This window comes from Dipodomys spectabilis, unplaced genomic scaffold (genome assembly GCF_019054845.1).
Source record: "Dipodomys spectabilis isolate Male_0828 unplaced genomic scaffold, ASM1905484v1 ptg000233l, whole genome shotgun sequence".
In the NCBI taxonomy this organism is placed as follows: Eukaryota; Metazoa; Chordata; class Mammalia; order Rodentia; family Heteromyidae; genus Dipodomys; species Dipodomys spectabilis.
In genome coordinates, this window is record NW_024870910.1 from 228267 (window position 1) to 785122 (window position 556856).

A 556856-nucleotide genomic window follows, 5' to 3' on the forward strand; every position below is an offset into this window, starting at 1 on the left:
GTCTTGGTAAATCTGTGGAAATGGCTCAGTTCAGCTCTGGAGAAGTTCTTGGAGGGAGCAGGCACCAAAAAGGCTCAATTTTAATTACTTAACTAATGAATTTTTGTTGGTTGTGGGGCTTGAACTCAGGGCCTGAGCACTGTCCTTGAGTTCTTTTTGCTCAAGGCTAGCTCTCTACCTCTTTTAACCACAGCTCCACTTCCGGTTTTCTGGCAGTTCATTGGAGATAAGAGTCTCATGGACTTTCTTGCCTGGGCTGGCTTTGAGCTGGGATCCTCAGATCTCAGCCTCTTGAGTAGCTAGGGTTACAGGGGTGAGCTACCTGTGGCTGGCTTATTTTTTATTTTTGGTACAAGTCATTGAGAGGGAATTCTTGGTGGAGAAATAAGAGCTTCAGGAACAAAAAAGGTGACTGATTCGGATGAGGGAAAAGCTTACAGTTCACAGTATCAGGAAATTGAAGACTTTCCCAACCCTGGCTGCCTGAACCCCATTCCTGGGGATTGAGATTTAATTCCTCTGGGGTATAGATCTTGGATGATGGTGCTATTTTTCCCCCCAGATTCTTTAGTGTTTTCAGTCAATTTTTCAGCGTGTGTGTGTGTGTGTGTGTGTGTGTGTGTGCGTGTGTGTGTGTCCATGGCCATGGCCAGCCTCAGACCAAGATCTGCCTCCCTATACTTCCCAAGTAGTTGGGATTACAGTCATTTGGCACTCTGCCCAGCTTGTTTATTGAGATGGAGGTTGTCTTAGCTTTTTACCTGGACTGAGGTTCAGGATTGCACTTCAGTGCTCTTGATTACTGCCTTTTGAATAACAGCTAATGCTGTTTTCTTTTAGACCCATTTTTAAAGGAAGTGAGCTTCTCACTAACATTCTTTTCCACTTCTCAGCGGGAATGCTTCTACTTAAAAAAAAAAGCCACCTTGTAGCACGTGGCAGCTCACGGAGGTTAACCAGATTCTTAGTCCATATTCTGTGGCTATGACACGGTGCTGAGACGGAGTAGTTTATGGAGAGACGAGGGTTATTTCAACCATAAGTTCTGAAGGCCAAGAAGTTCCAAGATCGTAGATCCGGCATGCTGGCTTGGGTGTGAGAGGGACCAGCATTAGCACTGAAAGTCACAGCAAGGGTAGAAATAAATGGATCATAATTGCAGAGCAGCTTCAGGAATGATGGTGACTGCTGGTCACTACGTGACCGTGACTGAGAATATTTGTGTCACGTGGAGGATGGAGACGTTAGCGATGACTCGCTTTGGGTAACAAACAATTACGTATGCCACATAGTATGGGGACAGGCTCTATCCGGTTAGAGGTGCTGGGAGATGGGAAGCAGTACTGAGAATCAGATGTGGGAGGACCGTGGGCTGCGAGGGGTGGAGGAGAGGGTAGGGCAGAGGGGGTGAACACGATGAGAGTGGAGACGGCATTATGAAGCCCACCAACGATGGCTGTCAAATGGGTGAGAGGGCTGGGAGCTGGTGGCTCACACCTGTAATCCAAGATGCTCAGGAGGCTGAGATCGGAGGATCGGTGTTGGAAGCCAGCAGGGGCAGGAGCATCCAGGAGACCCTTATTTCCAGTAAACTGCAAAATACTCCCAAAACAAAACAAAAAGCTGGAAGTGGAGATGTTGCTCCGGTGGTAGAGCGCTAGCCTTGAGCAAAACAATCTCCGAGCCAGCATCCAGACCCCGAGTTTAAGTCCCATGACTGTCAAAAGAGGAAGAAAAGAAAAAAGAAAAAGAATGAGCACTGAAACAAAAACATAGGCCCTCCTAAACACCTAAAGAAATCAAAAAACAAAATCCCTTGTCAAAAGAGTAAACAGTGCAATACTCAAACACAAATGGCCAGTACCAGTAGCTTATACCTGTAATCTTAGCTACTCAGGAGGCTGAGATATGAGGATCACGGTTCAAAGCCAACCAGGGCAGGAAAGCTCATGAGACTCTTATCTCCAATTAACCACCAGAAAACTGGAAATGGTGCTGCGGCTCAAGTGGTAGAGCAGTTACCTTGAGCTGAAGAGCTCAGGGACAGCACCCAGGCCCAGAGTTCAAGCCCCACAAAGAAAGGAAGAAAGAAAGAAAGAAAGGAAGGAAGGAAGGAAGGAAGGAAGGAAGGAAGGAAGGTAGTAAGGAAGGAAGGAAGGAAGGATGGAAGGAAGGAAGGAAGGGAAAGGAAGGAAGGAAGGAAGGAAGGAAGGAAGGGAAAGAAAGAAAGACAAAATGATAAACAGACCAAACGTAGGTGTCACACCAGTAGACTTAAGAAGATTCAACCCCTCCTGTTCCAGGCAAAGACTTTCAAATTTCTCACAGTGACAGCCAGCTCTCAGTGATGTAAAGAAAGCATATCTAAATGAAAGAGGCTCAGAAAAACTGGTAATGGCAGGAAACCCACCGAAAGAACAAAATAAACCCATGTTTTAAATTGTGCCTTCCACCAAAGTAGAATCGAGACTAGACGTTAAATGACACCAAAAAAAGGGACCCTGTGTGACACTACAGCATGAGATTCACATACAAGGTAACTGCGGTGGTTTCCAACAACATCCACAGAATTCCCCCAAAGCAGATGTACAGACGAGACAGGATACATGCCAGTTTCAGGACACCATGACAGCTACTAAATCTGAGATATGAAGGGGCCAAGAAATCCATCCCCGGCACCCACACTTTGGGCCATGATAATAGCAAAGAGAACATTTATGCGAGTTGACATCTATTAGGTTACTGAGAAAATTTCGGCAAATTTCCTGTTATCACGGTAATATAAACAACGTTTTGTGATCACCGTGCCATCAGACTGAAAATTCATCATAAGATGAAAAAAGCAAAAAGGCCCTGCAGTCGGGAAAATTTACAAGATTAAATTCTACTCAATAAGTAGGATGAAAGGAAATTTGCAAACCCAGTTTGCATAATGTTTTGGATCTGATGATAGCCAAGCCATATCAGTCTATGCGACAATGGAGAAAGCTGGGATTATACTTTCAGAAATAAAAATAAATGAACAAATTAAAGCCTAACTCAGAACATTAAATTAAAAACAACCAAGCGAACCGGGACAGAATGCAGAAATACGAGTAAACTTGGAGAGGAAAGGTGGAATCAGAGAACAGAAAACTAAATAGACCTAATCAACAAACAAGATACTGATTATTAGAAAAAATAGAGAGAGTGGAAGAGGGAAGGAGAATGAGATATAGTAGATGAAAGGGGGAGAAAGAAAGAGAGGGAGAGGGAGGGGAAGGAGGGAGAGAGAAAGATGGGGGAGGGGTAGAGAGAAAGAGGACACAAACAAAATCAGTAAGAAGCATGTAAACCAAAATCATTAGTGGCTGTTTTGTACATTACCTTCACTTGAGTAGAAAGGGAATTTTTCTTCATATATAATATATTATATTTCGACTCGGATATACAGAGAGGCTTTATATATAAATATATAATACATTAATGCATATAATATACATAATTAATATATTATAAATATATTTTACCCAAACGAACCCCAGTAGAAAGTTTAACTGAATTAAAAGCAAAACAATAGCTCTAGGTGTATATATTTTCACAGCAGAATTCTATCTAATCTGAAAAGCAAAGATGATCTCAGTGCCATTTAAATTATTTCAGAGCATATAAAAATATAGAAACTTCAAGATTCTTCAGTAAAAAAAAAAACTACATCAATCTTGATTGAGGTAAAATTCCTAAACAGAAGAATGGATCCTTTAAAAATAGTTTCAGAGCCAGGAGCCGGTGGCTCACGCCTGTAATCCTAGCTACTCAGTAGGCTGAGTTCTGAGGATCCTGGTTCAAAACCAGCCCGGGCAGGAAAATCTGTGAGACTCTTATCTCCAATGAACTACCAGAAAACCAGAAGTGGTGCTGTGGCTCAAGTGGTAGAGCGCTAGCCTGGAGCTGAAGAGCTGAGGGACAGCACCCGGGCCCAGATTTCAATCCTCACAAACGACAAAAAAAATAAATAAATGAATAAAAATAGTTGCAGAGGAAGATTAGTTGTGGAGATGGTAGAGAAAAACAAAGGAGGAGGCAACAATGCTCGGTAGGAAATGTACTCATTACTTTGCTCGTGTAACTGTAACCCCTCCGTACAGTATTTTTACAATAAAAAACATACAAAAAATAGTTGCAGAGAAATTAGCCATTTGGAGAGAAAAAGAAAGAATTAGTGACTTCATCGTATATGGCATACATTTTGAATAGCTCTGGGCAGGTGGAAAGTACTCACTACAAGAAACGAGAAGAAAGCTCAGTAGAAAAGGTTTTATAATTTTGGGCACAATTATCTTTCAGAATCCAAGAGCAATGCCAGAAAAGACTGATACAATCTGTTGCATTATGATGTGTGCGTGGGGGAAGCCTTTGGGGGGAAAATTACCATAAGCAAAGAGAACCAGATAATAAACCTGTAAAAAACATTTGCAACTTATATCCCAAAGATACAGACTGTAAACAAATGCCTCACAGAATAGGAAGAGGCCTCTAACATATAGTTAACTAAAAACTACAAGTGAAGAAAAGAATACACCCAAAGAAAATGGGCGAAAGGTCTCAACAGGTCATTAGCAGAAAAACAAAACAAAACAAAACAAAAAACTGCAAATGGTCTTCTGAGTATCAGGAATGGTGTTTCATCTCTCATGGAAGAGAAATAGAAATTAAAATATCATGGTGCCATGTTTAATCCCTCAGATTGACAAAACTCCAAGCTCGACAGCGCCCTCTGTTGGTGTAACTGTGGGGAAGGGTGTCATCCAACTGGCTTCTGGGGAGACTGAGGTCCTGGGGGTAAGGAGCAAGGGACCAGTCCTTTTGTCTAGACTCCTGTCTCAGTGCTTTCCCTTTCCGGGAGTCACTGGGAGGACAACACCCTGAAACAGTGTTCCACTGTTGAATTACACCTAAAAGAAAACCTAACAAAATAACCCTAATTACTCAGGAGGCTGAGATCTGAGGATCGTAGTTTGAAGCCGGCCCAGGCAGGAAAGTCTGTGAGACTCTCATCTCCAATTAGTCACCCCAAAGACTGGAGGTGGAGCTCTGGCTCAAGTGGTGGAGCACTAGCCTTGAGCACAAAAACTCAGGGACAGAGCCTAGGCCCCGAGTTCAAGCCCTGCATTCAAGCCTGGCACAGAACATTAATGAATAAATAAACAGGGCAAAAACATAATAGGGAATATGGAGGTCTCACTTGAATACATCTTCTTTTACACATGTCGATAAAGCCACAGATGTTTTTCTGCACCGATCTTGCCTGTTTTACATCGAGACACTAGGAATCTCTCGTTCTGGCTCCTCTCCAAGTGGCGTCTCTTTGGAATTGACCTGCTCCAACTGTGGTTGAGTTTTCCTGTCTTGATCTGCTATCCAACAACCCTGCTGAGTCGTTTGTCGAAGTCTCCTGAATTTCCTCTGGGGATCGCACATCTCCTGCAAATAAATGCCAGCTGGGGACCAGCCCTTTGTTCCAATCCTCATTCTTTTATACCTTTTGTTTTCTTATTTCTGTAGTTCAGAGGGATGGGACCATGCTAAGCAGAAGCAATCGTGGCACTGCCAAGTTTTGTCTCGTTCTTTCCTGGCGGGCCATATTGAAAGGTTAAGTGTGGCATTTGGTGCTGCGGCTTGTTGAGAATCCACGCTCTGTGAAAAAGGAAGTCCTTTTCTGGTCTGCATTAGTCAGCTCTTTGCCACTGTGACAAAAATACCAGAGGGGGGGAAAAAAACCACCTTAAAAGGAGGCAAGGTTTGGCTCTCAGAGCATATGGTGGAGGGTGGTGGACAGCTGCTCACCTCATGGTGGCCAGGAAGTGGGGTGGAGAATGGAAACTAGAGACTCCCCTTTGGGACACGCCTCCAGTGACCTATTTCCTCCAATGAGGGTCCACCTCCTAGTAGATCATCCACTGTGAACTTATCATTGGGTTTATCCATTGGTGAAGTTCCTGCCTTCTTGGTCTAGTCGCCTCTCAATGGTTTTCCCTCCCTCTTTGCCTCTGTTTCCATCTTCCTTGTCACTCAACCGGGACAGCCTTCTCACTCAAGGGGGTGGGCCCTGTCACTCAAGGGGGCGGGCCCTGCAATCAAGGGGCGGTTCTTATCACTGAAGGGGTGAGCTGTCACTCAAGGAGGCAGGCCCTGTCACTAAAGGGGAGGGGCCCCATTGGTCTTGTGCCAAAGGAAGGTTTGGATACTCCTCCACCCCCAAGCTTATTCACACCACTGACCAGTTTGCGGTGACCCTGTTGCAGTGCAGAAGTGATCAGTAGTGTGACCGTGAGCTGCTCCTGAACCCCACCTGATAGTTTAGCTCTTTGTCAGGGGCAGCATTCATCTTCCATCTTCACGGATAAATTCAAGAATGCAGTGTGGCCATCCCTCGGTTTACTGATGGGCTGAGTGTTCTGTGCTCGGGCCATAGGTCTTGAACTCAGGGCCTCATGCTTGCTAGGCAGGAACTCTACCCCTTGGAGCCATGGCCTGGTCCCTTTTGCTTCTAGACTGTTTTTCAGGTAGAGTCTTGTACTGACTTTGCCGGGGTTAGCCTCAGACCAGGATCCTGTCTCCTTACCCCTCCTGTCTGAGATTACGGGCATGCACTCTCTTCCATGCCCGGCTGTGTCTGGACTTGTGTAGTAAGGCTTGGGAAGCAGGTGCCGCTGTCTTGAATTCAAGGCCCCAGGCTTCCATCTGCTGCGCTGCTTGCTTCTTGCTCCCTCAGAGTGGCCGGCACACTCAGGACTAAGGTTGCACTGTTTCATGATGGGATGGAGGGAGGAGCCAGGGGCTGGTGGCCTCTTACGAGTCACCTAAGGGAGCCACGCTCACTAATATTCGTTCTTTATGTATCTTCCTTGGCTGTTTTTTGGTAGCGTTTGAGCCATAGTAGAAGAGCCATGGGGGTTTTGGTTTTATTTGTTTTTAGATGTTTTATTTTTTTAAGATGCTGTCCCCTGACCCTCAGCGTTGCCGGATGGGACGGGGTAGGGGTGGGGGGTGTCCAGCGGCCTCCTGAGCCACGGGCACTGCAGCAGGCTGGTGGAAGGACTGCTCATGCCAGGAGCTGCCTTGTATTTTTCCAAACACATTAAGGATCTTGAGCAGCCAGGGCTGTTTAATGGGCTTGAAAGCATTTGATTAGTCCGAAGGGCTCTGAGCGCTGCGGGGGGAGGGAGGGGAGATGAACATCGGAACGGCCTTCGCATCGGATCCTCCCCTCCAGCTCTGTGGCTTCTGAATTTCCCAAGGTGCCAGCCAGGCGGTGGTGGATGACCCGCTCATCTCCCCAGGAGTGCTGGAGGTAAGCTGAGCTCCTCCAAGCAGGGGCTACAGGAGGATACTCTGTGGCCAGTCCTCGGTCCTCACCACCTGCCCAGACCCGGTGCATTGTGGGACCTCAGCCTCCCTCCCTCCCTCCCACCTCTTTTGTCCCCCGGGGGGCCCTGTCTTGGCCTTCTTGGCTGCCTTGTTACCCAGCTGTCTCCTGTCCTTGGCCATTCTGCCCTGCCCCATTCCTGTTCTTTGGCATCGAGTGGTCTTCCTGGCTCTGGCTATGCTGGTCATGCCAGGAGCACATTGTGCCATTTTCCCTTGGGCCTTTGTTCTGTTTCACAGTTAACAGCACAAGGTCAAGTGTGTGGTGCGCTTAGTGCCGTCTGACTCATTCCTCAGAGGACCCTGCTCTCCACCGTGGACCTGGACCGCAGGATGCAGTCAGCCCTGCAAGCAAGCAAGCGTGCCAGCAGGTGTCAGGATAGCATGGCTTGGGGGGGCGTGCCGTGGGGGGCTCTCTGCCGGTGGGGCCCTAGCTGCCTGCTGGGATCATCCTGGGTCCTCACTGGGTAAGGGTTATGCCCACTCCCAGGCCTTCTGGAGTCCTGTGGGCATGCTGAGGCCACTTGCCCTGTATGAGACTCTCAGCTGGGCACAGGGGAGGGGGGGGCAGGGGGAGAGGGGAAGGGGGGCAGGGAAATGCTCCTGGGCTCCTCGGACCCTGTAGGTCTGACCTAGTTCTTCGATTCGGAACAAATTCACCTAGCTGAGTTTTTCAGATGCCTAACTTTGAAACTGGATGGACAGAGGGGTTAAGGAATGATGTTTCTAGTTCTCATTAGCTCTTTACCTTATTTGTTTATGTATGTATGCTTATTTATTTATTTTTGGTCAGTTGTGGGGCTTGAACTCGGGGCCTGGGTGCTGTCCCTCAGCTCTTTTTTGCTCCAGGTTCAGCGTTCTACCACGTTGATTCATAGCTCCACTTCCAGGTTTTTGAGTGGCTCATTGGAGATAAAAGTCTCCCAGGGAGTTTTCTGCCTAGGCTGGCTTCTAACAGTGATCCAGAGATCTCAGCCTCCTCAATAGCTAGGATTACAGGTGTGAGCCACCAGCACCCAGCTATTTATTTGTTTATTTATCTAGCACTGCTCGTGAGGCTTGAACTCAGGGCATTGGCACCGTCTCTGAGCTCAGGGCCTGCGCTCTACCAGTTTGAGCCCCAGCTCCACTTCCAATTTTCTGGTGGTTAATTGCAGATAAGAGTCTCACAGACTTTCCTGCATGGGGTGGCTTTGAACTGCAATCCTCAGATCTCAGCCTCCTAAGTAGCTAAGATTACAGGCGTGAGCCACCAGTGCCCAGCTATTTCCAACTTTTTGATGATTAATTGGAGAGAAAAGTCTCATGGGCTTTCTTTACCAGGCTGGCTTTGAACCACAACCCTCAGATCTCCACCTCTTGACTAGCTAGCATTACAGGCATGAGCCACAATGCTTTTTGTTTTGTTTTTTAAGGAAAAAAATCGGCAAAGTAAGCCAACACAATCAAAGCCAGCTGATCACCCAGCAGTGCTTATTTATGTTGCTAATTAAAAGAAAATTTCTCTGTGAGAGCTGCCTTGAGCTTTACTGTGAGCAGAGAGTGAGACAGGGTCAAAAGTTGCCTGTCAGAGAAAGGGAATTGCTACAGCAATTGTGCTTTTGCCTCAGTCACTTAGTGGATCCACTGTTGACTATTTAGGCTTGTTCTGTTTGGGGAAGTAAAAGAGATTTGATTGAGTTTAATTTAATTTCTGCTTGATTTTGTGGAAGAGTTTGAAAAGCCGGAGGCCTCGGGCTAGTCAAGAATGAAGAATTTTGTGCTTTAGTTTAAACCGTGTAGAAAATGACACGAGGTGTGGGAGGATTTAATGTAGGGAAACAGCTTTATTTATTTCTGTTGCTCTTTGGGCTGATGTCATCATGTTCTCTCCTTGGGTTCTTTGATCCCTGCAGATACTTCATGTAAGGAATTTAAAAAAAACCCATTTCACAGGGACATAAACTTTTTCTTACATGATTGAAAAAAAAAAAAAAAAAAGAGCCTCGATCAGTGGATTTCAGGCAAGGTTTAATCTGGCCTCTTAACTTTGTTATCTTTGGTTCTGTCTTTTAGTGTATCTGCCTCATCTGAAAATCTGGCTCAGATATAGGCCTGGGTGAAAATATTCTGGCAGGGTATATTTCTGCTTTTGTTTCTTTTTGATTTTTCCTTTTTGTTGATTTTCTTTTTTAAAAATGTGTTCGTTGTTCTTGTCGAGGTGATGTACAGAGGGGTGATGGTTAGGTAAGTCGGGTGAAGAGTACATTTGTTTTGGGACAGTGTGGTCCCTTCCCTTGCTCACCTAGTTTTCCCCTCCTCTCCCTACCCATTCGTCGTAGATTTCGTGGATGTGCACATGCACGTGCGTGTGCGCACACACACGCATCATCGTGAACATGAGCCACCTGAGTCTGGAGTATTTAGCAGTTGGAATTGCTTTAGGACAAAAGATGTGAATGTTAACATTTACTAGAGGTAACCACCTTGCTGTCCACCGTGGGTGGAGAGCAACCATCAGCAGGCGTGAGTCTCCACTTTGTCTTTTTCCTTGACAACACTTAGTATTGTCAGATGGTTTTTAGTATTTGGTCAGTTTGATGCACGTGTGTTCACTACCTGATGCCTTAACGTGCATTTTCCTGCCTTCCAGTGAGGCTAGAGACATCTTTTCCTCCATTTGTTTTCATGTGCTTGCATCCACTTCCTTTATATATTTGCTATGCTGTGGTGATTGCTTATCTCTTCCCACCCCCCTCCTCCCCGCCCAGAGTTTCTTTTTTTTTTTTTTTTTGGGTCTGGTTGTGGGGCTTGAACTCTGGGCCTGGGCGCTGTCCCTCAGCTCTTCAGCTCAAGGCTAGCACTCTACCACTTGAGCCACAGCGCCACTTCCGGCTTTTTTCTTTTTGCTTATGTGGTGCTGAGGAATCGAACCCAGGTCCTCATGCATGCAAGGCAAGCACTCTACCACTGAGCCACCTTCCCAGCCCCCGCCCAGAGTTTCTTGATGCCTAGTCTGACCCTTTGACTTGTGTATTTTATATGAATATCATGTCCCAAGCCAGGTGCTGGTAGCTCACTCCTGTAATCTAGCTACTCAGGAGGGTGAGATCTGAGGATCGAGTTTCAAAGCCAGCCCGGGCCTGAAAGTCCATGAGATTCTTATCACCCATGAACCACCAGAAAACCGTAAGTGGCGCCATGGCTCAGAGTGGTAGAGCGCTAGCTTTGAGCACAAAAGGCTCAGGAACAGTGCCGAGGCCCTGAGTTCAAGCCCCAGGACTGACAAAAAAAATAATCATCCCCCTTTTTCCTCCTAATATAGTATAGGGCTAAGAGCATGGGCCTTGAGGATGGCCATGCCAGGATGAAGCGGAGCCTCACACTTTATGGCTTGGGCATAGTTTGAATCTCCATTCTGCGTCTGTGAAGTGGGAGGGGGTGGCAGTCTATGGCTGTTCACCGTGGGGCTGGAGGACCTGAGAGGTGTGTGAAACAGCGTGTCTGCTCCTTTTCCACTGCTCTAATGCAGCACCTCGGACAGGGACGTTTGTAAACAACAGTTGATTTGACTCACAGTCCTGGAGGCTGGGAAATGTTACATCAGGCTACTGGCATCTGGCCAGGGCCTTCTAGATGCATCTAAATGTGATAGAGCCTGAAAGGATGGGGGGGGGGGGGAGAGGGGAGGAGAGAAAAAGGGAGGAGGGGAGAAAAGAGGAGGGGAGAGAGGGAGGAAGGAAGGGAGTGAAGAAAAAAGTGCCGGCTGAGTGCTGGTGGCTCACACCTGTCATCCTAGCTACTCAGGAGGCTGAGATCGGAGGGTCACAGTTCAAAGCCAGCCTTGAGAAGGAAGGTCCGTGAGACTCTTAGCTCCAATGAACCACCAGAAAACCAAAAGTTGCGCGGTGGCTCAAAGTGGTAGAATACTAGCCTTGAGCTCAGGGATAGTACCCAGGCCCTGAGTTCAAGCTACCAGGACCAACCAAAACCAAAAACAAAAAGAAGAGGGGGCAGGGAGGAGGGAGGGGGAAAGGGAAGGTAGGGGAAGGGATGAGAAGAAGATAGAGGAAATGGGGCTGAGCTCATCCTCTTATGCGAGTACTCCCAGGATTACTAACTAGCCCAGTCTTTCGGTGGCAGCATTAATCCATTCCTGAGGGCAGAGCTCTCCTCACCTAAATACCTCTGCTGCGCTGTGGATTCGATTTCCCACTGTCTGGGGACACGTTGCAGAGTGGCAGAGCGGTAGTGTCATCCGGCAGTGTGACATGGATATGCAGTGGCTGCAGGCATTGTCACCTTGTCCAGATCCAGCCCAGATCGAGCTCTGTGTCCTTGTTTGATGAGACTGGCAGGCTCTGCTTCTCCCTGGCTCTCAGCCTCCAGGGAGGGAGGCCCAGCCTCCACTCCCTGAGCTGCCTGAACAAAGAAGGCGGTAAGCCCAGCCTCCCTCCCCGGAAGGCATCAGAACCCTGGCATCAGAAAACAAAAACAAAAACCCAGAAGCTTCTTTTTGCTTCTGCGAGAATGACAATGAGCCGGACAGCCAGGCCCAGGCAATGGGGAGGGGGCTACGTCACCCCAAGGCTGGGCCTTCACTCCGACATGGCTGATAGAGCCTGCCTGCCATGCTCCCTTCCCTTCCCTTCTTCCCACCATGACCTCCCACTAGCCTGGCGCGTGGCTTGTGACGTGGGTTGTGTTGGCTCCGAATTCTAGTTTCTAAGACCTCAATGTGGCAGTGTCCTCTGGCAAGCAAGCCAGAGAACAGAATTGGCTTAATATGGAATCATTGGAGCAATACGCCAGAGATAATAGGATAGACCTCCCTGCCAAAATAGGAGCTGGTATGTCTGTTCCCATAATGCTGTGGGCTTCTGTGGGTCCGATGCATGGAAGATTTTAAGGAGCCATGGAGAGCAGAGTACCATTGACTTCCACCTCACTGTCCCTCACCTAACAGAACACGGGGCCAGGTACTTCTGTCTTGTGGTCACGAGTTGTTTCCTGATGGGACATCTTGAGCATTGACATCTTAGCTTCATCCTAGATTCACTTCCCAGAGTGAAGATGGCTCTGTTATCATGGAACCCATAAGGTTTTGTGTGCTGGGATTTGAATTCAAGGCCTCGAGCTTCATGCTTAGCTTTTCCCCCTCATGGGGGAGTTTTGACACAGATTTAAAAAAATCCCCTGCCGGACACCAGTGGCTCACGCCTGTCATCCTAGCTACTCAGGAGGCTGAGATCTGAGGATCATGGTTCAAATCCAGCCTAGGCAGGAAAGTCTGGGAGACTCTTATCTCCAATGAACCACCAAAAAACCAGAAGTGGTGCTGTGGCTCAAGTGGTAGAGTGCTGGCCTTGAGCTGAAGAGCTGAGGGACAGCACCCACGTCCAGTGTTCAAGCCCCATGACTGACAAAAAACAAAGTCCCCATTGCCTCAGTTTTCAGAGTAGCTGCATAGATCCCTAGAGAAGAAACAACTTCTATTCAGAGAGAGGGTCATCACAAAGACCCTCTGACTTCCAATCTTGAGCAGGAAGAGAGGACTCAGGGCAAGATTCTTGGTGGACTTTGATAACTTGCCATGAACTGAGTTTTTGAATCATTTGAATGATAGCAATTTTTAATTCCTCCTTCTCCTCCTCCTCCCCCCTCCTCCTCCCCCCCCTTCCTCCTCCTCCTCCTCCTCCTCCTTCTTCTTTGTTTTGGTCCATTGTAGGGCTTGTACGCAGGACCTGGGTGTTGTCCCTGAGCTTTTTCACTCAGGCTAGTATTCTACCAAGTGAGCCACAGCTCCACTTCTGGCTTTTTTTATGGTTAATTGGAGATAAGAGTCTCATGAACTATTCTGTCCAGGCTAGCTTCACATCCTGATCCTCAGCCTTTTGTGTAGCTAGGATGACAGGCATGAGTTATTGGCACCTAGCTCATTCTTAAGTATTTTTATAAGCCTGATTGGAAGCACCTGAAAAAAAAAACACAAAAAAAAAAAACAAAAAAAATCCCCAGCAGTTGTGAGTGACATTGATCTAGATGCATTGTGCTCATAAACTGACATGTTGAATTGAAACCCCTTTGTATAACCACTTAAAGATGGTAATAATAATAAAAAGAAAGCAACAGTTGTTTTGGAAACTCTGAGATCACTGAAGACTCACTTTAAATCCATTTGGTTCTTGAAACATTGGCACAAATGAGAGTCTCGGGGTTTAAGCTTTTTATTCTGAAGACATTGCTTCCTTGCTCAGAAGGGAAAAAATAATACACGCTCGTATTTATAAATAGAGTTGTTAGCATTTGAGTATTTTACTTTGCAGCCAGTTTAGGGACTTAGTTATTCAAAATTTCAAAATCTTGTAAAAAAAAAAAAAGCACCATTGGCAGGGCACTGGTGGCTTACGTCTAGAATCCTAGCGACTCAGGAGGCTGAGATCTGAAGATCATGGTTCAAAGCCAGCCTGAGCAGGAAAGCCTGTAAGACTCTTATCTCCAATGAACCACAAAAAGCCAGAAATGGATCTGTGGCTCAAGTGGTAGAGCACGAGCCTTGGGCACAAAGGCTCAGGGACAGTGCCCAGGACCTAAGTTCAAGCCCTAGGACCTATAAAAATAAAAATTAAAAACCCCACAAAACATTGGTTCCCTACTCAAGCCGGAGTGCCCCCAGGTTTTGTCTCCATCCTCTTCCCAAGCCCCTGTCCCTCTGTCTCTGAGGACCTAGGTTCCGTCTTCTGGCCTGGCTCTTTTTTCCCTACTGTAACAAGTGCTTGGAGTAGCTCCTGGGGGCCCTCCAATTACACCCCTTCTTCCTCAATAAGCAATATATCTCCTGAACCCATTCCATCCTGCATGATCTGGAGTTCCAGCCACACTTAGTGGACATTGGACCATCTTGCTCAATCCCTTGGGGGTGGAGTGACTGAGCTACAATGGCAGGTTCTAAGATGCCTTCTTGTACCAGAGTTTACTGGCTTGATCATCATTTGCCTGCTTTCTTCAGTGAGGCAACCCTGAATTGGTGAGCCCTGTGCCTGCCTGGGCTGGCTACAGCCACAGACGGGTGCAGGGAGGAACCATAGTGGAGTTGGCTACTGTACTCAGGGAACTCTTCCTGTTGATGCACCGTGACCTCCCCTTGTGCCTCTGGCCTGGTTGCTGTCTAGACTCCTTCTGAGCCCGTTCTAGGGACCCTGCTCGGTATGGCTGGTGTCCTGCTGACATGTATTTCAAGGATTAATAATACACCTTGTCACATTCCACTTGTTCTATGTCCCTGGAACATGAGCCTGTGTGTCCAGCCCCTCAAGAAGCACTGTTGTTCATCTATCCCCAAATGAGCCCCAGCTTATGATCAGCAGGAGAGGAAATGAGATGAGAGGTCCTGGAGGAAATGTGAATTCTGGGTTCCACACGGGTCCCTGTTCCCCACTTTCTCCAGATCTGGGAGTATAACATGTGTCTTAACTTTGCTAAGAAAATGCTGTCAAAGATGCATTCTGACCCAGATCTCCCTCCCTCGGGCCTGTCTGTGCTCAGGGTCTGGGGGATAATGGCATGAACTGCTCTGTCTGGAGACCATTGGGGTTCTTGTAGCCCTGGGTCTTTCCTTAACTCCTTGGGCCCTGAGGGTTGTTTTGTTTTGTTTTCAGTGCTGATTCTTGGGCTTGAAATTTGGGCCTGGGAGCTGCCCCTGAGCTTCTTTTCCTCAAGGATAGTGCTCTACCACTTGAGCCACAGCACCACTTCCAGTTTTTCCTGAATAGTTTAGTGGAGATAAGAGTCTCATGGACTTGCCTGCCCAGGCTGGCTTTGAACCACGATCCTCAGAGCTCAGCCTCCCGAGTTAGCTAGGATGACAGACGTGAGCCACCGGGTCCTGGCTAGAGAAACATGTTTGACCATTGTAGGAATGATAAGACCACACCAGCTACAAACAGAGGCCCAGGTACTTCAGAGGAGCCACACTGCATTTGCTGTGTTCTTTCTTGCCACTGGGATACAGCCAAAATGTGCCTGACTGTGGGTGACTCAGAGCCAGTTGGAGATACGGCAGCTGCCTCCCTCTCCGGCCCCCTCCTCCTCCTCCTCTCCTCCTGTCTCCTGACCTTGAGAGGAATGGATTTCAGGTGTCCAGAGGCACAGGTCATTCAAAGAACACCCTCTGACCTTAGCCAGTGCAGGCCAGGGGTCCTACTGCTTAGGAAAGAAAATGATTCTTTCTCTCCAGGGGAACTCCTAAGTAAGTGGTGTTGGATCTGAGTGGCAGGTGACCTTGTATTTGAGTTAAAAGGTGGCTGGGAAAGGAGAGAGCAACATGAAAAGAATGCAAATGAGCCGCAGTGGACAGAAGCTCTGGAGTCCTCCGCTCCCCACCATCCACGGGGAGATGGTTATGTGATGTCTATAAATAGACACTTAAAACCCAAGCCTAAATTAAGTGCAGGGGGGGGCCGTTGTCTCCACAGGGAGAGTGCGCCAGGTACTGGCAGGGTTCCCCTGTGGTCTGGTGGGGCTGGGCCTTTGTCGGGGAGCACGTGGGGGCTGCTCAGATGCAAATGATGGAAGCTGTGCCCTTTCAGGGGCCCTGGAGGTGGGGAACAGGAAAGGAGACCTGTGCAGGCCGGGAAGATCATCCACAGACAGTTCAGGGTGGGGGTGGGGGGCTCCCCTGAAGAGTCTCCAGCCAGGAGTCATCGGGGAGGTGCTAGATCCAGGCCAGATCATAAAAGCTGCCACAGGCCCCTCAGAGATTCATGGAGATGGTGCCAGGTGGGCATGGGCGCCTGGTAAACCAAGCAGCGAGGGAGTTCCCAGTGGGTTGGTGGGAAGAACTCTGCCATGCTGATGGGTGGGGTTTCTCCCCATCTCCCACCGCCCCTTCTGAGTCACAGCTGCGCAGAGCCGGGGTTGATGATGCCTGGAAGAGGCTGGGGTGGGGGAGGGGAGGCTGCCAAGGCCGTCTTTCTCACTGTGTCTGTCCGTTTGCTGTTACTGTTACACAATCCCTGAAGCTGAGGGCTTACAAAGAAAAGAGGTTTGGCTGAATCGGAGGGAGGAAGGGTGAACAGAGGCCATTACTGCTATTCAGTGGACGCTATGTATCAGGGGCGGGAAACAGGAGGGCGAGCGAAGGAAAGGAAGGACGTCCAAAACAAGGACAGGTCCTCATTGCCCGGTTATGAGCTGGTAGCCCCTCTGAACAAGACCCTGACAATAACGATCGTCTAATTATATAACAGGTATTTTAAATAAAAGAGGTTTATTATGTCTCATGGTTCTGGAGGGCCCAGGGCAAGAGTTGGCATCTTTTCACAGCTGTGGCTGGTGTTGGCAGCTGATGCTTCCTCCTCCTCCTCCTCCTCCTCCTCCTCCTCCTCCTCCTCCTCCTCCTCCTCCTCTTCCTCTTCCTCTTTTTTTTTTTTCCAGTGCTAGTACCAGAGTTTGAACTCAGAGCCAGGGCACTGTCTCTGAGCTTCTTTTTGTTTACGACCTAGTGCTCTACCACTTGAGCCATACCTCCATTCCACTCCTCCATTTTTTGGGGGGAGGGAAAGGATGATTTATCAGAGGTAAGAGCCCAACCTGGGCTGGCCTTGCATCACGATCCTCAGATCTCAGCCTCCCGAGTAGCTAGGATGACAGGCATGAAGTGATAAAGAGCATCACGTCGCAAGACTCAAAGTGGAGGCGTGCGGAACGTGTGCATGCAGGCTCTCCCACTCCTTACCTGCTTGTCAGTGGATCATCTTGGGGACTCTTGTCCTGGCTCATCGGGATGATCTCCCTGGGGGACCCTCCCACCTTCCTCTCCTTCCCCCTCCCATAAATACCATCCGGGTTTTAGGTTTCCATCCTCACCATGGGAATTAAGCTCCCCTGGGAGTTTTGAAGGGGACAGACCCCATTCACCGACTATTTTCCTGGGGGTCCAGAAACACTTTTGTGAGAAATCTAGGCCTTTCCCTCCACCACATTCTTCTCACTACCAGAGAGACTTTCTTCCCACCCGATCTGGAGGCCCCCACAGTAGGGAAGGGGCAGCTGGGGGTGGGGCCGGTGGGGGAGCTTGGGAATGAAGAAGGCGGTGTAGCTACTGATTGCATTTCACTTTCCCATACACCTTTGAAGTAATGCTTGTTTTCCAGGGGTGTGTGTGTGTATATGTGTGTGTGTGTGTGTGTGTGTGTGTGTGTGTGTGTGTGTTTTGCACTGCAAAATTGAGGCCAAAGCTGTGAAAGGCTCTGTGGATGATGTATGCACAGGAAGCAAGCAGCTCACAGTGCCTGCTCTTAGGAAGTGGGTATATTATTTAAACTATAGTTCACTTACCCTGAGAAGGAGTCTGCCTGCCTTCCATTCTGTCTTCCTTCCTCCACACCTTTCTTTCTTTTCTCTCTCTCTCTTTCTTTCTTTCCTCTCTCTTCTTCCTTCCCTTCCTTCCCTTTCTTCCCTCCCTCCCTCCCTTCTTCCTTCCTTCCCTCTCTCTCCTTCCTTCCTTCCTTCCTTCCTTCCTTCCTTCCTTCTTTCTTTCTTTCTTTCTTTCTTTCTTTCTTTCTTTCTTTCTTTCTTTCTTTCTTTCTTTCTTTCTTTCTTTCTTTCTTTCTTTCTTTCTTTCTTTCTTTCTTTCTTTCTTTCTTTCGTCCTGGGGCTTGAACTCAGGGCCTGGGCACCGTCCCTGAGCTTCTTTTGCTCAGGGTTATAGCACTCTGCCACTTGGGCCGTAGTACCGCTTCTGTTTTTTTCTGTATAGCTTACTGCTGATAAGAATCTCAGAGACATTTCTACCTGGGCTGGCTTCAAACCACGATCCTGAGATCTCAGCCTCCTGAGTAGCTAGGATTACAAGTGTGAACCACCAGTACCAGGCTAGGAGACCTCCTTTCAAAAAAGCTGGGGGACTGTCAGGTTCCCCTCAGAATAGAGGAAGGTAGCTTGCAGACCTGTGTCTCTTTTTAACAGGTGATTTGGTCCACATGGAAATGTCCTTAGTGTTCTGAGAGCTAGCCAGGTCCTTTCCCTTTGCATCTGGACCAGATATGTCTGTCCTCATCCAGTGGGGAAGTAGAGAAAGTAGCCTAATTAATATCTACTTCTAAAGCTGGGCTCCGTGGCTCACATCTCAGGAGGCTGAGATCTGAGGATCGTGGTTCAAAGCTAGCGGGGGCAGGAGCATGTATGAACTCTTAATTACTAAATAAAAAGCTGGAAGTGGGCTGTGGCTCAAGTGGTAGAGCGCTAGCCTTGAGCTGAAGAGCTGAGGGACAGCGCCCAGGCCCAGAGTTCAGGCCCCAGGACCAACAAAAAACAAAAGAAAAACAAAAACATAAGAAAGCTCTACTTAAGGATCATGAAAATACTTTTCTTTTTTAAGATGAACAGAAACGAGACAGTCCTTTTGTAGCTTTTGTGGTCTTCGGCCACACGAGAGGAAGAAGAGGAATCCAGAGGTGATAGTTGCAGCCAGCAAATGCCCCGCCCCGTAGCCTTGCATTACCCGAGTCCAGCTCCCTGCTCCTCTGATGCCTTCATCATGAATTCCTGAGCCACTGAAGGTCTGGCCTTGGATGCTTGGGATCTATTGTGGCTTCTTCTTCATCTCTTCTTTGCAAAGCTTCCTCTATTCGAGGCAAGTGTGAGAAGACCTCCTGGCCTCTTTCCCGTTCTCTTTCAGAAGCCGTCTTACCCAGGAGGGAGGGTGGGAGAGTCTCAGAAACAGAAGAACCGAGAGGATTTTCTTTTCTCTCCCCTTTAACTGGTCCTCGCTCCATTCCAACCCCAACATGGCAGGTCAGCCTCCCTCTGCAAGGGTGACCAAACACCAGTTCTGCAAACCACTGGGGTGTGGCTTTGTGATGGGAAAATACATATTCATGAGAGCTTCGAGGAGCTTCATTAATATGCGGGTAGTCTCTCTTTTCCTGAATGATCCGTAAGCCATGGCTTTATTTGCCCAACACATTGTTCTTAAGGCAATAATTGTGTGAGGAAATGGCTAGAGACACTTTAAAAAATTATTTGTTTAGGGTAATTTCTAATCCTCTGATCAGAATGTTAATTTGTTCACTTTCACAGGTGATTCAAAGCCTCTCACTCATTTCCATTTTTATATATGGAAGAGCTCTATGTCGGCACCTGTATCATCGCTAAAAGCTAAATAATGCCCTCTCTTTCCCTTCTGCTTTATTTCCAGAAAGACTTGATCACCGGGAGGCCTTTGGGAACAGTACCAAATCCCTTGTTTTCGGTAAGAACTATGGAATGGCCTTGCATGAAGTGAGATTTTGTGTCTACCATGTGGGAAGTGGGATTGTTTCACCAGAAGACCGCAGATGGAATTGGCCAGTCGCCAGGGCTTTTTTCTTTTCTTCTTTGTTTCCTGAGAAATGGTTGTGGCTAAGACTGTGTGTGTCTGAACTCAGGGAATTAGAACTGGAAGTCTGACTGCCTGCCAAGGAGTAGACAAACGGCCCAGGGTCAGTCCTGGGCCGTTATTTTTCCCGGGGCCAGCATCCTTTTCCACCTGTCCCTTCGCCGGCCTTTGTACTGGAGGACCATTTTCCTTGCAAGCTCAGTCTTTTATTCGTGGGCTCCCAACTTTAGGAGTACATTGAACGTAGCTATCAGGAGCAGGTGCCGCCTGGACTGTTCACTAACACAGTTAATGGCTACAGGTGAAGTAGATGCAGTCCGAGACTCTGACACTTTGTGAGCACTGACACAAAAACCTAGGTGCATTTCTGACACCGAATCCATCTTCAAATCTCTGAAATCTGAAACACTTTTGAAGCTCAGACAAGTCACTGGGAATTACCAGGAAACTGAGCAGAAGTCTCAGTTGTCAGTTTTAGTATCATCTATCTATCTATCTATCTATCTATCTATCTATCTATCTATCTATCTATCTATCTATCTATCTATCTATCTATCTGTCAGTCCTGAGCTTGGGCACTGTTCCTGGGATCCTTTTTGCTCAAGGCTAGTTACTCTACCACTTGAGCCGGAGCACTACTTCCAGCTCTGTGTGTGTGTGTGTGTGTGTGTGTGTGTGTGTGTGTGATTAACTGGAGATAGGAGTCTCACAGGCTTTTTTTTGCCCAGGCTGGCTTTGAACTGTGATCCTCAGATCTCAGCCTCCTGAGTAGTTAGAATTACAGGCATAAGCCACAAGCACCTGGCTCATTTATTAGTTTTTTAAGCTGTTTCTGAACTTCAGTGTTCTCAATAGAAGTCTTTCCTCTCCATTTGATGGTTCTCTTTAGAGTTATACCTGTCATCAACTTTAACTTAATTGGCTGCATTAGCCACTTGCAGCTCCCAAAATGAGAGAGCATTTGGGGGACCCTTTAGAGGGGTGGGTTTTGTTTGCAAGTAACAGAACACATGGTATCTTGAGGGAGATGCTATGTACAGTGCAGAAGTTTCACAGATTTCAGTGAAATGCTGAGCTACTGGGAGCCCAGGTCAAGCAGCCAGCTAAACCCATCCACAGTCTTAAGAGCTGTCCCCTGTTCAGTCGGGTCCTTGATGTTTTCCTTCATGAATTTGGGGTGTCACTCAGTTATATTCAGCTGGAGCTGTGAGGTGATTCCCTCGATACCCTGAAGGGTTAAAGGTTTTGATTTTTTTTTTCTGAGCTCAGAGAAGACCTGCTGGATTTTTTTTTCTGTGTCCTGAAATACTAATAGCAGATCAAATGAGCTGCAGTAGCCCAGGCGCTGTGCTCGCCTCTTGACCGAACTCCCCATCATTCGAGTGAATAAGCTCATCATGATTCTTTGCAGCTTCCCCGCAGAAAACCATATTCCTTCTCAGAAAGAAATAGTGGCACTGAAATGGATATTTTTTAAATGTCAATTATGCCAGAATGAATCTCTGCGAGGAGAAGATCTGTCTGCGGAGAGAAGAAAAGGCCATGAGTTTATTTATTTATTTTCTGTAGCAAATGGAACCATTCTGTGTCTTCAAATGCTAATACTCATAGCCTGATTCATCAAATAACTTGATGAATCTGCTTCTACTTAGAAAGAAGAAAGCTTTTGTTTTGTTTTGTTTTCCAGAGGGGCTGGTCAGGGGGCACCTTTTGCTTGCATAATGAAATTCTACAATTGGTTTCTGGCGTGTGAAATATTTGAATAGTGAAATGTATAAATCCAGTGATTGGCCTGTTGGAAGGGTGGGAAGATTAATGAACAACTTGCAGGAAGAGAAGAAAATGTTTCATCATCATACCTTTTGTGTGTGTGTGTGTGTGTGTGTGTGTGTGTGTGTGTGTGTGTGTGTGTGCCAGTCCTGGGGCTTGAACTCAAGGCCTAGGCACTGTCCCTGAACTTTTGTGCTTAAGGCTAGTGCTCTACCACTTAAACCACCTCTCCACTTCCAGCCTTTTTGGTGATCAATTGGTAATAAGAGCTTCACAGATTTTTCTGCCCAGGCTGGCTTTGAACTACAATCCTTAGAATTATAGGTGTGAGCTACCGGCGGCTTCCACCATCATCTTTTTTTTTGGGGGGGATGTCTAGTCGTGGGGCCTGAACTCTGGGCCTGGGCGCTGTCCCTCAGCTCTTCAGCTCAAGGCTAGCGCTCTACCACTTGTGCCATAGCACCACTTCCGGCTTTTTTCTTTTTGCTTATGTGGTGCTGAGGAATCGAACCCAGGGCCTCATGCATGCAAGGCGAGCACTTTACCACTGAGCCACCTTCCCAGCCCCATCTTTTTTTTTTTTTTTAAAGTGTGTTAAGAAACTAGCACCAGAAGCTTCTATGCGTAGGTTGCACCTAACATAATTAGTGTGATTAAATGAAAAGCAGTTAGCTGTTTCTGTATGTAATTTTTTATTAATGGGACTCAGGCCCAGTTAATTATATTCAGTTCTAATTAATAACATCAGTAGGTAAGGAAGCATTCCCAAACTGTCCCGTGGAGTCTCAAGAGATGTTGGTGAAAATAGTATACCATGCTGGGGTGAGAATTGCTGTCGGTACTGCCCCCTATTGGTCAATCCTCACCTAATTCTATTGAGCTCATGTTCCAAACTCAAGAGGCTGAGATCTGAGGATCGCAATTCATAAGCCAGCCTGGGTAGGAAAGTTCCTGAGGCTCTTATCTCCAACCAGAAAACCAGAAATGGAGTTGTGTCTCAAAGTGGTAGAGGGCTAGTCTTGAACATAAAAGCTCAGGGCAGTGCCCAGGCTCTGAGTTCAAGCCCCATATATGACAAAAATAAATAAAGAGTGATTATGTTGGAAAATAGAATGTGCCAGGCAGTTGTTTGTGTGTGTGATGTTGAAGGGGAGCCCTGACTTCATGTTGAGAGTCAGCCTCCGCAGGAAAGAGCGGGAGTTTGGTAGCCAGTACAACACAAATTTTCATGTATGTCTGTTTTTTTACCCATACTCAGTGTGGATTGGTCACTTCTGGGTTTTGTAGCAAAGCCAAGTGCATGAGCTGTTAGGATAAACCGGAAGTTCTTACTCGTACCAAGAGACAATTAGGCCTCTGTCTGCAACAACATGAGATTCTACTCAGGGAAACGCACAGGATTTGGGGAAATGTTGGGTAGTAGATAAATCATAGCCTCTTCCCCTTCCCTAGAGCCTTTGGGGGAACATCAGCTAAGTGGGGTGCAAACTATATAGAAACCACAGAATCATACATGCACCCACAATTCATAGCTCAGGGGTGACCCAGTAAAACCAAAGATTTTCTTCCGCTCCGAGTGGGTATGCATCCCTGCTTCTCTGAGAGGTTTGGGGTCTTCCCTGGCTGCCTTTTGGGGGAGGCGGCCCCCCCTAGGTGTGGTTTTATTTCTCTACTCCGTCTTTTCTTCCTCTCTACCTTGGCTGATGTATTGACTGCAAGAGGATCAGCTCCTCCTCACCCAGTGTCAGCCCCCAAAATTTCACTCCCACAATCCACGGTGGGCCAAAAACACTGCATAGAAAATTTCGGAAATGAACGATCCTTAAATTGTACATTGTACCCTATCTGCCCATTAGTCACATAATACCTGACTTGGTGATTAAAGGTGTCAGTATCTCAGTGCAATGGTTATTTTAATTGGCATGTATTTGCACTCATTTATGTGAGCACACAATTATGCAGTCTTTACATGCAATGTATAATGAAGGATGCAGGGCAATTTGCTTTTCCATCTCTTCAACTCCTATAATTTCTATGCATTGGACACCTTCGAACTCTTCTAGTTATTTTGAAATGTACAATTAATTGCTGTAGACTAGAGCTACCCTACTGTGCTACAGAACACTGGAGCTACCACCCTGCCTCCAGCTCTGCTGTGTTACACCCACGCTCCACCCTCTCTCTTCTCCCAGTGCCCCATGCACTCTCCCATCTAGAGACCTCTGTTCTACTCAACGCTTGTTCTTTAAGCCCTTCTTAATTGTGCCAAATAATGACATTTCTCATGCATATATACGTATATATACATATAGGCATACATTTCTCATGCATATATATGTGTATCTACATACACATATATATGATACACTTTGTATGCGGTCACTCTCCTGTTACCCTCTCTGTGTGCTTCTGAAGCTTTCGCAAATCACTCATCTTAATTACCAATGGCTCCAAGGGCAAGGGCAAAGGGTGATTAGCAGTTCAGATCTGCCAGGAGATGTCGTAAGTGCTTCCTCTGAGGGAAAAGATGGAAGCTCTTGACTTAGGAAGAAAACATACTGTGTGCTGAGGTTGCTAAGGTATTACAATGCAATAAGATGTTCAGAGAGAAGCAGAAAGAGAGGAGGGAGAGGGGGAGAATCAGAGATTGAGAGAGAGAAGGAGAAACAGGGAGAGAAAGACAGAGAGAGATTGAGAGAGGAGGGGAGGGAGGGAGACAGAAAGACAGTATTCACTTTGCTTTTGTTGTTTATAATGGTTCTGTCATATCATTGCTCTTCTCTTATTTTGCCTAAGTATTAAGCTTTATCTTAAGTCTCTATGTATGTACATAAAACACATATTGTATGTATATATATATATATATATATACATATCTATATATACATATAGTCATGTGCCTCATGATAACATTCCAGTCAGTGACCAGCGGCATGTATGTCTTTATTAAGTGAGTGGAGCCCAGCTGGGTGTGTGTACATGTGATCTGTGATGTTTGCATGATGAGGGAATTACCTAATGACTTTTTCTCAGAACAAATCCCTGTCCTCAGCAATGGGTAATTATAGCTATCTCTATCTGTCTATAATATATAATATAATATATATATAATTTGCATTATATATTATAACATATAACACTATATTATATAATTTATATAGCACATGTATAATTTGTATGTAACACATTGTATGATATCGTATCTACTGTGTATTACCGGATTGTATAATGTAGATTGGGGACCATGCGCTGGGGTGGGGGTTGGGGAGATGACGAAGACAGTCTTCCTGAGGAAGATGTTCCTTGTCATCTCCCTGAGGACCGAGGGAGTCCTCTTCTCTCATTTGTGGAGCTTATCTGAGTGGAAGGTGGATGGAGTCGTGACCCTTTGTGAAGAGAGTGAAACTGGGCCCTCCTAGTGGGTTTGTTTCTGAGCGGATTCATTGCCATGAGTGCAGCTGGTCATTCAGGAGGGAGCCCGGCCCCTCCCCTCTCTCTTCCTTCCTCCCCTTTGTCTTTGCATCGGGAGCCTCCCAGTCCTTCCGTCTGCCATATTTTGATGCAGTCAGAGGGCTGATGGTTTTAGACACAGGTGCCATCCACCACCTTTGCTTTCCATGTTACCTGGCATCCAGGTTATTTTATTATAGCAACACAAAACAGATTAAGACATCGAGCAAGGGCAAACCTGTTGGAGAAGATGTGTTGGGCTCTGGAGAGCTGGGAGGCCTGCGGGTTTGGGCTGTCCAGAGCTGGTCTGGAGAGGCTGGTGTAACAATAGGTCACCGCCCACCTGCGGGAGGAGAGCAGGAGTCGGCGCCCAGTGATACAGGTTTGTAGCAGGAGTTCAGATATTGGTAAGAACAAAAAGCATTCAGAAAATGTAGAAGTAGGGACTCAATAACTCCAGGAAGATACAAGGCTGGTCCTGCTAGGTAAAGACAGCCTAATTCTGGTTCTGGAGATGCTTATCTCCAATTAACCACCAAAAAGCCAGAAGCAGAACTGTAGCTCAAGAGGTAGAGTGCCAGCCTTAAGCAAAAAAAGCTAAGGGATAGTACCCAGGCCCCGAGTTCAAGCTTCAGTACCAACACACACACACACACACACACAATCAATCAATCAATCAATCAATGAATCGGTTGTTTAGCTAGTATGCCTTTGGGAGGTGACTAGGATTAAGACTAGGAATTGATTAGGATTTGGTGATTAGGAATCGTAGTGTAGATGCCTCAGGATTGAAAATCAGTACCTAAGAAGGTAAGGAAAACAGACAGAGGCCTGCACCTGCACCCTGTTTCTTGCTATATGATATCCTGGGTATGCTGGGTTTCTGTCTCCAGACACGGGCCCTTGACTTTATACCTCCAGAACGCCTCTTGCAAGGTGCCTAAACCACTCTCTACAAGTCTTAGGGACTGTGCCCACTTGAAAGGAGAAATACTGCAGCGAGTTTGCGTGTTCATCTCAGCGCATTCATGAAGGACAGACAGTACAACAGTAATGGGTGCAGTCTTTCCAACATTAATTTGAATTTGTCCACAGGGCCTAGGAGGTTGGTCAGTGTAAATTCTCCTATAGAGCTTACATTCTATTAAGAAAAATATGTATGTTTGGTAGCTTAATGCTGAGTAATTAGTTTTGCTTGGAGCTCAGTATCTGTGTGTGTGTGTGTGTGTGTGTGTGTGTGTGTGTGTGTGTGTGTGTGTGCGTGTGTGCTTGCTGGTATTGGGACTTTAACTCAGGGATTTTCATTCTTGCTCAGGCTTTATCACTCATGGCTAGCTCTCTACCACTTAAGACAGACCCCCACATCCAGTTTTTTTTTTTTTTTTTTTGCCAGTTGATTGGAGATAAGAGTCTCTGGGATTTGTCTACCTGAGCTAGCTTTAAAAGGAGATTGATTCTCAGATCTCAACCTTCTGAGTAGCTAGGATGATAGATGTGAGGATTGGTATCCAGCATCTTTTTTTTTTTTTAAATTTTAAACTGTCTTGTTTGATGGATACAGAATTCTAAACAGATCTAGTTATGGTTTAACTTTTTCTTTTTATCTCATTCACTCTGATTTCTATGAAACTCTCCCAGTTGGAGTAATGAAACCACAGCTTCCTGTTGCATTAGCATTTGCTTTCTTGGTATTTTGCTGGTTTGTTGCTAAGTGGATCACGGTACGTGGTGCTCTTGGCAGATCATTCTTTTTATTAATAGAAATGTTTCTTTTGTCCCTTTACATATTTTGCTGTTTGCATCTGTTTTGCCTAATTACTGTCACCCTGCCTGCGTGCCTGCTTTCTTTTTTTTTTATTAGCATTTGTTTGATTTGTCTTTTTTCAACACCTTTTCAGTAGCTTTCATGTAATTTTGTGTTTAGAAGTAGTGCTACAAGAGACGAAGCAGGGCATAGTTGTTTTTTTCTAAAATAGTCTGAAAAAGCCAACTTTATTCCACTGATATGCTGAAGAGATGGTACTTCATTAACCAGACACTGGAGCTCATTTCTATAGTCCTAGTTACTCAGCAGGCTGAGATTTATAGAATCTCAGTTCAAAGCCAGCCCAGGAAGCAAAGACCCAGAGACTCCATCTTCAGTTAACCAGCAAAATACTGGGCTGGAGACGTGATTCAAGTGGTAGGGTGTCATTTGTGAGCAAGTAGGCTGAGCAAATTCAAGTTCTTGCACCCAAGGCCCAGTAAAAGAACATTGTGCTAGATTTCTAGAGTTGCTGGGGACTATAGATAAAAGAGCTGACATTTATTTTCTCCTTGCTCTGGAGGCTTGTTAGTCTGAAGGTTCTAGAAGGTGCCTGCAGGGTAGTTTCTTCTGAGGCCTCTCTCCTTGGCTTGTGGAGGGCCATTTTTTGCTGTCAGATGACCTCTCTGTGTCCAAATGTCTATTACTATAAAGACTTCAGTCAGGTAGAGTGAGTGTCCATTTAATAGACTTTTCATTTTTTATTTTTTGGACTGGTCCTTGGGCATGAACTTAGGTCCTGGGCACTGCCCCTGAGCTTTTGTGCTCAAGGTTAGCACACTACCACTTGAGTCACAGCTCAACTTCTACCTTTTTTGGGGGGTACATTATTAGAGCTTTTCCTATCCAGGCTGGCTTTGAACCATGGTCCTCAGATCTCAGCCTCCTAAGTATCTAGGGTTACAGGTTTGGTCCATCGTGCCCAGCATTAATAGACTCATTTGAACCTCATCACCTCTTTAGCGATTTTACCTTCAAAGACAGTGACCTGTTGATACTGAAAGTTAGAACTACATTTGGAAAGGGACACAATTCAGCCCCTGACAGCACCATAACTCAATCTATTCAGTTAAGTGAATTTAATCCCGGTGATAACGGATCAGTTCAGACTAGCTTTGACATTTCCTTTTGTGTTGGTGGGGTGGGGGGGTGGTGGTTATGGGATTTAAACTCTGGGCCTGGGCCCTGTCCCTGAACTTTTTTGCTCAAGGCTAGTGCTCTACCACTTTGAGTGACAGCTCCACTTCCAGTTTTCTAGTGGTTCATTGGAGATAAGAGTCTCACAGATTTCCTGACTGGGCTGGCTTTGAATCACAGTCCTTATAACTCAGCCTCCTGAGTAGCTAGGATTGCAGGCACGCACCACCAGTGCATGGTTAATTTTATGTGTCAGCTTGTTAGGCTATGATATCCTGGTGTTTAGCCAAATACCAGTTGCTGTAAAAGTGTTTGGGGGATGAGAATAACGTTTAAATCAGTAGATTTTGAGTAAAGCACATTATCCTTCAAAATGGGGGATGAGTCTCATATAATAAGTTGAAGGCCTTGAGAGAAAAGGCCCAATAAAGTCCCCCAAAGAGGAAAGAATTCTGCCTGCCCCCCTCACCCCAGGCTGTGTCCAGATTCAAGACTAGTTTTATCTCCTACTACAGTACCCAACCCGCTGGCCTGCTCTGTCAATGTCAAACTCACCAGCCTCCACAGCCGCGTGAACCAATTCCTTGAAATAATCCTCCCCGCACATCCTGTTGATTCTGTTTCTCCGGAGAACCCTGACTAATACCACAGTTCTTCTTGTCTGGAGATCCATCTGGCGATCTCACCAAGTTCTGAGTTTGCACCACCTGAGATTCAGAGAGAAACCATCTGTCTTAGACCCTCTAGCCCCTCAATACACGGCTGCAGTTTGGCTCCTGCCAAAATCTGCCTTCTGTGGAATGGCCTGCCACACTTTTTTGTGCTCCAGCCCGTGGTGCTTCCCGTTCGTCCCACTGACTATAAGTTAATTAGGACAGCGCATTTTTTGGTACCAGTCCTGGGGCTTGAACTCAGGACCTAGGTGCTATCCCTGAGCTTCTTCTGCTCAAGGCTAGCACTCTACCACTTAAGCCTCGGTGTCACTTCCAGCTTTTTCTGAGTAGTTTAGAGATAAGAGTCTCATGGACTTTTCCTGCCTGGGCTGGCTTGGAACTGTGATCCTTAGATCTCAGCCTCCTGAGTAGCTAGGATTAAAGGCATGAGCTCCCAGCATCTGGCCAGGACAAGGTATTTTGTATGGCCCATTCATTATAAATATATCAGCTGCATTCCATTGTCTTGTAGCTGTGCCCACATGGATTGCACTAGGATCTTGTTAGGAAAGGTATAGTGGTGGCAAAAATCTCACCAGTGGGTTTGTTTCCTGCCCTTGTTTCAAAGCAAGACACATCAGCCGGTGACTTAAAGCCAGGTTATAGGGTCTTGATCAATACCATTGGGCACCAGCCTGGGTCTCAGAGCTTAATTTATTAGCCTTCCCTCAGAGCACCTAATTGTCTGTAATCCAGAATCCATAGACCACGTGACTTGGATGTTAGAACTGATTTTACAAATATATTTCAGGATCGTCTCCACCCAAAATCATGTGCAGTCAAAGCCAGAAAATGATACTTGAAAGGCACAAAAGAATATTATCTTTACAACACAGGAAGGCACACTGGAAGACAAAGTTGGTGTCAGCCAACCATGCAATGGAATCTGTATCAGTATCTGAATTTGTACAATTCAGTTACACCCAGCCCGTATTGTGGCCACTGGCAGGGGGGGAGGAAAGGGGGGGAAGAGGGGAGGACAAAAGAAAAAAAGAAAAAAGCTATTTTCTAGCTCATCTCAGTCTGCCGTATCACAAACCCTTTCGAAGAAACCGGCGAATGCTGTTTACCCGTGCGAAAAGGAAAACATGGTTTAGAATGAGGACACGTTGTGTCTTGCTGGTTGGCAGAGAAGCTGTTTCCCATGTCTCATTAGTATGTGCCGGGAGACCAGGGGCCAGCGCTGTGTCAGGGACGGCGTTTCCGATTGATTTATGTGCCGTTACAGAATTAATGGCGTCTGGACACAGGACCTCATTTTCTTGGATATGCGGTAGGTAATAGTGCTTCTCCTGTACGCTCAGATTGCTTCCCCAGATGGGCTGTGGTGATGGATTCATCCCTAATGTGATTAATCAGAAGCAAAGAGCCTCAATATGTTGGTGCACATGCTCTGCAATGCCAACTCATCCTGTCTCCCATGGGATGGATGGTTAACCCTCTCTCCTGACCCTGCTCCTTCTGGCCTCATTGGAAGAGCTGATCCTCAGGTTAATACACAGCAAAGAACCCTTTAGAGAGGCCTAAGTTGAGGTTTTGTCATGGGGGGCGGGGAGGAGCAGCCTGTGAGAACTTTAGCCTGGAACTGGCTGTTCAAATAAGGGGCTAGTTAGTATCAGTCAGCTGACCTGCAGGTGGAGTTACTCATGTAAGCGATAGCTATTTCTCCTAGTTCTGGATAGAGGTGTTGGCTTGTCTGATGCCTAGGGAAGGCTCACAAAGTCCTCACAAGGTGGAAAGGGCAAGGAAGCCTCTTTGAGCTTTTTGGTCAGTTGTGAGGCTTTCACTTGGAGCCTGGGCACTGTCCCTGAGCTCTACCCCTTTGAGCCATAGCTCCACTTCTGGTTTTCTGGTGGTTCATTGGAGATCACAGTTTCCCATCTGGGCTGGCTCTGAACTGGGATCATCAGGGATGCCTGGCTTCCCTAGGAGTTCTTAATAGGAATAAATGCACAGCACAACAGACCAGAACTCATTCCCAAAAGGGAGAAGGTCATCCCTCCACTAAACATCTTCACAGTGAAACAAAATTCTGAATTCATTTTAATGTAATTCATTTGCAGTGCTAGGGCTCCAACCCCAGGCCTCTTATTCATGCTAGGCAAGCACTGCACTACTGAACTTTTGACTTTTTCACTTCAGGCTGGTGCTCTACCACTTGAGCCACAGCTCCACATCCATCTTTTTGCTAGTTAATTGGAGATATGAGTCTCATTGATTTTTTTTGGTGGGGGAGGGGGCCGGACTGGCTTGAACCATGATTCTCAGATCTCAGCCTCCTGAGTAGCAAGGATGACAGGCACAAGCTCCCAGCACTTTGCTAGCCCTTGCCTTTCTCCAGGCAGGGTCTTAGCTAGGTAGCTCCAGCTGGTCTCAACCTTGTAATTCTTCTGCCTCGGCCTCCCAGGTGCTGGTGTTATAGGTATAATCTACTACATCCAGCTCAGAGGTCTGAACTAAAGTAATGACTTCATCTTTAGCATGAGGCTGCTTTCTCCTATGATCAGAGTGCCCAATGGATCCAATGCAGTTCTGTAGAGGTGGCTTCTTTCTGAGTGGCTGTAGGTGCAGGTAGGCCCTTTCCCCTTTGTAGTACAAAAGAGAGCCAGATCAAAAAGTTTGTGATGTCAGACTGGAGAAAAGAGCTATTGTTGGTCATATGCCAAGTTGCATTTAATGGTGAAACTGTTTCTGATATCTAAAACAGGATTACTGCCAATACCCAGTAGAGCCATACTGTGACTGAAGGCAAAAAAAAAAAAAGAGAGAGAAGAAAGAAAAGAAAATCAATAATAACCATCCTATCTCCATTTAAAATTCTCATGTTTTGTACATCATGGGGTTTTTTTGGTATTCATTTTGGTGTGACTTGAAGCTGGTGTCCGTTATTTAATGAAACCACGTTATCGGCGAAGAGTGATCAGGAGTAATTACATGTGGTTGGAGTTCTTCTCTCTCCCTACCCCCTTCCTCCACCCCACCTCGCCTTTCTATGCCACCAGCCAGGCAAGCAAATAATCGGAGAGAAACTCTTTTCTTGAAACAACCACAGTGCCTATATAGCGGTATAGAAACCCACAGAGCTGTTGACAGACACCTAAGACTTAAGTCACTGGGGGAGATAGTTCTTGAGTATAATTGGGTAAAAAGACCCAGTGCTGTTGATAACAGAATTTTCTGCTTTTGCTCTTGGTGGGCAGCTCAGTATCAGATATGGCCTGCTTAGTGGAGGCGTTGGGGGGGGGGGAGGGAGGGGGAGGGTTTATGGCAGCTCAGCAGCAGACAATGCCTGCGGTGTTGCAGCTCCACTCCGTCGCTGCTTGTCTGTCCCTTGTGTGTTCCCTCCGTCATCAGTCATCCAGCTTCCCTTCCCCGGATGGCTTTCTCTGTCTCTCTCTGTCTGGGTCTCTGGGATGTAGAGGTTTTTGTACCTTGATTGGTTGCTCTTGTTATAATTATGTGTGTTGGAAGGCAAGGTCCCCCCTTATTTGGTGGGGGCCCACAACATTCTGATTCTAATCAAACCCCTTCTGTAAATCCCTTCCCCAAGGTCATGGGAAGGTTATGGAAACCAGAGGGCTTGGAGAAGGGCAGAGGTCAGATGCTCCAAAGCAATGTCTTTTGAGTGCCTGGTGTTCTCCTGCTAGGTCAAGGGACTGTCCTGGAGGTCTGGGTCTAACTAATTTACTTTTACATCTCTCTTTCTCTGAAGAAGTCATCCCAAGTCCCATTAAGGAAAGGGACAGTAACAGCTCTGATTGCTTCGAGTTAACAAGGGCTGTTAGTAGAGGAACGGCCATCAGAGTGTTCTAGAAGTCTATTTGTGGGCCCCCCGACCCCTGTAGATGGGAGTTTCCGTCCTTCTGCATGGCCATTTGAAGTTTGATATGCTCTAGGTGAGGGGAAGCAAGGGCCAAGCATGAGTATTATAACAGAGGGAGCAGAGAACGGAAGGACCGCTGTCCACTCTCGCAGCCCAGAGACAGCAGAGTGAGCAAAGCCAGCTCACAGTTAGAATCACTTTGATACCCATTAAGTATGAAAATAGTCTATCATAATGTCTAGCAATCTATAATTTAATGTACCGTTAAAAAATCAATAATTTAGGGCTATATTGACCAAAATGTTAGTGGAATAAAATGCAGACATAGCTAGGGACATACTCTTGAAGGGGGGGATATTGGGACCCTAGCCTCCCTCCTCTCTCTCTCTCTCTCTCTTTTCCTCCCTCTCTCCCTCTTTCTCTCTCCCTCTTCCTATCTTCCTCCCTCCCTCCTAAAACATCTCTGGAATCTGCCTTACAAAACATTTATAAAATCCATGTGATCATATTTTTCTGTCACTTGAATGATCTCTCCTTGACCTTCTCAAATCTTAATTCAGTTTTCAGCGAGACTTGGTGTGTGACTGGTCCGTGTTTCTTCTGGTGGTGGCAAAGGGTCCTGATGACCCTGGGTAGATCTCCCACAAGCGGCAGCCGTGGGACATAGTACGACCTATAGCGAGAGGTGATTTTGTTTTTGTCTTTTTTTTGGGGGGGGGGATGGTGAGCTGGAAACAATCTGGGCTGGCCACCTGGAACTTCACTGTGGAGCTAGGAGGAAGCATCTCCCAATGTTTTTTTAAGCTACAGATAGAGATGAGCTCTTAGCAATATCTACTTCTTTTAGGGTTAAAAACAAATTTTAGCTGCCTTTCAGTCATGGTGACAAAATAAATGCCAGAGATAATGAACTTAGGAGGAGGAAAGATCTACGATGGCTCACGGTTTCAGGAGTCTTTACCCGTGGTTGCTTGGCTCAGTGGTGAAGCCGCATAGCATGGTGGGAGTGGGGGCTGGGGAGATGGCAGGAGGAAGAGCTGATCCTCTCATGGCAAACAGGAAGGGAGGAGACAGGCAGGTCTTGGATATTTTTGATCCTTACTTGGTTAGTCTATGGCTTTGTGTCTCACAGGTGTGGAGTGTGTAGGGTACAGGCCTAGTGGCCAACTCTAGGGAGACACAAAATGCTATAACATTGGTTCTGTTTCCAAGGAATGGGTTCACGAGCTCTGTTGCCTGTGACCTCAGGCATTTGTTTGCGGTCCACCCTGAGAATCCAGACATGAGCCTCGCATGTTGGTCTTTGCCTTCAGCATGTGGCTGGGGTACCCTTGGAGGTGGGGGGGAGTCCTCTCTCTGAACAGGATATCCTGTGTCTTCATGGTGCCATATCCCTTCTATAGCCTTCACGTGGACTTGGCAACACATAGGTATGTAGCTGGGAGGATAGGACCATGCCACTATGCCCAGCTTGGTCTTTTTGTTGTTGTTGTTGTTAGTTGGTTGTGGGGTTTGTACTCAGGGCCTGGATGCTGTCCCTGAGCTTTTGTGCTCAAGGCTAGAACTCTACCACTTTGAGCCACAGCTCCACTTCCACTTACTTCCAATGAACCACTTTTGGGCGGCTCATTGGAAATAAGAGTCTCAAAGCTTTTCCTGCCTGGGTTGGTTCTGAACCTTGGTCCTCAGATCTCAGCCTCCTGAGCAGCTGGCATTACAGATGTGAGCCACTGTGCTTGGATGGCCCAGTTTTGAGATTAGGTTTGCACCAGCTTTTCATTTTATTTTTTGGGGGTCCGGTCATGGGGCCTGAACTCTGGGCCTGGGCGCTGTCCCTCAGCTCTTCAGCTCAAGGCTAGCACTCTACCACAGCGCCAATTCCGGCTTTTTTTTTTTCTGCTTATGTGGTGCTGAGGAATCGAACCCAGGGCCTCATGCATGCAAGGCAAGCGCTCTACCACTGAGCCACCTTCCCAGCCCCCCATTTTGTTTTGTTTTTAACTTGCCGCAGCTGGCTCAGCCTGGATCCTCCTGATCTCTGCCTCTGCAATAGTTGAGCAACTCCACCAGGCTGCAGCCTTTCATCATGCTTCTCAGCTTGGCAGTGGTCTGTGTGTGAAGAGCAGTGGGATGGGGGAGCAGTTCTGATGGTTCTTCTCTTTGTCCCTCCCCACAGTGGCTGTATCCAGGTGACAATGGCCGCGTGAGCGTCCGCCATGGCCCACCGCAAGCGCCAGAGCATTGCAAGCACGATGCTAGACCACAGGGCCAGGCCGGGGCCCATCCCTCCGAGCCAGGAGCCCGAGAGCGAGGACACAGAGCTGCCCTTGGAGGAGGGCTACATGCCCGGCGATCTACAGCTGGCCACCTTGCGACCCGAGAGCCCTACCCTGGAGGAGCAGGAATGCCACAACCACAGCCCCGATGGGGACTCTAGCTCCGACTACGTGAACAACACCTCTGAGGAGGAAGACTATGATGAGGGACTTCCGGAAGAGGAGGAGGGCATCACCTACTACATCCGCTACTGCCCGGAGGATGACAGTTACCTGGAGGGCATGGACTGTAATGGGGACGAGTACCTGGCCCGTGGCCCCGTGGACACTGATGAGTGCCAGGAGGCAGTGGAGGAGTGGACAGACTCGGCGGGTCCACATCCTCACGGCCACGGGGCTGAGGGTAGCCAGGACTACCCGGGCGGTCACCTGACCATCCCTGAGGATGAGCCCTCCATCTTGGAGGCCCAAGACCAGGAGGAGGACAGCCACCACTTCTGTCCCAGCAAAGATGACTACCAGGACTACTACCCTACCGAAGCCAATGGGAACGCAGGGGGCGCCTCCCCTTACCGCCTAAGGCGTGGGGACAGGGACCTGGAGGACCAGGAAGAGGACATCGACCAGATTGTAGCCGAGATCAAGATGAGTTTGAGTATGACCAGCATCACCAGCGCCAGCGAGGCCAGCCCCGAGCACGCGCCGGAGCCGGGGCCTGGGGACTCCACAGAGGCCTGTCCGCCTGACGAGGCCCCCCTAGGACCCAGCAGGCATGAGGCCAGGCCCAAGTCGCTAAACCTCCCTGCTGAGGCCAAGCATCCTGGAGACCCCCAGAGGGGGTTCAAGACCAAGAGCAGGACTCCAGAGGAGAGGCCAAAATGGCCCCAAGAGCAGGTAGGTACTTGGATGTCCCCAGGGAAGAGAAAAGAGGGAGGTGCAGAGGGCTGGGGTGTTGCCCCTGGCAGATACTAAAGGGAGGGAGAGACCCGACTGCCTTCCAGTTCTAAGTGCAGGCTTGGTATATTTGCTCAATGGCGTGGCATGTTCAAGGCTCTTTCTGGCCATCCTGAACCCACCTGTAAGATTCAGCCTCTGATACTGGAAACCTCTCCCTTCCAGGGCTTGTGGGCAGCTGGTGTCACACAGAAAACATTCCCCCTTCTACCATGTGTCCAAGTGCAGGTTTTGGCCCACTGCTCTGTATCTGCTATGGGTGGAGGAGTGTTTGTGATCTGACTTCCAGCGTCCCTTTGGCCAGCTGGGATTGCTCCGCCCACCACCTCAGCCAATGGCCTGAATTGCATTGCGCATTGTCATTGTCTCTGGGTTATAAGTCTCCGAAACCTGCAAGCCTGGGCCTGATGGGCATTTCGCTGTGAATAATTTGAAAATAAGTTTTTCTTTTTTCCTTTTTTTTTCTTCTGTATCCATGGTCATTTTTCTTTTTTGCCAGTACATATGTGTGAACTTAGGGTCTTGTGTTTTCTTAGCTTGCTTGCTTACGTGGCCATTGGGACACACACACACACACACACACACACACACAGAGCAGTTGATTTACACATACCTTCATACCATATCTCCATGTCCTAAGTCCACAAACCAACCACACGTTTTGATTCTGTAGCGTTTCCCTGATTTCTGTATATCACCAACCCAACGGATGCTTTCTCAAAAGAACCCTCTGATAATGGAATTTAAAAAAAAAGGAAAGAAAAATCAGTACATCCTAGCCCACTTAATACGACAGTTAAGGTGAGGTGTGATACGGGACCCCAGCCCACATAAGACACACGCGCGTGTCCCTCGCTGCTTGTGGCGGAACCGCTTGGGCTGGGGTGTGGCTGTTGATTAGGGCTTGTGTTACAGAGGTCTTTGAGACTGAGATGGGAAAACTAGCACCAAATAAGCAGAACGGGGCTGCCCTATACCTTGTCCACAAAGTAGGGCGAGAGAAGGAAGAAGAGCCTTCAGGTGAGGCTGAGGGTAGGAATTGGGGGGCACCATGGGGGTCCCCGGAAAGACTGTCCCCCTCTGACCCTGGCTTACTGGCGTGCAGATGCTCTTTAGCTTTCCACAGCCCTCCCTTCCTCAGCCCTCCCCTCCTCAGCCTGCCCTGACCTGGGAGCCAGCCCTCCTGCATCTGCCCATGGGGATGTGGTTGGTACCCATGCTACTGGCATGAAGCCCTTCCCCAGCTCTCTCTCTGCCTCCAGCAATGGGGAGGGAGTGTTCTTTACACCTGTCTGTATAGCAGCAGGGTCTGTCTGGCAACAGGAAGCTGCTGGCATTGTCCCGCCCTCTCCCTCCCCCCCTCATGCCTTCGCTTGCCCCGCCCCAGCTTCTCAACTTCCTGTGCTACAGCAGATGACAATATGGCAGACAGTGCAGGGACACTGAGCACAGCTCAGATATGTTGAGAAGGGGCGTGGGATATGAGAAGGTGACTTCTGCGGCCTGTCAGGTTCAGGCAGGTCCCCTGATCCCACCATCTACCTTCCTGGAAGAGAAGTTGTGAGATGGAGCCAGGGCCCAGACCATTAGGATGAAAGGATGTTGAGTAGGAGGTGCAAAAATTCCCAGTCGGCCTCCTCTCAGTTCAACAGCGACCATGTGGTCTACATTTTGGTCCATTTCAGAGACTTCTAGTGAGACTACCAGGTGCTGTCCATGGTACTGACAGCAGCCATGGTACCGGCCTCAGCCAGGCTGTGTAGGCTGGTGAGTCTGTGCTGGGCATGCTTATTTAGTAGTAGATAAGATCCTACCTCAGCAGGAGTAATAGGAGGAGATTATTAAAACTGTTGACTGGGTGCTGGTGGCTCAAGTCTGTAATCTTAGCTGTTCAGGATCTGAGGATCATGGTTCAAAGCCAATCTGGGCAGGAAAAGTCCCTGAGATGAGACTCTTCTCTCCAATTATCCACAAAACGCCAGGAATGGAGATATGGTTCAAGTGATAGAGCACTAGCCTATCTAGCCTAGACAGTGCCCAAGCCTGGAGTTCAAATCCCAGGACCAGCAAACTGAACAAAAACAAAAATCTGTTGGGGTTGTTTTCATGAATCATCTCAGGCTATAGCAAAAGTGTACCCTATTAGAACATTAAGATGAACTGCACATGGAGCCGGGTGCTGGTGGTCCACACCTATAATTCTAGCTACTCAGGAGGCTGAGATCTGAGGATCATGGTTCAAAGCAAGCATGACCAGGAAAGTCTGTCAGACTCTTTAACCACCAGAAAACTGGAAGTGGAGCTGTGGCTCAAAGTGGTAGAGTGCTAGCTTGGAGAGGAAAAAGCTCAGAGACAGAGCCCAGGCCCTTGAGTTCAAGACCCACAACTGACACAAAAAAAAAACAAAACCCTAAAAAACAAAGACAAAAGACATGGGCTTCTTGACTTACAAAAAACCCATAAACCAGCCATTGAAAATATCACAAACAGAAAAGGCATTTCATACTGTTAACCTGCTAAACAGCACAGACAGGACACAACATGGTAGATACTGTTTATTTCATTCCTGGTGTATGGCCAATGGGTTTCAGCGCCCAATGCCACCAGAGACAATTAGACTGCATGTCCGGCAGTGGGACAAGTTCCAAAGTCAAGATTCAAAGTGTAATTTCTACTTTTATATAGCCATAAGGTTAAAAAAAAAGCAAACATTGTAAATGAAGGACAATCTGTACTGTGAAATCCATCATTAAAACAACAGCTAAGCCGGGCCCCAGTGGCTCACATCTATAATCTTACTTGCTCAGGAGGTTGAAGATCAAAAAGACCCAGTTCTAGGGCAAAATACTTTTTTTTTTAAAGTCAGCTGGGTGCTGGTGATTCACATCTGTAAGCCTAGCTACTCAGGAGGCTGACATCTGAGGATCTCAGTTTGAAGCCAGCCTGGGCTGAGGAAAGTCGGTGAGACTCTTACCTCCAATTAGCCAGCAAGAAGTTGAAAGTGGAGCTGTGGCTCAAGTTACAGAGCACCAGCCTTGAGTGAGAAAACTCAGAGATAGCACCCAGGCCCTGGGTTCAAGCCCCAGGACTGGCACCAAAAATAAATTAAGTAAATAAATGAGTCAGTAAAAGAGAGAGGGAGGGGGAGGGAAAGAGGGGGAAGGGAGGGAAAGGAATAGGGGGACAAGACCCCATCAATCTGGGTATGGTAGCTCATGCCTGTCATTTTAGCTAGGGAAGAAAGTAAAAATAGGAAAATCAAAGTCCAAGTAAGCCCAGGTTTAAAAAAAGATGTGATCCTATTTTAAAAATAACCAGAGCATAAGGGGTTGGAAACACGGCTCGAGTTATAGGGAGCCTGGATAATAAGCATAAATCTCTGAGTTCAAACCCCAGTACAGCAGGATCAAAAAAAGAAAAAGAACTAATTCCACTTTGCATATGCATAAAAACTAAACAGGAAGATGTAGTAGACGCTAGCTGGATGATTGTTATCTTCTTTCTATGTCTCCTGGGGGAGCTGTTATTAAGATTCTAGGCTGTGTGACTTCGTTTTAGTGTCTGCAGCGCCGGGAGATTTCTTTTGAGTCTAACCTCCACTGTTGTATTATTTAGAATGAATCATATCGGCTGCCACTGAGGTCTCCTCTTTCCCACATCTTCCACACTGGGCACAATGCCCCGCACAGACTAATAGAGGTTAAATACAAAAGATGCCCTCTGGAAATGGAAGTCTAATATTGACTTAGCGTTGGTCATTGACTTTCCTTGTGGCTCAAGTCTCTTGCTTGCATTCAGATCTCAGGTGTCAACCTCGTGTTGACAGAGCTCAAGGCAAAGTTGGGCACAGCTTGGGGGCGGTGGTGGAATTCAGGACTTGTCCCAAGGTCAGGCCCCCAGAGAACCCACAGGATTGGTTTTGTCGCCCTAGTAAACAGCTGTCCCCAAACCCCACTGGAGGCAGGGCATCGTGCCCAACACTGGCAGGGGTTTGCGGCATTAGCAGCGGTGGCCACCAAAGCCACCACGTTTGATAGGAATAGTGATTTTCCCTTTGCCTGTATCCACCATGACTGACTGCCGTGGTACAGGAGCTCAGTGCTTTGCTTTAGTATGAAGATGTGTTTATACCTGCAGAAAACTCTGGTGTCTTCCCTCCCTCCCTCCTTTTCCTCTTCCCCTCACCGGCACTGCGTTCCTCCTCCCTCTCTCCCTTTGTTTATTTGTTCCTTCTTTCTTTCTTCTTCCTCTCACCTTTCTTCTCTGTCCTTCCCTCCTTTCTCTTCTCTCTCTCCCTTTCCCCTCCCTTTCTCCTTCCCACTCTCCCTTCCTTCCTTCTTTCTTTCCTGTCCTTTCCTACCTTGCTCCCTCTCTTGTTTGCTCCTTCTTTCTTTCCTTCCTCTGCTTTTCTTCCCCTTTCCTCCTTCCGTTATTTGTTCATTTCTTTCCTTTCTTCTTTCTTCCTCTTTCCTTCATCTTCCTTCCCTCCCTCCCTCCCTCCCTCCCTCCCTCCCTCCCTTCCTCCCTTCCTACCTGCCTCCCTCCCTCCCTCCCTCCCTCCCTCCCTCCCTCCCTTCCTTCCTTCCTTCCTTCCTTCCTTCCTTCCTTCCTTCCCTCTTTCCTTTCTTTCTTCCTTTGTCTATCCTGCCCTTTTATTTCCTGACCCCGGATGGGTTCTTCACTTCCTCGGGTCTGGCATGACAGAGATGACTTTGGTCTTGCCTGTTTGTTTGCACCCTGGCTCATCCTGTGAGGCTGGGCTGACAGGATTGCCACCCTCTGCCTCAGTGATGGCCTGTGAAATGTCCAGCAGGGCCTCTGTGGAAACTCCTTCCTGCCATGAGAGACAGCCTAGCAAAGTGCCCCTGGCTCACACCTGTAATCCTAGCTACTTAGAAGGCTGAGATCTGAGGATCACAGTTGGAAGCCAGCCAAGGCAGAAAAGTCAGTGAGACTCTAATAAACTACTCAGAACAGGCTAGAAGTTGTGCCACCATTCATAGCGCTAGCTGTGAGCAAAAGAAGCTCGAGGATGCACCCAGGCCCTGAGTTCAAGCCCCAGGAACTACACAAAACTAAAACAAACAACAAACAACAACACAAAAATGCTGCCAGTTTCAGCAGATAGCAATGCAGGGCACAGACTTGTTAGAATTGCAGATGGGTTTAGAGCGTGGGTTGTACAAGATGCGAAGAATTATAGATCTGGTAATAATTATACAATGTTATATGTGTATTTGGTCTCACTGATTTCTACAATGAACAAATAATTAAGTGAAAATCTAGGTGATGTGTCTTTTACTACAGTTTTTTTTAAAGAAGAAAAAAATTGTATTTCAGATGGATGATGAATCAGTTTTAGTAAAAGTATACCAGAAAATATCTGATGGGGGATTGATCTATCAATCTATCTGTCTGTCTGTCTGTCTATCTGGTACCAGTCCTGGGGCTTGAACTCAGAGCCTGAACACCATCTCAGCAATTTTGCTTATGGCTAGTGCTCTACTATTAGAGCCACACCTCTATTTCCAGCTTTTTTGTGGGTGGTGAATTGGAGATAGTCTCAGGGAATTTCCTGCCCAGGCTGGCTTTGAATGGTGATCCACAGATCTCAGCCTCCTGAGTAGCTAAGAGCCACCAGTGCTAGCGGCCCCTACTGGGAGCTGACCCCACCCACACTGGGTGGAGGAGGAAGTCTTTGATGGAATTGAGCAGGAATGGCGTGGCAGAGAAGGCTGGGTGTCACCCAATGCAGCAGTTCAGTCATCAGTCCTGGGGGTTTGGTCTCCCTGGATGGGTTCTGTGTGTGATCTAGAGAGGTGTGACGGCCCAGTGGTGACACTACGTTGCTTTTGGCTTTAAGCTGATGTCCTCCGCGTCTCAGCGTGTCATTCAGGGGAACGCTGGGAACATTCTCCACTCATCACAGATGGCCTGAGCTGAGTGGGTGGGCGGGCGTGCGAGCATGTGCGCCTTGGATGCTATGCTGGCTTCTCCCCGCCCCCTCCCCAAGCAATGTGCATTATATTTCCGTATTTTTAGTTTAACCAAGCAGAGGAATCGGAATTGACACGTTAAGAAAAATAATAATAAATTCGGGGCTTGAGTTTTACCCCAACTGGAGCCAGGATATGTACGAGAGTGCTTTCATATCACATTAGTAGTTTGTATTAAGAGCACTTATCTCTGTCTTAAACAGCTGTCCTAGGATCCCAAACTATTATCAATAGGCCCTGCCATACAAACTGTTAATTTTCTGTCCTCAGAGCTTTTCAAAGGGGGTCCTCCGCCCTCCATCTGAAGAGCACACTCCCCTCCACCCCCCATCTGCGTAACCCACTGTGTTCTCTGGGTAGGTGGCTCCGACAGCTCTCAGCCTTTGGCAATGAGAACATCTCTCAGAACCCACCTAGGGGAGATTTGGGACAATGTACTCCTGCTGATGGGGGGAGGGAAGTAAGGGGGGACGGGTAGGGGAGAGTGAAGGGATCCTGGCCAGTATCTCATTTGAAGTGTGGCTAGGTCTCTGTCTGAAACACAACAGGATTCCAATGGGAGGAGCTGGGAGCCCCAAATAAAACTGAATTTCAGCTAGTGAATAAATATCACGTCTCCATCCCCTTCACGTCTCCCCTCCCCTACTTTCCCGATCCCCAGGATGAAAGCACAGTAGCTAGATGGGCGCTCCCAAGGAGAAGCAACCCAAGCTTGCCCTCCTGCCTCTCTCCGAAGCAACCTGGCTGTGCATCTTGCGAAGTGGTTGTCATGGTGACGGACCGCCCACTTGGGAGGGAGTTAGTGGAGATGCAGGAGATGCCAGCATAGCCGTAGCAGGAGAAGACTGCACCTCGGGGAACACTCAGTGTTCCTTGTGGCTCCACTCTGAGCAGTCTTATGGGCGGGGCTTGGGACATCCACATTCAACCTGTGTCCTGACAGCCCCAATGGCTAGCATCTTTTTTTTTTTCCTGTCGGTCATGGGGCTTGAACTCTGGGCCTGGGCATTGCCCCTCAGCTCTTCAGCTCAAGGCAAGCGCTCTACCGCTTGAGCCACAGCACTGCTTTTGGTTTTCTGAGTGGCTTGTTGGAGATAAGAGTTTCATGGACTTTCATGCCTGGGCTGGCTTTAAACTGAGATCCTCAGATCTCAGCCTCCTGCGTAGCTAGAATTACAGGCATGAACCACGGACACATGGCTGCTGGTGTTCTTGATCATTAACCTGCCTCCATTTGTTGGTTGATTGGTTTCTTTGGGTATTTTTCTGGTTGATGAGAAGGATCTATTCAGGTCCCTGTAAGGCAAGACAAAACTTTAGTGAACGATGTCCATGCAGGTAGCTCACCTGCTGGAGAACTTCTCCATGGGGAACCTGGCTCAAGTGGTAAAGAACCTGCTTAGCAAGCATGAGGACCTGAGTTCAAACCCCATGCCGCCCTCAGAGTTAACAATGAGATTCCACATGCCCACTTCTGTGATTGCACTTCTGAGTATCTATCCAAAGAATTGTAAGGCCAGGCACTGGTGGCTCATGCCTGTAATCTTAGCTACTCAGAAGGCTGAGATCCGAGGATCGTGGTTCAAAGCCAGTCTGGGCAGGAAAGTCCAGGAGACTCTGATCTCCATTTAACTACCTGGAGAGCTGTAGCTCAAAGTGGTAGAGAGCAAGCCTTGAGTAAAAAGAGCTTAGGGACAGAGCCCCAACCGTGAGTTCAAGCCCATGACTGATTAAAACATAAAAAGACTTGTAAACAAGATATCAAATATATATATATATATATATATATATATATATATATATATGCACATACCTCTGGTCTTTGCAGCATTAGTCACAATAGCTAAAAGTTGGCAACAACTTAAATTCCTATTGATGGATGAATAAGCAAAGAAAATGTGGTATATACATACAGTGGAATATTATTCAGCCTTAAAGAAGAAGGAAAATTTGAATTTAGTTACATACATAAGAGTGCATAGACATATATACATACTTGCAGACATGTGCATTTTTTAAATCTAAGTCTCATGTAGCCAGTCTTTGTGTCCTGGGCTACATTCCTCTAATATGTAAACACACAATCTTTAATTTCCCCCATTCACAGGTTTGCAATGGTTTAGAACAGCCAAGGAAGCAACAGCGCTCGGATCTCAATGGACCCATCGAGAATAACAATATCCCTGAGGTAATTTTTTTCCCCAAGCATTTCGATGGTGATAACAATCAGCCTGGTCAGGACCCCATGTTCTACACCTAGATTTAAACACGGGTTTTTAAAAACAATTCCATATGAACCAGTGTTGCCACTTGGAGTTTATTGTAATGAGCATTCAGTAGGGTGCCGGTGGCTCACGCCTGTAATCCTAGCTACACAGGAGGCTGAGATCTGAGGATCATGCTGCTATCATGAGACTGGCTGGTTTTGGGGGGAAACACCAGTGCCTCCTCACCCCGGGGCCTAGATTCTTCCATACTAGTGGTGAACGGTGCTTTGCAATGAGCTTAGACGTTCGGTTCTTTGAGTCAGGGCATCTGAGCCTTGCTGTAATGGACACCATGTTTGTAGTTAGTGTGTCTCACTTCTGTTCCTCCTGTTTCCTGACAGACGAAGAAGGTGGCGTCATTCCCAAGTTTTGTGGCTGGTGAGTGACTTTGAATTTGCTCTTCTGGAGGAGGGGGCGTTACAGTTTATGTTAAAGGTGAATGGTGCTTTGTTTCCCCCTTTCTTTTTGTATGATGGTCATTTTTATCATCTTTAAGTCGTTGAACAAAAGAGATTTCAATGTGTTGGTTTATGGGGACAATGCGTCTTGATCAGTATTACCCCTTACACATTCTCCCTCATCTCTCCCAGCCCCTCCCCTCAAGGTACCTGATTCCATTCTCACATACGTATGTACATTGGATATTACAACTGCATTTGCCTACCCTTCCTCCCTCCACTCACCCACGCCTATCCCCTAAACCTCACATCCCCCTCTCCCTCCTCTCCCCCCCTCCCCCTGGCCCCCCTCCCACCTCAGGTTCCAGCTTCTTAGTGTTCTTGGTATACTGTAAGTTGTTCAAAGGAGTTACACCATTGTAATCGTTCCTGCATACTTTAGTTAATGCACTTGCATAATATGCATATGGCCCTGTGTATGTTTGTATCTATCTCTATAGCTATAGATATAGATCTATCTATATCTATCTATCTATAGCTATAGAGATAGATATTTACAAATTAGATGCAACTTCTACAAGTGAGAGAAAGCATGCATTCTCTTTCTCTCTGAGCCTGACTTACCTTCACATAATTTTTTTCCAGCTTCATTCTCTTTTTTTATTTTGCAAATGACATAGTATCATTCCTAATGAGTGAGTAAAATTCCATTATATAGATTAGTATATATATGTATACATAAATGTGAGGTTTGTATCTCACATTTTTCAAAAATCTGTTTGTCCATTGACAAACAGCCCAGTCCATCTGGGCTGTTTCCATACCTTGGCTATGGTGAATAATGCAGCAATGAATATGGTTGTATGAATAGCTTTACTGTATCCTGACTTGTAATCTTATAGATTACAGCTAATTATGACTCCATGCTTTTGATCAGGCTAAGATACAATGGCATCTTTTAGATATCAAATACTGGTATTATAGGGTAGTTCTATGTTTAGGTTTGTTTTTGTTTGGGGTGTGTGTGTGTGTGTGTGTGTGTGTGTGTGTGTGTGTGTGTGTTGAGGAACTGCTATACTCTTCAAGAAAAAAAAACACACCAAAGGAAAGCACTATTCCCTCTCAAGAATACAAATACCCTGGTGAATGGCGCTTTGCAATGAGCTTAGAGGTTTGGTTCTTTGAGTCAGGACAAGCCCTGAGTGGCTAAGGTTGGGGGTCCCGTGAATTTGCCTGCTTTGATACAAGGAGATCATTCATGTCATTCCACCCTTGCTAATCTCTAGCGATGCTGATGATGGAATGAATAGTTGGAAATGTGTCTGTAGAGGCTGCTGATTGTGACTCCATGCTTTTGATGAGGCTAAGATATAATGGCATCTGAATTCAGGCTCTACGCATGCTTTCACATTCTTCCCTTTGCCCTTCCATCCTTTTTGAAGAGGTTAATGGTACGTTCCTACATTGAATAAGGAGCAAAATTGATCTTATTCATTTGGGAGCTAAGACTTGCATGATTGCTGAAGAAGCTAACTTTGGGGGGATCTGTAGGGCATGGGGGCCTTCTGAAGGGCCCCTGTGGGCTGCTTCTGGTGGTCCAACATCAGAACCAAGAGCCTCTTCAGTAGGATCTTTCTCTGTGCCCTGTTTCCTGCCCCTGCTAATGTATGATAATAAACAATGTGAATTTTATTAATTCTTTCAATAAGCTGCTAATTAATTCTCATGAATATTTATAGGAGCCATGTAAATTGGTCTTTAGAAATCAGTGGCTGGAAGCCTTTCGCACTCAGTTTTATGTCTTTATAGTAAATAACTGGAGCCTAAGTAACTGATGCCCCTAAATTCTCCCCGTTTAAGGGACTAGTGTGAGCCAGACTCAGTTTCCAACTGGTTCAAAATGGATGAGCTGGCTTTCTGTTATTCAAATGAGATGAAAATCAGCTTAGAATGGTCAGAACCATTTGTAACCATTTGTGTTTGCAAGTTAAATAGACTGGGCTCTATTTGGAATCAATGTAGATAGACTCCAACAGGTTATGCCCAGAAGTTAACATGTTTTTGCTGGTTCCAACTGGCTCAAACTGGTTTCCATCAGGTTACAGCAGGCTGTAGTCCAACTGGCTTGTTGTGTTTTCTTCAGAATTAATGACTAGCAGGAGGAGACAGGCCCCTCCCCATATCACCCCTACATTGTAATATGATGGGGTGGCTCCTAGGGTTCTCCAGGACACTATCTATGAGTCACGCCTCTCTGCACTGTGTCCTTTGGTGGTTTGAAGCCATGGTGGACACATGCCTGGCATACTGCCCCCACTTCACATTGCTGGGGTGGGGTGATTTGCATATTAAAAACTCCCCTGGGCCCTCCAGGTACCAGTAGCTCACATCTGTAATCCTAGCAACTCAGGAGGTGAAGGTCTGAGCATCAATCCTGGTTCAAAGCCAGCTCCGGGTAGAAACCAGTAAAACAAAATCCAAAACACTAGAAATGGACCTGTTTCTCAAGTGTCAGCCTTGAGTGGAAAAAGCTAAGCGACTGTGCCTAGGCCCTAAGTTCAAGCCCCAAGACTGACACAAAGAAAGGGGGGAAAATGAACGAATTCTTTGCACGGGGATTTGACCTTCTATTAATTTTCTTCGCCTCACTCCTGGGTGACTGGAAGGCCAGCTGTAACTGAGCAGCTTGTTCAGATGGCTGATGGGGCCACTGTATCTTGAATGGGGAATTCACACCCTTGAGGGGAGGGGAGGGGCAGACTTTTGGGTTCACCACAGAGGTGATTACTAACAACTGGTATGTGTGGAGGACCCTGGAAGCTACGCCCCAAGAGGGGTCCTAAGAGACTCTGGGTTCATGAACTGCATGAGCTCCACCCACTTCCTGATGGGTGTTGTGTGCCCTGGTGGGACCCAATGAGATTGGAGATGGCCTTCTGCCTCAGGTCCCATGGCAGAGACCAGCAGTCAGTGGGCTTTTCCGCCTTGTTCCCTTTTGAGTTAATGGCGCCGTGCCCAGGTGAGTCCTAGGGAAGGGAGGGTAATGGACAGTAGTTTCTGTGTGGTCTATTAGATCCACAGCACTTAATTCCCTGTGAATGAATGTTTGTAAACAATGGACAACGTTTATCCATTTCTTACACACACACACACACACACACACACACACACATACACACACATCTTGGCAACTGGGGTTTTCAGTATATCTTATTGATTTGCTTTGTTCTTGACATATAAAGGAAATAGAAGCCGGCAACCACAGGTTTTGGTGTTTCTTATTGATTTTCCTTGCTCTTTACATGTAAAGGAATGGGAATGAGAGCTGGCTACTGGGGTTTTCTGTGTTTCTTGTTGGTTTTTCCTTGTTCTTTACATAAAACGAAAATGGGAGTTCTTTGATGCAGATCACAAAAGTTTTCTCCCAGGTTACCATTGGTTTTGTTTTATATTGCTTTTCCTTTTCACTTTGCTGAACATTTTATGATATCAACTCTATCTGTCTTTTTCATTCACAGTTATGAATTTTTGAGGGTTGCCTGACTTGACCTTCATACACCCAAGATAATTTGTGTGTGTGTGTGTGTGTGTGTGTGTGTGTGTGTGTGTGTGTGTGAATACTGGAGCTTAAAATCAGGGCCTGGGCACTGTCCCTCAGTTTTTTTCACTCAAGACTGGTGCTCTACCACTTGAGCCACACAACTCCACTTCTGGATTTTTGCTGGTTAATTGGAGATGAGAGTCTCACGGACTTTCCTGCCTGGGCTGGCTTTGAACCATGCTCCTCAGATCTCAGCCTCCTGAGTAGCTAGGATTTCAGGTATGAACCACCCACAGCAGTCTCTTATTTTGTGATTTATGATCCGTGTCATTACCTGATTGAAGTTCTTACTTTTGTCACAGTATCTTTTCTTATACCCTCCTCATATACTTTCACACAGCTTTTTTTTTTCTATAAAGACTTTAGAATCTGCTTGTCTACTTGCATGCTAAAAATTCCTATTGACATTTTTATTTGGCATGCGTTAAATTTATCTAGTTACTGGGAAAGTGTCGGGTTTACAATATAGAATCTTGCCAGCCAAAAAGAATTTATCTTTCCATCTGTTCAAGCTTGTTTATCTCCATCTATAAAGCCTATTCATAAAAAACTCGATACATATCTTTTTTTGTCTATTCTTGCCAGTTTATCTCTTTTTATATTGCTTTGGCAAATGTCATCTTTTTCTTTATTTTCTTTATTTAAGACTTGTTGCATTTGAAGGTACCATGAAAGCTTTTGGTGTGTGTGTGTGTGTGTGTGTGTGTGTGTGTGTGTGTGTGTGTGTATGTGTGTGTGTTAAATTTGAAACCATTGGTCTAATGAATTCTCTTATTTTTTTTTTTCCAGCTAGATTTTTAGTTGTTTTCTTGTGAGGTTTTTTTTTTCTTGGCTTATAATCATACCATCTGCAAAGATGAGAAAGATCTTTGCTTTTTCTTTTCTTGTTTTCTGTTACTCCTTCCTGTTGTCTAATTGAATTGGATAGAACACAAGAATAGTTTTATATAACAGTGGGATATACCCACCACTAAGAAAATAACATCATTTTGAAAAGTCCATCCTTCTTGTTCAACATTAAAAAAAAAATTCAAGCATGGGTGAGACACTGTGCTGAACTAACACCTTACATATCTTTATTGTAAGTGTGTCTCCTTTAGTTGTTGGGTTTTTTGTTTTGTTTTTTAGGTCGATGGTGGCAAATTTCAGCCTCCTTTCTCCACGTTGCTTTCTCCACTGAATACATACTGTGGTTTTCTGCCCACCATCATTGGGAGGTTCTTGTGTAGACTCCACTGTTAAGATAGATAGCTTTTGTTCAGGATTGTTTGGGCATTTTCCAGTGCTATAATGACCACCTAGATATATGCCCTTTGCCTACCTCTGCAAGGTTTTTTAAATTTATTATTCTTTTCCGGGGAAGTTTATTTCCTAGATACACGGACGATTCTAGACCCGGATGGAGCCTGGCTTTGCCCATCCTTCCCTTTCTCTCTCATGCTCAGATTCTTTCCACAAGCCAGTGACTTTTGACATTTACTGGGCTCTAAAGTGTCACCCTGAGAAACTCCTTCCCTTCAGGGACAGCTCTGCCTGACCTGGGGGGCTCAGGGCTCCCCTCCCTGCTGAACAACCACAGGTCAGCTTTATAGGATTTCTTTGAACACGGGCTTCCCAAGGTACAGGATAAATTAGCCTCTGGGACAAGCAGTCTGCCAACAAAACCCACACCTCGGCTTTGTGGCAGAGAGACTGATGCCTCTCATCTCCTGTCTCCTCTCCCCACCCCATTCTCCCCTTCCCAGGGCTGGTTCTCCATTGACCTGGACAATCAGCCTAGCACATGGTCTCAGTGTGACTTTGCAGAATTAGAATCCTTCCGCCTAAGAGAGGCAAGTCCCATGTCTCTTCTCTCATGTCTTCCCCTCACCCCTTCCACCACCTTTGAACTCTTTTGTATTGACTTAACACAGCAGCATTCTGCCATCTCCTCCACCTCCTGAGTCTGAACTGGCTATGCTGTTTACATCATCGGCACTTTATGCTGCTCATCCCATTGGCTGGCGTAAGCCCACTGCTCACCCCATTGGCTGGCATCAGCCTGCTGCTCATCCCATTGGCTGGCATTGGCCTGCTGCTCGTCCCATTGGCTGGGATGGGCCCACTGCTTGTCCCATTGGCTGGCATCAGCCTGCTGCTCGTCCCATTGGTTGGCATGGGCCCATTGCTCATCCCATTGGCTGGCATCTGCTCACTCCCCTGAGAGGCTGCTCCAAGGTCACCACCCACACACAGCTTGCCATGATGCCTGGTTACCCCAGCTCCTCATGGATGGGCATTTGCCAGCACAGGCACAGATGGCCACACCTCCCTTCTCGAGCGCTGCCTCATCCTGGCAGGGCTGGTTCCCAAGACCTCCCCTCCACCACCTTAACTCTTTCCTTTCTCTCTTCTCTAACCTGGACTCCTAAGTCAGCTGCCTGCCAAGCTGTTCTTGGAACACATCCCTGCTCCTGCTGCTAAACCTACCCAGAATCCCCTCTCCCATGTCAGCCCTCTCCCCAGGGGCCCATCTGCCCAGATGTGCAACCACTCTTCTGGCCCTCCTTGATTCTCGGCTTGCTGAATGAATCCCACTCTGCCCCTTGATGACAGATCGATGAGATGTCGTCTCTCACTTGTTTGGACCATTGCAGTCGCCTCTCAGCCCTTTTTATTCTTCCTCTTTATTGTTGGTCTTGATGCAGCTAGAATTAGTGTCTAAAGGTGGAGTGGTTGCAACACTCACCTGGAGTGATGGTCTTGGGTGCGACTCCAAGGTCCTCACATCTGGCCTGTGTATAACTTATTCCAACTGTTGGCCCAGGCCTGAGCTCAGCAATCTGACTGTCTTAGAGTTCTTCTTAAAAACAAAACAAAATAAAAACAAAAAAAAAACTACTCTCCCTGCCATACCCCAGGGCCTTAGCATCTGCTCTTGCTTCACCCCTAGAAAGCTCTCCCTCCTGCTCCACACACATTCCATTGCCTCTTTTCTAAATATTCTCTCTTCCTAGCTTGGGGCTCAACCAATGCAGCCATCTGTAACTATGGGACCGCCTTAAGCCTCACCTTCCAGCGTGTGAGAGCCATGTTTTCTGGACCCAGGTCTTTGTCCCGTGGGCTCAGCTATCCATGAGAGTGCTCCTCTGCCAAACTCTTGAGTGCTCCATGGTAGTGTTGAGGGCTGGCTGGGCTTTACCTGGTAGCCTAACTCCTCTAAGACCCAGGGAGAATGAGGTACAGCCTTGGAGTTAGGGAAGCCTGCCTGAAGCCCAGATGGAGGAGGAGGAGTCTCTGCCCCCACCCCCTTCCGTGGGTAGGGTAATCTCCAGAGGGTGCAGGGCCTAGTATTTCCCCCCCACACACACTCATACAGGATATGCGGACATGCACCCCCAGACAAGACCGCCAGGCTTCCTAAGGGGAGCTTTAGACAAAAGCTTTTTCCAGCTGGAAACTGGAGGGCCTGTCTTCCTCCAAACTGTGCAGGGACTCCCAGACAGAGACCTCAAGTCCAATATATACAAGGAGCTCAAGAAACTAACCAAACCTAATAAACCAGTCCCTAAATGGGCATGGGAGCAAAGGAGAGACTTCTCAGGAAGATGAAGGAAGAATGTCAAAGAAACACACAAGGAAGTGCTCATCCTCCCTGGCCATAAAGGAAATGCAACTCAAAACAACCCTGAGATTCCATCTCACCCCTGGAAGATTGGAGAACATTGTGCATTTGAATAGCAACAAATGCGGGCAGGGATATGGAGAAAGATGAACCCTGTTGCACTGTTGTTGGGAATGTAAACTAATACAACCGCTCTGGACTGCAGTCTGGAGGTTTCTCAAAACAACTAAACATAGACCTTCCCATAGACCCAGCCATACCACTCCTGAACATCATGAGCCAGGATATGATAAAGACACCTGCACACCCATGTTCATTGCCGCACTATTCACACTAGTCAAGATATGGAAGCAGCCCAGATGCCCCACAACAGATGAGTGGATCCAAAGAAAGGTAGTACCTATATACAGTAAAATTTCACATAGTCACTAGAAAGAATAAAATAATATCATTTGCAGGGAAATGGATGGAACTAGAAGAAATCATGTGAAGTGAGGTTAGCTAACCTCAGACAGACAACAGGCGCTTGTTCTTTCTGATATGTGGAAATTAGATCTAAAATGTACTGGGATAGGATAAATTATACAGGATTATAGAGACACACACAGTGAGACCAAAAGAGGGTACTCTTAGGCGAGAAACACAAAGGCGCAATGCCTAAGCGCCTCTCCATGTTTATATAAATAACGTACACACTGAAATGAACTCTAGAATATGCAAACAAAAGGCTTCTTTTTCTCCCTTTCTTTTGAGTTTTTAAGCTTTGGTCATTCTGTCTTCTTTACCTTATATATGGTGTATTCACGTGCATATCTTTGGGAGGGTGGGAAGAGTGGGCACAAAATTTGAGGGGAAAAGTGTAAATAGGTGTAGCATGGGAGCTCGCTGAACACTGGTGAAAGTGAACGGTACAAGTTGTGAGTGGAGATGGGGGGAGGGACTGGGAGAGAACGAGGGAACAGAAGACACTGTCCAAAAGGAAATGTGCTCGTGACCTGACTCATGTGATTATTATCCCTCTGTACATCACCTCTATAATAACAATAAAGTAAGTTAATAAAATAAAAAAGAAGGGCTGGGCGCCGGTGGCTCACGCCTGTCATCCTAGCTACTCAGGAGGCTGAGATCTAAGGATCTTGATTCAAAGCCAGCCCAGGCAGGAAAGTCCATGAGACTCTTATCTCCAATTAACCACTCAGAAAGCCGGAAGTGGCGCTGTGGCTCAAGTGGTAGAGTGCTAGCCTTGAGCTGAAGAGCTGAGGGATAGCACCCAGGCCCAGAGTTCAAGCCCCATGACTGACAAAAAAAATGAATAAATAAAAAAGAAGGCATGCCAACAAACAAACAAACTTGTGCTGGTATGTGATCCATACATGTATGTCACCAAGAGGAACCATCATAAAGAGACAAACCCTCTCCCCTCATTAAAGCCTCTCTCTCTTCCCTTGTCCTCCATCTCCCTCTGCTGGTCTGAACTCAGGGTTGGCGCAGGAATTTTACACAGTAAAAAGAATGGCAGGGCTAGCTGCTGGCGTGGGGTGAGAAGGTCCTTGGTTTTGGCTCTGCTGCTCAGAGCTGGAGTGGAGAGTTCTGATGCTTCAAGGTCAGAAGGGGACCAGAGCATGTGGCCAGGCTTCCACAGAGGCCTTCAAGTGACGTCCCCTGACGGCTAGCTAAGCCTTCACACCGCGTGATGTCCTCGTGGGACCCGTCCCCTGTCATTGGCCCATGAGGACAGGACCCAAGGCCAAGTCCCTCTGAAGGGTACAGACCTGCACCCACTCTGTGAGGGGGCTCCCAGAAATGCCACCTTTTCTTGTATCTGGGTACCAAGGACTCAGTTCTGCCCCCTGGCGTCCAGCTGGTGTATGCACAGCTGCCTATGTGACTCCAGTGCAGGAATGAGCCATTGCCAGACACGAGAAGGCCTAACATCATCACCGTCTGGCTGGGTGGACAGGCTGGACGTCACTACACTAAGAAGCTCAGCCGTTCCTTGGTATCCACAGGGATTGGTCCCAGAACGCCTTCCCCCTCCTCCCCCCCCCCACTTAGAATAGTGTAGTGTTGGCGTAGAAGCCACGCCCATCTTCCTTAGAAGTCATCTCTAGTCGGCTTCCAATACCTGGGCACAAAGTAGATGCTGGGTAGATGTTGATCTGCGTTGGTCAGGGCATGAAGGAAAAGGTCTGCACATGCACACTGCAGACACAAGGATCTTAGGTCACATGGAAGGTTGGCTTGGTCTGTCAAGGTGGAACCCGGAGTGCGGAAGTGACACCTGTTTATCCACAAGGAAAGGAGCCACAGAGGGAGGTTCTCAAAGCATAGGTCCCTCCGGGCCACCATAGTGTAGAGGCGGCAGGGAGGAGGAGGACCACGTGGCCCAGGCTGGGCCTCTGTGTGGGGTGAGGGTGGGCAGCAGCCGGCTAGCCAGGTCTTCCAGACAAGAAAGGAGGAATGAGCCCAGCAGATGTCAATGCGCATGTGAATCACCACTGTGCATTCTGGGGGGTCTCCGGGGAAAGTGCTTTCAAACAAACCATCTAGGTCACCTCTCATGCCTGGATTGTGGTTCGAAGCTAGCTTGGGCAGGAAAGTCTGTGACACATTTATCTCTAGTTAACCATTAAGGCTGGAGGTGGATTGATCTAGTGTGAGCCTGGAATGAAAAAGCGAAGAAACAGAGTAGCTCGGGTACTAAGTTCAAGACCCAGTACTGGTGTGCACATGGGCACACACACACACACACACACACACACACACACACCCCTGGGGTCAGGAGGAGGTGGGCTTTTCACCTGAGTGCTACCTTCAGTGACCATCACCTGGGATTCTGGAATGTTCTTCCTGATCTAGCAGAATTTTCTGGCTACCTGTTGATCTTGTGCAGGGACTCATGGGTACGGAAGGAAATAGACAGTCTCTCTTCTTCAGAACACTCAGCCCTTTTCCCCTGGCCTGTCTTGGCTGCCATGTTTCCTGAGCCTCACGCTCAGAGCGTTTCCCCTTAGTTCCAGGACCCTGCGAACCGGAAGACCTCATCGATGGAATCATCTTTGCTGCCAACTACCTGGGGTCCACCCAACTGCTGTCTGAACGCAACCCATCCAAAAACATCAGGATGATGCAGGCGCAGGAGGCCGTGAGCAGGGTCAAGGTAGGGTGCAGGCAGGGAGGAGGGGCGGGGCAATCAAGAGCACGGTGGGGCAGTGGAGCTCGGCCTGGCCCGGACTCCCAGGCACGTGGGCTGGGCTAACCAAGGCATCCCGTTCCCCTGCAGCTCAGCTGGGCACAGGCTCTGCTGGCTACAAAGACCTGCCAGTGCCTCAGGAAGGCACAGCCCAATCGGAAACCCAATCCTTAAAAAGATAATCCTTTTGAAGCCAGGGACCGGTGACTTACACCTGTAGTCCTAGCTACTTAGGAGTCTGCGATGTGAGGATCATGGTTCAAAACCAGCTCAGGCAGGAAGAGGATATAATGCCAGCCTTGAGTTTGAAAAAGCTAAGAGAGTAGCCTATGCCCTGAGTTCAAGTCCCACTACGGACACCAAACTAACGTAAAAACCTGGGGTCAGAAGGAGGTGGGCCCAGCACCCCACATACAGCTAAAGGACCCCCCCAATGCCATTCTCAGAGTCAGAGGAGGGCAGAGCACCCCAGGGCCGGTGCTGACATCCCTTACCAAACACCTCTGACATACGACACAGCCGGCTCATTTCCTGGCTGATGGCAGGCCTCTGTACACCGTGGGTCGACCACCCTTCCTGACGTGGGGATGTGGGGGGCAGGGTGAAGCGGGACTTGCGGGGCGCCTTGATTTCCTGGGTGCTCAACCCCCAGTATTGCAAAAGAACCTGGCCACACGTGCTTCCCTTGGTGCCCACCTGCTTCTCTTTTCCTCTTTCATGCTGCTCAGAGGATGCAAAAGGCTGCTAAGATCAAGAAAAAAGCGGTTTGTAGGATGCCTGTGGACGGCGATGTTCGTGTGTGTGCGCATGCGCCCTTGTGCGTGTATGTGTGCGTGCACGCACATGCATGTGTGTGTGTTGCTGCAGCAGCAGGGAGGGGTTGGGGGAGGGCTGGATGGGCCCAGTAGAAATCCAATAAGCACTATGAAGCTGGAGGGTTTTTTCTTCTTCCTTTGGTAGGTGACCATTAGACTTTTGAATGCAACCACACCCAATACTTTCTGTAACTCCCCACTTAACTGAAGAATTTAGTAATAAGCCAGGTGCCGGTGGCTCACACTTGTAATCCTAGCTACTCAGGAGGCTGCGATCTGAGGATCTTGGTTTGAAGCCAGCCAGGTCAGACAACTCCATGAGATTCTTATCTTCAATTAACCATTAAAAAAAAAAAAAAGATGAATTGGAGGTGTGGCTCAAATTGTGGAGCACTAACCTTGAGTGAATAAAACAAAAACAACAACAACACCAAAAGAGAGAGCTCAAGGCCCTGAGTTCAAGCCCAGGGCCCGCCCAAAAATAAAGGAGGACAGGCGATCTCTAGTCCTGAGTTTGGTAACTTAGTCATCTAGTAATTGCTGGAAACTGCCTTTCTCTTTATGTAGAAAATGTTTTGTGAGGGTTTTTTTTTTTTTCTTTTTCTTCTTTGGTTGGTCTTGGGGCTTGAACTGAGGGTGTGGACGCTGTCCATGAACTCTTTTATACTCTACCACATCGAGCCACAGCTCCACTTCCAGTTTTCTGGTGGTAAGAGATAAGCGTCTCCCAGACTTTCTTGTCCAGGCTGGCTTTGAACCACGATCTTCAGATCTCATCCTCTTGAGTAGCTAGGATGAGAGGCGTGAGCCACCGGCACCGGCCTATAGAAAATCTTAACATGCTTGGTTGTCAGAAGGCTCAGGGTAAACCCAGGGGGGACTTGGCACCAACTTGTTTACATACCAAGAGATTTAGTCCCTCCACACCCCAGCTTGATGGCCTCTCTTTGGGTCCTCCTGCCCCACCTGCAGACTCCCGCCCTGCAGTGCCCCTCCTGCTTGCTGAGGACGCTCATCCATTTCCCTCTGCCTAGACCTCAGGGCAGAGCAGAACGGTCCCATTGCAGGCTTGTATGTGGGAGCCTTTGTCCCAGTGAGGAGCCCTTGCCTTCCGCCTCACACACCACCTCTAGGATGTCCAGGCGGTGAGGACAGCGGGAACTGGGCAGATTTTATGGGCCGCAGCCTCCTCCTCGGGTCTACAGATCCAGAAATCCTACAGCATCCTGGAGTGTCTGGAGGGGCCTAGGCCCAGCCTGCTCAGAAAGGCCTCCATGGCCAGCTGACATTTCACGAAGGGTTGTTCTTTCTTTGGGCTCGGGATCGTTCCTTATGAATCCATTTCTGGTCTGCCCGCAAGCAGTGAGCTCCCATTTCCCAAATGCCAAGGCCCGCAGTATTCTCTGGTGTTCTTCTGTAAAGGCTCTGTGCGTTTTGGTTGGCCACCTCCCGCCCTTCTGTGGACTGGATCTAGCTCCAGGTCTCGCCTGCCACTGGGGCCTGGGTTCCTTGGAATGCAAAACAGGGTTCGAGTCCTGTCTACCAACTATCACCACACAGACGCCCACCCACAACTCTTTGGATTGACTTTTGGCTGTTTGGGCAAGAGGTTCTGAACTCTGATCCCACCGAATAAAGTTAAAAACAAACAAACACCTCATCTGGACACCAGTGGCTCATGCCTAGTTACTCAGGAGGCTGAGATCTGAGGATCGCAGTTCAAAGTCAGCCCGGGTAGGAAAGTCTGTGAGACCCTTATCTCCAGTTAACCATCAGAAAAAACAGAAGTAGAGCTCTGGCTCAAAGTGGGAGAGTGCTAGTCTAGAGTTCAAGCCCCACTACCAAGCCAAAACAAAAATCAAAAACCCTCACACATGTCAAATAGAAAACAGAAGAAGAAGAAGAAAATTAGAACTCAGAGAAGGCTTCTACAGCACTCCCAGAGACTAATTGTCAGCTGCTTCGCTTCCAAGTCGATTTTCTTTCTAATTAGTTAAAATCATTTATCTTCCCCTGGTAGATTGGAAGCCCCCAAAGATCTTTTCCTTTGAAAACCGAGCTCAAATACAAATTCATCATTCTAAAACAGAGTCCCTCCGTGACTCAATCTTCTTGAGGAGTTGTCAGTGAAGAGAGATTTTTTTTTCTTCTTCTACTGTGAGATTGGTTTTTTCTAGTGAGTAATTAAATCACAGTTTCTGTTGTTTTGAAGGTGAAGATTACATCCATAGGTTCCCATGTGACCACACAGAATTATTCACCCCCTGGTGGGCAAACCAAAGGATTCTCTTTTCCATGGCTTTTGTGCAGTAGTAATTAGGATCCTCACAGGTGTAAAAAAATAAAATAAAGCTTGCTCTGCTTTGGGGCCAGATCTTGAGTAGCTTACTCAGCTTCTGCCATAGCCCAGGGAAATACAATGTAAGGAAACGGGCTGGCACCAGCTGCTTTCCGAGTCTCTGTTGGGGTAGCTTTGGGCTGGGACCCATTCTGCCTCTGTTCTCCTAAACGGCTTTTGGAAGGTCTTAAACAAAGAGTCCATGTGACTGTTTAACTCAGCGGCTACTTTCATCAGCTTTCTAGGGAAATAACCTTCCCAGTTGCCTAATGGACAACCTCAGAATCTCCGTTCCAAGGACTATAGCTCACATCTAAATGACTCGTGGAGCTGCGTTGAACCCCACAAGGGCTAGCCCAGCAGGTGCTGCCTGCTGCTGAGAAAGGGGGCTGTAAAGACCCTCCCCCCCCTCCAACCCCTTTACCCCCAATTCCGGCTTCCCGAATTTCACTCTCTTTTTCCCAAAAGACACTTCTTCCAGCAGCGTGCTTTCCACGCTGCCTTTGAGCAGTGGAGGTCGGTAGCGAAGGCAGTTAGCTTTCCAATGACTGCTCCATTCTGGAGTTCCATTTCCTTCCACACAGGCTCTGAGTAATTAAGTCATTAAGTGCAAGGCTTTGTTGGAAGCAACGAGTTTCCCAACAGCAGCATCCGTTTCTTCTTCATTCTTAGAATTCCGAGGGGGGCACCCAGACACTGACAGAAGTGGACCTCTTCATCTCCACCCAGAGGATCAAAGTCTTAAATGCCGACACACAGGTAAGTGCTCAAAAGAAGTCACCTAGGTCGGGCTCTAATGCCCTGTGGCAGGGCAGGGGAGGAAGGGAGTCCAGGGTGGGGGCGGGGAGGGACAGCAGCTCAGCAGCTCAGCTCTGTGGCTGTGGAAACTAGTACGAGCTGCGTGGAGCCGAAGAGCGTGGGGTAGAAGCACAAAAGCCATCAGGAGTGAGGAGGCTGCCATCAGAATTACACAAAGGAAAAAAAATGCAGGGGAAAGAAGAGGAGAGGGCTAGAAGGTGTGTGTTATTGTCTGTCGGGCTTCTAGAAGGCTCTTCTGAAACCCCTGTGTACCCAGCCTGGCAAATACAGCTGGAAGGGTGGAAATCTCAGGGGTGGCTTATTGTCTCTGAGTGGGTGGCATTCCAGTGTTTTATTGTGTGTGTGTGTGTGTTGGTCGGTCAGTCGGTTGTGGGGCTTGAACTCTTGGCCTGAGCACTGTCTCTGAGCTCTTCAGCTCAAGGCGAGCGCTCTACCCCTTGAGCCACAGCGCCACTTCCGGTTTTCTGGTGGTTCATTGGAGATAAGAGTCTCATAGACTTTCCTGCCGGGGCTGGCTTTCAAATGCGATCTTCAGATCTCCGCCTCCTGAGTAGCTAGGATGACAGGTGTGAGCCATGGGTGCCCAGCTTCAGTGGGGATTTTTCTATCCACGACCCATTAGTTTCTGCCGTGGTCTGCTGGCAGTGGCCGTGGTTCTGCTTTCAATCACTTTCTTATCTTTGGTAGGGAAGATGCTCAAACAGATAATGAGGGGGGAAACTGAGCAGGTGTGAAATACCAAGAATTGGGGAGGGGCTAAAATGGAGCACGAGAGGGCGGGCAGCTGGGGGCACAGGTGACATACAGGGTCTGGAAGTTCTAAGGTGCACCTGACTCAGGAAGAAATGGAAGGGCCTCTTCTCTCTCTGGTCCAGGTGACCTGGACATTGGGCTGGCAAAGGCATCCTGGAAATAGGGAAAGATCATGATACTCCAGACCCTGAGCATGCCCAGATCCCAGACGGGCCTGATGGTTGCTTACCATATAGAAAAGGCAAGGTGGTAATTGTGTGTGTGTGTGTGTGTGTGTGTGTGTGTGTGTGTGTGTGTGTGTGTGCGCGCGTGCGTGTGCACACGCACATGCCCCCCACACATGCGTTCATGCATGTGCGAATGCGTGAACACGCACAAGCACACCAGTACTGGGACTTGGCGCTGGGACTCAGGATCTGGGTGCTGTCCCTAAGCCTTTTCATTCAAGATTGGTGCTCTACCGCTTGAGCCACAGCTCCATTTCTGGCTTTTTGGTGGTTAACCGGACATAAGAGTCTCATGGTCTTGGATCCTGTTGTTTGCATAGACTGTTCGTACTTATCAGTAAATGTGGTGGCAACCGTCACCAAGTCCAGGTTCCCAGGTGCCAGGCGAGGGCTGTGCCTTGCAGACAGGCCTTTCCCAGCTGTTCACTCTCCACTGCTCCCCACCCTCGGGCCTAGACTCATGCTGGGGCTCCACCCAGGGGCAGGAGGTGGGCCATCCATAGCTCGGGTCAAGGAGAGGGTTGCAGTGAGTGGAAAATGAAAACGTTGGCTGAGGGGCTGGAGAGCAGGAAGAGAGGAAGAGGCTGGGGAAAGGGAAGGGATGGCCACCATGTTGGAAGCAGCCTCTGTGAGGAGAATGGATCTGATATTGACACTGATTGGGAGTAGGAAGGTTGGCTCAGGCATTTTTCCCCCAGGAATCAGAAGGTGCTGAAGCCTTACCCCTCCATGCTTTTCAATTTTCCAGTGTCCTTCCTTTGTGCCCAGTGATTATGACCCCGGCCCCACAGCCTTGGCCAGAAAACATGTCATGCCTTATTGACTCGAACATAGGCAATCTCTGCTGTAAATGGTGGATTCTGCTGAGAGGAGAAAGGCACTAGAGGTGGCAGATTCCCCCCCCCCCTGCCACTCCCTACCCCCACATATACACCATATCCCTTTGTAAAAGGAGAACAAAGGGACCTAGGACACGATTTGCTTTCTCCTTTGAATCTACAGTATTTTAGTTAATACATTTGTATATACTTGCATACCAGTCAACATATTCACTTGTGAATTTGTAATCCAAACCTGGCTTCCACAAACAAGGAGAAACATGCATCCTTTGTCTCTCTAGGCCTGACTTACTTCATTTCACATCATGTTTTCCAGGTCTTTCCATTTCTTTATAAATAGTACCATATCATTCTTTCTGATGATTGAGTAAAATTCCATTATGTATATACGCCACATTTTCTTGATCCATTTGTCCATGGAGGGGCATCTGGGCTGACTCCATTCCTTGCCTGTGGTAACTAGTGCTGCAATGAACATGGTTGTACTGGTGGCTTTATTATATCCAGGTATTGTTTTGGGTAAATGCCCAGAAACTGAATTGCTGGATCATAGGGATCTCTGCTTTGAGACGGAGAAGTGGTACTAGGAACAAGTGGACTGTGGCCACAAATGTTGCTAACATCCTCAGGACGTAATGGATGGCCACAACCTAAATGTCAGAGCCTCAAGGTTGAGAGCCCCTAAAGCTAGAGTGATTGTCAATGGTGTGCCCCCATGCTGTTCCCTGACATGGGCCTTCCTCTCCATCCCCATCAGGAAACCATGATGGACCACGCCTTGCGTACCATCTCCTACATCGCCGACATTGGGAACATCGTGGTTCTGATGGCCAGACGCCGCATGCCCCGCTCAGCCTCCCAAGACTGCATTGAGACCACACCTGGGGCGCAGGAGGGGAAGAAGCAGTATAAGATGATCTGCCATGTGTTCGAGTCAGAGGACGTGAGTAAACCCACAAACCCACAGGCAGCGGGTGGCCGTACCACCCCCCAACAGCTGCAGAATGTCAGGTTACTTGAAGGCCACCGTGGGGAGGAGAGGAAGAGGGAGGACAGGAAGAAATCATTTGATTGATGTGTGTGTGTGTGTGTGTGTGTGTGTGTGTGTGTGTGTGTGTGTGTGTGTGTGTGTCCTGAGGCTGTATAAGGAGCAAATAAACCCACTCCCCAAGAGTAGATGCCCAGCTGGTATGGTGATCAGGACAGGAAGAGCCTTGAGGTCACCTGGCCTCTGTGGCTGTGGACAGAGGGGTAGAGCCAGGGGCTGACAGGTGACAGGGCACCATGGTGGGATGCCCCCAAATGGTGCTTGAAGGAAGGAGGAAAGTTCTTGGCCCAGGAGGAGCATGGAGGCTCCCCAGACAGCTGCCCAGAGAGGAGGGGTGGAGGTGGCGTTGTCTGGATGAGCTGCTCTGGGTGAAAGGGCTCTTCCAGGTGGTTCTGACACAACAGCTTCCTCTTCCTCCATCTTCTCAAAGACTCATAGCCTACCTGTCGGAGGCTGCCTTTGTGAGCTGTGCACCTCGGGGCCTTGGCACCTGCTGTCTTCTGGGGTTGAGGCAGAGCCAGGCAGGAAGGGGACCTCAGCCAAGCACTGCACAGACAGGAGGGAAACCAAGACTTAGGGCAAAGCAGGGAAGGTGGGCGGGGGGGAGACAGCTGGTCAGACCCCAAGGGGCTCTTGGATTGTGTCTGGAGACAACACAGATTTTTCCAGGAGTTTCCACAAAGGACCCTGCAGCCCAAGGACAGATGTGGAGTCTCAGGGCAGCAGGCAGCTTTAAGTCTCATGGTGAAGGAATCTGATGCTAGCACCAGCCAGGGCCATTCATGGGCCCTCAACCCTCTTCTTGCCCTCCTTTGAGCAGAAGCCCGCCCTACTCCCCCTTTCCTTCCCTGCCCAGCTCCCCCACTCTGCCCTGGCTCCTGCAGTCCTGTGGCGCCATCTGGTGGTAGATCTGTCCGCCTGCCCTCAAAACTGTGCCTAACTTGTGCCTATTTGAGGAAAGTCCTTGCATGCTCTAACCCAGCATGCTTTTACAGATGCATATTCATTCGAAGAACTTAAGTCCTGCATCGTGCAGAGAAAGGAATTTAAACCAGATCTCTGTTTTACCTGTTTCCAGATCCTCTTGAGCCCCACTTTGCTGAGGGTGCCTATGCAGAGACACCCCCCTTCCCATCTCCAGATGGCAGGCCAGGAGCATGGGGCAGTCGTGAGGCCAATTCTTGGGGCCCGAAGGGGAACTACCGTGTCCTGGGATGTCCCTCAAGGGCCTGCTACTACTCCCCCAGGCTGTATAAGCTGCCTACCTGCTGGTGCTTGGTGCTTGGTGCTGGTGCTGGTCCAGAACCTTAGAGGATTAGCTCTCGCCTCCCATCAGCCCTTGTTTGCCTGCAGGCAAGGTGTAAGCAGGGCCCTGCTGGGATGTTTCGAAGCCCAGGCCTCTGCAGTGTGGGAGGCAGGCTATTCTACAGAAGAGATTCCATGGAAGTAGCAAGAAGTAGGGTCTGCGCTTGTGTCCCCCAGTCTCCCACCTCTCTTGGGGCACAGCCTGGTATACCCCTCCCTCTGAAAGCAATCAGCCCTCACACAGGACCAGCCCTGTCGGCCTTGAGTTCTATAGCTCATGGGAGATAGAATATGGAAGAGTCAAGTAACCCTGTCTCCTTCTTTGGAAAGCATGCCTGAAACAGGTCCAAATAGAACACTGTGAAGTACCAACAAAAGCACACACTCACGCACACACACACATATACATAAGTTATATATGTTTTTATATATTTAAAATATATTAATATATAATTAATATGTATTGGTTATCCAATACATATGATATATAAATGTAATACTGTTATATAATTATGTATAATTATATAATTACATATAATGTGTGTATTAATATGTAATATTAATATATCAGATATGGCATATCTAATCATATAGACATGTATGTATACATAATAATTTGTCATGTGTGAATTTACCTCATTTCCCCCACCTTGGTGTGGGAATGTTGGGGTCCTACAGCAGCTTAATGGGTCAAGACCCAGTCCTGATGATACCACACAGCAGCCATGTCAATCCTCCCACCTCTGTAGCCCAAGATGTCAGCAGAAGGCAGCAGTCCCCAGCCAGGGCTCCTGAGCTCCTCTCTTGCTTGTTTAGACCCCAAGCAAGGCTGTCCCCTTGGGGGCTCACGGGGCGCAGAGGGACCCCGACCCAGAAGGGGGTCTCATGGAGCCTGGGTGCCCATACCTACGGCCAGCGGGCCTTCCTGACTGCCCACAGGCTCAGCTCATCGCCCAGTCCATCGGGCAGGCCTTCAGCGTGGCCTACCAGGAGTTCCTGCGGGCCAACGGCATCAACCCCGAGGACCTGAGCCAGAAGGAGTACAGTGACATCATCAACACGCAGGAGATGTACAATGATGACCTCATCCACTTCTCCAACTCCGAGAACTGCAAGGAGGTAAGACCCTCCCCCACCCCCACCTTCCCCACCCCGGGCCCAGAGCGCCAGGCTCCTGCAGAGCTGCCAGGAGAAGCCGAGTGTCATCTCAACATCCCCGGCCGATGAGCAGTGGCTGACAACCAAACCTCACATGTTCCAGACCCAGGAGTCTCCCACATGTGCATCTTCAGAGCCGAGCACTTGGGTGTGAAATGAGATGCTCCTCACAAAGAAGCTGATTACAACCAGTCTTAATGACCTTGAAAACGAGCCTTTTAACGCAGCCATTAGCAACAATTGGCGATCCGCACCGGCAGATATTTCTGCAAAGCATTTGGGATGTCTCTTTTTTTTTTAATTTTAAAAATGATCATTAAGGAGTTGTGCCATGGGGTTTCAATTCAATATGTCCGCTGATGAGTAGGCTGCATCTTGATCCGTGTCACACCTTCCATCCTTCTTCCCCATCCCTCCCAACCTCACCCTCCCCTCAAGCTACCTGGCTCCATATTCATGTGTACATTGGGTGTTATGATTGTAGGCATCCACCCTTCCTCTCTCTAGTTATCTGTCAGGAGGCATCTTTTAAAATAGGGATCTGAGGCCTCTTTTAAGTAGGCTGAGCTTATTTGAAGGGACTTTCTACTTGTAGGACAGAGGAGCCAGGACTGTGAAGATGGCCTATAGTTCTATTGCTAGTTGGGTGAATAGATCTTTCCTGCTGGGAATTAGTGAATGAGTGAGTGTATGAATGATTCTGGATTCTATTTGATTTTTTTTTGATTCTACTTGATTAATACTGAGCACTTCTTAAATGAATGACCCAGACTGCTGGTTGAATAAAGATTTTTGTTGTTGTTATTCTCTCTCTCTCTCTCTCTCTCTCTCTCTCTCTCTCTCTCGTGTGTGTGTGTGTGTGTGTGTGTGTGTGTGTGTGTGTGTGTGTGTGTATACCAGGGCTTGAATTCAGGGCCTGGACATTGCCTCTTAGCTTTTCAAACTCAGGGTTGGCACTCTTCCACTTTGAGCCATACCTCTACTTCTAGTATTTTGCAGGTTCAGTGGAGATAAGAGTCTCACAGACTTTCCTACCTGGGCTGGCTTTGAATCTTGACCCTCAGATGTCAGCCTCTTGAGTAGCTAGGATGACAGACGTGAGCCACTGGCACGCGGCTTGAATAAAGCTTTTGGATAAACACATGCCAGGCAGTTTTCTGGGAGAGCTCTGAAGCTTTCTAGGCAAGAGCAAAGGCTGGGACAAGGTGGGGGGATGCCAAGGACCGTCCCCGCTGCCTTCCTAGGGTTTGGGCAGGTGGACAGCAGGAGTCAGGCCCTTGTAGCATGAAAGAAGAGGAGGGAGATTTTGGGTTTCCTGGTTCCCAGGTTTGCTGGGTCTCGGGGAGGGGGAAGAGGAGGCTCGGGAACCGGATCAGGCTCTCGGGTGCCCCATGGCGGCCCCCTGTCGATTCCTTTGCAGCTGCAGCTGGAGAAGCACAAGGGTGAGATTCTGGGCGTGGTGGTGGTGGAGTCGGGCTGGGGCTCCATCCTGCCCACCGTGATTCTGGCGAACATGATGAACGGCGGCCCGGCGGCCCGCTCGGGGAAGCTGAGCATCGGAGACCAGATCATGTCCATCAACGGCACCAGCCTGGTGGGGCTGCCCCTCGCCACCTGCCAGGGCATCATCAAGGTGAGTGCCCAGGGGACTCTCCGTCTAGTGATCCATAAGGACACCGAGGCCCAAAAGAAACCCCCCTGGGGACTAAATGGTGGACAGTCAATTGATCCCCCTCTCCCCCCCCCCCGTCTATTAGGAATAAAATCAGAAGGGGCCTCCGGCTGCCCAGTGGGAGCGGGGAGTACACGGTTTCCTTTCACTCAGCTCAGGGCTGAGCCATGCTGGCACTGAGAACCTGAACGTGCGAGTGTCCATCCCATTCGGATTATCTGGGGTGTTCCTACGAGGCTTAGCTTCTGCATTCCCTCTGGGCCCTGGCAGGTGGGGCGAGGGGAGGAGGAGGAGGTTGCCTGTTGGGGAGGGGCACTGGGAGGCCAGTTTCCTTTCTGGTCATCCGACCCATGGGCTTGGGTCTGAGCCCCCTGCAGAGGGGTGCTTCAGGCAGCAGGGACCCCGACGGGCGGGGTGAGGGTCTCAGGAGGAATGAACTCAAGGTAGAGAGATTGTCACCCATGCTATGTCTCACACCAGCTTTCCATGGCTGGCTACCTCCCTGGCCCACTGTTCCTGGTGCTGGAAACAGCCCTTCTTCTTTCAGCCTGAGAGGTGAAGGGGTATTCCCAAGAACATTCCATGCATGGGGGAGAGGGGATTTGGGGAGCTAGCCCCAGTGCAGTCTGCCGTATGGGAGACAGGTAGAGAGGGCATTGGTAACCCTTAGCTGGGGACGGAGGCTCCCTTGAGTTGGGGGGCAGGACTCTGGGCAGGCAGAGTTACCCCCAACTCCAGGCCGGCCAGAATTGTAGCCATGTGGGGATCAGACTCCTCCTCCTTCCTTTGCCCCCCACTCCCCACCCCATCCCTAACCCAGACTTGCAGCCTGGGGCACCCACTCTGGGGCAGGCTAGTCCTGTCTGAGGCCTAAGACCTCCCTCGATTCCAGGCTGGCTCACCCCATGCCACCCCCCAGAGCCTCTGTGTCCATAATACTTGGGGGTATCCCTGAGCCGGGAGCTCTGCCCTGGGGAATCTATGGGTAGAGGGTGTTAGATTCTTCCAAGAGGAAGTTCTTCAGAATTCAATATGGTGAGAGCCCCTTCTGTGACCCCTATGGGTGACCCTGGAACCTCCCCTGCCATCCTCTCCTCCCCCTCCCTCCTGCATTGGATCCATTCAGCAGCCCTGGAGCCTGGCTGCTAAGCTCCTACAGTGATCCCATCTACTCTCCTGATTGTCAGGGTGATGTCCCCTGCCCAGAGGGGTCCCTGGAGTGGAGAAGTGACCTCCTGCCTCACCCAGGGGTCGTCCCTTGTGTTGACCAGCTTCTGTGACTGCCTTGGCCCAGGCCTATGAGACTTTCCCAGCATTGAGGCCTGAGGTCCAGCCCACATGTGACCTTTGGCCCCTGTGTTCCTCAGGGCCTGAAGAACCAGACGCAGGTGAGACTCAACATCGTCAGCTGTCCCCCAGTGACCACGGTCCTCATCAAACGGCCGGATCTCAAGTACCAGCTGGGCTTCAGTGTGCAGAACGGCATCGTGAGTACACCACCCCAGCCCAGGCCGCCCCCAGGGCACTGCACGTGGGCGCTGGGCCGTGGAGCTGGGGTAGCCGCTCCTCTAGAGAGGGCAGGTGGCAGGCCGGTCCCTGCATACCTGCCCAGTATCCACAGCTGCCCAGAGCCAGGCCACACAGGCAAAAGCTTTCCACAGCTGCCAGGGTGAATCCTGGGTGCTGGTCCACATGGAAGGGGAGGGGCTGGGGGGGGGAGGTGGAGAAAGACCTCCGGGCTTCATGACCACAGCAAGTAACCTGCTAACAGAGGGGCGGGCAGCAGGTGCTGGACCACAGTAGCTTGGACCCTAACTGGTGACATCAAGGTCACCATGTACAACAAGCACCTGTTCACTCATTCATTCATTCATTCAGCTATTCAACAGGCATGTATGAAATTCCTGTCCCATGTTAGACTCAGTGCCAGGCACTCAGGGGCCTGGAGGGCTGTGTGGAGGAGGGGATGAGAGGTTTGAATGAATATTGCCCCTGCCTTCTCCACACTGAACTTCTCCTGTTCAGAGTTCCTACCGTGTCTGACCTGTGTTTACTTGGCATGAGTTTCTTTTCCTTAGCTTTTGTCTTTTTAAAATATATTTATCTTATTGATTGATTGGATTGGATTTTTGGTGCCAGTTCTAGGACTTAAACTCAAGACTTGTTTGGGTACTGTCCCTGAGATTTTTTTTTCTCTCTCAAGATTAGCATTCTACCACTTGGAGCCACAGCTCCACTTCTGGCTTTTTGGTGATGCACTAGAGATAAGCATCTCATGGACTTTCCTCAGATCTCAGCCTCCTGAGTAGCTAGGATTACAAGTGTGAGCCACCAGCACCTGGTGCACATTCCCCCCCCCACTCTCTTTTTCCCCCAGGATATTTTCTTCTAGGATCTCTCTCTCCTCCTTCCTCCTTCTCTTTGCTTTTCTTCCTTCCTTTTTTAAAAATCGTTGTGGCAAATGCAACATGGAAATCAAACCCCTTATCTATTCTTAAGTGTATAGCTTAGAAGGGTTAAGCTGCTGCGGTGCCTGGCATGGGCATGTCAGCAGAGGGCACAGGCCCGGCTTGGGGATGCTCAGAACCAGTACAGGAACTGATGGGCTTGTATCTGGGACCCAGGACTTCATAATCAAGCGTCAGCAGTACCCCTGAGGCCCTGGTGATGGCTTTGGTTGCAGTCAGCCAGTCACTCCTGCTGAGCCTGGAGAGCCCAACACCCACACACTGCGGTACCCCATGGAGCTGGGGTCCCCTGGGTCTCCCGCAAAAGTCTGCCCATCTCAAAAGCTGAGCATTTTGCACAAATCCCTCCCCCTCCCTCCCCGTTTTCAGCCTCATTACACCTAAGTGCCATGCGTTCATTTGCAGACAGGCTCCAGATGACCCAGTTAAGAGTTATTTTCCAAATGGATCCCACATTTCTTCTCCAGGAATCCAGAAAGCTCCAACTCGGAGACAGTCATCTTCCTGCACAAAAGTATAAACCAGCAATGTACAAGTGCCAAGGTCTCCGTTCCCGGCTGGCGTTTGTGTGGGTGTACGGCCCACAGCGCCTCCTTCCCCCCTTCCCTGCTCCCAGATTCCTGTCAGTGCAGGCATCAGGACCCAAGTCCCTTCTCCCAGCAGCCTCCCTCCCCTTCTTTCCCTGCCTTCATTCTCTTCGATGGACTCTCCGGAAGTCTCATCAGCAGGGATATTTTATCTGAACCCTGTTTTCTGAAGGCTGGGTCACCTGGCTTCTCTCTCCGTGAGCTCATTGGCTTCTTTCTGGCTACTCTTTGTCTCCCTTGAAAGGAGAGGGACTCAAATGTGGCTGACAGAATCATCCAGAATATGCATGTACCTTTGGCCTCCACCCTCGGCTGGTATCAGAAGCAATACCTCCCAGGCTCTCTACCTTCAAAGGCTTGGGGGCCTGGCTAATTCCCTATGCAAACCACAGTATCCACCATTTTTCTTTTATTTACTATGGTCTTGAGATGGCGCTGGTAGCTCACCCTTGTATCCTAGCGACTCAGGAGGCTGAGATCTGAGGATCATGGTTCAAAGCCAGCCCAGGCAGGAAAGTCTGTGAACCTCTTCTTTCTGACGAACCTTCAGAAAACCGGAAGCAGCGCTGTGGCTCAAAGTGGTAGAGCGCTAGCCTTGAGCGAAAGAATCCCAGGGACAACGCCCAAGGTCCTGAGTTCAAGCTTTGGGACCAGCAAAAAATAAAACAGTTGCAATCAGACATGTTCCTGTTCGTGCATTAAGGAGCTGCCCAGCAAAGTGTGTGATCTGTTAGGATCATCTCTCTGCGTGAAAAATCTGTCTGCCCCCATCTTTGGGGACAGGATGGAGAAGAGAACTGTGGGAGGGGTGCTGGGAACGCACTTGCTGACCTGCCTGTGTCTGCGCAGATCTGCAGTCTCATGAGAGGGGGCATCGCCGAGCGAGGGGGTGTCCGCGTCGGCCACCGGATCATCGAGATCAACGGGCAGAGCGTGGTGGCCACAGCCCACGAGAAGATAGTCCAGGCTCTCTCTAACTCCGTGGGGGAGGTAAGGCTGGGACAATCATCCGCCTCCACCTTGGTCCCTGGTGCTGCTTTGGAGGCAGAATCTAACGCTAGGTGTAGCCCAGCCCAGGCTTTTTCCATAGCCAGCATCAATGCTTGCATGATCAACACCTGCAAAATTGATTGGTCCCCGCATAGGAAGCCCGCCCTCCTTAAGCCCGCTGTGAGCCTTTCATAGGCCTCTCTGAAAAGCCCCTATTTGCTATCTCCTACACGCTCCTACACTGAGCTCTGCAAAGCCGGCCCCTCCCCACGGGCCACTGGGCAGCAGCAGAGCTGGCCGGGCTATGTCCAGCACTAGCTCCTAACCTGAGGCCTCAGCCAGCTCTCGCTGGCGTCACTGCCATAGCAGCAAGATGAGTTGATTGTACAGGGGGCTCCCAGGTGAGTAGCACAGCCCTGGGCAAAGGGCAGGGGGCTAGTGTGGCAGAATTGGTTTGTTTGTTTCTTGGCAGAATTTAGGTTGGGTTCTGACAACCTCCCCCCCCACCCCAATTCCCTGCTGCAAGCTAAGGTGGTGTGCAGTGCCCCCTGGTGGCTGGGTTTGGGAGAGCAGCCCTGGATTCCGTTGGTTGTGTGTAGTAATCCTGCTCTTTCTCTTTCTTTTCCTACCTTCCTTCCCCCTTCCCTTCTCTTTCTCTCTTCTCTTTCTCTCCTTCCTCTTTCTCTCATTTTTCCTTTCTTTCTCCTTTCCTTTATTTCTTTTTCTTTCTTGCCCCTTCCTTCTTCTCTCCCTTTCTCTCTTCCTCTCTTATCCTCTTATCTTTCCTTTCTTTCCCTCCCTCCCTCCCTTCCTTCCTCCTTCCCTCCTTTACTTCCTTCCTTCCTTCCTCCCTCCCTCCCTCCCTCCCTTCCTTCTTTCCCTCCCACCCCTCCTCTCCCCTCTCTTCCTCTCTTTCCTTCCTTTTTTGTGCCAGTCCTGGGGTTTGAAATCAGGGCATAGGAACTTTCCCTGAGCTTTTTATTTGCACTGTTACCATTTAGCCACAGTTCTCTGTGTGTGTGGAGGCGGAGGGGGGGGGGGGTGTTGATCAGAGATAGAAGTCTCACAGACTTTCCTGCTCAGGTTGGCTTTTAACTGTGATCCTCAGATCTCAGCCTCCTGAGTAGCTAGGATTACAAGCATGAGCCCCCTAGCCCCCAGCTGGGTGCTATTTCTTGAGGAAGCTCCGGACCATATCTCTCAGATGGATCAGAACACTCCAGATTCTGTGAAACTGGACCAGCCTGGGGGAAGAGCTGGTTTCCCCGGGTTTGGTGGTAGCCATTGCTGCTGGCTGGCTGGCTCTCCGAAGAAAAGAGAGAGGCCCAGCGAAGTACCATTAGCATCTTTGTGCAAATAGCTTCCAAGAAGGGGAAATTCAATTTTCCTAAGTAGATGCTGGGAAACGGCTGTCCCAGGGGAACGATCATCCTCTCACCTAAATCAATCCAGCGAGCCGGCCTGGGAGCTGTGAGCAGAGAGCCCGCTCTTCCGACCTGAGATGAATTGAGGTTCAGAGAGGCTGGAAGGCGGGCGGGCCTCCGGGCTGGGTTTTTGTTTTGTTTTGTTTTAAATCCCTTCATCCTCCGGCCTTGGCCTCCGTCCTGCCCGCAAGATTGGCAGCTTACACTGTCTTTAAACTGGCCTGTTTTCCCCTCATGCCTGAGCACATTTGGAAAGTTAGCCGTTGATAAATTACCTGGGAAGTTTTGAGAAGCCTTTGGGTGGGGCAGGGAGGGGTGAGGTTCAGAGGAAGGAATTACTGAGAATGAATTTTTGGATGGACACAGCCTTCCTGGGGCGGGGGGGGGGGGAGTGGGCAAGGGGGATGGGTGGTGGAGGGCTAACATCTGGATAGATCATCAGGCCTGATACACTAGGCATGGAGTCAGGAAGGGAGGCCAAGCTGCTCAGGGTGGATTGCTGAATGATTCTCTACAGGATAGGGCTTTGGAGGCCCAACTTCTGGACACCCCCTCCCCCCGACATTTGCCTTCGCCTGTGCTGATGTTGAGGGAAGAGCATACATGTCCCCTCTTGATCCCCTCCCTCCTAGAAGCAAAGCCTACACTTTGCAGTTTCTGGGGATGCTCTGAGCTGCCCCCCCCCCCCACTCCCACCTAGTGGGTACATTGTAGTCCAGTTTTTTCTTCTCTCCCTGTGGTATTGCTACTTTGAACTGAAAGCAAAGCTAGCACTGCACGGTGTGGAGCGGAGAACCCAGCCCCTTCCTCCATCACTGGGATGTTGGACTGTGAGCAGGATTGGGGGGTGGGTAGGACAGGTGTCGTCATCTGCTCGCATTGGATGGCCTGGGGGGGGGGGGTGGAGCAGGCCAGAGGCTCAGCATCCTGTCTCTGTTCACAGATTCACATGAAGACCATGCCTGCTGCCATGTTCAGGCTCCTCACGGGCCAGGAGACCCCGCTGTACATCTAGGCCCACCCCAGCCTCTGCCGCAGAGCCCAGGGACACCCGGCCAGGCCTAGCTGGGCACAGAGGAGCCGGAAGCCAAGGACACAGCCCTGAACCCTGACCCCATAGCCTGCCCAAGGACACTGGCTCCCATGAAGGACGGGAACCTTAACTATCCAGTTCTTTTATTTTGTCTTTTCTTTCGATTTTTCCTTTTCCTTTTTCCTCTCCCCCGCCCAGTGCGCCCCCCCCCCCCCCACTCAAAGGAATATGACTTTATCAAAGGACAAGTCGCAGGAACAAACCTTTGTCCATCGTTCAAGTATTTAGCCACGTCCGGAGCTGTTTTCTCCCAGTGGCTGCTGAAAGGTGCTCATGGATCTTCCGTATGGTGTGGTGTGCAGCATGTGTGTTTTTCTCCCTGGAGCTGTAGCGTTTGAATGTGGGTGCCTACCCACCCTCTGTGGGTTTGTGGGTGCAATTCCTGGGGCAGGGGGCAATGGGCAGCCCCATCTTCTGCCCCTCTGGGTAGGACACGTAGGATCCTATTGGGCCCTCGAAATTACCATGAGAATGTGCATCTCCGGACTCCAGTTGTCACTTGTGCCGAAGCTGTGGGAAAACAAATTGTGATTGTAAGTATTCACCCAGAAAAAAAAAAAAAGGAAATCTTCCTAAGTTAAATAATAAAAGAAAAGATTATGATCATACCAACATCCCAACTCCCTATTTCTTGAGAAACTCTTAACCATGCGGACTTGCACTTCGGCCAGCGAATCTCCAGATACGTAGGGGTTTTCCCTGATCCATGCTCCTGGCTGTTTTTCCTGTCCTCAGTTGAGGTTACCAGACTCCTCATCAGGAGGGGACAAACATGTCCCCAGAGGGCTGCAGATAGCATGGGTGTCTGCCCCTATTTAAAAATAACTCTGTGTACACACACATATATACACACATCCATCTCTACACCCGCCCAGTGCCCCCTCAGCAACTGCACACACCAGGAAACTTGGCCTCTAACCCTCTCCCTCCCCCAGGGCAGTTTTCTCCTTCCTCGCAGACTCAAATAAATATGATCAGCAAGGTGCCCAGGCCACGAACAGTATTTGAGTGCTTAGATGGAGGAGCATTAGAGAGCCATGTGAACTGACATTTTGTCTGGAAGTCTCTCTTTCTCTCTTTTTTTTTTTTTTTTTTTGGCCCAGGCCTTGAAGAATACACTGTGACTTAAGAAGCCTTACCACACAGTAACTAAAGCTTTAGGATTACTGTATTTGAGAGTAACGCGTGTTGCATGCAGCCGAACCTTAGGAAGACTTTGCCCATAGCACTAATAAACCCGAAGTCATGATGTACAAGTTGTGGGTTGTGGCTTCATTTGTCCCCCGAGCCTTCTGTGCCCAGCAGGCTCCCACTGTCCCCGCTGTGCTCCTCCCACCCAGTCTAGAGCCCAGGGCACTCTTTGCCGGGAGGTTGGAGGATGGAGGCTAAGGTCACCAGGTGCCAGGCTGGACGGAGCCCTGTGCCAGGTATAAAATAAGCCAGCTGTGGGTTCTGAACACCTGCCTCAGGTGTAGACACACTCCTGATTGGCTGAATGAGAGATCGAAGCCTACGGGGCAGCTCCAGGGTTCTACTGATTACCTGCAGGTGTATGCATGTGCACGCGGCTCCTGGCTCCTGCTGGCATCTGTGATGTCACTTTGTGATCCATGTCGGAGAGAAAGAACCTTCTCTGTGGCTGTGAATCTGAGGTCACTTGGCCTAAGGAGCCTGTGAGGTGACGTTGTGCACCTCAAGTGTAGGCAGAAAGCCTGGGTGGGGGTGGGGATGGGGAGTCCAGCCCTGGGACTTTGGCAAGCTGCCCTCTGCTTCTCTGGCCTGGCCACACGGGGGCGCATGCCCCCACCGCTGTGAGCTGCTGACCTGGTGTGCCTTGGGGGAAACTCCAGAGTGACACACCTGTCCCTGTTGGCTTCCCCAAGGATTTGAGGTCAGCACCCGTGGTAATGACCTTAACCGTCAGGGGTAGGTAAGAAACCAATTGCCTTTCAACATGATAAACCCCAGCTCCAGGTCTTCCCCCTCACTGAAGAGGTGTGTGGTGGTCAGAGTCACCCCCAGAGTAGAAGCTTGCGTGGAGAGTGCAAGAACATGGCCAGACAAACGTGGCCTCTGGAGAGGAATCTCATGGCTAGCAGACCACATGGGGGAATAGCTTCTAACAACAGGGGGGGGGTACGGGGGGGGGGGGGTTCTGGGGGTTGAACTCAAGGGCCAGATGCCATCAGCCTTTTCCATGCAAGACTGGCATTCTACCACTTGAGCCACACCTTCACTTCCAGGTTTTTACTGGTTACAAGGAGATGAGTCTCAAAGACTTTCCAGCCCAAGCTGGCTTCAAATCATGATCCTTAAATCTCAGCCTCCTGAGTAACTACAATTACAGCCATGAGCCACCAATGCCTGGCCAAATATATATATATATATTTTTTGTCGGTCATGGGGTTTGAACTCTTTGGCCTGAGTGCTGTCCTTCAGCTCTTCAGCTCAAGGTGAGCACTCTACCACTTGAGCCACAGCACCACTTCCAGTTTTCTAGTGGTTTATTGGAGAGCAGTCTCACGGACTTTCCTGCCCGGGCTGGCTTTGAACCGTGATACTCAGATCTCAGCCTCCTAAGTAGCTAGGACGACAGGTGTGAGCCACTGGCGCCCGGCTATTTTTTTTTTTTTTAAAGAAACCTAAATAAAGGAAGGATCTGGGGCTGAGAAGGTGGCTCAGTGGTAGAGTGCTTGCCTTGCATGCCTGAGGCCCTGGGTTCGATTCCTCAGCACCACATAAGCAAAAAGAAAAAAAATAAATAAAGGAAGGATCTTGCAGAGCCCTTGGTGGTGCTGTGTCTAAAGAGGGGCAGAGGGGCTGCTGTGTGCCAGACTGCCCAGGGCCTCTGTGCATTGGTTTGGGGGTCCTGGTGGCCTGCTTTCTTCTCTCAGTCCCTGGAGCTGAGATTGGGCAGGCATTGACCAACAGCGTACACAGCCCCGGGGCTGGTGTGTGTTCCAATTAGACTTCAGAGACGACAGAGGCCAGAAATACTTTTTATTAAAACACTGATCATTATTAAAACACCTTGAGGTACATTAAATAAATACAACCTTTCAAGTTGTACAAACAGGTCTCTGGTGTCTTGGAAACCGTTTCCTGTGAATTCTGCCTTAGCAGCATCTGATAGAGCCGAGGGAGAGGAGATGAACTCCATTCGAAATAAACTTCCTGTAACGTGGTTTGTTGCAAGCATTTCATTTGTATTGTTCCAGCAGAAGGAGGCCATAAGTCCCAGTAAAGAAGACCCCCCCCCATTTTATTTGTGGGAGAGTTCGGGGGCGGGGGGAGCAGAGTTTACATGTTAGGAAGGGTAGAACATCCTTGGCTTAGCTTCTTAAGTCTCCGGGGCCCTACTTCAGTATCCTCACATCCACATCCCTCCCCAGGCCAAGGTCAAAGGGCAGTGTCCTTAGCAGCTGCCAGCCTCTTCTGGGGTCCTGCACGGGACCTTGCCAAACTAGAGAGCCACCTCATACACTTAGCTGGCCATTTCAGATGCCCACACCGGAAGTGCAAGCGCAGACTTCCGGTGGTAGAAGGGAGGCATAGGCCATGCGCAGGGAGTCATTTTCCCCCGTGTCTGAGGTGTGGTGGCCAGCCTGCTGCTGGACTCCCTAGTACCAGGACACCACTGAGTCAAGGACAAGGGACGTAGAGGGGACCAGTCAAGTTGCCAGAACATTCTCTAGTGGCTCTAACTAGCACCTCTGCCTTCTTTCCTAATGGCAGAGGCTTTCCTCATACCCTGGTGGACCACCTGAGGCCCTGGGAAAGCAGATCGAGGAGATCGTCGTCCTCACTATCCTTGCTGTAGGAGGCAGGAGAGTCTCACAGAGCAGCCTGAGGCTGGGAAAGCTGTTTGCTTGTTTTATCCACAAGACAGAGCTGGTGTAAGAGTAGACGGAACTGAGCGTGAGTGGTACGTGAGGCCAGTTTCTTGCTAGTCTTGGGGGACTTGAGGGCTCCCATGGCACCAGAGGGGAGGAGGCATGGCCCTGAGACAGGAGCCCGAGTGGCAAGCAGGAAGAGAGGCAAAGCAAAGGACACAGAGCACCGAGCTGGCTCCTCTGGCGGCGGAATCCCCTGGCTGGTGAGTGCCCCAGCTCTGTGACATGAAGCCTGGCCCCAAGGCGCAGCTCAGAGACACTGGCTGCTTGGACCCCCAAGCAAGCGGCCCTCCTACAGCTGGCTGCTCGCCAGATGTAAAGCTGATCCCTAGGCTAGAGCTGCCAGATATAAATCCTCTCCTCTGTTTGTTTAGGCTCAGGGGAGGCCTTTCAGAGAAACCATCAGTTCACTTTACCTGCAAGGAGACTTGTGGGGGGTGGAGGGGGGGAGGGAAGTTTCAAAAGTCCTTACTTGAAAGAAATGAGGGAATATATTTTCCCATTTTATCGTCTGACTAAAGTGCTCATAAATTTACCTCTAGTGCATCTCTTGTGGAAAAAGGAAGGCCGTCCACAGGCCTGATTTATATATTTATATATATATATATATATATACATATATGTATATATATATGTACACACACACACACACACACACACACATTCCAATCTCAAGGAGGCCACAGCCCACAGCACTAGAAAAGCTATCTTGCTGGTGGTAGCTGGCTGTCCCTGGGGAACTACCACACCGTCCTTGCTGGGACCCCCTGGGAGCCACACCCCCCTATCCAGCCTTCAAACACATTTTAGTGCCCTTAGCACCCTTCAGGGGGCTGGGGGGCTGAGGGTGGGGCATAGGGGGGAGATGGCAGGCATAGGCCACACAACAGAGCTGTGAGAGTCTTCTGGTGAGACACGGGGCAATGTGGACACCCTCTGGTCCACTCCACACAACAGAGCTGTGAGAGTCTTCTGGTGAGACACAGGGCAATGTGGACACCCTCTGGTCCACTCCACACAACAGAGCTGTGAGAGTCTTCTGGTGAGACACGGGGCAATGTGGACACCCTCTGGTCCACTCCACACAACAGAGCTGTGAGAGTCTTCTGGTGAGACACGGGGCAATGTGGACACCCTCCGGTCCACTCCCATACCTCTGTGCCATGGCCTGAACTCTCAGCTGCTTGGCCAAAGCAGGGGCCACTGGCCACTGCTCTGGGGCTTATGCTGATGGCTGCTGATCTTGATGGCCCAGGTCATTTCCATCATGGCAGAGAGTATTGTTCTATGACCACTGTTGGGGAGAAAGTTGTTGGCAGAAAGTGAGGGGACTAGGGGCAGGGATAGCCAAGAAAGTGAAAGGCACCCATTTCCCAACAGCACCCAAGCAGCACCCAAGGTAGGCTTGCTTGTTTCTTGTACAACCAATCCTGTGAGCATTCTCACTGAAATAAACGATTAACCAGCTGCACAACCAATCCTGTGTTTTCACTGACATGCATGATTGACAGCCTGCATCCTCCAATAGAGATGTGTCTGCTGTGGCCCTGGGGTAGGGGTGGGGGGAGGAACAGCTCTGGAATCATTAGCAGGAGGTGGTCGTTGACCAACCCAAATCAATGGGATGAGATCATATGGGAAGGGTCTCAGGATAGGTACTTACTATGACAGAATATGTCTGTTCTGGTTAAAGTACAGGAGATGGTGGAGGAAAGACATGCCACCAAGAGGAGTCTAGTGGGGAGCACAGGGAGATGGGAGGGCCCCTCCTCACTTTTCCAACACACCTGCTTGCTTCCCATGGGTGACTGGCTACAGTGATTCCCTCACTGGGTATTTGTTTGCACAGTCATTCTTGGGCAAAATGTTGGCCCAGGATGTGCCAAAATGTTCTATTTCCTTTTAAAGGAAATAATAGGCCCAGGTTGGATAATGGTCTCGTGGCACAGTGACACAAACCACACAGATGACTGGTTCCCTTACCTGCTGGCATCCTGTCTCTACTTAACTGTAAACTAAATCAGGAATAGAGGCAAATCCTGCTTTAACAGCCCTGACTTAGGCGGAACCTAGTGTCTTTATGTTCTATGAGGACCACCTGTCCCTGTGCTGGTATTCAGAAGATCTTCCTGGTATTCAGGAAGTGCTGGTTAGTTCAAAGTTACCGCACACCTCCTATAATGCCAATGGACACCAGAAAATCGACTTTCTGGATTATGGAAATAGCTATCTCAAGAGAAGGAATGAGGATTTCCCACCCAAGCCATCCTGAGCAACTCTCAGGTTTGTGCCCCTTTGTGATCTCTAGCAAGAGCCAGGCTGTGTGACGCCAGGCCCATCGATGTCTGTGTCTGGGCCTGGGCTGTTTCATAGCTGGTCCAGGCCACCCGCACGGAAGACAGCCTCCTCCGCCGGATGCTCTTCAGAGGCCACCACTGGTGGGATGGCACCCGTCACATGCCGCACCTCAGCGGGGAGGGCGCTGTGTGCATGTTCCAAGAACTTAGCCACCAAAACCCTGGTGTCCGCATAGGCCTTGCTGTCTACTAAAGAGGGCGGCCTGTCTTTGGAGACCATTTGTAAGGCCTCTGGTTTGGTCTGTTGGTCCATTTTCCAGGTATCTGGGTTGCCAGGTGTTGAAAGCTGGTACTGACAGGCAGCCATGGCAGAGCGAGATGTGGAAACTAAAAATCGAGAAAGAACACGTAACTTTCAGACAACCAGAAAGAAACCAAAACGAACCAGAGGCGGCTGGGTTGTTTTCTAAAGAGCAAACCAAAAGCATGCCAAGAACAAACTTGGGGGGAGCTTTTCTGGCTCTGAGCTGGCATCTGACATGTCCCCTGCTTCCGATGTCCCTTCCCCCCGCCCCACCCCCAGCCTGAGACTGGCGTTGACTTGAAGGGTCCTTCAGCCTCCTGAAGGACAGGAAGGTGATGTGGCGCAGGCTGGGGAGAAGATGGGCAGGTGCAGGCAAAGATGGCCTTCTGTTCAGCTGGCTGCTGGAATTCCAGGGCTGAACCCCCCTTCCCCCCCAGCTTGCCCCAGCTCCATGATCTTTGCCCCCATGGTCCTGATCACTGTGGGGCCAGAATAATGGCTTCTAGAGGTGGAATCTACTCTAAGACCAGAGCTTGGGTGGCAGAGGGTCCATAAAAAGCCCTTCCACACATGCCAGGTATGGACCATTTTCACACATGCCATAAACTCAGTGTCCTTCCCGACTTCCCCAGGCCAAGGGCTGGGGAATTGGCTCAGGCTCTACAAAAGGGATGATGGAGCTGGGTGCCCGTGGCTCAAGCTTGTAATCTTACTACCCAAGAAGCTGAGATCCAAGGATCACAGTTCAAAGCCAGCCTGGGCAGGAAAGTCCATGACACTCTTATCTCTGACTAACCACCACAAAGCCAGAAGTAGCGCTGTGGCTCAAGTGGTAGAGTGCTTGCTTTGAGCAAAAGAGCTCAAGAATGGTGCCCTGGCCCTGAGTTCAAGGCCCAGGCCTGACAAAAGGTGGGGAGGTGAGGGGGCGGAGGTCACGATGACCAGCCACTCAGCACAGGCCATAGAACAAGCATCAGTCTGCATCTCTGAGAAAGCCAGTTCCTAATGGTCCACTGAGATCAACTCACACCAAACATCAAAACCCAAGTTGCCTGCACAACGTGGGCACATTCTGGGCAATCTGTTTTGGAGTCCTTTGGGTGGCAATGAATAAGCTCAGAAGAGAAGTTAAAAGTGAACACAATGCTTCCAGATAGGGCCAGTGAACTTCCCTAATAAAATGAAGTAAGGCCAGGTGTGGTAGTGTGCGCCTGTAACCGTGGCCCTTCTAGGAAGAGGACTGAAAGTTCAAGGCCAGCCTGGGCTACATAGTTGAGAAACTGTTTCATACGTGTGTGTGTGTGTGTGTGTGTGTGTATATGTGTGTGTGTGTGTGGAGAGAGAGAGAGAGAGAGAAACAGTTAACAAGGAATGGGTAGGGTTGGAGAGAGATGGATGAAACAAAATGGAAGGGGTGACTTTAATTTGCATTGTACTCACAGCCTGACTTGTTGAATTGAAACCACTACTTAAAGGTAATTTTAAAAATCAGAATGTTTTTTTAACAAATCAGACGGAGTAGTTAGTAACAGCCTGTGGTACAGCTCTTGGGTGGCTGAGAGGCTGCAGTGGGGCAGGGACCTCCGCATCCCCCGCCAGCCATGTCCACTTCTCCATAGGTAGATGGCAAAGTGTTGGGGAATGGGGCAGGGCTCACCTGTCCCCAGAGGGGCCCGAGAAGGTGTGGTTTCCAGGTCCTGGCTGCACAAGGCGGGGTGGTGAGAGGCATCACCTGAAGCAGAATAAAAAGCACTCAGCACATGAAAGAGGAATTATTGACCAAACAATCACAACCCACCCGAGACTCAGGCATTGGTCAGAGGCCAGGAAAACCCTGTGAGAATCAAGCACAGAGTGGTGTCGCCCGCCTGTCCCCCTACATGAGCCGAGGGGCTGGCATCAGAAGGCCCACCCTTCCAGTCTGAGGTTCTCTGGGGACCTGGAAAAGCACATGTCTTCCGTGTTGAGAAAAGTGACGGTCCATCTATCTGGAAGGAGACAGAAGCGCCAAGGTTGCAGAGAAAGCATGGCGACCAGAATCTCCATCCACAACTGAGAGCCATCACAGGGCCTCAGAGCTGACCTTGAGCCTTCCAAATGCATGGGGCCCTCCCTTGGGCCTCAGTGAGTGACCGTGGCCACGGAGGCCCACGGGTTGGTCCTTCCGGGGGTGGGGAGGGAAGGAGAGAAGCTCTGTCACTGTGAATCGATGCTCACAGTAGGTGTTTCCCAAAGATGAGTCATTTGCCCACATAGGGGAAAAAGATAAAGAGGGAAGAGGGCTGGGGGGCTGGGGAAGTCTGGAGGTGCATGCAAACTTTATCAGGAGGATGCTTCTAGATACATGCAGGCTCCTGATAGCCACCGGTGACTCCATGCTTCCTTGGCAGGGCCAGGCTCTGGGTGATCGAGGCCCAGTTGATGCGGGCACCCAGATGCTCTGCTTAGGGTTTGTCCACATCCATTTTAGGCAGGAGTCATGCAGGATGAGACCTCAGTCAAAGGCCCTCTTGTCTTTATTGGCAAGGCATCTGCCCCACCGCTACCTATGGAATCAAGGATGGGTGTGGGTTCTCTAGCCTTGGGGTACCCCCACCCACCTGAGAGAGCGAGTGTGAGATGAAAACTTGCTATGCTGACGACCACAGGGACTCCAGCCCTGAGCGAATGCCCCCCACACCACCACCCCCAACACATACAAAGCCACATGAGGGGTTTCGGGAACGCACACTGCCACCCCCCCAGTATTACCTGAGATCACTGCGCTGACCCCACCCTCACTCTCTTTGTTTGTGTTTATGGCCACATGGAAGGCTCCCATTCTCTTCAGCTCTCGTGTCCTTTCTTCCCCCACCAGCCTGGGGGCCCTTCTCTAGAGACACAACAGGACTCTCCAAGGGCCTTCCTCCAAGTTGAGGGGTCTCAGATACCCAAACCATTTTCCCCAGGTTTCCCCTGACCCACAGAGCCTCTGGGACCAGACACACCTGCCTTGCTGGACACACAGGCAGTGGGATCACTAGCCGAGCGGGCCACACGCCCGGAACTGGGCGGTCCCTGAGAGCTCAGATCTGTGGCTTCTGGGGACAGATGCTGGAGGTCTGGGGCAGGTGGTGGGGCTGGCGGGGTGCCTTCTGTATCATCAGGGGATGTGTGGCTTGGACCCAGCGAGGTGGCCCCATCTGAGGTGGGTAGGCTGGTGGTGCTGGCTGGCACTGAGGAAGAATGGACACAGGTTAGGCACGGCCAGGTGGCCACATGGACAGGGCAGTACTGGCCTTTCGATCTGAATCAACCAATCTGAATCAACCCCGCACCATCTCAGATAGTGCCTGGAAATGGAATGGATTGGGAAAATGCCACTGAAAGATTCGGGGATGGAGTCAGATGATTGTCCAAGAATCTTTCCAGAAAAATTCTAGTTAACTTTTCAGGAAGATTCTCCTAGATTCTCCAGGAGACTGGAAACTGGAGGTGAAGGCCAGGTGCTGGTGGCTCACGCCTGTCATCCTAGCTACTCAGGAGGCTGAGATCTGAGGATTGTGGTTCAAAGCCAGTGGGAAAGTCCCCAGGAAGGAAAGTCTGTGAGACTCTCATCTCCAATTAATCATCAAAAAGCCAGATGTGAATCTGTGGCTCAATTGGTAGAGTACTAGTTTGGAGTAAAAGAGCTTAGGGACAGTACTCAGGCCCTGAGTTCAAGCTCCATGACTAGCACAAAAAGAGAGAGGGAAGAGAGAGAGTAAGGGAGGGAGGGAGGGAAGAGAGAAGAGAGGAAGGAGATAGATAAAGAGAAGGGAGGAGAGGAGAGGAGAGGAGAGAAGAGGAGAGGAGAGGAGAGGAGAGGAGAGGAGAGGAGAGGAGAGGAGAGGAGAGGAGAGGAGAGGAGGGGAGGAAATCCTTAGAGAATATAAAAGTGCTTCAGACACCAGGGGAGGGAAGGAAAGATTACCTGGTGTGCTAAAGTCAGCGGTGGTGTCTTGGTCGCCAGAGCTGGGCAGGACCACCTGGTGGTCCATACTTGTCACCTGCAGTAAGAAACACCAGGTATCACAGTGGGTGATCAGTCAGACTCAGAGGCCATCACACAGCGGGCCTGAATAACACAGCTGGCCCTCTGCAGCCTCACATTTCCTGTTTTCAACTAAGCAGGGGAGGGGAGGAGGATTGTGAATAATCTGAGGAGGAGGGAAAAAAAAGTAACTTGAGCTGGAGACTGATGGCTCACACCTGTAATCCTAGCTACTCAGGAGGCTGAGATCTGAAGATCACAGTTCAAAGCTAGCTGGGGCAGGATATTCCGTGAGACTCTTATCTCCAATAAACTACTCAAAAGAGCCAAAAGTGGCACTGTGGCTCAAGTGGTAGAGCGCTCGCCTTGAGCAAAAGAAACTCAGGGACAGCATGCCCAGGCCCAGAGTTCAAGCCCCGGGGCCAGAAGAGCGGGGAGATATGATGCTTCAAGCCACCATGGCTGGGCCTGGAATGATGCCAGCCTGAGTGACTCTCCCACACTTGCTGTGTTCTCTTCCTCATGGCCTCCTTGCCAGGCTCGGGGCCAGGGTTCAATTCTGCATGGGGCACTGTGTGAGCCTGAATGAGGGTCTCCGGCATCCAATCTGGGTGCAATGAAGACTATAAAGAGTTGGCAGCTGTTTTGCCCAGCAAGGCCTCAGGAAACTGGAAGACGAAAAGCCAGCCCGCCACTCCCATCTCTGATCACACCCTCACCCCTCACCTGGTCCATCCTCTACGCCACCGGCTGTCTGCCTTGGTGGGGGCTGCTCCTCCCTCTGTGATTCGGGGCGTAGCCTGTCCCCACCTGGCCCTTGGGCTGGAATGGAACGTGCACCACCCTACACCCCTTCACCAACTCACAAAGCAATTTTCTGATGCCTCGTGTTATTTCAGAATTGCTTTGGGAACACTCTTGCAAATCACAAGCTCTGAAGGGGGCTGAGGAAGGTGAGGCAGGCCCCTGCGGCTCCGTCCCATTCCAGCTCAGGTAATTACATTTCTGCCTTCCCTGGTTGCCCCCTCACCTGCCACCACTTCAGCCAGAGAGCTGATATTCTCCATCTCTCCTCCATACAAAGCTAGGGCAGAGGCAGGTGGCTCCAGTGGCAGCCTTTCGTGCCCACATAACAGGGTGGGCAGTGCCCCTACCCCATAGCACCAGGGCTGGAAGGGGATAGAGAGAGGGCAGGGCAGGCAGGAGAGCCGCTGCCTCTGACTGACTGCATCTCTGTGCTACAGAACAGCAGCTTTTCCTCCCTCAGCACTGCTGGAGAGGGAATTGCCAGAATTCACACCACCACCAGCCCCCGCCTACCTCCCTATAGTAATCATTGCATGCCAATAACCAATGCTGGAAATCCCTGCCCAGAATCTCCCACTCAATCTCACACACACACACACACACACACACACACACACACACACACACACACACTCACACACACACAAACGGATGCCCAAAGATCTATTTCATCCCATAACTCTCTTCCCACATCTAATCACACAGATACAGAGGTGAGTAGAAAAGGAGACGGGGGCGGGGGAGGGGAGTGCCCGGCAATGAAGAAATATAAATAAGAGAAATAAAACACCCAGTGGGACACGGCCGGGAGAAAATTGGATTCGTCTCCTATTTGCAGGCCTCTCTCTCCCTTCCCCTCCGGTTCCCTGAAATAGAGAGCTAGAAAATGTGGTTCAAGGGAGGCAGTTCTGAGAGGCATCTGTCACCTCTTAACAAACAAAGTGTCAGGAGCTTAATTTGAATTTGGCTGTCCCCGGTGTCAAAAGCCACCTTGTCACACTCAAGCTGCTGAAGGGAGGAGGAGGAACGAAATAGCTGTTCAGTTCACACAGCATTGTTGATGAGCTGGAAAGGCAGCAGGAGGGAGTGCAAAAGGGAATGTCTGTGGTATAGAACTGAAATTAGTTTGGCCACAATAGGCTCAAAACCGCAGCTCTTTGCAGGTGATGGAGGAGGAATGGGGAAAGGGACTGTTCTGTTAAGTTAGGCTGTTATGAGCTTAACTTCACTCAGAACCCTCCACCCTGTGTGGATTTAACTAATTCTAAGAGAGGCTAGATGGGACTACCATCATCGTTCAATGATCAGCTGTCCAGTAGGGGAAGTCAGCTGTATTTCCCCTCATCTTCCCCCATGGCCAGTCCTACATAGAAATCCTGTCTATTTCCTTATTTCCTCCCTCCCCCTTCTCTTTCTTTCTTTCCTTGGTTGTGGGGCTTGAACCGAGGGTCTGGGCGCTATCCCTGAGCTCTATGGCTCAAGGCTAGTGCTCTACCACTTGGAGCCATAGCACCACTTCTGGTTTTTGAGTGGTTCATTGGAGTTAAGAGTCTCATGGGGACTTTTCTCACCCTCATCCTCTGAGGCGCCTCTATAATTTGGCATCCAAGGTCGTTAAATGTCTACTCAGACTACCCTGGTAACCTCCTTTGTGAATCTAAAACCCCCACATCAGGCACCTGGCCAGCTGCGCCAGTGCCTTTGCGTGTGTGGAACCTTCCACCTGCATGGCCTTTCCTGGTGACTCACAAGCTCTACCCACATCACCAGGCTTGGTGCTTCCTCTGAAGTCTCAGAGACCTGTGACCACGCTGGATTTTTGGTTCCCTGATGGGGGAAAAGATAAAGAGGATTCTGTGTAGTTCATACTTCATGGCTATCATCAAAGCAGGAATATCGGCTTGGCAAGTTCGTGGTGGTGGTGGTGGTGGTGGTGGTGGTGGTGGTGGTGGTGGTGGTGGGGGTGGTGGTGGTGATGGTGGGGGTGGTGGTGGTGGTGGTGGTGGTGGTGGTGGGGGTGGTGGTGGTGGTGGGGGTGGTGGTGGTGGGGGGGGTGGTGGGGGTGGTGGTGGTGGTGGTGGTGGTGGTGGTGGTGGTGTGGTGGTGGGGGTGGGGGTGGTGGTGGTGGTGGGGGTGGGGGTGGGGGTGGTGGTGGGGGTGGTGGGGGTGGTGGGGGGGGGTGGGGGTGGTGGTGGTGGTGGTGGTGGTGGTGGGGGTGGTGATGGTGGTGGTGGTGGTGGTGGTGGTGGGGGTGGGGGTGGTGGTGGTGGTGGTGGTGGTGGTGGTGTGGTGGTGGTGGTGGGGGTGGTGATGGTGGGGGGGGTGGTGGTGGGGGTGGTGGTGGGGGTGGTGGGGGTGGTGGTGGGGGGGGGGGTGGTGGTGGTGGTGGTGGGGGTGGTGGTGGTGTGTGTGTGGGGGGGGTCTCAGCTTCTTCAGTAGGCTGAGGCAAGACAATCTCTTAAGCTCCGGGGAGATTAAGACCAGCCTGGATGGCACCAAAGATCCTGTGTCAAAAACTAAATCTCGGGGCAGGTGCTGATGGCTCACACCTATAATCCTCGCTACTCAGGAGGCTGAGATCTGAGGATTGCAGCTCAAAGCGAACCCCAGGCAGGATAAAGTCTGGGAGACCCTTCTCTCCAATTAATCATTAAAAACCAAGAAGGAGAGGTATGGCTCAAATAGTAGAGTGTCATCCTTGAGTGAAAAACATGAAGGGGCAGTGCCTAGCCCCTAAGTTCAAGCCCCAGTACCAGAACTATATAAATACACACATACACACACATACATACATACATACATACACCCATTGTCAGCCAGCTGCTGGTGGCTTGTGTCTATAATCCTAGCTACTTAAGAGGCTGAGATCTGAGGATGGCAGTTCAAAGCTAGCCCCGGCAAGAAAGGCCTAAAAACTAGAAGTGGAGCTAGAGTACTAGCCTTGAGCAAAAATGCTCAGGGACAGTGCCCAGGCCCTGAGTTCAAGCCCCAAGACTGACAAATAAATAATAAATCTTCCCAATAAGTGCTTATCTCCTCCCCCTGTGCAGAGCCCCATTGTGTCCCCTCACTCTTCTGCCATTCTGTCATTCTGTCCTCTTTATCCAAACTTGGCTGATAGGCAATTTATACTCCATTTGTCCCAACAAGGGCGAAGCAATTAGCCTGCTCCTCATCTAGGAAGAAGGTTTGTGCTGTGAAGTCAAGGGGTTGCTCCTGGCTGTGTGGTCAGATGGGGGATAGACCACCCCAGAGGAGGTGGCAGCTGGCATGTGCAGCCCTCCCTCGGTGGATGATAATGGGTTTCATCGACTTCCGGCCTCCCAGAGACACTTGTGGAATTGAAAATGCCCCAAGAACATGGGGTCAAGGAGAGTCAGCCTGCACTCGGCAGGCCACTTAATTACCAGATGTTCCCACACAGCTGGCTTGAGAGAGGCTGCATCTACAGAGGCGCTCACCTGGGCTGCTCTCTGGCTGGCCATGTCTGCAGGCTGGCTAGATACAGGCTCTGTGGAAGGAATCTCAGTATAGAGTTCCAAGGTATTTTGGAGAAAGATGTCCTATCTCAGTATAGAGTTCCAAGGTGTTTTGGAGAAAGATGTCGTGTGTGTGTGTGTGTGTGTGTGTGTGTGTGTGTGTGTGTGTGTGTGTGTGTGTGTGTGTGTGTGTGTGTGTGTGTGTGTGTGTGTGTGTTGGTACTGGGGCTTAAATTTTAGGGCCTGAGTGCTGTCCCTTCACCTTTTCATTCAAGGTTGGTACTCTACGATTTAAGCCACAGCTCTACTTCTGGAGTAGGCTAACTGGAAATTAAGAAAGCTCAAAGCCTTTCCTGCCCAGGTTGGCTATAGAGTTCCAAGGTATTTTGGAGAAAGATGTCCTATCTCAGTATAGAGTTCCAAGGTGTTTTGGAGAAAGATGTCGTGTGTGTGTGTGTGTGTGTGTGTGTGTGTGTGTGTGTGTGTGTGTGTGTGTGTGTGTGTGTGTGTGTGTGTGTGTGTGTGTGTGTGTGTGTGTGTGTGTGTGTGTGTGTGTGTGTTGGTACTGGGGCTTAAATTTTAGGGCCTGAGTGCTGTCCCTTCACCTTTTCATTCAAGGTTGGTACTCTACGATTTAAGCCACAGCTCTACTTCTGGAGTAGGCTAACTGGAAATTAAGAAAGCTCAAAGCCTTTCCTGCCCAGGTTGGCTTCCACCTGCAGTGGACAGCAGTGGGAGCTGGGGCCTTGTTAAGAATGGGAAATTCCTGGCTTACCTTTCTCCCTTCACCTGCTGCTGGCTTCAAAACCCTGGAGCTGGGACCTGTCATCAGAATTTGATTGACATGTCTTGGGGAAGGGGTGAGATGCCTATCAGAGTCTCACACCCAGCTATTCTTCTTCATGCCCCTACGCAAACCCCAAGGCCATCTGGCTCCAGCCCAGCAGGCTTTTCATGACCAATCAGGAGGATCACAGGCTTTGGGCAGCTATGAGCCTCTGCTTTCTTTCTTTACTGCTGGTTCCCACAAATCCAGGCTTGTGGGGGCCCCACCTGAGCTCTGTCATGTGGGCAGGAGCCTCTTCCTTCCCATCATGCAGTGATGCAATTCTGCACGCCCCTTCTTCAGGCCCCTCTCCCCTCCCTGGCTCAGATATCCCAGTGAGGGTCCACCAAGGCGGGAGGATGAGCCCTGGAGGAGTTTAGGAAGCGCAGAGACAGCCCTCCCCTACCAATAGTTGGGCACAAGTGGAGTGTGCTTATCATCCCAGCTGCGTGAGAGGCTAAGGTTGGGAGGACCACAGTTCTAGACCATCCTGGGTAGAAAAGTATACAGTATTCCTTCTCAACAGGATAGCCAGGTCTGGTGATGTCTACTTGTCATTGGGGCTATAATGGGAAGCCCAAAGCAGGCAGATGGGATCTTGTATTTTTGGCTCAGGCTGGCCTGGAACCAGAATCCCCTCGCCTGCATGTGGAACAAAGCTTAGGTAACAGGTATGGACCACCATGCCAGCTTGTTAACTGTAAAGGGATTTAGCTAACTTCATCCCTTTTTTTTTTTTTTTTTGGCTTGGGCTGGTTTTGAACAGTGATCCACCTCCCAAATAAGATGGGATTATAGGAATGAGACATCTTGCCCAGCCAATGATTGTGGTATATGCTGGAGACAGGTCATGCTCCCCGCCCCTGCCCACCCTAATACTCAGCACACACAGCCCCAGCCTCCCTAATGGGGTGCTTCACCTATGATTTAGAAGCTTCCAGGGCCTTCTACACTAAGTTCTTGCCTATCACAGCATCAAGCTCAGGCACACGTGAGTTGTGTTGCGTGCTTTCTACAACCAAGTCAGACAATCAAGGGGAAAACACAAATAATGGGGACCCCAGGCCTGGGCTCGAACTTTGGTAGATCTAGCTGTCAATTCCAGCACAGAGCTAAGCAGAGCCAGTATCCTATTTTCTGGAAGGTTCCCCAATGCAGGCACCGGTAGGAGCCATCAGTGCAAGGCAGGCACGGGTGTGTCAACCACACAGCCCATTCCACATCCGACCTAGTGCTTGCCCTGAGGGCCGGGCCCCTGTAGTGGCCCCAGGTCTCACCTGGCTGGCCGGCGTCTGGCCCACCACGGCCTCGTAGGGCGGGGGCAGCTCGGCGGGGTACAGCATGCTGGGGCTGTTGATGGCTACGTCGTACAGAGTGCTGAGCGGAGAGGAGGCAAAGTCCAGGTGGAGGCCCCTGAAAAGGAAAAGTGGTCGTCACAGGGCCGCTCCCGAGGAGTGGGCCCTGACTGCTGGCTGACTCCCACAGAGTGTGAACTGTTGGCCGGGGGCATCCTCCATCCAATACCTGATTTGTCTGAGGGAGAAAGGTGTGAGTCACTGGGCAATTGTAACTTTGGTCTTCCTTCTGGAAAGATATCCACATTTCTAGTCAACTCATAGTCATGTAACTCCAGTGCTCACGCAGCTGGTGGGACCTTGAGTGACATTTTCCACAAATAATTATCATTCATTCCATCGGTCGTGGGGCTTGAACTTGAGGCCGGGGCACTATCCCTGAGCTCTTTTTGCCCAAGGTTTAAAGCTCTACCACTTTGAGCCACAGCTTGTGGTTTTCTGGCGGTTCCTTAGAGATAAGAGTCTTATAGACTTTCCTGCCCTGGCTGGCTTTGAACCATGATCCAATCTTAGCCTCCTGAGTAGCTAGGATTACAAGATGAGCCACTAGCGCCCAGCTCAAGCTTGCTTTTCTATGCCTGGTCTTAGGTCTGCTCAGCCCTCGTTTCCCCCTCCCCCACCCCATTCCTGGAAGAACAGCTGGCTATTTCCACCTTGTCCCAACCAAAGCTGCTTGTGATGCTGGTGGCCTGAGCCCGGGAGTGAGGCGTGGAGAGGAAGGCTCACCGGTGGGTGTCAGAGGAGGGCGTGCAGGAGTACTCGGGAGGGTAGTAGGGTGGGGGCGGGAGGGGTGCGATGAACTCGTCGAAGTCCAGGATCTGGTGGATCACGGTGCCATGGGGGGTCACGCAGGCAGGGTTGGCCGAGTGTGACCTCTGGGGAAAGAACTAGAAGACAGAGCGCATGGCAGTTAGTTAGGAAGCCTGGTGTGGCTTGTGTCTCGTCAAGCTCATTGCACCCGCGTTTTCACCATTAGCGTGCACTGTCTTCACTCCATTTTCCACACTGTTAGGCAAAGTGCCTTTTAGGGATTTTTGTTTTGCTTTTGAGAAAAAGTAGCGTCTGGGAGGTATTGGTTATTACCCTTCCCATTATGCTGGCTCCTGGGTTTTTTTTTTTAAATCAACCATGGCCATCCATGGATGGAGCCTTGCTATGTCCATTTGTGGAATAAGCTTGGGAATTGTCCGCTGCTCTCAGTGCAGAGACTGTGGCTATGAAATGGCTCTGTGGGGGATGGGCTCTGTGCTCTTGCACGGCGAGGGCATAGGAGAGAGAGGGTGAAGGGACAACAAGGGGACCCGCATCCCCTGCACATATAACAGCACCATTAAAAAACAATGAGGCACCTGTGGCTCATGCCTATAATCCTAGCTACTCAGGAGGCTGAGATCTGAGGATCACGGTTCAAAGCCAACCTGGGCAAAATATACATTACAAATTACTTATGAGGGTTGGAGGCATGGCTCAGTTGGTAGCCAATGAAGTAAATGCCAGGTACTGAGTTCTGGTCTCGGACCTAAACAATAAAATCCATATAGACCATGCTTACTGAATGAGCAGTAAGTCATCTTTAGATCAGTGAAAACTGAGGTGACACAGCCCCAAGCTCACATCTCACATGAAGGAAGTGGGTCTCAGATACAGACAGGCCTTGACCTCAGACCTATGACCTCCCCCAAGCTCACTGCTGCCCCCTGCAGGTCACCAGACAACAGCTCTGTGCAGAGCAGTTACCACTGCAGCTGCTTCAGAGCTACAGCATGCTCACTTCATCTTTTGTTGCCTGTGTTCAGTGTGATACTGAACAACTAGAATAATGCACACTTTTTAGCATTTTAGCCGCCCTTTTGTTCTGTCAGTTGGGCCAAATTGGTGTGATATTTACAGATCAACAGTAAAAGAAAAAAAAAAAAGAAACAAAATCTGCTGAGGTGAGGAGAATTCCCTGGTATTTAACCTTTCCTTCCCACAACACACTGAAGAAAATTGCCAACCCCAAGTCTCCATGAACCAGATTGAAAGTTCACCCTGCTGAATAAGAGTTTAATTAGACACCTTTCAAAACTCTGCAACCCTCTGGAAAGGCTGGCTGGCCGTGACAGCTGTGTGGGTCCATACTGGGCAAGGGAAGCTATATGTGGTAGACAATTAGGGAATGACAGGCACATTTTTAACGTCTGGGTAACGATGTTCCCAGGCCCTGTATCTTGATTAACTGGGGTATTGCACCAGAACAGGGAGGGGGAGGGAGAAGGAGGAAGAGGAGGAGGAAGAGGAGGAGGAGGAGGAGGAGGAGGAGGAAGAGGAGGAGGAGGAGGAGGAGGCAGCAGCGGCCAAGGAAAAGCATAAAGCATGCATACAAGATGGGGTGGGCCAGGGAACAGAACGGGAGTGCGGCAGATACAGATGGTGCTCGGGTAGGACACACCAAAACTCAAGGGAGCCAGGCACTTGTGGCTCAAGACTGTAATCCTAACTACTCAGGAGGCTGAGCTCTGGGGATCATGGTTCAAAGCCAGCTCAGGCAGGAGAGACTTACCTCCAATTAACGATAGAAAAAGCTGTAAGTGTTAAGGAAGGTCACCTTTCTGTTTTGTCTCTCCTGCATTATCTACTTCCTTTCCTCCTTTTTCCACAAGGGCTTTACCTAAAGCCAACCAGAGACAGCTGCTGGTTCTGAGCTTCTCCAGCCTCCAGAGCAATAAGGTGAAGAAACCTCTTTTTTTTCTCTTTGATCGTTTCTTTATTTAATCACCAATTAATGCTGCTCAAGGTTTCAAATTCCTCTCCAAACTTTCTAAAACATTGATAAATGTTTTTTTTTTGTTTCTAATTAGAGCCATCCTAATTGAGATGAGGTGTTGTCTATTTTCAGTTTTATTTGCTAATATTTTTATTAATCTCTTTATGAACAGGTTCTTTTAGGTGTAGCCTAGTTGAAGCAGTCTGAAAAAAATAAAATGATAAAAAGAAATAGCAGACTAGTATTTCTGTGGAAAGATAATTAAAATAATGAAATGATAAGCAGAAGGCCACTATAGTGGGGGCTAGACAATTATAATTTGCTAGTACTATAACTTTTGAATGGGAAGTGTAAACTGGCCATACGAACTTATGCACTTCAAAATAAAATGTAATTCAGACTTTAAAACTAGTTTACATTCCTACCAACAAGGCAGCAGAAATCTCTTTTCTTTATAAATCGATCTGCCTCCGGTATTTCATTATCCTAACTGAAGACAGATGGAGATGGGAAAAGAGATGCTGGGAGATAGGGGGCAGAGAGAGAGAGAGAGAGAGAGAGAGAGAGAGAGAGAGAGAGAGAGAGAAAGCAAGAACAGGAGGAAAAGTCCCTCCCCTACTGTGAAACAGTATCATCTAGAACCTCTCTTGTGTCCTGAGAATTGGCCTGTGTTCCACTGACAGGGAAACAACGCGGACCTATCATGGTTTAGGATGTGCATATTTATAAACGTGTATAAACAAGCATATAGCTCCTCCAGGGACAGCAGAACTGTCTCTCTGAGATCCTGGCTGGCTGGGGTGCCAGGGGAAAGCCAGTGGCCAGGTTCATTACGAAGTCAGAATTAATTAGCAAATTGTAAAAGCAAGGCATAGCACTTTGAAATTTGAGAAGAACCCATCTTTTGACAACCCTAAACATCCTCAATAGCATGAGGTTGGCCCCTGCCCTGGAGGTGCCTGGGGCACAATAAAGTCCAGGGCCATGAGATTTCTACTAAAATTGCTCAGGGGCCGTCTAGGAGGATGGGCCAGTGGCAGGACTGTCCGTACAGTTCCAACAGCATCTACCATAAATAATCAACAGCTCCCAAAGTGCACTGCGCCATCTTACAGAGAGCAGAGAGGCACGGGATGGCCTCCAACCAGGTACCTCAGGCAGAACCAGCCCAGCATCCCCGCCCTACCTCTGGGGTCCAATCAGAAGCGTCTGCTTCCGCGTTGGTTTCCTATCCACTTCTGGTGCCCAATCAGGAGCGTCTACTTCTGCGTTAGTCCCCGCCCCACTTCTGGCACCCAATCAGAAGCGTCTGCTTCTGCTTCGGTCACTCACCATGTGAAGGACATCGGAGGACACCATTTGCATGCAGCACATGGCGGTGGCCAGCGCACACACGATGGTGGAGAGGACGTTGAGGGCGCACACACTGAAGAGGAGGTCCTGGGAGAAGACAGGACGTGGGAGAAGGTCAGCTCAGCTTGAACAACCACATGCAGGGGGCCTTACACGCTTTGCCAGGGCCCAGCATGAGCTGGCGACTGCCATCTGCTTCATGGTGTGTGTGTGTGTGTGTGTGTGTGTGTGTGTGTGTGTGTGTGTGTGTGTGTGTGTGTGTGTGTGTGTGTGTGTGTGTGTGTGTGTGTGTGTGTGTGTGTGTTCTGTCTGTCTGTGGTTCTTTTTTAAAACATGTTTCTTCTTTCACAATGCTGATCAGCTCATAATAATAATTACTAGTAGTAGTATTAGCAGTAAGTTAGTTTGAACTCAGGGCCTTGACTTGCCAGGCAGGTACTGGACTACGTTAGCCACACTCCCAACCCTTTTTGCATTATTTTTATTAATTGTTATTCTTAAATAAGGTTTGGTTTTCACCCAGATCCCTTGGCTCTGTTCTCCTGTTCGTTTGTTTTTTCTTTTTTTGTGTGTCAGTCCTAGGGCTTGAACTCAGGGTCTGGGCACAGTCCCTGAGCTTTTGTACTCAAGGCTAGTGCTCTGCTACTTTGAGCCACAGCTCCACTTCTGGCTTTTTTGTTTTGTTTTTGTTTTTGGTGGTTAAATGGAGATAAAGAGTCTCAGGGACTTTCTTGCCCGAGCTGGCTTTGAACCACAGTCCTCAGAACTCTGAGTAGCTTAAGTATTACAGAATCACCAGTATCTGGCTGTTCTCGTGGTTTATTATTATTTCCAGAGTGGGCTTTTTTGGAGGGAGTTTTGTGTCCACATGCTTCTTGAGGAAATGAATTCTCAACCCATGCCAGAAAGAGGAAAATAAAATAACCAGGATGTACAAAAAGAATCAACAATTCAGAACATACACCATGGATTTGGATATCTATGGTCTACCTGAAAGATTTAGAATGATTCAACTTTTTATTTATTCATTCATCCATTTATTTATTTATTTTTGGGTCCGGTCGTGGGGCCTGAACTCTGGGCCTTGGCACTGTCCCTCAGCTCTTCAGTTCAAGGCTAGTGCTCTACCACTTGAGCCACAGCGCCACTTCCAGTTTTCTTTTTGCTTATGTGGTGCTGAGGAATCGAACCCAGAGCCTCAGACATGCAAGGCAAACGCTCTACCACTGAGCTACCTTCCCAGCCCCATTTTTTTTAATAGACAGAATTCAGCTACCAGGAGAGAGATTGCCTTTTCACAGAACTGTGGCATTAGCAAGGTGGGAGGTATTAAGAGGAGCTTGTTCTGCACGGTCCCCACCCTGTGGTGTGTCTACCAGACTGTCTGATGGAAGAACCTCCTAGGCCTTGTTCCTGCACACATAGGAACCCAAGCCTTCTAATGCAGCCCATCCTCTAGGAAATTTCCGTGATTACAGAAGTCACAGTGGAACCCCTTTCCTCAGAACCTGATCCTTAAAGGCTTCTCCAGACTGCCCTAGGAGACAGATAAGGGGTACAATTATGAGAATATCAAGGAAAAAAGTGAGCATGTGGTGTTGCAACACATTCCTAGAGATACAGTCCAAGGCGGGGGAATGTCAAGATGGAGAAATGAGTCTTGATTTTTCCGCAGAAGAGAAATGGAGCTCCCTCTAGGGTGAATTATCTCCCACTCTGAGATAAGAGTATTTTGAGATTTCTGGTAGGATTCTTGGCTCTGTATCTCTAATTCTCTTGGCTACTCCTTTTCCTAGACTCAAAGAATTTCTTCCCAAACATGTGCTAACAGTATTCAACAGAATACTTGATGAACCCTCCAGGAATCTCAGGGCACCTCTCTTTTCCAGCATCCCATCCTGAGAACTCAAGCTTCTTATCTCTCGACTCTCTTTGGCTCTCAAGTCTGTCTCTCCAATTTAGGGAGTCCCCTGGGCTCCCATGCCCAGCAGAAACCTGGAAACTCAGGGCAGTCAGCAGGGGCTGTGGCAGGGCTCCTGTGATTTGCCCTTCACCTCTCAGGGAGATCGCAGTGCTTTATTTCTGATATTCACTGTCTGTATATGTTATATTGATTTGGGAGCATCTGACAGGATTAAATCTCATCTGTTATTGTTTCCTGTTGGCCAGATAGTCTTGGTGATTGTTCTGTGTGTTTGCTGGTACTGGGGCTTGAACCCAGGGCCTGGGTACTGTCATTTAGCTTTTCTACTTAAGGATGGTGCTCTACCACTTGAGCAATAGCTCTATTTATAGCTTTTTTCTCTGGTTAACTGGAGATAAAAGTCTCATGGACTTTCCTGCCTGGGCTGGCTTCGAACTGCAATATTCAGGTCTCAGCTTCCTGAGTAGCTGGTATTACATGTGTGAGCCACAGGCACCCAGCAATATTGTTAGTTTTATAAAGAAACCACTTCTCTTCATCACCCAGAATCTGGAATACACTTTGTCTGCTTAGTGAAGGAAAGGTAGGCATCACACAATATTCTGTTCACAGGGTGTTGTCACAGAGGAAATACATAATTTATGGCTTTTCAACTTTCAAAAACTTAAACAAGCCAGGCAGGAAAGTCCATGACACTCTTATCACCAATAAACCACCAGGAAACTGGAAGTGGCACTGTGGCTCAAGTGGTAAAGCACTAGTGTTGAGCTGAAGAGCTGAGGGACAGTGCCCAGGTCCAGAGTTCAAGCCCCATGACCCACAACAACAAAAAACTTTAACTCTAAACCCATTGGGCACCAGTGGCTCACGTCTGTAATCCTAGCTACACAGGAGCCTAAGATAGAAGGTTAAAATTCAAAGCCAGGGGAGTATAGACAAATCCAAGAGATTTTTATCTCCAATTCACTACCCTAAAGCTATAAGTGGAGGTGTGGCTCAAAGGGTGGAGCCCTAGCCTGGAGTGAAAAGAGCCAAGTTAGAGCAGGAGACTCTTGAGTTAGAGAGGGGAAGGGGAAGAGAGACCGACCCACTGTGTCAAGTTTGCTTTCAGTGGAGATGGAGTCATGAAGACTTTTCTGGTTGAACTGGCTTAGAACTTCAGTCTTCCCAATCTCAACCTCCCCTGTAGCTTGGGATGACAAGGAGGTCTGGTGAACTTCTCTTTTCTGGGGCCAGCCTCAAACTGTGATCCTTCCTTTTCTCAACCTCCCAAGTAGCTAGGATTATAGGCCCGAACCACTGGCACCTCGATGCTTTATATTTTTATAGCAAGGAAAGTTGATTTTAATACACACAAAATGGCCTCCAGGGGCCGTAACATTCCCCTGGGGAATCTGTCAGCTTTCCCTGGAAGTGGGTGGTTATGATTACAATCTGGTTTTATTTTGGTCTTAACAACGGTAGAAAGAAAATGCATCCAGGTGGAAGAGGCACTTTAGGAGTAGTCAGAATGAGAAAGAAATGGCTGTTCCTGTCCCTCTTAGGAGGGCTTGAAATGCCATGACAGGCCTTAGACAGGGGCCCGAGGAAGACCCACAATGCAGTGGGGGCAGCAGGAAATGTCTACAACCATAATGAGTGGGCCTGGAGTGCTGAATTCCTGGCCTCCTCCAACCCTGCTGGGCTCTGAACTTGGACCGGTCTTCTCTCTGAAAGAAAGCAGGTGCTGGGGAGCCGGGGCCATGTTCCTGCCTCCTCAGTGAGGAATCTTCTGTCTACATAAACCTCTCTGCCTGTCTGCCAGCTGCTGTCCACCCACAGAAGGCTCACCGCTGGCTCACATCTGCAGGCGGCAGGGCCTCTCTTCTTGGCTCCCGTGGTCACCTTTGGCGTCCCCAGATCTCTGCATATTGTGTCACCCCTCCCTACTGTAAATACAATCTCGCCACCAGCCCTGGGCTCCTTTGATCCTGTCACAGTGGTTCACAGAGTTTCAGCACCATTTCATTCAGGGGAAAGAAAAGAACCGGGGTCATTGTTCATATGCATTTATGAACAGTCAGTTTGGATGTTCAGAAGTCAAATATCATTTCTAAGAAGACAACGAAAAAGAAAGGGGGAATAATAGAAATGATATTCTTGGCATCATATGCTTTCCATGAGAATAGAATACCATAGGAGATTGGCAGAATTCTCTCATTCATATATATATATATATATATATATACATACATATATACATATATATACACACACATATATATGTATATGTGCACCCATCTGTTTCCTGATGGTGTGACAAAAGAAAACAAACAAATAGAAAGTGCTGGAATGCAACTAGATTACATCATCAGTGGAAAAGAATTCTTCCAACGACTCAGGTGCAGATTGCACAGGTAGAAAAATAATGGAAAAGAACATATAGAAAGCAACAGCTTCTAAATGAACACCTCTTATCCTATAAGATACTCTCTGGGAAAAAAGGTTCCCTCAGGCACTGAACCCAGCTGTGTGAATCCTGAGCTAAAGGATCTGTTTGTTAATAAATCTCCCTAAGTGTCTGTGAGGTCGCGCGGGAGACAGGACGGCCGGACGCAGGCGCAGAAGAAAATGTCTCTAGCTCGGTGTCTGGGGTGCGTGCGCGGACCAGGAGCCTGCAGCGAGCGCAGGGGAGAACGCATGCGCAAAAGAGCCTGCCTCCAGCTGGCGGGGAAGGACACGCATGCGCAGAAACGTCCTGCCGCTAGCTCGGTCACCTTCAAGGTCAGCCTGACGGCATTGCAGTTCTCCTGCAGGGGGTTCAGCTTCAGTGTCTCCCCGAGGTTGCTGCATCCCGAAGACTGATGCTGCAGCTCACAGCAGACGCACACCTCCACACTGTCAAACTTGATCTAGACGAGGAGACAGACAGACCTCACCGTTAACCTGGCGTTCGGCCCTTGGTGAAGAACAGAAAAAAATGACTCAGCTCAGAGCACCCCAGGAAAGCAAGAATGGTTTCCAGGGACCCAGGCCACGAAGAACACACAGCGGGGGGGGGGGGGGGAGAGGGGGGTTCTGCAAATCCCTATTTCAGTGATAGAGTAAAAAATACCCTGGGAGAAAATCTAAGCTTGTGAGTGCCAGAAAAGCGCAGGTGAATTACAGAAAGGAAAAGCACTCGCAGGCTCAGTGGGTGGGGATCGCCAACGTACTTACGATGGCAATCACGTAAGCTGTATGTCATTCTCCTCTCATGATCAGAAACTTTGTCTTACCTCATGAGCTACCGAACTCCTACTCACCCATCAATGCCCAGACTAGCTCCTGCTTGGAAGCTTAGGCTGGTTTTCCAACTTCTACCTTGCACTTTATCCAGCAGCTGCTGCGTCTTATCATCAGACTATTTACAATGCTGAGGGTCTGTAGGTGTTCAGTAAACGCTGAGTAAAAAACATTGGATTTTGAAAATCAAAAACCATAGAGGTGCTGGGCGCTGGTGGCTCAAGCCTGTAATCCTAGCTACTCAGGAGGCTGAGATCTGAGAATCGAGGTTTGGGGTTCAAAACCAGCCTGGGCAGGAAAGTCTGTGAGACTTTTATTTTCAATTAACCCCTAGAAAACCGGAAGTGGTGCTGTGGCTCAAAGTGGTGGGTGCTAGCCTTGAGCCAAAGAAGCTCAGGGACAGTGCCCAGGCCTAGAGTTCAAGCCCCAAGACAGGCACAAAACCAAAAACACGACAGAGGCAATAAATACAAGAATTTTAAAAATGAGCTAGATAAAAAGAGTAAGATTCAGTGATAGGGAAGAGAGTTGTAAGGATTGAGAGGAAAAGGGATTATATATATATATATATATATATATATCAATAAATAATAAATGTAAAATGACTAAAATAAAAATTAAACCTATATATTAAACTTATAATTTTTTTTTTACTCAAAACAGCACATAACACAAAACAACTCATTTTCTTTAGGTTACAAATTAGCCTTCTTTGCAGCAAATAATAAATTCCTTACACTAGAGAACTCAGACCAGAGCATGCTCAAGCTCATACATACATGTATATATATATACATATGTAAGTGTATGTATGAGTGGTTTTGGTTTTTTGTTTTTGTGTCTAGTGAAGGCTGGCCTTCCTACCTCATCTTTCTGGGTGCTGGAATTACAGACACCTGCATCACCATGCCCGGCTAAAGCACCAATATTGCTCTGGACAGATAAGAGCCAAGTGTTAGGTGTGAGCAATGACTTTCCCTTGCATGCATTATGAAGGGTGATGTTACATAACTTCCGAGCCTTTGTGTGTGTGGAAATCACTAGATGTGGGGTGATGTTGCTGAGAGGTGGGGCTTTCATTTGAGACTCCGTCCCCCTCTTACAAAGGGTGCTCCCCACCAGCATGGATTCCAGAGACACCAGGTTGGTGTGGAGCTCACACATTGTATTTGAGATGACGTTTTGCCCTTAGCCTTATGCCTTTACTGTGTTAGCTGGACAACACAATAAACAACTATAATCACCTACTACACACACTCTAAACACTCCCGACCTTTTTCTTTCTTTTTCACTTTAAGGCATATACTGGGATTTGAACTCAGGCCTCACACTTGATAGGCAGGAGCTGTACCATTTTCTTGCACACCAGGCTCTTTTCCAGCTCACCATACATATCTCTACCTCTACCTCCCGAGAGCTGAGATGACAGGTATGAACTCCCAGGCCCAGCTCCCCTCAGATGTTTCCAACTGAATGAACACTGAATAGGTACTTTTTTATTCTTTCAGGCTTTCCTACACCATGCAGGCAAGCTATTGCCACAGCATTTCTGGGATTCACAGAGCAAGGAGAGATGGCGCATGTCCCCAAGAGGGGGTGTATAGGTGGGTTCTGTGCAAACATTGCCATTTTACATAAAGGGATCAAGTGGCCTCAGATTTGTACCTTCAGGGTGTGTGTCAGGGGGAATACCATTTCCCAGCGAATAAAGGGTGACTACTCCAACCCCTAAGCCTGGATGCTGGGATTACAGGTGTGTGCACCTATACTTGTCTGAGGCAGCATCCCAGAGTCTCATCTGTAGCGGTTTGGCATTGAGATTGAAGCAGAGATCATAAACCACAGCTCAGTTTCCCTTTTCATCCAGAGAAGAGGACTAGAGCCAGGCTTGTCTCAGAAGTCTGGCTGATGACATTCAGTTATTCTCAGTGGTTCCCAGGGGACTGACATCCAAACAAGTCTCTTCTAGCACTCATTTTGCTGAAGTTTGTGATTCAGCTCAAGAAAACTTCTGGAGCCTTCCTGATGAGCTCCCTGACTGACCCGGACATCCGGGGTGCCTAGGCTGCTGACAGATTTACTCCCTGAGTGCCTCCTGGACATCCAGGTCCTTGGAAAAAGACAGTGGAGCTTGGCAAATGAAGCCACAGCCATTTTTCATGAATGTGTTTAGAGCTTTTTTTTTTTTTTTTTTTTTTTTAAGAGCTGGCCTGCCTTCTTATTTATGGCCCACAAGCCTAAGGGGAAGAAAAAGGGCTGACTCTATGAGAAGAGAGGGAGGGAGGGAGGGGGGGTTAGGAGGGAGGGAGGTTGGGAGGGAGGGATGCCCTTCCATCCTGTCACAGAGGCCAACATTGGGTAGGTATGTGACCTTCTATATTTGAAGGACAGAGGACAGGAGAGGCTGGGGCTGGGCCTAGAGCCCAAGGAATGGGGAGAGAGATTGGGCTAAAGGCTTCACAATGAGCGTACTTGGATCCCCAGGTAAAGGGGGTTTGACTTATGATAGTTTGACTTATAATGATATTTTTCACTTTCAGAATAGCATTCAGTGAATAACCCAGGGCATGCAATACTTCAGTATAAAACAATGTTTGTTTGCCAGGCATGATGGCTCACATCTGTAATCTCAGCTACTTAGGAAGCAGAGGTAGGAGGATCGTGGTCCAAAGCAAACTCAGATCTTATCTGAAAAGTAACTAAAAGCACAAAGAGCCCAGGGTAGGACTCAAGTGGTAGAGCATTTGCCTAGAAAGTACAAGGCTCTGAGTTCAAGCTGCAGTGCCACCACAGACAGACAGGCAAACAAACAGACTCAGACAGACACAGACAGACAAGCTTTGTGTTAGAGGATTTTACCCAACAGGTAGGTGAAGGTCTGCCTGGGCTGGCTTGGAACTGAGATCCTCCAGATCTCAGCCTGTTGAATACCTAGGATTCCAGGCCTGCGTCACCAGAGCCGGCTTAAAGTTAATTTTTTTGATCAAGACAAATGACCCTGGCTTGAATATATAATTTTCCAGATGGAGTTTGTTTTAGGCACATTTTGGTAAGTACAATAGGCATGTTTTTTTCATTTGTTTGTTTAGGGGTTTTCTGTTTGTTTTTGTCAGTTGTGGGGATTGAACTCTGGGCCTGGGCACTGTCCCTGAGCTCCTCAGCCAAGGCTAGCGCTCTACCACTTTGAGCCATAGTACCACTTCCAGTTTTCTGGTGGTTCGTTGGAGATAAGAGTCTCACAGACTTTCTGCCCAGGCTGGCTTTGAATCACAATCCTCGGATCTCAGCCACCTGAGTAGCTAGGATTACAGGTGTGAGCTGTCGGCGCCCAGCTGATTTAAGACATTTAAGTAAAGACAAAAGTAAAGAGTAACGGAGGGGTGAATCTGATTGAGGTACATTATATGTCATTCTTAGTGCCAACCTGAGGCCTGGGGCCTGAGCCCTGCTGCTTCTCTCCCCACCCTTGCACACGGCCCGGCCTTTGCTCCTGGGACCTCAGGGTCTCTCTTTACCCAGAATTCCTCAGTGCACATCTGTTCCCAGGAAGCAGAAAAGCACCTGAGTGCAGTGCCTAGAGAAGGAACCCACCCACTGCCCTGACCCTCCCTCCCCAACAGACATCTGCTGGGGCACACGGCACCTTCGGATGGATAGAGGCAGGGAATCCGCAAACGCATCACCTTGCCACTTGTTTTGCTGGTAAGAGCATTTTTCATCGCTCTTTTGATATTTTTTCAAGAACACAGAGTAACTCTGTGTGTGTGTGTGTGTGTGTGTAAAACATTTAGGCAAATAGTCCAGAAGACAAAATTTTCAAGCCACAAATGTCACAACTTAGGGCCTGTGTGACCTCCCCGTGCTTCATTCGCGTCCATCCGCCCCCAGCTCCTCCTGCACAGGGGTCTCCAGCTCCTCCTGCACGGGGGTCTCATGGTCTCATGGAACGAAACTGTGTCACCTGCCAGTCTTCCTCCAGCACTCACAAGATTGTGTGAGCAACCGTAGATTGAGTTTAAGCCATGAGAGAGAGAGAGAAACCTTGTAGGTATAGTTAAGCCACAGATGATTTTGTCATGTCATATGAGAAAGAGAGAGAGAGAGAGAAAAGAGAGAGAGAGAGAGGACAGACAGAGGGAGAGGGAGAGAGGAAGAGAGAAGAGCTTGAGGAATCAGAGAGAGAGGGAGGGGGAGAAGAGTTTGAGGGGGGCGGGGTGGGGTTGTGGGGTGCTAAGGAGGGCAGCTGACAAGAAAGCCTGACACAAGATCTCCCTGGCTGATCTTCACAGGCTGCAGCAACAGTTCCAGAGCTGAGAATTTTCTCCAGAACTTTCCGCCTTCTGCACAATGGAGGACAGTATCCCTCTGCATGGGGAAAGTTCCCACAGTATCAGGATTGGACAGGAAAACCAGGCAGCTGTCCTTGGCACACGGGCAGCACAGAGTGGCCCGGGGCGAGTCTGACTGGGAACTCAAGAGGAGGAGGAAGAGGCTGTGGTTTCCATGTCCACCGGGGACACGGCTGGTGGCAATTATGTGAATGCACCTGGAGGCCGGGTTCAGCAATGGCATCCATGAGCTCTGACGAAGGGTGGTGTTGACTAGCACGAAAATAAGGAGCATTTGGGTGTTTTGTTTGTCTTGCCTGAGACTCAAGCAAGAATGTTTGCAGTAGTGAAGTCTGTAACAACAACAACAAACAACACCACACCGGGAAAGCGCTTGATAAGGTTCTGTGATCCAATGAACCTGGAAAGCAGTATTTAAAGACCAGACATGGCACTCTCCTGCACAGCTCCTCCCATTGGCAATATTCTAGAACAGGATGTTATTCCACCCCCCTGAGTCTCCCCACCTCTGGAAACAGAAACCTAAACCTAGCATCAACTCAAATTTTCTACAACGAATGGTCTGGAGAGTTACGGGGAGGGTAGAGTGCAGAGCGAGCTCGGGACCGATGGGACAGACGGGAGGGGCTCCTCCTCCCTCCTGTCGCTCCACTTCCTTGGGTGGGGAGGACAGTCCTGCAGAGCGGGACCCCCACATGCTCAGTCCCACTTCATCACTGAGCCTGCCAGACCCATGTCTATCCCTTGCTGGAACACAGACAGAAATTAGCAAAGAATACATTTTTTTATTTTTTATTTTTGATCAGTCATGGGGCTTGAACCCAGCCTGGGCACTGTCCCCTGAGCTCTTTTGCTCAAGGATAGCATCTACCACTTTGAGCCACACCACTACTTCTGGTTTTCTGATGGTTCAGTGGAGATAAGAACCTCACGAACTTTCCTACCCAGGCTGGTTTTGAACCATGATCCTCAGCTCTCAGCCTCCTGAGTAGTTAGGATTACAGGCATATCTTTGTACTCTTGCTATACTGTGAATGATCATGGGAGACAGACATCAGATACTTTCATGTTGTAACAACCTCTGACAGGCTGAGACAGGAAAAGGCCAGGTGCCCAGCCATGAAATCACAGGAAAGAAAGCCCACAGCAGGCAGCGTTGATCTTGTTCCCACGCAGGTGGTACCAGGGCTGGTCAGGAAAGAGGGAGGCCCAGATGAGCAGGAGTAGGCACCTCAGCCCCTACACCCCACCTGCAGGGCTCCAGCTATGCGTGGAAGGAGCTGAGTCTCGACAGCTCTGCCCCTGATAGTGTCCAAGCCTGTGTCACACACAGGCCTGTCTCTCTTGGGGATTATGCTGTGCCAATGAATGAGACAACAAACAAATCCACAGAAAAATATTTACATAGAGCCACTGTTGATTTCCTTTAAACACACTGGTGGTTTAACTCGCCATTTTTCTCAACAAGGCAACTTTTCTGGCTTTGAAATCAACTTTTAAGTTGTTGCTTTTGCCCTGAAATCTTATCTCCCCCATGGCAAGGCAAAGATAGACAAAGATGGATTAAAAGCTCAGTGGTATTCCTCAAAGGAAGAAATTGTGAATCATTATGACAGAGCACAAATAGAAAACAAATGCTGAATTTCTCCCCGAAGGCAAGACAGTCCAAGGCTAGGCTTGACTTCTGATTAGTATCATAAAACTATACCTATTTGCAACAATGGAAATCACGAAGGATGATGGACAGAAGCTGGAGGAGGTGGGGAGGGGGGGTGTCTGTGAACTGACAAACAAATCATTTTTGTTTCATCTTCCCAGCCAGATGTGTCCCAGTGGCCCAGCCTGGGGCTGTGTCCTCTGGTCATTCATTATTCATGATCACACAAGTGAATCAGGGTTGCCCTGGTTACGGTGGGGCTTGTCTGGGGGTGGGGGGCCGATGGGCTGGGGCTACATAATTGGTGTTGGCTTGGTTACTGGAAGCTTTCAATTCTGAGATGAGATTGTGGGTGATAAATGCGGCTACAAGCCTCAGGAGAAGAAATCCTGACAAGCATTGGAGAAAATGAGACAGTCACAAAATTAACATGGGCCATGAACGGTCACAAAATTAACATGGGCCACGAGATGATAAGCCAGTAAGTATCTCAAAAACAACAATAAACCCAAACCCCAAGCCAAAATACCGTAATTCTGACAGACTAGGTGATAATAGAAAAAGTAAGTAGTCCAGGAAAATAATAAGGGCTTTCAAAAGTAATGACAAATTGAATCCGGAGTCGAATTTGATCATCCCAACTACCTGAACAACTCTGAATGCAGAGTTTGCTACACAGATCGCACATAGTCCTCCAGGACAGCACCCCCACCCCCCCAACCTCAGATGTTGCCTGAGTCCCGGTCACAACTCTGAGCTGGGCACTGGCAGCATGGAGGTTGCCCCACAACAGATTTTTGAAGGAAAACGAAGCGAGAGAGAGAGAGAGAGAGAGAGAGAGAGAGAGAGAGAGAGAGAGAGAGAGAGAGAGAGAGATGCATTAAACCAGCAGGAAGAAGAATCAGGAGCGAAGGTCACAATCCAGCCTGGGGCCATTGGGAGAGGTCCAGCGCCCTTCAGGCCACTTTAGAAGTCAGAAATGTGACTGTAAGCGGTTGGAGGCAGGGCTCCAGTGAGTGAAAGCAGTAGGTGCTGAGTTCAAATTCCAGTCTCAGATCTAAAAAGAAAAAAGAAAAACAATGTGTCTGAGACCAGGTGGAGGACAGTTTTGCAGGTGGAGTCTGGTCTTAGGTCTGAGGAGCAGGACGTGCACTCATGCCCAGGACTTAGGTTGGAGGAAAACAAAAATAAAATGTATCTGCTAGTTGGAGCTAAGTCAGCCAGAACGCTGCCCCTGGGAAGGTGTAAAGTGAGCAAAATAGGCCTTCAGAAAATAGAAAGGATGGGGAAAAGTAAAAGCATAACCAGTGAAATAAAAGCTTAAAATACTATATTCCTTAAAAAGAAAAACCCTGCCAGGCACCTGTAGCCAATGTGAGATCTGAGGATCACAAAAAAAAAAGTCTGTAGGATTCTTATCTCCAATTAACCAGCAAAAAGGTAGAAGTGGAGCTGTGGCTCAAATAGTAGAGGGCCAGCCTTGAGTGAGTAAGTTAAGGGACAGCACAGCCCTGAGTTCAAGCCCCCTACTGCTACAAAAGAAAGAGATGGATTTGGGGGGGGGGGGGTAATGGAGGGAAGGGAAAGAAGGAAATAAAGAGACAGCAAGAAAAAAGAAAGCATAGATTGAAAATCAATAGAGAGAAAAAATTAACAGGATAAATAATCAAAAGATCTTCAAACCTGCCAGGCACCACTGCCTCATGCCTGTAATCCCAGCTACTCAGGAGGCTGAGATCTGAAGACTGCAGTTCCAAGCCAGCTCCAGCAGGTCTGAAAGAGTCTGTATCTCCAATTAAGATTTGTATCTCCAATTAACCAGCAAAAAGCCAGAAGTGGAGCTGTAGCTCAAGTGGTAGAGAGCCAGTTCTCAGTGAAAAAGCTAAAAGACAGTACCCAGTCCCTTAATTTAAGGCCTAGTATCCCCCCCCCCCCACACACACACAAAGGATTTTTAAAACTTGTAGTAGCTTTATGATATGTCACATTCTCTGCTTTAAAGTGTACAGGTTACTGAAGTTGGATATATTGATGGAGAACTGCAAGCAGTATTGAGATATTTTTCATCTCTCCAGAAAGAAAGCTCAAATCCTCTTCCCAAACTCCCCATTTCCTCTGGAGGCTCCCAGCTCCAGGAAACTATTAACCTATTTTATATTTCTAAATATCTTCTAAGAACTTTATTTTTCATCTGTTAAGGGCTATTCCTGAGCCAGGCACTGATGGCTCAGGCCTGTACTTTTGCAACTTGGGAAGACGCTGAGAGTGAGAAGATCCCAGTTCAAGCCAGCTTGAGAGAAAAATTCAAGAAATGCCTTCCCAACGCACAGCCAACCCATGGTGCCCCACGCCTTGTCATTCTAGGGGCTAAAATTGGGAGGATTACAGTTCTAGATCAGCCTAGAGAAGAACAAGAGTGTCTGTAATTCCAGCCATGAAGGAAAATCTAAAATTAGGCAGAGCTTGGCTCAGGTGCATGCCTGAGAAAGAAATGAGCTTCTATCTAACCAGAGAAAAACAGGGCTGGAGGCATGGCGGAGGAGTATCATACCAGCCAAGGTCCTGAGTTCAAATTCCACTCCCTCCTAAGAGAGTATTACCAGTAACTGAAACAATAAATCAGCAAAGAGTAAAACAACGTTATGAAGACATATGTTAACCAGAACTGCTCAAAAGAATAGAAAAAAAACAGATACATTAACCAGAGAATGGATATCAAAACCAGACAAATCAGCTTTAAAAAAAAAAAAAAAAAGCGGGGCTGGGAAGGTGGCTCAGTGGTAGAGCGCTTGCCTTGCATGCTCGAGGCCCTGGGTTCGATTCCTTAGCACCACATAAGAAAAAAGCCGGAAGTGGCGCTGTGGCTCAAGTGGTAGAGTGCTAGCCTTGAGCTGAAGAGCTGAGGGACAGCGCCCAGGCCCAGAGTTCAGGCCCCATGACCGGACCCAAAAAAAAAAAAAGCAAAAATCACAGACAATTCTTGTCATGGGAACTGAGTCACAGGTCAAACCAAATGCATGCAATTTCATCGCGAGAAGTCAATATCATCCTTCCGATGTGAAAACTAGACAAAGAGTGCATCCAAAGGCAACCTGTAAGTTCATCTCACTGATGAATTTAGATGTGCAAATTCTTCAATAAAACATTAGCCAAGTGAAGAGCGAATAGGAAGTGGGCCTTAAGGTGGGGGTAGGGGACTGTGTCTACAATGCAATATGAGAAAATCAATGTATGCAAACAACTACATTAATAATCCAGAGGAGGAAGGTCATCTGATCACCTCCACAGAAGATGATAAAATTTATATGCATTTGAAATCCTAGCAAGCCAGGATGGAACAAAATGTCTTAAGTTAACTGATAAGGACATGTCTTCACTTAGAGATCCACAGCAAACCCTATGCTAACTTGGAAGCCATCTTGTGAAAGCCAGGAATAAGCATAGGTAGGAAAAGTCCCTAGTGGTCAATCTTTTTTTTTTTGGTCGGTCATGGGGCTTGAACTCTGTCCCTGAGCTCTTCAGCTCAAGGCAAGTGCTCTATCACTTGAACCACAGTGTCACTTTCAGTTTTCTGGTGGTTAATTGGAGATGAGAGTCTCACAGGGACTTTTCTGCATAAATTGGCTTTGAACCTTGATCCTCAGATCTCAGTAGCTAGGATTACAGACATGAGCCATGGGTGCCTGCCCTATTGGTCAATTTTTTGTTCCATCCATCAGCAACACAAGCAGAGGGGCACATCCTTCCAGGGCAGATGCAGCCTTAGCTCCAGAAATGGCCTGAAAGTTTCCTCTGTGAATGTTCGAGTCCAGACCATTAGAGAGGACTGTGACAGTGGCCGATGGAGCATGTCTGGATCATGGAAGCACCACCCAGGGCAGGTAGGCTACCTCTGCTGGACAACTGGTGCTCAGGGTTCTAGAAGAATCTCCTTTGTGAGGATAGCACATACCAAGTGTAATTGACAGGGTAAGTAGAGTCACTGGGCCTTCCAGTGGTTTGGAGAACCCCTGCTTCTCCTGTCCTGTGTTCAGTATCACTCACTACATGGCTGGACTGACTAAGGGAAAGCATCTTAAGTAGGCACCATAGCTCATGCCTGGAATCCTGGCTACTTGGGAGGCTGTAGTTTGAAGCCAGCCTGGGTAGGAAAGTCATGAGACTCTGATCTCCAATTACCCACCAAAAAGCCCTAAGTGGGGCTGTGACTCAAGTAGTACAATGCTAGCTTTGAGCAATGCCCAAGCCCCCTGAGTTCAAGCCCCAGTACCATCACACATGCATGCGCACACACACACACACACACACACACACACACACACACACACACACACACAGAACCTTAATGATCTCTCTAGCTGCAGGAGACAATATTTAAGTGATCTACTCTGACAAATTACAGGATCAAGGGCTTAACAGTGCACTCAACATTAAGTTCAGTTAAGTGTAAATAACAAAGTCTGCTCACAGGCCATTTGTACTTATTAGAAAATAAAATAATTATCACGAAATGTGCCTGTCAGAGCCACAAAATATTCCAAGTACCCAGTGCTAAACTTAAAAATATGCACCGTCCACCTGTGTACTTTTTTAAATTATGAAACTAAAACGATATTTATAGCAAAGTAAATCTCAGATCTGTGGCATTTTAAGGTATTAAGAAGGAATAAAACTCTGAAATGCCAGAGAAACAGTGGAAAAATTCTTTATAATTTTAAGGGTATGGAAGGTTTCCCTAGGCAAGCCAATATAATAAAGAAACTGCAGGGGTGACAATGCATAGATGAATAAAAACAAGGTGAGCATGATATAAAATTTCCCTACAGAAAAAACAAAACACCATTAAAAACAAGTCAAAGCTAGGCACTGGTGGCTCATGCTACTAGCTATTCAGGAGGCTGAGATCTGAGAGTTGTGCTTTGAAGCCAGCCTGGGGAATTAAAGTCCCTGAGGCTCTTATTTCCAATGAACCAGCAAAAGTCAGAGATGGAGCTGTGGCTCACGTAGTAGAGAACTGGCCTTAAGCATTCAGGCCCTGAATTCAAGCCCTACTATTGGCACACATCAGAAAACAAATAATATAAAACAGTATAGAGATGTTGATTTTTCAATAAAGAAATTAAAATTTCACAAGATCCTACTTTGTTTTGGTCAGATTGGCAATGATAAAAAAATATTTTCTGGTGACACATGCTGAAGTCTGCATGAGTTTGGGTAACCAGGCACAGTTACACTCTGCTGGAAAAGTGTCCCGTGGTGTCTTGTTTTTGGACAGCAACATAGGAATCGTTTGACACACACACCTGAACTGTTGCACATGCTCACTGGCTTCAAGACTGCTCTGACAATTAGCTTTCTAGGTCTCTTTTTTTAAAAAAAAATTCTAATTGTTAATTTAAAGGTGATTCACACAGTTACACAAGTCATGTAAAGAGTACATTTCTTTTTGGACAATGTCACCCCTCCTCTTGTCTAAATCGCTTTTGTACTCAGCACCATGGCCAGTTCCCTACAATCTCCACTCGGTATTTATTGAGTAATGGAACTGAACAAAGGATGATATTCTTTGCCATGTTCATTTGAACAGAATGCCCCTAACCTATCCTTTGTTAAGGGAGGGTGAAACAAACAATTGCACATGCATCCAGGGGCATTCCCCACCATTCTCCAGGCAACAGCTGAGAAAAATCTCCAAGAGTTGATACAGAAATATGACTCGCGCCAGCAATTCTAGCTACTCAGGGGGCTGCAATCTGAGGATTGTGGTTTGAAGCCAGCCTGGGTAGGAAATCCCATGAGAATCTTATGTCTAATTAACACTAAAAAAAAAAAAAAAAGCCAGAAGTGGAGCTATGGCTCAAATAATAGAGCACTAGCTCAAGGACAGTGCCCAGGCCCTAGGACAGGCACACAAAAAACAACAAAATCAAATATCAAGTTCCCTGATTGATGGATAAAAGCTATGTGAATCCAGGTACTGGTGGCTCACGCCTTTAATCCTAGCTACTCATGGAGGCTAAGATATGAGGATCACAATTCAAACCCAGCCCAGGCAGCAAAGACTTTTATCTCTCTCTAATCTATCAGAAGTGGAGCTGTGATTCACACAGTAGAGTACCAGACTTGAGTGAAAAAGCTAAGGGACAGTGCCCAGGTCCTGAGCTCAAGGTTCATTGCTGGTACCATAAGTAAAGACATACATACATACATGTATGCATACGTATACAAAGCAATGTGAGGGCTGGTGTGCAGAGCAGACTTCCATGTGTATATAAATGTTCCATGCACAAAAATCTGCATAGACAAAGGCTAGAAAGACTAATAAAACAACTTGTGGAAGCAAGGGTGTTTCATAGCAATCCAGAATAAGACACTGGCTTTTGCTATATAACTTTTTTTATTCAGAGAAATGGAGTGAGTTTCAAATTATGCAGTGGGTGGGTGTGGGGAGGGGAGAAGGACATCAACACTACACTTGCCCTATGGATATGTTCTGCATAATTTAAAGGAAAGAAAAACTGGAGTGAAGATGTTGGAACCAATTTTGGATTTAAAAAAAAAGGCCTACGCTGCATGCCTCAGTGGGGTGATTGAGTGTCGTGTGGACAGCAATTCTTCCTCGAGCTTGTCTACAAATTTAATATGTTTCTAATTCAAACCTTAAGAACACTGCCCCCCTCCGTTTTTTGGTCTGAGACTAGGACTTGAACTCAGTACCAGAAGCTTTTGCTCACTGGCTCGTGCTCTACCAACTGAGCCACACCTCCAAACCCAAAATCACTCTTCTTGAATCTGTCTCCTCTCAAATACCAAAGCTTGTCTAGAAGACTAAATATTTAAGTGCTTTTGTGAGTAGTAAATTAAAAGTTTGTGTGAATAGGGTTTCCTCTGCCAGTTATACAGATGAAAAAGTCAAGGTAATTAAACTGGTATTGTTCCAGAAGATGAATCAACAGTGAAATGGGACAGAATAAAAGGCACTGGCCAGGGAGGTGCATATATATAATTAAGCCAGGAGGGGAGATATGGGTCATCTTTGGACCATCCAGTGTACATTTTCTGCTGTTACTGCCACACATGACTTCCTGCTAGGTCCTAATTTTCATTTGGGGATTACCTGAATCCTAGTGGGTTCATTCTGGTGGGGCAGTGAAGCAGATTCCTGTCTTCCTGAGTGTTTTCTGCTCAAGGCTAGGACTTTACTACTTTGAGCTACAGCTCCACTTCTGGATTAATTGGAGACAAGAGTCTAATGTCCAAACTGGCTTTGAACCATGATCCTCTGATCTCAGCCTCCTGATTAGGATTACAGGCAAGAGCCACAGGTACCAGGCTGAGAGCCAGTTAACTAGGAAAATTTACAGAAGGCAATCAACCTAACTAAAATTCCTTAAACAAGTAGAAAGAAATCTTTTCTTTACCCAACTGAAAAGCTAAGAACTAAAGTGAACATTTACATGAGAACCCAGGAATACAATGAAATGATCTTTCAGCTAGCTCTGGTGCAGAGCTTAATGGAAAGGTTTGTGTTTTGTTACTCACCAACTGGCAGCCTTCTAGCGAGCTGACTAGCTGAGCGTTCTGACAGGAGAGGATGGAGCCTGCCAAATTCAGCATCACACACACACCCGACAGCAGCATGAAAAAGGTGATCTGGACACAAACCAAACACAAACTCGATTATTCACTTGTAGAGGCTCAAGGGAAAGACTGTGACTGGACGTGACAAAAACCTTTTGATTGGTCAAATAATGACACTAATGATATTTTCCAGGATAGAAAGGGAGAAAGTCTTGGTATTGAAATGCAAATGGAGCATCAACATAATCTCAGTTTCCAGTAGATGACAGACAGGTTGGAGGTAATGGTGTGCCTTCTAGCTAGGAACAAACCTGGTGACCTTGTTTTTAGATTCCATTCTCCATAAAAGGAGCTAAAGCTCCTAGAAGAAATGGCTCATTCCAGTTGAGCCAGAGAATGTTCAAGATAAGGCTGAAAGAACTTTTAAAGAATGGGGTGAGGAATGATAGAGACGCAAAGGCAGGCTAAAGGGCTTTCACTGGCCAAATCATTTCAGTATATATCCAAAAGAATCAAAATGTTTATTTATTCACAGTCCAAATTATGGATCAGAATAGGTGCCCATGAACAGATGGATGAATAAAGGTAATAGATGTGCACAATGAGTGTTCACTCAGTCATGAAGAATGAAGTGATGGACTGAGAATGTGGCTTAGTGGCAGAGTGCTTACCAAGCATGTATGAAGCCCTGGGTTCAATTCCTCAGTACCACATACACAGAAAAAGCCAGAAGTGGCACTGTGGCTCAAGTGGTAGAGCGCTAGCCTTGAGCACAGAGGGGCTCAGGGACAGAGGCCAGGTACTGAGTTCAAGCCTCAGGACTGGCAAAAAAAAAAAAAAATGAAGTGAGGTCATTTCCTGGAGAATGGATGGAATTGGAGGTGATCATGTTACATGAAAGTAAGCCAGACTCACCAAGACAAGCAGCAGTACATGTTTTCTAGTGGTAGATAGGGAGAAACCAAACCAAAGGAAGTTATGAAAGCCAAAGGGGGAGGTGGAAGGAGAAGGGAAAAGGGCAGAAACTTGGAAGAGAAGAAAAAGTAACTGGGTAATCAGTTCATTGTGTGCTTATATGAAAGTGTCATGATATAACTTCCACCTACATAATTCAATGCGTGCCAATAAAAAAGAAAGCACACAATGATAGTAAGATTATAATCCCTAAGTCTATATAGGTAAAATATAGACATTTTGGTGAGGAATGCAGTATTCACAGAGTTCCAAGTTATCTCACAGAAGTAGCTCATGATTGCAATCCTAGCTACTCAGAAGGCTGAGAATCAGAAACAGTTCAAAGCCAGCCCAGGCAGAGTCCATGAGACTCTTACTGTCAATTAACTACCATAAAGCCAAAAGTAGGGCTGTGGCTCAAGTAGTAGAGCACTAGCCTTGAGTTAAAAAAAAAAACAAACAAAAACACTAAGATGAATGCCTAGTCCCTGAGTTCAAGTCCCAGTACCAGCACATAAATAAAGAATTAGGCTAGGTGTTTCAAATGTTAATATCATGGAGAAGGTATTAAGAACTGTTTGTAGATTGAGGGGGACTAAAGAAACATGAAGGCTAAGTGAACTTAAATACTTTAGAAAACAAAATTCTCAACTTTTCTGCAAGTTTGACATTTTCTCTTAACAAATTAGCATAACCTCAAAAACCAAGAATGATAATATAGGGAAGTTTTAGTCTAATTCCCTTTCCTGTCAACAATATAAAATTTTCATATTGTTTTGGGGCTTGAATTCAAGGCCTGAGCACTGTTCCTGAGCTTTTTCGGTCAAAGCTAGCACTTTATCAATTTGAGCCACAGCTCTACTTAGAGTGTTCTGGAGATTAATTGGAGGTAAGAGTCTCACAGACTTTCCTACCTGGACTGGCTTTGAATTTTGATTCTCAGATCTCAGCCTTTTTTTTTGTTTTGTTTTGCCGGTCGTGGGGCCTGAACTCTGGGGGCCTGGGCACTGTCCCTCAGCTCTTCAGTTCAAAGCTAGCACTCTACCAGTTATGCCACAGCACCACTTCTGGCTTTTTCTGTTTATGTAGTGCTGAGGAATCGAACCCAGGGCCTCATGCATACAAGGCAAGCACTCTACCATTGAGCCACCTTCCCAGCCCCCTCAGATCTCAGCCTCTTAAGTCACTAGGATTACCAGTGTGAGCCATCAGCACCTGGAAAAAATGACAAATCCTTAGCAAAAAACAATTTCAAAAACTCTCAATAATAACAAGTAGTATTTGTGGCAGGAATGCATGAATAGATACTAGAAAATTCTACTGGAGTTAATTAAAACTCTTAAATCATATTAAGCAGATGAATAATGAGCATAAAACAAATTTTCAGTCAATCATTTTTCTAAACATCTTTAAGTAAGCTAGTAATAGAAGGGAAATTAAATAACTCAATTAAAGATACTTATCAGAAAAAAAACTTGACAGCATAAACATCCAATATGCAAACTCCAGAGATTATTCCCTGTAAAATTGGGAATAAGACAATCTAAGCTCTACTAATAGTACTGCTTCCCAAAAGTGTATAGCAGTTTCAGTCAACATGAAGAAGAATTTAAGCATTTTTAAAATAAAGGTGTAAGAACTGGAAAACAAGTTAAACATAATCATGCTATAGAATTAAAACTTGGTATTAGCAAACAGCAAATGAACCTTAGACTTGTCCATAAACTCTTTATATGGGACACTGCTATAGAATATTAAAAAAAAATGTTACAAATGTGGAATTTTAAAAAAGGCTAAAACATTGATGACAGGCTATATAGGAAAAATAGAGAAATGTTATGTATATCTCACAACATATAAAAATCATTGAAAATATAGTGAGAACCAAAACTGAACACTTACAAAACACCATGGAGAAAAGCTTTTCAGTTGCTAGGATTAGAAAAATTAAATATTTTTATTAGCATTAGCGCATTAGACAGATGCCAGTGATTCATGCTACTCAGGAGACTGAGATCTGAAGACTGTGGTTCAACGCCAGCTTGGGCAGGAAAGTCCATGAGACATTTTTCTAATTAACCAGCAAAAAGCCATAAGTAGAGGTGTAGCTCAAGTGGTAGAGGGGCTAGCCTTGAGTGAAAAAAGCTGAGTTCAAGCCCCAGTAACCAGCAAATAAATGTCCTTAAAACACCATGATACCCAAGTCATCTGCATGACAGAAAAATAACAATTTAGAAAACATCTGCAATGAATATGGAGAACAGAGCATTTACAAAGGGATAATAGAAAAAAATGTCTAACATAGAAATCTGATGGTCAAAGGGTGTAAGAGCAGAAGGTCGTGGGGCCTGAACTCTGGGCTTGGGTGCTGTCCATCAGCTCAAGGCTAGTGCTCTACCACTTGAGCCACAGCACCACTTCCGGCTTTTTCTGCTTATGTGGTGCTGAGGAATTGAACCCAGGGCCTCATGCATGCAAGGCAAGTGCTCTACCACTGAGTCACCTTTCCAGTCCCTAGAAGGAAGATTTTTTTTTTTTTTTAGCAATCACCAAGAAGTAACCCTGCAAGTTAAGGCCAGTCAGGACACACACACACCAGAATGGCTGTACAGGACAAGTGTTCATAAGGGTTCCTGGGTGTGAATGACTGGCAGCCAAGCCAAACAAATCTGTAAAATGCTGGTGAGTGTAGAACTTAATAAAGCTCAGGAACCATCTGGCAATGGCCCCTATTTGTTTCTGGGTGCAGGAACTCACACGTCTGGACAGGTATTTAAGGAAACCCTGTAAGCTGACTACAAATAAAAAGAAAACAAAAACAAAAACAAACTAGAAGGGGCCTAACTGCCCAGCAATTAGGGAAGGGAAAAACCAACTATGTCATTTAAACTATTGTGGTCTCCTCCCAACTAAAATGAACAAATCAGACATGGATGTGTCCATATTTTGAAGTTGCAGACACAAAGGACAATTTCAAGTTGTGAAAGACCACAAAATAAAAGCGTGTCTATTTGAAGTATATACCCATTGAAGTTATAAAACCATACAATGCATGATATCCATACTCCTGTCGCCTCTGGAAAGGGTGTGGGCAAGATGTAAAAGCTTCATCTAATGCAAGTAACAATTCTATTTGCCAGCTACATGTGAGCGATAGGAGGGTGGTAATAACTTATTCACTGATTAGGTGCACACAGGTGACTTAGTCACTGAGGTTAAGAGAACCAGTAGGCAGGTGATTTTTACACTGAAATAAAACGCAGACCAAGGAGGAACGCCCTCAAGAACAAACTGGAGTCCATGGGTGAAATAAATGCAAATCTCTTCTCCAAAACAAATGCTACTCTTCCAAGTGACATTCATTTCATTATTTTTAATGAACTTCACTTTCATCCTCAGGGAAATGGACTGATTTACAACTCCTTTAAAAACAACCCAGATGTGGTGGCTTGCACGTGTAATCCTGAAGAATGGAAGTTCAAAACCAGCTTGGGCAATAAAAGTCTACAAGACTCCATCTTTTACTAGCAAAAAACTGGGCTGCATGCATGGCTCAAGTGGTAGAGCTGCAGCCATAGCAAGAAAGCTGAAAGTTTAAGCCCTGGTACTAGTACACACAGAAAATAACACTCACTGAACAAAAATGTATTTTGTAAACATTATCTAGCTAGATATGGAGAAATGCAAGGAGACTGGAGACCATGAACCCCTTCTGGCTCATTTAACCCATATAGCTATGACATTTTTTCCCTCATTTTACAAGAAATTGAGGCAGTTTAAAGCTCATTACCAAACCACCATGCTGACAACTTTGTATGGGGTGTAACTGCAGCTCAACTATAACCTGAAGAGTCATCATCTCATTGCACTGCATTACATGCTCTCTCTTGTTCCGTTTGGCTGTCCTCATATCAGTTTTCCCACATACTCACTCAGTGGCATCAGACTAAAAGATAATAGTTGTAACTTTGGAGCTAATAATCATTCTTCTTGGAATGACTTAGAAAAAGGAAAACAACAAAAAGTAACCTAAGTAAGAACAAGAAGCTCATTTAAAAAGCAGTAAGGTAGCCAAGTGCCAGTGACTCACGCCTGTAATCCTAGCTACTCAGAAGGCTGAGATCTGAGGATCGAAGTTCAAAGCCAGCCAGGGCAAAAAAGGTTCTATGAGACTCTTATCTCCAATTAACCTCTCAAAAACTACAAGTGACGTGGTGGCTCAAAGTGCTAAGAGCACTAGCCTTGAGCAAAAGAGCCCAGGGCCAGTGCTCAGGCCCTGAGTTCAAGCCCCATGACCAAAACACAAAACAAAAACCCAAACAGCATAAAGGGCCAAATGCTGGTGGTTTATGCCTGTAATCCTAGCTACTCAGGAACCTGAGATCTAAGGATTTCTGCTCAAAGCGAGTCAAGCAGGAAAGGCTCTTATCTCCAATCAATCACAAAAAAAGCTGGTATTGGAGCTGTGGCTTGAATGGTAGAATACCAGCCTTGAGTGTAAAAGCTAAAGGACACTGCCTAGATCCTGGGCTCAAACCCCAGTACTGGCATAGAAAGGAAAAAAAAAAATAAATTAAGGAGTAAAGTAACATCAACCATACCAGAGACTTTGCCAAGAACATCATACAAACTTCTAATCTACTTATAAAAAAGTGGCATACGTGCTGTAAGAACACTGTGTCCTCTTTACAGGATAAGAATGTCTGTGTGCAAACTAAGAAACCTAACTTCAATTCCTATGATTGAGCTAGGATCTGCACCTACCCAAATACCCAAATGGACATGGCTAATCACCATGCAAGTTTTACACTTCGTTGGGACCCACACTGAAAATATATTTGCCATTATGATCCAACACACAGGTGAAATGTCTACAAAACGCTATTTACAAAGGTGTTGTGGGTGGTGTTTATCTGTAAATCCCAGCACACAGGGGGGCAAAGGCAGGATTTCCAGTAAGACTTGCCAAGGTTACAGAGTTCCAGATCAGTTTGGGCTATACAGTAAGACCTTGTCTCAAAACAAAATAAAACGACCCTATTTACCTTAGGAATAACATGCTGTTTATAAATCATGACATTTCTTTAAAAGCTGTAATTTACAAAGTAAAAAACAAAAAACAAAAAAAACCCAGGATTTAAAAATGCTTAACTGTCTCAATAAGACTACCAAAAAAAGAAAAACAAAAAACAAGTAGAGCCAAGCAACAGAGCTGAGTAATAACTATGAACATAAAAAAAGTAATTCAGAGAAAATACATTATGTACAAACAGTGCTTGGACCTATGCTTAACAATTATATATTGTAAGGAATATTTTAAAAAGTTGTATCAATGAAGATAACAAGTTTCTATTTTTATTTTTTTGTAAAGACTTAATTTTCCTTACAAGCTTGAGTTAAGCAACCAGATAGTACTCTGCTTTTATTATTATTACTTTTTTGGCACCAAAGCAACTTGTTCTTTCTTAAATATCTCTTCAAAAAAAAAATCACAGAACAGTTTCCCAACTAAAAGTTAGTATACACTTTATACATACATATATACATACAAAAGAAAAACAGTAAAATAAGCAAAACTGTTCTTTCAATCCGTTCACAAGTGAAAATGTTGGCAACATAACAACGCTCCTCCAAAGACCTCCTCCAAAGACCTTGCGAGCCACATCCTTCCCACCCTTTCCCCCGAATTCTTTCAGTGTATGACACATTAGAGGGAGTGGGGGGGGGGTCCCCATCTCCATGTCTCCACCCCCCCTTCCTTTCCCCGGAGTCAGGAGGTCGGGGCCGGGGCGCTGGACGGGGGTCTAGCCCTGTTCTCTTCATCCATCAAAGCCTCGCAGTACTGCACGGGCCAGTCCTTGGGGTCCTGGTTGTGGATTTTGGCCACGAACTTCAACACTTTCATCTTGCTCGTCTCCAGGTTGGTGCGGGGACCCCACTGCAGTTCGTAATCCACGGGATCCGTGTGGGGGATGCGCCGGTACTCCAGGTACCGCTGCCGCACGAAGTCCTCGGTGATGAGTTTCTTGGGGTCCCCGAAGATGAGGTGCCGCTTGGTGGGGTACACCCCCAGGCGCCGCAGGAAGTCCCAGACCTCCGTCTCGGTGATGGTGTTTCCCTTCATGAAGATGAGGCCCAGCACGATCATGAGCAGGCCGGCGGCGGGCGTGCCCTGGTCGCCGCGCACCTCGGCGTCCTCCTCCACGGGCTCCAGCGTGTTGACCAGGATGTAGGCGTTGCTGCGCGGCTCCAGCTCCACCAGCTCGTAGCCGAACACGTCGCGCAGGCGCCCGGCCGCCAGGCGCAGCAGCTCCGGGAACACGTCCTTGTAGTCCCCGACCACGTGCTTCAGGATGTCGGTCCGCTTGATCGGGATCTTCTTCTGGTCCTTCACCAGCAGGAACTGCACCAGCTCCGCCACCTTCAGTTCCAGCTGTTTCTGGGTCCGGGGCCCCACGGCCGGCGCGGCCTGGAACCGGCGGCCTCCACCAGGCCCCGGCGCCGACCGGGCGTCCGGCCCGCGGGACGTGCTCGGCGCCTCCTCCGAGACGTCAGCGCTCGGCGACGGGTGGTCGCCGCCGCGACCTCGCTCTCGCTCCCTGTCGGCCACGGCGAAGGCGCTGGGGCGACCTCGGCTTCGCGGGATTTGCGACATGTCCCCGGGCAGCCGAGCCGGCCGCGGAACTCCTCCGGTGAGGCCCCGCGAGGCTCCGCTCGTAACGGTCCGGAGGGGGGGGGGGGGGGAGGCGAATGCGCCTGCGCGGCGCCGGGCGAAGTTACGGAGGGCGCGCGTTGCGGCCGGCTGAGCATGCGCGTGTTGCGTCACGAGGACGCGTCCGCAAGGCAACCCTGGGGGCGGGGGGCCCCGCGGCGGCGGCGGCGGCGGCGGCTCCTCCTCCTGCGCATGCGGGAAGGGAGGGAGGCCGCTGCAGCTTGTCTGGCCTTATCAATGGTTGTCACTGAAAACACTTGAACCAAAACCCTTCAGAAGTACACAGCCAAACTCTGGGGCGCACATGCTTAGGGGTTGCTTGGGTTTTTGTTCTGACATTACTGGGATTTGAGCCCAGGGACTCATGCTCCTGATCATTAGAAGCAGGTATTTTCTCTGTTGTGCCTAGGAGTTTATAAGACAAGCTTTGCTCAAAAGGAGAACTTCTTCCCTGAGCTTTACAAACTTAGATTCTCTGCATTAAACTTTACCAGCCAATCAACTATGAATAAACCAGAATGCCAATAACACATTTCCTTTTCTGCTGTTTTTTTTTTTCTTTTCTTTTTTTGTGTGCCAGGCCTGGGGCTTGAACTCGGGGCCTAGGTGCTTAGGGCCGGAGTACCATCCCTGAGCTTTTTCACTCAAGGCTAGTGCTCCACCACTTGAGTCACACCTCTACTTCTGACTTTTTGGGTGCTTGATTGGAGATTAGTGTCACAGACTTTCCTGCCTGGCCTGGCTTCAAACCAAGATCCTCAGAACTCAGCCTCCTGAGAAGCTAGGATTACAGGTGTGAGCCTCTGGCACCTGGCTTCCAATGTTTTTAGCTCAGTCAGGCAAATTTATCTTTTGGGAGACATGGTCCTAGAAACTGCTTTGGACCCATAACTAGAATTTTAGATGAAATGTTTAAGATGGATGCTACAAAGCAGGGGGAAATTGCTCTCTCAAGAGATTAACAGTTAATTTTGGGCATCAGTGATCAAGAATTGCAGTAATAGGTCCTATTTCCTAAATTTCTCCATTTTAAGGCTCAATAAAAAAGAAAGGACATCCAAGTATCATCCCTTATTATCTGTGATGTGTGGTTTGTATGTTTTTAATCATGTAACTCTTAATAGCCAAAATGAGTCATTTCATTAACTCTAACCATCAGCAGTTGGCTGCCATTATATCTCTAGATTTTAACAAATATATTTCATTTACTGACTTAGAAAAGAGAGACAGAATCCTGCCACCTTTGTCTTTTTAAAGCCAACCAGAAAGTGGGTAAGCTCTTCAAAGAACTAAACCAAATTGATTTCCTCCTTAATGCAAATATATTCGAAGAAAAGTGATTGAGAACACATTATTTGAATAATAACCTCAAAACACAACCTTATTAAAATTTCATTAAATGTAACCAGCGTAACATTTTTGTTTCTAATTTAATATGAAAATGGAGTCTGATAATGGTGTCGGAACCACAATACTAAACTCCATGTTGTAATGCACGTGTGCTCAATTCTGGCAAAGCTATGAATAATAACTTTCTGTTCCACCCAGGATCCAACATCCACCCTGACAGATGCTGTCAGAGTTCGAATGTTGTTGTCAGGATTCAATGTGTCTCCTAAAAGTTCACATGTTAGAATGTAACAGTGTAGGGATGGGGCTCTTATGGCTGGAATCAGAAAGGCTCTAATGGATTGCTGCCGTTATCTCTGGAGTGAGCTGGGAATTCTTATCTGTTACTAAAGCGAGGTTCAGCCCTTTTGCAAGTACACTTTCTCACCCACTGAGGCATTCCACCTGTGTTGGTATAGCAAGAGGGAGACCAATGGTGCAAATTTTCTCTCACATGTGGAAGCTAGATCTAAAGTACACTAGGGCATGGTAAGTTATACAGGACTCTAGGCATTCACACAGTGAAACCAAAGAAGAATATTCTTTTAGGGGAGGAACACAAAGGTGCAGTGCCCTCAGTACCTCTGATCATATAAAATACTATTTATCAAAATGAAGTCCAAGAAATGGAAACAAGAGAGGTTTTTTATTTTCTTTTTGTCTTGTTTATCTGTCTGGGGCTGGGTAAGGAGGGAGGCACCAAATGGAGGGACAAAGGATGAACAAATGCAGCAGTGGTACTCTACGTACTGGACACTACGCTGAAAATGAACTATACAACTTGTGGGTAGGAATAGGAGGGAAAAAACTGGGAGAGAGTGAGGGAAGGGGTGCCATTGTCCAAAGAGAAATGTACTCATTACCTGACTTTTGAAACAGTAACCCCTCTGTACATTACCTTTATAATAATAAATATTAAAAAATAAGGAAAGTTAGCAAGGGTACAGAGCATTAGACTTGACATTTCAAGGTTGAACCTGTTAATTTTTTATACCCTGTTACTTGTCTATGGTAAATAAAAATCTCATGAGAGAAATAAAAAGACCCAAGTGATCTCTGAGGGTGTTTTCAGAGATGATTGTGTCATGGATTAAAACTTGGAATAGAAGCCGGGCACCAGTGGCTCACGCCTGTCATCCTAGCTCCTCAGGAGGCTGAGATCTGAGGATCGCGGTTCAAAGCCAGCCCGAGCAGGAAAGTCCATGAGACCCTTATCTCCAATAAACCACTAGAAATCCAGAAGTGGCGCTGTGGCTCAAGTGGTAGAGCACTCGCCTTGAGCTGAAGAGCTCAGGGACAGCGCCCAAGCCCAGAGTTCAAGCCCATGACCGACCAAAAAAAATTTGGAATAGATAATTAGAGGGGGCTAGAACTGTGGAAGTTGGGGCCTCGTTGGAAGAAGTGAGTCACTAGGGGTCACCTTAGAAAGGTACACTTGATCCTAACCCCTTCCTTCTATTCCTCCCTACTTCCTGACTGCCATGAAGTGAGCATCCGCTGTCACATGTCCCTGCCACTATGATATTCTCTATCACCCCAGACCTAGAGCAATGGATCCAGGAAACTGAAACCTCTGAAATCAAAAGCCATAACAAATACTTCCTCCTTGAAAACATCTCTTCCACAGATGTGGCCCCTAGACCCTTGGCTACCTGGCCTCCAGATCCATGCACCAATAAACTTCTACTATTTCTAAATTACTGATGGGATTCTTTTATAGCAATAACAACATGAAAAGTAGACTCCTGACAGTGGCCTGTTAAGAAAAGAGTATCATCATGGCATTCATTGGTTTAGAGTAAGAGATTCATCTGCTTTTAGGTTCTCTTGCAAATTATAATGAGTAGTTAAGTACCAAGAAGCCCTGCACAATCTAAAACTGCGTAAAGGTCCCAACAGAAGGATCAGTTGTACTTTGAGCCAAATGATTTCAGCAAAGCAAGAGATAAGAGAGAAATGGCAAATAAGAAGAAAGCTGTCATCAACAGATTTGGTTCTTGGTTGTTGTTGGTTATTTCTTTTTATGTGAAGATCTTCATTTAAATTACTGAGCAGCCCCACCAGTCAGGTGACACTTGTGATGTGGAAATCACAGCGTCCTCAGCAGCAACCGTACTGCTTTTAAACCGTACTCCTTTTTTTAAATGTCTGAATCCAGGACTCCAACTTGGTACCACATGTTTTCACTCATTGGCTAGGACTCTACCAAATGAGCCATGCCTCTGACTCCAAGGTTCCGGTTTAAAAAAAAACTCTGTCCAAAAGAATGGAGCGCTGGTAAGGTGGCTTCATGGTAGAGTGCTTGTCTAGCATGCATAAAGCCCTGGGTTCGATTCCTCAGTCAGTACATAAACAGAGAAAGCTGGAAGTGGTACTATGGCTCAAGTGGTAGAGTGCTAGCCTTGAATAAAAGAAGCTCAGGGACAGTGCCCAGGCCTGGAATTCAAGCCCCAGGACTGGCAAGAAAAAAAAAAAGAATGTAGGTAAGAAAAATACAGCTATGAAATGACATTATTAGAACAAAGGTTAGATGTGGCAATGACAGACTGACATGAAGCCATGGATGTTTGGGTAGAAACTATAACCATGATAACACTACTAAACAATAATTCTCAATAACAACTGCTAAGGATGTATATGAAGGTAGGTATGGGTCAGGCATTATTCCAAGTGGTTTTTAAGTGTGACTTGCTTAATTTCCATCACAACCCTAGAAAGCATATCAATTTATTTGGGTTTCTCTTCTCACTGGTGGAGAATCTGACATATAGAATTGGGCATTGTCCTGGAAGAAATAAGAACTTGGAACCAGATGGGAAAACTACCAACACCCCAAGTTACTGTTTCAAAGTTTAACAAAAGAGAGAGAATACTAATTGTGACCTCAAGGCACAGAGGAAGATGTTTGCCATGCATACCGCAGGGCCTGGTGAGTGGCTGATCACACCTTGCTTCTATTCCAGTGGTTATGTTAAGGAAAACATTCCAGGGTTAAACAAAAGTGCTTTGAAGTTCTTGAAGCTGTACTCTCTCAGAGCCCTGGTGAGGCCTGAAAATTATATCAACATGAGACAGATTAGAGGGAAACAAAGTCTACAAATGGAAGGATAAGTTTTATGTGCCATTGGAAGTCCCATAAGAAAACCTAAATGCTTTTGTATGTGAACAAAGACATGTCATTGTGGAACAGCCATGAAATTCTGTGAGGAGACTAAAGGAAGAGAATTATTTTAACCAGGATGTTTGTACAGAAATCTTGTGGCCATGCTGACACACTGAGGAATAATGCTTCTTTTCTGCTGGTCTGGGGAAAAGCATCTTGCGCGTGGAAGTTTTTCATCTCTTGTTTTCAGGAAGAAAAGAAGAGATTCCCATGCCCTTCTCTCATCTGCTGTTTTTCAAGTGCCTGCAGCTCAAAACAATCCTTATGCCAAAGTGGCATATTTGGGGGAGCAGATTCTCCTACAGTAGAAAGATGTGTTATGCAGTGAAGAATATGTACATATAAAATCAGAAAAAGGTTAGATAGATAGATAGATAGATACCATCTGATATCTATCTGTAGATAGGCAGAATGTGGTATCAACAGATAAGAAAAATACTATGTTATACCTATCTGGTATCACATGATATCTATAAATAGATATTTAGCTAGATATCATGTAGTTATAAATTGAGACATGATATCTATCTATATATGTATCTACCTATCTATCTATATATATATGAATTTTCCTGATTTTATATGTATATACGCAGATATGTGTACATTATATGTTACTTAGGTATTGTATACATAATATTTATCTATCAAGGTATTATTACCATAATTTCCTTTTAAAAACAAAAACGTTGATTGCTTAGGAGACATATGAAAATTGTATGCTCACTGTCATTTATTATTGTAGTGACATCATACCATACCAGTCATTCAGTTCACCATTTCACTGAATTCAGCATGATTGGAATATGGCATTTGTGACTCTGTTCCATCTGTGAAGTATCAAAGACAAATGTCTATTTTTTTTAAAAAAAGAAAAATTTCCAATAATTTCTGTCAATGGCCTTTTTGCTTGTATTATCAGGCTTGACAGAAAAAAATAATCAAAATTCTTTGAGGCAAAACCAAAGCCAAAAATTTCACATGCAGTTGAGAGGGAAAGGCCTTCTGTCAGTCACTCTTTCAATGCCTCTGAGTAATTAAATGCTTTATTTCATCTCCTTGGCAGCAAATGACTGTCATGAAGGTCTCATCATCGGCATTATCTGTGAGAATCTCCTCTCCATTCACTGGTCTTTCTTGTAGAATCGCAACAGGATTTAAGTATTTTTCTGACAGTAACACAGTGGGACTCTTGAAGACAAGCAGTGAGCAAAGTATGCAGCCAGCAATGTATGAGCAGCATTGGCCCTGTCCAGTGAGGGAGAATGTAAAGACACTGAGAGGCAAATACTATTTTGGTTGGTAGACAGCAAGATAATCGCTCCAGCAAGATAATGGTGGCAATATAATTCCTTACTCACTGGCTCTATTTACTCATTTAAATTTAATTAATTGATTAATTAATCTATTTATTTTTGTGCTGGTCCTGGGGCTTGAACTCAGGGCGTGGGTGCTGTTACTGAGCCTTTTTTGCTCCACCATTTAAGCCACAGACCCACTTCCAGCTTTTGGGATAGTTAAGTGGAGATAAGAGTGTCCTAGATTTTCCTGCTAGGCTTGCTTTGAACTGTGATTCTCATATCTCAGCCTCCTGAGTAGCTAGGATTACAGGCATGATAACTGGTACCCAGCTATCCAGTCATTTTTAACAGTGTCTACCTGTTCCTAACAAACATCCTCCAGCTCAGATCACGAGGTAGGTATCATAACACTTTGTCCCTCAAAAGGGAAAACTCAAAGTCTGGCAGAGCTGTCCTTGATGAACTAGTGTACTCCATGCTTGTACCCATATGGCCCAAAGCCTGTTCTTAGACCCTTTTTCCACAAAGAGAATTAGGAACCTTTATGAAGGTTGTTGAAGTTAATTAAGATATAAAATACAAATATACAAGGTCTATATACTATTCAGTAAGATTTGTTTAGTTTGCTTGGTTTCCTCCTCTCTTTCTTCCATTCTGCATCTTTAGAAACAGACTGGTTCAGCTTTCCTTCCTCCCTCCCTCCCTCCCTCCCTCCCTACCTTCCTTCCTTCCTTCCTTCCCTTCTTCCTTTCTCCATTTCTTTTCTTCTATTCAGGCCAGACACAATGCCTGGAAGTTCCATCAGCATCCCTCCATGGCCTCACATAGATCCTCCTTTTTCTTAGTGCATAAGCTGAAGGGTGGTGTAAGATGAACTGTTTTGCTCTCACTTGGAATGATCCTGCTTATGGTAATGCGGAATCAGAAGACATCTAAGACATGGATCATCTTTTCCACCACTGAGTCCCTGGGTCCAGAGTTCAAAGTAAGACTTTGATTAGAAAGCAGATTAGAAAGCTAATCTGCTTTGAGCTAGTTCCTGTCAGGGGAAGTCATAGCTAAGTCAGTACCAAACCCAATGTGTAGGAAAATGGGAGTACCAAGAAATGAGACTGTTCCACAGGACTAGAGCTTGAGAAGGTAACTCAAAGAATGGGATATTTGAGTGTCACAAGAGACTAATGAAATACAACTTGATGCTGTTGTTTTGTTTCTGCATAGCCATTGACAAAGATTTCAGTTGCTAAGCCACTTTGTCTACGTCATTCTGTTACGTCAGGCCTAGCCAACCAATACACATGAAGAGCAGTAGAAAAGAACTGAAAATACAGAAATAAGCTCACACATATATAATCAATCAGTTTTTTTTGGGGGGAAGCAGCGAAGATAATTCAGTGAAATAAGTGGTACTGAGATAATTGGATAGCCACATGTCAAAGAATAGATTTAGGTCCCAACTGCACACTGTGCAGAAAACCAGTGCAGATCTGGAGGTGTGACTCAGCAGTAGAGCACCTACCTAGTAAATGTGAAGCCTGAGTTCAAATCCAGTACTTAGAAAAAATGTCTGTAAGTCTGTATAGATATGCTTAGGATCTATGATTTAAAACTAAATTCTTGCTGGGGATGGGCAGTGGCTCACATCTGTAATCCTAGCTACTCAAGAGGCTGAGATCTGAGGATCACAGTTGGAAACCAGCCCAGGCTGGCTTGTATAAGGTCTGTGAGACTCTTATATACAATTAATCATCAAAAAACTAGAAGTAGAACTATGGCTCAAGTGGTAGAGTACCATCCTTGAGCCAAAAAACTAATGGACAGGGCCAGGTTCTGAGTTCAAACCTCAGTACCAGGACAAACAAGCAAACAAAACAAAACCACCTAAATTCTTTCCCCTTGTTTTGAATTTCAGCACTAAAGGCAAGATATTCTGTAGTTAAATACCATACAAAACAAAACAGCTGTTCAAGCACACAATGGATTAAGCAAGTCCCATACAATATTATATAAACATCTGCTGCTTATCAGGCCCAAACCTTTACCTGATCCCACTTCAATGTCATCTGCTATAATTTAGCAGATGAATGACTCCCACAGGCACAAGTGTGAAAAGGCTTGATCCTAACCAGTAGTGGTTTGGGGAGGTGGTAGCCCTTTAAGAGGTGGGGCTTCATGGGAGGTTTCTATTTCCTGAGCACCAAGAGGTGATTGTTTCCTCCACAAAGCACTCCCACCAGACCAAGGGCAACCAGGCCAGAACAACCATGGTCTGAAACTTTTGAAACCTTCAACCAAGTGAACTTTTCCTCCTTATTAGCATTCATCTCAGATATTTCAGTTCAGAGACAGAAAGCTAATAAAACTTATTTTTTGTGGCCAGTACTGGGAATTGAACTCAGAACTCCTTGACCCCTTTTTGCTCAAGGCTGCTGCTCTACCACTTGAGCCACAGCTCCACTTCTGGACTTTGTTGGTGGTTTTTGTCTGTGAGAAGAGTCTCAAAGACTTTCCTGCTTGTGTGGCTTTGAACCATGATCCCCAGCTCTCAGCCTCCTGAGTAGTTTAGGATTACAGGAGTGAGCCACTGACATTTGACTAACATAGCTCCTTACTAAATGGTGTTCCTCTCACTAAACTGAACTTAGCTCTCATATGACAGAGAACAAAGCTTTATCCATAAGAAATATATAGTGAGCCGGGCGCTGGTGGCTCACGCCTGTAATCCTAGCTACTCAGGAGGCTGAGATCTGAGGATCGTGGTTCAAAGCCAGCCCGGGCAGGAGAGACCATGAGACTCCTATCTCCAATAAACCACCGGAAAACCGGAAGTGGCGCTGTAGCTCAAGTGGTAGAGCGCTCGCCTTGAGCTGAAGAGCTGAGGGACAGCGCCCAGGCCCAGAGTTCAAGCCCCACGACCGACAAAAAAAAAAAAAAAAAAAGAAATATATAGTGATTATGAACCTGAATAAAACCTGGAATTCAGATGAAGTATGGCCCTCCATTTGAACCAAGATTCAGTCCATTGACTAACCAGATTGTCAAATGCACCTTCTCACCCATTTGGTAAAAAAGGATAATGTCTCTATAAAATAATATTAACAACAATAACCTTCTTTTTTGTGTTGGTCCTGGAATTTTAACTCAGAATTTGGACACTGTTCCTGAACTATTTTGCTCAAGGCTAATGCTGTACCACTTGAGCCACAGCTCTAATTCTGACTTCTTGGAAGTCTCTTGGACTTTCCTTCCCAGCCTGGTTTTCAACAGAAGTCCTCCCATCTCAGCCTCCTCAGTAGCTAGGATTATAGGTGTGGGCACCAGCACCCAGCAATAATCATTATTTTTAGCTAATATGAGCAAATGAATTGAATTCTACTTAACAGAACTATGTTCACAAACAACATCAACATAAGAATTGGTGTCCTGGCTTTCCACTGGAGGGGACCAGAAAGTCAGGGGCTCTGTTCTTTCTATCTGAGCAGCTCTTTCACCTTGACTGTCTCTTGTTCACCTAGACAAAAAAAAAAAAATAGAATAGAAAGACATACACACATGCATGTGTGCACGCGTGTATTTGTGTGTGTGTTGTCCTAGAATAAAAACTATTCAAACGAGCCAGGTGCGAATGGTTTATGCTTGTAATCCTAGCTGAGATCTAAGGATCTCAGGAAGCTGAGATCTGAAGATTGTGGTTGAAAGCTAGCAAGGGCAGGAAAGTCTGCGAGGCTCTTATCTCCAATTAATCTCAGAAGAAAAAAAAAACAGAATTGGCACTGTGGTAGAAAGCTAGCTTGAGCAAAAGTTGCTCTAGTCAGCCCTGAGGCGAGTTCAAGCCCCAGGACTGGCAAGAAAACAAAACAAAACAAAAACCTATTCAAATGAGCTCCCTCAAGTTCAGTTATGACAGAGCTGTCATTCATAGGGAAGGTCTTGGGTCATGGATTCATCATCCTCAAATATGCTTAGACAAATCCATGAGGTCTTCTGTATTTACTTCTATTACAAAATTTAAAGACCTTTTTCTGCTCCCCCTTGAGACATGTAAATCACCAGCACCTACATGACACCTACAGGAAATAGAGGTGATTGATTTATTCATTAGAGACCCCCAGAAGGTAATCCCCAGAAACCCAGCCTTAAAGGAAACTTCCTTTTTCTCCCCAGCTGCTTTCTGTGTGCTTGCCTATGTTATGACTGCTATGTGATGCCTTTGAAAACCTTGAATAAAGAAAATAAGAAGGAATGACACTCCGAGGAATGCAGAAGCTTAGTCTCAATTGGTCCAAAGGAGGTACAAGACAAAGAAGGCTTGGGGAAGGTAGAGACAGAAAATGGGTAAGGCCAGAATGACACAATCACCATATAAATAAAATAAGGTAAAGGACAAACATATCTCCACCTTAGCTGAGAATGTTAAGAGGAGGTTAACCAGCACAGATGAGAACCACATTCTCCTGGTAAGAAAGGAAAGATCTGGTCCCTTGGCCTTCACTTCAACAGCCAAGAAAACCAGATAGGCAGGGTGACCCAAAATGCATGGGATGAGAAATCTGGATCTTTCTGGTCTCTTCAGCTGACAGTCCTATTTTATAATCTGGGCTGGATACAGCAGGAGTTTTTTTTTATTTCAATTTTAGATTTTTATTAACCCCACAAGCTTGAGAGAGGTGATATGGGAAAAGTAAACATTAATTAACTGCTTCCTTGGATCCAGCCAATCATTAAACACATGTCAATGAAATTTCCTTGAGCAGCTCAATTGTTTATAATTATCCAAGAGGTTCATTTTTCCTCCCTTTCACGTTTACCTCTAAGCAAATTACCTAATTCAATGTGTTTATTATTCTGGACATTGAAGAGCTGTGCATGGGGAAATTTAGCATAGCAATGAATGGATGTGGGCACATCTGCTCTGCGTCAACCTCTGGGCTTATGTGTGATTACCAGATACAACTTAGAGGAATTGGGAACAATGCATTGCCCTTTAATATTAACCACCCATTCATATTTTCACTTGAGGAATCTATCTGAAGGATGATTACTTGCATAATTTATATGAAAAAATTATACAGCTTGATAAATGGAAGTGACTGGTTTAGGAATGGACATGTGACCCTGTCTTGACCAATGATTTATGAGGGATATTTTTTGGTGGCATCTGAAAAGTGTTTATTTGCTCTTAAAAAAGAAGTCTAACCTGGGTGCCAGTGGCTCAGGCCTAGCTACTCAGAGGCTGAGATCTAAGGATCAAGATTAAAAGCCAGCCCAGGCTGGGAGACTCTTATCTCCAGTAAACTACTCAGAAAAAGCTGGAACTGGCACTCTGGCTGGAATGGTAGAATACTAGCCTTAAGTACAAAGAGGCTCAGGAACAGCATCCAGCTCTGAGTTCAAGCTCTAGGACCAGCAAAAAAAAAAAAAAGAAAAAAGAAAAAAAAAGAGGTTTATAGGCAGAAAGGGATCAAGGGGAGGGGGGGCAGGCTAATCTGACCGTTAGGCCTACACTCTATGCTACAACCCAAGCCTCCTGTGTGTTTAGCAAGACAAGACAAGAAGTTAAAACTTTTAGCTCAGCCAGGCACCAGTGGCTCAGGTGGCTGAGATCTGAGGATCATGTTCAAAGGATGGGCAGGAAAGCCTATGAGGCTTTTATCGCTAATGAACCCCAGAAAACCGGAAATGATGCTGTGGCTCAAAGTGGTAGAGTGCTAGCCTTAAGCAAAAGAGCTCAGGGACAGTGCCCAGGCCCTGAGGTCAAGCCCTGTAACCAATAAAAAACAAACAAACAAGAAAACACCAAGAAATGTTTAGCTCTCCCGTTTTCAGGAATATGTCCATCTTGCTATCTGGCTTCATGCAGCATCCTCAAGGGTGGCCTTGTTTTCTGGCCATAACTGATCTCAATATGGTGATGATCAGGGCACGGCTGAGCTGGGAAGGCCAACAAAACCGCATGTTCTCCCATCTCCACTGGTCACTGGCGATGCCCTACATGGAGGTATAGCCAGAGGCTAGCCCACTCCTATGCCTCAGGGTCCATGGGAGAGTGACATGCTGCACTGAAATTGGGATTTAAATCCAATCTGAGTCTATGACCCATACAAGCCATACTAGGTGCTTTCTAGAAAGCAGTGACCCACCCCCAGCAAGGACGACTGACCGCCACGGTGGACTCTTGTCCAGCTGAAGGATCTGATCTGGGAGGGCAAAGCCACTCACTACCTTAAAAGTAAAGTTTTAAGGTCGTACTGAAGACAATCCAGAAGAGATCTCATCTTGCCCTTAACCCATCCCTACACTATATAAAAAAAGACAGTGTCACTGGTCAGCGTAATTGTTGTTCAGCCCCATGAAGAGTAAGCAGCCCCATTCTATGTCTCCATCCATCCCTTCCGATCTCTCACCCATGTCCTTAAGCAGGCTCTTGCTACCCAAGCCCCCAGCTGAGCTCAAACCAGCGCTGGAGCAACTCCACACCCAACAATATGATCACACAAAGCGAAGTTGCCTATAAAGTACAACGGCTAAGAAGAAGGAGACAGCCACATTCCAGAACAGATGGCTACTACCGAGCAGCACTTCAGGCAGAAGCCGAAATAGACTATGTCATGAAGACATAATGAGAACACATAAGGAGATATTATTGGGGCAGGATAAAATACTTCAAGGACCAAAGAATGCTCAGTACTTTCATTTAAAATATGTCGTACAGATATTAGGGGGGAAAAAAAAGAGCCCAGCCTACGCTGTAAAACACCAAGTGCTCTTTTAGGAAGATCAAATGAAAGACGTGTCTTGCAACACAAAATGAAAAGCAAATGAACCAGAAAGCACAAATGAAAAATGAAGATGTGGTGGGCAGAGGAGGGGCATAAAATGTTAAGTGTAAAAGGTTGGGAAAGAATGCAAAATTATGACAGAGTATCAATAAAGGACTCCCAACAAAGGAACAATCAAGTTGGAACATCCAGATGGCAAAGGGTTCTGAACAAGACAGAATTGAGACACGTCCTGGCAGTTTTCTGAATTTCAAGAATAGAGAAAAAACAAGTCACTTCTGGAAATTGATGAGTTTTAAATGACATTTGTCACCTGTAATCACAGAAGGGAAAGACTGGGAAAACAGTTATTGACTTAGGGAGAAGGAAGAATTAAGAATTCTCTACCCAGCTGGGTGCTAGTGGCTCACGCCTGTAATCCTAACTATTCAGGAGACTGAGATCTAAGGATAGAGGCCGAGAGCCAGCCTGGGCAGGAAATTCTGTGAGACTCTTATCTCCAATTAATCACAGAAAAAGCCAGAATTGGATGTGTGGCTCAAGTGGCAGTGACTAGCCTTGAGCAAAAGGAGCTCAAGGATAGTGCCCAGGCCCAGAGAGTTTGAGCCCCAGCACTGAGTGGGTGGGGAGGGAGGAAAATTCTCTACCCAGGAGAGCTACCATTATGTCAGAACTTAAAACTATATTAATGGACATGCAGAGCCAGAACGTACATATTTCCCATGTATATTCTCTACGAATACTTGTGTACATTCTCATGAAAAAGCAAATATAATAGGGATCTAAGGAAAGAGAAGACAAGGGTACAGGAATCAATAGGAAGAATCAAGAATCCATCTTGTATTACTGTGACCTTTTCTTACCCAGTCATCTATTGTTGCATACAGGACTGATTCCATCCTTTGGCTGTTGTGAGCAGTGCTGTAATAAATCTAGATATGCAGGTGTCTTTCTGTACCCATTTTAAGATCTTAATGGACCATAACAAAGTGAATATAAAGCACAGTATAATTGTTCAAAGGGCTCTTGAATGGAAAAGGAAACCCTTAGTAATATCCTTGACCCAAATAACCTTGACATCGTCCAGAAAGAAGAAAAGGAAATGGAGATGAAATAGAAACAAGTTTTGAATGAGTTCCTTTAGGCGAGGCAAAGTGAAGAGGATATTGAAATCAGTGAGCTGGGTGGATATGTTGATTAAGGTTGCTGTCTCTACTCCTAATCCGTGTGTGTGTGTGTGTGTGTGTGTGTGTGTGTGTGTGTGTGTGTTTGAACTCAGGACCTGGGCACTGTCCCTGAGGTTTTATGCTCAAGACCAGCACTCTACCACCTGAGCCACAACTCCATTTCTGGCTTTTTGGGGTGGTTAACTGGAGATAAGACTCTCACAGACTTTCCTACCCAGGTTGGCTTCAAACTGGGATCCTCAGATCTCAGCCTCCTGAGTAGCTAGAAGCCACAGTCCATTTCCTTCTCTCCCTTTCCCCCCACAAGCTCCATTTTTCCTTGTTGTTCAATAGTGTTGTGGCTTGTATATGGTTTGAGTTTGTCCTAGAAGGGTCTATGTGTTAGAGGATTGTGGTTCAAAGTCAGCCCCAGCAGGAAAATCCATGAGACTCTTAGCACCAATAAACTACTCAGAAAAAGCTAGAAGTGATGCTGAGGCTCAAGTGATAGAATGCTGTCCCTGAGCACAAAGAAATTCAGGGACAGTGCCCAGGACCAGAGTTCAAGCTTCAAGATTGGCAAAAAATAAACAAGTAAGTAAATAAATAAATAAATAAATAAAAATTAAATGTCCCTGGCAGCTTCTGAATCTGGGATTCTAAACCTTCCCTGAAGGAAAATTCCAGATCCAGGTGACTTCACTTGTGAATTCTGCTGAAAATTTATGGAAGAAACAACACCAGTCTTCAATAAAGACTTCTGGAAAAGAAAGAGGGTGGTTGCTCTTATGAACAAAGCATAACTTTAATATAAAAATCTGATAAGGAAGCCAGGCTCAGGAGGCTCATGCCTGTAAACCTAGCCACTCAGGAGACTGAGATCTGAGGACTGCAGATTGAAACCAGCCAGGGCAGACTCTTATCTCCACCAAAAAGCCAGAACTGGAGCTGTGGTCAATTGGTAGAGTACCAGTCTTGAGAGAGAAAGACGAGGGACAGCTCCAGCACCAACCCTAGCACTAGCACGCACACACACACACACACACACACACACACACACACACACACAATCTGACAATCTGAAAATCTGATAAGAACATCTGAAAATGAACATTAAAGTCCAATCTCTCTCATGAATACAGAGTCAAAAGTCCAAAACAAAATATTAATAATCGAAATCAAGAGTCAGCTAAGTTCAGACAAGGAAAACAGATTCACTTAACATTCAAAATCAATCAAAGCTTTTCACTGTATTAACAGAATAAAGAATTTCATTAACAGAATATGAGAATTTCTCTCATAGTCTTCTCAAAAGAAAGATGAGTCACATGATAAAATTCAGTATGCATGATTTCTAAAAAGCCTAATGAAAAAAATCTCAGCAAGCTTCAATTCAAAGGATCTTCAACAATAAATACAAAAAACTTGCATAAAACATCACACTTTATTATAAAATATTGAGAATATTTCCTCTAGGATAAAGAATAAGACAATGAAACTCACAGCAATTCTTCATTGTACTGGAGGCCCCAGCCAGGAAAATCAGAAGAAAATGAAACAAGATATTTGAATACTAAAAAGACACACAATTATTTTATCCATCAGTCTATCATCTTTCTATATCTATTATCTACCTAACTTCTATCTATTGCCTATCTTCTTTTTATATCTATCGATTTATTATCTATCATCATCTTTGTATCATCTATCATCTTTCTGTCATCTATCTTCTTTCTATATCCATCATCTACCTATCTTCCATTGATCGTCTATGTATCATCTGTCTATCATCTTTCTATCTTGTTTCTATATCTATCATCTACCTACCATCTATCATCTTTCTATGTGTCATCTATCTACAATATTATCTTTCTTCTTTTTATATCATCTAATTTTTACATCTATTATGTATGTATGTATGTGTATGCATGCATGCATGTATGTATGTATGCATGTATCTATCTATCTATCTATCCCCTACTGATTCTGTGTCTCTAGAGAGCCTTTCCTGATACAAGCATTCCTGGAGATGAGAGATGGGGGTCCCTTAGACTAGGAGTCAGCAGAGGAGAAATGAGAAATGCATAGATAAAAGCTATACAAATTTGTCTGCAGAATAGCAAATATACAAATACTATAGAAGGCACAACAGTCCCTATTCAAAACAAATGAAACCTTTCGGCAAGCTTAGGCCCACAGCATTCTTCCACCCACAGACTCTGCACCCATAGCTTCAACGAACCTCAGATTGAAAATGTTTGAGGAAAAAAAATAAAAAGCACCTGTACTGAACATGTACAGACTTTTCCTTGTCATTATTCCCTAAATAGCATAATGTGACAACTCTTTATATAGCATCCACCCTGCACTGGATGGCACGAGTCCTTTGGAGATGGTTTAAGGCATCCGGAGGACGCGTGCATGCTCTATGCAATGCGCTGTGCCATTTGCACAGGGGATTGGAGAGTCATAGATTTCATATTCATGCAGTGTCCCGGAGCCAACTCCCCAGGGACACCAACTGCCAACCTGACTGAAAAAAGAGAGAGCCTTTTAAAAGATTATAAGCTGGGTGCTGCTCATTCACAGATGTAATCCTAGCTACCCAGGAGGCTGAGAGCTGAGGGGTTGAGGTTCCAAGCTGGAGAGAGTGACCAGGCCATTAGTAAGTCTCAGGACCAGCACCAAAAAAATAATATATACATACACATTAATATATAGCATATATAATATGATAGACTATAGATTTATATAGTATATAGTACATGTAATAATTATATATATATATATATATCAGAAGTCTAAGCTACCCAACCACCCATCTTTTCATAAGTGATACTAAGTCCTGTACACCACCACACACTGAGCACCAGGGAGCCCAGACTCCAGTGTTTTGAAGAGTGGCACAATTCCCATGCATTGTAGCGATGTCCTGAGCCAGGTGGACGCCAAATGAAAATTAATTCCAACAGAGGTTGATAAAGCTGAAGTCCATTAAAAAGCTAGACCACTTCATATTAGATTTTCAAATGAATGAGACAAAAGCCTTTGCGATAGCTTCAAAATGGGCATATTTATAACCTTGTCTTGCTTGCCAAAAATAATTACATCCTTTTTAATTTTTTCCCCCTGCCAACCATTTGAATTCATTTTACAGCAAATGGAAAGGAGAAGAAAAATTAAAAAAAAAAAATAAAAAAAAACAGGGAGCCATTCCCACAAGAAGGAAGAGAGGTTTGGAATCCTCAGACAATTTTTTTTTAATGGCTCATCAATTCTGGAACATTCTGTCTTTGGAATGGTCGGTGTTTATATGTTTATCTATTTTGGATATCATTGACTCTCCAAATGAATTACACGACACATGTCCTTTCCAGAAACTACCATGGTAGGAAGCTGGGATCACGCTAGACATTGCTTACAGGGTACACAATGACCGCCCAGCTCCTGTCCCTGGAGCTGAGGCAGAGCCTGGGGCAGGCAGGCCTCACCTGACTCTGGCTTCCCCGAGCGGGGATGGGGGGTGGAGGAGGGTTGGCACTGCTGGGGAATGGCACTGCTGGGGGGGTGGCACTGCTATGGTTGGCATCTGCAGTGTCCTCTGTGTGATGTAAACTTCTGCAGAGAAGTGGTAGAACTTTTAAGGGCCTCCTGGCTGTCCTGAGGCCCACCATCAAGCCCCTCAGCCTTGGTGCTGGCTTCTGGCCAACCACAGTATCCACAAGGCAGCCCCTGCCCCTCCCCACTCCTGGCTCAAATGGCTTCCCCTGTCCAGGAATAAGTGATAGCAAGGTATCTAAGACCTTCAGGAAGAACAAATCTGCAATATTCCCCCCTGCCCTCTATTTTTTTTTCCTTTTTTCTTTTTCTTTGTTAGTCATGGGGCCTGAACTCTGGGCTTGGGTGCTGTCCCTCAGCAATTCAGCTATAGACTAGCGTTCTACCACTTGAGCCACAACACCACTTCCAGCTTTTTCTGTTTATGTGGTGCTGAGGAATCGAACCCAGGGCCTCATGCATACAAGGCAAGCACTCTACCACTGACCCACCTTCCCAGCCCACCTCCCCCCTTTATTTTTTTAAAGTTCATTTGCTAAGAATTCAACTGAGCAGGAGGCTGAGATCTTAGGATCATGGTTCAAAGTCAGCCCCAAGCTGAAAAGTGAGACCCCTATCTCCAATGAACCACCAGAACACCAGAAGTGGAGCTGTGATTTAACGTGGTAGAGGGCTAGCCTTGAGCAAAAGACTGCAGAGACAGGTGCTGGTGGCTCATGCCTATGATCCTAGCTACTCAGGAGGCTGAGATCTGAGGATTGCTGTTCAAAGCCAGTCCAGGCAGAAAAGTCTATGAGAATCTTATCTCCAATGAACCACCAGAAAACCGGAAGTGGCACTGTAATCAAGTGGTAGACCACTAGCCTTGAGCTGAAGAGCTGAGGGACAGTGCCCAGGTCCAGAGTTTAAGCCCCACACCTCTCTCTCTCTCTCTCTCTCTCACACACACACAAATTAACTGTGTAAAGGAGAATTTCTCCCTGCTTTTTTCTTGTATAACTAAATGAGAATATCACTTTCAAATGCTGCACTCTGCTAAAATAATACAGGGGACCCTGACTTGTTCATATAGCATGCAAGTCTGAATAGTCAAATTTTAAAAGGTGGCCATATTTGACATCCTAAGTCAACATAGGAGATACCCAAAGTCTACTGGAATGTTTAATCTGAACGTACTGTCCATCCTATTACTTTCTGTCATCAGTAATACCTCAGATTGAATAATGATGCAGAAACTAAGAAGAAATTTGTAAATCAGACACTGAGACTGAGAACCTCCCTGTGGGTATTTACAACCCAAATGCAACAGATTCTGGAGGATTGCTCTAGAAAGAAAAGAAAAAATATATACAGAAGCAATTAAGGGGAGGGGGAAACAAAAACAAAAACACCAATCTTCCCATTGCTGTGGTTCTCCAAATTTACTATATGTTAAAGCTTGAGCCTCCAGTGTGATTTATTTGGATATTGAATCTTTTTTTTGTCAGTTGTGGGGTTTGAACTCAGAGACTGAGCGCTGTCCCTGAGTTCTTCTGTTCAAGTTACCACTTTGAGCCACAGTGTCACTTCTAGTTTTCTGGTGGTTACTTGGAGATAACTACCCAAGGTGGCTGTGAACCTCAATCTTCAGATCTCAGCCTCCTAAATAGCTAGAATTACAGGTGTGAGCCATCAATGCCCAGCTTTTTTTTTTTTATTGTAAAGATACTATACAGAGGGTTACAGTTACATGAGTGAGGTAATGAGTACACTTCCTCTTGAACATTGTTACCCCCTCCATTGTTTTCCCCCTACCATCCCCTCCCCCTCCCTACCTTCCCCGAGGTTCTTTTTTTCTTTTTTGATTGTGATTAAGTGATTACATAATTTCCGGAATTTCACAGTATTGTGGAATAATGATGCTCATTTAAAGTCACAAGTTCATTCTAACTTTCCTGGAGCAAATTGTCTATCACAGTCTGTAACATATAATGGTGTTCACATGTTATATACCATATATGTGATCAGCAGTATGGGGATATTTAGTAGTGGTTCAACCAGATGAGTGGGAGTTCTTTGTTTCTTAATTCCTGTTAGTTTTGTCGTATCACCTAAATTTTGGATTTAGCATCCACTTATCAGGCACACCAAGTACCGTTTGTCTCTTCGTTCTTGGCTTATCTCGCTCAACATGATTCCTTCTAGCTCCATCCATTTCCCTGCAAATGCCATTATTTTGTCATTTCTAATGGCTGCATAATATTCCATTGTGTATAGATACCACAATTTTTGGATCCATTCATCTGTGGTGGGGCATCTGGGTTGTTACCATATCCTAGCTATTGTGAACAGTGCTGCAATAAACATGGAGGTGCACGTGTCCTTGTATATTGGTTCCTGTTGTTTAGGGTAGATGCCTAGAAGTGGTATGACTGGGTCGTAAGGGAGGTCAATCTTTAGCTTTCTAAGGACCCTCCAGACTGCTTTCCAAAGTAATGCCCAGCTTTTGAGGTGCAGTTTCTGCCAAGTTGGCCCAGGAGCAGGAAAGCCACAGAACACAACACAATTTCAGAGCAAGCCTGGCCTTATACTGCGATCCTCACTTCCTGACCTCTAGCTTCTCCTCCTTGGCAAGGCAGAGGTCTGAGCTCACTCTGGGTTCCCAGGGTAGGGGACAGTGCATGAGCCACACAGGTGCAGCTGCTGGGATGTGCTACCTGGTGCATCACAGGACTTCTTTCTAGAGTGACTTGTGCAAGAATTTGCCCTATGGATTCTATCCAGTTTCTTAGGTTTGAATAAACAAGGTTTCCTAATCTCTTCAGATTAAAAATTCACCTGTGAAAGACGCCCTCTCTGCATTGGGGTGAAGTGGAGGGGGAAGCATGACTCACCAGGGAGTCTAGAGGATTTGGTACAAACAAGCTCACTTAACTACCATCCTGCATCAAGGCCGCTAGAATATTTTCTGCCATTCTCTCTCTCTGCTCCTCCTTGTTTAAAGCAGCTGAACCCCGCCACTTCCTGGGTTCTCTGTGTATCTATGAAGGCTTTTGTGTCACAGAAAACTATAGACGATTGCATGTTCTTCTGTTCATTGGCTCTATGGCAGTTTAGTTCTCAGTCCCAACTGAAAGGTCCAAGAGAGCAGAATGAAACAGCCCGGTGAATCATCACCAAAGAAAAGACACTCAGTGAGAGGTCATTAATTGCCACATGACGGTAAGGGCAGCGATCAGAGAAAAATCCACTAGAAGCAGTTTTAATCCTTGAAATACAGCACCTAGCAGGACACTAAAGGGACAGGATTGTCTAGATTCACATCCAGTCAGTGTGATTACTGTCTCTGTGCCTCAGTTGCCTCATCTCTAGCAGGTGTTGAAGAGTGACACCAATTGCACAGGATGATGGTGACATTCTTAAAAATGTAAAGAGTATTGCAGCCAGATAGATGCTGGTAGCTCGTGCCTGTAATCCCAGCTGAAGAGGTTGAGATCTGGAGGACTGCAGTTCAAGGCCAGCCCAGGCATTAAGTAGTCTGGAAGATTCCAATCTCAAAATTCACCAGCAAAAAGCCAGGCTGGAGGAGGAGTGGCTCAAGTGGTAGAGTGCCCAGCAAAGCTAGCAAGTTGAGTAAGCTTGAGGCTTTGAGTTCCAACTCGAATGCTGCTAAAGAAAGAAAGAAAATCATAGTGCGCCCACGGTGTAATGTCTGGAACACAGAAGCCCTTAGCAAATTTCCATACTAGCTTTGTGGGCTTGTGACCAAGAATGATCAAAAGAAAACCAGCCTGGGATCTGGCCCTCCATGCATGTAAGATGCTCCCAGGAGAAACAGCTTTTTATCACTGTGACAAAATCACCTCATACGAATGTATAAGGAGGAAAGGGTCATTTTGGCTCACACTTCCAGAAGTTTCCTTCCACAGTGAATTGGCCCTGTCGCTTTCTGGGTCTGTGGTGAGGCAGAATATCATGGAAGGAGTGCTTCCGGAGGGAGCTGCTCACTCCACAGCAATCAGGAAGGGAGGGCTAGGGATGGACACAGCATGAGGCAGACAGGACAGAGTGGCAGAGACAGAAACAAAGAGGACAGACAGAGAGGCTAGGCATGGTAGAGAATGTCTTTAGTAGCACTTACTTGGGAGGCCAAGGTAAAAAGATTCCAAGTTCAAAGCCAGCCTGGGTAACTTAGTAAGACTCTTCAAAAGGAAGGAAGGAAGGGAGGGAGTGACGGAGGGAGAGAGTGACGGAGGGAAGAAATCAGAGAGCGAGGAAAGGAGATGAAGTCTCAACATCCCCTTCACAAGCATGTCCCAATGACCTAACTTCCTCCTACCTCGTCACCTGCAGGAAGTTCCACAAAGCCAACAGTGTGGGGACCCAGCCTGTGGGGACCATGGGCCTCCCTCCTCTGAGTCCTCATGTGGACAAGAGAAATAGCTTAAGAGATTAACCCCCACCAAACAGACAAGAAACAAAAGCCATAATGTCATGTTCTGAGGCGCAGAAATAGTTGAGGAAAGGACCTGTGGAAGATGCTGTCTCACCCACTCTCAGCTCCTGTTTGTAGGTGAGCAGACTGAATCTAGAGTTTCCCCGAGCACCTTCCCCCGGGGGTGCAGGGGACTAAGGTGAGCAGAAAGAAGTCTAGCAACATTTTTAAATACCTTTGGCATAAAGCTCACAACATAGGGCTGGACGCTGGGGGCTCACACCTGTAATCCTAGCTCCTCAGGAGGCTGAGATCTGAGGATCATAGCTTGAAGTCAGCCCAGACAGGAAAGTCCTTGAGACTTTCATCTCCAATGAATCGCTAAAAAAGCCAGAAGTAGGAGGAGAGCTGTGGCTCATGTGGTAGAGTACTATCCTTGAGTGAAAACACACACACACACACACACACACACACACACACACACACACACACACACACACACACACACACACACACACACACACACACACATGGGACCTGATCTCAAACCCCAGGACCAGCACCAAAAATATAAAATATAAAAGTAAATTTAAAAAAATTTAAAAAGCTCCTACATAGCACATCAGGAATCTGTAAAAGGAAAGGATCAATCTTGAGAGGTGGGTGATGTGGCCAGCTGTGGGGCTCAGCCCTGACCCAGACAACAAGACATTTCCCAGGGATTCTCCAGGGCCCTCTCCAGGGAGTTCTGAGCCACCCTGGGTGCCACATGCATCCTCCTGGGTAGGACATTCTACATGAGGAAACTCAGGTCCGACACTGAGGCTGACGAGAGAAGATGCACTGGGGAGAATTCACACACATCAGAGCTGCACCAGAGCCGACAGCCTGGCATAGGAACAGGACAATGCACTGGCATGGCGTGTGTGCAAACACACTCGTTTGGGGCAAGCCAGGAGTGTGAACACAGAGCCTTGGAAACAGGAACTGAAGCAGCAGCCAAAACACAGAAGCTTCCTGCCAGGGGAGACTCAAAAGCTAATGAGAATATACATCAAGCCAGAGAAGGATTCAGAGTGATAAAAAGATGAGACTCGGATGAGGGAAAAAAGAGAGACTGGAGACAGAAGTAAGGAAACCAATTACAAAGTGAGAATTAAAATCCCACCATTGTGGAGCTCATAAATAATTTAGGAAGAGCCGGGAACAGAGCTGAAATGAGTGAAAAAAAATCATCAAAGTAATGGCTTAGGAGGATGGCTGAGGATGAGGAAGAGGATTCATGTGGAGGAGTGGTAGTTTGTTTTTCTTTTTTCTCTCAGTTCTAGAAATGAATCATTTTATAATGAAAGACCTCCAATCTGGTAATAGCACCTTCCATCTCCTTCTTCTTTTCACGTCACAGAAACAGATGTTGGAAACACACAGGGGCTAAGCAGGTACCCAGTGGTAAGAATTAGTGATTTTTTTTCCCTCAAAGCTAGTACTCTACCACTTGAACCACAACACCACTTTTAGCTTTTTGGTGGCTAATTGGTCTCATGAATTTTCCTGCCTGGGCTGGCTTTGAAAGCATGATCCTCAGATCTCAGCTTCCTGAGTAGCTAGGATTACAGGCATAAACTACTGGCATCCAGGGAGCGGGAGCGGGACGGTGCACGGGGACCCGGCAGAGCAGCCTGGGCCGCCCGAGGTGTCGGGCCACGTCAGGATGTCGTACATGCTCCCACACCTGCACAATGGCTGGCAGGTGGACCAGGCCATCCTGTCGGAGGAGGACCGCATGGTGGTCATTCGGTTCGGACACGACTGGGACCCCACCTGCATGAAGATGGACGAGGTTAAAAATTTTGCAGTTATTTATCTTGTGGATATTACAGAAGTACCTGACTTCAACAAAATGTATGAGTTATATGATCCATGTACTGTCATGTTTTTCTTCAGGAACAAACACATCATGATTGATTTGGGCACTGGCAACAACAACAAAATTAATTGGGCCATGGAAGACAAGCAGGAAATGGTGGACATCATAGAGACCGTGTACCGTGGTGCCTGCAAAGGACGGGGATTGGTGGTCTCTCCCAAGGACTACTCCACGAAATACAGATACTGAGCCTGCCCCCCTTAGCCGGTGCGTCAATATTCGGAGTCATTTCCATGTGGAAGAAATCTCAGCTGTTCAAAGCCTTTGGGAAAGTGTGTGTGAATCAAGGGCAGGAGGGTCCTTGAGATGAGGGCAGCATGGCCTTAATTAGCTGAAGCAAATAAACTTCCAGTAAAGGAACAGTGGTTAAAAAAAAAAAAAAAAAAAAAAAACTACTGGCATCCAGCATGACCGTTATTTTTATATAATAGAAAAAGAAATGTAGTATTAAATTGAGCATTTCTGAATGCTACCTATTTTTTTTCTGGCAGTACTGGGGATTGAACTCAGGACTTGCCAGGCGGGAGCTCTACCACAAGCTACTCCATCAGCACCTATCTACACTGGTTACTTATTAGACAGAGTCTCATATTCTGCCAAGGCTGGATTGGACCATGATCCTCCTGTTGGTGCTTCCCCACATCTCTGTGATGACAGACATGTACCACTTCACCCAGCTATTGTGCTTTTCCCAATGGCTGAGATGAGAGGCACACAACACACACTGTGCCTAGCCATAGGTCAATATGGCGTCTCTCAGATATTTATTTTTGCCTACACTGCCTCAAACCATGATCATCCCCATTTCTCCCTTCTAATTAGATATGATTGCAGGTTTGAGACACCCTGGCCTGCTCAATGTTAGACAATTTAAAGCTTTTGCTGTTGTATTTTTATATATGGTTTAATCTATTAGAAGTATATGTTGGTCTTTATTTTCAAGAAAAACAACATAACCTTTACTCTAAAGAGAATAAAATCCATACAATGTTCTTCCAATAAATGTATAGTAGATGCTATTAGAGACACAGGGGAATTTGAACCAGAATAAGCCTCTGCAGAGCTGGAAATATATTCATGGTAGTCTTCAAATGCATGAATGTAAGTTCATTTCAGAAATGCACGAGTGATTCAACTCAAGGGAATCTGTTAATATCTCTACAGCAAAGGTAATCTTAATGTTAAAATAATAAAACAGACATGAGGATATAATAGTCACATTTCAATGTGTTTTCAAATGTATTAATACAACTGGGCACTCATGGCTCATGCCTGTAAACCCTGCAACTCGGGAGATGGAAATAGGATTTTAGATTTCAGGCTAATCTGGGAGAAAAAAAAAGAACCTACCAAGATCCTATATTTCAAAGAAAACAACTGATATGATGGTGCATGCCCTAAAATTCCAGCTCCACAAGAGGCAAAGGTAGAAAGACTGTAGTCCAAGGCCAACAGGGCAAAAGTACAAGAGAAAGTCCAGCTGGGTACCAGTGGCTCAAGCCGGTAATCCTAGCTACTCAGGAGGCTGAGATTGGAGGATCACAGTTCAAAGCCAGCCCGGGCAGAAAAGTCAGTGACACTCTGATCTCATGTCCTAAGTAGGTTTCTGGAAAAATATCTTCTGTGTGTGGTCTTGTAAAAATTTGTTTCAATACAAGTGCTGCCGGTTTGGGTTTCTTCTTCAAACTAAAAAAGTTATTTAAGTGCAGTCAGGAGCTACCTAATGACGGTTTTGCTCGATGACAGGAACACACAGGACAGTGGTCCGAGCCGGGCTGGGGGCACTGAAGATTTCCTGCGGCCGTGGTTATGTTGCAGGTCAGTACCAGCTCACCGCATGCAGCCTCACTGGGCCCCCGCGGCTGCTGGGCACCAGGACGTACAGCCTGCAGGGCCCCTGGCGCAGCAGAAAAGTCCAGGAGACACTTATCTCCAATAAACTACTCAGACAAAACAGGAAGTGGTGCTGTGGTACAAGTGGTAGAGCGCTAGGCCTTGAGCACATAGTGGCCCACGGACTGCCCAGGCCCTAAGTTCAAGCCCCAGGATTGGCAAAAAAAAAAAAAAAGTCCAAGATTCTGAAAAACAAAAGGCAGTGGGGGTGTGGTTCAAGTAGCACAACATTTGCCAAGAAAGTGTTAAGCCCTGCGTTCAAACCCTAGTACTACCAAATTTCTTTCTATCTATCTATCTATCTGAAAAATAATCACACATACAACAGCAAAACACAAAAAAACTAGGTGTGAACTTGGCAGGAAACATTTAAACCCATATAAAGAAAACAGTAACATACACATGGAAGGAAAGAGCAATTTGAATAAGCAGAACAACAAACCACATTTTTTTGTGTGTCAGTGCATATGAGTGAGTGTGTATGCTTTGGTTCTGGGGCTTGGTCTCAGGGCCTAGGCACTGTCTCTGAGGTTTTGTGCTCAAGACTAACATTCTACCAGTTGAGCCACAGGTCTACTTTTGGTTCTTGGGTGGTTAATTGGAGAAAAGCACCCCACAGATTTTACAGCTCAGTCTGGCTTTCAACTGTGATCCTCAGATCTCAGCCTTCTGAATAGCTAGGATTACAACTGTGAGCCACCAGCACCTGGCTACAATCCATATTCTTGGATAATGAGATTGAACTCAAAGGAGATTCTGGTTCTCCAAAAGCCAAGTTTAAGGCCACAGTTATAAAAACACCCTCATTGTTTCCCTGAAGTCAGGTGACTCATTTACACAAGAACAACCACACAACCATTGGTAAGAAAACTTTATAACAAGGAAGAAGGAGGAGGAGAAAAGGCAGGCCTGTGAATTTTTAGACATCTCACAAAGCCTCCAAGATGAGAGCAATGGAATAGAGAAGTTCCAAAATCACATACATCTTGTTTCTACAAAGTTGGGGGAAATGGACTTTTAATCATTGATATTGATACACCCAGAAACAAACAGAAGTTTCCTGTATCATTAAGTATAAAGTGATATTTGTACTGATGAGAAACATGAAATCCAAAGAGGAGATAGTTAAACTTCAAATGATGTGATTTTCTGGCAGAATTCTATTAGACCTGGCTTTTTAACTTCAATCTGGTTTCTTCCTATTCCTTTATTTTTTTTAAAAAGAAATTAATAACTTCCAGCTACACCAAGGCTTGTGTTAAATAATACTATTTGTTTTGCATAATAAAAACCACTTCCTAATTTCCTGCCCCATTCTAGTTACTTGAAAGAGAAAGGATTATTAATTAAAATGATGGACATGACAAAATGTCAGTATACTGACTGTAACATGGCATTGATAGGCTGCTATGCTGAATATATTGTATTCAAAAACTATTTTCAGAAATCCAATTAGTTCTACAAATAGGCTATACACACACAGATATGAAGGCAAAAAAAATATTGTAACTGCTACTTTATATGAACAGTTAAAAACAGAATTGCCCATATACATTTACTGGAAGCTCATGTCCTAAGTAGGTTTCTGGAAAAATACCTTCTGTGTGTGGTCTTGTAAAAATTTGTTTCAATACAAGTGCTGCCGGTTTGGGTTTCTTCTTCAAACTAAAAAAGTTATTTAAGTGCAGTCACGAGCTACTTAATGACGGTTTTGCTCAATGACAAGAACACACAGGACAGTGGTCCGAGCCGGGCTGGGGGCACTGAAGATTTCCTGCGGCCGTGGTTATGTTGCAGGTCAGTGCCAGCTCACCGCGCGGCCACACGGGGCCCCCGCGGCTGCTGGGCACCAGGACGCACAGCCTGCAGGGGCCCCGGCGCATAACGCTTAATGACATCAGCATCAGCATCATCATCATAATAGACTAAGTACACTTCGTTTATATTCTAATCGCTGTTTCAGTGAACGTGGTGACATCACAGCGCGCCCTGTGTCCGTGAACGTGATGGCGTCACGTTCTGGACCTGCTCTGGACCAGAGAGCGTGATGACATCACCGCACGCCCTGTGTCTGTGAACGCGGTGGCGTCACAGCACGCTCTGTGCCAGTGAAGGTGATGACATCACATTTCTCAAAAAGACGCAGATGGCGCCCGCATGTAATCCGAGCTACTCGGAGGAGGCTGAGATCTGAGGATCATGGTTCAAAGCCAGCCCAGGCAGGAAAGACCATAAGACTTATCGCCAATGAACCACTCAGAAAACCAGAAGTGGCGCCGTGGCTCAAATGGTGATGAGCGCTCGCCTGGAGCTGAAGAGCTGAGGGACAGCGCCCAGGCCCAGAGTTCAAGACCCACAACTGACAAAAAAACAACAACAAAAAACAAACCAATTGAGTGTATGCCTCCCAAACAGCTTTCAATTATGACCAAATTAAGATACCAGACACGAAGGAGTCATTCTGAGAAACAGCTGCAAAACAACATATTCTACTAGCATAAATAATATTTAATCTGTGGCCCACAAATGTGAACCCTACTGTCCCTAAAACCTTGCTGTCATATTCTGCCTATTGTCTCCCCCCAACAAAAAGCCCCACAGTAATCACATTATGTTAAGTTACAAATCCATATGCAAAACATTGTCCTTTTTCAGATACCTTAGTAAGCAGAATACTATAAAACAAAGCAATATTGAAATCAAAATAGTCAGGAATGCAATTCAAAGCATTAAGGAACTTGATCTTTATCCTCTTGGGATGCGCATTCAGACTTAATCATACTTAACGTCATCACTTATGCAAAATGGAACACAGATTTCCCATTAAATTTATCATAACTGCCGGCTGGTTAAAATGTTCAAGTGCCTCAGACACACCATGGAAAAATTTGTATCATTTGGACAATGCACATGTTATCAATAAACAAAAGCTATAAACTCAGCAACACATATGTTTAGAGACCAAGCCAGAGAGGCAGACTAGGCCCTGGCAGTAATCTGTAACCTTGCTAGGATTAAGAGAAGAATCTCCAGCACTGAGTCACACAGAGAAAGACACACAGATGAACAAGCTGATGGTTTATGCTAGGCCTCTTCTTAAAATGAAAGAAAGACACAGGTTACGGGTTTTGCACTGGGGCGGTACAGATCATTTTAACACTGCTAAGATTTCACCCACCACTGCCCTCTAAGTGAAACATGGGTGTCACATTTGCAGAATGCCTACCCAAATTTGGCCTCCACAGTAAGAGGTCAACAGAAATGCCCTGATTTGAGCTGTTACTTTTCCTTGTTTCTAGATAGTGATTTATATAACAGTGGAAAATTCTCAGCAATATAAGTGAAGAGATTTTCCTATTGATTGGTTTAGTGAAGCAAAATTTCCCTTCCACGTTGAAGGAGAAATTCATTTTTTTTTCTTTTTTTTTTGGTCATCATGAAGTTTGAACTTGAGGCTCAAGGTTAGCGCTCTACCACTTTGAGCCACAGCTCTACTTCCAGCTTTCTGGTGGTTAATTGGAGATTAGAGTCTCAGCCAGGTGCTGGTGGCTTACACCTGTAATCCTAGCTACTAAGGAGGCTGAGATCCTCAGATCACAATTCAATTCAAAGCCAGCCTGGGCAAGAAAGTCCACAAGATTCTTATCTCTAATAAACTACTCAGAAAATGCCAAAAGTGGTGCTGTGGCTCAAGTGGTAGAGCACTAGTCTAAGAGGCTGGAGCACAAAGAGGCATACAGTCAGCGCCCAGAGTGTGTGTGTGTAGGGGGGGGGGGAGGAGTCAGACTTTCCTATACCAGGCTGACTTTGAACCGCAATTCTCAGATCTCAGCCTTGTGAGTAGCAAGGATTACAGGCATGAGCCTGTGCCCATCAATGGTCTCATTTTTCTATGGACAACTGGTATCTGCACATTGCCATGACCATGAGCCTATGACCAGAATTTCAATGCAGACACACTCAGACCTTGTTATCTGTCAAATGATTGATTGACATAAGCAACACCATTTCAGGGGCAGCTTCCATCTCCTAACCTGTCTATGCATTCTTTCAAGAGTTAGCCTAGTGAAAGTTCGTTTAATAGAGCCATATCCTTTTAGGGACAAAAGGTATTTTGTTTGTTTTTTCTAATTACTTCCTGCTTGGGTGATTGAGGGATCAACTCTTGACCCCATTTCAAACTAGCCAGTCTCATAAGACTGTGAACCAAAGTTCTGGTCAATTGGAACAAGCACTCCATTAAGGATAAAACATGGGTGGACTGCTTGCCCAGTGTGCTGTGGCGAAGCTGACTCATCTTGCCAGTTGCATGATCTTCTGCAGAAGTAAAACTGGCCTTGCCAAGAACTTTCTGAGTCTAGAGTCTCATTCCCTAGTTACATCCTAGATCTAGAAAACCATTTCCAAAAGAAGTAAGACACTAAGTGAGACCCCTCCCCGCCCCCATACCAGAGGCTGGAGTCCCAGAATCTGAGGGGAAAGAAAGGCACCTAATAGGACCAGGATCCCTGATTATCTACCCGTCACACTTGTGGCATTATTTCTACTATGTAGTGGAACTCATAGACCTAGGGCCAGTCTACAGGAAAACCCCTAGGAGCACCCCCAAACTACAGTTTTGTCAATAAGGACTTCTCTACCATGTAGCTATGTTCTTCTGAGACTAGAGAGAAATGCACATCTCCACAGCATTAAAAATAAATAAGAGATGGCAATGATTTATGCATGACAATGTGGGCCTACACTGCTCGCTAAGGCAAAACTACTAACAGTTACCATTAAATACGCTAAATTTAAATTTATACTAATACCCTGGTCCTCCAGAGAGAGAGGCTGAAAAAAAAACTGTTGGATTGCGCATCCCAGCTTCAGAGAAATAACTGAAAGTGAACAGGAAGTTCCAGAAGACATTGCTATGCACAGCACAAAATTATGAAGTCATGACTCCCCTGTAACTCTCTAGCCCTAATTTCATGTGTAAATGCTGGATTTAAAATGCGAAATCCGAAGTTCCTTCTGGATCACTGACACTTAATTATTCATGCTGCTTGTTTATCAGTAGCTTCTAACGGAAGTACAGCGGAGTAAGGTAATGAGTACATTTTCTTGTTGAACATTGTTACCCCCTCCCTCATTTTTAAATAAGAAGAAAAAGAATTCTCATTTGGCTAAAAAGCTCCCCCCACTCCTCTTCCCTCTCCTCCTCCTCTATCCTCTGTTTCCCTCTACCCCCACTCTGATAAAAAGGGTGATAGATCAGTTGTTTTCCAGAGTTCTCTGTCAGACAACAGTGCTATGATTTTTTTAAAAAAAATCTGTGCTAAGGCTAAACAATGTGCTAAGGTTCACCCCTGTCATCCTGGCTACTCAGAAGGCTGAGAGCTGAGGAATCACAGTTCAAAGTCAGCCCAGGCAGCAAAGTCTGTGAGACCCTTATCAATTAATCTTCAATTAATTAAGCTGTGGTTCAAGTGGTAGTGCGATAGCCTTGAGCAAAAAAGCTCAGGAACAGAACCTAGGCCCTGAGTTCAAACCCCAGGACTGGCAAAAAAAGAAAGCAAGATCACTTTTTCCAGGATGGATGCCACAGCAGGGTTACGGAAGAGCCCAGACTTTCACAAGCGGTTTCTTTCTCCTGTCTACCAATTCTGAAAGGCACCTTTCTGCAGATGGAGGATCGTAAGGGCGAGGATGAAACAGCTCTACTATTATGTTAAACATGTGAACTATGTATTAAATATTAAAATAGAACATTAGGTTGAATTCCAACCGTGTGTATTAAAATACTTTCATGTTGGAATTTCAAAGCAGCCTTTGGTGGTACATTTGAGATGGCTTTTCCTCCTGATGAGTAGTAGAATCGAATTCCTGTCCCTCTGCAACTGGCCTGGCCTTGTGGTTTACTTAGTCAGGAGAATGTGACACTGTGACCCTTGGGGACATGAGAGGTTTAAGTCCTAAGAATCAAGTCTCAGATTGCTCACACTGAGAGCAGCCAGCCACTGTGGAACTAGCCTGATCGCTACCACCATGCTCTGAACCCAAGCAGCCACATGAAGAGGCCAAATGAAGAGGGAACAGGGTCAGCTCAGCAGCTCCCACCTGCCCCACGCTCTCTCCCATGCATGCAAGTGAGGGATCCATGTCCATCAGCATTCCATGCTGCCACAAAATACCTGAGAGCGTACAGTGGGGGCAAAGCTGTTCAGCTTGTGGTGGCCAGGAAGCAGAGAAGAGAGAGAAGGAGAGCAGAAAAGGATGTGGATGAATTATATCCTTCAAGCTGGATGCCGGTGGCTCACACCTGTAATCCTAGCTACTCAGGAGTTTCAAACCTGAGGATCACAGTTCAAAGCCAGCCTGGACAGGAAAGTCTGTGGACTCCTATCTCCAGTGAACCACCAAAAAACTGGAAGTGGCACTCAAAGTGGTAGAGCCCTAGCCTTGAGTGTAAAAGCTCAGGAGAGCTCCCAGGCCATGAGTTCAGGCCTCACAACCAACAAAACAACAACAACACACACAAATGAAACAACAACAACAACAAAACCAACAACATATTCTCCAATATCATGTATTCAAAGAAGGCCCTATTTCCTAAAATTTCCATCCCATCTCAAGAGCCCAGAAAGCTAGGAATTCATAAATGGATTGACCCATTCATGAGGTTAGGATTCCCAGAGACCTATCCTGCTCTACCTTTGGGGACTAAGCATTCAGTACTTGAGCTTTGAAGGGATGCTTAGGTCTAAACCATTACAAGTACCTTCCTGTCATCCCAGGCCCAGTTGACATGCCATGGAAAACCAAAGAGATGGGCCAAAAGTCAGAATCAACACCCCCAATATTTGCCCTGCACTCCTATTGTGCCGTCCCAACCATCTTCTGGGATTCCAGCCACTGCCAAGACATAGCTACTATAACCTGCCTAAATTCTTTCCCCCTCAAAACCAAGCATGAAATAATAACTTTTAAAAAAAGGTACCGGTTGCCTGGTGGCTCACGCCTGTCATCATAGCTTCTCAGGAGACTGAGATCTGAGGAATAAGGTTCAAAGCCGGCCCAGGTAGGAAAGTCTAAGACTTTTTTTTGGGCTGGGGTCCGGTCGTGGGGCCTGAACTCTGGGCCTGAGCGCTGTCCCTCAGCTCTTCAGCTCAAGGCTAGCGCTCTACCACTTGAGCCACAGCACCACTTCTGGCTTTTTTCTTTTTTCTTATGTGGTGCTGAGGAATCGAACCCAGGGCTTATGCATGCAAGGCTACCACTGAGCCACCTTCCCAGCCCCAGTCTGAGACTCTTATCTCCAAATTAACCACCAAGAAGCCAGAATTGGCTCTGTGGCTCAGGTGGTAGAGTGCTAGCCTTGAGTGCAAAGGCTCAGGGACAACACCTAAGCCCTGAATTCAAGCCCCAGGAACAACACACACACACACACACACACACACACACACACACAATGACAACAACAACAATAATGTGATTAACACTGCTGTGTTTCAAGGTGGTTTCTTATGTCAATACAGATACCTAGAGCTCAGCTCCCTTTCTTTCCATACTTTCAACAGAGCGAGGTGGCTTTCTCCAGAGACCACTGTGTAATTGGAATTCCATTTAGAGATGCTTTTCAACAAGCAAGCATGATGGATGCATCTTCCTGCTACAATGGACCGCAGGATCTCTGCCAGTCCATGCTTTGCACTGTGATGACATGGTAAGGCCAGTAGCTCATGTTCGCCCCTCCTCATAACTGCCCAAACAGGATGGAGACGACCACAGGGAGTGAAGAAGAGTCTGAACGCAAGTCTCAAAGGCACAGTGGGACCCAGCTCCCACGCAGGAGTTAGAAATGTCCACAGAAATGAACTTCTCAGGTCACTTATGGGCTTCACAGCTCTGATTTCAAGGAGGCTCCAAATATGGTAGAGAAAATGCAGCTCAAGATTCTGGAAACATGAGGGTCTTTTGATTCATCAGGGCCAGAGGCCACACAGCCAAAGATAAGCTCCCAGTTAGAGGCCACCTGCCAGAGGTCACAGCTAGAAGTGAGTCCCAGGTCACCTACCCCAGCCAGCATGCTCAGCTGCCTTGGTGTAAGCATCCTCTATGTTCTGGGAGCTTTCTCCCATTCACCTCTGGAGAGAAAAAGAGCCACACCTCTGCTGAATGAGCATGCATTCAAACTGAGAAATATACAATAGTGAGACTTTGAGACTTGTTATTGTCCTGTACACTGCTACAATGTTCTCATTTTGTTTCCAGTCATGGGGCTTGAACTCTGGACCTTGGCACTGTCCCTCAGCTCTTCAGCTCAAGGCTAGTACTCTACCACTTGAGCCACAGCACCACTTCCAGCCTTTTCTGCTTATGTGGTGCTGAGGAATTGAACCCAGGGCCTCATGCATGCTAGGCAAGCACTCTACCACTGAGCCACCTTCCCAGCCCTACAAAGGTTTCTTGGAGCCTTCTTTCAAGCCCATGTCACTCCCACTTCAGCTGGATAGGAGGCAGTTCTCCCAGGTGCCACAGCTAGTTCCTAGTAGGACAATCAATGGCTGGTAGACCAGATGTCCGCACCTGTGAGCAAAATGGTTCATGGCTCTAATTTGGTCTTTATTCTGGTTGTGCCCAAGTTTTTCTATCTATTCTGTACATGCATCTCTACATTTCCTACCCCTCACTCCCACCCAGATTTGTTCCCTAGACACCCTAGGGAAAAAGTGGACAGAATTCTCAGTTCTGAGGTGGTTTCTCCTGATCATTTGAAATCAAGCTTTATTTCAGTTATCTGTGTGCAGCAAAGAAAATTAACTTGAGATTATGGATTTTCTGAAGCCATCAAAGAAGAGTGACACACAGCTGTGAAAGACCAAATCAGCTAGATCTCCAATGATTGACTCTGATGAATATGCAAATGCTAAGTGGAAAACATAAGGCCGCAGAGGACTGTGGGTAGTGTCAATCCATTTCCATGTGAAAGGAAATCAGAACACAGAAAACCTTCTCTGTGGATGTGGTGTGGGATCATGGAGATTTGTAGGACTGGAAACTCTCAAAGCTGTACTTTAGCTGGCTTTGGAGGAAACTGACTCAAGAGAACACACCTATTGGTTTTATTTCTGCAGATTTCTATTGCATCGGGGTTACTGGGAAACAGAACATTTTGCAGTGAGAAGAGGCACCAATCACTGAAATAATGAATCTCTGGAGTGTGTAGTTTAAAAAAAAACAAAAAACACTGTCCACGTTCTGTGGACCTGAATGTGCAAACATTGGTATCAACCCCAGGAGGACAAAACTCAACCACAGAGATAATAACAGCATAACATCACTAAGGATTTATGTACCAAGCCTGGTTGAACTCTCAGCATATATTATGTCAATCACAATGTCCCTTGGTGCTCTATTCTTGCCTACAGATGAGAAATTGAGGCACTGAGAGACAAGCCATTTCCCTAAGATCTTAAGGTGATTGGAGATAGTCGGGAGTTTTATTCAGGCAAACTGGAGGCTATGTGTCACATGGTGTGCTGCAACACTTCATAGCTTGTTGATTTTGGAAACAAAAAATCACTCAAAGCTGGGCACTGGTGGCTCATGCCTGTTGTCCTAGCTACTCAGGAGGCTGAGATCTGAGAATTGTGGTTCAAAGCTAGCCTGGGAACTAAAGCCCATGAGACTCATCTCTAATTAACCACCAGAAAACAGGAAGTTGTGGCTTAAAGTGATAGAGCACTAGTCTTGAGCAAAAAACTCAGGTATAGTGCCCAGGCCCTAAGTTCAAGCCCCATGACAGACCAGAAGAAAAAAAAAATCATTCAAGTTCCTTGAGAAGTATTTTCCCTATCTTCTCAAAGTGATTGTTCCTACTCTTTTTATGCAAAGATGCCTTACACTCTGATGTGTACATACATGTGTGTGTGCACACAGAAGTGCAGGCCTAGTCATCTGTGTTATCAGCAGGTGATCAGGATCTTACCCCCACCACCCAAGGAAAACAATGTTCACAAATGCTCAAGGCCCTCCCTCATATAAAACCATGCAGTGAAAAACAAAATAAAACCACGCACCATGTCCTAGAACCTGCACACACCACCCAAAACTTGAAGTCATGCTTAGGCGACTTGTAATATGTTAACACAATGAAAATGCTATATAGTGGGTATACTGTAATGTTTAGGGAATAATGACAAGAAAAAAAAGTCTTGCTCTTTTTTTGTGGTGGTGGCAGTAGGGATTGAACTCAGGGTTTTAACAGGTGCTGTACCACTTGAGTCACTCTTCCAGCCTCTTTTTACCTTGGTTCCCTCCCTCCCTCCCTCCCTCCCTTCCTTCCTTCGTGTGTGTGTGTGTGTGTGTGTGTGTGTGTGTGTGTGTGTGTGTGTGTGTGTGTATGCCAAGGTTTAAACTCAGAGCCTGCTGCCTGCCATTCTCACGTGACTTTCCTGCTCACAGCTGGTGCTCTACCCCTTGAGCCACATCTCCAGTCTAGCTTTTTGCTGGCTTGTTGGAGATGGGGAATCTTGCAGGCTTTTCTGCCAGGGCTAGTTCTGAACGCTGGTCCTCTGATTTCAGCCTCCTGAGTAGCTAAGATTACAGACATGAGTCACTGGCACCTGGCATTACCTTGGTTATTTTCAAAGTAGCATCTTTACTTTAGGCCTGGCCCACCCAGACTCTGGTCCTCTTCCTTGTGCTTCCCAGATCTCTGGGAAGCACTAACCACTGCGCCCAGCCATTGGGACAGACTCCAGAGATGGAGTCTTATGAGCATCATTTTTCACAGGCTGGACTCCAATCACTATCCACCAATCTCTACTTCCCAGGTAGCTAAGATTACAGGCTTGAGCCACTGCACCTGGCCTTCTAAGAAAGCATCAGAATGAGGGAGAAAGGGAAAAGAGAAACCCTTGATGTAGAGTAAAGAAAGAAATTCCAAAGACTTGGGAAGTGGAGGCAGAAAACAGACAGGATGCGACACGTGCACTTGTCCTAAATGCATGCTTCCCAGGGCCAGTCATGAGCTTTGGGGTGTGAGATGATCGCGGAGTGAAGACTGGGAGGGAATCCATGTGCTACAACACGCTCAGCCCTTCCTCAGCGATCTGTCACAATAATATTTCAATCACTACATCTGAACTAAATACAGATTTAATTTATCAAATAATGTTTTAATGACAATGGCAGTGGCACCCAGCAGCGTTCCAATTTATGCATAACTTCAAGATAAATTACATCTTTTGACTTGCAGAGAAAGATGTCTAATTAGGAAGATTTTCAAATCTAAGGAACTGTCACTGTAAGGCGTGTAATCTCATCACTATAAAGTCCCTCATTAACATGGGAAAAAAATGCTGCCAATTAATAAGCTGCTATGTAAAAATGTGGCCCAGGAGGTTCTGAAAAGGGAACATGGTGGCAAAGGGGCTGCACAGACAGGACTTGGGCCCATCAGACATGACTTGGTGACTTTGGCCATATGGCCAAGGTCAAATGGAGGTGCAGGATGGGTACTCTTTCCATAAAAGATCGTTTATGATTTTCTTATCTAGGAGGACAAGATATTTTGGGGATGTTGATACTGGGGCTTCATTTCAGGACCTTGTACTATGCTTAGTTTTTTTTACTCAAGGCTGGTGTGCTACCACTTGAGCCACACTAGTTTTTTCTAGTTTTTTGCTAGTTAATTGGAGATAAGAGTCCCATGAACTTCTCTGCCCAGACTAACTTCAAATGGTAATCCTCAGATCTCAGCCCCCTGGGGTGAGCCACCAGAGCCCAGCTATGTCACTCTACCACTTGAGCCACAGTGCCACTTCTGGTTTTCTGGTGGGTATTATCTTATCTCCATAAGAGTCTTGAGGACTTTCCTGCCCAGGCTGGCTTTGAACCGTAATCCTGAGATCTCAGCCTCCCGAGTAGCTAGGATTACAGGTGTGAGCCACCAGTACCCAGTTTGTGATTTTTTTTTTTTTGTCAGTCGTGGGGGTTGAACTCTGGGTTTGGGTGCTGTCCTTGCACTCTTCAGCTCAAGGCAAGTGCTCTACCGCTTGAGCCACAGCACCACTTCCAGTTTTCTAGTGGTTTATTGGAGATAAGAGTCTCACAGACTTTCCTTCCCAGGCTGGCTTTGAACTGTGGTCCTCAGATCTCAGCCTCCTGAGTAGCTAGGATTACAGGCATGAGCCACTGGTGCCCGACTTTGTGATTACTTTTTATTCTTACTTAAGTTGTGTTTTTGTGTATTGATGCATTTACTTTAACTAATGATCATCAATGATAATTTAAGATTATCTCTGGTCTTGGTAAAGTTTGAAAACTGAAAACAAAACAAAAAGACCTAGAAGTTTCACCCCCTCCCAAAACAAAGCTTGAAATACTTATTAATATTCAGTATAAGATAAAATAACACATCAGTATTTCATTCCCTCAACAGATTGGAGAGTCCTGAGAGAGTCATTTGCTGGAGTAGGCACTGGGGATGTATAAAATGTGAGTTTTCACTCCAAGGAGAGAAATGCATGAAGCATCAAAAGGAAACAAGAATGAAACAATGACCAATGGTTCTGTTCTTATTCGACTTTGTGCATGTTTTCTACAGGATTTTTGTTATTGGTGGTGGTGGTCATGGGCTTGAACTCAAAGCCTAGGCGCTGCCCCTGAGCTCTTTTTGCTCAAGGCTATTGCTCTACCACTTTGAGCCATGTCCAGTTTTCTGGTGGTTCATGGGCAATTGAGAGTCTCATGGACTTTCCTGCCCAGGCTGGCTTTGAACTGTGATTCTCAGATCTCAGCCTCCTGAGTAGCTAGGATGACAGGCATTAAGCCACCAGCATCTGGCTTCCTTCAGGATTTAATCCTCAAGGCTTGGAAGGCTGGAAGTTCCAATGAGCATGAGGAAGGAGGGTAAGACATAAATTCATGGTACAAATCAGGACAAGCCAGGGCACGCTGGGTAGGGTGAGGGAAAGGCAAAAAGATAGGTGCTGGTGGTTCATGACTGTAATCCTAGCTACTCAGGAAGCTGAGATCTGAGGATCATGACAGTGATCCTCCCCTTGGGGTGAGGAAGACAGAGACTCAACCAGACAAGATTCACCGGAAGGGTGAAAAAAGAGAGCCCCACCAGCCTACATCCAGGCCATTGATTTTCAGGCCTCCTTCTCTACCCACTTGCACCAAGAAGTTTGTACTATCTTCCTCCTCCTTTTACCCTCCCCCTCCGCCCCTTCCTTTCTCCTCTTTCTCCTCCTCCCCTTCACCCTTCCTCTCTCCCTTCTTTCTCCTCCTCCCCTTCCCTCTTCTCCTCCTTCCCTTCCCTTTCTCCCCCTCCTCTTCCCCCTCCTACTCTCCCTCTTTGTCCTCCTTATCCTCCCTCTCCTCTTCCCCCACCTCCCTTCCTGTCCCCTTCCTCCCCCCCACTTCCCTTTTCTCTTTCTTCCCGACTCCCTTTTCCCCTCCCCTCTCCTTTTTCTCCCCATCCTTTTCCTTTTCCTTTCTTTCACCCCCTCCTTCCCCTCTTCCTTCCCTTCCTCTTCCTCTTCCCCCTTCCTCCTCCTCTCTCCTTTTTCCCTCCTCTTCCTCTTCCTTCTCTTCTTGCCCCTCTTCCTCCTCACCCAGGAGGCAGATGGACAGGACCTCATACAGCAAGGCAGCTCCTGGCTGGGGGATTTGTACCAACTCACCAACAGCTATGAGGCTTGCCTCAGTTTCCCTGCTGAATCACTCTTACTTTCAAATAAACATTATGTCTACTCCCATTTTTCCTGCCTCATAATTATTTGGTAGAGAGAAAGAACTCAAGGACCTCCCCCCCCCACACACACATACACACAGGGGATGGGTCTCAGGAGAGCTCTCCTCTGTCATCTGTCCCTGAGTGTCACCAGCTCACCCGTGCTGTTGGCAGTGGTGAGCCAGCCTTCCCACACCCAGGCTGCCACTCCCTGGCACATACCCACTGCCTGTCACCTTTTGCCAGCCAAGCTGTTACTCTCAGGGCAGCTATTATCCCATTTGCCCAAATATTTTTCTCCCTTTTGGCTTAGTCATTTCCCTCCGGAGGTTTCTAAGATGCTTGTCCCCCTGGGCCAGCTCATTTGTGTAGTATCATATGGTATTAATCATTTCTCATCAGTTGACAGCTTCCAGATTCTGCTGGTGGAGATGTATTTGAATTCTAACTTGTGTTTCTATGAGGCGAAACCCACCCTGATTTAGCTCTGTGAACAGTGACTTCCAATTTGCATGAGGATGACATTTAAATGACAGCATCTTCATGATCACATACAAATATCTGGAACAAAAATGCCCACTACGACACCCGCTTCCTCTGGTAGGAAAGAAAACCTGAGCTGACAACAAGATGTGTTTGAAACATCATTTAAAAATGCACCAGTGCCGGGTGCTGGTAGCTCACGCCTGTCATCCTAGCTACTCAGAAGGCTGAGATCTGGGGATCACAGTTCAAAGCCAGTCCCCATGAGACTCAAACACCAGAAGTGGAGCTGTGGCTCAAAGTGGTAGAGCACTAGCCTTGAGAAGAAGAGCTCAGGGAGAGCACCCAGGCCCTGAGTTCAAGCCTTACAAACAACAAAAACAAATTTCACCAGCATTTTCTTAAAATGATACATTTATTATTTTCACTGCACAAAATACAGCCCCATATTCTCTCCCAGATGATTGGAAAAGATTCTCCATTTAGTATCTTATGATTGGTGCATCTGAAGATGGAAGCAGTTCAAGAGAAAGGTAATACTAGTACTGGAGAGAATTTGTCAACAAGTGTCCCATACAATAACGTAACCTTTATGTCAAGCATGGGAAGGATAGGAGCTCCTCTGTCCCCTGGCTGGATAGGCTGTTTAGGAATCTATATCTGTACATACACACACAAGTCAACATGACTGAAATAAGAAATACCCAGATAGCTGGTTGGACACCATTCTTAAGTGTGTCTGAGCATGCTCAGAAGAGCATTTGAATCACTGGACTAAGTCTACTTTACTTTAGATCCACCCTTGCCCATGTAGGTAGGCAACAGCCAATGTAGTGGAGCCAGAATAGAGCAGAGAAAGTGGAAATTTTCTCTATCTTTTAGTTGAGATATCCACCTTCTCTTGGCTTTGGCCATCCAATTCTGTTCTCTGGCCTTCAGAATTGAAGATTTAGCCAGTCCCTGCCTCCTTCAACACCTAGGTTTCTAAGCCATCAAAGTTGGACTAAATTACAGCACCAACTTTTTTTTGGGGGGGGGATGGGGAGGTGTCTCTCTAGAAATGATAGATTATGGGATTAATTTCCTAAGCCATGTTCATAAGAATTATTACGTTATCTTTGCCAGGTTTATCAGTTCTGTATCTCCAATGAACACTGATGGGTCCACCTTCCAAAATTGTATGAAAGACACACTTGTATATATTCCTATAAATATACACAGATTAAATAAGTCCTTTCCATCATGAGACAGTGGAGAATGTTCTAAAACATTGAGAACAAAGATTGGCTAACTGTAAAGTCAGACATTTTGATTAAGAAAAAAACAAGAAGAAAATTCTCAGGTAATTTCTATGCATCTCACCATGATTTAAAAAAAAAGTCATGGCCTCTATGAAATCTGAGCAGATTTTAATGCCAGAGATGAAAAAGATGAAACTAGCTTGTGTCCAGAAGGAAACACACCAAGATGAGAAGAGACTTCACAAAAAAAAAAAAAAAAGAAAAGAAAAGAAAAAAAAAGAAAAGAAAAAGAGAGGCTTAATTTAAAAAATCTGCCCTGGAAACAGGAAATAACAGACCAGATACTGCCAAAAATAAAAGATGGGTTAAGGATTTTTTTCTGTAGAGGAGTATTTTCAACTTTCCCAATTTTGCTAGAATTTTCTGTCTGCTCTCCAGATCTACCACAGCCTTTTTATTGCTGTCTGAAGATTGATGTTGGCAAGCCTGAGCCCAGCGCCTCCCTCCCCGCTCTCCAGAAGGTTCAGACAGGAGGCACTGCAGCTGGAAGGGACACACCTAGTCTCAAGGTGCTCTTTCTTCCCAATTTAATTCTTACTGCAAGAGGCTCAACAGCAACTCCAGCCTTCAGCTGGTCCTAAGAGCCTCACCCTGGGCACCAGTTCCCCTTTTGCTTGCCTTACCTTGAATAAAGAATCTCATTAGACTATCCAATCCCATTAGACTATCCATTACCTAATTTGAATCTGGCATCCTCTTCCTTTGGAACCCTGAGGGGTTTGAGCCAGGTATGCCCCAGGGTAGAGCTGCTATCTCTTTATGTTTTTATAAATTGTGGTGGTGAGCCATACATTGAATTTTCAAGAGATTCGTCACTTATTTTAAAAATTAGCTTAAAAACCACTGATGAAAATAAACTTAAAATTCCTGGGAATAGCATAGAGAGACAAGCAACAAAGAGACAGAGAAATACAAATTGAGGTTTGTTTTGTGTTTTTTTTTAAGCTCACAATTATAGAATAAGAAGCATCAATGGAAATAACCCATGATACATGTTTCCATGAATCCAGAACAAACCATTCTGTTCTCATTATGGAAGGAACTTGCATTGACTTCAGAACTTTTCCTTGAATTGCTAAAACAAACAAGAGATTGCTCAAGAATTCTGAGTCTTGGAAGTGGCACTGTAGCTCAAGTGGTAGAGCGCTCGCCTTGAGCTGAAGAGCTGAGGGACAGCGCCCAGGCCCAGAGTTCAGGCCCCATGACCAACCAAAAAAAAAAGGAATTCTGAGTCTAAACAAATTGCTCTTATGTGGAAAGTTAACAGATGATGTCTTCGTTTGCACGAGGTAAGGAAAAGATATTATTCCTGCACCCATCCCAAAGAGTAGAGGGAGATTTCCAAATGCAAAAGAGACTCAAAGTAGGACCAGAAGTCAGCCTAGGTTAGCAATTGATGGGGAAGTAAACGCAGAATCCTAATTGAGGAATGTCTCTGAGAAGAGAAGGCACTAAAACCTGAGTCTCTAAATATAAAGTCCGACAAAACCGTATTCATTTTTCGTAAGGGATTTTTTTTAAAATTAACTTCCTTGGGAGTGAAATTTTTTCAATAGTGAGAGTGTGTCCTCTCATTTAAAATCCACTGAATTATACTTTAAAACAAGTGCCTCTTGTCCTATGTGAACATGAGAAGAGTTTTTAATCTTTAGTTTCAGTAATTTGATAAATGTAAGAATAAAGATACTTTCAAAAAAATTAAAAGATGAGCTGAATGCCAGTGGCTCACGCCTATAATCTTAGCTACTCCAAAGGCTGAGATTTAAGGATTGCAGTTTGAAGCCAGCCTTGACAGGAAAGTTTATGGTACTCTTTATCTCAAAAAAAAAAAAAAAAAAAAAAAAGAACCAGATTGGAGCCTGTGGATCAGTTTGTAGAGTGCTAGCCTGGAGGAAAAAAATATCTTAGGGAGAGCATCCAGTCCCTGAGTTCTAGGTCGGAAAGGAGGAGGAGGGAGGAAGGAGGAGGAGGAGAAAAGGAAAATTAAAGCTGGACTCTCTGATGGCTATAATCCTGGCTACTCAGGAGGTTGAGATCTGAGGACCAGGATTGGAAGCTAGCCTGGGCAGGAAAGTCCGTGAGACTCTTATTTCCAATAAACCACTAGAAAATCGGAAGTGGCACTGTGGCTCAAGCGGTAGAACGCTTGCCTTGAGCTGAAGAGCTGAGGGACAGCGCCCAGGCCCAGAGTTCAAACCCCACGACCAACCAAAAAAAAAAAAAAAAGAGGCCTTACTGGGAGGTCTTTTTTGCCACTGGGGGAGAGCCTTCAAAGGGAACAGTAAGACCATAGCTCCTTTCTCTCTTTATTTTCACATATTGGCCATGAACTGACTAGTTTAGCTCTGCCATGTGCCTCGCCCAAAGCAATAGGGACAACCAATCATGGGCCAGTAAAAATAGTGAGCCAATGCAAACCTCTCTTTCTAAAAGTTTATTATCTCAGGTATGTGTTACAGTAACAGAAAGCTATGCTCTGAAATCATAAACAGATAGAATGCAATTCCAGTAAATATATATACATACATATATGTGTGTATATATATTATGTATATACATACACGTGTATACATATATGCATACATACATGTTTGTATATATACATATGTATATACATATATATGTATGTGTGTATACATATATACACATATATATATGAGTAAAGGATTTTTCATGGATTCTGACAAACAGATTCTAAAAAAATTTCTAAGAAAACAAAGAACCAGGAATGGTCAAGACATATTTGAAGGAATTTAAAAAAAAAAAAAGCAACAGTGTAAAGGCTTCCATTTTGGTACGTCTACAACACATGTATGAAAGACAGGCCTTTTCTCTCTCCAAAGTCATACAGCACGTAGTCATTGTAACCAATTTTAAAAGCTTCTATAGGTTGAGATCTGAGTATCATAGTGGGTGCCAGTCCACACAGAAAAAAAAAAATTGTAAGATTCTTATCTCCAGCAAAAAAATCACAAAAAGCCAAAGAAATGGATCCAGGAGTAGACACCAACTTTAAGCAAAAGCACTAAGCCAGAGTTTGAGGCACTGAGTTCAAGCCCTAAGATGGGCACTACATGAATGAATGAATAAATAACCAATATTTACATATATAAATAATACCTATATGTAAATAATAGTAAAAATCAATAAACAAAGCTTCTAGTAGTCCTTAGAGAATATTGCATATATAAGATTGGTCCAATCAATGTTTCAATTGTTGAAGTGCATAAAGTTAACAGCAAAACAAAAGTCTTCATTTCATTCCTAATCACAATTTCCATATTTTCATAAAATGCTTAAACCTATAGCAATTTATCTCAGTACAGAAAAATCTGAGTCAGATATGAAGGTTTCAATATCTTCCTCGCTTACTTGATAGCATTAAATTATTCAGGATTCCAAAATAAGGCCCCTGGGTGAGATTCTTCATGCAAAGGAGCTGGACATTTGAAAGGGGGGGAATCTGATAACTAATAGTTTATGTGGCAGAATTTTTCTAAAAGCTGGAAAGTAGTGATGGCTCTTCAGTCCTGCATATTAAATTCACTTTCAATTAGTATGGTTCAGCATTTTATTCCTATGATTTGTATGCCTGGTGATGCTTTTAAAATTAACTTGCCACGGACAGGCGGATCACAGACTTCTCAGCTGTAATAATTTTTCTAATGCTATATCTTTATAGCAGTAATTGCCTTCTTTCTGAGAGAATATGCATTTGGAGCCCACTGACACTTCATCTATTACTTTTCCTCTATTACAGCTACTTCAGCATATTAGATATTTTTCCCCTTAATGACTTTTTTTTTCTATTAGGAGAACACAAAGACCCCAGGGCAAAGGAAGTCCATTAAGAAAAGAAAGCATTTCAGTAGAGGGTTGAAGTTTCTAAGGTGGACATCAGACAATACATGCCAAGAATAGAAGACGCTCCATTTCCTGTGAACATTTCCTGTGAATTCTGACATTATCTTTAAAAAATAAAAAAGGCGATGCAGTTTGCCTAAGTCATCATTGATACAGTAAATTACAATTTCTCCCTAGCAAATCATACCTCAAGTATGTCATTGCTTGGAAATGTTAGCGCACAGGATGAGGACAGCTGGGAAACTGGAGAGAAGATTCTAGAACCATTCTGTAGTTCTGGAATTCTAGCCCACTGAAAGAGTCTACAGTTAAGATTTACTCCCAGGCCCCCTGCACTGGGTACTTTCCCTTCTTGCTGGACTTGCTCTTGTTCCTCTGTTGACCTAGAAAGATTCCAGGTGCAAACTCCAGCCAGCCAATACGGAGGTTGAACCTCCTTCTCACTGGGAAATTCAGGCTGAGCCAACTTCTTCCCATTTCCACTGCAGGGGAAGGAGCAGATCACAAGAGAAGAGCCATGGGAACCAGACAAGCCTCAAATTCTCTACCCAGGCTTTTACAATTGCTGCTCCCTGGGCTGTGGCCGAGAGCTTAAACCCTTTGTGTTTGTGTGCCAGGCCAAAGGCTTGAACTCAGGGCCTGGGCCCCGTCCTTGAGCTTTTTTTTTTCCCCCTCAAGGCTAGCACACTACCATTGGCGCCACAGCTCCACTTCTGGCTTTTTGGGTGATTAACTGGAGATAAGAATCTCACAGCTTTCCTGCCTAGCTGGCTTTGAGCCCTGATCCTCAGATGTCAGCCTCCTGAATAGCTAGGATTACAGGTGTAAGTCACCAGCATGCGGCTATAAGAGCTAAAGCTGTTTGAAAAGATCACATGCTTCTCTCCTAACAGCAGGCCCTTGTCTTGGGAGGAATGTTGTGGGCTGTGTTCAAAAAGCATCAGATACTCTGCTCTTGTCATCTTTCTAAATAAAAACTGTACACATAATTCATTTCTTGACTTACTAAATTCTTACTTACAATTTCTTCCAATTATATCACCTAGTGAGCCCTCTGCTTTCAGAGATTCACCAAATTTGGATTGAAAATATTAGGGGAAAAGACTGCATCTCTACCAAATGTGTACAGTCTTGATTCCCCATCATCCCTCTCTCACCAATGTAAGGCAGCAACCTTGTTCATCGCATTTACATTTGCTGTTATAAGTAATCTAGAAAGGACATAAAGTTTACCTAAAGATCTGGGAAGTTGATATGTATTATGTCATTTTAGTTGCAGGTACTGGGACTTTGCTTCATGATCATTGTTTGGGTTTTTTGCTGTGCCTTTTTATATTAGCACCCACAGATTTTGCTATCTGTGGAGGATCCTGGAGAAAAAGCCCACTGATACTGAGGGGTGTCTGTATAGCTATTTTTACTGTCTCTGGGCTTGCTATGGTGCAGGTAGGTGTCCATGGATAAGGCCTATGTGTGGGAGAGCAGATCACCAGCCTGTGGGGCTCCTGGGAGGAAGCAGAACTTCTAGGAAGAGTGGTGGAGTGGAAAGGGGCAGAGTGGGAATGGAGTGGCTCTGCTTCTTCTCTCTTCCCTTCCCCATCAGCAGGAGATGAGCAGCTGGCTCCCCCATGTGCTCCTCTGTGACTTGAGCTGCTCTAGTCCAAAGCAACAGGACCAAGTGGCCATGGGCTGAAACCATGAACCATGAACTTTTCCTCCTTATACAATGTTTTGACTCAGCTATTTTGTCATAGTCACACAAAGCTGACTAACACAAAGAAAAGAAAGCATTTTAGTAGAAGGTCAAAGTTTCCAAGGTGGACATCAGACAATTCATGCCAAGAATAGAAGACACTCCATTTCCTGTGAACATTTTTCTTTCTTTTTTTTAGTGCAGCTCCTGGGGCTTAAACTCAGGGCCATGGTGCTGTCCCTGAGCTTCTTTTGCTCAAGGCTAGAGCTCTACTACTTGAGCCACAATGCCATGTCTAGCTTTTTTGTGGTAGTTTTAGTGGAGATAAAGAGTCTCACAGACTTTCCTGCTGGATTGGCTTCAAATTGGGATCCTCAGATCCCAGCCTCCAGAATAGCTAGGATTACAGGTGTGAGCCACTGGCAGGTGCCTGGCTTACAAGGCTATTTTCATTTTCCCAACTGCTCTCACCCACTCATCTAGAACTTAATCCTCATGTTTCACGGTTTCAAGTCACCACATAGCCCTACGCTTTGCACAAATCATTCCTGTTACCTGGGCACCTACTGAGCCACAAGCATATCATCTCATGGCTATCCTGACAATCATGTGCACTGGCTGTGTCCTTTAGCCATCAGAAATGAGAGTAAGAACCAGATCTTGGGGATGACACAGAATCATCAGTCTGAGGTCACTCTCTTCAAGGTCAGAATCAGAAATAGCCAACCAGATCTCCAATTGCAATGGCTGGGCAAAGTCTTCATTGCTGGAATCATCTTTAAACTTGGCAGGTGTCCACCACAGGAGGTACTAAGTGATTTACCACAATCCAGAGACTCATTAATGTCTTGTGTCCCAGTACTCACAACTCTCAGTCTCCGCATATTATCCAATGGATGTGGACTGCTGTACTCAGTACACATAAGGATAAATAGAGTCTGAGGTCCCCCTCTATAGCCTCTATAGCCATACACTGAGGCATCTTAGCTCCCAAAGATGGTCCTACTTCCTCAGTGCTGATCAGGGAGAGATTCATCTTCTTCTCTACTTCTCCATCTCCAAACAGGGCTGTGGAATAGTTCATTCTTTCTGCAAAGCTTTTCAACAGTCAGTCAGAAGCAACAAGCAAGGAGAAAGCCTACTGCATTGTTTCCAGGTGAATTCCAGAGAAGACCTTTAAATTCATTTTGGTTTCTAGCACATTATTATGTGTTTTTGTCTACCTTATTTATGTTTAATCTTCTTATCCCAGTTCATTATTGCTTGCCACAAGCAAGTTTTGGTAGCTATCCAATTAAAAAAATTCCTGATGGATTAAAACAAAAGAGTTTACACTTCGAAGTAACATGGTTCCAGAAAATATACATCACTGTCATGCTTCACTAAAAAAATGAGGATTTTTAGCCATGGTCATTTTTTTTTGGTACCAGTCCTGAGGCTTGAACTTAGGGTCAAGGCACTGTCTCTGAGCTTTTTTTGCTCAAGGATAGCACTCTGCCACTTAAGCCCCAGCTCTACTTCCAGCTTTTTGGTGGCTAATTGGAGATAAGACTTTCCTTCCTGGGCTGGCTTCAAGCTGTGATCCTCTAAACCTTAGCCTCCTGAGTAGCTAGGATTACAGGTATAAGCCACCAGTACAGGACTTTAAAACTGCTTTCTCAGAAAAGTAAAATTCAACTTTGTTTTAAGGACTTGGAAAAAATAAGTACATAAACAGCCTATTTTCTTCTCCCCACACTTAACCAACAGAGGCTTCATCCTTAATGTAACCAAACAAAAGATACTCTCTTAAAAAGGAGGTCCTGCCTGTAAGAACTGCCCCCCCACCGCAAGTAGATTTATGATGAGTTCTTTGAATAAATGATGACTCCAAGCACATTTACATTAAATACATTAACCTTTAACTCACCTTTGTTTTAATAGTATATTAAGGTCATATTTGAGATCTATTCATGGCTCAGAAAGAAAGCCCTATAGGCTGGGTATAATTCATATTAAAGGTTAAAGTGATTCATATTTCTTTCCCCATAGACTATAGCCAAACACAAGACTTTGTAGTAACAGTAGGAATGTATTTCTAATGAACAGAGTAGAAAGCATTTCTGTTCATACAAAAACGCAAACACATTTCTGAAAGAAGCTAGTCTATACAGCAGATTTTAAGCTTTCTTACATAGAGAAATGATCGGCATAGCAATGCACACACACACACACACACACCACTCATCCAGGCTGCAGCTAATTTATCACACACCTCTTATTCCCTGTCGTTGGCATCTTACATTAAATACTGGAGTTGAGCAAAACAAAATAACTGAATCCAAGCTGAATGGAAAGACAAGCCAAGTTGCTTTCTTTCATTTGCTGTCTGTTGGGTTTCCAATAAACCTGAGACCATGTTAAATATCAGTTACGAATACTCAAATATAATACATAATATACCAAAATCCTTTTTTAATTGAAAAAATATGTAAGAGGAAATCTTTACTTAACAGCTTATAAATTTTTATGGTGTAGGTGTTGCCCATCCTGTGTCATGAACTCAGGGCCTGGGCATTGTCCCTGGTTTTTTTTTTTGTTTTTTTTTTGCTGAAGGCTGGCACTCTGCCACCTGAGCCCCATCTCCATTTCCAGCTTTTGGATAGTTAATTGGAGATTAAAAAATCTCACAGACTTCTCTTCTGGGCTGGCTTCAAACCATTATTATTGTTGTTGTTGTTGTTGTTATTATTGTAGTTATAATCTCACTTCTCACTTCAGGGTATGCCTGGGACCTCAATTTTATGTTTCTAGTCTTTTAAAGTCTGCCCACCCACTCTAAGGAAGGTAGTTTTCCATTGGTAGATGCTGGCATGAGAGGGCTTCCAGGGGACCTATGTTCTGCCTACTGCCATTTCAATATGTATAACAAACACCATTAGAGGCCATACAAAATTATCAATGTAGGCAAACAGGCCAACAGCTGTTCCATCTTACACCAAATGATGTTGGACTTTACACAGCCTGAAGCCAGACATTCCCTACCCCAGGTATACATCGGAGAGTAGGAAGAGGATGGGGCCAGCTGTCCCTAGGTTCCTAACAGCAGTTCAAAAAACTCAGTGGATGGCACAATGATGTCAGATCTCTAGTTGTTCACATTCTCTGCCATCTTATTCTGAACCAGAGTTGGCCTCTTGATTCTCATGCTGGGATTGCTTTAAAATCATCTATCCACGCATGTCTGTAATCCTAGCTACTTTGAAGGGCTGAGATCTGAGGACTGAAGCTCAAGACCAATCTGGAAAGGAAATGCCATGAGACTCTTATCTCCAATATACCAGAAAACAAGTCAGAAGTGGAGCTTGGCTTAAGTGGTAGAGTACTAGCCTTGAGTAAAAACAGCTGAGGGACAGCACCTAGCTCTTGAATATCAAGCCCCAGGACCAGCACGGAAAAAATAATTTTTAAAAATAAAAAAATCCATCCAGGAGATGTTGGAGTTGGGAAGAGTAGCAACATGAGGGGTACAGGGAAGTATGATGGCCCAGAAGCTGTTACTTATTTGTCGAGATTCATTACATCAGTCTCTCTATTTTCGTGGATGTTTGAACATTTCTGTGTTAAAATAAACCACATTTTTCAAAGGCAAATCCTCTGAGCTGAGCTATTGTGGAGGAGAGAAAGCAGTTCCTGTGTTTTGTGCTCTCTCTTCGGGGTGCACTGGTTCCTCTCATGAGGGGCCAGGGTCCTCCACAAACAAATCAGCCTTTCTCTCTGTTTCCATTAATATTTAGTACATGTCATGATGTCCAACTCCAATCATTAAAAAAAAAAGAATGTTTTAAATAATTGATGAGGACAAACAGAGAAACCCATCATGCTGGATTTTCTCATCACCCATCAAAATGTGGGAGAACGCTTCCTCTGGGCCTGACACGGACACATCATTAATGCCAGCACCGACAAGACCACCCCACAAATCCATAGACACAGAGATGCCTGGGGTACTTTCAGAGGAGAAAACCCAGCCTCCTGTCACTGCCTGTCCCACAGACCATGGCTCAGAACCATGCCCAGCCATGCATCTATTCAGAGAACCAGTTGCACCTTGCTTCTTCCCCTAGATTTTGCAATCTCCAAAACACACAGAGGAGAGAAGAGTTCAGTGCAGTATGTGCTGAGGATGCGTGCACCGGATCATAGGCTCTAGAATGAGAGTACATCCACCAGAGAGGGCGCCAAAACAGAGCACAGGATACAAAACAGGATCTGAGGAAAATTTTCCCAAGAGAATTCTCAGAAATGCAATGGGCTGGGTGCTGGTGGCTCACGCCTGTCATCCTAGCTACTCAGGAGGCTGGGATCTGAGAATCGAGTTTCAAAGCCAGCCTGGGCAGGAAAGTCTGTGAGACTGTTCTCTCCAATGAACCATCACAAAACTGGAAGTGGTGCTGTAGCTTAAAGTGGTAGAGCTCTAACCTTGAGCAAAAGAGCTCAGGGACAGAACCGAGGCCCTGAGTTCAAGCCCCAGTACTGACAGAAAGAGAAAGACAGAGAGGGGGGTGGAGAGAGAGAAAAGGAGAGGGGGGGGAAGAAGGGGAGGGTTCACTGGCATAGGTCTGCAGAGACCATGACAATTTTTTTGAGACTGTCTTTGTGAGGCCACCTGAGATCTAGTGTCACTTTGTCACTTACCACAAGGGAGAGCGGTCTTTTCCATGAAACAACGCCAATGAGTCCTGACAGGAGCACCTGGAAGGAGAGAGTGGCAAGGAAGGTAAGATGTTGGGAAAGTCTGTGTGAGACCTCACCCCAACCCCAGCAAAGGGCGCGTGGGATCCACACCATGCAGGATCCGGACTCCAGTGATCATGCTTCTCCTCAGATAGCTGCTCACAGCCTGGAGTCACACTGAAAGTCAGTCTCTCAAATCACTGGGACCACCAGGGTGAGAGCAAGAGACTCTCTACCACAGAGACTAGTCAGGCTCCCGTAGCTCAGCTCATGCCTATAATCCTAGCTGCTCAGGAGACTTAGATCTGAGGATCTCAATTTGAAGCCAGCCTAGGTATGGAAAGTCCATGAAACTCTTATCTCCAATAAACTACAATTTAAAAAATAAAAAGCTGGAAGTAGAGCTGTGGCTCAAGTGGTAGAGCACTAGCCTTGAGCAGAAGCAGCTCAGGGATAGCTCCCAGGCCCTGAGTTCAAACCTGGAGACCAACACCCAAGGAAAAAGAAAGAAAAGAAAACAACTTAGAGTCCTGCTTTGAAATGCCTGGTTTGAGCTCTCGGCACTCAATTGCAGCCACCAGCAAGGCTTAGGCTTGGTGTTTGGATGGCTCTAGGATTCTGCAGGTGTGTAAGGAAAGGGATGGGAATCCAGTTAGCTGTGACATCACCCTGCCAGGAGACTTTTGGCCTATTTATCAATTTTGTCACTCAGAGTCTCCCGTTTACAAAGACTATGGGAGAAAGCAGAGGCTCAGGGAGAAATCACATAATAAAATCACTGAAAGAGAAGCCCAGGAGAATGATACCATGGAAGAGAGGGAGGAGATTTCTCTTTCTTTGTAAGAAAACCATCTCACCTTTTCCCCAACTCCACACCCAGCCTTGGAGAAGCAAAAGATAAAATTAGAAAAGTCAGAACTTCCTGCTGCAGAGGCCAGACACAGGCCTGGTAGAACTCAGGAAGAAATGGCACTGAGAGATAAAGGCTGATTCAGAGGCCTAGAAATAAATTAGCTCTATAAATCATGTCTCCACTGCCTCCTATCAAGAAATTTCTTCACAGCTGGGCCCTGGTGGCTCATGCCTGTAATCCTAGCTACTCAGGAAGCTGAGACCTGAGGATCCCAATTCCAAGCCAGCCTGGGCAAGAAAGTCCATGAGACTCTCATCTCCAATAAACTACAAAAAAAAAGCTGGAAGTGGCGCTGTGGTTCAAGTGGTAGCCTTGAGCAAAAGAAGCTCAGGGACAGTACCAGATCCTGAGTTCAAACCCCGGGACTGGCCAAAAAAAGCCAGGCGCTGGTGGCTTATACCTGTAACTCTAGCTACTCAAGAGGCTGAGATCTGAGGATTGAAGTTCAAAGCCAGCCCAGGCAGGAAAGTCCATGAGACTCTTATCTCCAATGAACCACCAGAAAACCAGAAGTGGTGCTGTGGCTCAAGTGGTAGAGCACTCACCTTGAGCTGAAGAGCTGAGGGACAGAACCCAAGCCCAGAGTTCAAGCCCCACGACTGACCAAAAAAAACAAATCTGGTTGGGTGTTACTGGGTCATGTCTATAATCCTAGCTACTCAGGAAGCTGACACTGAAGAATCTCCATACCCGTCCCCCCGCCCCACCGACACAGATTGAATAGTATTCTGAGCTGCCTGAATTGAAAGTTTACTGGACTCTGTCTTCTAGAACCTTCTAGATGCATCTCCTATCTGTGCATCCTCTCCTCCCCACTCCCCTGCCCCAGCCTCCATCTTTTCTTTCAGGGTGGCATGGTGAGGCTGGTTCAGGTATGCATGCATTCATCCTCTGTCCCTGCCTCTGGGAAGTCCGCTGGTCCTCAAACCTGCCTGCCTCCTCCCCTTGGAAGAATTCTCCTTGCACATTTCCCCTCTGTGAGCTCAAACTCCAGCACATGCACATACACACACAGTCCCATACTCATGACCCACCAACTTCAGACATAATAACACATTTGTTGTACTAATAGTAAATTAATACAATTACCTAATAAGATACAAAAAGCCAAGGGAACTGTTGGGGGGAAGGGAGGAAGGAAAGGAGGGAGGAAGGAAGGGAGATAAAAGGGAGAGAGGGATAGAGGAGAAAGGGAGATAGGAAAAAGGGAGGGAAAGAGGAAGGAAGGAAGGAGAGAGAGAAAGAGAGAGGGGGGAGGGAGGAAGGGAGGGAGGAAAGTGAGGGAAGGAAGGACCATAAGAGAATTCACTACATTATCTGTCTATAAAAATTAGTATATTAAGGTTATGGTGGCTCACCTATAATCCTAGCTACTCAGGAGGCTGAGATCTGAGGATGCAGTTCAAAACCAGCCAGGGCAGGAAAGTCCTTGAAACTGTTATTGCCAATTAACCACCAGAAAAAACCGGAAGTGGTGCCTTGAGTGAAAGAGCTCAGGGACAGTGCCCAGGCACTGAGTTCAAGCCTCACCACCACCAATAACAACAACAAAAATTAGTATATTGAAACATTACAGTAGTAGTTACATTTATTGAAGACTGACAGACACATACCAGAGGCTTTCATTTTCACTGACTCCCCTGAAAGGCATGTGTGATTCTTTCCCCCATGCACATAAGAGAAAACAGAAGCAAAAAGAGGTTAAGGGACTCTGTCCTCATGTTACCATGGTATGCAGGCTAAGACACCAGTGCCAAAATTCTACAAAAACAGCTTTCCTGTCCATGCTCAAGCAAAGACTGGTTAGAAACAGAATAAAATTAAAGATTCCATTTAGGAAAACAAGCAAAAAGTCAGCAAGACTTCAAAGAAACAAACCTAATAAGAGTTAACTAGCAAGCCTTAAACTTGCATGAAGGAACACAAAAATTTTCATTATTAGATGAGGGGGAAAGCATCCATTTTTAAAACAAAAGGACTAAATAATGTATAATTTCCGTGCAGCCCTGATTAAAGTACTTGAAAGGCATAAAGGAAATCTATGTAATAAAATGTGAACTAGCTAATCACTTAAAAGAAATAAAAGTTGCACTGGTGCTCTCACCTGTAATCCTAGCTACTCAAGGGCTGAGATATGAGGATCACAGTTCGGAGCCAGTCCAGACAGAAGCTTCCATGAGACAGTTTCTAATTATCTGCCAAAAAAAGCCAGAAGTGGAAGTATGGCTCAAGTGGCAGAGCACAATCTTTGAGCCATAAAGCCGAAGGTGAGTTTGAGGTCCTAAATTCAAGTGCCAGTATTGGCACAATTAAGAAAAGAAAAAGAAGGAAAGAGAAGGGAAGGGGGGGAGGGAAGGGAAAAGGGTTAAGGAAAGGGAAAATGGAAAAAGGAAAAGGGAAAGGGGAAGGGGAAGGGAAAAGGGAAAGGAAGGGAAGGGAAAAGAAGGGAAGGACAGGGAAGGGAAGAGAAAAAGAAAGGGAAGGGAAGGTGTAGGTGGTAATCTTGCCGTTTGGAGAAAGAATATTATCTAACCCATTTGCAAACAGTTTTCATTCTCTGCTTCTAGAAGCTTCCTGTTCCTTTGCACCACACTAAAACAATGTATTTGTTGATACAGAACATTAATTCCATTAAAATCACATTATGTGTAATGAAAAGCTATCAGAGTATAATTATGCAAGCAGATTCACAGAACCCACAGCAACTTTTAAATCCACTGGAATTAACAACAGGAATAGAACCTGTCAGGGATAAAAATTGCTACATCATTTCCAAAGCCTGATGAATGAAAACCCTCCATACTCGTGTTATGAATGACGTAGTGTATGTATGCCAAACTCCAAAGCCAGAACTATTCTCTCAAGGATTCTCTACCTGCACTTTTGGGGAAGGGGGCGGGGACAATGTGAGCTGCACCCCCTAGAATACCCTAAAGCCTGAGCTCTTCTTGGAATTCTATCCCTGCACCGCAGTGCTGGGTCTAAAGTTCTCCAGTTCACACTCTTGAAGCTGTTTACCATATTGGAGCTCTGCAGAGTGGCCCAGGCTAGCCACATTGTCTTCTCTTGCCTGACCTCTGACCTCTGACCTCATATTGCACCCTCTAGGTGGAGCAGGTCTTCTGTCCTCCAGCCTATGATAGGAGGTGGAGGGCCAAGAGGGCAGGGCAGGAAGAAGCAGGGGACTGAGCTCTTGCCAGAGGAGGCAAGAAGGAACTGCAAATAGCATCACCTGCACTGAAAGCCCAGGTTGAAATGACACACTCTGGGACCTTCTCCCCTTTCTGCTAAGGGGGAACCCAGAATCCTGTGATACACACACCTTTACCCTCCAGCTGTGTTGTCCCAGACCTGTGCCTGGTACCTCCCATGTCTGGTGAGCAATGACTTCTGGTTGGGCTCCTGAGTCAAGGAAGTTTGTTCAGTTTCCATTAGATGGACTTCAATCCACCTCTGCTTCTTGTACTCCAGCTTCCTGTATCCCAGCTTCCTGCTTCCTGTATTCCAATGTCTCAATGGCCAGCCTCCTTCCCCTGTACCTCTGCACTCCTCCTTAGAAGGTACCTCTGCCTGCCCATCTCCCCCACTGCCTCCTTCTCCTCTCTACACAAGGCTGTTCTTCCAGAGCCCATTGTGCCCAAGGCTCCAGCTTCTCAGAGTTTAAATCCATCTGGCCTAGTAGATGCCTTCTCCCATCCACTGATGGAAATAATTGTTCTTCACAATTTGCAAAGTCCAATTGTTCTCTTAGAGTGACAATCATGTTGGCTGTTTCTACTATTTATGTCTCTCTGAAATTGACACTGACTTCTGCCTATAAAACTTGAGGCTTCTGGCTTTCCCAATGTACACCCATGTGTTTACACATATACACACTCTCACACCAACACATAGACACTTTCTTCCATTCACTTTGCCAATCCAAGTAACCTTTTGTTGCTCTGGCAATCACCGCTGGCATTACAAACTAAATAAATATCGTCCCTAACTGAGCCACAAGGATTATAATTGCAGTGCCCTTTTAAAATCACATTACCGTATTTAATTGGAGTTAATTGCCCATTTGTCATTTTTATATGCCTGCCAAAAGTTCATCCCAAGCTCTCCAACAAACCTCGAGAGCCTCCTCTCACTGTTTGGGAATATTAAGTGTTCTGTCCACTTGGTTTTTCTTGGGTATGACTTATAGGGACCTGTCCCCTGCTCCTTCCTAGCCCCTTGGGCTGGGGCACCAAACTCCGTCAGTCACCTTCCTTCGCATCTTGGAGATGTTTTCTTTTTTTTTGGTCCGGTCATGGGGCCTGAACTTTGGGCCTGGGCGCTGTCCCTCAGCTCTTCAGCTCAAGGCTAGCGCTCTACCACTTGAGCCACCTTTGCAGCCCTCTTGGAGATGTTTTCTTATCCTTTGTTTTCTTCTTTCTTGATGTGTTTCCTAATTTTGCTTCTTTGTTTCTTTGTTTTGAGACAAGATCTCACTAGTAGTAGCCCAGGCTGGCCTAGAACTCAGGATCCTCCTGCCTCAGATTCCCAAGTAATGGGATTACAGATACGTTCCACAACACTTGGCCTTTTTTGTTTTGTCAGTTGTGGGGCTTGAACTCAGGGCCTGGCACTGTCTCTGAGCTCTTCCACTCAAGGCTAGCACTCTAACACTTTGAGGCACAGCATCACTTCTGGTTTTCTGGTGGTTAATTGGAGATAAGAGTCTCATGGACTTTCCTGCCCAGACTGGCTTAGAGCTTCCATCCTTATATCTCAGCCTCCTAAGTAGCTAGGATTACAGGTGAAAGCCATCAGCACCCAGCTGGCCTTTATTTTTATTAACAAATATTAGTTGTCCACAGGGATTCACTTTGGTGTTTCTATATCTGCATAAAGTGTAACCCACTCAAACCCAGCCACTCTATTGCCTCCTTCTCCCATTCCCTCTTCTTAACATTGTCAACAGGTTTCATAACATTGTCAACAGGTTTCAGTTCTATTTTCCTTTTTTTTTTTTTTTGGCCAGTCATGGGGCTTGAACTCTGGGCCTGGGCGCTGTCCTTCAGCTCTTTAGCTCAAGGCTAGTGCTCTACCACTTGAGCCACAGCACCACTTCCAGCTTTTTTGCTTACGGGATGCTGAGGAATTGAACCCAGGGCCTCATGCAAGCACTCTACCACTGAGCCACCTTCCCAGGCCCCTTCAGTTCTATTTTCTACTTTATTCACACCCCATAACCTCTCCTTGGTCCTCTACCTCCCCGATTCCAACCTCCAAATAGACCTTTTATAGGGCTAGATTTTTTTTTAATGGAATCTCATTTGTTGCCCCAAGCTTGTCTCCAATTCATGAGCTTGTGTCATTCTCCAGTCTCAGCCTTCTGAGTGCTGGCACTACAAGTATATGTTAGCACACACAACTCTTACATTTCAGATAGTCCAAATGATTGTCCAAATGATTATCATGATAGTAAAAATTGACTATTATGTATGAATAAGTAAAAGCTCCAGTACTATCTCCACTGTTAGCATATTTTTTTGTTCCAGACTCTGTATTAACTTTGCTAATAAGAGTTAGCTACCTCTGCATCTCTACTTAATTTCTGTAGCTGTAAAGCAAGTGTGGATACCTACTAGCATAGCTACCTCCTAACGTGACTCCTTGATCCAGTGCTCTTACTCATACTTTTAGAATTAGGGGGTTAAATTCCATTCTCTTCTCAAAACATTCTATTATGATTTTTTTTTCTCCTCAGGACCAGATTTTAGCCTTCAGACTTTGCATTTGCTCAGATTGCTTACTCACGGCCAGCACTCTACCACTTGAGCCATACCTCCAATTCCATCTCTTTGCTGATCAACTGCAGATAAAAGTGTCATAGATTTGTCTGCCTGGGCTGGGCTGACTTTTAACTGTGATCCTCAGATCTCAGCCTTCTGAGTAGCTAGGATTTACAAGTGTGAGCCACTGGAGCCTGCCTCTGAAGACTACTTTGTATTTTTCCAGGCTATATAAAATAATATAAGGAGAGGGGGAGGGGAAAAAAGAGACTAGGAGGAAAGAGAGGGAGGAAAGAGAGGGAGGGAGAAATGGAGGAAGGGAGGGAGCGAGAAACGGAAGGAAGGAAGAAAACAAATTTTCATGTGGGCCACAATAGATAAGTAGATATATTATTTTGGAAACATAATTCATGGCTATTTTCCACCTAAATCTTCTCAAATCAAGATTGATTTTCTCTAATAGCTCTAGTCTGAAAAGACTGCTTATGAACACAAGTGAAGATACCTACGTCCGCCGCTTCTTTAATTGCATTTTCTGCAAAATGCTGCAATTCTATTTTTAATATTTGATTACACCATCAATGGGGCGATCTTCCACAAAAGCAATTATATTTTTCTCAGCAAAAAAAGAAAAAAGAAAAAAATTGAGGATGGAATACGTGGCACACTAACCACCGTAAGAATAGAAGCAATTTATAACATTTTAAAATAATGATTGGGCTCATTTTATCCCAAATTCACAACAAACACGCTCTGAAGACATACGATCACGGTGTCTGCCCAAAGCCTAAGTTGCGTACGAACATACGATGCGCCGCGCCTGGTGTCTTACCAAAGCGTCAAGGGTGCATCCGGAGCAGCGCGAGCCCGCGCCCGCCGGCCCTCGGCGCCAGCGCTCCGCACACTGCGCACGCGCACACGGGCGGCGTGGAACTCCGCGTGCTCGCGTCCGCTCTGGGGCCGCGTGCAGACGCGTGTGCGGCGGCCGAGGGCAATCGGTCAGCGGCCGCAGAAGGGGCGAGCGGCCGGGAAAGCTCGGGACTGACGGAGCCGGCCTCCTCCACCGTGAGTCACTCCGGGCTGAGCTGGGCGCCATCTTGGCGGGTGCAGGCCTCGGGCGCCATCTTGGCATCCCTCGGAGTCAGGAGTCAGGTGCAGGATTTGGGCGCCATCTTGGTGTCCCTCGGGCGCCATCTTGGCGGGTGCGGGCCTCGGGCACCATCTTGGCATCCCTCGGGCTCAGGAATCGGGCGCAGCACTTGGGCGCCATCTTGGCATCCCTCGGGCTCAGGAATCGGGCGCAGCACTTGGGCGCCATCTTGGCGTCCCTCGGGCGCCATCTTGTTGCCCCTCGGACGCAGCACCGGGCGCCATCTTGTTGCCCCTCGGGCGCCATCTTGGCGTCCCTGGCGCACGGCTCTCTCTCGGCAGTGTTCTCTAGAAATAACACAGGCAAGCCGCGTCTCCTTTGCAAAATACCCGAGGCGGTGCCTTAGCGAAGGAAGAAGGTTTAACCTGCCTCACGGCTCTGGAAGTCCAAGGGCAGGAGGCCACGTGGTGACGGCCATCTCGCTCTCAGAGGCCGGACGGCACATCCGGGCCAGGCGCCGGCGGCGGGCCGGGCCGTGGCGTCTCCCCTCCTCGCGCCCTCATCCGGGGCCTCGCCTGCCCCGCCTCACGGGATCGCAGTGACCGCGCCCGCGGGCCACGCCTCCCCGCGCCGGCGACCCCTGACCCCGCGCCGAGGCTGGGGGAGGCGCGTGGAAGCCACGCCCGGAAAAGTTTCCTAAAACCAATAACCCATCCGACCACACACTGTTCAAAAGCGTCTGCAAGCCAGGCTCGCCCACTGCATAACAGAATCATGAAGAACAGGAAGAAAAACATCCTAAAAGCAGCAAAGGAGCGGACTCACACTCACACACATACATACTCACACACATACACACGCTCACACGTACACATACACACATTCACACACATACACAGACACACACATACACACACTCATACATACATACACTCATACATACACACATACACTCACACATACACACATATACATACTCACACACATACACAGTCATACACATACACTCACACACATACACACGCTCACACACATACACATACACACGCTCACACATACACACGCTCACACATACACACGCTCACACACATACACATGCTCACACATACACTCATACATACACATACACACACTCAAACATACACACACATATACACACACACACACACACAAGCAATGAATAGACTGCAAGTCAATTTCAAACAGAAACGATGAAAACATTTTTTTAAGTCCTAAAAGAAAACAACTGCCAACCTAGAAATCTATCACCAACAAACCTTTCAAAACAGAAGAAAAAAAAAAATCTAATGACAAGAATGCAAACCTGCACAAAAGAAAAGGAAAATGGCCCAGGGAAGAACCCAGACAAATAGGAAGGAATAGATGGATAGAATGAACAAATGAACACTGACTAGGACCAATCAGAAGCTGTGAAAGAGACAGACAGGTTTAGCACCAGAGAGAAAGATGAATGCTAATGCAGCAATGGGCAGCAAGAAAGCAGAGAGAGCGCCACAGCCTTCAGGAAACTCAGGTCTTGGCTTCATGGGGCACCTCTGGAATCAGGCCAATTTGATACAAAAATAGATGAGAGCAAGAAAGTCAGTAAGATACTGGACATAAGCTTTTGTGAGTGGCACTTGGCCAAATTGTAAAGGTCAAGAGTCAGTCTAACGGTCAATGGAAAACCAAAGCAAGTGCAAACTTGAAGATAAGCAAAAGGTAAGTTAAGGAACAAGCACACTACCCTGCACAGCTCCTCCATGATTAATATTTACATTGACATGGTAATGTCAGTGCATATACCAGGTCAACCAAACGTATAAAACACCTACTTTGGAGGGTGAGGAAGGGGAAGCAGAGGGGACAGTAAGAGTAGAAAATTAGATTTTCATTGCCCTAAGAATAAGAAGTGTAAAAGGAATCCAGATGTGGTGGCACACTTGGGAGGCTGGGGAAGGAAGATTACAAATTTAAGGCCAAATGGGCAAGCCTAGCAATACCCTATCTCAAAAAAAAAGTCTAAAATGATCTAAAACTGGTTAATCCAACATTGAAAAAAAGCCCGCATCCTACTTAGAGATATGATACGATGATTTGAGGAAAAATTTGAAAATCTAGGAGTCAAAAAGTGGGAATGTGGCTTTGTGGTAGAGTGCTTGCCTAGCATGCACGAAGCCCTGAGTTCTATTCCTCAGTGCCACATAAACAGAAAAAGCTGGAAGTGTCACTGTGGCTCAAGTGGTAGAGCTCTAGCCTTGAGCAAACATCAGCTCAAGGACAATGCCTAAGCCCTGAGTTCAAACCCCAAGACTGGCAAAAAAAAAAAGTACTTGCTACTGGGGTGCCAGTGTCTCACACCTATAATCCTAGCTACTCAGGAGGGTGAGATCAGAGGATCTCAGTTCAAAGCCAACCTAGGCAGAAAGTTCGTGAGACTCTTATGTCCAATAAACTAAGAAAAAAGCCAGAAGTGGTGTTGTGGCTCAAGTGGTAGAGTGCTAGTCTTGAGCACTAAGAGGTTCAGGGATGGCACCCAGCCCCTTAGTTCAAAACCCAGGACCAACAAAATTTTTTTTAAAAAAAGTACTTGCCTCTAAGCCAATGTGAACTATTGGGTTTCCTATTTTCTATTTGACTTTAAAAAAAAAACTATGTACTTATTTTATTAGATGATACAAAAAATTAACATTAAAAAGAAGCTGACATGAATATCTTTATAGTTACGTAAAACTTTAAATGCCCAAACCACATTAAGTAATAATAGCATCAATACACATGTGGAAAACAGCTCCTCTTTTCATACTTAATGTTTTTTGAAAAACAAAGATGACTCCTAAAACATGTCAAAATTCCTGGATCTTTGTATTTATCACAATTATCATGGGGAAAAGCTAAACTGGCAATCTTATTCTCAAATCACCAAAAGGATTAAGATCACCTAATTTCTTCAATGATTACTCCATGAATAAAAGACACTGAGTACTGGAAAAACAGCTAATAGCATGCCAGATACTGAAGAGTGACTATTACATGAAACCCAGGAAAATAACCCAAAAAGGAGCCCACACCAGCTACATAGCTCTCTGTGTGTTACTTCTCCAGCAGGTTCAGGATCCCATACACCCATCACCTGTTCCTCTGTAGGCTTGAACCCCACCATGACAGTCTGAGAAAGGCTTATGAAACTGAGCTATAGAGGGGGAAAAAAAATCAACCCTTGGATTTAAAAGGGGGAAAGAGCAAGTTAAACTGGGAGTCTGGAGAAAGAAAAGCCAACAAGCTCATGTGTTAAATGGGAGAAGATTGAGACAGATAGATTCCTAAGCCATGCAGTAGTTCACGCCTGCAATCCTAGCTACTTAGGAGGCTGAGGTCTGTGAATCAAAGTTTGGAGTCATACCAGGCAGACAAATCAGAGAGTCTCTTTATCTCCAATTAACCAGCAAAAAGCCAGAAGTACACGTGTGGCTCAAGTAGTACAGTGCTAGGAACAGTGCCCAGGCTGAGCTCAAGCCCCAGCACTGGCACAAAAAAAGGGAGGGAGGGATGGAAAGGAGGGAGAGAGGAAGGGAGGAAGAGAGAGAAAAGAAAGGGAAGGAACAAAGGAATGAAAGAAAAAGAAAAAAGGAAGGTGAAAGGGGAAAAGGAAGGGGAAGTGGGAGGAGAAGAGGAAGGGAAAGGGAAAGACTCCTGGTGGCTGGCAGCCAAAGAACTCTGGGCTTCTGGAACATTCACAGTCATCAGTGGCAAACTCTCCATTCCCACACTTCCTACCCCCACTTACAAAATCATCAGGAAATTCTTTTTTTTTTTTTTTTGTTCAATCACTTCTTTTTTTTATTGTAAAAATACTGTACAGAGGGGTTACAATTACATGGGCAAGATAGTGAGTACATTTCTTTTTTTTTTTTTGGGTCCAGTCGTGGGGCCTGAACTCTGGGCCTGGGCGCTGTCCCTCAGCTCTTCAGCTCAAGGCTAGCGCTCTACACTTGAGCCACAGGGCCACTTCCGGCTTTTTTTTCTGCTTATGTGGTGCTGAGGAATCGAACCCAGGGCCTCTTGCATGCAAGGCAAGCGCTCTACCACTGAGCCACCTTCCCAGCCCCGTGAGTACATTTCTTATCAAGCATTGTAGCCTCCTCCTTTGTTTACCCTTCCCATCCCTTCCCATCCTCCCTCCCCCCCCTCCACCCAAAGGAAATTCTTTTAGAGAAATAATACCTGTGTTTAGGTGACTATCGAGGAAGGCAGGTGACACAGAATGACAAGTTTGAGGGTTAAGTTTAGGTGACACAGAGCAGTGATCAAGACAGCCCCTAAGCATGAGAATGTGAATGGAGCACACAGTCTAATGAATGAAAAGAAATCATGGGGAGGGCATTGGACATGGGGACCAATGAAATCAGAGCCTGATGCTGCCCATCATTTCAGATCTGGCAGGGCTATGGGGCGCTGGCGATGGATGTGAGAGGCACAATTGGATGAATAACTTTAGAACAGGTGACAATGCTTTCTATACTGTACTAGGTTCTTAATAAACACATAGAGACAAGGTTCCAGTCCGTGAGATTTGCAGCAATGACAGAGCACAGTTCCCTTCTGGAAGAGGCCCAGAGCCTAGCAGAATAGCAAACTCTGACAAGCCTGAATTCACATCATAGCAGAGAAAACAGTTCAGCTTCAAAGAAGCAGGCCTTCCCCAATGTGACCTTGGAACCTTTATGTGTTATTTTTTAACTCAAAATACATATTTAACATCTTGCATAAGTAATCACTTACTGCACATGCTATAGGAAACGTTGGCCAAGAAATTACAGTGGGAATTCAGAGAACGACTTTCCCCTTCAAAAATGGAAATGGCTTTTTTCTGACTATATAAATAATATACACTTATGTTGCTAAATTTAGGTAATCTGAAAAATTACAGGGAAGGAAGTAAAAATAGTTAAATGTATAAATGCCTAGATATTTTTTCTCCTATTTTAAAAGCTCATTTGTTGCCAGGTGCTGGATTTGAGGATTATGATTTGAAGCCAGCCTGGGCAGGAAAGTCCAAGAGACCTCCAAGAAGCCACCAGAAAACTGGAAATAGACTTGTGGCACCAAGTGGTAGAGGCTAGCTATCTTTTGTCTTTCAGAGGGTAAGTTAGAGATGTCACTGCTTCCATCACTGACAGATGGCTCTTCCAGTGGCTGGCTTCACTCACCCAGTTCAAATGCTACCAGCTCAGAGAGGCCTTTATTGAGCCCCCTTCCCACTCAACCTCAACCCAAAGCAGAGCCTGGACCCCCTCTATGGCTTCCAGTTCTAGGCATATCATCACAAGAAGGGTTTTCTTATGTACTCTCTCTCTCTCTTGAGCCAGAATGTGTACTCACCAAACAGTGACCCAATCTATCCTAGTCAAAGCTCTGTCTCCAGGTTCTAGCAAAGTACCCAGCACACAGCATGTAGTATGATCATTATGACAGATGGATGTGAATGGGTGGGTGGATAGGTGGATGGGTTGGTAAGTGGTCAGATGATGGATGGATTGATAGATGGAACAATGAATGGAAGCATGCATGGATAGATGAATGGAAGAATGGATGGATGGAAGGAAGAATGAATGGATGAATGGGTAAGTAGATGGATAGATGGGTGGATGGATGGGAAGTGAATTGAGAGGTAGATGGATAGGTGGATAGATAGATGGTTGGAAGGAAGAATGGATGGATGGATAGATGGATGAGTGAGTAGGTAGGTAGATGGATGGATGAAATAGGTGGGTGGACAGGTGAATGGATAGATGGATAGGTGGATGGATGGATGGATGGATGGATGAGTGAGATGGTAGGTAGATGGATAGGTGGATATATGGATGAATGGATGGGTGGAAGGGAGGATGAATAGATAATGTAGAGAGAGTAAGGAGAAAGAAAAAGAAGGGACATAGAGGGAAATGGAACCAACTCTCATCTTACACTAACAGGTCTAATCTATTTACCTTTACTTTTCTTGGGTGATCTCCCCATTCCCCCAAAAGCCAATGACTCAACCTAAATCATGGATAGATGGATGAACCAAAGAAGACAAGGGAGACAAAGTAGGCAGGTCCTTGGGGGTTCCCGTCCCCCTACACTCCCCTCTCCCCAGTGCCCTTTCAATAGTTTCCTTTGCAGACCTTGGCCAAACTTGTTCCTCAACACACCCCATTATAATTAAGGACTGATGATGCTTAATGTGGGCCCTAACTACTATTTGGGTCTTGGATCTACGTATACCTATCCACACAAGGATCTTAAGAGAGAGCTATCAGAATGACCAAGAGTTTTCCCAGGCCAGGTCAGGAAACCTGCATAAATTCTCACTGGCAGTGACTGGAAAGCCAGGTTTGGATGCAGGCCTTCTGGCTCTACTGTCAGTTTTCTGAACTACCAGATGATTCTCCTTCCTACTAGGAACCATCTCCTTACACTGTTAAGTTCTGGATCTAGAAACTGGTCCCCAGTACACAGGATGGTGCCCCTAGTGGTCTGAAAACATCATGGCAGCAGTATGCACCTACATGGGCTATGTGCCTAGTTGAGTCCTTGTAGGTACAGCTTTATTGTACTAGAGAATTCTACATAACATGCCTTTTTGAATCTAATTTTTTATGAGACTGGTCCACTAAGAGTGCCATCCTGAACCTTTTATAAATCCAAAACCAGGCCGGGCACCAGTGGTTCACGCCTATAATCCTAGCTATTCAGGAGGCTGAGATCTGAGGATTGCGGTTCAAAGCCAGCCTGGACAGGAAAGGCCGAGAGACTCTGATTTCCAATAAAACCACTAGGAAACCGGAAGTGGTGCTATGGCTCATGCAGTAGAGTGCTGGCCTTGAGCTGAAGAGCATAGGGACAGCACCCAAGCCCAGAGTTCAAGCCCCACAAATGACAAAAAAAAAGAAAAAAAAAATCCAAAACCAGGCTTTGACTCATCCTAACAATAAAAATTGGTCATATACCCCAGAGATATTTTGCAGGCATGCTTTTAACAAAACTTAAAGTCTACAAAATAAAGTTATATTGGACTTTTTTCTTTTCTTTCTTTTTTTATTTTTTGTTGTTATAGTGGTGGTTTGAACTCAGAGCCTTGTGTCCTGCTTGGATCTTTGTTTTGTTTGTTTGTTTGCTTGCTCAAGGCTAGTGCTCTACCAACCACTTGAACCATGCCACCAATTCTGAGTTTTCAGGTTAGTTGGAGATAACACATACTTGTCTGCCTGGGCTGGCTTCAAACCATGATCCTTAGATCTTAGCCTCCTGAGTAGCTAGGATTACACATGTTTGAAACAATTTTTCTTTATAGTATTTTTGGACCTAGACAATGATTGGTTTGACTGCAATCTTATAATTGTGGCATCTGTAGATACAAAATGTATAGAACACAGCCTGAGAAAACAGCCAATAAACAAAACAAGTAAAATAAAATTTATGCATACACAGCTTAAATTACAGTTCTCAGAGGGACAAGGAGAAAAGGTGGATGCAAAGAGATCCATTTACCTCTCACTCCAAGTTTAAGAATCCTCCTTTTCTATTCTTCAAGTTAACGAAATGAACACCAGACTGTGCTGATTAGAAAAGTCTGGAATAATGGAAGACTCAAACGCATTTGCATTTCCTTTCACTGGGAACAGGCTAAATATGATAGTTAGAAAAACCATGACAAATTGCCTGAGATTTTGGTCCTTTGTTGCTTTAAAATGGCTCTCTGGCCATAATACACCATATCACTGGAAAATGTGCTTACCTTCAAATGAACAGGCAAAATAGAGCCTGTTAAATATGAAATTAGTGACATGTTCTCTCAATACACCAACTTTAATTAGAACTGTAAAGACTTCTTACAACTCCAGCTGACTCCTGAACATTCCTGCTTAGAATTACAATTCAATTGTTTTTGCAATTAGAATAAATTCCACCCCTGTCCCTGGTCCTCACAGTCATGGAAGTGTTTTCCTCTTCTATTGAGTGCTCACCACCAAGTCACTTCTCTAACACTCTAACATCTGCTCCAAGTATTTCCACTGTGAGCTACACTGTAAATTCTGAGATCAGAATCTGGGTCCTCAGCACACACAGCTGCTAATAGCATATGGAGAACTGCGCCCCTAGTGGTCTGAAAGCAACATGGCAGCAGTGTACACCTAACAGAGGGCTTCTGGGCCTGGTTCAGTTCTAGCCTCAGATTCACCTCCTCCATTTCCAGCTGTTAGCTGTGGCTTCCCCAGACCCTAGGATGCCCAGTGCTGGGAGAAGTCTTCAGCCAACCCACAGGCCTGAAGTTGGCCCACTCTACAGCTTGTCCAGCCATGACTCCTGATTCTACCCTCACACAGGAATCTACACAATCACCTGTTTTTCACCTGCTCACACACCCTCCCCTAGCAGGTCTCAACCTGGTGTTGGCACTACTTTATCTAATCTCTCAGCAGAAGCCCTTAGACCTCAAAGCAAAAAAAGACTGAATTTTCTTTTCTTGTGTTGGTAGGAGGGCTTGAACTCAGGGTCTTGCACGCTTGCTTTTTATTTTCTTGTTTTTTTTTTTTTTCTCACAACAGATGCTTTACCACTTGAACTATATGCCTTCACTTCCAGCTTTTTCAATGAAGATCAGTCTTGCAGATTTGTCTGCCTGGACTGGCTTTGAACCACCATCCTCTCAGATCTCAACCTCTTGAGTAGTTAGAGTTACAGGCATGAGCCACCAGCAACCAGCTCATGACTGTGTTTTCTTCATACCTGAATCTCAAGCATGAGAGGTCTCAAATCACGTCCACAGGGGCTATGGTATTCAACATGTCAGACACAGCCACACAGAGAGTGACAGTAATCGTATTCTCCCAGCAAAATAGAATGGAGGGGCCCATCTAGCCAGCTAAAGAAGATTCCAGCCATCCCCTTTCATGGACGTGAATAACCAGAACTGAACACAGCAGGACCTGATTTACAACTGCAACTTAATGAATTTCCACCTTGAGGATCCTGCAAAACCAGTATGCATTCAGTAGAAGTGAGTTGTGAATCTCCATCTTTGTCTGGACTAGTGATAGGCATATGGTACTGTCATGGAGAGCTGGGAAGCTGCAGTAAAGCACTTCAGCACTGGTTTGTGATACTATGACCCCATCGTAAGTCGGGGGGCATGTGGCATCCAATGTAGAGTCATGCCTTGTCTCAGAAAGACCAACACATATCCCTTTCCTTTATAAACGAATGGACAAGGGGGCCAGAGACAGAATACTTCACCAGCGTAATCAAAGCCCTAGGTTTGAGCCCTAGCACCACAAAATAATCATCATCACAATGAAACAAACTCATGTTCAAAAAACTGCTTTTTGCTGGGTGTTAGTGGCTCATACCTGTAATACTAGCTACTCAGGAGGCTGAGATGTGAGGATTGCAGTTGGAAGCCAACCCAGGCAGGAAACCTCGTGAGACTCTTACCTCCAATTAGCCACCAGAAAACTGGAAATGGTGCTGTGGCTCAAAGTCGTAGAGCCCTAGCCTTGAGCAAAAGAGCTCAGGGACAGCACCAGGTCCCCAAACAACCAATCTCCTTTGCCTTCACATACACCAGACTCCACAGGCAATTGGTCTGCATTTTCTTCTTAAAGCTGCTACTATTAATTCCCATTATCCACAAAAGACAGTCCACTTTATTTAATCACATTGAATCATATTCTCTATCACATAACAGAGTTAAAAAGGCGTTCTTCTGAGCCAAAATAAAAGACACCCTCACCCTGGTGAAAGTCTCCTGTTGGAGTTTCCAGGGCTGGCCTCACAATTCAGCTGGTAGCTGTTAGACATTTCTGCAGGAAGAAAAAAACCTCCCTCGCCTATTCAATTCCATGGCCTGACCCTCAAGCCCATTGGACCTCAGAGACACCGAAGGAAGTGTTGACCAGAAAAGCCCAGAGAATCCTACCCTGAAGAAGATACAGCCATGATTTGATCCTACTTCTGAACATCCTTACTACCCAAAATGCACCACGCTCCCAAATCAAAAGGTGCTTCATTTACCTACTTTATCAAGGTGAGATCAGTAGCCAAGCTCTGCTCAGCAAATGGCTGCAGGCAAAAAAAAAAGAGGTTCCCAGGCAACTCACTAACCTACCCCATGGGGCTGGCCCCCAGCCTGCTTTATTTGTAACCATAAGACTTATTCATTCCCAATGTCACATTACAGATCTGTGTAACTCTTCCCTGCCTCTCCAAGACAAATGTGGAGCTTGTACCTAGAAATAGAGGACCCATCAAACCCACTGAAGGAAATAAAACATGGCATTGCTCTGGTTCTAGCTGGCATGCCATTTGAGCGCATGTCTCAATTTTGAAGAATTCAGGAATTCCCTACAATCTTTCACTGGAGTCATACCAGCTTGCTGGGTTGCAAACTTTGGCAATTTATGAGCAAATAAATCCCTATGCATTCCATTCACTGACTGTTGGTCAGAGACGGGTCTAGTGTTCATCAAATCTTTGCTTCTCAGGAGCAGATATCTATACGATAAATTGTTTCCTTGTGGTCTCCAAACAAGCTTCCTGAAAGAAGTCTGATGCTGGTGGGATATTTGTGTGATTAAAGCCACATTTCTCTCGTTCATCAACACCCCATTACCTCTTCAGGGTCCCCTACCAATCTACAGTTGTGTGATTTCTCATAAATAAGATTCCAGGTCCCTGAACAAATACGCTACAAATTACATACTATTCAACTGCGCACAAGACACATCCATACATTGCCTAAAGAATCTGACCCAGCCTAGAGCTGACATGAACAATGACTTCCACTGGAATCAAACCTTGCAGCTGGGTTCATTGTTTCTCATGCTGAGGTCATTACGGCAAGGCAAGATGGTAGCGATCTGTCTAGAAAGATTTCCTGTCTGAGATGCAGTGTCTTAGACTGTGATGGAAATCTTGGGCCACAAATTAACATTTCAAGATGGAAGCTATGAGGAAACAGAGCAGAATTGGCCAAACCAAAGTCATTAACTAAAACTGAAGCCTGGGAGAACCGGTTCCTCCCAGAGTGCATCACACATTCTGCTGCACCACTGAAAGTGGTTCCTCCTAGAACGCACCACGCAGTCTAGAAGCAACAGAGAAGCATTGCCTCTCAGAGAACTTATGTGATTCTTCCTTATAAATATGACTTCTCCTGTGAAGCTGTCCCTGTAAAGGACAGAAATCCCAAGAGCCTATATTTAAAACTAAAGCCAGGTGCTGGTGGCTCACATCTACAGTCCTAGTTACTCAGGAGGCTGAGCTCTGAGGCTCACAGTTCAAAGCCAACCTGGGTAGGACAGTCCATGAGACTGTTATCTCCAGTTAATCACCAGAAAAAGTCAGAAGTGGTGCTGTGGGCTCAAGTGGTAGAGTGCTAGACGTGAGCAAACTTAAAACCCTCAAGAACAGAGTTCAGGCCCTGAGTTCAAGCCTCAGGACCAACACAAGGGAAAGAAGGGGGAAATGGGAAAGGGAAAGAGAAGGGAGAGGAGGGGGAGGGGAGAGGAGGAAGGGAGGAGGGCAGAGGGGGAGGAAGGGTTGGGGGTCAGGGAAGGGGAAGGGGGTGGGGAAGGGGAGGGAAAGGAGGGAAGAAGGGAGGAAAGGGAAGGAAAGAAAGGGAAGGGGAGGGGAGGAAAGGAAGGGAAGAGCTATAGCTGCAATATCGTTCAACTAGCCATAACACTTAAATAAATACACACTTCAAGCACTTACAGAGCTTATTGTTTGCACTCCAAGAAGAGACCGGTAACCAGCTTTCAATACAAAAATTAATACATCAATTACCAAAGACAAATCCCAAGACACCGCCTCAGTATCTGTGTGACGAGAAGATGAACATTTTCTAGAATAACCCAGCTTCAATTTCTATTACTCTTCATGCTTCTGAATCTGGGCTTAGGAGTGGGGATAATTAATAAACTCATCCCTTGATTACCCTTCATGTTTGTACTACAATCATTTGTTGGAACTGGTGTCTCCGTGGCTCTCCAGCTCTTCATTAGTGTCTGGGGTTAAGGAAACTAGCACTTGAATTTCCAAAGTAAATGCAAGGTGGCCTTGGTACTGTAGCAAGGACTTGAATTCCCAGAATATTTTCAATTAAGACAGCTCCAATCAAGACCTCGGCTTTTGAGGGAGGCAAGGGGCATCCTTTAGGATGGAGACAGTGAAGCCACCCTCCCAGCCTGCCCCACCCTGAATGCCCTTCAGGGACCACAGCAGTCCAGCAGCCTCTTAGACTTGGCATAGGGCTGTGGAAGTATATGAAGCTGCTCAATACAAAGAACCAAACCCAAGCCAGGCGCTGGTGGCTCACGCCTGTAATCCTAACTACTCAGGAAGCTGAGATCTGAGGATCAAGGTTCAAAGCCAGCCCAGGCAGCAAAGTCTGTGTGACACTTACCTCCAATGAACCACCAGAAAACCGGAAGTGGAGGTATGGCTCAAAGTGGTAGAGGGCTAGCCTTGAGCAAAAGATTTCAAGGACAGTACCCAGGTCCTGAGTTCAAGCCCCACGACTGACAAAACAAATAAAAATAAAATAAAGAAGCAAACCTAGTCAAAAGAATTGAACACAAATGAATAGCCAAAGTCACGTAGTCAGCAAGTTGAAAATACAGCAGCCAAAGTGAGAGTGAGAGCCTGAAGATTCAACTCAGTCACTCTGGTCTTCAACAGGACATAAACGGATTGCAATCCTGGTTCTGGCCCTGAGCAGCTATGTAGACTTGTCATTACAACCTGAATATGATATTGTTATCCTCAACAAATGGACAGCAGTGCACAGATGAAAAAAATGCAGACATTCCTTGTACAACCACAACAACCAACCATTCCATCCATCCACCCATCCATCCACCCATCCATCCACCCATCCATCCATCCATCTATTCATTCATTGCATTCAGAGGTTTCCAACATTTTTTTTTACAGGCTACTGATGTGTAGCTTTTGAGAACCCACATCTGTATAAATTCCTATGAAATAGCCAGGTGCCAGTGGCTCATGCCTGTTATTCTAGCTACTCAAGAGCCTGCGATCTGAGGATCGTGGTTCGAAGCCAACCCCAGGTGGGAAAGTCCATGAGACTCTTATCTCCAATTAAGCACAAACAGAAAAAAAATTGTAAAAGCTGTCCCCTTAGTGTCCCCCTGGTGATCCCCCTCTTAAGCATTTCCCAGGCTCCAAACAGTGGTTTCCTGTGGCAGGGGTGGTTCACTGCCTGTAAGCAGGAAGCATTCAGGAACTTGATCTCTTGTGAAGACAGACCCTTGTTGGCCCAGCAGCCTTGTGCTTGAGGATGGATCCCACTATAGTTCTAAGTTGGTTCACAATAAGGAAGCTCTATTTTAAGTAACACAGATTACATCCATTTACAGTGCCTATTTGTTCTGGGTTAAACTTGGAAATTCCAATCTGAATTCCCATTTAGCTTCAGTTTAAAATAGATGGACATAGACAGAATTATAAATGTGTGTTTACGTGCGTTGGCACACACACAGTAATACTCATTATCTGAAAATTCTGCACTTGCTAGTTCACCAACTTGCCCAAATCAAGTTGTAACGTAAACATCAATACTTGAGGCGCTTTGGCTGCCTTGCTGTACATGGTGTGCACACAACACACACCCAGATGGACCCAACACCACACTTGCCTTCTTGTTTCAGCTTCCACACCACTCCAGTGTCAGTTCCACAGCCTCTTTCAGGCCTTGTTTCTCATAATTATCTGTTCAATGTGGGTGACTCTTCTGTTTAGAAATGATCACAGTTCAAGGCCATCCAAGCAGAAAAGCTAGCAATAGCTCCTCTCAATCAATAAAGTTGGGTGTGTGTCTGTGATCCCAGCTATTTTTTGAGAGGTTATGGATAGGAGGATCCTGGTCTGAGGCCAGGCCTGGGCAAAACACAAGATCTTACTTGGAAAAAAAAAAGAGAAAAGGATGAAATAAAAAGGAGATGGGGGCAGAGGGGGAACATGGTTCAAATGGTAGAGTATCTGCTTAAGAAGCATAAAGCACTGAGTTCAAATCCCAGTAAAACAAAACACACACATACACACACACACACACACACACACACACACACACACACACAGAGTACAATAGTTTTGATCTAGAAGAGTGGTAGAAACTTTAGGTCCCCAGCCTGTGGCATGACTGGAAAGTGGTAGAACTTTCCGGAGGTGGGGCCTAGTAGAAGGAAGTGACATCATATTGGGCTATGGCCTAGTGTGAGGAGGTGCCAGTGTGAGGAGGTGCCATCATATGAACTAGTGAAAGGAAGTGATATCATACTGAGTTATATACTAGAGAGAGGAAATGATGTCATATTGAGTTATGCCCTAGGGGGAGGAAGTGACATCATATGAGTTATGTCCTAGTGGGAAGAAGTGATGTCATATTGAGTTATGCCCTAGCAGGAGAAAGTGACATCATACTTGGGTCATACCCTTGCAAGGAATATTGGGATCTCAGTCCCTCCTCTTTTCTTTGCTTCCTGCCTGCCATAAGGTGAACAGCTTCCTCCACCACTTGCCCGTGCCAGGAGGTTCTTTTTGCCTTACCACAGGCCCAAAACAATGGTGCCAGACTTGCTCAGACTAAAATTTCTGACACTACTGGTGCAAATGAAACACTCACCTTGACACTGTTGTATCTCAGGTACTCATTACAGCAACAGATAGCTGAGTTGTTTGAGCTGTTGAGATGCGCGCACACACACACACACACACACACACACACACACAGAGGCAGGAATACGACCACCCTGCTCCCAGCCCACTGCAGGGATTTACTGCAAGGGATTTCCAACCCTATACCACTGGGTGTCAAGTCGGCACAAGATCTCCAGAGATCCTTGAACACAACTAGGTTTCTATGGCCAAACATCCCCGAAACACCATCATTTCCAAATTTGTTGGTGAGTCTAGCTCTGCGAGAAGGCCCCAGGAGGTCATTTCGTACTACAATTTGTTATTTACATGCAATATGTGTATGGGAAGTTGATGGACCAGGTGTGAATTTGTGGGGGTGCAATTCACAGACCAGGAGAGCACAATCTTGTCATTTTGGGTGAAACAGACACCATCATGTATGCAGCATCTCAATGAAGTTACAAAACCTTCCCTCCTCCCCCTGCCCCTCCTCCTCCTTCTCTTCCCCCTGGGCTCAGGACCCTCCTGTGGACCTTTCAGCCGGCCATTCCCCCCCCCCCCCCTACCCCCTACCCCCCCACTGGCCACCACAGGATTTCTGTCACCATACATGAATTTAGCCTATTTTTGACTTACCTATAAATGGAATCATAAAACACTCTAGCTCTTAAGAAGTGATTTTTGAACAACTACCCCCTTCCTCCTCACCCCACGGAGTTCAACTATTATTACAGTAGTGACCTGATTGGCTTTTGTTGTGTGAATGGCCAGGCGCAGCTGTCATTCCCGTCACTTTGCATAGGTGTCTGAGTGCTGAGTGTCATTTCTTCATTCTATAAGAAAGTTTCTATGCTGTTTTATTTAACAGAATGGTATGCATTAATCATAAAACTTTCCACACTAACTTTGAGTTAACAATGCACCCATAAAGTCAGGACGACTCCTCACTTCTATTTCTAATATCTAGAAAAAGGTCCTTTATAAGCTTCTGGATCTTAAAAAAGGAAACTATAAGACAGACAATAACACACAGCTGCCATTTCTTTGTTTTTATTTTATTTTCACTTTTTATTATCTGTGTGTGTGTGTGTGTGTGTTTATGCTGGTCCTGAGGCTTGAACTCAGGGCCTGAGCACTGTCTCGGAGCTTTTTTACTCACGACTAGTGCTCTCCCACTTGAACTATAGTTCCACTTCTGGCTTTCAGGTGGTTAATTGGAAATGAGTCTCACAGACTTCCCTGCCCTAGATGGTTTTAACTGCAATCCTCAGATCTCAGCCTCCTGAGTAGCTAGGATTACAGGCATGAGCCACTAGCACCTGGCCATTTTTATTATCTTTAAGTAGTTGTACAAAGGGGTTTCAACACATGTCAGTTTATGAGTACAATGCACCTTGACTACTGTCACTCCTTCTATCATTCTTCCCCATCTCTCCCAAACCCACCTCTCTCCTCAATTTACCTAGTTGCATTTTAACCTATTTACATTGGATATGATGATTGGATTTACCCATTTACTCTCTCTCTCTCTCCATGCGACCACACCTTTCCCTGAGACCTCATTCCCCCTCTGATAAAACATCTTTCCCAACTTCCTTCCATTTTGTAGGTCTTTGAGTTCAAGCCTCAGTGCTAGCAGGCAAAATAAATTAATTAAATAAAAGAAAACAAGAACTTGGTGGTTACAAAACTTTAAATTGATAAAAAAAATAACTTTCTATTTGATCCTCTCAGTTTCCTAAATCACTCTGGTGATAGATGTTATTTAATACACCAGTGTCCAGGGCTCTTGGTTGTCAGGGAAACAAATATTGTGTGATTAGGTTTGAACTGGTAGCCACTTCTTAACCTCCAAGGAAGGGAGAGAAGCTTAAGAAGGAATTTCTTGCCTGTAATCCTAGCTACTCAGAAGGCTAAGATCTGAGGATCACGGTTAGAAACCAGCCCAGGCAGGAAAGTCCATGCAACTCTTATCTCCAATGAACCACTTGAAAACAGCAAGTGGCACTATGGCTCAAAGTGGTAGAGAGCAAAAAGAGCTCAAGGACAGTTCCCAGGCCCTGAGTTCAAGCCCCAGGACTGGCAAAAATAATAACTAAATATATTAAAAATAAAAATAATCACATTTGGTGTCCTGGCACTGAATCTTGACATTGACCTAGGAAACGGTTTACGTGATACTTCTTGTTAGACAGAGAAGTCAACATACCAGAAGGTTCATTCCAAGAACAAACCAGAGTGAGCGAATCATACAGAAGCTTTTTTTTTTCTCCAGTGAATAATAAAACTTGTTCTCAGGCAAGCTTTCAAGACCTCTTCCAGATAATAAATATCTCATTACATCAGTAGAGATGGAAATTAGACTACTCAACCAGGTGAAGCAAATTTAATCTAGCTTTTTTTTTTTTCCATCTTATTTTCCAGATGCCTTGCTTTCTTTGAAATTACTTTGGAAAAAAAAAATTTTTAATCTGCAAATAACTTTGAGAATTGAAAACACACCACACACACACACACACACACACACACACACACACACACACACACCAATGAAATATGGGTTTCCCAGAGATGCCAATCTAGGAATACTTAGCTTTAAAAACATACTTTTCTAGTGTTCCACTTAGGATGTTTCTACAAGGGTCCCCAAACCTGGGGTGAACCACCATTGTTCAAAACGTTGTTGCTGCTTGAAACTGGCCCCCTCCACCCCCCCAAAAAGGAGAGAATCACTGCAGGATTGATTAACCAAAGAGGAAGAATATTAGGCATAAAAAGCATAATTGCTAGATGTAGCTTTTCCTTTCCCTGTGATTTGGATGTGGGGTGTTCCCCAGAGTGATTCAATCTTTTTGGGGGGAGGGAGGGGTAGGACCTTTGGTGAGGTCTTGAGGTCATTTGGGGGGCGGGTGCCCTCAAGGGGCACTGGATGACCAGTCTCTTCTTCCTCTAGTATTTCTTCTTTCTGGCTGATCACGCGTGTGGCCGGCTGAGCCACACACTCCCACCTGATGTGCTGCCCATAAACAAGGGGGCCATTCCTTGGGAGCTGTAGCCTCCAAAACACCGAACCACAATAAACCTTCTTGCTTTCTAAGTTCCTTGCCCCCAAAGTATTTCAATACAGTGATGGAAAACGAACAGACCTTTCTAGGAAATCATCCTAACCACAGCAATGAAAGAGGGGTCTGAGTGAGGATGAGAAAGAAAGAAGACTAAACTTGAACTAGCGAGGCAGTAAATATAGAGGTCTGGGTGTGATCTGAACCAGGAGGAGTCGGCACACAGCACCAGGAATGAGAAGATGTGTTCAAAGCAGCCAGACTGTGTGGTGCTATGGTGTGTTAGGGAGGCCCTAGGGGATGGACCATTCTTTAGGAAGATAAAGATTTCACCACGGTTTGGATAAGGGATGGGGAGAAGATCCTGGACAGGTGGCCAGAGACATAAATACCTAAAGTTCCTTGCATTCCAAAGGGGTGAGTTCAAACAATTGCTTTTTTAAAAATATGTCTTTGAGGGGCTGGGAAGGTGGCTCAGTGGTAGAGCGCTTGCCTTGCATGCATGAAGCCCTGGGTTCCATTCCTCAGCACCACATAAGCAGAAAAAAAAAGCCGGAAGTGGCGCTGTGGCTCAAGTGGTAGAGTGCTAGCCTTGAGCTGAAGAGCTGAGGGACAGCGCCCAGGCCCAGAGTTCAGGCCCATGACCAGACCCAAAAAAAAAAAAATGTCTCTGATGGAATAGAAATCTCATCAGAATAAATTAGGGAGATGTAAGCTTGCCAAAATGCCACTCTACAGACAGAATACACAGTGAGATTAAGGTGATCAAGAAAACAGAAACGTTCTATTTACAGATCAACTTCACATCCAGAGCAATGTGATGGTTTACGATTTTGCTTATTATTTGTTAACCTTCTTTCAATGATCCCTTATCACTTTTTTTTTTACAGTTTTAAGGAGCCAGACCTTTTGTAGAGGATTGCAAATGAGAAAGAAATTTCTTTCTCTCTTTGAAAAACAGGTGTCCTCTCGTACAGAGAGTGAACCAGTATGGATCTGGCTTGGTGTGGTTCATTTGCATGGAGGAATATAGCCTGTGGAAACTGTTTTAAGAAGGGGGAGTGGGATGGGGGAGGGGACAGGGTAGGAGGGGTTGATCAGAATACACTGATTGGAAATGTCCCACTAATCTCCCCCTCCCCGCCCCTCACCCCCGCTGTGCCTTTGTACAATGAATAGATAGAAGCTAATAAATTGATGTAGGCAAGTGTCTGTAAGTAATCCTACTTACTCAGGAGGCTGAGATCTGAGGATTGTGGTTCAAAGCCAGCCCAGGGAGAAGGGGAGGGGGGAGAGGGCAGGAAAGTCCTTGTGACTTTTATCTCCTATTGATTACCTCCCCCCCCCAAAAAAAAAGGTAGGGGCTGGGAAGGTGTCTCGGTGATAAGAGACACCTTGCATGCATGAGGCCCTGGGTTCTAGTCCTCAGCACCACATAAGCAGAAAAAGTCAGAAGTGGCAACTGTGGTTCGATTGCTAGAGTGCTACCCTTGAGCTGAAGAGCTGAGGGACAGTGCCCAGGCCCAGAGTCCAGGCCCCACAACCAACCAAAACAAAAACAAAAACAAAAACGTCAGAGCACTAACCTTGAGCTCGGACACTCAGGGACAGTGCCCAGGCTCTGAGTTCAAGCCCCAGGACTGGCACCAAAACTAGTTAATTAGTTAACTAGGCAGATGTCCTTGAAATTACGTTAGCATTTTGTCTCAATAAAACCATCACCACAGAAGATGTGTTTAATGCCTTCTGTCTCCCCAGTAGTGCTATAGGTGGCTGGGGTTGTCTCCCCACTTCATCCTGGGTAAGTCCTCTCCATCAACCCAAGAGAAGATGGCATTCATTTAGCCAGCTGGGAAATGATCAAACCCTAGGGTTTGTTGTTGTTGACTGTACCTTGTTTTGGTACCATTGTAAAGTGGCAAGATCTAAATCCAAGAGATGCTACATTGATGGAGGTATCAACACTACACTATATACTCTTGGTACCCAGTGGGAACAATGCCCACTGCCCACAAGCCCCAGATTCCTGCTGGACAACGCTGGGGATGCTGCTGGCCTGGTTCCCCTGGATTTGTGGGGAAGCCCAGACTCCGCTGGTACTGGCAGGAAGGAGGAGTTCCTTTGCAGCTCCGAACTGACAGGTCCTGGGGACTCCCGACATCCCCCTGGGCTCTCTTGACTCTGGGCCTGGCCAGCAGTGGTCAGCTAACAGCACAGGGCCACAGATACCCAGAGGACAGGCACGGCCAGCCCAGAGTTCATTTCCCCTGAGGCCACAAAGGACTAGTGGCCTTCCCTTTGCTCAACAACCATCTGCCTCTCAGTATTCCAGGCCTGGTGCTGACATGCCCTCCTCCTCTCCCTCCCTCCCTCCACACCTTCCATCTGGAGGTGGACGATGGGAAGAGGACACCCAAGTCTTGGGGAGCAGAAATTGAGAAGGGGACCCCCGCCTCACACAGAGCCTGTTGTCTCTGGCATCCTGCCGGCTTAGTGAGCAATGGCCTCAGCTCATTTGATGAGCCTCATGGAAGAAGCTAGCTACTTTCAGGCTTCTACTCTTTGGTTTTCTTAGTGGCTGGTATCGAGAGACCATTACAGTTCACCATGCTAAGGGTGGTGGCTGCCTTTGTATCCCAAGTGCAGAGGAAGGAAGGAAAGCAGGAAGGGAGGAAGGAAGGGATGGAGGAAGGGAGGGAGAGAGGGAGGGAAGGAGAGAGGGAGGAAGGTAGAAAAAGGAAGGAAAGGAGGGAGAGAAGGCAGGGAGGGAAAAATAAGGGGGGAAATCAGGAAAGAAAGGAGGGAGAAGGTAAAGGAAGAAAAGAAGGGAGGGGAGAGAGGGGGGAGGGAAGGAGGGAGGGAAGGAAGAAGGAAGGCAGACAGACTTACTTCCCTTCACATAATATAAAAAGCCTTTCTTCTATTAAGACTATTCTTCTATTAAAGACTATTTCTTTAAAGGAAGGGTAGAGTCTTCTCTCAGAAGAATTTCAAAATTTGCATTTCTCTGGTTACTTGAGAGCGTTGCTATTTCCTCAGTGAGGTGATAGGAAGACTTAGGATCTCCCCCCCATTTGATGTTAATGCTTTCTTATTGATTTATGACTGCTTTTAGTCTAATAGGGATGGATTGGCAGATAGAGAGCGTGGCTCCTGATTGGCCAGTGCAGTTGATGGTGTTTGACACGCAGGGGACGCTAATGGATATGTGGTCAATTGTGGCCATCTTCCCCTGCGTTACACCTTCCGTTGTAGGGGACCCCAACTTCCCCGGTTAGCTGGGAGGGTGACTCTCTGTGCATCTCCATTTCCCTGATTAAATATGGAGGAGAATGCGAGTGCATTTAATGCAGACAGGCAGGATGCGGCCAGACAGCCTCAAAGATGGCTCCCAGGAATCCCACATCAGCCCTGCACATGCTGCTACTCAAGTCCACGGGGGCCACAGCACTGGGAAGAGATCAGAAGCAGATACCCTTAGGGGCCTCCGAATTTTCATTTCCTTCCTTCCTTCCTTCCTTCCTTCCTTCCTTCCTTCCTTCCTTCCTTCCTTCCTTCCTTCCTGTCTTGATTTCTTTCTTTCTCTTTCTTTCTTTCTTTTCTTCTTTTGTTTTTTTGTTGGTTGTGGGGTTTGAATTCAGGTCCTGGGCTCTGTCCCTGAGTTTTTTTTTGTTCTAGACTAGCATTCTACCCACTTTGAGCCACAGCTCCACTTCTAGTTTCTGGTAGTTAATTGGAGATAAGAGTCTAACAGAGCCCAACACTGGTGGCTCATGCATGTAATCCTAGTTACTCAGGAGGATGAGGTATGAGGACCATGGTTCAAAGCCAGCCCAGGCAGGAAAGTCCATGAGACTCTTATCTCCAATAAACCACCCCAAAACCAGAAGTGGAGCAGTGTCTCAAAATGGTAGATTGCTAGCCTTGAGCACAAAGCTCAGGGACAGTGACCAGGCCCTGAATTCAAGTCCCACGATTGACAAAAAAAAAAAAGTCTCACAGACTTTTCTTCCTGGGCTGGCTTTGAACCATGATCCTCAGATGTCAGCCTCCTGAGTAAGTAGCTAGGATTACAGGTGTGAGCCACCAGCACCCAGCTGGCACCTGGATTTGGATTTGATGCAGGCTCAGACAACACTTGGTGAGACCCTGAGCCAGGGGTTCTAGGGAAGATTCCTTATCCACGGGGATGGTGGTGGTGTTGTGACAGCGCCACCAGGTAGGAAGCAGTCACTCTGTTGGGTTGAGCCCACACTGCCTGCCTGGCACCACTGTGGAAACAGCACTGGGAAGAGCGGGAACTCAGGACAGAACTGGGCGGTGGTCAGCATGTGTGTGCCCTCAGTGAAGGCCCAGCCACTGCTGCCAGGACCCGATTTTACTCCTCTCCCTTGCCATTAATCCCTAGCCAATACAGTAGAATGCCTACCTGCATAGTATTTACATTGTAATTAGGTATTAAGCCATTTAGAGATGATTTTAAGTAGACCGTGTGTGTGTGTGTGTGTGTGTGTGTGTGTGTGTGTGTGTGTGTGCAAGTGTGCATGTGAAAATACTATGCTACTTGATTTTTTAAATTTTTATTATTTATTGTTTGATTGATACATGGTGTTCGTACATGTTTATGAGGTAGAATGGGATTTTTTGGTTTCTGTAGACATGGGGTTCCAATCAACTATCTATCATCACAATGATCCGTTCTTTAGGAGTGGATATTCAAATTCTTCTAAGTATTCTGAGATGTAGGACACATGATTGTTAGGTCTCTTCATCCTTCCACGCTTTTTCAGGAGAAGTAGCAATGGGGTTCGAACTGTGGGATTTGTGCTTGCCTGCTCGGTGCTCTACCACAAAAGCTACACAGCCCGCCCCCTCCCCCAGCACTTTTTGCTCTACTTATTTTCCCAGGTAAGTTCTCACAGAACAACAGAACTCAAATTCTTTCTGTCAAAAAAAAAAGTGATTACCTCTCTTCCTTCTCCTTCTCTGACTCGCCTCCCTAGTCTCTGAGAACCACTCACTATTCTGCCTCCACTACTACAAAAGTATCATTTTCTATGGGCATCCTCAGATTCTGGTAGCCAAGGAGGACTCTGGAAGCGATCCACAGACATGCTGAGGGAAAGCTACATGGAAGAGGTGATTTATCACAGGAGCTCTCTCTCACGCACAATTACGGAAGCCAGCCAGCCTCAGGAGCTGCCATCTGTAAGCTGGAGACCCAGGAAAACCAGTGATGTGGTTCAGCCCAATTTCAAAGGCTTGGGACCGGGGCACTGATAGTCTAAACCCTGAGTCTGAGGAGCACCAAGGCCAAGGGCAGATGAATCAAGCAAGAGCTCACAAAGTCATGAGGTCAAGCCATAGTATAAAGGCACGTGTGCACATGAGCACATGTGCAGACACAGACACACACACACACACAAACAAGTTGTATAGCGATCTGTTTTCTAAATCAAAGGGAACTCATAAGCACAACTATTTACAGCCTAACTGCTTAAGTTTTAACACATGAAATAATTCACCTGTGGGTTACAACATTTCAACAATCTCATTCAGCTAGCCTCAAGCCACGAACACACACTGTGCAGACATTTCACAATCACAGAGGGATGATTTGAATTCTTCGAGAACAATCCTAACATCTAACTAAAAAACAATGGACCCTGGCTTTTCCCCATAGAGGGAAATAATACACAAGTCCTCATTGCCAACTCCTGTTTCCAATCCAGAAGCAGTCTGGGGGCCATCTTTGGTGAGATCTGTATTCACCGGGATATGCTGGCCCTTCAGCTTGATCCTTGTTTTTCAGATCTCTTGCTGGTTTTCCTTCATAGGCAACGTGTCCAGGTACAATGTCCTCCTGTGTCTGGCTCCAAAGCATTTATTTTCTACAAATGGGATTTTCTCAGGACACTAACTGTGTCATCAACAGCGGATGGATGGTGAGGAATCTATTTCAACCTATTTTCGTGGCTGTCAGACACGCCAGGTTCTGTATTCCTCTGTGGATTTGACTGTCTGGCTCCCTATCATCTTCCCCGATAAATATATTGTCACAGAAAACCTCGCCGACGGTCCCCTATTCCTCTTCATTTTATACAGGCCAATGACAGTTAAATCTGATGTTGAGCCAGATAAAATTGTGACAGCTGTTCTACATAGAGGCTTATGTCATTATCAGAAAGTCAGACAATGGGAGTGGTTTTTTTGGTTTGGTCTGTTTTTGTTTTGGGTTCGGTTTTTTTTTTTTTTTTTTTTTTAAGTGATCCACAATTATCCTTGTATTTTAGTCATGAAAGGAAATGAGTCACTGGGTGATTTTTGTGGAATGTATTTATAAAATGATGACAACATACACAGAAACAACATGTTACCATTTTAACCATTTCTTTCTTTTTCTTTTTCTTTTCCCCTGCTGGTCCTGGAGCTTAAACTCAGGCTGTTGTCCCTGAGCTATTTTTGCTTGAGGCCAGTGCTCTACCACTTTGAGCCACAGCTTCATTTCCCTTTTTGGGGGCTAGGGAGAGTGCTTAATTGGAGATAACTTCTACAGACTTTCCTACCTGGGTTGGCTTTGAACCTTGATCCTCAGATCTCAGCCTCCTGAGTAGGCTAGGATGACAGGGGTGAGCCACCAATGCCTGGCAGTCAACTATTTAAAAAAAAAATGATATAGCCGGGCACTGGTGACTCACCCCTGTCATCCTAGCTACTCAGGAGGCTGAGATCTGAGGATCACAGTTCAAAGCCAGCCCCAGCAGATAAGTCTATGAGACTCTTATCTCCAATAAACTACTCAGAAATAACCAGAAACTGCACTGTGGCTCACGTGGTGCTAGCCTTGAGCAAAAAGAAGCTCAGGAACAGCACCCAGGCCCTGAGTTCAAGCTCCAGGACTGGCACACACACACACACACACACACACACACACACACACACACACACACACAGAATTGTATTTTATTTTTGCAAAGGAAAGACTAAAAGCAAATGAAGATAGCTCAGAAACCTTGGCGTGGGTATCTTTGGCAGGGAGACTGTCGGGGGAGGGTTCATGATCAGCCCCTCAACACTGTGGGATTGTAATTCTGCTGTGCAGCAGGCGGATTTGTAAGTATTAATTTTCAAACACAATGGAGCACAGTACCATAAGAAGAGAGCCCATCAGGGAAGGCACACACCAATAACCCCCCTGTCAATCACAAGCCAGACCCCCACTGGGGGTCATCAGAGCAGAAGGTGCTTGTGTGCCTCAGGAGACAAGTGGCAGGCCACATTCATCTCATTTTCTCTCATTAAGAATGTGACAAGGTTGGTGTGCTAAAGGGATGCTAAACCGATCAGGATCTTGATTTCAGCATGGGGTTAACACTGTCTCTCATGGACCCCAGGAAGAGAAAAGGGGTCTGTAGGCAGCACAGTCACCCCTACGTAGGCTGGGAGACAGTAGGCATGGTCACTGTGCCCACACACACAGGACGGGGGCACAAGGGACATTGCAGACCTTGGGGACAGACCTCGAATCGTCCCAAAGCGCTTGAATGCTAGCTCAGAAGGCAAACAGATGTTCCGCCTTTCGTACCAACATCCAGAAACTGCCAGGAGCAGTAGGCCACGGGAGAAAGGAAGAAAATGGGGGCTGGAGGAGGGTGAGGGGAGACCTCTTTCCCACCCAGGAAGCAGTCTGTCTGTCCATGCACACCTCTCCCTCACCCAGAAGGAATGCCAAATGTACAAAGCAGGAAACAGGGAGATGGAGAGTTGGGTACAGGGGAGGGGTTCCCCATTTGTTGGGTTCTCATGTTCGAAGGGGAAGGAGGAGATCAGCCAGTTCTGCAGGAACTGCCAGAGAAACAGACTCACTGCAAAACCTACAGCTGGGTCCAATCAGGGCTGCCTAGCAGCCTTGTGACAGAGGAGCAAGAGACCCCACCGCTGGCTCAGAGGGTGAGCGCCCACAAATCAGAAATTCCAGGGGGTGCACGCGGAGGACTGGATCCAAAAGAAACCACCAACACCTGCCAGCATCCTGCAATAGAGGACGAGCCATCACCATGAAAATAATAACTTGCATTTGTTAAGATTTTCTTTTCTTTTCTTGCAATCCTAGGATCTGAACTCAGGACCTCTCACGCACTTGGCTTGCTTCTTAAGCTGGTGGTTCCACCACGTGAGCCATGCCTCCAGCCTCACTTGTTACTGGTTCACTGGAGATGGATCCACCCCTCTCTCTGGGCTGGCCTCAAACTGTGATCCTCCAACTGTCAGTCTCCTGAGTCACTAGGATGACAGGTGTGAGCCACTAGCACCTGGCCAGTTGTTTCTTTCTTTTTTCTTTTTCTTTTCTCTCTTTTTTTTTTCAGTGCCTGAGATGGTAGAGCCACCCTCCCTAGTTTAATCAAGACTTTAAAAAAAAAATGCTTCAAGATGCCAGGTGCCAGTAGCTCACGCCTGTCATCCTAGCTACTCAGGAGGCTGAGATCTGAGGATTGTGGTTGGAAGCCAGCCTGGGAAGAAGAGTCCCCTTGAGACTTTTATCTAAAATGAACCACTCAAAAACTGGAAGTGTGGCTCAAAGTGATAGAGAGCTAGCCTTGAGCAAAAGAGATGAGAGACAGCACCCAAGCCCTTGAGTTCAAGCCCCATGACAAATAAAACAAACACAAAAACAAAACAACACTTAAGGATGTAGTTTAGTGGTTGAGGCCTAACTTACCCCTCATCCAATCAGCTGTCAGGTGACATGGAAGGGTGTTTTGAGCTACCTTAAGTCCTGTGAGGAGAGGGGCTAGCCTGGCATAGCTCAGGGGGAGCGGGGTTGGCTGGTTTGCACAAGGCCCTGGGCTTCTCCCCAGCAATGCCAATCAAAACCTATGAGATGTCTGAGGTGAAACAATCCTGCAGATAGACACCCCAGCTCCAACACAGTGAGAAATTCCTCCCTCCACTTCCTTCAAAGCATGACTGCCTTGTTGCTAATTAATGTTCATTTCTCAGTGCCAAGTCACAACTAAAATTTTTCCAGGTTCATCTAGTCATTTGGCAGACCTGGAGCTTCACATTATAGTACACTGTCCATTTCAAAACAGAGATGCGGTTCAACTCCCAGACAGCTCATGTCCTGAGAAACTCATCATAAATGGAAAATGTCAAAATAGTCAAAAACGCACTTAATATTTATAATCTGTGACATAATGATTCTTTGCCATCACATGACGCTGTAGGATATCAAGTACTACTGGACAGCAAGAGAATATCAAGTCATAGCTCTCTCGCTCTCTCTTCCTGAGAAAAGATCAAAATGAAAAGAATCAGAGAAATGGTTTCTACAAAATGCATGTTTCTGTGAACCACGCATCACAGTTCATACCTGTAATCCAAGCTCCTAAGAAGATGAGATCAGGAGGATTGAGATTCAGGCAAAAAGTTCACAAGATCTGCTCTCAACTAATAGATGAGCTCTTTTTTTGATATTGCTAGTCAACCAGCTCTTGGAAACATCTAGCTCTTTGTGCTTCATTTCTCTTGTATCAGATAGGGTCTTACATTTTTGTCCCAAGACAGCCTCAGACCTTGATCCTCAGACTTATACCTCCTGTATTACTGGGATGACAAGTACACAGCACCAGGACCAGCTTGTTGGTTGAGATGGGGACTTATTAAGTAGAATAGGCAGAGATTGGGAGGTTAGACTTGAACCTCAATCCTCCCAATCTCTGCCTACTCTACTGAGTAGCTGGGGGTCACAGGCATGAGCCACCGAGTCCAGTCCAAGAAGAAGCTTCTCATTGGACAGAAGTCCCTCTCTCCCACCAACAATTGAGAATTAGTAAAGAAAGGTAGAATCATGCTGTATATAGCAGAAACAATGAGAACAAGATCAAAGGCAAACGGAAAGTGAGGGAAAGGGGGCTCAGATTCACAGCACCCAATGGGGAGAACACAGGGAAACTAAGCTACCCAGGGGAGCTGGAAAGTGGGGGGGTTTCTAAGAAAGAGGATGGTAGGTAGGTTGGAAGCTCCCACAGAACAAAATGAGGTGAGAGGGGCTGGGAAGGTGGCTTGGTGGTAGAGTACTTGCTTTGCATGTATGGAGGCCTGGGTTTGATTCCTCATTACCACATAAACAGAAAAAGCCAAAAATAGTGCTGTGGCTCAAGTGGTAGAATGCTAGGCTTGAGCAAAAGAAGCTCAGGGACAGTGCCCAGGCCCTGAGTTCAAGCCCCAGGACTCGCAAAAAACAAAAACAATAAAAGAGGCTCTGACCAAATGCTCCCAAGTGCCCATATACCTCCCCAACCTGCACAGCAGAGACAAGAGCTCCCGGATGCTGGCTCTCCATTGAGCCACGTGCACCATGCATTAAGATGCAAAGACCCACCAAGCAGCTGTGGCTCACGCCTGTAATCTTAGGTACACAGGAGGCTGAGATCGAAGGATCATGGTTCAAAGCCAGCCCAGGCAGGAAAGGCCATGAGACTCTTATCTCCAATAAACTACTCAGAAAACCCAAGTGGCACTGTGGTTTAAGTGGTAGAGCACTAGCCTTGAGCTGAAGAGCTGAGGGACAGCGTCCAGGCCCAGAGTTCAAGCCTCCTGACCAACAACAACAACAACAAAAATATTGCTAAGACCCTGGTGCTTTTCTCTGAAAAAATAAACAGTTGCATTCATCTACAAGACAAGGGTTTCCCAGAGTTTTCTCCCCAACGCCTCCTTCTGACAAGATCCCTGGTTCCCAGGCAACCTGTGTGTGTCTCTTTCCACACCGGGAGAGTCCGGAGTGCCAGCAGTCCCCTGGCAATCGGAAGTCACAGGTAAGGTTCAGGAGTAGATGCAGCCCAGAGCGCAGGACACAGGCAGCATAGCATGGGCTCCTTGAAGGACTGGGTCCCTCAGAGAAGGCTCCTTGGGACCTGGGCAAGCTGGGGCACTCTCCCCGCAAAACAAGGTATCTGCATTTTAAGTGTGTTGGGGGTCGGCTGAACCCACTACAATGGACGTGATTCATCTCGATCCTGCCCTATCTTCCCCCCCCCCCAAGAACTGCAAGACAGGGATCATCGCAAATGACCTGAACCTCACGTTCATTTTATACAGCAAAGCTCTTCGGCAGCTACGCCTGTCTTACCTTTTGTCTCCATCCCTGGGGACGGCTTAACTGCTCAAGCCAGGCCCCTGATCTAATTCCGCAGGGTCAGCTGGGACGGCCAGGAAGAAGTGGGGGAGGAGAAGGACGGGTCTTTATAAAATAGCACCAAAAGACGAACTGTACACACAAGACAGCTCTCTGGTTGCTCTCTCCTTCTGTGTGTGTGTGTGTGTGTGTAATAGTATATTTTAATGAGTTACATGATGAATTATATTATAAATTAACATAATAACATACCATATATAAATCAACGAAACTCCCTTTTCTCTATTCCTTTTTGAAGATTTCAGATTAAGGTCACAAGGCTTCCATTTAATTATAAGAAGAAGCCAGATGCTGGTGGCTCACACCATGAGACTCACACCATCTGATGACAATCTTGAAGGAAGCCCAGCCCCAATGGCTCACACCTGTCATCCTAGCTACACAGGAGGCTGAGATCTGAGGATCATGGTTCAAAGCCACCCTGGGCAGGAAATACTGTGAGACACTTATCTCCAACGAACCACCAGAAAACCGGAAGTGGTGCTGTGGCTCAAAGTGGTAGAACGCTAGCCTTGAGCAGAAGAGCTCAGGGACAGTACCCAGGCTCTGAATTCAAGTCCCATGACCAACAACAACAAAATTACAAGAATAAAAACTGTTATAAATATCTGCTGAAGGAAGGAAAGTAATGCAACCATGGTCTAATGACCAGACAAGTCCCTGTTGCCCAGGAGACAAGCTGGGAAGGGCAGAAGGCAGTAAGGCAGGTTTGGAGGAAGCAGCTCAGAGCCCTCACTGGTCAGCTGATGGCTTCTCTTGAGCACCAGCCTATATCCACAATATGGGGATCCTGGTTTTCTGGAGACCACACCACGCTCACCCGCTCTGCAAGTAAGCCCTCCTCCTTTCCCAGCTTCATCTCTGCCTGGAACAGCGCATCCTGTCCCTGGTCCACTAGGACAGTGATGTGCATGGGCATGCACTTAATGGTGGGCTCTTCTCGCTTGACAGATGCCAAGAATTGCTGAGCCAGACAGGGCAATTGTTTGAGCTTGAAGGCTTCCAAACTTCAGCATTCACCCACACTCATCCTGAACACTTTAATACCAAGGGCAAGCCAGGTACTGTGCAAGGTGCTGCTGACCAAGTCATAACTAGGCTAGACTCTGACCCTGGCCTCAGAGAACACACCCAGGTGCAGAGGAACGCCTGTGGACAGCCCTCTCCCAGCTGCACCGGCAGGAGGCTGGACTATTCTTTAGATCTTGTTTATTTGATAGGCAAACATATATCCAATAATAAAGATAACCATGGCAACTACCATTTATTTAGGGACCATCATGGTCTAGTTGCACCATTCAGGGTTCTGCACGCATTATCTCACGGAATCCTCATCACAACTCCAAGAGACAGAATTTGTATGCCCATATTACAGATAAGAAAGCTGAGTACGGATGGAGGCTACCAGGGGCCTATATCTATCATCCTAGCTACTCAAGAGGGTTAGGATGTAAGGGTTGCTGTTTGAAGCCAGCCCTGGCAGAAACATCTGTGAGACTCTTACTTACAGTTAACCAGCATGAAAAAAGCCAGACTGGAGGCATGGCTCAAGTGGTGGAGCACCAGCCTGGAGTGGAAAAGCCAAGCAAGAGTGTGAGGCCTTGAGTTCAAAGCCCAGTAAGGCATTGAAAGGGGGAAAAAATGTAAGGAATAGAACACTAAATAATATATTCCATGGCAGAAAGTTCCAGGGCAAGTACAATTAACCTATGACACTAAAATCATAATGAAGATTCACCGCGAGGATAGGAAGGGGGTATGAAGAGGGTCATGGGGGTACAGGCAGCATCTGCTTTAGGGCCTGATGCTGGTGGCAAGGTTTACTTTGTAAAAAACTATTGTGTTCTTTTTTCCCAGGTGCTGGAATGGAGACTCTCAGACCACCCACGCCTGCCTACCAAGAAAACAAAAAGCAGCTGATCATCTTTTTTTAATTATTTTTTTTTTTTACTTTTTAAGTAGTTGAACAAAGGAGTTACCAGTCAACAAATCCGTTTATAAGAACAATGCATCTTGATCATGTCATCTTTTTCCTCTTTTCAAACAAGGAGAGAGCCGGGCGTCCGTGGCTACTCAGGAGGCTGAGTTCTGAGGATCCCGGTTCAAACCCAGCTCAGGCAGGAAAGGCCATGAGACTCTTATCTCCAGTGAACCACCAGAAAACCAGAAGTGATGTTGTGGCTCAAAGTAATGGAGCGCTAGCCTTGAGTGCAAAAGCAGAGACAGCACCCAGGCCCTGAGTTCAAGCCCCAGCACCAAAATAATCAAAATTTAAAATAAATGAAAACAGGGAAAGAGACCTGCTAGGGGAAAGAGGCAGGGAGAAATTTCTACCCTATTATAGTCTGGGGCTTCAGGAGGCCCAAGGAAGAATATGGAGGACATTTCTATGGCCCCGAAATGCCCTTCACTGTCCTGTCTCCAAAGGGTGGATTCCCTCTGGGGTGGAGACCAAGGGGATGAGGGGGAGCCCACTGTGGCCACCTGGTGCTAACTCTAGGACATCCCCTGGGACCGGTCATCTCAGCAGGGCTACAGGAACTTGGCCAGGCACCTGTCTGTCCCCTGCTCCTCCGGATTGCTGGCCAGGGGCTTCTATGGGAGGGAGGTCAGCACATTGTAATTCCACAGTCTGAAGGCCAGAGGCCCGCCCACTTTCCAAAAGGAAAAAGTAGTCTGGGAAGGTGGCTCAGTGGTAGAGTGCTCACCTAGCATGCCTGAAGCCCTAGGTTCAATTCCTCAGTACCACATACACAGAAGAAGCTGGAAGTGGCGCTGTGGCTCAAGTGGTAGAACACTAGCCTTGAGCAAAAGAAGCTCAGGGACAGCACCCAGGCCCTGGGTTCAAGCCCCAGGACTGACAAAAAAAATTAAGGAAAAAATCAATTATATTCCCATTTTTAAAAAAAACAAAAACAAGCATATTGAGCTGTGAACTCAACAATTGGGGCTGTTCCATGGATCTGTTAGACAGCAACCAAAAAAAAAAAAGTTCAAACAATATAAGAGCCAGGAGAGAATCTGTTGCTAGGAGACAAAGAAAGCAAGGGATCTGGCTTTGGCTTTGGTGATCAGCCCTGGCTGCTCAGAGACTGGAGACACACACGGAAGCCCAGGAAATCTGCAGGGACCGTGGGGGCCCATGAAGCGCCCTTCCCTGGCCGGCAATCATCTCCCTCACCCAGGCCCATCATCTGGGAGCTTCCACCAGCTGTGGCTGAGGAACGCACTGTCTCTCCCAGGCTTGGTGGAGAAATGGTCCCCCATGCCTACACTCTGAGCTGGGGGACACTGAAATGCTCCCCTCTGGGAGGAGGCCCCTGCATCTAAAGCAGACATGGTTCTTTCTTTTCCTTTTTCTTTTTTTTTTTTCTTTTGATTGCTCATGGGACTTGAACTCAGGGCCTGGGTGCTGTCCCTGGAATCACTTCTAGTGGTTAATTGGAGATGAGAGTCTCATGGACTTTCCTGCCAGGGCTGGCTTCCAACTGTGATCCTCAGATCTCAGCTTCCTGAGTAGCTAGGATTACAGGTGTGAGCCACCAAGCACCTGGCTAGACATGGTTATTTATGAGGTCCTTGTGGGCAGCATAGGGGGACAGACCACACAATTATTCTTCCCTCCTCCCTTGCCCCCCCCAAAAAAAATCACATTCCACTTCTCTTTGGTCAGCTCTAGTCACAGAAACACAATCCAAGTTTTGGGTTAAAGTTCCTAGTACCCACATTTTAAAAAAGAACAGAAAATAATTAATTTTTGTGGGAGGGTCCAGTCGTGGGGCCTGAACTCTGGGCCTGGGCGCTGTCCCTCAGCTCTTCAGCTCAAGGCTAGTGCTCTACCACTTGAGCCACAGCACCACTTCCGGCTTTTTTCTTTTTGCTTATGTGGTGCTGAGAATCGAACCCAGGGCCTCATGCATGCAAGGCAAGCGCTCTACCACTGAGCTACCTTCCCAGCCCAGAAAATAATTAATTTTAAGAATATTCTCTTAAAATATCCCAGGGCTGGTGGGACTCGAACCCACCATCACCAACACTCAAGTCAATAGGGCTAGGAATCTTTTTATTAGCCATGGTATCTGACCTCCACTATACCAAGACAGTGAAGAACCAGCAATAAAGTCAAATAGCTCAGGGTATTTAAAAGGAAGATCCATGGGGGAGGGGGAAGCCACTCACAAGTGGCCAGAGGTAGTTTCGAGATGGGCAAAGAAGCAAGTTACAGAAGCAAAGTTAGTGATTACAAAATGGTGATTACAATTCCAGTCATTCCAATAACCGAGGCCATACGTCACAAGACAAAGTCCTTATCCCAAAGCCTCCCATCAAAGAGGCAAGTTAGTAAAATAGCAGTGATGGTTTCTATACACAAAGTAGTAAGTCCTCAAAGCAAAAATCACATTCCAACTTTGTTACATATCGCACCCCAAAATCAAACCACTTCCCAGGTTTTCTGGCTCTTTCTGAGTCTACCGAATTCCAGTAACCTGGTGTTTAACTCACCAATTTACCTCAAGCCTTCATCGTTGGAATTTTTCCTTTTAATGACTCTCCTGGAGCTTTTCTCTACAGGGAGATCCTGACTTTCAAGTTTGGCCCCATTCTCCTTCACTTTGCAAATTTCAGTAAGTGCAGACCTCGGTTTGTTCCATTCCTAGGGTCTGTACTTACGTTTCTCAGGTTAGCTGGGACTTGTTTGTCCCAGTTAAATTTCATTTTTCCTTGGTCTAATTAATACTCTCTATGTTTAATTTAACCTGGTTCTAAACTCCTCTAACCCAAAACATCGAAAATGTTAATCATTTTGAAATGTCAACAGCATAAAATTATTTATTGTATATTCTTATAATTCCAGCTTTATAGAGAGGGAGAAATAGGAGGATCACAGATCAAAGGCAGCTTCATGCAATCTTATTTCAGAAACAAGCTAGCATGGTGGAATATTCCCGTAATCTCAGCTACTCTACCTTCAGACCCTATATCACCAGATTTTAATTAACCAATTGGTTAATTAAATTACTTAACTTGCTTTTCCACTAAACAAATCTGTGTTGTACTGGTGTGATCTTGGATTGAAATAGTCCTAAATAATCAACCCAGTTATTTGAATTATTTCCATTTTTTCCCTTTAGTGACTTTAAAGCTTCCTGTTGTGATCGTATTATCTATACTGATTGTATCATTTATATAGATTCCAGCTAGTAGTTGATTTTAAATGACATGATTGAATGTATGTAAGATTAAAAACTAGTCTTCTCAAAAGTGCAATTTCATTTTGAAAGGTTCGTCTAAAGAAAATAACCAGACAAATATCCAGGAAAATTGTATAAATGCTAGGTGCCATTGGCTCATGCCTATGATGCTAGTTACCAAGGAGGCTGAGATCTGAGGATTGCCGTTTGAAGCCAGCCTGGGACAGGAAAGCCCATGAGACTCTAATCTCCAACTAATTACCCCCCCCCAAAAAAAAAGCCAGTAATGGGGCTGTGGCTCAAGGATAGAGTGCAGCCTTGAGCAAAAACTCAGAGATTTGTCTACACGTGTGTAGACAAGAATGTTCACTGCACTGAGAAGAAAACACAAACACACACCAAGAAGCTTGAAAGGTTAAAGTTTGAGGCAGTGACCACGTGTTGCTTGTTTCTGTCTAGCAAAGCAACACGTGGTGGTAATCCAAACACCTGGTTGATTGTGTGCCTTTATAAGACCTGCAAATCCTTAGCTCTGGGCTCTCCTCCTGGGCTCCGCTGTGTCGGAGTGTAGGATGAGGCCTGAGCTGCAGCCCGTTTAAATAAAATAGCTGTAGAGTCTGACTCTCGGTGGTCGTCTTGGTGGGGGTCCTGCGACCTTGGCATAACAGCTATTAGGTGTCCAGTCCTGTTGCATTTTGGTCCTTAAAGGCAAAGGCCCGAGCTTGGAGGCAGTAGAGGCTTTAAGGTGTGGGGCTTAGTGGGGGGTGTCCCCTCATTGGCCGGTTGATGATGGCGCCTGCCCCTTCCTCTCCTCTCCTCCTAGCCATAGGGGAGAGGTTTGCTCCACCACCATGGGGCAAATCCATAGGACCCATCAGCTGGGTTGAAGCCTCTGAAACTATGAGCCAAACATCCACAACCTTCTCTCTGTATAAGTTGACTTCCTTCCTCAGCCATGTGTTAGAGCAGCTGAAAGCTGACGGTCACAGGCGGGTTTGTGCTGTGGCTGGTCTCTGCCAGGATAGGGAAGACATGGGCTGGGGGCATTTGGTCAGAGAAGGGTATGGTGCAGCCATAGGGGCAGGAAGGAAGGAAGGGAGGGAGGGAGGAAGGAAGGAAGGAAGGAAGGAAGGAAGGAAGGAAGGAAGGAAGGAAGGAAGGGAGGAAGGAAGAGAGGGAGGGAGGAAGGAAGGAAGGAAGGAAGGAAGGAAGGAAGGAAGGAAGGAAGGAAGGAAGGAAGGAAGGAAGGGAGGGAGGGAGGGAGGGAGGAAGGAAAGAAGGGAGGGAAGGAGGGAGGGAGGGAGGGAGGAAGGGAGGGAAGGAGGGAGGAAGGAAGGAAGGAAGGAAGGAAGGAAGGAAGGAAGGAAGGAAGGGAGGGAGGGAGGGAGGGAGGGAGGGAGGGAGGAGTTGAGCAGAGGTCAAGAGAATGCCAGGGGACAGCAGAAGAGAACAGTGTCAGGAATGGGGCTGGGGGATCGGGTGGGGGAGAACCTGGGGGGAGGAGGGGCAGAAGGAGACTCTGAACCCTCCATTTCCCAAGCCTTGTCTGACTCCCTGAAGGATGTGGGAGAATCTAGAAACATCCAGCTTGGGGGGGGGGGTGGCAGTTGGGCATCTCAAGGAGTCTGGAAGTCCCATGGTGAGCAGGGAGGTGACCTCGAGGGCCCCAAGGGGGAACTGAGTCAGCGAGAGCGGACCCCGGGCTGTGCCCCCAGTATGAGAGCCAAAGGACATGCCGCCTGGCATAGACAGACAGGGGCGCCAGCCCACGGCCAGAAAGAAGCCGGAGGCAAGCTGAAGGTTGGAGGCTCAGCTGTCATCCTCAATACCCACAAGACTGAGATCTGAGGATCGTGGTTCAAAGCCAGCCTGGACAGAAACGTCTGTGAGACTCAGAGACACAGAGAGAAACAGAGGCTTCCTCGGGAGTCTGAGGCACCAGAAGATGCTGTACCCCAAATCCCTGCTTCTTCCTTCAGCCAGATCAGAGCCACCAGATCGGTCCCCACCCTTCTAGCAAGGAGCCGGAGCGTGGTAGTGGGCAGAGTCATCTACGAAGCTTTAGGTTAAGGGGTGACATTTGCTTTTCAAATGGAACCGTGTGTAGGAATTTCTGGAGGATTCAGCCTGTCTGAGTAAACGGGGGGGGAGGGTGCTCTGTGCCCCCAGGCTGATTCACAGACACCCTTGTTTAGGGGTGTCTGTTTAGGAGACACAGGTTGAGTAGACAGACCACCCCCTCCCCAAGATATCTGTTTGAATTGTGCAGAATGAACGTACTGGCTCCCACTCACAGCACGCGGACACTCAGATCAGCCAGGAGAAAAAGAAAGAAAGAAAATTAAGCCATATGTCTCCTTCTCTACACCCAGTGCACATAAACCCTGCAGCACCATGAGACTCATACCATCTGATGCCAATCATGAAGGAAGCCGGGCACCGGTGGCTCACATCTGTCATCCTAGCTACACAGGAGGCTGAAATCTGAGGATCATGGTTCAAAGCCAGCCCAGGCAGGAAAGACTCTTACCTCCAATGAACGACCAGAAAACTGGAAGTGGTGCGGGTACTCAAAGTGGTAGAGTGCTAGCCTTTAGTGAAAGAGCTCAGGGACAGCACCCAGGCCCTGAATTTAAGCCCCACAACTGACCAAAACACAAAAAAGATGCTTTGTATTCATGAGCTAACGGTAACCCCGTTGTACAACTACTTAAAGATAGTAAAAATGTAATAGCAATAGATAAAGCTACCTCCTATACTCCTCCTATTCGTAACAGCCTTGCATGTCTCCAAAAGGGGTGACAAGCATGGGGAGAAAGCTTCAAGATCTTCATTCTGGGAAGATGGAAATGTTCAGGGTCATCATACTGCTCTAGTGGACTAAGTCTCTGTCACCCCTGAGATCATAGGAAGAGTGATCTTCTGTACCTGGTAAGTAGATCAGAACTCACCAACTGTGGAAACATATACTGGAAGAAAAACAGAAACTGTCCACAGAAAACACACATGCTCCTCCACTCACAATAGGGTAGCACCCATCATAAATGGAAAACATCATCAGTTCAAACATGCATGTAGAGCCCCCACACATCCTAGCTTAACTACCCAGCATGCTGTAGAGCCTGTAACAGCCTGGGACTGCTGTTCAAGCCCTCAGCCCAGCTTAGCAGGAGCTCACATATCCTCAGCCTGGGAAAAGATCAGACTCCAAATGTGAAAGTGCGATTTTCACCAGATGTGTACCACTTTCACATTAATCCAAAGACATGAAATCATTCATTCAAACTGTCAGCACGCACGCACGCACACACACACACACACACACACACTCACACACACTTTTATTTGCTTTTTATTAAGGAAAAGGAAAAAATTAGCACCTGCCCTGGCTGGCTTCCAACCATGATCCTCAGATCTCAGCCTCCTGAGTAGCTAGGATGACAGATGTGAGCCACCAGCACTTGGCTATACTACAGACTTTATAAATAGAACATATCATATCTCTAAAGGTACAGAATGAAGTCTAGGGAAGAGAAGAGAATATAAATAAGTTGTCAATGAGAAGTTTTTACTCTTCTGTGGCTTACTGAGCAAAAGACCTCAGGGACAGCATCTAGGCCCTGAGTTCAAGCCCCAGGACTGCCAAAATAATAATAATAATAACAACAACAACAACAGAGCAAAACCCTGGAACAGCTATTTCCAGGTTGAAGCATATATTAATTCTGCACATACATAAATGCTTCTTAGAATTCTCAGACGCGCTTTCTGACCTTTCCTGCCAGCATCTGGATTAAGGACATTTTCCCTGAGTGAAAGACATACTTGAATTTTAAAAAGCAAATGCCAACCATCTTGCTTGAGAGGAAAAAATCAACCATGAGCAATTTGTGAAATGCTAAGTAAAATAATAACGCATTCTGAACAGCATTTTTTTCATTGATCAAATTCAAAATGTTGCTATCTCCCCTAGCCCCAGCCTCCAAAGTGTCACCTGAGGCTGGCGGGGGACAGGGACAAGCAGAGCTGTCACACTGGCTTTGGATAGCCTGGAAGGCCCAAGTTTCCCTTTGTAGAAGCAATTCGTACCTCCTGAAGTCATACAATGTTTGTGATATCAGGCCGGGCGCAGTGACTCAAGCCTATAACCCCAGCTACCTGGAAGGCAGAAATCATAGTCTAAAGAAAGCCCAGATTAAAAGAAGTTCAAGCTGGGACTGGTGGCTCATACCTATAATTCTAGCTACTCAGGAGCTTGAGAGCTGAGGATCACAGTTCAAAGCCAGCCTGGACAGGAATGTCTGTGAAACTCTTATCTCTAAATAACCAGCACAAAGCCAGAAGTGGAGCTGTGGCTCAGGTGGTAGAGCACCAGTCTTGAGCAAAATAAAAAAGTAAGAGACAACACCCATGAATAATAATAATAATAATAATGGAAATGAAAACATTTTAACCTAGGCAAGAATACCCACAAGCTCAGGAAACTATACTCAGGCAATGAAACTTAAATTCCTTTTTTTTTCTTTTGTCAGCCATAAGGCTTGAACTCGGGGCTTGGGCATTGCTCCTGAACTCACCAGCACCTGGGTCTTCCCAGCTCCCAGCGCTGTGTTAAATCCACGCGTGTGGCTTAACATGCCCTTGTCCCCATTCCCACCCCCACCCCTACCCCCACCCCCACCCCACCCTAACGGCTGACCCTGCACTATGCAAACCCCCGGCCAAAGCCCCCCATTCAGGGGCCTCCGGCACCAGGTGCTGAGCTGCCAGGGAGTCAGAAATGCTTCTGGAAGTATTCGCCCAAGGATCCTCTCTTTTCTCTGGAATCCACTAGGTTTCCTTACAAAAAAAAAAAAAAAAATCTGTCCCTCTTCATTGCACTGAGACTTTTCTCTTGAAATCCCTCTTGAAACACTTCCTTTGTTGTGATGTCTTAGCTCTGAGCACCGAACCTGCAGGAAAAGCAGAACTCTATTCACTGCCTTGTTTGAAGTCTAGGCTCCCTGACTTTTCCAAAATGGCAAAATAAGAGTCTTAGGGACAGTTGGGTGCTGGTGGCTCAAATGCCTGTAATCTTGGCTACCCGGGAGGCTGACATCTAGAGGATCACAATTTGAAGCCAGCCTGGGCAGAAAAGACCCTGAGACTCTTTATTGTCAATGAATCACCAAATAAATGCTGAAAGAGCTAAGGGACAATGCCAGTACCAGCAGGCATACACACACACACACACACACACACACACACACACGATGTGTTTGTGTCTTCATAAACTAATGAGGTGAGGCTTGCCTTCCCAGCTGACAACTCCCTGTAAAAATCCCATCTCCATCGCCAGCTGAGTCACACACCCCAGCCTGGCACACCTCTGGCTATGACCATCTGGTACTGTGGCCCGGTGCCCACTTGAAAGATAACAAGCCAGTTCGAAATGGGAAAGGAACCCAAAAATAAAGACGCAAAAACAGAGCCCCTCCACCCAGCCAAAAGATACCTCCGCAGTAAACTCATCTTCTGATGGAAAAGTGCATCCTGAGGTCTCATTACAGAGAGATTTAACTCTGGAGAGAAAATGTGTATCTTCCATCTTATATCCCACATCTCTTCTGTGGCTCACTTTATGATACATCTCTGCACTTGAAAATCATATTTTTGCATTTGAAATGACCCCCCCAAAAGTTCCAGGCTATCTAAAATCTATCACCTGCAGAATGGTTATACAGATTATTTCCATAAAATGGAAGAATATGTAGCCATTAAAAATAACTGGGTAAAGCAGGACGCTAGTGGCTCACATCTGTAATCCTAGCTATTCAGGAGGCTGAGATCTAAGGATTGTGGTTCAAAGCCAGCCAGGAAGAAAAGTCCCTGTGAGACTCTTAGCTCCAATTAATTATTCAAAAACCAGAAGCAGAACTGTGTCTCAAAGTAGTAGAGCACTAGCCTTGAGCAGAAGATCTCAGGGACAGCATCTTGGCCCTGAGTTAAAGCCCCATAACTGCCACACAAAAAAAAAGCTGGAGGGCTGGGAAGGTGGCTCAGTGGTAGAGCGCTTGCCTTGCATGCTCGAGGCCCTGGGTTCGATTCCTTAGCACCACATAAGCAAAAAGAAAAAAGCCGGAAGTGGCGCTGTGGCTCAAGTGGTAGAGCACTAGCCTTGAGCTGAAGAGCTGAGGGACAGCGCCCAGGCCCAGAGTTCAGGCCCCACTACCGGACCCAAAAAAAAAAAAAAAAAAAAGCTGGAGGAAGTCACTGGTGGCTCATGCCTACAATCCTAGATATTCAGGAGGCTGAGATCTGAGGACCCCAGCCTGAGAAGGAAGGTCGGTGAGACCTTATCTCCAATCACAAGGAAAATGCAAATCAAAATGACCACAAAATACTACCTGAGGCCCGTCGCTACAGCTGCTATTTTGGAAAATAATGGAAAAAAATAAAACCTTTATGCTTTATGCTTGCTAGGAATATCAAATGCTCCAGCCACTAGGGGAAACTCTGTTCTTTACAAATTTAAGAGCAGAATTAATGTAAAATCCAGCGATAAACCAGTTGCTGGTTTGTAATCTCACTTGTAATCCAAGCTACTCAGGAGACAGATCTGAGGATCACAGTTGGTTGACGGAAAGCTTGATTATGTATACTTGACCACAGTTCTTAAATGAATTCAACTGACGGTAAGTTGAACTACATATTTGAAAGGATGCAACAGATATGAAAAACTACAAAATCCAGTAAATGATAGATTTTATAATCCATACCAACTAAGTGAAGCTATTAAAGGACAATGATGTACAAAAGCATCAGACAGCACTCCCAGACTACTTCTCATGCTTCGGTTCTTTTGCACTGGTGGCTCATGCATATAACCCTAGCTATTCAAGGGGGCTGAGATCCGAGGGCCACAGTTCGAGGCCAACCCAGGCAAGAAAGTCTGTGACACACACACACACACACACACACACACACACACACACACACACACACACACACACAACCAGAAGAGGCGCTGTGGCTCAAGGGGTACAGCACTAGCCTTGAGCAGAAATGCTCACAGACAGCACCTGGGCCCTGAGTTCAAGACCCTATTCTGGCATAAAAGAAAAAAAATGCACTTGGAAACAAAATTTTCAAAAGAATAAAAATGTCCCTTATAACCACGCGATAAACGATGCACGTTTTATACTATCCTCTTCCTTGTCTCCCTGCTTGCCATTGTTGGACGCCTATTCACGACACGATGAAGGGCGCCAGCGGCTCCATCACTGACAAGTCCTGGGATGAGTCTGAGTAGGGTGGGTTGCCACGGCAACCCTGGACCAGGCTCGATATCCTGGGAGCCCTGGTTTTCACCACCGCCTCTGTCTGATTAGATTCGCACCTGGATTTCCCTCCCCAGAGTGGAGGAGCCTTCATGGTGGAAGCTAACCTAACTTCTCATTCCAGGGGAAGCCAGAGCATAGCCCCTGAGACCCCCCCCATCCCAGTCCTGGAATTCACTCTCTCCCATGGACCCGTGAGGGAGTCAAGAGAGTGGGCTCGGCTGTGCCAGCCACTGTGGGCGGAGCAGGAGCCGTGGGCGAGACCAGGGGGAAGCAGGAGTCATGGGCGGAGCCATGGGTGAAGCAGGAGCAATGGGCGGAGACATGGGCGGAGCAAAAGCAGCGGGCGGGGTCATAGGCGGAGCCATGAGGGAGCAGGAGCCATGGGCGTGGCCATGGGTGGAGCCATGGGTGAAGCAGGAGCAATGGGCGGAGACATGGGCGGAGCAAAAGCAGCGGGCGGGGTCATAGGCGGAGCCATGAGGGAGCAGGAGCCGTGGGTGGGGCCACGGGTGGAGCAGGAGAAGTGGGCGGGGTCATAGGCGGAGCCATGAGGGAGCAGGAGCCGTGGGCGGGGCCATGGGTGGAGCAGGGGCCGTGGGCGGGGTCATAGGCGGAGCCATGAGGGAGCAGGAGCCGTGGGCGGGGCCATGGGTGGAGCAGGGGCCGTGGGCGGGGCCATGGGTGGAGCCATGGGTGAAGCCGGAGCCATGGGCGGAGCAGCAGCCACCGGCGGAACTGCAATGAAATAGATTCTAGGAATAAAAAAGGGGAATGGAGGTGCTCGAAAGAGAACAGACTCTAAGGGACATCTATGTCTATGGCAGAGACCACCATGCCGGTGGCTGATGCTCATCCTCACTTGCACTTATCATCAGATATCTGGCCTTGCCAAGACTTGACCTGATATATACACATAGAGATAGATAGATAGATAGATAGATAGATAGATAGATAGATAGATAGATAGATAGATAGATAGATAGATAGATAGATAGAGATTTGATTAATTATAGATAGATATAAATTATATAGGTAGATATGATAGATGATGGATAGAGATATTAGATAGATGATAGATGCAATAATATGATTGATGATAGATAACTTTCTTTGAGGGGCTGGAACTCAGGTCCTTGCTCAGCCAACCTTCTACCACTTGATCTATGCCTCCAGGCCAGACTTTGCTGATTAATTGGAGATAAAATCTGCAGGGCTTTTCTACCAGAGCTGGCTTGGAACCATAATTCTCTGGATTTCCTCTTGAGTAGTTAGGATGACAGATGCAAGCTACCAGCACCTGGCTATGATAACTTTCATCTGGATTCAATGTCCTTTAATAAGAGGACAACTACCCCAGTCTTCACCTGAGGAAGACAGAGCAAATTAAAAAAATCATCATCCGCCTGGTGCTGGTAGCTCACACCTGTAATTCTAACCACTCATGAGGCTGAGATCTGAGGATCTCAGTTTAAAGCCAGCTGGAAAGGAAAGTCGTGAGACTCTTATCTCCAATTAGCCAACAGAAAACCAAAGTGGCGCCATGGCTCCAAGAGGTAGAGTGCTAGCCTTCAGTGGAAGAGCTCAGAGACAGTGCCCAGGCTCTGAGTTCAAGATCCATGACCAACAAAAAAGAAAATAGAGTTGATCATCAATGAGTAGTAAGTCCTACAAAAGATGACAAAGAGGCTGGGAAAGTGGCTCAGTGGTACTTTCCTTGCATACATGAGGCCCTCTGTTCAAGTCCTCAGCACCACATAAACGGAAAAACCCAGAAGTGGCATTGTGGCTCAAGTGGTAGAGCACTAGCCTTGAGCTGAAGAGCTGAGGCCATACAGTTCAAGCCCCACAACCAACAACAATAAAGATGACAGAGAGGCTGAGGTTCTTTTCTGGGTAAATGCTCGTTTATTCCATTTACTGCAGAGGCAAGATTTGTAAATAATTTAACTCACTTAGGAAAGGATCCTCCCATGAGTGTGTTGGAATGTAACCTCCATGTTCGGATGTCTGACAGAAACCAAAGCAAATACACATTCTCATGTTAAACGCTAAGAAAATCATTCATCATTTATCCAGATTGACACACTGTTGCTTCCTTATTCTTAATATAAATTAACTTGAAAAACAGCAAGAAAGCTCACAACTCGAGAATTCCCAGGGCTTTAAAGTATTAGATATAAGCACATTTTCATTGCAAAGTCCATAACTAAAAATGAACCCACTTTAGATGTGTGGATTAACTTTGTGTCCATTTAGTTTTTGCCCAGGCCCAGTAAATAACAACATCATTCATTCACTCAACAACAACATAGCAAGTGCCTTTCATTCACCAGAGAAAGCCAGAACCACCTCCTCCCAACCATTGTTGAGAAAATGAGAAGCCTCATTTATTCTCAGTCACAGACCAGTGGGTAACCATGAGACATGAAGGAAAGAATGGAGTTTCAACTTCTGGTCTCAGCTACAACTCTCCTCCAACACAGCACGGTCCTGGGGGAAACAAAACAAAACAAAACACTACCGTAATAAAAATCTGGCAAGTTCCTGTTATCCCAGGACAAATAGGAATGATCATGGTCCAGGTTGGGTCAGGCCAAAAAAAAAAAAGAAGACAGTCTCAACAGAAGCCAGAGAGAGTGTGGAATAGCTCTGTTTGGCATGGAAACATCTAAATATCTCTAGTCCATCCACAGTCTATGGGAAACTTCAGAGCCAAACTTCCAGACTGAAGGTAACCATGACATTTAGTCTGAATTTGACCTGCATTTTTTTCTTCTGCTGCTGCTGGTCCTGGGGTTTGAACTCAGGGCCTGGGTGCTGTCCCTGAAATCTTGTTTGTTTGGTTTTTATATTTTTGCTCAAGGCTCATGCTCTACCACTTGAGCCACAGCTCCATTTTTTGGCTCTGTGTGTGTGTGTGTGTGTGTGTGTGGTTCACTGGAGATAAGAATCTCCTGGACTCTCCTGTCCAGGCTGGCTTTGAACTGCAATCCTCAATCTCAGCCTCCTGTGTAGCTAGGGTTACAGGCATGAGCCAATGGCACCCAGCCAATGAGGGCTTTTGTTGTTGTTGTTTGTTTGTTTGCTGGGAATGAGAAGGATCTAGGTTTGGCACCAGCCCAGGCAGAAAAGTTTGCAAGACCTCCTTTGAACCCAAAGTTGGGCACCTCCTGTGGGTAGTTAAAATTGGAGGGGGGGGGGGGGCGGTGTTCGTGGTACCAGGCTAGCCTAAGCAGAAAAGTCCAGGAGCCTCCATCTCCACAGCTTGATGCGGTGCTGAGGGCCTGTGATTCTAGAGACAATAGGAAGCCTAAAAGTAGAGGAAATGCTGCTTCAGGGCACACCCAGCCAGAAAGCCAGCGCTGGTCCCTAAATACAACCAGCAAAAAACAGGAGTGGAAGCCTGACTCAGCAGGAGTGCACCAACCTAACATACAAGGCCTGAATTCAAATCCTTCGTACAGACAAACACACACACACACACACACACACACACACACACACACACACACACACACAACTTTAAGGACTTGAGTTCTCTGCTACTTCAACTCTCCCTACCCCCAATAACTCGGCACTCCAGAAAAAAAAACAAAACAGATCAGAAGAGGAACTGGCCTATGCCAGCCCAAGCAGCCACAGTGAAGCTTGCCAGATGTTGTAGCCACCCTACCAGAGACAGGACTTAGCCCTGTTTCCCTTCACAGCAAAGGAGACACTGAGTGCCTCTTTGCTCCCATCCCTTATGCCTCAAAGGACAGCCAGGAACCACCAAGCCATTAAAGGCACTCTAAAGTAAGCCTTAGGAAAACTAAACGGGAAAATCGGTCCTGGAGCAAAGCAGAAAATGTATGGAATTTCTATTCCAAGCCCTCGGGCAGAAATGCAGAAAGAAGCCAGAAAAAAATCAGACACACATTAACAAAAATAAAATACTACAACACTTTAGTAGAGCGCAGGGAAATAAACCCTGATTGAGGTGCAAAACACCTGGTCAGCTGCGAAGTAGGACTTCCCAGAGAACCTGGAATCAGCTGTACCGCCTTGCATCAAAACAGAAGGAAATGAACCAATTAGCGATTCACATTCACCTGTGCTGGGGTCCCAGACAGAGCCTGAACCAACTCTCAGATTGTTTATAGACAATGTTCGGCATAATGATTTACACCTGGTTCCTCTTAGCTTAATGTTATTGAACTGACCATCCAGCTGGGTGGGGGCTATGGGACCAGGAAAGTAGGGAAAACCCCAAGAACAATGATCACATAGCCCAAACCCAGGTGGATGGCTTCCAAGCAGCTCTTTCTCTGTCTTCTGTGACAGAGAAAGGACCCTGGCTGTTGCACGTGGGTGGCCCCTGGCCTCTTGATCTCCCCCAACCCTCGACTCCTTTCCCTCCTTTGTGTCACCCCATTTCTCTTGGCAAAACTTTATGCAAGTAAGCACTGTGCTCAGACCTGACCTTGAACCTCCATCCTCAGATCCTCAGCCTCCTGAATAGCTAGGTTTCCAAGCGTGAGCCACCAGCCCCCCACACTCCCATACTATGGCTTTTATTTTTATTCTTTCTTAAATAGAGGAGAGGTGCTTCCACAGTGGCTCTTCACCACGTACTAACCACAGAGGGCCAAGAAAGTCAGAATGCCCAAGGGACACACAGACCTCCTTCCAGAAGATTCAAAGAGAGCCAGAGTATAGCCTACAGCCCTCAGTGCTGGTCCTCCCAAAGCCAACCACCCTCATCATCCTTCTTCAATGAAGAACATCTTGGGAAGATGGTTTCACTGATTTTCAGAGTCAAAGGGCAAGCATCATTATCAGCAGCACTATCAGCATCGGCATCCATACCAGCATCTGTATCAGCATCTGTATCCATGCCAACATTCATATCAATCTGCATCAGTATCTGTGTCAGGATCCATACCCACATCAGTAGCATCCATATCCACATCTGTATCAGCATCAGGACCAGTCTCAGAATCCCTGTCCACATCTGTGTAGCATCAGGACCAGTCTCAGAATCCCTGTCCACATCTGTGTAGCATCAGGACCAGTCTCAGAATCCCTGTCCACGTCTGTGTAGCATCAGGACCAGTCTCAGAATCCCTGTCCACATCTGTGTAGCATCAGGACCAGTCTCAGAATCCCTGTCCACATCTGTGTCAGCACCAGGACCAGTCTCAGAATCCCTGTCCACATCTGTGTCAGCATCAGGACCAGTCTCAGAATCCCTGTCCACATCTGTGTCAGCATCAGGACCAGTCTCAGAATCCCTGTCCACATCTGTGTAGCATCAGGACCAGTCTCAGAATCCCTGTCCACATCTGTGTAGCATCAGGACCAGTCTCAGAATCCCTGTCCACATCTGTGTCAGCATCAGGACCAGTCTCAGAATCCCTGTCCACATCTGTGTCAGCATCAGGACCAGTCTCAAAATCCCTGTCCACATCTGTGTAGCATCAGGACCAGTCTCAGAATCCCTGTCCACATCTGTGTAGCATCAGGACCAGTCTCAGAATCCCTGTCCACATCTGTGTCAGCATCAGGACCAGTCTCAGAATCCCTGTCCACATCTGTGTCAGCATCAGGACCAGTCTCAGAATCCCTGTCCACATCTGTGTAGCATCAGGACCGGTCTCAGAATCCCTGTCCACATCTGTGTCAGCATCAGGACCGGTCTCAGAATCCCTGTCCACATCTGTGTAGCATCAGGACCAGTCTCAGAATCCCTGTCCACATCTGTGTCAGCATCAGGACCAGTCTCAGAATCCCTGTCCATATCTGTGTAGCATCAGGACCAGTCTCAGAATCCCTGTCCACATCTGTGTAGCACCAGGACCAGTCTCAGAATCCCTGTCCACATCTGTGTAGCATCAGGACCAGTCTCAGAATCCCTGTCCGCATCTGTGTCAGCATCAGGACCAGTCTCAGAATCCCTGTCCACATCTGTGTCAGCATCAGGACCAGTCTCAGAATCCCTGTCCACATCTGTGTAGCATCAGGACCAGTCTCAGAATCCCTGTCCACATCTGTGTCAGCATCAGGACCAGTCTCAGAATCCCTGTCCACATCTGTGTCAGCATCAGGACCAGTCTCAGAATCCCTGTCCACATCTGTGTAGCATCAGGACCAGTCTCAGAATCCCTGTCCACATCTGTGTATCATCAGGACCAGTCTCAGAATCCCTGTCCACATCTGTGTAGCATCAGGACCAGTCTCAGAATCCCTGTCCACATCTGTGTCAGCATCAGGACCAGTCTCAGAATCCCTGTCCACATCTGTGTCAGCATCAGGACCAGTCTCAGAATCCCTGTCCACATCTGTGTCAGCATCAGGACCAGTCTCAGAATCCCTGTCCACATCTGTGTCAGCATCAGGACCAGTCTCAGAATCCCTGTCCACATCTGTGTAGCATCAGGACCAGTCTCAGAATCCCTGTCCACATCTGTGTATCATCAGGACCAGTCTCAGAATCCCTGTCCACATCTGTGTAGCATCAGGACCAGTCTCAGAATCCCTGTCCACATCTGTGTCAGCATCAGGACCAGTCTCAGAATCCCTGTCCACATCTGTGTAGCATCAGGACCAGTCTCAGAATCCCTGTCCACATCTGTGTATCATCAGGACCAGTCTCAGAATCCCTGTCCACATCTGTGTAGCATCAGGACCAGTCTCAGAATCCCTGTCCACATCTGTGTCAGCATCAGGACCAGTCTCAGAATCCCTGTCCACATCTGTGTAGCATCAGGACCAGTCTCAGAATCCCTGTCCACATCTGTGTCAGCATCAGGACCAGTCTCAGAATCCCTGTCCACATCTGTGTAGCATCAGGACCAGTCTCAGAATCCCTGTCCACATCTGTGTAGCATCAGGACCAGTATGGGTTTCCCTATCAGCATCACTCTCAGTATCAGCATCAGTGTCCCACAGGACTCGCACCAGGACCCCTCGCAGGAACAAACTCCACAGATGCCCAAGTCTCTCATGGAAAATCTTGCAGTATTTACCCAGAAACTACACCACACACCCACCCCCCCCCCCCCCACACACACAGTGTGTATTGGCAGCGATGGCAACTGAACCCAGGATCCTGCTCGTGCCAGGCAAACACTCTAGCATGGAGCAGACGGCCCAGCACCCTTCCTCCATGCCTCGGCGCTCGGTGGCACAGGGCACCTGCTACCATGAATGCGATCTACTGCACTGCTTCGAAAAGGATGACAAGAAAGAAGTCTGTTCGCTCAGAGCGGAGATGCAGGTTTTCTCGGAGTGTTTTCCGGCCATGGGTTGGAATCGGGGTGGGGGGGGGGTTGGAATCGGGGTGGGGGGGTTGGATGGACCTGGCACAGAGCCTGCGTTTCTTATTCACACCCCACCGCTGTCAAAGTCATCGCGGCCGCCATCCTTTCTGCCAAAAGGCCGAAGACATCACAGCGTCGAAGGCGCCCAGGGCCAATGAAGAAGTTCCCTTCCCACGGCTACCAGGTAAGCGGCTGGGGTTAGGGTCGCTGCTGTGCCCCGGAGCCTGGCGCACGGTGCGCGCGCCGCAGAACCCGCTGGGATGACTGCGCGGGTCCTAGGAGGCCAAACCGAGTTGGCGGGAACCGAAACCACGCGGACGTGCATTCTTCCCACCCGGGTAGCTTTTCAGCTGGGTCCGATGCATGTCTCTCCACACCCCCCACACCCCTGTTAGGTTGATCCACCCCTTGGGTGAAGAGCTAAGGTCGGGGAAGAGAAGCGAGCTGTGTTCTCCAGAAGCCAGGAAGAAAATGGAGCTGGTTCCCCGGTCTGCCCTCTGCCGGCTGGTGCGGCCCACTGCAGCCTCCGCGCCCGCCAGACAGACCGGAGCACAATGCCTGTGAAGTAATGCTACCAATCGGAGCAACAGATGTGTGCAGACGCCCGGCCAGGCGGCCTCCCACCGCGCCCGCCTGCCGCGCGCCCCGCTGGATTCGAACACCCGCAGCCGCCACCCCCGCGGGCTCCAGCTCTCCTCCCCGCTGCAGGACGCAGCCTCTGAGGCTTGAAACACGCGCTGGACATGGTCCCTGGGGAGGACCCGGGTCATCCCCTGCGGCCTTCGCGGGGGCCCAGGAAGACAAAGCCACCCCCCAACTGCAGAGGGAAAGAGAGAAAGAGGTCAGGGAAGCAACGCGGGGCAGAGCGGGTGGTGGTGGTTGCTGTTTGCCTTTTCCTTCGTCTTCTTCAGAACTCAAGAGCAAATAGCAGACATTCGAGACACAGACTCGGCTTGGCTTCCCGAAGTGGAATGAAAACGCCAGAGTTTGGTCCTAAGCCTTTGCCTGTTCACTGTAAACCAAGTGTAGTTGTAAGTGCCAAGGTTTGCCAGACCCCGGGCGCTTCGATAGATAGATAGATAGATAGATAGATAGATAGATAGATAGATAGATAGATAGATAGATAGATAGATAGATAGATAGATAGATAGATAGATATAGAATATTATGTAGTATATATTATATTATATAGTATTATACATTATTGTAGTATATATTATATCTCTCTTCGGCATCTCTCCTTCCCGTTCTCTGTGCATTCTTTTTCAATACGGCGCGGGGCTGGGGACGGACAAAGCAATGCAACTTGCATCCAAACAGTACAAAATATTGTTGCTGATTCCTTTTAAGCCAAAAATGGGCCCTGGACTGTAAATCAAACAAGAAGCACTCGACGAACAGAGATTCCTGCGCGTCTCTGCCAGGCAGGGTCCTCCGATTTGCTGCTCAAGAGCTTAAAAGAAAGAAAAATTTCAAATACAAAATACTAACCAAAGAAGATCGGTCATCCTGGCGGCCTGGGCGCCGCGCACACTGCCCGCCCTGGGCGGGGGGGTGGGGGGGCAACTCCCCTAGGCCGTGTCAGGGAGCGGCGAGGGGGTGAGGGGGACCCCACGGCCCCCCGCGGGCCTGGACACACACACACACCCGCCCCGGGCTCGGGCTGCGGCGCCCGGGGGAGGCGCGCGCTGACCACGGCCGCCGCACTGGCCCGGGGTTCGGATCCCACCTCCCCGCTTCGGATGCGGCCGTCCGCCCCAGCCGGGCTGTGTCCCCAGCGCACTGAGACCCCCCCCCACCCGCGAGCCCGCGACCCGCGGCCGCCCGGGGCGTCCGATCGATCGCTTGCCACCCTCGCGGGCGGCCAGGGACCCGCACCCGCGTTCTGCGTCCGAAGAAAAGTAACTCCGGGGCTGAGCGCGGTGGGGACGGGGGACGCGATGCCCCCGAGCGCGGGTCGGAGCCGGTCCCCGGAGTTCATGCCGCCCCCCTGAGTGCTGAACTTGCGCCTCGCGCCGCGGCCGCTCCGCCCTGCGCCTGGCGGCCCCCGCGCGCCCGCGCCCCGGCCCCCGCGGGCCGCACGCACTCACCGAGAAGCCGGCCCAGAAGGGGCAGGAGTGGCGGACGCGGGCCGAGGTGGTGAGCGCCAGGGCGGCGAAGCTGACGGCCACGATGACACATCCCAGCGCCATCTGCGTGGCCCCGAGCGCCAGCACGATGCGGGAGCGGCCCGGGCACTGGCGCAGGCGGGACAGGCTGCGGGGCCAGGCGGCCGGGCGCGGGGCTCGGGGGCCGCCGGCCGGAGGCATCGCGCCGCCCGCCGGGGGGGGGGGGGATCCTCACGCCGCTGCCCGCTCCCGCCCGGCCCCGGGCGCGCCGAGGCTCCGGGGCAAGTTGCCGGGGACGCGGGGAGGCTGAGGCGGCCGCACGCGGGGACCGGGACCCGGCGGAGCCGGGCGGGGAGCCGGGCGCCCGCAGCCCCGGCCGATGCCCGCGCCCATGCCGCCGCGCCGCGCCGCGCTGCGCCCTCGCCCGCCCGCCCGCCCCGCGCGCTCCCCGGGCCGAGCGCGGGCGCGAGCCGCCGCCGCTGCCACCGAGCCGGGCGCGAGCCCCCGCCGCCCCCGATCCCCGGGCGCGAGCCGGGACGGGCGGGGGACGCGGCGGCGACGGGGCGGCCCCGCGATCGCGGCGCGGACCCGGGCGCGGGGGGAGGAGGCGGGGGCGGGGGACCGGGGACGCGCGGCGCCTGCCCCGCACCTGCCCGGGTCCCCGCGCCCCGCAGGTGCCCCCGCCCTTCGCTGGCCCGCAAAGTCAAAAGTTGGGACTTTTCAAAGCGACCGGAAAAGCCGGGGCGCCGGCGGCGGCTCGCGCAGGTCACCCCCGCTACCCGGGAGGCTGAGATCTGAGGATCACGGTTCGAAGCCAGCCCTGGGAAAGATAAGTCCCGGTGACTCTTCTGTCTAAGGAATCACCAGAAACCAGAAGTGGGCCTGGGCAGGTGGCTCCGTGGTAGAATGCTTGCCTTGCATGCAGAAGGTCCTGGGTTCGATTCCTCAGCACCACATAAGCAGAAAAAGCCGGAAGTGGTGCTTGTGGCTCAAGTGGTAGAGAACTCGCCTTGAGCTGAGCTGAGGGACAGCGCCCAGACCCACAATGAAAGGAAAGAAGGAAGGAAGGAAGGAAAAGAGAGAGACAGAGAGAAAAGAAAGCAGAAGTGGAGCTGTGGTGCAAAGTGATAAAAATGCTAACCTTGAGCTAAAGAGCTCAGGACAGTGCCCAGGTGCTGAGTTCAAGCCCCCTGACCTACCCCCCCCAAAAAAAAGTAGGGGGTAGGAATGTAGAAAAGCTGGAAGTAAAGGGTTGTGGCTCAAGTGGCAGAGTACTAACTAGCCTTTAACAAAAGAAGTTCTGGAACAGCGCCCACATCCTGAGTTCAAGCCTCCATGACTAAAAAGAATTAATAACTAAACAAATAAATGCATGTGACTGAGCAAAACGAAGTGAAATACACCGGCCTTCAGCTGCCCAAGGCCGCCCACCCCCACCCCCACTCTCTGGCCAACAGGGTCTGGATTAGGAAGCATTGCTCAGACCACTAAGGCAGCTTGGAAATGTCCATTGAATCCCTCGGCGGCCCTTTTGATGGCACAAAGTGAGCACTGCTTGTGTTGGAAAGGGGGCCAGAAATCTCACAAGTTGGTGCTGGCGGCTCACGCCTGTCATCCTAGCTACTCAGGAGGCTGAGATCTGAGGATCACAGTTCAAAGCCAGCCTGGTCAGGAAAGTATGTGAGACTCTTATCTACAATTAACCACACACACACACACACACACACACACAGAGCCAGAAGTTGAGGCAGGGCTCAAGTAGTAAATCACCAGCCTTGAGCAAAAAAAGCTAAGGGACAGTGCTCTGAGTTCAAGCCCCAGGATTGGCACCAAATAAAAAAGGAACAGAAATGGCAGGTCCCTTCAGAAGACCGTTCTTTGTGGGGTCTAGCAGGATATAAGGAGCACCTAGTTGGATCAGAAACAGGGAGATGCTTTCTCTCTCTCTAAAAAAAAATACATATCAATTGCTGGTGCTTGAAATTTCCCCTTAGAGATATTGATTCTTTTGAGACTTGAAGGCCTCTATTAAAATGTAAATTCTCCTTGGAGGGGCAATAGCTCAAGCCTTTATCAGCCAACACCTTATTGTGAATTGGATTTATTTTCCAATTTAATGGGATGGTCCATGGGAGGAACAGAGGTTGGGGAATTCCACAGATAAAGAAGCCAGACCTCAAAATGCTGGCCTGTAGCCAAACACTGGCCCCCTCTCTTCTTCATAAAAAGGACTAAGCCCCTAGTGGGCATTGTTTAAAGCACTGGATACAAATTTCAATATCCTGAAGACATTTTCTTTTTTTTCTTTCTTTTTTTTTTTAAAATTTAATTTAATTTTATTTGTGAACATACTGTACAGAGGGGTTACAATTACATGGGCAGGATAATGCATACATTTCTTACCAAGCATTGCAGCCTCCTCCTTTGTTTACCCTTCACCTCCCTTCCCATCCTCCCCCCTCCCCCCCCCAATCCCAATCCTTCTCCTTCCCCCCTTCCCCCCCCCCCCCCCACCGACACTGTAAAGCTCGTTTGGGACATGACAACTTGTACTTCTCATTGTTGCAACAGGTCCACCTGTATCCTTAAACAACTGTTTTTTCTTTCTTTTTTTTTTTTTTGGTTGGTTGTGGGGCTTGAACTCTGGGCCTGGGCACTGTCCCTCAGCTCTTCAGCTCAAGGCGAGCACTCTACCACTTGAGCCACAGCACCACTTCTGGTTTTCTCAGTGGTTTATTGGAGATAAGAGTTTCATGGACTTTTCTGCCCAGGCTGGCTTTGAACCATGATCTCAGATCTCGCCTCCTGAGTAGCTAGTTTTACAGGGGTGAGCCACCGGCGCCTGGCTTAGTATCATCTCATAAAGTCATATGTACACAGCTTTTGAGCTTTTCTGCTCATCTGATAAAATTATCCTAGATGTATACTAATTATTGCAAATGAGGGAAACCATGGAGAAAAAAAACAATAGAGAAAAAGACCAAACTGTATAGAGGGTCTAATGAAAGCCTCTTTTTCCCAAAAGTTGGAGTTCATGTTAATATGCTTAATATGCTTCCTTGCACTAAGCGTTCAGGATCTTGAGATCCCCTGTTTAGAGTATCTTCTACATAGACTAGTTATTACAGATGAGCGAGATCATGTGATCTGCTTTTCTTTGGGTCTGGCTTACTTAATATAATTTTTTCCATTTCTTTCCATTTCCTTATGAATGGAACAATGTCATTCTTTCTGATGGAAGCATAGAATTCCATTGCGTATATGTACCACATTTTCTTGATCCATTCGTCTACGGAAGGGCATTTGGATTGACATTCTTTTCTTCTCTTCAGGAAACATCCACAAACAAAGCAAACAAAATCCCTGACTTAAAGAGAGAGGAAAGCTGAGCTCAGTGGCTCGTCTGTAATCCTAGCTACTTGGGGTGGTGGAGATCAGGAGGATTGTGGTTCTTCTCCAGGCCAGGCAAAAAAGTCCTGGAGACCGCCATTTCAACCCATAAAAACCCAGTGTGGTGGCGCAAGCCTGTGATGCCAGCTGTATGAGAAGGGTGAATGGGGAGAGGGTAAGCTGGACTGGCCAGGGATAGAGTGGTAGAGTGCTAGCCTTGAGCTGAAGAGCTGAGGGACAGCGCCCAGGCCGAGTTCAGGCCCCACAACAGACAAAACAAACAAACAAAAAACCCAGTGTCACATGACCTTGTCCATGGATGCCCAAAAGAGCTCGATGTATAACGGAAGTGGACCCCCCCCCCCCCCCCACACACACCAGCTCCCCTGCTCATCCACCAGCCCTGGAGCAAACGCACTTATCGCCTTTGGAGGCTGGAAGTGTACCGGAATACCTGCACGTGGAGAGACTGACAGGTGGGACACAGCCACTTTCCTTGTCCCTTGAGTCACGGGGGGGGGGGGGGTCACTGGATGACTAACTGAGGGACAAGAAGCTAGAGAGAAGAGGGAGCCTCGAAACACATCTTCCTTCCAGATTCTGCGCGGAGGTTTAAGTGCGATCGTGAATATTATTAGAAGAGCATTTTGCATGCGCCAGTGCCCTTTCAGAAAGCTGGGTTGCATGGCTGCATTCCTAACAAGTTCTTAAAAGACAGGTGTCATTCCACCAGCCATCCTCCTGGACCCCTGACACGGTACTTGGCAGATAATTGTACTCTTATTTATTCAGTCTAATTCTGTACCCTAAATGCTGGGCCCCGGTGGGATGTTTCCCCCCTTCCCAGCTGCTACGGACTACAATTTTGCGACGGTCCCTTGAGAAATCAGTGCTGGTGGATGGTGGGGGAAGGGTAATGAGGTTAAGAAGGAAGTTCTGGTTAAGTTATTTCAACTCACACTATTAAACCGGGTTATTAGAAATCTACATATTGTAATGATTTCATTAGAATAAGCAGTTATTCATATTCATACACACTGACTCAAGCAAAGTTACACATGAAAGAAATGATTTTGCCTTTAGGTTAAAAAAAAAAAAAACCTATCAAAATTATGAGCCAAGCCACAGGAGACTTTATCATCCTCATCCATCAACGGAGCAGGAAATAATGAAGTTAAATTTATCATTTGGTTTTGAAAAAGGAGAGCCACCTTCACCCAGAACAACTTCATTGACTTTTTTTTTTTTTGCCAGTCCTGGGGCTTGAACTCAGGGCCTGGGCACTGCCCCTGCGCTTCCTCAAAGCTAGCACTCTATCACTTGAGCCACAGCACCACTTCCGGCTTTTTCTTCTTCTGTGGTACTGAGGAATTGAACCCAGGGCTTCATGCACTCTACCACTGAACCACCTTCCCAGCCCTGACTTTTTTTTTTTTAAAGCAAGGTGCCTGTAAACATAGCCACTCAGGAGGCTGAGAGCTAAAGGATTGCTGTCTGAGATCAGCTCCAGCAGAAAAGACTGAAGGAAGCCGGACGCCCGTGGCTCACATCTGCAATCCTAGCTGCTCAGGAGCTGAGATCTGAGGACTGTGGTTCAAAGCCTGCCCGGACAGGAAAGCCCATGAAACTCTTCTCTCCAATGAACCACCAGAAAACCAGAAGTGGCGCTGTAGCTCAAGTGGTAGAGTGCTAGCCTTGAGCTGAAGAGCTGAGGGGCAGCGCCCAGGCCCAGAGTTCAAGCCCCATGACCGACCCAAAAAAAAAAAAAAAAAGACTGAGGGATTCCCTCTTTTATCTCTTTTATATAACCAGCAAAAAGCAGAAGGTGTGGATCAAGTGGTTTAAAGCACCAACCAAGCATGGAAGCTGATTAAGCAATAGAATAGAAAAAATAAACTTCTATAAAAAAGCAAACAAAGAAACAAACAAAAAACTAAAGCTAACATCATGGTTAATGGTGAGCAACTGTGTGCTTTGTTCCTAGGATGAGAGAGAAGGCGAGAATCTTCATCTCACTTCATTCAACGTGGCACGGGAAGTTCCAGCCACTGTGATAGGGCATGAAAAAAAGAAATAAATCATGTACACATTGGCAAGGAAGGAACAAAATATCCCTATTTGCAGATGCATGTCCATCAGTGTAAATAAAACCCCAAGCACCTGACAGAAAAATCTGTAGGACTAGCCAGTGAGTTCAGTAAGGCCACAGGCACCAGATCAACACAGGGGAAATCAAGGGAGTTTTCTACCTGGTAACAAACACATAGACCCTGAAACAAAAGCACAATGTCACTGGCCAGGGTCCAGTGGCTCGTGTCTGTCATCCTGGCTCCTCAGGAGGCTGAGATCTGAGGATCACAGACTAGGCAGAAAAGTCCTAGAGCATCTGTGTCCAAATAAGTAGCCAAAAAAATCGGACTGGAGCTGTGACTCAAGTGGTAGAACACCAGGTATGAGTGAAAAGGCTGAGCAGAAGGTTGAGCTATACTACTGGCACCAGATAATAATGATAAAGGGTTGGAGGTGTGGCTTTGATGGTAGAGTGCCAGCCAAGGAGCTAAAGCATCAGATACCAAATTCAAGTCCTACTCCTGGACCGACAACAAGAGTAGCCAGCTCATAATATTTCTGTCTCAACTTCCCAAGTATTGGATTTACAGGCTTGTGCACCCTACTGGGAGGAACTGTACACTCTGATTGAATTTCAAAGGAGGTGAATTATATTTCAATAGCCTGCTCTTTTGTGAGGGGAAAGTCCAGTGGCTTAAACTTGGGGCCTCTCTCTCCTTCAGTTTCTTGCTCTGGTGCTCTAGCATTTGAGCCATGGCTCTAATCTGGCATTTTGATGGTTAACTGGAGATTGAGTTTCACAGACTTTTCTGCCCAGGCTGGCTTGGAAATGCGATCCTCCCGATCTCAGCCTCCTGAATAGCTAGTACTATAGGCATGAATGACTAGCACCTGGCTAGGGCTGCTATTTTTTTTAAGACCAAATTAGAAGAAAGTATATTATGTATTGGTCTCTACTCTGACAAGGACACCTGGCTTTGGCTGTTTTTCAGAGCAAGTTGAACAAGGGGAAGAGCAAATGCAAAATCTTATCTCCAATAAGCTACTCAGAAAGAAAGCCTGAAGTAGAGCCATGGCTCAAGTGGTAGAGCGCTAGCCTTGAGCAAAAAGAGCTCAAGGCTAGCGCCCAGGCCCAGAGTTCAAGCCCCAGGACTGGCAAAAACAAACAAAAGCAAAAAGAACTAGACTGAAGAGTTCCAGCCACGATCAAGAAAGATGAGTGTGAGGACCTGAGTTCAAGCCCTGATATCAGTGTGCACACATGCACACGCACACACACACACACACACGTGCATGTGAGTGTACTGCAGCACTGACCACGCCCCTGATTTGTTGGAATTAAGAGCATGCGTGGCTGAGCGCCAAGCAGCTCTCCTTGGGGACAGTGACGTGAGCATTCCTCCACACAGTGGGTTCATGCTCTGCCTCTTGGCCTGGCCCCCCATTTGTCTCCCCTGCCCCCATCCTAAGTCCACAACCCTCTACCCTCCAGGAACTCAGACACTTCCAGTTTTGAGACCACTCAGATCCCTGACATGTGCGACTCAACGATGCTTCTTTCTGTGTGACTTGAACCTCTGTCTGGAAGTTTCTATGAGCACACTTCCAAGATAAGGACTTGGAAGCCAGGGGGGAGCTCTTTCTTCTAGAACTCTGCTCACATTCAATTCCCTCTGCCTTCATCACCTCTTCATTTCTTTCATGTACTTTCATCGTTGTTGGCCACCTCTTCCTTTCCGTTACCCGTAGTCATCAAATGCCACCCGTGTGTCACTGCGAAGCAAAGGGGCTGGCCATGGAATGACAGTAAGAGATGTGAGGCCCGTGTCTGTGGCCTGGGGATGAAATTCTATGATTGGTCAGTGATGGCGCATGCGTGTGTGTGCGTGTGTCTGTGTGTCTGTGTCTGTGTGTGTGTGTGTGTGTGTGTGCTATTTACATGTGGCCTTCTATGAGTTTTGTACTGTGCACTGAGTCACAGTTCACATGTGTGGTAACTGAAATCTGAACCGAGTTGTTGAGAGACTGGTGTTAGTAAAGCCAACCATGGTAACTGAATTTCATGCATATCAGAACCATACAAATCTAAGCGTGCAGTGTGTATATTTTGTCTTCATGGGTCCAATGTGAGTCCCGAGAGAGCAGGAACTGGACTCAAGATGTCATTGGCACATACCCTTGCCCTCACTCAAAGAACCAAAGTACTTTGCATTACCCCAGAGCCAGGCACGCTAGCCCATGCCTGTCATCTTAGCTACCAGGAGGCTGGGAGCTGAGGGTCACAGTTCCAAACCAGCCAGGGCAGGAAAGTGCATGAGACTCTTATCTCCAATGAACCAGCAAACAGTTGGAAGTGGAGCCTGTGGCTTAAGTGGTAAAGTGCTAGTCTTTAGCACGAAAGCTCAGGGACAGTGCCCAGACCCTGAGTTCAAGCCCCAGGACTGGCAGAGAAAGGGAAGGAGGGAAGGAGGGAAGGAAGGAAGGAAGGAAGGAAGGAAGGAAGGAAGGAAGGAAGGAAGGAAGGGAGGGAAGAAGGAAGGAAGGAAGAAAGGAAGGAAGGAAGGAAGGAAGGAAGCTGGAGAGACTTTGCCTGGCATAATCAATACTATGAGTTTAATCTCCAACACAGCTAATTAGACAGACAGACAAGACAGATAGATACTACACAAATATTTACTGAATTTATATTGGAAACCAGTAGAGTCCACATTTTGTCTGCCTTGGCATATAATTTTCAGACTCCATCTAAAATAAAAAGGGTAACGTGAACACATCATTGTTGAGTTGCACAATCTTTCATCCTAGGGATATCAGCCAAACTCGAATAATAATTGTGTGTCAGTCACCTCAGGATGAAAAACGACAGCTCTGTGTTCTTGTTTGTTCTTCTGTTAAGACTTAGAAAGACACATCCAAATTGCCTGCCCCGCCCACTCCGATGCAAGCCTTTCTTCCTGTGCGGGAGCATCTGTGTGAGTCTGAATTACGCAAAAATGCACAATTTGGCCCTTTCCCCCCATACCTCTCTACATTCTCAATTCTCAGTCCTTTAATTCAGGCCACATGTCACTCAAACCCAGCATAGCAGAGCTCCGACTGCCGAAAAGCACAGAGCTGGAGACCTTCGCAAAACCTCCAACACCGCTGGGTACTGACGCCTCATGCCTGTCATCCTAGCTACTCAGGAGGCTGAGATCTGAGGATTGTGATTGGAAGCCAGCCCAGGCAGGAAAGTCCATGAGACTCTTATCTCCAACAAACGACCAGAAAACTGGAAGTGGCACTGTGGCTCAAATGGTAGAGCTCTTGCCTTGAGCTGAAGAGCTCAGGGACAGCACCCAGGCCCAGAGACCAAGCCCCACAACCAACTAAAAGAAAAACCTCCAGCATGTGCCAACCCTGAAACTCCAAGCAGAGAAGGCCTCCCAAGATTTGAAATTATATATATGATTTTTTTTGTACTGAGCTGCACTTGCTAGGCAAACGTTTTTCCATTGAGCTACATCCCAGCCCTATAGCTAAGATTTTCAAGTCACTCTTTTAGACCTTCAGTCCATCCTATAACTATTGGAATCAAATCTTTTACATTTTTTTTTAAATAACAAAGGATTTATTATCATTTGCAGATGAAATAAATGCACCAATTCATACTCGAAAGGCTTCAAATCTGCCTTGTCTTTTAATTTTTATAAAGCTAGTAAAAGAAACTTTATATAATATTTCACCCCTGAGGAATATTACGAATACACCTGACTGCCAGAATGAAGTTATTTAAAATGATGATGATATTCTTATTTTTGTGTGAAGCACGTGACAATTATAGATTCATTCAAATTTATGAATGTTTGAGTTCTGTAAAACGTTTTTTGAATAAGGAATCTGACTCTTCATACTCACCATTGTTAGAGAATGTCTTTCTTTCAGAGATTGCGGGGGGGAGGAGTCAGTCATCGGGCTTGAACTCAAGGCCTGGGCGATGTCCCTGAGCTCTTTTGCTCAAGGCTGCTGCTCTACCACTTTGAGCCACAACACTACTTCCAGTTTTCTGGTGGTTCCTTGGAGATAAAAGTCTCATGGACTTTACTGCTGGGACTGGCTTTGAACCTTGATCTTCATATCTCAGCCTCTTGAGTAGCAAGGATGACAGGCATCTTCTAGTTTTCTGGGGACTACTTCATGAGCCTCTGGACAGAAAGCTTCTTGCCATGAGTTGCTGGCCATCAGCGTGTTCACTCAGTTCAGAGCCCATCTGATCCACACTGATCCTAACAGTAACTGATCCTCAATTTTTACATCTCATCAAGTTGGCCAAATAGCACTGTACAGAGTCACAAAAGAGAATCTCAGGACACAAAAACAATACGTGCACAGACCTTGGGGCAAGAGAGAGCAAAGGCCAGTGGACAGGAGATTCAAAGGCAGAAGAATCTGGAGACTATCGGACTATCGCGAGATTGTCCAATGATTACAATGATTACAAGGGCACCGTGATGTAATATGGAGCTCTTCCCAGCTGCAGGGTGACAAATGGATGATAGAGTCGTCAGAAAAGTCAGAGGACAGGACATGCTATAGAAACGGCCAGAAGAGAGAAGATGAGATCTGGGTCCTGGCAGTATTATGGGATGTTTTCTTCTTTTCCAATTCTCATTTGTTCATCTACCCCTGTGGTGGAATTTATTCTCTCCTGTGTTTTCCTGGCTCCCTGTCTTTCCCTCTTCCATGCATAGAATTCCTTCAAACCTCTTCTGCAGTGTGGGTTTCATGCTCATGACTTGCTTTTAGATTTTGGTGATCATGGAAGGTTTCTATTTCTCCTTCTATTATGAGAGATAGCTTCACTAGATACATTAATCCAGGCTGACAGTTATTTTCTTTCGAGGCCTGAAATACATCACTCTAGGCCTTCCTTGCTTTAAGAGTTTCTGTTGAAAAATTTACTGTTATACTGATGGGTTTGCCTTTACATGTGATATTTTTTCTTTATTCTTACAGCCTTCAATGTTCTTTCTTTGATTTTGTGTGTTAAGTATTTCAACTAATCCTGTAAATCCTAGAATGTTCTATATAGTTCGTGTTTTGCTTTTTTTTTTTGTCCAGTCCTAGAGCTTGAACTCAGGGCCTGGGCGCAGCCCCTGGGCCTGTTTGTGCTCCAGGTTAGCACTCTACCACTTGAGCCACAGCACCACTTCTGGGTTGTTTTTTTTGGTGGTTAACTGGAGATAAGAGTCTTACATATTTCCTTTCCCTGGCTTGCTCAGATCTCAGCCCTGAGTAGCTAGGATTACAGCTGTGAACCACTAGCGCCTGGCTTTATGTAGTTAGTTGTTGTCGTTTGATTGTTTGACTATAAAATGTCTTTGGGTTGTTCTTTCCCGATCTCACCTTCTGAAAGACTCCTGTACCTCGATGACCTTCTCTTCCTTGAGAGTAATGAGTGGTTCTCTGCTATTGGTCTATTAATGATGTGATCTATGCCTTCAGTTTGGACAGGTTACTCTATGCCCATGACCCCTAGGTTTGGTCTTTTGGTGGAACCCCAGAGGCCTTCATGCTCATGAAATTTCACCCATTTCCTTTCAATTCCTTTCTGATGAAATTGTGGGCTCTTGGGGCAGGGGGTGGTAGAACATGTTTCATACCACTTGCATTTCCCTATTAGGATTTGACAACCAACTCCCAGCATCGGTTGGAAGTTTTGGTAACTGGTACTCTTCCCATTACAGACAGGTCAGGGTAGCAGCCAGGCTGAGGTCCCCGGGGCCGGGGGGACATGATGCAGTGGCCACTTTTACACCTTCTTCGCGGCCTGAGTCTGATCCCCAGCACTGTTTAGAAAAACCAGCTCACGTCTGTTCTGGAAGATTCTGTTAGCACTAGAGCAGCTGCTCTAGTGTACTGGGATCTACTTTTGCCTTCAGAAACTTTACAGCCTGGGTCTTGGCTGTTTCTGCTTTCTCCAAGTAGCTTCTGGCTGGAAGTTCAGAAAGTAGCCAGGCCTGGGAATGAATCTGGAACACAGCAGAGAGTGGGGAGAATGAACAGATCACTGAATTCTGCACCAGCTGGGAAAGAGCTCAGGGGTCTATGTGCTCCGTCTCCTGACCTGGCCTCCCACCCACAGTCCACCTCCCAGTGTGGAGCCATAGGCAGCCTCCATCCCAACTTCCGGTGCGTCTACCATCTTCCTTTATTCTCTTCTGTATATGTTTCATTTCACTCCACTTATATTTTGGATATACATATATATATACATGCACACATATACATATATATATATATATAAACATATCTTTGTCTGAGTCATTTTTAAAAATCAGTTTATTGTTGGGTCTGGTGGCTCGTGCCTGTAATCCTAGCTCTTCAGGAGGCTGAGATCTAAGGATTGTGATTTGAAGCCAGCCTAGGCCAGAAAAGTCTATGCACCAAATTAGCCACCAAACAGCTGGAAATGGAATGGAGCTGTGGCTCCAGTGATAGAGAGCTAGCCTTGAGTGAAAAACCTCAGCAGCAATGCCTGGGACCTGAGTTCAATATCCAGGACATGTGTGTGTGTGTGTGTGTGTGTGTGTGTGTGAGAGAGAGAGAGAGACAGAGAGACAGAGAGACAGAGAGACAGAGAGACAGAGAGACAGAGACAGAGAGGGAGAGACAGAGACAAAGACAGACAAAGAGAGAGAGAGAGAGAGGGAGAGACAGAGACAGACAAACAGACAGAAAGACAGACAGAGAATATGAATTCAGGGCCTTGGTGCTGTCCCTTAGCTTTTCCACCTAAGCCCAGCTCCACTTTCAGCTTTTTGCTGGTTAATTGGAGACAGGAGTCCTACAGACTTTTCTGATTATGGCTTTTTTTCCCCTGATTATGGCTTTGAGCCATGATCCTCAGATCTCAACTTCCTGAATAGCTAGGATTATAGGCATAAGCCACCAGTGCCCAGCTCCATAAAGATTTTTAAAAAGAAAACTGGAGGAGTGGCTCAAGTGGTAGAGCCACACTAGCAAGTGTGAGGCCCTGAGTTTAAACCCCTAGCACTACCAAAAAGACCCCACAAAATTCACCAGCAATGCCATCTTGACAGAAAGGGAGAGCATCTGGCCTATATGCTTGTGCATATGTGTATAGATGCATGTGTATGTGTATTTACATATATGTATATAATACATATATGTGTGTGCATAGATAGATAGATAATCACAGCTCCGAGAATGTTTTGTATATTTCTCAGCTTGCCTGAAATCCTCTGCAGTTTCCTTGCAACCAGCCACCAGGGAGAAGCCCTTGTGCCCTTCTAGAAGACGTGCACTAGAGGAGATAAACACACATTCACCTCAGAGCTGGCCGTTCTGTCAGGGCTCCAGGGCATAGAGATTGTCTTTCTTATTTATCCCACAGGACCTGTTACACTGAAGCTGAATTCAAGGTCACCTTTGCCCACCACCTAGAAGTCTGAAGACCAGGTGCTCAGAGAATTGGTCCCTCCCACTGCTCCTGAAGCGGGGCTGGCATTGCTGGGGCTGGCCCGGATCGGAAGGGGTCGTCCCTTCGAGAATTACACACACACAGCCTTCCTAGATGATGCATCTTTAGTCAGAGGAATTTACAGCATGTGTGCAGACTCCAAGAGCAGACAGAAGCTATAGGTGATGTTGAATCCTCAGTGAGAATACAACCTTTGAGAAGCAGAGATTTCTTCTGGTGACCACACAGGGAGCTCCTAGTTAAAGGCCTGTGGTTACACAGAGTCTGGCCCCAAGGGCACGCTGGTAAGGAACCATGGAGGACAGGCGCTAGCTGGCAGTGCCGGACAAGACCTCAGATAAAGGGGCTGGGTTGGGCCCATTCATGGCTGACGCCCATCACCGTCCTTGGCTTCCACACTGTTCTCAGTACCCCCATTCTGGAAGGACATTCTTCTTTGCTGTTGTTGTTGTTGGTCATGGGGCCTGAACTCAGGGCCTGGGCGATGTTCCTGAGCTCTTTTGCTCAAGGCTACTGGTCTACCACTTTGAGCTATAGTGCCACTTCTGGTTTTCTGGTGAGTCATTGGAGGTAAGAGTCTCACAGGCTTTCCTGCCTGGGCTGGCTTTGAACTGTGATTCTCAGATCTCAGCCTCCTGAGGAGTTAGGATTATAGGCGTGAGCCATGGGCACCCAGCTCTGGGAGGACATTCTTACCCCTGCTACTATCTCAGATCATTACTAGATTGTGTGTCTACTTTTGCTTCAGAGCTAGACATTCTTAGATATTTCTTTCCAAGATATTAGATTGGATCCATTTCTTTGGTTATCAAGTGCATCAATGTCTCACCACCTATGTACTAAAATGTGATGAAGACTCGAGTTGAATGGCGAAAACCTTAATTTTGTTAAAAAGTATACTGCAAGCCAGGTGCTGGTGGCTCACGCCTGTAATCCTAGCTACTCAGGAGGCTGAGATCTGAGGATCAGGGCTGGAAGCCAGCCCAGGGATCATCCATGAGACTTTTATCCTCAATTAACCACCAGAAAAGTGGAAGTGGTGCTGTGGCTCAGGTGGTAGAGTGCTAGCCTCGAGTACAGAGAGGCTCAGGGACAGTGCCCAGGCCCGAGTTCAAGCCCCATGACTTATAAAAGAAAAAAAAAATAGTACACTGCAACTGTTTTTTTTTTTTTCCTTTTCTTTTTTTTTGGTCCAAGATCAAATTCCAACTGGGTCCCTGATGCTTTTGTTCACTGGCTAGCACTCTACCAACTGAGTCAGGCCTCCAGTCCCACATTGCGACTAGGAAAATTTTATTGTTATCATTAAGGCGTTGCACAGAGGGGCTGTCGTTTTATAAGTCAGGTCATTTTTATTTTCTGGACAATGTCACTCCCTCATTGCAACTTTTTTTTTTGGGGGGGGGTTCTGGTTGTGGGGCTTGTACTCTGGGCCTGGGCACTGTCCCTCAGCTCTTCAGCTCAAGGCTAGCGCTCTACCACTTGAGCCACAGCACCACTTCCAGCTTTTTTCTTTTTGCTTATGTGGTGCTGAGGAATCGAACCCAGGGCCTCATGCATGCAAGGCAAGCGCTCTACCACTGAGCCACCTTCCCAGCCCCTCATTGCAACTTCTTAGCCAGAGAAATCCCTGTGAATGTGTGAGTCTTTGACAGGAACTTTTTTCTTTGCCGCGTGCCCAGCCTTTTCCAATACTGAACTGAGATGTTCTCCCAAACACGGCTCCTCTGAGGCCTCCAAAACCGAAGGCGGCCTCACCCTCTGCCCTCAGCTCTCACACATGATGCTCCCAAAGGGGCTCCCAGACCTCGCGGGTCACCAGCCTGTCACAAATCCACCTTCCACTGTCCGGCCTTTCAGAGAGAGGGACAACACTGAGAGCCAAGCTTTCCCCGGAGACCAGAGAGAGGGAGCTGAAAGATGCACCAGAGAGCCACCTAGTCCTGGAAGTCTAGGCCCCATTGATCCACTCAAGTGGAAAAGCGGGGGACATCTTCCAGCTGTCAATATGTTCAGCTCGACAACGTCTTTGGCTCCTGGCCACAGGTGCAATATGTCAACTCCTGCCTTTAATATGGTTTTTCCAGGACTAAGCATTGCACCCAGGGCCTGGCACATGCTAAGCCAGGGCTCTGCCACTGGAGCTACGTCCCCAGCTCCTGCCCTGGTCTTTGAAAGGCCCATGGCTCTTTGCAAGGCCCATTCTGCAGCAGGGAAGAAAATCCAGATGTAGCCTGGACCCAGATCCACACTCTCCCCCTTACAGCCATGGGCTGGATGGGCCGGCCTGGGTCTGGACTTCTGTGGTAAATACTTGGTTTCCAGCCTGTGGGGCTAATTAAAAACTGTATTAGAACTTTTAAGATGTGGGAACTGCCCACAGCCACTGGTGGCTCATTCCTGTAATCCCAGCTACTCAGGAGGCTGAGACTTGAAGATTGAGGTTCAAAGCCAGGCGAGGCCGAAAAGGCCATAGGAGTCTATCTCCCATAAATCAGCAAAAAGCCAGCTGGAGGTGTGGCTCAAGTGGTAGAACACCAGCCTTGAATAAGAACACAGACTGAGAATGTGAGGCCCTTAATTTAAGAGAGAAAGAGAGAGAGAGAGAGATCTAGTTGGAGGAAGCTGTCACTGAGGAATAATGGGACAGAGCAGCGCCAGCCCTTCTGTCACATGATTCTTGTCATAATATTCTACCTCTACCTTGCCCAAAGCCACACAGGACCAGGACTAAGGATTGTCCTGGATGATGGACTGAGACCTCCAAAACCATGAATCCAAATTAACCTTTTCTCCTCCTAAGTTGTTTATCTCATGAATGGAAAGCTCACTAACCCAGGACCAGAGAGTCTGGGTTTCCCAGACTTTCAAACTAGGAAACACTGCAGGCCTGTGTCACACACACACACACACACACACACACACACACACACACACACACACACACACACACACACACACACACACACAGTCTCCCAGGGAGCAATAACAAGGGGGCGGGGCCAAGGCACACCTCACTTGTAGGAGGAGCCATAGACAAACCACGCCCACCCAGGGCCTCCCAGGCTGGTCTTGCTGCACTTCTGCTGTTGAACCAGGTCAGCTGATTCTGACCACCTGACCTGGGCCAAGCCATTTGGAGGCTGAGAGCCTACCCTGATGATGGCAGCTGGGAGCCAGAACAGAGCTGTGAGCTACAGCCCGAGGTGATTTATGGGCTTTAATTGCAGACCTGCTCCTTCTGTGTAAAATCCGAAGGAAGCTGTCTCTGCTGATGCATGGAGATTCGCCTAAAATTATTGGCTGCTGGTGTTGACTGCCAGACCTCTTGGGCCAGGTGCCTGCTGAATTCTGATGAGGTAAGGCTGTTGGGGAAGGTTAAAAAAAAAGAAGAAGAAGAAAGAAAGAAAGAAAGAAAGAAAGGGAGGAACTGCCCCAGATCATAAATCTAATTGACACCACGCATCCACGCTCCATGACGAGGCAGTGTGCGGAGTGGGAGATGCAGACTCAGAAAGAGGAGCTGGTCTGAAACTCTGACCAGAAGTGCAGCTTGGAAAAATGGTGTGAAAGCCTTGGGATGACCATGGGTGGTAATTTGACCCATGGGCTCCCGTGCCTTCCCCCCCAACCCCTGCTGTGGGTCAAGTGTGTTTCCCTTCCCCCATGGGGGTGGGGTTGGCCAGTGGGGTATGGGCAATGGGGGAAGGGCCTGGTCTGAGCTGACACGTGTGGTTTGACTCAGCTCGTGGCTCTGGCATGCATCGTGAGAAAGATAATACCAGAGGTACTGGTGGTCAACTCTGGATAAGAAGCCTGTGCACGCTGGAGTCTACCCTCTAGCCTAGCCCAGCCCAGAGTGCTGTAGAGTGACCTGGTCAGGGTAAAGGTGTGATGCTTTGAGCAGCAACACCTTGAAGTTATCTGCTACATAGCTTTCCTTCTTATCAGAGCTTCAGAGAAGAAACAGGTAGATGTTTCCAGCCTCCTCTAAGCGCTCTGAGGACAGCTCTAACCCCAGCACTATTTCCTCTTCCACCCTTCAAACACAGCCCTCTGTCTGTTGTAAAGTATTGAGCAAATTCAAGTAGTAATTCCTTGGGTTTCTTGTTGACAAATAGTGTAATACACTCTTGTGTATAAAGGAATTTTAGTGTACTGTTTTATTTTTATTCTTTGCAATTAGGATCCAATAATTATAATTAGTCTAAGGCATTCATGATATGCACATGAATTAAGAGTGTGGTTGGAATCATTTTTTGGCTGATTTTTTTTTATAAAGCCTTCTTTATTTATTAATAAAAATTCACAAAGAAGGCCAAAGATGCTTGTAAGTGTTTCAATCAGAGAAGCAAATTAAAAGTCCATTTGGGAAGATGCCAAGAATTATGTTCCTGGAGAAAATAAAACTTCATATCATAAAATTGAGGCACCCCACTGTATTTTAATTTGGCTGACTAATTTATCTCTAACATTGTCCTTTAAGTGAGTGTCAACAAGCAAGAAGCATGTACTATTGAGCTGACTCTTATAATTCAGCAGAATAGACAAAGAGTTATTCGTGTGCGCAGAAATCCACAGGCATCTTAGGCTGTGATTTACACACATCATAAAACCATTGATGGGTTACAGGCTCCATTTCACTAATGAATCATTATTCTAAGAGTTATTACCAACTCAGTGTAAACAATACTGCCCAATGGTATAAAATTCTTGGACATGTGCCAGGTGTCGGTGGCTCATACCTGTCAACCTAGCTACTTGGGAGGCTGAGATCTGAGGGTTGAGGTTTGAATTCAGCCCAGGCAGACAAGTCCATGAGACTCTTCCCTCCACCCCCAACCCCATTCTGGTGCTTGAACTCAGGGCTTGGGTGCTATCCCTAAGCTTCTTATGCTCAAGGCTGGAGCTCTACCACTTGAGCTACAGCTCCACTTCCAGCCTTATCTGACTAGTTCATTGAAGATGAGAGTCTCACAGACCTGGTTTTCGAACTGCTATCCTTAGACCTGAGTAGCTAGGATGACAGGTGTGAGCCACTTGTGTCCAGCTTCACTTCTAGTTTGTTTGTTTTTGCTGGTTAATGAGAGGTAAAGAGTCTTGTAGATGTTTCTGCCTGGGCTGGCTTTGAGCTGTGACCTCAGATCTCAGCCTCCTGGGAAAGTAAGCTAGGATTACAGGTGTGAGCCCTGGGGGTTGGCTTGAAGCTTTGTTTTTTTAATGATGTTTTTATTTCAATTATCTATGTTCTCCCTGCCCTGAATGGAAGCCCTAGCTGTACCAGGACATGGCTGTCAGGAGTGGCAAAGGACCAAATCCACGATGTACCCCATCTGTGGGCATGGCACCCCACAAACACAGGACTCTTTGGGTCCCAGCCGTCAAATGTGCGTTCAGCCCCAGGGCTCAGAACGTGGAGAGAGTCAGTCAGCCAGGCTGAAGAACAAAACTGACAAAGCAGTTGATTACATCTTGTTTTTGTGATGAACTTGGTGATTGGCATGCAGAGTTTGAAGGCCTTCATGAGGACCAATTTTAATCTAGGTTAAATGTAGCCTGGCAAACTCAGGCCAGAGGGGGGAGCTAGACAGGGCGGGAGGCCGCAGAAGCAGCACAGCAAAAGTGCCTGGGCCCCAAGCCTTGATTAGAACTGAAAACGGGGTGGGAGGGAGTCTCAGCCTTGATTTCCAGGGTTTGAGAATGGACAGTTATGGAGTCCTGGAGGTAGAAGCAGAGGAGGAGGTATAGAAGATTCTAGTTATCACAGGATAGAACAGCCCTGGAAATGGAACATACTCTTGTGTGACACCAAGCCCTGGTGGCTCCATTCCTGTCCCTGTGGGTTTGCTATAGGGCTGGGGTGTGGGGCGTGTGTGTGTGTGTGTGTGTGTGTGTGTGTGTGTGTGTGAGCAACAAGGGGTGTCCGTCTGCACACATTCTTCTAGCTGTGCTCAGGAAAACATTAAAGCAAGAAAAAACATTAAAGCAAGAAAAAGCTCCCAGAACAGCCCGAGTTCTTGACTCCAGCCACTCCTTCGGATCTCAATGATCCTTGACTGTAGCCACCCAGGCCTCCACCGAGAGAGAAGAGCTGCCCATGTCACCCCTGTCACTCCATCAGGCCCGAGAGCCTCTTGAGCAGGCTATGAAGAACCCACAAATAAGAGGGGTGGGGCTCAGACATCCCGGTCCTCCATGATAGGCAACTGGGGGCTGGGGATGCTGGCTGTTATGAAACGCATACTCTCTCTCTCTCTCTCTCTCTCTCTCTCTCTCTCTCTCTCTCTCTCTCTCTCTCTCTCTCGGCAGGCTGCGCAGAGGTGCTGATGGTGCTGTTAGCTGCCTGGAAGCTGGGTGTCTGCTCAGGGTTAGGAGGAGGCGGGGGAAGCCAAGGATCTGATGGAAAAAAATGGCTCTGAGCCCTGGCCTAGGCTGAGCCCGGAAAAGCTGGGGGGCCCCTGTCCACCCAGCTGGCTGAGCACAGAGTTCTGAGCAGATTTCCTGTGGGGGTGGTTGTTTTGCCAGTCCTGGACACTGTCCCTGAGGTTCTTTTGCTCAAGGCTAGCTAGCACTCTACTACTTGAGCTACAGCGCCACTTCTGGCTTACTTCTATGTATACGGTCCCTAGGAATAGAACCCAGGGCTTCAAGCATGGTAGGCAAGCATGCTACTACTAAGCCACCTTCCCAGCCCCATGGGCAGATTATTTTTTCCTGTCTTCTGAAGCCCTGTGAGGGAGGCTAAAGGGAAGGGCAGCTGCTCCTCTCAGCGAACCAATCTGTGCAAACCTTTCAACTAGAAACTGGAAAAGGAGACCTGACCCTCAGCACTGCTGACCTTCCCCTGTCTGTGGCCCGTCTCCTTCTTGACCCTTTCTGGGCTGGCCCCTCACTTCCTCCTTCCCAGAATTCCCAGGGCCACTCCTGGCTAGGGAAGATGGCCTGTCTGTCCCTCTCCCGCAGTCCACCACACAACCCCACTGTCCTGTCCTCTCTGTCCCTCTGCCAGCATGAGGCTCCCAAGGCCCGCCCCCCGCCCCGCCCTGAAGCTCCTCTCCACCCCCACTTCTCTGCCCCTAGCTGCCAAGGCAAGAGGCCCTGCTCCTTCCCACAGACCCTCACTCCAGCTTTCCAGCCTGCGCCTGTGGGCTGCTGGCAGCCGCACCTGATCCTGGCTCCCGCAGCATTCACACTGGGCCATCCCAGACCCATCCCCACCAGCCCTACTGAGCCTTTGGGGATCCTAACTTGTCAGTTTGACAGATTTTCGCCAGATGGCTCCCAGAAACAGCCAGGCACGCACGTCTACTTGTTCTCACTGATGTGGGTTTCTACTTACTCGTTTGAAGGTGCTGAGGTTTGAACTCAAGATCTTGAGTATGTGAGGCAGACACTCTACCACTTGAGCCACACCTCCAGTCCTTTTTATTTATCAGATAGGGTCTCACACTTTTGCCCTCTGGCAGGTCTCAGATGGAGAGGATTCCAATTCTACCACCTGTGGAGCTGAGATCTCAGATGTACATCACCATGCTAGGCTTGTTGAGTTGGTGGTATCTAAGGTCTTGCCCAGTCTGGTCTTGTGTTAGAATCGTCACAATTTCTTCCTCCTGAGTAGGTATGTGCCACTGTACCCTGATGTGTTTTTATCTGGGGGGGGGGGGGGGTCGGTACTGATGTTTGAATTCAGGGCCTCTCTAGCAGCTGCTCTACTACCTGAGCCACTCTGCCAGTTCCTTTTTGCATTGGTTATTGTTGGAGATAAGGTCTTGCTTCCTGCCTGGGCTGGCTTGGACTGGGATCTCTCATCTGGGCTTCGTCAGTGGGATGACAGGTACATACCACTATACCCAGCCTTTGATTGAGATGGAGCCCATCTCAGGAGGTGTCCTTGAATATCCAGGCTAAACCAGAGCTGTTGACGATGGTATGTGGTCATCCTCCCTTTCTGGCGCCATAGCTTTGGCTACTTTTGGGACTTTTGAGTTAAGATGTCTTGCTGAGCTCCGGGGTTTGTAGTGCACACTGCAGTCTCCTACACACTGGCTTTGCTTCCTGGAAGTCTTACCTTTTACGGTATCATCATATCCCTGTGGCCCCGTAGAAGGCCACAGCTAGCGACACAGGTGGCCAGGCAGTGTTGATCACACAGAACATGCATCGACCGCTACTTGCAAATAAGAATATGCAAGGGCTACTTGCAAATAAGAATATGCAAGGGGAAGCCAGGTGTGGTGGCTCACACCTGTAATCGCAACCACTCAGGAGGCTGAGATCTGAGAATCTCCGATTGAAGCCATCCCAGGCAAGAAAGTCTGGGACTCTTAGCTCCAATTAAACATTAGGAAAGCTAGAAGCAGAGCTGTGGCTTGAGTGGTAGAGCACCTCTGCCCAGGCCCTGAGTTCAAGCCCCAGGACTGGCACAGGGGGGAAAAAATGTTCAGCTGGAACTCCACATTAGGCTGGAGGGCAAATCTCTGACTTGTGGAGATTTGAAGGAGAAAGTCATACACACCCATAGCTCCCTACTAGGTGCCAGGGTACGCCACCATCCTGGCGAAAGTGCCAGGCTCTTGATAACACAAGGAAGGACAACTGAAGGTCGTTAGGAAGAACGTGATCATGGGAACAGCCCTCTCTCTCCAGCATGCTGAGCTTCCCACAGATGCCCCGTGTGATGTCAGCTGCGCCTCCTTAGCTCTCAGCCAGGGCAGGGGGTGGGCAGGCAGGATGAGTGAGCAGAGGTGTGGGGAGCGAGACCAGGGGATGGCACCTCAGAGGCGGGTTGGTTTGTGGTTCAGATGGAGCTAGACAAGGAGCTAGACAAGTACTCTAGCCCCGAACCTGAAAACAATGCTTAACACTTTGTACAGTTCCTTGTGTCTCAACAAAGCAAGGTTATCATGCCTACCATGACCCTATTTGCCAGGTGGAGGGGCTGGGGTGGGCTGCAGCTTTGGGGTTGGTGTGAAGGATTATCCCCCTACATACCATGGGTTCCTGTTTGTCTTCTCAGGAAGCCTATGGAAGCAGAAGAAAGAACACAAGATAAGAAGAAAACATAGGAAAGAGTAGGTGGCACATGCCTGTAATCCTATCATGCTGGAGGCGGAGACAAGGAAGTCCTGAGTTTAGAGTCCAGCCACAGATACCTAGGGAGGCTTTGTAAAAGGAGGAAAGAAGCTAGGCGCCGGTGGCTCATGCCTGTAATCCTACTCAGAAGGCTGAGATCTGAGGATCGCAGTTCAAGGCCAGACAAACTGGGCAGCAAAGTCCACGAGACTCCTTTAAGTGCAGTTAACCACCAGAAAACTAGAAATGGAACTGTGGCTCAAAGTGGCAGAACTTAGCCTTGAGCAAAAAAAAGCTCAGACAATGCCCAGACCCTGAGTTCAAGCCCCACTACCGACCAAAAGAAAAAAGAAAAAAAGGATAGAAAGCCAGGTGTCTTGGCCTCTCAGGGCAGGACCCTTCTAGAATGGAAATCCTGAGACCCATAATCCAGCAAGACAGGTCAGGGAATTTCTCCATGGGGATTCAGGGTACTAATTTTATGTTAGGCTTTCTGGCTGGCTTTGTGGACAGGGCTTCTCATTTCTGTAATCAGCCTTGGCAAAGAGGAATTCTAGCTTCCATGGAGAGCAAGGGGTGAGAGATACAAGGGCAGAGAGATGCTGCTTTTGAGGCTCACTTTGGGGCTCCCTTTCCTGAGCCACTCTTCCAGTGCTCTAGAATGGTTGAGCGGGGGGGACGACGTTTGGCTTTTCTTTTTTGCTAGCTGCAGGCTCAGGAGCCGGGGCCTCTGCCAGCTGCACAGCATTCATCATCCCGCCCCCAGGAAGATGAGTGGTTTTAGCATAGAATGCAGAATGGTCGTGAAATTCAAACTGCAGTAAGGTGACAAGAATGATGGTGCTGGCAAAGAGGAAAAGACATGATGGCAGGGAGCTGCAGCCAGGCGGGGGTAGCAGGGCGGGGCTGGCCAGGTTCTCGCTCTCCTCCTGCCCTAGAAGGCCTAAGGTGGTGGGGGCTGCCTCTTGTTCTCACCCATTTTGTTCTTTGAACATCACTCATGACTAAGATAGAAGGAAGGTGCTTTGAAGCCAGCCAGGCAGAAAAAGTCTGTCAGACTATCTCCAATTAATCAGGACAAAAAAATCAGGAAGTGGGAGGCGTGGCTCAAATGGTCAAGCACCATTTGAGCTGGGAAAGGGAGCAGAGATGAGGATGAGGGCAAGCTGGAGAAAGGGTCAGGGAGAAGAACGCAGACACTTCTCAAACTTTGTGGTTGCTGTTGTTGGTTGTGGGACTTGAATTCTGGGCCTGGGTGCTGTCCTCAGCTCTTCAGCTCAAGGCGAGTGCTCTACCACTTGAGCCACAACGCCACTTCTGGTGGTTTATTGGGGATAAGAGTCTCAGGGACTTTCCTGCCGGGGCTGGCTTTGAACCACGATCCTTAGATCTCTGCCTCCTGAGTAACTAGGATGACAGGCATGAGCCACCGGCGCTGGCTCAAACTTTTAAAAAGAAGTTTTTTAAAATGACCTCCAGGTCACTCCAAAATGACCCACCCAGGCATGCAATGCAGGGTCTTGTCTGAGATTTGGAGCGAGGCACAAGCTGGCACTGGGGAAATGGGTATGTCTGCGTGTGTAACAAAGGCACACGCAAGTGCCCTTGCGGGCTCAAGCCCACAACGCCCCGACCTGCAAGTTCCGGCTCTGTGAAGCTGTAAGGGATTCTCTGCACTCTTGGCAGAGGCTGGAGGACAGGAAGAGGCCAGTGTGGGGTTTTGGTCAACGTGTGGCTAACTGGACAGCCATGTCTTTATGTGGCAGGCTGCCTGGGAGCCTGTGCCCACAGCCATGGGGGCTTAGCTTTCCTTCGGGGTGTATCTGTGTCAGTCATTTGCACAAAGCCCGGCTGGCGCCCAATGCCTTCCCCAAATGATTCGGTGCATTTACTGCTCAAGGCCTGGCAGCTGCGGGGTGTGGCCTCCAACTTCCTTTGGGGAGAGCAGCTGCTTTGGGTGGAAAGGCGCCCGCACCAGCTGGCAGAGGGCCCCCTCCCCATCAGAGCCTGGCAGGTGTGGCTCGCAGTAGGCAGAGCTGTTGGCACTCAGCTGCCCATTTCCCCAGGTGAGTTTCTATTTGGCAGGATTGGCAGGAAGAACTGGCCCTGGAGGCGGAGCCAGCTCGGGAGGGGAACTTCCCTGCAGGTGTGTTTTGCTGGGAGGGGCCTTTCTCGAAGCTGGTTGGCATTTCTGGGAACGGGGTGGGAAATCAAGGCTGCCTGCACTTCTTGCTTTTAGGGGACAGTGGGGAGGGCAGGAGCTCTTCCTGGGCTGGGTGCCCAACTCTGCATAAATGACAGTGTAAGAAACAACTGAAAAGCCAGGTGCCAGTGGCTCACATCTTGTTATCCTAGCCACTCAGAAGGCTAGGATCTCAGTTCGAAGCCAAACCAGGCAAGAAAGTTTCTCATCTTTTTGCTGGTCCTGGGGCTTGAACGCAGGGCTTGAACTCAGGCTCTGGTCCCTGAGTTGTGCTCAAGGCTAGCCCTCTACACCTCTACTTCTGCTTTTACTGAGTAGTTTATTGGACATAAGAGAGTCTCACACTTTCCTGCCTGGGCTGGATTTGAACCACGAGCCACAGATCTCAGCCTTCTGAGTAGCTAGGATTACACACCTGAACCACCAGCGCCCAGCCTGTGAGACTCTTACCTTTAAGTAATTAACAAAAAGCCAGAAGTGGAGCTGTGTGGCTTAAGTGGTTGCGCACCAGCCCTGAGGGAAAAAGCTAAGGTAGGACACCCAAACTGAAGCCAAGCCCAACTACTAGCACCAAAACAAACAAACAAAAGAGACAAGAATCCAAACCAGACAAAACCCAACACTACAGCCAGGAGCACGACCTAGGATCCAAACATCTTCTGTCCTCAGACAAATGTTACTGCATGGCTTCCTCCAAGTTCTAATTGAGGTGATTTAGGAAAAACTGGTGCAGTCGATTGCCCCCGGGGAGGAGAGGCAGCCATCTGGGAGCCTGTGTTGCAGTGAGGGCGGTGGCTGGATCTCTGGAAGTTGTCAAGGCAACAAGTACATCCCAAGGCACTGGTGTATTTCTGGCTTTGCTCTTGTGGAATCCTGACCCAGCCGGTCACGGCCTCAAACTTTCAAGCAAAATCACAGCTTTTCCTCAGGAGGCAGGCAGACTTGCAAGTTTGTCTTCCCGTTCCCGGGGTCTGGGCCCTGCTGGCTGGAACCGCTCTGATGAATGCCAGGTGACCAGGGAGGAAATGGCTGGCACAGTCCCGGCGGCAGACGGCAACTGGGTAACACTCAACACGTAACTCATCCTTTATGGAAGAGGAGTTTAAAACAGGTAACACACACATATGGGAAAGCTAAAAAAATTTCCAAGAGAAAACTCAGGAGAACAATCAGTGCCCTGGGGTGGGCCAAACTTTCTTTTACATATATCAAATACATTTCCTTCGAAAGAACAAGCCAATAAAGTCCCGAATCTTTGAGTTTGTAATTCCCACTCTTTGAAAGACACAATGAGAAGGCCAGGTGTGGTGGCTCAGGCTTGTAATCCCAACTGAGCAGGAGGCAGAGAGATCTGGAGAACCATGGTTCAAGGTCAGACTGTGCAGAAAAGTTGGCAAGACTTGCTCATGACAAAGTAAGCTGGTGGTACACATCCATTATCCTAGCTGGGCGACAGTTAGGCACAGAAGGATTAGAAGCCAGCTCTGGAAAATAACCAAAGCAGTAAAGCCTGGGGCATGGGTATACCCCAGTACTGCAAAAATAAACACTTAAGAAAACACTCCCCCCCCCGCAAACAAGCAAAACCAAAAAGACCCTCAAGACAATTAGTATGTACCCAGAATGTATGAAGAATTCTCAAAACTGCCTCATGTGTATATGTGTGTGTGTGCGTGTGTGTGTGTGTGTGTGTGCTTGTGCATGCCTGTCAGTACTGGGTCTGAACTCAAGACTTCTTACCTGGCTTTTTCACTTAAGGCTGGCATTCTACAACTTGAACCAACTCCACTTCTAGCATTTTGCTGGTTAACTGGAGATAGTTCCTTACAAATGTTTCTGCTCAAGCTGACTTCAAACCTGGATCCTCAGATCTCAGCCTCCAGTAGCTAGGAGTACAGACTTCAGCCACTGGTGTCCAACTTCTCACTTGACCTTTTCACTCATAGCTGATGCTTTACCACTTGGATCATGCCTCCAGTTCTGGCTTTTTGATGGTTAACTGAGTCTCTCAGATGTGTTCTCCCCAGGCTAGCTTTGAGCCAGGGTCCTCAGATCTCAGCCTCCTTGAGTAGCTAGAATTAATACGTGATGAGCCTGGCAAACAAGTGCATTTTTGAAAACAGGAAGGATCTGAAGGCACTTTATCGGAAGGCCACGCCAGGGGTGCACAAATGGAAAGCTCCTACATCATGGGTTGTCAAGTCCCAGTGTGATGGTCTATCAGGAAGACCAGCAGAAGCACTATTATGGCAACTGCTGCTGAGGTATGGGGCCACAGAACCTTTGCCAGTGCTAAGGACAGGGAGAACCAGCAACGCTACTCCTAGCCAAGTGAAATGGAGAGTTAGGTACACGAACCTGTATGTAACTGCTGTTTCTACCCAACAACCCCATAACTCCCTACCCAGGGAATGGATAAACAAGCCTGGTGTAGCCACATATCAGAACACTACTCGTAATAAACATCTGTAACACTACACGCTTTATTTCACCATGCCAAGATGCCAGACTCCAAAGCTAGTCTTCCTTGTATACGGCACACTCAGAAATACCAAAGTACCAGGACAGAAAACAGATCACACAGGGCTGGTGGATGGACTGAGTTTAAATAGGTACAAGGAGCTCCTGAAGAGGAGAGGAGGAGGAAGGGGTGACCAAAGGCTCTACATACTGACAGTGGTGACATTCATGACTGTGCATACCAACATAGACAACTCTGACTGTGCCTTACCATTCAAAAGGAAAGCAAATCCATAGAGATGTCTACTAAAATACTACACCAAGTATATGTCAACAAGAGTAGGGCTACATACTCTCCTTAATGGAGTATTTGTAGCTAGAATACCCACTTCTCCAAGTGCAGTGACCACATTAAAATGCCCATGCTGTTTGCGGGGAATGGAAGTGCATCTACTAACTGGTCCAAATGAACAGACATGACATGCTTTACACTTAATTATGCCCAAAGGACAAAGAATATAAGCCTGCTGCTCTGCCTACTTTCGGATTTAATCTGACTGGCCCTGCCCCACCCCTCCCCTTCCTCAGCAGCAGGCGTGGTCTGTGGGGAAGACACTACAAGTGATGACTAGCAGGGAGGGGTCTGATGCAGGATGACAGAGTTGCATGAAACCAGAAACAACGGGCAGACCAGACCAGTGCATTATTTTAAAAAGTTTTATTCTGCAGATTTAGAAATTTGAGATTTTTTTAATAACCGCAAAAGAAAATTCAGTCACACCTAATGATTAACAGAATGTAGTGGTGTATTATCTAAACAGAAATCGTGCTGATGTGCCATAATAAATTGTCTATTAGTAAAAAAATACACTTTAGGGCACAGCATTGTATCACAAATTACAGTAGGGATACTTTGCAAGAATTTAATCAAACTAGAGAATTCTGAGTAACTGTCTCTTTTAAATGCAGCACTTAAAAATGTAACAACTCTGTGCATTCTTTTTTCTTAAAAAAATGACGTGCGTCATAGAAATGCTGCTTTATTGCTGCAGAGGTCAAAGTTCAAGGCTCAAGAGGTACAGGAGAAATACAAAGGTAGCCTTTAGAAAGTTGGTTTTATGTATAAAAAAGGTAAAGTTTATAAAAGTTAATTTACAAACCAAGAACAAAAGTGGTATGCACGCATTATGTACAAGCATCCTTAAAACATTGAAATTTTCAAATGCATAGCCTAAAAGAAAGCCACTGCCCCTAAAAAAAAAAAAAAAAAAGAAGAGAAAGAGAGAGAGAGAGAGAGAGAGAGAGAGAAAGGAGGACAGGAGGAAAGAAAGAAAAAAGCCCGCCCGCCCCCCCCTACAAATCACACCATTATTTTCTTCTGGGTGATCACACATTTCCACAGCCACCAAGTCCACAATCCACTCAATTGTTTTCATGATACAGTATCTAGATATGCACAAAGCCATCAAAACTTGGTAATACATAGCAAGAATGATCTAAGAAGTAAGAACAGGAGGGTAAGGCATTCCTGCTGCGTAGTGTCTGCGGTGATGTGGTTAGTTTATGGAACCAGTCTCACATGCTTTGGTGTCCTTCCCTAAGAGAAATGTGTCTTCATACACATTAAGTAATTATCTTCATTTGATTCCCCCAAAGTTATAAATTCCCCTGCTGTACATGTCGGCTAAATCATCTACAGTGGTTGTATATTCCAGGTGCATTTAAAAAACATGTGCATATGATCTCATGCATACCACAGTAAAATGTGTATGCAAGGTCAGGGTCATAATACAGCTTGAAACCGTGTACTTTGGAAAGGACAGAACCCGAATGCACTCCTATTTACTGGCTGGCATTTTAACGGAAATCAGTATGTAAAGTTAAGCAGTGACCATAAAAAAGTACAAAAGCCATTACAAAGTAAAGTATCTTTGAACCTCTAGCCAATACCAACAGCTCCTCCATCACCAATGTGCCATTTGTAGCACATTCTCTGACCATGGTTCAGGGCTCACTTACTAATCTTCATCAGTTCCAACAAATGCTTAATACTAACAAAATGTAGTATCAATCCTAAGGAAAGTATAATACTTAATAGAGTGGTTCCATTTAGATTTAGTAAGTCCAACCCAGTTTCACATTATTTAATCAAGTTCCTATATTTTAAGAATTAAAAGTGGTCAATCAGGACAGATACACAGTTGGCGCCAACAAGGTAATTTGGATCTCCAGGAAGACACTTGTTTTGCCACGTTTTAGGATCACCTATGAGAAAAAAAGAAATTTTGTGATTTACAATTGGCTTAACCGAGAGTCCTAAGGCTTCCCCGTTATGGGGGCACATACAGGTATCTGTATTTCTTTTTGTTTGTTGGGTAGGGAGTGAGGGAAACATTAAAGTTCTCTTCCGACAGCGTCAGAAGGTACAAACCCCAGGCAACTTTCTATTTCTTTAGCATTATGCACTATGTCAAAACTCCTTGGCAGCAAACAACTTGAAAGCTGTTTCAGATGTCCCTTGTCCCTTTTATCAAAAAGTATCAAGTTCATAGACCTCTTCAATAAAAATGAATAAAAGAGCAATCATAGTCCTGAGAAAGTCCTTGTTTACCCGAGTCTACACAATTATTAATACCATCTTTCTTTTCCTTTGGACAATAATTGGGCATGACTTTACATTTAAGCTCAGTTGTGACAAGTGTCTTACATTTAACTACAAACTATCACGGGGAATTCCAAAAGTTGGGGAGACCATTGTTCCTGAAGACCTTCTTCCCCATCTTACCAAACCAAACCAGCAAGATTACACCAGAGCTGGCCAACCCAATTCTGCCTGTGGAGAGCTTCAAAAGCACTCTAGCTGTGGAGACCTTGAGCATCTGAGGTATGAGTGTGTGTGTGCCTGACAGTGTGTGTATGAGACTGAAGTATGAACTCAGGGCCTTGAGCTTGACAGGCAAGCACTCTACCACCTTGGGCATGCCTCCAATCCTTTGCTTTTCAGTGTTAGTCTCACATTTTGCCCTGGTCTGGCCCTAAGCTGAAATCCTCCTGCCTTTGCCTCCTCCTAAGTAGATGAGATTACAGACATGTTCCTGACATTTTTTTTAAACCAACTTTTAAGTGCTTTAAGACTACAGCTAGCACTAAAAGCCCTTGACAGTGGGTAACTGAAGATGGCTAGAATGACTGTATGTTTTTGGCATCCAAATTAAGTTGAGAAGAAAAACTGCAGACTTTTGCTTCCATTAAACTGTATGTCACCAAAGCAATGTCTAGAGTCTGTAATGTTGAAGGGTAGATTCAGTAGTGTAGTTTAAAAAGAGGGACTGAATTTCACAGAGAAAGATGGCCTTGTATATACAACTACACAGTATCCAGGCAGTGAAATCAACTAGAACAAGAGAAACAAAAGTGTCCCATCTTTACACTTGGTTTCTTTCCAACATACTGGGTATGCTGGGATTAAGTCAGTATGTGCCAAATCTAAACTGACTTTCTGAACAGAAATTTATAGTATATAAATAGTATATAGTATGGCCACTCAGGATTACATAAAAATATATATCCATATTTGGCATGAATATACTCAAATTCAACTCAGAAAACGTATGCTGCTTTTAATTTATAAAATACATGGTCTATCATATTAATGACAGATGACAATGAGAAAATAACCTCAACTTCCCTTAATAGTGGAAGGTGGTAAAGCAGGTAACAACAGCAGAAAAGCGACTGGAGGGGTTAAGGCAGTATCACGCCACTCCTGCCTTTCAGAATACACACCTAAACACAGTTTCATTAGGATTCCTCATTTCAACTGGCAACTACCATACTGCATGTTGAAATGAACTGGTTTTTTTCGGGGGGGGGGGGGGGGGGAGCTTGTGAGCATGAGGAAATGGAAACATACACACACACTCACGCGTGTGCACACCCACGCTCACGCTCTCTCTCTCTCTCTCTGGGGCAGCACTCCTATCAGCACATTTCTATCAGGAGCTTTGACTTCACCCTGCACCAACTGGAAGTGAGTGGGGTTTATCTGATTTCTGGTCTCTCTTACAAGTGGCCACGCCAGAGATAAGACAGTTCCAACCAGTAACTAACTCAAGAAAGTGAGCAATGTGAGAGTAAGATGGAAGCTTTGAATTTCAACCCGAGAGAAGATTCATTTAAAACTACTGCAGAACAGAAGCCACTTAGAGCTTTACCCAGAGAAATGGTGATCCAGTGGAAGATCTTTTGTATTATATTTCTCTAGTGCAAATGCTTTTTGGATGAAGAAATTAAAGAACAGTCACCAGAAATTAACGTTACATAAAGCAATGAAATCGTTTTAGTGAGAAGATAAAAATGCCCACATATGTAGGGCTGTAAAAATTCTCACTGCATCCTGACAATTAGGTAAGATCATGTAATTTTGTTAAATACTAAGAATAGCCAATCTTCAGAAATTTCGGAAACTGATTCTGTTAAAGACCAACAATAGCCAATCTTCTCTCCATAATCATTTATAGTAAGTTACAACTGAGTCTGGAGCCCCTAGTGATGCCCAACAAAAGAACAGAGTAAAGACTGGTGGTGTAGGCATTAATCAACGACAGTTCCCAAAGCCCCCAGAAGACAGAGTGAAGATAGCATACCCGACGAGGAGTCGGATGATTTTAGAGCAAAAGACCAACCGTCAGGAGTCATGGACGCACAGTGTGGTAAGCGTAGCTCCACGGGCTTCAGGAACTTGAGGCCATGGGGCCCGCACATCACCAGGGGGCTCAGCAGAGTCTCACCTGGAGCCAGGGAAGGGGAGGAGAGAGAGATGAAATGGAGTCTTCTTTCTAGATAAGACACAACTTCTTTGTACAGAAATGGAGAAGAGTATTAAACCATATTTAAGAATTAAAAAAAAAAAAAGACAACTTCTCACACCCCTTTCTCATGATATGCTTTAAAGCCAACTGGAATTAACTTTCTATAGTACTGAGCACAAAAATACAACAGAAACCATAAATGGAATCTAATTTTCCAGGAGCCACATTAGAAAGTAAAAAGTTATTCATTTTTGTTTTATCTAATTTGATGTAATCAAAACATCATTTCAACATGAAATCAATGAGCTCTTTGAAATTCATCTTTTTGCGTTTCTAGCAGCTTTCAATTAGTAAATAGCCAAAGGTAGCTGGGGCTAACTGCACTTTCCATACAAGTCTACAGTATAAAACACACTCAAGTGTACTTTCTAAAGGTAATAAATCTTCCATTTTAATATGTTTGTCATGGACTTAAGTCAAGGGATTCACACAGGGCTAACACAGTCAGTTCTGGTTTTTAAGATGGGGTGTTTACCCCAAATTAAGAGTCAAATCTTCTGGCAAAAATAAAGGCAGTGTGCTAAGCACAACTGAGAGATGCTGAAAGATAACCTCCAACAGGGCAATCTTTGCAGCACCCTGGTAGTCTAGAAAGACTAAAAGTGACAGCATTCCTGACGCCTTGAAAGCTCAGGACTATCCTGAAATATTCTTACCCTGTAAGGATATTCCAATTCACTCTGCTCACTGTTAAGTGTGTTAACTTCTGAGGATGGTTAAGCACCTGCCCCAAAGGCTTGTTTACTTTCTGCAGTCAGGTGACAGGTATCTAATCAATTTCTGTGTGTGTGTGTGTGTGTGTGTGTGTGAATCGATTTCTGTGGGCGCGCGCGTGCGTGTGTGTGTGTAAGAGAGAGAGAGAGAACACTCTGGGCCTGGACGCTGTCCCTCAGCTCTTCAGCTCAAGGCTAGTGCTCTACTACTTGAGCCACAGTGCCACTTTTGGCTTTTTCTGCTATGTGGTGCTGAAGAATTGAACCCAGGGCCTCATGCATGCAAGGCAAGTGCTCTACCACTGAGCCACCTTCCCAGCCCTCTAATCGATTTCTAAAGGTGCAAGGGCTGACTAAAGACAAATGTGGTTAGGTCAGCTGAGTCTATCTAGCAGTTACGTGTGAGGGACACCCTATGGCCTGTCACCTGCTATGGCTTCTGATTTCATTTTGAGTAAACCTGTGGCTCCATTATGGACCACCTGCCATATGCCCAGAACACACATATCCTTCCACCACAGACAGGCCCTCTGTGGTGGAAGGATTATACGGCATTTGGCCCTAAATGGAGGTAGAGGAGAGACAGCCAGCTCATCCCCTTGGCTGGGCACCGTAACTTTCAAGTGCATACACAGAGACTTCGAAGTGATTAAAGGTAAGCAGAAAAACAGACACACTTACCTTTCTCTTTATCTAAAGGTGGGAGGATGCTGTTGTCTCGGCAGACCTTGAAGTAGATTTCCTGTTCAATTCCTTCAGGAATGGCCCCTTGTGGGATAATGATGCTAACGCCAGTTTCTATGGAGCTCAGCACCCCTCCATTGCTGTTAAAAATGCCTCGGGCTGTGGCCACCACAGTGTGCCCATCCTCATCATCTTCTTCTACAGCTGAAGGACTAAGAATTGAAAAATGGCCAATGAGTGAGCTTCCTAGATGTATACAGCTCTCCTTTTGTGAAGGCAACTGGTCAAGCTACTGACTTTGTAATCTAAATGAACAAGGTCTGATACTTCTTTCACCCAACTATCATGAGCTTTAATTTAAGCAGCACATTTTAACATCCATCAAACTATTGCTTTAAAACTATCACAGTTTAAATCAGGTGCCGGTGGCTCACGCCTGAACTCCTAGCTACTCAGGAGGCTGAGATCTAAGGATTGTGCTTCAAAGCCAGCCTGGGCAGGAACATCTGTGAGACTCTTTATCTCCAATAAGACACCAGAAAACCGGAAGTGGCGCTGTGGCTCAAGTGGTAGAGTGCTAGCCTTGAGCTGAAGAACTGAGGGACAGCACCCCCACAACTGACCAAAAACAAAAAAATAAAAAAACACCAAAAAACCAAAACAACAACAAAAAAACTATCACACTTCAGTAGATTAGCAATACTTTTTTCCTTGTTAGTAACTTTAAAACAATTATGTGGGTTTGAGGCTGTAAGTCAGTGGTTGCGTGCTTCCCTAGTATGCCCTAGACTCGGATGCCTAGCATGGCCCCCTCCCCCTCAACAGGACCTCTTGTAACTGAAGGGATCCTAGACTTGATAACATCCCCCTAGAATTTCAGTGTGCATGTATTACGGTTCCTTAGCACTCAGTGAGAACCACATGTTTACACTGTCAACAGCAGGGCTTCCAAACTTCCCAACGCTAAAGACTGTGGATGGCCTATCTCTCAAACATCCACAGACGAGAAGATACTCTAACGTAGTTGGAGTATAACACTAAACCTAATAGGATGTGCTATCAATGGATGCCATCAAGACATCCCCAAGCACAGATTGGAGCCAGGGTTTTCTAAAGGACAGACTCAGAACATAACAAGTGCACGAAGTGAAGCTGAGCTGCATTCCAGCCAACAAGCAGCAGGGATGGACTCCTGCGGCAATCCTAAGGGAGAAGAGCCTGCTGCCGGAGGCACACCTGCAGGAGCTTCCGGTTCACCACTCCTGACCACTTGTGAGGCACTCAGAAACAGGAACCCAGGTGGACAGGACCCTTGTTTCTCTTGGGAGCAGGGTATGGGTGGCTTTCCTGGGCCTTGGTTCTTCCCAAGAACTCAACATGCTTCTGCCTCATCAGTGGTTTGATAACAAAAGTCACTTTAGAAGGCAAAGCTGAGCCAGATGCAGCCAGATGGTCTGGTCAGTCTGTATTTAATGAGAAGACAGAAAAGAGCATCCAACTGAGGCCCCAGGTAGGCTGGCAAGTCCATCTTACCACCCACTGCTGTTCTTTAAGCTAAACTGACATCCTTCCATCTCTATTTCTTGTTGGCATTTTGTTGAACAGACAGTGGCTAAGGAACATAGACAATAAAGTTCTGAGACTGTCTTCAATGTACCTCACCAGCCATGGTGAGCTATAAGGGTCAGATAACCAGGGGCTGAAGCAAGCTCACCGTGTAATGCCTGTGTAATGCTGAGAAACTGCTTTCTACTGCTCAACCTCAGTTCTTGGTAATATCATGACCACATCTACTGACTATACTTTATCAGCATCTTGTGCCTTGTAGAGTGCATTCTACATAACGATGTTCATTGGGTGAACAGTGCTAGGTTCACAGGGAGAGTTCAAATGATCCCTTCAAATCCTAAATCACATAAGCCACAAACTGCCATAAATACATCACAGGGCAAATGGTATAAACAAAGGTAAACAGGTGTCTTACCTCACAGGAACGGCTTTAGATACTGCGCTGATATTATTTATTTGATATTTTGGTTTATCCGCATGGATGGAAAAAGTTTCAACTCCACTGTCAAACTCAGGAGGCTGTGATGAGTTGTGGGCTTTTACGAGAGTTTTTGGAGAAGCAGGCGTTTTTGAAGACAAGTCAGGCTTATATGCAGTTTCACTGGGCAGAAGATTGTGGTTGAATTTTGGACTTTCAAACTTGCGTTCAAACGGTCGAGCAGAGCTTGTGTATGGTTTAGGTGTGAACCTATTATATGCGGGGGTGACCGTTTTCTGAGTCTGTTCAGCTCCGTTGACAGGAACTTTCTCTGGGAAACTTTTGGGGGGATAGAAAGTCTGAGCAGTGTCTTCTCGGTTAGGTGGTCTGAATGCTGTGGGCTTACTCTGAGATGGAGGAAGGTCTGGTTTTGACACTAAGGAATTCTGAAAGTCCAATGAGTTACCTGTAAAGCAAACATATAAGCATTTTTTAAAAAAACTTCTTGCAAAGTTTTAACAGCACCTCTGATGTCTCTCTTAACTTGTCCTGGCAATGGAGTAAGGTCACACACGCTTCTCCAAGAAAACCTTGAGCAAATATTTCAGTACTGAAAAACTCACCACAAAGCAAAAAACAAGACATACTGAAAATATATATTTATAAAATGTGCAACTAGTAAGGTATTAGCATAAAACATGTCTAGAGAATACTTAGGAATTTCTAAGAAAAACTAAGCCTAATGTAGAAAAAATAAAAATGGAAGTAAAAACTAGAACGCCCAGCAACTGTACACTAAGATACTCAACCTCATTATGAGTTAGAAAAGTATAAAACAAACCCAAAATATAAATACAAAGTATTAATTGTTCCACAGCCATCAAGATGGCAAAAAGTTGAAGTTTGAAAATGCCAAGTATTGGTGAAAATGTACCACAAGAAGAATACCCTTATGGATCTTGGACACACGCTCCAGCGGCATGTGCTGCAGGCAGTAAGAGACAGTGCTGGGAAAAACCCCACAAAATTAAGGGGACATTAATATCAATGCTTTACAAAGCCTCTATCTTCATAGAGGATAGAGCACTGGAAACATGTCCTAGCTCTCCTTTATGAAATGAACACAATCATGAAACCAAACCAGATAGGGACAGTGCAAGAAAAGTGTTGATCTAAACAACACTATACTAACACAATAATAGAACATTAACAAAGTAAAGGAGAAAAATCCTATGACCATGTTACATGAGAAAAAAAATTGACAAAATGCTGCCAGCCAACTAGAAACATTCCTAAACATGATAAAGGACACCTACAAAACTGTGACAGTCAATATCCTAAAGGTGCTTTTCCTAAAGATGGGAAACTTGCACAGGGAGGGTACGTTCACAGGATGGCGAAGAATGGAAACTGTCTTCAACTTCAGGGACAACTGTGCAATATTAAAAACGTCAATTCAGGAGGACAACTTGTATAGTTCAAGACTTACTGTCCTAAAATTTGATCCATGTGTAACAAGTACTGTACTTGAAAACTGTTCATACTAGTGAAATGCCTACAATGGGAAAACAGATAAATATACCCAGTTACAAGCTTATGGTAAATAGTAACAGCTGTTCCAACAAACTTGTTGAAATAAGGCAGGGTGCCTGGGAGTCACTATATCTAGACCTCTATGGCTTTCCTATGTCCATGAAGATGGGATATAACCATTTTTACAAAGCACTAGCTGAATGCTTAAATTTAGACATAGTGGTAAACAAAATTCTATTTCTAGAAGATTCACAAATTGGCATAAATTAAGCTATGTTAAAAAAGGCTAAAATCTGGCCAGATGCCAGTGGCTCACATCTGTAATCCAAACTACTCAGGAGGCTGAGATCTGAGGATCATGGTTCAATGCAAGCCTGGGCAGGAAGGTCCATGAGTCTCTTATCTCCGATAAACCACCAGAAAACCAGAAGTGGCGTTGTGGCTCAAGTGGTAGAGCACTGGCCTTGAACTGAGGAGCTGAGGGACAGTGCCCAGGCCCAGAGTTCAAGCCCCACAACTGACCAAAAAAAAAAAACAACAAAAAAAAAAAAACCACAAAAAAAAGAGTTAAAATTTGGCTACAAGGCTTGTCCAATGTAATGGTCATACTCCCTAAGAAGAGACACGCTTTTAACAAAATCTTTAGTTTATACAGTTACTGGCCTAAATATCGTAAGCATGTATTTTAAACCTCAAAGACACTTAGCTTAAAAAACACAAGAACTGAATTTCATTAGTTTATTATAGTGACCATAGCAATGTGTGGCCTTCGTACCTTCACCGAGAGTGCCCTTGGAATGTATGTGGAGGGACGAGGCCGTGGTGGGCGGAGCTGGCTGCGTGTACTGGGAGGGCAGTGGGGGAGGAGGTGGCGAGGCCTGCATGGGGTCATAGCGTTTCTCCACAAACGTTTTATCAGCATCAGTGTCAGCTTTTCCCCTGGTTGAAAATGAAGAAAATGCCAACACTTGAAAACACACTCGTTTACAAAGCAAGTTCTCATTCCTTCAAGTATCCTTATGTTTTTAAAAAACAATATAGAACAATTTATTCTCGTAAAAATGGATAGCTACTCTACCAAAATATGCAAACAACTCCACCATCCATCAGCACATGGTATATGTCACGACAGCACAGATACTCAAAGGATGTCAGTAAGCACCCAGAAAACAGCAACCAAAAAGGTGGATGAAATTTTGGGTATACTTTTAAATATATAATTGTGACATTTACAAAAAGCAGTAATAGCTGGTAAGTTTAAGGAAGTCTGGAAAATATTTTGAAAAGGTATCATGGCACAAATCTTCCTTGAACCCACTTTGATATAGAATCTGAGGGACAGAGCCTTGGCAATTGACATAAGTACAGCACCAAAACCTTTGATGCTACAGTCCAGAGGTTGGCAAAGTTTTTCAGTGAAGGGCTGAGTAAGTAAACGTTTTTGGCTTTTTAGGTCTTACAGCCTCTGTCAGCTTTCAACATGGCCATTATAGATCCAAAGCAGCCACAAGCAGCAGAGTTGCAGATCGCAGAGCTGGGCTTCAGTAACACTGACCACACTGGACACCTTTGGCTTTCCCCTCCGCCCATGACTTATGCTCATTTATTACTGTTTAGTGACCTCAAGAGTGAGTTACAAGGAGTCATTTAAATCAAGTTGTGCCATGTATCCTTACTTTTTCAGATTGCCAATCACTAATACGTAACGTACAAAAGTCAAACGAAGGAATGCAAATAGACCCATAATTACAACATTGCCACCTAAACCTTACTGTAGAACGCCAAAGCTGCACTGGCTCTATGTGCACCAACAATCCATCACATATTATTCCAAAGGCATCTCTGTTTTCATAGGAGACTTTGGTTGGCTGAAGGTCTAGTCTAAGGATTAGTTTTACCATTTTGTGTCTTGCTTTCAGGCTTCTAGAGCCAACGCTGGAGGATGAAAGTGCACATAACCCAGGGCCATAGGGAGGGACACCTCAGGTAGCAGCCTCACACCGATGCCAGTCTTACCACTTGACGGTCCTTTTCAAGTAGTCATAGCTAGTGCAAGAGCCAAGAAATCTAGGTGATGGCAAAGCAAGCGCAATAGAAAAATGGAAGAAAACGGTCAATCTAACCAGGTAAACTTGCAGTAAATGGAACTTGTGTCTTTTTAGAATATAAACCAACATCCATCATTCAGCATCATTTGTTTCATAAAACATGTCGCTCACTCAGCTGTAGAAAGTCAGTAATATACTAAAACAGTGATGTAATGATGTCTTTCTATCTGCCCACCTACCCATATATCTAACTACCATTGCCTGTGAAAAATGTGTGAGGTCTGCTCTTGAACCTCTGCCCACTTCTGATGAAGCTGCTAGTCGTCAGCAAGGCTGGGGTGAGCTCAGTGATCAAGCCCCTAGCACTGCCAAACAAACAGCAAATAGCAAGTGACTTGGGATAATCAGCAGGTTGTGAACGAAATAGCCCAACAAATGACAAGACTGCGCAGAAGCAATTCTGTAGGTAGAGACCAGGGAAAAAGTGACACAACATGATGGAGATACTAACACCTTGATAGGGCTCAGCTAAACTGGCAAAGGGAACCCCATACCCCTTTGACATACAACTATGATTAACAAGGGCTGACCCACCTCTAGCCTAAGATTAAGCGAAGCTCCACGGTGGGTGGAACCTCATTGGCAAAGGGGCCTCTCATGTCACAGGCACACATAGAAACACTACCCATCAGCAATCTCTTAAGCTCAGTTCTTATTAGGAAGCAAACAGATATACTTCTCCAAAGACAATATTTCCTGGTAAAAACTATGACCCACGTAGTACCTGGTTCCTCAGAGCTGTGTAGCACACTGTGCCTTGTGTTAAGCTATATAATTACTGAGCACCTACTGTATACAGGGCAGGGTTCTAGACCCTATCTGAAAGTTACATATAATGAATAAGCCATTTAAGCTTTCTTCCAGGAAAATGAAATGGCTCGTGCTTGCAATAGCAGTTATTAGGGAGGCAGAGATCTGGAAGAGCTCAGTTAAAATAATCTTTTTTTTTTTTTGGGTCTGGTCGTGGGGCCTGAACTCTGGTCCTGGGCGCTGTCCCTCAGCTCTTCAGCTCAAGGCTAGCCACTCTACCACTTGAGCCACAGCACTACTTCCGGCTTTTTTCTTTTTGCTTATGTGGTATGTGGTGCTGAGGAATCGAACCCAGGGCCTCAGGCATGCAAGGCAAGCACTCTACCACTGAGCCACCTTCCCAGCCCCTGAAAAATAATCTAAAATAAAAATGACTAGAGGTGTTGCCAAGTGGTAGAGCACTACTGCTAAAAACGTGTGTGTGTGTGGCGGTCTGTGTGTCTCAAATTAACAGAAAATTTAAAATACCTCTTTCATCTGATTCCTCAGAAATTCTTTTTACTAACCTTTTCAAACAAAGGTATTCTTTAAAGGTTGTATCTTGCCTAACAAATTTTATGTGAAAGGGTAGAGCCCCACTCCTCAGCCCTCTTCTAACAGGAACACCTGTGCTTAATGAAGTAAGAGAAGCAATTACTACAGGGTGAATCTTTCTTTTTACCAAGGTGAGTTCCTGTCTTGTAACACTCCACTAAATGCTCCTGTCTCGTACTATATGCACTTAACACAACCATTATAGGACTCAAAAGTTTGTATTTATATTTTTATCAATGTTTTCTAGAGAAATCAGTATCAATACGTACGCATTATTTATTTAGTGGTGGTACTGGGGCTTCAAGTCAGGGCCTGGATGCTCTCCCTTATCTTTTTCCCTCAAGATTAGCACTCTACCATTTGGGCCACACCTCTACTTCTGGGTTTTTGGTGGTTAGTTGGAGATAAGGCCTCACGAAGTTTCCTGCCCCATTTAGCTCTGAGTTAAGATCCATAGATCTCAACTTCTGAGTAGCTAGGATTATAGGAGTGACCACTGGCTCTCAGCTAAGATTTTTTTTTTTGGTCATGGGGCTTGAACTCTGGGCCTGGGCACTGTCCCTCAGCTCTTCAGCTCAAGGCTAGGGCTGTACACTTGAGCCACAGCACCACTTCTGACTTTTTCTGCTTATGAGGTGCTAAGGAATTGAACCCAGGGCCTCATGCATGCAAAGCAAATACTCTATCACTGAGCCACCTTCCCAGCCCCACCAGCTGAGATTTTAATGTTTTAAATCTTTGCTTTTAACAGTGTCTTAAAAAAAAGTAGGTAACTATAATGTGATTTTCAATGTTGAGGTTTAAATGTTTTTTAAGGAAATTTCGGATTCAGAAAAACCAAAGTAACTAATTAGTAAAAACATAGGTAAAAATGTAGGTACTTCTTTTTTTTTTGGGTCCAGTCGGGGGGGCCTGAACGCTGTCCCTCAGCTCTTCAGCTCAAGGCTAGCACTCTACCACTTGAGCCACAGTGCCACTTTCTGGCTTTTTTCTTTTTGCTTATGTGGTGATGAGGAATCGAACCCAGGGCCTCATGCATGCAGGGCAAGCGCTCTACCACTGAGCCACCTTCCCAGCCCGTAGGCACTTTTTCTCTTAAGACACGAAAATGGTATGCAATTACTTGTGGTGACAAGCTGGTGAGGCTGAACTTTAGTTGTATTTACTCAGTCAAATACTCATCTCGATGCTACTGTGACAAAACGTCTCTCATCAGTTCATGTTCATCAGAAGAGAGATGATGACGGTGGGCCTGGCCTATTCAGGGCGAAGCATATAGGCCTTCTCTACATTTAGAGACTCTCTAGCAGCTCAGGATCTTCCTTCCCAGACTACCTGCCTTCTGACTTAGGCCTGGCTTAGGCAGCCATCATTACTGTATAAATGAACTCCTTATGATAAATCCCTACCTGTTTTTTTCTGTTTTGTGGTGGTCTGAACACTGGTGCCTATGTGTTCATATCTAACTATCAGTGTGATATATTTACTGTCAGGACCCAACACAAGACAGACTCACCAGGCACAAAAAGAAAAACACATCAATGTAAAACCCAAGAGAAGGGAGCAGTAGAGACAGAAAAATAAGACTTAAGAGCTAACCCTGCCATTTCACTTAACCTCAGCTTGATTTTCCTGACTATAAAATGGAGCCAAAAAAATCTCTAACATCTCCCCAAGGTTCTAACAACAAAGGACAGAGGACACACACTGATCCTTAAGCAAAACAATATCTCTAATAAAACATTTCTCATACTTAACATCCCTATTTTTATGTTTAAGAAACAAAAAGAGATGGGTGCCGAGACGGGTGCCAGTGGCTTACTCCTGTCATCCTAGCTACTCAGGAGGATGAGATCTGAGGATCGTGTTTCAAAGCCAGCCTGGGCAGGAAAGTCTGTGAGAGTCTTATCTCCAATAAACCATCAGAAAACCAGAAGTGGCCCTGTGGCTCAAGTGGTAAAGCACTGGCCTTGAGCTGAAGAGCAGAGGGACAGGGCCCAGGCCCAGAGTTCAAGCCCCACGATACACACACACACACACACACACACACACACACACAATTACCAGATGCACATACAGTGTCTCTGAGCTTCATTCTAGTCTTCAGTTTACTTCTTTTATTTAAAATCCTTTGACTTTAGCATCTTTTCTGACGCTAAGCTTCCTACCATTTAGTATAAGACCAAAGCCACACCTTCCAGAACTTGAGAGTACACACAAGAAGGAGCACTAGAGCCTAAAGAAACCTGTATTACATGTCAACAATTTCCTTAAAAAGACTGACTTTCTAGCTACTCAGGAGGCTGAGATCTGAGGATCAAGGTCCAAAGCCAGCCCAGGCAGGAAAAGTCTGTGAGACTCTTATCTCCAATAAGCCACTCAGAAAACCAGGAAGTGGCGCTGTGGCTCAAGTAGTAGAGCACTAGCCTTGAGCTGAAGAGCTGAGGGACAGCGCCCAGGCTGCGTTCAAGCCCCGAGACCACCACCACCAACAAAAAAGACTGGCTTTCATGAAGTTCATTTCATCTTATGCAAATAAACCTATTTCTAAAAAGTTTTAGGTAAAATAACTTACTTTGAATAACTAGAAAAATTTGGTTGATTCTGAGAATGACCAGGTTTGGCAGGCTCTGGTAGGTGGCTGGCAGGAATGTGTGCAGGTGGTTTGTTCTCAAAACTTCTTCGGTCAAAGTATGAGAGCTGCTTTCGATAATACTCTTCATCTTCCTCAGGATCATAATGATTTGACCGAACGATATCTTCAGGAGGCTTCGCCTGAGGTTTTTGAGGTTCTGGGATCCTGGCAGATAATGAGGGACAGATGGAAATTCTTTTTAGATGTTAACTTTTGAAAGAAAATGAAATCATGTCATTTTGATCTTTGCAGGAACTGCTGTGATTTCTAAGGATTTAACTAAACAACAGTAGAACAGCTACTTCCAGGTCCTCTGGAAGGTAGGCCCCTCCTGTCTCCTGAGTCCTTCCACATAGTGCAGCAAGCTGCTTTATCTGTTTAAGGGGTCTCAGCAGGGTTAGAACAGTTCATCGGGAAGCAAGGAGGGAGTTGAACCACACAGTGAGCTGCCAACACCAACTGCAACAAATGATATGCTTTAGGATTTCACAGAGTACTCTGAAGAAAACCTTTAAGAAATTAAGATGGTGGGCTGGGAAGGTGGCTCAGTGGTAGAGCGCTTGCCTTGTATGCATGAGGCCCTGGTTTCGATTCCTCAGCATCACATAAGCAAAAAAGCAAAAAGCCGCAAGTGGTGCTGTGGCTCAAGTGGTAGAGTGCTAGCCTTGAGCTGAAGAGCTGAGGGTCAGTGCCCAGGCCCAGAGTTCAGGCCCACGACTGGACCCAAAAAACAAAACAAAACAAAGAAATTAAGATGGGAGGGGATTAACTTTGAAATACAGTACAACTATGCATAAAGGTCGTCTAAAAGGACCTCAACAAAAGTTGCTGGTCAAGAAGGGGTTCATTATTTGCTGATCAAGTATGAGAGCTCTGAGTTTAAAACTCTGGAACCCTAAAACAAAAATCTAGATAAGGTTTGTGTACTGAGGTATAATGAAGGTTTATTACACAATGTATATGAAAGCTTTTTATTATTATTTATTTTTGTAGAACCAGTGTTTTAAGCGAGCTTTTGGCTTTTGAGGAAGAACAAGATCTTCTGACCTCCTTTTCACCCTCTCTTCTACTAGCAGTGCAAGGCGTTCTCCCCAACAAGGTAAACTCCCAGTCAGCTCTGTCACAACTGCCACAAACATACCCACCTGTAGAGAGTTTTGTCATGTTCACTGAACTGATTCTGAGACGTGGGCTTAGGGGCAGTGATGGGGGCACCTGGAGGTTTCGATGCTACTTCTGATGGCTGTAGAGATAAGACAAAGAAAGAGGTTCAAGGAATGGACAGCTACTGCCACAAAGAATTCTTTGCGTAGAGGGGAGGGTGGGGAGGGAGCGGAGCAGCATCTGTTCTTCACTTCCCTACCTGCGTAGCCAGGCACACTGATGTTCTCACCTTAAAACTGACAGCGTCAGTCCCATCCTTCTTGTTCTCCAAGGATGCGGATCTTTTGTTCTCAAACATTTTAACTCTGGTGAGAACAGACTGTGGTTTCATTGCCGGATCCTCTTCCTCTTCAGTTAGGGTTGGGGGTGGGGGCAATGGTTTGGCAGTTGCAGGAAGGGCTTCGGGCTTATGTTGGGAGGAAGGGAGCAGAGGAGGGACAACCGCAGCACCATGAAGAGGCTCGTAAAGGCCTGCTTTGGAGGTAAATCCTTGTGATGGTACTTGCTCATAATTTCGTGAGTACTGGTCAAAATACGGCTTGGGCTCCGAGGGCTTAGGAGCAGCTGAGTAGGGCTGGGCTTCCGGTCTGTATCTGCTGTGTATATCATATCCGGGGACTGGCTGCTCTTCACGTCGTAGGGTGGAGGTTCTAGGTGGTGGTTCATAGCGTGGTCTACTGTCATAAGAGAGAGGGGCTGGTTCTTCAAAACGTTGGAAATAGCCTCGTTCTGAGGACTCTGCTGGTAGCTGTCTGGAGTCAAGGTCTCGAGGAGGCTGACTATGGAGAGGGGGCCGAGGCTGGGCGGACTGTCTGTCATCATAGTAAGACCACTGTTCTTCATAGGGCGGGACTTGCTCTTCATATTGCAGGCGATGGTCATAGTTTCGAGAGAATTGGTCCGTATAGTTTGAGGAGTCATATCTGTATGTGGGCTGCTCAAGGTCTCTGCTGGCTTGCTTCTCTAAGTATGGAAGTTGGGGTTCGTAGGTCAGATTTGCCTCTTTGTCTGGCCTCTGGCCTGGGTGGCCAACAGCTGGTTGTTTCAAGACGTGGTTCTGTCTCATCATTTCCTCAGGATATGGATCTTTTCTATACACCTGTATAAAAAATTCACACTTGAGAAAAAGGGATCATTTTCAATTCTACTCTATTTAATAAATACTAAATTATGACGAACATATGAAAATAATATGTTCCACCATTTTATTACCAGCATAGACAAGATTAGTGGAGAAAGCTAGTTTAAGTAAAGCGCAAAATTTGCAGGTAGGGGCTTTCATGTTTTAGCAAATTCTAAATGAAAAGTGAGTTAAAGATAAATTAATAAATTTAGTAGAAAATTAATGCATTGAGCTGATTCCATTTGATTTTGACAGCAAAAATGAAAATCAGAAACTGTATGGTTGCCACAATTTGCATCAACAAAAAGACTGATGATGGGTCTCAACTACATTTTAAGGAATTCTGGCAGCTACCGAAAACCCAAAATAAAGATAATAAAAATCTTAAAGCACACATCTCAGTCAAAAGGCCTCTTTCTCAAATCATCAGTAGACCACGGGAAGCCATGCACACTACGGAACAGAAAGGATCTGTACTGAGTTGAAGCACTAGAGTGCGTAAGCCCACAGTAAAAAGCAAAGGAAAACTGAAAGGGTAAAGCAACAACAATCATGTGTAGATTGATGGAGAGCAACAGATCAGTGCGGCACTGCGGCACAGGTACCTTTGCTGGATCTACATGCGACGGCAGTGATGCTTCTTGATCCCTTAGCATTATGTGAGCTGCCTCAGCACTTGGTGTTCTTAAAGAATCAGCTTGTGGTGAGTGACAGGTAGAAGGAGCTGGGGTGGGCTCCTCCAGTCTGACATTAGTTAAATTTACATTGGGATTAACTGCAGAGGTTGATGATGCTGGGTTTGTTTCAGGCGAAAGGTAAGGGACTGGAGATGAGGCTTCTGCTTTCTGTGAAGTTTTTAAAATATTTTAAATAGAGTGTTTTTGTTTCCTGCTAACTTCTCACGTCAATTTATCGTGACGGCAGACATACATTTAAAGGCCCTGAGTAGCAATGTTTAAGTTATCACCTACTGTACTACTTTTTTTAATTCAATATATTGCTGTGTAAGTTGAACACACTTTTAAAATCTAGAATTAAGTCCTTGGTACTTTGAAACTAAAGATTAAGTCTTAATCTGGACAAAGGACAAAATATATTCTTTCATTCAATCACCACATTGTCAAATTTAATAATGCACTGCTAGCTACAAAACGTCGAAGGCTCACTGCTTACCTGTTGAGAGGCTGTCTTAAATCCAGGGGAGTCTATTCTATGAATAGGTTGTGGCTGGGCTTGTGGTGGGTAAGGAGGATATGTTTGGTTTTCATGATGCATTCCAGAGGAGTCCTCTCTTACAGGCTCAGAGGACCGTGTAATGGCAGACTCCGGTGGAGTCCCCACCTCATCATTAAGAGTTTCATCTAGTTCTTGATCAGTGTAGGCCCCGCCTTCTGTATCTGTGTCTTCATAGTCAGAAGTGTGTCTACTGTCCGTGCTATACATTGAGTACTCACTACCTGGGGCTGACAGGTAGGACAGACGATCATCATGCAAATCAAGGTCATCACTTGTAGCACCATCCGCCTGGGTCAAATAAAAGTAAATTAAAAATTTTATTCAGCAGTTCTTTAAGAGATGGCCTTTATTTTACAAGGGAGACTGGAAAAGGGTATTTTTGTTGGAGAAATCGTATCTGTTTCTTGAAACTTCTGGTGAAGAAAGGGCAAGAAGATAGTACACGCACACATGCAGACATACATAGCACCCACTGAGATCTGAAGGGCTTGGATAGATGCAACGGTGATCGGCCAACCAGAACAAAGCTAGACTCCAGGGCTCAGCCCCAGAGAACAATAAAGACATCCTGGCACTATATATATTTATAAATGTAGACACTAGCTTTTTATTAGTTCAAAGCCAAGGTGAAGAGGGAGAATGCTAACAAACCAAGCTCATAAACACAAAGACACACTGACAGAACAGTGCACGTGAGAATAACTACAATAAACCCCATGGCTCAAGTTGAATAAGAGATACTATGTTCAGAATACATATTTTTTAAGGTTGGCCTTTATGGAAGCTTTTCATGGAATGTAACAAAAATCATCACCTATGTAGTGGTTGTCCCACTCAATTAAGAAGATGTTTTAAATTACTTTTCATAGAAGTAGTTAGTATTCAATAGATGAAAAGGAAGAAATCTGGTTATGCTTCTCTTTTGCAAGAGCTCTGATAACTTCTAATGGTCTACAGTCTACATCAGTTTCGGAGGCAATCAGAAAGTGAGGAGTATTTGAGGGAAAAGGAATTCTGTGATTGTAATCAGCAGATTGTTACTAGGCACTAATTTGAAACTAGGACTTGAATTAACAGAACAGTCCTTGAAGATGTTGCCTAGACATGGTACCTAGTTAAGCCTGAGGCGCTGAGGAATATGGAATCCCGAAATCAGAAGGTGTATGATGAATTTTCACATTGAATGAATGAATGACAACTCTAAGACTTTTGGTCTCCACGAACAGCACGACTAAGTAGCAGATTTAGTGCTCCCTCACAAGACTGCTGTGCCAAAGAGCACAATCTTGGGAGTCAGGATGCCTGAATAGAGCTTTTCATCAAATCCCAGCTTAGTTCCGTAAGCGTGTGAACACTTGCCTTCCTGGTCAGAAACACGAAGGTGTGTCAGGCCTTCCCTTCTTGTTTCTATCAGAGTATCTGCCAGCCGGAGGAGCGAGAGAATCTCAGGGCTTGAAACCTCACTGGCTTCTAAATGCTATAATGGTTGCTGCAGAAGAATGTATTCTTGCTATTTACTTCTAATCTTTAACTTGCCAGGGAAATATTTAAAGCCTGGGGAAGAGTAACTGAGAATTCACCAGTCCACCTCCTTTCTACACCTGGTTTGAAATGCACAAATAAGCAAGAATCATAGGTTGTTCTGAACCAGGAAATGTTAGTTACATCTACATGATAAGAATGCTTCAAGGACCCAGAGTTCAAGCCCCACGACCGACAAAAAAAAAAAAAAAAAAAAAAAAAAAGAATGCTTCAAGATGACTTCTCTTGATTTAGTAGGAACCGTGAAAAAGGAAACTCTTCCAAGCAATTAGGACAAATTAGTTTAGCAAAGTCAATGTGAAACCAAGTGTTTTTTTTCTTTATAGTCTTGATAAAGTACAATTAGATGTCAGGGCAGGAAGAGAAATCAAGGCTGATTTAAGTTGTAACAACTTTTCTTAGTTTTAAAATGCATCCCATCTATTCAATAATAGATCATCCATGTTTCCTCAAATGGAAGATTAAAGTCAGATCTGTATTTTAAAGGCAAGCAAAGAAAGGAAGTTATTCCAAAGAGGTATTTTAGAAAATTAAGATTGTGACTAAAAAAACAAAAAACAAAAAAAAAACACCTTTCAGGAGCAAAGGTTTAGACTTGTTTCAAAAGTTTACTAGTGAAAGCCATTAATCTTCTACCTGACAAGAGACTAACAGAAGTGCATATAGTTTATAGAAGTTTAGTAGGGCAAAGCCTGCAATTTTTTTTTTCTATAATTGCCACAAAAGTAAAAACTTGATAACTGTGTTGCTGTAGTGTAGTGCTTTTTTCCCCCACCTTGAATTTCCTCTTCTGGTGTCTCTGCTGACATGTAAGTTATTTAGAGATACTGGCCTCTCACCAGCATGGTCTACCCCCCAAATAGTATATGATGACAAAAGTATGGTTCTGCTGTTTAACCATAGCTGAGCATGGTGCAGCATGGCTAGCTATAAACACTAGGAGCCACTGTTTGCAGAGGCTGTGTGTCTGGAAAGGGGCACATGGTCTTACTCATGCATCATGCACGACCAGCCAGGCAGAGGACGACGGTAGAGGCCATGCAGGGGCAAAACACAACAAAAACCAAACCAACGAGGAAATACAAAAAAATGAAACAAAAAACTTCCCTAACAAGCCAAACTTACTAATAGTGCACTGATCTGAAGAAGGTAAAAGGCAGTATAAACAAAGGTTCCTTTAACAGTGTACTTTGAGAAATGATGAACTCTCCAAACAAAACACAAAGACCCTTTCCATCCCAGCACTGCTACAAAACCAGGCTGACTATAGAAAGCAATTATTTTAAGCTGGTCATTTGGGTGCATACAAAATCAAAACTTAAAACCAAAAACGGTCTGTTGTACTGAATATTTCCCAGGTTAAGGAGGTTATAATGGGTGCTAAGTGGGGAAAATATTTGCAAGGTAAAAAAACTAACGGGAATATTTACAAGGCTTCTCACGGTCTTCATCATGCTAGTGGCCGCTGTGGCAGCCCTCAAGTCAGGAACACGCCCTGACCCATGCATGCTCAAGACAGCACTCCGGGAGATGCTCAGGCCAGTCCAAATCCCCTCATTTTCACAGAAAACTGAAGTCAGGTTCAAAGGGAATTGGTTTTCATTAGAATTTGAGAATTCGTCACAAAGAATCCCACTGGAGTGGCTATTTAATAGGGACAGAAATTTCATAATCTCTTAGTATTGAAAACAGCTTTTATCACCCCTACATACAAATGTTAAAAACACAAAAGCTAACTTTTCCAAAGTTACTTTTATGTCTCAGTTCAGTAAGAAAACTCTGGTAACTCAAAGGCATCCTTGGCTAGTTGTAAAATTTAATAAATTGGTCAAGCAACTTAATAGGAAATGTCTTACCTTTCCCTCTGAAACCCAGACCAGCTGGTTCTGTTGCTGTTGAACTGCTTCTTTCAATGCACCATACCAACCATCATTCATTGAATTTAAGTTAATTGTAGCTGAGAAGAAATCAATAGTTTTATGGTTAAAACACTGCCAACAGGCAGAATTCACTCAACAATTTTTTTGTTTTTAAAGAAAAGCATCATTACTGACAAAGATGGTGCTAGGGGATTAAAAACATTTGAAATTTCTATTTTGGACATTGTACATTTACTTTTTATTCAATCATTCTCCTTCAACTCTTAACATGACTTCAAGTTTTCCAAGCAAAGATCATGTAAAAATTTTAGTATTTGAACAATGTAACATTTTTGCCTGTATACTGTTGCCTGGACATTTTAAACTGAAAGAAGAATTAATATACTCACTTGTAAAAAGGTGATGATTATTTTTACGAAGTTTATGAGATCGTTCATATAGTTTCCTGGCACTTTTCCGAGATTCTGGACATAACCTCATTCTCATCGTTTTCACACCTTGCTTAGAATCCGGGTTAAGAAATACAACAATTGGATACCACTGTGCATAATTAAGACGATCAACAGCATTTGGTGTTACATCTAACAAAGCATGTTTGTCCTGGAGAAAGAAAAGTATTAAACAAAAATATTATACATATAAGACATCATTAGTATCTTCAAAATGGCCACAGCTTATAACTACGTCTCAATTTTAATAAAACTTTTTTAGGATGTCTTAGGAGAACATGTTAAAAAGAAGTTAATTTCTAACATACTTTAAAATTAAAAAAATCAATGTATATTTAAGACATGGCTACAGTACATAAAACTTAATACTATTATCTGTGCTACATGAAAAAAAGCTCATCAATTCAATTTTCCTGGCATTCTCTCTCACATTAAGTGCACCCTGAGTTGCACTATTCAATAGTCTGTCATTTTGAACATCATATATGATTGCAGTAATAAAGGATCACCTTTTGCTGCTTATAATAACTACTTCTTTGAAAGTGGTTACTAGTAATGTCTTTTGCTAAGGGCTTAATTTGTTTATGGTGTATCAATTAAAATCTGAGGAAAACTACTTTTGCTTTCAAATTAAATCGAGTTTTCTTTTCTTACTCAGAAACACAGCATTTTAACTTTTAAAGCAAGTAAGTCAATCTTATTCTTTTGTTCAGTAATGTGATTTGAACTCAGGGCCTGGGCACTGTACCTGAGCTCTTTTGCTCAAGGCTAGCACTCTACCACTTTGAGCCACATCGCCACTTCCACTTTTCTGGTGGTTTCCCATACCAACTGGCTTTGAACAGTGATTCTTAGATCTCATCCTACTGAACAGCTAGGATTACAGGTGGGCTATCAGCACCGAGCTTAGGTCAATCTTTAGTAACTTACTTGATCTATTATTTGCTTGATTGTATGAAGGCGAATAATGCCAGAGCTACGTTGGTCAGTTCCAGCATCTCGTGGTTCACTCTCTATGCATAAAGACAGGACAAAAAAAAAGTATATTTTCATTTGGTTAGATCAGAAGTTCCCGACTACTAGGCACAAAGAAATTCTGGTTCCTGTGTCGAGCTGTGCATTTTGGCCTGTAGTAGAGGTCTAGAGCAGATGAGCAAATACTAAGCAACCTCTTCTCATTCACTGTGAAAGCCAACACCAGCCCCCACAGTCCATGTAAGAACCAGACTGGGTTAGACATCAGGACTGGAAGGAGGCAAATGAGGCATTGGCTTGGGGCAAATAAGGGAATAAAGATTGTTAGTAGTCAAGACAATAATATGACACAGTAATTTCCAAAAAAAATCCTAATAAACACAAAAAAATCATAATGGACAATATCAAAATTTTAAAAATCACTTAGTACAAGCTGAGTAAAAATTAAAGATTGTCACTCATCCAAAAGAAATGATTAAATGCAATAATTCTCTCAATGAGATCAAGACTTTTCTTCAAACTGTATCCAGTCTTCCAGAAAAGTAAAAATCTGTGTTTGATGTAAATTAAAAAATACCTAAACGTAAAATAGTATGAGTTTTTCATGTTTACTGTTTTTCCAGTGTTTATCCAACTACTTGTATATTCTGGGGAAAATCAGCCACTAGAAATTGATAAAATGCGAAAAAAAAGGTATGCATATATTTCTTTTCTTTACTTTCTTTTTGTTTTTTGTTTTGCCGGTTGTGGGGTCTGAACTCTGGGCCTGGGCACTGTCCCTCAGCTCTTCAGCTCAAGGCAAGCGCTCTACCACTTGAGCCACAGCGCCACTTCTGACTTTTTCTGCTTATGTGGTGCTAAGGAATCAAACTCAGGGCCTTTTGCATGCAAGGTAAGCACTCTACCACTGAGCCAGCCCCTGAGGAATAATTCAAAGAGGACACTAACTACACAACTTGAGCCCCAATGATGACAGCATGGGCACAGAGTAACCTGACTCAAGCATTAGCCCTCCCCATGGCTGAGTTCTAGAAATGTTTATAACTGCTCACCTAATTCTTCTCCTAAATTTGGTTAAAAATGGAGTCACTGACAGCTTCTACAAGTAATCTACAAACAATGGCCAAAAGACTACTAAGACAACAACCAAAAAAGCCCTAATAAACAGAATGAGAAATCAGAATAACAATTTCTAATTTGTTCCAATTTTATTATCCTATGTCTGCAAATCTGACATTATTTACTTACAACTTTATCATCAACCAAATAAAAAGCAATCAAAAAAAGATATTGCTGTGATCTTTAACAGTATGTAGTTAGCAAATGTTAAAAGAAGCATAGCTGGGCACTGGTGGTTCATGCCTGTAAATTTAGCCTCTCAGGAGGCTGAGATGTGAGGATCATGCTTCAAAGCCAGCCCAGACAGAAAAGTTCTATTTTTTTTGGTTGGTCATGGGGCTTGAACTCTGGGCCTGAGCGCTGTCCCTTAGCTCTTTAGCGCAAGGCTAGCGCTCTACCAGAAAAGTTTTGTTGTTTTTTTTTTTGGGGGGGGGGGAAGGGGGAGTCCGGTCATGGGGTCTGAACTCTGGGCCTAGGCGCTGTCCCTCAGCAATTCAGCTCAAGGCTAGCACTCCACTTGAGCCACAGCGCAACTTCCGGCTTTTTTTCTTTTTGCTTATGTGGTGCTGAAGAATCGAACCCAGGGCCTCAGGCATGCAAGGCAAGTGCTCTACCACTGAGCCACCTTCCCAGCCCCAGAAAAGTTCTTTATCTCCAATTAACCACCAGAAAACCGGAAGTGGCTCTATGACTCAAGTGGTGGAGTGCTTGCCTTGAGCTGAAGAGCTGAGAGACAGCACCCAGGCCCCGAATTCAGGCCCCACGACCGACTGGGGGGGGAAAAAATGGAGTATAGACTCTCAGACTTTCCTACATACCTGGACTAGCTTCAAACCACTCCTCAAATCTCAGTTTACATGAACAGCTAGGATTACAGGCATGAATCACCCGTGCCCAGCTTCATAGTGGTATTTTTGTAATTAGAAAAATGCAGTTTAAATTTTTGCATAGAATTTAAAGCCAGCTAGATTGGTCATGATTAAGTCTATATATATAAACTACAGAATACCCAAACTAGTGAAACAAAGGCTCTGTGAGCAAAACATATTTGACATGCAAAGTACTAATGCTACTATAGTCTCTGCATTTCACATTACTATAAATGTTTGTGGTAACTACTAACAGCATCAACCATCCTTTATTGCCCTCTTTATGTATTTATATATTTCAGTGTTTCTGTTTAATGATTAAAAGCACTGAACTGGAGCCAGAGAGCTGGGATCAATGACGTCTCTTTCTGCTCATTAGGAAAGTTTAGAATATAGTCAACCAGCTTAGGCCCCTGGGTTTCATTCAGTATGAATACCTGAACTCCTAACTGCCAGTGTCACTGAGAGAATAAATGAGGATCATGTGCTAAGCAGTCTTTATATGATGTGGCCAATCTCATAAACAGTGTTTCTTCTCACTGAAGGGAATGGGTAGAAGGGGGACAAAAATCACACAGGATTCCCTTGGATTAAAAGACAGGGCAGGCAAAACTGCAAATTCCTCACTTACAAAAAGCTTTGCTTTCATTAAATAAATGGGTGAGATCCATCCTTTTCAGGGAGCTAACTGGTAAAGAGCTTCAAGCTCACCTGAATTCAGTCTTGAAGCTACTTACTTGCAATCTGATAAATATCTGGCTCTTCTCTTGCCAATTTTTCTCTGGCAACATCAGCTATTGGTCCAAAGATGGTTACAGGCCTCAAGAATCCAGCTGGGGAGAAATTAAAATGAAAAACCACATAGTTTACCCTTTGCTTTCTTAAACATACTAACATTAAAGATATTAGGTTAATCTACAGGAAGTAAACTACCTTCTCGGAGAACAACCCTTTCATACGCTGGAAACTTGGTTTGAACTGGCTGGGCTGACAAGTCCTCTCTGCTTTTTCGGAGATTTCTCTTGGAGCTGCGAAGTCCTCGGAATCTCCAAAAATCTGCACGGTCTCCTCCTGCTGTTTTTGGAAGTGTGTACTGTACACTGGCTAATTGCTCAGCTCTATGCAAGAAAGGATAATTTTTTTTTTTTGGTCAGTCATGGGGCTTGAACTCTGGGCCTGGGCGCTGTCCCTCAGCTCTTCAGCTCAAGGCAAGCACTCTACCACTTGAGCCACAGCACCACTTCTGGCTTTTTTTCTTTTTGCTTATGTGGTGCTGAAGAATCGAATCCAGGGCCTCAGGCATGCAAGGCAAGTGCTCTACCACTGAGCCACCTTCCCAGTCCCAAGGATAAATATTTTTAAAAATTATTTAAAACCCAATATGGACAAAGAACCACAATAAGATGAAATGTCAAAATACTGTGTGGAAGTTCACATGCGGTTTAAAATTCAACATTACAATAAAATAATAGGGGTTTATACAACTAAGTCAGTCAGGTTCAGTTTAATACAATGAAAAGTAACTCTCTACTACCAAATTCTCCCCAAGGAGATTGCAGTTTCCTATCAGTTATTCAATCCATACCTGTTCTTATTAGGAATGATGCCTCGTTCTACCTCCTTATGATTTTTGCCAATTCGAATAGCAAGCCATGAGCCAAGTTTTCCATTGTACAAGGTATCCACAACACGGAACACCTCTCCTTTGTTAAAACTAAGTCCATAGGGAGATTCCTTTTCATATTCAAAATGGGTTCTAATATAGAAAGAATCTCCTACATCTGATTCCACAATTCGGCGATAAACTAAAAGAAATCAAAATAAACAAATTATCAATACATAGTGGGTAAATAATCGATCCACAAGACATTATGAAAACACCCCGATCCAGCAAATGCCCAGCTTTTGCTTCATCAGGTGTTATGCAAGGACTTCTTCCCATCTATCACATTCACCATGCCTCATGAAATGGTGACTTGGCATCTCATTATGCACTTAAGAAAAATGATGCAGAACTATATCAAAGTAATTTGCACAAAGTCATATACCTGGGCTGGAGGCCTGGCTCAAAGGATCAAGTGCCTCCTAGCAAGCCCAAGGCCCTGAGTTCGATACTCAGAAGCACCACTAATGCTGCAGGTCTACTTTCTATTCATATCATTTCTATTTATTCCATTTTGAGGGGGAGGAGGGTGGTCATGGGCCTGAACTCTGGGCCTGGGAACTGTCCCTCAGCTCTTCAGCTCAAGGCTAGTGCTCTACTGCTTGAGCCATAGTGCCACTTCCGGCTTTTTCTGCTGAGGTGGTGCTGAGGAATCAAATCCAGGGCCTCATGCATACAAGGCAAGCACTCTACCACTGAGCCACGTTCCCAGCCTGAAATGAGACTAAATGTTCTTTTGTTGTTGTTGTGAGGCTTGAACCCAGGGCCTGGGCATTGCCCTTGAGCCTCTTTGTGTCAAGCCTAGCACTCTACCACTTGAGCCACAGCACCACTTCCTTATTCCATATTGTAAGTCAGTTTTTCCCACATGGGTGACTGTGTTCCCCTCCACTCCCCAGACACTCTTGCCAGCATGTGCAGGCACGCTGAATGTTTCAACTGTGAGTTGAAGGGGCAGAAAAAGTACACTAAAAACATCTCCTATAGTGAGAGAGGCTCAGGATGTTCTGAAACACCCAATGCACAAAGAAGCCCTTCAGACAGATTTACCTGAGCTAAAATGTCAATAGCGCTAAGGCTGGAAAATCTCCTTCTCAGTAATAAATGTATGTATTGTAGCACAACCACCTGAGTGCATTGCTCAGAAAACATCAGAGTAAAATTTGGAAAGGTTATGTATTTTCTATAGTTCTGATAGGTAATTTTTTTCATCACTTTTGTAAAGGGTTCACTGGTATTTTACTTGAATTAAAATGCCATAAATACTGGGCCTATCAATGTGCTGTGCTGATGGCCAAGACTGTGTGCTTCTAAAAAAACTTAAATAAAATTAGCTCAGAAAGCAACACATTTAATTATCACTGATTTATTTCTTTTGCCATGCTCCCCAGGAGCCCTATGCTCCTGAGTGCTGGCATTAGAGGCTTGCACTACCATAGTCAGCTCCAATTTACTTTAAAAAACTTGATCTCTATAAAAGTCCTCCAAATTCCTACCAGTTTACTTTCTCCATTCTCTGAGCATATCTTACCATCCTTCTTCTTTTGAGCCAATATGGTCACTTCTTCACCTTTAGGGAGGTCAAGGAGGAAAAGAACAGCTTCTTCTCGTATGATATTGGTGAAATCTACATTGTTTACCTATTAAAGTAAGAGTCCATACATGAACCTTGACTGCTTTAAGAATGTAAGTACATTTCAGAGTCTACCTAGTTTGAAAATATCACACTTTTAAAAGGAAAAAAAAAAAACTTAGTTTTTTTTGGCAAGTCATGGGGCCTGAACTCAGGGCCTGTGGACTGTCTCTGAGCTTCTTTTGCTCAGAGCTAGTACTCTACCACTTGAGCCACCGCGTCACTTCCAGCTTCTTTTATTTATGTGATACTGCAGAATCAAATCCAGGATTTCATGCATGGTAGGCAAGCATTCTACCATTAAGCCACATTCCCAGGCCCCCAAAAACTTATTTTGTTTTGGAGAAAATAAATAAGCTTTAATTTTAAATAAGCAGAAACCAAGTAAATAAAGATGTGAATTTAGTAACAATGTATCCTGAACTAAAGATCATCTATTGTAAAATTTAACTAATTTGGACCAAAAAGGACAACTTTTATTATTGTGAAATCTCTTGGTTTCAATTCTTATTAATTCTATGAATTTCCAATATAGCCCTACTTTTTACTAGTTGCTACAAAAGAAATCAAAAGAAAAAAGGATGTGAAAATGATAGCGTGCATTGTGGTGATCCTGTAACAGCAACTCCGTAAGTAGGCAACTCACTATTTACTTGCAATTTACTTGTATCATAAATTCCAAGGTACCAAAATGAAATCTCTCAAAATGTCACCATGGGGTAGGGGATGGAGGGTTAGTCCTTCTTTCTGCCTTTTGGAAATTTCCCACATTAAAAAGACAAAATCAAAAGCCAAACAACTCTCTTTCATAGGAACACTTATTGATTTTCACTTTTACTAGTACTAGACTTTTAGTGGGTTTTGAACTAGGGCCCTGGTGTCTTCCCACTTGAGCAATGCCTCCAGCCCTTACAACACAAATAGGGAATATAAGGAAGAACAGTCTTCAAGAAGGATGTACAAAATGATGTATGATGACAGCTGAGGTTGCACTCATCAATGATGACAGTGGTTAACATGAAACCTATGACCAGAGTGGCTGGAAGGAAAGAAGGAAAGGGATTCAACCATCCCTTGAATAAGTTAAATAACGAAGCAGAGAAACAGGACGACAGAAAGTGGACAAGAGATGAAGAACAAGAGAGGAGGAAGGGAGAGAAGGAATGAAGGTGTGGGTTTCTAGAGTAGACAGGAGACTGAATTCATACAGGCAGGAGGTCCTGTGAAAGCAGACAAACCAGAACAGAGGCAGCAGCGACACTTTGAGGTAGCAAAATAGAGAGAATGAGGGAATTCTCATGACTGACTTGATCTTTTAATTAAGATGGGATACAGTTGATCTACAGAAATCAAATGGAGATTTGGATATTCTAAAATGAGACGTGAGAGGCAGATAAAAATAGTATCATTACTAGAAAACCCTGTTCATGGTAAAATGAAGTAAGGAGGAACAGAGTTCCCTTGGACAGGGAAAAAAGGGGAAAAGGAAAGGCATCACTGAGAGACTCCTATCTAGCCCAGGCTTCCCAGGCTTTTTTTGAGTGATCCAGCTTCTTGTGAAGTGTGCAGCTACAGAACCAGGGTGGTTTCATATGTGCATGTGTTAAGTGTCCCCACTTTGTATCTGAGCCATTATCTGGGTAAAGAAAGTTCCAGAGGTTGTGTGGCAACTACTACAAAGATCACTCCCATGGAGGAAGAATGCTTCATGTTGCTATCTAGCAAGCTGAGATTTGTGGCATCTTGCCAGTCTGTATGTTGAACTGAACATTAAAAAAAATCTCAGTACTACAGGAATCTGGCACTTGTTGCTTGTAGGTTCTAACATCATACCACACAGTAACACAACATGGCAGTGAATAAGAGCAAATATAAGACTGAGAAGTGACCTATTTAATACAAGTCAGATCTGATACTCTGTCTGAAAGCTTAACTTGCTCAAGAGCCTGAACACAGATTACAATCTAATTATAACACTAGATTTGGTGTGGTCTGGTGTCGTCTTCTAGAGATCCATGTGAATTTGATATACTGACATACCCTGAGGATTTGATCGCCTTCTTCTAAGCCTTCTTTCGCTGCAGGACTATCTTCTAGAACACCAGCTACAAATATCCCAACATCATTGCCACCAGCTAGCCGCAAACCCACACTATCTCCTTTTCTGAATTTTACCAATTTCATGCTGGGCCTGTAAAAACAGACATTTCATTTGAAACAATTAGTAGAAACTTGAAAAGTTACAGCAAGCTGCTACAGTAAAAACTATATTCAGCATAAAACATTCTACATACTACTAATCAAATAAAACAGCATTGTAACTATAATTAACAGCATTGTTAACTTCTGAAAAACAAAGTGTTAGGATTATTTAAATTTGACATGGAAGCACTGCTTTATGTAACTCAATTTATAATTTTTTTTATAAAACAGTACTTTCTCAACTCTCAAGTAAGATTCCTGGACATGACATGTATGTATGAAGCATTCCCAGTGGTTTTAATAAAGCTTTCATTTTTTTCCCCATAACAATTCATGCCATCACAAAAAGTGTCATCTTAAAGAAGTAAACACTGCGGCACAAAAGTAGCTCGTTCTACTACTACTGGAAAGTCAGAGCCAGGCCCGATGCACTATAATCTCTCTTTTTCTTTGACAGCGGTTTTCAACTTTGCAGCTGGCAGGCTCCTGGCAGGTCACAGGTAGTTCACTTACATTGGAATACTCTGAATTTTAAAATAGGTATCTTACAGTCACTCGGAAATATCTAATCCCTGCTTCATCCTTGTTAGAAAGAGAATTGAAAAACTAGACACATGCAGAGTCCCTCTAAAGTAGTGCTGAAACTCGGTGACATCCTCAAACACTAAAAAGATGTCTTAGAAGACATTGGTTAAGCAAAAATATTTTAATTACAAATTACCCTTTACTTTCCCTTCTGTACATTCCTGACCAAAAAGGCTCATCATTCCAAACATAAGGTATTTTTTAAAGTCTTTTTTCTCTTAAATTACAACTACTCAAATGACTAAACCAGACAACTAAAAAAAAAAAAAAGTTCTGAAATTGGGAAATATTTATTTATATATTTGCCTATTTGTTTAATGCTAGGGCACATAAAATGTTTGTGGAAATTATGATGTTTGAATAGAAAACATTTTATACTGACCTAAAATTTAGATAGGAGAGAATAAGCAATCATCCAAAAAAATCCCTTTCTCTATAGTCTGACCCTAACATAAAAAACTGCTAAATAAGAGAAAGCCCTTAGAATATTTTTTAGATGACCTGATTTTTTTTGAAGTATATGCAATACTACTTTTATTCTAATTAAATTCTCCCTCTGAAAAATGTTTACTAATAGACAAAGAGGACAGTACAATTTGAAAGCTACAATACCGAAGAATGCCATCTTCATGGGTTGAATTAGGCAGGACACCATCAGCAGGACTGACAGGTAAATCCACATCTGGTTGTCCAACTTGGGCATATACAGGCTTTGGTTCTAAGTGAAAGGAAATTTAAACCATACAGGAATCATTTAATAAAAACAATACTAGAAACTAGTGAAAACCAAATACAATTATACAAACACAAGTATGATTCATCAGCAAAAAAAGAGGTAAGGAGTATATATACCAGAGGACACAGAGTACTTGTCACAGTTATAAATTCTGCAGTCTTTGTTAACAGTACGCATGTCATAGGGTCCCATGTGCTTCCTATAGCTCCAAGCTATTCGGATCTGAAAACTCGATGTTCTCCACAAAAGGAAAACAGAGTAAGACAGAATCCAAACTTTTCTTTGCTAAGACTGTTAATGTAAGCAATGTGCACTGGCTCACATCTATAATCCAAGTGACTTGGGAGGCTGGGATCAGGAAGATTGTGGTTTGAGGCCAGTCTGGGCAAAAAGTTCACAAGACCTCAACTCAACCGATACACAAGTTGGGTGCAATTGTGCTGTTATTCTAGTTATGTGGAAAGCAGAACAGGAGGAAAGTGGTGAGGACAGTCCCAGCCAAAAGTGAGACCCAATAAGAAAAATAACAAAAGTAAAGACCAGAGAGCTAGTGTGGCTCAAGTGGTAGAGCACCTATCAAATGTGCAGCTCTGAGGTTCAAATCTGGTATCACCAAAACCAGAAACTAACAATGTAGCCATTATTCTGCATCATAATAAATTTGTTTTTTAGGAATCCATATTTCTTCTACTGACCAAGCAGAGCAAGACAGATAAGAGAGAAGGAAGTGTGACACATTAGAAACAGTCTCTAGGTCTTTGGGGCCACTGATTTTAGACCTTGGCAAATTCTTAGTCTAGAGCCTCCAAATAAAAAGTTTACAAAGTATACATCATAAAATTTTTATAAAAACAGTACTAATCAGTAAAACTTTTTAAATTTTTTAAGCCAACTTAACATGTCTCTTTTTCTTTTTGGAATGCTAGGTACTGAACACAGGGCCTGTGTCTGCTAGGCAAATGTTCTACTGATTCCAGTCCTCTAAAAATTAGTTTGTCTTTATTAAGGATAATCAATACAGGAAAGGAGCCTTACTCCAGGTGGCTGTACACCAAATATTTTGTTAGAAAAAAATAAGAGCATTCATGGAAGGTTACTGATAAGCAGCCTTCTATCGATAAGGAAAACATTCAAAGTTTATATATGCAAAAAAATGTACATATGGGTAGTACTATTTGCATCTTTGAAATCTTTGAGTTCTGATAATTACTAGAGCTTGATTACAAACATTTCTGCACTTGGTATTTTGTTACACTTACCTGGTAGAGTAGGTGCTTGCTTTTCATTTCTTTCAACTGTAACTTCTTCCACTGCTTTGGGTGTGTGATCATTTACATGCTTTACTGGAGTTGAAACAGCTCCAGGTTTAAGAATTCTCTCCTCTTCTCTGCTCCGGAGACTACATAGTATTAAAATAGAAAACAAAAAAGCTTAAAGAGATTCTGAAAGTCACTTGTGCAAGAACAGGGCAGAAGAAGGGAAGACAACTTCAATATGGATCAGTTCTGACAAAATATTGCAAAATTTGTTAATTGCTTAGCAATTAAAAGTAGAATCGTTTAAGAACAAAACTATGTAAGCAGGTTAAGTATCTATATAACAAAAATGAAATGGAAAAATACAGTCATAGTAGCAAAGTTTACTATGGGCCTGGCATTGGAAAAATTATTGTTCCTTTCTGTGCATTCCCATTACCAACCAAAAGATGGAGGTATCATCATGAGATTGCGGAGTAGCCTTACTCAACACAGGTACACAGAGAACAGTTAACATTACTTAAAATTTTCTTGTACCCATGTTAAGATGAGAAGGAATCAATAAATTTTAATCTAGCATATCTAAATTATTTCATATTGTAGTCAATATAAATAACTAATGAAGTTACATTCTTTTGTTCTGTCCTCAAAATCTAATGGCATCTCAATTAGAATCCACCTCAATTTGAACTTAAAAAAATTTATTAAGGTGTTATACAGAGGAGTTACCATTTCATAAATTAGGTAATTACATTTTTTTTTTTGGACAACATCACATCTTCCTTCGCTCCTTCCCAGGTTTTCCTTCCCTTTTTTCCCCTCCCACTAGTTGTAGTTCCAACGGTGTCTAATGAGTACCACTGCTGCACTTGTTCACCCTGTCTCTCCATTTCTGTGTCCCCCTCTTACATATTCAATTTGGATTCTTAAATGCTCAACTGTCACACATAACTAGTGGCTATGTTGTTAAGCAATGCAGACCTGTAGCTACAGTATAAAACAAAATAACACGTTTTTCCAAGACATTACAAATGGTTTTTTGCAATGAAAAACAATTTTGAGCCCAGTCTTAAAAAAAAAAAAAAAAGCATGAAAAAATTCTTCCTGTATGCACACTAGCAGCTCAGTTAACACGGTGAAGTATTACATTATGATCATTGTGTTGAAATGGTTACATTATCTGCCAAGTGTCTCTCTACCCATAATTCTGTGAAAATGTCACCTAAAACCCAAGGTAAAAGTTAGGGTTGTCCTCCCAAGCCAAGAGGACATACAATGTGCATAATTTAAATGATGAAGTAAAATTTTTACATTTCTATGTCTTTAGTGGATGTTGAGCAATGTTATGGACAAAGGGCTAAAATCAGATTAGAACTAATTAATTAGTAATTAAATCTGAAATTCACCAATCAAAAAATGAAAAATTTCCACAGGTGAAATGATTTAAAAAAAAAGAGTGTTCAAATGATATATTAGAATGTTTCAGCAACGCCTTTTGACCTAATGGGTATGCTAAATATAGGTTCCAGAGGAAACTAAGCAATATTGACAGTAACTAAAATAAAATGCTTACAGTTCTCTAATAATTATTTCTCAAAGAAAACAATTATGAATGGTAATAGAAGATATATAAGAAAACAATCTTTTAAAGCCAAGAATTTTAAAGACTTCTGCTATAGGTCTTCTACCGGAGACTACTGTTAAGTCTCCTATTTAAGCACATGTATCATATATCTTCTGTGCATACATATTAAAACTTACTCCTGAACAACTCTACCATAATTAAGTGAACTCTACAGTAAGGAGTCTTTGATCCCAATTATCTTAACATGACTCAACACCTGTATTTTGGATGGAAATGTCTCACTCAAACATTTAATCTTCCTGGTAACACTGACATAGCTGCATTCCAGATTTAGAAGCCCATTTTGAAACTAACTTACCACTATTATTAACTACCATAATGTAATTAATATATGCTCTGCCTATTTTACTTCTGGTGGCAACTCTGGGACTAGGAACCAGGGAGTCTGGCTCCAAAGCCCAAATAAATCTCTGCACTTTATTACCTCTAACACAATGGAAAAGATGCTATTTATCATTCTTAGTAGGCAATAACAGATTCTAAAATACACAAAACAACTCAGAAGCCTAAGGTGTGCCAGGCGCCAGTGGCTCATACCTGGAAAAGCAGCTACCTAGGAGGCTGAGATCTGGAAGACCAAGATTTAAAGCCAACCAAGGCAGAAAGGTCTGCTAGGTTTCTTCTCCAAAATAACCAGCAACCCTCCAGGTTCTATAACCTTTATTTTCTAAACCTTCATGAGTATCCTTGAATAAAATCCAGACTTTTAACAAAAAACAAAACAAACAAACAAACAAAAAAAAACAGCAAAAGCCCAGTTGGGGGTATGGCTCAACTGGTAAACAGCCAGCTGAGAATACAACATTTTGAATTCAAATCCTGGTACCAGCAAAAGAAATTAAAGAACAAAATTATATATAAGGTGTACATGTGGTATGCACATATACTGTACAAAGATAACCATATCAAGTACCAAGCAAATAGAAGCATTTTATTCTAAATGATAGGGTATGATTACCTGCCACTGCTGGGCTGCTGAGGAGAGTGTCTGGAATGATCAGAGGGCTCTGATCGCTGGTCAGGAGAGCGTGACCGGCTACGGCGAGGAGGTCTGTCATGTGAGCGACCAGAATGATCGGATGCTAGTGACTGAATTTCTGAAATGTCTGTTAAATAAAAAGATGTTATTTTCTTGTGAAATCATTAAGGAATACCAGAGACATTACACATAGCTACTAAGCATAATTTCATGAAAAATGACAGATTTAAGCATTGTTTTCATCAGCCAGTAATCAAGTCAACAGTTGTGAGCTGCCTTGAACTTGTTAGGCAAGTGTGCTACTACTTAAGCCATACCTCCAGCCCTGTATGCTTTAATTACTTTTCAGACAGAGCCTCACACTTTTTACCCAAGTAGCCCATCCTTATACCTATACTTCCCAGGTAGCTGAATTACAGGCATGTACTACCACACTTGGATAAGGTCTAACTAACCCTTCTGCCCAAACACATCTCAAATCACAATCCTCTTATCTCTACTTCTGAAGTAGCTAGGATTACAGATACAAGCCAATACGCCTGGCTGTCTAAAAGTTTTTATATTTTGAAAATGTCTATCTTTCACTCTGACATGTCAAATCTTTCTAGTACTTTAAGGAATAAATTGTGGGAGCCTCTGAACAGACTCATACTCACCGTCCCTCTCAGAGGCATTAGCAGAATGAATACTGTCAGAAAGATCAGGGACGTTCAATAGGGTAGCCCGGTCGTCTCTCTGAACTACCATTTTTAACTTGCCCTTAGACCTTTCTATCAATGTCTTTGCATCTGTCAATGACATATTTTCTGTCACAGTACCATTTATCTGCAAAAGGAAAGAAACTGTAAGTTGAAAGGTAAATGACAAAGTACAAATGATAGCCCTCTGATCTGTTATAAACAGGAATAGCCCAACTATTTCCTGGTTCACAAGAACCAGCAGATTCCCTTTATACTTCTTCCTAAATCATCAAAGTATTGTACTTTCCTGAAACAGTAAAATCTTTACTATACTGTGTTCTGTCAGAGAAAACCAAATTAGTAACTCCTCCCTTAAAGCTTGTCCCATTCTACTGCTTGTTGGCAAGCTATTAAAATATTTAAAACTACCTAGAAAAGTTGTCGAAGATATTTAATATGTAGTATGTAAGGTCAGGCCTATTTACCTACAAAGTGGCTGCTACTGATGCATGATTTATATTTGCAGCAATTCATATCTCAGAATAACTCCACACCCCTAAAGTATAATGGATAAAGGTAATTTAGTAATTTAGGCACCTATGCCCCAAACAATCAGTTTTACTTCTCTGGCCAAACCGCTTCAAACATAAGTGGAGGTTATATGTTAATTCTAGAATTTGTTTTCTATTTCAGTTCATTATAATGAAGCATATGACTATACCTTCAATACAACATCGCCTTCTTGGATATTGCCATCTCTCGCTGCCAAACTGTCTTGTGAAATTTCCTTTACAAATATATGGCTGGCCAATCGGAGACCATATTCTGAAATAACATATTCAAATGTCTTCAGTGAAAAATTCCAAGATATTTAAGTAGATTGTGAAGTGTAATACTAATAATTATTATATAAAGGTTTAAAGCACAAAGATGTAAAACTATTTTTAGCCACCTTAAAAATAAAACCCTTCATTTAATCATCAAAAAGCATCAAATGCCAATATGAAAGCAGAATGTTAGGTTCTACTAAAAGAGAAAGCCCTGAAGAGAAAACCCTTCCTTTCTCACCACATACTGACACACAGCTTCTCTGAATGTTACAAGAATACCATGTTAAAATAGCAAACTACTTGCTGTTTGAAAGACTTTGGAAAGTTTTGTGATTTTACTGGTAACTGTTGTCAAACATGTACTTCTGGCTCCCAGACCAAAAGTATTTTTAATCCTCCCTGACATGGGAAACGCACTCAGAGCACCGGTACACACTACAGTGTACTACTGCGATGCTTACCACCAGCCAGGCAGATGTGAGCGAAGGGTAAAATGCTGATTCTGTTTCCTTTATGCAACCAACAAAGAATTCAAGAGGGAGGCAATACTAATTGTACCTGTGCCGAGGGAATGGTGAGAATTAAGAAAGTTACACTGTCCAGAGAACTTCCCTAGTTCTCTCACAACTATAGAAAACACATTTTTTAAAAATCAAGACCAAAGTTGGTTGTGATAAAGGATATACAGAATCTCAGCACTCAGGAGACTGAGGCAGGAGAATTCCAAGTTAGAGGTCAGCCTGGGCTACATAGCAAGACTCTCTCTCAAACAAAACAGAAGAGAACAAAAGAAGGCCAACAACTACAACCACCAGTATGGGAAATAAAGGCATGCTTTTAGTTTCGTAAGGAGAAAAAGAACTCAAGTCTCACTGCATTTTAAAAAACAACAACAAAACAAAAAAATCCCCTAAAAAAACAAAGGAGATTGTTTTTAATCTGAGATAGGTTAACATGCTTGCTTCTCAAGCATCTCAAAGTTCTATCATAGTTACAGTTTAACTTAAAGTAAATAGGCAGCACTCATGAGCAGGACAGACTTTGAGTAAATCTAGGCAGGGAATCCTGTGTCCTTTGGAAATGCTCTCTATATTGGAAGAATGTAGGATTAAAAGACTGTTCTTATTTAAGATTAAAAGCTTACAAATGACCACTGCACAGATGGGCCCAAATATTCTCATGCATTTATTCATTCATTCCAAGCATTTCCTTGGGTATATAATAACTATACACCAGGCATTATGAATAAAGCTGCAGATGAGAAAATCCCTGCACTCTGACAAACTAGTAGAGGGAAAATGTTATGGCAATTCTAAGTACAACAAGGAGTTGAAATAATGGGAATACAAGGATCTACATCTATAGGTTGTCACACAAAGCCTCCTTGAGAAGAAAAACAAACACTAAAGCTAAAGCCTAATAAATACTAAAATGAAACCTGAAAAGTGTCTTTGTATGTAGAAGGCTGAAGATGTTGACAGACTGTTCAAAACAAATGCACCAGAAAGTATGAAAGAAAGCATGTATGAAGAGGTCTAAGTCCAGTGTGGCTGGCAATGAAAATAAAGAGAAAGGGACCAAAAAAAAAAAAAGAAAAAACTTGAGTGAAGAGTTTTACAGAACCCACTGAAAGCTACCCAGAAACCAGCCATGAGATCAGAGTCCCCTTAAAACATGGTGGCAGCCTGGGAAAAGGAAGTAGCAGAAGGGAAAGAAAGAAGGGGGTGGCATTTAGAAAGTTACTATGCACAGGAAGAGATGTCAAGAATTACTATGTCATCTGTGCCTGGCTGGAGACACAGGGGAGAATGAAATATATTTCTTTGAATACTTCATTATAAATGGAAAAACCGGCATTTTATATGCGATGTGTTGAGTTTGAGAGGTCCTGAAGGGACATTTCAATGAATATGCATGATAGCACAGATCTAGACCAGACAAGTACTGCCAACATCAGCAGTGACCTGAGGTAACAAGACCAAATTGCCTAAAGACATCATATTCAGTACTAGGAGACATTCTGGGACAGAAACCTCCAGAGTGGAAGTGACACCATGGCTCCAAATGGTAAGCACTAGCCTTGAGTAAGAGTTCAGGGACAGTACACCCAGGCCCTAAGTTCAAGCCCCCACAATGGGTTTGGAGCGGGGAGGGGCGTTGGAGGGAGGAACCCTACAGAGAAAGAGTAACATGAGAATGAGCTTGCAAAGCATACCTGGAAAGGGAAGTGAGGGACCCAGAAGGATGTAATAATACATATAATAATAATATATAATAATACAGACATGGAAGGAAAACATTATTTTAAAAGTTGGGAGTGGTTAAATATGCGAAATTTACTAAAAAAAAAAAAAATAACGGTAACATGGAAAGTGAATGTCTCTACTAGTCTTAGTGTAGGGACAGGAAGACAACAGGCCAGCAGGATTTAAAGAGTGAGCAGTGAGTAAAGTAAAAACAGCTCATGTACACAGTTCACAGGAAGTCTTCTGTAGGAAGGAGAGAAGCTACAGGTGTGTGAGTGAGCCTTTACAGTACACTGAATTCATCTTTTCAATCAAAAATGATCAGTCATGAATTAAAAAGTTAAATTTGATGAGTGAGAAAAATAGCAGGGCCAGTTTAAAAATGTTGAAGTACTATATATATATTCCTCCTCCACCCTAAGTCCTGGGGCTTGAACTCAGGGCCTGGGCCCTGTCCCTGGGCCTCTTTGTCCTCAAGGCTATTGCTCTACCACTTGAGCCACAGCATCACATGAAGTATTGTATTTTGGAGAAAAAGCACATAATGAATTAGCTCCTTCTCTTCAATCCCTCCATTTAGAAAACAGCCTACCCCACTCCACTGTCCACACAACTATAAAAACACTGAACTGTACTTTGGTGAGGTATAACATCGCATTAGCATACTTTTTGGGTTATTTTGGTCATGGGGCTTGAACTCTGGGCCTGGGCGCTGTCCTGCGCTCTTCAGCTCAAGGCAAGTGCTCTACTGCTTGAGTCACAGCGCCACTTCCGGTTTTTTAGTGGTTTATTGGAGATAAGAGTCTCACGGACTTTCCTGCCAGGGCTGGCTTTGAACTGCAATCCTCAGATCTCAGCCTCCTGAGTTGCTAGGATTACAGGTGAGCCACCTTCACCCGGCTCCGCATTAGCATACTTTGTATATAGTTCTTTACAACAAATGCAACCAATCATTAAACAATTAATTTGAAGTATGATTTAAGACAAGAAAATGGGAAATCCTTGAAGCTTGCCATAAAAGGATTTAAGGCAAAGAAAACAAAGGCATAAAAAGAGGGCTGGGAAGGTGGCTCAGTGGTAGAGTGCTTGCCTTGCATGCCTGAGGCCCTGGGTTCGATTCCTCAGCACCACATAAGAAAAAAGCCGGAAGTGGCGTTGTGGCTCAAGTGGTAGAGTGCTAGCCTTGAGCTGAAGAGCTGAGGGACAGCGCCCAGGCCCAGAGTTCAGGCCCCACAACCGGACCCAAAAAAAAAAAAAAAAAAAAAAAAAGACATGGAAAGAGGGCACTGTTACTTCCCATTGAAATTAAATTAAAATTAGTCCTAGAATCATCATGTGAAAAGAGTAATAAAAGAGTTAATAGAGAATACCTTCATTTTTTCGGGATTTCACCAATGTGACTTTGGTGGGTTTGGCGGGCTGACTGGAGGCCACTGATCGTCTGTCTGATCGTGGAGACAAACTCCTCTCTCTACTTGCACTCCTATCTCTTGCCCAACTCTTCTCACTCCTCCTGTTACCCATGGCACCTCGGCTACTCCGTGGGTCATGCACTTCCTCCTCCTCATAACTATCTTCTTCATTATCAGATACTGGCTCTGGTTCAGGACGACTTACGGGTATCTGAACTTTCTTCTTTCTTCGGATAGTCTACAAATATAATGATAATAAAGATTAAAAAAGTGGTTTTCATTCATGTATTTTCTGTTCCTAAGAGAGAAAGGAACAACACATTTCTTTTCATATATTAACTGTGAATGTGAAAGACAGAATACAAGTAATTACAAGCAATACAAAGAATATATTTCCTGCTTCCTGAAAAACAGATGTGGTTAAGCAACCAATCAGAAATAACAGGCTTAAAAAGTCTTTACTTTATTCAGTATTAATGAACACAGCTTTCAATGTATTATTACTGGTTGTGGAAATAAAGTACAAGCACTGGGCTGGGAAGGTGGCTCAGAGGTAGAGCGCTTGCCCTGCATGCATGAGGCCCTGGGTTCGATTCTTCAGGACCACATAAGCAAAAAGAAAAAAGCTGGAAGTGGCACTGTGGCTCAAGTGGTAGAGCGCTAGCCTTGAGCTGAAGAGCTGAAGAGCTGAGGGACAGCACCCAGGCCCAGAGTTCAGGCCCCATGACCTGACCCCCCAAAAAATAAGTACAGGCACTATATGCAGATACTGTAGATGCTATGCTACACAAAGCAACTCAAGCCCAATTTGATTCCTTAAATCAAACGCCCAAATTTGTCCTTGCAGACTTCTAAGTGATACATTTATTTATCACAAAGTGGTAATTACTACAGTTATAGTTCCCCATCTGCTTTCCATCTCCACACTGCTCCAATTTATAACTTCTGGCTCCTTCTTCTTTCCTCAATGTTCTTTCTCCATTCACTTACTTCTTTCACACTCAGTAAGCTCAATCTTTTGGCTGAGGCTTCCCACAGTCCCTGGACTTCGCTTTGCCTTCTCATATTGGCACATACGGGACTCCTCAGCGATCTGCAAGAACTTCTTGGTAACACCTCCTCACTTGCGACACAGCCGCTTACTGAAGTTGTTGGTTTTCTGGGTTTTTTTGTCGGTCATGGGGCTTGAACTCTGGGCATGGGCACTGTCCCTGAGCTCTTCAGCTCAAGGCGAGTGCTCTACCCCTTGAGCCCCAGCACCACTTCCGGTTTTCTGAGTGGTTTATTGGAGACAAGGGTCTCACAGAGTTTCTTGCCCAGGCTGGCTTTGAACCTCAATCCTCAGATCTCAACCTCCCAAGTAGCTAGGATTACAGGTGCCCAGTTCTACTGAAGTTGTTGACTCTCTTATTTTCAACTCTCCTCTACTCTCACAGTTCACTGGATCTCTCCTAGTTTCATTAGCCTTCCTCCCAAGTTTACATGGACCTCACAGCCACATTTAAATGACTTTCTACTGCTTCCACCCTCTCCTGCCATGACAAACACCAGCCCACTACTACCTTGGATGGCTGTATTTCTGATGGGGCCTCTATAAAGTCTTTTTTCCAAGCACAATTCTCGTCATGGTTCAGCAATGCCTTCATGTGTATCTTGCTGCCTCTTGATGGAATTTGCTAATACAGGTATTTCAAAACTCTTCACCAAGGTCTCAATCCCACTTCATTCCATTCTTCCACTTCTAAACTGTTTCAGTTTCTTCCATTTGGTACTTTCTTCTGTCCTCGAAGACCAAGTAGGTCTTCTATGTGCATGAACAAAACCCTTTATTTGAGCTCATTCTTATCCCTATACACTCTAAGACATTAGTTACCATCCTCTCAGTTACTTGAATTCTCATTTCTCTGCCTTTTTACCTCATAGTAAACATTCTGTGCCTGTCTTGCTACTCGTCTCCAAGTTATCATCTTTTCTCTTGTCTTCATGGCAATGCTGTTGCTTCCTACTACTACCCAGTGTGTTTAAATTGGGCTTTTCTGACAAAGCAATGTTGAAGCTGAAGGACAGGCAGCAGCAAGAGAGGCCACCATGTGAAAAGGACAAAAACTAATGTCTTCCTCAGAGGAAGCAGCAGCTCCACACCCTTGGCCAAGGCCCCACTAGTAATATTTTGCAGTTCGTAATATTTTCTGCTTTGAAATCTCACCTCTACTTTAATCTCCAATGTATTATTCTGAAAGTAGTATTGTGTATTAGGATACGAATGTTCAGATCCTTCCTAGTACCAGCTGATCACCCCTGTAAGAGAGCCACATCTATACATTTCTATTGCATCTCAGGTGACAGGCATCATAGTTTTAAGTGTGTACACCCATCTAACTAAGATTCTAGTTCCTGAAAGAGTTCCCTTCCATGAACTCAACTAGTACATATATTGAAATATTTGCACCCAGTAGGTAGATGCTTAACCTATTAAAAAATATTTAATCTTGTTAGGATTCTCCACTGATTAACTGTCATAATCTCACCTGAATGGAATTTAGAAGATTTGATAACAATGCTTCAAATTGTATAAAAATTTTGTAATGCAAATTTTTGAGGAAAAAAAATCTGCTCCAAAAGTTTAACTGAATTAATGATTAAAATATAAATTAGAATGAAATTACATAAGTACTAGAATAAAATACAAGAGTCTTTTATAATTTTGGTAAGATAAAACTTTTTTAAGAAAGATACCAAACAATCTAACCAAGTTAAAGCCAGACAGACATGGCAGCATAAAAATCAAATGTTTCACCAGACACCTGTGGCTCACACCTGTAATCCTAGCTACTCAGGAGGCTAAGATCTGAGGATCACAGTTCAAAGCCAGCTCAGGGAGGGCAGGAAGGCCCTGAGACTCTTATCTCCAACTAACCACCAGAAAAACAGAAGTGGCACTGTAGCTCAAAGTGGTAGAGCACTAGCTTTGAGCTAAAAAGCTGGGGAATAGCACCCAGGCCCTGTGTTCAAGCCCCACAACTGAGGCGGGGGAGGGGAATTGAATGTTGTTTCCACATTGAAAACAATACTATATAAAAGCAAACAGAAACCACTGTAAACAAGTTACAAATGCCAGAAGGAAAAACAACACACACAACATATGTGACAGAAGACTCACGATTTTAACACATAAAACACTTCTACGTCACTGTATGAATGCAAGGGACAAAAAAGCAAAAAAGAAGGGGAAAAGGAAGAAATATAAAGGGCATCAGTATCCTATGAGAGGTTCAAAACCACTTCTTGGGAACTTCACTTGAAATGCCGGTAGTGTATCAGTTTGACCAAGAGTCAAAACATGATGAAAAAAACTCCCACTATCCGATGGGTTTTCTGAGGGACAACACATACATCAGTCATTCATGCTCCTAACTCTGAGAAGCCACCCTTAGGGAACTTACTCCTTCAAGGAAGTGAACAAGGAACTAGGACCATAATAATGCTCGCCATAGAATTGTATTTTTCAGTTCTGTGGAAAGGAGGTAGTGAAGATGCCTATCAGTAAGCAGGCTGGGTAAGCACATGTACACTACAGGGAAATGCTGCCCAACCCTGAGGAATCTGCATTGCAGGGTTCACAAAGGAGACCACAGACAAAGTGCCTTCCTTTCATTGTTCTGATTTCTTGTCCATTGTGTTTTAAACATTAGTTCTACCTTCCTTTCATATGTAGTTAATGGAATATATTTATGATAGTGATGTTATCATAATTGTAATATTTTAGTTAAATATAAAAGCAAGTAATTGAGTGTAATCCCCAAAGGGCTGTTCGTTTACGGAAAGATAATCATATACATGAGCCATCACCTTAAAATAACACAAGCACACAGAGCAGAAGAGATTTGATTGGGGAATGGGAGCTAGTTATTTGGAAATGCACCTTTCCTACCAAAGTTCTGACTGTGTGAGAAGGGGGGAGGTTCCTAATGGACCAACCAGGACAGATAACTGGCCACTCACTCTGCCTCTCCCTTCTGCTCCACGCACTAAGCTTCAGAGCAGGATGCTCTTCAGTCCTTCAGAAGTGGGACAACACAAGTGTGTAACAAAGTGAGTGAGCGGTTCCTATGCTTCTAGGTGTTTACATGAGACTTCTACATTCAATGTGCCAAGTTTTAACTGTGACCTGAGTATGCTTATGCAGGGTTTATGGAATTCTTTTTCCCTTACTTAGTAAGAGTAGCTTTTTTAGAGAAATGCAAAACAGAATAAAGATTCTAGCCATTAAGACAGTAACAAAATGCACCTGGACAAATCATCAAAGAAAAACTTAAGATTTTCTCTCTTTTCAAAGCAGGAGGTCAGGGCGGGGAGAGTGGTGGAGTGCTTGCCCAGCATGCATGAGTCCTGGGTTCAATTCCTCAGTGCCACATAAACAAACAAAATCAAAACAGGAGGTGATGTGGGTTTAGAGAACAATGTAAAACTTTCCCAGCAAATAAATCTTATTCCAGGAAATAGTACTACATACTTCAAAACTGGCTACTTGCTAGGAGTGGTCTAACAAGTACTGGGAAGAAGGAAACATTTGAGACATGAAAAACTGTCCAATCACTCCATCTTCCTTTTAACTGGGGGGAAAAAAGATCCCCACTATCTGAACTCAGAAAATACACAAACCAGTTTCTAAGTCTTATAAATAACACTAAGCTACTACTTTGGGAACTAGTATTTCAGATTTCATTTTCTTAGAAGAATTTCTACTAAACAAAAGATAAAATATACTTACAATTTTTGCATTTTTCCCACTTTTCCTTAGTTGCTGAACAGCAAAAGCATGTTCAACATTATCCATTGAAACTCCATTAACCATTGCAACTCGGTCATTTTCCCTAAAGAGGACAAGTCACCAAAGTAACATGTTAGAGAAAAAAAAATAAATATAAGTTAGTGAAGCACCCCTATGAAATATTTTTGTAGTATGGCCTAATCACTCCATTTGTCCCCAGAGCAATGATCAAATAGTGTTAAACTATTTTTTGTCAGAAAGTTCACAAGAACATTTAGCTACTAGCAATTACAGGTCCATCAGCAAAATGTTTTCCCAAAGGACTGAATAGGTACCACAGTACACAAAATGTTGATTGATAAGTGAAATTACACAAGGTTTGAGGATACTGTCATCAGTTATACAGTTATTATATTATCCTTTTTTAAAAAAGGCCTTTTCAATCCTTCTGATTATGTCTCATTTCTTTCCTAGCATACCTTTTGCTTCTCTTTATCTTGCAAATTTTCTTATCACAAAAAAAGGGCAAGATGGGGCAAGAGTCCTAAAAGCTAGTTACATCTATCTTAACTGAGTTCTAAGTATTTGGGGTTTGTTTTCTTTTCAGTACTTGAAATTTTTATTTGAAAAATTTGCATTTGCCAGGCACCAGTGGCTCATGCTTATAATCCTAGCTACTCAGGAAGCTGAGATCTGAGGATCACTGTTCAAAGCCAGCCTGGGCAGCAAAGTCCATGAGACTCTTATCTCCAATTAACCACCAGAAAACTGGAAATGGCACAGTGTCTCAAGCTGTGGAGCGTTTACCTTGAACTGAAGAGTGCAGGGACAGCGCCCAAGCCCAGAGTTCAAAAGCCCATGACTGACAAAAATATTTTAAAATAGTTTGCATTTATATTTAAGTGATACTAACTTTCCATTAAGAGCAACAACAAACCTTCCATCTTAAGTAGGTATAAATGTATTCTGACAAAAGAAAAATTATTAAACAAACCAAGGCACAGATGGAGTGTGCATACAGCAAAATCATTAACAAAGCGGGCCAGTAACAGGAAATAAACAATGTCGGCCACACAGGCAGGCACCTGAGAGAAATACACTTACTGCAGCTGTCCTTCTGCTGGTCCTCCTTTGAGCACATCTGAAATTACAATGGAGGTTTCCCCACTCTGAAAATGAGGATTATCTCTTCCACCAGATATTGCAATTCCAAATCCAAATCCAGGAGCCTAGAATAGAGAAAAGACAGACATGAAGAGCATAGTTGCTTACTGTAGCATATACTACTATCTGGAGAAGTCCAACTATACAAATTAAAACCTTATTCAATCTATACGATCCACCCACACTTATACAGTCATAAGTATTACCTATCCTGTAAGAATGAATGCTCTAGCTGGACTCACACCCATAATCCTTGCTATTGAGTCTGAGATTTGGGGGCATCAAGGCACAAAGCCATCCTGAACACAAGTCCCTGAGACTCCATCTCCAACATCTCTATCTGGGTTAGAGGTATAAAGTGGTAGAGGACTAATTGTGAGCAATAAAGCTAACCAAGAGAACTAGGCTCTGAGTTCAGATCCTAATCCCAGCAAAAAGCTGTTATCAGATATAACATTAAAACTTGCAAATTATACAAATGGTCTTTAAGAACTAAAATAACTTGAATCATTAAACAAGAGGAGTATGTTTTTGTATAGAGTTGTACTGTATGAACATGTTGACATTCCAAACCAGATGAGCATAAAAACTCCTCCTTTCCTAAGCTGTTCAGTCCCCAAAAGAAAAAATCATAAACAGGTCAGAGAGTCCCTGACTTCCCCTTCCAACCCAATACTTAGTTAAGTGGCAAAGGAAAAAGGAATCAGTAACAACAAATCTTCTTCTGTAAAAATAAACACCTCTGAAAATGAAAGAAATGAAAACATGTCTATACAAAGACATACATAAATATGCACAGCAGAATCATTCATAATAGCCAAAAGTAGAAACAATCCAAGTGCCAGTCAGCTGATGAACGAAGGAGTGAAAGGTGGTATACACATGCAGTGCAGCCCAGGCAGGAAAGTTCTTGTAAGACTCATATCTCTAATTAACCACCAGAGGTGCTGTGGCTCAAAGTGGTACAGTGCTAATTGAGCAAAAGAGTTCAGGGACAGCGCCCAAGCCCTGAGTTCAAGCCCCATGACTAGGATGGGGGGGGGGGGGGGGGGGGGGGGGAGGGCTGTAGTTATTCCAACCCAAATATTTAATATAACATTTTCCTCCAAAATTAACATTTCAAGAAAAAAAACACTGACAGTATTTGTTGCCAATAATTAAAATTTAATTTCAAAACAAAACTAAAATTCAGAAAATGTTTATCTGCTACCATGAGCTCAACAGTCTCTCAGACTTTTCTGATGGGATTGATGCTGATTTAAAAAAAAAAGTGAGACTTAAAAAATATATGTTTGGTAAAATATAGCCACATTTAAAATATTTGCCTACCTCTAGCAACCAGACTTTCAAAAGACTAAAGCATGTTAGAAAACCACGCATGGATAACTAGTATATGTCTGAGGTCAAGCAGAAAAGGTCAGATAAGTTGATGTTAGGGAAATGAACCCCAAGGTAAGTATTCAAATGTTTTTTTTTTTCCTTTCATGCAATTGTTTCTAACATATTTATAAGATGATTTCTATGTTGCTTTGTATGTCCCTCCCCCATGGTATAAGCCCTGCTTTCACTGTATTTGATGTTGGTATAATTTGTGGAGGGGAGGGAAAAAACAAATCGTTTAAATAGGGATACAGGTGGACCCATTGCAATAATAAGATGTACAAGTCGTTATGTCGAAAAACAAACTTTACAACTTTGGTGTGGGGGGGGCAGTATCGGATGGGGGGACGTGGGGGGAGTATGGGAAGGGATGGGAAGGGGAAACAAAGAGGAGGCAACAATGCTTGTTAAGAAATGTACTCGTTATTTTGCCCATGTAATTGTAACTCCTCTGTATGGTGTTTTCAAAAAAAGAAAGAAAGAAAGAAAGAAAACCATGCATAGATGGATAAATACCCATGATACAAAAATAGGTGAATAGATATTCATGTAACAGTACAAAGTTTACTGATGAAGTTTTAAGACTGCACATTTCAACTGTCCTTCAAAAAGACATACTTCTCATGTTTTGGGTACAAAACCAAGCACAGCTATCCATACTCACTTGTAAGAGAAGGGCTACACAATGATAGCTCCTTGGGCAGAGATAAGAGGATCAAGGTCTAGGGCTAGCCCAAGCAACAGTCAGCTAGATCTCATTTAGATCTAGGTGGTACACACCTAAAATGCCTGCGACTGGTTTGAAGTTAACAGAAAAGTCTATGAAACTTCATCTCCAATCAACCAGCAAAACATGGGGCTGGAGGCATGGCTCAAGTGGTATATAGCACCAGCCATGAGCAAGCAAGCACAAGGCCCTGAGTTCAAGTCCAGTATAGGCAAAAGAAAAAAAATTGTTTATAAATTCTGGAAACTCATCTCATATATATGTGTATATATATGTAATTTATAAGTATTTGTCTCTCATATTCTCATTTTCTTAACAGTGTCCTCTGAAGCACAAAAGTTTCCAAACTTAATGAGGTCCAAATTACAACTTTGTTTTGTTGCTTAGGATTCTAACATCAAAGCCAATAAACATCAAAGTCAAATTTTTAAATAATTTTAGTTTTAGTTGTGAAATTTAGGTCTGAGTTTGTGTGTATGTGTGTGTGCATGTACACATTTGTGTGTGCAGACATGCATATACCACTTCTGGGGCTTGAACTCAGGGTCAGAGTGAGCTCCCTTAGTTTTTCCATTCAAAGCTGGCACTGTACAACTTAAGCCATGCTGGTTAACTGGCGATCAAGAGCTCATGGGTTTTTCTGCTTAGGTTGGGCTTTCAACTGTGATCCTCGGATCTCAGCCTCTTGTGTGGCTAGGATTACTGGAGTCACAGGCACCCATCTCTGTGCTGGCTATTTTTTCTTTTTTGGTCGGTCGTAGGGCTTGAACTCTGGGCTTGGGCGCTGTCCCTGCGCTCTTCAGCTCAAGGTGAGTGCTCTACCACTTGAGCCTCGGCACTACTTCCGGTTTTCTAGTGGTTTATTGGAGATAAGAGTCTCACGGACTTTCCTGCCCGGGCTGGCTTTGAACCCTGATCCTCAGATCTCAGCCTCCTGAGTAGCTAGGATTATAGGCATGAGCTACTGGCACCAGGCTGTGCTGGCTATTTTTCAAAGAGGGTCAGGTCATGCTTCCTGTTTAAGTGCATGCTTGTTCCACCAACATGCCTATTTGAGGATCTGCGTCACGACTAAGATGATAGAGGCTCGTGCCACTACACTCAACTCTGGGGCCAGATGGGGCCTCATGAATTTTTCTGCCCAGTCTGGCCTGAAACCACAATCCTCCCAATCTCAGCCTCCCAAGTAGCTAGGATTTCAAGTGTTAAGGCACCAGTGTCCAGCTTTAGGTCCGATTCATTTGAAGTTTCTTTTGTATGAGATGTAGGGGATTCAAATTCATAATTTTATACATGCTTAACTGGCTGTCCCAGAACTATCAGTGAGACTTTTTCCTCACTGTTTTATACTGGCACTCGAGACTATTTTTCCTGTTTTATATTGGCATTCTTAACACAGTTTCACTCTTCCTCACTCACCCCCATGTCAGACACTTGCAGCCCATCCACAGATTATCTCCTGATGTGATTCCTTGTTTTCACTACAATTTCATCCTTCCAAACTTTAGTACAAGAATGATATTTGGGTATACCAATATTCATTTACACTATTATCTAATTCTACTTTAGCATACTAATTATAGTGTTACATAATTCTTTAGTACATTAATTTTAGAAAACTATTTTAGTACACTACTTCTACTTCAAGAATCCTACTTTAGTACTCTAATGATACTTTAGAACATGGGTACTCATTTATACTGCTAGCACTGTAATGACACTTTAGTACATCAACTTTAGTACATGAATTTTACATATAATTCTACTTTAGAACACTAGTGATACTTTATTATACCTATACTCATTTATGCTGGCATATAATTCTCCCTTATAAAATGAAAAGGTGAGGCTGGGTGCTGGTAGGTCACGTGTATAATCCTAACTACTCAGGAGGCTGAGAGCTGAGGATCATGGTTCAAAGCCAGCCCCGGCAGGAAAATCCGTGAAACTCTCATCTCCAGAAAACAGGAAATGGCACTGTGGCTCAAGTGGTAAAGCGCTAGCCTTGAGCTGAAGAGCTGAGGGACAGTGTCCAGGCCCAGAGTTCAAGCCTCACAATCAACAAAAGAAGAAAAAGGAAGGAAGGAAGGAAGGGAGGAAGGGAGGAAGGGAAGGAGGGAGGGAGGGAGGGAGGGAGGGAGGGAGAAAGAGAGAGAAAGAGAGAAAGAGAAAGGGAGGGAGGAGAGAGAGAGAGAAAAAGAGAAGGGAGGGAGGGAGGAGGGAGGGAGGGAGGGGGAGAGGGGGGACAGAAAGAAAGACAGACAGACAGAAGGAAGGAAGGAAGGAAGAGAGAAAGAGAAAATGAAAAGGAAAAGATGAACTCATACTTGATCATTCATTTGTCAAAGGCTTAGAAGAAAGTATGCGTTTTCTAAGGGATAACACGTGGGCGGCGTTTGGCGGGCAGCAAGGGGAGCAGACCACACTTGCCAGTGTGACAGCCATTTGCTCTGGATAGACTGAGCACTTTACGTGGATTATTCTTACCTGAAATATGCTCAAGTTGTAAAATGAACACAATTTTATGACTCAGTGTAAGAAAAATGAAGTGTGTCAACTATAAAACGCTGATCACAGTTGAAATATTCTGGATATACTCAAGTCAAACAACATCTGTTTTGAAAATTCTTTCATCTTTTTAAAGCTACTTTCTGAATGTGAAGAGTGAAATGGTTACCCACCCTTCCATGTGTGGTTATCTGACCGCGCTGCCCAGACCTCTGCTGTGGCCTTGTGGACCACAAGTGATCTCAGAAGGAATTCAGTGTTCGTAGTGCAGACAAGGGGATATAAAATGGACTAGCTTTCCGCCCTGCGGAAGTGGCAGTGCAGCATGAGACCTGGCACACCACTGCCTGAGGGAGACAGTCAGCTGTCCGAGAGCAGGGGAGAGAGACATCAGCATACATGCTAGTAATCCATGCGGGCTGGCCTGGTTTCCTCTCTAATACAAGTCTAGGGTGTCCAAGAGTGCTCGCAGACAGTTGAACACACCAAATCATCACTTAGCCTTCAAGAATGACCTGGACTTCAATGGGTTCTAGTATTCTAAGAATGTGAGAGAATGAGGCCCACATCCCTTATTCTGGACAGTAAATAGCAGGCAACATTAGAGTTCTAGTCCAGGACGTCTATTCACTCATTCCTCCTTTCATACAATTAGAGATGGAGCATTATGTAGCAATAGATTGTGTGGTATTCCAGATCATTCCCTGTACAACACGGCTTCCACTATCACGGCTGCCAAAGCTGACAACCGCTCACCCAGCAAGAACAAACAAATCTAATTCCTCTGCCAGTGTTCTGAAACAGTGGTGCCAGAGACCACGGGCTTCCATTTCAAACTAGAAATTGGGCCCAAACCCCCAATTTCTGGTGGATATGGAGAACCCTACTTATTTTTTGGACAATAACTTTTGAGAGCCACTGCTCTAGGTCAATGGTCAGCAAACTATTGCACAAAGGTCAAATCCAGACAGGTATCTACTCCTATAAATACAGTTCTATTGGAATACAGCCACATACACTCATATGCCCACTGTTTCTGGCTGCTTTGGGATACAGCTGCAGAGTTGTGCAGCTGTGGCAGATTGTTTATAACCTGTAAAACTCAAAATATTTACTATCTGCCTTTTTATAGAAAACATTTGCTGCCCTGCTCTAGATAGTCTAAATTTTATTCTGAAAAAAATTAGTCTATGAGCAACTTGGAATGCCAGAGAACTATATTTGAAAGTACTGCTCTTAACCTCAGACAACAAAGTCTGGCAAACTGGTAATCTGGCAAGTCTAAATTTTATTCTGAAAAAAAAAGTCTATAATCAACTTGGAATGCCAAAGGACTGTATTTGAAAGTATCGTTCACAACCTTGGACAACAAAGTCTGGCAAACTGGTAATCTGGTAAACGTCTCTCAGTTTCCATTGAGTCAGGCCCAGGTGCCTAATATCTGCAATCCTATCTACTTGGGAGGCTCAGATTGAGAGGATCATAGTCCAGTGTCAGTCCAGTTAAATTTATAAGACCCCCCATCTCAACCAAAAGCGGGGCATAGTTGTGAGTACCTGTCATCCCAGCTATGTGTTAGCTAGCTTATACAATGAGAAGGATCATAGTTCAAGCTGGCCTGGTCATAAATGTGAGACTGTATTCAAATAATAAGACAAAGAAACAGAGGAGTGGCTCAAATGGTAGAGCACTGTAAGACGCACAAAGCCCTAGGTTTAAATTCCAGTATAAAATAAAAAAGCCAGGTTCTGATGGCTCACGCCTGTAATCCTAGCTACTCACACCTGTAATCCTAGGAGGCTAAGAGCTGAGGAAAACAGTTCAAAGACAGCCCAGGCAGGAAAGTCTAAGACTCCTATCTCTAAATAACCACCAGAAAAATCTGAAGTGGAGCTGAGGCTGAAAGTGGTATGGTCCTAGGCTTCAGTGAAAGAGATCAGGGACAGCACACAGGCCCTGAATTCAAGCCCCATGACCAACCAAAAAGAACAAAAGAAAAAAACCTGAAAGTTGGTGGTTCAGGCTTGTAAACCAAGCTACTGAGGCGGCTGAGATCTGAGGATCATAGTTCCAAGCCAGCTCTGGCAAAAAAGTCGATGAGGCTCTTCAAACTTAGCTGGAAGAAGAGGTAAAGGGCTTTGAGCGAAAATGCTAAGGGACAATGCCTGGCCCTATGTTCAGCCTCAATACCAGCATACACACATAAAATAACTAAGTAAAATGAAACGAATACAAATGACACTGGGTAAATATGAACTTACTGTAGTTTGCCACATGTTGTATGAATTTACTGTACATAATACTATATGAAAAGTATGTCACCAAAAAATCCCTAAAGTATCAAGGGGAGGAGAAAAAAAAAAGGCCAGCCCTCTAGAGGGATTGTTATTGAGAACTTCCACTCTGCCAGAACCTCTCTCTGATGTAGCCAGAGGGAACACACAAATTAACACACTGAAAACCAAAGAACTCCAGTTACAGATTGCTCTTCTTTGTACTCAGTATTTCATGACCCTATCCCCTACGACAGCACAGGAAGCAACCAGGCATAGAACAGAATCCAGAGCCCAGTTTTCAGATCTGCCTGAGCACTACCTACACCTACCAGGAGGAGTGGGGGATGAGACTTTCAACACTGTACAGAATAATCCAACAGTTTGCTTTATATTCAGGATCTCTTTCCCTTAAGCTAATGAGAGAAAAGATCTGTAGTAAACACACGTGGTTGTTTCTCTGAACCTGGATTCCTAACAAAACCAAACAAAATGGTACAAAGGGAAAACATACTTCTAGGCAATTATGAGTATCTTATTTTATTATTTAATAACTAAAAACCTATTAGGAAAACGAAATGTACTCTGATAATAGAAATTAGACCTCTGGCTTCCAATGAATTATCTAGCTCTACCTAAAGAAACTAGAGAAAAGAAGAGCAATTTAAGTGCAATGTAAAAAAAGATGGAAATATTAAAATGAGTAGATATTGTAATCAAAGAGAATCAGAAAAGAATATCAAAAGTTTATCAACAAAAATTATTTCAAAAAAACCCCAAAACACCGCAATGTTATAAAACCATTAGCTAGACTAATCAAGAAATAAAAGACCCAAATTACCAAAATTAAGAATAAATCTGGGAAAGTGGCTCACACCTTTAATCCCAAATACTGGGAGGTAGAGGCCAATTTGGCCAAAGGGTTAGTGAGACCTCCATCTCAATCAGTAAGATGGGCCTGGTAGTATGTGCCTATCATCCCAGCTATGTAGTAGGAAACTTATTTAGGAGGAACATGGTCCAGGCCAACTGCAGAAACAAAAACAACCTCTGACCCTATTCAAAAACTAAAGTAGGACACAGTAGCTTAAACGTGTAATCCTAGCTACTAAAGCAAAGGAGAGAGGCTATTGGTTTGGGACCAGCTGGGGCACCAAGAGTTTGGAAGACTCCAGTCTCCACTGCAATGACTGGGCACAGTGGCATCTGCCAGTCATGCCAGTGACAAAAGGGAAGTACTATCAAAAGAATCAACCTCTAGTCTGGCCCAAGCACAAGGTGAAGCTCTATCTCCAAGTGATTCACTTAAAGGAAAAACTAGCATCAACTGATTTGAGTTTCACCAAAAGCCATAGAGGAAGGCATACCTCCTCATCTCCTTATTTTAACAGCTTTCCCTGGTACCAAAAGATAAAAAACAGTACAAGAAAAAAAGGTCAGGCCCATTTATATCTAACTTTTTTTTTTTTTTTTTGCGGGGGGGGGGGAGGGGGGGAGGGCGCGGCGGCGGGGGGGTGTGTGTCTGGTCTTGGGGCCTCAACTCTGGGCCTGGGCCCTGTCCCTCAGCTCTTCAGCTCAAGGTGAGTGCTCTACCACTTGAGCCACAGCACCACTTCCGGCTTTTTTCTCCCCTGCTTATGTGGTGCTGAGGAATCGAACCCAGGGCCTCATGCATGCAAGGCAAGCACTCTACCACTGAGCCACCTTCCCAGCCCTATCTCACTAACATTGAAACAAACATGTTCACACAGCATTGACAAATCAATCCAACAACAATGTATAAAACAGATAATACATCACAAATACAATTTGTCTTAGAAATGCAAAGCTGTACAATTTACCAAGTCTACAAAGAAGAAAAGCTATATGTTTTCACCCAATATTTGGAGTAAGGCAAATGTGTCTGCTCATCATTGAAGGCTTCCAACTACAAGGAAGAAAGAGGGAAAAACAGCGCAGATTGGGAAGGAAGAAATAAACTGCCTCTGTCCACAGATCACATGACTGCCAAGACAGGAAAATAACAAATAACTCCTAGAATAATTAGTAAGCGTAAAGAAGTTGGCTGCAAAGCCATTAAAAATTGTATTTCTACATGTTTATAGTAAAAAAAAAATACCGTAATTTTATAGCATAAAAAAAGATACTTAACTATAAGCCTAACAAAATGTGTGCAGGATCTGTATACCTGAAACTACAAAGCAGTGATGAAAATAATCAAGACTGCAAAGAATATACCACACTCATAGCTTTAAGACTGGCTATAACTCTTGTTGACTGTGTAAATGCACCAGATGCTAGTGACTCACGCCTGTAATCCTAGCTACTCAGGAGGCTGAGATCTAAGGATGGCGTCTCTAAGCCAGTCCAGGCAGAAAGTCTGGAGACTCTTGCCTCCAATTAAGCATTAAAGGCCAGAAGTGGAACTGTGGTTCGTATGGTAGAGCGCTAGCCTTCCAACAAAAAAAATGCCCAGGCTGAGTTGAAGCTCCAGGACGAGCATCATTCTCCCATACCCCAAAAACGCACACACACAACATACCCATACACACAAACATTCGAAGGCCAGGCAGTTACAATAGCTAAAACAATTATTAAAAAATAAAAAATATGCAGGATTCACCTTATCGTATTGCTCTATTTAATATAAAGCTACAGCAAGGATTAGGTATAGCTAAGTAAGACAGTGCCTGCCTATCATTTAAGATTCTTGGTTTTGGCTGGGAAGGTGGCTCAGTGGTAGAGCACTTGCCTTGCATGCATGAGGCCCTGGGTTCGATTCCCCAGCACCACATAAGCAAAAAGAAAAAAGCCAGAAGTGGCGCTGTGGCAAGTGGTAGAGCGCTAGCCTTGAGCTGAAGAGCTGAGGGACAGCGCCCAGGCCCAGAGTTCAGGCCCATGACCAGACCCCTCCCCCCCCCAAAAAAGATGCTTGGTTTGATCTATAGAACCACATTTTTTAAAAGCTTGAATAGGTAGACTCTGGTGAGTCCAGACAGAGATACATACAATTTATTTATGATAAAGGTAGAAGCAGTTAAAGGAAGAAAGGATAATCTTTTCAACAAAGTGGGAGTGGGAGTTAGGCCAGACATAAAGTGAGATCCTAGCTCAAAAATACCAATGGAAAAAGGCGAACGCATGGCTCAAATGATAGAGTGCCTGCCTGACAAGGATGAGGCCATAAATCCAATCCTTAGTAGCCCAAACAAACAAACAGATTGTACAAACAAACCTAACTGTACCACTGAGGGAGCTACTGATCCAACCATTACAAGCATCATCATGGAGAAATCTCAAACTCTTAGTCTAAACACAGGAAGCCAGTCTCAACTGGCTACATATTGTTTGAATCCATTTCTATGACACCCTGGAAAAGGCCGAAGTATAAGAATAGACAACAGATGAGAGGTTAAGTATGAGGTTAAGTATGGGGGCTAGGAGGACTACAAATGGGTAAAAGGGAAAGCTTTAAGGTGATGGAGTTGTTCTATAAAATTGTTGCATTGGTCATGTGACTGCTTGTCCAAGCTCAAAACCAGGGAAATATGAATTTATTGTAATTTAAAATACATGGGGTTGAATGGATCAAGAAAATGTGGTATATATACACAATGGAATTCTATGCCTCCATCAGAAAGAATGACATTGCCCCATTTGTTAGGAAATGGAAAGGCTTGGAAAAAATTATATTAAGTGAAGTAAGCCAGGCCCAAAGAAACATAGGTCCCATGGTTTCCCTTATTTGCAATATCTAGTATAGGTATGAGTCAAGCGGAAAAAGTCAGAGAAGGTGATGTTAGGAAAACGAACCCTCAAATATGTATTTTAATGTTTTTGTTTCTTTCGTGCATGTGTTTCTAATGCATTTATAAGATTATTTCTTGGTTGCTTTGTATGTCCCTCCCCCACAGTGTAACCCCTGCTTTCACTATATTTGATGTCAGTATAACATGTGGAGGAGATGGGGACAAACAAGTCGTTTAAGGATTCAGGTGGACCTGTTGCAACAATGAGAAGTACAAAATGTCATGTCAAAACCAGCTTTACAATGTCGGAGGGGGGGGAGGGGGGGTATGATTGGGTGGGGGGGAGGGGGGAGGCTGGGAAGGGAGGTGAAGGGTAAACAAAGGAGGAGGCTGCAATGCTTGGTAAGAAATGTATGCATTATCCTGACCATGTAATTGTAACCCCTCTGTACAGTATGTTCTCAAATAAAATAAAATAAAATTAAAAAAAAAAAAAAAATACATGGGGTTGGGAAGGTGGCTCAGTGGTAGAGCGCTTGCCTTGCATGCCTGAGGCCCTGGGTTCGATTCCTCAGCACCACATAAGCAAAAAGAAAAAAGCCGGAAGTGGCGCTGTGGCTCAAGCGGTAGAGCGCTAGCCTTGAGCTGAAGAGCTGAGGGACAGCGCCCAGGCCCAGAGTTCAGGCCCCACGACCGGACCCCCAAAAAAATAAGAATAAAATACACTAGATGAATTTACTGTATACAAATATGTAAATTATACCATCAAGCCCCCAAAGTATTACAAACACTAAATGTAACACAATAAAATGATATTAAATCATTATAGCTCACAATTGTAAGTCATATGGTATTCTTTATACTTAATTACACGCATCTTATTTAAATATGCTGCCTCACAGCACGTTTTAAACCATGGAGACCATATTTCAGCTTTATAAATTATTCAATGATTTTTTTCACCACTTGGTGACCCATAAGTCAACTAACTATACATGACCTGAAATCATTATTTTTTAATAATTAATTTAGCCCACTTATCTATTATGTGAAGATTGTTTAACTCATAATCAGGGTCAGAATCTAGGAAGATTATTTCCTTCTCCAAGTTCCTAATAACAGTAATAGCTGGTAAAGCTGTAAAACATATGATTTACATTTAAATATCCTCTCGTTTCTATACATTCTCCAAGAGGCAGAGAATGAGCTGGCCTCAAGAGGAGGAACGGAGAGAATGTGGGGGGGCACATGATGAATTGGTAAAAGCATGAATTAGGGCTTGAAATCAGTGCACGATGTTTTCACTTTAAACATGTAAAAAACAGCTTTGACAAGGCAGTTGAATCACTTTCCCATTTCTAAAGCAACAGAAAAGCAGACAAACTAGGATTCAAATCCAGGACGGTCTCACTTCAGAGCTCGTATTCATCTCCTTCTACCCATCTGCTAATGTACAGGCGAGAGCTTGGGTTTACATTTTTCAAATGACCAAGTATCTTTCAAGACTACATTCTCTATCCAACATGGTTCAATTTTAAATCTGAAGCCTATAAAATATGAATGTGCAATAACAGAAGGCTTAAAGCAGTTTATAATTTAATGTACAGCCATTTATCTGATCATTCGAAACTTTAAGAATAAATTATTTTCTTAAGTCAGGGATTAAAAACAGCAAATATATATAATCACCAAAAGGATATATGAAAAAGTAATTATGCTCCCTTTTGACCTTAATAAAGAATTTATTGCAAATCTAATTTTAAACAAAAGACTATAGAAAAATTTTCCCCTTTCTTTTAGCTTCCTGACATCTGGCTTTCCTCTATTGTTTCTGAAAGCTGCTAGTATCCTGAGTTATAACACAGATTATTTACTGCAACAGAACTCACCCTGTGAAGTGTCACTGTGTGTTGTTCCCATATAGCTGTTTCCTCCATTGCTGTGCTCTGATAAAGAAAGAAAAAAACAAGTCATTTACCTTGTAAGAAAATGTTTACTAATAAAGTAAAAAAAAAAAATCCAGCAAATAATTCAGCACAATAAAATACCAAAATCCACACTACTAATATTAAAGACACTCTGAGAGGACTTGTTACTGAAGGCTTTTTGTTTGCTTTTAAGAGTCAGGAAACTGCACACAGGAACTTCCTTTGTTTTTAACTTAATCTGGACAGATGCTACTCTACATTCATTTTTTGCTAGCTGAGATCAGAGTTTGAGCTAATCTGTCAACTTTATACTTAACATCAGATAGAAAATAATAAAACTTTGAGCAGTCTGGATGTTTAAAAGCAAAGTTATTTAACTTTGCTTTGCATAACAAAGCAAATATAGCTCTGAACTCAGCAATTATAAATATATATGTTGCAGGACAAGAGATGAAAACATCTAAGAGCTTTGGTCAATAAATGCTTTAATGTCACGATGAAATACTACTGCCCCACCTCATTACAGTTTCACTACAGAACTATTTTCTCACCACCATTTATAACTATAAAGGAGGTAAATGACTTTTCTACATCACACACACACACACACACACACACACACACACACACACACACACACACACACACACACTCACCCAAGAAAAAAAGGAATTAAAAAAATGAGTCACAGGGGGCTGGGAAGGTGGCTCAGTGGTAGAGTGCTTGCCTTGCATGCATGACGCCCTGGGTTCGATTCCTCAGCACCACATAAGCAAAAAGAAAAAAGCTGGAAGTGGTGCTGTGGCTCAAGTGGTAGAGCGCTAGCCTTGAGCTGAAGAGCTGAGGGTCAACGCCCAGGCCCAGAGTTCAGGCCCCATGACCGGACCCTCCCCCCCAAAAAAAAAAAAGAGTCACAGTCTCCAATTTTCCTAAGACACTCCATGAAATAGAGCAATATAAGCACCAATAAAAATCCTTCCAAATCAGTTCACAGTGTCATCTCCTGAGAAAAATAAATTATCATCCAAAGGATGAACATGATAAAATTCCTAATAAACACCTTTTAAATTGGGTTCTTGGAGGTTCTTGAGTAATTCACTTTTTCTTTATGTCCCATTTTATGAAATCAGGGCTCCTAAAATGTATATATTTGTACGTAAGTCTTTTCTAAAAAGATTTTCCAGAGTAATGAAAAGATAGTGAGAGGAGGGAGTGCTGAGCACCGCATTCTGGGAAACCCCTCCCGGCCTGTGTTACAAATGCTGCTTCACAGTAACTAGGATCTGCTGTCTGTTATCACGCTGTCAAGCAGCATCAGGAGAATATGCCCATCAAGGTGCTGTGGGCCCATTTCTCCTTTCCCCCAGCAACTTTAACTGAAGATTAATGCCACTTTAGAAAATGAACCCCTATAAAGAAAGCCTGCTTCCCTAAATTCAAAGGAACTAGATTAACTTTCCTGCTAGATGAATAAGAGGAGAAAGGATCTCTATTCACTCCCAAAGATAAGAACTGCCAACCTTACCCAGCACTTTGTTTCAATCTTCCAATCAAGTGCGGCAAAACCTCTCTTTAATGAGACCTCAGCAGGAAAGAAGGCTGTTTTGTTTTTTAGCAAAAACTGACCAAGACTCAGTGCATTTAAAAAGTCCTCTGTCAATGTGAAGCCACGATGAAGAACTCTGCTAAACATCAATAGTTCCCCTAAATACACATGATAAAAATACTGCAGTAATCGGACAGTAATTGGACTGGGAAGGTGGCTCAGTGGTAGAGTGCTTGCCTTGCATGCATGAGGCCCTGGGTTCAATTCTTCAGCAACACATAAGCAGAAAAAGCCAGAAGTGGCACTATGGCTCTAGTGGTAGAGGGTTAGCCTTGGGCTGAAGAGCTGAGGGACAGTGCCCAGGCCCCACGACTGACCAAAAAACAAAACAAAACAAAAAAACCAAAACTGCAGTAACTACCAGCCTCCCCCCACCCCCAGAGCCTTTAAGAAGGAGAACTGGCAGTGGAGCTCTAGATGGGTCTTTTCTCAACTACTCTGTTAACACAGAATATGGCTTCGCTGTCTCTACAACCCTTTTTATCTGTCCCAAATGGGCATGAGCTGAGAGCAGCTTTCCCTGCTAACACACTCTTCAGCGAGGAGCACTCTACCATCCCTCCATATGGTTCATCCTAGGATACATAGAAATTCTCAACTGCTGCGATAGAATGGCTGGGAGGATAACAAATTTAACACTGGTCACTTTTGAAAAGGAGAGACTGTCAGGGGCATCAGGTGTTTTACCTTTTACTTTCCTTTCTCCACTGATAATAAAAATTGCATTTACATCTATTCCTACTTGAAACTCAAATATCTTTTAATTTGGCTTTTAGGAAAATCAAATGTGTTTAAGAAGATTACTTTAAGACACTGTTAATTATGGGAAATGTTTATCTGTCATTAAGAGAAAAATACATTAAGGTCTTCATGAATCATTTCCATACTGAGTGCCATAATAGACAGTTAAATGACTTTGGACTAGAGAAAAAAAATTTAAATACCAAACATAATTGTTATCAATGTTTCTCCTCAGAACTAGTAAGATTTTTCTTTGGAGTGATCACAAAAGTATACATCTCAACAAACTGGATGGTTTCCCCAAAAGGGAGAGGATATAGCTTATTTCTCTGCTAAAATCAGAGTGCTTATCTGAAAGGAGACCTATGTACCAAGAAGAAATAAGAGCACAAACATCACAGGATAGGGTCCTGACCAGCACACTAAGCCAATTTAGTATACAAAGAGTTATTATGCTCTATTACTCTTCATCACCTTTAAAAAAATAAATAGAAAAATGTATTCCTAGTTTAAAACAGGGAGCATGTCATCATCTTTTCACTTTCTAGTCTTCCATCTGCTTCGTGGCAAAGCCGTGAAATTCTATCCCTGGTTGTCTGGATAACCAGGCAATCCTTAGGAAGAGCTCTGAATGAACTGAAAGATGGACAAACGTAAGGACATGTAACAATGCAAACACAGTAAAATGATAACAGAGGAGTTGGGGGGAGGGAGTGCCAGGAATCCATTTTCTTTTCTTTTAAAATATAACCTTAGCTATTTATTTATTTATTTATTTATGTCATGAGGCTTGAACTCTGGGCCTGGACACTGTCCCTCAGCTCTTCAGCTCAAGGGGAGTACCCTACCACTTGAACTACAGCACCACTTCCAACTTTTTCTGCTTATGTGGTGCTGAGAAATCGAACCCAGGGCCTTGTGCATGCGAGGCAAGCAAGCATTCTACCACTGAGCCACCTTCCCAGCCCCCAGGGATCCATTTTCTAATTCCTTCAACCTTGCTACTGGAAAATGAACATCATAAAATACTGAGTGGGAGCCGGGCGCTGGTGGCTCACGCCTGTAATACTAGCTACTCAGGTGGCTGAGATCTGAGGATCTCGGTTCAAAGCCAGCCCGGGCAGGAAAGATCGTGAGACTCCTATCTCCAATAAACCACCAGAAAACCGGAAGTGGCGCTGTAGCTCAAGTGGTAGAGCGCTCGCCTTGAGCTGAAGAGCTGAGGGACAGCGCCCAGGCCCAGAGTTCAAGCCCCACAACCGACAAAAAATAAAAAAAATACTGAGTGGGAGAAGTGGGGAAAAGGAGCTCCTTTTAGTAAATCACTCAAGAAACAGAAGTTAGAATTGATTATAAGCATAGTCAGTACCAACAAATGTACTCAGCACTATTTTCATGAGCAGGACATAAAGAAGTAATGATTACCAATGACTGAGAATCTTGTTACTTGATAATAGGGAGGGGGTTTTCTCTGGAAGAATACCTAAGAAGTAGGAGCCTCTGAAAAAAAGTAGAAACCAGGATTCAGGGCCTTACTTTTTCACTGTGAGCTCTTTAGCACTGTTTTATAATGCTCACCCAATTACTTACATAAATGAATAAATTTCAAAGCTCAGTTTGGTTACTGTAAGCTTGCTTATCATTTGTCTTATTTAAAAAATGCAAGTGGGAGCAGGCATCACTGGCTCACACCTGTAATCTTAGCCCTTCAGGAAGCTCAGATCTGAGGATCATGGTTGAAAGCCAGTCTGGAAGGCAGGAAACTCCGTGAGACTCTTATCTCCAACAAACCACTGAGAGAAAGTCAGAAGTGGTGCTGTGGCTCAAGTGGTAAAGCACTAGCTTTGAACACAGAGAGGCTCAGGAACAGAGCCCAGGCCCTGAGTAAAAGCCCTAGGATCAAGAAAAAAAACAAACCGCAAAATGAATTAACTGCATTATTTGCACAGGGACCTTCCAATAATCACTGGTCTCATTCCAAAAGCAGTTCATTTGTAGGAAACTAAGGAAAGTGTGTTGATATCCTAAGTATAACTCTGGTTCTATTATTCCTCAGTAATTAACTATAAGAAATACTTTTTTTAAAAAAAGGAAATGACTAGCACAGATATAATGGGATCAAATAGGTCACAAAAGTAGAAATGTAACCTTAGCTCTCTTCACCTATAAACTAAGGGGTTCAACTACAGTACAAATCAGAAATATGACCTTACTTTTCCTTATCTATAAAATTGAAACTGGATTTGATTATCTCAAGTAAAAAGGTCTTCACAGCTCCAAAAATCTATTGGACTATAATTCCAAAGAGCAGACTACAAATTCAGTAATTAGTGTAGTACTCAGGCATTAAAAGTCATTGCAACTCATAGTTGCTGGATTCATTCTGCATACATTTCTAAGTCTGCATCAACTGACTAGAATCACAATTTCTGAAGAAGCAAAAAGCTGTATTTCAGAATCTGCCAAGAGTTTGTTTGGTTTCTTTGTTCTAAGCTCCAGCTGGCAAAGACACCACTCAGATCACCAACTCTGAAAGGCTTTCTGCCAAAACTCTAGATCCCTATTCTAGTCAGTTTCACCATTCCTATAAGGCTGACTACAAATCAAATGGGTTAAGACAGGAGGGCAAGAGAACTGACAAGACTGCTTGCTTTAATAGGAATGGGTTGTACAATTTGTGGAACAGGGAGAGGGAGTAAAAAGAAGTTCAGAGTTAAAAGATCAAATAGGCCTTGTGAAGGAATGCCAAGGATTTTATAAACTCGGGTCAGCATTCACTCTGAAGACTGTAAAGATGGATTTGAGGCAGAGAAACCAATTAGAAAGTTACAGGGAAAAAAGGGGGACAAGTTAAAGATGGCCTTTTGGTGTTTCAACTGGGGAGGGGGGTGTGAAAGGGCAGAAATTACAAATGCAGTTTTAAAGATGCTTAATTTAAGGCTCAGAGCCTTCTGAGAAGAGATATGGGAAGCAGGCAAATACAAGTTTAGATATACAAGGTTTGAAGATCAAGATGAAGATCTGAATGGATAAAGATCTAAAAGTAATTAATTGGATAGCTGAATTAAAGCCGAGAGAAAAGATCTTATTACTAAAGGACTAAGATGACCTTATGGACTAGAATATTTTAGTAGAAAAAAGGAAGATCCAAAGGAATTTGAGAAAGGGCTGCCAGTGAGGACACGTGAAAATCACGAAACCTAATGTAAAGCACCATTTGCTGTCCAGAGAACACAAAATATACACATTTTCCCAAAAAAAATTTTCTTAGGTCAATCCTGGGACTTGAACTTAGGTCCTGGGTGCTGTCCCTGAGCTTTTTGTGCTTGAAGCTACCACTCTATCACTGAGCCACAGCTCCACTTCTACCTGACTGGTTCGTTGGAGATGAGTCTCATGGACTTACCTCCACAAGTTGACTTTGAACCATGATCCCCATATCTCCAACCTCCTGAGGACCAGCACACAAACACAAAAAAATCTTGTTTTTGTTGTTGCCCCCCCCTTCACACCTACACACACACACACACACACACACACACAAATACAAAGCAAAATTACCTACTGACACCACAAAGAACCAGGAACTTTTCTAAAGGGACACAAGGTGGACTAGTGACTTGTAATCCTATCTACTTAGGAGGCTAAGACCTAGAGGACCACAATTTGAGGATAGCCTGGGCAAAAAGTTTGTGAGACTTCACCTAGGCATGCCAGTGTGCCTGTTAACTCAAACACTCAGGAAGCCTAATGAGGAGCACCTGGGTCCCGGCTGGCCTAAGCATAAACACAAGGCCCTGCTTGATAAGTAACTAAAGCCCAAGGGCTGACAGTGTGGCTCAAGAGGTAGAGTACAAAGCCCCGAGTTCAAACTTCAGTACTGCCAAAACAGTACAAGCACTGCCCTTGACCCTCTCTACCCTTCTATGAACTTTCAATTATGTACTGAATTTGAATTCTGGTCACTCCAATTCATGTGAAGTAAAAATAAATAAATATAAATAAATAAAGAGTAGTATATGTGTTAAAAGGTAGGGGAAGTTACATGTTTGTAATGAATTAAGGGTTGTCATTTAAATTCTCAAATTTGAGATGCTCACAAGGTAGTAAAATGATGACTCTAAAATCAAATGAAGTCCTGAAGCACTTCTACACAGTTCTAAGTAACAAAGTTCACAAATATGAGGATTCACTAAACTTAAAACAATTACTACAATAAGGAGGCTAAAGTTTCAATAGAAATTACATAAAATTAGCATCCAACACTCACTGTCTTCAACATCAGCTTCATTTATACTTTACTGTGTTCACCACTCTACTAACTATTTAGGATACAAATGATTGTAATACAGGTATCGAGGAAATATTAAGAGTTGGAAGGAAAGACATAGTGGGCCTGGAAATTTCTGCTGGCCAAAGTGGCAGTCTGCAAAAAAGGTTAAGCTTAGCTAGGCACACTGGTGGCTCATCCCTATAATCCTAGCTACTCAGGAAGCTGAGATCAATCAAGGAAAGTCTATGAGATTCTTATTTCCAATTAACCACCAAAGCCAACTAATCACCAAAAGCCAGGAGTGGAGCTGTAGCTGAAGTGGCAGAGTCTTGGGCAAGAAAGCTCAGGGACAATGCTGAAGCCAAGTTCAAGCACCACTGTAGGAGTGTGTGCGTGCACGCACACACAAAGGCACATGAGTATGCATCACACTCACCAAAAAGCAAACAAAAACAAAAACAAACAAACAAAAAAACAGTGGGAGTAGTGGTACTCAACTATGACCCTAGCTTCATGGGAGGCCACAGGTAGGAAGATCTCAGTCTTAAGCCTAGACAAAAAGAGAAAACCCTATGGGAAAAGTAATTAGAAACAAAATAGGGCTGGAGAGTAGCCCAAGTAGATGAGCCCCTGTTTAATGGGGCCCTGAGTTCAAATCCTAGGAAACCTTTAAAAAAAAAGTGTATTTATATCAAGTACGCCCACATTATTTGCAATTTGTTACATGCAGTTATAACCAAGTGTGGTCAAGATACTTTTTTAATTGAAAGCAAATGTTTTAACTTTCAATCATGCACTAGCAGCTCAATGACAATGAGAACCTCTCTGTCTCAACTTACAGTAAGTTATATGTAAATTGTGTGTCCATCTGCTCATAATTTTGTGAAAATATGCCTCCTAAAAAGCAAATGGTGGGAGGGGGTTGTGGAGGACAAAAGAAGCTGAATATTGTTAAAACATTATTTGCAACTATGAAAATGAAACAAGGAACCCTACTGGGAATCCTATTTTTTGTGGGGAAGGAGGCAAGGACTGGAATAAAGGAGGTGAGACTGGTTGCAATACAGTGTAAATGTGTGGAGATGTAACAATGAAACCTCTCATATAACCTCTAATGAGTGTAAGCTAATGAAGATAAGGAAGGAAGGAAGGGAGGGAGGGAGAGAGGGAGGGAAAGAAAAAGCAAATGATGTTCAAAAGGCAAGGTAAAAGGTAGTCTTCCCAAGCCAAGAGGGCAATTTTACATCTGTTGAAAGGTAAGCAGTGTGTTTTTAACAGAAATTGGGCAGAGTTATGAGAAAATTAATCAAACATCTGCAGTATTCGAGGTACAGAACATGAACTAAGATCTAGGTTTGTTGAGTAGTGAGGGCACAGTGGTAAATTCTGCGACAGCAATGCAGCCTACTCTCAGTGGTCTCAAGTTATGGATGCTCATAAAAAAAAAAAATGTACCTTACACAGTATAGGTAAGTCTACAGTCTTGAGAGTGATGAATCTCTACCTTGAGTATCTGTGGGTTTTCCACAACAATGATCCCCTTGGAACCACAGATCCACATGGGTACCAAGGGTCCACTGTGTTCACTGAGGAAAAGGATAGTTATAAAGTTGTATATAAACTTTCATGTTTGTCAGTGAATATATTAAGAATTGTATAACTCATGAAAAGTGGTACATGTGATTTTTCAAGACTTAAAAAAACAACAGGCACAAGTAAAACATACTGTTACAAGTCCAGATACTGCCTCTGAGGTGCAGCCACTGGAAGGGCACAAAGACTGGAGAAGCCCCTAGCGTACCGGTAAGTGCTCCTTCTTAATCCAAGTGCTGGGCACGGAGGTGTAGTAATCACTTTGAAACCCATCAATTTACATACTACCTATGACTTGCTTATTTTAATGGATTATGCTGCAAAAACTTCAAAATAAAGTAACATGACAGTAAGGGTTGCAAGAAAAGATTCAAAATAAATCAGGTATTATTTCCAATCATCTATTTATTCACTGAATTTTGAACAATGACAATGACAACTCATTTCAGTACTTTGGAACAGATGAGGAAGGACTTATTTATTATTTATTATTAAGGATTTATTTATCTTGCCTTTTCTATACAAACAGTACCACTGATAACCAAACAGTAGATGATGGTGCTTCTCTTTTTAGACATTATAGTGAACAAAAGAAGGAGGAGTAACAAATTAACATCATCCATCATCAGGGGAGGGAAGGGATGTTAGGGGAAAACGAAGGAGGAAGTAACAATGCTCGATAGGAAATGCACTCATTACCTTACTCATGTAACTGTAACCCCTCTGTACACTATTCTGACAATAAAAAACGTATAAAAAATTAACATCATCATTTTGCAGCACACAGTGGAGTAAGGAATCCCAACATTGACCATGTAACAACTAACCCCAAATCCTAATACCACTATTTACAAAACAGCCTTATTAAGAAAAAAAAAAAAAAGAAGAATCAAACACTCAAAGCTCTAGATCTCTCCAATATGGTAACCACTAACCATGTCTAGCTACGAAGTGCTTAAAACCTGGTTATTCCAAACTGAGATATTACATATATATATATGTATGTGTATATATATATATATATACACATACATATATATATATGCACACACAGAGAATAAAATTCAATGACTTTGTAGAGAAAAATATAAAGTATCTTTTTAAAAACCTTACATTGACATTATTACTACCAAGATGAATGGTAGTAACCAAGTAACCAAGAGGAATGGTAGTAACTTTAGACACATATAAAGAACACTAAAATAATTTTTCCTCTAAAGAAAGTTTCTGATGTGGTTGTCAGAAAATGTTAAATTTCACTGATGGTGCTGGGCGCTGGTGGCTCACGCCTGTAATCCTAGCTACTCAGGAGGCTGAGATCTGAGGATCGTGGTTCAAAGCCAGCCCGGGCAGGAGAGACCATGAGGCTCCTATCTCCAATAAAGAGAGAACTGTTCTAGCTACAGTTACCAAACTACAGAAAACAGAGAAGATCAAGCACCACTTTTACCACCACAAAGACGCAAAAGGCAAAGTCCAGACTGAAAATTTGTACAATGCAATTCTGTTCCTCAATCAATCAAAGTGTACAGGGAGCAGAAGACACAGGAATGGAGGACCTTGTATTTCTTAAGAGATAAAAAAGACATATCCATGAGATTTTATTTGATCCTGACTTAAAAAAATTTTTAAAGGGAAAGTTGACATCTCAGACTATTTTAAAAATTTAAGAATTCATTTTAGAAAAAGAATGACTGTATGTGATGCAGTTATTCTCAAGCTCTTATTTTTTAGAGATTTATACTCAAATATTAACGTGCCTAGTATTTGCTTTAAATAATGAAAAGGGCATATACAATTAGAACTACAGAATCAAACAAGACCGGCTATAAAGTGGTATCTGTAACTGAGGATAAAATGCAGAAATACTCATCTCTTTCTGTAATGGTTTGAAATTTTCCACTTAAAAAGAAAGGCACCTTGATGATAGGGATATTATTGACTTAGGAAAGACCCAAAACCTAACATTTCCACAGGCTGGCTCATTTAGCAACTGCCTTCTCTTTCAGAAAAGAAAAATCCAAGTAGTTTTGGGGATACAGTATTAGTTTCTAGGACTTTCTACATTTATTTATTTATAGTCTAATATAACCAGTAAGTAAATAACAGAATTTTTTTTTAAAGGCAAGTCTTTCCTAGAAGGAACATTAGGTACTAATTAAGAGGCAACAGACAATTAAGCCTAAGCTATCTCATTTTAAGAGCTGTGGAAGGTAGTATGGGGACCTAGCACACCTCAATTCGGACCCAGAATGTAGTCCAGGGCAAAGTTCTTAAGAATAGGGAACAGGAGCTAGATGAATATGGGATGGAGCCAGGAAATTCCCAGGTAGAGAACTCAAACAAGAACCTTGCTTGGAAAGTGCATTTCATTCATTCAAATATAAGAGTTGATTATGTGCAAGGCCTCATGTTAAGCTCTGCAAATAATCAGACAAAAATCACTATAGCCCTGGTGCTCAGATTTATAGCACAAGAAACAGATAACCAAAACATACAACTAAACCTATAGTTAGAGGCAATAAATAAGCACGAGAAAAGGAAAAAGGGGAAAAAAAGTATCGATGGGGAACTTGGCAGAAAATGCAGTTTTCCAACCAAGAAGCAGAAAGATGCAGTGAGGCCAGAGAAATATGCAGGGGCCTAATAACCCACTACAAGTTCCTGATCACACTATGGATTTCAATCTTTTATTTCTAAGAGCCATAAGAGGAACCGGGAGGGGGGGGGTGGGGGGGGGGTGAGGGGGAGAGGAGAAACTTAGTAATACTTTGATTCAGAAAAGATTATTCTAGGTTATGTAAGGTTAGGAAGGTCATTACAGCAACCCAGAGAGCATTAGTGTGTTGGGGAGAGATGTACATGCTAGAGAGTACTGAAGAAACAAGTGAAGAGATTAAGAAATGTTCAGCAGGTTAAAGGCTGAAAGTACCTTCTCATCTACAGGCTAACCTCTCTCAAGGAGGTAAAGGAGAAGAGAGGGAGGGAGGGGTAGATGGAGGAAAGAACGCCAGGAAAGGAAGAGTATATGTGCACTGCAGTTGTGACAGGCTTCTTTTTTTAAATATTAAAAGACTTCACTTACAATGCTTTCTACTATGTGCTGGGCCCTGCTGACTATGCGACTACCCTGAGCTGGGTACTACTTGCATTTTCACAACTACTTTATTTTGTGGCGCTGCAACTGAACTCAGGGCCTCACGCTTGCTAAGTGGGTCCTTTACCACACACCCCCAGACCAGTCTTGGTATTTGGTGGCTTGTTGGGTTTTTGCCGAGGGCCCATGTCACTGTCACCCCTATAAGCTCTAAAGTAAGTAAACAAAATGAAACAGGAGAGAGCAGCTATAAAGAGGTGGTTCTTACTGTACTCAGCTTCTTTGTGCACGTTAACAGGCAGGCAGTATTCAAGTGGTGCGGAATCCAAGTGGTGTTCCTTTTCTAACAGTTCAGTCATATATACTACTTTATGAACTTCTATACATATGGTATTCTATTTCAAAACAAGGTGGAAAATAAATAAATAAATAAATGAGCTGGCATGACTTAAGTCTTAGTGATTTATGCCAAAATCCAGACTTACAACCTGTTCTGAAAAACTGGAAGAGCTGGCCTGCCTTCCCCCAGGACAACAGTCCTGTTTAGCTAAGCAGCAGCTGCTTCCTCAATCCAACCAGTGCTCTCTGACTGCTGTGTGATCTCTTCCAGCTTTCATGATTCATAACTGGTCTGGCTTTAAGACTCACCTAACACCATTCCATACACATCTGATGCTCATTTAGAACACATCAACACAAAAAGTATGTGCATGTATGAGCTCTAGAGTATGTAAGTAGGTATGGACTAGCTACAGCAAGTCAACCTCTGGTCCTTCACCTGCAGGGGTTATGGTACTATCAGTACCTACCAGAATTAGGTACTGAGGACTAGATGGGATCAGGCACGTGAAATGCTGAGCTAAGCATCTGTCAGTACTCTACATTGTTTCTCATATTAACAACTTCAATGTAAATTTACTTGCCACAACCACTACCTTCTGGTTTTAGGGGTAATACAGGTTTGTGTACTTTAATTAAATATTCCAACTGATTTTTTAAAAATCCAACTGATTTTTTTTAAAAATCAGGTTTCTGAGGTCCCTCTACCAAGAAAGGGTTCCTATAATTGTATTTTGAAAGGTAGACTTAATTAAACTTTTCTCCAAGACATGTAATTCTCCTGATCATGGATTTATGTTGTCCTATAGAAGCAAGTAAGTGGATGCTTACTAAAACATGCTTTAGGATAATAGGAAGGACATAACTAGCAGGGGGCTGGAGGAGTAGCTAGAGCAACAGCTCCTGCCTAGCATGTATGAGGCCCTGGGTTCAATCCCTAGTACCAGAAAATAAACAAACAAATGAATAAGATGGTAGGTTTAAGATTTAGTCATAAAATTACACATTAAAACCAACTTGAGGGTTAGAAGCATGGCTCGGTTGATAGAGCACTAGCCAATGAGTGAAAATGGTTCCAGTCTCAGTCTTGAACTGGGGGGGGGCGGGGGGGGGGAGGAAAGGGGGAAGGCGGGGGTGGGAACTTGACTTTTCATGTAAGCATTACAAGAACACTGAAAACCTGTATAAAGCAGACACTACTGTAAGTACTCCACAACTTTTTTGTTTTTTTTTGGTCGGTTGTGGGGCTTGAACTCTGGGCTTGGGTGCTGTCCCTGTGCTCTTCAGCTCAAGGTGAGTGCTCTACCGCTGGAGTCACAGCACTACTTCCTGTTTTCTAGTGGTTTTTATTGGAGATAAGAGTCTCACGGACTTTTCCTGCCTGGCTGGCTGGCTTTGAACCGAGATCCTCAGATCTCAGTCTCCTGAGTAGTTAAGATTACAGGCGTGAGTCACCGGTGTCCGGCTTCCACAACTTGTTAATATGCTTACCCAAGTCCTATTCCTCAATCAGATGTATACAATATTCCTCTTCAAAATGCAAGGAAAGTCTAAACTACTTTCCCCAAAGCCAGATGGCAGTAAGGGTTAATACAATAAAATGCTATGACCTGTATAAATTACTAGAACTAATAATGAGCTCCCTACACTATGGCTCTTACAAATGCAGTTGAACAAAAGCAGAATCCACACTGAGAAATTTTGTTGTGTAAAGTTTGGAGGTAAGCAAGAAAACTATTCTGGCCAAATGTATAATGGGGGGGGGGGGGTGAATTACAAAGAAAAAACAAATACCACAGAAGATAAGGTAGATACATGGTTTCTAGCGATGGGAGATTGTGACCTAGAAATAGCATGTTAGGAATTCTAGCACTTACCATTGTGCACTGTGTTTAATCTGCTGCTGTCTGCCAGCAGTACAGGATATGCACACTGCTCTCTATCTAGCACCCTACAAGAACACCTGGTACAACTGTCTATGTAATAAATGCCTGGCGGACGTAAACTATACTCTTAAGAATTCGCATTATTAGGGGCTGGGAAGGTGGCTCAGTGGTAGAGCACTTGCCTTGCATGCATGAGGCCCTGGGTTCGATTCCTTAGCACCACATAAGCAAAAAGAAAAAAGCCGGAAGTGACCCTGTGGCTCAAGTGGTAGAGCACTAGCCTTGAGCTGAAGAGCTGAGGGACAGTGCCCAGGCCCAGAGTTCAGGCCCCACAACCGGACCCAAAAAAAAAAAAAAAAAAAAAGAATTCGCATTATTACTCTCCCGCGGTATAAGCCCTGCTTTCACTGTATTTGATGTTGGTATAATTTGTGGAGGGGAAGGGAAAAAAACAAATTGTTTAAATAGGTCAGGTGGACCCATTGCAACAAGTCGTTATGTCGAAAAACTAACTTTACAACTTTGGGAGGGGGGTGGACATGGGAAGGGATGGGAAGGGGAAACAGAGGAGGAGGCAACAATGCTCAATAAGAAATGTACTCATTATCTTCCCCATGTAATTGTAACCCCTCTATACGGCATTTTCACAATTAAAAAAAAAAAAAGAATTCACATTATTATCATGGGTTACAACTTGTGTGTCAACAGAAACTGCTAGCATGGTGTCTGTTGTCCATGTCATTAATTCAAGGACTGGACAAAAGTAAGTAAATTCCAACTATTTTAAATTTCCAACCTTCCCAGTTGGGATTACAGAATACACACAGAAATCATTTTCTTGATGTATCCTGATCCAATCTTGAATGTTTAAGTACTTCAAAAAAATTAACAAGGAAAAATCCAAAATTGTGTTAGCTATGACTATGCCACCTTCCCTATCCAGAATGTTTCTAGAATGTTGTGTTACTATAGGATGACTGTGAATTTGCTAAGATTTATTTTTAAGAGCAAGCAATTCAAGAGGTGTGACTCAAGTGGCAGAGCACCTTCCTAAAGGCCCTGAGTTCAAACTCTTGTACTACTCCCCCCAAAAAAATAATAATTTGGCCCTTAACAAGTTACACATTTCAGGACTGATCATACAGAACAGAACTGAAAATTACATACTTCTAGATGACAGGCATCTAAAACAAAATGTTTTTGATGTTTATTGAGCTAACAAAAACAGCCATTATTGGTAGCCTTCTAATTTTAGAATTACATACTGAATTAAAGAGCTAATCCATAAATTTAGCATGGAAAATTCATTCAGTACGAACAGAAACCCCAAGGATACTAGTGGCAATTCCAAGAGTTAAAATTCCTAAAACAACTAAGACAAAAAAGTGAACTTTTTGATCTTTGGGAGTTTACACTATTTTTTTGAGTTAGAAAAGTCTCTTTTAACTTGAATCTTACATTCCTGATTAACAACCGAAGCTCCTGCATTTACCTTTCTGTGCCTAGAAAAGCAGGAAGAGCATTCATTCATCAACCTGCCTACCCATGTATCCAAGCGTAAGAACTTCCTAAGATTCAATAGGCAGGGCCTTACTGCTTTCAAATAGTGTGTTTTATGGGACAAAATTGTGCACCATTGGTTTTCTTGTGTTCTAAAGCAGTGTTCAGAGTCTAATTTTTTAATCCACTTTTATGATGTCAAATTAAAAGTCCCAATATACTTAGCATTATTAAGAATTTATCTGTTTAAGAAGGAATGGAAATAAAGCACCTGGCTAACCCATAAAGGAGCAACCTGAAGCCACTCTTTGCAATAAATAAATTAAGCACTCTAGGACAGAGATAGCAAAAGTCCTATTTTTTTTATTGCAGGCCTACACATACTGCTCTGAAACAGGTCCATTTAGATTAACTTTGACACTTGGTAAATTATCCTAATGTTTCTTTCTGTCTACAAGATTAAGCATTGTCAAACTAATACGGTTTTTAAAAAGCTATCTTTAAAAGTCAGGGATGAAAACCAAGTTTCAGTAAATCAAACATCTCAGGAGTATGGTCTAGAAAGAAAGCTAACTTTTAATGTTATCTGACATTGTCAAAAACTTCCCTAGTAAAAAAATAACAATGCTCATTCCACTAGTTTGTTTTCGGCTAGGGAATTGCTCGCCAGGGCTCAGCCACTAGTGTGTGAATGCATGCTTGGTGGGGCTGGGACATTCTGTGACTGAGCAGTCAGGGACGGGAGGCATCTAACTTCACTGAGAACTGACAGCTGTTACCATAGCAGGGCTTGAGCCACACTGCCAACTTTTTCACTAAAACAAATTATAAGAGTTTCCTTAGCAGCATTGTAATCCACCTTATTTATATTAGTTTATTCTTAGAACCCTACTCATGTTTACATTGGGTCTCTAAATAGAGAAAAGATTAAAGAGCAAGTCTGAGACAGAACACTGTTTCAAGCCTGGGGGAAAAAAGTGCAACTACTGTAATTTTTTTCCCTCTTCAAAACCAAACTAGACAAGAATCCTGTGTGCACTGCACGATAGCATTCAAAGGCACAGACAGGCTGCTTTCAACCTCATCTGTTGAGGAGTGCTGACCTCATTATCACTGAAGCAATCAATGGGTTTCTCAAGTTCGACTCCAGTTTACAGGTTCCTAACGTGGGAACATCAGTTTGGGAGAAAAAGTATGATTTGAAAAGCTATCCTAAACATAATTAGGATTATCAGCCAACTACATAAATTAAATCTTTAGCCATGACCCTTAAAAATGCCCAACTTACTAGCATAATCAAAAGCAACTGTTCAGCTATGAGAGAAAAAAAATGCACTATGCCTCACTTGATATAATAAATGGATTCCCCAGAATTCTGTAACTCAAGAATGACAAGGGGAAAAAAAAGGTGTAAATCCTTTTCATACTAATACGCATTATAATCTCAGATGTCACCACAGAAGGTAGGCCAAACTGCCCCCCCCCCCAGACATAACAAACATTTAAGCATACCACAAAATAATCAGCAGAATCCACAGCACAATCTTATGCTTTCCTGCTTCTGCAAAAGTGTAGCAGCTTGAAAATCTTTCACATAATTTTGTATCAGGTACACCAGTAAACAAAGCCACTGCAACTTTCAAGTTGTCTCAGATTCACAATTCTAGCTAGGCATACATATTAAAAACAAGAGGCTCTTCACTCAAATATATCCATTTTTTTTAAGAAAAAAGTTTCTCCTAATACTTTTGTGATGTATTTTATTTGCTCTTTTTTTTTTCAAGCACTCAGATTTCATTAGGTATGAGGTAAAAAATAAAGATTTTAGAAAGTGGATCGTCAAGAGTCTTACAACTATTTTGAGTAACACAACCCTCCCCAATAATCTCCAGTTAGCTTATATTTGTAATTTTTTCCTCTTGCTGGGTCAAGTGACCCTAGACAAGTCACTTCAACCATGTTTCAATTTCCTTATCCAAAAAGTGGAGATAATGCTCCTTTTTAGGGTTACTGTGAGGATAAATGAATTACCCACAGAAAACAATACCTGGCACACATTAAATGCCACAGATTCTGAACTTTGACTTTACGAACAAATAGGCTTCTGAAAGGCTTTTTTCCCAAAATTTGGTGGTTATCTATTTTACCAGGTAAACTTTTTAAATCCTTTGTCAGGTTTTCCACACTGGAACTCAGAACTTTATTACATTTATACAACCACTCAGGTAACACTGACTCTCTTCATCTAGAAAGTGCATTATTTTATCTCACAGACTCAAATTTATGTTCTGCATTAAGACGCAGGCAATGCACATTATATACATATATGTCTATAGTTTATCTTTAGGTAGTCTTTCAGAATTTCAAATGCACATAACTCCTGACTCAGTGATATTTTAAAGAATTGTAAAGAACTTAATTCCATTGTTACAAAGAATTATAGACTCAAGAGTACTAGCTAAGACAAGAGATTGACTGTACTAAAAAAAAAAAACAAAAAAGCTGAAAAATTAATTCACTTTTTTCAACTTAGGGGATAGGAAGAACAAAAGCATTTTATGTAAAGTTTAGAGCTTAGCTCTTAATCAACATTTTGGTCACCTTAAAAACTAAATGTCATTTAAGGAAACAGCTGATTCTCAATCCATTTACCTATTTATTATTTCCCTTGTTCTATGATGTTGAGGTGGCCCCCATAATACAGCATTTAAGAAAACCAGCTTTTGGCTCTCATTTCACTCATAGATGTTTAAGCAAGCATACATCCTTATAATGTAGTACTTAACCAGTGAAGTTTCTCAATCTCATAAAAATCTCAGTACCATAGTTTCAGAATAAAAGTATCCTTCCTCCGAAATCACCTTACCATGGCAATCTTTGAAAACTTTTTCTACACAGATGAAATAACCCTTTAAGTGCTTTGCTTCAAGTATCAAGTACCAGCTACCACACTTCTGAAACTGACATTCTGTGTCACAGGGAAACAAAGCTTTTCCTCCCAGGAAAGGAAGCCCGGGAAAGGGTAACTAATGTGCATTTCTTTTTAAAAGCTGCAAAATTCTGCCTTTTATTCTAGGCCTTTGATTTCTAGGTTTAGACTGGCCTTCATCAACTTAAGGCTGAAAGGATACAAGTTAAATTCTTCTTAAAGAAGAAAAGCTATATACCTGTAAAAGAATCTCATTCACTACCAAATGTTAACAGCTTTCTATTCGAAAACAAGGTCCCGTAAAAATTACACTTGCTCCCTGCATGTCAAGAAGAAACATTTCAAGTAGAAAAAAAAAAAATAAATAAGTACATAAAAACCACCTGCTTGATACTGTTTGAAGTTACTGGTTTTTTAAAAGAGGGAAATTCTCATACCGTTTTTGAATCCCTGCTTTTGTCTGGAAGGACTACTTTAAAAGAGGAAAAAGATCACTATGTACTCTTGTGTTGTTTTTTTTGTTGCTGTTGTTTTCCTTTAAGGATTTTTAGCTTTCTAAAGCAGACACATAAGCACATGGCAAACATGGATGGGAAAAGTTAGGTCTGCTGACCCTTACCAGCCCTGTTCCTCCGTGGAGGGGGATTCTGAAGTTCCCTTTGTAAATTTAATTGCTTATATTTAAATATATTAAGAAGTTACCTTTAAAAAAAAAAAACACCCAAGTCACCTGAAATCAATATCCCAATATAAATAAGTAAGTAAAGCTAAGCCCGTACAGCTCGAGCGTTGGGCTTTCGGTCGGAACGCCTTATCGCGGGCCCGGCGCATACCACCGCGGGTGACATCAGATCGAAACCACACGGTTTCGCCGGGCACCGGACGCTCCAGCGAGGACAGCGGCACCCCGGCCCGCCGGAGGGGGGCGGGGGGAGAAGGCCCCGAACCCCGATCTCCAGCTCCCCGGGAGCCCCAGTGCCCTCGCCCGTCGCCGCCCGAGTTTCTGGGCGCGGAACCTGTTGCTCGTCCCCGCCCGCAGCGAGCAGCGCTGGCACCTGCCCGGGCCGCCGGGACGCCCTGGCCGGCCCGGGCCGCCGCCGCCACCCCCCGGCTCCCCGAGCGCTGGTTCGGACGGGCGAGGGCGGGGCGCGGCCCGACGCCGACGGGCGGCCGCGCTGGCCGGGCCCCGGCCCCGACCCCGGCCGCCGCGCAGACGCTCACCTTGGCGGCCGCGGCCCTGGCGGACATCTTGTCTCTCTCCAGCGCCGCGCGAGGCTCCTCGGACCCGAAACTCCGCGCGCCGCCCGCCCGCCCGGCCGCTCCTCACGCCACGGCCCAAATAAACATCTCCCGGGAGCGAGCGGGACGAGCGGGGCGAGCGGGGCGGGGGCGGCCGGAAAGGCCCGGCCCAGGGGGAGGGGACTCAACTCGGACAAAAGTCCGTGGAGCGCCCGCCCCGCCCGGGGCTTCTCCACACGGGGCGCGCCCGCCCGGCGCCTCCCTCCGACTGCGGCCACGTCGGGCCCGCCCGCTCGGTGGCCCCTCAAGGCCGCACCGAGGCCTCCCCGCCGTCCCCGCGGTCCTCCCGGCGTCTCCGCGGAAGCCCGGCTCCCGCACCTAACTTCCCCGGAACGCGCGCCGCGAAGGAACCCGACGTCGGCGGTCGGAGCCGTAGCCGGCAACCCCAGGCGGGCCACGCAAACCTGCCAGCCGGCCCCACTGAGCATGCCCGGCCGGGGCGGAGGGCGGGGCGGAGGGCGGGGCCACGGCCAGGGACCAACCCCAAGCGCGGAAGGAAAAGCTGTTATCCCAAGTAACTTTGCCAGGCAAGTTTCCGCTGCTCAGCCAGCCTTCCTGTTTGCTTTTCATGGAAGGTCTTTAGAATTCGCTTCCCCAAGGACCCCAGACCCCTGCCGACTCCTTACCAACTCCTCGCCCAGCCAGGCTGGATGAGTGTAGTGGAAAGGCTGACAAATAAATGGCCTTTCCTTCAGCTTCCATCCCTGGTCACAGCTAGCCTCAGGTGCTGCCTGGGTGAAAGGTAGGTGTATTTTTTTTTTTTGCCTTAAAGCACGTCAGCTTTCAGCTCTGAACAGTCTCTGGATATTGCTCTCTTTTGCACCAATTGCCACAATTAAATCCAGTCATAGATTTATGAGAACCAGGGACAGACTGAAAACGCTCAGGAGGCCTGAAAACACCTGGCCCAGCCTGTATTAGTCCTGGAGACACATCCAAGTCATCTTTCATGAACCTAGTGCCACAGGAGACACACAAGAAATTAGGGGTGGGAGAGCATAAACATCTGGTTTGAAGCAATGGTTTTCGCTTTATAATTCAACTTTATGACATCAAACTTAATCAAGAAATGCCTGTATATGACACATAAATACTAATTAAGGTTTCCAAGCACATATATTTTGCACCATTAAGCTAGCTGAACTAGAAAAGAACATTCTGCAAATCAAGCTCTTATTCTTTTTTTTTTCTGCATAAAAATAATTGAAGTCTGGACGTTTTTTTGCTTGGCTGAGTCTGGAACCATCATCCTCCTGATCTCAGCCTCTCAAATAGCTAGGGTTACAAGCATAAGCCACCAGCACCTGGCTACAATGGTATTTTTTTTAGTAAACTGTTCCTAAGTTGCACTATGCGTTAAATTGCATAGATATTTTGGATATTCAAAGTATATTTTTGTATATCTTTTTTTCCAAATAAAGTAGTCAAGAATTAAAAAACACCATCTGGAGGCCTGGCTAGAACACTTAGTGGAGCAGGCACAGCTCATGAGTTCAAACCCTAGTACTGGGAGGAAAAATGAGAAGATGGATTTTCATTCCTACAGTTTATTTTAAGGAGGTGCTTTGGTAGGACGTAAAAGCATACAGCATAATCTCAAAGAACCGGCCTTAACAATTAAGACTCGATCCACTGAGCACAGAATGGTTTAAAATTATACCACAATGTGAAATGTTGACAGATGGATGTAGCCATAATTCCTTCTAGACGAATGAAAAGGGAAGACATTCGAGTAAATTGGAGATTCTTATTTAGAGATTGGAGTGATATTCACCCAAGAATTTCTCTTTCTCCTTTTCCTTAATTTGTTTATTCATTTGCTGATGACTGTATTCTTTACCTTACCTTATTCTTTACCTTATTCACATGCATATCTGGGGGAGGGGGAGGACACAGAATCAGAGGAAAAGCAGTGAAAAGAGGAGCACACTGGCTGCACAAGCCAAGGAGGAAAGTGAACTTTGCAATCTTTGGGTGGAGAGTGGAGGGAAGGAATAGGTGAGCATGAGGGAACAGATGATACTATGCAATAGAAAATGTACTTATTACCTGATGCATGTAAAGGGAACTCCAATGTATATCACCCTTAAAACATAATAAAGTAATTTAGAAAAAAATTCTCTTTCCGTGTACAGATTTCTTTCATACTACTTAATGCAAAAAATCAGGAAACTAAAAAGCCACAACACTTACAAAAACAACTTCCTGTGGGAGTTTTGGTGTCTGCGGCTCAGAATGAAAGAAGCACTGTGTTAAGTCTTTATAAATTTTAGAACCACTTATTGAAATAACCTGGACCTAATGAATATATATGTTTATATTTACATATGATGCATATTTATATATTATGTATTCATATGTTTATGTTTGTTATATATGTAAAAGATGTGGGTTTGGTTGTTTTTCCATTGCAAAACAATCCAGAAAAAGCATATTGATGCCATTTTTGGTGTAACTGGGTTTATGCATGAAATACAAAGAGGAAGTACTCGATCAGTGCAGTCACAAAATAAAGTCACAGAAATAAATTTATATAAATTACTAGAAGTAAGAGAACTCTACCAAAGCATTATAATATAAAACAAAACATCCTAACTTCACTCCTGTAAGTTATAACTTATTTTAAAAAATTTCCTCTTCCCCTCCACAAAAAATAAAATTACATAACTGTTAAATGGGAACAAAACTTAAAAAAAATTAGTTTATGTTAGTTACGGGGTGGGGGGGAGAGGAGGAGGAGGATTTCATTTTTACATCTCCATACGTTTACACTATAGCCTGAAGAACCTTTTTAAGATTCATAAGGTTTCTAGATTTCACAAATTAGTAAAACTTTCATGCCTGTGTGCCAGCACTGCATCGTGAACTCAGGCACTGTACTGCTTTAGCCACAGCTCCAATTCCAGCTTTTTGCTAGTTAATTAGAGATAGAAGTCTCATTGACTTTCCTGCCTGGGCTGTCTTGGAACCTTGATCCTCAGATCTCAGCCTGCTGAGTGGCTAGGATGACAGGCATGAGCCACCAGCCCCCAGCTGAAAAAAACAAAACAAAACTTTTAAGAGTGCACTATAAAGTCACCTATTTTCAATGTCATTTCTATCTTATTTTAAACACTACAAACTGCATACTGAGCGGTAGTTAAAATGGCAAATTTCATATTGTTAGTATTATGCTCATCTTTGGTCCTCAGCCCCCCTCCTGGAGTTCCCTCCATACAGCTGGCCCCTCCCACTCTCTGCCCAGAGCCACCTGAACGCCCATCTACCTCACTTTCTGTTCCCCAGACCCTCCTGCTACCTGGATGGTGACAGGGGCCATGTGCTTTCTCTTGGGGGAAATATGGCTCCTCTAATAAACCTTATAATCCTGTGCCTGCCTGCCTCTGCGTGGTCCCCGGGACTGGATATGTGGGATCCTCCTTCACATATAGTAGGTACATTTCAACATAATGGAAACACTAAAGAATGCTCAGTTTTATTATAATTATCAATGCACATTAATTGTATATATTAATGAGTTTCACTGATAGTTGCATCTATACAGATACTGTGGTTTGATCATTTCTATTATCCCAGCTACCTTCTTACCCTCTGGCTTCAGTCATTACATGGTTTGTTTTTATTTTTTTTAAAAAAAGGACAAACATGAAGATCAAGTCATTTTACATTCATTTCAGAAGAAAAAAGAGTCGGTCCTAAAATAATACCTCCTTGGGGGCCACCCTGCCTCTCACTGGGGGGCAAAACAGAGCCTTCTTTCTTTAGGGTTCTGAACATTACAAAACCAAGGAGACCAGAAGTTCCAGAAATCCAAGCAGCCAGGCTGGCGTCGCATGGCAGGCCAGTTTTGGGCTCATCTCAGGTCTGTCTGTCCTCCATTCTACAAAACAAAACATCCCACATCCTCTTCATGATTGCTCCAAGAGCTCTGCCCAACTTAGCAAAACAGCTCTCCCTCTAATCCCCAGGGAAAACAGAGATGAAGGAATGGGCATTTCACCTCTCTTTCAGCTAACACTTGAAACTTATTCCACGCTCTGCTTTTTTCTTCTCCATCCCAATGGGAACCCAATGGTAGGGGAGGGGGCTAGCCGCCTTCACTGTCCCCTGCCCTCCATCCCCTTCTTCTCTTGAGGCCACTAGTACCTCCTTGGTAACTTCCAACATTGGGACCAGTGTCTGTGCGTAGTCCCTCAGAGCAGCAGGGGCCTACGCTGGGGCTGGCTTGCTTGAATCTTAACCATTTCAGTTGCGGTTTTGTGTTCTATACATGGGACAGGGCACATAGGGTTTAGAGCCTTGGCTGTCTTGGATCTTGGACTCCAGTCACTTCTTGAGAGGTGCTGGTCTTCTTCCACCCTGCTCCTCTGCTTCTGCCACTGACCAGGAAGTGAGCCAGGGGTGCGGGCCAATATGTGTACCCCCTTTATCTTGGGCAGGCAGCACCACTTCCTGTCTGGTGGGCCGCTGGCCAGAGGCCACTTCTTGGTGGGGGTGAGTGTAAGCTGTCTGGCCCAGCCTAGCTTCAGGAACCAAGCCAACCAGCCATGGACATTTTGTTGGTGACTGTTGTGGTTGGAACAGCTTGGCCTGAGACACAACTTCCCCTGATTCTGAGTCTAAAGAAGGAGGAGACATTTTAAGGCTTTTGAGACCGGGATCCCAGCAAACCACTGGGCCCAACGCAGGCATCTGTGGGCTCTGTGAAGGTCCCCTGCTTGCTTGCTGTGATTATGCAACCTGTGCCTGCGAGGCTGGTTCTGTGCCTGGGGACAGGGTCCTTTCTCCTTTTCCTCCAATCTTCCTGACTTTGGTTTGTCTCTTCTGGTTAGCTCGAAGCACCCTCCAGGGACAAGCCACAAAATGCATTGTGTCAATGGCATTCAGTCAGTGACTTCTCATGAATTAAATCTTCCAGAGAGTATATTTAAAACTGGTGTTGCTCAATAGGAACCATGAAACCAGTGCTCACATTTTGTATGTTCATTGTTCTTCACTTAGAAGGATATTCAATAGCAGCTATAAATCACAACAAGTCATGAGGCGGTGGGGGGGAGGGGGGAAGCTTGTCCAGTTTGCAGTGGCTCACATCTATAATCCTAGCTGCTGGGAAAGCAGAGATCTGAGGATCATAGTTCAAAGCCAGGCTGGGAAGGAAAGTGCTTGAGACTCTTATCTCCAATTAATCACCAGAAAACAGTAAGTAGATCCAAAGTTCAAAGTGGTAGAGTGCTAGCCTTGGGCAAAAGAGCTCAGAGTCAGTGCCCAGGCCCTGAGTTCAAGCTCTACAACACCCCCTTCCCCCCTCCCCCCCCCCCCCCCCCCCCCCCCCCGCAGAAAACCCAACAACAAAAAGCTTTAACTATTATGTTCCTTTAATGGCACTTCTGATAATCTCCTCTCACCACCACCCCCCACACCTATACCACTCACCTCTTGAAATAGAGAATACAGGTTCCTGCCCCCCCCCAACCAGGCATGCATATATATATATATATATAGATATATGCACCCACCTGTTCCTGTAGACTCATCTGTCAATCTGTGATTGGCTTCTCAGAAACTCCAGTTCTTACTGCAGTGAATGTACTGACACTCATTCCTAACTATCTGCACAACAGATACTTTAAAGAGAAAAAGAAAGGGGGGTGTCCACTGGAACCCTATCTGCTGCATTCCCATTCGAATTTCCCAAGAACACTATTAGTTAAATCTAATAAGTTATTTCATATTGCTTCTGCATTGTAAGTGTGTGTGTAGATAGAAGAAAGCTGGGCACCAATGGCTCACACCTATAATTCTAACTACTTTGGAGGCTGAGACCTGGAGGATAGAAATTTGGTGCCAGCCCCAGCCCCCCCCAAAAAAGACTGATAAGTTCCATTTCCAATTAATCAACAAAAGGCCAAGCTGGAGACATGGTTCAAGTGGTAGCCTTGAGCTGAAGAGCTGAGGATGGCACCCAGGCCCAGAGTTCCAGCCCCACGACCAACAGAAACAAACAAAACAAAAAAACTCGCTGATAGTGCGAATTTCCCCTCCAAGAAAACTGAATCAACTTACCCTGTTTCCCCACCATCCTGTGAACAGTTAATAATATTAATCTCTTATATTTTCTGCCCATCTAATAGACAAAAATAGTGTGCCAATTACCAGATATCAACCTGTTCTATTTTATTATTTAGTTTGTTAGTAATCTCTTTACATCCTTTTGTACCGAATTCATTGTGAGTCTTATCTCCAATCTGTTGTGTATGTGCGCATGCTCATGTGCATGTGCGTGTACACATGCACATTAAATAAAATGTACTTCAGAATAACTTTGACTTCATAGAAAAGTTGCAAAGACAGAACCCTGAGTTCCTGGACACACTTCTGACCCTGCCTCCTCCACTGCTAACCTCTGGCTTGTCTATGAAACATTTGTCAACAACTAAAAGACTCACATTGATACAATATTAACAAGTTCTTCCAGAGTAAAGTCTTTTGTGTCTCTTGTATTCTTCTAATGTTGCTGATATGCCGGTTTCTTAATTTTATTGTCAAGATGATGTACAGAGGGGTTACAGTTGCACACATAAGGTAATGAGTACATTTCTTTTTGTTATGGTTTTTTTGGGGGGTCCAGTCGTGGGGCCTGAACTCTGGGCCTGGGCACTGTCCCTCAGCTCTTCAGCTCAAGGCTAGTGCTCTATTACTTGAGCCACAGCACCACTTCCAGTTTTTTGCTTTTTGCTTATGTGGTGCTGAGGAATCGAACCCAGGGCCTCATGCATGCAAGGCAAGCACTCTACCACTGAGCCACTTCCCAGCCCATGAATACATTTCTTGTCTAACATTGTTACCCCCCGCCCTAGCCTTCATTTTTCTCTCACTTTCCCTCCTCCCTATTTTCTAAATGTTATACAGATTTTTTTTTTTCTTTTTGCCAGTACTGGGGCTTGAACTTATGGCTTAGAGTCATTAAGATTTTCCTGCCCAAGCTGGCTTCCAACAGTGATCCTTAGACCCCAGCCTCCGGAGTAGCTAGTATTCCAGGTATAACCCACCAGCACCCAGGCTGAAGATTATTTTTGAACATGTTGGTTTGGAGTCACCTCTAGACTTTTCAGAAGCTGAGTCTGTATTCATGACCTAGGGAGGCAGAGTATGAATGGAAGCCAGAGCACAATACAGAGTACACATGGAAGATGAGTGCTAGCGGCTCATCCCTGTAATCCTAGCTACTCAGGAGGCTGGGATCTGTGGGTCGTGATTCAAAGCCAGCCCAGGCAGAAAAGTCTGTGAGACTCTTATCTGCAATAAGCTACTCAGAAAAAGCCAGAAGTGGTACTATGGCTCAAGTGGTAGAGCATTAGCCTTGAGCACAAAGAGGTACAGGGTCAGTGCCTAGGACCTGAGTTCAAGCGCCATGATCACCCAAAAAGAAAAAGAAGAAGAAAAAAGAATACATATGGAGTGATGTATGTCTTCTTGGATTTGACACCTTTTTCCTTAGGCTCTTCTCTGGGACAAGCCTATCAGACATCTCTAAGACATCTTCTATAAGACATCTTCAGAGCCTCAGGCACTAGGGATGATAGGAAGAGACCTGTCAACATTCCTTTAGTTCAGCATGTCTTCTAAGATGTCAAGGAGTAGCAAACTCATTGAATAGCAGAGAGAGAAGAGAGGGAATATGGTTATGGTTAGGATCTACTGTCTCCCACCAGCTCATGTGTATGGTTAGTTGCCAGACTATCCTGGTATTGGGAGTTGTGGAACTTTAGGAGGAGGGGCTTGGCGGGAGGAAGTTAAGACATTGGAGGTATGTCTTTGAAGGAGATACTGGGACCCCAGCTCCTACATTCTGACCTCCTTGCCCACAAAGCCTGATGCACTGTGTCAAAGGTCCAAAGCAACTATGGACCAAGACCTCTGAAACCATATGACTAAGTAAACTTTTGCTTCCTTTAAGATGTTTGTCTCGGGCTGGGAAGGTGGCTCAGTGGTAAAGTGCTTTCCTTGCATGCATGAGGCCCTGGGTTCGATTCCTCAGCACCATGTAAGCAGAAAAAGTCGGAAGTGGCCCTGTGGCCCAAGTGGTAGAGCGCTTGCCTTGAGCTGAAGAGCGGAGGGACAGTGCAGTGTCCAGGACCAGAGTTCAAGCCCCACGAGCAACAAAAAAAGAAAGAAAGAAAAAAGATGGTTGTCTCAGGCATTTTGTAACAGAAAGCCAACAAACACAGATTTATTCATCTGGGTGCTAGTGGTTCACACCTGTAATCCTGAGATCTGAGCATCCTGGTTTAAAGCCAGCCTAGGTAAGAAGGACCCATGACACTCTTATCTCCAATTAACTACCTAAAAACTGGAAGTGGAGCTGTGGCTCAATGGTAGAGCTCTAACATTAAGCACAAAAGTTCAGGAAGCGCATCCAGGCCTTGAGTTCAAACCCCAGGTCTGACGCTAAACAAAAACAAAAACCAATTTTAAGAGAGAAGCAGGAGTATATACAAGTATTTGCTTGTGTTTTAAAAAGAAACAATGAAAGGAAAACTATGAACACATAAAAATAGTTACTTTCAGAGGACAAAAGGACATTCTTAGAGAAGCAAAGAATGACACATTTCTCTCTATATATTCTATAAATCATTTTGACTTTGAAACATGAAAGTATGTACTTAAAAATAAAATGAAGGGGCTGGGAAGGTGGCTCAGTGGTAGAGCGCTTGCCTTGCATGCATGAGGCCCTGGGTTTGATTCCTCAGCACCACATAAGCAAAAAGCAAAAAGCTGGAAGTGGTGCTGTGGCTCAAGTGGTAGAGCGCTAGCCTTGAGCTGAAGAACTGAGGGACAGCGCCCAGGCCCAGAGTTCAGGCCCCACGACCTGAAAAAATGAAATCCAGAAAAATTCAGTTGTAAAAGCTGAAGACAAATTGAAGCAAAGAAAAAACCCTGAACAAACAAAATAAAGCTAGTTACATACATAAAGAGAATTCTGCTGGCTCTAGCATATTCTAAAGAAAACAGTAAATTTAAATTTCATTAGTAGTACATTAGTAATAATACAAATAAGCACCATTACCTTGAAACCAGTATATAATTGTGTAGATTAATATAAAACTGTTACATTCTCATTATTGTATTATCTAACATATAATTAATAACTAACATATATAAGCATATTGAATATATGTTAGTATCACTACCATATAGCAATGTATAATGTTAGATGTTGTATTTGTTGTTTTTAGAATGCTGGCCATGGGCAATAAACTCAGTGCCTGGGTGCTGTCCCTGAGCTTTTTTTTTGCTCAAGGCTAGTGCTCTACCACTAGAGCCACAGCTCTACTTTTAGCTGTTTGATGGGTAATTGGATGTATGTCTATTAGTGTATGGTAATATTGTTGGGAAATAAAAATTTCTATTTGAGAGAGAAAGGGAGGAGGAGAGGGAAGAGTGAGAGGAGGGAGGGAGAGAGGGAGGGAAAGGGAGAGGAAGGGGTAGGGAGAGGAGAGAAGAAAGAGAGGAGAGAGAAATATAGGATAGGGAGAAGGGAAAGGGAGACCAGGAGAGACAAGGCAAGGGGAGAAAAAAGGAGGAAGAGAAGGGAAGGAAAGAAAAGACTGCAACTACGTAACACCCACCAAACCTCTAAGACTTGAGTTCCCCTAATAACAAGGAAGCCCAAGAACGTGAGAGAGCCCTGCAAACAAGCAGTAGCTTACCAGACAATTGGTTAAGGGAGATACATCCTCCTTACTTTCTAAAGCAGAGTAAAAGGAAAGATACATTTTGCATGCATTTTGTTTCGGATATTCAAGTTACTATAGCTGATGAGAAAGGAAGTTGCTTTAGAAGACCAGCACTTAGCACCTGCAGGGAGAAGAAAGAAAGAAAGAAAGAAAGAAAGAAAGAAAGAGAGAGAGAGAAAGGAAGGAAGGAAGGAAGGAAAGAAAGAGAAGAAAAGAAAATATCATCCTCTGACACATAACACATTCTGACAAAGGTCAAATGATCAAGTTGAGCATCCTGAGAAATTAAGAGCAGCAATGTGTGTGTGTGTGTGTGTGTGTGTGTGAGTGTGTGTGTGTGTGTGTGTGTGTGTGTGTGTGTCCTAGGGCTTGAACTCAGGGCCTAGGCACTGTCCCCTGAACTTCTTTTTGCTCAAGGCTAACACTCTGCCACTTGAGCCACAGCTCCACCTCTGGCTCTTTTGGGTAGTTTATTGGAGATAAGAGTCTATCAGACTTTCCTCCCCAGGCTGACTGACTTAGAACCAGCATCCTCAGATCTCAGCACCCTGAGTAGCTAGGATTACAGGCGTGAGCTACTGGCACCTGGTAAAGAGAAGCAAACTTTTATGCCTTTATGAGACAACTGGAAACTCATGACACTACTGAAGAAGAATTCCCATCCCCTAAATTATCTATCTATCTATCTATCTATCTATCTATCTATCTATCTATCTATCTATCTATCTATCTATCTATCAACTTAGTAGAATTCTGCCTATAGGGCTAACTTGTGTTGACAGAAAAAAAAGTGTGTGTGTGCGTGTGTGTGTGTTTGTGTGTGTGTGTATGTAGATGCTTCCATGGGAAGCAAATGAAAGGGAGAGGACCCATTTTTCCAAATAAAGCAATAGAATAAGGGAAAAGAAAAGCAAGCTGGCTCTGCTGCTAGTCTTGTATGGACTTCTTTTCAAATCTACCAACAGTAAGCAGACATTTTTTGCATGCCTGTAATTCCTACACTCGAGGGGCTGGGCAGGATGATAATGAGTTTGAGGGTAGCCTGGGCTACAAAGGGAGGCCTTGTCTCACATCGATAAACAAATGAATAAATGAATATTAACCATATTGTAGGGGCTTCAGGAAGGACCTCTGTGGCAGATGCCCGTGTAAACATGGGGAGTGTGACACATCATGATGTTTGGAACTTGTTTTCCAATGTTTCACCAAAGAGGAAAATTTTTAAATGGAAGAAGCAAAGCCAGGCGCTGGTGGCTCACATTTGTTATCCTAGCTATTCAGGAGGCTGAGATCTGTGGATCAAGGTTTGAAGCCAGCCACAGGGAAGGAAAGTCTGTGAGACTCTAAGCCAAAAGTGGCAGCTGAGGTTTAAGGAGTAGAGTGCTGGCCCTGGGTAAAAACGCTCAGGGACAGTGAGTGCCCAAGCCATGAGTTCAAGCTCCCATGCTGACACCAAAACAAACAAACAAAAAGAGGAAAACACAAATGTAGCAAAATATTAAAAAGTAGTGGGTTCCAGTGATGTATTTATGGGAGATTTGTTGTGTGTATTATTCTGTCTGCTCTCAGGAATGTTGAATATCAGTATACAAACATTTGACTTCCTTCCCTCCCTTTCTCTCCTCCTTTCCTCCCCCCTTTTTTCCTTCCTTCCTTCCTTCTTTTCTTTCCTTCTTTCTTTTTTTTTCTTTTGCCAGTCCTGGCGCTTGGACTCTGGGCCTGGGTGCTGTCCCTGTGCTCAAGACTAGCTCTCTATCACTTGAGCTACAGCTCTACTTCTGGCTTTTTGATGATTAATTAGAGATAGGAGTCTCACAGCCTTTGGTTTTGAACCACGATCCTCAGAGCTCCGCCTCCTTGAGTAGCTAGGATTACATGTGTGAGCCACCAGTGCCTGGCTACATTTGACACTTTTTAATCAGGAAAATCAAAGAGACACAAAAGCAGAAATAGTTCTGCTTGTTAAAGTGTAATACTGGTCATACCTTCTTTCCTGTTTGGATTTGCTTTCCCCCAGATACAGCTCTTCCTGGATGTGGAGTCTTTTTTTTTTTTCCCCATCCTTGGAATCTGGCCAGTGGTATGACCTGCCTTAGTGAAAAACATGCAGGATACAAGCAGTGGGTTGAAAAAGCACTTGAGCTCTAGGGCTCACCTGTGCATGCTTCTGAGACCCCTGAGCCACCACGGAAGAGGCAGAGACTAGCCTGCTGGAGAAGTCTCACGGAAAAGAAATAAGAAGCCCTGGCTGATGCTTGCCAAACTCTCAACATACGAGGGCAGGAATTCCAGATCATCCAGTCCCAGACAAACTGTAAACTGGCTGCACCTGCATGCGTGAGTCCAGGAAAGTCTAGCTGGCTTATCTGAACCCAGCTTGCCAGCTCACGGAACCATGACAGGTTTTTAAGACGTTCAGCATTTTGGGATGGCTAACTGTTACATTTGTCTAAACCCATGGAGGAACTATATACACATGCATGTATGTATATTCAGGAGACAAACTTCTTAGCACTTGGGAAACATGGCTTGTACTTGTGTTACCATGGTAATTCCATGGCACTGAAAAATCACATATGCTGAAAGTTGCCCTAGAGGAATGGAAGGTTTAGATATGTTAAGTGTATATTGGAAGTGCAATCAAGCCAAGTTCCTGAACACATAATACCATATTTACCACATTCATTGACAGAGGCAGGTACAATAGGTAGGTTATGAAAAGCTTAATGAATTTTGGAGTTGGCAAGATGTTTCAAGGGTGGAGTGCTTGCCTAGCAAGTGTGAGGAGCTGAGTTCAAACCTCAGTACCACACACACACACACACACACACACAATCAAACGATCAAATGCCATGGGTCTATAATCCTAGCTACTCAGGAGGCTCTGAGATCCAGAGGATTGTAGTTTGAAGCTAGTTTTGGGAGAAAAATACAAGAGACTCATCACCAAAATAACCAGCCAAAAGCTGGGCTGGAGGAGTGGCTCAAGTGATAGAGAGCCAGCAAAGCCAGCAAGCTGATGAAGTGTGTAAAGGACTTCTACTAGAAAAAGCTCAAATTATAACCAACAATTTAGTTGAATCATATCACTTTAAAATACAAGGTGTAGCCAGGTACCAGTGGCCCACACCTATAATCCTAGCTACTCAGGAGGTTGAGATCAGAGGATTGTGGTTTGAAGACAGCCTGAGCAGGAAAGTCCATCACACTCTTATCTCTAATTAGCTTCCTAAAAAGCTGGAAATAGAGCTGCGGTTCAAGTGGCAGAGCACTAGCCTTGAGCCAAAAAACTCAGGAACACCCAGACTCTGAGTTCAAGCCCTAGGACCAGTATTATATATATATAATGTATATATGTATGTATTCAAAGTTTATGTAGTTCATCTCAGTATCACTAGCAAAACACTGTGCTTGTAAAAGATAAAAAATCTGGAGAGTTAAATATTTCTCTATAATAGTAACTACTTATTTGGGAAATATTTTAAGTTAATTTGATATTTTAATTTGATGAACATGGCTATTTTAGGAACTTTAGAATTACTGTTTGCACAAATGCCGCCCACATTTACATGCTGATTTATCCAACCTCTTCATTTATGTTTTTAAAGGTGCCCTATAATTTTTACAAGTTCTTTTATTTTTTTAAGCCCCACAGTATTCTGAGTAATGACAATATTTTATATTACTTTGAATTCTCAAACCTTTGTTGAAGAAATATCACACATGTCTTTTGGGGCTGTGGGTTTGGAATTAATCTTATTCAACAGGTCATTAATGACACAATTAAATGTTTAAATTTGAGACTTTAAAACGCTAAGACTTCAAAAGCTAAGGCTAACCAGATAATGGGGAAAAGCAAAGGAAGGGGTGACATTGTCCAAAAAGAACTGTATTAATTGCCTGACTTATGAAATGGTAATCCCTCTGAAACACAACTGAAAGTAATTACAATAAAATTATATTTAAAAATAACCAGTGGAGACCAAACAATATGTGAAACTCTTACTTCCAAAAAGACCAATGAAAATTTGGGGTTTTGTGTGGTAGAAACCCGGGCACCCAACTTCTTTTCTTTGGGGAGCTCCTCAATCCTCCTGCTCCTGACAGTCCTACCTTTGTTTGTTTTGCCCATGTTGGGGCTTGAACTCGGGGCCTGGACACTGTTCAGCTCAAGGTGAGCACTCTACCACTTCCCGTTTTCTGGTGGTTTACTGGAGATGAGTCTCACGGTCTTTCCTGCCTGGGCTGGTTTTGAACTGTGAACCTCACATCTCAACCTCCTGAGTAGCTAGGATCACAGCCATGAGCCACAAGTACCGGGCCTCAATCCCGCCTTCTTTTCCTGCAAAGGGACCTCAAATTGTGGAGGAAATGTCATCAGACTCATTATCTTCCTAGCTAATCCTAAAATGTGCTCCTGGTTGACAGCGTATGGATACACATGGTGAAGGCATCAGACAGAACACAATGGAAATAACCGGCCAAAGGTCTTCTGGGAATCAAGTTTACCCTATCTGCACAAGGAGGGGGAGACAAGAGGGCCTGGCTGGGCCAGGGAAAAGGAGGTGCAGTCATCTAAAGATCCTTACAGTTGCAATATAGCCTCACCAGAATCCTTACTAGCTGAAGACCTGATACATCCCTGACAGTGCTAGACCATGTCCTGTGGGATGAGGTCATTTGAAGGTCTTTCGAGTTTTAGAAACAGATCATGAAGCTAGATACACTTTGTTGCCGAGGAGAAAGCCCTCATGTGAATGTGATGAATATTTTCCTAAGGGAAGAGCAGCGAATTCTGTGAAGATGAAGCATGGTAGAATAGCAGGGCAAACTGAACAACATTAAAAAAAAAATCCAGCTGAGCTTAAGTACAAGTGTGACGGAGGGAGGTGTTTTGAAAGGGTGTGGCTTCCTGTCTCTCCATTGTTTGGACCTAGCCGGACAAAGCCAAATTCATTTCTCTGATATCCTGAAGGCAGCAAGGAACTGGTTCCCAAAATAGCATAAGCTCTAAGTCCTGCACCTAGAGTCAGCAACAGAAAGGAGAAACACCCGCACAAGTTCAAAACTGTGCTCCCTGCTTTAGCTAGTGTGTATGTGCACGCGTGTGTGCATATGTGCCAGTACAACAGCCTGAATGCTGCCACTTAGGTTTTTCATTTGTTGGTTGGTTTGTTTCTCAAGGCAGGATCTCTACCAATTGAGCCACAGCTCCACTTCTGGCTTTTTGCTAGTTAATTCCAGATAAGAGTTGCTGTGATTTTTGGCTTTGAAGTGTAATCCTCAAATCTTAGCCTCCTCAGTAGCTAGGATTACAGATGTGAACCACCAGTGCCCAGCTTCCCTACTTCATGTTTTTTTTTTTTTTTTATTGTAAAGATACTATACAGAGGGTTACAGTTACATGAGTGAGGTAATGAGTACACTTCCTCTTGAACATTGTTACCCCCTCCATTGTTTTCCCCCTACCATCCCCTCCCTCCCTCCCTTCCCCGAGGTTCTTTTTTTTTTTATTGTGATTAAGTGATTACATAATTTCCAGAATTTCACAGTATTGTGGAATAATGATGCTCATTTAAAGTCACAAGTTCATTCTAACTTTCCTGGAGCAAATTGTCTACAGTCTGTAACATATAACGGTGTTCACATGTTATATACCATATATGTGATCAGCAGCATGGGGATATTTAGTAGTGGTTCAACCAGACGAGTGGGAGTTCTTTGTTTCTTAAGTCCTGTTAGCTTTGTCGTATCACCTAACATTTTGGATTTGGCATCCACTTATCAGGGAGACCATGTACCGTTTGTCTCTTCGTTCTTGGCTTATCTCACTCAACATGATTCCTTCTAGCTCCATCCATCTCCCTGCAAATGCCATTATTTTGTCATTTCTAATGGCTGCATAATATTCCATTGTGTATAGATACCACAATTTTTGGATCCATTCATCTGTGGTGGGGCATACTTCATGTTTTTTTAAAGGGAGTTTCTAGGGCTGGGAATGTGGCTTAGTGGTAGAGTGCTTGCCTAGCATGCATGAAGCCCTGAGTTTGATTCCTCAGCACCACATAAGCAGAAACAGCTGGAAGCAGTGCTGTGGCTCATGTGGTAGAGTGCTAGCCTTGGACAAAAAAGCTCAGAGACAGTGCCCAGGCCCTGAGTTCAAACCCCAGGACCAGCACATTAATAATAATAATAACAATAATAATAATGATAATAATAGGCAGAGACATGGTAACACAACTTTGCTATGCTCCAATGGCTTTCAAAGTCTGGATGTTGCAATGTGATCATCAAGGTGACAGTTACTAAGAGAGGTGCCTTTAGTTGGTGATTAAGTCCTAAGGATGGAGCCCTCAGAATTAAATATGGGCTTGATAAAAGGGACAAGGGGCAAAAATATAAATTAAAAAAAATTTGTCCCTTTATGTCTTTCTGTCTCTTGCACAGGTTCAGGACAGAGCGATCATCCTCTCTAGAACATGCAACAAGGTGCTACCATCAAAACAGCAGCCCTCATAAACCCCAACCTGTCTGACCTTAATCTTGGGGTTCTCAGTCTCCAATAGAATGAGAAATAAAACTTCTGTTGTTTATAAATCACTCACTTTGGAGCATTTTTTTAAACAAATAGCAGCTCAAACAAGTTAAGACAAACTTTAATCAGTAAATACACATATGCATTACTGCTTTGACATAAAAAGAACATACGAGAAATTACATCTTGCTCTGAATCAATTTACCTTTCTGTCATGTAAGTATAATTATTTAAACAGAATAACAGAACTGGTGAAGAGTGACAATTTGTAGTAACTAGTAGGGCTAATGTAGTATGTGAGAAACATAATATTTTAAAATGTTTCTGTTATTTGGTATCAACTATTCTAACTCTGAAAAATTGGAGCATTTGCTGGGTACTGGTGGTTCATGCCTGTAATCCTAGCTACTCAGGAGGCTGAGATCAGAGAATTATGGTTCAAAGCCAGCCCATGCAGGAAAGTACATGAGACTCTTATCTCCAGTTAACCACCAGGAAACTGGAAGAGGTGCTGTGGCTCAAGTGGTAGAGCACTAACTTTGAGCAATAAGAGCTCAAAGACAGCACTCAGGCCTTGAGTTCAAGCCCCACAACTGATAACAGTAACAAAAAAGGTGTATACTCAAAATATATAAATGTTGACACTTAAAAAAGAGGAAAACACAGATAACATGGCTAATTAAACAGTATCTATATTTAGTAACAGCATCAAGAAAAAAAATGTCCTCTTTATTTCTCCTCCCTGTTACAGAACACTGTGTTGTTCTTTCTACTTCCTTTTTGGATAATCTTTCTCTGAACAAGCTTGTCCTTTTATGCAGTGGCAAACTGAGTGTAGTCACATGTAAAATTCACGTTGACTTGCTGCTCTGTATTCGCCAGCCCACAGGACAGTGATCTGTGGTGTCCATCCTGGGTGATGACCTTTGGCTAAATATCCTCTCGAAAAAACACATTCAAAGCCAAGTGCTGGTGGCTGACACCTGTAATCCTAGCTACTCAAGAGGCTGAGATCTGAGGATTGGGGTTGGAAGCTAGCCCAAGTAGGAAAGCCAGATGTGGTGCTGTGGCTCAAGAGGTAGAGCACTAGCCTTGAGCAAAAGAATCTCAGGGACAGCGCCCAGGCCCTGGGTTCAAGCCCCAGGACTGGCAAGAAAAATTTTAAAAAGCACTTAAGCTGGAGGCCAGTGGCTCACATCTGTAATTTTAGCCACTAAAGAGGCTGAGATCTGAGGATCACAGTTTGAAACTAGCCCAAGCAGGAAAGTCCCTGAGACCCTGATCTCCAAAACATCCAGCAAAAAGCTGGAACTGGTGGACCCTCAAGTGGTAAAGCACCAGCTATAAGCAACAAAGCTGAGAGTAAGAGGCCCTGAGTTCAAGCTCCGGTGCCAATGCATGTGTGTGCATGCACACGCACCCCCTCCTCCCACAAACACACACACACATGCACACAGCATTTAAGTATTGAACTTTACTTACCAGTACAAGCACAAGTTCAAGCTTGTGGGAATTTATTTTCAGTTTTCTAAAAAATGACTCATTTTGAATCTACAAGCTTGTTTGCTAATCAGGTTATTCATAGCTATGAATTCAACATACATGGGTACTCATGTTTAAAATATCACTTTGGGAGGAAGGGTGTCCTAGGGCTTGAACTCAGGGCCTGGGTGCTGTCCCTGAGCTTTTCTGCTCAAAGCTAGCCACTCTACCAGTTGGGCCACAGGTCCATTTCCAGTTTTTTTGGTGGTTCATTGGAGATAAACAGTCTAACAGACTTTCCAGACCAGACTGGCTTCAAACTGATCCTCAGATCTCAGCCTCCTGAGCAGGTAGACTTCCAGGCATGAGACATGGAATAATAATAATAATAATAATCTTGAAATAATTATAAATTCATGAGGAGGTGCAAAACAAGAATAAAAGGTGCCTTGTTCCCAGCCTCATCTATGCAGAATCAATAGATGGATGCACTGAATTCAGATGTCACTATCCTATACACGTTCATATGGATGTGATGGTACAATTTTTACCCCAGTGGAATCTTGCACAACCACCACCAAAATATTCAACTAAAGGCTTTTCCCAGCACCCGTTAGAACAGGTCCTGGCCCCTGGCCCCTGGCAATTGCTCATTTTTTTTCTCTCCATCTCTCTAATTATGGTACTTCAGGAATGTTTCCTAAATGAAATCATACAGAAGGTCACTGTCCGGAATTGACTTGTTTCCACTGAGCATCATCTCCTTGAGGTCTGAACAAGTTACTACACTCATCCATGGCTTCTTTCAATTTATCAGCGTCATATTCCACAGCACGGGCTGAAAGTCTGGGACATTTGAATGGTTTCCAAATTTTTGCTATGATGAGTAAAACGGTCATGATTATTCTTACCCATATCCTCCTAGAGAAAGCACTCTCTACCAAAAATCCCAAGAACTCAAATGCTGAGTTCTAGAGTAAATCCACAAGTTAGATTGAAAGGAGCTATTAAGCTTTTTTGGAAACCAAGCACTGGTGGCTCATACCTGTAATTCTAGATAGTCATGGGGCTGAGACCCTAGGATCACAGTTCAAAGCCAGCCTAGGCAGGATAGTCTGTGAGACTCTTATTTCCAGTGAACCACCAGAAACCAGAAGTGGCACTGTAGTTGAAAGTGGTAGAGTGGTAGCCTTGAGCAAAAAATGCTTGGGGACAGTGCCCAGGTCCTGAGTTCCAGTCCCATGACCAACCAAAAACAAAACAAAACAAAATTTTTCTGAAGTGACCGTTTTCACATCCTTACCAGCAATGCAGAAGTGATCCATCCAATTTCTCTGTATCTTTGCCAGCATATGGTGTATTATTATTATTATTTTACCATTCTAATGTATGGGATGTGTTATTAATTTAAGCTGCATTTCTTTTCTTTCTTTCTTTCTTTTTTTTTTTGCTCAGTCGTGGGGCCTGAACTCTGGGCCTGGGCACTGTCCCTCCGCTCTTCAGCTCAAGGCTAGCGCTCTACCACTTGAGCCACAGCACCACTTCCATATTTTTCTGCTTATGTGGTGCTGAGGAATCCAACCCAGGGCCTCATGCATGCAAGACAAGCACTCTACCACTGAGCCACCTTCCCAGCCCTAAGCTGCATTTCTTTCCTGGCTGATGATATTGAACAATTTGCTAGTTCAGTGAGATGTCAATGTCTCTCTTGTTCATCTTCTAATACAATTGTTTATTTCATTTTTATTATTAACTTTGAAGCTTGTTTATATATTCTAGATTTAAAAACTTTTCCCAGATATGCACTATCCAGATATGCAGATGTCTTACACTATCTAAAAATTATTCTTCCTTCCTCTCAGCAGGCTGTTTCCCATAGAAAAAGTTACTTTTGATGAGTTTCCAATTTTCTTTGTAGGAATTTTTACTTTGGTGTCAATTCTAAGGGGCCCTCAAACCAGTACTAAGTCCTGAAGATTTTTCTCTTATGTACTTTTCCAGACGTGTTACAGTTTCACATGTTACAGTAAGGTTTATTTATCCCCTTTAAACGTTCTGAATGGATGGTAAGTTAAACTTTCCCTTTTGCAGGGGAAACAGCGTATAAGCACAACATAATTTGAGCTTATAAAATTAAAAATGATAGGGGCTGGGAAGGTGGCTCAGTGGTAGAACGCTTGCCTTGCATGCATGAGGCCCTGGGTTCGATTCTTCAGCACCACATAAGCAAAAAGAAAAAAGCCAGAAGTGGTGCTGTGGCTCAAGTGGTAGAGTGCTAGCCTTGAGCTGAAGAGCTGAGGGACAGTGCCCAAGCCCAGAGTTCAGGCCCCATGACTGGGCCCCCCCAAAAAAATATATTAAAAATGATAGTTTAGCTGAGAAAGTGCAACTAGACTCAGCAGCTTGTCCTGGTAACTTCAAAATAATTTTTTGAGCTAGGCGCCTGTGGCTCACACCTGTAATCCTAGCTACTCAGGAAGCTGAGATCTGAGGATCACAGTTCAAAGCCAGCCCAGGTAGAAAAGTCCCCTTAGAGACTCTTATCTCCAATTAACCACTCAAAAACCAGAAGTGGTGCTGTGGCTTCAAGTGGTAGAACACTAGCCTTGAGCAAAAGAGCTCAGGGACAGTGCCCAGGCCCCAAGTTCAAGCCTCATGACTCACAATAATAATAATAATAATATTTTTAACAGTCTTATTTCAAAAACTGAATCATTTGTGTCCATGAGTTTTTGGTGCTACCTGCCCCTGGCATCACACAATTCAGATGAAATCCATTGGACCTCTTCCATAGGGCTGCACAACAGAGACCATGGACCAATGCCAAAGAGACAGTTTGCATTTGTTTTTACTATACTTCCTTTCCATTCTCATCCTGTGTATCTCCAAGTTAAAAGAAGATTCCTTTCATCCCAGCATTTGAAAATATGATTGGATGATAGCCCAACCTTTTAACATCATGGAATTTAAAAATGGAGGTTATTGCTAGGTGCTGTGGTTCATGTCTGTATTCCCAGCTATACAGGAAGCTGAGATCTAAGGATCATGGTTCAAAGACAGCCAGGGCAGCAAAGTCTATGAGATACTTATCTCCAATTAACCAGCAAAAAGCTAACAATAGAGCTGTGGCTCAAGTAGTTCCATGCCAACCTTGAGCAAAAATGCCAGGCCCTCCTCACCCCAGCTAGAATGGCTATAGTCAAGAAATCTAATAACAACAGATGCTGGAGGGGATGTGGCCAAAAGGGAACCCTACTGCATTGTTGGTGGGAGTGTAAACTTGTTCAACCACTCTGGAAAGCAGTATGGAGGTTCCTCAAAAGACTCCACATAGAGTTCCCCTATGATCCAGCAATCCCACTTTTGGGCATTTACCCAAACTATCACAAACAAGGCTACCAGCACAACTATGTTTATCGCAGCATTATTTACCGTAGCTAAGATATGGAACCAACCTAGATGCCCCTCAATAGATGCATGGATCAAGAAAATGTGGTATATATACACAATGGAATTCTATGCTTCCATCAGAAAGAATGTCATTGCCCCATTTGTTAGGAAATGGAAAGACTTGGAAAAAATTATATTAAGTGAAGTAATCTAGGCCCAAAGAAACATAGGTCCCATAGTTTCCCTTATTTGTAATAACTAGTACATGTGTAGGACAAGTAGAAAAGGGCAAAAGCTATGTACATATGACCATATAAGATGATGTTAAGGAAATGAACCCCAAGACAGAGACACAACTGTTTTTTTTCTTGCTATTGTTTTTTAACATATTTAAAATGTACTATGTGATTTTTTTGTTTCTTTTGTATGTTCTTCCCCCACGGTATAACCCCTGTTTTCACTGTATTTGATTCCAGTGTCCTGCATCTTGTATACACATTTTTCTAATTTGGGAGGGGGAAGGGAAATAACAAAATGCTTAAGTAAGGATACAGGCTTACCCATTGTAACAACTAGATGTACAAGACACTATGTTGAAAACGAACTTTACAACTTGGAGCGGGGAGGGAGGAGTTGGGGAGGTGGGGAGGGAAGGGATGGTATGGGATAAACAAAGGAGGAGGTAACAATGCTCGATAGGAAATGTACTCATTACATTACTCATGTAACTGTAACCCCTCTGTACACTATTTTGACAATTAAAAACATATTTTAAAAATGGACCTGAGTTCAAGCCCCAGGACTGTCACAAGATAGAGTCAGTTCAGTCTCCTTTTTCCAATAAGGCCTAGAGCATGTTGGCCTGGATGTTGTTATCATTCTCATTTTAATTGCCTTCTTTTTTCTTATTCTTTTTAAATCATGATCCTGGTAGGTTGAACACAGGGCTTCCTATTTGCTGGGATAGCATAACAGTACTACGTCAGGCCTCCAGCTGATCGGAAAGCACGTGCCATATTACCAGTGGAGCTAGCACTGTCTTGGAATAAGATGTATGTGTGTGTGTGTGTGTGTGTGTGTGTGTGTGTGTGTGCGCGCGCGCGCGTGCGCACACGCACGCGGGCTTGCGCATGTGCATGCATGTTGGGGGACCAAACCCAGGGTCTTGTACATGCTTAGCATTCACAATGCCCCTGAGTCCTACCCCCCCAACCCTGCTAACCTTATCTTGACATAAAGCCTAACAGTTAATAAGCAGTCCAAACCAAATTCTTCACACCCATAATTACAAAGCCCTTAATTACACACTTAAGTCACTGTGACTCTGAGTGATGCAGCCATGGATGGACCATCACTGGGAACCACAAATCCCCACATCCAGCATCATCAGTGGGATTTAAAAAGTCTAGATTTTAGTGACAGCTATGACAGCGTCCGGCAGCCCAGGCTATCTCCATGGGACTCTCAACCCTGCTCGGCTCTCACTACTATTTTTCCCACTTGCCTTGGGTGTGTCTTCTCCACCCCCTTCTCAGACTTAAGTGCCCACTGCCAAAAGCCTGTGCTTTCTGTATCCCAGTAATGGTTTCCTGGGAGACAGAATTTTCAGTGTTAAAATCAGGACAGCCTGGGGCAAATGAGGACAGCAGTCCCCCTTAGCTAGTAGACACAAGAGTCATTCTGAGAGCCCATAGACGGCCCCTGTCTCTGTCTCTGGTTGTCGCTTTCTTGGCTGGGTGAGTTCTAGAGGACCAGGGAAAGAAATGTGAAAAGAACGAATCATCCTGATTCCTTCTCTGCCATTTTCCTCACCCATGCTTAGTTCAGAAATGTGTGCAGAGCTGGGTACTAAGGCGGAAATCTGAGGATCATGGTTCAGAGCCAGCCTAAGTAGGATTGTCCAAGAGACTCTTATCACCAATGAACCACCAAAAAAAATGTTGGAAGAAGAGATGTGGCTCAAGTGGTAAAGTGCAAGACTTAAGCACACAAAAAAGGTTAGAAGTGGAAATGTAGCAAATAACAAACAAATCAAGCTCTTGAGTTCTAGCCCTGGTACAAGTACAGAAACGAAAAAGGACTAAAGTCTTGACTTTTCTAAACTCTTGAGAATTCATTGATCCAGCTACTTCTAGTTTTCAGGTTGAGACACAAAGTCAGGACTTCACAGCCTATGTCTGACAAAACATCACTAAGTCAGACTAATTGAAGACAGAGAAAGCTGGAATTAGTCAAAAAAAATAAAATAAAATTACAGTAGCTAAAGAAATGCAGTCTTTATATATTCTGCTTAGACTGTAAGTTCAATTACATGGTTAGTAAGTCTTGCAAAACATACACCCTGAAGGGTGGGCCTCCTTTTAATGAGTAGTTCAGAATCATTTTTAACTAGCAGGTTGTTTGTAAATATGAACAAGTATAAATTATTTTCTGTGGGTTTAATATTTATGCTGAAATATTTCCCCCTGCGTTTCTGCCTGGTAAGCTTTTTGTCAGGGATCAGCCAGACAAAAATACGAAATAATTGTAACCTGCTGTAGATTATGTTTTGAACTCCAGCTTTGCAGGTTCATTGCGGCTCTGCCTTTCTGAGGCAGGATCTGAAGTCACCTCTGCCCTCTTGGTGAAGCTCCTTGGCTGGTGGCCCATGCCAGCATCCTGTTCTTACAAGAGCAGCCAGCCCTTGAACTGGCATCCTTTGGAATGGACTTCAAGGCCTTTGACGTGCAGGAATTTGTCTTTTGGGGATCACCTGAGTGATTTCAGCCACTGTCCTGGGAATACCTTTCCCTGGCCTCCAGCCAGAGTTAAGCTCCTCTTCTTGTCTGGGCTGCACTTGTCTCCAATTTTGTTCTTTTTTTTCACCACTGCCTCTACCCCCCCCCCCACCCCCCAGGCTGTGGCATAGAGAAACAAGTATGAAAGCAAGAGGGGAAACAGGCCAGCACAGCAGAGCATGGTGATCAGAGCAGGCAGCCCCATTGCAGATGGCCTCTGTGAGTAGAATGGACAGAATGGACTCACAGGAGAGCCACTAGCTCAAATTAAGATGGTAGAGAGGTGTGAAGAGCAGGTTTGGGAGCCTGTGTCCTTTGTGACTTATGTACCAGACACCTAGGCGGACCCATGGGATAAGCTCTTGGTTAGATTTGTTTTTTGTTTATTGTTTTGTCAGCCAAGGCCTGGGTGCTGTCCCTGAGCTCTTTTGCTCAAGACTAGTACTCTACCACTTTGAGCCACAGCACTACTTCCTGTTTTTGAGTGGTTAATTGAAGATAAGAGTCTCATGGGGACTTTCCTACCTGGGCTGGCTTTGAACTGTGATCCTCAGAGTTCACCTTTCTGAGTAGCTAGGCTTACAAGTATGAGCCACTGGCAACCAGCATCTCTTGACTAGATTAATTGATGATTTTAGGAAGAGGTCCAGGTTGAATAATCAGTGGATATATTAACCAATGGGTAATCAATAGCTACAACATCACTGGATGATACTATTTGAAACCATGAGAAAAAAGAAAATAGTAAGAAATTAGTAAATATTTAAAGAGGCTTTACCGTAAAGAAAAATGACGAGATGCCACATGCATAAGTTTGTCCAATGCTACACAGTAAAACCCAGTGTCTTAAAACAACAAATATTTATGATCTCACGTAGTTTCTACAGGTCAGCGCTACAGCTTGTGTTTCCCGAAGTTCATGCGTTGGAAACCATCTCCTGATTCACAGGTTGCTGGTATTTGGAGGTGAGGCCTCCTCGGAGATAATTGGGGTTTGATGAGGTCACCGGGGTAGGTCCCTCTCAATGGGATTAATGGCTTTGTGAGAAGAGGAGGAGAACTCTGAGCTGGCGGCATTGCTGCCTCACCAGGTGATACCCTCTCCCACGTTAAGATGGCCATCACCAGTGCCAGGACATCCATCATGGACTTCCCAGCCTCCAGAACTGTGTGAAGCACATGTGTTTTCTTTGTCAATCCCCTCATCTGTGGTGCCCTGCTATAGCAGCAGAAAATTAGCTAAGACAATCGAGGAATTCTGATGGGATGCTGGCTCAGAGGCTCTCCTAATAGCTGCGGTCAACGCACACACGGGAGCCATGTCGTCCAAAGGCTCAAACGGGTTGGAGGATTTGTTTTCAAGATGGCCCCAGTAGCGGCCTCCGTTCCCTCGCCGTACAGATCATTTCACAAGGCTGCTTGAATGGCCATCTGGCTTCTCTCAGAGGGAGTGATCCAAAAGAGAAAAAGGAGGAGCCCACAGTACCACGCGTGATTCACTCCACAAGACAAACTGTGACTGCTGTCTTCATTCTCTTTGTGAGAAGTGAGTCACTAAGGCCAGACTATACTGAAGGGAGGAGAATTAGGCACTATCTCTCAAAGGGAGGAGCATCAAAGATTTTGCTAAAACCATGCACATGTTAAGTACAACACAAATCACAACGCAACACATATAATAAAGGTAAAAATGCTGTAAGTAGATCTCACGAAGAAAACTATAATTTAGCCCAGGGGGAAACTTAACTATTCATTCCATAAAATCTACTTAAACTACTTAGCCTAAGACACTCAGGTGATTAAACGTAAAACTTTCATTTTCTTTGCTCCGTTATTATTTTTTTCTTATTTATAGGATCACATTACAAAAGCATTGCATCTAGAAGTTTTCTCCTGATGGTATAAACCATCAGGTTCATTATGTATTCGATTTACTGTGAGGTGAAAATATAATGCTTCAAAAGAAATGATGCTTCAAAATAAGCCAAGCACTGATGGCTCACACCTGTAATCCAAGCTACGCAGGAATCTGAGATCTGAGGATTGTAGTTCAAAGCCAGCCTAGGCAGTAAGTCTTGTCTTCACTAAAACTACCAAAAAAGTCAGAAGTAGAGTTGTAGTTGTAGCTCAAGTGGTAGGGAGCTAGCCTTGAGCAAAAGAAGCTCAAGGACAGTGCCTAGGCCCTGAGTTCAAGCCCCAGGAACAACATAAAGATAAAAGCACTGGGGTAGGGCTGAGTGGTACCATATTAGTCTATCATGCATGAAGAGTTGTGTTCAGTCCTCAGTAACACACAGACATACACGTACACACACACTCTCAGACAATATAGATAAATCAACAACAGCTAGAAGTAGAGTTCTCAACATTTTCCTTCAGTGCAGGGTTTTGCACTCAGTGCTCTTGCATCTGCTGGGCAAGCAGTTTACTATTTAAGCCACATTTCCAGCTTTTGAATTCATTTTTGTGCTTTCTTGCCCAGGCTGATCTCGGCTCACAATCCTCCCACCCACATCTCCCTCATGGGTGGTATCGCAAGTGTCATGTACCATCATGCCTGACTTGTTCCTTGAGATAGGGTCTTGCTTACATTTTGGCCTAGGATGCCTTTGAACCATGATCCCTCTTATCTTTGCCTGGATCTCCCAAGTCGATTATATGCGTGAGCCAGGGCAGTTCTCCACAGTTTAAGATGTGTTTGAAGGGCTGGGAAGGTGGCTCAGTGGTAGAGCGCTTGCCTTGCATGCATGAGGCCCTGGGTTCGATTCCTCAGCACCACATAAGCAGAAAAAGCCAGAAGTGGTGCTGTGGCTCAAGTGGTAGAGTGCTAGCCTTGAGCTGAAGAGCTCAGGGACAGCGCCCACGCCCAGAGTTCAGAGCCCATGACTGACAAAAAAAAAAAAGATATGGTTGAAGTAATTTAAACTTCAATATAAATGTTAGTATGTAAACTTTTACCACCAAAACATCAAAATGCATGAAGCAATAATTGATAAAACTGGAAAAAAACAAAACACTCAGATTGGGTACACAATCGTGGCTAGGGATGCCGGCCCCTCTGTAACAGGCAGAAAATGACTGAACAAAGATGATCTGAACTGGGCGCCAGTGGCTCCCGCCTATAATCCTAGCTACTCAGAAGGATGAGGTCTAAGGATCACAGTTCAAAGCCAGCTGGGTCAGGAAAGTCCCTGAGACTCTTATCTCCAATAAACTACTTAGAAAAAGCTGGAAGTGGTGCTGTGGCTCAAGTGGTAGAGCACTCGCCTTGAGCTCAACAAAACTCAGGGTCAGCGCCCAAGGCCTGAGTTCAAGCCCCAGGATTGGCATAAAACAACAACAACAACAAAACTCAACAACACAACCTGACAGGAACTAATGACACACAAAAACATTGCCCCAACCTCAATAAAGTACTGGGTTTATGTTTTGTTTTTGTTTTTGGCTAGTCTTGGAGCTTGAACTTGGGGCCCAGGTCCTATCCCTGAGCTTTTTGCTCAAGGCTAGAACTATACCACTTGAGTCACAGCTCCATTACTGGCTTTTTTGGTGGTTAACTGGAGATAAGGATCTCACCATCATTTGTGCTCAGGTTCACTTTGAACCTCAATCTTCAGATCTCAATCTCCAGAGTGGTTAGGATTACAGGTGTGAGCCACTAGTGCCCTGCTCCAATTGATTTTTTTGACTCAGGTGCCAAAGTAGTTCAGTAGGAGAGCTTTTTAAATAGATGATGCTGGGGAGTTAATACATTCCTAAACAAACAAATAAACAAACATACCAGGACCTGAATCCTACACCTTATTTAACATAAATTAGGGGCTGGGAAGGTGGCTCAGTGGTAGAGTGCTTGCCTTGCATGCCTGAGGCCCTGGGTTCGATTCCTCAGCACTACATAAGCAAAAAGGAAAAAGCTGGAAGTGGCACTGTGGCTCAAGTGGTAGAGAGCTAGCCTTGAGCTGAAGAGCTGAGGGACAGCGTCCAGGCCCAGAGTTCAAGGCCCCATGACCGGACCCCACCCCAAAATAACATAAATTAAACACTTAAGTGTGAAACCTAAATTAGGAAAACAAAACACAGAAAAATATAAGAATACTTTCAGATAAGGTTGGGCTAAAAATTTCTTAGATTGGACACTAATGGAACAGTCCACAACAAGGAAACACTGATAAATCAGAAATCATCAAATAAAAATTCAAATGCTCAGCTCTCCTGAAGAATCTGTTATTGTAAGTACAAAAAGATAAGCTACATACGATGAAAAAAAAAATCACAAATACCGTATCTGACAGGTCTAGAAAATATAACAAACTCTGACAACACAACAGTAAAGAGAAAAGCAATAGTCGAAGAGAAACAAAAGATGTTCAAAAGGGATATGAAAAGTGTCATAGGATCGGGGGAAAAAATGGGGCAACATCATGCCTTCAAAGACACAAATCAAACCCACAATCAAACCCACATGGGGACGTCATTGCCCGCTTACTGAAGAGGATGTAGAGGCCCTGGATAGCTCGACTGCTACTGAGAGGTCAGAGATGACAACACTTTGGAGTTGCTCATTACACTCAAAATATGCAATTACTATAGCCAGCAACTGCACTGCTAGGTGTTTATCCCAGGGAAAATGAAAACGTGCGTTCACCAAAAAAAACACCTGTTACCCAAATGGTCCTAACAGCTTTATTTGTACTATCTCCCAACTGGAAAATCAGCCCAGATGTTCTTCCACAAGTAAACGGCTAAACAGATTATGGTCTGTTAGTCTCTCTCTCTCTCTCTCTCTCACACACACACACACACAGAACCAGTATACAGAAAAACACAATAAAAGTTGGATGGAAGTGCCTGAAAATTATTTGGGGAGAAATAAGCCAATCTCAAAAAGTTACATTGTGTTCACATGCTTGGCTCCCTTTATATAGCATTTTGAATGAAGGATATTTTAGGAAGAAGGACAGATGAGTGTTTAGCAGGAGGTCAGGGACCTGCTGAGGGAAATAAGTGGATGCGGTCATATCGCAGGGTATTGGAAACATTTAGTATTTTCTTTTTTCTGAGAGCAGGATTCCAACTCTTTTTTTTGTTGTTGTTGTTATTGGTCATGGGGCTTGAACTCAGGGCCTGGGTGCTGTCCCTGAGCCTCTTTGTGCTCAAGCCTAGCACTCTACCACTTTGAACTATAGCACCACTTCTTGTTTTCTGGTGGTTTATTGGAGATAAGAGTCTCATGGAGTCTCCTGCCCAGGCTGGCTTTGAACCACAATACTCAGATCCTCCTGAGTAGCTAGGATTCCAGGCGTGAGCCACTGGCACCCGGCTCTCCTTCCTTCCCCTTTACCACTCCCTCTCCTGCTCTTCACTCCAAGTAGACAACAGGGTATTTCATTACAACTCCTCATTATAAAACTGAAAACCACAGAGGTGATTCTGGAATCTCAAATGAATGCTCTGAGGGTGCCTTCCTGTCTCAAAATGCTAATAACATCGACAAAGGCAATTTTCTAAAGGGCACATACACACAAATCTCAGCATAGAGCTGCTCTCAACTTTCCATTCAGAGTTTGCGTAACGCTGTGTTTGTTATCCAGCTTCTACCTCATATTTAGATAAGAGAGAAGGGGAGAGAAATAGTGACGGAATGAGCACTCGTCTGCGGGCTGTGGACGTGAGTTTCTCTCATCAGCCTCTGCACCTCCAGACATCACCGGAAGGTTACCCAGGATGTTCATGGCGCCATTTCCGCATCAGAAGACACGTTGCACAACCAGCATGCTGCTAAAACAGGTCAAGATGCTGTCTAGGTGAGCTGGGATTGTTATAACAAAAACATCATAGACAGGGGAACTCATGTCTCATAGTTCCCGAGGCTTCGGAAGTCCAAGGTGGAGGTATGGTATGGTTCGAATCTGGGACTTGCTGCCTGGTCTGGAAATGGTCCCTTTCTTGCTCCACCTTCACATGACTGAGAGCAGAGAGAGTAAGCACCCATCCCAGAGAGTTCTTTCCTTATGACTTAATCACATCCCAGAGGTACAGCTTCCCTCACCCCAGGGTTGGATTTCAACATAGGAGGGAGGACTACCAATATTCCTTCAGCCCTCAAGAGAAACGGCTACACTGAAGCAAAAAGGTGAATTGATGAATTAAGTTTGGCCTGTTATCCTAGCTATTCAGGAGACTGAGAGCTGAGGATCACTGTTCAAAGCCAGCCAGGGCAGAAAAGTCCATGAGACTCTGATCTCCAACTAACCAACAAGCCAGAAGTAGAGCTATGGTACAAGGGGTAAAGTGTCAGCCCTAAATGAAAAAAAAGGAACTGAGAATTCCTAGTCCTAAAACTAGTGTGATAGGTGGATGGATGTATAGATTAGGTAGGTAGATAGATAGGTAGATAGATAGATAGACAGACAGATAGATAGATGATAGATAGATGGACGGACAGACAGAAAGACAGACAGACAGATAGATCAGTTCAGTAATGTTTTTCACTACTTGACTGTTGATAATTCATCATCCCTTAAAGGCTTGGCCAAGATTTTTATGTACAAATAATCTACATATGATAAAACATTTCATAGGTTATTTTATTAATATTCTTTTTCTCTCAGAGATTTCTGGAGCTTGGAAACATTTAGAAATCATAGAACCTAAGTCTCAATAAATAAAGAAAAGTGGGGCTGGGAAGGTGGCTCAGTGGTAGAGCCCTTGCCTTGCATGCATGAGGCCCTGGGTTCGATTCCTCAGCACCACATAAGCAAAAAGTAAAAAGCTGGAAGTGGCGCTGTGGCTCAAGTGGTAGAGTGCTAGCCTTGAGCTGAAGAGCTGAGGGACAGCGCCCAGGCCCAGAGTTCAGGCCCCATGACCAGACCCCCCCCCCCCAAAAAAAAAGAAAAGTGAAACAAGTGGTTTATGGGTCTATGTTGACTAAGTTAGAAAGCAAATGCTTATTTCTCTCAATAAGGGGAGGTCAAATGGGTTGTATGATTGGCTTTTATTCATGTATATATATGAGTGTGTGTGTATGTGTGCATGCGCGGGCATGCATGCATGCATGTGTGCACATGTTGCTACAAGGGTTTGAACTTAGGGTCAGGAAGCTATTTCTTAGCTTCTTCCTCAAGGCTGAAGCTCTACCACTTGAACCATAGCACCACTTCCAACTTTTCATTTATTTTCTTTTGTGATTAATTGGAGATAAGCATCTCCTAGATTTTACTGACGAGGTTGGCTTCAAACCACAGCCTTCAGATCTCAGTTTTTCTGAGTAGCTAGGATTATAGGGTGAATCACTGGCGCCCAGTGTGGTTTTTCTTCTGAAACTTTATCTTCAATGACTTTTATGTCTCAGCAAGAAAATATTTTAGGTGCAAAAACCAATTCAGGTCTTTGGCTCCCCAACTGAATGAAGTCCAGGACACAGTGTTGAGGTAGACCAGCAGGGACTCACCCGACTCCCTGAATTTGGTCTCAGCCAACCCCAGCATCCTTCCTATGAGTGAAGTCAGCCCCAAACCAAATCACATCCTCAACTCTGAGTCAGGCAGGAAGGTTCCTTTTCCTTAGTCTCCCTGGAGTCCTATTGCACTGATGACAAGTTCTGTGTCCCAGTCCCTGTCCAGCTGTTCCCAGATCCGGGCAGCATGACATAATGACAGGACACCCGCACTGTCCATTCTTTCCTCCTGGGATCTGAACACAGACCACACTTGCTCAAAGTATACCCTGAAGACTTGAACTGTCATCTTAGAATCATAAAGGGAATATAATCATATAATCAATCATAAAAGGCAGAGCCTGAGAGATCTTCTGGTTCTACTGAATCTAACAATGAGATAGAAGATGTCATGTGTGCTCTCAAAGGGATTTAAAAAAATAACAGCTTTATGAAGCTAAAATTCACATCCCATAGTCTCTCACTCAAGGAGTATCACCCCATGGTTTTCAATCTATTCATGAAGTTGTGTATCTGTCATTATCTAATTATTCATGTGTGTGTGTGTGTGTGCCTGTGTGCACATATGTGCACACACACACACTAGTCCTGGGACTTGAACTCAGGGCCTGGATACTGTCCCTCAGTTTTTGTGCTCAAGGATAGCATTCTATCACTTGAGCCACGGCTCTACTTCATCTTTTTGCTTTTCAATCAAAGATGAGAGCTTCATGGACTTTCCTGCCCTGGCCAGCTTTGAACCACAATTCTCAGATGTCAGCCTCCTGAGTAGCTATGATTAAAGGCATGAGCCACCTGCGCTCTGTGTAGTTCTTCATTTTAAGGACCTTATAAAGAAACTCATGCCTGCTCGCACTCACCATTAACCCTCCCCCACCCCCAGGAATTTCTCCAGCCCCTCACAACCATTGTCCCGAAGGATTTTCCTATCCATAGCCTTCCACAAACGTGGAATGATATAAGGAGTGGCCTTTTGTGACTGGTTCTTTCATTTACCATATTGTTTTCAACCTTCATCCATGTTGTGGTATGCTTCAGTACTCAGCATCTTTTTATGCTAAATATTGTTCTCTTGTACAAATAATGAATACACCACATTTTGTTGGTCCATTTTTCTTTTTTTCTGGTATGTGTGTGTGTGTGTGCGCACGCTGGTCCTGGGCTTGAACTCAGGACTTGTGTACTGTCCTTGAGCTTTTGTGCTCTACCACTTGAGACAGTTTCATTTCCAGGTTTTTAGTAGTTAATTGGGAGATAAAGAGTCTCATAGACTTCCCTGCCTGAGCTAGCTTTGAAATGTGATCCTCAGGTCTCAGGTTCCTGAGTAGCTAGGATTATAGGTGTAAGCCACCAGCACCTGGCCTGTTGGTTCATTTTTTTCAATGGACAAACATTTGGTTGTTTCCATATTTTGTTTATTGTGAAATAATGCTACTGTGAACATTTATATACATTTTCTTTCTTTTTTTTTTGCTGGTTGTGGGGCCTGATTCCGGGCCTGGGTGCCGTCCCTCAGCTCTTCAGCACAAGGCTAGTGCTCTACCACTTGAGCCACAGTGCCACTTCTGGCTTTTTCTGCTTATGTGGTGCTTAGGAATCGAACCCAGGGCCTCATGCATGCAAGGCAGGCACTCTACCACTGAGCCACCTTCCCAGCCCCTTATATACATTTTCAAGTGAATATGTTTATTCGTTTTTTTCTTTTGTGTCAATACTGGGGTTTGAACTGAGGGCCTTGTGCTTTTGTGTGGCTTTTTCAATCACAACTGGTACTTTACAGCTTGAGCCCTACCTTCATCCAGTATTTTGCTGGTTAATTGGAGATTAATTAATTGGCATTTTCTGCCCAGGCTGGCTCCAAACCTACAATCCCCATCTCTCAGCCTCCTGAATAGCTAGGATTACAGGTGTGAGCCACAGACCCAGATGTTTTCAATTAGTTCAGACACACCTCCCCACTCCACATACCTCAGGAAGGGAAGTCCTGGGTCATGTCATATGAAGAACTGCAAATTATCTTCCAAAGCAGCTTCAATATTTTACGTTCCCCCAGCCTGCATGAGGTCCCAGTTCCTCCATGTTCTTCCCAACATGTACTACTATTTCTTGATGAGCCGATCCTAATGGCTGTGCAGCAGCATTTTGCTGTCTGTACTTGTATTTGCCTGATGATGACAAACCATGACGCCGAACGTGTTTTCATGTACCATGTTACGTTTTCTTCAGAAAAATGTTCATTCAAATCTTGTGTGTGTGTGTGTGTGTGTGTTGGTACTAGGGCTTGAACTCAGGACCTTGGTGCTGGGTCTTAGCTTTTTCACTCAAGGCTGGCACTCTACCACCTGAGCCACAGCTCCCACAGGGGTCTAACGAAGCAGAGTCTTCAACCCACAAGCTGGCTCCAGAGGCAACTGACATGTGGTTTCTGAGTAAAAGTATGTATTTGTACAACATCTTGCCCTTGAATACCAGATCTGGGAGGAGGCTGAGACCAGCTCCCCCTGGGGTGCCAAGGCCCTAATAACATTCCTAGGTTAGGCTTGCCAGGGCCCAGGCCTGGCCCTGGTAAGCACTTCCATTTGTGACCTGGGCCTTTGCTAAAGAGGAGATAATGGACAGAGTGGGGGGTGGCGGGAGGGAGAGAAGAGAATGGGTCTTCTGAGGACAAGGGGGCAAACGGCAGGGTACAGCTCATCTTTGGACTTCCATGTGTCTGACCTTCCCATCCCCCCAGAATAATGACCTTGTGATTCTAAATGGCCCCCACTTCTGGCAATAGTACAGTTATATCATCTCTATGAAAACACCTTGTGAGCGGTGTTTTCTTTACTGCAGGTAAAGAAATGCTGATGTCAACTCTGCAGTGTGTTTGGTTGACTTTTCCCCCCTATTCTGTCTTGAAAATTCTACCTTGCCATGCCCGTCACGACCTCAAAACGTTATCTTCTCAAAATACAGAGCTGCTTCACCTCAGAGTAGTTCCCACGTGGATGAGAACTTGCCACATGAGATGCAGGGGATTATTATATGATCACATTCAAAAGAAGGGCCTCTTTTTTTTTTGGCAATTGTGGGGTTTGAACTCAGGGCCTAGGCACTGTCCTTGAGCCTTTTAGTACTCAAGGCTAGCACTCTGCCACTTGAGCCACAGTGCCACTTCCAGTTTTTGAGTGGTTCGTTGGAGATAAGAGTCTCATGGGGACTTTTCTGCCCTGGCTGACTTCAAATCAAACCATGATCCTCAGATCTCAGCTTCCTGAGTAGCTAGGATTACAGGCATGAACTACCAGTGCCAGGCTCAAAGGCACACTCTCAACATCAACTTGGAAGACAGGAAACATACACTTTGATGTAAATACAGCTTTAAGCATTCCCCCCCCACCCTCCTTCTTTCAGTGATCTGACACTTTCTCCTTTACAAAAATAGCGGCGTATTAATTCCCTGTGAAATCTCCTTTGGAAAGTTGCGTTTACGTCTGACATGACTATCCTCATGTCACCTGGTCCTGTGCCCCCTCCCATACCCCCACATTCTTGTTCCTTCTGGCAACACACACCTAAACTCCAACACATTTCCCCCCCCCCCTCACAAATTTAGCATCAGCTGAAGTCATTAACTATATTTAGGGCTTGTCTTCATCCCTTCTGAAATATAAAGGATGGCTGCAGTAATGGGCGTGTTTTATGGATGAAGAAGACAAGGTCTATTTTATATTTATTTTATTTTGTCAGCTGTGGGACTTGAACTCTGGGCTTGGGCGCTGTCCCTAAGCACTTCAGCTCAAGGCAAGTGCTCTATCCCTTGAGCTACAGCGCCACTTCTGGCTTTCTGGTGGTTCATTGGAGATAAGACTTTCCTGCCCAGGCTGGCTTTGAACCTCGATCCTCAGATCTCAGCCTCCTGAGTAGCTAGGATTACAGGCGTGAGCCACAGACCCCAGAGTTAAGGTCCATTTTTGATGGGTTCATTGAAGTACATCATCTCTGTGTCTGAACACAGGGTGGACAGAGGCAGGGTATAATGAAAAGTCTACATTGATTGCCAAGCGGGCTGCATTCTTCATTTTATTATGGGAGCTCCCCACACAGTATGTCATGTGGAATGTGTGTGGGATCTTATTTACTATTTTACAAAAGCTCTCCTTCGTGTGGATGTGTGCAGAGGGGGAGGGGGCAGGCCGTTTTTATGGAAGTCAAATGTCACTTCAGAAAAGAATGCTCTGGAATGTCTGAAAAGCATTCCGAAGTCGTTCATCTCTTGGAAAAGATCACTTGCCTTTCACAGCCACAAAGGGTAAGGTATAGTTAATTAAAATTAAAAAAGAAAAGACTTTTTGGCTGGAGACAAAGTTGTCAGGAATCGTGTAAGGGATGAACCAACTCAGCCTAGAGTTTACCACAGTCAGAGAGCAGCAGGAAAATGAGAAGGAAGATTTCCCAGGTACACAAGGACTCCGGAGAGCCAACGTCAGTGCCTCTGAATTCTCAGAAGAGGGAGAGTACACTTGACCTAATTACAAGAAATCATAAGAGGCAGGCACAGGTGGCTCACACCTGTAATCCTAGCTACTCAGAGGCTGAGATCCGAGGATCAAAGTCAAAGCCAGCTTCCAGCAGTAATGTCTGAGAGACTCTTATCTCCAATAAACCACCAGAAAATGGGAAGTGACTCAAGGCAGTAGGCACTAGTGTTGAGTGGAATAGTTCAGGGACAGCTGCCCAGGCCCCAAGTTCAAGCTCCCCAACTGCAAAAAAATAAGAGAGCGAGGAAAAGGAGGAGGAGGAGGAAGAGAAGAAGAAGAAGAGAAGAGGAGGAAGAGGAGGAGGAGGAAGAGGAGGAGGAGGAGAAGATGACGATGAAGAAAGTGAGCATTCTTTGTCTTAGTTCACATGTTACACGTGGGCTTCTGCCTGGGTAAGTATGTTGTCCCTTTGCTACTCTGTGGGGGTGCTTTCTCAGCTCACCATTATCTTTCCATGGGCCCCTGGGGTGTAGGTACTCTCTTGAAAACCATTTCAGTATGTAAAAAATGTGTTTTAAAAAGAATCAAGGGAGGAGTAGAGCAGTAGCTCCTAATTATCTCCCTTTGCCATTTTTCCAGGCATTAAAAACAAAACCAAAACTGGTCAGTGAGGAGATTACAAATTTTGCTCAGAGGACAGTTAAAGGTTGAAAAGAAAATACAAAATTAGGAGTTGTCTTCCTGCCTTTGGCACTGTGATTTGAGATAAAATGGACTGGTAACCTTTAATTCTGTCTGCATATATCTAAGAGTCAGGGTAGGCAAAACTTAAGCTTGCCAATAAAGAGTAGTACACAACGTTAATGGAAGGGAAGAAAGAGAAGGAAAAGAGAGATCAAGAGAAGGAAGCAGCTAGCTTGTGCCTGACCCTGGTACCCATTATGAGAAAATGAAGCCTCAAAGCCCAATTTTAACTTTTTTCAATGATCCTTTAAAGACTGGTTCTGGAAACATAAAAGAAATATTTTGCTAATCAAGTAAGAAACTCCCATATTAAAACAGGGCAGGAAATGAACAAGACTCGCAGAAGGATCATAATAAAGAAATGAAAATATGGAAGGGAATTGAATTTACAACAAAGCTATGCAGTAAAGGTATCTGATTATAAAGCTTAGCTTTTCATTTATTGATTGTTCCATAAATGTGTTTAAGGAAACTCGGTAATCATCTGGGAAAAATAAGCAATGCTTTATTCTTGTCTCCTTCCATAGGCCCAAATGAATTTCAGATGGATGAAAAATTTCAAATATAAAGATAAAGCCGTAAGAGAAAGGCAAGAGTGATCAGTGACCAGGCTAAATAATCTCAAAGATTAATGAGTTTTTACACAGGAACACAATAAAAAGGGGAAAAAAGTTTTCTTTTCTTTTCTTTTGCCAATACTAGAGCTTTTGAAGACAGGGTCTGGACACTGTCAACTTTTTTTTGCTCAAAGTGTGGTGCTCTACCACTCGAACCACAACTCCACTTCTTGCTTCTTGTTGGTTAATTGGAGATAAAGAGTCTCACAGATTTTCCTGCCCAGGCTGGCTTTGAACCGCAATCCTCAGTTCTAAGCCTTCTGAGTAGCCAAGATTATAGGCATGAGCTAGCAGCACCTGGCTTAAAAATCTACTTTATAAGCATCAAGGAGTTGTATAAAGGAATTTCATTTGACCTGTCAAAATATGGTGTACCTTGATCACCCCATTTATCACTCTTCCTCCTCTCCCTTGCCCCCTTCCTAAACCAATCTTAACAAGCTTCACTGCTCTATTTTATTTATATTATTATTATTATTGGGGGGGGGGGGGGAATCATGTAGCTTGAGTGCAGAGCCTGGACACTGTTCCTGAGCTTTCGTACTCAAGGCTAGTGCTCTACCACTTTAACCACAGCACCATTTCTAGATTTGTAGTAGTTAATTGGAGATAAGAGTTTCATGGACTTTCCTGCCCAAAGCTGGCTTTGAACCATGATCCTCAGATCTCAGGCTCTTGTGTAGCTAGGATTACAGGCGTGACCACTGATACCTAGCTTCACTGTTGTATTTTCACACGTCTACATAAAGTACTTTGACCTTGTTCTCCCTCCTTCATCCTCTCTGCCCTTCCCCCTCCCACTAGTACCTATACCGAAGTCACATTCCTGACTTTTTTTTTTTGCCCTCAAGGGGCTTGAGTCCATGGGCTCCTTTTGTTCAAGGCTAGAGTTCTACCACTTGAGCCACAGTGCCACTTCTGGCTTTTTTCTGCTTATGTGGTGCTGAGGAATTGAACCCAGGGCCTCATGCATGTGAGGCAAGCACTCTACCACTGAGCCACCTTCCCAGCCCTCTGACAATTATTTTTGTTAAGGCATGTTAATTGCTCAAAGCGGGGTCTCATGTGGGATTTTACCCATGCACTACAATACTTGAATTGGATCAACCACCTCATCTCTTTGTTTTCCCCAACCTGCTCCTCCAGAAGGAACAACTGCCACAGCTTCCTCCTTCATTGATCGAGGTGCTGTCCATTTAATCCATCACACCAGATGATACTCTGAGAAGGACCTAGGGAAACTCAAAGAGAGGCAGCCAGTTGAAGGGGAAGCGCGCTGGAGATGTAACATCTTCGGTGGATTTGGCAATGCTCGTCAAACTCTAGGAAACGTGTATCTCAGCAATTCTTGGGCCACAAAGAATGCACCACACACACTCCCATGGCCTGAGGTTCGTTTGAAGGTCAAGGTTGCAGAAGAAGGACTGTGATCCTCCCTTTTTTTGCCCCAGAGTCAAGTTCAACTCCAGGACTGGCTGATAAAGCTCGAGGGGACACAAGACCCACAGCAAAGGCCAAATCAGACATTCTATGCCAGGCAAAAGTTTCCCTGCAGCCCTCCTCCCCTCCCCACTCCAGAACCTGAATGACATTCTTTCCATTTAATAATGTAATGTAATTTCTCCCAGAGCAGGCCCTCAAAATAACCTTTGTGGGATCAATGAACAAATGAGATAAAAACTAGTCAACAAGAGGCTCAAATGAGAGACAAGACTGGCATTTTCACAAAGGTAAAAGGTTTAAAAAAAAAAAAAAGGAGGAGAAAGATAGAAAATTTTGGAGCTAAGTATCTGATTCAAGTGATAGAGTACTTGTCTAGCAAATATGAGGCCCTGAGTTCAAACCCCAGTACCTAGAGAAAGAGAGAGAACTTTTGAGTTGTTTTCTTATTTATTTTGTGCTAGTACTAGATCTTGAACTCAAAGCCTAGATGTTGTCCCTCAGCTTTATATCCACCCACTCATGGTGCTCTACCCATTGAGCCATACTTCCTCTTCCATTTTTTTTTTTTTTTTTTGAGGGGAGATTAATTGGAAATAAGTGTCTCATAGACTTTCCTACCCAGGCTGGCTTAGAACTGTGATCCTCAGACTTTAGGATTACAGACATAGGCCACTGGTGCCTGGCTTTGGAGTAGTTTTCTAAAACACGTAAGGTTAGTTCTATGTGAAAACTATTTTGAAGTATGTAAAATTACCTTGTTGTACCGAGCAGTGGAAATGAATCTCACCCATGTAGCAAGATGGGTTAGATTAGATGAAACTCAAGCCTCTTAAGCTTGGGGAGACTGGCTTGTTAAATAACCATGTTCCTGTAAACAGGCCGGCTAGATTTATTGTACCCCTGGGAAAGGTTCTGGAATGAACACAGAAAATGCTTCTGTTGATTAGCCTTTTTCGCTTGGGGCTGAGTTCTGACCTAAAAGGGAAAGCCTGCCCTCTGGATTTTATATAACCAGCCCTTATCAATTCCTGTCAGGAGAGCTGTCCCTAGCAGGGCTGGTAGTCTGGCTAATGGGGGGGGGGGGGGGGGGGGAGGTGCTTCAGCAGAATGGCAGGCCCGCAGGGAGAGATTTGAAATGCAAGGCAAATGCAAAGAGGACACGGGAAATGAATAAAGCTGGCAAGCCGATTGACTCATAGATTCAGACAAAGAGAGGAAGCCGAGTCTGTATATGTGTGGTGGCATGGCCAAGGTCACCTGGGAACTGGTGGGCAGCTCCCCGTCCTGCAGCTACCCCCTCAGGGCTGGCTGGGCGCATGCCCAGAAGCAAAGCTCTGGGTACACTGAGTATCCCTGCTGGACAAAGGGAGGGTGACACATTCCTGCAAAGAGGACACAGGACACTCAACTAGAGCTGCTAACAGAAGCGCCTGTCAGCACTCAGGGCTCACTTACCCAGCTTCTGGGATACCTGCCATGCAGTCCTAACCGGGAAACAGGAAATGAGCGCAAAGACGAGAGAACGCACACATGGCGAGAAGGCGGGCAGCTAGAGGCTCGCTCCTGTAAATCCTAGCTACTCAGCAGGCTGAAATCTGACGATCGAGGTTCCAAGCTAGCCCCAGCAGACAAATCAAAAGCTCTTTATTTCCAATCTACCAGAAAAAAAGGAGAAACCCAAGCTGGAGGCATGATTCATATGGTAGAGGCACCAGCTGTGGTGGGGAGGGGGGTCAAGTTGTAAGCTAAGCAAGAGCTTAAGTTCAAGCCCCAGTACCAACATCCTTTCCTTGGAGACACCCAAAGCAAAGGTGTGCGACCTCTCTGAACCTTGATCATAGTAAGACACCAGGCGGGTCTATCCTATGCCTCTTGGGAAAAGTCAAATGCCAGCGGAGTTTCTATGAGGCCGCATGAGCTGGTCACATGGGACTAACACCCGCTGGCCCAGAAACCCTGAAGGAAGCTTTGGCATACGCAAGAGGTGGCCATCTTGGATGTACCAGTTAAGTCTACCTGTAAGCTCAGCCCAAGAATCTGCCTAGAAGCCCTTGAGATTCCTTAAATAAGACCCACAGCATCCCAGACCCAAGAGAGATAATAATAACCCACAAAACTGGAGCCACTGGTGGGCCAAACAGACTTACGATAAGACATAAAGGGCAGAAAGGAAACAATGTTGGCCGGGCGCTGGTGGCTCATGCCTGCCATCCTACATACTCAGGAGGCTGAGATCTGAGGATCGAGGTTCAAAGCCAGCCTGGGCAGGAAAGCCTGTGAAACTCTTATCTCCAATAAAACCAAGAGAAAAACCGGAAGTGGCGCTGTGGCTCAAGGGGTAGAGCACTAGCCTTGAGCTGAAGAGCTGAGGGACAGCGCCCAGGCCCAGAGTTCAAGCCCCATAACCAACAGAAAGAAAAAAAAAAGGAAACAACGTGAATAAGCAATCCGGGAGCCATTATTATGCTCAAGTACGCCATGGCTGTTGGGATGGAAGGCCTTAGAAGTTCTTATACATTTTCAGGGATATTTTGAAAGCAGACAGAACAGGGAGCAGGCTGCACAGCCATAGGAAGGCAAGCCAGGGATTGGTTAGGGTCAGGGCCAAGGTGAGCCTAACTGGCTGAGGAAGAAGCAGGGAAAAAACAGGGACCACAGGAGTCTCAGCTGGAGCGTTTAGTGATATTTAATTTTCAATCTGAAACACAGGTAGCTGCAATTGTTGTTTCTTTTTAGAAATACCACAATGTTTCTGGGGCGGTGGGGAAGGTAGGGAGGTGTTGATACCGCAAGCAGACATGTGGATCTAATTGTGTTCTCCTAGATTAGGTGGCACCTCCTTTGATTCTGTACTTTGCTTCGATTTAAGTCTTATTGTATTTCAATCAGATGATCATGAGGAGCCTGAAGCTCAAATTCAAAACTTAAAAATAATAAAACAGAGATGAAAGCACAGCTTGAACGGAAGATCAAGAGAAACAAACACAACAGTACAAGGATACTATAACAAGAATGTAATTTAGATACTGCAGAGAGCAGATACCTCCCAGTAGTCCACCCGTCTCCCCTGCCTGGGGGCCCTTTGCTAACCCAGAGGTCTTAGAGCTTTAGACCTCTTCAAGATGTGAGATTTGGAGAACTGTCTTGAAATAGTTTATCTAGAAGGAAAAATAGCTCTTGGCTCTCGGTGGTCATTCAGGTTCAAGGTTAGAGAAGAAGCAGAGGAGTGTGGGAGAGTTAGGAGAAAGGAGTGTGTGCAAGCCGTGCCTGGGGCCTTTGCACACAGCCCCAGTCTTCACCCACCCCTGCAGGGCTGGGTCTCCTTCTCATAACTTGATATCTCTCCTAGAAAAAGCCACAGCACAGAAATGAGGTCCAGGCAACTTGTCTACTCAAATCTCTAAGGAGATTTTCACTGGGGGCTCCACTTTTTTTGTTTGTTTATTTTGGTGCCAGTCCTAGGGCTTGAACTCAGGCCTTGGGTGCTTTCCCTAAGCTTTTCTGCACAGTATCACTTGAGCCACGGCTCTACCTCGTGTGTGTGTGTGTGTGTGTGTGTGTGTGTGTATGTGTGTGTGTGTGTGTGTGTGTGTGTGTGTGTGTGTGTGTGTGTGTGTGTGCGCATGCGCGTGCACACGCATACGCTTCATTGGAGGTAAGAGTCTCATGGACTTTCCTGCCCAGGCTGGCTTAGAACTTGCAGTCCTCAGATCTCAACCTCCTGAGAAGCTAGGATTACAGGTGTGAGCCACTGGCTGGCAGAGTTCCACATTCTTTAGCTACACATGGGACAAAGGCCCAGCCCCTTTCTTCTCATGGGGACAGAACAAACACACAAGCACACAGTCATTTCCGCAGAGAAAGTCATTTTTGAGATTCCAAGCTACATTTCAGATGTGTCTCATAAGAGAAACGGGATTCCAGCTAGTGGGACAAAACTGCCAAGTGTGGGTAGCCCACAGTGGACAGCTCGGGCCTGCCGTGGGTGGGGGGTGTAGTGTTCTGGAAGAGCATCAGAGCCTGGAGCACTCTGAGCATTCTAAGCATTTTTTTTTTTTTTTTTTTGCCGGTCATGGGGCCTGAACTCTGGGTCTGGGCGCTGTCCCTCAGCTCTTCAGCTCAAGGCTAGCGCTCTACCACTGGAGCCACAGCGCCACTTCCGGCTTTTTCTGTTTATGTGGTGCTGAGGAATGGAACCCAGGGCCTCATGCTTGCAAGGCATGCACTCAACCGCTGAGCTACCTTCCCAGCCCCTCTAAGCATTTTTTTTAAGTGTCTATTTGGGAAACTATTTCTTGTTATAAAGAGCAATTCACTGCTTGTATTTTGCCAAACCTAGAAACACTTGTGAGAGACTGTATCATTTCAGGTTTTAAGAACTTCATTTTGGGGCTGGGAAGGTAGCTGAATGGTAGAGTGCTGGCTTCGCATGCATGAGGCCCTGGGTTCAATTCCTTAGTACCCCATAAGCAGAAAAAGCCAGAAGTGGTGCTGTGGCTCAAGTGGTAGAGCGCTAGCCTTGAGCTGAAGAGCTGAGGGACAGCACCCAGGCCCAGAGTGCAGGCCCCATGACTTACACCAAAACAAAACTTCATTTTGGCCATGTGCTGGAGGAGTACACCTGTAATCCTAGCTGCTCGGGGAGGTTGAGTTCCGAGGATCAAAGAAGACAGCGTGAGCAGGAAAAGTCTGGGAGATTCTTATCTCCAATGAACCAGCAAAAAAGCTGGAAATGGAGCGGTAGCTGGAAAGTCAGATAGACTGCTAGTATTGAAGGGAAAAAAGCTGAGAGCCCAGGCTCTGAGTCCAAACCCTAATACCAGCACACAAATCAAAAAGAAAAGAGGAGAAAGCGAACAGAGAAAGAAAAGTGTTTGTTCTTCTTCCATCTCCTCCTTCTCTCCCCACCCGTATACTGCCCACAGGGAATTTCTTGGTTGCAATTTGGCATTTGGGCCAAGATGTTGTTTGTTCCATGTTCTTTTATGGTGGTTTCTGCCACACTAAATAGCAGTTTGGGCTGTGGGGTCACGTAAGTAAAAATGTGGGTCCATTCTAGGGCAACGGGGTGGGGGGGGGGGGGAAGAGGGAGAGCTGTGGCACCAAAGCTGCCATCTTCTCTGAGAAGGAGATTTGGGGAGGGAGGGATGACAGGAAGGGGACCAGCACCCCCCTGCTGTGGGCTGTGGGCTGTGGGAGGCCATCAGAGGCTGGCTGGTTGCAACTTAGTCCCCTCAGCAGTGGGAGAGGAGGAAGAACCACCCGGGGAAGCATCAAACACATGAGACCAGCCCCCTCCATCGGACTGCAGTCAGAGACAATGGCCTGGTTACAATGAAGAATCCACCCTATTATGAAATAGAAGAAACCTCAGCAAGTTGTTTGTTGTCTATGTTCTCCGGGCGGATGAAAGAGAACGACAATGAATAAGGCTGGTCATCAAAATCAGGCTGGTGAAATCTCTAAGTCGAGTGAAAATGAATTAAACCATCATTTTAAGCACATTTAGGACTTTTTTTTTGGCCAGTCCTGGGGCTTGAACTTGAGTCCAGGGCACCCGCCCTGAGCCTCTTTGTCCTCAAGGCTAGGGCTCTAGCACTTGAGCTACAGCACCACGTTTGGCTTTTTTGAGTAGCTTATTGGAGGTAAGAGTCTCTGGACTTCCCTGCCTGGGCTGGCTTACAAACCACGATCCTCAGATCTCAGCCTCCTGAGTAGCTAGGATTACAGGTGTGAGCCACCAGTGCCTGGCACATTTCAGGTTTTTAATGTTGTTTCCAAGCTTCTTGATTGTGAGCTATGGAGACAAAGACAAATTTATGTGGGGACACACACACACACACGTCACATAAAAAACCCTGTTGAAAGCAGGGAGCCAATGGCTCACGCCTGTAATCCTAGCTACTCAAGAGGCTGAGATCTGAGGAAGTTGGTTCAAAGCCAGCCCAAGCAAGAAAGTTTGGAGAGACTCTTATCTCCAAATAATCACCAGAAAACCGGAAGTGGCGAAGTGGCTCAAGAGGTAGAGTGCTTGCCTTGAGCTGAAAAGCTGATGGACGGCACCTCGGCCCAGAGTTCAAGCCCCACGACCGACAAAAAATAAATAAATAAATAAAAATAAAAAACTCTGTCGAATTGACTTCCCAAAGCCAGACCAGTAGGATAAATATAGAATAACCACCAATGAACCATACCAGCTAAAATGATTTTTAAAGGGTGCTAGATTTTCATTCACATAGGAAGGCAGGTTTGTCTCAAACAACCTTCCCTATGGCTGGCACTGTAGTAAGAAAAAGCAGACTTGGATAGAAGGATAAGATACATTAAAGAGGATTTCTGAAGTTCATACCTGGAATTCTAGCTACTCTAGCTGAGATCCAGAGGACCAATGTTCAAAGCCAACCTAGGCAGAAAAGTCCTCCAGACTCCAGCTCTATTTGGAGCAAAAAAAAAAAAAAAAAACAGGCTGAGGGTGTGGCTCAAATGGCAGAGCACCAGCCATGAGCAGGCAAGCCAAGCAAGCACAGAGCCTTACATTCAAACCCTAGAACAACAACAACAACAAAAGATTACTTATTTTAAATGCAGGGCTGGTTCACAAACACCCATACCCATCAGCCAGTCACCTTGGAGTTTCTCAGACAAAATGCTAAAGCCAAGTCCGGCAACTCACTAGAGGCTTCCAGCAAAACCTTCCACTCGGTCCTCCTAAGTGTGGGGCCCTAGCAGCACCTGCAGACTGGAGGCTGTCGATCTCCAATCTATTCTCAACCAATGCCTGAGGGACTTTTTAAAGTGATTTTACCCTTGTTTGTATCCATTGGGGATTTTCTTCTACTGGAGAACTTTGTTGCCATTGGGAAAGGCAATTTACCAGCCCTGATTATCTTCAACTCTTAAGAGTTCCCTTTGCCACCTGCTAGCTCAATTCCTAAGCCAATTAGCTGGGCAAGTGAAGCTTTGAGAACTAACTTCTCTTCAGGTGCTATGTTCAAGAAAGGCCGTGCAATCTGCAATGTGGGTTTTGTTCTTCCTAAGAACTGGAGATGAGTGTCCCCATCTTCCCTGCGGATGGCATCTTCAGTGACCCAATGTGACTGTGACTTAAGTCAAAACTCTGTAACATCAGATATACAGAGGGGAAAAAAACCCCACCATATTTCACATGTTGCTCCCATAAGGCCGGTGACAACCGCACTGAACAGTACAGAAAGTTCCAGAGAGCAGCGTTGCTCTCCTTAACACAAGATGGGTCCGCTCATGCTTCTGGTTCTGACGGGGCAGGGTCTACCAGCACGTGTGTGTGAATGTGTGTGTGTATGTGTGTACCAGACTGGGGGCTTGAACTCAGGGACTAGCCACTGTCTTTGAGCTGCTTTTGTTCAAGGTTAGTGCTTTACCACTTGAGCCACAGCTCCATTTTGAGTTTTTTGGTAGTTTAGTGGAGGTCAGGGTCTCCTTCCCAGGCTGGCTTACAACTACGATCCTCAGATCTCAGCCTCCTGAATAGCTAGCATGACAGGCAGGCAGGAGCCAGAAGTGCCTGTTGGTTTGTTTGTTTTTTTAAGTTGGGAATTTGCCTGTTTTTCCTCAATGTCAAGCAGAGCTTTTGAGGCATCAAGAGCATGGTGCACTGCCTTGCTCTCTCCCCAGACTGCACTGCACTTTCCCCCAAAGCCAGTGATGACGTCTGGGAAGAAGCCGAGAAGGTCACCAATCCTTCTCTTCTCTAAGTTAGATCGTTCTGATAGAATCTTATTTTAGAAAAACCAAGCCACAGTTCCGTATATGATAACAATCTGTTCTTACAATAGAAATCTACAGGGAGGAAAGAAGGAAGTCTCTAGAAGCATTCTTTGAAAGGTGCTCCTACGGTTTTAGGAGTTCCATCGCTCTGTATAATTTCCAGTCCTGCATGTAAACAGCTGACATGAAAGATGACTTCCCTTGTATATGCATCCCACCTTTGCTTGGATAATCTTCCCATTCGGCCTGGACCAACAGGAAGCCGTGGTCCTAGTGGGGGGAAGGGGTTGGCCTGGGAGGAGGGCAGGAAATGAGCAGCTCTACTTGACTTGCGCAGGAATCCAGGCCGGTGTGTCCTCCAGTTCCCTCTTCTAACACACATTTGTACGGAGTGCTAAAATACAATAAAGTGATCCAATATTGTTTTCAGCGGGGAAGAAACACCTAAGGAAGAGAACATGGCGGCCTGCAGGCAGGGAAGAGACTTCGGGGCTCCGTTTGCCCACTGTCCTATGGCTGACAACACATATAAGAAGCCCATGCTCCCCCTGTTCCCTGGGTTCCCTCCGGGGCTCACTGCCCAGTCACCCAGGAGCCAAGCCACAAGGACCTGATTCTCCACTGGCTTTTGTTTTTCCCACTCTTGGAACATTTTACTTATTGTGTCGTGGTGTGTGTGTGTGTGTATGTGTGTGTGTGTGTGTGTGTGTGTGCCAGTCCTGGGACTTGAACTCAGGGACTGGGTAAGGACTATCCCTGGGATTTTTTCTTTCACTCAAGGCAAGTGCTCTACCCTGTGAGTCGCAGCTCCACTTCTGGCTTTTTGCTGGCTAAATGGAGATGAGCGTCTCACCGACTTTCCTTCCTGGCCAGGCTTTCAAATGCAATCCTTAGGTTTCAGTGTCCTGAGAAGCTAGGATTATAGGTATGAGCCACTACTGGTACCTGGGTTATGTCTTTATTTTTGTGAGTAAACTTAGGGCCTCATGTAGGCTAAAAATTATATAGTTTACCATTTTCATACACATACACACACGCATACACATATATACACATATTGTCAGTTGTGGGCCATCAAATAAACATCAAAGCTGGGCCATTGCTTTGTGCAGAAGTGTTACCCCTGATGGAAAGGAGAGGTAGATGAGGACAGGACTCTACTTTCTGTCTAGAATCCTGCTTTCCACTCACTCCTACCCAGGGGGCTCCAGTCACCTAGCTCTCCTGTCCATCAGAATTCGGCCTTCCTCCCTCTACTTGTAGGAAAAATCCCTGCCCTCACCAGTGTTTACAGATGATCTTTCCCACCTAGGAACCAAGGCTTTGAGGAGAGTGGCAGTTCAGTGGGGTCAGCTGTAAGTGAGGGGCCGCTACTTGAGCAGGGAGCCTTGCTCAGGTGAGTGTTGCCCTGCTAACATTACGTGGAAGAGGGTCTGGCTGAAACACTGTGGGGGACAGGAAAGGGAGGCCCAGCCTAGAGACTCCTGAGAGGAGGAGAGACGGTTCCCTTTCCTTATGACCTACGACCTATGACCTAGAGTTCAGAGGCACACAGAAGGGGGAAGGAAGTGTGGGAAGAGATGGGAAAGAGAAAAAACACACGGAGGCTTTCAAGCCCTAACAACCAGTGTGAAGTTAACACTCAACAATTTCAGATCTGAAAACCCCTCATCATTTCTAATCCGGGCTAGGCCAGCTCCTTGAGCCAACAAGCAATTTGAAAACACTGTGTGCCCCACATAAATGATAAGCTCAGCAGAGCAAGGGACCTGGTCCTGCTGAAACCTATTGTTAAAGTGCTGCAGAATATTTCTGCAAAACTTCAAACTGAGAGTCATTACATTTTTATTTTACCTTTTGTGGGGTGGGGGGGGGGGAGGGGAGGGGGGGAAGGTTCTAGGGCTTGAACGCAATGTCTGGGTCTGGTCCCTTAGCTTTTTCACTCAAGGCTAGCACTCATTGGAAATAGGAGTCTCATGGACTTTCCTGCCTAGGCTGGCTTCAAACTGTGATCATCAGATCTCAGCTTCCTGAGTAGCCAGGATTATAGGTGTGAGCCATCATCTCTATTTTTTTTTTTTTTTTATCATTTTAACAGCTTAATTATACCCGTAATCCCAATACTCAAAGGTTGAGACAGGAAGATTACAAGTTAGAGGCTAGCCTGGAATACAGGGTGTGTCCGACAATGTCTCTAAAAAGACATTATCTTGCCTGGCACCAGTAGCTTATGCCTGTCATCCTAGCTACTCAGGAGGCTGAGATCTGAGGATCACGGTTCAAAGCTAACTCGGGCAGAAAAGTCCGTGAGACTCTTATGTCCAATAAACCACTAGAAAACTGGAAGTGGCACTATGGCTCAAGTGGCAGAGTGCTCGCCTTGAGCTGAAGAGCCTAGGGATAGTGCCCAGGCTCAGAGTTCAAGACCTATGACTGACAAAAAAAAAAAAAAAAGACATTATCTTAAAATGTTTAAGACAAATGTAGTCCGGTGCCGGTGGCTCACGCCTATAACCTTAAGCTACTCAGGAGGCTGAGATCTGAGGACTGAGGTTCAAAGCCAGCCTGGGCAGGACAGTCTGTGAGATTCTTATCTCCAATAAAACCACCAGAAAACAGGAAGTGGTGCTGTGGCTCAAGTGGTACAGTGTTCACCTTGAGCTGAAGAGTTGAGGGCCAGCGCCCAGGCCCAGAGTTCTAGCCCCACAACTGACCAAAAGAAAAAAAAGCCAGGCTGGAGGCATGGCTCAAGTGGTAGCACTCTTATGGAGCAAGCAAGCAAAGCAAATAAGCACTGAACAAGGAAGACTGAATCTTGAATTCAATCAAACTCTAGTACTGTGTGTGAGGGTGGGGTGGGGGGGGAGAGGTAGAAGAAGAGAGACCATGAGACAGAAAATAAAACTTGAAAGTAAAAAGGAGGTTAAAAAGTAAAAAGGAGGAATAATATTTTATTTTTGTTTTTTGTTTGTTTTTTGTTGGTCATGGGGCTTGAACTCTGGGCCCGAGCGCTGTCCCTGAGCTACTCAGCTCAAGGCAAGCACTCTACCACTTGAGCCACTGAGCCACTTCCTAATATTTTATTTTTGGATGATGTATATATAGGCTCAAACAAGAAGCCATTACAATTAAGTTAAAAGTGAATAAATTCAAGATACCAAAAAAATCATACTCAGGAGAGGAACACAAAGGTGCAATGCCTATGTGTATCTGAGCATATAAAATAATATTTATCAAAATGAACTCCAGGAAATGGAAACAATAGATTTTTTCTTTGTTGCTATTTTTGTTCTCTTTTCTTTTTTTCTTATTTGTTCATGTATCTGTCTTTGGGAGGGCAAGAGGAGGCAGAGAAATGGAGGGACAAAGGGTGAACAAATGCAGCCATGGTACTCAATGGACACTGTGGGGAAAATGAATTCTACAACTTGTGGGTTGGGACAGGAGGGAAAAACTGGGAGAAATCGAGGGAAGGGGTGACATTGTCCAAAAAAGAAATGTACTCATTACCTGACTTATGTAACTATAATACCTCTGTACATCACCTTTCTAATAATAATTAAACATTAAATCAAAGTACCAAGTATCACTAACCTGGAAATATGCTGAAAAAAATAAATCAAAATACCCACTTTGTAGTTATGACTTAAAGAAAACTGGGAAATTTTGGGAAAAAAATGTAAAAAAAAATAGATGTGATTAATTGCAATCTGTGTCATGTCCTGGTGGTGGAGATGAGGAATTTTGATTGCCTAAACTGCAAACTTTAAGCTTCTATGCAAACACCCAACTAGAAAGCAAAAAGCATTTGTGCCTTTGTAGAGATGATCAAAAAGGCCAATCATTTTCCAATAAAACACTGCAGTGTTACAGTTTTAGAACTGTGTATTTGAATAAGATTGATCTGTAGCCAAGTAAATTGGGACACCTTTTGGGAAGGCAATTTGGCAATCTATGTAACCGGAGCCTTAAATATATCCACGTTCATGACCCAGTAATTCCACTTCTGGAGTCTAGCCTAAAGAAACCAGCTCATGTAATAAACACTCTGTCGAAAGATGCTCCTCCCAGTGGAAAATACACTCTAAAAGTGCAGAATTGTGGAATTTTAAAATGATATTTACCAAGAGTATCATCTTATTTCAAAGCATTTATAATGTCAAAGGCTAGCAGAAAGATATATTCAAGATTTCTTCTTTTCCTTGTGCCAGAAATGGAGCTGGAACTCAAGGCCTGAGTACACCCCCTTAGCTTTTTGACTCAAAGCTGTTCTACCACTTGAGCCACAACTCAAGTGGTTTAGGTGGTTTAACTGCAGTCTCACAAACTTTCCTGCCTGGACAGGCTTGGAACCACAATCCTCAGATCTGAGCCACCAGAGTAGCTAGGATTACAGGGTGAGCCACTAATGCCTATTATTTTACAATTAGGCTACATATATAGGGGGCTTTCATTGTACTCTTCCATGTGTATAAAATGTGTTTCAATCAATCTCTTCTACCACTCTTCCTTTCCCCCTCCTCTTCTTAAAACAATTTCAACAAGTTCCAATGTTCATCTTCACTTGCAAACCACGAGTCTCACTATATTCAACTTTTAGTTTTTAATCTTAACAATATAACTTTAAACTAAAATACTTTAGTATCTCATTAAAATACTTAAGCCAGGAGAGTTCTCAAGATGGCGACGGGGCAGTAGGGAAACGCCACAGCTCTCTCCAACCAAAAAGAGAGTTCGAGTTCCAACCTTTAATCTCCCCAAGAGACCGACAACAACAAAAAGACGAACACTCAGAGAAAAACCAGAGGTGGAAAATAACAAAAAAAGAAAGAGAGGAAAAGAAGAATTTCAGAACAGAGAAGAGCGAAGACCCCTCCCCCAACCTTTACTGGCCGCGCGGCAGTGCGCCAAGCCGCCGGCCAGCCGGCCCGGCAGGGGCTGCCGGAGCCACAGAGACACAGGGGGCTGCTTGCAGATCACCAGGTACCGGATTGCAGAACAGCGGATCGCCAGGAACAGAGAAACCTACCAGCCGGGAGTCTCCAGGAGGATCCCACCCCACCCATCACTCTCCACCGGAGCGGAGAGGCTCCATCCCGCCAAAGCCGCCCGGCACCAGCAGCGCCACAAAGGGACCTGTCCGATCGCGATCGCAACGACCCGGCGGGGGGCCGCCCAACCCAGCCCGCAACCACCCCAACTGAACTCGGACTGCAACAACAACTGACGGACTGCAACAACAACTGACGACCTACAGGGTGAGTACCCATCAGGGGACAGGGAATCCATCAAGGGAGACCAGAGCTGGAGGGAATCCCCAGACCCTGACCTAGACTCCCTACCCCAACACCCGGACCACAGGACCCACTAAAACTGGGAACTGTTCGAGAGCCCCACCAGCCGGTGGAGCACACTCTGCTGGCCAGGCCAGAGCAAGAGCGCCCCGGGAAGGGAGCTTAAATGCTCAAGCCAGGAACAGTGCCCCTGGGTCAAGACTACCAACAGTAGAAGAAATTTGAACTGTGTCCTCCAGGCTGCATAACCAAGGTGGTATACACATTAGCACAGGCCTAACGAGCGCGCTCCAGGCTGGGGCCGGAACCAGGCCAGGGGACCGGCGCCTGAACAAAGCAAAAAGGGTCAGAAGTGGGGCTGTGGCTCAAATGGTAGGGTGCCAGCCCTGAGCTGAAGAGCTGAGGGACAGCACCCAAACCTAGAGTTCAAGCCCACAACCAGCCCAAAACAAACAAAAACACATCAGGAGCCCATAGCAGACTCCAGTATTTGGGAGAGTGCATCCAGAGCATCTGATCTTCCCAAGAGCACCCGCAGGAGCAAACACAAGCAGTCTAGGCTGCTCAACCCTTCCAAAGGCGGGAATTGCTACAGCAGAGAGCTGAGAATCCTAAGTGAATAGCAGCTGGAAATAGGCTCCCAACAGAATCCAGATCAGACACAGACTCTCTCTACCAATAGAGAATCAGCAACCAAGCAAAGACAGACACACCAAAACAAGATTGAAGAGCAGTCTCCTGAACCCCCATGCGAAAATCACAGAGAAAAATCACAAGGTTTACCACTACCCAGGACAGCAAGCTCACCTCAAAAGCCAGCAGCCACGCAGGGGAGAGCCCCAGTGGGAGCAAAGCAGGAATGGAAGACAAAAACTACATCCAAGGGTTGCTGGAGGCAATGACTCAAGAAATAAAGCGAGAAATGGATCAGAAATTGAAAGAGCACAAGGATGAACTATCAAAAGATATACAGGATATCAAACAAAAATTGGATGCAAAAATAGAAGCTGCACAAACCTCAGTAAGAAGTGAGATAAACGCCAAATTAGAGGTAATGCATACTGATATCACCTCATTGAGAGGTGAGATCAGTACTCTGAGAACCAACATTGAATCCATAAAGGGATCCATTTCCATCATGCAAACCACAATAGAAGCCACGGTCAACAGAGTGAATGAAATGGAAGGTAGAGTGTCAGATACAGAAGACAGAATACACCAACTGGACCAAAAAGTGACAGATATGGAAAAATCACTCAAATTAAACCAAAGGGAAATTCAAGAGCAAGCAGATAATGCTAAAAAATTTAACCTTCGCATAATCGGAGTGGACGAAGGTGAGGAATTCCAGAGCAAGGGAATGCAACACCTATTTAACAAGATAGTCAATGAAAATTTTCCCCACCTCAAAAACGACCATCTTAACTACATCACAAAAGCTTATCGAACACCCAACAAGCAAGATCCCAGGAGAAACACTTCTAGGCACATAATAGTAACAATGATGGATCTGAATAATAAGGAAACAATCCTGCATGCAGCAAAAATGAAGAAGGAGCTATACTACAACGGGAAAAAAATTAGAATCACTGCAGATCTCTCCACACAAACAATGAATGCAAGAAAAGCCTGGGAAAGCACCATACGAGCCCTGAGAGCCAATAACTGCCAACCTAGACTGATATACCCGGCAAAGCTAGCATTCACATTCGATGGAGAACTGAAAACTTTTAATAGCAAAGAAAAACTAAATGAATACATAAACATTAAGCCAGCATTACAAAGAATTCTAAGAGGGGGGACACAACCTGAAGAAAGCAACCAGGAACTGGGACCTGCCCCAAACAGGCATTACTCAAAGTCTAACTGAGCAAGCACAGGAGGAAAGGAAAGAAGAAAAACTTAGGAAAACGGAATGGCAGGGACAACAATGCATCTCTCTATACTTTCTCTTAATATAAATGGGCTGAATTCGCCAATTAAAAGAAAACGAACTGAGGACTGGATCAGAAAACAAGACCCATCCATCTGTTGCCTTCAGGAGACCCACCTCTCAGCCAAACATACAAACAAACTCAGAGTGAAGGGGTGGAAAAGGATCTACCAATCAAATTCCCCCAATAAGAAAGCAGGTGTAGCTATCCTGATATCTGACAAAATAAACTTTTCATTAAAATCAGTACAGAAAGACAAGGACGGACATTACATATTAATAAAGGGAACAATCCAAGAGGAGGATATAACCATCATCAACTTATATGCCCCAAATATCGGTGCACCCAGATATGTTAAACAAATGCTCTCAAACTTACAGAATAAAATAGATCCCAATACGATAATACTAGGAGACTTTAACACGCCACTCTCACCAAAGGACAGGTCTACCAACCAGAGGATTGGCAAAGAAGCTACCGAATTAAGTGAGGCCATACTTCAAGCGGAATTAACTGACATCTACCGAGTATTTCACCCTAAAACAACACAGTACACATTCTTCTCAGCAGCTCATGGAACTTTCTCCAAAATAGACCATATCATAGTTCATTCAAGGAACTTAAGCAAATACAAAGGGATCGACATAATCCCCTGTATCCTATCTGACCACAGTGGAATCAAGCTAGCTCTCAATAACAAAGCATACCGCAGAAATTTCTCTAATACATGGAAATTGAACAGCACACTCCTTAACAAGGCCTGGGTAACAGAAGAGATCAGAGAAGAAATAAAGCATTTCCTAGAACTCAATGAAAATGAAAACACCTCACAAAGAAACTTGTGGGACACAGCAAAAGCAGTCCTGAGGGGCAAATTTATTGCCCTCAGTGCCCACATCAAGAGAATGGAGACAGACCAAGTAAATAATCTCATGTTGCAACTAAAACAGCTAGAAAAACAAGAAAAAATGGGACCTAAAGCTACTAGACGAAGCCAGATAACCAAATTGAGAGCAGAGATTAACCAATTAGAAAATCAGAAAACCATAACCAAAATAAACCAAACAAAAAGCTGGTTCTTTGAAAAAATAAACAAAATTGATGGCCCGTTGGCAAGATTAATTAAAAAAAGAAGAGAGGAAACCCATATTAATAGGATTAGGGATGCCACGGGAAACATCACAACACGTACCCAAGATATCCAAACAATTCTAACAGACTACTTTCAAAAGCTATACTCTCTAAAGGAAGAAAATCTGGCGGAAATGGATGCATTTTTAGAGAAATACAAGTTACCCAAACTGAGCAAAGAAGAAGTTAACCAATTAAATAAGCCAATATCCTATAATGAGATACAGGAAGCTATCAAAAGTCTTCCAACAAAAAAAAGCCCAGGACCAGATGGATTCACAGCAGAATTCTATAAGACCTTTAAAGAAGAACTAATACCCATACTCCTCAAGCTCTTCAGAGAAACAGAGAAGGAGGGAGCTATCCCAAACTCATTCTACGAAGCCAATATCACACTCATCCCCAAACCAGGCAAAGACCCAACCAAAAAGGAGAATTACAGGCCAATCTCCTTGATGAACACAGATGCAAAGATCCTTAACAAGATTCTAGCTAACAGAATCCAGAAACACATAAAAAAAATAATACACTATGATCAGGTAGGCTTCATCCCAGAGACACAGGGATGGTTTAACATACGTAAGTCAATAAATGTAATCCAGCATATCAACAGAGCCAAGGTCAAGAATCACATGATTATCGCCACAGATGCAGAAAAGGCCTTTGATAAAATTCAACATTCATTCATGCTAAAAGCTCTGGAGAAAATAGGAATAGAAGGAACATTTCTAAAAACAATAAAAGCCATTTATGACAGACCAATAGCCAATATTATACTTAATGGGGAAAAGCTACAACCAATCCTCCTAAAAACAGGAACAAGGCAAGGATGTCCACTGTCTCCACTCCTCTTCAACATAGTCCTAGAACCCTTAGCCAGGGCAATAAGGCAAGAAAAAGACATTAAAGGGATCCGCATAGGGAAAGAAGAAGTGAAACTATCCCTTTTTGCAGACGACATGATACTATACCTCCACGATCCCAAAAACTCCATCCCCAAACTTTTAGAAATCATAAGTCACTTCGGCAAAATAGCAGGATACAAAATAAACCCACAAAAATCAGTTGCCTTCCTATACACTGATAACGCACAGGAAGAGAGGGAAATAAAGGGAGCAACCCCATTCACAATAACCTCCCAAAAAATAAAATATTTAGGAATTAACCTAACCAAAGATGTAAAAGAACTATTTAATGAGAACTATAAAAAGTTAAAGAAAGAAATTGCAGAAGACACTAGGAAATGGAAAGACCTCCCATGCTCCTGGATAGGCCGACTTAATATAGTAAAGATGGTGATACTTCCAAAATTAATATACAAATTCAATGCAATTCCTATTAAAATCCCAATGACGTACATCACTGAAATACAGAAAACAGTCCAAAAATTTATATGGAACAACAAAAGACCTAGAATAGCCAAAACAATTCTAGGGGATAAAGACAATATGGGAGGGCTATCCATGCCGAACTTCAAACTCTACTACAGAGCTATAATCACAAAGACAGCATGGTACTGGCACAAAAACAGACCCGAAGACCAATGGAACAGAATAGAAGATCCAGATATAAATCCACAGGCCTACAGCCAGCTGATATTCGACAAAGGAGCCAAAGACATACAATGGAAGAAACACAGCCTCTTCAACCGCTGGTGCTGGGAAAACTGGGCAGCCACATGCAGAAAACTAAAAGTGGACCCCAGCCTATCACCATGCACCAACATCAACTCAAAATGGATTAAAGACCTTAACATTAAACCTGAATCTCTGAAACTACTGCAGGACAGAGTAGGAGAGACACTTGAACTAATAGGCACAGGAAGGAACTTCCTGAACAGAGTCCCAGGGTCACAACAAGTTGGAGAGAGACTCGACAAATGGGACTACCTTAAAATAAAAAGCTTCTGCACAGCTAAATCTATCGCAACTAAGCTAGAAAGACAACCAACTAATTGGGAAAAAATATTTACCAGCAATATATCAGACAAGGGGTTAACATCCTGTATATACAGGGAACTCAAGAAACTAATCCCTCCCAAACCTAACAAACCAATTACTAAATGGGCAAGGGAACTAAAGAGGGACTTCTCAAATGAAGAAATAAAAATGGCAAAGAAACACATGAGGAAATGTTCATCATCCCTGGTGGTGAAGGAAATGCAAATAAAGACAACCCTGAGATACCACCTTACCCCAGTCAGAATGTCCCACATCCACAAATCAGCCAACGACAAATGCTGGAGGGGATGTGGAGAAAGAGGAACCCTATTACACTGCTGGTGGGAATGTACACTTATACAACCACTTTGGAAAGCAGTCTGGAGGGTCCTTAGAAAGCTAAAGATTGACCTCCCTTACGACCCAGTCATACCACTTCTAGGCATCTACCCTGAACAACAGGAACCAATATACAAGGACACGTGCACCTCCATGTTTATTGCAGCACTGTTCGCAATAGCTAGGATATGGAAACAACCTAGGTGCCCCACCACAGATGAATGGATCCAAAAATTGTGGTATCTATACACAATGGAATATTATGCAGCCATTAGAAATGACAAAATAATGGCATTTGCAGGGAAATGGATGGAGCTAGAAGGAATCATGTTGAGCGAGGTAAGCCAAGAACGAAGAGACAAACGGTACATGGTCTCCCTCATAAGTGGATGCTAAATCCAAAAGGTTAGTGATACGACAAAACTAACAGGACTTAAGAAACAAAGAACTCCCGCTCATCTGGTTGAACCACTACTAAATATCCTCATGCTGCTGATCACAAATATGGTATATAACATGTGAACACTGTTATATATTACAGACTGTGGTAGACAATTTGCTCCAGGGAAGTTAGAATGAACTTGTGACTTTGAAATTATGTAATCATTTAATCACAATCAAAAAAAAAAAAAAAAAAGAACCTCGGGGAAGGGAGGGAGGGAGGGGATGGTAGGGGGAAAACAATGGAGGGGGTAACAATGTTCAAGAGGAAGTGTACTCATAACCTCACTCATGTAACTGTGACCCTCTGTATAGTAGCTTTACAATAAAAAAAAAAAAAAAAATACTTAAGCCAGCTGTCTATCCCATATATGTATGTGTGCATATGTATGTATAAAGAAACGTGTGTATACACATATATACAGTATATTTACATATATGTATGTACATATATATTCCTAAGGAGAAATATACGATAGGTATTTATATATATTCATTGCTTGCCAAAAAAAGAGCAAAGGGCCAAAAACCACTAATGTAATCTTTAATAAACATTTTTTAATATAATTTTTTTTTGGTTTATATGGTACTGAGGAATTGAACCCAGGGCCTCATGCATGCTAGGCAAGCACTCTACCAGTAAATCATGTTCGTAGCCCATTAACGTAATCTTTTTCTTTTTTTTTTTTGCCAGTCCTGGGGCTTGAACTCAGGATCATAGCTAGCTAGCTAGCTAGCTAGAGACAGAGAGATATGTACACTATATGGATAGGTAGATGATATATATATACGTATATATATCCTTAAAATGTATTTTAAAATGCCTGAGTGAAATCTGATAGATCAGTCTTATTTTACGTGAAACCAATTAGATCCATTAACAGAATAACAAGCTTTGTAAATTAAGAAGGAAAACAACTGCATATTATTTTTAAACAGTAGTCGCTGCACTCATTCAGTACAGAACTTGCCTGTGGGTCATTTACTGGCTTTGCAGCAATGGGAGTTAGGCCTGCCTGCATGCACACCCATGCCATTCCCGATGCAATGGGCAGGACAGACTTCGGCCCTGGCCCTTCCTGGCCTTGTCTTACTGTGTGCATGGGTTACTCACCCCTCCTCCAGAAGTGGTCTGTGCGCTAAGCCCTTCCCCAGTCACTGTCTGAAGGCAGACTTCATGTGGGAAATGGTGAGCAGATCTTGTACTTTTTCTTCTGGGACCTACTTCCTTCCTTCTGCTCAAAAAGGTCTCTTTCCTGCTAATGTCACAACCTCTTGTTCCTCTGCTCCCCTTTACCCCCCTCTCAGATCCAGGTCAAATCCTGCGTGACATACTCCACTCAGCCAAAGAGAAGACGCAGAGGGTCCCCAGTGGGCCAGAGAGCAGCCATCCGCTCTGAGTCACCACACCAAGGGGAAAAGTCAACCCAAGTGGGAGGGGAAGCTGTTCTGCAGCCTGAGAAACAAGGTGAAAGAATATAGAAGCCACTGGCTCCTGAGTGACAACTGAAGGGGAGGGGCCATCAAAGGAAACTGAATTCATTATTACTATTATTATTATTATTTTGCAGGTCCTGGGCCTTGAACTCAGGGCCTGGGCACTGTCCAAGAGCTTCTGTGCTCAAGGCTAGTGCAATACCATTTTAGTCACAGCTCCATTTCTGACTTTTTGGTGGTTCACTGGAGATAGTCTCATGGCCTTTCTTGCCCAGGCTAGCTCTGAATCTTGATCCTCAGATCTCAGCCTCCTGAGTAGCTGGGATGACAGGTGTGAGTCACCTACACGCCCAGCTGGGAACTGAACTGAATTCTTCCCATCAGCACTAATAACCTCTAAACTAGCAAAGGCTGGAGATGGACGGGGAGCTCAGGATCACACCAGTGCTCATGAGAGAAACCCTTCACACACACACACACACACACACACACACACACACACACACACACACACACACACACACACACACACACACACACCCCGACCCGCGTCCCCTGGCAATGAAACGCAATCACATCTGTTTCTATGGAGCCATGGTGGGTGTGACTTCCTAAGGAGAAGGAAAAGGGGGGCAGATGTCAAGAAATGGAAAAGAGCAAAGAATAAGATTTCTGGGAAATTACAAACCGGGCAAATATGGCATTGAGCCCTAACACAATTCTAGGGCAAACTGTTCAGACAAGTGTTGGGCTGCAAAAGGGATCATGTGTACAGAATGTTCAATAGAAAATACGCTGGGGACCGGTGAGGCACTCTTTAGTCCTTCCCAGAGACCTGCGCGTGACAGTACCTTTCTATACGGTTGCTGAAGGAGGAAAGATAACCTCTCACCAGCCCCTCATCTACTATCAAAAAAGGAAGACCTGGAGAGGTCTCCTTCAATGCCACAGAGGAGTGCCAAAGCTACTGAGAAAGAGGCAATTCTTTTATTTTGGCAGCCCTTGGATTTAAACTCAGAGCGCAGCAGGGACCCTCTACCTCTTTGAGCCACACCTCCAAGCAGGGAAGTCAACTGTGCCAGGGAAATATTTCCTTCTTCTAGTGTAGCTCTGCTGAAATCTCCCTGGAGACTGGTACCAAGGCAAAGGAAAGGCCCCAAGGGCATCAGCATAGCCCAAGCTCCCCCCACCCCCGCCCCAAACCAGGGGCCTTGGCATAAGACCAATAGAAGCCTAGAGGTAGCATCATTTCCCATGATGCTTTCTGTAGCACTGTATACACCTGCTATCAGGAGCCTGGAGTTTAACGCACACTTCTTCTACTCAACACCCCCAAACCCTCCCTGGGCTGCAGGCCTCCTATGTGCAGGGGTTGGGGTATAGGGGGAGAGGTGCTGGCTACCAGTGAGGACTAAAAGCCAGCAGGGGAAGAAGTACTGAGCACAGCACCTGGTGTGACCTGAGGAAAATACTCAATTCAAATCCTGGAGATGCTGTCGCCATTTGAAATCAGGAAATCTTCTTGCTTTCTTTTTACTTTGAGGTTAAAAAAAAAACATAAAATATAAACTACTGAGAAAAGAGACTTCTCAAAATGGTATTTCAGGCTCCTCAGACTCTTCTTCTTCTGACTGTGTGAAATGTACTCTAAAAACCAGAGCGTCCATCAGCATCAGGTATGTGCTCGCTCCCCATGGAGAGGGTCCAGAGCAGAAATACAGCTCAGCCCTCTTGCTTCTCCCTTCCATTTTCTTCTTTGCTTTGCTCAGATAATATAGAGCAACATATATGTACTAGGCAGATTTTTTTTTTTAATCAAGAGAGGAAACAATCCCCAGAGATCCCTGTGAATCATGTCATCTTTTTTACTGGTGGTTTCAGTAACCTTAAATCTGGGGCCAGATAAACAGAAATTAAGTTGCTTAAGGATGTATTCTATTCATACCCAAGAGGCAGTGATTGGAAAATATGCAACACTTACAAAACTCCATGCATCCAGGAACAGGAGCATGTATGTCTTATCTGTGTAGGCAGCCATATCAAAAATCCCACAGCCTGAGTGGGCTCCCGCGTCTAGCTGCCAGCCCACAGCACAGGTGTCACAGCTTGTAGCTAGGTGTCTGCAGCTCTCCAGTCTGGAATCACACCCTATTATGTGGTTCCACTGGTCCAGGGTGGCAAAGAATTCCCACAGGCTGCCATGACTCCTGACTGTCCGTCCATCCATCCATCCATCCATCCATCCATCCATCCATCCATCCATCCATCCGCATCTAAGTGAAGGGTGATACTCACATGGTTCTTGTAATCTTTATGCCCACAAAGATCTCACTGCCCATACAATGTCAGGGTTTACCACTGTGCTCTCAGGAGGGGTGCTCACTGCACAGCTAGGCCCTGGCCTGGAATACAGGTAGCAGAGCCTTGAGGTGGTGCCACACAGCCCGGCAAGTACCAAGGTCAGGTGGTCACTATGGTGTCTTCCTCCCACCTTGTTTCCAACCACGGCATCTACACGATGCACCTGCAATGATAGTGTGACAACCTCGAGTATGTCCCAAATGTCTCTGGGTTCTTGACAGCCACTGTGTGACAAGCAGAAACTGGCTGACTCACGCCACTCTCCTTAGTAAAGACTGCAGGCCACCCCCAGGATGCTCTTTCCTAAACACCATTCCAACACAGGCAGGGCAGGCTTACAATTTTCATTTAAGTCCTACTTCCTCTTTTTTTTGGGGGGGGAGGGAGGGTGCCAGTCCTAGGGTTTGAACTCAGGGCCTGGGTGTTGTCCCTGAGCTTCTTTTGCTCAAGGCTAGCCCTCTACCACTTGAGCCGCAGCTCCACTTCTGGCTTTTGGTGGGTAGTTTAATGGAGATGAAAGAATCTCACGGGCTTTGCTGGCTTTGAACCTGAATCCTCAGATCTCAGCCTCCTGAGTAGCTAGGATTACAGGTGTGAATCTCCAGTGCCCAGCTGCCTCCAGACTTTTTTTTCTTCCGGTTATGGGGCCTGAACTCTGGGCCTGGGCACTGTCCCTCAGCTCTTCAGCTCAAGGCTAGTGCTCTATCAGCAAAGCCACAGCGCCACTTCTGGCTTTTTCTGCTTATGTGGTGCTGAGGAATGGAACCCAGGGCCTCATGCATGCAAGACAAGTGCTCTACCATGGAGCCACCTTCCCAGCCCTGTCTCCACACTTTCTAATGTTATCACTTTGGGAGCTCAGGATTTCAGTGTCAGAATTTGGCCAGATGACCCCTGGGCCTCTTCTTGTTTTACCTTTACATAGCAGCAAATCCTTAATATTTCCCTTTCTATTGTAAAGTTCTTCTCTCTTCTGTGCTCAGTTATTAAGGAAGCACCTCAGCATTTCCCCCTGGATCCTAGCATAGTTAGGTTGCTCTTTAACACACAAGCATTTGCTTCCCCAAATTAGCACCTTTCTCACCTGGCTGCTCTGCTGGGGGGGGGGGAGGGGGGGAGGGCAGAAAGCCACAAGTGTGTGATCCCAGGCCCGGCTGCGGAAGCCCTCTGAATCCCAACTTCTTCTTGAGTGAAATGACATCATTCCACTGCATGTGGAATGACACAGGTCTGCCAGGAATTCAACCTCACTCTGCGTCAGGAAGTCAATAACCATAATCCTGGAGCTAGGCACTTCTCTCCGTCCTGCCTCCTCAAAGTACTCCTCCCCAAGGAGTCATACAGAGGATCTCCACAGCCATAAAACAGTCAGCCACCATCCATGCAATGGTGGCAGGTGCACTGGGGAATTGGTCCGTGTAAAAACTATCAACAGCAACACACAGGCAAAATCCTCACTTTCCTGCATCTTCTATTCTGGTAGGAAAACCATAATCATGTGTGTGAAGGAGAAAAAACAAAACAAAACAATAAGGAAAGGGAAAGTCAGAAGGGATGAACAAGGCGATTTTAAGAGGGGTTCAAGATGAAGCCAGGCTCTGATGGCTCACACCTGTTGGAAGCCTAGCAACTCAGGACGCTGAGATCTGAAGATCTCAGTTCAAAGCCAGCCCAGGAAGAAAGGTCCATGAGTCTTGGTCTTACCACCAAAAATCCAGAAATGGAGGTGTGTTTCAAGTGTAAGAGCACCAGCCTTGAGCAGAAAAGCTAAGGTCTTAAGTTCAAGTCTAATACCAGCACTTGCCATGATGATTGGGCTCAGTTTGGAGCATAATCTCACTTTACACATTCCCCAAGCATAATTCTGCAAAAGCACAGCTGTCCTAGGAGGGAGAAATCCCACACCCCACACCCTGGGTGATCTCTTTCCACAGATTCCACTTCCAGAAAGGCCTCTGGTGAGGGGTTGTGATCCACTCGTGAACACACGCCCCGACCTGGTAGCATTCATCAGCTGATGACATGTCTGTCACGTGATCACTCACAATAACCCAGCCTTTCATACTGAATGCCAGACTATATACATCATGGGGCTTGAACTCAGGGCCTTGGTACAGCCCCTGGGCCTTTTCCCTCAAGGTTGGTGTTCTACTACTTGAGCAACAGCTCCATTTCTGACTTTTTGCTGGTTAAGTGGAGATGAGTCTCATGGACTTTTCTGCTCACGCTGGCTTGAAACCGCAATCCTCAGATCTCAGCTTCCTGAGCTGTTAGGATTACAGGCGTGAGCCACTACTGTCGGGCTTAATTTTCTTTCTTTCTTTCTTTTAATTCTCCCGGTCTTATTTTTCTGAGACCCTGGCTACATGTGTAACTAAGGCTGGCCTCCAACTTATGATCCTGCTGCCTCTTTACAGCTGTGATTACAGGTGTGTGCTATCATAATTAGCTAGTTTCATCTTCTCAGAGAAAATAAAAAGGTTACAAAAATTTTAAATTATGCTGAATGCTGGTGGCTCATGCCTGTAATCTTAGCTACTGAGGAGGCTGAGATCTGAGGACTGTGGTTCAAAGCCAGCCTGGGCAGCAAAGTCCAGCAAAGACCTTAAGACTCTTATCTCTGATTAACCACCAGAAAACTGGTAGTGGCACTGTGGCTCAAAGTGGTAGAGCACTAGCCTTGAGCAAAAGAGTTTAGGGACAGCACTCAGGCCCTGAGTTCAAGCCCCACAACTGAAAAAAAAAATCAAATTATAAGATATATATGTATGTGTGTATATATATATATATATATATATACACACATATATTGATATACACACACACACACACACACACACACACATATATATATATATATGTATATATATGAATTTCTAGTTCATGTCATTAACCCTGAAAACAGCCTATTCTTATGAGTTAGAAAATAAGGTAGGGGTATATGTTAAGGTATATGTTAATAAAGCCATCTTTCGGTTCTTTGATTCAAGTCATAGTGATCTTTGAAAGTATATTTTGTGTGAAAACTGGAAAACTGAACACAAACAGGAATCATTAATAAACAAACTGTTCAATAAAATCTTTCCGTTGAAATAAATGGAATTTTCATTATGTGTTACTCTACTCCCTTCCCCCCACCCCCCAGTGAAAGTTACAGATTTACTTGCTTAAGGGAATGCAGGTCACACTCATTAGTTTAGTTTGTCTTTTGTAAACAATCATTAGCAAATTAAACAATCATTAGCAAATTAAAGGTGAAAGAAACTCGGTTAATTATGTGGAAATCCATCAAGGTCAGGTTTCATTTTAAAAGGAAAGTTTCTCTTAGGTCACTACGCTCAGATTTACCAGGTTAGAGTCCTAGTCTTATTAGCAAGCATCCTCTATAATGATCAGAGATTTAAAAAAAAAACTATTTTTACACTGGAGCTTCTGGTTCAGTGTAGAGAGCCAGCTTGCACTCTAGTGCAAGCACAAGGCTCTAGGTTTTCAAACCTTAACACTGTTGAAAAGGAAAAAAAAAAAGAAATCAATAGTTTATGAATTTAACATTTCCTCTCACCTTCCTTTTTTATTTTTACTTCATTTTATTCAGCGGTCTTTGAACCCAGATCCTCAGATCTCAGCCTCCAGATTGCTAGGATTTAGGCTTGAGCCCCGAGGGCCCAGCTTGGCAGCACGCCTTTAAACTATATTAATTCTTTTTGTCCTGCTAGGGATTAAGGCCAGGACCTGGGGCGATCCCAGCAGCGAGTGCTCAAGCTCTAAGCCACACGCTCAGACTCCAGAATTCTTTTTCTTGGTGAAAAGTGTTATCCACCTTGCCCTCGGGGGAGTAGATTGATCTAAGGGAAATCAGGTTAGAGACGGACAATGTGGAAACTAACATTTTAAGCAAGTTAGAATCTCAGCTATTAGATGCTACTTAGGAAAAAAAACTGTCAAAGTCTCTTCTCTTAGTTTATTGGGCAAGGTTTTTACCTATATGATCACAGGCATACCCAAATTATGTAAACAAAGCCAACAGAACACCGCAGCCAGAGCCTTTCCAGGGTCCTCCTCTCGATTTTCCCTTCTTTGGCTCAGAGAAGGTCCAAATCTCCTACATAGTCTGTGTGTCATCTTTCCAAGCTCTATAGGAAACTCAAGGTGAATCTTTGTGCTTTCTTTCTTTCTTTCTTTCTTTTTCTTTCTTTCCTTCCTTCCTTCCTTCCTTCTTTCGTCAGTCCTAGGGCTTGAACTCAAGGCCTGGGCACTGTCCCTGGGCTTTTTTTTCTCAAGGCTAATGTAAGTAGTAACTTAAACCACAGCTCCATCTGTGGCTTGTTTTGGTAGTTAATTGGAGATAAGATTCTCACAGACTTTTCTGCCCAGACTGGCTTCAAACTGCAATCCTCAAATCTCAGCCTCCTGAGTAGCTAGGATTACAGGCATGAGCCACTGGTGCCCAGTAAGATGAACAGTTTTTATAGGGCATAGATCCACAAATGTAAGAATTAGTTGTCTCATCTGATCAAATGTATGTATAACATCATGTAATGTTTATCTAGAAGGATCTTCTTGTTGCCTAGTGACGCGGTGGATAAAATTTTTTTTAAAACTCCAACTCACTGGCAAACTAGCAAATGTGCAATCTAACCAAGCTTGAACATCTTTAAGAAGTTAAGACATTTTCTAGCTCCTTTCCAGTTTTCAGAGTCATTGTCCTTTTTTTTTTCTTTCAGAAATCAGGGGAGAAATTCTGGTAAAAAGCTGCCATCTGAGCAGACCAAAGCAACAAGCAATGCCAGCAAACTTAAAAAAAAAAAAATCTACTTGGAGGCATGTATTTGTAGTAGGAAATCTAAAGACAAAAAAAAAATCTACAGACAAAGAAAGGAGATACAGAGCTGGGAAAAAGAAGACCCCAGGGGTGACACCATTATCAAGATTCTAACCTCTTTGGAGCTGAATGTGAGGCCTAAAATAACTCAAGCAGATTTCACTGCAGTTAGACCACCACCAGTCTCGGCGTCTAGCCCGAAGCCCTGGTCAGTCAGATATGTTTGGATAAAGGGAGAAGACCAAGGGAGAGGTGGGGAGGAGGCAGGGAGGCATTCAGACCACAATTAGGGCTCTGGATTTTGAATGTTTGGAAGCCACTGAGCGATGTAGAGCATGAGTGAAGGATCTGACTCACACACCAGACTGCTAAGATGCTGTGTGGAGGTCACTGCTACACCCCCTGAGAGAACCACAGTGGCTGAGATCTGAGAATCGAGGTTCAAAGTCAGCTCACGCTTGAGAGAGGGCACTTTGGATATGGAGAAGTTGTGAAGTGCTTCTCTTTTTTATTGGGGGGTGGGGGGTGGAGGGTCCGGTCATGGGGCCTGAACTCTGGGCCTGGGCGCTGTCCCTCAGCTCTTCAGCTCAAGGCTAGCACTCTACCACTTGAGCCATAGTGCCACTTCCGGCTTTTTCCTTTTTGCTTATGTGGTGCTGAGGAATCGAACCCTCATGCATGCAAGGCAAGCGCTCTACCACTGAACCACTTTCCCAGCCCTGTGAAGTGCTTCTTTTAAGTAAAAAGGTGAATCTCTGACATAAGCAATAAAGAACAGTTTGCTGAGGTTGCTAAGTTCTAAGGGGAAAAATATCTTTCATCTAGGAAGGTTTTGCTTTTGTTTTGTTTTTCCAGTTGTGAGGCTTGAACTCAGGGCCTGGACGCTGTCCCTAGCTCTTTTCCTTAAGGTTGGCGCTCTACCACTTGAGCCGTAGCACCACTTCCAGTGCTTAATTGGAGATCAGAGTCTCCTGGGAACTTTTCTGCCCAGGCTGGCTTCAAACCATGATCCTCAGATCTTAGCCTCCTGAGTAGCCAGGATGACAGGCAAGAACCACCCATGCCCGGCTCATCCAGGAAGTTTTGAAGGGGGGAAAAATGGTAGTTTTGCTGTTCTATTTCAAACGACAAAGGTTATAGCTATAATGCATAGCAGAGGGGTAAGGGCTGTCCCCAGCTTCAGAACCTTTAGGGGTGAGGGATGACTGTTGTAAATGAGATGAACACACCCTAAACCTAATGACAGAGAAGGACCCACGGAGAGAGGGAAGAAGGCCACAGGAGAGGACTCGCAAGCTGGGGGGATGCAGCTTCAAGAGCCACTGGTGACACCTAGGAGCTAAGAGGTGGGGAAGAATTCCTCCCAAGAGCCTTTAGGAAACACATCTGTTTGACACCTGATTTCAGACTTCTAGCCACCAGGCCCGGGAAAGAGCAAGGTGGTGGTTTTGTCCCAGCTCCCCCTAGAAAAGGAATCCAATAAAGACAGCCTACTTGAACTGGTGGGAGCAGCCTCAGGCCTGGCTGAGGAAGTATCATCAGTAGCTTGGCCTGTGGGAAGAAACAAGAGGCTTACCACATCTAAAATGAGATGTTTTTTGACTCAGCAATCTCAGGATTTACACTGGAGAAAGAGCTGTGGATTTCAAAAGAAGGGAAAATCTGAAATCAGTCAAACAGTCTGGGGTGCGAACTTGCAACGAAGTACTATGCAGCTATTAAAAGTAAAAATGTTTAGTGTTAGCTATTCCCTCTTTCCCTCAAGAAATATACGTATCACCCAATGGGGAAGAAATAGTTGTATACTGTCAAAGCTTGTAGAATTCACAAACTTTATAGACCAAGATAACAATAATTTGCTTTGTGAAGGTTAAAATGTGTTTGTAACTTTAACTAAGTATCACTATCCCACAATACTGTGAAATTTATGTGATCATTTAATCTCAATAAAAATTATTTTAAAAAATCTTTAAGAAAAGCAGAGCTGAAAGTGAAAAAAAAAAGTAAAAATGATCTTGATTTTTTTGTTGTTGTTGGTGTCGGTTGAGGGCCTAAACTCTGGGCTGGGCGCTGTCCCTCAGCTCTTCAGCTCAAGGCGAGCGCTCTACCACTTGAGCCACAGCACTATTCCCAGCTTTTTCTGCTTATGTGGTGCTGAGGAATCGAACCCAGGACCTCATGCATGCAAGGCAAGCGCTTTACCACCACTGAGCCACCTTCCCAGCCCTGACCTTGATTTTAAAATGGCTACATAGTCATTTCTTACAAACATAACACACCGCCTCTTACCACTGAGCTACACTTGTAGTTTTTTTTGGGGGGGGGGTTGTTTTTTGTTTTGGTGTTAGTTCTAGTCCTTGAATTGCTTGGCTTCTTTGCTTAAGAACAACATTCTACCTCGTGAGCCATACCTCCATTTCTGGCATTTTTGGTAGTTAACTGGAGATAAGAGTCTATCAAACTTTTTTCTGTCTGGGGCCTGGCTTTAATGGGTGATTCTCAGCTCTCAACTCCCTGAGGAGCTAGGTACCTACTGAGTGGACCAGTGGATCATTTACCCAAATAAGTAAGTTTTGATTTCATTTCAAGTAAATCTCAACTCATTTGCCAAATAAGTTGAAAACATGCACACAAACACCTGGACGTGAAGGCTTTTATTTTTTCCATGATTGCTAAGACCTCAAAGCAGCTGAGATATCTTCCACCAGAATAGAAACAAGTAACAGATTATTCATGAATGAATAAAAACTTGTTGGAACATTTATTTATCACCGTTGAGAATATCCTCCCCTCAAAAAGCCAAATGAGCTGTCACTCAAAACACTACACGTCCTATAGGCCACCAACCACAGGACACGAGTACACAGTGCCGCCCACCACGATAACACTATAAGAAGCCTGGAAAGGTGCAAGCACAACTTCAGACGAGTGTTGGTTCCAGATGTCCTCCTGGTGAGTATTTACCCTTTGCTCAAGTGCAAGTGAACCCTACAGGCAAACTAAACACTTGGAGTGGTAACAATGCTTCCTCGAAGGTTCTACTGGAACAACTGCCAGCCCCCCGGGGGTGTGAATGCTGGAATGCATGGGGAGGGGCCCCAGAAGTATTTAGGAACTTCTTGTACTTCCCTTTCTGTCTGAACCTCAATCTGCTCGAAGAAAAAAAGTCTATTCATTTAAAATTTTAAAAATTCCCCAGATATAAAAAAATAGATATATTGAAAAAGAAGCTGGGTACCTGTGGCTCATGTGTGTAATCCCAGCTACTCAGGAGGCTGAGATCTGAGGATCACGGTTTGAAGCCAGTCCTGGCAGGAAAGGCCATGAGATGCTTACCTTCAATAAACCACTGGAAGTAGCGCTGGGGCTCAAAGTGGTAGAGCGGAAGCTTTGAGCAAAAAGAGCCCAGGGACAGTGCCCATGGCGTGAGTTCAAGTCCCAGGATGGACAAAAAAAAAAAAGGAAAAAAAAATATATGATGACAAGGATATGAAAGGGATGTAAGTGACTATAATTAGCTAGAAAAGGCAAATACAAAAATACATTCTACAGTAGTGTTTTATAAACAAAATGAAAGATTAAAGACTGATAGGAGAGGTATCCGCATAAATTGACACATTGAATTGAAGAGTTAAAGCAAGATCAAATAAATAAAAAAATAACTAATTGTGCTTTTACTATTTAGTTAGTTGTTTGGGGGGCTTGAACTCAGGGTCTGGGCGCTGTCTCTGAGCTCTTTTTGCTCAAAGTTAACATTCTACCACTTGAGCCACAGTGCCACTTGTGGCTTTTCAGTGGTTAATTGGAGATAAGAGTCTCATAGAATTTCCTGCTGGGGTGAACTTACAAATGGTGATCCTCAGATCTCAGCCTCCTGAGTAGGTAGGATTACAAGTATGAGCCACCAGTGCCTGGCCATTTATCGTACTATTTTAAAAGAGCTGGAAAAAGAAAAAGAAAAAGATGCTCTTGGAAATAAATAAAAAAAAAATGAGAGCAGAAAGAAGAAAATATTGATAGAAAGTTGGAAGATAAAAATTGAAAAGCTGGGGCTGGGAAGTTGGCTCAGTGGTAGAGCGCTTGCCTTGCATACATGAGGCCCTGGGTTTGATTCCTCAGCACCACATAAGCAGAAAAGAAAAAAGCTGGAAGTGGCGCTGTGGCTCAAGTGGTAGAGCGCTTGCCTTGAGCTGAAGAGCTGAGGGACAGCGCCCAGGCCCAGAGTTCAGGCCCCATGACTGGACCCCCCCCAAAAAAATTAAAAAGCTGTCTCATAAAGCATTATTTAAAAAAAAAAAAAAAAGACCCAAGGGAGGAACTGAGAAAGAAAGAGAAAGAGGAAGACATCAGACCAGTCCAAGGGATCAAAGCGAGAGGAAACAAATATTACGTCTCCATGAGCTCTCAGACTTCAAAGAACATTTTCTAGCTTGAAAGGCCCTTGCTTGCCAAGTACCCAAGACAATGAATTTTAAAAGATCTACTTCCTAATAATATCAGACCGCTGGGAAAAGAACATCCTAGAAGCTTCCAATGATAGGGAAAAGCAAGGGCATTTCAAGGGCAAAGGATGGGAAAGGCAGTAGGCTTAGCGGCCACACTGCCAAATAGAAGACAATACATGATGTTGTGAAACTTCATTTCACTCTTAACCTAGAAATGCCCGTAACCCTAGCTCGCTCTCACCTGTTATCCTAGCTACTCAGCAGGCGGAGATCTGAGGATCCACCTGGGGAAGGCAAGTCCATGAGACTCTTATCTCCAATGAACCACTAGAAAACCAGAAGTGGTGCTGTGGCTCAAAGTGGTAGAGTGCTAGGCTTGAGCAAAAAAGCTCAGGGGACAGTGCCCAGGCCCTAGGTTCAAGCACCGCGGCCAGCCAAAAAAAAAGAAAAAGGAAAGGAAGGAAGGAAGGAAGGAAGAAGGAAGGAAGGAAGGAAGGAAGAAGAAAAGTGATATGATTGTGGTAATACAAAGGAAGAAGTTCAGATGGTCTTCAAATTAACTTATGGGCACACTGCTCAGAAGCCAAAAACAAAGTGAAATTTCCCTGGTTTCCCAGAGGCTTCAAGCAGCTAGGACAGCAAAACTGGACTCCAGCTGTGGAGACTCTTCAATTAACCAGCAAAAAAGCTGGAAGTGGAGGGATGGTTCAAGTGGTAAAGCTCCAGCCTTAAGCAGAAAAAGCCAAGTGAAAGGGGAAGTTCTGAGTTCAAGCCCAGTGCCAACACACACACACACACACACACACACAGAAGTCCTGTGGCAAACACAATGACCACACTCACACCAGGTTCTGAAGGGAGCTGAGCAGCAAACCTGCCATACATAAACATGTGATGGAGTAAGGGTCTCTGGAGAATGGGGTGGCTTCCATGGAAGCCATGGGAGGTGGCAGAAGTGGGAACTTAGCTCCTTATTCTTATTCTTGCTCTTTCCGTCTTTATTGCTAATCTCTAGAGTTTTTCCGCATGATCCAGATGTTCAGTCTACAAAAAAGGTTTGGCTATCGGCACTGCAATCAGAAAACACTGGAAAAAGGCAATGTGATATTTGTTTACTTGTACTACTACAGAACAGGGAGAAAACGCCTTATCTGGAAGAACCATTTAAACTTTCCCTTCCCTCCCCAAATCCAAATGGATACCTTACACCCGTTTTCCTTGCAAAACAATAGCAGGCAGTGAGAGACCCAAGCCTTTTATGCTAAGAAATGTTATGGAAACCCCCAGAAGAAATAAATACAGTACTTATTTTCTATGCACACTTGCTTTCTCCTTTAACATCAAAGTGTGTTTATATTTTTAAACCCTTAAGTGGAAAGACTGCCAGAATTCATGGCTACAATACCTGATTCCCTGCCAGCACCTGGGCCTAGCCCTAGGAAGTCAAAGCCCAGCCCTGCTTTCAAATACCTTCACCACTCCCTCAGCCTTTCTACTTCTAGAATGTTCCCTGATATCATGTTTGCTCATACATTCTAAGCATTGTTTATACGAAGGAGTGCATTTTAATTAAAGGAAGCAGCTGAGACTGTGTTTACTACAACCCAAATGCAGTGATTCTATCACGTTCCATTGAAGTTGGGAACAATTCTATTTGGGGTTTAGCTCTCATAACTCTGCCAATCACATCTGTGCCAAATGTGCTAGCAAATCAGGTGCAGTAGCTCGTAGTAGCTAGGATGACAGGTGTGTGAAACCATGCCCAGCTGCAAATCAGTTTGTACAGATGTTGATATGCAGAATGACTAAGGTCAACCTCTTTCCTAGAAGCTCTACAGCGGGGCAAGTTAAGGCCCTTCTCACTGGGCAGCCCAGAAGAGATGTGGAGTTCATATCAACTACATGTAATGGGGTGTCTGAGAGAGAACAAGAGAACCCATATAGGGCAACAGAATGAGCTACTAGCCCTGAGAGTCAGGGTAAGGAGAGCACACAGCTGCAGAGTGAGTGGCACATCTGAGATTCCTGGGGTACCTCCCATCCCCCAACACACTCCCAGCACCCAACAGCTTTGTGGCTCTCAGATCCTGGCTTCAGATGGACCAGAGGGTAAGAGAAGCAAATGAAAGATGGCGGCCATCGGTGTCTCTCATGGTATGCAGTCCCGTCAGCCACCAAGAGGCTGTCCCAACACCCCAGCTCACACCTGCACCCTGCACACCACCTCTGCCCAGGGTGCAGGCTCACAACTCCAAAGCCCACAGGTGGATGGATGATGCTGAGGGGCCATTTCTACCATGTCTGTGTTCAGAACTGGGCAGGGAGGAAGCCATTAGTCAGTTCAGCTGAAGGAAGAAGAGACCAGAAGCAGAGAGCAAGGGAGGTGCCATCTCATAATTAAAGCAAACCACGTAATTATTTTGCTTAACTATGCGTTCATTTGTTGACTCAATTCAAGGCTCAGGTCCTGGGAAACTGCACTGGGCTTCATGTTGGGAGCTGTGGAGAAAGAAACATAAGGCGTGGTTTGGATACTCAGATCTCAATCTAAAGAGCAGGGCTGTCTCAGCTAAAACACGGGCTGCGGAATGCAACATTTACTTTTTATGGATCTGGAGCCTCAAGTTCTGGGCCGGCCAACCAACCTTCCTTCCTTCCTTCCTTCTTCCCCTGCTCTTCCTCTTCCTCTCCCTCCTCCTCCTCCGTTTTGTGCTGGTTCTAGGGCTTGAATTTAAGAGTCTAGGCCCTGTCCCTGAGCTTTACACTCAAGACCAGTACTCTACCACTTGAGCCACAGCACCACATCCTGCTTTTTCTGAGTAGTTTATTGGAGATAAAAAGTTTCATGGACTTTTCCTGCCCTGGCTGGCTTTGAACCACACACAGTCTTCAGATCTCACCCTCCTGTGTGTAGCCAGGATTACAGGCATGTGACACCAGCACCCGGCTCTCTTCTTCAAGACATTCATCTCATTCACAAAGTTTCACCCTCAAGACCTAACTTCTCCAGGGCCTGCCTAATACCATGACTTGGGCAATTCATTTTAATATGTAAAATTTGAAACACAAACAGCATAAACAAATAGCTTTTTGTTTTGGGTTAAATATTAGATTGAATCATACAAGATTATTTTTTTTTGGTGGAGTTTGAACTCAGGACCCTCACACTTACTGGGCAGGCTTGCTCACAGTTGGCACTTTACCACTTGAGCCATGCCTCTAGCCCAGCTTTTTTACTGGTGCATTGGAGATTAGCCAACAACATGCTCTGAGACTTTGGAGCTGGGAAAATGACTTTTTACAAAGAGGAGCTCCTAAAAATCACTGCAAAATCACATTGTTTTTCTGGACTTGGAATTAGCCAGTGAGTATAAGAAGAAGATGAAGAGGGTGGGCCTAAAGATGACATTTCAAGTTTAATGACCTGGAGAGTGATGATGTGGGGGAGATCAGGAGAGGAAGAGAAAAGGGGTACCATTACACCCCAAACAAAGAAGTGACTTCACTTCAAAGAGCTCAAATGGCTGACCTCTGTACTTGTGTCACTCTGAGCTGGGAGATTTTATTCTATTTTTATGAGCCAAAGTATTTCTTGGCTAAAAACAGAGATAAGATGAACTGCAGAGGACCCTACTTGCATATAAAAATAAAAAGCAGATGACAAAACAATCTTCAAAGCCTTTCTCAGAGTAAGATTTCTCCCTCGCTCAGGGTAGGTCTGCTTTCCTTTTCTCCTGGAATTAGTGAGCCTCGGGGGAAATCTGCCTGTTACACTCAAAGAGAATTTAACTCGCATGAATAAAACAAGCCAGAGATCAGGAGCCAAACAGTACTGATTTTTATTTATTTATTTTTTGCCAGTCCTGGGGTTTGAACTCAGGGCCTGGGCACTGTCCCTGAGCTTCATTTGCTCAAGGCTAGCACTCTACTCCTTGAGCCACAGAGCCACTTCTGGCTTTTTCTGTGTATATTTGGTACTGAGGAATAGAACCCAGGGTCTCATGCATCTAGGCAAGCACTCTACTACTAAGCTACATTCCCAGCCCCTGATCTTTCACATGTAAAAAACATGTCATATGACTTGATTTTTTTTTTTTTTTAACAAATTGGGAACTCAACTCACCAATGTGGCTTGCCCTCTCAATGTCTTGCCCCATTTAAGTACAGTGGGAAAAAGGTGAATTTTCTCTAGGTAACTTTTGTTAGAGTCTTATGGGTAACTTTGTGATGTCTTGCTTTCTCCTCATATTAACTTCCAACATTAAAACAGTGACTGGAACAGCCGTGCAGTGGTGGCACCTAATCTTAGCTACTTAGAAGTAGCTGAGTTTAAGCCCTGAGTTCAAGCCCCCCAGGACTCTCTCTCTCTCTCTCTCTCTCTCTCTCTCTCTCTCACACACACACACACACACACACACACACACACACACCAAGAGAGGGCTGGAACAAAGTACTGCTCAGTCTCTTAACATTTTGATTTCTACATGTATCTATTTCCCTGTGGATTAACAAACACAAATCACTGTTTTTAGGACACAGTATTGCACAACAAAGGTCCAATTTTGAAATACACCAGGATATACACATTCTATTTCAAGGGCCAGCAAAGTGCCGCTGAGGATCATGGGACCAACATGCTGCTGGGCAGGTTGCAAAGACAGATCCCTGAGTCCAGCCAGGTACCCTCTCCCTCATCAGTCCTGGCCATGGGTAAGAGTCTGCTCATGAACAACTATCCAAAGTGATCTTTGCTTGCATTTATCTTTGAAATACGGGGTCTAAGAAAGAAGGAGATAGGGACGGAGAAGAGGGTGGGGACCTGCAAAATAAAAGATAAATACATGAACTTAGGAAGGGCATAGAGGGACAACAGGAAAACAAAACAGTCAGCTTGCTGGGTATGAGCTATGACTTCGACAACAATAAAGCGATTTCCCATGTTTCCTTTCAGACTTTCTGGCTGTTCTTAGAAAATCATTCTTAGGCCAGGCACTGGTGGCTCACGCCTATCAACCTAGTTGCCCAGGAGGCTGAGATCTGAGGATCGTGGTTTGAAGCCAGCCCCAGGCAGGAAAGTCTATGAGACTCTTATCTCCAGTTAACCACCCAAAAAAAAAAAACAAAAAAACCACAAGTGGAGCTCTGTGTCTCAAGATGTACAGTACTAGATTTGAGTATAAAAGCTAAAGCACAGTGCCTAGGTTCTGAGTTCAAACCTCAGGACTGCCCCCCCCCCCAAAAAAAAAGTTTAAGGGGTGTGGATCGCCTTTGTATGATTGTCTGCTCTTTTGCAATTTACTGGCCAACAACCACAGGAATGAACCCAAATCTTAGTAATTCTCTGCTTCCTTTTCTATGTGGATTTACCCTTTCCAGCCCCGCCCCCAGCCCTATGATCCTAATGCCAGGCACCCTAAGGTTCACTAGGGAAATTGTGGCTGCACTGCCACGCTCCATGGAGATGATTGGCCAACCACACGGTATCACGCACACGGTGATCTGCATTTAGCTTTATTTCATAAAGAGGATTTTAGATGCCTATCTAAAACCTTACCACTGCTCCATCTTCTCCAACTAGCCCATAGGCTTTCATACAATCTAGGAAAAAAAAATGTAGAGACCCAATAAATACACACAAAGGATGCCAGCAAAGCCCTTCCTTAGCATCAGAGGGCATTCGCATTCCAACTGCAATACTGAGAGTTTCAAAGAGACTTAAAACCTTAATTTTGTCTTTTAAATGCCACGTACATGCTTGCCTTTTTTGTTGTTGTCCTGGCATACGCCAATTTAAATACTCGATGGTAATGAAAACATTCCATTTGTAGTGACTGAATCTAAGCTGAGAAAGAAAGTTATAACTTTATTGAAAAATCGTCTTGTTCATGAGAGAATGTATTCAAAGGCGGCTCTGGCCCGCCTTTCAATCCTGACATCTGTTAGAGGCAGCCTGCCAGCGAATGTCAGCTATTTTGGAAGCTCTTTCTTCAAAATGCCTTAAATGATCAATGCTTGGGGTCTCTCTAGCACTTTCGTGAGGTCTCAGGAGCACCGTGGGGAATCCTAGGCTGGGATCTCTGCTCTTCACATACAGGATTTAACACAACAGACCAAGTACAGAAGATGGCACTAGATTTCCAGAATGGGTCGTGAGCTCTCTTCCATTTAATCCACTGGAGGAAGACTGACTTCATCCCTAATTTTATGATTTTTTTTGGACAGTTGCAGAGCTTGAACTCAGGTCCTGGGTGCTGTCCCTGAGTCTGTGTGTGGTTCAAAGCCAGCCAAGACTAGAAAGTCTGTGAGACTCTTATCTCCAATGAACCACCAAAAGAAATCCAGAAGTGGTGCTGTGGCTCAAAGTGATAGAGCGCTAGCCTTGAGCAAAAGGAGCTCAGGGACAGAGTTGAAGCCCCACAACCAACCAAAACAAATTGTTTTTGCTATTGCTGCCTTCTGTGTTCTCTAAGAAACCTCCCATTCTATCATTCTATCTTGACCCCAGTTCCTAATTCATGGTGCTCACATGTGGAAAATAGGGTGAAGAACTGAAAAGGGGCTGAGGTGTGCATCTTGAATTCTCATTTGTATATGAGGGGATTAAAACGTTTAAAATGGTAAATCCATAATAAGATGATCACTACAATTAACAAAACATACCTCTGCCAACTTCTAATTAAGAGGGGAATAGCACATGCATGCTGTACCTTCTCTCTCTTGGATCCCTGCCAAAACAAACAAACAAAACCCAGAAGATATAAAAAGCCACGAAGGAATCGCAGATTCAAATGGTGACACCTTTTCAAAAGGCAGAGAAGTAATGGAGGCGGCATGGGTAGAGCACAGGCTACAGCGTAGGGGGTTTACTGTGAGACCCAGGCTGTGGGCCCTGGAAATGGGGACCAGCCAGAGACAGAGAGAACTATCAATGAGAGACTTGAAGCCAGGCCCTCATGTGTGGATTTCGCTCCCAGGGAAAGAGCTTCCATTCCAGGGTGCTTATCATATTAAAATATATATATGTATATGTATGTGGTAAAATATACATAATATAAAATTCCAATCTTTATGGTTTTTGTTTTTTTTAACCTTGTGCTAGTCCTAGGGCTTGAACTCAGGACCTAGGCACTGTCTCTTAGCTTTTTGCTCAAGGCTGGCACTCTACCCCTTGATCCCTGCCTCTATTTCCAGTTTTTTGTTGGTTAATTGGAGGTAAGAGTCTCATGGACTTTGCTGCCTAGGCTGGCTTCAAACCAGGATCCTCAGATCTCAGCCTCCAGCTAGAATTATAGGCAGAAACTTACAATCATCTTAGCATTTTTTTAGTTCCTAGTGCATTGACAGTGTGCCACCAAAACCTCCACCAAGCCACAGAATTCTTCCCAAGCTAAAACTTTTGTTTCTAGTAAGCACTCTGTAGTCTCTCCCTTCCCCTCTTAGCCCCCCCCCACACACACCCCATTCTCTTTTCTGCCTCCAGACTCTCTGTGGACGTGGAACCACGCAGTATTTGTCCTTTGTGGTTGATTTCACTCACTTTAGTTTCCCGAAGGTTCATTGATAATATGACATGTTTTCCTTTTTTAAGACTGACTAATATTCCACTGTATGAGTGATGGACCACATTGTGTGTCTCCATTCACCTGTCAGTGAACACCGGGCTGCTTCCTCCTGTTGGCTCTGGCGAATAATGCGGTTAGGGAGCCTGGAATGCACCTTCCTGCTTTCTAGTGACTCATTCTTACGTAGGAACAGATAACCAAGGGTCAGAGGGCAGGTTGCACAATCTTTACATTATAGTCAGAAACCAACATGGAAGAGGAGGAAGAGCTCTTGAAAGTCAAGTAATATTTATATATATATCCTCATATATATATATATATATACATATACATATATATATATATATATATATATAAATGGCAGAAGGATTGAAAAGTGAACTCATAGAACTCTGCAAGCAGATAGCCTGCAAAAAATAGGCCAAATGTAGAAAATAAGAGTTAAGCAGATGGTCCAACACGGAAAGAAAGGGCTTCCCCTGGAGGAGAGAAAGAATGTGTAGTCAAGGAAACAACAGAAGCCATGAGCCATCAGCGATGTGGGCAAAGGTGAAAAGGGACCATAGCAAACTTAGAGTGGTGAAGTTTTCTACCATGTCGGGAATGCAAAGAAGATGCTGAGAGCTCCTAGAACATGAAGCAGGTAATGTGAAGCTTTGGGACACAGGATTAGTATGTGAGGGTTCAATAACAAGAGTAGCTGTGGTTAGACTGTGGGAGAAATAAGCTTTGTGAATTCACAAGAAAGCCACCCTTACCTACTCAGGGAGAGAGGCAGGTACTGGGATTGGGTTAGCGTTAGGGCACCTCAGATTCGAAAATGCCAGCTACAGCAGCCTGCCTAGAAGGAGGAAGATGTCCCAGTGGTTGAATGAGGAGAATTGCCACTTCCCTGACATTCCAGAACACACGTGATCTTCGTCTCGCTGTCTTGAGTGGCAGCCCTGTTCTCTGCACAGAGCAAGGCTGGGCGGGCCTGTGAAGATGCAGGAAGGGAGGGGCGGTGGCTGAGAGCCAAGGCCAGGAGTCAGTGTACCAGCCTGCTGCTCCCGCAGAGCCACAGACTTTCAGGTGGCTCCAATGCTATCTCTATCTCGGCCTGACTCAGCTCCCAAAGCTGATTCAAACATTGAGTCATTTGCCACCTGCAGTCAGTGAACTTCTTCTAAGCCCCCCTTTTAAACACTGCCCGTCCACAGTTGTGAGTTTAAAGACTCCTCTCAGTGGGGGCATGGTAACTCACATCCGGTAATCCTCACTACTGGGGAGGCCGAGTTTGGGAGGATGGTTGTGTGAGGCCAGCCTCGATCCTCCATCTTATTCAACCTAAGCTGAGCATGGTGCCAGGTGCCTGTCGTCCTAGCTAGGTAAGGAGGCATGAAGAGGAGGATCTCAGTCTGGGTGCATCCAGGTTGGAATGCTAGAACCTATTCTAATAATGACTACAGCAAAAGGGTGGGGATGTAGCTCATGTGACAGTGACTGGCAAGCAAGCCACAAGGTCCCAGAGTTCAAACTCCAGTACCAGTAAACAGACAGAAAGTAAATAAACAAAGCCACAACTGCTTTAACCACATTTACTGCCCCACTCCGCCCCCCTCCCCTGTGAGAAAAGCATGCCGCTGCAAGTCATTTCACACAGAAATGTGAAAGTGGAGGAAGCCGGGTTGGGATATAGTGCAGTGGCAAAGTGATTGGGTTCCATCCCCATTAGCAACACACACACACACACACACACACACACACACACACACACAATTTAAAATAAGAGGATCAGCAGGTGCCAGTGGCGCACACCTATAATCCTAGCTACTCAGGAGGCTGAGATCTGAGAATCATGTTCAAAGCCAGCCCAGACAGGAAAGTCTGTGAGACTTATCTCCAATAAACCATCAGAAAACCGGAAGTGGCACTGCGGCTCAAGTGGTAGAGCGCCCACCTTGAGCTGAAGAGCTCAGGGAGAGAGCCTAAGCCCAGAGTTCAAGCCCCACGACCGACAAAAAAATAAAATGAGGATGAAGGACACACAGATAGATAGAACAAAGTAACATAAAAAGGCAGAAGAACACAGGTACTGGATAGCTGAGTATTTACTGCAAAAGAAACATCCTTCCAGCTTTGTTGTGGTTTTGGAATGTTCATAAGGAAACACCATGGGGCTTACTTCCATATCCAAGCCAGCGACTGGCTGAACAACTCCTCCTCAAGCGTTCTCACTGAACACACGGACACCCCCACCGGCTCCCACCTTATCCTGTCTTAGAAGAGCGCTGCTGCTTTGAAGTTCCAGGAATTCTTTGGTCACATCGGATCCTTTTCATCCCAGCTCGCTGCCCTGCCAGGCGCTTCCTCCAGCAGGAAGCTGTCCAAAGGCCACCCTCACTTCCTCTTCTCTCCAACAGAGACCCCATGAAGCATCTACCCACACCACCCTCTAGCAGATCCCATGATCCCATCCCTACCAACACACACGGCCACTCATTTATAATGACCAGGGAAGAGAGGCAGATCACTATTTCCATACTGTGTAGACCTGAGGTCAGCTCCTCACCAAGCTGTGTACGGACAGACACATAACATGGACCCAGCTCTCCCCCAGGCTCTCTTTCTGTAGCCTCTGAGCCTGAATCCTGGGAAGGAATGAGCCCCTTCCCCCCCCCCCCCCACACCCACTCCCTGAAAAAAAGAAGAAAGTTTCTTCTAGTTTTTATGTTTGTTTGTTTTTCTGGTAGTTTACTGGAGATAAGAGTTTCACCGACTTTCCTGACCAGGCTGGTTTCGAAACCAGGATCCTCAGATCTCAGCTTCCCGAGTAGCTAGGATTACAAGCATGAGCCACCAGCGTCCAGCAAACTCATTCTCCCGATTTGATTCTTTTTTTTTCCTCTCCCCTTTGCATCCTTTGCTTTAGTATTTTAAAGGAAAATCGACTTCTTCCGTATGTTTCCCTAAAATACACAGAGTTAAAAAGCAAAAAGGTAATTGCACTGTCATGATCATAAACAACAATACGAAGGAAAATTCCTTTTTTTTTTTTTTTTGGTCCGGTCGTGGGGCCTGAACTCTGGGCCTGGGCGCTGTCCCTCAGCTCTTCAGCTCAAGGCTAGCGCTCTACCACTTGAGCCACAGCGCCACTTCCGGCTTTTTTCTTATGTGGTGCTGAGGAATCGAACCCAGGGCCTCAGGCATGCAAGGCAAGCGCTCTGCCACTGAGCCACCTTCCCAGCCCGACGAAGGAAAATTCCTAAGCATCACCGAAAGATTTCCTGATTGGCTGACAAACGTTCCCCTCCCACCCCCGCTTGGTGAGTTTTCACCAATGTGGGCAAGGCATGACTGCAAACACATACCTGCTAGCTTAGGTTGCATTCTCTCATGTCTTCTTTAATCTAGGAGTTACCCCTCCTTCACCTTTATTTCCATGCCATTAATCTGTGGCAGAAACCAGGGCACTTGTCTCTCACCCACATGCTGAGTTTGTCTGCTTCTTTCTTGGTAGTATCACTGCTTAATTCCTACTTCCTTATCATCTTACTTCTTATCTTCCTTCTCTCTTATCTTCTGTGAGGGGCAGTGAGCGGTACAAGTGTGACTTAATGTTTCCTATTTTCCAAATAGTGTTGTGTGTTTTCTACTACCTCCCACCAGGAGGTTCAGAGGGGCTGCTGGCTCTTTACCTAATCATGGCAAGATTAGGGGGCGCGAAGTGGTTATGGGAAAGTTCTCCTAAGTTGCCTCTAGAAATTTCCCTCATTCACATTGGTTCACCCCTTGGCTTGGTTCAATCTACTGTCTCAGCAAGGATTGTAAAAGGCTCATTCTCTTCTTCTAGCATTCTCTCAGCCAATACCTGAGTTGCTTTATTTTGGGCTGGTCAGGGGGCTTGAACTCAGGGCCTGAACACTGTCCCTGAGCACTTTTGCTCATGGCTAGTGCTCTACCACTTGAGCCACAGCGCCACTTCTGGTTTTCTGGTGGTTCCTTGGAGATAAGAGTCTCATGAACATCCTGCCTGGGCTGGCTTTGAACCGTGATCCTCAGATCTCAGCCTGCTGAGGACCTAGAATTATAGGCACAAGTCACCAGTGGCAGGCTAATAGCTGAGTTCTTATAATGAACAGCTGTCCCCCATGAGGTAGCTTGTCATCTATATTATACCTGACACAAGAGGCAGGATATATGCATCATTTTTTTCCTATTAAATATTAACTTTCACAGCAAGATTAGGACTTGACTCCTAATTTACTTAACAGAGTTCACTGAATTCTTTGGCTTTCCCTGGCTTTTATTCTCATAAGCTCAAACTGATTTTTACAATAATTCTTTTCAATTAATGCACTTGGATGTGTGTGTGTGTGTGTGTGTGTGTGTGTGTGTGTGTGTGTGTGTGTGTGTGTCTCAGATTATCCTATCTCTAGCTAATTCAAATCTACTTATTGCCTTGTGTTTCTTAGCTGAACTATTTGTTACTGCTACCTTCTCTGGTTTTTCTTCTTTACTTTTCCTTGCACGAGAAAATGTTCTGGCTCACCTGAACACCTAGAAATGTCTACTAGACCCCTGGCCAGAGAGCTCAATCTGGGTTCTAGATGTGTTCACTGCTGGGGTGAGGTCGGCTGCTAGGCATGAGCGGAGCTAGGAAATGCGTGTTCCTACTTGTACTTCCAATGAAGATTTAACAGTAAAGGATTTCTATTTAGCTCCATCTTTGCTATAATGTCTCCCAAATACCATATGGTAAAAGACTGGTCCCTAGGTTGGGGTATTAGTGGGAAGTAGAAGGGCCTCCAGGAAGTGAGGCCTAGCAGAAGGAAGTTAGATCACAGTGTATGCCCTCCAGGGAAACACTGGCATCCTTCTCTTTGTCTCTCTGATTCTGAAGAGCTCTGCCACCAGAGCTCCCCACCATGATGCACAGCGCCACCACAGGCCCAGGGCAACAGCACCAGTGAGCATGGACTGCAAGTTCTGAAACTATTGAGCCAACAAACCTTTCTTTCCTTTAAGCCCATCCCCGCCCCAGAAATTTGTCTCAGCAACAGCAATCTGAAATAACAAGTCTGCCAACAGAAAAAAAAAATAGCATTTTTATTTCCATGTTATATACTCCTTATGTTCTTGCCTTTAGGAAAGAAAACATCTAGTTTTCTCCCTACTACATAAGAAGCTGGCTTTGAGGTCCATTTGCATACAACTATGTAGGCATACATGTGAGGATATCTAATACCATGTTAAACAACCACGCATGGAGCATTTTAAAAAGGAATGAGTGTTGAAATAGTGTTAAATGCTTTTTATTGAAGAGCATGTATGGAGATGATCATATAATTAAATTGTGTCCTTACATGACCTAATCTGAGAGCCTGCGGTAAGATTTAGTTCAGTGGTAGAGCATTTGTTCAGCATGTGAGGCCCTGGATCGGAGCCTAGCACTGAGACAAAAGCAAACATGGCACATTCTTTAGGCTGGCGCTGAGTACTTGGGCTGGTACTGCCCTTGAAGAGCAGGTCCTGGATGTCATCCATAGAACAAAAACTTGATCTTCTTTGATAAATTATACAAATGGATTAGATCATATTTGAATTCTTAGAATAAAGCTTATTTGAGCATGGTGTGCTATATTATTCCCTCTCTTCCTCCCTCCCTCCCTCCCTCCCTCCTTTCCTTCCTTCCTTCCTTCCTTCCTCCCTTCTTTCCTCCCTTCCTTCCTTCCTTCCTTCCTCCTTCCTTCCTTCCTTCCTTGGGCTTGAACTTGGGACCTGGGCATTGCCCCTAAATTGTTATGCTCAAGACTATCTCTCGGGGCTGGGAAGGTGGCTCAGTGGTAGAGTGCATGCCTTGCAAGCATGAGGCCCTGGGTTCGATTCCTCAGCACCACATAAACAGAAAAAGCCGGAAGTGGCGCTGTGGCTCAAGTGGTAGAGCGCTAGCCTTGAGCTGAAGAGCTGAGGGACAGCGCCCAGACCCAGAGTTCAGACCCCATGACCGGCAAAAAAAAAAAGACTATCTCTCTACCACTTGAGCCACAGCCTCACTTCTGGCTTTTTCTGAATAGTTTATTGGAGATAAGAGTCTCATAGACTTTCCTTCCCCAGGCTGGTTTGAACTGCAATTCTCAGATCTCAGTTTCGTGAGTAGCTAGGTCCAATCCTAGTGTGTATTCTACTTCTTAACATTTTACTTAACATTTCTGGATGGATATGAGTAATATCACTCTGGAGCTTTCTGTTTTTCTAGTCTTTATCACACGTTAGTTTTTAAATTTTTAAAAAATTATCTCAAAGTAGCTGTATGAAAAGGATTTCCATTTAACTTGTCAATTTATGAGTACAATATATCTTTTTTTTTTTGGGGGGGGGGTCCAGTCGTGGGGCCTGAACTCTGGGCCTGGGCGCTGTCCCTTAGCTCTTTAGCTCAAGGCTAGCATTCTACCACTTGAGCCACAGCACCACTTCTGGCTTTTTTCTTTTTGCTTATGTGGTGCTGAGAAATCGAACCCAGGGCCTCAGGCATGCAAGGCAAGCGTTCTACCACTGAGCCACCTTCCTAGCCCCAGTGAGTATATCTTGACTTAAAGTCATATTAATGTTCTGCTAATTCATTTGGGAGAATATGGAGTTTTTTCCTACTTTTCTATTTTCTTTTAAATAGTGTTGGGATTATCTGAGCTTTAAAGATTTGGGAGAATTCCCCTGGGTGACCATCTGGGCACGCAACTTTTAATCAAGCTCTTCTGTCATTTTCATGTGTAGCTGGGCTGTTTAGATTTTCTGTCTCTACTGGCAACAATTCTGGGCAGCTCTATCGTCTGAAGAAGTTGCCAGTATCATCTTGGTTTTCAATGTATTTGTACAGAGTATTTGTACACTCATTTTAAATTTCCTATTTTTGTAGCATACTTTTCCCATGTCCTATCTTATTCCCACAGATACTCTGTTCTTCTCTTCTCTTTGGTGGGCTGGCAGGTCTTTCTGATCTCCGTCTCAAGAACTAAGATTCTTGATTTATTCTTTTGTTTTGCATTGTAGCTCCAGCTGTTGTATTGATCAATCTTTTCTGCCTTCTTTTCTTTTTTCTCTCCCCCTCCCCCCCAATCAGGGGTCTTGAACTCAGGACCTGGGTGCTATCCCTGAGCTCTTTCACTCAAGGCTAGCACTCTACCACTTTGAACCACAATGCCACTTCTGGTTTTCTGGTGGTTCACTGGAGATAAGAATCTCACGGACTTTCCTACCAAGGCCTGGCTTTGAACCATGACCCTCAGATCTCGGCCTCTTGAGTAGTTAAGGATTACAGGCGTGAGCCACCAGCACCCGGCCTTCTTTTGTTTTCTATCAGAGTTTTGAGTTGCATTCTGGGTTAGCTTTTCTTCATTGTAACAAGTACCTCAGCTCCATTTATTCTGGCCCAGGGCGAGGGTGAACATCATGGCGGGGGGGGGGGGGCTGTGCAGGGGGGAGAGGCTGCTCACTCACCACAGGTAAGAGAGCTGACAGGGCACCGTGTAGCTCACATCATAGAAGCCAGAAAGGATTTTTTCTGGGACTATTTTTCTCTTTTATTCGATGTGGGCCCCCAGCCTGTGGGATGGCACTGCCCACACTCAGGCTAGCTTCCTCCACTCTCTATTAATTTTCTCCAGAAATGCCCTCATAGACACACATGGCACATCTCAATTGAGCTAACTGACAGCTGAGATTCACCATCACAAGCCGGGCACTGGTGTCTCATGCCTGTAATCCTAGCTGCCAGGAGGCTGAGATCTAATAAGTATGGTTTGAAGCCAGCCTGAGCAGGAAAATCCAAGAGACTTTTACCTCTAATTAACACCAAATAGCCAGAAGTGGAGTGGTAGCTCAAGTGGTAGAGTGCTAGTCTTGAGCCAAAAAAGCGCAGAGATGGTGGCCAGGCCCTGAGTTTAAACCCTAGGACCCGCACATGAAAATAAAAAAATAAAGATAAAAAGATTTGCCACCACAGAGGCTTCACCTACCACTTCTTTCTAATCTTAACAAAAAGTTACATTTATCTTACAAATTTTCTTAAGTACTACTTCCAAACAGAATATACTCTGATGTTTTCATTATTTTCTCCCCCAGAATTCTGCAGTTTTGTGTTTTTCTTCTTTTTATCCAAAGCTTAAGAGTATTTAATTTTCTACATTGAAGATTGCTAATGGTTTCTGTGTGGCCCCTCAAAATTCAAATGTTGAACCCTAACCACAAAGGTCATGGCATTAAGGGGTTAAGATACAGCCTGTGGTACAGTGCCAGCCTAGTGTAGACACGCCCTAAGATTGACTCCCAGTACTGGGAGGAAAAAGGAAGTGGGGTTCTTTTTTTTGGGTCCAGTCGGGGGGCCTGAACTCTGGGCCTGAGCGCTGTCCCTCAGCTCTTCAGCTCAAGGCTAGCACTCTACCACTTGAGCCACAGCGCCACTTCCGGCCTTTTTCTTTTTTCTTATGTGGTGCTGAGGAATCGAACCCAGGGCCTCAGGCATGCAAGGCAAACGCTCTACCACTGAGCCACCTTCCCAGCCCCAGGAAGTGGGGTTCTGAGGGGCCAGTAGATCATAAGGGTAGAGACCCCATGATTGGGATTAAAAGAGACCCCCGAGAGCTGCCTTCACCCAACCATGTAAAGACACAGCAAGAAGGCTCCATCCATGATGGAGTGTCCCCAATCCCCCATGACACCAAACCTGTGCCATGATCTGGGAACACTATGAGAAATAAATGTCTACTGTTTATAGGCCAGTTTATAGAATATTTATTATAGCCATCCAAGGGCTTAGGGCAGGTTTTCATGGATAAAACAATCTAAGAGTTCGAACCTTCACGAGTGCAGGCATCTGTCCTCCATCCTAGCTTTCTGATTGGCTATCTTCATCTCTCCTCTATGGTGCCTTTGGTTTCACTGCAAAACTGTGACACTTCTGGTTGGTCACTCTTGACAGGAAACAAAGTCACACCTCGCTCTGTCACTCAGCAGCCTGCGATGTTCCCGGAAGTTAATTAATAATGTCCCAAGTTGTCCTACCGCTATCTGTGTACGCAGGGCGTTGACTGTAAGGTTTGTTTCGGGTCTAAATTCCATTCTGTCACTACCCTGTAAGGGCCAGGCTACCTGTTTTCCATTTCCAATAGGCTACCTCTAAGAGAGGCAAAAAAGTCACACCCCATATAGTATTAAATTCTAAAGCAACCAAAGGCTGAGAGTCCCTTCTGTGTGTCCTTCTTGGCTTGCATGTTAGAATCTTCTTTGGCTAATGGAAATTGTGTACCGGGTACAAACGCACATAAAGACTTTACTCTCACACCATGAGACTAGCAACAGAAACTTGGAAGGAAGAAACGACACTTTTTAAAGCTGAACTTGGCAGTCATTTTATGTAAATTGTAAAGAAATTCTCTCTAACAGGAGGTGGTGAGCGGCCCTTAAAGTTAGAAAAGAAAACTCTTAAAGTGACTCTATTAAAGCCAGGCTCTGGTGGCTCATGCTTGTAATCCTAGTGACCCAGGAGGCTGAGATCTGAGGATCACAGTTCAAAGCCAGCCTGGGCAAGAAAGTCTCTAAGACTTTTATTTCTAATTAACCACCAGAGCATCAGAAGTGGTGCTGTGGCTCAAAGTGGTAGAATGTTAGCCTTGAGCAAAAGAGCTCAGAACAATGCTCATCTCCCAATCCAAGCCCCGTGACTGACAAAAAAAAAAGCGCCCCTATTATTAGTGTGATAGCACTTCTCTATTCTTCTGTTCCAAAAAAAGCTGCCTCTAGGTTTAGAATGTGGAGTTACATCTGTCACTGCTTCCCTGGAAACCACAGCCCTCAGCCTCAGATGGTGCATCTGTCTCATGAGATGCTTCCATGGCTTCATCAATTCTACCTTGTCTGACGGCAACACTTTCTTTCTAAACTATTTTCCCAGCATATCTTCCTTTATGCTGACACATGTCAATCGGTTTCTTTTCGATGTGTCTCTGTGCACACAGAACTACATTTTAATTTATCTGAGAATCTTTACCTTTTGAGGTAGTGGTTGGGAAGTATTGGGGCTGAACTCACGGCCCTGCACATGCTAAACATAGCAAGTTCTACCACTGAGCTACACGCACGACCCAAGTATATTTGCTTTTTAATAGTAATATAAACCTATTTGCATTTATCAATGTGGATGATTTATGTAATGCTTAATGTACAGTATAAACCTGTTTTGCTTTTGCTTCCATCTGCCCCCCCCCCCCCCCCCGCTTAACATTTATTTTATTTTGGTGCATAAGAAGTTTTGCTGTGTGTATGTGTGTGTGTGAGGGAGGGGGGAACTGTTCCTAACCTTTTATGCTCAAGGCTAGCCCTCTACCACTGGAGTCACAGCTCTATTTCCTGCTTTTTGGTGGTTCACTGGAGATAAGAGTCTCACATAGACTTTTCTGCCCAGGCTGGCTTAGAACCGCAATCCTCAGATCTCAACTTCCTGAGTAGCTGGGCTTACAGGTGTGAGACAATGGTGCCTAGCAATTTTTGCATGGTTGTGGTACTGGCTTCTTATCATTTTTGCCTCTATGCACTATTTTCTGTCCTCTATTTGTAAATTACCTGCTAGAGCATAGTTTTCCCCAAGTCCAACGACAGACACCTTTTCTCACCAGGACTACTCTTTCATTTGCAAATTAACAGATAAACTCCTGGGCTACAGGCAACCCTTTTGTAAAGGGCTACATTTTTTTCCCTTAAGTTTCTAAGAAAATCTTCAATTAGCAGTTTAGAATCTTCTAAAATTAGTTAAGTGAAAGGAAATGATTGGTGTGAAAAAGCAAGGGTTAGCTGCTTGGGAGAATGTCTAATTGAGGGTTGTAAGTTTCTTCTCTCGAGAAGAATAAATATTTTGAAGAGTAACACTGAAGGTGGCATTTTAAAGAGAAATTAAATGGTTATGAGACGCCACAGGGAATAGTGAAAATGGTACCAGAACAATCAAAGAAAATGATAATGGGATAATGAACAGGTTAATAGTGGAATGACAGTAATTAATAGTAATAAGATTACCATTAGAATCTTAATTACACTTAAAGCAGTGGGATGAAACAGAAAATCTAAAATACCTGATGGTATGAAAATCGTAAACCTCGACTTAAAAACTACTTAGCAAGGGTAAAAGGAAAGAAACAACAAATGGAAAAAGAATATATATATATTTTTAAAAACTGTTCCCCCAAATATAAACAACACTGATGAGCAGTTTTTCACATATCAAATCACTACGTATTTGTAGCAACCTTGAGCTAGGCACCAGTGGCTCACGCCCAAAATCTTAGGAGGCTGAGATCTGAAGATCATAGTTTAGAGCCAGCTGAGGCAGACAAATCCATCTCCAATTAACCACAAAAAAGCTGGAAGTGGAAACACAGCTCAAGTGGTAGAGCACCAGCCTTGAGCAAGAATGCCAAGCAAGAGCTCAAGCCTCCCTACCTGTGTGTACACACATATATACACACACACAGAGTCAATCTATTTAGGTTTGTGACAGGACTGGGGAACCTAGAGCTTCACACATGTTAGGCAAGTACTGTCTACCACTAAGCTACACCCCAGCTCAATGGACCATTTTTATAATGAAGATGTGTGAACTTCTGGTTGGTATGTTTATTCCTTTGCCTTTGGGGATAGCAAAATGTATCAAAATATGAATTGATTAGAAGGAATATAAAGGAAGTGAATTTGGTCCAAGTACATTATATCCATGTTATAAATATCACAATGAAATCGCTTTGTACAATTATGTGAAAAGTTCTTATAATGTAAATTGCTGAGGATGTAGTTCAATGGTACAGTACTTGCTTAGCATGTGTAAGGCCCTGTGTTCACTGTCCTCCAACACAAGCAACAGAGAAATGGATGGATAGACAGACAAACACATACTCCTTAGCCACCATGCCTACTTCTAGATATTTACCCAGAGAATACAATCATAAAAATGTTCAAAGGAGCCAGGTACTGTGTCTCATGCTTGTAATCCTAGTAGGATTACTCAGGAGACTGAGATCTGAGGACGTAGGTTTGAAGCCAGTCTGGGCAGGAAAAGTCCATGTGACTCTTACCTCCAATTAACCACTGGAAAAACCGCAAGTAGAGCTGTGGCTCAAAGTGGGCAGAGTGCTAGCCGTGAGCACAAAAGCTCAGGGACAGAGCCTAGGTCCTAAGTTCAAGCTCCACAGGGTACTTAAAAAAAAAAAAGTTCAAAGATATAGGCAGTAGAGCAGTGTTTGATAGTGAAGGCCAGGAAAAAACACATCCTCTAATAGCAGACAGGATAGGTAAACCAGGGTCCATCCATAAAAAGGACTCCATTCCATGAGCAAGATCACACTGTCTCTTTCTGTGCCTGGCTTATTTCACTTACCACAATAACCTCCAGATCCATTCATGTTGTGCCAAATGATGGGACTGAATCCTTTTTATGGCTAAATAGTTTTCCCGGGTATATTAAACAGCACACTTTCATTATTCATCCATGCACCGATGGACAGTTAAATCTGACTCCACATCCTGGCCAATGTGAATTGTGGGAGTGCCAATGTCCATTTCATTTTCTTGGGGTCTATACCCAGGTATGAGGGTTTTGCTAAACTACATGGAAGGTCTATTTTTAGGGTATGGGGATTTTTTTTGGGGGGTCCGGTCCTGGGGCCTGAACTCTGGGCCTAGGCACTGTCCTTCAGCTCTTCAGTTCAAGGCTAGCGCTCTACCACTTGAGCCACAGCACCACTTCCGGCTTTTTTTTTCTGCTTATGTGGTGCTGAGGAATCGAACCCAGGGCCTCAAGCATGCAAGGCAAGCGCTCTACCACTGAGCCACCTTCCCAGCCCAGGGGATTTTTTTTGAACCTCCATACCCTTTTCCATAATGGCTATACCTGGTTCATATTCCCATCAATGTGATCTCGGAGTTTCTCTTTCTCTCTATTCTTCCCAGCAGAGTGAGTGAGTGAGTGAGTAAATGTGTGTGTGTGTGTGTGTGTGTGTGTGTGTGTGTGTGTTGGTTCTGGGGCTTGAACTCAGGGCCTGGGCATTGTTCTTGAGTTTTTTTTTTAAACTCAAGGCTAGTGCTCTATTATTTGAGCCACAGCCCTAGTACTAAATTTTGGTGGTTTGTTGCAGGTAGGTCTCATGGACTTTCTTGCCTGAGCTGGCTTTTAGAACCTGAATTTCAGATCTCAGCCTTGTGAGTTTAGCTAGGATTACAGGGATGGGTGAGGCAGGCTGGTGTGTGTGTGTGTGTGTGTGTGTGTGTGTGTGTGTGTGTGTGTGTGTGTGTGCGTATCTTGTTGCTAATAGCTGGAGAGAGGTAATATCTCATCATGGTTTAAACATTTAACAATACAAGAATCAAGGAATAATAAAAAATAGAGAAAGAGTGGAAGAAAAAGGAAGGAAAGAAGATATTTTTGAAGGCTTGAGAGATGAAAAGAATATTCACAATCCATATGTGAAAAAGGCTGACAAGTGTGTCCATTCTCACATGTGCGTGCACACACACACATATACACACACAATAGAATCCCTGCTGTGTATATTAATACACATCTACAACATGAACATGGAACGTGTTTTTTCAGGTACTGCCTCCTACCTTGACAGCCATGGTGTCAGGTGCAGGGTGACCACGCCACAGGGGCTGATCTGAGGACCAGGTGACCAATCATAGGTACTTTGTAATGGATTAAACCCTGCAATTTAATTTGGTTGTTCTGAACTGAGATCTGACCCCAGCTCAGTGGGTGAGCTGTTATCTAAGGAATGCTGGTAAGGCCTGGCCCACCAGGATAGCCTAACAAGTCACCATACTGAGATTCCAACATTCTTAGCTTTCGGTGGAATGTAAAGGCCGAAAAGCCTCCAGGCACTTGCTGGAAGGAAGGTAAACAACCAGGCTAATCCCCTGGGAATGCTGGCTGCATCCACCTGAGCGGGCATCAGTCACACCAAATATCCCACCAGCTCCTTCTAATATGGCTGCCTGAACTTCCGTCATTAAAGGGTGGTTCATAGGTTCAGCAGCTGATATAGGTCACCAAGTGTGTTCTTTCCAAAATGCCACTGTAGGGGAGAGGGGACTTTTAAGAAGCACCTGGATCGGGGCTCTGTCCCCTAGAATGGATTAATCCATTCACAGATCAGCGGATTATCAAGGGAGCAAGCTCTCTCCAGCTAGCTGGCTGTGTCTTATCATATCATGCCCTCAGTTATGCAGCAAGGCCCCTCACCAGCAGGTCAGATTGGTGCCGTGCTCCTGGATTTTGCTCCCTCTAGAAGTGTGAGCTAAATAACCTCTATGCCTTTGTAGATTACTCTGCATCAGCATTTTGTGTTGTTTGATGTCTGCTCTTACAGTGCTAGAAATAGAAGCCAGGGCCTCACACATTACCCCAGAGCTGCGTTCTGCCCTGGTGTTTCCCACAGCAACAGAACACAGACCAAGAAACCACCTGCCTCTATGCTGTTCTGCAGGCTTGGTACAAATGTTGCCTTGTTTTCAGAACATGGTATGTTATTCTCCATGGATTTCCTTGCTCTATTGTTGCCATGTTGCCCGATGGTCACCTAGCATGAGAAGAACAAGGGCTTCTGGGGTGAGGCTGATAGTCCCTAGCACTTCGGGGTAGTGCTGTTGTCTCTGTTCCATTTGCTTCTATTCCAGCAGAGTGGCCTGAGTGGGAAGGGGAGATGTGTGAAGCTGAGTCTCTACTTCCTCTGCAGGCCACCCTTTCCTGTAGCCCCACCCATCTCCCCCGAGGAGAGAGGTACCCTCAGGCCCTTGGATGCATGGGCCACCAGCAGTGTGAGTGTGGGGTTAATGGTGGCAGGTGTCCAGGGTGCTGAGGCCTCTTCTGCTTGGTGACCCAACAAGCTCCTCAGCATCCTTGAGCGCCAAGTTTCCTCACCTTCAGAATGCAGGGACAGCATTTCTCCTGGGCAGACAGTCATCAAAGGTAAAGTGTGGTTCTTATTCTGTGTGGCCTTTTACATTTTTTTTTTTTTTTTTTGGTCAGTTGTGGGGCTTGAACTCTGGGCCTGAGCTCTGTTCCACAGCTCTTCAGTTCAAAGGCTAGTGCTCTACCACTTGAGCCACAGTACCACTTCCGGTTTTCTTATTGGAGATAAGAGTCTCACAGACTTTCCTGCCAGGTTTGGTTTTGAACTGCAATCTTCAAATCTCAGCTTCCTGAGTAGCAGGTGTGAGCCACCAGTGCCGGCTAAAAATTTTTTTTTAATTCAATTTTCTGCATAATTACTCCTTCCTCCCCTCTTTATTTCATTGTGGGAATTAAACTCAGGGCCTGGGTGCTGTCCCTGAACATTGTGGGAATTAAACTCAGGGCCTGGGCACTGTCCCTGAGCATTGTGGGAATTAAACTCAGGGCCTGGGCACTGTCCCTGAGCCTCTCTGTACCACAGCCCACTTCTGGTTTCCTGGTAGTTAACTGGAGATGAGAGTCTCGGGACTTTCCTGCCTGGGCTCACAACTGTGATCCTCAGATATCAACCTTCTGAGTAGGTAGGATTACAGGCAAGAGCCACCAGTGACCAGCCATAACTACAAATTCTAAGGCACACATACATACCCATGTTTTCTTTGCATGTACTGCCCTGGGAAGTGTCCGTCAGTCACACTCTGTCAGCTTCCCACCACTGTAGCAAAATACCTGAGGCATCCTGGGTGCTGGCAGTCACACACCTGCAATCCTAGCTACTCAGGGGGCCCGAGAGCTGAAGGATCGCAGTTGGAAGCCTGCTCAGGCCAGACATTCTGTGAGACTCTTATCTCTAGTTAGCCATCAGAAAACCAGAAGTGGAGCTATGGCTAAAGTGGTAGAGCACTAGCCTTGAGCAAAACAGCTCAGGGACAGCATCTAGGTCCTGAGTTCAAGCCCCATGACCAACAACAATAACAAAAAAATCCCCCAAAACCCTAAAACAATCTACTTACAAGAGCACAGGTTTACTCTGACATGCAGTTTTAGGGGTTTCAGTCCATAGTTCCTTGGCTTCATTGCCTTTAGGTTCATGGTGAGGCAGAGCATGGTAGCACTGGGCATGTGGTGGCCCAGCCAGAAAAGTGGGAAGTCAGAAGCAGGACCTAGTGTCTCACAACCCCATTTGAGACTCATCCACAATGACCAAAGGGATCTTACTAGGCCGAGTCCTAAAGCTACCACCATCTCCCAGCAGCAACGGGAACTAAGCCTTTAACACATGACCCCTCCTAGATCCATCTATAGCCAGCACCTACCACTGGCAGAAGTCTGGGAGCCAGGAAGAGGCCAGTGGTCTCTAATGTATTCTCCTTCAGAATTCTGACAGGCAGATCTCTCTCTCTCTCTCTCTCTCTCTCTCTTTATCTCTCTCTCTCATAGCTTTATTGAGGTATATTTCACACACCATAAAATTTATCCACTCAAAGGGTAAAGATCAGTGGTTTTTATTACTGACAGGCCGACCTTGGCCAGCAGAGAGAGAAAGGCAGAAAGTAAATTGACTCCTTGGTCACTGGCTAGCACTCTCTGTTCTCTACCTTCTCCTCATCTTTACCTGGGCGCATTTGTGCAGCAACTCCTGGTGGAAGCAAGTCTGGGAGGGAGGGAGCAAGGGAGGGAGGAGGGAGGGAGCAATCAGCCAGGGTAGCAGGTTTAACTTATTGTGGCATAACCCCACTAGCAGGATAAGTGAAAGACTGTAACTATGTATTTTACTGAAAACCCAAAGAAATAGTTAAAAATGACATGAAGCAAATAAACACATTTTTGTGAAACTTGAGAACAGAAAAGAAATTCTCAATTTTCTTTTTTTTTTTTTAAGAATGAGTATTTTTTTAAAGCTGTGGTGTATAATCTTTGTCATATTTCTTTGACTATTCAAAAATCTCACAAGTAACCATATGGGCCTATCTAACGATCATTACTTAGAGCCAGGCTGCAATCCCAGCTACTTAGTAGGCAGAGATCTGGAGGAATGTAGTTTGAAGCCACCCTTGGCATAAAGTCAGTGAGACCCTCATCTCAACAACAACAACAAAGCTGGATGTGGTATTTCACACCTGTTATCCCAGCTATGTGGGAAGTAAGTAGATGGATAGAAGTCCATACCAGCCCAGGAAAAAAAATCCTGACCCTATCCCCCAAATGACCAACACAAAAAGGGCTGGGGATGTGTCTCAAGAGGTAGAGAGCTTGCCTACCAAGTGTTGAGGCCTTGAGTTCAAAACTCCAATTTTAAGCCAAAATACCCCCCCAAAACCCAAAAAACACAACTGGGGACAAAGAAAGAATCCACGTTAAGACAATCTAACACTTCATCTAGTTACTGGCACTCAAATTCAGGGCCTGGGTGTTGTCTCTACTGAATGACTAACACGAAGGACAGATAAGTTCTTGCTTCCTCAAAAGAGGCAATGTATTAATTAATTCTACTCTTACTTTATTTTATTTTTTTATAATACAGGCATCTCATGCATGAGTGCTGCAGGCAACATCTGATCCTGCACTACATGCTTACCTGCATTAATTGCTAGTTTAAAAGGCAGAACTAAAAGCAAAAACCATTCAAGGTGAAATAACCCAGCTCCCATCTTCCTACACATCTGTGATTAAAGTAGGATGAGTCATGGCACTTTAGATAATTTATATGAAGGAGGAGGCTTCTCTGGAACAGAGAAGTAGGGCAGGGCTCCCAGTGACCTTCCCAACCCTTCCCACATCCCAACCCCACAGTTCCCTGCTGGCCTATCAAGCCAGCTCCACCCAACTCCACAGTTCCCTGCTGGCCTATCACAAGCCAGCCTCACCCAACCCCACAATTCCCTGCTGGCCTATCAGAAGCCAGTCCCACCCAACCCCCCCCCCACACACACACACAGTTCCCTGCTGGCCTATCAGAAGCCAGACCCACCTTGAGTGACACCAATGCAAAACACTGATGATGACTTTGGTCATGACCCAGCCAACTGGAGTAACAAGAAGGAATGCTTACTGATCTCCTGAACTAGTCCCCCCAGAAAGAATCTAAATTTATAAGTAATAAAAGAGAGAACATTTCCCATCTTAGTATACACATAAAGTCTCAACTGGAAAACAAAAACCCACTTCTAAAGTGGTTTTCAACTTCAAATACAAGCACATATTAGAGGCAAAAGCTAATTAGGAGCTTTGTTGTGGACAGGGTCAGTGTGGAGAGTCGTGATGACAGGAAGCGAAGCTCACAAAGATTTTTTATTTGTGGATTTCAAAATATTCCACCATTTCAGTTTCTGAAATAGCTGCAGGCTTCCTGTACAGTAAAATACATTAGTCAGTTAAGGCTAGGACTCTGAAGATCATGTGGGAGCAGGGTCATTGCAGGGATACTGAGATGTTTCTGACTCTCTGAGAAGGTAAGACATGAAGTCACGGCATTTCCTGGACTGGCATTAGGCCACATTCCTGAGATGCTTCTGCTGTTTGCTCTTCTCTTTGGCCCTTCCCAGCCCCACAGCACTGGAGATCTCCCGGTTCATGTTAGCATTTAACTAACTCTCAACGACCCCAACATCAACTTTTTTCTCTCTCAAAGTATCCGTATTCTCACACTTAAACTCCTCACATTTACCTTGCAAACGTTCTGCTGAGATAACTGTTTGCTCTGTCAGGGCCATCCTCCCTAAAGCCCTTATCTTTCTCCATAATATTTGTTAGGCATTAAAAGGAAATCCCTCTCTCTCCCTTAAGGTGATGGGGGACATGAGAAAGGTCTCTGGAGCAGCACGGGGCTAAGCACCATCAGGAAAGGACTGTGGGGAAGGGGGAAACTGAGACCTGCTGAACCACCTCGCCATCATTCCAAAGGACTCCACATTCCTGGCTTTACCAGGCCTTGGATGATTTGACCCCACCATTCCATTCCTAAAGCCACACCTGGTCTTTGTGGCTACCTTTCCTACTGACTTCAAAACTCTAAGCTCTGGTATTTCTGGGCCTTCTTCCTCCCTCGCCCCTTCTGATTCATCTCCACACAACATCAGCCCCTCACCTTGCATCCCAGCTCTTCCTCCATCTTCCACTGCACACACCTGGTTCAGACCCACCCGCCCACCGCCCATGCTATGCCTAGGCTGACACACTCCTCTGGATGGACTCACACCTGACTGGCCCTGGTCCTGTCCTCCGTCATGCTTGATACAGTCCCCACATGCATGCCCAGTCCTGTACAATCTTCTATTGTCACTCTCTTTAGATCCCCACTTTCTCCTTCCCCAAGTAGTGATCTCTATGTTCAATCGCTATGGGGCCCTGCCACCCAGCCCTATACAAATTTACCCAGGTGACTCTTGGGGTCCTCCTCTGTAGGGACCCCCTCTTTTGTGCTTTGGAGTACATCTGTCCACACACTCCATTCGTGTCCCTTCATCCTTTGCTACCTCCAAGACTTCCCCTAGAGATAAAGAGATGCTCAATACAATCGCGTGTTAAAAAGTAGCATAGGAGCTGGGTGCCAGTGGCTCACACCTGTAATCCTAGCTACTCAGGAGCCTGAGATCTGAGGATCGCGGTTCAAAGCCAGCCTGGGCAAGAAAGTCCATGAAACTCTTATCTCCAATTAACCACCAGAAAACCAGAAGTGGCGCTGTGGATCAAGTGGTAGAGCACTATCCTTGAGCTGAAGAGCTGAGGGACAGCGCCCAGGCCTAGAGTTCAAGACCCACAACCGGAAAAAAAAAAAAAGAAAGAAAGAAAGAAAGGAAGGAAGTAGCATAGGTCACTGAGGCGCTGATGGCTTGCACCTGTAATCTAGCTGCTCAGAAGGCTGAGATCTGAGGAGCATAGTTTGGAGCCAGCCCAAGCAGACAAATCTGAGAGACCCTTATCTTCAATTATCCCACAAAAAGCCAGAAGTGAGAGTGTGGCTCTAGGGGTAGAGAGCCAGCCATGAGGAAATCAGGCAAGGGAAAGCTTAAGGCCCTGAGTTCAAGCTCTGGCACTGGCAAGCGCATGCGCATAAACACACAGTTGGCATATGTTGAAATTAAACATTTCTATACTAAACATTTAACAGTCAAAAGGCAAATACAGTGGTAGGCCCTGTCCTCAGCACCACGCCTTACCCATGGGGGCAGTGCCCGCCTTCACTGGTCACCAACTGTCCAGACTGGTACTCTTTCCTTGTTGCTTCCACCCCAGCCCATTCCTGAGCCATCCTGGCCAGCCTCCCTCCTTCCTCTGCTTGAATCCAGAAGACCACTGACTGCCCCTCGCCCGAGGCTGCCTTCCCCACTCCTGCAACTCTAACCACTCCACTTCTGTCTTGGATATGTCTTTACTGGGACCACAGTCCAACCCAAGGCCGGTCCAATGAACACTCTGACACGTGACCAGCTTATTTCTTCATCTCAGGAATTATAAATGGTCTCTCCTTGGTTTGGGTGTGTATAGTACAATGGCAGAGTGATTGATTAACCTGCATGGAGCTCCGGGCTCCATCCCCAGCACTGAAACATAAAGGATCCTCCCAAACTTGCATCACTACCACTAACTGGCTGAACAAAAGGAATACCACGCCATAACGACTGCCCTTACCTGGTAAAACCAACCACGGGCTTCTCAAAATCCCTGACCCCAATTTACTGAGACCCTGAGAGCTCTCTCTCTGGTCATTGGTTTCTTCTCAGTTTCTACCTATTTCCAACTGATTGGTCATCACACCAAGGACAAATATACACCTTTGTATAGTAAGTGGCTCATTCATTTACCATTGATTTATTTATTTCTGTTGGTCATGGGGTTTGAACTCAGGGCCTAGGCTCTGTCCCTGAGCTCTTTTGCTCAAGGTTAGTGTTCTTCTACCTTTTTGAACTACAGTGCCACTACTGGTTTTTTGGGTGGCTCATTGGAGATAAGAGTCTCACGAGGCCTTTTCTGCCCAGGCTGGCTTTGAACCACCATCCTGGGATCTCAGTCTCCTAAGTAGCTGGGGTTACAGGTGTGAGCCACTGGCACCCAGCCATTTACCACTTATTTTAAGGAATGAGAAGTGTTTTGAGTTGTGAACTTGACAGCGTTCTTTCAGGGTTGGCAAACCATGGTGCTCTAGATGATTCCATTACATTTCATAATCACTCATATTATATATAATGCGAGTACTACAGGATTTAGGCTTAGAGTTGCTTATGGCTTCCAGAGTTTGCTTTAAGTATGGTATTGGTGAAATTATATGCACAGGCACAAGCAAAGTAAAAAATAACGAGGAGGCTGGGAAGGTGGCTCAGTGATAGAGTGCTTGCCTTACATGCATGAGGCCCTGGGTTCAATTCCTCAGCACCACATAAGCAGAAAAAGCCGGAAGTGGTGCTGTAGCTCAAGTGGTAGAGCGCTAGCCTTGAGCTGAAGAGCTGAGGGACAGCACCCAGGCCCAGAGTTCAGGCCTCACAACTGGCAAAATAAATAAATAAAGGAGGAATGTACTGGAAAAAACAAGCCTGGGACAAAGAGGAAGAATCTGAAGTTTTACCAATGTTATTTATTAGCTTCCCTTGGCTAAATTCCTGGCTTTCTCATTTTATTCCATCCGACAAAGGAACCGAGTGTTATGTTTAGAAATCACCTTGCAACCAGCACAGGCTGGCCTGGATTTCCACGATTGTCCTAGGAAATACCAGTAACACTGCTTCCGGCCCAGCTGCTCCCAGTAATTCAATCAACCAAAATAACTTGACTGGAAAAGTTCTACCACTTGCATTTCCACATTAAAGACGACTCACCTTCCACTGCAGCCGAGCCCTGAGGGGTTAGAATTGGGAACAATGACATACAGTGCTCTAACCAAGGCCAAGATGCTAGGAAGCTCTGCCCCCCTGTGGTCGCTGACTGGCTGGATCAGCAGGCCGCCCTGCCCTGGGGCGTGAGGGAGAAGGTTCCTAAGCACCTTGATTGAGTCAGATGCTACTGGAAAGAGTAAGGATGAAGCCTTCCACACAGAAACACTCCTGGCCCAGGCATTCATCACCAAAATACATAAGAAACGGCTGCAGGTGGAGGGAGGCGACTATTCTATTCTGCATAAAGCCCTGGGAGCGTCTCTCCACGGCTGTGGCAAACAGAACCTTCCAGCTCTGGGAGGATGCTGGGGCCTAATTTAAATTCACTATCATCTGCCACTAATGCTTCAGCTATGACGTGTGTATGTGTGTGTGTGTGTGTGTGTATGTGTATGTGAGAGAGAGAGACAGACAGACAGAGACAGAGACAGAGACAAACACAGAGAGAGTCCTGGGGCTTGAACTCAACTTCTTTCTCACTCCAAGCTAGCACTCTCTCGGGCCACAGCTCTACTTCCAGATTTTAATTTTTTTTTTTTTTTGGTGCCCAGGCTGGCTTTGAACCTCTAACCTCAGCCTCCAGAGTAGCTAGGATTACAGGCATAAGCCTTTAGCTCTTAGTTCTTAGAGATTTTAAATGAATATTCGAGATCACGCGTGGCTTCCTTTGGCACCGAGGGTGCATGTATACACAGTGTACTTTCACCATACTCTCTCCCCATCTCCCCCTGATGGTTCTCCTCCCAAATCTACATTCCATCTATGAGAGACAACATGAGACATTCAGTGCTGAGTCTGGCTTATTTCACTTCACGTGATCTTCAGTTTCTCCCTGCAAATGATATAATTACATTCTTTACGATTGAATAATATTCTGTGTGTGTATGTGTGCGCGTGTGTGTGTGTGAGAGAGAGAGACTCATTTTTCTTTACCCATGCACTATTTGATGGATGCCCCATCTGAGGGCGATGGGGCATAAAGCTGAGGATGTTCATTCTTTTTATGCCCCAGGTGTGGTATAACAAAATCATATGGTAGTTTTTGTTTTCTGAGGGCCCTCCATGTGGATTTCCACAGTGGCTGTACTCATGTAACATCCCCACCAACGGGGGACAAGATTCCTTCCTGCCTCCTCTCCTACATCTTTTTTAAAATATTTTTTTATTGTAAAGATACTGTACAGAGGGGTTACAATTACATGAGTAAGGTGATGAGTCCATTTCCTATCAGGCATTGTTACCCCTTCCTTTGTTTTTCCCCTACTATCCCTTCCCTCCCCACCTCCCCAGCTCCTCCCTCCCCCCCCCCCCCTCCTACCTCTTTGCAAGCATTTTCTGTTGTTTTTCTTGATGAGTGCCATTCTGCCTGGGGTGAGATGAATCATGATGTCATTATTATTTATGGCTAAGGATGCTCAACCCTTCTTCATGTTTTTATTGGCAATTTGCACTTCTCTCGAGAACAGTCTCTCCAATTCATTTGCCATTAATTGGACTATTTGGTCTTTGGGTGTTTAATTTTGTTGAGCTGTTTACATAGTCTGGATATTAATCCCTTGTCAGGTGACTGGCAAGATTACTTCCCATTCTGTGTGCTTTTCCTTTGCTGATATATATTTCCTTTGATGTGTAGAAGTTTTTTAATCTGGAGCAATATCATATGTCCATTCTTGCTCTTATCTCCTGAACTACTGGAGTCTCGGGAAGTTGTCCATGCCTTTATATTCCCTGCAACAGTTACCACATTTCAAATCTTACATTAAGGATTTTGACGTATTTTAACAGATTTTTGTGCACAATGAGAGTCGGGGCTCTAGCATCAGTCTTCTCCGTGGGGAAGTACAGTTTCCCAACAACCCTTGTTGAAGAAGCTGTCTTCTTCTCCAATGCAGCAAGGTGTCTTTGCTTATCTTTGTTGAGTATCAGGTGGCAGCAGCTACACGGATTTATTTCTGAATTCTCTATTCCACTCCACTAATTTGTGTGTATATATGGTTGTGTGCAAATACCATGCTGTTTTTGTAACTATGGCCCTGTATTATAATTTAAAGGCAGGTATTGTAATACTTCCAGCATGGCTAGAGGCTCTGTCCCTGAGCCCCTCTGTGCTCAGGGCATTCTACCATTTGAGCCACAGGGCCACTTCCAGCTTTTTCTGAGTAGTTTATCAGAGATAAGAGTCTCACACTTTCCTGACCAGTCTGGCTTTGAACTGCAATCCTCAGATCTCAGCCTTCTGAGTAGCTAGGATGACAAGCCACCGGTGCCTGGCATGTACTGTCTATTCTTGTTTTGTTTTGTTTTTTTTTTCAGCTGCCTTTACTTACTTTTGGCATTAATAGGATTTGAACTCAGGACTTCATGCTTACTAGGAAGTCCCTTTACCAACTGAGTAACAATGGCTTTCCTGCATCTATTGTGGTGATCATGTGATTAAAACAAAACAAAATCTAATGAAGCCCTTGTGTTTTTGTAAGTTTTTTGGGGGTAGTACTGGGTTTGGGTCCAGAGCCTTGTGTGTGCCAGGCAGGCATGTGTACCTTACTTGAGTCATATCCGTGGTCATTTTTGCTTTAGTTATTTTTTTTTCAATCAGTCTCATTTTTTGCTTGGAGCAGGGTTCAGAGCTCTACATAGCTGAGATGCTAGGCATGTGCCAACACACCCTGCTCGTTTTTTTTGAGATGGGGTCGAAGCTGGCCCTACACAAAGATCTTCCCAATCTTCACCGCCCTGAATAGCTGGTATTACAGGTATGAGCTATTATGCCTAGTTTTCCTATCATCTTTAGATTACTTGTTATACTTCATGCAAAGGAAATGCTGCATAAATAAATAGTTGTTATGTTGTATTGTTGGAGGAATAATGACAAGGGGAAAAAAAAATCTATGCAGGTTTGATAGAGATGCAATTGTTTTTCAAATATCCAACCCATAGTTGCCTATACCAGAGACTTCTGAAGCTCTGAAGACGAGGCTCCAATTCTGTAACCCTGTTGCCCCAAGGAATAATAGAAACTGGGACCAATTGTCTCCAGCATTTTAACTTTTAAAACATTGAAGACAGTCAGGTCTTGTAGGCAACACACATCTATAGAACAGACTTGCCCAGTTCAGACTTTGTGCCGTACCAAAAGAATAAAAAGAACTTCATCAAGTATTTCTGGAGGAAGCAGGGAGAAGACGGGGGGGGGGGGGGGGGGGGGGCTCCAGGTCCCCAAAGTCAGCCAGGATGCTATCCAACAAAGCTGGAGGGTTTTCAAGATAAACTGGAACCCCCATGCTATTTAATCCCCACAGAGAAAAGCAGACACAATGGCTTCACCCCAGGAGTGAAATGGCATCTATCGGATGCCAGGGACCAAAGCCAATGTCTCAGCAGGAACCTGAAGCTCTTCAGCCAGAAACCCAAAGGGCACTGAAACCAGTCTGTGGTGTGGGTTGTAGCTCTTACTCTACATATAGTGTTCTCCCCAACACACACACACACACACACACACACACACAAAACAATAGAAGTTGTAGTTTTTCCCTGACAAACTTTGAAAGGCGGAGTCAAGTATAAAAATAAAATGGGTGTTATTTATTTGTTGGTGGCACCAATCTGATATGTTCATAAGGCAGACGATGAACCAAAGTGTTTCTATTTGCAGTCATTCTATTTTAAGATGAACTAAATCTAAGCCTTTCTATTTTAAGGGTCTTTCTATTTTATTTCAATAGAGTCAAAGAAGGCAATACATTTAGGCGGTATTTTTATAAAGTGTGAAAGTAGTGTTTAATATGACAAATTTTTCAGTGATTTTTTTTTATTTTCTGGTAAACATTTTAAGTGTTCTTTTATTTTTAACATTTTTATTCATTTATTAATTCATTTTTATTTTATTTTTGTCAGTTGTGGGAGCCTGAACTCTGGGCCTGGGCACTGCCTCTCAGCTCTTTAGCTCAAGGCTAGCGCTCCACCACTTGAGCCACAGCGCCACTTCCGGCTTTTTCTGCTTATGTGGTGCTGAGGAATGGAACCCAGGGCCTCATGCATGCAAGGCAAGCACTGTACCACTGAGCCACCTTCCCAGCCCCAACTGATATCCTTTTGAAATCGCTTTTTGAAACAACAGTGGCCAATGGTACTTTTCTAACTCAGAGTTTTTCCGAACACAAGAGAGAGAGATGCGCACAACCTAGCATTCTACACATCCATTAATCTGACAATGAAACCTATGATACACAGATATGAACACAACTCTTTCAAAGCAAAGACTAGTCCAGTATTTTCCTTTATGGCATTCCCCAATGTCTTTTGGTTGAATAGAGCCTATCCGTGGTAGCATTTCACCCAAAACATGAATGGATTTCCCACACACCCATATGAAAACCAGTCAGATGGCCTGGAAAAAACAGGACTATTTGGTGATCAGTCACTTAGAAGAGAAAGAAGGTAGCACTATTAGCTATATTAAAACCCATGCTAGTATTAGAGTAGCTACTCTCTGGGACTGCCAGCAAATCGGATGCTTGGCTTAATCAGACCCTTAATTCCCTGCTTCATATAACATCATCTGGGATTGTCAAGGAAATGTTTAATACTCTACACAACTCAATTCAGCATTTGCTATCGAGTCCAAGAAGTGTTTAATCTTCATTGTCCCAGAGAATCTTCATTGCGAACCACGTATTATAATTAAGAAGCCATTCTGTTAGAGGAAACCATTTAAAAATAAATAAATAAGCAAAAGCTTACTACATTTGAATGTAAATAAGCACAGACAAATGTCATATTCCTTGACAGAGGAGCAAAGTGTGAAGAGCCGTCCACTTACAGTGAGCTCACAGAAATCGAAGCTGTCGAGGCTTCTGCTTTTGTGCAGCCTCCCTTTGATCCGGCGTAAGGAGGGCTTCCCCTGGCTGACACTCGAAGTAGCACCGTAAGGGTTTTCAGAGGAAGGCGTTACCCTGCAGGATGGGAAACAGGTTTGCAGGTGAATACATTTGCCCAGTTTGAGGTGAGGATTTACTCCAGAAATGCCACATACTCTGTTAAAATTTCTTCTTAAACCGGGTACGGTGGCTCATGCCTGTAATCCTAGCTACTCAGGATGCAGAGAGCTGAAGATCATGGTTCAAAGAAAGATTGAGCAGACAAATAAAAAAGTCTTTTATCTCCATTGAACCTCCCAGAAGCTGGAAGTGGTCCTGTGGCTCAAGTGGCAAAGCATTAGCTTTGAGTACAAAAGCCCAGGGACAGCGCCCAGGCCCTGAGTTCAAACCCCAGGACTGGCATGAAAGAAAAAAATAAATCAGGGGCTGGGAAGGTGGCTCAGTGGTAGAACGCTTGCCTTGCATGCATGAGGCCCTGGGTTCGATTCCTCAGCACCACATAAGCAAAAAGAAAAAAGCCGGAAGTGGCGCTGTGGCTCAAGTGGTAGAGCGCTAGCCTTGAGCTGAAGAGCTGAGGGACAGCGCCCAGGCCCAGAGTTCAGGCCCCACGACCGGACCCCCCCCCTCCAAAAAAAAAAAACAATGCCAAATAGATCAAATTCTTGAAACCAGGAAAACAGAAGGGAGACACTCCAAGATTTGAACACAGACAACTTTCTGAATAGGATTCCAAATAGCTCAGGAAATAAAAGCAAGCATTGACAAATGGAATTGCATCAAATTAAAAATCTTCTGTGCTTTCGAGGAAACAATTATCAGAGTAAAAAGACTGTACAGACTGCAAAGTCTTTGCTTGCCAGTCATCTAACGAGGGATTAAGATGCAGAATATAGAAAGAACTTAAAAAATGCAAATACCACTGGGTGCTGGTGGCTCATTTCTATAATCCTAGCTACTCAGGAAACTGAGATCTGAGGATCGAAGTTCAAAGCCAGCCACGGCAGAAAAGTCCCCATGAGACCCTTAGTCTCCAATTTACCACTCCCAAACCGGAAGTGCTGTGGCACAAGTGGTAGAATGCTAGCAACCCTTGAGCACAAAGAGGCTCAGGGACAGCACTCAGGCCCCAAGAACAGGGAGTTCTGTCCCTCAGTGGCCCCAGAAGCCCACGGCCACCAGCTCCTGCAGCTTTCTGCCTCCACAGGAGAACCATGTGTGGAGGTTCTGCATCTCCCTCCTCTTCCCCTCACTGTCAGGCCAGGCCTGTCCGTGCTTCAGGCTCCAGCATTGAGGTTGCAGGGAGCCTGGTCTGAAGGCTGATGTGACCTGCTTTACAGCATGGCTTCCCAGACAGGCCCTCGGCGGCTGATGGTTGGCTCCTTGCCCAGCTATTATTCACACCCAAGTGAACTGTTCTCTACTGAGGGCTTGTTCCCTCTGTGTATGTGTGTGTGCTGTGCTGGCGGAGGACATTAAGGAAAGGTAAACACCAATCCACCCCTATCAATCACGTCACACCTACCCTGGCAAACCTCTGGCAGCCCTTTGGCTGCCAGCCAAGCCCAGACTGCCAAAAGCTTTGACACAGCAGGGTGAAGGCCTTTTAATCCCACAGAAACCTCAGATTTCCAAAACACACACTCAGCAATGTGACACACCTTCGGGGCCTCCTGCCTGAGTCCCTCCCAGGTTCTCTCTCTGACCTCCACACCACACTCCCAGAGCAGCATGCCCCACAAGTGCTAAATGCTCATTCTGTCAGGAACTATGGTTCACATCGGTTCTGACCACAGCCTCGCTTAGCAGACAAACAACCTCCAACTTCAGCTACTTCATCCGTTGCACAATTTCAGCAGAAAAGAACTTTATAACAGCCGAGAATCGGGAGGGAGGGGGGAAATAAATAAACTCGATGGCAAAAAATGAGGCCAGGAATGGTGGTACCTATCTGTGGTCCAAACTACTGGGGAGACAAGAGATTGGGGGGAGGAGGAGGGGGGGAGGATCACAGATTGATCGGGGAAGATTGCAGTCCAAAACCAGCGCAGGTAAATAGTACGGAGCCTACCTGAAAATAACTAAAAGCAGAAAAGGACCTGGGGACATGGTTCAAATGCTGGAGTGCTTGTCTAGCAAATGTGAGACCCTGTGTTTAAATCCAGTACCACGATCTGTGTGTGTGTGGTGGTGGTGGTGGGGGATTAAGAAGTTATGTAAGAACAAAATTCTCTACAAAGAAATAGCTGATGATCCTTCTACTAGGTACTAACTTAGCACATCTGTGATTGATAGCCACAGCCCACGAGAGGCACTGCTAACACGTAACTGCAAAGCACCCTCCTCCAAATGCTGGTTCCCATCCACAGTGTGAGAACAGGAGCCTCAGGAAACTGCTAACACTGCAAAAGAGGCCAGGCCCTGGTGGCTCATGACTGTAATCCCAGCTACTCAGGTTGTGGAGATCAGGAAGATCACCCGGGCAGAAAGTTAGCGAGACGCTTCCCCTACCCGTCTCAGCCAACAAGCCAGGCCTGGTGGTATTTACCTGTGGTCCCAGCTCTAAGGGCCACATGATAGTAGGATCATGGTCCACGGCTGGCCTAGAACAGTAATGTCTGTCTCTGAAAATAACTAAAAGCAAGAAAGGACTGGGGGGGAGGGAGGGGTTAAGTCGTAGAGCACCAGCTTAGCAAGTGCAAGGCCCTGAGTTCAAACCATAGTACTACCAAAACAAAAAATCCACAAGAATAAACCCGACAGCCTGGATGTGTAGGTTAGAGCCCTTCTCAGCCCGGCAGGAGGACCTCAGTACACACAAGTGGGCCACAGCCCACCTTCCGGAGAAACACCATCCTAACAGGACCCTTGGTTGGTTAGTGTGTGCTTATTTTCATCAAGTCTCTTTTCCTAGATTGTCATCTTCCTGCTTCATTGTCCTTTTAACCCCAACAACTGGTATCTGTAAGCCGGCGTCTCACTCTGGGTAAGCCAATGACCTCATTTCTAAAAGTGGGAAGAGTATGGCACCCGCCTCCCAGGGGAGCTGGGAAAGTATGGCACCCCTCACCCGGGGAGCTGGGAGAATATGGTACCTACCTCCCAGGGGAGCTGGGGAAACATGGCACCTGCCCCTATCAGGGAAGCTGGGAAAGTATGACATCCCTCGCCCCAGGAGCTGGGAGAGCATGGCACCTACTTCCCAGGGGAGCTTGGAGAATATGGTACCCAGCTCCCTCGGGTGTCAGGGGGAAGAGGGGAGGTATGGCCTCCGGCCCCTAGGGGAGCTGGAAAGAAGACAGGATGCTCACTCATACTTCTACAGGGTCTGCAGGTAACAGCTCCGCTGTCCTGAGTGACTATGGAAATGTGGACATAGCCTTCCACGTGCACCAGATCTCACAGGCAGGAAAGCACTCTGAGATGCTTAAAGGGAATGCAATGGCAACTTTCCACCTGAGATCAGGACCCACTCTCCTAAGGACATGCAGGGCACAACTAAGACGGCTGGCCACACAAACACACACTCACACACACACACACACACACACACACACACAAATTATTCTGAAAAGGTTTTCCACCTTTTGATTTTTGCATAAAAATACATAGGATGTCAGGTACCGGTGGCTCACACCTGTAATCCTAGCTACTCAGGAGGCTGAGATCTGAGGATTGAGGTTGGAAGCTAGCCACGCCAGGAAAGTCTGTGAGACTCTTATCTCCAGTAAACCACCAGAAAACTGGAAGTGGCGCTGTGGTTCAAGTGGTAGAGCACTAGCTTTGAGCTGAAGAGCTGAGGGACAGTGCCCAGGCCCAGAGTTCAAGCCTCCTGACCACCCCCCCCCCCAAAAAAAAAAAGATAGGAGTAAAAATGATTGCCAGGGCCTCACCCAGGGCAGGATGAATGTCACCTCACTTAGAAAAAGGAGCTGGGATGATGGAAGGTGATTTAGTGAAAGTTCTTTTTTCCTTCTTTCTTTTTCTTTTGTGTCAGTAATGAGGCTTGAACTCTGGGCTTGGGTATTGTCTCTCAGCTCTTCAGCTCAAGGCGAGTGCTCTACTACTTGAGCCACAGCGCCACCTCCAGTTTTCTGGTAGTTAATTGAAGATAAGAGTCTTACGGACTTTCTTGCCTGGGCTGGCTTTGAACCGAGATCCTCAGATCTCAGCCTCCTGTGTAGCTAAGATTATAGGTGTGAGCTACCGGCGCCCAGCTAGTGAAAGTTCCTGACATGAGATCATCCTAGATTCTGGAAGAGGGCGGGGCTAAATCCAATGCCCTGTGCCCCATAAGAGACAGAGAGAAGATGAGGGTCACAATGTCCTTGTGAAGCTGGAGGCAAAGGCTGGACTGGGAGACTTCCTTTGTGGGGCCACAAAGAAAGCTTGGAGCCACGGAAAGCAAGACAGACACAGAAGGACACAGCCACCCAGGGAGCATGGCCCTTCCCATAGAACCCTGAAAAAGGAAGTGCTGTTGTTTTAAGGTTGCTGTTGCTGATGGTCCTGGCAGCCTGGGAAATACAGTGTCCTGCTGACCTCTGCCTCCCAAGGAAGACAGCAGGCTGCACCTGCTTATACCTGCCGTCATCCTAAGTATTTGTGCTAAACCACTATGTGTGTGTCTGTGTGTAGGTGTGTGTGTCTCTGTGTGTGACACAATTACCTGAGGGGGGGAAATTCCAAAGGAGGAAAGAGTCAGGTGCTGGTAGCTCATGCCTGTCATCCTAGCTGCTCAGGAGGCTGAGATCTGAGGATCACAATTCAAAGCCAGCCTGGGCAGGAAAGACCACGAGACTCTCATCTCCAAGGAACCACCAGAAAACCAGAAGTAGAGCTGTGGCTCAAAGTGGTAGGGCACAGGCCTTACGTAGAAAAGCTCAGGGACAGTGCCTAGAACCTGAGTTCAAGCCCCATGACTGACCAAAAAACAAAACAAAAGCAGAGCTTCCGTTGGCATCTGCATGCAAGTTTTCATATATTTAGTTTTTAGAGAACAAGCTCACATTTAGGAAATGGGCAGACCTGGGGATTCTTCAAGTCTCACAGCGGTGGTTGGTATCCGCTTTGGGGCCCCATCCACCATTCTAGAGATAGGACTACAAACTCTTGCCTTCTAACCATGGACCTAACAATGCCTGTGCAGCAAATTCACCACATGCAATTACTGCAACAAAACGAAATGTTATCTAGAAAAAAAAAAAAACTTCTGGAGGAAATAAGATAAACAAATCAGGCAGGATGAAATTCTACAAACTTAAAAAAAGACTATACACCTGCACTGAAAAGTACGCCTCACACCCACAGTGCCTGCATAGCATCTTCTTTGCTTTGCCATTGAAGAAACTCAATCAAGAACCTCTGCAAATCAGCACGGAGCACAAACTCTGGCACATGCATCTCAGATGATGGAGAACTTTACACACAATCTACCAGTCATTCAGAGACCATTACTTTTAAAATAGACTTTAGCCAAGGCACCAGAGGCTCATGCCTGTAATCCTACCTACACAGGAGATTAGAGGATCAAAGTTTGAAACTAGCCCAAGTAGGAAAGTCTGTGAGACTCTGATCTGCATTTAACCACCAAAAAGCCAGAAGTGGTGCTGTGGCTCAAGTGGCAGAGTGTCACCCATGCACACAAAAGATCTAGGACAGCTTCCTAGCCCTGAGTTCAAGCTCAAGGACTAGCAGAAGAAGAAAAAAAAAAATGGAAAAAAAAGGAGAGAGACTTTATTTCTGGCTCCAATCACTGTCTGCCTCTCCTGTGAATTGCTAGAACAGAAACATTACCTAGATTTTATTTACTTAGGTCCTCTCTTTGCAAATTCTACATTTGGGGGATGTGTTTTTCAGAAGCAGCACTCCAATAATGAAAAAGAATACGCCTGGTTTCTTAACTTTACGATCACGTGCAGCTAATATTCATGCCTAAGAATGCCTCAAATATTATTCCCATATCTTTTTATATTGAGCATCAAGAAAATAGATTTCCACAACATTCTTTCCCAGCCATGCATTAAAAATTCATTTAGCAGGGCACCAGTGGCTCATGCCTATCATCTTAAACACTCCGGAGGCTTAGGTCAGGAGGATCAAAGTTTGATGCTTGCTAGGACAGAAAAGTCCTTAAGACTCCATCTCTATACTCAACAGCAAAAAAGCCAAGCTAGAGGATGGCTCAAGTGGTAGAGGACCAGCTGACCATGCAAGCCAGTGAGCCTGAAGCCCTTGAGTTCAAGCCCCCTTGAGTTCAATTCCCCTAGAGGGGAATTTTCATTTATTTGCTTATTCAAATAGTATTTATTGAGATGTTAGTTTGTAAGCCAGCATTTACAGATTTAGCAAGGAACTAAAGAGACAAATGCTCCTCCTTCGGAGCTTATGTTTCAGCAGAGGGGTCATATGAATGGAACAGAAATACATGTGTGTTAAATACTAATACAATGCTAGACACACAGGAGAGAGAAAGAGAAGGCAGGGTAAGACTGCAGGTGTGGACAGCTCCCCCTCATTCATCTATCAGGTTGAGACTTGATCTTCAAATGTTACTTTTATCTTGCCTTACAAGGACCTATTCTTTTTCAATTGGAGACCAAAGTGTCAGTATGTATCCCAGGCTGGCCTCGAACTCATGATCTTTCTGCTCCAGCTTCCCAACTGTAGGATTACAGGTGTGCACCACTACTTCTGCCTTAAGAGTGACCCATTCCTCATTTATTTGCTGAACATCTTCCACAGGTATTCCTTTAATCTTCCTTTTTTTTGGTGGTGCTGGGATCGAGTCCAGAGCCTTGAATATGCTCTGCCACTGAGTTACACCTCCAGCTACGGTCTCTGCCCCAGGGACATTAAATTCATCCCCAGCTGACTGTGACAACTCCAGTGTTCTGAATGTTTGTTGTCCCTTGCTGTTCATCATATTAAAATTCCTTGGCCAGGAGTAATGGTTCAAGCCTGTACTCCTAGCTACTTGGGAGGCTGAGATCTGAGGATCATGGTTTGAAACTAGCCAGGCAGGAAACTCTGTGAGACTCTTATCTCCAATAAATTACTCAAAAACAGCAGGAAGTGGCTGTGTGGTTCAGGTTGCAGAGTGCTCACCTTGAGCAAAAGCAGCTCAGGGATAGCGCCCAGGCCCAGAGTTCAAGCCCCAAAACTGCACAAAAAAAGAAAGAGGGTTGGTGATTTTGAAGCCAGCTTGGGGGATGGATGAGAGGCGAGAAGTTCTTGAGATGCAACCAATGGTGTCTGGGCCCAGTAGTGCACACCTGTTATCCCAGCTACAGGAGAAGCAAGGTAGATCACAGCTCAGTCCTGCCAGGCATAAAAATGAGACCCTACCCTGAAAGTAAGCGATGCAAAAAAGATAATGGAAGTGTGGCTGAAGTGGTGGAATGCCTGCTCAAGCAAACACAAGACCTTTAAATTCAACCCCTGGTGCTTCCAGAACACAAATTAAAATACCTTTTGCAGAACGAATTTGTTTTTTAATAATTAGGCAATTTACTGAGCTAAGAAGTTGATAAGATTCAGAGCTGGCCAGTGTCTACCTACCACTCCAAGGTAGATACTAAGATTTTCATCTTTTGTTTTTTTTTTGGGGGGTGGGGGGTAAGTCATAGGGCTGGAACTCGGTCTTGGTGCCATCCTTGAGCTCTTCAGCTCAAGGCTAGCACTCTACCGCTTTGAACCACAGCGCCACATCTGGTAGTTTTCTGGTAGTTCATTGGAGATAAGAGTCTCAGGGACTTTCTTGCCCGGGCAATCCTCAGATCTCAGTCTCCTGAGCAGCTAGGAATACAGGTGTGAGACACTGGTGCCCTGCCTAAGATTTTCATCTTACAAATATTCCCCAGGGACTCGCTGAATATCACAAAGTACTCAGCATGGCTGAAATTTGAAATTTGCTGTCCAGTTTAACCACTACTGGGAGTGTGTGTGTGTGTGTGTGTGTGTACTGGGACTTGAACTTGGGTCAGGGCTCTGTCCTTCAGCTTTTTTGCTCAAGGCTGCTGCTCTTAACACTTGAGCTACACCTCTACTTCCAGTTTTTTTGGTTGTTAACTGGAGAGAAAAGTCTCACTTGCCTGGGCTGGCTGTGAACCAAGATCCTTCAGATCTCAGCCTCCTGAGTAGCTAGGACTATAGGTGTGAGCCACGGGCTGATCTATTTGAGTCATTCTTTCAATTTTTTTTTTTTTAATAGTAGAAATTACTTTCCCCAAATACTTAAAAGTGGCATGACTTCCTTTGCTACAACTTCGGAACCAAATTAGCTTCTTTTTGATGGACCTGCATGAAATCTTTATGGACTATCCTGACTATTCGTTTTAAAAATTAAAATGAGCACTATCACGACTTCTCAATTACTTCTTTGAGGGTAGAAGCTTACGCCTCAGTCTCAAGCCAGTGGAATCCATAAGGCACACTTTGATCTTGGCCATGCCACATCTATAACTGGATAATCGAGTCTGGGCGCCATTTCCACGTCAGGAAGCACTTCGCACAGCCACACTTCACGCAGGTGAAACCATGAGCCTCCAGAAGGCTGGGGCAACCCACAATTTACTCCTCTTCCAAGGCGTGAGGACGCACACCTCCCAAGAGCCCCACGGCGGCGGATGGACTTGAAGAAATCACACAGGCAAGAGACCAAGACAGACTGGCAAACAGACAGGATAGATAAGATAGATAGATAGGTGGACTGATAGATATGGACAGAAGATACAGAAGCTAGGCAGACAGATAAATAATATAGACTGAAGATAGACAGATATAGACAGATACATAGATACTTAGATACATAGATATACTGAGAATAGATAGACTGGCTGGAGAGACAGATAGATATGGACAGTAGATAGAGAAGAAGGGCAGACAGATAAACATAGAGGAAGACAGATTTAGACAGAAGATATAGACAGATACATAGATGCACAGATATACCGATAATGGATGAGATAGATAGATAGACAGATAGACAGGCAGGCAGGCAGGCAGGAGACACAGATTGACTTGCACGGACAGAAGATAGAGAAGACAGGCAGACACAGAAATATAGACAGAAGATAGATATAGACAAGATAGACAGACAGAAGATAAGGAGATACATAGATACTTAGATTCATAGATACGTGGATAGTGGATGATAGACAGACAGACGGATGGACGGACAGAATATCAGGTGCATTTGTAATGCCTGTCTGGCTCTGGCTGGGGCATCAGCTGCGATGATCCACCGCAGTGGTGGGCACGCGGGTGCCGGATTCCCACCGACCCCCCCCCCACACACACACCTGGAGCTCGCAGCGCAGCTCCGCACCGCCCACCGGGGCCCCAGCCCCGCGCCCCGCGCCCCGCATCCCGCCGCCTGCGGCGGTGCGCTCGCCCGCTCGCCCGCCCGCCCGCTTCCAGCTGGCGTCCTGGTTGCGGCGCCCGCGCGCCCGCCCGGAGCCGCGTCCTGGATGCGGCGCCCGCGCGCCCCGCACCCCGCGCCCCGCAGCCCGGGCCCGGCCCCGCCGCCCTCACCACAGCTTCCTCTTGAGCGGCAGCAGGCTGCCGCGGTTGGACGGGGTGACGCCGATGGCCATCTGCAGCACCGTCAGGTATTTCTGGTACTTCATCTTGTCCCCGCTCCGCTCGCGGGCAGGGCCCCGCCGCCGCCGCCGCCGCCGCAGGCACAGCCCCTCCAGGCGCCGCATAGATCAGCTCTGGGCCATGCGCCGCCGCGGGCGCCGCTGCTGCTCCCGCCGCCGCCGCCGCCGCCGCCGCCGCCGCCGCCGCCGCCGCCGCCGCCGCCGCCGCCGCCGCCGCCGCCGCCGCCGCCGCCGCCGCCGTGCGTGGCCCGGGCTCCCGCTCCCGCTCCCGCCGCCGCCGCCGCCGCCGCCGCCGCCGCCGTGCGTGCCGGCCGCTCCCGCTCCCGCCGCCGCCGCCGCCGTGCGTGGGCCGCGCCGCGCCTGCGTGGGTCCCGCGCGCGCCCGGGCCCGGCTTCCCTCTCCCCGCCCCGCCCTCGGCCCCGCGTGCCTCAGTTTCTCCCGTGGCGGCGGGAGCTCATTGGCAGTCATTTATACCCTCCCCGCCCCCACCCCGCCCCCCGGGAGAACCCAGGATGGTCTCCCCCCTCCCCCCTTCTCCCCCCTCCCCCTCCCCGGAATGATGTGTTCTTGGCGTTGGCTGTCACCGAGCGGGTCGCGGCTACCGGCTTCTCCCTGCGTGCGTGCAGCCGGGGCTGCGTGAGGTCCCGCGCCCACGTGACGCCTTCGCGCGGCGGCAAGTGTTCCCCACGTGGTGCGGGAGACCGAGCCGGGCGGAATCACCTCCGCACTCCACGGGGCAAGTGAGCGCGCGGTGACCTCTGAAACGTGCGTGGCTACGGTAAAATCTCCCTCCCCGTCCTCCCCCTCCCTGTCCTCCTCCCCCTCCCCTCCCCCTCCCTGTCCTCCTCCCCCTCCCCCTCCCCTCCCCCTCCCTGTCCCCCTCCTTGCCCTCCTCCTCCCCCTTGCCCTCCTCCCCCTTGCCCTCCTCCCCCTCCCCCTTGCCCTCCTCCCCCTCCCCGCCCTCCCCCTCCCCTCCCCCTCCTTGCCCTCCTCCTCCCCCTTGACCTCCTCCCCCTCCCCCTCCCCCTCCCCTCCTCCCCCTCCCCCTCCTCCCCCTCCCCCTCCTCCCCCTCCCCACCCTCCCTCTCCCTGTCCTCCTCCCCCTCCCCTCCCCCTCCCTGTCCCCCTCCTTGCCCTCCTCCTCCCCCTTGCCCTCCTCCTCCTCCCCTTCCCCTCCTCCCCCTCCTCCTCCTCCCCTTCCCCTCCTCCCCCTCCCCTCCTCCCCCTCCCCTCCTCCCCCTCCTCCTCCTCCTCCCCTCTCATTATTACTATTATTATTATTGTTGTTATTAATATTATTTTGTCTCTACTGGTTTTGTGCAACCCAGAGCCTTATGCTTCTTCCTAGGCAGGCACCCTGCTCCTTGGCCAAGATCTCTTTTTGCTTTAGGAATGTGTGTGTGTGTGTGTGTGTGTGTGTATACTGGGCTTGAACTCAAGGCCAAACACTCTGCCACTGGAGCCACACCTCCAGTTCTGACTTCTTGCTGGTTAATTGGAAATAAGAGTCTCACGGATTTGTCTGCTGGGCTGGCTTAGAACCTTGATTGTCGGATTCCAGCCTCCTGAAGAGCTACTGGCTGATAGGCATGAACTACACATACCTAGCTACTTTAGTTCTCCTTCTTCTTATTTTCTAGATAGGGACTTGAGCTGACTTTGTGCTAGGGGCCAGTGCCCAGACTCCATGCTCCTACCTCCATCTCCACAAGAGGCAGGGTAACAGGGTTGTACCATGGTACTTGGTCACATTCAGAACTCGGCAGATGGTTATCCAGTCATAGGAACAAGGAAAAGAAAATGGAGAAACCAATGCATTCCTACACTGTAATCCCAGACACTAAGTATTAAAATGTCCTGTATTTGTGTTAAATACTAGCATGAGTAACTGTTCTAGTATATAACATGTTCAGTAACTATGTTATATACCTGTCTTTTCCGTGCCTTGCCAGGACTGCATGTTTGGATTACTCAAACATTCTGTACTCATGACATTGCAACTGCTAATGTCACATGATATCTCTGGTCATTTATTTATTTATTTAGTGCCAGCACTGGGGCTTGAACTCTGGGCTTCCTGCTCTCACTTGGCTTCCTCCCCAAGAGAACTTGGGAACTTGAACTACACTCGAGCAACACCTCCACTTCCAGTTTTTTTGCTAGCTGACTGGAGATAAGAGTCTCAGAGACTTTCTCCTGCCTGGGCTAGTTGTCAAATGGCAATCTTCAAATCTCCGCCTCCTGAGTAGCTAGGATTATGGGCGTCAGCTAGTCCCGAGCCTGTCAAGTCTTTTCATGTTATTTTATGTCCCATTTTTGGCGTCACAACTATCTACCTCATTTCATTTTGCAGTCAGTAAGTTCTGCTGATTTCATATGGAGTCCCCACCAAGCCATGTTGCCATGGTTACCTATTTTCACCATTTACATTCCATCAGACCTCACCTGAATTCCACAAAAACTAGAGTGCCAGCCTTATATACAAGATAGAAAAAAAAGCTAAGGGACAGCATCCAGGCTTTGGGGACTGCCCAGCACCCCAACCAGCACAATTTCTTTCACTAGTTTTTGTAATAACATATCTCAACTGGCAGGAAAATATGTCAATGTACTTGAAGACAATCCAGTTTGAAAGGCAGAAAGAAAAATAAAGCAAAATGAAAAGTCCTCAGAAACCTCTGAGGGCCACAAAGCACAGCAAGATACACCAAGAGCCCCAAACAGAGAGGGGAGAAGCAAGGGAAACAATAGTTAAAGGAATAATGGCAGTAACAACTAGAGACTCATACGTTATATAAAAAATCATTTTCTGTTTGTTCAAGGAACTCATTATACATGGAATAAACTAAAAGCTGTCCACCCTTACATAAGCAATAAACAGACAGAACCCCCAAACACTCAAAAGGATCCATCAGAAGCCCACTCCTTGTCAATTAGCACAGACATCTATTTCCTTAAATGATACCTACTATTTATAAATAAAATAAGTCGTTCTTCTCTGTATTATTCAACTAGGCACAAGCAAACTGCACTAAGCCTTTCCCCAGAAGAGAAGGCAAAGTCCTTGAATAATGTTCACACCTTTTCTTTCTTTTCTTTTTTTTTTGTTGGTTGTGGGGCTTGAACTCAGGGCCTGGGTGCTGTCCTTCAGCTCTTCAGCTCAAGGCGAGCACTTCTACCACTTGAACCACAGCACTACTTCCAGTTTTCTGGTGGTTTAATGGAGATGAGTCTCATGGACTTTCTGCCCACATTGGCTTTGAACCGTGATCCTCAAATCTCAGCCTCCTGAGTGGCTAGGATTACAGGTGTGAGCCACCAGCCCCCGGCTACACCTTTCCTTTTCTAACCTGTGAGTTAAATAGTATGGTGTGCACAGTTCTTAAATGCTATGATAAAACATGAGTATACATTGCATGTCATGAGATGAGGGAATAAGAAAGGGGATAAAGCACATGTTATGCAAAGGTGTTCATAGAATGCAAACAGCAGATGCTGGTGAGGTTTCAGGCGTGGGGTAGCCCTCTTACGCTGTTGGTGGGAATGTAAGCTAGTGCAGCCATTATGGAAATCAGTATGAAGATTCCTTTGTAAAAAAAGCCCGGCTTCAGTGGCTCATACCTGTATCCCTAGCTACTCAGGCGGCTGAGATCTGAGGATTGCAGTTCAAAGCCAGCCCAGGCAGGAAAGTCCATGAGACTCTTATCTCCAATAAACAGAAAAGGCCAGAAGTGTGCTGTGATTCAAATGGTATAGTGTTAGCCTTGAGCAAAAAGCAGCTCAGGGACAGCACCCAGGCCCTGAGTTCAAGCCCTACCCATGACTGTTCCTCCCTCCCCTCTCCCTCAACCCCCCAAAAAAAACCCAAAACGGTTCTTTCCACCATTTTAGCAAGGGCAACAGCTTCCAATCTGAATGTTCCCATCCTTTCCAGATTCTTATGTGGCTCTTCTAATCCCTAAGCAGCTCCATTAGGACATGGAGCCTTCTGAAAGGTGATTGATTCAGTCAGAACTTTCCTGAATGAGATGAGTGGCCTTCCCTGTCTGCTCAGGACCAATCTCACAGATCTCATATCCATTTGGTGGTGGAGGACAGCTGGACATGTCTGTCTTTGTGATTTGGTAGGTCAGAAATACCTAGTTCCTGATTGACAGCTTAGGTCATACAGTAACACGACGGCTCCTAGTTAAGTGCTCAATCTACTAAGGCCTCAGTGACAAGCCGAAATTTATTCCTCAAAAGGAGAGCAGTTATCTACAGGGGATGTCAGGGCTTTGCTCCAAAATTTTAGTTATGCTTCAGTTTGCCCACTAGGGCCTGCCAAGAGCTCCAACTGGCATCTTTATCTGCCACTGATACTTTGGGTACCATGGCATCTGCTGGATCGTGTGTCTCCTGGCCCAGCAGCTTGCAAGACAGCCTGAAGGCTTCTTAGCACTTTCTCCTCTTCTGGTCCCCATTCAAAACTAGAGCTTCTTACATTGCATGGTAAGTAGGATGGAATAGCACATTCCACTAGGGCTTATGTCTCTTTTATGGTTATAGGCCAGACTTCACCTCAGAAGAGCTGTCACAATATGTTCAACCCACAGAAACCAGATATTTTACTTAGATAGAAGATCTTGAATTAAAAAAAAATTTTTTTTTGGTTTGGTCGTGGGGCTTGAACTCAGGGCCTGGGCTGAGCTTTTTCTGCTCAAGGCTAGAGTTCTACCACTTTGAGCCACTGTGCCACTTCTGGTTTTCTGGTGGTTCATTGGAGATAAGAGTCTTATGGTCTTTCCTGCCCAGGCTGGCTTCAAACCGATCCTCATATCTCAGCCTTCTGAATAGCTAGGTTTACAGGTGTGAACCACCAGCACCCAACTTGATTTTAATTTTTAATTTTTTGTGGGTGTGCCGGTTCTGGGATTTGAACTCAGGGCCTGGGTGCTGTTCCTGAGCTTTTTTGCTCAAGACTGATGTGCTACCACTTTAGCCACAGCTCTGCTTCAATTTTTTGGTGATTAATCAGAGATAAGCATCTCACAGACTTTTTTCCTGAGCTGGCTTTGAACTACAATCCTCAGATCTCAGCTTCTTAAGTAGCAAAGATTTCAGGTGTGAGCCGCCAGCACTTCTGTCTGATTTTAGTATTTATTTACCACACACAGGTGTGCAAACATCTCATCAATAAGTCTAAAGACATTGGTATTTCTTACTCACTAGGTCCCATGAACAGAATGTCTTCAAAGATAGGATTTCTGAACCCACCATTGCTGTCCTGATTCTGTGCTTAGCTTCATGTTTATTAAATGTTCATTTTAGGAATGAATTTGTCTTTCAGTTATTATGTAATGGAAATCTACAATTTTAGTATCCACGAGGAATTTGTGTTGGTGCTACTAATGGAAAATGTATTATGGTGGCTTAACAAATGAAAAGCGTTTTTTTTGTTTGTTTTGTTGGCCATGGGGCCTGAACTCTGGGCCTGGGCATCATCCCTCAGCTCTTCAGCATAGGCTAGTGCTCTACCTCTTGAACCACAACGCCATTTTTGGTTTTCTAGTGGTTTATTGGAGATAAGAGTCTCACGGCCATTCCTGCTGGGGCTGGTTTTGAACAGTGATCCTCAGATCTCAGCCCCTTGAGTAGCTAGGATTATAAGCGTGAGCCACCGGCGCCTGGCTTGAGTTTTTTGTTTGTTTGTTTGTTTTTAATGTGAAAAATATTCGTTTGTCAGACAAGGGTTAGTCAAGTGGCTTCACAAAATCATGAAGCTCTGTTTTTGCCTCTATTTAGCCTATTGCTTCTGTTCCTCAAGATCATACAATGGCTGCCAGAGCTTCAGCCGCTCAATCTGCAATTTAGAAGAATAGAAAGGAAAAGGCAAGCGGCAGACAGACTCATCTCGCCAGGAACTCAGTTCAGCTTTAAAGAGAGCTGCAAGAAATACCAAGCAAAAAACTTTTATTTAAATTTTCATTGAGCTGAACCGCAAAGGAAGCTGGGAAGGAAGTTTAGCTTGACACACTTTTCCTTGAACACAAAACATGAATAATGTTTCTGTGAAAAAAAGGAAACTAGGTGCACAGCCTACAAATGTTTTCCATAAAGGGTTGTAAGCATTTGTCAGTATTATCCATATTTCTATGTGATAATGTGTTTCTTCCAGGATTAAAAAAATACTCTCTTCAAAGTCTATAAGTCAATATGGAAATGGACTCAGATTCCAGCCTTCATATCTTGGGATCGTAATGTAATTCATACAGTCAGCTTCACATACCCCCTACCCACACGCTACAACCAATGAGCATGGTTGCTTTATCCTTTATCTCTCAGTGGTAGGACACCATCTGGTGTTTTCTGCATTTGACCCAGAGCCATGCCTGGCATCATCAGAGAAATCAAGAGGTGAGAAGGGACAGGGTCGGGCTGGGGTTAGTGGGACAAATTCTTTGTGATCACATTTGCTCCCCCAATCAACAAAGTATCCACTGTTGGATCTTGGTAGAATTCTATGATGCTATTCATCCATAATTGGGAGCTCAGAATGGTATGGCTGGTGTCAGACTGCTGTTTGTGACTGGCACGAGGTACTGACTTGCTCAAGACAACACAGGAGGGAGTTAAAGACACAGAGGTGTCTTGGAGGTGTGTCTCAGTTGGTAGAGTGCCAGCCAATGAGCGGAAGCATCAGGTACTGAGTTTGAGTCCCAAAATCAAAGAAAAAAGAAAAAGGAAGAAAAGAAAAAGAGACACATCCTGTGTGCTTATTCTTAACATAGCTTTCCACAAATGTTGAATTCCTCCTGGATGACGGAAGTCCTGGTGACTAAAGAGAATCCATTTTAGTCTATTGGATCAGCAGATAATTGTTGAGCATGCCCAGTTGGTTAGAAGTTTTTAACTGTAGGCATTTCAGAAATAATGATATGTGGAAAGGCTAAAATGAACATCAGGAAGCCAAGATGAAAAATGGACAGTCAACTGCCAAAGTCCAATAATCTCAGAAAGCCTCGCATGACTCCTCAGCTTGGATGCTTTTTATTTTGATCCTCAGCTCTCAGCCTCCTGAGTAGCTATGGTTTCAGGTATGCACCACCAGAGCCTGGTTAGCCTGGATATTTTATAATTCTTCTTTTAGCTACACCAAATTAGATTCAAAATTCTGACAAGACTCACACTCAGATTGTTAATATAGAATTTTTGACTTGTACAAATTAGATAATCTGAATGAATTAGATAAGCTTTAAAAACAGAAATAGAGGGTACTGGGGGGTGTGGTAGAAGGTGTACCCAAAAATGCAAAGTTTGGGGCTGGGAATGTGGCTTAGTGGTAGAGTGCTTGCCTAGCACGCATGAGGCCCTGGGTTTGATTCCTCAGTAACACATACACAGAAAAAGGCAGAAGTGGTACTGTGGCTCAAGTGGTAGAGTGCTAGCTTTGAGCAAAAGAAGCTCAGGGACAGTGCTTAGGTCTTGAGTTCAAGCCCCAGGACTGAGAAAGAAAAAAGCAAGGTTTGAACTCCATCCCTGCATTGAAAGAAAAAAAATTAAGTTTATAAAAGTTAAAAAAGCAATAAAACAATTCTCTTATGTAACATAACATTGATATAAGGAATAGATGGTCACCTGCTGTAGACACAATTAAAAAAAAGAAGTCCAATTACAGCTAAGTGGCTCAAATTTCCATGAGAGAATATTTTCATCTTCTGCATAGGAAATTACACAATAGTGGCAGGAAATGAACTTTAAAGGCAAGTCTTGGGCTGGTCACTGGTGACTTACACCTATAATCTTTGCTACTCAGGAGGCTAAGATATGAGTATTGAGGTTCAAAGCCAGCCCAGGCAAGAAAGACTATGAGACTCTTACCTTCAATTAACCAGCAAAAAGGTAGAAGTGAAACTGTGACTCAAGTGGTAGAGTACCCATCCTTGAGCACAAAAGCAAATGGAAAGTGCCCAGGCCTTGAGTTCAAACCCCAGTACTGGCGGGCAGGCAGGCAGGCAGGCAGGCAGGCAGGCAGGCAGGCAGGGGCGCGCAAGCAAGACCTAGAAAGTTTTCACTGATTCAAGAATAGTTCATTTTGAGGAAAAAGCAGTCTCTGGATTATCAGAAACTGAAATCGGAATAATTTCAATGAATGAATGCATATGTTTGAAAGTCATACACTTGTCAACTGCTGATGCCAGAGCAGACAAAGGTGCCCATAAGATGTCCAGCCCAGATCTGCTGGGATCTTGTGCCCAAGGCCCTCCTAGCTGTTTCATTTAGAGATCATGTCACTGTGTTTTGCTTTTGACCTTGTAGGATCGGTTGGCTGGTGTGACAGGCATGGTAATTTGCCATCTCTGGAGAGAATAAAAACTCCACTGTATGCTTACATAACATATGTTTAAATATAACCACTATGAGGTCCTGTGCATATTCTGTTAATTTTTTAAAAATGATTTTTCAAAGGCTTAAAAGGATTTTATCTCAAAAAAATTTATAAAACTGATTTGATTGATGAGTGGTTTAAGTCCTTAGGAAGATTTAATATCTTACGTTTGTAACCCTCTCTTGATGTATTTGAAATGTTTAAGAGGATCAATTACATTAAAATTGTCCTTTGAAACAGCCAAGCGGTTTTGATCCATTAAATAGGTAAAGAATATTTAATATTAAATGTGTGAGTTAATGGGGAAAGGGTTGTTCCGATTTTGACTAGAATTCTAAAATTTGTACACATAACATGAATTTGGAGGTTGGAGGAGAATACTGGAGGCTTGAACTATCTCTTAGCTCTTTTGCTCAATGGTGATGTTCTTCTACTTGAACCATGGCTCCATTTTTGGCTTTTTGGTGGTCCATCAGAGATAAATGTCTCTCAGATTTTCCTGCCTGGGTTGACTTTGAACTGCAATCCTCAGATCTCAGCCTCGAGTAGCTAGGATGAGTTACAGGCACCGGCCTATTTTTGTAAGTTTTATATATGCATGCAATGCAGTTTATAACTTCCCTTGGTAACTTGTACTTGGTTATTGTCAAGGATCTTTGGGGCAAATTTTTCAACAGCTTTGCCTACCATAGGCCAATGAATTTTGTATGTACATATACAAGTAGATCACGATTATAACGATGCCTCAATTATACAGCTGTAACTAGCTTTGAATATTATAATTTAAAGTGATATCATTAAAATAAGCATGCAAACCAATGGTTGAAAGGAGAGCTTTACTCCCAATTTGTATTTACTCAGCTCTTGAGTTTCTGAAAGCAATGGCCAGAGGGAAGCCATAATCTAACCCTCATAGATGGCCACCTCAGAGGGGCTCAGCCTCTTCTCCCATCCCAGCCTATCTTAATCCTTCCAGCATGTATTTATCTCAATGTTATTATTTATCTTACAACCATAACTTAACACTAAATTTCATATGGATTGAGACCTTCTTAGTGATTTCTACTTCTTCTGTAACCCTAATATTTTCACATACAAACTCTTCTTATTTGGTATTGTCTAAAAGTAATGGGGCCAGCGGGGAAAGAGAAGCATGAAGCTTAAGATGGGTTGATGCAATGCATTTTAGAAATCAGCAGCCTCACAGACCAAATATACAGCAAAAATACAGGAATCGATAAGCACCAGTGGCACAGGGCTGTAATCTCAGCTACCCAGGAGGCTGAGATCTGAGGATCAAGCCCAGGCAGGAAAGTTCCTGAGACTCCTATCTCCAGTTAACCACCAAAAAGCCAGAAGTGGAACTATAGCTCAAGTGGTAGAGTACCAGCCATGAAAAAGCAAGTGGAGTGAATGTCCAAGACCCTGAGTTCAAGCTCCAGTACTGGCAAAAAAAAAAAAAAAAGGAGGGGAAGAGAAAGAGGGAGGGGGAGAGGGAGTCAACGTTTTCCTTACATATAATCTACCAAATCATTTTCTATGGATATGGAAGTGAGAAATAGTAACATAGAAATTTTGAGAAAAACTCAGGATAAACATTACTCCTATAAGTGACAGGAAAAAAGAAAGCCCAGCTACCACAAAATTCTTCAATGCTTTATGCATCAGATTGAAAAGTAGAAAGTCAGCCTGTGTAACTAACAGTTGAAGAGCCATTTCTCTCTGCAAGTGGTGTTAATGGAAGGAAGTTTCCGAATTGGGGAAGGTGGCTATAAAAAGGTAAAAAATAAGCCAAGTGCCAGTGGCTCACACCTGTAATCCTAGTGACTCAGGAGGTTGAGATCTGAGGATCACATTTTGAAGCCAGCCTGGTCAGGAAAGTCTGTGAAACTTTTATCACCAGTTAACCACCAAAAGGCTGGAAGTGAGGCTAAGGCTCAAGTGGTACAGTGGTAGCCTTGAGAAAATACAAAAGCTCAGGGACTATGCCCAGGCCCTGACTTCAAGCCCCAGGACAAGAAAGGAAGGAAGGGAGGGAGGGAAAGAGAAGGAAAGAAAGAAGGAAGGAAGAAAGGAGGGAGGGATGACCAATAAAAATAAAAAGAATGGGCTGGGAAGGTGGCTCAGTGGTAGAGTGCTTGCCTTGCATGCATGAGGCCCTGAGTTCGATTCCTAAGAACCACATAAGCAGAAAAAGCCACTAGTGTTGTTGTGGCTCAAGTGGTAGAGCGCTAGCCTTGAGCTGAAGAGCTGAGGGACAGCGCCCAGGCCCAGAGTTCAGGCCCCACGACCGACAATAAAATAAAATAAAAAGAATGGCAACTCACAGCCTGACCAACTTAAGGCAAGAAGCTGCAAATAAGCCTTACTGTGTCTTATATTGTTAAGCAACCCCAAATTTTCCTGACAGCAATTTGCGAGGGTGGAAAGGACAATCTTTTGGCCTTTTGCCTTTAAGTGCAGTCTTCCTCATAAGTTAAACAACTTTAACATGTGTATGTGTCTGTATTGGGTTTATAAATAGCAATGCATTTGAAAATGCATGAAAGTAGCAAAATATGTATTTCACCCACAGTTAAGAACTTTAAAAAGACCCATTGTCATATAAAGTTCACTAAAACATTAAATGGTACAGTTGCTTTTGAATTTATGAAGAGTCACATATTTAATTAATGACTTTCCTCTTGGGTTATATTATACTTGGTTAAAGCTTTTTTCCCCCCAGACTTAATAAAAAGGCTAGAAATAGTAGAAAACAATGTGAGTACGTAATGATAAAGAAATTATGTGGGTTATTACTAAACTGAAAATAATCCTTTGCATATATTTAGTTTGAATGTAACTTTAAATGATTCTCTTACATTAATCAATAAATGGGACAAGTCCTTCAAAATTAGATAAATCAAATTTATCCTGGTTGAACACACAAGAAAAGGTAGAACAGTGTAATTTTCCTAAATATAAAATGAAGAATAGATGGTTGGAATTGCAGAAGTGTTTTTCTCTTTGCTTTCTTTTTTCTTCTTCTTCTTATTAGTGTGTGTGTGTGTGTGTGTGTGTGCCATTCTTGGGGCTTGAACTCAGGGCCTGAGTGCTGTCCTTGAGCTTTTCCACTCAAAGCTGGTACTCTACCACTTGAGCCACTTCTGGCTTTTTGCAGATTAATTGGAGATAAGAGTCTCATGGACTTTTCCTACATTGACTGGCTTCAAACTGAGATTTTCAGACCTCAGCCTCCTGAGTAGCTAGGATTATAGATGTGAGCCACCAGCACCTGGTGCAGAAGTATTTTTCAAAATTGATTCTGAAGAGAGCTGATGGTGTGTACAGCTTAGGCACAGGAATTACCAAATGCCTCCAAATCAGAATGGCAACATTTATGGCATGTGTGTTATATATTTTTTGCCACCAAAAACAACAACTGATCTTTAAAAAGGGCATTTCTAAAGGAGCCTGATCCAGACTATTTGCAACTGTGAAAACAGAACAATGAAACTTGTTGAAATTGTTAGGGAAACAGGAAAGGAGGGCTGGAAGAGAGATGGGGGCAGGGTGATTGATTGGAACACATTGTAAACGTGTATGGAAATGTAACAGTGAAATCTCCCTTGTATAACTAAAAGCAAGAGAATATAAATAATAATTATTATTATTTTATTTATTTGCGTATTTATTTAGTCTGTCATGGGGCTTGAACTCTGGGCCTGGGCACTGTCCCTGAGCTTTTTGCTCAAGGCTAGCGCTCTACCACTGTGAGCCACAGCACCACTTCCATTTTTCTGCTGGTTAATTGGAGATAAAGAGTCTCACAGACTTTCCTACCTGGACTGGCTTTGAACTGTGATCCACAGATCTCAGCCTCCTAAGAAGGTAGGATTAGAGTCATTAGCCACTAGTGCCTGGCTTAAATGAAAATGTTTAAAGAAAGGAAATCCTTGGGTTTGATCCCAAGGCAAGTGAGACATAGCTCATGTCTTTATGCCAGAAAATCTACTGGGCCAAGAACCTAAAACCTGAGGTTGGAGTGGAAAATGGGTCAGTGTAAATTGAATTTGCTGGGTTTGGTTATCTTTCCTTTTGATGACAGTCAGCAAACTCTTGGTTAACTTCTGGGCAAATACAAGTTCAGTGGGCAGAAAAGGAAGGGAAGCCATACTCAGGCCTAGTGGTGCTCGGGAAACTCTCAGACAGTGAGCTGGGCTCAGTTCTCTGTTGAGCCAGCTGCAGACAGAAGCAGGCAGGTTCAAGAGCTGTTGATACTTTCCAACAGTCAGCTGGTCCCCGCCAGGACTTTCACAAGCAGCCCTTTATTCTAGCTAGAGCCCTGCGGGTGGCACCAAAACACAATCCCCCTTTCTTTGTTCCTTTAGGACATTTGTCATCTGGGGGCCTTTTGGTTTTTTTCTTTCTCTCTTTTGCTACTGAAGATGACAAAAAACAATGGGTAGATGGTTGTTAAAAGTAGAGTTTTCTTTAGGGTAAGAAAAAAGCTCCTGGCTAAAAATAAAATTATGCTGGATGCCAGTGGTTCACACCTGTCATCCTAGCTACTCAAGAGGCTGACATCTGAGAATCATGGGTTCAAAGCCAGCCAGAGCAGGAAAGTCAGTGAGGCTCTTATCTCCAATTAACCACTTGAGCTGTGTGGCTCAAGTAGTAGAGCACCAGCCTTGAGCAAATAAAAGCTTAGGGACAGTGTATAAGCTCTGAGTTCAAGCCCCAGTACTGGCACAAAATTAAAATAAATAATAAAAATATCATAACAACAGATAAGACAATTGGACAATTTAAAGCATTACAGCTCCCAGCAAATGCTTCTAGCTTTTATCCTAAAAGCTGAGAGAGATGACACCATTCCAGTCTTGGATGGTCATTGGTTAATAGGAATAACAAAAAGAAATTGTTAAGATCACCTCACAGATATACTTGCTTTTCCACAATTATGATAAAACCCTAGATATTGTTGGAACCCAGACTCTACTTCCAGATAAGAGTCTTCAAGGTAATGAAATATGACTTAGAGATAAAATGTATGAAATACTTGTAAAATACTTGTAAAAGATATTTGTAAAATACTGTCTCCCTTGCAAACATTGTATTGAGTGTTGAAGAGAAAAAGACAAAGCAATGGACAATTGCATCATTCAATAGCTGCCATAAAGAGAAATCCTTATTAGGCTGATAAGCTTTCCCAATTATAAGAATCAGGTGGCCAGGAGCTGGTGGCTCATGCCTGTAATCCTAACTACTCAAGAGGCTGAGATTCGAGGATCATAGTTCAAAGCTAGCCCCGGCAGAAAACTCTGTAAAACTCATCTCCAATAAAATACTCAAAAAACTAGAAGTGGTGCTATGGCTCAAGTGGTAGAGCGCTCACCTTGGGCTGAAGAGCTGAGGGACAGCGCCCAGGCCCAGAGTTCAAGTCCCACGACTGACAAAAAAAAAAAAAGAATCAGGTAGTAGTCATATATTAAATATGTATTTGTATTTGAATATGCCTGAATGCCTAGAATTGCTGGTTGTGAAATTTATATTCTTTAACTTTTTTTTTTTTACATGTTTCAACACTTTCTACATATTTACATTTGCCATTTCTGCTCTCTACTTCTTTTCAGCCTCACACACCTAATTTCTGTTGACCTAGAACAAGGAAAACCAGAACTTGCATGTCAGAGCCAGTGACTTGCACTGTGGGACAACTCAGAACTTACAGAACACTGAGTCAGCACTCCACCGGTTTAGCTTTCCTCTTCCTGACAGCTGTTTATTTCTTTCCCTGTGATTTCAGAGGAGGAAAAAATATCCAGAAGGGGTTCACTGCCCTAGATCTATCAGAAAACATATGTAAGATATGCTGTCAGTTTCATAGCATTAAAAAAAAAAATCTAACACTAAATAATCACATGAAGGAAAGTTTTTCCCAGGTCTATTTTAAGGCAATCGGAATAATAGAATTTGAAAGGGCCTTTCAAGTCTATGTGATTCCTGGCTTGATTTTGCATCTAGGAAAAGCAGCCAGCTTGGCTTCTGGCTTGCTTAGCAAGGCTGTCCAAAGATCGAGGAGCTTTTTGGGGTTGTGGTTGGTGATAGAGAAAGAAACCAGCTCCCCCACCAGCCACTTACAATGTTATTCATGTCATCATCGAGTATTTTGTTGCAATTATAATTATTGTCAGTTGTGCAGCTTGAAGTCAGGGCCTGGTCTCTGTATTCAAGCTTTTACTCAAGGCTACGGTTCTACCACTTTGAGTCACAGCCCCACTTCTGGTTTTTGCATGGTTAATTGGAGATAAGAGTCTCATGGGGACTTTTCTGCCCAGTCTGGCTTTGACCCATGATTCTCAGATCTCAGCGTCTTGAGTAGCTAGGATTACAAGCATGAGCCTTGGGCACCCAGCTGCTATTAGTATTATTATTTATTTATTTTGTCGTTCGTGGGGCCTGAACTCTGGGGCCTGGATGCTGTCCTTCAGCTCTTCAGCTCAAGGCAAGCGCACTACCACAGTGCTACTTCTGGTTTTCTGCTTATGTGGTGCTGAGGATGAACCCAGGGCCTCATGCATGCAAGGCAAGCACTCTACCACTGAGCCACCTTCCCAGCCCTGCTATTATTATTTTTGAACAAATCATTATCTGTATGATTCAGTCCACGTTACCAAATGGCTAACACAGAGATTGAGGGGGTGTCTTCATCTATTTTCTGCTTCTATAAGTGAATGCCATGAGCAGGTTCATTTCTAACGCATAAAGGTTAATTTTGCCCAGAGTTCTAGAGGCTGGGAGGCCCAACAGCAAGGCTACAGCATTGGTGTGGCATTTGGTGAGTACCACAGGTTGTCTCATGACATGGTAGAGGGAATGAGCCTGCTAACTCACTTCTTATAAAGCCACTAATGATATTCCAGGGGCTCCACCCTTATGATGTCATTGGATCCTAATTGCTCTGCAAAGATCCCACCTCCAAATATAACACATGCGTGTGTGATTTTAGGAATTAAGTGTCTATGACCTACACTTTGGGGGAACACATACAAGCTATGGCAAATGGTCTCTGCTAAACCATCCATCCCTAAGGATGAGGGGTCCTCCAAGATGTAAAGAGACTTGGGTGGTAAATAACGTGAATTCTCCTCAGTGACCTTCTCTTGCTTAAGATGTTTTCCTTCTCTCTTTTAATGCTTCAATTTCAAAAAAAAAGAAAAAGGAAATCAATTCCAAAGGCGAGAATGGAGTTGAGGATGAATGACCTCAATAATCCAAAGTTGAGAGAAAAAAAATACATGAAAGCAGATGTGAACAATGCTCGGTGGGAGATGCATCTCCCAGGCTGCAGCCGGGGTTGAAGGTGTCATTTTGGATATTTGCTGGGCACTATACTCAAACATGCCACCACGGGGAAGGGGAGGAGAAGGGAATGTGGTTGGCATTTTGTTTTTAATCTTAAGTTCATTTTTAGATCCTGAAACACAAAATGGAACTCGGGAAGTGTGAATTTACTTGAACCAACCTGAAAAAAAAAAAAAAAAAAAAGCTTTTCTCCACCTCTGCAAAACGAAGCTGCCGAATTCACAACAGTTTTAATTTTAACACACTAAATAAATACAATAAGCAGCTCTTTGCTCTGAGGTTGAAATCTCTATTTTTGTCTCTAAGCAAACAACAGATTGGAGAGGAAAGTTGCCACATTACGAGTGGGTTATTGAATCTCTGATAGCAACTCCCATGTGTTCCCTCTGTATTGCATGCCAGAGAAAAATCATTTCTTCAAAGATACAAATGGAGCACACTCATGTTAAAGATTTTTTTTTTTTTAAAGAAATCCTCTTTCCAGAAGCTAGGAAAGGCGCTAATAAGCACATTAAAAACTTTGCCCTGAAATAAATTTAAAGTCCAGTTCCCCTTTGAATTTCAAAAAAGGCCTGAAAAGAAGGGAATTAAAAAAAAAACAAAAAACCATGGTCTCCTGAGCCTGGATCCTTAGAACGTAAATATCAAGGTCACTCTAGAACTAGAAAAAAAAATCCGTGAGCATATGTTTTAATATATGGCTGTGTTTATGTCTTCAGTTTCTGTTCATTCTATACCACTAGTCTATTTTATTTATTTTTGGTTGTGGGACTTGAATTCAGGACCTGGGCACTGTCTCTGAGCTTTTTGCTCAAGGCTAGTGTTCTACCACTTTGAACCACAGCTCCAATTCCAGTTTTCTGGTGGCTCATTAGAGATGTGAGTCTCATGGACTTTTGTACCTGGGCTGGCTTTGAATCGTAATACTCAGATCTCAGCCTCCTGAGTAGCTAGGATTATAGGCGTGAGCCACCAGTACCCAACTGTTCTTTTATTTTTATTTATTTATGCCAGTCCTGAGGCTTGAGCTCAGGGCCTGGGCACTGTCCCTGAGCTTTACTGCTCAAGGCTGGAGTTCTACCACTTGAACTAAAGTTCCAATTCCAGCTCTTTGGTGATCAGTTGGAGAGAAGAGTTTCACTGACTTTCCTGCCCATGCTGGCTTCAAACTATGATCCTCAGATCTCAGCCTCCTGAGTAGCTAGGATTACCCTTTAATCCAGCTATGTTTTTTTTTTTACTGCACTGTTTTGATTAGTATAATTTTCTAATAAGTTTTGAAATGGGGAAGTGTGTTATTTCCAACTTGGTTTTTATTTAACAAGATTGTGTTGGCTACTAAGGATGATTTGAGATTCCAAATGAACTAGAGGGTAGGTTTAAAAATAATTTCTGCAAAACAAAATTTCATGAGATTCTACACATTTAATGGAATCTCTATCAAATATTGAAGTGCAAGAAATATTAAGTAATATTGAAATATTAGCAGTAGTAAGTCTTCCAATCCATGAATGTGGGCTATTTTTCCATTAATTTAAATCTTTTTTTTAAATACAGTTGCAGATTTTATTTGAAATCAAATAATCCATTTTTGTCTTAAGAATTTGAAATGCATGGTATAAAATAAAATATGAAAAGAATGTAGTATAAAAAAAATGATATGATTGGAGCTTTGTTATGTCTTTATACAATATAAAATCAATGATGATTCAGTAATGACTCTCCTTTGATTAACAATACATTCGGCTGGGAATGTGGTTTAGTGGTAAAGTGCTCAAGTTGAGCTGTGTCTCAAGTGGTAGAGTGCTAACCTTGAGCAAAAGAAGCTCAGGGACAATGGCCAGGCCCTGAGTTCAAACCCCAGACTGGTTAAAAAAAAAAGATTAATACATCAACCGGGTTCTGGTGGCTCATACCTATAGCTGTTCAGGAGACTGAGATTAGGATGATCGCAGTTCAAAGCCAGCTGGGAAAGAAAAAGGTATCTAGACTCTATCTCCAATGAGCCAGCACAAACATAAGGTTGGGGGCGCACAGCTCAAGTGGTAGATCCCTAGATCTAGAAAGTGAAAGGTCCTGAGTTCAAATCCAATAGTGCGCGCACACGTGCACGCACACGCACACACACACACCACACACAGACACACAGATTTGTACTTGAATGAAACAAGATCTGTGATGTCCTTTTGAACCTAGGAATGAAACTTCGAATGTAAGGGATTTGCAAAAAATAACTGTAAATCCTGACTCCAAGAAGTCATTGCAGATCCTTCCTGAGGAGTTTCCATTAGTGTGGATGTTACTCAGTAAATGTTCATCTCCGAAGGGCCTTGCCTTGGGAAGCTACTAATGCAGGCGGTAGGTTGCCATGGTAATGATTCATTTGGTTGGTACTTTTTATAGATTAAAACATTATACCCTAGAGCCTATTAATGTCAATGCATAAATCTTAAGTATGGCACTTCATTTAACATAGGTATTTAATGGAATAGAGTCAGATATGGGACCAGATATGGGAACATGCCAGTGTTCATGTGTATTTTGGACATGGAACGGTATCAGAAACATCACACTCTTCAAAAAATTAAAATCTATTGATAAAATGTGAGTTAACAGTTCTATTCACTTATTTATACTCATACTATAATTATGTTAATATTTACTCATTAATATTTAATAAACATGCAGAAGTATACCTGTCAGTCAAAAGTTGGTATACATCACTTGATTCTCTATTCCAGGTCCAAATCCCTCGTTCTTACATTTTGTTTTTATTTATTGGTTTGTTTTTGTCCGCATGGGGCTTGAACGTGGGCCTAGGCACTGTTTCTGAGTTCTTTTGCTCAAGGCTACTTTGAGCCACAGCATCACTTCCTGTTTTCTGGTGGTTCATTGAAGATAAGAGTTTCACAGACTCTGGTTTTGAACTGTGATCCTCAGCTCTCAGCCTCCTGAGTAGCTAGGATGACAGGCGTGAGCCACTGGCACCCGACTGGCTCTGATCCTCATTAGCCGTGTAGCCTTGAATTCCAGTTTCCTTAACCAGAAAAATGAGAAGCATTATATCTATGTTGCATTGCAGTCGTGCAGATTAAATTCATCTCCAGCAAGTGGCATCTATGATAGGAAATGACTAGATTGTAATTTCAAGTCAGTAGTTAAGAACAAGCAGCAGGGCATGCGATACATCAAGGACAGCCTTGCTGAGGAAAGGAAATGGAGAATGATCCTGGTGGAGCTGAGGCTTCAGAGCTGAGGAGCTGCACACAGCCTTCCTGCATGGAGAAGGGAAAAACAAGGCTCAACAGGGCACTGAGTGCGGGATGGGGGTCCATGATGGGGCTGAGAGGGGTGGGGGGAGGGGCGAGCAGTGGGCAGTAGTACCTGAGTGGCAGATCCCTAAGGGTAATCTGAGAGCTCTGTGCCTCACAGGGAGAATGACAAGAAATATTCTAGGAGGAAAATTGACAACCTAAGAGATGGGACAAGAAGTATGAGAAGAACCCTGGGTACCACTGGTCTGAGCGGAGTGGGGTATGAACCCAGGCAGCAGGTGAAATGCAGAGATGTGAGTTTCTGAGCCACCAAAAAGAAGTCTTCTATACAAAGTGGGGATGGGTGATGCCAGAAACAAAAGTGGGAAAAGCCAAAAGTGCCTGGAAAAGCTCCTATCTCTTACGAAAAGCAGTTGTTCCAAACAGCAATGATAGAACAGCCTATGCTTTGGAAGTGTCACCCCTTGTCTCTGGTTAAACATCTTTTTCAACATGCCTTCATGAGTATTAGCTGGCTTGCTTCCAGCAAGCGAAATAAGACAGGTAGATGCTGCTTTTTTGCGGGCTTAAAAGTAGACTACAGATTATTTCTAGGAAATCGACAACTATGATACAAGAAAATTAATTGCTAAACTTTATTTTCTTTCTCTCAAAAAAAAAAGACAGTTAAGGGGCTCCTGTCCTCTAGGTGGTTTGAAACCAAGGTCAAGACAGTGTGATCAATGAGTTCTCTTGGAATCCTGGGGAACTTGCCCCATGGTCCAGGTAGCAGACACATGCAGTGGAATGGGGAGAAAAACCAACAGCTCAAGTGTGAGCCTTTCTGCTGTCTCCAGCCTGCCCTCTTGTTTTTCCTTTAGTTTGTTTGTTTTCCCCAAAACTGGGACTTGAACTTGGTATCTGATGCTCTCTTTCATCAGCTGGCGCTCTACCTCCTGAGCCACGTCTCCAATGCCCTTGTCCTCTTTCTTGAATTGCCTGTATCTCAGATGCCTATACAGTGTGGTCTTGGATATCTCACACTCGTCATGCCTACAACTGAAAATCCTTGGGCCCTAAGTAGTTCCACGCTGTTGTCCTATTTTGTTCCACGACATTGCTACCCTTATCCAGTGATCAACATGGGATTCCTCACCTCCCGGTTTGTGCCCTGTGTAGTCCTTGTATGTCTAGGATGGATCTGATGACTTGATTTCAACGAAGAAACTACAGCAAAGGGCATGAGATGTCACTTCTGAGATCAGGTTATGAAAGATCACAATCTCTGTCTTTTTTTTCTGATTCTTCCCAGATGTTTGCAGAGCTGATACGGCAAAGCTGGAGCCGTTCCCATGACGACACACCGAGAAGCATCAGGACGTTCCTCCTAATATCTCCTGAGGAACTGAATCCTGACAGCAGCCATGCAAGTGAGCTCGCAAGTGGATCTCTCTCCAAATGACCCTTCGGATGAGATCGCAGCCCTGAATGACACCTAGACTGTGTCTTGAGCTGGATAACGCCAGTAAGCTGTGCCCAGATGTCTCACCCACAGAAACCGGGAGGCAACACATGCTTGCTAAATCCCTAAGTTGGGGTGCTGCCATAGATAACAAAGATACCCAGTTGCTAAGGCTTTGATGGTAAATTGACTGCCATGATAAAGAGAAGTCTTCCTAAACTCTTCTAAATTGATGCTTTCCTGGAGTTTGAGGGAAATACTTAAGGGAATGCACTGTCTCCAGATACCTTTTCCTGTGCCAGACATTTTTTTTTCCTCAGTCTCATCCTGCTCCCTATTCTCTGGAAGAGAGATTCCCCTCACCCTCTGCCTTAAAGTTGGGTTTTTCTGTGCGTTTATTGTGTTTGCTTTTTGCCCATCCTGGGGCTTGAACTCAGGGCCTGGGTTCTCTCCCTGAGCTGCTTTTGCTCAAGGTTAGTGCTCTACCACTTGAACCACAGCACCATTTTCAGCCTTTTCTGAGTAGTTTGTTGGAGATAAAGAGTCTCACAGACTTTCCTGCCCAGGCTGGCTTTGAACCGTGATGCTCAAATCTCAGCCTCCTGAGTAGCTAGGATGACAGGTGTGAGCCACGGTTGCCCGGCTTGGAGTTGTTCTTGAGCTTCCAAACTTGGCATAGGTCTAGCCTATATTCTTCTGTACCCTGATCTGGATTCCTACAACAGAGCCAGATTGCTCCATGTTCTAGCTGATCTTGTTGACTTATTTCTTAATTGCAGCTGTATTTGATGTACAATTTATAATATTTCTTGGCCTTTGCACTGAACCTACATCAAGCAAATCAAGACAACCTTGACAGTGAGTCCTGTAAGGTGGTTCAATTTCATGTCCCAGTAGTATAAGGTTGACCACTCCTGATGCTCATCCCTGGTTCATGGCTCTTTGGCTGTTCTTCTACATCTTGAAGGAGATATGAGCAATCAATCTCTCAAAGACGTGTGCCAAGTTCTGAGCTCATCTTCTTATATTTCCAGGGGGCAGTGGATGGGACTTGTGGATGTGCCAGATCTTCTGGGGGAAGATGTGAACGCACCAGCTCCAAGTAGAATTGTCAGCAGGCACCGCCATCAGAGCCCAGCAGGGAGAGTGATGCGGGGCTGAGAATCTGTTCCCAGGCCCTCCTTGGCAGAGATGAGGCAGACGATTGATTTGGAGCCAGGAAAACAGAATAAATGTTCCTTTTCCTGGCTTCCAAGGGCTTCCACGCTGATTGTGCCAACTTCCCTGTCCAATCTGTTCCTTGCGAGGAGCTCTCTGCTTTCTAGTCCAGAACTATTTACTGAAAAAAAAAAAACCACCTTATCTAGTGGTTAAACTACACAGACAGTATATGGATGAAAATAATCTTTGCACAAAAAAGTAAATACTGTATGCTTCATTTTTATGATATTGAGTATGTATGGTGTGTGTGTGTGTGTGTGTGTGTGTGTGTGTGTGTGTGTGTGTGTGTGAGACCGGGGCTTGAGCTCTCACTCAAGGCTAGTGCTCTACCACTTGAGCCACACTTCCACTTCTGGCTTTTTACTGGTTTGTTGGAGATAAGAGTCTCACAGACCTTTTGTACCTAGGCTGGCTTTGAATGGAGAGTCTCCAATCTCAGCTTCCTGAGTAGCTAGGATTACAGGCATGAGCCACTAGTATCCAATCAACAGATTCTTTTTTTTTCTTTTTTTTTTTTTGCCAGTCCTGGATCTTGAACTCAGGGCCTGGGCACTGTCCCTGAGCTTCTTTTACTTAAGGCTAGCACTTGAGCTACAGCGCCACTTCTAGCTTTCTCTGTTTATGTGGTCCTGAGGAATTGAACCCAAGGCTTCATACATGCTAGGCAAGCACTCTACCACTAAGCCACATTTCCAGCCCCCAAACCGATTCTTAGGTGGAAATCAGCTCTCCATATTCCTGGGTTTTACTTCTATAGATTCAAGATAATAGAAGTAAAAAAAATTCGGGTATACCAAGTACACACAGATCTTTTCTTATCATTTTCTAAGAATACAATATAACAATTACTCACTTAGCATTTTACATTCATAGATATTGCAAGCTATCTAGAGATGATGTAAAGATACAGGAGGCTGAGCACCAGATTCAGGCAAATGTAATGTCACTTTATATAAGAGACAATTATCTGTGTATCTGAGAATCTGTGAGAGGTTCTGCAACCATCTGTGACCTGACGCAAATTGCAGAGGTGCTGGGATAGTTGAAGGCAAAGCCTTTATAGAGCTTCTGAGAGCTAGATTATTACCAGAATTACCAGATTGACAGAGAAAAGCTGGGCTCTGCTGGCTCACACCTGTAATCCTAGCTACTCAGGAGGCTGAGATCGGAGGACTGTAATTCAAAGCCAGCCCAGGGTAGGAAAGCCTGTGAGATTCTTATCTCCAATAAATGACCAAAAAGCTGGAAATGGATCTGTGGCTCAAGTGGTAGAGCGACAGCCTTGAGCAAAAAATGCTTAAAAGATAGCACTCAGGCCCTGAGTTTAAGCCCTAGGACTGACACACACACACACACACACACACAATGACATTAAGAGGTTTGTTATCTATTACAAACCAGAATCAAATGACCTTCCCATGTAAATAATAGGGAATTTTTTTTCCCAATGAAAAATGACAAAATTAATCATGCCAAGTAGCATTGGTCCCCAGTGTTCTCCCAACTGAAATGATGATTCCCCTGGGTGACCAATTCTGGGATTAATCCCCATCAGAGAGGTTGTTGGAACAGCAATGCTTTGATTGAATGAGGATTCACTACTGGCTTGGAATGAATGCATTGATAAAGACAAAACGTACACATTCTTCCCATGCAAGACTTAACAAGGAGAACAAAAAAACCCACCTGTGCTGCAGAGTGCATTCTATCCTAAACAATGACAACGTTTAGGGGTTGATGCTATGTTTTATTTTGCTTTTTTTTTTTTGCTATTGTGCCAGTCCTGGGGCCTGAACTTAGGGCCTGGGCACTGTCCCTGAGCCTTGTTGCTCAAAGCTAGTGCTCTATCACTTGAGCCACAGCTCCACTTCTGGCCTTTTTAGTGGCTGATTAGAGATAAGAGTATCATGGATGTTCCTACCCGTGCTGGCTTTTGAACTATGATCCTCAGATCTCAGCCTCCTGAGTAGCTAGGACTACAGGCATGAGCCACCAGTGCCTGACTGAGTTGATGCTATTTTGTCTTTTCTTTAGATTTGCTCAGCTCTCTCTGAAAGCTGTTGTCTGTGTTCCTTGATACTGTTGTCTAGGGTGAAGGTAATTGTGAAAGAAAATGGAGAACTACTATCCATTCTTTGATGCCCACATTTTATTTAAACTTGAGAACTTGACCAGAGATTTTTGTTCTGAATCAAGGCTTTTATTGTTTCATAATAGAGTGATGTAGCAAATTAAGGTTGAAGAGGAGAAGATAGTGAAAATGGGGATGGCAAGAATGTATCCAAAGTGTTTTATTTCTTATTTAAAAAAGAAAATCACTCTCAATGCCAAGTTTAACAACTAACAACTACTTCATAGTACCATCTAGTGGTGATATCTCCAGCCTTGCGTTCAAGTGACAGATTTCTTTAGCCTGAAATTGCAAATTCTGGTCCACATCCCACCCCCTTTCTCTTTCCCTCCTTCCCTTCCCTACCTCCCTTTCTCTCCTCCTCTCCCTTCCTCCTTTCTTCCCTCCCTCCCTTACCCACCCACTGTAAAATGCTAGAAGAGGAACAAAAGGGAATGGTATCTTTTATTCCAACACTGTTTAAGATAAAGTAAGCAAGACTCCAGTAGCTCACTTCTGTAATCCTAGCTACTCAGGAAGCTGAAGCCCGAAGGATTTTGATTTGATGTCAACTCAGGTGGAAAAGTCTGACTGTATCTCCACTTAACCAGGGGGAAAAAAAAAAAGCAAAACAACAAAACCTGGACTAAATGGAGTGTGGCTCAAGTGGTAGAGTGCCTTGAGCAAAAAAAGAAGGGCAAAGGGACAGCCCAGGCCCTGAGTTCAAGCCCCAGGACCAGGACACACACACACACACACACACACACACACACAAAACCCCCAACTAAATACATCCTTTACAACTAGCAAATTAGCTTGCCACAAGAATTATTCCCACTTAGTAAGAAGCTTTGAAGGCTTTTCCATGTCAGAAAATATACCGTTATGAAATTATTCCCTTTCCCAAGTGCAAGTTTATGACTTCCTTTTTTCCCAGTCAGGTCTGTAATGTTATTGTCTTAAATTGCTCCCAGGATTTCAATATGTAATCAACCATGCACTGATAAACCTCCTTGCTGAGGAGTCTTTGGGAATGTCCACATTTATTATCCCATAGGAGCAATTCTCACATGCAATCATAATTTCCATAAAGAGAGAAAAATTAGAAAAAATACCATTCAATGCCTCTATATACAAACAGCCCTGTCAGTGATACAGTTTTAATTTCTAAAATTACCTCATTTACATCTAAGGACCCATTGCTTTCAAGACCATTAGCCCAAAACCAAAGTCCTGGAGGAGACACAGTAGCAGTTAGTACATGGTGGCTAGTGCCAGATACGATTTCCCTAACAGGGTTTACAATTCCTCGTGCTTTCTTTCCTGTTCCTGTTATTTCCTAAACTCCCTGTGGAATGCATGTAACACATACATGTATGAATGTGACAGAACTCCAGACGCCATTGCTGAAGGTGGAAAGGCAACATTGTTGGCTGGTGTAATTCTTCAGACAGGGCCAGCATCAGGTAGAGCTAGCTCAGGCTGCTCCCTGCCCTGCCCCTGCCCCTGGCCCTGGTGCTGCTCTTCCAAGCTCGGTTAGCTTCCTTCCCATGGGCTCCTTTGCACACAGCAACTTCCGTGCCCTCAGTTCAAGTCCCACTGTGATGCTGGGTCACCTTCATTTCATCATGGAAATGCTCTTCCGTGCAGTCTCGGGTTCAAGTCTTTGTTTCTTCATCCCATGCATTCCGCTTCCCCTGCGGACTCCATCGTTTTGGCAGAGACTGTCCTCTCTGTTCACTTCTCAGGAGAAGATGACCTGTGATACTATGACCGGTTTCCTTAGTTTACTCTCATACTTGACTGTTCAGTCTGCTGGTGGTGAGTGACGCCCTAGCATTCATGTCCAGCCCTTAGCTCTCCTCCAGGTACACAAGGGGATAGGTTTGTGTGTGTGTGTGTGTGCCTAGGTGGTCCTGTGATAGGTTTGGCCATCAGAAGAAGGACAGCAACTTCAGTCCCAGGAGGCTAAGATCATGGGCTCCTCCAGGCTGTCTTCCCCAGGCATGGGGGAAAAGGCCCTGTGTCTAAACACAGACGAAGAAATGGGGTGGAGGAGGAGGAAGAGGAAGAAGAAGAAGAAGAATAACAACAACAAGAGGAGGAGGAGGAAGATGAAGGAGAAGGAGAAGAGGAGGAAGAAGAAAAAGAAGAGGAGGATGAAGAGGAGGAGGAGGAAGGAAGAAGAAGATACATCTCAGCCAGGCACCAGTGGGGCTCATACCTGCCATCTTACTACTCAGGAGGCTGAGATCTGAGGATCATGATTCGAAGCCAGCGCAGGCTAGAAAGTCCATCAGATTCTTATCTCCAATTAACTACCAAAAAGGCAGAAGTAGAGCTCTGGCTCAAATGGTAGAGCACTAGCCTTGAGCATTTAAAAGCTCAGAGACAGTGCTCAGGTTCTAAGTTCAAGGCCCAGGACCAGCATCATAAAGCAAGCAAGGAAGGAGGGAAGCAAGCAAACAAGCAAACATCTTGAGGTGGAAGGAGCCTGGGTCACAGGATGGACCCACCAGCCTCCTTGGCTTGGCTCTTGTCATGCCAATCTGCTGAGAAGGCAAGGCATCCTTCTTCCTATTCTCAGTGACCTGGTGCTGTGTGAGTTGGGTTCTCATGGGGTGGGGGGGAGAGGAGATGGTGAGGGTACAACAAAAGGAGGAGATTTCTCTCACTTCATACTTGCAGATGTTTTGACCTGCGGTCCAGTTGCTCACCATTACTTGGAGTCTGAAGCCCGGCTGCCTCTGGTGGCAGTCTCCATGGTCTCCATGGTCTCCATCCACCATAGGAAAAGAGCATGGCCCTTGCTGAGTTCACAGCATCTGTAACTAGTGAACAAGAAGGGCTGGAAAGCGTTTCCAGTTGAAGATAACTGGCCACACACATGGCCACCTCTCTCTCTTCTAAGTCTTACTGTAATCACCAAAGAGATTGTTGTTTTGTCAGACATAAGGCCTGGGCTGTCCCTGAGCTCTTTCACTCAAGGCTAGTGCTCTCCCACTTTGAGCCACAGCTCCATTTCTGGTTTTCTGGTGGTTCATTAGAGATAAAAGTCTCACAGACTTTTCCTAGCCAGTCTGGCTTTGAACCTCAGTTCTCAGATCTCAGCCTCCTGAGTAGCTAGGATTATAAGCATGAGCCACCAGCACCCTATGAGATATTCTTTTTCAAAGGAGAATAAGTGGGGAGATATATTAGAAAACTGAGAAGAATGTTTTGAAGAGAGACCAGAAGGTACAAAGTATTCTTGAAGATGTACAGCAGATGGAATCAGGTTGGTGGCAGTTCTAGAATTTGTGTCCAAAATAAATCAGTTAGCATTTCTCTGAAAGAAGTTGTGCTAAAGGAAGTATCAAGAGTGGGTGTTAAGGCTGTAGGAAAGGGCGAGCACCAGAGACAGGTGGTGGTTGTTTTTTTTTTTTTTTTTTTTTTTTTTTAATTTAATGGTGGTTGTTTTTTTTGAGGGGGTGCCAACATTGATACATACCAAAAGGTCAACTCAAGGCTCATTCCTGTAATCCTAAAGACTCAGGAGGCCAACATATCAGGACCATCGTTCAAAACCACCCCGAGCAGACAATCCTCAAGAGTCTATCTCCAATTAACCAGCAAAAATCTGGACTGAAGGTATGATTCAACCAGTAAAGCACAAGCCATGAGTAAGCAAGCCAAAAAAGCTCAGGGACCTGAGGTCAAGTCCTTGTATGGGCACAGAAATAAAATAGAAAAGAAGTCAAGTGACTCACAGAAACTGTCATATCTAATGACATGTCCTGCTAAAATTTAGCAGGTTCATCTATCAGAAAAGCCCTAAAGTCCTGGAAAATTAATTACAAATTCTTAAATTAAAAGAAAAAGTCAAGTTGCTGGGTGCTGGTGGCTTACACCTGCAATCCTAGCTACTCAGGAGGTTGAGATCTGAAGTTCGAGGTCCAAAGTCAGCCTGAAGTCTGCGAGATTCCAGTTAACCAGCAGAAAACTAGAAATGGTGCTGTGGCTCAAAGTGGTAGAGCACTAGCCTTGAGTCAAAAAAAAAAAAGTTTAGGGATAGTGCCCAGGCCCTGAGTTCAAGCCTTGTGACCCACCAAAACAACAAACAAACAAAAAAAAAAACAATAGAGTGAGCATTTTTGCAAGAGAATGGGCCTAACTGAAGGTCTAGTCAGACTTGAGAGTGAAGTAGCCCTCCCAGAATGCAATGCAAAGCAAGACACAAGGAAGAGCCCTGAGCAAGGCAGTGGTTGTCAGGAGTGTGAATCAAGCTCTGTAGCCCATACAATGCTTGAGTTCAAATCCTGCCTCTTCCTCATTCTGGGGTAGGCCACACAGCCACTCAGTATCTTCAGCTGTGAGCTGGGGATATGTAGAGGAGCAACCTTCTGGGACAGGTATGTGATACCAGGTAACTGTCAGGCTATCAAACCACATTCCCATGAATGGACTAAACCATCGATGACATCATGATCCAGTCACTTCCCCCAGAGCCCCTCCTTTCAGTGATGCAGAATTGGAAACTGTGTCTTTAACCCATGAGCCTTTTGGGGGGCATTTCATAGCCAAACTGTATCACGACCATTGCTTTCCCCTTGTTTGCTAGGGTTTCTTTGTCAATGCATTAAGTATCTGGAAGCTGAAATCCTGAGAGAGCTTGCCTTATCCCTCATGCTGCAGCCTTGTCTACATGAGGCCTAGCGCCTGTGTCACCAGCTGCCACCCAGCTGTCCTCAGGACTGCTGGCACTGGCTTCTTATTGGTGGATCTTAGGGCCTGGATACTGTTGCCTTGGAGAAATCTGTAACAAAATGTGTGGGTAGGGACTGAATTCTTCCTGATTTATTCTTTGCTCTTAAGAGTTGTGCTTATTCCCTGAGGAAGCTTAACATCAGTTATGGCTTTCTCCTGCTTTATTTTTCTTCTGTGTATGCTTTTGAGAGCATATAAGTTTAATGTTGTTTGGTGCCGGTACTGGGGCTTGAGCTCAGGGCCTCTCACTCCCACTTAATTTTCTTCTGCTCTAGGCTGGTGCTTTACTACTTGAGTCATGCCTCCACTTCTGGCCTCTTTACTGCTTACTTGGAAGGAAGAGTCTCTCCATTTGTTTGTTCTGTCTGGCTTTGAATCAGATCTCAGATCTCAGCTTTCTGAGTAGCTAGGATTACAGGCATGAGACACCAGCACCTGGCAAACCAGGCTATTTTGACAGGTGAATGAGCAGAAAAAGGAAGAAAAGCAAAGGTCTGCTGTGTCCCAGTTAACTCTCTAGCCCTTCATGAAAGAGATGGAGAAAAATCACCAAACAACCAAAGAAACTTTTCTAAATTCAGGTCTCAATGGTTTAGTGGGAGGAAACCACTTTCTGGCCTGACTTTTACGACAGTGTCGTGTTAGATGCCATATTCCATTCCTCCTAGTCTCATGGTGAGCTCAGGCAAAGGGGACATTATGAAGTCTCACATTGTTCTTACGATGGAAGCTATGTCCTCTAACAGCCGGCAGGATCAAAGACAATTTAGATGTTAGTGTGGTACAATGGATTCAGGAAAGAAACTTTATCTATCTCTTCCATATAGAGCATGCCCAAGCTGTTCATTAGTTCAGAATCCAATTCTTTATAATTAATATGTTTATGTTATTATGGAGGTGATGTACAAAGGGATTTCAATTACATGAGTCAGGTCATGAGTACATTTCCTTTCGGACAGTGTCTTCTGTTCCCTCGTTCTCTTCCTACTTCCTATCTCCCGTCTCCACCCACAAGTTATACAGTTCATTTTCATCAGTGTCCAGTGAGCTTTCCTGCTGCACTTTTCCACCGTTTTCCCTTAGAGTTCTGTGCCCTCCCCTTCCCTCTCAAAGATAGACAGATGAATACATACATATTTTATTTTGCATTACCCCTATTATTGCTCTTTTCACAAGGTGTATTTAATAGATGCCCATTTAGGTATTCATGACTACTATACTACCATTTCCAGTGTGATTAAAATAATAAGATGCAACCCCTTCCCCCCAAAATGCATTTCAACTTGAGCATGAGATGATTATGTTAATTATAAGTTTAGACCAAAGTTTCACTGGTGCAGAAACAAAATTTACAGGTTGTATGTGAATTGGGGCTTATATTATGAGCATTGTAAGTTAACCTAACAGACTCAAGTATGGTCCTAGAATTTCTCCAGTAGGTAGGGTAATTTTCAGTACACTTCCTTGACTCACGGCAGGTTACAGTGGGTGCGTTCAGGAAAGTATGCAGCCATTGTTTGCATGGATAGTGAACTTGGAGCTAATAAATGGAAAGATAAAACAAATACAAACAGAATGTCCAGCTGTGGCCTGGACAGGACAAGTTCTTCAGCAGGGTTGGGACATTCTGTGTAGAATTAGAAGTTAGTGAAAGACAATCAAGTCAGAAGATATGCGTGAGCAGAAACAGAAGAATGGATGGGGAGACTTGGATGAGAACAGAGATACAGGAAAGATGTGGGGAAAAGGTCCAGCCTAGGGGATCAGGCAGAGGGGCTAGAGCATTCTCTTGGTAAATGGGAGTGCAAGAATACTGATGGCTTTATGTTAACACTCAGAAGGGGAAACAGCTGTGGGATTAGGCTGGGCGCAGGGGACCGGGTGAACGTTAAGTCTCTAGACTCCTTCAGTACACCTTTTAATCCATGAGGGGCTCTGATAACACAGACTCTGAGGGAAACAGTGGTGGGTCTTGGGAACAGAGGAAAAGAATCAGAAGAGTTAGAAACCTTAGATAAAGAAAGCCTAAAGCAAAGGGGACTGCAGTTGTAGCCCAGATGTCGATCCTCTTGGGAGAGGGCAGAGAGAGGATCAGAGAAGGGTTCTAGATAAAGTAGAAGTGTAGGGCTGGGGGTGTAGCTCAGTGATATGGTGCTTGCTGAACAAATGCAAGGCCCGAGGTTTGAGCAACAGAACTGAGACAGCGAGGGGGGGGGGGGGCAGAGACAGAGACAGAGAGAAAATGGAGTCTGCTGACAAACTTCTTTGTCTTTTCTCAAGGAAGGGTAGACTTTGATCTGTTAAGGATATCCGGTGATTTGATTAAGGTCTGATCACATTCTGGGAGTTTATCTTCTTTCACTGAAATGCCACCCACTTAAATGTCCATCTGAGCCTGAACACACATGACAGAAACATCCAAAACAATGTTTGATCCAATATCTGAGGCCCCTTGGATCTATCCAAGTTGGCAAGGCATCATTAGGATCCTTTATGTTATCTTTTGGGTAGAGCTGAAAGAGAAAAGAGAGAGGAAGAAGGATCTAGAACCAAGGATATATGAGATCTGCCAAGGAGAAACCATTCAGATGTTTCCACCCAAAATGGAATGTCCACATCTAGGAAGATCTGCTGCTTGTGGTAAGTCAGTGTGTGTCTGTGGTGTCTGGGGGGGTGGGGTGTGTGGGGTAGGCCTGGGCAGACTGAAGGTGTGGAGGTTGTGGTTGACCATACTTAACCAGAAGGCCTCGCATGAACCAGAAAAAATGCTGGAAATCTTGGACTGAACCACTGTTGTCTCGATTATCAGAGTAAAAGGAGCTGAGCAGAGGAAGGCCACGTGTATGGAAACTGGCAGTCACTGCTTGGCAGGCTTTGAATGCCAATGATATGCCAGGCCTGGAGTTGCTAGGGGGCACAGAGAGGGATGGACGGATCAGGGAGGCTGCTACCTATGGTTCTGTGCATTTAAACCTTACAGAAACTTGATGTGGTAGATGCAATCCATGATGCTCACTTTCTGGATGGGAATCTGAGATGACAAAGATTATACAGTTACACGGTACTTGTGATGTTTAATTTTTATGGGTCTACTGGCCGGACTGTGGGGCCTAGGTGTTGACTCAAACAGCAGCGTAGAAGTGGCTGTTGGTTTGTTATTGTTGTTGTTGTTGTTGTTTTTGGTGTGACTAATATTTCAACCAACAGATTTTAGGTAAAATAGATTGCCCTCCAGCGTGTGGGTGGGCCTTATCCAATCAACCAAAGGCTTCCAGAATGGCTCACACTGTAATCCTCCTCAGGAGGCTGAGATATGAGGATCACGTTCAATGCTGGCCTGGGTAGGAAAGTCCATGAGACTCTTATCTCCAATGAACCACCAAAAGACCAGAAGTGGAACCATGGCTCAAAGTAATAGAGCACTAGCATGAAGCACAAAAGCTCAGGGACATGCCCAAGCCCTGACTTCAAGCCCCATGACTGACAAAAAACCAAAAACCAAACCAAAACAAAACCATAGAGGGTAAGATCTGCTAAGAAGACATTCTTCCCAACGTTGCCACATGGAAATAGGCGCCGTTGGCTCATACCTGTCATCCTAGCTACTCAGGAAACTGAGATCTGAGGATCATCTTTAATTAACCACCAACCACCACCACTGGAGTTATGGCTCAAGTGGTAAAGCACTAGCCTTGAGCAAAAAGCTAAGGACAGTACCCAGGCCCTGAGTTCCAGTACAGCTCCCCTCTCTCCCATCACATACACAATTGCCAAATGGAAACTATTGTTTCCAGACTCTGGGGTTCAGAATACAACATCAACTCTTATGTGACTTCCAGGCTAAAAAATTTTAGAATAGCTATTGTGTGCACTGATTCCTTAACATACTCTCTCTCTCTTTCTCTCTCTTTCTCTCTCTTTCTCTCTCTCTCTCTCTCTCTCTCTCTCTCACACACACACACACACACAGAGAGAGAGACATAGTCAAAGGAGACTGAGATCTGAAGATTGCAGTTCAAAGCCAGCCAGGGCAGGAAAATCCATGAGACTCTTATCTCCAATAAACCACCAGAAAACCAGAAGTGGCGCTGTGGCTCAAGTGGTAGAGCGCTAGCCTTGAGCTGAAGAGCTGAGGGACAGCGCCTGGGCCCAGAGTTCAACCCCACATCCGACAAAAAAAAAAAAAAAAAAGAAAAGAAAAGAAAAAAAAAATCTGTGCTTTGAAAAAACCCCAGAGACCAGAGACACTTGCAAACCAGGGGGAAAAAAAAGAGCACCATTTCTAAAGAGAATAGAGAAAGGCGATTTCTAAGAGACGGAAGAAAAGGAAAAATAGATGAAGACTTTCTTCTTTAAAGGTTGCAAACACTGGGAATGTTAACCTACTTGTTAAACAGTTGAAAGCTTGGTTCTTGCTCTTCAGTGTCAAGGGCATGGCTAGGGTCACTTTCAACTTCAACTCTTGCTTGTTCCTCAGTGAATGCCTCTTGTAAGATCCTGTGCATTTGTTCTGCATTGTGACAAAAATGGTTATAACATTTCTGCTAGAGTGTATGTCCACCCATTCGTGGCTTCCCTTTTAGTCTCTAAAATTATAACTATGTGTCACCAGGGATTTGACTGTCCTAAATTGTATATAAAAATGTTATTTGGTTCACTTTTTTTTCTCCAAGAAATACACCTTAGTTTGTTGAAAATAGTTGCTTCTCTTGGCAAGGAATGAAATGCCATTCCGTGAAATTGCATGCTAGGCCTAGGGGCTGGTGGCTCACACCTGTAATCTTAGCTACTCAGGAGGCTGAGATCTGAGGATCTTGGTTCAATGCCAGCCAAATGGCAGACAAATCAATGAGACTTTTATCTTCAAGTAACCAGCAAATAGCTAGTGAAGTGAAGTTGTAGTTCAAGTGGTAAAGTGCTAGCCTTGAGTAAAAAAAGCTAAAGGACAGTGTATCTAGGACAGTGTGTCAGCCCCAGGTCTGACACAAAGGAAGAAAGGAAGGAAAGAAGGAAGAGAGAGACAGGAGGGAAGAAAGGAAGGGAGAAAGGAAGGAAAGCATCAATGCTATATTGAAACATTGTTACATAGTGTGTCTGCTGTGTGTGATATTTTGATTAGGCCATCTTTAGACTTAACTACTTTACATCTGGGCACCTGTAGCTCTCTCCTGTAATGCTAGCTACTCGGGAGGTTGAGATCTTAAGGATCGTGGTTCAGAGGCAATCCACACAGACAAATCCATGTGACTCTTATCTCCAATGAAGCACCAAAAAGTTGGAAGTGGAGCTGTGGCTCAAGTGGTAGAGCACTAGCCTTGAGCATAAAAGCTCAATAATAGCATAAGTCCTTGGGTGTAAGCCTTCATAATAAATAGATAAAAATTAATTAATCAATGAAGAATAATAAACTGAGCCCCTATCAGAGCAAGCAAATATTCTTACCTTGGTAATAAAGAAAGAGGGAGGTGAGCAGGTAAGGGCAGAATTCCTCTAGGTGAGAGCAGAAGACACAGAGAGCGCTTGGACCTTTGGCAAAAAGCTTCAGGAAAAAGGACTCCACTCGCTTGGGATAGCAGTCCTGGGAGAGGACCTGCCTGCACTCCTGCAGAGAGAACACGCCATCGTACACCAGGTAAGGAAGCACGCTGCCCAGGTTAAATTGCTTCAGGATCAGTTCGTGGTAGGTCGTGAGTATCTCTGAGAGCCACTGCTTCCTCTCCTGCTTCTCTCGCTGAGTCCTGCTCTCGCAGGAATAAAACCAAGACTTGGCTCCTCTGGCCAACATCTGGGCTTGGGCACAGCTGGAAGACTCTCTCCCATCTGTGGCTCCTGCTGGCGGTGTCCGTTCTGCTCGGACACCTGGATGCAAGGCCATGGTGCTGTGTGGAGTTGTGACAGAGCTGCAGAGGGAAGACAGCATCGGATTAAACACCCTGGGAGAAACTCACTGCTGACTCGCTCAACCCAAGAGGATTGAACTACATTCTTTAACCCCTTGGAGCAGAGAACTTTCAACATGATGAATAAGACGCTCAGCCTGATTGACCCCGAAAATCAATATAAATTCTTCCTTTCACCCTCCCAGAATCTTTTCCCTTAACCTTCACCCCCGAAATGTATACCCATGCTCACAATGGAAATATAGGAATTGGTGTCAGGATTTATGAAGTTCAGCTCTCCTGGGACTTCCCAGGACTGGGGCTAGAAATCTTCTTGGAGTATAGCAAAAAAGAGGGACAGAAAAGGACAGAGCCAAAGCCAGTATTGCAACATAGTATCTCTGTCCTTGTTCAACTTTCCAGGAAGAACTGTTATTTCTTAAACACACTGATCTTTTTTTTAAGTCCTTAAAATAGAAAACACAAAACTTTGAAATGCTGAGGGCCAGGGGCTCTATAAAATCCTAGCTACTCAAGAGGCTGAAATCTGAGGATCATGGTTTGAAGCCAGCCCAGACAGAAAAATCGGTGAGTGTTATCTCCAATGAACCACCAAAAGGCACCAAATGAAGCTGTGGCTCAAGTGGTAGAACACCAGCCTTGAGTGGAAAAAGCTAAGGGATAGTGCCCAGGCCCTGTTCAAGGCCCAGTACCAGCACACAATAAATAAATAAAATTTGGAAATACTCTCGCTTTTTTTTGTTGTTGTTGTTGTTTTCTTTCTTAATTTAATTTTTTTGTGAACATACTGTACAGAGGGGTTACAATTACATGGGCAGGATAATGCGTACATTTCTTATCAAGCATTGCAACCTCCTCCTTTGTTTACCCTTCACATCCCTTCCCTACCTCCCCCCTACCTCCCCACCCAATCCTCCCCTCTCCCCCCCCCCCCCCCCCCCCCCCCCGCTTGTTAAATGCTGCAATTCCATAAAGGATCCCTCACCCCGAGTCCAGACCTGTATCCACTTAATAGAACCAGATTAGAAGGGATTATTTGGTAGCTGGGGCTGGGGGTAGGTGTGGCAGGCTGCTATAATGCAATCTCTTCAAGCTGGCTCTCCTATTTACACCTGCCTGGAATCATTCAGACTCTGTGGTTGCTTCAGGACATTTTCCTGTGTAGGAGGCACGTGGCCATTTCTTCTCTCAGATTCATTTTGTTTAGGTTCTCTTTGCTTGTCCATGCTAGGAAGTTATAGAGTGATTTTAAGGAGCTTCAAAGGTTTTGACTTTTTTTTTCCAGTAGGAAACTAGCAAACAAAATCTGTGGTTGTTGTAATACTCTTGTCAGTTTGGTTTATTGAAGAAAAAGAATGATTTTTTTTTTTTTTTTGCTAGTCCTGGGGCTTAAACTCAGGGCCTGGGCTCTGTTCTTTAGCTTTTTTTTTTTTTCCTCTCAAGATGTGGCACTCTACTGCTTGAGCCACACCTTTACTTCTGGCCTTTTTGGTGATTAGTTGGAGATAATCTCATCGACTTTCTTAGCTGAACTGGCTTCAAGCCAGGATCCTCAGATGCCAGCCTCCTCAGTAGCTAGGATTACAGATGTGTACTGCTGGTGCTAGACTCAATCTTTTTCTATAGCACCTGGGTAGAAAAATCACTTTTCAGGAAGCAACAAGGAAAGACTTGTCCTGTTTTGGCTTCTGACCAAACATATGGCTCAGAATCAACTTGGTGCCACCATAATCCTTTGACCTAACCACATAGTTGTGAGACTTCCATGTTTTGAAAACTTACTGGCTCTATTCAATTCCTAGAGACAGCAAAGAACCCTTGTTTTTTGTATTGTTGTAGAGTGTATGTGTGTGTGTGTGTGTGTGTGTGTGTGTGTGTGCCTGCGTGTGTCTGTGTCTGTGTCTGGGGATTCCTACCCACATTCCTACCCACTCTGCCTCCTGAGGGACCCGGTGCCCCTCATCTTGGGAACTGTGAGTAACAAACGGTCTTCCAAATGATGGACTGATAATCACAGCAGCAATAGTAAAGTAATCATAAAATGTAACCTTTACAAACACCTGTGGAAAGTGCAAGGCGGGGGCACTGCTGTGACAATCTGGAGAAGCGCTCTGAGATTTGGGAAGAACTGGGACAAAGGAGGCATTGAATCCCTGTGACCTTCTTAGCACCAGCAACTCCCAACATGGGCCCAGCATTGTAAATTCTGAGAGAAATAGCGCCATCTTCTGGTACCTTGTGGTCTCTTAGAACATATTATTTATTTATTTATACTTTATTCTAATGATCTTTATTTTTTCCTCTGCAATCTGTTTGAATATTTATTTATAATCTTTAATTATCTTTTTTGCCGATCCTGAGGCTTGAACTCAGGGTCTATGCACTATCCCTGTGCTTCTTTTTCTTTAAGGCTAGCCCTCTACCACTTGAGCCACAAGGCCACTAGTGGTTTTCCAGTGGCTAATTGGAGATAAAGAGTCTCAGGAACTTTTCTGCCCAGGCTAGCTTTGAACCGTGATCCTCAGATCTCAGCCTCCTAAATAGCTAGGATTACCGATGTGAGCCACCGGTGCCTGGTGATATTTTCATTATTGTTAAATAGTTCTACAAAGGGATTTTGATTCATCCTATCAATATTTGAGTGCCATGCATCTTGATTAATTTTGAGAGCTTGTTTAGGCTCACAGCAAAGTTGAGCAGAAAGGACAGCGATTTCTTCCATACAAGAACTGCTTCCAGCCTAATATGAACATCCTCCACTAGAGGTGGGGGATTGCCTCCCTTCCCCAATGTGGGTAAATCTACACTGATACATCATTGTCATGCACAGCTCTGATCTACTTATGGTTCCACTCCTGATGTCCTATGTTCTAGGAGTTTGGAAATGTGTAGTGACATGTATCTATCCATCATTGCAGCACCATGAAGAATGGATTTGCCACCCTAGAAATCCCCTGTGCTTTGTCTATTCAGGTTCCCCTGGTAACAACTCATCTCATAGTTGCCATGACAACATCAAAAGTTATCACAGAATTCTTTCACCCCTACAAAGCTTCACAATAACTGTACAGGGATGGAACAAGTATAGTTCACATTTCTACCCTTACCTGCCCAAGGCAGTATCCTACTATCCATCATTCTTTATCCTGTACCCTCCTTTAGTTTATGATGGTCATTTGAATGAAAATTACATTTGTTTCCATCTGCTTTCCAGTTAATGCTGCGCCCTTTTCATGTCTTCTGATTTAGTTTTAAAATAGGTGGAACATGTGTTGCTTTCAAAAGTTAGGTCAGTTCACAAGGATATACTGAGAGAAGTTACTCTTCTTTCCATTGTCTGTTTCCCTCATTTCTACTCTGCTGACTCCTTAGAGATAACCAGGTTTGGCAGTTGACACTTCTGTTTCTGTTTGTAATGATAAACAGATTATCTGTGTGTTTCCCTATTTTTTCTCTTACCTAGCATGTAACACAAGATAGATTCCTCTTGAATTTCATTCACCTTTTTTTTTGCCTTTAGAATGCATTCGGGAAGTCATTCTACATCACTTCATAGAGATCTACACAACCCTCCTTGGTATAAGCAATCAAACCAGTCTCCTATGTGGTATTTTATACTTAGAAATAATCCTGCATTAGGTCTGTGGACAAGTGGATTTTTTGGCTGCATTCTTGGTGACGCATCTTGAGAATAAATTTCAGAATTGAGATTACTGAGATGAAGAGGAAATGTATATAGGAGGCCTTTCATAGCTGTGCAATTGGTGTCTATGGGTATACAGATCTTAGCTTGAAAGTATTTGAGGGAAAATTGTATCATTACCTATGTGAACTTTTATCCTGTCATGAATTCCTATCTAGTACCACTCTTTATATAGCATATACATTGTTTTAGGTATTATAAATCATCTAGAGATGATTTAAAAGGTAAAGGAGGGATATATAGACTATATGCAAATGTTACCCATTTACATATTAATATAATATTCATATATTATATTCATGAGCATCCATGAGATATCAGTGCAGGAGGGCCCTGGAATCAACCCCCCATGAAACAGGGGAAACACTAATCTGACAGTGTTGACTACTTATGTGTAGTCTTAATAGATATTGGCATTGGCTTATATTAACATTCTCCCTTTTTGGAGATTTTTGAATTATTTTCTTTTTTTCTTTTTTTCGGGGGGGAGTGGGGGGTCCGGTCGTGGGGCCTGAACTCTGGGCCTGGGCGCTGTCCCTCAGCTCTTCAGCTCAAGGCTAGCTATCACTCTACCACTTGAGCCACAGCGCCACTTCTGGCTTTTTTTCTTTTTGCTTATGTGGTACTGAGGAATCCAACCCAGGGCCTCATGCATACAAGGCAAGCGCTCTACCACTGAGCCAACTTCCCAGCCCCTGAATTGATTATTTTCATTCTTTTAAAAAATCAATATAGGTGTTATGAATTCTTCTCAGGTCCATGTATTCCACAGATTTGCAGTATTTTCATGTTCCTTAAAGAAATTTTAAACACCCTCTTTAGTTTGTTTTTTTTTTTCCAAATACAAAGTTGTTTAATAGATGGTTTAAAAGCATCTACATGCCCGGTGCTGGTGGCTCACACCTGTGATCCTAGCTTCTCAAGAGGCTAAGATCTGAGGACTAGGGTTCAAAGCCAGCCCGGGCAGGAAAGTCTGTGGGACTCTCATCTCCAACGAATCACGAGAAAACCGGAAGTGGCGATGTGGCTCAAAATGGTAGAGTGCTTGTCTTGAGTGAAAGAGCTCTGGGGCAGCGCTCTGAGTTCAGGTCCCACGAGGGGGAGCGGGGCGGGGAGTGTCCACATGGAAGGTTATGGAGTTTCTTCCCAGGGGCCGTTTGTGATTACAGTTAATTTCATCTGATTGAGCTTGCATCATCCACCCTCTTCATCCACTTGGATCCTGCGGAGGCTGGCAGGTGCCCACCTTTCCATGTTTCTGATACCGCCCAGCCTTTATTTTCCAGAGCAAGTCCTCCCTTTCTTTATCAATAGGAAGTCAAGTCAGAATCCTTATGGAACTTATTACCTGAATCATCATATCCTAAGGAATGTTTGACTGAAGTTTACCAAGTCTGAAAGTCACCACAGTCTCCATGAGAACATGCCAGCATGGTACGCCTGGGTGTGAATCCCAGATCTGTCATGCAAGTGGGTCCTGAGTCACTTTGGTCAAGGGCAAAGCCTCTCTGTTTCAGTTTCCTTAGCTATAAACAGATGCAGTAGTTTCATCACATCAAGGGCGCTAGTAGTACCATGACACGCCTCTGGACGCTAAAGGAGGCCTCTCAGTGATCGCTGGTGGGCCACTGCCCAGGCCTAGGACGTCCGCCCAGGGCCACTGTCCAGGCCCAGCGCATCAAGGCTGGGCAGCGTCCTAGCCATTCCCCGAGGCCCCGCCCACCAGCCCCGCCCCTTGCAGTAAATCACCTTCGGCCCCACCCCTACCTCCGCCCCCGGGCCTGTGCCCAGCTTCTAGCCATGGCCCTCACCGTGCGCGAAGCTCCGCCCTTACTCACTTCGTTGCCCCGCCCTCGTCCTGCCCCTACCCTGTCACGTCCCTAGCGGAGTAGGAAGCTACGGGTCCGCCCTGGGCGCCCCGCCCCCTGCTTCATCTTCGGCCCCACCCTCGCCCCGCCCTGGGCCCGGCTCTCCGCCCGTGGCCACGCCCCCGCGGCGCGTGCAGCCTCGGCCCCGCCCTGCCGCCGGGTCGCGCGCCCTTGGCAGAGTCGCGTCGCCCTCGCCTCGGCCGACGCCCGCGGGACGTGGGTTTCTGAGGGAGGCGGACGCCATGGCGGTCGAGGCCCTCGCGGTGGAGGCCGTGGCCTCGCGCCTGGAGCGGCAGGAGGAGGACATCCGCTGGCTGTGGGCCGAGGTCCAGCGGCTGCGGGACGAGCAGCTGCAGCCGCCCGACCCGAGCCAGGCCGCGGGGCCGAGCCTCACGCGCGAGGTGGCGCGGCTCCGGGCTGAGAACCGCGAGCTGCGCCACCGCCTCTACCGCCTGCGGCTGTGCCGGGCCGAGGGGCTGAGCCACGGGGCCTCGCGAGGCCGGGAGGCCGGGAGCTCCGCCCCGGCCGCGCAGGTAACGGGACCCGCGGGGAGCCCGGGCCGCGCGGGTCGGGCCGGGGCGGCCTGCCGGGCGCGCGCTGGGCTCCGTCCAGCCGGGCGGCCGCCCGCAGCGCGTGTCCAGCACGGCACGCGCGTCCCCACCTCCGTGCCTGCCCCGTGCCCCACATGGCATCAGAGGTGTCCCCAGCCCCGTGATCCCGTCTGGTGCTCTGCAGCAGGTGGTCAGGGTGGCATCTGTGGCCCCAAGCCCGTTTCCCTGCCTGGTGCCCCACACGGTACCAGTGTCCCCAGCCCCGCTACCCCCACTGACATCTGGGTCCCCAACCCCACTGGCCCAGCTCGGTGCCCACAGCACAGCGCCCAGGACGGGCAAGTGTGTCTCCAACGTTAAGACTTGTCCGATTGAGATGTTCTTTGCCAAGGATAACTGTGGTGCACTAGCAACATAGTTTGTTTGGTTTTGCTCTACTGGAGTTTTTGTTTTTTTGTTTTTTAAATCAGGGCCTTAACGCTTGTGAGGCAAGAGAGTCTGATCCTGATCTGTCTGAGCAGCTGGGGTTTTATAGGGGTGCCACCACTACGCCCCACCTCTAGCAACATCTTAATGAGATGATGGGTGAAAAGTCTCTGGTGACAGTTACAGTGACAGTTGTTTATAAGGCACATCTCCTCCTTCCTCAGGCTTCAGATGTGTAGCTGTTACTTGCCTTTATTATTATCTTTCAGCCTCCTTCTAGTAAAAGTCAGGAAAAAGATTCTAAAAAGAAGAAACTGAAAGAAAGTGAGCCAGATGGTGAGGTAAGCCATTACAATGGGAATAATATAAAATACCCCCTGAAATTTTAAAGATGGGTATGCAGGAGTTTTGACACAAACCGAGTTACTAATTAAATTATTATTTGGGTCATATAAATACGTCTTTAGTTAAAGATGAGCTAGTCACCCAGTTCTATTAGAAGTACTTCTCAGTTTCTTAAAGGTGAGATAGCAGATCTCTTCTTTGTATTAAGGAAACTAGTGACTCTGCTTTTTATTTTTATTTTTTAAATAAAAATCATTATAACAGCCTGAATGTATTCATTGTGTATCAGCATTTGGTACATTTGGACAAAGGAGGACAATCTGATGTCAAAGATATCAGTGTAGTCTGGACTTCAGATCAGCTAGGAGAAACAACTTGAGAAGAAAGTGAGATGAAGAGTCAACCCTCTTCTTCATCCATAGTTCAGCAAACTACAAGTTGAAAAAATGTTTGGAAGCAGTCCATTTAGGGACTTTTAGAGTCATTATTCCCTGTTTACCTAGTCTTTTGGTCATAAGCATCTACCGATGACTTTTAAGGGTACAGGGAAATATGCACGGGTTATATACGCACACTAGGCCACTTTATTTGAGGGACGTGAGCATCCACAGACTTTGGTATCCATGGGGCTTCTGGACCAAATCCCCCCTGGATGCTGAAGGATGGCTGTGTATAAGTAAGTGTTGTGTCACTCTGTATGTGTGCTAGAAACAGTAGGAAAGGCAGGTGTGGCAAGTGGAGTTGTTTGAAGGGGCAGGCTTTAACTGGACCCCTAGAGCTAGGAAGCAGTTGGATATGTGGGGCAGGGTCTTCTGTGGAGGAAAGTACAGGTGAGGCTCTCCCTGTGTATACTGAGCAGACCTTGAGGTGTGAAATGAATTCAGAGCTGTGCAGTAGGGCATGATTGGGTTTTATAAGTAAGTGTATAAGGGCTGTGTGTATTTATCCCAGTGTATCCTAATGATTTTTAGGTGAAGCAACCACATTTTATAAAAGAAAGGTTGAAGCTTTTTGAAACATTGAAGAAAGAGCATCAACTCTTATTAGCTACTGAAGAAAAGAATACAAGTGGTGTGATTACAGTAAAAATGCCTGATGGGAAGACGGTGGAAGGACAAATGTGGAAAACAACACCTTATCACGTGGCTTCTGGGATCAGGTAGGCCATCTATGTCAATATCTACATTTCTCTATCAGAAAGAGAAAGAGAGAGAGAGACACAGAGATACAGAGACACATAGAGACAAAGAGAGAGACAGAGACAGAGACTGAGAAATCAGTTTGATAGATTCAGTTATTATACCTGAGTCTGGAGAAAATGTTTTCTGCCTGGAGAAAATCTTTTTTTTTTTATTCAATTGAATAAATTGAAAAGGCCATTTAAATACATAATTGAATATCAGAATGTGATCTCTTCTAAAGGTCTAAAATTTAAAGTTCTAATAAAAATATAGTAGTGAGCTGGGCATTGGTGACTAACACCTATAATTCTAACTACTCAGAAGACTGAGATCTGAAGCTTGCAGTTATGAAGTCACCCCAGGCAGAAGAGGCTATAAGACTTATCTCCAATAACCACCAGAAAGCCGGAAGTTGGAAGTGTGGCTCAGGTGATAGAACTCTAGCTTGGAGCAAAAAAAACTAAGGGACAATTCTCAGGCACTGAGCTCGAGCTCCAGTACAAGCACACACACACCCCATTCATAGGAATATTTAATTGCCAAAATAAAGCAGATTAAAACCTAAAAAGAAGTAAGCAAAATGCCCAGCAAGTCTTGGTTCTCTGTTACTAAATAGCATGATTAAGAGGCTATTTAAGGTTAGGGAAAGTGCTGTGGTTTATTGTTAATTGTAAGAAGTGGGTTACAAAATAAGATATACAGGGGCTGGGAAGGTGGCTCAGTGGTAGAGCGCTTGCCTTGCATGCCTGAGGCCCTGGGTTCAATTCCCCAGCACCACATAAGCAAAAAGAAAAAAAGGCCAGAGGTGGTGCTGTGGCTCAAGTGGTAGAGCGCTAGCCTTGAGCTGAAGAGCTGAGGGACAGCGCCCAGGCCCAGAGTTCAGGCCCCACTACTGGACCAAACAAACACAAAAAAACAAAATAAGATATACATATAGATATACATATAATAGTATTAATTTTTTATGTTGGTATGTATAGAAAAATGTGGAAGGGTATGTAATATCAAATTCAGAGTGGTGAGACTGAGGATGATTCTTGTTTTCTTTATGCTTTCTAGGTTTCTTCTCTTGCTTATTTTTCTCAATAATTTGCAATGGGCACCGGTGATTCATGCCTATAATCCTAGTTATTTAGGAGACTGAGATCTGAGTATCTCAGTTTGAAGTCAACCCAGGCAGGAAAGTCCATGAGACTCTAATTTCCAATAAACTACCAAAAAGCCAGAAGTAGAACATGTGGTAATTATGGCTTTTTCCTCCCTAGTCAGGAAGTGGCTGAAAGCATGGTGATTGCCAAGGTCAATGGAGAATTGTGGGACCTGGATCGGCCTCTGGAAGGGGATTCCACCCTGGAGCTACTGACGTTTGACAGTGAGGAGGCTCAAGCTGTAAGTATTTAAAACCCAGGTGGTGGAACTTGAGCCATTTAAGGTTCACAATTACAATATGATGTTTAACAGGTATCTCCTGAAATTTTTTGGAATGAATAAACACATGGTTTTGTTTTTGTTTTTGGGTCTGGTTGTGGGCCTGAACTCTGGGCCTGGACGCTGTCCTTTAGCTCTTCAGCTCAAGGCTAGCGCTCTACCACTTGAACCACAGCGCCATTTCCGGCTTTTTTTTTTTTTTCTGCTTGTGTGGTGCTGAGGAATTGAACCCAGGACCTCATGCATGCAAGGCAAGCGCTCTACCACTGAGCCACCTTCCCAGCCCAACACATAGTTTTTTAAGTAGCTCGTATTTATTTCCTTAAAATAATTGTTTTCCTAATTTTCCTATTATATCAAAAGTGCATGTACTTTATATAATTTTAATATGTGTGGGAGAACTGGAACAATTACAAAAACTCCAGTATCTTTTAGATACTTATAAATGCAATTTTCTTAAATTTTCTTAATTTCATTAAAATAAAAATGCCACTTTTATTTTTGGTTGGTTGTGGGGCTTGAACTCTGGGCCCAGGTGCTGTCCCTCAGCTCTTCAACTCAAGGCTAGTGCTCTACCACAGTGCTGCTTCTGGTTTTCTGAGTGGTTTATTGGAGATAAGAGTCTCACGGCCTTGGGCTGGGAAGGTGGCTCAGTGGTAGAGCGCTTGCCTTGCATGCCTTAGGCCCTGGGTTTGATTCCTCAGCACCACATAAGCAAAAAGAAAAAAGCCGGAAGTGGCGCTGTGGCTCAAGTGGTAGAGTGCTAGCCTTGAGCTGAAGAGCTGAGGGACAGCGCCCAGGCCCAGAGTTCAGACCCCATGATCGGACCAAAAAAAAAAAAAAGGAGTCTCACGGCCTTCCCTGCCCAGGCTGGCTTTGAACCGAGATCCTCAGATCTCATCCTCCTGAATAGCTAGGATTACAGGTGTGAGCCACCAGCACCTGCCTCCACATTTTTTTTTTTTTTTGGGGTCCGGTCGTGGGGCCTGAACTCTGGGCCTGGGCACTATCCCTCAGCTCTTCAGCTCAAGGCTAGCGCTCTACCACCTGAGCCACAGCGCCACTTCTGGCTTTTTTTCTTTTTGCTTATGTGGTGCTGAGGAATGGAACCCAGGGCCTCAGGCATGCAAGGCAAACACTCTACCACTGAGCCACCTTCCCAGCCCTCCACATTTTTATATGTAGGTTTTTGATACACATTGTCACTTTCACTTTTCAGGCTCCTTAGAAGTAGTTCATTAATAGGTGAAGGAAACAGAAAAAAGTCATCAAAACTCATAATTTTTTGAGATAGGTCTTGTTTTATAGCCCAGGTTGGCCTCAAACATGATGTGTAGGCCAGGCTAACCTTGTTAAAGGCTAGCTCCCAATCATGATTCTCATATCTCAGCTTCCCGAGTAGCTAAGATTATAGGCATGAACCACCGGCACCCAGCTAGCTCACCATGAAATTTTTGATCCTAACCCTGGCTTATTTCTTCCCTGTTTATCCATCTCAGTGTTTCCTCACTGTTTCCCTAGTCCAGTATCTTGGAGGTTACATGTGTTCAGCCCCACATCCTCAACTCTAGTCCTCAGTTTATCAGGAGTCCTTGGCGGATTGCGCTTTTGTAGAGTATCTGGAAGGTGCTGACCTCTCTCCATCTCCACAGGCTCTACCAATGAATTTCCACTCATCCTTTTGTACTACCACCCCTAAAACTGCCTGCTTCCTGTTCTCTTCCCTTGAAACCCATCCCCATACTGCTATCAAACTGTGATCAAAACGTATAGTAGCCAAGCTGGATGGCCCAGGCCTGTAATTCCAGCACTTGGGAGTCTAAGGCAGAAAGATCATGAATTTGAGGCCAGCCTGGCTACATAGTGAGACTCTGCTTGGAAGAAACCAAAACCAAAACCAAACAAAACGTAAATGGAATGGTTTCTGCTTAGTGCTCACTAATGTGTCCATTGCAATTGGAGTAAAGCTCAGCCCCTTCCCAGGGCTGCATGGTGGCTGGCTCTTCCTTTCTGCTCTTCTGTTTATAACCTGAGTGCTGGCCACTCAGGCCTTTCTGAACCCTGTGCTTGTGGGGCCTTTGTTATGATTCTTTTTCACAGAGCCCTTCTTATCCTATGGATCCTCTCCTGGTTCTCTCCATTGCCCACCTCTCCTACAGTAGACTAATTGCATGAGGGCTGCAACTCCATTTCTGTTCTGGTTGTTTTCCCAGCACCAAACACAGTGTTTGGGGTCAACACAATGCCCCAAAAGGGGTGTTGGGCTGATGTTGGCTATCAGCCACGATCCTGGCAACATTTAGTAGACGCTGTGCCCCAAGGATGACCCTCTGGGTTGCTTCTCAGCGTGAGCCCAGCCTAGTGACCTGGGTCAGGACTGCACATAGCTGCTCAGTCAGCCGATCCCATTATAATCAGCTTTCTGACTGTTCTGGGGTTCCTGTTTAATGAAAGGGAAAAAAAAGTGCCAGCAGGGGCTTCATTAACCTGTACCTGCATTTATTTGGTGATTTAATTTTAATTTATGGGTAAATTGAAATTTAATTCCTTATCTCTAGACTAAGCTATGTAAGTGAATTTTAGTAACCCATAAACTAAAGTGAATTCCTTGGGAATTTGGAACCAGATCAGCTTTCTAAACTTGTAGAATGTAAGGTTGCCAGCAGGCATTCTTGGCAGCATCTCATTCTCCCCAGCCTTCATTCTGACAGAGATATAAAATGCCCTTGACTTTGGCATTATCCCAGGGAGCCATGTTGGCTGTCTATATACCCAGCCCAGAGCTGCAGCTACTCTGCTTTTCCTCTCTCCTGATCTACACCAGATTTCCACGCCTCCTCTGTGTGTGTTCCAAGTGGACATTCTCACCCCACACCTATGTGCTCAAAAGGAACGAGGCAGCAGCTTTTCTCAGCTTTTGCCAGGCTCTGGTGAATGCCAGGGAGAGCACAGCTCTCACATGGACATTGTAGACACATTGCCTGTATCCCCTCAAAACTCACCCACTTGGCTCATTTGTGGATCTTCCTATAAATGTCTATGGCTCTGGCTTCTGTCCTGCCCACACAGGTGTACTGGCACTCCAGTGCGCACATCCTGGGAGAGGCCATGGAACTTTACTACGGAGGCCACCTGTGCTATGGCCCGCCTATTGAAAATGGATTTTATTACGACATGTTCATCGAGGACAGGTAACACCCCTGAACACTGGCTTTCCAAAGGCCGTGTGCTTATTCCCCATTGTTTTATGATGGCTTCATCTTTGCTCACTCATTACATGTTGGATACTGTGAGTTAGGTAGATTGGTGAACCATTTGTAAAAATTGGTTTTTTCATGAGTTTCGATTCTAGGGAAATTTTTGATGTTTTATCTCTTTTTCCCAGAAAAATAGTATATGCTAGCTGTCTAATGTGAGACCTGCTAGTGCAGATCTCAATTCACATACATCTTCCTCTCAGGCATGTCCTCACAGCCACTGGCAGCAGGGACATGGTGAGCCCTTACTGCAGATCTATGGAACAAAAGCGTAAATGCCAGGTCCATAGGGAAGAGCACACAGAAGAGCAGGCTTCCAAGGAGCCCGCAGCCTGGCCAGGGAGGCTCCTAGCAGGGCAGAGGAGAGATGATGAGATCCTGCAGCATCTGTCTAGGCCCATATTCCTCTCAGGAGTAGTAGTATGGAGTGCTGGACTCCCCACTGCCCAGTGTAGTAAAGCCTCAGGCCAGTTTTCACGGGGAGTCACTGGTGAGGAAGGCCACAGGTCAGAGGCCAGAGAAACATTAGAGTGTCAGAAGGTCTATAGTGACGTACATGGTTCTTTCTTTTAGAGCAGTGTCCAGCACGGAGCTGGCAGCCCTGGAGAGCATGTGTAAAACCATCATAAAAGAGAAGCAGCCTTTTGAAAGACTAGAAGTCAGCAAGGAAACCCTCCTGGAAATGTTCAAGGTAACTGGGAAAACAGAACAAAAGCCTTTTACTAGGAACACGAAAAGCAATTAATGTGGGCTAACTTTTTCCCTTCCCTCCCCACTGCTAAAAAAAAAAGTCCTCTATTGCTCCCCACAGTATCCCCAGCCTTGCACTGATCGTGTGGTGGCTCATAGCCACTTGCTGTGACATTTCTGCTTTTCCAGGAAATTTTCAAACAGCTGTGTAGGTAAAAGGCCAGGTGAAAATTTTTCAAGTATATATTTATAAATCTGACAAAATCTGAGCAGTATTAATAGCTGTCTAGTGGGAAAACTGAATTCTGTATTCTTGAATAAAGAAGTTTGATTCTAGAATTGGAAATAAAGTCAAGAGCATTAAATTCAACAATATCTGTACTTGTATACACATTATGGCCATCTTTTTGGAAGTAGTTTCTGTTAAAATTGAAAAGAAAAACGATTTTAACTTGTAGCTGGGGATATAGCTTTGTGGAAGGCTTTGGGTTTGATCTCCAGAAGGGCATAAATAAATGAATAAATAATTATCATCTGTAAAAGTTGTTGAATTTGGTTTTCTAGAACAATATTACCCAGCAGAAATATAATGGAATCCACAAATCAGATCACCATGTATAATCTTAGATTTTGTAGAAAATAATTTTATTTAAACCAATATGTCAAAAATGTCATTTCAATACATAGCCAAATGAGGTCCTGCATGTTTTCTGCTTGTAGCCTCTCATGTCAGATTGCCTGGCTGTAAGGGATGGTCCAGGGCCCGGGTCAGAAGGTATAGCTCTAGGCTGTGAGCTCTTTGTGTCAAGTAGCTCAGCACCTGGACCCTAGTGCCTGCTCTGGCACTGCTTTATTTTTTGTTGTTGTTTTTGTTTTTGGGTCTGGTCGTGGGGCCTGAACTCTGGGCCTGGGCGCTGTCCCTCAGCTCTTCAGCTCAAGGCTAGCGCTCTACCACTTGAGCCATAGCGCCACTTCCGGCTTTTTTCTTTTTGCTTATGTGGTACTGAGGAATCGAACCCAGGGCCTCATGCATGCAAGGCAAGCGCTCTACCGCTGAGCCACCTTCCCAGCCCTCTGGCACTGCTTTTGAAAGAGGCATGAGTACTAATTTGCAAATACATTTTTCTTTGTAGTATAATAAATTTAAGTGCCGCATTCTGAAGGAGAAGGTCAACACTCCAACCACCACAGTTTACAGGTTTGTATGCATACATTTTAACACTTCTCAATGGCAAACCTGAAGATCTGAGAGGTTGAGCAGAGCATGTTTTCTAGAGGGTAGTCTGTCGTATAGCTGATAAATGATTTCAGTTAGGAGCCCAAAAATATTGCCACTTATTTTCTCCTTCATAGCTATTAGGATGGTACTAAGACTAATTTTTTTTTTTTTTTTTTTTTTTTTTGCGATACTAGGATTCAAGTTCAGGGTCTCTTACTTGCTAGATTGGTGCTATACTGCTGATCTGTGCCTCCAGCTGTTTGTCATTAGTTATTTTTAGGCTAGTGTCTTCCTTAACCCAGACACATCCTCAAGCCTTCATTTGTCTACTCTAGGCTTCCCATCCTGGCTGTGATCACAGGGGCATACCACCACACCCAGCTTCCCTCCATAGACTTTTTCTCACAGATTTTTCTGCCTGAGCTGGCTTGGAACCATGATCCTTCCCATCTTATCCTCCCATGTAGCTGGAGATGATAGGCATGTATCACTGTACCCAGCTGTCATCTGAAAAATGTCTTTCAAACTTTTCTTCTTGGGCTATCCTGAAACTGTGATCTTCCTAAACTCAACCTCCCAAGGAGCTAGGTTTATAGGCATGACCTACTGCACCCTGCTGTTATTTGTCTATTGTCCTTCCCTCTTTTTTATGTTCCTGCTCTTTAGGTACTGCTGGGACCGTCATGGTTCTATATAGAGAGTGAATATTTATATTGTTTTGACCATCAATATGCACCAGCAGGGAACTGCTTTTCCACAGTTAAGTGCTGTGGTTCTCTGGTGTCAATAAAGTAGACAGGAAAGTTGTGTCTCTTTGTGCAGGCTCTGCCCAGTACATCTCTTATATTACATGAACTTGTTACCATTAGGAGGGAGACTAGGTTTGCCAACATTGGCCTTCCTGTTCCCGTTAGTTTATGTGACTTCATTTAATTTTTGACACTCCCTCCCCCCAAAAAAGCCTTTCTTCTCTGCAATGAGTTGAAGATATCATTTAGGCATTTGAAGCAAAGGAGGTGAGGGATGAGGGAGAATGATAGAGTAGTAAATTTGATGAGGCCCGTTGTATGTTTGTATGGACATATCACTATGGAATCCCTGTACAACTAATATGTGGTAATAAAAATACTAATCATGTGAATTGACATTTTTACATGTAGAGCTTCATTCTGTGTGTGTGCGTGCGTGCTGATAGTGGGGCTTGAACTCAGGACCTTGCACTCTTGCTCTGCTTTTTCACTCACAGTTGGCACTGTACCACTTCAGCCATACCCCTAATTCAGTTTTTTTTTGCTGGTTCATTGAAGATGGAGTCTTGAAGACTTTTCCTGCCTAGGCTGGCTTTGAACTGTTATCCTCCAGATCTCAGCTTTCTGAGTAGCTGGGATTACACGGCTGCCTAGGCTGGCTTTTTTCTGAGTAGCTGGGATTACATGGGCTACTGGATCCCAGCCTCTTTTTGCTTTTGACATTTATTTTTTAAACTAAGATATCGAGGTAGTTCATTTTGTAAGAAACCAGATAATTGCAGTCCTGAAAACTGGTATAGACCAGGGAATATTTGACTTTTCAATTTTATGACAATGGCAGCTTTTGAGAGCCATGACCGTTAAAAGTAGCATCTCTCTTATATAATTTCTTTCAGAAGGTGTTCTGTGGTGTTTGAATTTGAGGAAAAGACAGAATATTGAGTTCAGAGGCTAGATGAGTGGTTTTTCTCCTGGACTTTTACATTTTTTTAAGTTGTTATTGTTAAGTAGTTGTACAAAGGAGTTATAATTTCATATAGAATCTTAATTCTTAATTTAGAATCCAGAAGAGAGAAATAGACCATTTACTTAACACATACAGAGAGCCAGGCATCCTAGCTAGTTGGGAAGTTGAGATTGTTAGGCTTGGGGTTCAATACCAGCCTGGACAGGAACAATTTCAGAGCCTCTTTCTCAATGAAGAATTGAATATGGTGGCCCACACCTGTTATTCTAGCTACTGAGAAATCTGACAAGTGAATTACACCCAGGTATGTACCTGGGTGGGAAGTAAGACTATATCTCAAAGATAACAACCAAAAATAAGAACTGCCAAGCATGGCTCAGTGGAAACAGCACTTCTTGGGAAGTGGGAGGCCCTGAGTTCAAATCGTAGCATCACAAAAAAAATGTGTGTGCGTGTGCATGTGTGTGTATATACACACAGACATATGAAGATATGGTTAGAATAATCGGAAAAAAATCTGTAAAAGTGTCCTAAATATCTCTTTATAGGTGTGGTCCACTAATTGACCTTTGTAAAGGCCCCCATGTTAGACACACAGGGAAAATTAAAACCATAAAACTTTTCAAGGTAAGAATTGATTTTTTAACTTATAAATACAGCAAACTTAAGGTAAACTAGATGATAAGGGATTTCAATTATATATCTGAACTCTGAATATGATATTTTAAACACTTGTTCTCATTTGGCTGAAAGTAATATGTATTTTAGAGTATTGATCCGTTAGAAAACTACATATGACTTTAATTTTATTTAATGTTATTGTATCAGAATACATTTCTGTTTCATATATTTTGGATAATTCTGTCCTTTATGTAGCTGACCTCCCATAGTCATAGGTTTTGCATCTGTAGAGTTAACAAACTGCAAATTAAAATATTTGAAAAAATTTCGTCGATACAGATGTGTGCAGACTTTTTTCAGGTAATAGATTTCCTAATCAATAGAGGATAACAGATATTTCCATAGTATTTAGTATATGCAATTTAAGCATTTAGAGATGATTTAAAGCCTATAGAAGGATCGTGTATGTTATATAGAAATACTATGCCATTTTATATAAGGTGAGAAAATAAGAATTTTCATACTTATGGAAGGTTCTGGAAATAATTTCCCTCCAGATAGCAAGGATTGATTGTACTAGGGCTTTCTTCAGTTGCCTAGTGCAAGCAAGAATATTTATCTCCATGTAAAATAAAGTACTGCAGGAAAAAGGACAAAGGAAAAAGGTGATTTAATAGAGAAAACATGGCTCTGGGAATCAAGAGATGTAGCAATGACTTTGTAGTCCAAACTTTTCTGGGCCTTTGGCTTTCTCAAAAAAACTTTTGGTGAACTACTGTGGTGAAATCACCCTCTGTACAATTAATATATACTTAAAATGATATATTAAAAAAAGCAACATGGGCTGTCAGCCCTGCCCATTTATGTTCTTAGTCCCTGAGCCATTGCTCACTGGGGCTCATCTTCCCTTTCTCGGACTGCCTGCCTCTTTTTCTTCTACTTGATTGCTCTTCAATATTCTTCCTTTCCATTCCCTCACATTTCATTCCTACTCTTCACATAATTCACTGAGGTGCTATAATTTGGAAAATCATACTTGTAATTAGAGCTTTCCAGATTTAATTAGAATTAATTTTAGATTCTCTCTAGCAACATAAAAAAGTCTTTTTGAAACAAGCAATGCAGATACTGCGAGGGAAAACCATGACTATATTCAACAGCAGAGATGTTGATACCCAGTATGTAAAATGTTTATCAAAATCTTGTGCAATGTATAGAATTCCTCGACATATTGGGAAGGCAATTCCGAAATGGAAATCCTGCAGAGAATCTATGGGATATCTTTCCCTGATAATAAAATGATGAAGACCTGGGAAAAATTCCAAGAGGAAGCCAAGAACCGAGACCACAGGAAAATTGGGAAGGTATGCCCCACTTTCCTGGAGCCATGGAAATATAAGCCTGTCTTTGTTTCCTTATGATTGCATTTCATACAACAAAACTGCTATTTTCCTGGTACTCATAACCTGAATTATCTTTTAACCTCTCCCTTTCCTATGTCTTTTATTAGTTTCTTTAAATTGCACCTTTATAATTTTTTTATCATGATATGTATCATGATATAAAAATAAAGCTCTTTTTTTTAAATGATATACACTTGATAGCATACTATTTACTAAGGAGGTAAGATACTGTATAGAAAGAAGGAATGATATTTGAAAATGGATGGATTCTGGGTTTTAATCTCAGTCCTTCCAGGCCAGGATTGAGCTGTGTCATGTGGTGGCTAAGGTGTTAACTTAGGAAACTCACTGCCCTCATCCCTCCTGCCGAGCATCTGATGGGATCACCGGGTTGCCCACACAGGGAAGGCTCTCAGGAAGTGACAATTATGAGAATGGTCATCATCACTTAAAGCCCACCTTTTACAGTGGACTTCTATGGTATTTTCTTTTTTTTTTTTTTTTTTTTGGGTCCAGTCGTGGGGCGTGAACTCTGGGCCTGGGCGCTGTCCCTCAGCTCTTCAGCTCAAGGCTAGCGCTCTACCACTTGAGCCACAGCACCACTTCTGGCTTTTTTCTGTTTGCTTATGTGGTGCTGAGGAATCGAACCCAGGGCCTCATGCATGCAAGGCAAGCACTCTACCACTGAGCCACCTTCCCAGCCCTTCTATGGTGTTTTCTGTCACATTTTCTCCTCGTGAGATCTTCTGAGTATGTCATGAAAGTGTTCACAGTGAAGAGCGTGTGATGACAGGCCAGCCTCAAGGCCAGGTCTCCATGAGTGTGCCCTATAATGTATGGTTAGGGGAAGTACTGAGGGCTTGGGAATGGCTGGTATTAGAAGATGGAGAAATCACTGAGCATGGCATGTTCTGATCCTAGTAGGTCACGTGTGTGCTGACTATTGAGTGATAAGAGGTAATGTTTGAAATGTAATTACTGTTTCCATCTAGGAACAAGAACTTTTCTTTTTCCATGACCTGAGTCCAGGAAGCTGTTTTTTTCTTCCTAGAGGAGCCTTCATTTATAATACACTCATGGATTTTATACGAGTAAGTTAGTTAAATATTTTTTAAAATTGTTATTGAACTGCATTTTACATTTTATTATTTTTTCTCATAATTGAGTAGTCAAGTAGTTCTATGGATTGTGTCTTCTAATAAAAACCTGGAGATGATTTTTTTCTTGGATTTAATAAAATGTGCCTCTCTAGAGCATGTAGAATATAAAAATGAGTGTGGATATCTCTGTAGGAGAGGAAAAAAGAGAAAGTGTCTTCTCTGGTACAAAATGTTCAGTTAGGAAGCTCTTTTGTTGTCTGCGGCCTGACTTCCTGGTGATTTATGAGTCCCATAGAAAAGAATGAAAAGCACTTACATCAAATTCCTACCAGTGGTACAAGTTCATAGATGGGAAAGTCTTCTGTGTCTGCATGGTTAGGACGACAGAGACATTGTTCAGAGGTGATTCACATGGACTGCTGGGGTTCCTGTCCATTCTCACTTCATTTTGTCTTTCCTGTAAGTAGTAGCTACAACAATCCACGGTGTAGTGATGTTTCAGTCAATGACAGACCATCTATGTAATGGAGAACCCATAATGTATCAGGCAGTCTCATTGCCCTGTCAGATTATGTGGTTGTAGCTGTCTTAGGTAGGGTAAGTCACTGTTGAACATTCTCATGATGAATTTGCTTAATAACAACATTCTCAAGATCCATCCTTGTTAATAACTGAGACAAGGTCTCAAGGTATAGTCCAGGCTGGCCTTGAACTCATTATGTAGCCTAGGATGGACTGGAACTCACGATCCTCTTACTTTAGCCTCTTGATATGCACCACCACACCAAGCTACAATCTTCAATAAGTTGATTTTTATGTAGCAACTATTACTAACTGACCCTCAGAGATTCTCTTACAAACTATAAAACTACTTGCAGCTTATTCTGTAGTGGTTTGAGTAGTTGCCTATTTAACCTTTCTTTCAAATTTGGTTCTCTTACTTTAGAATCAATTTGATGCCAAGATTTGTATGAGCTGGTATCTTAGAACTTCTTTGCATTATCATCCTGGCTATTCCCCTATAGCTTTCCTGTTTTGGATTGCTTCTTTCCTGGTCCTTGTCTTCTTCCTCTTTGCTAATCTATAACTCACATTTGGGGAGCACTTCCTTCAGTAACTTTCTGAGGAAAAGTACATGGGATGCACTGGTTATTGTCTGTGGCTTCACTAGTCTTTTTTTCCTTCCTTGCCTTGCATGTGCCTGGATCCTGAGAGTGATCTCTACAGACTCTGTCACTGGCCAACACACATTCCAGGAAAAGTGGCCAGAGAGAGGCAGGTGGAAGGCAGAGGTCAGGGAAGTTGAAGTGTCCCTGAAAGTTGTTAGAGATTTTGGTAGATGGTGATGACCAATCACAGTTGCTACTTCGGTTATATCATCCTTGCTAAAAATCAGCACACCACCCAGTACCTACAACTCCTAAGGAGAAGGGTGGAGATCAGTTGCTACTTTGGTTGTATTATCCTTGCTGAAAAATCAACACACCACCCGGTGCCTAGAACTCTGGAGGGGAAAGGTGGAGATGAAACAGAAAGGCTTTATGGTGGCCTTAAAGGGCTCTCTTATCTTTTATAGATGCAAGACAGACATGGCTGATGATCAGGCCCAAGGTCTGGTTGTGTGGGTTGCTGAATTGTAAAGGCATTTAAATATACAACCCTAGTAGTCTAATGCTAAGGTAAGGACACTGGTTGGGAAGGAGTGGGTCCCTGAGTTGTGTAGCACTCCTCCATTCTCTCTCTGTAGGTGGACATTCTTTATTTTAATGGGCTTGAGAGAGCAGTTGTTTCTGTAGGATTACATTAGCTTTTGTAATGAGAAAGTATTTGAAGATTTTTTATTCACTTGATGTATAGGAGCTCATGGGGTGTGTTCAGATCACCAGGCCTTGTGGTACCTGAGGTTGCCTGAAATTGTCCCTGGGCGACAAAGTACATTGCCTTCATGTTCAGAGTCATTTTCCAGGTTCCTTCAGGAGGCTAGACTGAGCCATTGACTGAGAGCTTGCTTTTCCTAGCCTTGATTACCTCCGCTCTCCAGAGAAAGAAGTTGATGGCATAGCATTAGATATACTTTCCCCCAACTTTTCGTCTGAAACATTCAAATCTACAGAAAAGTTAAAGCATAGTGAGTGTGCATTTTCTATTTAAAACTAAATGCATCAAGACTATAGCATGCAACATGGCAATGAGATTTACTAAATTATACAATTATTCTCTTTCTAAGAGATCAGGAAAAACATTCTGCTGTTTATTATATTGTATTTCAATTTAGTAGTTTTCAAAGAATTAAACTACTTCATACTATATGCTGTTGATGTTAATGGGCTTTTGTTTTTTTGCTCTGAAAAGACAAGAAACCATTCTAAAGGGGAATTTCTTAAGATCAGGTTTTCAGAGGTATTGGTCCATGGTCAACTGGCACTGTTGGTTCTGGGCCATGGTGAAGCAGATTATTACGGCGGAAGGGCATGGCTAAGCAAAGTTCTCCCCTTGTGGTGTCTAGAAAGCACAAAAAGAAAGGGGGAGCTGGGCACCTGTGGCTCATTCCTGTAATCCTAGCTACTCAGGAGACTAAGATCTAAGGACTAAGGTTCAAAGCCAGGCTGAGCAAAAAAGTCTATGAAACCTTCAGATCTAATGAACCAGTAAAATGTCAACCAAAGGTGTGGCTCAAGTGGTAATGTCAGTCAAGCAAGCACACTGAACAAATGTGAGGACCTGAGTTCAAACCCCAGTACTGGAGGAAAAGGAAGGAAGAAAGAAAAAGGGAGAGGAGCCCAGGATAAGACAAGGTCCTCAAGAACACCAATGACCTTCTTCCTCCAGTAAGGCCCACCTCTGAATGTCCCTACCATCTTCCAGTAATGCCACTCGATTATGAGTCTGTCATTGGATTACTCTACTTATCATGTCAGAACTGATGTCCTCCACCAGCCAGAGACCAGGCCTTCAACCCATGAGCCTTTTGAGGGAAACTTCATCTCAACTATAGCACTGTTACATGTTATACAATAAGTATATGCATGCAGTTTTTACTGAGCATATGTAAATCGTGTTCTGGTTCACAAACATGAATCATGAATTAAAATAGAAGACACAGTCTTTTAAAATAATTGCTCTGAGTACTGCCTTGCATGGAATTGTGATCTGTCTTCTCAGATATTAACACTAAATGCATTTGTCTGGAAGGAGGAATAGCTTGTGGAATTGGTGATCTGCTTTGGCAGATACTAAATCTAAACACATTTATCTTGAAGGAGGAATATCACAAGCGCGACTTCACCGAAGTGCTCTCCCCCAACATATACAACAGTAAACTCTGGGAGGCCTCAGGCCACTGGCAGCATTACAGCGAGAACATGTTTACCTTTGACATCGAAAAGGACACATTTGCTCTCAAGCCCATGAATTGTCCAGGACACTGGTGAGTATTCAAGGGGAAGCAGATTTTGCCTGAATGTAATATACCCTTCATCGTAGGTTTTACTATTACTGATTTGCTTTGTAGAGCTAAGTGATTCCTTTTGTCCACTTACCAAGTGATTTATTCCTGAGAGCAAATTTACTTCTTGAAATGTATTTGATCTTTAGTATGTGTGGAATGTTAGCTGGGGGTGATTTAATTTTATTTTTCTCAGAGGACATAATGTACATTTTACAAATTATTACATGTCCTCCTAATGGCAATATACCTCAAGTATGCATAGTTGCATATAGGAATTCCATACTGTGGGTTACTATAAAACAAACAGAAATTGATGGCCAATAGGCTAGTGGATATGGTGATTCCAATGTTCCTTTCCTTTCATCCCTGAAACTGGGATACATTTTATAATTGATGACACTTTAAGATTATATCACATTGTAAACCATATGTTATTTTCTGTCTTGGTGGCACATAATGACACATTTTCTTATAGAATGTCTTAGATTCTATGAGAGATTATAACAAAAGAAGCCAGGAGCACATGTGTTGGACAGTTGGTTATACAAAGGTTAGACCAGTCTCCTGCCAGGAACTTGTTCAGTTATTTCTGGAGCCCGTGAAGACAGACAGCCCCATCCAAGGGGCTTCACCCAAGACTCACTGTGTGGACAAACACAGGGAACAGATTTCTGGCTGAGAAAGCTAACAGGCTTCTTTCTCAGGGTGCTGCAGTGATGGAAGCTTAAGGTTCAGCCATTTCTAGGAGAGGGCTATGGTCTATAGCTCAGGGGTAAAGTGCATGCTTAACCTGTGTACCACCCTGGGCTTGACTCCTAGACCCAAAAAAAGTAAAAAATAATAATTCTTAGGCCTATAAACCAGAACCAGGAATTTTTGAAACTGGAGGCTTAACTATAACTACTTCTTTATATATTGCATGAAACTGTGTTTCTGCATCTTTTCTAGTCTCATGTTTGCCCATCGTCCACGGTCGTGGAGGGAAATGCCTCTTCGATTGGCGGACTTTGGAGTCCTTCATAGAAATGAACTGTCGGGGACTTTGAGCGGCTTAACCCGAGTCAGGCGCTTTCAGCAGGACGACGCTCACATCTTCTGCACGGTGGAGCAGGTAGACCATGGTCCAGGAGAGGCATGGCTGTGACAAGTTCACATGCCTCAGTCTCTCAGAATTGCTGTGAAAGTGTTTGTCCTGGATGTATGTGGCTCCAGTATCAGTGGTTCTTTAATGTCAGTCAACAGGTCACTAATTTCCTACCATAACATTTATTAGTCTTTTCCTTTGGAAATCTTCGCTTATTTTATTAACTTAAATTCTATTATGTTGAGTGAATTTAAAGGATTTGGAGGTGTTTTGTTTTTCATAATTGCCTAGAACTGAAAGAGTTTCAAAACCATCATGCAAAAGGTCACCACCAAACAAACACTGGCCAACGCTTTGTCCTGATGGGCAGATAGAACAACAACAGAACATGTTCTTTGAACATGCATGTGGAATGTTTACCAAGATACCCCAGGTCTCAACAAATGTAAAAGGATTTACTAAACAAAGTTTACTGAACAAATTCTTTGCTACAGTCAGCTTACAGTAGAAATCAATAACAGCAAGCTATTTGGAAAACTTTCAGATGTTTGAAAGATAAATAGCATGCTTCTAAATAAATAAAGAAGAAACACGAAGAAAGCAAGAAAACATGTATGTAGTGAAAGCACAACACATGGCAACTTGTGGGATCCCACTGAAACAGCATAGATGCTACCTACCTCAGTGAGAAAGGGAGGCACTTTCAAATCGGTCATCTCTGCTTCTACTTCAGAAACAAGAAGCTGGGCATAGTGGCACATGCCTACAATCCCAGTACCTGCGAGGATGAGGCAGGATTGCCAGATAGAGGCCAGGATGACTACATAGTGAAAGGCTACCTAAAACCAAACAACAACAACAACACACACGCACACACACAAAAACCCAAAACACACAAACTACACAGCATGATCACGAACACAAAGTCAACATGTCTTAACCAAAATTTAACAGATTGAATCTACCAGCTATTTTTTAGAAGTATAATGGATCTTGATCAAGTAGGTGCCGTCCTAAGAATAGAAGATGGGTTTAATGCTAGAAAGGAAAGTATTGTAACTTACCATCTTAGCAAATGAAAGAAAGAAAACATGTTCATCCTGGCCCTGGACCTGGGGACTAGAGTTTAAACTCAAGGTTTGGCTTTCTTGTTCACAGCTGCAACTCTACTACTTGAGCCATACTTCCAGCCATGCTACATCTTATTGCCCATATTAATATATGCAAGAAAAATCAGTAAGCAAAATCTAATAGTTATTTTCCATAAAAATTCAGATTAAGAATGGAAAAGAACTTCAACCTAAAGACATTTATGAAAATCTAAAGGTAGCAGAGCATGGTAGCTCACATCTGAAATTCCATGTACTTGGGAGGCTGAGCTCAGGAAGATACTGATTTGAGACCAGCCCTGGCTCAACTGACAAAACACCTGAGTGGCAGGCGCCTGTTATACCAGCTATGCCAGAAGCATAAATAGAATCACTGTTCAGGCTTGCTTGAGCAAAAAAGTAAGACCATGTTTTCTTTTCTTTTCTTTTTTTTGTCTTTTCTTTTTTTTTTTTTGGTACTGGGGATCGAACCCAGGACGTTGCACTTGCTAGGCAAGTGCTTTGCCACTGAGCTACATCCCAGCCCAGACCATGTTTTAAAAATTAATGAAAGAAAGAAAAGGGCCGAGGGCATGGCTCCAGGGATTGAATACCTGACTCTGACTAGTAAGTGCAAGGCCCTGAGTTCAAAACAAAACAAATAAAAATCAAAAACTTAAAGCTAATTTCGTACTTAGTAGTGAAAGTATGCTTTATCCCAAGGGTCAGAAGCAAGATAAGGATGTAACTTCTTGTTACTTCTACTAGTAATTACTGTACTAGAGAAGCTCTATAATAAAATAAAGCAAGACAGCCAGGTGCTCCTGGCTCCCTGTTATTCTAGTTACCCAGGAGGCTGGCTTCTGAAGTGCTGAGGTTCAAAGCCAGCCCAGGCAGAAAAGTCGGTGAATCTTAATCCAAAATAACCAGCAGAAAGCAAGGCTGGAGGTATGGCTCAAATTGTAAAGTGCCAGCCAAACAAACAAGCTGAGCAAATATAAAACTCCTGAGTTCAAACCCCAATACTGAACAACAACAACAATAATAATAATGATGATGCACAACAAATAAAAAGCAGAGGTCATAATCATCTGTGACATGAATGTCATCTACAAAAAAGTCCCCAGAACTGAGTTTTTTTTAACATGGTAGCATGGAATATCAATATATAAAATTAATTGCATTTTTGCATACTAGCAGAGAATCATTAGAAACTGAAAATAAAGATGCTATAAAGGAATTTAATTTGTAGTTGCTCATGTCACCTATGTAAAATTGTTGCTCTGGTTTCAGATAGAAGAAGAAATAATGGGGTGTTTGCAGTTTTTGCAATCTGTTTACTCAACGTTTGGTTTCTCCTTTCAATTAAACCTGTCAACAAGGCCTGAAAACTTCCTAGGAGACACTGAGCTATGGGATGAAGCTGAAAAGGTGAGGAGGAACCCAGTGCCTGTCCTTCAAACACTCGAGTAACTGGGACACCAACCCAGAGGCTACATCTTGTATCTGCTGCACATTTACATCAGATTTCCACTCTGATTTATTTTTCTGTGTCAGCTCCCTCCTGCAGGAGGGATCTTACCTCCTTACCTCCAGAGTTTGGGTGGAGTTTTTTGTTGTTGTTGTTGTTTGTTTTTTGTTGTTGTTGTTTTGGTCATGGGCCTGGGCACTGTCCCTCAGCTCTTCAGCTCAAGGGGAGCTTTCTACTACTTGAGCCACAGTGCCACTTCCAGTTTTCTGGAGATAGGAGTCTCATGGTCTTTCCTGCCTGGGCTGGCTTTGAACCGCGATCCTCAGATCTCAGCCTCCTGAGTAGCTAGGATTACAAGCATGAGCCACCAGCGCCCGGCTGGGTGGAGTTTTGACAGTTTTCTTCCCAGGGGCAACCCATTCAAAGGTATATTGGGAGACTAAAGGCCCCTTCTGTTGGTACTCAGCATCAGACCCAAGCACCTTAATCACAAGCCACACAGAAATTACTTAGTGGCCTAAGACCAAAGGGAGACTCCTACCCTTGTAAATCATAAAGATGTTCCCCAGGCCTCAGCAGAGGTAGAGGAAAGGCAAAAGAGAAGTTCTGACAAGGCCCATGGTCTTAGCCTTCCCACTGTGGAAGCCAGAGCCAAGGCCCTCACGCTTCCTCCTTCTCATGTGAGAGGCTTCACCCACAAGGACAAATGCGTCTTGAACTTTGAGCCAAGAAATGAAGCTGCCAGTGCAGTGAGCAGAGGGGCCTGCACTGGAAGTAGGACCCAAGCGTCTCTGCCCTAAACTCTTACCTGGAATTCCTTGGGACAGCTTAGTAAACTTCCTTATTGATACCTGCATACATTTCTTAAGAGGCAGAACCATCTTACTCACCGTCATGTCTTCCCTGCTCAACAGTTAATTGAGTGTAGAAGATGTGCAAGAAGTATATGTTGGCTGGGTGCTGGTGGCTCACACCTGTAATCCTAGCTACTCAGGAGGCTGAGATCTGAAGATTGTGGTTCAAAGCCAGCCCAAGCAGGAAAGCCCATAAAACTCTTACGTCCAGTTAAAAAACCACCAGAAAACTAGAAGTGGCGCTGTGGCTCAAGTGGTAGAAGGTTTGCCTTGAGCTGAAGAGCTGAGGGACAGCACCCAGGCCCAGAGTTCAAGCCCGACGACCGACAAAAAAAAAAAAGTATATGTTAAACAAAGAATGCAATGACATACTTATTGAACTTACTTTCATCAGGTCTAGAGCAACAAAAAAATAGATAAGTATACAATAAAGCAGGCACTTTTTTAAAACATTTTCTTCTTTAACAATAAAATAGCAACTACAAAATAGCTTGGTGGAATTTGGAAAACCATGGAAAATGAACCCAGGTGATGGAGCATTTTATGGCCCTAAAGTAAGTAGATCATAGGCTTCCAAATAAAAATTTTTAAATGATTAAAAAAAACCTTTTTAAGCAAATTTTTTAACTTACAGATTGATATAAAAATCAACGATGCTATTGGCAGATACCATCAGTGTGCTACCATTCAATTGGACTTCCAGTTGCCTATTAGATTTAATCTTACGTATGTTAGGTGAGTAATTAGACATGATAAATGCTACAGTAAGAGTATCCTTATTATTTGTCATCTGAGTATGAATAATGCAAACTTAAATATTAGTGAACCTCTCTCCTCTCTCTCTCTCTGCACACACACACATACACACACCTGCTTATAGTCTAGCTGGAGCTTTTCTTCATCCATTTTGTGTTCTATGCCAAAATATCTGAGGCTGGATACTTCATAAAGAAAAGAGGTTTATTTAGTTCATCATTCTGATAGCTGACAAGTCCATCCAGTATGGCACTGGAATCTGTCAAGGTCCCCTTAATTGTATCTCAACATGGCAGAGAAACAGTAAGGGAAACAGCTGCATGTTGAAGGAGATGAAGATATGGAGTGGCTTTCCATTTTAACAACCCACTCTCTTGAGAACCATCCCAGCTCTGAGAAAGCCATATTGTGGCTCCCTTCTGAGGTTAATGTCCCTAGACCTAAATAATCATCTACTAGGCCTTGCCTCTTAAAGACCTACCCTTTGCTGAGCTGTTGGGTATATCCTCATGGTTATAAGTGCACAGGTTACCTTTGTTGCAATAAGGTGCTATTTTATCTTTCTAAGAAACATGTACACAAGTCTTGGGGAACTTACCTCATTACTAATCATAATTTCTAGCTCTGTTCTTTTATACAGGGGAGAAGGATGAGTGTCAAAGGGTTTCAGGTCTGCCGATGGTTTTGCAGAACAAAACTCAGGGACGTGGTAGTGTCAAGAGTGTGTGCATTGGATGCAGCAAGCGTGGCTGTGCACACAGGTGGTGGAAACTGAGAGAGGGTGTGGGAGTTCATTACACTATTCTCTGCTTTTGAATGTATTTCCAATGTCCTGTAATAAAACTTCTTAAAAGCAAGTGAGAAAAGATTAGCAAGTAAAGCCATCTTTGGGGGAGAAAATATGGCCTCCAAACAAAACAATCTGTTAAAGAAGACACAACCAAAACACTAGTCTAAATCTAGACAAAGCTCAATATGAGAAGTAAAGTTACTGCCCAACCTTATGAAAACACTAACATAAGTAATTTTCATTTTTCAGCAAGGATGGGGATGATAAGAAAAGACCGGTGATCATTCACCGAGCTGTGCTGGGGTCCGTGGAAAGGATGATAGCCATTCTCGCAGAAAACTACGCAGGGAAATGGTAAGTGATGGAAAGGAAAACCACACTTCTAGTAAGAGTAAATGGATATGAAAAACATTGGCAGCTTATGCTTTCTATCGGCAAGTATCTACACAGCCCATTACCCTTAGAGGAGGAGCTCAGTGGTGTTAGTTTGTTCATCTATTTCAGGCTCTTTCCAAGTAGTTGCTATGTGGAAAAAACATATATCCTGCCCCCTGGGAGACTGCATCCTGCCACACTCCCACCTCTTCAACCTCCATTGTAAACAGCATAGACTGCCTTGGCCTGTAACTGAGGAAAACCAGCAAACCTGACCCTCCAGTGGCCTGAACAATGATCTGAGAGGTCAGCTCCAGCAGCCCAGCCCCACCAAGGAGGCCTGCTGGAAGCTGGCTAGAGGTGTGGAATCATACTAATGCAGGGCTAGCCTTACTGCTTTGATAACCAATTCAGAGATTTAGAAGTAACTAGACTGGAAAATAAAAACCCAACAGATAGATTAGGGGAAGAAGGCGATTGATCTCTCAGAGTGGCCTACTGAGGCAGCCTGTTCTGCCCAGCACAAGGCCTTCATTGCTGAGGTTTTCAGCATTCACATATGAGAAGTCTTGGGTTGGGTGCTGTGGCTCACACCTGGAATTCTGTCTGTAAATTTTAATTGTTTGAAAATGCTTGTCTGACGTATTTTTCAGGCCTTTCTGGCTGTCCCCGCGTCAGGTAATGGTCATCCCCGTGGGACCAACGTGTGAAAAATACGCCTTTCAGGTACAAAGTCAATAACCACCTTGCCATGTATTATGTGTAGGTCACTGACTTCATGCTTTAAAATATTACATCATCATCATTTTATTTCAACAACTAATATGTTCAGTAATTGGGAGTAACACATGAATCATGTTTATGTAGCTGTGTCAGAACTATTTTTATTGGTTTTGAAAATTTGCATATTGAAACATTTTTTCCACTTGTCTCTATTAAGAAAAAGCATCTTCTTATATATTACTACATAACAAATTACCCTAAGACTTGGCAGTCTGCAAAAACAAATATTATCTCAGAGATTATCTCACAGTTTCTGAGTCAAAAGTCTGGGGGCAGCTTAGCTGGTTGCTTGGGGTATAGTGTCTCGTAAAGCTTGTCATGGGTCACAGGGGCGTGCTGGCCTGGAGATGGGGACTGCAAAGCTTGATGTAGAATCTGGCTACAAGTAACACGATGAACCTATTATTTTCTTCCAGGTATCCAATGAATTTTTTGAGGAAGGATTCATGGCTGATGTGGATTTAGATGACAGTTGTACATTAAATAAGAAAATACGGAATGCACAGCTGGCTCAGTATAATTTTATTTTGGGTAATTTGTTGTTCTCTTTTTCCAAACGTCTGTTTTTTGGCTTTGACTCAAAAAGTAAAATGAGAAATATGCCCCTGCTGATTATCACAACTTCATGTTTACTTATACACAAAGAAGAATCCTGGCTTAGCTGTTCCTAAGTACTAATGTTATGTGCAAGGTTTATATAACTCAAGTTGCACATGAGTCCTATGATAGAGTGTTTTTAGTAATTGTTAACATCTTAAGTCAAATGAAAAAAGAATGTGACAATGACCTCTTCAGTAGACTTATAATGTTTATGTTTGAGCCATGAGGCAGGCCTAAACTGTTTCCCCCATGTTTTTCTGGTTTAATTAGAAACCTTGAAGATTAATGGGTGGAAAAGATTCCAAGTTAAAAATAATCAAAAAATTTTAAAAAGTGAAAAAAATAAAACATCCCACGATGCACATGAGTAACTGGATATAAAATCCTAAATTTGGGCTTCAAGAATAATTATGAAGGGCTAGAGGCATGGTCAAGTTATAGACTACCTCCCTAGCAAGCACAAAGCCCTCACTGATTCAAACCCAGTATAGCCACAAAAACATCAAAGATATAAAAGTAATAATTTTGAAGTCAAGAGAAACTAGCATTCAGATGCCTACAGGCCTGGTACTGCTATACCTCCTGTAAGCTGAAAGAGTCAGCAGAAAGCAAAATGAACGTATAGTGAGCTGTCCTACCAAACTGTCCATTGACTTTGTAGTAGTAATTGTGATGCTTTTGTCAGGCTTGCTGTGGTGTAAGAAATCAAAAATTAGATTAGAAAAAAGATGATATAAAAGGTAGAATGATTCACTAGTCACACCATTGGAAGAGTCGCCAGGAGCACTCAGCAGCACTATTCTTCCTGTTCTGCTCTAGCCCTTTGGTCTTCTCTTCAATATCTGCTTTGTTGTATGTATCAGTTTCTTCTATGTGTCAACAAGCATGGGTGCAGATTCCTAATTATCTCACAATATGGACCCCCCCCCCCAATTTGGGAAATTGTGGCATGGCTGTAAGAGCTCTCTGCTCCTCTTTGCACCCCAAGACCACAATCCTGTTCTCTCAAGTGGACAGTAGGGAGATGGGATGAGAGGTCATCCCCCCCCCCCCCTGCCCCCAGGTCACTTAACTGTCAAAGGAAGAAGCTAATGACTCTTGACATGATGGTAAATCGTTTATTTTATATGTTTGTTTTCCTTGTTTCTACAGTGGTTGGAGAAAAGGAAAAGATAAACAATGCGGTGAATGTTCGGACAAGAGACAACAAAATTCACGGAGAGATTTCAGTGGCTTCTGCCATTGACAAACTGAAGAATCTTCAGCAATTACGTGTACTAAATGCTGAGGAAGACTTTTAAAGTCCTTTCCTTGCACTTGCTTCTGCATAGCCTTGTTTTGATGACTTAAATGTATTAACCAGTTAACATGTTAGTTTTTCTTAGAAATTTAGGCCCACTGCTGGGGTCCTCTTGTGGCCTCAGTTGGGAAAGGAACAATGAACCATTAACTGATTGCAACAAGTTTAAAAACTCAGTATGTTCTGAGGGTAAGACAAGCTTGGGAAATTTTCAAGCAGTCATTGCCTCCCAAGACTTACTCACTGAGAGAGAGAAATGAGGATGGTTGAAAGTTACTGCTACAATTGTGATTTTTCAAAAGATGGGCTTCAGGCCTGGGTGTGTAGCTCAGTGGTAGAACATTTGCCTAGTATGTGTGAGGGCTAGATCTCCAGCACTGCAAAAACGAAACAAAAGTAGGCTTCAAATATACATCCACAGTCCTTTCTGGATGGGAGGAAATCTTACTTTCTAATAATACGTCTCAGGTGTTTTTATGACTGTTTTTACTAAAGTTCATACTGAAACTTTATGTCCAAAGTTGGAGTCCTACTTGATTTAATTGGCAACCATAAGAGAAGTTAGTACTAATATTAGATTACTGACAACTTCAAAGAAATTCAGTGCTGTAGAATCTGTTATTTGCACTGCAGGTTAAGAGTTGCAGTCTTAATGCATCTAGAAAAAATAATTTCCCAAATAAAATGCATCACACAGTGTTTCCTGTTTCCAGCATTTCAACTATGGGCTTGTTCCCCTTTGATAGGCTGACATTTCAGTCATGGATTTCAATTTTGTTGTTGTTTTTTGTTTTTGGTGGTGGGGCTTGAATTCAGGACCTGGGTGCTGTTGAGCCACAACTCCACTTTTGATTTTCTGGTGGTTAATTGGAGATAAAAGAGTCTCACAGACTTTCCTGTTGGGAGTTGGCTTCAAACCACAATCCTCAAATCTCAGCTGTCAGAGTAGCTGGGATTACGGGCGTGAGCCACAAGCTCCTAGCATGGATTTTTTATTTTTAACAGAAACAAAAATTACTGGCTGAGAGCAAAATTAAAATGGCCTTCTGCCCAAGGAGAATTCAGGTACCGAACAAGTATTTTATTTGGCTATTTGCTGCACAATTCAACATTAATGCATCAAAGTATGTTAATGGAGCATCAGTTGACTTCCTGGGGGGCACGAAACAGTTGATGAAGGAAGCTATCCTGTACCAGACCTGTGTAGCAGGCGCTATTGTGATACAAATCTCTCCAGGGTACTGGGGTACAGCCTGGCTTTCAGGAGAGGGTCCTGCTTCAGCACCCACCCTGCCAGGATCCACTACACTTAGGCTCGCCTTTCTAGCTGGCATCGCAGCTAGCCCAGCTTCCCTTCCTCGGAGGAGTCTGCCGGACTCCGCTGTCCTGGCTCTCTGGCACTCGCGATCCTCCTGATTTCGGCCTCCCATATACTTCGGGAGGACAGATGCGCGCCACCGCTCTCACCTATGGACTGAGAGGGGGTGCTGAAAACGTTTCTGCCACCTGGTCCGCCGCCGCCCCGCAGCGAGGCCGACAGGCACGAGCCTGCTCGGACGGCGACGGAGGCGTCACCGCGGGCCAGCCGCGAGGCGCGCGGGCTGTGCGCCCCGGGACCCCGCTTCCAGGTGCAGCCCCCCACGCCGGCTCCCGTCCCAGCCCGAGGCGCGTGGGGGAGCCGGGGCCCTCCGCCACCCCCGCGGTGACCGCTGACCCCGCGCTCGGCCACTTCCCGGGACGAGCCCCGCACCCGTCCCCGCACCCAGTAGCCATTTTACCGGGGAAAAGGATAGCCGCCTTTACGGTTTCGCCCGGGTGAGCCTTTCCCAGGCTCCGGCACCCCAAGGGCGAGGTGTGGGTGGGCCGGGGGCCGAGCACCGGCCTGCGCTACGGCGACGCCAACGAGAGGACCACGTGGAGCTGGAGAGAGGGAACCGAGCCACCGCGCCCAGCCGGCCGCGGCGGCCGCGGCGCGCGTGCGCACTGCACGCCTCTGCCCGCGGCCGGACACGCCCCCCGCCGGGCGTGAGCCCTGGGCCCCGCCCCCGGAGGTGCGCGCGCCGGCAAGATGGCGGCCGCGGCGGGGGCGCTGCGGGGCCTCTGCTGTCTCTGCCGGGTGCTGCTCTTCCTCTCGCAGTTCTACATTCTGTCCGGCGGGGGTGAGTCAGCGGCGGGGGTCGCGCTGGCTTGAGCCGGGTGGCGGGGGCGCGGGACCCCAGGAATCGCGGGCAGGCGGCGGCCCCGCGCGGGCGCGGCGGCCGCCGGGTCCTCCAGCTGCGGGGCGTCGCGGAGGGAGGCTCGCGCGCTGGGCCTCGTCCGCCCTTCGCTCCCGGGTGGCCGGGGTCGACCCTGGCGGCCTTCCGTCCGATCTGCTGCCGTTGGAGGCCCGGAGCTGCCCGCGCCTGTCACCACAAACAGGGTTCGAGGCCCGGGATCACACGGTTCTCTGTTGTAGGGTCCTTAAATCTAGAACATTCGCAGCCGCTGGCGCAGTCAATCAAGGACCCGGGCCCAGCCCGTACGTTCACCGTAGTTCCCAGGACAGCAGGTACGGCCGTTTCCTATTCTAGTAAAGGTGCCTATCTGTATCGAGTGCTTTCTCCTCTTCTCCCTCCGTCCTCCCCCCCTCCTCTCTAGCCCGTAAAATTCCTTGTGCTGTAGGAAGTCACCTTTCATTTTTGATTATCTGGTATAGGACCGAAGGCTAGATACACAGCCATTTGCAGGAGACAGTACTTTTGAGCAGTCCTGCCTCCCCCCTAGCCTCTGCTGCCGCTCATTTCTGGCTCTGGTTGCTATTATGTCTCCACCTCCTCCATCAGGAGCACCTTTAACCAGTTCAACTTACCTTTCAAATTTTTTTTTTTTCCTCAGCCAAGCACCAGTGGCTCCTGCCTGTAAATCCTAACTATTCAGGAGACTGAGCTGCAAGGATGGCGGTTTGAAGCCAGTCCAGGCAGGAAAAGTCTCAAAGACTCTTGTCTCCAAAGAACCACCCCTCCAAAAAAAGCCGCAAGTGGAGTTATGGCACAAGTGGCTGAGTGCTAGCTAATCTTGAGCAAAAAGATGCTCAGGGACAGAACCCAGGTTCAAACCCCAGGATTCACACACACACACTTTTATCTTCTAGAGCCCTGTTAGTGATGTTGGAAAGTAACTCCTCACCCAGTGCTGTGTCAGTTAGCGCCTGCACACACACACACACACACACACACACGTTTACCTTCTAGAGCCCTGTTAGTGATGTTGGAAAGTAACTCCTCACCCAGTGCTGTGTGAATTAGCAGAACAGGAAAGGGACTGGTAGAGAGAGACATTGAGTCTGGGTCTGGAGGTACTGCTGAGAGAGTGAGGACATGAATTATTCACTGTTGATCCTAAAGCCATTTCATCTTTGAGATTCAAAGTGTACAGCCTCTAGCCACATAGCAGTAGGAATGATAGAAAAGGAAATAGTATTTTGTAGCATTGGCCACTTAATACAATGACAGCAGGAAAGACCAGTTTATTTTTTTGTGCCGATACTGGGTCTTGAACTCAGGACCCAGGTTTTTTGTTCAAGGATGGTGTTCTACTGCTTGACACACACACCCCTCCATTAATGGCTTCTTGCTGGTTAGTTGGATATGAGAGTCTCACTTTTCTGCCCTGTCTGGCTTCAAACAATGTAACTAGGAGTGAGCTATCAATGAAGAACCGATTTTAAGTTACTGTGCTTTGTTCTGTAGCAACTGAATGTTTATTTCAGTGACTTGAAACTGGCATAGATATTATACTGATTCTTACTTGGATGTAAAAAAAAACCACAACAGCAATATAATTGAATTTAGAACATGTATTTCTTAGGAAAACAGAAGATTCTCCTCATTTGTATATTTTTCAGTCCCTCTTCTCAAGCATCCTTGCAGGTTTTTTAATCTTTTCAACTGACAAAATCATATTGCACACCTAGTTGGGTTAATTGGAGAAAATAAGTTACTACTTAATGAATTATTCAACTAGGAAATTAATTATTTGGAACTCTGGTAACATAAAACTGCAAATACAAAAATAGCGCAGTATAGTATATTGAAACATCAGTGTGGAATAATTATAGAATGTTTTCCCAAGTTGGAGCCGTGAGGGATGTGTCTGTGGCTTAATTTCCCAGTCAGAGAATTCAAGTGAAAAGAGCATTGGATTAGACATTGAGAGACTACTGTTATGGTTCTGATCACCACAGATGCCCTCTGGGCTTGTATAGAACCTCTACCATGTCTGAGCTTTAGTTTTTCACCTTAAAAATAGTGGAGTTAATTTAAAAAATTTAAATAACAAGAAAAGTTCAAAGAAATTTTTAAGTTTTCAAGCCCCCAGCGTGTAGGCATTTTGTCTGCACTGTTTATACATGAGCACCTCTGCTTTTCACAGCCACCTCGGAGGCGTGGATGGAAAGCTTTTACCAGTGTCCTGCTTCCCATGTCATGTGGCTAGCTGGTGGTGAACCCCACTTTCAATGCAGGGTTCCCTCTTAACTCCCAACTCCATGTTTTTTTTTTTTCATTCTAACGTGTCTCATTGCTAACACTCGTGCCTTTTCACCTGGAAAACTGCCTTTTTCTATTACTATGATCAGTATTAAGAGAATAAGCAGCTTTCTCCCGCCCACAGAGAGCACGGAAATCCCACCTTACATAACCAAGTGCCCAAGCAATGGCCTGTGTAGCAGACTTCCTGCAGATTGCATGGACTGTGCCACAAATTTCTCCTGTGTCTACGGGAAGCCCGCCACATTTGACTGCACGGTGAAACCGTTTGTTACCTGTGTTGTGAGTATGGCAGCTTATTTATGCTAAGTAACCACATCTGTAAACCTGTTAAAAGTATAATTTCAATGTGGCTATTGTGAAGGGACGTAGTCTGAAAGAACTTGTATAGTCTTTTATTATTGTCTTGCAACATATATAAATAGATTTGTAATAAAATGGTGGTACACCTCTGTAGTCCTAGCCACTTGGGAGGTGGAGGCAGGAAGATCACAAGTTGATGGCCAGTCAGGTTGAAGTCAGTGAGACTCTATCTCGGAAACAAAATTAGGCCGGGCACTGGTGGCTCTCACTTATAATCCTAGCTACACAGGAGTCTGAGATCTGAGGATTGAGGTTCAAAGCTAGCCTGGGCAGGAAAGTCCTTAAGACCTTTATCTCTAATTAACCACCAGAAAGCCAGAAGTAGTGGTATGGCTGAAGGGATAGAGGGTTTGCCTTGAACAACAAAGGGTCAGGGACAGCACCCAGGCCTTGAATTCAGGCCCTGTGCACATGCATACATACACCACACACACATCACACACACACACACAGCTGGGGATATGGCTCAAGTCGTAAAGCACTTGCTTAGCAAATGCAAGGCCCTAGGTTCAATCTGCAGTACTACTTTTTTTTAATGAAAAGAAAAATTAATTTTAAAATCCCATTTCTGGGGAGGGGATGGTTTAAGGTCCATGGTAGAGCAGTGTGTTTAGCATGTATGAGACCCTAAATTTAACCATCAGTTGCCCCTCCCCCTTCCAAAAGATATTTTGTTTACTTAAAGGACCTTAGCTTTAAAAATCCTGCATTCCCTTTTCTACCAATTGCAGCTGTCTCCAATATAATGGTAGCTGGCAATTGGGTTGAAGTCCATTGGAAATGTAACGACAGCAACGGGGCCTTGTGGGCCTTGGAGAAGATCTGTGTCCTTGCGTATCTGAAGCAGGGGCGATTCCTTCAGCTGGGCTTCAGGTTCCTAGTGGGGAGGGCAAGGCTCTGTGTTACATGGATGAGATGAGAGGGGGCCGATTTCCTTAGCTGGGAGCAGGTGGTTTCATGTGGGCAGACATCGTGAACTGAATCCCTGCTTCGCAAACTTAAAATGCAGAGAGCTGCAGAGCTTCTCCCTGAGCGTGGAGGAGAAGCATCTGGTTCCCAGACCCCAGCCCAGTAGGCAGCCCACCTGAGAAGAACCCCTTGCTGTGTAGCCATTTCCCTTGTCCTGTCGTTCTAAACTGCGGGGGCCTCACTGAACTCTGGAGTGAGGCCCAGTGCTGTAGTACAGGAGCCTCAGGAAGCCTCCTAGACTCCACCTCGCCCCCAACTCAGGGGCCTTCCCCAAGGGCCCTTTCTGTGCCCTCCAGTTGTCTGCAGCCTTATGGCATAAATGTTTTTTTCCTGTATTACAGACAACTGCACTCATTATTATGATGATCTTAACAAAAGTAGTGAGATAAGCTTAACATTTTGAAATGCTTTCACTACTATAATGTGAATTTGTCTAGATTTTGTTCATTACAGTAGTGTTCTGCGTCCATATTGTATTTGTACCTAGTGTTCTAGTTCTGGTACTTACTGCTAGATTCTAAATACAAATGTTTTGGGAATTTTGCTCCACACATTATGTGATCTTATGAAATATCATGCGACTATTAGAATTAATTAGCACTGTGTCCTCTGTACATAGGATCAAGACCTGAATTTCCAAAAGAACTTCATCATCAACATGACCTGCAGATTTTGCTGGCAGCTTCCTGACACAGATTACGAATGCTCCAATTCCACCAGCTGCATGACGGTGGCTTGCCCTCGGCAGCGCTACATGGCCAACTGCACAGTGCGGGACCACATTCATTGCCTGGGTAAGCAGATTCGACTTTGGGAAGTCTGTGAGGTCTTAAGATGTATTTCACCACAGGACACAAGCAGCTCATGCCTATAAATCCTAGCTACTCCAGAGGCTTCCTCAAGCTGATAGAGAGAAAAGACATTTTCTTTTCAAAGCTTGAAGTTTGGCCTTTTACATTTAGATCTCCAACCCATTTGGGTTTCATTTGGGGGGAAGTGTTGAGTTAGAACTCTGTTTTATATCTCTTCCCCTCAGGAGAGCTGGTCTGTGTGACTGGGTTTGTGTCTTGTCAAGTTTGAGCTTGCTCTCCTGTGGGTGATTTCACCATTTCACATCATTTTCTTTTACTCTTAACTCCTCAACTCTCATTGTCTAATAGGGCATTTCACTTCCCCCTAACTAACCCTAACTCAGCTCATTCAAACATGAAGTCTAGGCTTACAGATGGCAAGGATTTTCATTCCTGCAATAACATTTCCTACTGTAAGAAAAGGTGACTGTTTAGATTCTGAATGAGAAGGTCATTGTTCAGAGTTAAAGTCTCCATGAGAATATTTTTATGCCATATTTTTATATAAAGTGTTCTCTTCTTTATCTAAGGTAATCGTACTTTTCCCAAGATGCTGTACTGCAACTGGACTGGAGGCTACAAGTGGTCCACTGCCCTGGCTCTTAGGTAGGTTCTGTGTGGATGTCTGAATGCCATTTGGATTTCTTTGGGGTCAGAGGAATCCTCCCGACCTTGTGCTTGGCCAGGCTCATCCTTCACCAGCATCCAGGAGACATAACAGTTCACATGACCGCTTAGAACCTTGCGGTGTCTCATGGCAGGCAGGGGCATCCTTCACTCACTGGGGATGATGGAGTAGAGACATTGTGACACAGAACCAGCCAGTTTCCCTCCTGAACTTCTGACTTAGATAGGTGGGTTTATAGTACATATTTTAAGTTTTAACTTTTCTTATTTTAAAAAAAATGGTACTGAAAAAAGTGAAAGCAGAAACATTAAAAAAATTACCTGTAATTTTATCATCCAGACAATTATACATATATATCTTACATAAAAATCTGAATGCTGTGTTCAGCTTTTCAGCAGTTTTTAAAAGAATTGTATCCGTTCTTCCCATCAGCAGGAAAGGCAGGTAGAACCATTAATTAAACTATCATAAATTCAGCTATCCATAGCTGAACTCTGAGGCAGCTCTTGGGACCCTGAGGCCTGTCGTGTGTGGCATAGAGCAGGAATTCTCAGCCTTCTCACTGCTGACATTTTGGGCCAAGTAATTCTCAGAGCTGTCCTGAGCGTGGCAGAATGTTTATCAGCATTAAAGGCCTCTACCTACTGCTAGTTGTGCACCAAGAACACTGCCCCTCTGTGTGTCAATCAGAATGTCTCCAGACATTGCCAGATGTCCCCTAAAGCAAAATTGTCCCTTGTTGAGAGCCACTGCATTAGGTTTTGGCCTGAGCAAAGAGAGGAATCATGCCTGGCCAAAAGGCATACCTGGAATGCAAAAGAGGAATCCAAGATAGGAAATTAGATACAACAAAATAAGATTTTTTTTTTAAACTGGTCATACCACTTGTCAGAAGTGGATCAAATTAAAACTAAGAACTGATACCCAGCCAGATGCCAGTGGCTCATGTCTATATTTCTAGCTACTCAGGAGTATGAAACTTGGAGGACTGAGGTTTAAAGCAGAGAAGTCTGTAAAACTCCATTTCCAGTTAACCAGTACCAGGCCTCAAGTGGTAGATCATCAGCCATAGCAAAAAAGCCAAGCAAGAGCAATAATCCCAATACTAGTGTACCCCCCTCCCCCGACAAAACCCTGACATATATCCCTCATCTAGGTTCAGTTTACTGGGTCAGCCCAATATATGAGAGGCCCTCACTCAAACCCCAGTACTGTAAAAAAGAAAGAAAGAAAAATCCTCTAAAGTGTCCCTGCTTGGATTAGAAAGCAGTACCGTCCATCCATTTCCTGTAGAAGAGAAAAACATTTCAGTTCAGCTAAAAATGGATCATTCTCTTCTTAGTGCCAGGAATCAAACCAAGGGCCTCACACATGCAAAGCCATAGACTTACTTTGGACACGGCCTTGTTGCCTGTGATTATTTGGTGGTATGATTTTTGTGAAGCGGTCGTGGTGCTCTGATGAGGTGTTTGGATCACTTGAAGCCCTTCCACTCAGTGTGGCGGTGGGCCGTGTAATGGTGAGCCATGGCCGGCCCCACTGTGGAACCCAAGCCACTTTGCTGTTCTGTTGCAGCATCACCCTTGGGGGCTTTGGCGCAGACCGCTTCTACCTAGGCCAGTGGCGTGAAGGCCTGGGCAAGCTCTTCAGTTTCGGCGGCCTGGGAATCTGGACACTCATAGACGTCTTGTTGATCGGAGTTGGGTACGTGGGGCCAGCCGATGGCTCGTTGTACATTTAGCAGTGGTAAATGTGCTTCTGATGGGAGCAGCAGTCCTCTGGCCTGTGAGAACGGATGTGGTGTGAAGTATTATGTTTTTAATGTACAGCATCTGTACTTTGCTTGCCTCGATGAAGGTAAAATAAAATGAAACACTGAACCAACCTGGAATTTGTTTCTCATTTGCCTGAATTACATTTGTTTCCTCTGAAAATTCTTAAACCTGGGAGAACAGCTTCTGTGGTGGATGAAAGTCCTGTACAATTCCTTTCCTATTGCTTGGGTCACATCGTAGCCCTTGTACCTCCAGCCGACCCCCTGCCATCTGCCCTGGAACCACCCAAGCTCTGACCACAGAGAGAAACAGGAATGGAGGCATCTGCCTGAGCCTCCCTCCTGTGAGCTCTGTCTATGATGTCAAATGCAGAAGCTTGTGGCTAGTTGCTGTGCTTTGAATTATTAGTCGTCTACTGAAAAATTAATAAAATTGCAGATTATTTTAATTGTTTATAAGACCAATTTCTGTATGTTTTCCAAGTTAAAACAGTTTATGATGATGAACTAAAATATCATTTTCAGCTCACTGCATTCCATCATGCAGTTATGATTGGCTGATTTCTTGACACCATGGTTGTGTTGAAAATTTTTTTACGTGATAAATATTTTTGTCTTTATAGATTTCTGTAGACCTTTGGTTGATGACAAGGCAGTTATTCTTTTCTTTCAAACTTGTGTTTAAATATTACCTTAAAGATAAAGGTTTGTGTTAACAGCCAGATGATTTAACCAGCAGATAAGAGCTAGAAACTATAGGATACATAAATGCAGTAGGTGAACTATTTTCTTCTCCAGGGGATTTGCTTACTATAGGTTACTTGAAAGGGAGATGAAATCACTTTAGTTATAATTTACCTTTGAAGAATGTGTCTTTTGAAGCATAAACCTGATTAGGGGTTTGGTGTCTATAGTTGGGAGCAGTTCTGTTTCAGATCACTAGATGGCGTGTCCCTGTTATGTTTGTTTTCTCCTTGTATTTGCAGAAACTGCCCATCTTGTATTTCCTAGAACCTTGTCACCCTGGGGTTCATTCAGGTCCAAGGGAGGTTTGGGTTGGCCTTTCTTTTTAACATCAAGAGTCTTGATTGAGCAGTTATCTCTTTAGAGAAGGACCTTTTCCTGCCAGAAGAAGCTCTTTTGAAAACTATAATAAAAACTTCCCAGAATCTCGTCCTATTTGGTTCTATATAGAAGAGAATGTCTAACCTTTCCCTGATGAGAACTGCATAAGCTAGCACCCAGGAATGGACTCAGTGGGTCTCTCTCTATATCCCCTCTCACCTCTCCCCTTTCCCCTCTTCTTCCTTCCTTTATCTTCCTCTCCCCTCTCCTCTCTTGGCTCTCCTCTCTTCTCTTCCTAGCTGGCATGACGTGAGCTTCTCTGTTCCACCACACCCTTCCTGCCATGGAGTGAAACGTATGAGCCAAGATAAATCTTTCCTCTGAGTTGTTTCTCTCAGGTGTTTACTCAGCAGTGACAAAGGCTGGCTCGCACACTGGCTTCCTTTGCTGTTTGGGTCAAAGCATGGTCTGTCCCAACGAGTCGCATGCTCCCTTTAAAGAATGCATTTTCTGCTCGTCCAGGTCACGTGTTTTGCACATGTTGGTAAGATCAAATTAGTAATTATACATTTTAGGATTTCTGTATCCTTGCCAATATTTTTGTTTTGTCAAAGAGGTGTTGCAGTTTTCAACTATGATGATGAATTTGTTGGTTTCTCTTTCTGTTTTAGTTTTTGCTTATGTATTTTGAAATTCTTACTGATGTAAACATTTTTTATTATAGTGTGTTTTATTGAGGTGTAACAACATTAACTATTTAGCCACTTTGAAGTGTATAATCAATGGCATTAAATTCATTCATGTTGTATGACTACACTTTCAATTTCACTCCTCTTTTTTCTTTCCTTTTTCCTTTTAATTTTTTTTTTTTTTAACCAGTTCTGGAGCTTGAACTTAGGGTCTGGGCACTGTCCCTGCACTATTTTTGCTCAAGGCTAGCACTCTACCATTTGAGCCACAGCACCACTTCCATCTTTTTCTGTTTATGTGGTACTGAGGAATCAAACCTAGAACTTCATGCATGCTGCTGCTAGGCAAGTACTTTACCACTCAGCCACATTCCCAGCCCCTCCTTTTTCCTTTTTTCCTTCCTATTTTCTCTCTCTGTTGTTCAGATTGGAAATTACTATTGATCTGTCTTTGAAATGACTAAATCTTTCCTCTGTCATCTCCAATCGATTACTGAGCCCATCCAATGAGTTTTTAATTTCAATTATTGTATTTTTTAGTATGCAGTTTCCCTTGTGTTCTGGTTGGAAGATGGCGTGTCCTTGGGCTCATGTTTTGCATGCTTGGTGTTACTTCATGGTGCTGTTTTGGAAGAGCATGGAAACTTTAAGAATTGGGAAGGGGGAATTGTAGATGCTTCCTGTCAGCCAAGCAGTGAGGATTAGCCTCTGACACACATTGCTGCCACCATGCTATTCTGTCCAGACCTCGAGCTAAACTGCAAGCCAAATCAAAGAGTTTATCTCTTAAATTGTGTCTGTCAGATTATATTGCAAAAGAAAAGTGATACCCTGTGCTGGTTTACTGTGAATGTCAGCTTGACTGTATGGTGGGCTGATGGCCACCTAGAGGACTGGTAGAACTCCAAGCGGGGTATGTCCAGGGAAGATTGGCATGTGTGTCAGTGAATGGAGTAGGAAAGATTTGCTGGAGGAGTGGCGTGGGTAGGGGATGTGGATCGTGCCACCCTGTAGGCTAGGACCTCCTTGGAATAGAAAGGTTGGGGGAGGGATAACTAAAATGCAGAGGTTTGATCTTCAGTGAGTGCATTTTCTGTTGACATCACCTGTAGACATCAGAGGCCAGATTTTTTTTTTTTTTGTTTTGATTGGTCATGGGGCTTGAACTCTGGGCTTGGGCGCTGTCCCTGCGCTCTTCAGCTCAAGGCAAGTACTCTACCACTCGAGCCACAGCGTCACTTCTGGTTTTCTAGTGGTTTATTATTCCTGCCTGGGCTGGCTTTGAACCACAATCCTCAGATCTCAGCCTCCTGAGTAGCTAGAATTACAGGCGTGAGCCACCAGCGCCCGGCTTAAAGGCCAGATTTTTCAGCTTTGAATATGAACTTGTCTCCGTGGCTCCCAAAGGCCTCTCAGGCCTGCAGCCTCATATTGCAGAGCTGAGCTGGATTTGGGTTTCATTGTTTCTTGTTGCTGCCTTCAGTATAGCTAAAGCTTCTGATTTCTCTAAATAAGGGGTGCTTCGGCCTTTTCCTTAGGCCGGGGACTGGGCTGTGAGGAGATTTTTCCCAACATTCTTCAGATGCCCTTTGCCTCTTAGCCATCCTTGCATGTGTGTGTAGTGAGGGGCTCTTCACAAACCTCCTGCCTCTCCTGGTCATGTCGTCTTGTTAGCACTGGCTTATGGTGTGTAAGGAGAGGTACCTGTTGTCCTGGTCTAAACCTCAGTGTGGGGCTCTCAGCTCTCCTCTCCTTCCGCGCCCCCAACCCCCCCCCCCCCTCCCCAGCAGCTAAACTCTGCCTCATTTCTCTGGTTGATCTGGGCAGGCATTTCCCACCCCTTACCTCTACTAGCAGCAGACCTCCTTTGGGCCTGCTATGGGAGTCCAGTCATAACTGTTTCTTGTCCCCCCCCTCCCCCCTCCGCAGAAGTCAGATTTTACTTCTCACCTCTATTTTCCTGTGTGCTTGGGTTGCATGTCTCTCTCCTAGAGAGATGCATCATGCGTGTATTCTTTCTTCAAAAGAAATGCCTCTTACCTAGGCCTGGTGAGTGTGGGCATTTGCTGCCCCTCCCGCAGAAGGGGAGCAGGTGGGAAGATGGGGAAAGGATGAGCTCTGTGCCTGCTCCCCAGGACGGCTGGTTTTTTACTGTATGCTTCGTGACTGCCATTGAGAGCACCCGCTGGCTGTTCTCCCTGTTTCAGATGTTTTCTACTCTGATCCTCCAAGTGAGTGCAAATGCCCTGGGGTCTCCCCAGGCCTCCCAGACTTGCATTCTAGCCCAGACGTGGCCTTGAATTCCTTAGTAAGAGTTATCTGATGCCTTTGTCACCAACGGTGACACATGTGTCTCCTGGGCTCTCACCTCCAGCTTCCCCTGGAAAGCCTGTGCCTACTTGGAACCCATCTTTTCCAATTGCCTCGCAGCCTCAGATCTCACCCACATTACACTAAAAAGGAAATTATGACTTTGGAACACGACTCAGATTTTCCTCATTGTTCTCTTAACACTTTTGCTGTCCTTCATGGGAGCAAAGATGAAATGTTTTACATCAAAATCACTAACACTGCGTTTGCCTACTGAGCTATCCATCAAGAACATTGCATGAACTTTTTCTCAATTATTCTCTATTTATAAGGTGAACTTTAAGCAGTTTTCTAGCAGTGTTTAAAAGCTATGAATGATCTTTTCTCCTCATTTTGTAACCTAGTAACCAGAGTCATTAGCAAGATTCATAGTTAACTTTTTCAGAACTTCAGAACTGTATTATTTTTCCTTTTTGGAAATTCTTGAACTGCCACATTTTAAATTTATATAAGCTCTCCCTAACCAAGTAGGGCAGTATCTCCCATGGCTTTTATTTTTCCTCAGCAGCCCTGGGTTTGAACTTAGTGCCTCACATTTCCTAGTTGGGTAGTCTTACCATGAGAACCACACCTACAGCCCTTTTTGCTTTGTTTTTCAGTAGAATCGCACACTCCCTGGACCATCCAGTCCATGATGGATGGAAGCTGTTGCTTTGAGGTTGGTGATGTGCAGCAAGTCATCGTAGTGAGGTGTGTGATGAAGCAAGAGCGCATGATGGGGGATCCCACAGTCCCCTTCAACGATGAAGTGCCCTTCAAGGACACAGCCTCAATTACCTAAAACCTCCCAAGTCCCACCCCTTAAAGGTTCCACACCTCCCAACAGTGCCACCAGCCCTGCGCTAAGGGGCCTTTCAGGGCACTTTGTAGCAGTTGGACAAACAAAAATGATGTAAAAGTGAATTATTAGCTGGGTGCTGGTGGCTCATGCCTATAATCCTAGCCATTCACGAGGCTGATCTGAGGATCATGGTTCAAAGCCAGCCTGGGCAGGAAAGTCTGTGAGACTCTTAGCCCTAATTAACCAGTCAAAAACTGAAAATGCTGTTGTGGCTTAAAGTGGTAGAGCTATAGCCTTGAGCAAAAGAGCTTAGGGACAGCACCCAGACCCTGAGTTCAAGCCCCACTATCCCCCTCCTCCCCCAAACACAGAAGTTTCAAACATTAAAGGATCCTGAAAACACAATTTTAAGAATTGAATTTCCTGGTCGCAGTATCAGCTCCAGAGCCTGTGCTGCGGCCCTGGCCGGTCAGTGTAGGAACCTTCTCAAAAAAGTTGCTTCTTTATTAACAAAAAAAAAAAAAAAAAAAAAAGAATTGAATTTCCTGTTATAAGATACCTCCAAAAAACTTCTCGGTTTGGGGGTGATGATTTTACAATGACATTTTCTATATAGAGTTGAAAGACAAAGCTTTCCTTTAGTACTGTTAATTAAAATTCGATTTTCTTATTGATAGTTTTTTTAAGAAGTTATTTTCAGCCTCACAACTTGTCATTAGGGAAATGTCATGTAAAATTGTAGAGTGTTTCATTTTGGAGGATACCTTTATCAAGTTTCTGTCAGTGGTAAACCTTGAGGTTTTATTGCATTTCTAGTCAAGTCTGTTGTGCAGTGCCCTATCTGAAGTCTCCAAATCGATGACATTTGTTATGCAATTAGTCATTCAGTACTTGCTGTCACATTACCAGCTGAGTGTATTCAATACTTCCCAGAAGCACTGAACCCGTTCTCTCTCAGATCAGGAGTGGAACAAGGATGTCTACTCTTTGCCACTCTCATCCAGCTTTTACTTAACATAATAGGGATGTTCTAGCCAGTGAAAGAAGACAATGAGAGGAAATAAAAGCATACATATCAGAAGGAAAAAAATCTTTCCCTGTATGCAGGTGATATGATTGTCCATGTATAAAATATCAAAAAATAATACATTCATCAAGATGTGGGAAGATGACCTACATATAGACAAAGGAGAACAGTTACATCAAAAAAAAAAAAAAGAGCAGGACTTCCTTGGAAAGACATGTGGTTTGATGTGCACCCTACCACCTACATCTCAGAGGCAGAGAAACAGAAGGTTTTTGGCCATCAGAACCTATCTGCCAGAGCACCAGACAGCCTGTGGCAATGCCCTGAAATGGATAGGCATCAGGGAGATGGGCAGGCCTAAGGAAAGAATGAGCCGGTGTCCTGTGAGAAAGGACACTTCATCTCTCCATCTCAGGCACAATGTCTGGGACATTCTTCATCCCTCCCCTGGGGAACTAGAAAATGACCAGATTCCCTCTGAGTGCTTGCGGTTTAATATAAGTGCCTGCGAAGTCTCTTCTGCAATTTAGGAAACTATTTGGTTGGTTGTCTTGGTCAGCTTTAGGATATTGGTTTGAAAAAAGGGTCATAAATTTTATTTTCAATATTGTTTCTGTGACTTTTATACTTTAATATGTCCCTGCAGACTTGCTGAGTCTGATATTCAGGCTACAGAGGGAAATGACTTGGGAGAAGAATCCTCCACCCCATGGAAGGGGTATCAGCCTGAGGAACTGTCCTTCCCTTCTTCCTTCCCTAGTGTATAGTATCAGGTAGAAGGTGCATGTTTTGTCTGGCCAGCTGTGGTTAGACTACCTCTCCTCTCCTTCCTTCAGTTGGGTCTGACCCTCAATCTAGGTGCAGCCAATCAGAGGACTCCATCTTCTTGCTATGGGGAGGGACAGTCAAAGCTGGGCCAATCAGCAGTCTTTATTAGAGCTGATGGATGACCAACTGTCCATTTTCCGGCTCCAGCTATGCCTGAAGCCCATTAATCCGCTGGAAGTTCCCATTACACAGGACAATAAGTTTCTTCTTTTCCTTCCTCCTGAACTTAGTTGAGTTGGAATTTGATCACTTGCAACGAAATGAGTCGTGAATAATAGATGATCTCTTGAGTAGCAAATCTGGAAATGCATTAAGGATTCTTCAGAATATCAATATTGGCTTCCACTTGTGGTCTTGGAGCAATGTGGACAGAAAGAAGCAGGTCCCTTCCACCTTCTGTATCAGTTACGGAGCAAGATCTTGTCTCGAAAACAACCAAAACAAAGGAGAGGCCAGGTGCTGTGGCTCATGCCTATAATCCTAACTTCATGAGAGGTCATAGGTATGAGTATCCTGGGTCTGAGGCTGGCCCAGGGCAAAAATCAAAGTTCTATTTGAAAAATAGCTAAAGCAAAAAGTGATAGAGATATGGCTAAATTGGTAATGCACCTGACTAGCAAGGGAGAGAGGTTGAGATGTAGCCCAGGCTGGCCTTGAACTCAAAATCCTCCCTCCTCTGCCTCTCAGGTGGTAGGACACCCGACTGGAGTTAAATATCTCTATGTCCTCAAAGATTTATCATTTCTTTATGGTGAAACCATTGGCAGTCCTTTTTCTAGCTCTTTGCTGTCATCTGTAGCCACCCACTTGTGCAGTGGCACACAGAAGCTTTTGCTTCTCTCCAACCTTAATACTCATTGATGTGTCTATCTCAACTTTTGTGGTCTTTGTGGACTCACACACTTTATACTCTGCTCTGAATCCTGGCCCACTGTGTGGGTTGTGTGGTTCTAGATCAATCACGTTTCATATACTCTTTGTTTCTTTTCTGTAGAGAACAAGTATGCCCTACTTAGTACATGTCTACTCGTTTTTTTGGCAACCTGTGAGGCCTCATTGGTCAGCAGCCATGTCATTTTTATTCTTGATCCCACCCCTAATGCACTAATTCTGCCCAGGTCCTTCCTATATAAACTATGACTCATGGAGCACCCTGAGGCCTTTCTGCATTCTTCACCCATGCTTTGTCTTTGCAATAACTGTTTCCATGCTGAGTATATAGTCCTCCCTCAGAGGTCTCTGGCCTCCTCCAGTATGAAATACTTCATATCTAGGCCTGCTGCTCACATCTGCCCTGGGTTTCTCCTAACTTCTTTCTTTGGGTTTAGAACTCTTGCTACCCAGAGTTTCTTTTCCCTTTGCTTGGTTCCTTGTGTTGGTTTGCTGGAAAGTTCTCGTTTGTTCCTCCCTAAGAGGAAAGATGCATGGGAGGCTAGCTTTTAACTCATAGGTGTCTGAGACTCATCTTAGTGCATTCTCACGTTGGCGGTCACTCTGTCTGGACTGTCAGAGTGACTCCATCTTCCTTCCGTCTTTGCAGCCTCTGCTGTGTGTTCTTGTAGCTTCCAGGGATGCTGTAAGTCTTCTGCTTGTCTCATTCTCATTCCTTTGAGGACCATCTGTCTTCTTCCCTTCTGGCAGCTTTTTAGGATTTCCTTTTCTTTTGAAGATTTATCCTAGTTCTTCTGAAAGTCCATCATGTGTGTTTAGACGTGGATCTCTGTGTCATTGGGGATGCTTTCAGCTGCAAGTAATTGAATACCCATCCCTTATGGCAACTTAAGAGATAAGGAGATTTATTGGCTCATAAACAAAGAAGCCCAGAGCAGTCCAGTCCCAGGTGCCTCAGCCTTGCTGGCGAAGTGCAGAGTCTTTCCAGCTTCTTTGTCTGCCAACCTCCAAGAGTTAACTGTCCACATAGGGTGGGGAACTCCAGGAACCCACCACATTCTTGCAGTATCCAGAGAAGAAGGGGAGAAGCTATCTTTTCCTTGAGTCTTGCTTTACCTAAGACTTCTGCCACAGACTTCTTCCTAGTATCTCATTATCTGGAATTAGGACCCAAGCTTTTTCTCTGCTGTGGCCAGAGCAGCCATGATTGGACTAGACCATGCTTGCTTCCAGTCTTGGGGGATGTTTGAAGAAATGTGAAGAGCTGACAAGAGAAAAGAAATGTCTGTTGAGGAATAGGACATTTCTTCTTGTTAAAAATGTTTCAGTTCTCTCTAGGGAGGGTCTCCCTGTGCTCTGTAGCTCCCTCAGCTCTCCCCTCCCCCATTCTCCCTCACTCCTAACCTCTCTCTATTCCCACACATTCTCTCCTACATCAGGTTACTATGAAGATACAATTCTGTAAACCATTCCTTGGATCTGCCACTACCTTGAACTTGGGCTTCCAGCCGCCAGATGCCTGAGAAATCAATGCTTATTTTTAAAGCTGCTCGGTCTAGGATGCTTTTGATCTAACAGCACCAAGCACGAAGACACAGCAGAGATAGAGACAGCACTGCAAGCATGAAGACAGCACAGGATCAGGGGTGGGGAGAGAATTGTGGCCATTTTTTCAATTAACTACTTGCTTCAATTTGCTTCTTTTCCTCTATCTTCCTACATTTGCTTTTTATGCTTCTTGGACTGTTTCTCCACTTGATCTCTCAAGCTTTCTGCTGAATGCTAAATTTCTACATTTTCTACTACATATATAATAGTGTATGTAATATATATTATATATAGTAGAAATATATATATATATATATATATATATATATATATATATATTAGATCTAATACTCTACTACTTGAGCCACAGCTCTACTACCAGCTTTTTAGTGGTTCATTGGAGATGAGTCTCTTGACTTTCCTGCCTGGGCTGGCTTTGAACCATGTTCTTCAGATCTCAGCCTCCTGAGTAGCTAGGATTACAGGTACCAGGCTTACAAGATAGTCTTATATCCTAAAAACAAACAAAAGGCTATACAAGGGTACCAGCATCCATCAGTGACCACACATTCAAAACAAAGCTCTCAGTTTCTGCAACTCAGAGTTTTTCTCATAGAGACAGATGTTTCCAGTTTACACTAACGTGAGATATTCATTGCTTCCAGAACACCCTGTCCTGAGCCCTCTTTAACAGGCTGTTGGATGCCTGGCCACTCTTCTGTGCATCACAGAGGACTTATATCCCTGTTGAGACTGTTCTAGAGTCTGGAGACAGTTAAGAACTACTGTTCCTTCAAACACTGTCCATTTCCTGTTTGGTTAATTCCATGAAAGCCTTCCTACTTCCAGGAGAAGCACTGGCTACAAAGAAGCTATGTGAACCCACGCTTTTTTCCCATAGAAAAGGGACAGCAGACATGATGTTGGCCAAACACATCTTTTGCAGCTTAGTTCCTCTGGTTTCTAACTCTACCAGTATCGTCACAAATCCGAACTCTCCTGGGGAACCATGTCCTCTTTTCTTCAGTTGCCATTCCTAGCCAAATCCCAGCTCTGAAATCTTGGTCTCTGGAGATGCCGTGCTATGGTAGAAAGACAAGATTAAAGTGATGGGCCTTCTGGTTTTAATCCTGTTACTGATTACCTGCGGGTACTTGAACAATGCACGGAGTAAGCTCCAGAGTCCTCAGGACTCAAGTGAGAATGTTACAATCAACGACCCGAAAAGGTGGCATATTTTTATTTTAAATGTTTTTTAATCACTTATCTGATGAAATTTCAATTATTCAATATTTCCCAGAAGCCAATTAACTGGAAGCACTCACACATTTCCCTTTCCATAAAAATGAAATTCAGGATGTCATGATATCTCAAACTGCAGGGAAGATCATAGCAAGGCTGGAAAGTGGAGGTATCTCTGATTTGGGTAAAATAGGTTTTTAAATCCATTTCAGAGGTACTCTTTTACAACAGAGGATGATGATTTGCTTGCAGTTGATACACATGCAGGTCGAACCATCCACAAGAGGAATTTACTCTTGAATTTATTGTTTACTTAGGTATTCATTAGGATTCTTAGTTGCAGACATACAGAAGCCACACCACTTGTTTAGAAGAAAGGAGCTCACTATAATCTCTGGCAGTGTCTAAATTCTGAACAGGTTAAAGACACAAAATACAGTTTAGAATTGAGTGGGAGAGCTAAATGTAAAAGCTCACAATAGGAGATGGTAAGACACATCCAGGATCATCTCTGTGAACTTGCAGTAGGCAAAGATTATAAAGAAGCACAAAGCTTAAAAAAAGATAAATGGGAAATCATCAAAAATTTAAAATATTTCCTCTTCAAAATTCATTGTAATCAATGAAAAGCCAAACCATCGAATGAGAAACATTGTTTGCAAAGTATATCTGACAAAGTTCTTATAATATTCAGATTACTTACAGAATTCCCATATCTCACTAAGATGAACAACTTAATAAAAAACTGACAAAAGAATTTCAACAAACCCTTCACCAAAGAAGATATATGAATGGCAAATAAGAAAATAAAGATGCTCAACATGACTAGTGGTTACATAAATGCATATGAGCTACCACTGCGTATCCATTAGATTGGCTAAAACTCAGAAGACTGTTCTAAGTACAGACAAGAACATTTACAGACCAGAGCTCCGTGCTGCTTGCTGGCAAGAGTGCAAAAGACTTCAACAACTAGAAAACACTTCCTATACGATCCATCATTTCTACTCCTAGATACGTACCTAAGAGAAATGAACTATATGCACATGTAAACATATGGAAATGCATCTAACAGCTTTATTCATAATCGCTCCAAAATAGAAACAATCAAAATGTCTATCAGTGGATGAAAGGTAACAAACAAGAATACATCCTTACAATGGAATTCTACCCAACAATGAACAAGAGTAAAACCACTGATGTGCCACAACATGGATGACTCTCAAAAGGCTATGCTAAGCCAAAGGACCCCAGATTAAAGCATGGATACTGTAGGATCCTGTTCTAGGAGAGGGGACTGGCTGAGAACAGAGGAACTTCCAGAGGAGATGTTCTCTTACCTGCTTTGTGGCAGTGACCACTGAGAAACTCCTTAAATGGAAGAGGGTTTGGTGATGCTGGGGTTTTTTAATTCAGGGCCTCATGTTACTGGGCCACTGCTCCACCACTTGAGCCATACCTCCAATTCTTTTTTTTTTTCTTTGATTATTTTTTGGGATAGAGTCTCACATTCTGCTACAACCCACCCCTGCCCTGGGGCTAGCATTGACCAGTGATTCTCCCACCTAACCGGCTAGTGGGAATTACAGGTGAGCACCACCACGACTGGCCTGGTTTTTTGTTTTTGTTTTGTTTTTCTCTTGTGCTATGATTCAAGAGCCTATCTCATGCTAGGTAAGTCCTCTACCAATGCCCCAAGCCCCCAAACTCATTAAGCAGCACACCTAAATAAAGACAAATAATATAAATTTTATTTCAACAACTCAGTCTTTTTTTTAAAAAAAAATCCTCTTAATTCTATTCATCCTGGGTGAATTTCTAGCAGGACTACTACCCAGTGTTAAGTTCTCTATGTCATCATTGACCTGTCCTCCCCCTCTCCATGTGACAGCCCCTCCCCAAACCACCTGCCACCCCAACGCACCACGCCTGACACAGAACGACGTAAGTGATTAGAGCCAGCCACCATCTATGGCCACTACTGCAGGCACTGACCAAGCATAGGCTTCCCAGCCTCTGCCCTCTGTCCTCTGCCCCCTGCCCTACAACCATGGTTTCTCCTGTCTGAGATGTTCTCTAGGGAGTCAACATCACACCTTGGGTTCACTTCAGGGACCACCCTCTGCCCCCCCAGCCTTCCTCAGCTCCCTCCCCCACCGTCCACCACTGCCCCCCCCTCCTCCCCCCCCCCCCCCCCCCCCCCCCCCGCCCTCCCGCCGCCCGGGCAGACCGGGATAGCCGCATCCTCACCCATGGATGCTCCGGGCCGGCGCGCCCCCTGGAGGCGCCTGGCGGCACAGCGGGCTCTGCCTGCCCCTCCCGCCCTGGCTGGAGGAGAGCGCTCTCTGTCTGTCTGTCTGTCTGTCTGTCTGTCTGTCTGTCTGTCTGTCTGTCTGTCTGTCTGTCTGTCTGTCTGTCTGTCTCACACACACGCACATACACACACCGCCCTTTGTAGTCTTGATTTTTAATTTATTCCACGTTCTTCAAACAGTTGTGATTACAACCTCTCCCTCTCCTCCGTACGGGGCGCAGAGGCCTCCCCTCTGGCCCCCGCTCACTGGGAAGAGCAGTCGGGAGAGGCTTCCCGGAGGAGGCAACACCCGAGTTAGGCCTTAAAAGACTGGACACTGGCAGCGCAGAGGTGACAGGATGTTAACCCACCGGCTTCGGGTTCTCCCAAGTAGGTGCCTGAATTGGAGGGCTGCCCTCCTCCTTGAGTCGGGCTGCCAGATCAAGCACAGGAGACGGGTGCGAGCGTTATTTTATTGATGGATGTTTTCAGTGCTGGGAGTGGGGCCCATTTGCATGCGGGGCGAGCAGGGCGCCCTGAGCCACCTCCCGGCCCTGCGCCGAGCTGTAACCGCGCACAGACTCGCTTCTAAAGTGTGGGATCGTGCATTTCGAAAACAGGGCTCAGAAAAGTACTCGTTGTTTATCTGAAGTGCGGCCAAGTCGGCTTGTACCAGGTGTCCGTGGTTTCTCCCTCCTGACGCTGGCAGCCCGGCCCCTCCAGCCTGCCAGCCCCTGGTGTTCGCTCCTCTGAGACACAAGAGCAGTCCACCTGCCCCCGAGCCGCCCCGAGCCGCCCCGAGCCGCCCCGAGCTGCTGGGAGTTCTCCCCTTCATCTCGCCCTGATCACTGCTGAAGGACGGCTCGGCCCGAGGGAGTGCGCACGCGCAGTTCTCCCGAGGCGCCGTGTTCATTTCTATTGTGCCAAGGCCCGCAGCATTCCACCGAGGAGGCTGGTGTCCTCCAAGGTGCTCTGAGTCAGTCGCTTGGGCTTTTAAACAAAAAGTCCTTTGTACTGGTACGGGGCTTTGAACTCAGAGCCTCTGTGTGTTGTCACTCAGGTCTGGTGCTCTACCACTTGAGGGACAGCTCCATTTCCAGCTTTTTGGTGGTTAATTGGGGATAAGAGTCCCAAGGACTTTTCCTGCCCACGCTGGCTTCAAACCAAGATCCTCAGATCTCAGCCTCCTGAGTAGATAGGATTACACGTGTGACCTGTGATTGTAATGTAAAGCAACAAATGTGTGCTTGTTTAGAGTCATTAACTATGTGGTAACTTGTTACAGCTTCAATAGGAATACAGTCAAAATCTCTATTAATAGGATTGTATTCTTCTAAATCAATACTGTTATTATTTGTCTCTTGGATCTTCTGAGGAACACAGGCACATAATATTCATGTATCTGAAGAAGAAAACAAACTTCATAAAGTAGTGTAGGGGCTGCAGCAATACCAGAAAAAGTGAAGTAATCAGAATGTTCAAGCTAGGAAATAAATATTACAAAGAAGAGCAGAATAATTGTCAGTGACAAAAGAATTTACAAAATAATTTTTCAATTTAAATGTCCAATATAGCTGAGCACCAGTTTCTCATGCCTGTAATCCTATCTACTCAAGAGGCTGAGATCTGAGGATCACAGTTTGAAGCTAGCCCAGGCAGAAAGTCTGTGAGTCTCTTTTTTTTTCTGGGTCCGGTCGTGGGGCCTGAACTCTGGGCCTGGGCACTGTCCCTCAGCTCTTCAGCCCAAGGCTAGCGCTCTACCACTTGAGCCACAGCGCCACTTCCGGCTTTTTTCTTTTTGCTTATGTGGTGCTGAGGAATCAAACCCAAGGCCTCATGCATGCAAGGCAAGCGCTCTACCACTGAGCCACCTTCCCAGCCCTCTGTGAGAATCAGCAAAGAAGCCAGAAGTGGAGCTGTGGCTGAAGTCTAGGGCACTAGCCTTGTACAAAACAAGCTCAAGGACTGCACCTAGGCCCTGAGTTCAAGCCCCAGTTGTGGCACAAACAATAGTAGGATATTTGTTTAATTATGATTATCCAGAATATAGTGCTGTAGTATGGAATTTTCATGATATTAACTGAATTTTTCTGATAGTAACTGAAAGATGGAAAATGCACAACTCTATGTAGAGAATAAGGACTTTTTTCTGAAAACACAAAAGCAAAGAATAATGTGTGTGTGTGTGTGAGAGAGAGAGAGAGAGAGATGACAGATTATTTATTTATTTATTTATTTATTGCCAGTCCCAGGGCTTGAACTCTCTCAGCAATTTTGCTCATGGCTGAACCTTATATCCTTAGTCATGCGTCCAGCTTGGCTTTTTGCCAGTTAGTTGGAAAGAGACTCTTCTGCATGGGCTGGATTCAAACTGTGATTCTCAGATCTTGGCCTCCTGAGTAGCTTGAATAACAGGCATGAATCACCAATATCCAGACTGTGTGCAATTAAGAATGGACATTTTGCAAGTTTGGAGGATGCAGAGTTATGAACATATCAATTAAGGTCTCATGGATATGTTGTTCTAATGCTCTATCATTACTGACTTTTTTGTCTGCCTGTTTTTTCAGGAGCTAATAAAGATGTGTTAAAAATCTTCCAGTATGATGGTTAGATAGATCCATCCTTTTTTTTTAGTTATGTCAATTTATGCTTCACAACTTTGAAGCTAATTCAGAATTATGATGTCTTCCTGGTAACTTGATCCTTTATCATTGTCATGCAGTGTTCCTAAAATATTATTACAATTGATTTTTTTACTATCTTCATTTAGGTTTAACGACGTATTTATGTTTTATGTTTTTCTTCATTCTTCTCCCACATAGCTAAGCCTGTACCTGGGCATTTGCTTATGCTCTAAAGAACTCACACATGGGCTGGGAAGGTGGCTCAGTGGTAGAGCGCTTGCCTTGCATGCTTAAGGCCCTGGGTTCGATTCCTCAGCACCACATAAGCAAAAAGAAAAAAGCCGGAAGTGGCGCTGTGGCTCAAGTGGTAGAATGCTAGCCTTGAGCTGAAGAGCTGAGGGACAGCGCCCAGGCCCAGAGTTCAGGCCCCACAACCGGACCCTCCCCCCAAAAAGAACTTACATATTTCTTAGTGCAGGGTTTGGGGCACGGGGAAGTTGTGTTAGTTTCCCTGTCTTTACAACCTCATTTTCAGAGTGTTCTTACGGCAAGTATAAGTCTAGGTGGGAAGCCCTTTACTTCCAGAGTTTTGGTCTATGGTTCCATCATCCTCTAGCTTCCATTGTTTCCTTTGAAGATCTGTGGATTGCAGTGGCAGCTTTTAGGACTTTCTCTTGGGTTTTCAGAAATTTTACTATGATGTGTCTAGCTGTAGTTTTCATTTACACTACTTGAACATGTATAATGTTCTTAAATCTGCAGTTCTCTTTCTTTGATCATTTTTAGATAGCTCTCAGACGGTACCTCTTCAAGTCTTACTTCTTGTTCTCTTACTCCCTCCCCACTCTTTCTGGGACTTCTTTTTTTTCTCAAAATTTTTTTCCCTAGCCAGGCACCAATGGCTCATGCCTGTAATCCCAGCTACTCAGGAAGCTGAGATCCAAGGATCAAAGCCAGTCCGGGCAGGAAAGTCTGCGAGACTCTTATCTCCAATAAACCATTAGAAAACCAGAAGTGGTTCTGTGGCTCAAGCAGTAGAATGCTTTCCTTGAGCTGAAAAGCACAGGGACAGCGCCTAAAACCAGAGTCCAAGCCCCACAACCAACAAAGAAAATTTTTTTCTATGCATTATTTTTCTCTCTCTCAGTCTGGATATTTTCCTAACCTACCTACAATTATTTCTTTCTTCAGCTAGTTGTTGCCTTCTACATTTTCCATTTTTGAGGATGATCCTAAAAACATCCATCTTGTTTAATTTTTAGTACATGTTAAGCTCAATTAATGTTGGGATTAACTGATATTACTAGGCTTCTAAATGTCAATGTCTCCAGTGGATCTGCTCTATCATACATTTTTCCTTTTATTCCAACTTTATCATTTTTCAACCTGGTTATTTTTTATTGAATGCTAGACATTGTATATGAAAAGGTACATACATGTTACAATATGCATAAAATATGTGTATATGACTAAATATTAGACACTATATAGAAAAGAAAATATTTGAGGTGGAGGTAAAGATAGGGGGTAGCTGGATTACAGACATGAACTACCAGTGCCCAGCATAGTTAGACAATCTTGGAGATTCTTTCCATTTCACAGACAATTTTTCAGAGTGGGCAAGAGAGACAATTCTTTTGGACCCTGACTGTACCACATGCCAAACAACCTGGCTGTGATTTGTCACGTCAGACACACCATGCTGAGAGAGAGTATACTGGCATCTTCCTAACCACGGAACACGTTTGTGTCTGGGTAATTTTAGGTATTTGCTTTCTAAATAGTTACCTTGGCATGTGCCAAAGCAACTGTACTTGTACATGTAATCAGTATTTTTTTTTAATAAAGAGAGAAGATCAAAACTTTCTTTTCTTTTTCTTTCCTTTTTTTTTTCTTTTTTTTGTCAGTTGTGGTACTTGAACTCAGGGCCTGGGCACTGTCCCTGACCTCTTTACTCAATGCTAGTGTTCTACCACTTTGAGCCACAGCTCTACTTCTGGTTTTCTGGAGGTTCATTGGAGATAGGAGTCTCACAGCCTTTTCTGCCGAGGCTGGCTTTGAACCATGATCCTCAGTTCTCAGCCCCCTGAGTAGCTAGGATTACAGGCACGAGACACCAGCACTGGGCCAAAGCATTCTTAATTGAGAAGCGAGAGAAGAATCCTTTCTGTTTTCCTTAAATCCCATAGTGATTCTCTTTGGACTCCTCTGTGGTCACAAAGGCCATCATTCTGTGGCCAGATTTGAACATCCCACAATAGTTGGGATTTTCACATTTAATTACCCCTCAGGTAGCCCCAGCACCTTTACCTAGTAAATGTGTAATTGGGAATTCTTGGTTGGAAACTAGAGTCTCTGTCCTCCCCAGTAGCTTAAAGACCAGTTTTCCAGTGCTTCTGAAAGGTCTTTTATAGCGCAGGGTCTAAGATACAGAGCTTTTTTTCTTTTTCCAAAGTCTTTATGCAGCAATTAATGGCTGTAAACAGATATCCAAACCTCAGATCCTGCCAGGTTCTGTGTGCTTAGGGGAGAAACACAGCAATGGTTTTTGGGTTTTTTTTTGGGGGGGGGGTTGTTTTTTGTTTTTTTTCTTCCTTTCTTTCTTTTAAGTTGTTGGAAACAGGGAATATTTTACATCCATAAATAGCTGTACTTTTATTGGGAATGGTGGGAGGACAGGTGAGCCGCAGCAAGATTTTTTTTTCAAGAAGAGGAACAATAAACTTATTATGCCCAAAAATTTCCAAGGATGTCCTGTATATCCCTCACCAGAAATACCCTGTAATTTTCCTTCCTGCTGTGCCAGTTTCCCCCACTTGGGATTTTAATGAATGAAATTTGCCACAATTCTGCATTAGCACTTCTTCCCCCATATTGTTCTTTGGAGGCTGGATTTACCTTTAGACTCCTTGCTGCCCGCATGCATGATCACTAGGAACCAGCTATCCAGGGAGCAGGGACGTTCATGACACAGGACAGTGGCTGGGATGTGAGGCCCAGGAGCTGCAGGTTGGTGGGGACAAGTTGGGGTTAGGGGAGAAGGCATCAGAGACCTCACTGGGATCCAGGCTCTCCCCTTGGCTCTGCTGGGAGGAAGAGGATCGTGAAGGGCATGAACAGGACTAGGGAAGTGAGTTGGAAGGAAAACCATGGCAGTGTGCATGTTTGCAGAGGAAGCGGGGGGGGGGGGGGTGATTAATTCCCAGGTTAAGTAGTGCCTGGTAAGTGCTGGCTGGGAATGTCTCCAGGAGTCCTTCCCGGCTAAGTCACTACCATGGAAACTGTTCTGTGTGGAAGCCAGCCCTGTTTCCATCAGGAACGTGGATGTGACTGAGTCTCCATCCCAGGTCTGGGCCAGAATCCTCCATTCCACCCAGGAGGGGCGTCCACTCAGTACACCATGTAAAGGAAGACCCCTCCTCATGGCCTCCAGGTCCTCTTTTGTATGGAAAGTAAGTAATAGGGAGCCCTGAGAAATAGGCAGTGTGGAGTCTTGGTTTGGAGGATGGGTCCAGGGGCCAGCAAGCCTGGCTTCAGGTCATGCCCCTGCCCCTCACCTGCTGGCTACGTTCCTTCCCTTCCTCCGTATGCCCACCTTTCAGAAGGAAATGGAAGCTTTGGAAAGTCCTGGCATGGGACACTCCCATTGCTGTCATTGTATTTCCTGATGAGAGTAAGGAACCACGTGCCTGGTTTGCTGAGCGCCTCGAAGGCACTTAGCGGGGAGGAAGGAGGAAGGATAAGCAGCAGTCCAGACACAGCACAGCAGAGGAGAAAGGCTGATCTGTCCCATCAGCTTCCTGGACTCCCGGCCACCCCATCCCTCCTGCCCTGTGGCTGAAGGTTGTCCCCATTCTCTTCACTGCCATGGGCAGAGTCCTTCTAGAACCTACTATAGCTGGCCAGACATGCCTCTTGGCTCCAGTGAAGCCTCCTGTGCTGGGGGAGGACCCAGCCCCATGGCTGTGAGTGGGGCTATGAGGTAGGCGCTGGGTGAAGAGGTGCACCCCCATACGCACCTGGACACACCTGGGTATCAGCTGGGAAGGAGGCCACATTCAGAGCTATGAATACTCCTAGGAGGCACAAGAGGCCATGCATAACAAGGCCAGGTGACCAGCAGAACCCCCAGAATATTGCCAAGTCTCTGAACCTCACCCTGCTGGGGGACTGCAGATAGCAACCATCAAGCGAAGGACTTGCACAAGCCAACCCCTTCCCTTCTCCCTGCCCGCTGGGACGCTAGGTTTCAGTGCTGGGCAGGAGAAGGAGAGGGGAGAGGGGAGATAGGGTATGAGGGCCCCACAGAGGCTCTGCACACTGCTCAGGGAGTCTCCTCTTGGGGATCCCCAAACCTTCCTCATTCGTGAAGGCTCCCTGGGGCCTGGTGATCCCTTTGTGCCAGGGAAGATGTCTTCTCCATACTCTCGGTCCCCAAAGAATGACCTAGATCCTTGGGGTCTCTTTCATCTGTCCTCAGAGACCCTGGGTTAGCACAAGAGTGCACTGTGTGGTAGGCCATGGACCTCTTTCATGCCCAGGTACATGGCGGGAGTGGGAATGCAGGATCCTCAGAATTCCAGTGCTCAGCGGTGGCTAATTCTGTTAGGTATCTCTAGAAGCCTCTTCCCTTCCCCGACACAGGGGCAGCCCATTCCACCTCAGGCCTCATCTGGTTTTCTAGTTCCTGGCCCTGAAGTAGCACCCCTGTCCAGATCTAGGCTACTGCAGCCTGGCCCCCTTGTCCCTGGCCTAGCCCTGGGCTCACAGTGAGATCCAGGTTCCGCTTCCATGGAGGCCCTGGTCCCTGACATGTCACTCTGTGCCCCTGCTGCAAGCTAGCCCTGAGAATGAACTATGACATTGCTCTTCCCTAGGCCAGAGCCCTGTTCCCTGCAGAGCTGGTTGCTGATAACAGCAGCTCCTGACTCCATTGATAGACTGCTGAGATGTTTGACTGTCTTCCTTCTTCACTGAGTGCCTTGTGAACAACCTTCCTGATACAGGGCATATGTCATGACTCTGAGGCCCCTTGCCTGAAGACAGAATACCTTAGAGACACTCCTGGTCATCTGCCTTGTGAACCAATATGGGAAAAAACACAGAAATCAAACCAATGACCATCCTGGAAATAGGGATTGTGTGTGTGTGTGTGTGTGTGTGTGTGTGTGTGTGTGTGGTGTGTGTGTGTGTGCAGGTACTGGGGCTTGAACCCAGGCCCAGAGTTCAGGCCCCACGACCGGACCCAAAAAAAAAAAGAGTATCACAGATTTTCCCCCAGGAGTGGCATTTACCTGCAGTCCTCAGATTTCAGCCTCCCGAGTAGTGAGGATTACGGTGAGGATTACAGTGAGCCACCAGTGCCTGACTAGTCTGTTCTTTTTCGATTTGAGAAGTTTATATTATTTTCCATTTCAGTTTTATAATATCAATATAAAAAGTATAGGGAAACAACTAGCTCTAGTTTCTCTGCTCTGATATTCAGAACTTCCCTCTAGTTACATGACCTTCTGTTCTTAACCCACATGCTTCCAGTTATACTTGCTGTGTAACAAGTTGCCTCCAAAACTGAGTGACATAAAGCAGCCATTTGTTAGTTTTGGGTAGGGAACAGTGGAAAGCACTTGGCAGCCCCTTAATGACTGGAACTTCAATCAGAAACATGGGAGTGCTCAAAATCATTGGCCTGTTTGCTCCAGTACCAGCAGGTGGCGCTGGTCTCAAATGCCATCCTTGGCTTCTTCAAATGACTGGGGCTTCCTCACAACATGGCCGCTGGCTCCAAGGATGAGTGCCAAGAAAGAGCCATAAGATCAGCTAATGTGGGGAGCTGCTGTGATGCCTCCCACCTCCTGAGGGGAGACAGACATCAAGGGGGAGAGGCAAAGTTTTGGAACAACATTTGAGATTTTTTTTTTTGTCATCAGTAGTGGGGCCTGAACTCTGGGCCTGGGCGCTGTCCCCCAGCTCTTCAGATCAAGGCTAGCGCTCTACCACTTGAGCCATAGCGCCACTTTCGGCTTTTTTTCTTTTTGCTTATGTGGTGCTGAGGAATCGAACCCAGGGCTTCATGCATGCAAGGCAAGCACTCTACCACTGAGCCACCTTCTCAGCCCGAGATTGAGAAATATTATTACCATGCCCATTCTGGGAAAATGTGACCTGCCATGTTCAGTTTTTTTTTTTCCTGTGTTCAATTTTTAAGAATATGTCATACAGACCACGAAAGTGGGTTTTTTGACCCTCCCACAGACCCAAAGTCTAGGAGTCCCAAATTAGGTCTGGCCACTCACCCCCATATGCAGCCATCTTCAGGGGTGTTGACATTGGCTTCGGGTTAAATAGGGTAATTGGGGGTAGGGGTGAGAAAGTTCTGCAGAGTTAAAACAGTCCCAGGTCACAGGTGTGGCCTGGTGGACCATCATTAGTTCAGTTTTTAATTCTTGGAGGAGTTCCAGAGATGTTGTTATTGTTTTATTACTGGAACAGAACAAGAACAAGATGGTCTCCTGAGTTTGGGGCTGTTTGCTTGAAGATGATAAGAAGGCATTGCCTGTTTGAGGGGCAGGTTCCCACACACAAAATGGCTTACTGTGAATCTGGTCTTCTTTGGAACCCAGGATGATGGCCAAGCTGACTGCAGCAGAGAAGAGCTTAGATCAAAAGGCACAGATTCAAAATTGGGGGACATTTAGTTAATTCATAGGTCTCAGTAAGAGCATCTTTTATCTTTCCTCTTATTACATCCATTCAGCTCTATTCACTCAGTACAGTCTTTCCCCTACCTTAAGCACACCAGTAAGGACACTCAACCATGTACTACCTGTTCACTCCTGTTTCCTTCCCCGCAGTCCGGACAGCTAGCATCTCCAGAAGGTAGAAGATTCCCTGAGCCCCTTGATCACCAATAACAGCTTCCCCCTCCCTCCCTCCCATGCCCTCTATCCTAACCTCTGTGGCCAAAGATGAGATTTCATATTGTGTTTTCCCAAGATATATGATGAAGGGCTTCCTAGGTCAGCTTTCACTTTGAATGTCTGCATGCTTCCCAAAGCTATGGGCATATTATAATTTATCTAACCAATAACCTGTGGCTAGACCTTTAGTGCTTTTGCAATTTTCACTAAGGAAAATGGAATGATCGTGGGCAGAAGCCTTGACCAATGTACCCTTGGCCCACCTTGGGAAAACAGTCTGAACTCCTGCACTGGCACCTCCTCCATGTTTTGGGAGCAGAGGACAGTGGTCAGGAGTAAGAGTGGCTCCGGTGACCATACCAGTTGACGCCCAAATGGGAGGTTACATCTCCGTCACCATTTCCGGTGTAAGCTCAGTTGCCAGAGGTTGAACAGAGACCCAGTGGCTGCCGTCCTGGCCACACCTTTTACCGTTGTGTTCTTAGGCCTGGCTCACCTCCAAAATCCTGATGCTCAAATGGGCCTTGGAATCAAGCGCCAATGCCTCGCTTTTAATAGGACTCCTTGTCAAATTGTGCTAAGTAGTTTCCGTAAGGTGTGGACCTGTTTGCCCATAATTATGCAAGGAGGGAAGGGGAGGGAAGAGGAGAGATGAGAAGGGGGGGAGAGAATGAAAGAGAGTGAGAGACTGAGAAAGAGAAGAAAGAGAGGAGGGCTGGGAGCAGATGAGAGGGGCCATTGTTGCTCTTGCAGGGGGGGGGTGAGGGTTTGTGGGGTCACGTGTCAACCTCTTGGGCTTACAAATCAAGACACCGAGGCCACTGGTGTTCAAACACAGGATGTAGACGTTCTGTCTGCAAGTCTTTTTTTTTTTTTAAACTAAGGAAAATTAAATTCCAAAAATATTTGTACTGACTTAAAAAAAATGCTTGTCCTCACATCTCCCATTTTTAGCTTCATTCCCAATTTGAATGTTGAATTGACATTCCTTTTTTTTTTTTTAAATTTAAGTTTAAATGAGAATGGAATCCATCCACTAAACCCTAAGCTTAGAGAAAACCTTGTGTAAATGGGAAGGAAGAATATGCTACAGGAGAAGAAAGGGGGAAACATGGAGCCAGTGGCTCAGGCCTATAATCCTACTTACTTAGAAGGCTGAGATCGGAGGATCAAGCAGGGTTCAAAGCCAGCCTAGGCCCCAAAGTCCATGAGACTCTTACCTCCAAATAACTACCAAAAGCTGGAAGTAGAGCTGTGGCTCATGTGGTAGAGCACTGGTCTTGAGTTAAAAAAAAAAAAAAAGTTAAGGGACAGCACCCAGGCCCTGAGTTTAAGTGCCAGAACTGGCACTTGAAAATAAAAAGGAAAGCCCCATGGCTTATGAAATGGATGGGAAAGCTTCTAGAAGTTTTCTCATGCTCATGTGACTCCCCTGGGGTATTGGAGAGGAGGGGACAATCTGAGGGGGGCTGTCTTGAGGTCACAGGTAGGGCCAGCAAGAAAGAGGCGCAGGCAAAGGGTGGAGTGACTACAGTTCCCTCTGTAGCTAGGATGTTTCTAGAACTCACAGTGGGCAAGAGCACAAGTTTGCAGATTTTTGTCTTAGCCCTGGCAGAGTTGCAAGAGGGGAACCTGTAGATAATGTCTTTTTAGTAATGCAGAACAATCAAGTGATGTCAGAACTGGAAGACGCAGCCTTTGAGATTCTGAGACTGGAGCAAAAAAGCTAAGCAAGAGTTTGAGGCCCTAAGTTCAAGTCCCTGAATTGAACCATACAACAACAATAGCTCTCTAAGTGCATCTCGATTCCCAGCATTCCAAACTATGCTGTGAATACAGAAAGGTTAAACATGATTCTTTTAATTTCTCAATTATTGGGTCAGTTGTTCTCAGGTGGGAAAAAAAATAGATTTGTGCTGTAAAACTGCCTTGCCTGTCTACCCAGTTCTTGCACGGATTCCTCTGAGCAGGACTCTGTTGAGCGGTCCATGGCCAGGTGTGCAAACAACTGGGTCAAGTTGGCAGCCACAGGCCAGGAGGAGCCTAGGGTTGTGGTCTAGGGTTAGGCAACTTTGCAGTTAACAGCTTCCAGGAGGCCACAGGAAGAATCTCCTTAGAGTCCCACGTGGGTCTCACCGTGAAGACATAATTAGAATCCAAGATGGTGGCACTCCATGGTCTTGAACTGGGCTTTCTCATCCAATGATGCCAGTGAACCATGATGGGTTCCACGAGGCCTGTGTTGGGGGTACTGGGGGTGGGGGGGTGGGATGGTTGGGGGGAGACATGACATAATCCCAGTTTTCCCTCTTGGCCTGATTGACCCTGGCTAGATAAAAACCAAGGCAGAGAGGCCAAAGCTGGCCTCAAGTAAGATCTCTCTCCTCCAGGCCCTGAAAACAAGCCGAGCTTCCAATGCAGGGTGACAGTCCTGGCCGTGTCTCCCTCAGGGTCCTCCCCCCCCCCCCCCCCCGTAAGCTGGGGTTTAAAAGTAGGGTTGTGACTCTTTCTACCAGTTAGAGCCCCTCCATCCAGGAGGACCAGCCCCTGGCTTCATTCAGGGGGTCCCTTGGGGTGTCTGCACAGTGCATAAGACTCTTAGTGGAAGCCCAGGCGGGGGCTGCGGGACACAGCTGGCTGGGACAGGGACGGCCAGCGGCCACCGCCCAGGCCCAGCTGCAGGGCTGGGTTTCCTGCAAACCTCGAGTGTGGGGCTGGGCAGCTGAATTTGGGCTGCGTGTTTACTGCCCTCACGGTGCCCTGGGGACAGCCATGGCCTCCCCCACCCCCGTGGCCTCCAGGGCGCCCCTGACTCCAGCCTCTGAGCTCTCTGGAGGTCTGAGGTTTGTTTCTCTCTGCTGTAAACACTTGTTTGCTCGTGCTGCCCAGCTCGTGTTAAATATTAACAAAGAGCCGCCTCCACCATGGAGCTCAGGGCGTCTGCTTTAAATATTTAAGTAATTGCTCTTCCTGTCCCCGAGTGACTTTGCCTTAAGCTGTCCTGGGCCTGCTGCGGTCTCCCTGGTAGACGGACAAGTTGTGCAAAATGTCCAGCATCAATGCTGACTTCCCTCCCAGCTCCATCTGTCTGTCTGACGTAGGGGTCAGTGCTCTAAACTGTAGTGGACTGTCCGAGGTCACCTCTGGGGACACTGAGGGTCACCTTCTGTTCCAGGGATCATGTGTGGCCCCGGGTTAGACTCCCCTGGGGTGCAGGTGGCTGCAACATGGTGGTCGCATGGGAACAGCCAGGACCTGCATCCTACCAGTCTCTCACATCAGGGTTGTGTGTATGGGGGAGGGGAGGTGCATGTGTGTGGATGTGTGAATGCATGTGTGTTGGTACACACAGAAGTGCATATGTGTGTTCTGTGTACTTGTATATGCATATGGCGTATGTATGTGGGTGAATGTGTGCATGCGTGTGATATGTATGTCAGTAATTGACAGATTTTGGGGTGTTCTTGTGGACAAAGTTGACTGACACTGGAGGTGGGGAAGGGACAGTATAACAGATAGCTCATAGTTTTGTGAATTTGAACTCTAAGATCCTTCCAGGGAAGATTATTTTGCTGTTGTTTTGGGCTTTGGTGCCAGCCAATCCTAGGGCTTGACTGCAGACTTGGCGCTGGCCCTGAGCTTTTTTGCTCCAAGTTCGCATTCTACCACTTGAGCCACAGCTCTATTCTGGCTCCTTGGTGATTACCTTGGGATAATAGTCTCATAGACTTTCCTGCCCAGGCTGGCCTCAAACTCAGATCTCAGCCTCTTGAGTAGATAGGACTACAGATGTGAGCCACTGGCACCTGGCTGTTTGTTTTTTTTTTTTAAATCTTTTTGCTGGTCTCTGTCAGGGGGATTGGAAAACTAACCATTTTGAAATTGGCCCAGAACATTCTATGTTTTAATATGGCCTATTTTCAAAAACCCTACATTGCCTGAACCTAATTGGCTGGAGATTCACCAGCGTCTAATGGGTCAGAGAGAGAGAAACACCAACTCCATCCTCCTGTAGGCCTCCGGCCTCCTCAGGCTGAAGCCAGAGTCAAGATCACTAAAAGACAGACCTAACGCAGCACCAGAAGAACTCTCTCTCCTCTCTCTCCCTCTCCACTCTTTCTCTCTCTCTCTCTCTCTCACACACACACACACACACGCATGCACATATGCGTGCGCACACACATACTCAAGAACTGTGGCATTCTTTCCATTGTAATCACCTGTCATCTTATTACAAAGAAGACCTATTAAAGTGGGGACAAGATGTGTGTGTGTGTGTGTGTGTGTGCGTGTGCGTGTGTGCACGCTCAAGAGAGAAGTGAGCCCAGAAATTGGTAACACTTGTGGGCTCCCCCTTTTCCATCCCTCTTGGCAAGTCTCAGCTGTTCTGGAATCTGGTGGGCTTGCTTTCCCCTCACCCCAGTGGGAGGGGCACCTGTCCCCTGCGTGGGTCAGACCTATGGTCATCAGGGGGGGTGTCGTATCCACCAGGGTCACTGCCTCTGTCTTCCGGGGTCTTCAGGATAAAGAAGAAATGCTGTCTCCACGCTCTTGTTTTTTTCTTCCTGCCTATAAGCATTTACCTCGGTTCCCTTTACCTTGTTACTGGTTCTTGTCAAAATCAAAGAATCGATCCAAGAGATAAGGATCTGGGATTACAGGTATGAGTCACAGTGCCAGGCAAGAGTCCATCCATACTATGTAAATATCACCAATGAATCAGTAATTATGTAAGCATATTAACTAGATGTATAATTAATTTTTTCCACAGATCTGAGGATGCAATCACCCAGGGCCTTGGCCATGCTAGGCAAGACCTCTCCCATTGAGCTTAATTATGATCATTTTTTAAAAAACAGAAGCAAATCTAAGAATTGCAGAACTCTGCCCCAAGAGTGCATTTTCTCCAAGATTTCCAGAAGAGCTCAGCTATCCCGTGCCTTGAGGATATCTTTGTTTCATGTCTAGTTCGTGTCCTTTGCTATTGGTTTGTGAAAGTATTTACACACAGTGGGTTCTATTTTTTGCTTTTCCATTTCCTGGAGTGGTTAAGCGAGGACTAGGTAGTTTCTAGAATGGATTGTGTCACTATCTTGAGTCTGTGTGTCATCCACATTAGCTATTATCTACTTCTCAGATTTGCACTCTGGTCCTAGACATTGCTCACCTGATCTTTCTGGCTTTCTGAGCGGGCAAGGAAGTGAGCCCCATCCAGCTTCAGATGCAGCCGCTGGTCTACCCTCGGGCCTCACCAGCTCTGTGGGGACGGCTCCGATGGAAATGGAGACAGTGACATGAAGCTTCTGTGTTGCTTCTAGTTAACATAGGGGTCCAAATTAAGAGTCAGCTTCCTCTGTGTATGTGTGCATGCAGGCACGCCGGTACTGGGGCTTGAACTCAGGGCCTAGGTACACTATTCCTTAGCTTTTTCACTCAGGGCTGATGCTCTACCATTTGAGCCATACAGCCACTGCTGGATTTTTTTTGTTCCTTCATTGAGATAAGAGTCTTTGCTGCCCAGGCTGGCTTCCAACTGCGATCCTCAGATCTCGACCTTCTGAGTAGCTGGGATTACACGTGTGAGCAAAAAACACCTTTTAAGTTGTCTCTTGTAGAGGTTGTCACCCCAGAAGGATGGTAACCCAGGCTGGGGGCAAGGGCGCTGTGGGCTGCAAGTGTTCTGAGTCTTGGTCTGGAGGCTTAGAGGCTGAGATCTAAGGATTGAGGTTCAGCCCACGTAGGAAAGTCTGTGAGACTCTTACCTCCAATGAGCCACCAGAAAACCGGAAGTGGAGCTGTGGCTCAAAGTGGGAGAGCACTAGCTTTGAATGAAGAAGCTCAGGAACAGTGCTCAAGCTCCATGTCCCAAACCTAAAACTAAAAATAAGTAGTGTTTGTTGTTGTTGTTTAAATGAAGAGAGGACTCAGGTTAGCATTCTGCTTTGTGAATTAAGAGTACAAAGCAGTTGTGCCCTGAGCCTCCTTTTCCTGGGGGGCGTGCGGGGGGGGGGGGGGGGGGGGAAGGTTCTGGAACTGCCCTGAATGGCTTCCTGAGCACAGCAGAAGGCAATGGGTACCTTGGGTGTCTCTGTCATTGTCCTGACCTCTGCCCAGGCCGCCCTCATGGCCGGATGTGATTGCCGCCTCAACTGCCCCAGCTTTCCCACTTCGCTGGCCTGGGCGGGGGTGGCTGCCGGGCCCGGGGCTGTGGGCACGGCTCTCATGTTTGTGGGAGCTGGAGCTTGGCGACACGGATACGAAGACAATCAAAAGCAAAGTCGCTGCCATAATAAATGTCCATACCCTTGGCTCCCACCAGGAGCTTCGGGTAGAACCGGAGCCTACATCCATTCCAAGAAGGATCAACTTCATATTAATCATAATAACACTTTGCACTGGGTTTAGTAAAAAAAATATTTGGAAGACAGCAGAGGCAAGGATATGAATATTTGCTTGGCATTATTTATCAGGAAGCACTTCTGTTTGTTTATTATGTTAGGACTTTGTATACAGACACTATTTTCTTTTCTCTCACCACTGGGAACCATCTTTCTTGATGGTTGCTACATCCTAAGTTTAACAGGAAGTTGCCCTTCATCTTTAAATGGTATTTTCTTTCAAATCTCTCCATAAGCAGCTGAATGCCGCATGACTATAGAGGTGTATACTAGCCTTCCTGACAGATCGCTTTTGCGCTTGGATTTACCTCCAGGTTGGTAGGACACTAGACATTTCAAAGCCCACATGAAGAAGACTGGATCACAACTCTGTGTTTGAATCTGCAGACATCCTCAGATACTCAAGGAAGGAGGAAATTTCTTTTCTGTTTGGTTTTTGCTGGTAGTGGTGCTTGTGGGGCTTGAACTCAGGACCTGGGTGTTGTCCCTCAGCTTTTTTGCTCCAGGCTAGTGCTCTACCACTTTGAGCCATAGCACCACTTGGAGTTTTCTGGTGGTTAACCGTAGATAAAAATCTCACAGACTTTCTTCCCCAGGCTGACTTTGAACCATGATTCTTGGATCTCAGCCTCCTGAATAGCTAGAATTACAGGTGTGAGCTACCGGCTACCAGCAGGAATTTTCTTTTTAATTGGATGGTAGATCTGAAGAATCACACCAAGAGCCAAACATGTTAGACAAATGCAGAAGAAAATCTGGGATCTGATTATCTTCTAGGAGAAAGAGAGAGAGAGAGAGAGAGAGAGAGAGAGAGAGAGAGAGAGAGAACTTTTTATGGACAGCATGGTAGACTGTCTTCTATGCTATAATTATTCCAGAATTTTCTACCACATCTTCCACTTCCTCCTAGAGGGCATCTCCCTAGAGTGTAACATGTTATCTGTGGGATACATAAAACAGCAGCAGAGGCAGGGCTGTGGCTTAGAGCTGTGCGCATCCAGGCAACAGGTCTCTTGGCTATGCATTGTGGCAGGCCATCTCCAGCCCCTCAGCCTCAACTAATGCATTATTCACCAGCCGCAAACATCCAACCAGCAATACTGCCAGGCCAGCCCAGGAAAAATTCAGGATATGTTCCCAGCCCCACACTGCACAAATCCAATACAGGCGATCATTTAGAGTCCAGATCTGGCTGCAACACAGGTGCCTTTAACCCCAGCCCAGGTGATTGTATTATTTTTGCATGAACTCCTGGCTACAAAAACCTGTGTGCCCCAGACACAGTTATCTTTGTAGGAGCTAATTCAAGAACCTAGAAGGTTCTCTTGAGTTCCTTTTTTTTTTGTCAGTCCTGGGGCCTGAACTCTGGGCCTGGACACTGTCCCTCAGCTCTTCAGCTCAAGGCAAGCGCTCTACCTCTTGAGCCACAGCGCCACTTCCAGCTTTTTCTGCTTATGTGGTGCTGAGGAATCAAACCCAGGGCTTCATGCATGCAAGACAAGCACTCTACCACTGAGCCACCTTCCCAGACCTTGAGTTCTTATTTATGTTTCTATAGGTTAAGAAATAAACTACTTTATGCGTGTTCTGTGGAGCAGAAGAGTTTGTAAAAGTCTAGGTAGAAACAGACTTCTGGTTTGATGTGGCGAGTTTTGTAGTGGATTTTCCTTTTCCTTTTCCTGAAGTGTGGGCATGGAATGTCCCAGAAAAATGTGTAGGGCGAAGTTGAGACTCCAGCTCAGTGTCATTGAGAGGGGTAGAACTTTTAAAAGGTTAGGCCTAGCCTAGCCTAGTGGCTCACACCTGTAATCCTAGCT

General features: G+C 45.0%; 7 protein-coding genes across 14 annotated transcripts; 4 read left to right on the forward strand and 3 right to left on the reverse strand.

Moving 5' to 3' along the window:
• The first annotated feature begins 34637 nt into the window (after nucleotides 1–34637).
• On the forward strand, nucleotides 34638–72423 carry Apba2 (amyloid beta precursor protein binding family A member 2). 2 transcript variants are annotated; one of them, XM_042698551.1, is made up of 12 exons: nucleotides 34638–35632; nucleotides 43796–43876; nucleotides 44297–44333; nucleotides 54573–54718; nucleotides 55480–55515; nucleotides 58577–58663; nucleotides 61300–61485; nucleotides 63835–64014; nucleotides 65474–65686; nucleotides 67093–67212; nucleotides 69630–69770; nucleotides 72138–72423. In XM_042698551.1, the coding sequence occupies exons 1-12, from the start codon at nucleotides 34679–34681 to the stop codon at nucleotides 72207–72209; spliced, it is 2253 nt and encodes a 750-aa protein (XP_042554485.1). In that variant the 5' UTR covers nucleotides 34638–34678; the 3' UTR covers nucleotides 72210–72423. The 2 variants fall into 2 exon arrangements, with proteins under 2 accessions (XP_042554485.1, XP_042554486.1); XM_042698552.1 differs by lacking the exon at nucleotides 55480–55515 and having other exon boundaries at nucleotides 34679–35632.
• A 6124-nt stretch (nucleotides 72424–78547) lies between these two features.
• Fam189a1 (family with sequence similarity 189 member A1) lies at nucleotides 78548–230030 on the reverse strand. Of its 3 annotated transcripts, XM_042698553.1 has the most exons (11): nucleotides 229812–230030; nucleotides 171138–171194; nucleotides 112096–112206; nucleotides 98040–98174; nucleotides 93339–93446; nucleotides 89987–90147; nucleotides 89183–89318; nucleotides 82734–82809; nucleotides 81769–81996; nucleotides 80439–80513; nucleotides 78548–78864 (listed from the first exon to the last, which is right to left on the reverse strand). In XM_042698553.1, exons 1-11 carry the CDS (start codon nucleotides 230028–230030, stop codon nucleotides 78548–78550), a joined length of 1623 nt encoding a protein of 540 aa, XP_042554487.1. The 3 variants fall into 3 exon arrangements, with proteins under 3 accessions (XP_042554487.1, XP_042554489.1, XP_042554488.1); XM_042698555.1 differs by lacking the exon at nucleotides 98040–98174; XM_042698554.1 differs by lacking the exon at nucleotides 80439–80513.
• Nsmce3 (NSE3 homolog, SMC5-SMC6 complex component) lies at nucleotides 118422–119820 on the reverse strand. The gene has a single exon (XM_042698556.1). The coding sequence runs from the start codon at nucleotides 119741–119743 to the stop codon at nucleotides 118859–118861; it is 885 nt and encodes a 294-aa protein (XP_042554490.1). The 5' UTR covers nucleotides 119744–119820; the 3' UTR covers nucleotides 118422–118858.
• On the forward strand, nucleotides 143251–143859 carry LOC122123984 (thioredoxin-like protein 4A). Its single transcript, XM_042698557.1, has one exon. The coding sequence runs from the start codon at nucleotides 143282–143284 to the stop codon at nucleotides 143684–143686; it is 405 nt and encodes a 134-aa protein (XP_042554491.1). The 5' UTR covers nucleotides 143251–143281; the 3' UTR covers nucleotides 143687–143859.
• A 27180-nt stretch (nucleotides 230031–257210) lies between the features above and the next one.
• Nucleotides 257211–336552, reverse strand: Tjp1 (tight junction protein 1). 5 transcript variants are annotated; one of them, XM_042698497.1, is made up of 28 exons: nucleotides 336292–336552; nucleotides 317068–317124; nucleotides 304482–304606; nucleotides 303378–303480; nucleotides 298565–298844; nucleotides 294840–294943; nucleotides 294095–294263; nucleotides 293418–293565; nucleotides 290818–290957; nucleotides 289435–289540; nucleotides 288076–288226; nucleotides 285934–286042; nucleotides 284325–284544; nucleotides 283673–283857; nucleotides 283477–283572; nucleotides 280707–280789; nucleotides 279717–279927; nucleotides 279304–279404; nucleotides 275843–276193; nucleotides 275275–275514; nucleotides 273776–274645; nucleotides 273528–273625; nucleotides 272323–272547; nucleotides 267071–267234; nucleotides 264760–265228; nucleotides 262773–262987; nucleotides 261214–261297; nucleotides 257211–258772 (listed from the first exon to the last, which is right to left on the reverse strand). In XM_042698497.1, exons 1-28 carry the CDS (start codon nucleotides 336316–336318, stop codon nucleotides 258678–258680), a joined length of 5226 nt encoding a protein of 1741 aa, XP_042554431.1. In that variant the 5' UTR covers nucleotides 336319–336552; the 3' UTR covers nucleotides 257211–258677. The 5 variants fall into 5 exon arrangements, with proteins under 5 accessions (XP_042554431.1, XP_042554430.1, XP_042554429.1 ...); XM_042698496.1 differs by having other exon boundaries at nucleotides 261193–261297; XM_042698495.1 differs by having other exon boundaries at nucleotides 261154–261297.
• Nucleotides 336553–490950: 154398 nt separating this feature from the next.
• Tars3 (threonyl-tRNA synthetase 3) lies at nucleotides 490951–517409 on the forward strand. The gene is made up of 19 exons (XM_042698509.1): nucleotides 490951–491299; nucleotides 492013–492084; nucleotides 493060–493247; nucleotides 494535–494658; nucleotides 497767–497888; nucleotides 498528–498645; nucleotides 499778–499842; nucleotides 502128–502206; nucleotides 503418–503564; nucleotides 504596–504694; nucleotides 507964–508130; nucleotides 509100–509262; nucleotides 511617–511754; nucleotides 513125–513202; nucleotides 513283–513383; nucleotides 514444–514548; nucleotides 515223–515295; nucleotides 515769–515883; nucleotides 517105–517409. Exons 1-19 carry the CDS (start codon nucleotides 491009–491011, stop codon nucleotides 517251–517253), a joined length of 2394 nt encoding a protein of 797 aa, XP_042554443.1. The 5' UTR covers nucleotides 490951–491008; the 3' UTR covers nucleotides 517254–517409.
• Nucleotides 517410–519304: 1895 nt separating this feature from the next.
• On the forward strand, nucleotides 519305–526473 carry Tm2d3 (TM2 domain containing 3). The gene is made up of 6 exons (XM_042698510.1): nucleotides 519305–519411; nucleotides 519708–519800; nucleotides 521903–522060; nucleotides 523730–523904; nucleotides 524492–524567; nucleotides 526165–526473. The coding sequence occupies exons 1-6, from the start codon at nucleotides 519321–519323 to the stop codon at nucleotides 526328–526330; spliced, it is 759 nt and encodes a 252-aa protein (XP_042554444.1). The 5' UTR covers nucleotides 519305–519320; the 3' UTR covers nucleotides 526331–526473.
• The last annotated feature ends 30383 nt before the right edge of the window (nucleotides 526474–556856 follow it).

What these genes read in the sequence shown, in the direction of transcription:
- Apba2 (XM_042698551.1), top strand. Translation starts at nt 34,679, where the DNA reads ATGGCCCACCGCAAGCGCCAGAGCATTGCAAGCACGATGCTAGACCAC. An exon ending in ATGTGTTCGAGTCAGAGGAC is followed by an intron (nt 61,486 to 63,834) that starts GTGAGTAAACCC and finishes GACTGCCCACAG; the next exon opens with GCTCAGCTCATCGCCCAGTC. An exon ending in TCAGTGTGCAGAACGGCATC is followed by an intron (nt 67,213 to 69,629) that starts GTGAGTACACCA and finishes GTGTCTGCGCAG; the next exon opens with ATCTGCAGTCTCATGAGAGG.
- Fam189a1 (XM_042698553.1), bottom strand. Translation starts at nt 230,030, where the DNA reads ATGCCTCCGGCCGGCGGCCCCCGAGCCCCGCGCCCGGCCGCCTGGCCC. An exon ending in CCGTCAGGCTGACCTTGAAG is followed by an intron (nt 93,447 to 98,039) that starts GTGACCGAGCTA and finishes GTCTTCTCCCAG; the next exon opens with GACCTCCTCTTCAGTGTGTG. An exon ending in CCTCCGATGTCCTTCACATG is followed by an intron (nt 90,148 to 93,338) that starts GTGAGTGACCGA and finishes TCTGTCTTCTAG; the next exon opens with TTCTTTCCCCAGAGGTCACA.
- Tjp1 (XM_042698495.1), bottom strand. Translation starts at nt 336,318, where the DNA reads ATGTCCGCCAGGGCCGCGGCCGCCAAG. An exon ending in TCTGGGTTTCAGAGGGAAAG is followed by an intron (nt 276,194 to 279,303) that starts GTAAGACATTTC and finishes TATTTGACCCAG; the next exon opens with GCGGATGGTGCTACAAGTGA. An exon ending in AATTTTTCTAGTTATTCAAA is followed by an intron (nt 267,235 to 272,322) that starts GTAAGTTATTTT and finishes ATTTTCAACCAG; the next exon opens with GGGAAAAGCTGACACTGATG.
- Tm2d3 (XM_042698510.1), top strand. Translation starts at nt 519,321, where the DNA reads ATGGCGGCCGCGGCGGGGGCGCTGCGGGGCCTCTGCTGTCTCTGCCGG. An exon ending in AACCGTTTGTTACCTGTGTT is followed by an intron (nt 522,061 to 523,729) that starts GTGAGTATGGCA and finishes CTCTGTACATAG; the next exon opens with GATCAAGACCTGAATTTCCA. An exon ending in TCCACTGCCCTGGCTCTTAG is followed by an intron (nt 524,568 to 526,164) that starts GTAGGTTCTGTG and finishes GTTCTGTTGCAG; the next exon opens with CATCACCCTTGGGGGCTTTG.
- Tars3 (XM_042698509.1), top strand. Translation starts at nt 491,009, where the DNA reads ATGGCGGTCGAGGCCCTCGCGGTGGAGGCCGTGGCCTCGCGCCTGGAG. An exon ending in CACGTGGCTTCTGGGATCAG is followed by an intron (nt 493,248 to 494,534) that starts GTAGGCCATCTA and finishes TTTCCTCCCTAG; the next exon opens with TCAGGAAGTGGCTGAAAGCA. An exon ending in ACCACAGGAAAATTGGGAAG is followed by an intron (nt 503,565 to 504,595) that starts GTATGCCCCACT and finishes GTTTCCATCTAG; the next exon opens with GAACAAGAACTTTTCTTTTT.
- LOC122123984 (XM_042698557.1), top strand. Translation starts at nt 143,282, where the DNA reads ATGTCGTACATGCTCCCACACCTGCACAATGGCTGGCAGGTGGACCAG.
- Nsmce3 (XM_042698556.1), bottom strand. Translation starts at nt 119,743, where the DNA reads ATGTCGCAAATCCCGCGAAGCCGAGGTCGCCCCAGCGCCTTCGCCGTG.